General features: G+C 41.8%; 1 protein-coding gene and 1 long non-coding RNA gene across 3 annotated transcripts; both read left to right on the top strand.

Annotated features, from left to right (window-relative positions):
• Positions 1-78,571: 78,571 nt before the first annotated feature.
• Positions 78,572-115,691, top strand: LOC132391146 (uncharacterized). The gene is made up of 7 exons (XR_009511095.1): positions 78,572-78,704; positions 90,634-90,739; positions 92,584-92,633; positions 94,062-94,463; positions 95,007-95,155; positions 110,626-110,735; positions 115,453-115,691. It is a non-coding gene; the product is annotated as an uncharacterized LOC132391146 (long non-coding RNA).
• Positions 115,692-118,546: 2,855 nt separating this feature from the next.
• LOC132391145 (anosmin-1) lies at positions 118,547-314,644 on the top strand. Of its 2 annotated transcripts, XM_059963969.1 has the most exons (14): positions 118,547-118,802; positions 136,992-137,039; positions 247,581-247,643; positions 247,982-248,204; positions 262,185-262,369; positions 265,677-265,806; positions 278,854-279,059; positions 279,765-279,909; positions 290,219-290,374; positions 302,186-302,280; positions 302,855-303,026; positions 307,326-307,546; positions 312,507-312,648; positions 312,952-314,644. In XM_059963969.1, the coding sequence occupies exons 1-14, from the start codon at positions 118,617-118,619 to the stop codon at positions 313,002-313,004; spliced, it is 2,025 nt and encodes a 674-aa protein (XP_059819952.1). In that variant the 5' UTR covers positions 118,547-118,616; the 3' UTR covers positions 313,005-314,644. The 2 variants fall into 2 exon arrangements, with proteins under 2 accessions (XP_059819952.1, XP_059819951.1); XM_059963968.1 differs by having other exon boundaries at positions 312,507-314,644.
• The last annotated feature ends 206,290 nt before the right edge of the window (positions 314,645-520,934 follow it).

Genomic DNA, 520,934 nt, shown 5'->3' with positions numbered 1-520,934 from the left:
TTGCAGTTTCTTTTATTTTCACAGCCACAATGGTGTTTTGAAATGTTGGACTTGAATTTGCAGACTATTGGATAAGGCATTAAACACCAATGAATTGCTTTCAGGATCAGAATTAAAATCAGGATTATTGCCACCGATATTGGTTGTAATTTTTTTTTGTTTTGTGGCACAGTATGGTGCATGCATAATGAATCACTGTAAGTTACAATAAAATAAATACGGTAAATAATGCAGAAAAGGAAGAGTGAGAAGAGCGTATGGCTTCATGAACCGTTCAGAAATCGAATGGCAGAGGGGAAGAACTAGTTTCTAAAATGTTGAATGTGTGGCTTCGGGCTTCTGTACCTTAGATGGTGAAGGTCCTTAATGATGCATCCTCTATTGAATGTAGCAAAGCCCACAATTTTTGCAGAAAAGTTAAAAAATTGTCAAGGTAGCATGATCAACATTTATCTCCCAGCTCTTGAGACACAAGAGTCTGCAGATGCTCTCTCCATTACCTGACTTGTTCACACATTATCCTTCAGTCTTTATCAGTTACCCACTGGCCTTTGTCTCACCATACTATTTCTTCTCTTGATACTGGCTATGTTCTCTCTCTATTGACAGTCCTGATGCAGATTTCTGATCTGAAATATCAGCAATTCCTTTCCATCCACAGATGCTGCTTGACTTGCTGAGTTCCTCCAGCAGTTTGTTTGTAACCCCCAGAACAGATGCTCAGCTACCCCTCAGCATTCAACACCATCATACTCTCAGATCTAATCAACAAGCTCCAAAACCGGGCCTTGGTACCTCCCTCTGCAACTGGATCCTTGACTTCCTCACCAAGAGATACAATCTGTGCGGATCAGAAATAGCATCTCCTCCTCGCTGACAATCAACATTGGCGCAGCTCAGGGATGCGTGATTAGCCAACTACTCTTGCTGCATCCATGACTGTGTGGTTAGGCGCAGCTTAAGTGCCATCTATGAATTTGCTGGTGACACAACCGTTATCGGTAGAATTTCTGATGGTGATGAGGAGGCGTACAGAAGTGAGATAGATAAAGGCAACACTGTAGCATAGGGGCTAGAGTAACATTTTATAGATAGGGTTCAATTCCCACCTCTGTCTGTAAGGAGTTGGTATGTTTACGTGGCTGTGACCACGTGGGTTTCCTCCAGCTGCTCTGGTTTCCTCCCAGATCCCAAACGACATATAGTTTAGAAAGGGTTAGTAAGTTGTGGACATGCTATGTTGGTGCCAGAACCGTGGCAACATTCAGGGGCTGCCCACCGCACACGACCATTGATGCAAATGGTACATTTCTTTGTATGTTTCGATGTACGTGTGACAAGTAAAGTTAATCTTTAATGTTTAATAAAATTAATCTGGCCATTCTCTTCATTACTGTTCTTGGAAACTTGCTGAGTGAAATTTGGTTGCAGTGCTTCCAATATTAAGTAGAAATAGTGTTTAATTAATAATTGGCAATAAAACATTTTGGCATTTGTGAAATACTATAAAAATGCAATTCTCTTAATTTATTCTGATTTTGACATTCATGCATTACTGCCAAGGTCAGAATTTATTGTCCATCCCTAATTTACTTGAGAAGGTGCCTTCTCAAAACACTGCAGTCTTCTGATGCACTAACACCATGGTGTTTGGTTCTGTTGCTCCATGATTTAGACACAGGGAAGCTGAAATACTTTTCCAAATTAGGTTGGCTTGAGACTTGGAGAGCAACATGTGCAGCTAAATAAATTTGGATGCCAAAACAAATACTGTACTATATATTACTGATTGGGACATATGAATTATTACGGAGTAAGATTAAGCTGCATGGATTTGCTCAGTTAAAGCACTAAACAACTAAATGATTAGGGTTGAAGTGAGTTTGACACTGGCTGTTCTTGAGTCCATTTGAGGTACTGCATCTGAACAATGTGTGCATTAGAAAGACACAGCTACAATATAGTTGTTTTAAAATAAGTGACGTGATCTTATGTTGGTTTCAAAGGACTACATGTGTTCTGAGAGTTCAGAAAGCAGCATTTTAGGTATTTCACTGATTTGTCATGAAATGACAATTAATCAGAAACAGTTCCAGACAAAAGGGGGTCTGAACAATCACTCTTTGGACAAAAGAATGAATAGGTTTGAACAGGTCAAAGTCAGTATACTGTGAAAAGCAATTCAGCTGCCTGGGGGCACTTAGAATTGAATGCAGCCCTTGGATGTCACCATTAAATTTAATATATTAGATTCATGCTGCTGCTTTCCTGTAGAACCATTTCTACCTTAGAGTAACTCCATAAGCTGCTTTTGGATGCAAGGCAACTATCTATGGTTACTCTGTCATCTGGTCATCTCACACCACCTACCTTGGTCCTCCGTCGCCCTCTGCCTTCCTTCTCCAACAAAGATAAACTGTCAATTGCAACACACACAAAATGTTGGAGAAACTCCGCAAGTTAGGCAGCGTTCATGGAGAGGAATGAACAGTCGACATTTCGGGGTGGGGCCTTTCCCCAGGACCGGAAAGGAAGGGGGTGGGGGAGAAACCAGAATAAGGAGAGCTCTCATTTGTGAGCTCTACTGCTTGCTGTCGGTTGAGCTTTGCCATCTGTGCTTCTTTAGCTGTGCCCCTGATTTGGACATGATCCATTTTCTACACTAGTTGGGCTAGGAATTGCTCAGCATCATAGCACAGCACGAAGAGCTGTAGCCTCACATATCCTGCAGCACGCGTTCCATCCTGAACTCCAATGATGTCTGTGTGCAACCTGAATGCCCTCCCTGCATGATCACTGTATTGTATGTTTTGACCAGGAATAAATCTCTAAGCAAAGTCACTCAATGGTCTCTTTCAATGTCAAAAAAATAGACATCAAGAATAAAAATCGGGATCAATAGTTAAAAAAAGAGAGACAGATTCAGTCATATCCCAGTTCAAGTTCAAGATTATTGTTGTCATAAGTATACATACATAAGGTATAAATGCTATGACTATTAGCTTCTAGTAGCTGCACAGTACAAGATGAGGACAAACATAACTTAAACTTAAATAATTCATAATTTATATTTTATTTCCACATAGAACATAGAACAATACAATACAGGAACAAACCCTTCAGCTACAATGTTCTGCTGATCCAATTAAATTAGTAATCAAATGGACAATCCAACTAATGCCCTCTCCCTGCACAATGTCATTTTTTTCACATTCACATGCCTACCTAAACGTTTTTCAAAAGTCTCTAATGTATCTGCCTTTACCATTACTACAGGCAGTGCATTCCAGACACCCGCCACTCCCTCTGTGGGAATGAAACTTGCCCTCACACCTCCTTTGAAATTCCCCCTCTCATAATGGACGTTCCAACCCTGGGAAAAAGGTACTGTCTGTTTACTATATACCTCTCATAATCTTATAAATGTCTATTGGATCTCCCGTCAGCTGTAATAGAAAACAATCCAGATTTGTCCAACCTCTCATTATGGCACATGGCCTCTAATACAGTTAGCATCCTTGTAAACCTCTTCTGCACCCTCTCCAGAGTCTCAACACCCTTCCTATAATGAGGCGACCAGGATTGTATGTAATAATCCAGATGCAACCTAACTAGTTTTATAAAACTACAACATAACTTCCTGACCTTTGAACTCAGTGCCTCGAATAATAAAGGCAAGCATTCCATATATTTTCGTAGCCACCCTATCAACCTGTGTAGCCACTTTCAGGGAGCTGTGAACTTGGATCTCAACATCGCTCTGCTCATCAACACTGTTAAAAGTCTTGCTCTTTACAGTGTACTGTCTTTTTATATTCGACCTACCAACATTCAACATTTAAAGTACATTTATTATCACATTTGTCTGGGTTAAACTCCATCTGCCATTTCTCTGCCCATATCCTGCAACTGATCTATATCATACTGTATACTTTGGTCAGTATTCTACACTATCCACAACACCACCAACCTTCATATCACTTGAAAACTTACTAACCCACTCATCTACATTTTCATCCAGGTCATTTATATACGTCACAAACAGTAGAGATCTCAGTACAGATCCCTGCAGAACTGCAACTGCTAATGACAGACCTCTAACTAGAATAAGTCTCTTCGATCACTCCCCTTTGTCTTCTGTGGGCAAACCAAAAGGCCAATTCACCATGGATCCCATGCATCTTAATCTTCTGGATGAGCCTCCCATGAGAGATCTTGTCAGCACCTTACTAAAAACCACATTCTGTAGACAACATCCACAGCTCCACCTTCATCAATCGCCCTCATCACCTTGTCAAAAAATTTAATTGAGTTTATTTTACGCCTGTGCAAAATAAACAATAAAATAACCATAAAGCGACTAGTGCAAGGTCAAGAAAAAAAGAAAGAATGTATAGTTCAAAGTAGTGTTAAGGTTTTTTATGGCAGTTTAACTATCTCCCAGTCCAGATGAAGGGTCTCAACACAAAACATTGACTGTGCATTTCCCTGTATCGCTGCTGCTTGACCTGCTGAGTTTCTTCAGATTCCAACATCTGCAGTCTCATGTGTCTTGGCTTAAGAACCTGATGGCAGTAGGAAAGAAGCTTGCAAACCCCGAGGTGTGGTTCTTCAGGCTCCTGTATCTCCTCGCTCAATGACATCATCGAGAAGAGGGCATAGCTTGGATTGCGAGGTCCCTGATGGTGAGTGCTGCTTTGCTGAGACATTGCCTCTTACAGCTTCCCTCTGTAGTGGGGTGAGCTGTCTGTGAAGGAACTGGCCAAATTCACCAGCATGTTGCATTGGAGTTTCCATACCAGGTCACGTCACCTGTCCATAAAACATGCTTGATAATGGGCTGGAAGGAAAAAAAACCTGGGAGTTGACTGGGTGCAGTGGCTATCGGCCCATTCAGAAGGTAAAGGTGAGGACATCCTCTGCTTTGTGACTTGCTGTCTGCTGAATTTCTGAAGTGATGCCAGTCTCAGTCCAGTAGGTTGGTAAACATTTTTGATGAGGCTTATGTAGCTCCTGATGAAAAGGCTGAATTTGCTGAGGTCTAGTTGCTGTAACTGAGGTTTGTCCTTTCTTTGCATTATGGGTAGTTTGAGTATATATTGAATCTGTAGCATTGACTCTGTTTCTCCTCCCTCCATTGCAGCGTGTCCTGCCGAATACTTACAGAATTTCCTGTATTTATTTTAGTTTACCAACATCTGCACCCTTGATTTTAACCTTTGCTTTAAAAATGATGGCTTGATATAGGAACTTGGTATCTCTTTGTCAAAGAGGCTATTGTAATACTCTCATCAAATTCCCCATCAATGTCAATTGAACTGGGGGCTGGGTTGAGCTGAAAGGGATGGAACAATCAATAAATTTACTCTAAATGGACCGAGAATGAACTTAGAATGGAACTCAAGTCCGTCAATTCTGACATGTCAGTTCAATATGCTGGTCATTAACTGCCAATTATTTGGACAGTATTAAATTTAAGGCCTATTTGCCTAAAGGTGCATTCTTGGCCAAAAGCATTGAATGTATCATGTAGTAGTGGCAGCGTATTTTACCCTGTCTCTGTAATTCATGCCACAATCAAATTGAACTTTGGAGATAGAGTACCTTGAGTTAATGTTACTCTGTGTACATTTGGCATCCTGTACTGGTTTGCTTTTGTTAGCTGGAATATTAAATCTACAGTAAGTGCCAATTGTACATAACTGCCACCCTACCCCTTCACTCCTCGCTCCCAGTACTTAACACTTACCATTGGTCCATGAACTCTGGCACAGTTAAAATTTCCATTCATACCTCTTGAAAACTGTGCCCCTCCACTGGGCCAGCTTGTAACTGTAGGGCTTCAAGTCAGCACACTTATTCGGTTATGGCTGTTGGGTAAAATAAGTTATTTTTAGCTCTTAACAAAAGCTTCACAACAAAATGCATGAACTTTCAGTTTCTATAACAAACTACAACTGAGTTGGCAAAGGCAGGGAAAACACCTGCAGGTTCCATTGCCGCCCATGTTTCCTTTGTTCTCTCTCTTCATATGAATTTCCCAGCCGTGTCACCACTGAGTAAAACCCATTATGTCTCCAAACTGATTGTTTAATATTTTTCACAAAATACAGCATTTTGAAAGCTGAATTCTAAAAGCAAAGTACATGGTTGACATTGCATTAAAAATTGCAAATATAGAATGCTGTTAGTAAAAGAATTGCTTTAAGAGGTGTAGTCCAGCCATCAACAATTAAATCCGAAAAACCACAAACCCTCAGCTTCCAGCCATATTTCACTGAAGTGTCAGAGATTTATTTTGTCCAACTCCCTTCTTCCCCTTTATCATTCTATGAATGTTCTTCAATATTAACTCATTTGAGGTTAAGAATCACTTGTTCGAACACATAGAATTCCTCCCTCAAATATTGTCACCCTCAGGAAGTTGATGCACTTTGGTCAGAAACAGTCTATACTCAGATGTGACAAAGATTAAGCAGAATACATGATTAAAGTTGAATTTATGAAGGTGCAAAATAAAAAATCTTTCACCATGAGGCGCCAGTCTTACATTGGAAGTGAAGAGAACAGAGACCAAGCCAAAATATTATTGTCGGCCAATCTGGCCAAAGGCTATTGGCATTCAGACAAGAATGAGAAATACCAGTCTGCTGAGCTGTGAACCAGAGTTTTCAGACAATAAAAACAGAGTACTTTGCCAACTGGAACAAAATTGTTTCATATTTTCTGTGGACCAAATCAATAAAAGCAATTTGGGAAACACATCACTGAAAGTTTCCAATAGTTTTTATTTTGTCTATCCTTCTGCACCTCTGCACTTTAACTGGTGATACTTGAATCCTGAATAAAATAATAAGATTCTTAAAATTTAAGGTGAATTATTGAACTTCTGGTGATCTGCCGGAGAATTCCTTTACCCGTGTGAGCTGGATGTTTTCCTGTTGCTCAGTATTAGCCTTGGTTGCTGGTTTCTAAGGGCAAAAAAAAAATAACGTGCCGGAGGAACTTGGCAGGTCAGGTAGCCTCTGTGGAAGCAACTGGACTGTTGACATTTTGGGTTGAGGTCCTTCATCTGGACTGAAGGAATAGTGGGGATGTAGGCCATGTAAAGAGGTGATGTGGAAGGATGGGACTAAGAACTGGCAAGTGATAGGTGGATGCAGTGATTGGCAGATGGAGCAGTGGAAATAGTGACAGAGGCAGGGAGGTGATAGGTAGATGCAACAAAGTGCTGTAGATGATGGAAGTGCAGTGTATAACCAAATAGGGGAGGTGAAGGGTGGGAACAGTGAGCAGCAGGGAGGGGGCCCAGTGGGAGGATTGTGTGGGTGATGAGCAAATGGGGTCAATGAAAGGGGGAAAGAAACTGGGTGATAAGGGATTGGGGGTGGTTTAGGGTATATCTAGGCGGATTTCCACTGGGCCCTCTGTTACTGTCTTCTCACCTCACTTCCCTATTTTGGGTTCGCTGCCAAACATGAAGTTTCACTTAAATGAAAATCAGAGACTATTCTGTGTAATGCCAGATTAATGAATAGTAAGTCCTGTACCTAATAACGTGGCCGCTAGTGAATGTTTGTTGTCTTCTGCTGCTGTCACACCTCCACTTCAAGGTTTAACGTGTTGTGCGTTCAGAGAAGCTCTTCTGGACACCACTGTTGTAACATGAAGTTATTAGAGTTACTGTTGCATTCCTGTCAGCTTGAACCTGTCTGGCCATTCTCCTCTGACCTCTCTCATTAACAAGGTGTTCCCACCCACAGCACTGCCATACATTGGATAGTTTTTGTTAATCGCACTCTATAGACTGTTGTGCGCGAAAGTCCCAGGAGATCAGCAGTTTCTGAAGAAGTCAAACTGCACCAACAACCACTCCACAGTCACCGTCACTTAGGTCACCTTTCTTCCCCATTCTGCTGTTAGAACCGCGGGACCAAATAACTACCTGGTCAAGTACCGAGGGACTGCATGGCCCAGCTAAGAGGTCTAAATGGACTTCTTTAATATCAATTTTCAAACAGGCCGCTACTCTTGCAGGCTTCAAGCCGTCACCATCATTCTGGTGCCCAAGAGAGCAACAGTAACAGGCCTAAATGATTACTGCCCAGTGGCTCTGACTTCAACAATCATGAAATTCTCTGAATGGCCAGTAATGAATTGTATAACATCCCATCTTCCAGCTACAATGCACACTTATCAAGTTCACCTATCGATTAAACCAGTCCATTGGTGATGCCATAGCCTTGGCCCTTCACTCTGTCTTGTCCCACCTAGAAAATGGTGTCTCATATGCCAAGATATTGTTAATTGACTTCAGCTTGCCATTTAAAACCAGCTCTCATCCTCAATCCTTATTCACTCATTCGAACCAGCCAGCCTCAATCAGTTGCTCCTAACCTTCAATTACCTCGTTGCCTTGTCGTGTGAATTATCTGTTCTCTCTTGTTTTGTGGCCCATCGTGCTTTGTTATTTTGCAGTTTCTGAATAAAATACTGTTTATTGCTAAATTGTCTTCGCTGCTCTGTGCTGGGATCAAGCCTCCTCTACGTTTCCTGACATGGCACCAACATCTCAAGCTCCACCACGCTGAGCATTGGTACCTACCAGGGCTGTGTGCTCAGCCCACTGCTGCTCATGATGCTGACCCACGACTGCATTGTCATATCCATCCCAAACAGCATTAACAGGTATGCTGATGGTACAACAGCGGTTGTCCCCATCAGCAACAATGATGAGTCAACAAACGGAAAAGAGGTAGAAAGGCTCGTCAGATCGTGTGGGATCAACAACCTGTCTCAATATGGGCAAGACAAAATAAGTGAATTTCAGGAAGGTGCAAATCGTCCACTCTCCATTGCACATCAATGACTGTGTTGTGGAGAGAGTGAAGAGCAGAAAGTTCCTTGGTGTGCACATACGAGTGATTTTACCTCTTCATTCAAGAAAAGCAGAGCAGCATCTATACCTTCTGAGGAGAGTGAAGTGTGCAAGGGTCCCCAACTTATTCGCCAGACCTGATGAAGTGTCTTGGCCTGAAACATTGACTGTTTACTCTTTTCCATTGATGCTTTCCGGCCTGCTGGGTTCCTCCAGCATTTTGTGTGTGTTGCTCTGGATTGTCAGCATTTGCAGATTTTCTTGTGTTTGTGGTTCCCCAAACTATTCAAACAACTTTCTACAGAACACAATCAAGAGTGTTTTATCTGGCTGCAGCATTGTGTGGTATGGAAGCCGCGAGACCCTACAGAGGATAGTAAAAACCACTGAGATGATCACTGGGTCTCTTACACACCCCTCCCCTGCCTCATCATTGACATTTACCGCCAGCGTTGTAGACAAAAGGCCCAAAGCATTGTTAGGGATCCATAAGTTATAGAGGCAGAAGTAGACCATTCGGCCCATTGAGTCTGCTCTGATCATGGGCTGATCCAATTCTTCCAGTCATCCCCACTCCCCTGCCTTCTCCCCATACCCTTTGATGCCCTGGCTAATCAAGAATCTATCTATTTCTGCCTTAAATACACCCAATGACTTGGCCTCCACAGACACTCATGGCAACAAATTCCACAGATTTACCACCCTCTGACTAAAGTAATTTCTCCGCACCTCTGTTCTAAATGGACATTCTTCAATCCTGAAGTCGTGCCCTCTTGTCCTAGACTTCCTTACCATGGGAAATAACTTTGCCATATCTAATCTGTTCAGACCTTTTAACATTCAAAATGTTTCTATGAGAACCCCCTTCATTCTCCTGAACTCCAGGAGACACAGCCCAAGAGCTGCCAGACATTCCTCATATAGTAACCACCCATCCCACAATCCCTTTGACCCATTACTGTCAAGAAGAAGGTACAGAAGCATCAAGACTAGGACGGCCAGACTGAGTAACAGCTTCTTTACCCCAGGCGGTGAGACAAATGAACACCATTCCACCATAAAGGTCTTGTCACAAGGAGAGTGAGCTGTTTACTGTTTACCTGTGCTATGCACTACATGTCTTTTAAATTATATTTTATTAACTTATTTATGGTACTATTTTAGTTTATGTGCTGTATGTAATGTATGTTTTGTGGATGAACCATGGTCCAGAGGAACAATATTTCGGTTAGTTGCATATACACGTATGTACAGTTGAATGACAATAAATTTGAACTTGAACTTGTCTGAACAACAGCCAAATCTCTTGACCATGTCTGCATGCTTTTATGCATTGAGTTGCTGCCACATGATTGGCTGAATAGATATTTGCATTATCGAGCAGGTGTACAGGTGTAGCTAACAAAGTGAACACAGAGTATATTTCACTTGAAGCAAACACGAGGAAATCTGCAGATGCTGGAAATTCAAGCAACGCACACAAAATGCTGGCGGAACGCAGCAGGCCAGGCAGCGCCCATAGGAAAAGCACTGTTGATGTTTCGGGCCGAGACCCTTCGTCAGGACTGTTGTGACCATGTTTCACTTGAAACTTTTTTTTCACACAATGTTTGTAACTATTAGATTATTTCAACAGTATATTCTATCTCTATTCCTCATTGTCTCCTAAAATGGCCACTGCATGTGATTGCAATGGTTCAGCAGCCTGATTGCTCTGACATGTTTAGATAAGTGAAGCTGGGCACCAAACCAGCAAGCTTGTTGTGAGAAGCATGTCGTACCTACTCCCTTCCCTTCGCCTTTCCTCCCAGCACAAGACCAGTGACACAGCCTTGTCTCTATTATTACCCCAATTATTTTTAATCAGCAGACTTGTTAAAAAAACTATTTTTTTGTCTCTGTTACCATTACTCTTGGATTGAGTTCTCTCTCTGTTATTGCAGAATGTCTGTTTAAATAATCTAGTCAGGAATTTTGCAAATACATTGAAGGGTAGGCTAAAAATAGCAAACAGAAGCACTTAAAACCACTTCTGTCTGGGGATTTGTAGGGAATCTGGAATGAGTCAGTTTATCATAAAACAATACTTGCAAAGGGCACAGCAATGTCTTGAATATACACTAGCTTGAAAATCAGAAAATCAAATGCAGCCAGCACATTATGTATTGAAGGGAAGAAAGCAGACATAATGTTCCCAGGTCATTATTTTACAATGGGACGAGGATGTTTTCCCTGCTTTCTGACCTATGTTTGTCCCTCAGTTAAGACCAAGTACCTGTTTAGCATTTCAATGCAAGTCTCCTTCCTCAAGCGGTGTCCAAGTTGCCTGTTTTTCATGTGTTATTGCTGAGATTGATCAAAAGGATTTCATGGCCTGTAAGCAGCCACTCTCCTCTGCTAACAAATTACTTCTCCTTAACCCCTTTATTTTTCCACCTAGCACCTCCCATCTTCTCTCTTCACCCCCCTCCCCCACCCGATTACTTTGCCTCTACCTGGTTTCACCTATCACCTGCCAGCTTGTACTTCTTATTCTGGTTCCTTGTCCCTCCCTTTCCAATTCTGATGAAGGGTGTTGGTAGGAAATAGCAGCTGTTTATTCCCCTCCATAGAGGCTGCCTGGTTGCTGAGCTCCTCCAGCTCTTTGTGTATTGCACAAGAGAGTGCGGATGTTGGAATCTGAAGGAGTTCTAGGGGTCGAGCAGCATCTGTGGGAGGAAGGTTTACAGCTGGGAATGCAGATTGGCAGTTTCTGTCCTCCCACAGATGCTGCTTGACCTACTCAGTTCCGCCAGCAGATTTTAGTTGCTTCTTGGTCTTTGCAGTGAGCTGGGATCTCACATGCAATTACAGATGCTTTAGAAACGAACGGTGTTTTTGTAGATTGTTTTATTGTGGTTAATTGGGTTATATTTTACGTTCATTCTCTGCCGTCCTAGGGGAGTTAATCTGTCTTGTTGCATCTAATCAGAGCGCAGAGTGGAGGTATTGCTTTGGAACATGAAGCCATCCAATCACAATACAGACTGGAGATTGGGGTTGGTGGAGGGTTAGGGTTCAAGCTTTGGTAGCAGTGAGGAAAAGTCACAATCTGTTGTTTTGAAGCTCAAGACTCCCTTAGGGGGTTGGGGACTCAACTTCCTGTTACTTGGCTGACAATGAATCCATTAAAAGCCATGGCGGTTCTCTGTTTTGCTTCCCTGTCTGGTTTGCCCCAGCCGAGAAACCCACACAACAACAGTGAAATAAACACCAGACATGTAGCAGCTTACTGAAATGTTATAAATGAAGATTCAGACATGACTGTGATATCACCTTGCCATAAAATTACTGCCATGAAAATGAAAATTGGTAATGAAACATAGAAACATAGAAAACCTACAGCACAGTACAGGCCCTTTGGCCCACAAAGCTGTGCCGAACATGTCCCTACCTTAGAAATTACCTAGGGTTACCCATAGTCCTCTATTTTTCTAAACTCCATGTACCTATCCAGGAGTCTCTTAAAAGACTCTATCGTATCTGTTCCACCACAGTCGCCGGCAGCCCATTCCACACACTCACCACTCTCTGCGTAAAAAAACTCACCCCTGAAATCTCCAATTGATAATGAGTCCATTGGGGAATTGCTTGTGGTTGCAGTTAATTGCTGTATAATCTGTGCAGTGCAGTGTTGAGGGGTGCTACACTGTCTCATGCCATCAGAGTCATTAAACTCTTAAACTCACAGACTCTTCAACAACTATCCATTTGCACTAATCTGTAACTTATCTCATTTTTTATTCCCACATTCTCATCAGCATCTCCCCCCCCCCACCCCCAGATTCTATCACTCACCTACACCCCAGGGGCGACTAGTAACCCACACATCTTTGTGAAATAGGAGGAACTTGGAACTCCTGGAGACCCATGCAAGTCACAGAGAGACCTAACTTACAGACTCCTCAGAGTCAGCATTGGAGGTTAGGAAACCTGCTGCTGCTGTTCCTGTTCCTGAAACAGTTCCCTGCTGCTGTGAGGCAATTTTTCAACAAGATGAGCCACAGTTGCTTCAATGAAACATCAGATTTTCCAAGTAGGCAAAATTTACACACCGCTATTTTAAAAGGTTTCTCTTTGCCTTAGACAAACCTTGTAATCTGCTGATCTGTCTCCGAGGATTGTTAACTAGTCATGTGGTGGAGAGGCTTTGAGTTCCTGAGATGCCAAGAGCAATGCTGTGTGGTGTTTAGCTCCTGGTAGGGTCACCCATAATGGTAAGGTCAAGGGGGATGATCTAGGTGTTTATATTTAGGTCCTCATGGCTGATTGGGTTTTGTCTTAATTTCATATGGTCTCCATTGCTATCCCTGTGGCAACAGAGGCAGAAGGTCAGGGTACTGCACCAATGCTCAAAGCAAATTTATTATCAAAGTACATATAGGTCACCACGTATGACCTTGAGGTTCATTTTCTTGCGAGCATTCACAGTAGAACACAGTCGCATCAATGAAAACTGCACCCCAAGACTGACAAATGACCAATGTTCAAAAGAAGACAAACTGTGCAAATAGAAAAAAATCAAATAATAATAATATTAAATAAATGAGTAATATTGAGAACATGAGTTGCAGAGTCTTTGAAAGTGAGTCCATAGGTTGTGGACTCATTTCAGTGAAGTTATCCTCCCAGTTCAGGAGCATAATGGCTGAAGGACAGCTCCCGTTCCCCCTTCCCGATGGCAGCAGTGAGAAGAGAGCAAGGGTGGGATGGTGGGGGTCCTTGACGATGGAGGCTGCTTTCTTGTGGCAGTGCGCCTTGTAGGTGCGCTCAAATTTGAGGTGGGTTTTTCCTGTGATGGACTGGGGTGTATCCAGCACTTTTAGGAGGCTTTTCTGCTCTTGGGCATGGCATTTCCATACCGGGCTGCAAGGCAACCATTCAGGATGCTCCTCACTGCACTAGCCACGTAACAAAGTACTGAACAATCTTCTACTGTAGGAGCTTTGCAAATGGCGTATTTGGGGAAATTTCCTAGCCTCCCTCATTCTGGATGTTTTCCACAACCGAGGAAGTTGTGGAAAAAAGCAACAGCAGAAGAAAGGGAGGGCATCAACCTCCTTCAAGAGGGTCTAAAACAGAGGCTCTCGAATTTGTGCAGAGCAGAGAATTTAAGGAAATGACGCAAAAAGAAGGGAAAAGCTAGAATAGACTTCTACAAAGACCCCTTTAAATATGTGAAAGGCATTTTCACAAAAGAGAAAAGCGGATCCCTGAAAGCATCAAAAGAGGAGGTTGAAAGATATTTCAGAACCAGCCACACTGATGAGCTAAATGATGAACCGATACTTGTCCCGGCTGACATCCCACCAATCTCATCCCCACAACATCAGCCCTCCCAAGCTGAATGAGGTAAAAAAGACAGTGAAGAAGGCAAAATTGGCATCAGTGCCAGGCCCTAACGATGTTCCGCATTGCGTTAACAAGAACTCCCCTGATGTTCTGAAATTCCTCTGGAGAAACATGAGGGTTGCGTGGGAAAAGCAAGTTATCCCCAAAGCCTAGAGAAGAGCGGGGGGAGTTCTGATCCCAAAAGAAAAGAATTCATTCACCGTTGAACAGGTTCACCAAATAAACCTTCTGAACATAGAAGGCAAGATCTTTTTCAGCGTGTTGGCGCAAAGACTTACAAAATATCTGAAACAAAACCATTTCATTGATACATCAATCCAAAAGGCTGGTATAGCAGGCTTCTTGGGATGCCTTGAACATACCAGCATCATATGGCATCAAATCCAGACAGCTAAGAAAGAAGGAAAGGATCTGCATGTCTTGTTCCTCGACCTGGCCAATGCCTGTGGATCAGTTCCTCATTTCCTGCTGTGGACTGCTTTTGAATTCTTTCAGGTGCCTGCAACAATAACAAATCTGGTAAAACACTACTTCCAGGATCTGCAAGTTTGTCTCACTACACCAGACTTCACCACAGCTTGGCAACCACTGGAAGTAGGCATCATGGCGGGGTGCACCATCTTCCCATTGGCCTTCACTATGGCAATGGAGCTCATTATCAGAGCCTCAAAATGGGTTGCAGGAGGAAAACAGCTACAGTTTAGTCAAAGGTTACCACCAATACGAGCCTATATGGACGATATAACAATACTGACGACAACTGTCCCCTTCACCAAGGGACTTCTGCAAAAGCTTCATCAAAACATCACATGGGCAAGGATGAAGATCAAGCCCAGCAAGTGCAGAAGCATCTCCATTGTCAAAGATTTCATATTGATGGAACAACTGTCCAAACTGTGTCAGAAATGCCAGTGAAGAGCTTGGGCCGATGGTATGATGCTAAGCTCAAGGACACCGAGCAGTTTAAACAACTCAAAAAGGATACCATCATGTACATAGCTCGCAACAACAAGACCTTGCTGCCAGGAAAACTCAAGCTGTGGTGCTTCCAGTTCGGCATATTCCCAAGACTCATGTGGCCTTTAACAATGTATGAAATCCCCATCAACAAGGTGGAAAAGCTCGAAAGAGTGATCAGCACACATGTGAAACAGTGGCTTGGACTTCCACAATGCTTAAGTCCTGTTGGACTGTACGGGAATGGCAGATTGGAATTACCAATTACAAGTCTTGTGGAAGAATACAAATGCATCAAAGCAAGGTTGGTCATGACCCTCACTGAATCTGAAGATACTGTCATTCCAACAGCGGCCCTCCATGTGGCAACGGGGAGGAAGTGGACCCCATCTGAAGCCGTTCAGAGTGCTAGGTCTGCTCTTCACTTCAGGGATGTGGTTGGCCAAGTCCAACATGGGAGAGCCAGTCTCAGGCTCGTCCCAAAGGCTCCTCAATGGCACAAGGCAACATCAGTACAGAAGAGATGGCTCGTGGTGGAGGAGGTGAGGAGAAGGAAGAGGCAAAGCAACATGCCAGAGCCGTTTCAATGGCCAAGCAGGGCCCATGGACTAATTGGGAGAGCCTGGAAAAGAGAAAGCTCAGTTGGCGTGACATCTGGGAGATGGAGGGATCTCGGCTAAGTTTTGTCATCAGAGCCACTTATGACCTCCTACCAACACCTCAAAACCTGAGCCAGTGGTGGGGAGAGGACCCCACTTGCTCTCTTTGTCAAGCACCTGGATCACTGAGGCACATTTTAACAGGATGCACCATGAGCCTCAGCCAGGGGCGGTATACTTGGTGGCATAACCAAGTTCTCAGACAGCTGGCATCAATCTTGGAACAGAGGCAAACCACCTTAAATGCTCTCCCACAAACATCTGCAGGAAATATCCACATTACACGATTTGTACCAGCAGGCCAACCTCCAGAGCACCAGGTAACATCAAAGGATATAAGCATTCTGCATGTTGCTCAGGATTGGAAAATGGACGTGGACTTGGAGGAAAAGCTTGTGTTTCCCCCAGTCATTGTGGCTACAACACTCCGGCCAGACATAGTCCTGTGGTCCACAACAGCCAAGCTGGCATATGTTGTGGAATTGACAGTACCATGGGAAGATGGTGTTGAAGAAGCTTATGAGAGGAAAAAGACCAAGTACTCTGAACTGGCAACTGAATCTGCTCAGAACGGCTGGAAGATCAAGATTTTCCCTGTAGAAGTGGGATGCAGTGGATTCGTTGCTACATCTACGACCAGTCTATTGAAGGTGGGGGTGAGGGGTGTCTCCCTCCAACAAGCAATCAAGTCCTTGTCAAATGCAGCAGAGGAAAGCAGCAAATGGACTTGGATTAAAAGGAAAGACGACCACTGGGCTGCAAGTTGAAGACAGGAGGGTACTGAACTGAGGGGGGTGCATCTGGGATGCCAGGTAGCACTGTTGAACCCTCTGGAGACATCGTGGGCTTATCAACGAAACATCAAAGAAAGAGGGTGCCCACCTGATGACCCCGATGACGTAGCTACCCTTCTCATCACCACTCCAAGCCTACTGCCAATATCGAGAGTGGCAACTTTATCATTGGGGTTGAAACATCAAGTCCTAGTAACTCTACTAATCACTGCACTAGCCATGTAACAAAGTACTGAACAATCCTCTACTGCAGGGGCATTGCAAATGGGGCTATTTGGGGAAATTCCCTAGCCTCCCTCATTTTGGATATTTTAACAGGAAATACTGGAATACTACTGAGAATCATATCATCGGTTACTTTCACTGGATTTGTAAAATAATAATGTTGAAAAATCATATTATGTGTAGATTTTTCTCAACATTAAGTAGCTAAGAAGGTGTTGTAACATTGCAGTTCAGAGGCACTTCTAAAATTATTATTCATAAACTACTATATAATCTGAATTTAATTCATCATATGCTTCTGAACACCTGTTTGTTGCTTCTATGTGCCTCCCTTTGGAGAGAAGCAATTTTAATACTTTGATCCTTCAAAGATAGAGGAATTGAACAATCCGCCAGCAATTTTATTCTGCGTCTGTAGTCTGGCTGCCAGGCATGTGTCAGGCTGGTCACATGTAATCAAGCAGAGACGTGTCGTCAAGGGAGAGCATACAAAATGTCCATACAAAGGAAATTGAATCTATTTAATCAAATGATACTGATCCAGGTCGCAAACAGAGGCTTGTCAGTCTCAAAACAGCTTCTCTCACTGTACTGCTACAGATTTAGAAATAGATGGACAACCATTTTGAATCAAAATGTTCTATTGTACTTCATAGTTCCGCCTTTTTTTTCCCTTGAGAAAGCACAGAAATATTGTAAAATCATAGGTAAAGGTAAAAGAAAACTACAGCAAAATACTGTCTCTCTCTCTCTCAAACACACACACACTCTGTATGTGTGCAGTAGGTGATGCCTGGTACTTGAGCATTTATCATATGTAACCAAGCAACAATTAATAAAATGAGGGCAACTCATGACCAGGATAGAATCATTCCACAGGAGATCAGTAAATCATTACATGAATCCCTGATCCATTTATTGCAGTTTACCCAGTAATAATGCAGCAAGGAGAAGAATCACTTGATTGTTGAGTAGGTAGCAATACTACGAAGCCTGAATCTCTCCTGCTTTGTCTTGTGGTGTTCCAGAGAGGGAAGCAGGAGGCTTTGCTCATAGCCTGCTAAAACGAGTGGTTTGTGCCAATTTGACTCCTTTCCCTCTTTGAGGATGAAGATGGACTTCAATGGTTGGGAAGACATTAAGAGTCCATTATTAAGGATGAGGTTTCAGGGTACTTGGAGGTGCCTGATAAAGTGGCCTAAGTCAGCATGTTTTAAGGGGAAATCTTGCCTAACAAATCTTTTATAAGTTTTTGAGGAACTAACAGGAGAGATAGTGAATGTTATTAACCTGGATTTTCTGAAGGCCTTGGACAAGGTGTAGCACATGAGACTGTCTAACAAGATAAGAGCCTGGGGTATTACAGGAAAGATATTAACATGGATAGAAGATTGGCTGACTGGCAGAAGCCAAAGAGTGGGAGTAAAGGGAGCCTTTTCTATTTGGCTGTCAGTGATAAATGGTGTTCCACAGGGGTCAGTATTGCATCCACTTCCTTTCACATTATATGTCAATGATTTGGATGACGGAATTGATGACTTTGTGACCAATTTTGTGGAAGATACGAAGATAGGTGGAGGGACAGCCAGTGTTGTGGAAGAAAAGAGATTGCAGAATGACTTGGACAGATAAGGAGAATGGGTAAAGAAGCAGCAGATGGAATATAGTGTAGGGAAGTGTATGGCCATGTACTTTGGTAGAATGAATACAGGCCCAGACTATTTTCTAAGTATGGAGTAAGTTCAAAGTTAGCATTCATTTTGAGATAACTAGAATACAAGAGCAAGGGTGTAGTGCTGAGGCTTTATAAGGCACTGGTCAAACTGCACTCGGTATTGTGAGCAACTTGGGCCCCTTATCTAGGAAAAGATGCTCTGGCACGGGAAAGGGTCCAGAGGATGTTCATGAGAATGATTCTGGGAATGAAAGGCTTAATGTATGAGGAACGTTTGGTGACTCTGGGCCTGTATTCACTGAAATTTAGAAGAACGAGGGGGTATCTCATTGAAACCTATTGCATATTGAAAGGCTTAGACAGAGTAGATGTGGAGAGAATGTTTCCTATAGTATGCAAGTCTAGGATCAGAGGGCTCAGCCTCAGAATAGAGGGATGTCCATTTAGAATGGAGATGAGAAGGAATTCCTTTAGCCAGAGGGTGATGAAACTGCGGAACTCATTGCCTTAGAGACAACATCATTGAGTTTACGTAAAATGGAGCTTGATAAGTTCACAATTTGTCAGGGCATCTAAAGTTAAGGGGAGAAGGCAGGAGAATGGGATTGAGAGTGATAATAAATTAGCCATGATGGAATGGTGAAACAGACTTGATGGACCAAATGGCCTAATTAAACTCCTATGTCTTATAGTCCTTACTTAACGTGGAGGAAATGATGGACATTAAGTGACCATGAAAGTCAACATTATGATTGGGGTGGAGAAGGATAGGAGGGGGAGTTGTGCGAGCATATGGTGGAGAGAGACGGGCGAAATGAATGGTAATGCAATGAACTTTAGGTAAAATCAGTTTTTGAAGGTAAAACCAGCTTTATTTATCACAGGTACATCGAAACATTGAAGCACATAGTGAAAGGTATCGCTTTTGCATCAATGACCAACATAGTCCAAGTATGTGCCGGAGGAACCCCGCAATTATCACCAAGCTTCCCATGCCAACATAGAATATGCATAACTAATCCACACATCTTTGGAATGTGAGAGGAAACCCACGTGGTCATGTGGAAAACATACAAATTTCTTTCAGACGGTGGCAGGAATTGAACCTAATCGCTGGTGCTATGACTCATTATGCTGAGCGCTATGCTACCATGCCGCCCACAATTTTGGATTGCATCTGACATGAAAAGAAACCTGCATGAGGTTGAGTTTCTTCACTTGAAGGGGAAGATTCCCGGTCTCAGCTGTGATGTGAACTGCTTGCTTGAAGGCAAAGCTGAAAGGCTGCTGGCAGCTGAAAAGCTACATCCCAGCATGTGGTCTGAACAGAGGAGAAAAGGAAGAAAGTTAGTCACATACTTACAAAAGAGACATATTTACCCAATTTTGTCCAACTTCTTTCCAAATTCTTTCTTGCCATGTGTAATATAAGCAGCTTTACCATGAAGGAAACAGGGCCATTTTTGTTCTGAAACATTTCAGAATCTGATGTGCACATACAATATGTTGTTAATAATTTATCTCTTTTCACCTAACATTTCTTTTTGATATTACACCCTATGGCTTATTCCATCCACGTGATGCACTCTTCCACACGAGCTGTTACAGATAGCTTTGCATGCCTAGCAACTTGAAATCTGAGCCAACACTGAAAAGCACCAAAGGAATTGTGACCTTGTATTAAGGTAATATTTTGCCACAGCTAAAGCATTAGGTCACATTGAAACCACTGTGTGTGCTAATGTCACTTTGAAGGCAATCAAATTGCTTAACCTTTCAATTAAGCAGAAAGATTTTTTTCACAGGACTTTTCCCTTTTACTCAGCATCCTCTGCTTTTGGATATACATGATAAGCATGTCCAGACGCTTCTGACAGGCATACTACTGAAGACATCAGAGCAAGCAAATTTGCCTTCTATTCCTGGAGACCAACCACACGCAAATTCTTCTATCTCACAGGAGCAATGTTTCATCAAACAAGATAAAATTACATTGTCCATTCAAAGATCTGAAGACACTTTCTTGCTCACTCCCAACTTGGAAAGTCATCAAGGGTAACCTAGAAACTTTGTAATTCCTTTAAATAATGTTTACCAGGAGTTAGTCTTCACTGCTCACTGAGCTAAAGCGTAAAAGGAGATTGAACTTCAATTCTTCCATGCAGAAAGTTATCAGAGGATTGCTGAACTCCTTGCCATTAAACAAAATCTTTCTCGGATGTCCTGGAAGTTAGGTGTCAATTCAATAATAGTTGGTTTGTCTGCCAACCTGAGATTTCCTTTGCATTCCTATGATGTGCAAGATAATAAGATTGTTAGGAACGCATATGGTGTGTTGGCCTTCAGTACTTGGGAGACTGAGTTCAAGAGCTGCGAGGTAATGTTGCAGCCCTATAAAACCCCAGTAAAACCATACTTGGAATATTGCGTTCAGTTCAGTTCACCTCTTTATAGGAGGGATGCTGAAGTTTTAGAGTGGTTGCAGGTAGACTTACCAGGATGATGCCTGGATTAGAGAGCATATCTTATGACGACAGGATGAGAAGTGACTTGATATACGTGTATAAGATGTTAAGAGGCATAGATAGAACAGACAGTCAGAGACATTTTCCCCAAGCAGAAATGACTCATACAAGGGGGCATCATTTTAAGATGATTGGAGGAAAGTATAGGTGGATATCAGAAGTAAATTCCTTACATAGAGAATGGTGGGTGTGTGGCACACCTGCTAGGGATGGTGGTAGAGGCGGATACATTAGAGGCATTTAAGAAACTTTTAGATAGGAACAAGGATGATAGAAAAATGGAGGGCCATGTAGGAGGGAAGAGTTAGATTTTCTTAGAGTAGTTTCAATGATGGGTACAACATTGTGGGCCAAAAGGCCTGTAGAAAACTGTAATGTTCTATCTTCTGTGTTCTGTGAAATCCATGGAAAGAAGCAATATTAAAAATGGTTGGATGGATGACATATCTAATGGAGGAACGCTGGAGTAATATAACAAATTTGGAAATTTTGGAAGAGAAGACTAAGGAATGTGAGGATATTCATATCAGTGAGTTGGAGCTGGAGATAGTGTAACAGCCAGGAGAGGAGGGAGAGAATTTTGAAGAATAGATCTCCAAATAGATGTAACAAAAGAAGAAGGTTTACAAGTACAGTAGTATTTGATAGACTGGGGAACATGGTAGGATAAGAACTTGGCAGTAACTATAGGGTGATGGGCGGGGTGGGGTTGCCAACAATATGCATGGATATGTGGTGTTCAAAATTGAAAGGAGGTTGAAGAGCTTCACCAGTCATCTAAAAAGTTTAAATGCAGGTTTTAGCAAAATAAACAGATAAATTGGAATTTAAATCTTATAAAGGAACTTTTCTCTTTTTTAGGTAGCTCCCCAGGACTGAGAATGACTTTCCAGCTTTCCATTCCCTGGTGACTAGTGAGACCAATTGGGAACTCCACACTTTAACAAAGATGGGATAGAGATACCTGAAGTGATGGACAGGAGACTATTTGTGAGCTGGTGTGCTGTTTCCGCCATTAATATAGGCTTCTGCGTTCTACTGAAGCACAGACTGGAAGTTCTCAAATGTTGAGTGGTGATGCACCAAAAGACCCTGGAACATTATTGCAGGTTTCAAGGATACTTTCCTTCAGTTTACCTAGAAATTTCTACCCATGATGGACCTCAGATAATAATATTTCTTATTGGATTCTGGCGTCAGACAGGTGTTCAATATGCTTTGCTCACTGAGGCAAACTGATGTCATTCGAGTCAAATGTTGGCCTGGGAGAGGGCTCTGGCATATTTTAAAGCATTTTGTAGAGAAAGCATTGGTGGTATCTTTCAAGGGCCTTGAGGTTCCTGTTTCATTCGAAATCTCAGAAACACTTAGGAGATTAGGGATCACTGCAGCTTGGTAGACAGCATTTTCCGCCAGGTTTCAGCTCTTCAAGTAGCTTTGCTTTAGTCAGCTGAAGACTGAATTTCTTCATTAATATCTGTCTTTGGTTAGAGATGGCTCTTGTGGGTCCACTTCTTGTTCAATGGCATGTAAAGTACAAAAGCATGTAAAATAAAAGAAATACAAAAGCAAAGTGGTAATGATGAATCAGTGTAAACTTTCTATTGGACCTGAGTTATATTGTTTCAGATAACAAAAATGGCTGAATTATAAACCATTACAATAATGCCATATGGATGTTTCTAAATTTGTATTTCTGCTATTTTTATCTTCTTGTTTTCATAACCTTGCCAAACACTTGGGTCTAAGGATTTCCCAAAGGAGTGGGTGTGATGTGTTAATCAGTAGCTAAGGCAACTAATGAATTGTTTATTGTCTTCAGCCTTCAGGGAAACCAAAGCTTATTTGTATTTATCACCTTTCACCTCAATGCTGTCTCAAAGTACTTTGCTTGCAAATTTAATGTTTAAACAGAATATTTTCCAAATCTCCGGTGTCAAAAAAGAATTCTAAAACATGGAACAATTGGAAATAAAATGGGAGATTATCACTTATAGAAGAAAATTAAAATATAACATTGAAAAACTGAAGTGGAAAAGCTGAAATAAATATAATTATAGGGAAATGGGACCTGATTAGAAAGCTTTACTGAGCAGCCATTCATGGGCTAGGAATGTTCCCCTTCTCATCCTTAAATCCTGAAGAATTGAAAGTCCTGCTCAGTTCCAAATCAGAATGCTAGACTTTCTTAAATTAGAACTGCAGTCATAGCAAAGACAGTAAGTTCAAGCCTCACATGATTTTATGAGAGAGCTATTAGGTAAGTGGCCTCTTTCAATTTCTGGGCAAAGTACTTGCCAAAGGCAATGTTACTGACCTGTTCTTGATCACAAGTGAAGCACTAAACTTGTTTAGACATTCCTTCAAACCATTCTTAAGATAATAACTGTTCAATCAGACATAAAAGTCTGCCTTCTTGTTAGAACAGATGACAGACTGTTTAACGTCAAGTGAATTGGGATTAACAGCAAGGCCTACCTAGCCCTTAAAATCCATCATCTTTTTGCTCAGTGACCTACACTAACTTCTGATCTCTCAACAGCTCAGATTCACCAGCAAATCTCTACATTGTCCTGTTTTCTCTTCTGTCTCTGTAATGTCCTCCAGACTAATAACCTTCCCTCAACTCTGTCCTCTACCTCACTAATGATGACTTTTTGGTCCCTAGCTCTGGAATTCCCTTCCTGAACCTCTCTGTTTCTTCATTCAATAAGGGCCATCTCTTTAACTGAAATATTGCCCTCTTGCCCTACTGCCTTCTTATACCTTGGTGTCAACCTTTTCTGGGCGTACCCTATCACACATCATTGTACGATCCTTGAGAGACTATATAATACACAATATTGTGAGGGTAAAAGCAGCAATTATTGTTGTTAATTGTAGCATTCTGATTTGCCAGGACAAGATCTTCAAGCTGTCTTTTGTTAACTTTGTGAAATGATTTAGCCTGGGGGTCTTATATTAACTCCCTATAATAGTGTTGAGATGTGATGGCTGAGGTGTGGAGGTGACACTGCACTATTTCAGGAGTCAGAAGATGAAATGAACCAAGAGCTAACACTTCAATTGCATCTAGTGAACTGAAGAAAAGCATAATAACATGATACATGGAGCTGAGAAAAATAGAGGGCTATGCAGTAGGGAAATCCTAGGCAGTTTTTAGAGTAGGTTACACGGTCAGCATAACATTGTGGGTCAAAGGGCTTGGAATGTGCTGTAGATTTCTATGTTATGTATGTTTCTCTCTGTGACAAAGAACTGCATTTCACCTACTTTTGTGATTACTTCAGTTTCAGATAGATATAATTATCATTACATGCCGTGGTCAAGGAGCATGATTGTTTTTGGCACATTTTTTAACAGAAATGGTTTGCCATTGCCTTCTTCTGGGCAGTGTCTTCATAAGATGGTTGACCCCAGCCATTATCAATACTCTTTGGAGATTGTCTGCCTGGCACCAGTGGTCGCTTGTATGCTGCTCATACAACCTCCAGTACCTGCTCCCCTGGCTCCACGTGACCCTGATCAGGGGACTAAGCAAGTGCTACACCTGGCCAAGGCTGACCTGCAGGCTAGCAGAGAGAAGGAACACCTTACACCACCTTTGGCAGAGACGTATCTGCACCCCGCCACCCACAGATGGATATAGACATCACATAAACCTCTTGATATATCCTATGAATCAGTAGGCATGATCAATGATGAAGCTGGAATGGAAGTGTACACTTGGTGGTTACATTACTGAGCTAATGCTACAGAGTCCTGAAGTAATGATCCGGAAACAGGAGTTCAAGTCCCAGCACAGCAGGGGGCATTTAGATTAAATAACCTGAAATATCAGTCTAATATCTGTAATAGGGCTACAACCATTTGGTGGTGAAAACCCTTATGGCTCATTGATGCCTTCAGGAAAGGAAAGCTATTGCTTTCCAGTATCTACAGACTTCCTCGTGTTTATGAATTACTGTTTCCTGGTCTGGTCTACGTGGGACTCCAGACGGCAGAGATGGCCATGTATGTTACTCAGTCAATTCCATTTAAGTATGAGCAATAAATATCTTGCCATTCCTCTTTTGCACTATTCATTTTATATTTTTTATTGCGACTCATAGTAATATTTTATGCCTTTCACCAAGCTGCTGCCACAAGCTAATAAATGTCATGACATGGATTAGAAAACATGTCTTATAAAGATAGGTTGAGTAAGCTAATGGTTTTCTCTTAGGAAAGGAGGAGGATGAGAGGTGCCTTGATAGAGGCATAGAGGTATCGATAGAGTGGATAGCCAGATAATTTTTCCCAAAGTGGAAAAAGCTAATACTAGGGGACATAACTTCAGAGGTTGGGAGAAAATTGTAGTTGGGAATAATGTGTCACCTGTAGGTCTTTTACATTAAGAGTGGTTGGAGTGTGAAATGTACTATTAGGGGTGTTAGTAGAGACAGATACAGTATGGACATTTAAGAGACTCTTAGATAGGCACATAGGTGATAAAAATGGAGGACTATCTGGGAGGAACGGGTTAGATTGATCTTGGAGAAAATTAATGGGTTGGCAGGACATTGTAGGCTGAAGGGCCTATACCGGGCTGGTCTTTTTCTGAGGATTGTCACTTGTCGTGCTGGAGAGGCTTGTGGGTTCATAAGATCCCAAGAGGGATATTGTTTGGAGCTTAGCTGCTGATAGGGTCTCCCATGGTGATAAGGGCAAGGGGGAAGACCCAGACAAAGAAAGGTCCAGCTCTCGGAGCAGGTGGAAGATGATGGCACATCACAATGGCTGCAGCAGTGAAGGGTCACCAGTCGTCTTGGAGGCCAAGCTACTGAATCCTAACCCTGGTTTGTCAAGGACCATAAGACTGCCCATGCATTAGTCTCCTCATGTTAAAAAAAAATTATGCACAGGCATTGTCCATTAAGGAATAACTCCTTGCGACTGCATCATACTCAATTCAAGTGACTGCACTACTACTGCTGTTCTGTACCATTCCAGCTTCTGTGTTTTCCATGTCAGTGATAATAAACCTGATTCTAATTCTGATTCCTGTAAATGATAACTCAACAAAATTCTGTGTAAGACAAAATTACCAGAATTAAAATTCTTGATCCTGATGGCCTGCACGTAGTATACACCACATAAAGCAACGACTCATAAAGAAACTGAAAGTTCCGTACATAAGTTTGCAGATGGTGCTCTTGCTGGGTGCGGAACACTGTGTGGATGCCTCGAGAAGTGACAGAGAGTGTCAGGCAGTGAGGATGCAAAACAATAGCTTTTGAAGTTTGATGTTCAAAGTTGAAAGTGAATTTATTATCAAAGTGTATATATATAATCAGGTTCCAAGGTTGTCAAGCCGAGGAGTGGTAGTGGGGACAAGCTCCCACTACCTAAAGTGCTCCTCATGGCATGTGCCTCAAATAGTCTCTGACAACCAAGTGCAACTCCTGGCCTTCTCGTGTGGCTTCGCCTCTAAGCCCGGCAGAATTGTTTCTACTGACGGAAGAAGGGGGCGAAAGCAGGTCCTGGCGCCTTAAAACCAGTGCTTTGAGTGGATGGAGCTCGTCAGCCTGGGAAGGCAGTTCATCTAAGAGAGGGAAAACTCTGATTTCAAACCTCCGCTGCCTTGCGGCCATACCCACTCATGGGAGAGGCTTCGGGAGTAAACCCTGAGGACAACCCTGGAGATGGGGTCCCTAAGACAGTCTGACGTTGCCTTCAACCTCGTTCTGGCAACTCCTGCGCTGACACTGGTGCCAAGTTGTATCGGCCCTTGCCCTTCCCTTGGACAACATCAGTGACATGGAGAGGGGAGACTCGCTGCATGGGCAACTGCCGGTCTTCCATACAATCTTGCCCAGGCCTTCACCCTTTCCGGGCGCAGATCCATGGTCTCGTGAGTCTAACGGATGCCACACACACATCTATATATATATATATATATATATCAGCTTATACTACACTGAGATTCATTTTCCTGCAGGCATTCACAATAGAACAAAGAAATACACCAGAACCACTAAAAAGCCACAGACAAGACTGACAAACAATCACTATGCAAGAGAAGACGAACTATGCAATTACAAAATACATAGTTCAATAGCTCCATGTAATATCAGAGAGATGTGCATGCTTGAAATTCCTTTTTTTTCTGGACATCCACGAAAACAGAAGAACGTCCCAAAAAAAGAGTGACAGTTAAAACATTAGAACCCCAGAGACCCCCACTCCCTTCTTCCCTCTCCAAACACAAGCAGCAGCAAAGCAACAAACCTACCCCACCACCACCCACTTCTGCAAAGAAGCATTAATACCCTCCGCCCACCAAGAATGCCATAACAAGGCCCCCAATAAAGACCATGATCTGCAGTACACCAAAATCTAATCGTTCACCCAATTCAAAATGCACAGACTCTCTCTCTCTCTCTCCAATAAAGGGAAAAAGAGGTGTCCCCTTTAACAGCGAGAGGAGACACATAACTATATATATAGTTATGTGAATGTGAATCCATAGGTTGTGTTTAGTGATCATTTCAGTGTTTTGGTGAGTGAAGTTATCCATGCTGGGTCAGGAGCCTGATGTTTGAACAGAAGCCATAGAACACTACAGCATAGAAACAGGCCCTTTGGTCCATCTAGTTCAAGCCAGACTATTAATCTGCCTAGTTCCATCAACCTGCACACGGACCACAGTCCTCCATACCCTTCCCATCCATGTACCAATCTGAATTGCAAAGGGGATATGGGATGTTCACTTCTGACATAACGTGTGACATGAGTGCCCCTATCCCACAAGGCGAGCTTCACTGGATCATAATGTGTGATTTCCGTGTCTGGCAACATCATTTCCTTCATCTTTTTGAAAGCCACCTCACATTGCGTTGTTCATTTCCATTAATAATGAGTTCATGGTGAGGAGCACAGTAGTCAAGTTTGGCAGGAACCTGTTATAGTAACTGACAAATCCTAATGTTCTACAACTGTGACACATCCTTTGGCCTTGGGGCATCCACCACAGCTTGAATTTTCTCAGCACACTTGTGTAATCCTTATGCGTCAACAGTGTTGCGTCATCACTGTTGGTGATGCTTGGTTTAAAGAATTCACCCTTGTTGCATTGTGCCTGAGCCCATAATCTTCTAATCTTTTTAACATCACTTGAGATTTTGGAGATGTTTCTTGTCATCCTTACTGTTAACATGATCTTATCCAGGATCACTGGGTGGCTGGACAGCTTTGCAACACCTGGCCCATAGCGTGCTGCCAGAGGGCAAGTGCAGATGCTCCTAAAAAGATAAGCCTGTTATAGCAATAAAGCCCTTTGTGAGTGTTTATGGTGAGGAACATTTTGGACTCTTCTTCCATCTCCATCTGTAGGTGGACCACAGCTAAGTCCGTTTTGCTGAAGTGTTTCCCTCTGGAAAGCATTGCAAATATGGCACCTATCCTGGGCAGAGTGTATTGATCTACTTTCAGTACTGGGTTGATGGTGACCCTAAAATCAGCACAGACCTATTCTTCTTGGCTATCGGACCACCAGCATTGTCCGTGGGGTCCACTCAACCTTGGAAAGAATTCCTTCAGCTTTCATGTGATCTAACTCACTGACTACTTTATCACAAATGGTATAGAAAACTGGATGGGTTTTGTAAAACTTGGGTGTGGCATTTTTATTTAACTCTATTTTACCTTTGAAGTGTTTAAGTATTCCAGTGCCATCCTTGAACATTGCCATGGCATCATCCAGTACCTTTTGTAATTTGCTTTCAATTGATGATGTTGCTGGTGATGTGGCAAATAAATGGTGGAAGGATTTGTAGTTGTCTCAGCTGATCATGGCCTCACAAAGCTGGCCCTCCTGTTTTTACCACATACAAACCCAACGTTGTATTTCACTTTAACTAATTTAGTTCCCACTAGAGTTATCTTTTCTCCAGTATAAGTTCTTAGTTGGATATATGTAGGCTCCAGTTCAGTATCTTTTAACTGCCATTTAGACTCATTTTGTGGATTGACTGAAGTAGCTGAGCCAACGTCCAATTCCATTTTAATTAATTTGCCGTTCACTTCTGTTGTAAGTCATATTGCTTGTCTATTGTTAGTTTTCACATTTTGAATCTAAAGGCTACCTAGATCTGTGTCCGTCTCCGATTTCACAGTTGCTCATTATCAGAATTTTCATTAACAACCTGCAGATTAGTGCTGTTTTTGAAACAACCATTTGAATTTTATCTTTTTCTCCTGCCTGTGTAGTCCATTTATTTTTGTCTGCCCAGCATGTATGTGTCTTACTTGGTTGCATTTCCTGCAAATTTTGCCTTTAAGTCTGCATTGATCTGGCCCCTCCCATCACAGTCACATAAGTTATTCAGATGGCTGGATTCTATTTGGACGTAGCAATTTTGTTTCATTAATGACTACAATTCAATTGCAATTGTGTCTCTGGCCGCTGTTTCCATTGATACAGCAATTTCAACTGCTCTTTTAAATGTGAGTTGTGCTTCAATTAGAGGGAGTTTCTGAAAGTTTTATTATAAGATTCCACAAACAAAGCCATCTCTCAGAGCATCGTTAAGTCTATTACTGAAATTACAACACTCAATTTCTTCAATTCAGCTACATACGTTGAAATGGACTCCCCTTCATTTTGATTCTGCTTCTGAAACCTAAGGCATCCTACAATCAGTAATACTTTCAGTTCTAAGTGTTCCTGCATTATTTTCACAATGATAGCAAAGCTCATTTCGGGTGGCTTGGTTGGGGCAGTCAAACCTCTAAATAAACTGTGTGCTCTTCCACCCAGTGCACTCAGCAACACTCAGTAAATGGCAGGATACTTGGTAGTGTGGAGGAGCAGAGGGATCTGGGGGTACATGTCCACAGATCCCTGGAAGTTGCCTCACAGGTAGATAGGGTAGTTAAGAAAGCTTATGGGTTGTTAGCTTTCATAAGTCAAGGGATAGAGTTTAAGAGACACGATGTAATGATACAGCTCTATAAAACTCTGGTTAGGCCACACGGAGTACTGGGTCCAGTTCTGGTTGCCTCACTATAGGAAGGATGTGGAAGCATTGGAAAGGGTACAGTGGAGATTTACCAGGATACTGCCTGGTTTAGAGAGTATGGATTATGATCAGAGATTAAGGGAGCTAGGGCTTTACTCTTTGGAGAGAAGGAGGATGAGAAGAGACATGATAGAGGTGTACAAGATATTAAGAGGAATAGACAGAGTGGATAGCCAGTGCCTCTTCCCCAGGGCACCACTGCTCAGTACAAGAGGACATGGCTTTAAGGTAAGGGGAGGGAAGTTCAAGGGGAATATTAGAGGAAGGTTTTTTTACTCAGAGAGTGGTTGGTGTGTGGAATGCACTGCCTGAGTCAGTGGTGAAGGCAGATACACTAGTGAAATTTAAGAGACTACTAGACAGGTATATGGAGGAATTTAAGGTGGGGGGTTATATGGGAGGCAGGGTTTGAGGGTCGGCACAACATTGTGGGCTGAAGGGCCTGTAATGTGCTGCACTATTCTATGTTCTATGTATCTATGTTCCATAAAATGGGCACTTGCCTTTCATTGGCTATTTCATTTGCTTCAAAACATTGCTCAATTCACTCAGTATATGATATCCAGTTTTTTGTGCAATTGAATGTTCCTATCTTTCTGATGTAGCCAGCCATCTCAGCTTTTTAAAAATTTATGATGACTGTCATGCAGTTATCACTGCTTATGAACCTTTGAACTTGTCCATTTTCTGCTTTTTACATGTAACTCCAAAACATAAAAGTAATTGATAGAAAAAACAAGGAGCAGGGAAATATGTGTCTTAGTTTCATTTTTACATTTGCGAACTTCACACATATGACGTGGTGGCGTATGCCATTCATGTACTTTTGCATATAACCCATATGCACAAAAATACTTAATCAAATAATATATTTTCAACATTACTCAAACATTATTGAAATATTAAATAAACAAGAATCATAGCTTAACTCAGTGTAATGTTATTTTTTGGTTGGTTGACAGGGATCTGTTTTAAGGATGAATGACATTATTTTGTTCGGTGCAATTTGTTAAGGAATTTGTTTTGTTGCCATTGTTTGGAATTCAAATTCAGATTTATTCTAGTTATTATATCAGGATTATTTATTTCACAGATACTTTTGAAACATTATGTAATGTTCAATGAGGGGTTGCCTGTTTGGAGCTTCAAAAATGAACAAAATAAGCCGGCCAACTTCTGGAGTTGAGTGCAAGAGAAAAGGAAACTATGTTAAGCAACATTATTTTAAAATTGGTTGTAAATGGTTTACTATTTTCCACAATGTGAAGAATTAACATGCAGTGGTGCTAGGAAGTTTGTGAACCCTGTAGAATTTTCTCTTCTGCATAAATATGACCTAAAATGTGATCAGATCTTCATGCAAGTCCTAAAACTAGACAGAGAAACCAATTAAATAAATAATACAAAAAACATTATACTGGTTCATTATACTTGCTTACGTTTCTAATAATAGATTGTTCTGGTCAATGAGTTCGGTGGGGAGTTGAAGTTGAACTTGGGTGTGGTATTGTTCCACCTCTTTTTAAATCAAGAAATTTAGAAGAGGTAATTGAGTCATCAATAGTAAAACAATGCTCTGCTTGTTGTCCTGATTTGTTATGATGCTTACACAAGCCTGGAAGTGGGTGTGAGAAAAAACTGAAAGAGTATTATGAAACACCAAAATTCAAAGCCATAAAAACGGTCTGATCATCTGAAGTGAATTCTCAGAGGATAGCCAGCAATAAAAATGTGGTTACCAATCTAAAAAACTGACTTTCTGTTCATTCAAACCTGTCTAACACTGTGAAAACCGCAGCGTCACTATGCTGTGTCCAGTTGAGGGATGGTTCTGGTATGACTTCTAATCCCATCATAGCAATTTGGAAATTAAATTCAATTAATTTCACCACTCTTGTGCTGCAGTCAGAAAGGATCACTGCATTGCTGGATTATTACAAATATCCAACTAGGTCCTTCAGGATGGGGGACCTGCCACCCCTTTACAGCCTATAGCTTGTGGCAGATGCCACACTGTATGAGTGGGACAACACTCTCTGAAGTGGCTAAATAAGATATCTGTATCAAGGCAGCTAGGCCTTTGCCAGAGTCATTCACATCCAAAGGGCTAATCAAAATCCTGCAAACTCATTGAGAAGAGAGAAAAAATAAAGCCCAAATCTATTCAAAAGCCCAATCTAATCAGGATCAGGATGGCATGGTAGTATGGTAGCATTACTTCTGGCAAGCTAGTGTCTTACAAGGTTAGAGAAATTGTCAGAGTTATATTCTATTAAGGCTGTGGAGAATTAATGTAGAGGTAAATAGGAAGCTACAACAGCAGGTCAAGGGAAAAGTGATTAGAAACCAGTACATGATGAAATACAAGCTGTGGCATTTTAGTCATATTCGGTATAAACTGACGGGAAGTGAATAAAAACACTAAGTGAAGTAGCTGAAAGAGAGGATCCCTTTCAAACATGTCTGCTCAAGTAATTGTGTTGAAGCACAATAGATATATTGCAGAAATGGTTTCAATTTAAATACATAATGTAAAAGAAATTCAAAGCAAATTGTCTGCAGAAATAACAACACAAATGTTCTATCAAATATATTAGTGGAATATACAACAGGCTTAACAAATGGCCTGGAGTTTTGTAACTTCATCATAAATAGTCCTTCCAGCTGAGGTGGCATTTCACCTGCTCACCTGTTGAGATCACCTACTGTATCCTGTGCTTCTGGTGTGGCCTCCTCTACACTGGGGAGAGTTGATGTAGATTTGTCGAGTGCAGAAGGCAGAATGTCCCAGTGGCCACCCATTTCAATTCCAAGTCCCATTCCCATGCTGACAAGTGGGTCCATGGCCTCCTCTATGGTTATACAGAGGCCACCCTCAGGTTGGAGGATCAACACCTCACATTCCGACTGGGTAGCCTTCAACCTCTCCTATCAGCTTGCTTCATCTTAGCCCTTGCCTCTTCTACCTAACGGCTCACAGCCTCTCACTTCCTATCCTTCCCCCTCACCTGGTTTCACTTATCACCTGCTTCCCCTCCTCCTCCTCTTCTCGCCTTTTTATTTCAGCTTCTTCCCCCTTCCATTCAAGTCCCGATGAAGTGTCTCAGCCAAAAACATTAAATGTTCATTTCTCTCCATAGATGTTGCCTGACCTGCTGAGTTCCTCTAGCATTTTGTGTCTGTTACTTTTGATTTTGTGTGTGGCCTCATTGGTGTCGTGTATAGTTGGCTCCAGACTTCCCTATTTTTATACTCTAACTGGTTGATATAAGAATCAACATTGCTTTAGTTTGTTGTATTAGAGATACAGCTTGGAACAGGCCTTTGCTGCCCAACGTGCCACACCAGCCAGCAACTAACTAACTACTTATATACTGAGATATAATGCGGAATAGGGCCTTCTGGCCCGTTGAGCCTCTTTGCCCAGCAACTCCTGACTTAACCCTATCCTAAGCACGGGACCATTTACAGTGACCAATTAACCCACTCACTGGTACTTCTTTGGACTGTGGGTGGCAGCCAGAGCTCCCAGAGGAGATGCATGCATTCCACGGAGAGGATGTACAAACGGCATTGGAATTGAGCTCCGAAATTCCGATGCTCCACGCTGTAATAGTTACACTAACTGCTAAGCTATCGTGTCTCAGCTGTCTCAATTACTTGCCGCACCTGTTTGCTGGGTTTCATGGACCAGGAACCCTTCCCTACCAAATCCCTTGTGCTGCAGCTTTCTGCAGTCTTAATCCATTTAAATAATAATCTATTTTACTGTTTTCTCTTCCAAAGTGAACAACTTCTCATTTTACCACACAGTACTTCCTTTGCTTATTCCTCACCCACTCACTGATCCTGTCAATATCTCTGTGTAAACTATGTCCTGCGTAGCTTGCTTCCTCTCTCAGTTTCGTGTCATCTGTAAATCTAGTCAGAGCACACTTTTCGCCCTCTCCTGGATCATGAATGAAAATAAAAAGCTAACCTTTAGCCTGAAAACTAACCCTTGTCCCTATTCATTACTGTACTTCCTCTATCTTTTCCGAGGATTGTTAACTCGTCCTGTTGGAAAGGCTTGTGCGTTCCGAAGTTCCCGAGAGCGATGCTATCTGCAGCTTAACCATGTGGTGCTCAGCTCCTGGTATGTTCACCCATGGTGGTGATCCTGAGGCGGAGCTTCCAGACAAAGAGTGATCGAACCAAGACATGAAAGGTGCGGCTGGCGGAAGATAACGACACATTTCATTAGCAGTGAAGGCAGAGGAAGGCTAAAGCAGTGAAGCGTCCCCAGTCATCTTGGATGCCACTGAACCCCTGATCTTTCAAGGACCATGTGGTGGCATCTGCCTCCCCACATTAAACAAAATCACACACAGGCGTTCTCCATTAAGGGAATCTGCGCCAGAATACGTGGATCTTAGACTGGCCTCTACAGCCATCTGAAGACTAATGAATAGACAACCTGAAGAGGTCATATTTGACTTGACTGATTGCACGACCACTATCACTACTATTATCACTACTAATACCACTACACTACTAATACTACTACTATTACCATTATATTATTACTACTCCTACTTCTACCAATACTACTACCCATACTTCTACTAACACTACTACTACTATCACCACCACTACTACAACTATTATTTCTATTACTGCTACTACTACCAGCTCTACTACTGTTCTTACTTCTTCTAACCCTGCTGATCTATTAACTCTAACACCATGAGCTCTCAATTTCCAAAGTGACTGTTTACGTGGCAACTTGCCAGATTTTCTTTTTGAAAATCTGAACATGTTTTCCAATGTAATTAAATAGCATTGGGGTGACCTTGTCAAGGGGCATAGATATGGTGAATGAACACAGAACAAGGAATCAAAAATTAGAAAGTAGTGGTTTAAGGATAAGGATTTAAAAGGGACCTGAGGGTAGTGTTGGAGCTACCAGAGGAAGTGGCTGACACAGGTACAGTAACAGTATTTGGACAGGTACATGAACAGGAAAGGTTTAGAAGGATGTGGATAAAATGCAGTGAACTGGGATTCGTCTTGATGGGTATTATGGACCAATTGTGCCAAAAGTTCCTGTTTGTATGTATCTAAATTGCATCTGTTGTGTGACTTCCATCTACTCTGGTGGATCCTTTCTCTAAGAGCTCTGATACAGTTAACAGACATGATTTCCCCTTTGTGAAGGTACACTGACTTCCCTTGATCAGATTATGAATTTTCAATTGATTCTAGAATCTTTTCAATGGCAGACATTAGGCTATCTGATCTGTAGGTAGCACATTTTGACTCCTGACTTGTGAAGTCGAAGAGCACCTCTCCTCCGCATCTCTTCCTCCAAGCTCTCTGGGATCCAAAAACTTAGGAGATCGGTGTCTTTCACGGTCAGGCACCATTGTGGGCTGAATAACATTGAGTTGAAGTACAGGAAAGGGACAGAGAGCCGAATGACATGTGTTGTGACTACAAACCTTCCATCATTGACAGCAAAACAAAAGAGCCAGTCATTGACTTCAAGAAATGGAATGAAGCACACACGCTCTGCTTACATCAATGGTGCTGAAGTCCAGATGGTTGAGAGCTTCAAAAATATTACCAATAGCTAACCTGGTCCAGCCACATAGACACCACTGTTAAGAAAGTGCACCCGAAACGTTGACTGCTCCTTTCAACGGATGCTGCCCGACCTGCTTTTTTGTACGTCTTGATTTGACCACAGCATCTGCAGTGTACTTTGTGTTTAGCTTTCTTCCACCTTTGATCACATTCCCATCCCCTCCCACCGCCCCTCACTATCTCACTATCCACTTGCTCATCAATTCCCCCGTCTCTCCACTTCATTTTGATCCACCTATCAGCTCCGAGTCTCTGCTTCACGCCTCCCCCATACTGCCGAATACCAGCAATCTTTCCTCTTAAAGATTAACTGTATTTATCACAATGTACATCGAAAAATCAAAGCATACCATGAAATGAGTCATCTGAATCAACAACCAAAGATGTACTGGGGGCAGCCCCAAGTTTTGCTATGCTTCCAACACCAACATAGCATGCCACAACTTACTAACCCATACAGATATATATGGGAAGAAACTGGAGTATCATAGAACACTACAACACGGAAAACAGGCCATTCAGCCCTTCTAGTCTGTGCCGAAACTTTATTCCACTAGTCCCATAGACCTGCACCCAGTCCATAACCCTCCAGACCTCTCCCATCCATGTATCTATCCAATTTCTTCTTAAAACTTAAGAGCGAGCCCGCATTTACCACGTCAGATGGCAGCTCGTTCCACACTCCCACCACTCTCTGAGTGAAGAGGTTCCCCCTAAACCAGGGGTAGGCAACCTTAAGCACCAATGATTTTCTAGCATGCGTTATTCATTAATTTGAGGCAAAACATAACTAGATGTATTTAAATGGATAATTCCCATATTTCAAGTTTTTTATGGCATTTATCTGGCCCACCGTCCGCTCATTAATACGTGATCCGGCCCACAGAGGCAAAAAGGTTGCCGACCCTTGCCCTAAACCTTTCCCCTTTCACCCTGAAGCCATGTCCTCTCGTATTTATCTCTCCTAATCTAAGTGAAAAGAGCCTACTTGCATTTACTCTGTCTGTACCCCTCATAATTTTGTAAACCTCTATCAAATCCCCCCCTCATTCTTCTACGCTCTAAGGAATAATGTCCTAACTTGTTCAATCTTTCCCTGTAACTCAACTCCTGAAGACCCGGCAACATCCTAGTAAATCTTCTCTGCACTCTTTCAATCTTACTGATATCCTTCCTGTAGTTAGGTGACCGGAACTGCACACAATACCTGGAGGAAACCCATGCCACCACGGGGACAATGTACAAACTCCTTTCAGACAGCAGTGTGAAGGAACCAGAATCGCAGTGTTTTGCTAACTGCCACCCTTCGTGATTCAGGGTCCCCTCAGATGCTGCTTGGCTCATTGAGCTCTGCCAGCATTCTGGTTTTTAAAAAGTCCACCCATTTGAGTAGGTGGCTGCAATTTTCACATGCGAATAAGGCTTCCCACTGAGGAGAGCGGGGAAAATTCAGACATAGTGAGAGAGGGTAAAACGTATTGCCACCTGTTACCCCTTAAAAAAAGCTTCAGAGTTAGAATGAAAGATAAATCTGACTCTTTCAAGTGAACATTTCTATGAATCACTTTCCTGTAGAAAAATTAATGGTGAGTAGCAATCTGAAAAGATAACTGTCTACACCCATTCCTTTTAATCCTGAGTGATAGCCGAATACACACAGAAAAAAGATTCCTGTCAGCAGGGGTCTGCATTAGATTTGTCCTGTTACAGTAAAAATTGTATGCTTTTCTGCTTCCCCACTTGAACGGTAATGATAGAGCAGAGTTCCTGTGTTATTATTAGCCTTTCAACACTGGGAGAGGTTCATAAATAATGAGTGCAGGAGATCTTCCCATCTGTTAAAAGAATCCTACCTTTAGCTCTTATCTCTGAGAAAAATAATATACCAGGCACTTAGAAACCACCAGCTCTGGTCATATGATGCAGTAAAGGATGGAGGTAAATACTAGGCCTCCTGTGGTTTCACTAATGGGTAGTGAGTGGAGTGAAATGCTATGTTCCATGCCTGACCTGGGTTCAGCTGGCAATAGTTTGTTACTTAAGATACAGCAATTATCTCTCAAGGATTTTGTTTAGCCATCAGCTCAGATACAAGTGCTAAGTTTACTCACCCCTCTCTCTGAAGCTATGGTCAGACACATCCCTGGCTATGATGAGATTGTGAGCTCCAGACGATGAATATTTTGGAGAATGAAGAAGGCATCACTGTCCTGTGCTTTATGTTCTCTTTCCCAGCTAAGCATATTTACGCTACTTTGCCTTCTAATTTTTTCCTTCTCCTTTTTACTTAATCTGTCTGTACACTCAGTGGCTATTTTATTAGGCACACATGCCCACTGGCTTGTTAATGCAAACATCTAATCAGCCAATCATGTGGCAGCAACTCAATGTATAAAATTACATAGGCCAAGAGCAACACACACCAAATGCTGGAGGGACTCAGCATGCCGGGTAGTATCGATGGAAAAGAGTACATTCAAAGTTTAGGGCCAAAACCCTTTGGCAGGTCACCCAAAATGTCAACTGTACTCTTTTCCACAGAGGCTGCTGATGCACCATCAATAACTCACTCTGAGATGTGAAGGCGAGATATCGGCTTTTATTGACTAGAAGAAGGAACAAGCAGTGAGTGACCACCATACTACATCCTGGAGACTGAGAGGCTGGGCTCAGGCCCCGATCGCCTTTATACAGGGGTCTGTGGGAGGAGCCACAGGAGCAGTCAGCAGGGGGCGTGTCCAGACAGGTATATGTAGTTCACCACAGCTGCCTGGCCTGCTGGGTTCCTCCAGCATTTTGTGTGTGTTGCTCGGATTTCCAGCATCTGCAGATTTTCCCTTGTTTGTGACGTAGGTCAAGAGGTTCAGATGTTGATCAGACCAAACAGTAGAATGGTGGAAGAAATGTGATCTAAGTGCCCTTGACCATGGAGCGATTGTTGGTGCCAGATGGGGTGGCTTGAGTATCTCAGAAACTGCTGATGCCCTAGGATTTTCATGCACAAACATCTCTAGAGATAACTGAGAATGGTGCAAAAAAACAAAAAGGAAGCATTCAGTGAGCCTTGTTAATAAGAGAGGTCAGAGGAGAAGGTCCAGACTGGCTCAAGCAGGAAGGCAACAAGGCGTGCCTTACAACAGTGGTATTTCTGAACGCATCAGACCTTGAGGTGGCTGGGCTATGGCCGCAGCAGACCACGAACATACACTCAGTTGCCACATTATTATGTACAGGAGGTAACTAATAGCGTTCACTGAGTGTAATTATCCATTACTCATTGTGTCCTTTAATTACTTTCTATGTTTTCCTGTTGTCATCTTCCTATGACTTTACAGGAGTAGAAGTCAGAAATGTAGGCATAAGGCATAATTATACTGTGTCCATTTGATGTGATCTTGGCCATGTTGTATCTTCCTAGTAACTGTCATGCACATGTCTCCTGTTGCTGATGGATTGGCTCCATTCAGCAGTAAGATGCACAAATGTGCTAGAACTATTAAAGCCAGGCAGTGTGGTTTGAAAGTAGACGATATGGCTTAATGCCAGTCTGCATAGCTTAACACCAATCTGCACAGCTTAACACAAGCCTGCATGACTTTAAACCAGAAAACATGGCTTAAAACCAGCCGGAATGGTTTAGAGCCAGTTGCACTGCTTAAAGCTAGTTTACATAGTGAACCTGTGGAATTCCTTGCCACAGGCAGCTGTGGAGGCCAGGACATTGCATGTGTTTAAGGCAGAGATTGGCAGGTTCTTGATTAGACAGGTTGTAAAAGGTTACAGGGAGAATGCAGGAGAATGGCGTTGAGGAGGAAGTAGATCAGCCAAATGGTCAAACAGACTCAATGGGCTGAATGGCCTAATTCTGCTCGTACGTCTTATAGTCTTAGGATCATAAACCTCCACTACTTAAATCATAAAGCCATCATAAACCTCCACTACATAAGTCGAGACAGCATGGTTTAGAACCAGCCGGCGTAATTTAAAGGTAATCTGAGCAACATTAAGGGGAGTATGCTGTGGTGTCTGGATATTGTGATGTTATTCTCAATGATACCATGCAAGAAAACAGAATTTAGTTTATTATTAGTTCTATAAAGTGGAATGCAGGATTTACTTCTTTCAATTTGCATTAAGCCTCACCATATCAATGGGGAAGGCTAAGGACAGACAGGCCAGTGCGGGAGTGAGAAGATGAGTTAAATTTATATGCTATTGGAGGCCTGATGTGTTCATTTCAGACAGGATCCCAGTGCTCCGCCGATTTCTCACTTCATGTGTGCTTGCATTCTCCATTGTAGAGAAGGCAACATTGTGAGCAATGAATCAGCCAGGTTGGAAGGTGTGATCTAAGTCACCTGGAAGGACTGTTTAGGTACCTGGCTGGTGGTGAGAGAGGAAGTGTTGCTCCTCCTACCCTCGCAGGTCAAGGTGCTACAGAGCAGGGAAGGATGGGTGGACAAGGGAGTCATGAGGCGAGTGGTCTTTATAGAAGTCAGAATATCGGGGAGAGGGGAAAATATGGATAGACGTGAGATCATGTGGGAGCTAGTGGAAATATCAAAGAATGATATGTTGGAAATGGAGTGAAAGATGAGGCCCAGAGGAACTCTTATCGCTGTTTTGTCTGGGGAGAAAGGGAGGAGAGCAGATGTCAGGGAAATGGCGGAAATGCACGTGAGGGCTTCATCAAAGCTGTTTCCATGATAAGGGAAACACTTCAGAAGCATAGAACAGAAGTCCTCGTATGGGAACACATGCAGTGGGCATGGAGAGGAGGCGGGGTGGGAGGGGGAGTAGTTGAGGTAGCAGTGGGTTTATGGAACATGTCAGTGGTAAATTGGTTTTCTGAGATGGCAACACAGACATGGCATTGGCTTTTGCATGGAACCATCAAAGAGCCTTGAAGTTCTCTGTGCCTTTTCAGGTCTATCTTTCAATTTTGATCAGGCACCGGACAAGGATTCCCGTAAGTTGATAAAATGGTTACATTTCCATTTATTTCCTTATGACATGGCATACCTGAGTAATTTTATACACCCATCTGAGGCCCTTTCTTAGGACTGATGAAGGGTCTCAGCCCAAAATGTCAAGCCTTTATTGCTCTCCATAGACGCTGCCAGACCTGCTGAGTTCCTCCAGCATTTTGTGTGTTACTCCAGGTGACAACAAGGCTATGCAGACTCCACACAGATAGCACTCAAGCACAGGATTGAACCCACACTCTAACGGCTATGCCATTGAGCTGTAAACGTCACCAATATTTTTCAGAGAGACGATGAGTAAACTCTGGAAATCTCTCGTGGCATTGGAGTGTGGAGTGCCTGTCTGGTGTTGGCCATACGGCCCACACATTAGTCGACTGAGTAAATCTGAGTCTTTGTCTTCCCCGTAGCTGGAAAGTTTCTGTGCTCTGTGACCAGAACAGTACGCAGTATTTGAACTGGTATCACATCGTTTACTCTTGAAGTGGGGAATTCAATACTGACCCACTGGTACTAAAGCATCTAATATCTTTTATCAGCTCTCACTCAACATGGTTGTGATAGTTTCCTTGTATAGTCAATCACCTACCTCTCACCTTGTCAGTGATAAAGAGGAAAATGCTTCCAAGTACTTCAGGTCCAGTATTTATTTAATGTTCTAATTAGAGAAACAGCACGGTAATATTTCCTCCTGAATACACCCATGTGACAAATAGCCTACTAATCCATCAGACCATTAGATACAGGAGCAGAATTAGGCCATTTAACCCATTAAGTCTACTCCGCCATTTCATCATGGCTGATCCATTTTTCCTCTCAGCCTCAATCTCCTGCCTTCCCCCGCATATCCCTTCATACCCTGACCAAGCAAGACTCTATCAATCTCTGCTTTAAATGTACGTAAAGACTTGGTCTCCTCAGCTTCCTGTGGCAACAAATTCCACAGATTTACCACTCTCTGGCTAAAGAAATTCTTCCTCAGCTCCATTCTAAAAGGATGCCAATCTATTCTGAGGTGATGTCCTCTTGTCTTAGACACTCCCACCATGGGAAACTTTCCCTCGACATCTCAAGGCCTTCCAGCATTCGACCTGTTTCTATGTGGTTACCCCTCATTCTTCTGAATTCTAGTGATTACAGGACCAGAGCTGTATGTCTTTGAAATGCAGGAGGAAACCAGAGCACCTGGAGGAAACCCACACAGGTACAGGGAGAACATAAAAACTCCTTACAGACAGGGGTGGAAAATGGAACCCCTGTCACTGGCACGGTAATAGTGCTGCTAACTGCTATGTTACTATATTGTATCTCTAGTAATCAGATGTAATTTTTTTCCTTATCAAGGAAATTGTTAAGACATGGCAAACAAAAGGACAAAAAATACAAATGTTCTTGCCACAAAGAGTGGTGGAATGCATTACAGGCAGTACAGTTTTCTCACAGCTTCTGTGACCTGGGTTCAATTCTGATCTCTAGTGTTGAATGTGGCAGGTACCTGCATGTGTTCTGATTTCCCGAGGGGCTCCTGTATCCTCTAGCATCCCGCAGATAGTGGAGAAGGTGAACAGGGTATTAGATGTTATTAGCTGGTGAAAAGAATATAACACCAGCGAGATTATGATACAGCTTTATCAACCACTGGTTAGGCCTCAACTGGAGGCTGTCATTCATTCTAGACCTGCTCTCTGGAGGGATTTTGTATTTTCTTCTGTGGGGATATAACACAAAGAATTCAAGTTGCTCTGTCTTTCCTTATCCCCCCAGTATAACGTCTCTTGTCTGTCTGAAAGCTGAATATGTTAATCTTTTATTTTTGATAGAAACTTTTACAGATTATTTTCATGCAGTCTGCTCGCCCATTCTAGAATTTTGTTTTAATTTTAATAGTCTCCTGCTGATTCTGAAATCTTCCCAATCAATATGCTTACATTCTTCTCCTTTGATAAAATTATGCCTTTCTTATGATCTAACACTATCCTTAACTTGTGTTGAAGACCATTTATCTGCCCAGTAGGTATAGGTGTGTATATATATATTTGTTACAAACTAATTCTTTAAATGTTAGATGTTGCTCATTACTGTCATAATTTTTAATGTAGTTTCCTAATCTTTATGCCTTATTCTTACGTGACTATAGTTAAGACTTTATTAATAGGGCTGCCTCTCACCTTTTCCCATTTTATCTCTCCAAAGTTATCTATTCTGAAATATTTAATTCCCAACCCTGGTCACTTTGCAAACGTCGCTTTGTAGTGCTTATGGATGTATACTAATTTATTTCTATTTGGATCCTGTAAGATAGCCATAGCAGAGTGGGGGGCTGTGGTGTTGGGGATAAGATCCCACTACCTATTAAATGCTCCCAATAGCATGCGTCACAAATAGCCTCTGACAACTCTGACAGCTCCTGGCTTTCACATGTGGCTTAGCTACCAAGCCTGGTGGAACCATTTCTACTGACAGGAGAGGAGGAAAGGTGGATTACTGGTGCCTTAAACTCGCTGTTGGTTCAGGCAGACGGGGCTCGTCAGTTGTGATTGGCAGCTCATTTAAGAGAAGGAAAACTCTGATCTCAAACCCCGAGGAAACAGCCAGAGCTGGAGTCTCCAAGGCAGTCCTAGATTTGAGTTGAACACTGACCTGCAATTCCTGCGATGCTGTTGGTGCTAAACTGTATCAGTCTCTGCCGTCCCACTGGATTCATCAGCTGCATGGAGATGGGGAGCCTGCTGCACGGGCTACAGCTTGTTCTGCCTACCGTACTGCCCAGGCTTGTGTATTGGCCAAAGCAATAACGATGCAACAACCATGGTAGACCCCAACCAATGGAGGGCCTCTTTTCTATTTGTACAATTAATTCACCTATTGTATCATGTAAATTCTACTGTGTTCAGATGAAAAGCCTTTTTTAAATTTTTCCCTCTGCTTTAACTGGAATTAGAAGGAAATTCTTACATTTGCATGATCTCTCTTCCTAACAGACACTGGTTATCAGTACTCATGTCAGTATCTGGCACTACAGTCTTGCCTATATCAGAGTTGCCAAGGTCAATAGAATCTCAGCATGCAGTGACACGTTGTGCCTATTTCCTCTGGTTTCACACACAGCTTGATGCAGCTATGCACAGATATAGTCATTAGGATAAGTGCAATGCTGGGTACACTTCAGCCACTATTCTTTGGTCTCATCACTAGAATTTTCCAGCTATGATATCAGCCATATACACACAGTGGCCACTTTATTAGGTACACTTGCTTGTTAATGCAAGTATCTAATCAGCTAATCCTGTGGCAGCACTCAATGTATAAAAGCACACAGACATGCTCAAGAGGTTCAGTTATTGTTCAGATCAAACATCGGAATGGGGAAGAAATGTGACTTTGACCATGGAGTGATTTTTGTTGCCAAACTGGGTGGTCTGAGTATCTCAGAAATGGCTGAACTCCTGGAATTTTCATGCACAGAATTCATAGAAAATGGTGTGAAGAACAAAATAAAATGACAGTTCTGTGGGCAAAAGTGCCTTATTATTGAGAGAAGTCAGAGGAGAGTGGCCAGACTGGTTCAAGCTGACAGGAAGGTGACGGTAACTGAGGTAGCCATGCACAACAGCGGTGGTGTGCAGAAGAACATCTCTGAGCACACAGCACATTGAACCTTGAACCAGCAGAAGACCTCACCAGGTTCCACTCCTGTACCAAATAAAGTAGTCAGGACTACATGCCTGTTGTCTCACTCTTGTAGTGTATAGACCAGAGCTGTATACAATTCACTCATTATGGCCTGACTTTATGCAGTTTTGGCATGACCCTTGCCCCCACCCCTGAAGTCGTATGCTATATCTTAGTCAGTGAAGGCAAGTATTCACTTTCCTCTACCTTCAGAGTTTGAAATGGTATAGAATGTAATATTTTAAACAGTGTACTAAATATGTTGTTGGTAATATGACCTGGTGATTTTCTCATTTTGATTTCAAAATGTGTTCCAACAAATTTTTTTGTCCTTGGTTATTCGAACCCAATAATATCTGCTTGCTAGCTTTTCACACACAAAATACTGGCAGAACACAGCAGGTCAGGCAGCATTGATGGAGAGGAATAAAGGGCCATCATTTTGAGTTGAGTTCCTTTATCAGGGACCCAGTCTCCATCTCCCATCTCCTCCCCTCCTGGTTGGATAAGGGGCTTTGGAGGTTGGGGTGGAAGGAAGGAGGGAGACCCAGGTTTGAATCTCAGATCCATAGGTGACCCACCTTGAGAGGTGACAGCTGCCAAAAGACCATTGAAAATGGATCTGTGTGGTGGGTCTCTAGAGACATGTTCAATGGTACTCTCCAGGTTTGATGGACACAGTGTTAGAATTCTTTGAAGAAATAACAAGCAGGATAGACAAAGGAGAATCGGTTAATGTTATGTACTTGGATTTTTAGACGGCCTTTGACAAGGTGCCACATGTGGGACTGTTTAACAAGTTATAAGCCCATGGTATTACAGGAAAGACTCTAGCATGGATAAAACTGTGGTTGATTGGCAGGAGGCAAAGAGTGGGAATAAGGGGAGCCTTTTCTGGTCGGCTGCCAGTGACTAGTGGTGTTTCACCGATTCTTTTTACATTATATGTCAGTGACTTGGATGATGGGATTGATGGGTTTATTATGAAGTTTGCAGGTGATACGAAGACAGGTGGAGGGGGAGGTAGTTTTGAGGAAGTAGAGGGGCTATGGAAGGACTTGGATTAGAAGAATGGGCAAGGAAGTGGAAGATGGAATACAGTCTCAGGAAGAATACGGTCTTTGGTAGAAGAAATGAATGGGTTAACTATTTTCTAAATGGAGAGAAAATGCAAAAATCTGAGGTGCAAAGGGATCTAGGAGTCCTTGTGTGGGTTTCCTAAAGGTCAATTTGCAGGTTGAGTCTGTGGTGAGGAAGGCAAATGTGATGTTAGCATTTATCTCAAGTGGACTAGAATATAAATGCAAGGATGTCATGTAAAGCACTGCAGAGGCCTCACTTGGAGTATTGTGTGCAATATTGGGACCCCCATCTCAGAAATAATGTGATGAAACTGGACAGGATTCAGAGGAGGTTCACAAAAATGATTCCAGGATTGAATGGCTTGTCAGATGAAGAGCGTTTGATGGCTCTGGGTCTGTATTCACTGGAAGTCAGAAGAAGGAATTCAGAACCTCAATGAATCCTATTGAATGGTGAAAGGCCTTGATAGAGTGCATGTAGAGAAGATGTTTCTCATGGTGGGAGAGTCTAAGACCAGAGGACACAGGCTCAGAATATAGGGGCATCCTTTTAGAATGGAGATGAGGAGAAATTTCTTTAGCCAGAGAGTGGTGAATCTATAGAATTTTTTCACAGGCAGCTGTGGATGCCAATTCTTTATGTATATTTAAGGCAGAGGTTGAAAGATTCTTGATTGGTCAGGGTATGAAGGGATATGGGGGGGTGGGGGGAAGGCAGGACATAGGGGCTGAGAGGAAACACGGATCAGCCCTAATGAAATGCAGAGCAGAGTCGACGTCAAAACCAGCATGGCTTCTGCTATCTTCACCTGACTCGGGGGCTGTTGGTGGGGGCGGGATACAGCTATGGTTTGGAAAAACCACTTCTCTAAAACATTCCACTAAGGAACACATCAGTTAAATTGCAACTGACTGGAGGTGATTTGTTAGGTTGGGAAAACTTCTCCAATGGTCATTGCTCACTGCACCCGCCTTACTTCACTGGAAAAGTGGCAGGAGCGGATTAAGTCCATAAAGAAAAAAAAAATACCAATGCTTTTCTTTCCAAAGTAATGTACTTGGGAATGGGTGAAGCTCTGAGGAATTTCTTCATAGATGTATTTCTGACAATACCTTTCAAACAGAAATAGCAACACATGCTGACTCACCCAGAGAGTAATACACAACAGGTGTTAATTCCAAAAATATGAGACATATTTTCTGATCACGTATCATGTTTAACATAACACAGGTCTGGATTTTGGGGTCTTCCCATTCATGTGTGGCTGTTGTCGGTATCCCTGGACTTTGACTCGTGGTTGCCCTGCTGCAGAATACTTGCTCGTGTTACAAAAGTGCACCCAGTGGCCGCTCTGTTAGGTACGCCCGTACACCTGCTTGTTAATGTAAATATCTAATCAACCAATCATGTAGCAGTAACTCAATGCGTAAAAGCATGCAGACATGGTCAAGAGGTTTAGTTGTTGATCAGACCAAACGTCAGAATGGGAAAGAAATGTCTTGTGGTCTAAATTGTGTTCTAGGTGACTTTGACCATCAAATGATTATTGGTGCCAGACAGGATGGTCTGGTCTCCTGAGATTTTCATGCACAACAATCTCTAGAGCAAGGGTTCCCAACCTGGGGTCCATGGACATCTTCGTTAATGATAAGGCTCCTTGGCATAAAAAGGTTGGAAATCCCTGCTCTAGAGTTTACAGAGAATGGTATGAGAAACAAAAAACACCCTTTAAGTGGGATGGGCAAAATGCTTTTTTAATGAGAGAGGTCAGAGGAGACTGGTTCAAACTGATGGGAGGGTGACAGAAACTCCAATAACCACACATTACTACAGTGATGTGCAGGAGGTACCTAATAAAATGGCCACTGAGTGGAAAGTTATAGGGGAGGCTGATACAATAAATTAACAGCTAACAGCTATCTTTAATTGTATTCCTGGCATTCTAAGGTGGAAGCCCTGGCCCACCCCTGGGCATTGAGCGAGTTTGGCATCTGTTGTACTATAGTGAGGGAGTATGGCACTTAAGAATCCTGTCAGGCAGATGCAATGATTCCATGCCTCTATTTCTCCGGAGCCTTGATCACTATTTATCCCCTATTCAAACAGCATTAAAAAATGGCCACCCGGTCATTAGCAGATTGTTGGTTTTTGACTCTGATTGACCCCTGAATTTTGCTCACTGTTGCAGATTCTGTAATTTATAAATTACTTCATTGGGTATAAAGAGCTGTGGGCTGTCCTTAGGTCAAAGCGCTTGTTTAAACGCAGGTTCTTTCTGACGGGGAAAATGGCTACCTTTCCTGTTTCGATTCACCATTGTAACGGGATGGAAAACAGTAGCTGCTACAGGAACAATCATATCACTCATCCCTCTGTGGGGCAGCATTTGGGGAGGTAGTTCTCAATGATTTTAGGATTGTGGCCCTGGTAACACAGAAGCATTCAAAAGAGCAGGAGTAACAGAGTCAAGTCTTTTAGTGGTAATATTTTTAGCTGTCAAATTCTTCAGTGAATTCCGTATTGGGCTACATCTTGCAATGTAGTTGAATTTAACTATTTGCAAGCAAGCCTGTCAAACTGACAATATAATCTTTACTGGCAGCTGTGTTAAACTAGGCCACATTGTAAAATGGAAACACTGCCATCTTGTGTTTGTGTGGGGAGATGGTCTCAAGTTAAAGACAATTACTCCATCCTGTTTGGTCATTACCAAGTATTAAATAATAAAATTAATTTATTAAGCCAACGAGATGGGGGAAACTGTTAAAGGCTGTGTTCGAGTTTCATTTTCTTGCAGGCCTTTACAGGAAAATTAGAAATGCAATGGAATTTTACAATAAACTGTACATAAAGATTGACAGACACTAAATGTCGCAAAAGAAGGAAAACTGAGCAAATGAAATACTGAGATGATGAGCCACAAAGATTCTTTGTAAATGCAGGTCATAGAATCAGTTGAGTGGTGGTGAAAGAAATGACTAACACCATTTCAGCCGCCTGATGGTTTTTGGGTAACAACTGTTCCTGAACTCGGCGAGTGGGACCTTAAGGCTTCTGTACCACGTGCTCAATGGTAATAGAAATTAGAAGAGGGCTTGGCCTGGATGGTAGCTTCCTTGTGGTGCCCGTTCCTTGTAATGTAATCCACGGGGTTGGAGCATTGCCTGTGATGAACTAGGCTGCATCCACCGCTTTCTGGAGCCTTTACTGTTTCTGGGCATTGTTGTTTCCATACCAGGCTGTGATAGGTTATGCTTCACTCTGCATCTATAGAGGTTTGTCAAAGTTTTGGTGACACGCTGAGCCAAGCAAATTTCTAAGAAAGTAGAGGCACTGTCTTTGTGATGACGTCCATCTGGAGTGGCCCCAGCTCGTGGAAACAAGAGCAACTTTAGAGATGATTTCAGCTGAATGCAGAAGAGGTGTAACCATTAGTAACTGCTGGAAGAATGAATTGAGGCAATATGGTGTAAATTCCTCAGTGGGGTAGAGGAAGTGCTGATGTTGAGATCAGCTGTTTTCAGTTGTCAATACAGTCATGCTCTACACTGGACACCTCCTTCAGACGTGGCTGTAACTCTCTGCTCCTTGTCAAAACTGCAGATTCTGGTTGAAATAAGTGCTGTAAACTGCTACATTTTATTACTCCAAAACATAAAAACTATTTGGAGGCAATACAAGAGAGCCAGCAATGTGAGTCTAACTTTGTTTTTTTTTTACTTTAAGTGAGGTGGACGCTATGACATGGTGACGTGACTCATTTATTGAGATATAGTGTGGAATGTGCCTTTCTGGTCCTTCAAGCTGTGCTGCGCAGCAACCTTCGCCTAGTCACAGGTCAACTTACCTTGATCAATTAACTCACCCACCTTTAGACTGCAAGAGGAAACCTGAGCACTGGTCGAGGGAAGAATGTACAATCTCCTATAGGCAGTGGCAGGATGATGTATGTCATTTCTGTACTCTTACATACAGTGTAACCCACAATGAATTACTTACATGAACTAGAATGCTTAATGAAACAATATGCTTGCAACATTACTGAAATGTTAAATACACAACAGAAATAGCCAGCAGGCCAGTCAACAATTATTGAAGGAGAGACACAGGAAATGTATTGGAACAAAAAACCCTTCATCAGAACTGGGAAAGAGAGAAACCGAGGGGACTGCTTTGATGAGCTCATAGATTAAACCTAACCTTCTTGTTTCCTGCCACTTTAATTCCCCACCACATTCCCACCTTGACCTATCTACTTCTTGCTTTGTTATAAGCAGGTTCAATGCAAGCTGAATAAAGGGCACCTCGTTTTCCTTGTGGGTATGTTGCAGCTTACTGGACTCAATACCAAACTCTACAACTTTAACTGAATCACTTCTCATTTGTATCAAAACTGGTCAGTTCTGCTGTAAGTCACACAGCTATAATATTTGCTCAGGTTTTCCTCTCTCCTCTAGCATGGTCTGACCTCTTGGGCGTTTCCACCAGCTCTGCTTTTTGTAGCTTTTACATTAACCATATAACAATATAACAATTACAGCACGGAAACAGGCCACCTCAGCCCTTCTAGTCCATGCCGACGCTTACACTCACCTAGTCCCACTGGCCCACACTCAGCCCATAACCCTCCATTCCTCTCCTGTCCATATACCTATCCAATTTTACTTTAAATGACGACATCGAACTTGTCTCTACCACTTCTACTGGAAGCTCATTCCACACAGCTACCACTCTCTGAGTAAAGTAATTCCCCCTCGTGTTACCCTTAAACTTTTGCCCCTTAACTCTCAACTCATGTCCTCTTGTTTGAATCTTCCCTACTCTCAATGGAAAAAGCCTATCCATGGCAACTCGATCAACTCGATTATTCTTTAGTTTGATTTCTCCCTCTGTAGCCACCAACCCTTGCATTCCTTCGCACGTACTCTCACCGCCTCAACTGCTCATATTGACCTACCAATTAGAAAACGACATCCCTGGTTTGACAACGAAGCGACTTGGATGTTAACCCATTAGATATTGTATATTACAGTATCTAGTGTAATAGACTGGCATAAGTCATCCCTCCCCTCACTCTCTATAATTTCTCCCTTACCCAGTTCTCAGGAAGGACCTTTGACCTTACTTTCTCCTTCCAAAGATGCAGCCTGACCTGCTGAGTATGTCCTGTACTTCCTGTTTTTAACCCTTTCATTTTTATTGGGAAATCCATACTGATTGGTCTTGTACCAGATCAGTATTGACATAGGGACTGCTTCTCTATTGGCAGCAGTGGAAGAAAATGACAGCAAGGGATTGAATTAACATTGGTCAATTTAGATACTTCAGAAACATTGGAGAACAGTTCTTCCTAGGCTTTTCTGCCTTATTTTTTTTAATTAACAAATTCTGAATGATTGTGAATGAATTATTTAAAGTTTTGAGCAACTTTAACAGCAGGCTTAGCCCAGCCAGCAATATTTTACTCCTGTGTGCAGCACCTACCCTGCTCCCCACTTTGTGCCTGACTAAAAAGACTCCCCTCCCTCCCTGAACTCAATGCAATGGGTTCACTTTGGGATTCAGACAGAGCTGCAATGAACTGTACATTCCCAGTGATGTACACTGATCAAATGGTCAGTGTGAAGCCCAGGTGGTTCTGGATCTGCATTAATCAGTGTAGAATCCAATACATTATGCTGAAGCCCTCAATAAGCTTTTACTGTGGCCGCAAGTGGAATTCTGTCCCCATTTCTGAGCAGGGAAGCTACAGAAGCACTTGCTGGAATGTTTCCAGGGATAAGAACTATTGTGCATTTAATATTTCAGTAATATTTGAATAATATTGCAAATATATTGTTTGATTAAGCATTCTTCATTGTTTACATAATGCATTATATGCAAAAGTGTGCAAATGGCAAATGGCAAATCATCATGCCACCACTGTGCACCACACTAAAAGTAAAATTGAAACTAAGACACACATGTCCCGGCTCCATGTATTCTTTTTCCAATCAGTTTTATGATTCGTGTTTAGAGTTACAAAACATAACAAGGATCTTTAGTAACACAAAAGGAGAAGTGAAACTAGAATTGTATTCCTTAGAGCAGAGAAAGCAGAGGGATGATTTGTTAAAAGCAACAGGCTAGTCAAAGTGAATAAACAAAATCTGTTCCACTGGCATAAGAACTGAGAAGTAATAGACATACAGTTAAGATGTTCTTGAAATTCTAATGAAAAGCCTGACCCGAAGTACTATTAACAAGAGACTGTGTGGAAACTGGAGCAACAAACAGTCTGCTGAAGGAAGACAGTGGGCCGAGCGGTCTCTGTACAAGGGAAGGAATAGTTCATCAGCACTGATTTTCATCCTGAAATGTTAATGTTGTTTCTCCTTCTAGCACCTTTTGCTGTTAATTCATATTTTAAAAGAAATTTAAAATGTAGCTGCATGGCTAACAAATAAACCTCTTTTGAGCATGACAGGGGGAAAAAAGTCAACTTCATATGGGCTCTGACAATAGAAGTCAGCTTTACATGAACTCTTCAGCCTGGTACAAAGAGTGGAACCTGACGACTGCAGCCAATTATAAGGGCCACTCAAACTCAATGAGGGCTCACATTGCTAATATTAAGGATTTAAAAGGGTACAATGGAACAGATGTATCCTGCCTGCCTGACTGTGGAGTGAATGAAGCCATGAGCATCCTAGGCAGGAGTGCATCAACAAACCTTCTGGAAGACAAGAAGAAACTGCATGAATGACGGGCAACAAGGAGACAGGAAGTGAAAACTCTTGGAAAGATTCATTACAGAAGGAAGACCCTGAGTTCAAAACTCCATTGGAATAAGCTTGGCCACTTCATCCCACATGGGTAGTTTTTTTAAGTCCAAGCCATGGGTCTTGTGGTTTAATGTAAAAAGTGATATGTTAGAATAACAGATCAATTAAAATAATTGGAAAATAACTGAAATACTGACATGTTTAAGTAATTGGAGCGCTAATAAAGTTAATATGTATTCAACCTTAGTTTGGGAATTGTTTTGTTCAACTGGTCAGTTGATATCCTAAAGAGGCAATAGGGTCAACAACAAAAAAAAAAGCATCAGGGGAAAATAGTAAAGTCAACATGAGAAAAAAACACTTCTGGTCATGAAAGAATTATGATCTGCGACTCACTGTCTGAAAGAAAGATGGCAGGGGATTAAATTATGGTTTTCTGAAGGGAAATGGCCAAGAACATGAGAATGAAAAGTGCACAGCTATGGGAAAAAACATAGAAACATAGAAAACCTACAGCACAATACAGGCCCTTCGGCCCACAAAGCTGTGCTGAACATGTCCCTACCTTAGAAATTACTAGGCTTACTCATAGCCCTCTATTTTTCTAAGCTCCATATACCTGTCCAAAAGTCTCTTAAAAGACCCTATCATATCCACCTCCACCACCATTGCCAGCAGCCCATTCCACACACTCACCACTCTCTGAATAAAAAACTTATCCCTGACATCTCCTCTGTACCTAATAAGCATTGAAGGGGACCGAATGGGTTATTCACACAAAATGCCAGCACTGGGTTGTAGGGATGAGTGTCTCCCTGTGCTGTAATGATCCTATGTAGCATTGCTAATTGTGCATAATGTTATTGGTGATAATTTTAACCAAGATAAGCCTTATTCATAGTAAAAAAATTCATTTTCAATGTCTTTTCATTCTTAAATTCACAGACAATGTGTTAAATAGTATTCAATTGCATTTCTTGAAACCAATAGCACTATTGCTACTCATGTGGCTACCTGGGGTGGTATACTACTACAATAATTGAGGGGCTTCCTCATCTTTGCTGACACCTCGCAGTCCAGCAGCAGAAGAACCCTGTACTGTGGCATTACACCATTGCACCAAGCCTCAGTGTGTCCCTCAGTGGTGTTTTTTGGATTATAAACCTCACTCAACCTGGCCTCTTACTCTCCAGTAGCGGAAGAACATGTCATTGGTGACTGTTTTAATTTGAGCTACTGTATAGGAACCTGTCTGACCTTTCTACATCCCCTTAAATCTGCTGCATCGAAAGTCAAAATGAGAAAAGTGCAGGTGCTGGAAATCTGAAATAAAAACAAAAAAATGGTCTCAGTGGATGCATTGCATCAGTGCAAATAGCGTTTATATTTCAGATTTAAGACTACATTAGAAAAGAACGTACAGTAAAATTATGCTGGATATGAAAGTAACAACTTTTGATCTGATCAAATTCCATGATGGCTGAATCAAATATAAAATGAGTTGAATTTGCAATGACAATCATGCTTAGGTTTTCTGGAAATGAGTGACCGTGTATCTTTCAAAATACAATTGATACTTGATCTGGCGAAGAATGATTTTCCTCAATTCCATGAGGTTTTGATGAATTCATGTGACTAAACTCCATGCAACAGCAGACACTGCTGCCTTATTACTAGCTGGTTGGAGAAGGGAAGGGAATGGAATTTTAAGTCTTCTGCTAATAGAACCTGATACAACATTTAATTGAGCAGAGTGTGCACAGAAGACTGAAGACACACACTTAACGTTTAAGGAACATCTTCTTCCCTTCCACCATCAAATTTCTGAACAGACCATGAATATTACCTCACTTTCTTTTTGCATTATCTTTTTATTTCTTATTGTAACATAGCAATTTTTAATGTATTGCACTCTGCTGCTGCAAAATAGCAAATTTCATGACATACTGCATGTCAGTGATAATAAACCTGATTCCGATTCTAATAGTCTTTACTTAACTTAGCTCAATGGAAGTGATATCGCAATTAATTCAACCTCCTCCAAATAGGACTAATTGTATTGGGTGATGAAAGGACGAGGGTTACCACAGTGGGTTGACGCCTTTGTCTGAATACAAGGGTTTCTAAGCTCAATGGCCTGAGGGAATCAATTCTACAAATGTCCACACTATAGCAGGGTAAATCTGTGCAAAAGAAATCTATAGTTTCTGAGGAAGCAACATGATTGGCCTTTACTTATTCATTCACTCCATTCACTGAAAGAGAACAGTAGGTTGTAGCTTGTTGTTGCCAGCAGGGGGCAGAATAGAGTAGAAAAAAAAAAGCCATGAATCAAATTTTTTCCTGTCAGCTATAGTACGGCCGATCATGACAAAATCATATTTATGAACTAGACTTTATACCATGTAATGTAACACAGGGAATATTTCAATCTTTGCTCAAGGTTACTTGAACAATGAACCAAAAGCTAAAAATATTTAACATTTAGAATGTGGGGTTGTTATTGTTGTTTCCCTTCTTGCTTTTAGATTAATTATTCATCAAATTTCTTCTTTCATAGTTCAATTTATAAACATGAAATGTAAATAAGGTCTATAAAAATGCAAATATGTTTAACATTCAATACAGCCAGTTCACTCCGTCCTTCTGAGTCCACGTGTCTTCCAAACACATCTGTGATTGGAATCATCGAATTGAAAGCACAGAAGATGACTATTCAACCTCTCCTGTGGACAGAACTTCATCAAAATGACAAAGCTATGCTCACTTGCCCTTAATTTCAAGAGATCCTCTGATGAAATGGAGTACAGGCTTAGACACATTAAATGCACTTCATATGTTAATCCTTTCATTCTGGGATCATTCTGAGGCTGAGGAAAGTCCATCTCCCACCCCCCCCCCCCCCATCCTCATCACATTCTACAGGGATTGTATCGAGAGTATCCTGAGCAGCTGCATCACTGCCTGGTTCGGAAACTACACCATCTCGAATCGCAAGACCCTGCAGAGGATAGTGAGGTCAGCTGAGATGATCATCGGGGTCTCTCTTCCCGCCGTTACAGACATTTACATCACACGCTGCATCCGCAAAGCAAACAGCATTATGAAGGACCCCACACACCCCCATTCAAACTCTTCTCCCTCCTGCCATCTGGGAAAAGGCACCGAAGCATTCGGGCTCTCACAACCAGACTTTGTAACAGTTTCTTCCCCCAACCCATCAGACTCCTCAATACCCAGAGTCTGGACTGACACCAACTTACTGCCCTCTACTGTGCCTATGGTCTTGTTTATTATTTAATGTAATGCCTGCACTGTTTTAGATAAATAGATAGATAGATACTTTATTCATCCCCAAGGGGAAATTCAACATTTTTCCAGTGTCCCATACACTTATTGTAGCAAAACTAATTACATACAGTATCTTAACTCAGTATAAATATGATATGCATCTAAAATCACCCTCCCAAAAAGCATTAATAAATAGCTTTTAAAAAGTTCTTAAATAATTTACTAAAGTGCATTGAGTGGTAACTTAAGTTCAGTCCTAACTCCGGCACTTTAACATGTCTTGCCCCTGGTGGTTGAATTGTAGAGCCGAATGGCGTTGGGGAGTAATGATCTCTGCATCCTGTTTGAGGAGCATTGCATTGACAGCAACCTGCCGCTGAAGCTGCTTCTCTGTCTCTGGATGGTGCTGTGCAGAGGATGTTCAGGGTTTTCCATGATTGACCGTAGCCTACTCAGCGTCCTCCTCTCTGCCACCGATGTCATTCTCTCCAGTTCTGTGCCCACGACAGAGCCCGCCTTCCTTACCAGCTTATTAAGACGTGAGGCGTCCCTCTTCTTAATGCTGCCTCCCCAGCACGCCACCACAAAGAAGAGGGCGCTCTCTACAACTGACCGATAGAACATCTTCAGCATCTCACTACAAACATTGAATGATGCCAGCCTTCTGAGGAAGTACAGTCGACTCTGTGCTTTCCTGCACAGGGCATCTGTGTTGGCAGTCCAGTCTAGCTTCTCGTCTAACTGCACTCCCAGATACTTGTAGGTCTTAACCTGCTCCACACATTCTCCATTAATGATCACTGGCTCCATATGAGGCTTAGGTCTCCTAAAGTCCACCACCATCTCCTTGGTCCTTGTTTTGTGCGCTTTATGCAGTCCTGGGTAGTTCTGTAGTCTAGTGTCATTTTTTGTGTTGTTTTACGTAGTTCAGTGTAGTTTTTGTACTGTTTCATGTAGCACCATGGTCCTGAAAAATGTTGTCTCATTTTTACTGTGTATTGTACCAGCAGTTATGGTCGAAATGACAATAATAAGTGATTGACTTGACTTGATTCTTGTAAACTTCCTCTGAACCCTCTCCCATATTTTCACCCTGATCCCAGTTCTGAGGAAAATTTCTCAAACAAGACATTGTTTTGAAAGGAGACTCCCAAATGATACTAGAAGCCCACAAGACAAATAAACGAATTTTGACACAATACATTCTGTAATTAGATTTTGTCTTCATTTAACTGAAAGCAATTCACTTGTAAGATCCAAACATTAGGTCCCCTTGGCCACTGTTCCATGTTCCGTTGTTTGATAGTGACAATTATAAGAATGGAATTTAGCACTTTATTACCTAAATAACTCGGTTTCATGGCAGATGGGGTAAAGGCTTCCTCCACCAGTGAAGCAGAAAGCACAGCTTTCCTCTCTGAATCCCAAATTCATACCCCCATCACCCAACGACTCCAAGTTGATAAAGTGGGTCTACACCTTAACATATTATTAACATTTCAAACACTGGAATAGTAGTCAATGTATTAGTTGATACTAGATCTGATCCATGAATACTGGATCAACTGAGAGTTTCAAGACTGAGTTTAAAAGGTTTTTGTTAGAATAAGGTATAAAATGACAGTGAATAAATGGAGTTGAGGGACACCAAAGGGGTATAATAAAATTAAGTTGTGGAGTACGTGAGAGGACTGGCTCCTATCTCAATATTCATGTGTGCCTCATTCTGAAAGTTATGATGAAAGCAAAGGGAAATCTGTGTTCTTTATCTGTGACCTACGAGGACAGTGATTGGAGACATCAACAGAATGACAAATATAATGTATAATAATAGAAGTTCCAATCAGTCATGAAAGGCATGTAATTGATGCAACACTTCTGACTAATTTTGCTTGTGTAATTGCTGGCGGAAGAGTAACATCCTTGAGGGAGATAATTACTATTTTGTTGCAGCAGGTTACGTGCTGAACACCTGCTATTATTTCTCAATGTTCCATTTTGGAATCTCATCACAATGATGCAACTGGCCTAAAATAATAACATCTGGACAGCGTGGAGATTTAAAGTCTGCAGATTCAAAGCAAATTTTACATCCTTATGACCGACACAATAACTACAATGTCCCCACGGCCTTTGATTTCTGAAATGTACAGGTAAACTCAGTTTGACTTGTACAATTATGAGAGGCTTTGATGGGGTAGATAGAGTCTCTTTCCCAGCATGGAAATGTCAAATAGCTTGAAGATGAAAGGGGGAAAGTTTAAAGGAGATGTGCAAGGCAATTATATTTGTACAAGCACAAAATGCACTGCGAGGACTGGTGGTGGAAACAGGTATGATAGTGGCATTTAAGCAAACACATGAACAAGAAGTTGAGCAGCTAGTTTGAATAGTTTCATTTGGCATCATGATCATTGCAGACATTGTGAAATGAAGGGTCTGTTCTGAGCTGTCCAGATCTATGTCTGATTATAAGGAACTGATGAGATTATTATCAATAGGACCAAATCTCAGAAGAACTGTTCAAACAATGGCAGATTACTTCCTTACTTGGGGTTTTGGAATCCATGCAGTATTCCAAAACCCCCAAAAATGTAACATCAATATTTGCTGTAAGGTATCATTACAGAATTAGGTTTATTATCGCTGTGTTATATGACATGAAATTTGCTGTTTTGCAGTAGCAATCCAGTGCAAAGACATATAATTACTATATGTTACAAATTAAATGAATATTACAAAAATTAAAGGAATAATAAGGTAGTTTTCATAGACTATTCAGAAATCGGAAGGTAGAGGGGAAGAAGCTGTGGATCTGCAGTCACTGGAGCCTCCATACAAGGCTATGATGTAGCCAGTCAGAATGGTCTCTGCTGTACATTTGCAAGAGCCTTTGTTGGCATAACAAATCTCCTCAAACACCTCATGAAGCAGGACTTCTGGTGTGCTTTCATTGTGACTGCATCACCGTATTATGCTCCGGACGATTTCTCCAAGATTCCCCAAGGTGTTCTATGCGTATGTGAAGAGCAGAAGGATGACAAGAATGAAGCTGGGGCTGCTAAAGGATAAAGAAGGCAACATGTGCCTGGAGGCGGAGGAGGTTGGGGAGGTCCTAAGTAAATACTTTGCTTCAGTATTCACAAGTGAAAAGGACCTTGATCAGGGTGAGGTTGAAATAGGACAGGCCTGTATGCTGGACAATGTGCAGATTAAGGAAGAAGTGTTGGATCTTCTTAAAAACATCAAGATTGATAAGTCCCCAGGGCTGGATGTGACATACCCCAGGTTTCTGTGGGAAGTGAGGGAAGAGATTGCTGGAGCAGTAGCTATGACCTTTGAATCCTCTTTGGCTGCAGGGGAGGTGCCAGAGGACTGGAGAATGGCAAATGTAGTTCCCTTGTTTAAGAAAGGTAATAGGGAGAATCCTGGGAACTATAGACCGGTGAGTCTTACATTGGTGGTCTGCAAACTATTGGAAAGGGTTCTTAAGGATAGGATCTACGAGCATTTGGAGAAGTACAGTCTACTCAAGGATGGTCAACATGGCTTTGTGAAGGGAAGGTCGTGCCTCATGAGCCTAATAGAGTTTTTGAGGAGGTAACTAAAGAAATTGATGAGGGGAGGGTGGTAGATGTGGTCTACATGGATTTTAGCAAGGCATTTGGAAAGGTCCCCCACGAGAGACTCATCCAGAAAGTCATGAGACATGGGATAAGTGGAACCTTGGCTGTTTGGATAAAAAGTTAGCTTACAGGAAGAAAGCAGAGGGTAGTAGTGGAAGGAAAGTATTCTGCCTGGAGATCAGTGACTAGTGAAGTGTTGCAAGGATCTGTGATGGGACCATTTTATAAATGACCTGGATGTAGCAGTGGAAGGATGTGTGAGTAAGTTTGCGGATGACACGAAAATTGGAGGAGTTGTGGATGGAGCTGTAGGTTGTTGAAGGTTACAAGAGGATATAGACAGGATGCAGAGTTGGGCAGAAAAGTGACAGATGGAGTTCAATGCAGATAAGTGTGAGGGGCTGCATTTTGGAAGGACAAACCAGAAGGCTGAGTATAGGATTAATGGTTGGTTACTTAAGAGTGTGGATGAACAGAGGGACCTTCAGGTTCATATCCGTACATCCCTCAAGGTCACTGCACAGGTTGATAGGATAGTTAAGAAGGCCTAGGGGATGCTATGCTTCATTAACAGGGGGATTGTTTTCAAGAGTAGAGCGGTCATGTTGCAACTCTACAAATCTCTGGTGAGACTGCACTTAGAGTATTGTGTTCATTTCTGGTCACCTCATTATAGGAAGGATGTAGAACCTACAGAGAGGGTGTAGAGGAGATTTCCCAGGGTGTTGCCTGGATTGGAAAACAGGTCTTATGAAGCAAGGTTAGCAGAGCTGGGACTTTTCTCTTTGGAGCGTAGAAGGACGAGAGGGGACTTGGTAGAAGTCTACAAGATTACAAGAGGCTTAGGTAGGGTGGATAGACAGTACCTGTTTCCCAAAGCACAAATAGCAAACACCAGAGGGCATATGTATAAAATCAAGGGAGGGAAGTTTAGGGGAGACATCAGGAGTAAGGTTTTTTTGTTTTTTTTAAAAAAACACAGAGGGTTGTGGGTGCCTGGAATGACTTGCCAGGAATGGTAGAGGCTAAAACATTAGGGGTACTTAAGAACCTCTTGGACAGGTACCTGAATGAAAGAAAAATAGAGGGTTACAGGGTAGTGTGAGTTTAGTACTTTTTAAGGAATATGTGGGTCGGCACAACATCGAGGGCCGAAAGTGCTGTAGTATTCTAGTGTCTACTGTCTAATGCTGATGCCCAGGAATTTAAAGCTTTCCACTGCTGACCTCTCAATGAGGACTGCATGTTCTTCAACTTCCCCTTCCTGAAGTCCACATCAAATCAAAGGTTCAAAGATTTATTTTATTATCAATTTTATAATGCAGAATACAACTGAGATTTGTCTTCTCCCGTTAGCCATAAATACAGAAAAACCATAGGAGTATTTGAAAGACATCAATTCCCCCCCCCCCCCACCACACTAAAAGAAAAAAAGAACCAAAGATTCACAAACTTCAATTCTGCCAACCCCTGCCTCACACAAAAACAGATCACCCACGTGGAGAAACAGCAACAAGAACATCAGACCCCAAAACTCCAACCCACCAATCGGCAACAAGAAAAAATGGGCAAGAATGTGAAAGAAAACCCTGTAGAACTGAAGGAGACAAATATGAACTTCAGTTAGTTTGAACTACAGTCCAATTCGTAAATCTCAGAATTTCCATGCCATTTCCGACTGCATTGCAGAGAGCAACTGCTCGGACCCTCAATCCTCGAGTCTTGCTGACATTGAGTGCAAGGTAGTTGTGGCAACACCACTTGATCAGCCAATCTACCTCACTCCTTTACGCCCCCTCATCGCCATCTGAGATTTTACCAACAATAGTGGTGTCATCTGCAAATGAATAGATGTTGTTTGAGCCATTCTTAGCCATACAGTCACGAGAGTAGAGAGAGTAGTGAAGTGGGCCAGGCATACGTCCCAACAAGTGTACTTGTGTTGATTGTCAGCCAGCAGGAGACGTTATCACCGACAGTTGTCTCGCAATGAAGATGAGGATCCAGTTGCAGAGGAGGTACAGTGGCTCAGGTTTAGAAGAGAGAATGATAGTATTGAACACTGAACTGTAACCCACAAGCAGCAGCCTGATGTTTGGTAGGAGCTCCAAAGCGGAGTGGAGGGCCGGTGAGATTGCATCCGCTGGAAACCTGTTGTGGTGGTAGGCAAATTGCATGGGCTCCTGGGCCTTGCTCAGGCAGGAGTTCATTCTAGCCATAACCAACCTCTCAAAGCACTTCATTACAGCATGTGTGAGTACTGTGTTGCAGCCTGTTTCACCCACCCAAGGAAAAAGGTGTAGGAGGTGTTATGTGGTCCTACAGAGTCATACCTTTGTACATTTTTGTTGTGATCGCAGGACCCTGTTGGACATTGGTAATGTAGATCACTGTAAGTCTAATTTACTGGTTCATTGTAGGGACCCACGCTGGGGGATCTGCATGGCCTTGGTGGTTGCATGGGCCACTGGGGAAGGTGGGTGGGTAGGGGAAAGGTGGATGAAGTGAAACACTGGGAGTTGATAGGTGGAAAAGGTAACAACCATAAGACATGAGAGCAAAATTAGGCCATTTGGCCTATTGAGTCTGCTCTGGGATTCAGTCATGACTGATCCTTTACCCCTCCTCAGAAACACTCTTGGGCCTTCTCCCTGTAACCTTCGATGGCATCAAGACCAATAAATATCTGCCTCAAATACACCCAACTATCTGGCCTCCTCAACCTCCTGTGGTAATAAATTTCACAAGTTCACCACCCTTTGGCTAAAGTAATTTCTTCACATCTGTTTGAAATGGACATCCATCTATTCTGAGGCTCTGCCCTCTTGTCCTAGATTCTCCCACCATGGGGAACATCCTTTCCACATCTACCATAAATAGGTCTTACAACATTTGAAAGGTTTCAATGAAATCCCCCCTTGACCTTCTAAATTCCAATGGGGACAGATCCAGAGCTATCAAAAGTTCCTCGTCTGTCAACCCTTTCATTCCCGGAATCATCCTTGTGAACTTCCTCTGAACCCTCTTCAATGTCAGAATATCTTTTCTTAGATGAGGAGCCCAAAGCTGCTCACAATACTCAAGGTGAGGCCTCACTAATGCCTGATAAAGCCTCAGCATCACATCCCTGCCCTTGTATTCTAGATCTCTTGAAACGAATGCTAACCTGGCATTTGCCTTTCTCATCACCAACTCGACCTCCAAGTTAACCTTTAGGGTTTTCTGCACAAAGACTCCCTAGTCTCTTTGCATCTCAGATTTTTGGACTTTCTCCCTGTTTAGAAAATTGTCTGCACATTTATTTCTACAATCAAAGTACATGACCATACATTTTCCAACACTGTATTTCATTTGGCACTCTCTTGCCCATTCTCCTAATTTGTCTAAGTCCTTCTGCAGCCTGTTTCCTCAACACTACCTGCCTCTCCACCAGTCTTTGTATCACCTGCAAACTTGGCAACAAAGCCACCTATTCCATCGTCCAAATCACTGGTATACAGCATAAAGGGTTGAAGAATAGGAGAGGAGAGCGACACTTAACTCATCTAAACACACTGGTACCAACATGTTGAGTGGCATTTTGATAGAATACACAAGTTACAGCCCAGCAAGCAGGCTTAATGAGGGATCAGAAAATACATTCCCAAGTAGTTCTAATTTGTGTTCACTCCTGTGCGAAAGTCCAGCCTACTGCCCCTGCCTCTGAAATAAATTCTTTCAAAGTCAATTAGCACATTAATTTGCAGATTTAATGGTTTTAAAATTAATCTTTAAATATAAAGAGGGAAAGGGAGCATGAAGCCGATTAACAGGCATAGAAATCTAACAGACTTATGGAGAAGGAAATTTACCATCCTGATATAGTTTGGTCTTTTTGTAACTTCTATCCCACACTTTAACTGTGCTCAGTTGTACAAACTGTTCCAAAGACTAATATTGTGAGAAAACCTCAGTGACATACAGTAGAATGGCTCAAGTACAAGAGAAAAAACTGCAAAGCATGCCAATAAAGGTAAGATGTAGAGTGATGTACGTAATTCACAACCACCGACTTTGAGCGGGGGTTTCACTTTAAGAGGTTGGTCTGATGTGATGACGTTATTACATAAGGATTTCTAGTACACTTCTGTGTTTAGATTGGGGAGTTCAATAAAATGTGTTACGGGTTTCATTAAACATGTAACATTTCACTTTGTGCTATTTGTGAAAGCCTATGTTGGTGATGCCAATGCTCTAGGACAATTCAGAGCTTTTGACCATGTCGGCCAATGCAGTCGTTTTGAAACTGCTGAAGTTTTGGGAGCAAAATGCTTGGTTTGTAAAGCCGAGGCTCAGTTCGCTCTGCGAGAAATCATCACTGATGACACCAAATTCTACTACGTGGTAGCATTGCTCAGCAGTTCCACAGCTGTTTGAGTGGTGAGTCTGCTTAAACACCCGACTGAACACGATAAATATCTTTTGCTGAAAACTCACCTTTTACAGACTTGTGGGCTATTGGAGCCTGAGCGCCCCATACAGCTGCTCTCTTTACCTGGTCTCGGCGATGCTAAAGCCTTCGGAGCTAATGGACCAAATACCCTCTCTCCTGGGAAATCACCATCCTGGTTTAATTTTTAAAGAACTCTTCATGCAGCAAATGCCTCATGAAGTTCTCATAGACCTCCTTAATGCACCCGTGAAAGACAAGAGGGAGCTTGCTAAAATAGCTCATAGTCTACATTCAGCGAGGCAGTGGTGCATCACACCTCTTTTTTCTACCTCAATGAGCGCGGTCAGCAAAGCCCCCAATAGAAGGACGTCTGCGGCTGCAAAATAGACGGCACCAGGCCTGTGTTTTTAATGTGCCGGCTTTGGTACAGAGGCTAGGAAGTGCCAATCACCTTGCAGCTTTGACAGTGCCAGCACATCGGGGCATCAGAGGTCTGTGAATTGGTGTACAGGCAGCCATAACTAGTGCCAGGCGATTTCATTCCTGATGCCACGACTGCTCGGCTGGCCTCTCAACAGCGTTGCACCATCCTCAGTAAATCCAATTCCTTTTCACCTCCCACCATTGTATGCAGCATCCTGAGGTTCCTGTTGACCCACATTCCTTGTTTGTTTTGGTCCGCAATGATGCTCTGCAACATCCCTTTAGGCCCCCTTGCGATGGCCCTTTCCACATTTCGAATAGAGAGAAAAGACTTGTATCATAGGTAAGAGGGATAAGCCGGAACATATTTTGGTAGATTGCTGGCCTGCCAAGATTTGGAGTATTCCACTGCAGTGCCCCTGCCATCACGCCATGCAGTTCCTCCACCCATGGAACATGTGACCTGAGCCAGGCAGCTTGTCCAAGCTCCAGACAGGCTCACAATGCTGGTTTTATTGAATTCTAGGGCGGGGAGGGGCTGTGTAGGGTAATGTAATTGAGAGAAATGTACATAATTCACAACCCCTGACATTGAGTTGGGGTTTCGCTTTAAGAGCTGGTCTGCTGTGATGACGGTGTTGTGTCACGACATTTAGCGCGCTGTTGTCATTTTTACGCAAGGATTTTTAGTGCTCTTCTGTGTTCAGTTCAATAAAATGTGTCATGGGTTTCGTTAAACATAAAGCACCCCTCTTCATTTTTTTCTGTGAAAACCTACAAAGGTATCCTGGAAATGGATTAAAAAAAACATAAAATTGCTGCATATTTTAAAAATTGAGTGTAGCATGTGGTATGACTACTGATGTACTGGCACTGCTTTTTGGTTTAAGAGTGTACTCCCTACGTTAAAGAATGTTCTGTTCTGTGTCTTCACAAGCATCCACAGTTTGCCTGCAGCCACTGCACACAAAGCTTTCCTTGCCCTCCAAATAAATCAAGATGTTTGGCCAAGCATGCCATCAACCTTTTGTCATCCTGATAATTCTCAGGTTTATCCTCGATAATGCACGCCAAGCTACTCTGCACGTGACGGCAGAAGCTGCGGAGAGTTGTGGATGCAGCTCAGCACATCGCAGGGACCAGCCGCCCCTCTATGGACTCTGTCTATACGTCTTGCTGCCTCAGTAAAGCAGCCAGCATAGTCAAAAACCCCACACAGCCTAAATATTCTCTCTTCTCCTCTCTCCCGTTGAGCAGGATGTATGAAAGCATGTGTTAGTAAGCTCAAGGACACCTCCTGTCCCATTGTTATCAGACTGTTGAATGGAATTCTTGTACGGTAAGGTGCACTCTGGGCCTTACATTCTACATCATTATGATCTTGCACTTTACAACTTACCTGCCCTGCACTTTTTTGGTAGCTTCTCCACTTTATTCTGTATTGTTATACCCCTCTAGCAGAATTCATGTGGAATGATTTGTGCAAGACAATCTTTTCACTGTATCTTAGTACATCTGACAATAATAAACCAATACCAATTTGAAGGAAACATTGACTTCTCTAGTTTCTGGTTCTCAAATCTCTGTCCCTTTTCTCTTTACTCCACATCTACCCAGCTCTTCCTACATTCCCACAGCTCTTTCTCTTCTTTCTCCTCCTCCGCTCTGTGTTGTGCCAGATTTCTCCATTTGAAATCTCCTCTGAATCTGTCCGAGGCTACATCTGATGGCAGATGATGCATTTTGTGGGTAGGACATATTAAGTGATAGGTGTCCAGGAATATTGATGGATGTTAAGGATCTTGGGATTCAAGTCCATTGTTCCCTTAAAGTGACAATACAGTTTAATGGAGGGGGTTGGGGAGGAGAATAAGACAAATGGTAATCATGATAGGTCAGGGCACAGAATATAAAAGCTGAGATGTTATGTTGCAACTTTAGAAAACACTGGTTAGATCAAGTATTGTATGCATTTCGGGTCATCTCACTACAGGAGAACAGCTTTGGACACCTGGCCTGCAGGTGACCTGCTTACCTGCAATAAGTAGCAGCTTTGATCCTGACACTGGAACCTCTCATCAGCAGAGAGCTTTGTGGAATCGATCTGCATGGGGTCAGCCGAGTCCCAAGCAGGGGACAAGCTGGTCATGGTCTGAGATCAGGGGTGGGTGTTGGAACAGCGATGGGTTGAGGCCAGGCTGGCTAGCCCTCTTCTGCCTCGTGATGTAGTCCCTCTTATGATCTGCCAGATGATGGTCGATGAGGACCTCTGAGCCCCTTGCTGGCTCTCCCACAGTGATTGCATCCATTAGTTCATCCAGGAGTTTGTGGTGGATGGAGTGGTCAAGGCTTCCACACACCAACCACTTTCTTGGGCCAAAGTCTGGGCCAGCTGCTGACTGACCTCCCTGATGTAGCTTCATCAGATCATCCGAGGCTCTGCTGGCACCAATGCGATGATAAAATACCTTTCTCATGGAGGCCACAAATTCTTCAGAATCCACCCATGCTTCTGACCTTCATTCCCAATGCGCGGTGGACCAGGAGAGGGCTCTCCTGGTCAAGAGAGAGATCAAGAAGGCCACCTTTCTGCACTACGATGGCTGGAGTTTGAACAGTAGTAAGCTTTGATTGAGGAAGCTGCAGCAAGAACCCGGGTGTCCGATGAATCTCTCTGGGGTCGGAAGGTGTACTGGCTCCACAGAGCGACCGACAGCCTCACCTGAGCAACCTGGCTTCCTCCTTGCGATAGTTGGTACATGGCACCTGGAGGCCATGTTTCTCCAGGTTCCGTCTGGAAATCCTCTGGCCGAGAGACTCTGATACTCTGCTCGATTGTATTGTGACAAGAGACCTTGACCCAAGTTAGGACCCAAGTGCTGGAGTATCCGAGGCAAGGGTCGAGACACGGTATGAAACTGGAACGAGAACTAAGCACAAAGCAAAACATTAGGTGATAAATGCTAGTTGAGCTTACGATTGAGCACAGAGGATCCGTTTAGCTGCCCTTTAAGTACTCAATTCTTGGTATCCAAAACATGATTTCCTATTAGTGAGATGGTCCTGAACCCTTAAAGGGGCTGCACCAGCTATCCACACTCCTGAGAGTTGGAGTGACTAAGCCCCGGAAGCTGGGGTGGTTGGGTGCGTCTAGTAACAATATCTTAATCTATATTCATGTAGGTATATATTATTATTATTATTATTATTATTGTCACATGTACCAAGTGAAAAACTTGTCTTGTATACCATCCATACAGATCAATTCATTACAGCACTATGCTAGTACAGAGGGAAACCATAACAGAGTGCAGAATGAAGTTTTAAAGATACAGAGAACGGGTACTGCAGTTAGACAGTAAGGCACCAACGTCACGGTAAGGTACATTGAGAAGTCAAGAGTCCATCTTATTGTACTGGGGGAGCATTCAATAGACATAACATTGGAATAGAATCTGATGGTTCATTTAATGTTCAATTTATTATCAAAGTGCGTATATGTCATGATATACAACCTTGAGATTCAATTTCCTGCAGGCAATCACAATAAATAAAAGAAGCTCAATAGAGTCAAGACCACAGCCAACGGGACATACAACAACCAATGTGCAAAAAAACCCCAACAAACTGTACAAATACAAAAAGAAAAAAAATAGAATTATTAATAATAATAAACAAACAAGCAGTAAGAATCGAGAACGTGAAATGAAGAATCTTGAAAGTGAGTCCAGTTCAGCAATGGGCAAGTGAAGTTGAGTGGATTTATCCCCTCTTGTTCAAAAGCCTGATGATTGATGGGTAATAAATGTTCCTGAACTAGGTGGTGTGGCTCCTGGGTCTCCTGTACCTCCCTCCTGATGGCAGCAGTGAGACGAGAGCATGATCTTTGATGATCCTTTGCGGATCCTTGATGACGGATGTTGCTTTCCTGCGACAGCGCTCTGTGCAGATGTGTTCAGTGGTGGAGAGGGTTTACCCATGATGGACTGGGCCATATCCAGTACTTTTGTAGGCTTTTCCATACAAGGGCATTGGTGTTTCCACAACCAGTCAATATACCCTCCTCCACTCATCTATAGAAGTTAGTCAAAGTTTTAGATGACATGCTGAACCTTTGCAAATTTCTGAGAGAAGAGGTGCTGTTGTACTTTCTTTGTAAAGGTACTTATGTGATGGACTCAGGACAGAACCTTTGAAAACTTAAATAAGCCATTGGAGCTGTGCTTAGCCTCACAGTCATAAGCGTGAAGCAAGAAGAGCTGAGCCTGTGCTGAGGATGAGTTGTTGTCAATCTGTACTGAGTAGGGTCTGTAACCGAGGATACTGAGGATCCAGTTGCACAAGGAGGTGTTGAGGCCTAGGACTTAATTAGTTTTGAGTGGATAGTAGTACTGAATGCCGAGCTGCAGCCTGATGTATGCATTTCACTGTCTGGATGTTCCAGGATTGAGTGGAGAGCCAATGATCTGCCGTCTGCGGTTGGGTTGTTGTGACGGTAAGCAAACTGGAGCGGATACAAGTGGCTTTCGGGCAGGAGTCGACAAGTTTCATCACCAACGTTTGAAAGCACCTTTTCACAGTGGATGTACAGTAAATGCTACTGGAATGCAGTCACTGAGGCAGGTTACCACGTTGCCCTTGGGCACCGGCATCACTGAAACTGCTTGAAGCAGGTGGGTACCTCAGACTGCCAAAGCGAGAAGTTAAAGGTATCGGTGAATGAAGTTCAAAATAAAATTTATTATCAGAGTACATAAAATCACCATAAACAGCCCCGAGATTCTTTTTCTGTGGGCATACTTAGCACTCCAGCCAGCTGGTCAGCACAGGTTATTAGTATCCGGCCAGGCACCCCATCTGGGCCGGATGCTTTCTGTGGATTTACCTTCCTGATGGATGCTCGCACGTCGGCCTCAGAGGTCATTGAGGGCCAAGGGAGTTTGTACTTCCGGCTTTCATATCTTCTCACTGATTGGAGAACCGAGAACAGAGAATATCCAGCATGTGTGGGATCTTTGCTTCTGCTGACTACTAAGGTAATGAGAAGAGAGACTGCATGCTTGGAATTATAATATTGAAGGCTAAGCTGTAATCATAAATAATTGTCTAACATTTGTATTTTTACTGCCCAGAGATAAGTGTAGGGCCGGGGGGATGCGAATGTTACACTTTTTGAATAACGATGTCATTGCAAAGCATTGGATGCATGACCTTTTCTAGACAGCAGAATGTGTAACGGCATACCTTTTATAAAAACATCTATTATGTGTTCAGGCGAGTTTTCAAGATGTAGAACTTGATGCAAGGTGGAACTATGCTGGGAAATTTTAATGCTGTGGCATGGTTGCATTAAACTGCCCTGAGAATTTGTTATTTGATCTCTACTTTCTGTATATTTTGGTTCCAAACATAATGCCAAGAAAAACAAGCAATAACCCCTGTATTTTAAGCATAAGTTGCATATCAAATGTAATTTGCGCAGGTCTAAAGGTGAACCAGTTGAACTTCAACCCACTGGGAAACTGACTGTCTAAGTGTGGTTTTCCCACTGTATTTGGTGTACATGATTCAGTCATTAATTACTTACCTACAGAAATTGAATTAAATTACTGTGACCTATAGCTTTCATTTAAACCTTCACCAACGTACTGAAATGTAGTGAATCACGTGTGGCTTAAATCAACTCTACAGGACATTTTTTTTTACATTTTATAAATCACCAAACTGTCATTTATTAAAAAAATCTCAGTGCTGGGAGCTCTGAGCCCAGACTGAAGCTCTGAGCACTGACAGTGACAGGTCACAGATGCATTGAACTCTACCACTGCCTGTGTGGTGTAGCCTATTTGATATGTAAAGGACACGTCTCAATCTGAAATCTTCTGTGTTATTAATCTCCTCTTTGCACTCTTTCCCCTCTCCCTCCTTTTCCTGCAATTTCTTTCTCCTGCCAGATTTTTCCTCCCCTGGGTCAACACATGACTGACATGACAGCTGTCAGTTTGATTGGTACAGATGCTTCTTAGAAGGAGGAAATTGCAATAAAGGTTCCTTTAAACAAAGGTGTCCTAATATTGCAAGTTCCTTTCTACTATTGAGTTGGTGTTAAAGTTGAGAGTAGCGCCCATCTTGTGCTCCAAAATAGGGTATGTTTTTTAACAATTTCATAACTGTTGGGGCCTCAAGTCAAGTCAAGTCACTTCTTTGTCATTTCGACCATAACTGCTGGTACAGTACATAGTAAAAATGAGATGTTTTTTCAGGACCATGGTGTTACAAGACACAGTACAAAAACTAGACTGAACTACATAAAAAACTACACTAGACTACAGACCTACCCAGGACTGCATAAAGTGCACAAAACAGCGCAGGCATTACAATAAATAATAAACAGGACAATAGGGCAGTAAGGTGTCAGTCCAGGCTCTGGGTATTGAGGAATCTGATAGCATGGGGGAAGAAACTGTTACATAGTCTGGTTGTGAGAGCCCAAATGCTTCGGAGCCTTTTCCCAGATGGCAGGAGGAAGAAGAGATTGTATGAGGGGTGTGTGGGGTCCTTCATAATGCTGTTTGCTTTGCGGATGCAGCGTGTAGTGTAAATCATATTGAATGGCAGGGCAGACTTGAAGGGCAATGCTGCCCAACTTCTGATCAGATCCACTTATTTATCACATGTACATCAAAACAAACAGTGAAATGCATCGCTTGTGTTAATAACCAACACATCCATGAATGTACTGAGACAGCCTGAAAGTATTGCCACACAACCTGGTGCCAATATAGCATCCCATTTCCTTGTTAGTTTTGAAATATGCAGCATGATAAAGTTTATTAGCATTTTCTGTGCCAGATGTGTAACAAATGATTTCTTTCCCCACATAGCATCCCTTCTGTCTCCTCAGAAATTAGATCCTGTAAACTGAAATGTTGTTTATCCCTTTCAGAATGCGAAGGTTTTGCAGCAACTCCCCAACTTCTCCCCCTCCCATTCCCCTGATGGGTTTTGGCCAGGGAAGGGAATCCCACTCTAAGAGGTTATGTCACTGGCATTTAGGACCGCAGTGAAGGTCCTCTGTCTTTGGCGGTGTTCAGGGCTTCCTTCATCGTGTCAGCAGCTTCCTCTCAGACTTTCACTATTATCAGTCATGCAAGTCCCAGGTGGAGACTCAGGAATGCTTCCACACTCAGATATAGAAGGATTCTTCTTCGCTGTTTCCATAACAATTTTATTTTACTGGTCGGGGTTGTTAGGCCTGAGCTGAACCCCCAAACCTGGAGGACCAGTGGACCACTCCTAGTCTGGCCCCTACCCTTTGACCTATTTGGCATGGGTGACCCTACCAAGAACCAAAGCATAAAGCCCTGACTCCAGCCAACATAGCTCTCTGGGTCAAGGAGGCACACAAGCCTCCAAACCACGACAAGGTTGTGGTCCTCTTGGAGGTAACTTGTTTCTGCTAACCTTCAAGCCCTCTCCCATGCCAACAACCATATAGCCAATCCTGGCTACTTGATCAACACCAACCCAAATCACCAGCGAACATTATCTGCAACCTCACAACTTAGCACATGCCATTCTCCAATTTGGCACCATCTTCTTAGCTCCTGAAACCTGACTGAAGCTCTGACCTAAAGGCCAGTCCCTTCTCCTCTGTAACTACCATCCTCATCTCCCTCCCTGTGCTTATCCAGGGCATGCCTGTCCATGCTAAGCAATGTGTGAGATGGCCACTTGTTGTGATGGAAAATAACTGGTTCTTTGAGTCTCAACAGTAGAGGCCTGGACACACACAGTTTTAATAATAAGGAATTTATTTACAAGGGAAGTCGCGTCAACACAAGCAACTACAATACACAGGAAACGGTGTGGGGACAGGGTACAGTTACACAAACAAAGAACAAGGGAAAAGCACTACGACAGCTATCCCCCTTGACCTTGGATAGCTGCGGTTCCCTTACCAGGACAAACGATAAACCTTCCCAAACATAAATCAATGCACTTACCTCCAATGAGGTGGTCTGTAAGAGAGGATGAGCCAAGGGCAAGTCTCACCTTTTATAGCATGGGGCTGGGTGAGATAATCCAATTAAGGTGACCAATAATTTAGGTGTGCATTGATTAGTTGGGAGGGACCAAATGTTGATTGGCATGTGGTGTGTCCTCCGGCCAGCCAGGTGGCAGTGCGTCTGTCATGTGGCCGGTATCTCTGGATACACCACTCAACCAGCTTATGATGCTTTGGGCTTTGGATTACTCAAGTTTGCGGTGGTGCACAAATGATCATTGGTCAATCATGAAACTAACCTTCAGAAACAATGGATTTCCAGCCTATTATATCAAATGTACCATACAAATGCAAAAGTTTGCTGTTGAGGCATTACAATAAGTCTATTATAGATTTGAAGATCATATATAGCTTGACTTAAGAACGGAACATACATATGCAAAAATGGGACTAATTAAAAAGTAGAATGTAACTCTTGGATCAAATGAATTTAATATTTTCCAAGAATTTCCTACTTCCTGAACATTTCTGAATTCATGTTAGTGAATCCAATCCTTGACTTTTGTTGTATTTAGACGCACACATGAAAGGTTGTGTTATGCAGAAAGTAAGCAACTTCTGGTAAAGGTTCTATTTACTACTTCTGACAGAATAACATGTCACAGACATATATGAATAGTACACAATTACCCTACTCCTTATTGCAAACCAATTAGCATTAGAGATGCCTTAATTTCTGACATACACCACTTTGAAATCAAAATACTGTATATACAGTAGAATACCAGCAATGATAACAATTTTCTTTTACCTATTCACTCCCACTTACTTGATTATAATCTGAAAGTTGCTCTAAAGGATGATGATTCCAATAAAGTAATAAAGAATAGAATCTAGTTTCAGCATAGTACTTTCAGATTTTTGTTATCAATATACTTAGAGAGAATAAGGAGACCAAGGGATATGGGGGTTCATCGAGAAAACTGGTACTGGTGCAAGAGATTTAGCGCAAATTCATGGGGCCTATTCCTGTTTCTGTTTCTTAGAGTCATAGAGTTTTAGAGCACTACAGCTCAGGAACAGGCCCTTCGGCCCACCTAGCTACTGCTGAATTGTTAATCAGACCAGTTCCACTGATCTGCCCCTGGAGCATCGCCCACCATTTCCCACCCATCCATGTAGTTATCCAAACTTTCTCATAAGTTTCACTCGAACCCACATCCACCACTTCTGCTGTTCTTGTTTAGTATTAGCAGCTTCCAGCCTCATAAACGGTAAAGAAAAGGATAGGAAACAATTATTTTAGCATAACTTATTTTTGTAAGAGTACCCAAATTGAATAAAAATAAAAACTTATTAGGGAGAGGAAGCTTTCAGAGACTGTAACACATTTTCTAATTAGCTGTGCTCTTAAAATTATACATCAAGTTGTGAATTTTAACAGAGAAACACTATTGGATCCCCTGGAGCATTAACAAGGTACAGGAATGAAATTACCATTCTGGAAACGTACCAAGTTAACAGTTTTACAAGCTTGAGCTACTCCAAATAACATTAACCATTTCAGTCATGTATCTTTCTTGCATGGTGCCTATTCTCTCTCTCACATATGATTAATAACGAGACTCATAAATTAAGCAGTTTACAATAACATTAAAGGCATTGATCGGGAGCAACTGCTATTATCCCACTTGGAAGAATCACACCAGGACAATAACATGTCTGAATGTTCATGTTATATTTTATTTTCTTCCCTCCCACACACAAAACAACTTAAAGCATTTTCTATCGAAAACACACACACACACACACATATATATGTGTGTGTGTGTGTATTTTTTATATATATATATAGAACCTATAAAAATTATTCACCACCCCCGCCCCCCCCCCCCACTTAATGTGACATACCAAATCAATCACTGGTGCACCCAATTGGTTATAGAAGTCACATAAATGAAGATCACCTGTGTGCAGTCAAGGTGTTTTAATTGATTGTAATAAAAATACACCTCTGTCTGGAAGGTCTAACTGCTGAATTGTGTCTATATGATTCTCCATTAGAAAGAGTCAAGGTATTCAAGTTTTTAGGTGCCTGGTTTGATGAAAGACTTACTTGGAGGGTACATATAGATAAAACAATTGGAAAGTGTGAGAAAGTTTTAAATGCTATGCAAAGTATTGTTGGACTTGACTGGGGAGTGGGGGGGGGGGAAGCTATGTACTTAATATACCTAGCTATGATTAGATCAGTTATTGATTATGATTGTATTGTTTATGGTTCCAAGGCTACAGCAGTGCTTGAAAAATTAGACACCGTGCAGTCCAAAGCACTTAGACTCTGTTGTGGAGCTTTCAGAACAACATCAGTCCCTGCATTATGTGTGGAGATGGGAGAAGAGCCTCTACATTTAAGACGAGTTAAGTTGGTCCTGCAGTATTGGGCAAAACTAAATGTCTTCAATCACAGCTGTCCATCAAAATTTCTTTTGCAGGAGACATTGGAGTGCCAAAGTAAAATTAAAAGATACCCATTTTTAGATTTGGTTAATATCTGGCCCGTGAAATCGAAACTAATTGAGGAAGACATGGCTGACCAAATTTGCTTGCCATCCATTCCTTTTTGGCTTTTGCCAAAATCAGAAGTTGAACTATTCCTCCTTTTTTTGCTTTAAGGAAGCAGAGCAATTTCAACAGCGTTGATCATAAATGAATATATAAATAATAAATGGGGATCTTATCTGAAGATTTTACTGATGGCTCAGTGGACCCAGAGAGCAGTACGGCAGGATTTGGGATGTACGTGTCTCAGCTTGGAGTTGAGATTGGTCACTGGGTTTCAGATGGTGTTTCTGTCTTTGCAACAGAATTATTAGCAATCCTCTGGGCCTTATGGTGGATAGAAGACTCTCGACCATGCCAGGTTCTCATCTGTTCGGTTTCTGCTGCTGCCTTAGAGGCTATAAAAGGGAATAAATCAAAAGCTCATCCTGACATAGTTATTGAGATTCTCTTAGTTTTGTTTAGAAAAGGGAAGATGGGTTGTGAAGTCAGATTTACATGGATACCTGGGCATGCTGGGGTGGAGAGAAATGACATTGTGGATGGCATTGCAAAATCTTCCTTACAGAGTGGGCAAGTAGGAATTAGAATACCCCTAGGCAGAGCAGGAGGAGGATTAAAAAAGGCATAGAGAAGAAGTGGCAGGATGATTGGAAAAATGAATTAAACGGAAGGCATTTCTTTTCTAGTCACCCTCTAATTAAAAAGGTCTCAGACTGTTACTCTTTAAGTCATAGAGATACGGTGAAGTTAACAAGACTTAGGCTGGGGCATTGTGGGATAAACTATTACTTAAAGATAATAGGAAAACATCCAACTGGATTATGTGACTGTGGTAGTCCAGAGACAGTTCAGCATGTTTTGCTGAGTTGTAATCAATATAAAATTGAAAGAAGCATATTGTTCAAGAGGCTGTCTGACTTAAATGTATTTTGTTTTTCTATTAAATCTTTGTTTGGCCACCAAGAGAACCACCATCTGATTGAAAAGTTTATTATTCTGTTTCTACGTGCGACTAATTTATATTTGAGAATTTGAGTTTCTTGGAATTCTGTAATGAATTGTACATCCTGCGGAGGGCGCCTAGATGCATCTAAACTGCCGGAAATAGAAGAAGCAGGAGAAGAAGGTCCGACTGCTGGAGAGTGTGTATCCTGGGGAAAAACTACACCACGAAAGCAAAGGAACACTCGAAACAACTCCACGATAAGGTTATTGAAATGCATGGGTGGGGAGACGGATGCAAGAAAATTTCCAAGTCACCGATATTCCTTGGAGTACAGTCAAGTCAATCAACAAAAAATGGAAAGAATTTAGCACAGCTGTAACTCTGCTCAGAGCAGCCTGTCCTCAAAAACTGAGTGACCGTGCAAGAAGGGAAGGCCACCAAGTGATCTATGACAAATCTGGAGGAGTTACAAGCTTCACTGGCTATCTCAGATGGGAGAGACTTCACATACAACAAATGTTGTTCAGGTGCTTCACCAGTTGCAGCTTTACTGGAGAATGGCAAAGAGAAAGCCACTGTTGGGAAAAAATGTGACATGAAATCTCAGCTAGAGTTTGCCAGAAGGCATGTGGGAGATTCCAAAGTCAGTTGGAAAAAGATTCTATGGTCTGATGAAACCGAACTTGAGCATTTTGGCCATCAGACTGAACACTGTACATCATCAAAAACACACCATCCCTACCATGAAGCATGTTGGTGGCTGCATCATATTGTGGGGATGTTTCACTACAGCAGGCTCTGGAAGGCTTGTGAAGGTAGAAGGTAAAATGAATGCTGCAAAATATGGGAAAATCCTGGAGGAAAACCTGGTGCAGTCTGCAAGAGAAGTGTGGCTTGGGAGAAGATTTGTATTCCATCAAGACAATGATCCCAAGCAGAAAGCCAAAGCTACACAGGAATGGTTTAAAAGCAACCAAGTTAATGTCCTGGAGAGGCCAAGTCGGAGTCTAACCCTCAATCCAATTAAGAATTTGTGGCTGGACTTAAAAGGGGTTGTTCACTTATGATCTCCTTGCAATTTGACAGTGCTTGAGCAGTTTTGTAAAGAAGAATGGGGAAAAATATATACACACACATGTATGTACATACAAGGAACTCAGCATTTCAGGCAGCATCTATGGAGGGCAATAGTCTGCCCTTTTCCTATCCAGTCCTAATGAGGGGTCTTGGCCTGAAATATTGACTCTTTATTCCTCTCCATAGATGCTGCCTGACCTGCTGAGTTCCTCCAGGGTTTTGTGCATTTTACTCTGGATTTCCAACATCTGCAGAATCTCTTGTGTTTTTATATATTTTTTAAATGGTGATAATAACCATGCATTGTGGTGGTTGTTATGGTAGCGACATAACAATTGCCATGGATTTCAGTAGGGCAGTGACGATATTTCAATTTGGATGCTTCCATCAAAGGTAACAGTGCAATAACATAATGGCTGAGAAAATGTAAGTAGGTTAATTAAAGACATAAATCATGCCTCCCTTTCTATCATTAAAAGATCCCTACTCCAAGAATACAGTTTTAGAATGTTATCAGTCCAAATTGGTTCCTTGGTTGTGTATTGCACTTGACATCTGAGAATGCAAATCAACAATGTCATTTTATATAGAATCAGTCTAAGAAGATAGATAACAAATACATGTACCTTTATTATTTCTTAATGATCTTTTTCACATCCTTCACCTCTGTAACTAAATCTCCCTGAAGTAAGGTACAACATAAAACGCAAGACCCAAGACCTTGAAGTAAGGATTGATACACACTAATATGAATAGAGTGCAATGAACCCAACCCAGTAATGAAATCAGACAAGCATTGCGACTTTTTTGCAATGGGAAACAGTAATAGGAATTGATCCAACTTGACACCTAGCAAATAACCCATATTTCAAAGGCTTTCAAAAATAAGTGGTTGAAGAAATGTGAAGTTGCTTCAATAGTGACCCTCTCTTCCCCCAAGCACAATTAATTAATTAATTCCTATTAATTTCTGCAACTATGGAACCCTCAATTATCCTTGCCCTTCCCAAAAATGTCATGATGGCAATAATCATTTTGCTTTCTGACATCTGTCATTTCCAAGGAGTTAAGGGAGGGGAAACAATGGACTATACAGCAGGAAGAATTGGTTGAGACAAAATAAAGGATAGTATGAAAGTGTTCAGTCGGAAGGATGGGGGAGAAGAGTATGAATCATAACTGGTAGCAGGCCCTTCCCATCAAAAGGAGCCCGCACCGTCCATTTACACCCAAGTGACCAATTAACCTAATAACCTATACGTCTTTGGAATGCGGGAGGAAACCGGGACACCCTCATGAAACCCATTCCACATGAGGGAATTTTTTTTTACTTGAGAACTGCATTGTCTCTGTGAATCACAACTTAAAGATACAGGCAAATATTTTCTATTTTAATCTTTCTTTCCTCTGGATCAAACACCATAGTTTTCACTGAATGAATCGTTAACAATGACTGGGCTGGCAATCAAAACTTGCAACACTTTCAGAGGTTGCCCATTAATATTGGCTGGAAATTCATATAGTTCAGTACAATGCAACTTTTATTAGATTCCTCATTATCCAGCTCTGTATCTCTTACACCAATCAACCTCCCAGCTGTTTACTTTACCCCTCCCACTCTCGGTTTCACCTATCACCTTGCATTGCTCCCTCCCATCCCCTTTTAAATCTACTTCTCATCTTTTTTCTCCAGTCTCAGCCCGAAAAGTTGACTGTACACTTTTCCATAGATGCTGCCTGACCTGCTGAGTTCCTCTAGTATTTTGTGTGTGCTACTTGGATTTCCAGCATCTGCAGATATTCTCTTGTTTTTTTAAAAATTAAGAGTTGTTTGTTTTGTAAGATCAGAGAGCTGTTTCTTTTCAGATTTTTCAATTTTTCTTCAGGGTCCTTCATAAGCCTTACATCAAAATGCAAACAGGCTCCCATTATCAGGCTGACGACTAACAGTGGACAATACATTGACCGTTGTCCTTGCCTGTGTGACTCGCAGATGAGTTGGTGTGTGTGAGCTGGAGCAGGCCCTCCCAGTACTTCAAAGGTATGATTCATCATAGGTTAGAGGGTTCATATCAAAGTAGGTCCTAGGTCATGGTGTCTATGCTGGGGAGTTACCTTCCACTCTCCCACAGTGGCTCTCCTTTGGCACAATTAATACCCACACATCCTGTTTGGAACATTCAGCTGTTGATCATTCCCTCCCCCAAAGACAAAAGTTATGTCAAAGAGCCTGGGATTAACATGACAGAAACTGATGAGTCTTAACACCAGGGCCGTGTGCAAAGATTGCAGGCTGTTTCTTAAAAAATGGTGGGTACATCATCACAAACCTGTTCAACTGATTTTTGGTAACCATTATTTCAACTTTCATTAGTGTAGTTAACCTTCCACCCAATAAAAGCTCAACCCTCCCCACTCCTTTCCTAATCACTAGAATACCCAGCAGGTCAGGTAGCATCTGTGCAGAAAGAAAGAAAGAATTGATGTTTCAGGTCAATAACGTTTCAATAGACATTGCCCTCTCCACAGATCATGTGTGAACTGCTGAATATTTCTGCTTGGAAGTCTGACAGATGCTGTTGTGGATCTGCTGTGTGCAAACTGTTCCTCTAAAAAAATCAGAATTGTGTTTATTACCACTGACACGTTAAATTTCTTGTTTTGTGACAGCAGTGCAGTACAAGACATAAAAACATACTATTGGGTGCAAAAACAAGTAAATAAATTGTGCAAATGAGGAACAGCAAGGCAATGTTCATGGACCATTCAAAAATCTGATAGATGAGGGGAAGAAGTTGTTCTTAAAACCGTGAGTGTGGGTCTACCACCTCCCTGAACTCTGGAGAACCCAGCAGGTCAGGCAGCATCTATGGAGAAAGAAAGATTTGATGTTTCAAGTCAATGACTGTTCAACAGACAGTTATTTCCCTCTCCACAGGTGGTAGTAATGAGAAATGGCCATACCCTGCATTGTGAGGATCCTTGATGATGGATACCACCATCTTGAGGCACTGTCTTTTGGAGGTGTCCTCAGTGGTGGAGAGGGTTGGGTCCATGCTGGAGCTGCTGAGTCTGTGGCTCAAAACTATTGCTGAGGTTACCGATTCCCTCCTCTACTTCCCTCTGAAATGTTTGCCCCATTCTATTTGGCTTCTGCTCAGTTGCCTCCCAAACCCACACCTCCTCTTCCCGCGTCTGGCTCCTTCTGTCCATTGTCCTTCACCCCTGCTCAGTACACTTAGCATCTATTGTTCCCATTTCATCCATCCCTCTCTCCTCTTTAAAGTGGTACAGGGTTTCGACCTAAAACATTAACACCAAGTAGACTTGTCTCAGATATCAAAATTTCCTTCTCCTATTTATGCTGCTCAGCCACCTGAGTTCTTGCAATAATTTGTGTTACTTTGCTGCAATTCTGCAATTTTTCTGTACTGGTTAATGGAATAGTCTTACAAGGGTACTTTGCTAGCAGCCTGACTCTGACCTGAGGAATATTGGAAATTAAATCATGGAAATAAATTATGGAAGGCACCTAAAATCCATGCAAGTGCAGTCATAACCAGAAGAATTTCCTATTCTCATTCTGACATGCCTACCCATTATCTCCTCTACTGTCAATTAGTGGAAAGTTAGTGAATTGGGAAGTTTTTCAAAACCAACAGAAAGCATCTAAGAAGTCATTAAGAAGGCAAAGATGGAATACAAAAGTAAGATAGCCAATAATATTAAAGAGAATACCAAAAATTTCTTCAGAAACATAAGGTGTAAAAGAGAAGCGAGAGTGGATATCAGACCACTGGAAAACGATGCTAGAGATGTAGTAATGGGGGACAAGGAAATGGTGGATGAACGGAATAAGTATTCTGCATCAGTCTTCACTGTGGAAGACATTAGCAGTATGCTCTAAGTTCCAGATGTCAGGGGTCATGAAGTGTGTGAAATTACTATTACCAGGGAGAAGGTTCTTGGGAAACTGAAAGATCTGAAGGTGGGTAAGTCAACTGGACCAGATGGTGTTCACCCTAGGGTTTTGAAGGAGGCACCTGAAGAGAGAGTGGAAGCATTAGTAATGATCTTTCAAGAATCGCTAGATTCTGGAATGGTTCTGGAAGACTGGAAATCGCAAATGAACTCAGCAGGTCAGGCAGCATCCAGATAAGTTCATCCAGCTTTTTTGTACGTCTTGATTTGACCACAGCATCTGCAGTGTACTTTGTGTTTGGAAATTGCAAATGTCACTCCACTTCAAGAAAGAAGAGGCAGAAGAAAGGAAATTATAGGCCAGTTAGCGGTTGGGAAGATGTTGGAGTTGACTGTTAAGGATGTGGTTTTGGGTACTTGGAAGCACATGATAAAATAAGCCATTTTCTCAAGGGAAAATTTTGCTTGGCAAATCTGTTGGATTTCTTTGAAGAAATAACAAGCAGGGTAAACAAAGGAGAATTGGTTGACGTCAGTACTTGGATGTTCAGAGGCCTTTGACAAGGTGCCATGCATGAGGCTGCTTAACAAGTTACGAGCCCTTGGTATTACAGGAAAGATTCTAGCATGGATAAAGCAGTGGCTGATTGATAGGAGGCAAAGAGTGGGAATAAAGAGAGCCTTTTCTGAATGGTTGCCGGTGACTAGTGGTTTCCACAGGGATCTGGTTTGGGACCAATTCTTTTTACGTTATATGTCAATAATTTGAATGTCAGAATTGATGGCTTTGCTGCAAAATTTGCAGACGATATGAAGATAGGTAGTGGGGCTGGTAGTATTGAGGAAGTAGAGAGGCTACAGACGAACTTGGACAGATCAGGAGAATGGGCAGATGGAACACGTTGTTGGGCTGTGTCATCTTGCCTAGAATACTTTTTTCTTTCTGGGATGTCTATATCCTTTGCCTTCTGAATTACCTTCAGAAACACCAGCCATTGTCGATCTGCCATCATCCCTTCCAGTGTTCTTATCCAATCAATTCTGGCTAACTCTTCTCTCATGCCTCTGCAATTCCCTTTACTCCACTATAATAGGATACATCTGACTTTAGCTCCTCCTTCTCAAATCTCAGGGCGAATTTGATCATATTATGATCACTTTCCCCTTAGGGTTCTTTTACCTTAAGCTCTCTAATCAATTCTGGTTCATTGCACAACACCCAATCCAGAATAGCTGATCCGCCAGAGGGCTCAACCATGAGCTGCTCTAAAGATCAATCTCATAGAAATTCTAGAAAATCCCCCTCTTGGGATTGAGCACTAAGCAGATTTTCCCTATCTAGGTGCATATTGAAATCCCCTATGACTATTATAACATTGCACGCATTTTGGCACGCATTTTCTATCTCCACATCCTTACTACCGCTTGGGGGTCTGTGTATAACTCGCATCATGGTCTTTTTACCTTTGCAGTTCCTTATGATTCACAATGATTCAACACCTCCTATGTCATCTTCTTCTAAAGATTTGATTTCATTTTTTACCAACAGAGCCAAGCCATGCACTCTGCCTACCTGCCTGTCCTTTTGATACAGAGTGTATCCTTGGACGTTAAGCTCACAGATATAATCTTCTTTCAGCCATGAATTAGTGAGACCTACAACATCATGCTGTACCTGCCAATCTATAACTGTGCCACAAGTTCACCTACAGTATATTATACAGCACACATTCCGATATAGCATCTTCAATCCTGTATTCTCAACTTTCATTGCCTTTTACATTGCACCTCATCTGTTGACTGCAATTTTGCCTTATCATCAGCCTCTCCTTGATAAGAGTCTCACCACACACGGCCTTTGTTTGCAAACAAACTACCTCATCCTCAACACTATCACTCCAGTTCCCATCGTCGTCGAGTTTAAAGAGATCACCACCTCTTGCGGTGGATGACCAGGACATCTACGTGTCTTGTCGGGATCTTAGTGCTCCACCAGCGCCTGCTGGCCGGCCTTCTTGACCGTTGGACCATTAATCGGTCTCCTCCGCTCAATCTGCCAGGGCCAGACTTCACACTCTGGGACAGGCAGATCCCCTACCTCACCGAGGGTCCAAGACCAGTCAGCTACCCTCACCTGGTTTGGCCCGTCTGACGAGACGGTTTACCGGGGTGTGGCCGCTGCGCGTGTTACAGCTCCTTGGAGCCACAGGTGAGAGCTGAGCGCCAGGTGGGGACCAAAGGTGGATGAGCTGCCCTGAAAAAGGGCACGGTAGGCCCCCCACCAGAGGTGCTACCCCTCCCTAGACAGCCCATACACCCCAAACTTAGTTTAGGGTGGTGTATACAACTTTAAGATGTTAGCGCTGGCATTAGTCCGCATGTGACACCCCTGCCTGTCCTGCATACAACTGGCTACTGCTGGGATCAGTGTACATCAGCACCTGCTGTGAATTCTTGTGCCCTTCTCATAGTAGAGATGGCAGACTCAGGTCACAAGTGCAGTTCCCTTTTAAGAAAGTAGAAGTTAGGATGCTGCGGTGGTCTACGGGTTTGATTGAAATACAAAAGCCTTCGACTTCCACTCTGACAATCCTACTGGCAAATGTGCAGTCTCTGGAAAGTAAAAGGCCCCTGAGCATGATTGCTGTACTAGGGAGGCATCAGGAACCGCCATGTACTCTGCTTTATGGAAACCCAGTTCACACCTGCAATTTCGTACGCAGTGCTGCGGTTGGGTGTTTTCACCATTCTCTGCAAAGACAGGGCAGTTCTGTCTTTTAAAGGCAGAGGAGGTGGAGTACTGTGTGCTTTATGATTAATTCATCCTGGTGCACTAACATGGCAGCTCTGTCTCAGTCTTGCTCGCCTGACGTGGAACGTCAAGCAGTCAAATGTCATTCAAGGGAGTTTTTATCTACCAAAGGAGTGTTTCACCATCATCCTGGTAGTGATATACCATCCACCTCAGGCCAACATCAGGCAGGCGCTGGAGGAACTGAGAAACGTAATCAGCAGGAATGAAACTGTGCACCCCGATCATCGTGGGAGATTCCAACCAGACCAGCTGAAGGAAGTCTCTGAACAGCAGTGACCAACATATCACTTGTAGAACCAGAGGAACCAATACACTGTTAGGCCACCATCGAGACTGCTTACCGTGCCATCCCGCGCCCACACGTTGGAGGTCCGATCGCCTGGCTGTCCTTTCAATCCCAGCGTATAGGCGGTGATTAAAGACCGCAGTCCTAGTGGAGAGAACCAAGAGTGTACGTGAGGCAGAGGAGCACTTACAGGACTTCTTTGAGTTGGTGGACTGGATAATATTCAGGGAATCATCTTCGAGTCTGAATGAATACACTACAGTAGTCATCTACTTCAACACGACCTGTGGAATGAATGTGTGCATTTGAGAACATACTGAATGCACCCAAACCATAAGCTGTGGGTAAACCAAGGGATTTGGTCTGCTGAGGGCTAGATCTATGGCATTCAAGACCGGTGATGCAGATCTATACAAGGAAACCAGGTGCGATCTGAGGAAGGCTACCCTAAGAGCAAACAAACAATTCCGTTTGGGGTTAGAGATGGAATCGGAGGCACGTCAGCTCTGGCAGGGTGTGCAGGCCATTATTCTTACAAAGTGAAACCTAACATCATGAACAGCTGCAACACACACAAAATGATGGAGGAACTCAGCAGGTCAAGCAGCATCTATGGAAAAGAGTACAGTCGATGTTTCGGGCCGAGACCCTTTTCTCTCGTTTGTGATCATGAATGGCTGTGATGCTTCACTCCTGGATGAGCTGAATGCTTTTTATGCACACTTTGAAAGGGAGAATAAATCAACCCTCGCGTGAATCTCCGTAGCATCAGGTGACTCTGTGTTCTGTCCCGGCGGAGGAGGGTGGAGTGGGGGGGGGGGGGGTGACATCGGAGCCTCTTTCAAGAGGGTGAACACTTGCAGGGCATCAGGACCTGAAGGTGTACCTGGTGGGGCTCTGAAAACCTGTGCCAACCGACTGGCGGGAGTGTGTGTTCAAGAACATCTTGAATCTCTTACTGCTGCGGTCAAGTCCAACCTACTTGAAAAGGGCGGCAGTCATACTAGTGCCCAGGAAAAGCAGGATGAGCTGCCTGAACAACTATTGCCCAGTGGCACTCACATCTACTGTGGTGAAGCGCTTGGAGCGGTTAATCATGGCTAGGGTTAACCTCTACCCAAGCAAGGATTCGCTGTAATTTGCCTATCAGTCTACAGCAGATGCAGACTCACCGGTTCTCCACTTGGCCTTGGATTACTTGGACAATAGTAATAGCTACATCAACGTGCTGTTTATTGATTAAGACTCAGTATTCAACACAATCATACCCTCCGTTTTAATCAAAAGCTCCAAAACCTAGGCTTCTGTACCTCCCTCTGCAACTGGATTCTTGTCTTCCTCACCGGGAGATTACAGTCAGTGCGGATCAAAAATAACATCTCTTCCGCACTGACAGTAAACAGTGGCACACCTCAAGGATGAGTGCTTAGCTGACAGATCTACTCTCTCTACACCCATGACTGTGTGGCTCGGCACAGCTCAAGTGCCATCGAGAAATTTGCTGACACTACAACTATTGTTGGCAGAATTTCATTTGTCATTGAGGAGGTGTACAAGGGCAAGATAGACCAGCTAGTTGAATGGTGTCACAACAACAATCACGTACTCGGAGTCAGTAAGACCAAGGGATTGATTGTGGGATTCAGAAAGGGGAAGATGGGGGAGCAAACACCAGTCCTCTTTGAGGGACTGGCAGTGGAAAGGGTGAGCAGTTTCACTTTCTGGGTTGTAAACATCTCTGAATATCTATCCTGGGCCCAACATACTGATGCAATTACAATGAAGGCACAACAGTGGCTATATTTCTTTTGGATTTTGAGAAGAATTAGTATGCCACTAAACACACTTGCAAATTTCTGCAGATGTGCTGAGGAGAGCATTCCATCATCCGGTATGGAGGGACACGGGGTTGGAAAAAGCAGCCAAACATTGTAAACTCAGCCCAATCCGTTATGGGCCCAATCTCCCCAGCATCGAGGACACCTTCAAAATACAATGCCTCAAAGAGCAGGCATCCATTATCTTTAAGAACTCCCACCCAGTACTCTGGATATGCCCTCTTCTCACTTCTACCATCAAGGAGGAGGTACAGGAGCCTGAAGACACACACTCAATGTTTCAGGAACAGCTTCTTCCCCTCTGTCATCAGAATGGACAATGAACCCATGAACACTACCCCATTATTTCCTCTCCTCTCTTTTTGCAACTTACATTATATTGTAACTTACAGTTTTAATTTTTTATGTATTGCAATGTACTGCTGCTGCAAAACAACAAATTTCATGACATATGCCAATGATATTAATCCTCATTCTGATTCCGATTCTAGTATGAATGATTACCTCTTCTCACTGTTACCACCAGGCAGGAGGTACAGGAGTCTGAAGGCACACACTCAGTGATTCAGGAACAGCTTCTTCCCCTCTGTCATCTGATTCCTAAATGGACATTGAACTCTTGAACACTACCTCACTTTTTTTTATACTATTTCTGTTTTTGTACTATTTTTAATTTAACTATTTAATACACACACACACACACACACACACACACACACACACACACACACAGTGTTGGCGCATGGCCAAGTGGTTAAGGCATTCATCTAGTGATCTGAAGGTCACTGGTTCGAGCTTCAGCTAAGACAGCTTGTTGTGACCTTGAGCAAGACACTTAACCACACGTTGCTCTGCGACAACAACGGAGCCAAGCTGTATCAGCCCTTGCCCTTCCCTTGGACAACATCGATGGCGTGGAGAGGGAAGACTTGCAGCTTGGGAAACTGCCGGTCTTCCATACAACCCTGCCCAGGCCTGCAGCCTGGATACTTTTCAAGGCAAAAAATCCATGGTCTCTCAAGGCTAAGGGATGCCTATATATATATATATATATATATATTTACTGTAATTGACTTACCCTTTTTCTATATTACCATGCATTGTGTTGTACTGCTGCTGCTAAAATAACAAATTTCATGACATACTCCAATGATATTAAACCTGATTCTGAAAACACGTAATAGATACCTTTCTTAGTCACTTACCTGTCCACATACAGTATTCATCACAACATGACTTCAGCAGAGTTCAATTCCCTAAAAATTCTATGCATTAAATAAACTCTAACAAAGTCAGCTAAATTGTTGAGAGCAAACTAAATGCAATTTTAAACCTTGGGATTGAAACACCTCATCGGGGTCTTGAACCTTGGACCCTCACATTAAAAGTCTGATGCTCTATTGACCGAGCATTTCCAGTTTTAAAGATTTTTGTCTGCATTGTTTTATTATCTAATACATGTCCACAGGGTGGCAGAGCGACACAGTGACCCAGGTTCTCTCCTGACCTTTTGTGCTGTCTGTGTGGAGCTTGCTACATTCTCCCTGTGAACATGGCGGCTTCTCCAGAGTGTTCCAATTTCCTCCCAGATCCCAAAGGTTAATTGGTTACCATAAACTGTTGGTAATGTAGCTGAGAGGTGGAGACAGAGGGTGTTGATGGAGAGTTGAGAGAGGGTAGTCTAAAGTGATGTAAGGGGGATGAGTTTGCTGTCATTGAGCACAAGAAAATAGGAGCACTAATAAGCCATTTCACCCCTCAAGCCTGCTCTGCCACTCAATATGGTCAGGTCTTATCTTCCCCAGGTCTTATTTCTTCTGTACCACGGATCCTGATTCCCTCATCTTTCAAGAATTCATCTAGTTTCTCTTTAAGTACCCGCAATAGAATCCAGGAGCAAGCACAGAATTGATGGGTTGATTGGCCTCTTTATCCCTATGGTTCCAAGGTTGTCAAGCCGAGGAGTGGGAGTGGGGACAAGCTCCCACTACCTAAAGTGCTCCTCATGGCATGTGCCTCAAATAGTCTCTGACAACCAAGTCCATCTCCTGGCCTTCTCGTGTGGCTTCGCCTCTAAGCCCGGTGGAACTGTTTCTACTGACAGGAGAAGGGGCGAAGGCGGGTCCTGGCGCCTTATAACCAGTGCTTCGAGTGGATAGAGCTCGTCAGCCTGGGAAGCCAGTCCATCTAAAAAAGGGAAAGTTCTGATTTCAAACCTCCGCTGCCTTGTGCCCGTACCCACTTATGGAAAAGGCTTCGGGAGTAAACCCTGAGGACAAATCCGGAGCTGGAGTCCCTAAGGCAGTCTGACGTTGCCTTCAACCTCGTTCTGGCAACTCCTGCGACGTCACTGGTGCCAAGTTGTATCGGCCCTTGCCCTTCCCTTGGACAACATCAGTGCCGTGGAGAGGGGAGACTCGCTGCATGGGCAACTGTCGGTCTTCCATACAACCTTGCCCAAGCCTGTGCCCTGGAAATCATTCCAGGCATAGATCCATGGTCTTGTGAGACTGATGGATGGCACCACCCATGAATTTAAGAAATAATAGTTACCAAGCAATTGATCTATAGGAACAAAACTCTACCAGCTCTTCAACATGCTGAAGTTCTTATCCAACTCTTAATCTGCTTTCTGTTTCTAGTCTCTCTGCACAAGGCAACAGCTTCCCACCTCTGGTTATCTTCTTGGAAGATATTTTTCTCCAGTAACTTGAGATTTTCCCATTCCCCAATCCCAACAAGGACCTCTCTGTGGTATGGTGATATTGTTAAATCAACTTTACTATTCTACTTGTGGTCTAAACGATGATCTGCATAACAGCAACATGCCTAAGAAACAAACTTCTGCAAGAACTCAGAGCAACACGCACAAAATGCTTTTGAGTCCTGCTGAAGAGTTTCGGCCCGAAATGTCAACTGTACTCTTTTCCATAGATGCTGCCTGGCCTGCTGAGTTCCTCCAGCATTTTGTGTGTGTTGCTCAGATTTCTAACTTCTGCAGATTTTCTCTTGTTTGTGGCTGAAAGAACTCAGGCAGCATCTGTGGAGAAAAATGGACAGTTGACATTATGAGTTAGGACCCTTTATCTGAAAGGGTGTGGATATGGAGAGGCTGGTTCCTCTAGTGGCGGAGTCTAAGACTAGAGGGCATAGCCTCGGAATACAAGAACGACCCTTTAGAACAGAGATGAAGAGGAATTTCTTTAACCAGATGGCAGTGAGTCTGTGAAATTCATTGCCATTGATGGCTGTGGAGGCCCATTCATTGGGTATACTTAAAGCAGAGGCCATTTGGTTTTTGATTAGTAAAGGTATCAATGCTTACAGGGAGAAGGCAGGAGAATGGAGTTGAGAGGGAGAAAAAAAATCAGCCATGATGGAATGGCGGGGCAGACTCAATGGGTCAAAATGGCCCAATTCTGCTCCTATGCAACGCACACAAAATGCTGGAGGAATTCAGCAGGTCAGTCAGCATCCATGGAAAGGAACAAATAGTCGATGTTTTGGGACGAGACCCTTCTTCAGGACTGGAAAAGGAGGAAGAGGCCAGGATTCTGCTTCTGGTCATCCTGGACCGGATGAAAAATGAAACCCAGTCCACATGGAGGGTTTCAACCTTAAACATTGTCTGTTTCCCTCCATGAATGCTACTGTGTTCCACCAACAGTTTGTTTTTATTCGTAGTGCTGACACTGGCAGTCTCTTGTGCCTCCATTAGCATTGGTTTTCTTTACGCACAACAAGCCCTTTGGAAATTCTGGTGGATCTGTATAGAAAGTATGATCAACCTTTTAACCTATTAGATATCAGACTGCACCTAGCACCATAAGCATTCACTCACTTCCCAATGTGGCTCCAGTGCATTGCAATGTCTGTCCTGGGATTTTCCAATCGCGTCTCTCAACCCTACTGTAGGACCTCTGCTGCAAATCAGATGATGGCAACAGCAAAGGCGATTCAGACACTTCCAGTTGCTTATCCCTCTCCACGTGACACAGCAAGATCTGATTTGTTGTAAGTGCTGTTCCTTCAGTCAGTCACTCTGTCCAAACTCTGGACGTCCAACCCAAGAGCATCCTGGATATAACTTCACTGGGGCTGTAGCAGCTCAGAAAGGCAATTGGCCAGTATCCCTCAAGTACCTTTAGGAAATGGTCAACTAGAAATGCCCAGATATTATAAACAAACATGAAAGCTCCAAATCAATAAAGATTTGCAAATCCATATCCTATTTTGTCTACTTATTTTAATTCCGCTAAGATTTTAAGATTTGAGTGTTTTCTGTTCATCCTTTCTTCTAAACGTTTTCCCTCTTGTTTCTACTCGTCTCCGCGACACCCCATTTGTGTTCTATACAAGCGGAGTGAACAAAACGTCACGACTGCGCATACAATATTTTTGAAGGGTCCAGAAATTGTTCTTGAGCTTGCAAATAAACCTTAGTACTAGATTAAAATCACAACACATACAGATACATGGTATAACTGAACGAAGTAATACAAGCTAGAAAGACATTATGACACAAGCGGAACGAGTTCAATGATTTGGATCCCATCACAAGGTCGATGCAGAATAGTCAGATGCTGTAGTTTCTTCTTTTGTCCAGAGCGCGGCGCCCTTTCCTGCCGCATTGCCTTGTTTGAACCCAGTGTGGAGCCGGGTGCGTTGGTTGAGTTCTTTGGGTTGTTGCTATTTTCAGCGTGTATCGACATTAACATCTACGCATCCTGGCATTCATTACGCGAGAGCCAGTTATCGCCAACGATGCTAATTAAATATAAGTCTGACATGCCGTTCAGTCAATAATTCTGCGGATTGAACCTTTATGTGGGAGAAATATAGGCCTTGTGAAATACACTCAGTTTAACTAAAACCACAGCGGAGGGTAATTTTGATAGATTCATTTCATCAGTGGATCTTGATATTTGAAATTGTAGGAACTTAGGTCATTTGTTTTAAAAAAGATATATATATATATATAATGCAGGCATGTCTAAGGGAAATGTGTACCTGACGATCTTGCTTTTAATGCAAGTGATAAGAAATTCATCTTGTCCTTCTTAGCGCATTCAATTTCTGACAGGTCCGCTTGTAATTTCCCCAATAACAGAAAACGCAGAATTGCTCAACAGCCTAACAGCTAAGAGAAAAATGCATCAAAAACGGAGCAGCTGTCCTTAAGCTTGCATTAGAGTTCACCGGAACTGTGCAGACAGGTAAGTCAGAATGGAAATAGGCAGTAGAATTAAAGTGTTAGGAAACTTGAAGCTCAGGGTCACCTATGCAAATTCAATTTCTTCTTACTGTTCGCTGACTTTCACATGTCAGGACACGATAGAAAAGACTGTTTTAAAAAGTGACACAAGTGATTCTGCAGATGCTGGTAGTCTTGAGCAAAACACATAGACAATGCTGGAGGAACTCAGCAATTCAGGCAGCATCTGTGGTAGGGGGGTAAACATCTGATAGCTTGGGCCGGACTTTAATCTGGTCTGGAAAGGAATTGTAAGAAGGTGGGGGAGGGGAAGGAGTACAAACTGGCAGGTGATGTGAGACACATCCTTATTCTGCTTCGGCCCCCTACCGTTCCAGCCCTGATGAAAGGTCTTAGCCCAAAGCATTGACTCTGTTTCTCTCCACAGACTCTCAACTTGCTGAGTTCATTCAGGATTTTGTGTGTGTTGTTTCAGGAAAGCATTCACATCTCAGACCACATTGGTGTCGAAGAACTAATAAAGGGGTCGTCTGTTGACACTTCGCCACATTTCTAATGACTGACTTGTGGGTAAGGAACCAGGGTTTCCCACCCTGGGGTCCATGGACCTCTGGGTTAACGGTAGAGGTCAATGGCATAAAAATTATTGTGAACTGCTGATCTAAGCTAAGGACAGTAATATACTGTTAGATATGTATGTTTCTAACAATTCAATTTTTAATAAAGTAGGGACACCTTTAGTTTCAGCTTGCTTCCGCAGGCAAAGAATTCTGGTTGAAAAGGGGCCTTCAGTACCTGGAAGTCATGGTGGTCTTTCACCCTTCTGTTGAACTGAAAGTTAATATCTCCCTGACCACTCCACAATCAGGGCCCATGTCTTTGCGTTTGGTGACAAAGCAGTGGTATATTGCGGTCAAGATGGGAGGGGATAAGTAGGCAAACTACTTCAGGGGTGGGTTACAGTGTCCATGAGTTCCGCATGCCGATGTGGCGACAGCGGGTGAGATCGTTGCGCGAGGTGCCGAGGAACAAGGAGCAAGTTTTATTCCTTGCTTCCCGTTGCAGGAAGATGGCACTTTCCTTAAATGTAGAGAGCAGCTTGCTGGAAAAATTGCCATACAGTGATACTCTGTAATTTGGGATTGTTTCACAAAGTCAACAACTGGGTGTGGTTTGTGAAGCTCGCATCAAGTGTGGGGTTGTAATGTGCCCTTAAAATTTTAAAGCCATCGATGATCTGCATTATTTCAATTCTGGTCACTTCACCATCCTCATTTCCCTGCACAGGGCAACATGTTGCTCAAAGCACTGGAATTCCTTCCTTAAATCTTCCCACCTGGTTCTTCACCCTCAAATGTTCTTTCAAATGAGCCACCACAGAATAAATATTTGATCATCTACCCTAACATCTTACGGAGCCCAGCACCAAATTTTGTTCTTAAAAGTACTACCCTGAACTATTTTAGGACAATGGGTCTAATAAAAACATATACATGCAAGATGTTGTAATACAACTTGAAACAAACTTATAATTTACTGATCGGGTTAGTAAGCACATCTATTGAGGATTCAGCATGGAAGTAATACTCTCTGTTTTGGTTTTGTTGAGAATAAAGTTATTCAGGTCACCGGAGGCTTTTTTTCAAGCAAATTTGTACTGCTGTAGGAAAATGGAAGATGCTGTTTTCACTTACCACTATCATAAGAGCAGGATTTGTTATGTATGTTTGTTAATATAGGTCAGGATAACAATATCTCGGTAAAATCAAATAATTATAAGGCTTTTTTTTTGTACAATCAGAGATTGCTAATTACTTTTGATCTCCAATTTTCTTTCCCCTGCAGAGTCTGGAATAATGTTATCTCTATCAGATCCATTCCCACATCTCCTGCAAGTAAGAATCATTGAATTTCATAGAAAACTTATGAGGAAGGGCAACCTAATACTATGTCAGTACTGGGTCCTTGGCCAGGGAGTCCATGGCTTTTCAAGGCAATCGTATAATTTCCCTCCACCACATCTCCACCATATCTGCCCGCTTGGTAGGACTGATTGTACTCTCATCCGTTCAGTTCCAGACAAAATAACTGTGGCAAGACTCTTCTTGGCATAACTAAGTTCTTGAGTCTAATGCCGCTTAGGATCTCTGTTTGCTGTCTTCCTTATCTGAAGGTTATCTATTTCACACACTCAATTACGTCCATGCTGTTGTCATCAACTTAGAAAAAATACAGGGACTTCCACTTTTGTAGCATTGCCTGCCTCTGGTTTTACATCAACTTTGTTACATTTGAATCCCTTATAAATGTTTCTCAACTTGATTAATGTTCTAAGCACAGGAGATTCTGCAGATGCTGGAAATCCAGAGTAGCGCATACACAAAAATGCTGAAGGAACTCTTGAGAACACAAGAAATAGGAGCAGGAGAGCCCATCTGACCCGTTGAGCCTGCTCTGCCATTCGTTAAGATCATGGCTGATCCGGCCATGGACTCATCCCTACCTACCTGCCTTTTCCCCATAACCCTCAATTCCCATGCATTCTTCCAATTCTGGCCAAGCGAAGTAGCCTCAGTAAAGAGTTGATGTTTCGGGCTGAGTCCCCTTGTGAGTCCTGATGAAGGATCTCAGCCCACAATGTCGGCTCTTTAGTCCTCTCCATAGATGCCGCCTGGCCTGCTGAGCTCCTCCAGCATTGTGTGTATCGGTTAATGTCTTCCACCAGCCTCTGGCCAACTTTTGCATAACCTGCTGCTCTTTTAGGAAAACGCCTTTACTCTTTGCCCTGCGTTTCCTCTGGGTCCTCTATACCACAAACTGATCCTTGTCTGTAATCCCCACTCGACTTCTAAAATCTCATCCAGCCTTGCAATCACCTGCTCCCCTGAATCCTCAGTTTCTTTGACATTTGGCTCTAGTCCTCCCGTCATCTTGCTCCACCATTGGCACCCATGCCTTCAGCTGCCAAGAGACCACACTCGGGAATTATTTCCTCAGCCTCTTCATATCTATTCCTTTAAGAACCTTCCTTAAACTAACAGTATGACCAAGTTCTTGATCTTCCTCTCTAATATTGTTCTCTTGCTTGGCATCTGTTTTTCCTTAAACCACTCTGTGAAGCATATTGAAATGTTTTTCAATGTTAAATACAATGTATAGCTAAGTCATTGCTTCTTGTTGTTATATTGAATTCATATATATAAAAGTGAAATTGAGACATATGGATTGGAAGTTCTCTCTGACCTGTGAAGGAAAATGAGTAATACAATATTTATAAGTGTGCACAGGTCAACTTTAGTTCCATGTTCTCCATTTTTTTTTAGGTGAAATGACTTAGGCCACAACATGTTAAATGTTTGAGGATGAGGAAGACCAGGACAGAAATAAGGCTGCAAAAATGGAAATCACTGTTATGACATTTCACTTTGAATTGAGCCGTTTGATGCAAGTTGCTAGATTGAAGCTTTAATTGGATTCATCGCTATTTGGTCTGCTCGAAGAAATGAGAAGAACCCCCATCTGAAACCAGCAAAGCCGTTGACAGGAAATTGAAATGAAATGTGTATAAATGAAAATTAACAGATTAACTGCGGAGTTAGTGAGAAATCGAATCACATCAAAAGAAGTGGCACGCCAGAGATTACATTAGGGGACACTCAGCATGATGCATTCATTGCTGTTACCACACTCAGAGAAAATATGGGATATTTAATCTTCTATCAAAGGTTAGTAAATACATTGCTTGTGGATCGTTTATTAACTGTGTTGAGCGAATTTAAAGGATGATTATAGGATGAAGGTAAAATTGCCTGTTCACCAGGTGATAACAAACTAATAAACATTTTTTTAAAGTATTTAATACTTAGCTAACTGGATAACTCTTAGCCTGGCTTCTACTACTTAATGAGCTGCTGTTAATCTCTCTTTGTCATGCTAGATATTCCAACTTCTGTATCAGTCACAGAGCTGAACCCCTGGCAAAGTGCTGGTCACTTAATAGGAGATTGTGTTCCACTCACAAATCCTATTCAGCTGATAATTGGCCACAATACCACTCAACCACATGCCCTGAAGTGTTTGTCTTTCATCTCATGCGGGGCTCTATTCACCCAAAGCTCCTGTGAATTGTGTGTTGCTAGGTGGGCAACACACTAATGAAATTCCAGGTTTAAATATATATTAAAAAGATGTAGCTATGTATGCAAGTGCTGTTTTGTTGTTGTTTGAGAAGATATGATTCACTTTGGGTGACTGCTTTTCTGATTCAGCCTCTGCAGGACAGCAGTATACTTCCTGGCTCTACCTCCACTGCACCTGCTCCATCAACATTGCTTAATCAGAATCATAAACACAGGAGATTCTGCAGACGTTGGAAATCCAGAGCAACACACACAAAAACGCTGGAGGAACTCAGCAGGTCAGGCAACGTGTATGGAAAGGAATAAACAGTTGACATTTTGGGCTAAGACCCTTCATCAGGACAGGAAAGAGGGAGATGCCAGAATGAGAAGGTGGGAGGGAAGGGAATGAGTATAAGCTAGAAGGTGATAGGTGAAGCCAGGTAGGTAGGATAGGGGAGGAATGAAGAAAGAAGCTGGGAGGTGATTGGTGGAAGGTGAAGAGGGAATCTGATAGGAGTGGAGAGAGAACCATGGGAGAAAGAGAAGGAGGTGGTTTATTATCTGACATTGTCATGAAATTTGTTGTTCTGCAGCAATACATAACAAATTACTGTAAGTTACAATAAGAAATATATAAAAAATATATAGTACAAGAAGAGAGTAAAGTAGTGCGATGGTGTTGATGGGTTCATGGACCATTCAGAAATCTGATGGCAAAGGGGAAGAAGCCGTTCCTAAAATTTTGAGTGTGCATCCTCAGGCTCCTGTACATCTTTCCTGATGAAGGACGTGTTCTGGATGTGAACGTCCTTAATGATGGATGTCACCTTATTGAGGCAGCACCTTTTAAAGATGACCTTGATGACGGAGAGGCTAGCGTTCATAATGGAGCTGGCTGAGTCTACAACCCTCTGCAGCATGGGATCCTCAATGTTCTCCATGGTACATCTGTAGAAGTATGCTGTTTGTTGGTGACATACCACATCTCCTCAAACTTATTAATTCTCTGCAGTGTTCCCTGGTTGCAATGTGGTCAATGGACTAATCCAACTCTTTGCACTCAAGTCTCAATCCCTCCGATGCCCTCCTAGCCCCCATCGCTTGCCAAATTGCAATTAATTTGAAATCCTGCACCTTCCTTGAGACAATGTGTACTCCCAGTTCTCTATCTTCTCCAAGTACCTTATCTTCTGCGCACCAATAAAACCAGTTTTAGAATTCTTGTTCTCACTTTAAAATTGGTTCATTGCTCTGTTTCACTGTAGTTTATAACTTTAGTGCTCTGCCAAGTTATCAGAGGGGCCACAATCCAGTAAGCTGGTTAACCTGCTCTGGTGAAAGTTGAAGTAACCGTGTCAGTTTTACTAGCGATGTAAACTCTGCTTCCTCTTTAAGGACAACAAATAATTTTCAGTGAACCTTTTCAAAAATAGTTTCACTTTGTTTAATAGACTGTCTATGGAGTTATTATTTTATATCGTTGTACAACTACAGTATGTTTGCACACTTTTTTCAAAAACACTATATACTACCTCTTTAAATGTTTATATATTCTGAACCTGCGCCTTTTCCCAGTTGTGTAATAGAAACTGCCAAAACTTACTTCCATTAAGCTCACTATCGAATGGTGACAAAGATGAAGGACCTGGGAACGCAGTTGCTCTCAGTGTGAACATTTTGTATGTGTGAGCACTACTTGTTCTTAATCATTTGATCAAAAATCCAATATACAGGATTTCTTGCTGCTTTGTCTATGACTTTAAGCCCCACAATTGCTAAATAGACAATAACTTTCTGCGCCTTATTCTGAATATGTGCAAGTCAACTACTGTCAAAAACCTATGTTAACCCAAGCAGCAATAATTTAACTAATCCTGTAGTTATATACCATTAAAATGACAATGTCTATATGTATCCTTATGTCATTCAACACACAAATTCTGAACCATCCTCAATTTTAACCTTAAAATGTTTTTTTTGGGTTTGAAGGGGCCATGAGAGAAGCAGGAATCTTGGGTGATGTTAGAGAGAGAAGGCACTACTGTGACACTATGGTAGTGAAGAATTATATGATATTTATATTCAATGACCAATGTCTATATTGTGGCTAAAACTGTTTGACTGGACATTTTACTCCACAACAAATCTGGTAAATGGGAGAATTAGCTGCAGAGAACAAGAAGCAAAAGGATAGAGAAGCACAGTACAGGACCTCCGGCCACAAAGTTTACTGACTTTTTACCTACTCTAAGATCAATCTAATCCTTCCATCCTACACAGCACTCTATCTTTCTTTCACCCATGTCCCTATCAACGGGGATCTTAAATGTCCCCGATTTATCTGCCTCTACCACTACGCTATCAATGCGTTCCACACACCTACCACTCTCTGTGTTAAAAGAAACTGACCTCTGAAATCAGCCCATACTTCCTTCCAATCATCTTAAAATTCTACCCCTTTGTATTAGCCAATTGTTGGGCTGCATTTGGATTATTGTGTACAGTTTTGATCACTGCACCACAGGACTGTGCTGGAGAGAAGACAGGGAAGATTCACCAGAATGTTGTCTGAACTGGAGCGTTTTAGTTATGAAGAGAAATTGGATAGTTTGGGCTTGTTTCCCCGGAGCGAGGAATGCTGAATGGTAACCTGTTAGATGTATATAAGATTACGTGAGGCATAAATATTTTAGATAGTCATTTTATTTTTCCTGTGGTATGAATATCAAAAACAAAAGAGCATTGTTATATCATAAACAGAACCAATTCTACAGATGCCAGAAATCCAGAGCAACGTACACAAAATGCTCTGCAGGCCAGAGAGCATCTATGGACAGGGATAAATAGTTGACATTTTGGGCTGAGTCCCCTTACTTTCCAGTTCTGTTGAAAGGTCTTGACCCAAAACATTAATTATTTATTCCTCTCCATAGATACTCCCTGACCTGCTGAGTTCCTTCAGCATTTGGTATGTGTTGGGCATGGTTATCTGGTGAGAGGGAAGTGATCTGAGGGATAATATCTGGAACATGCTGCTGGAGAAGATGGTGGAGACAGATACAATTACTATTTTCAGGAGGCATTTAGACAGACATTTAAATAGGCAAGGCAGAGAATGATATGATCCTAATGCAGGGAAATTGGATTAGTGTAGCTAGGAAGGTGGTAGTGTAGATTTGGTGGCCTGAAAGGTTCATTTCTGTGCTGTACAGTTCTATGATTCGGACTCTGTGCATGTGCCTGAGACAACTTGCCATAAAATGTGAATTTTCCAATCTAAATCAAGATACAAAATTGTAGGTAATCGAAGGATGCACAGCATAACGTTGGTGTGAAGTGCTTGAAGAGGATATCAAGTTTTCCTCACTGTTTGACTTAGAAAAGTTGTTGTTACTATGGGAAAACAGAGTGAGCGATGTCGAATGAACACAAGGTACTGCTCAGAATGGAATTAGAGAAGGAAGTAAACACCAGGTCAGATCTTCACAGTCAAAACAGTAAACAGAAAACAATCAGGAATACCAGAGAGATAAACAGAGCTCAGAGCTGTGTTATTATTGTGGTTGCAACTACTCCCGTGAAGTACAAACCCCATTTCCAGAAAAGTTGGGATATTTTCCAAAATGCAATAAAAACAAAAATCTGTGATATGTTAATTCACGTGAACCTTTATTTAACTGACAAAAGTACAAAGAAAAGATTTTCAATAGTTTTACTGACCAACTTAATTGTATTTTGTAAATATACCCAAATTTAGAATTTGATGGCTGCAACACACTCAGCAAAAGTTGGGACAGAGTTGAAATAAGATTGAAAAGTGCACAGAATATTCAAGTAACAGCGGTTTGGAAGATTCCACATTAAGCAGGCTAATTGATAGCAGGTGAGGTATCATGACTGGGTATAAAAGTAGCGTCCATCAAAGGCTCAGTCTTTGCAAGCAAGGATGGGTCGTGGCTCACCCCTTTGTGCCAAAATTCGTGAGAGAATTGTTAGTCAGTTCAAAAGGAACATTTCCCAACCCAAGATTGCAGAGAATTTAGATCTTTCAACATCTACAGTACATAATATTGTGAAAAGATTCAGAGAATTCAGAGACATCTCAGTGAGTAAAGGGCAAGGTTGGAAACCACTGTTGAATGCGCGTGATCTTCGAGCCCTCAGGCGGCACTGCCTAAGAAACCGTCACGCTACTGTGACAGTTATAGCCACCTGGGCTCGGGAGTTCTTCGGAAAACCATTGTCACTTAACACAGTCCGTCGCTGCATCCAGAAATGCAACTTGAAACTGTATTACACAAGGAGGAAGCCATAAATCAACTCAATGCAGAAACGCTGGCGAGTTCTCTGGGCCCGAGCTAATCTCAGATGGACCGAAAGACTGTCGAAACGTGTGCTGTGGTCAGATGAGTCCACATTTCAGCTAGTTTTTGGAAAAAACGGGCATTGAGTTCTCCGTGCCAAAGATGAAAACGACCATCCTTATTGTTATCAGCGAAAGGTGCAAAAGCCAGCATCTGTGATGGTATGGGGGGGTGCATCAGTGCCCATGGCATGGGTGAGTTGCATGTATGTAAAGGTACCATTGACTCTGAGGCGTATATTAGGATTTTAGAGAGACATATGTTGCCATCAAGGCAATGTCTCTTCCCGGGACGTCCATGCTTATTTCAGCAGGACAATGCCAGACCACATTCTGCACGGGCTACAACAGCGTGGCTTTGTAGACCCAGAGTGCATGTGCTTGACTGGCCTGCTGCCAGTCCAGATCTATCTCCTATTGAAAATGTATGGCACATCATGAAGAGGAGAATCAGACAACGGAGACCACAGTCTGTTGAGCAGCTGAGTCTTATATCAAGCAAGAATGGACAAAATTTCCAATTGTAAATCTACTACAATTAGTATCCTCAGTTCCAAAATGATTAAAAAGTGTTATTAAAAAGAAAGGTGATGTAACACAATGGTAAACATGCCTCTGTCCCAACTTTTGTTGAGTGTGTTGCAGCCATCAAATTCTAAATCTTTGTATATTTACAAAATACAATTAAGTTGGTCAGTAAAACTATTGAAAATCTTTTCTTTGTACTTTTGTCAGTTAAATAAAGGTTCACGTGAATTAACATATCACAGATTTTTGTTTTTATTGCATTTTGGAAAATATCCCAACTTTTCTGGAAATGGGGTTTGTAAAACGTCTTGCTTAAGGTTGGCAGCGTAAGTCAACTGAGTCAGCTAGCAAGATTGCCAATCATGCACGTCAGAATTCATCTGTTCATGCAGCCTGCTTCAGCCATTGCTGAGATTAAAAACACATCTGCTGGTTTGTGTCTGCTTTTGCTGTTCCCCACACTCAACAGAGCACTCAGCCGTGGATAGAAAATTCATAGTTCACACCGATGTACAAGTTGATGTAAGTGCATCTGTCATGGTGAATGAAAATTCAACCATCTTCTCTGATGTCCTATTACATAATGGAATAAAAACTTAAGAAAAGTATTATTTCTAAGCAACATGATGAGGGATGTACCGCATTATGTGTTATGCCTTTCTATAAGCACAGGGATTGTTCCTCTTTCGGAATGTGTATTGTTTTGAGCTGGACAACAATGGGAACAGTTACGTTTAGATAGTTCTCAGCAGTGGTATGGATAATTAATTATAGATACAGACAAAGATCAAACGGTTACAATTTACGTTGCTGTCCGTAGGGTCAATAGTTTGCGCTAGAGTTATTGGATTGAACTTTCCTTTATTGATCATCCCTGACAATGGTTATTTTATTTTTATTTGGACATACAGCACAGAACAGTCACTTCCAGGCCAACAAGATGCATCGCCTAGCAACCCATCCATTTAATCCTAGCCTAACCACAGAACAATTTACAATGATCAATTAACCTACTAACGGGTACGTCTTTGGACTATAGGAGGAAAGTGGAGCACCTGAGGAAGCCCATGCACTCACAGGATAGACATACAAACTTCTTACAGAGCACGCCAGAAATGAACTCCAAACTCTGATGTTGTGCTAACCCATGCATGCAACCCAATTTTGTGTATAGATTATATACCTTAACTTAAAATTGAGTTTTAAAATAACTCTTTTGTACAGATGAACAGTGACATGATAAAATAATGTACATAACAGGCATTCCACGTAGCATCTAAATCTCTGAATGCTGGCAAGTCAATTGATAAGCATGGTCCATAGATAACATGGTTGGTGGTTACTCAATGTGTATAATCATTGAGTCTCCAAAAAGACATTAGCAAAAATAATCAAAAGTATAATAGCACGTTGTCTATAATCATAAGCAAAAACCAAAAAAAGTGTGGAAATATTTCTTATAGATTTTAGAAAAGATTTTATTTAGATACACTGTTAAGATTTGGCTTAGCTTTAAGAATGCCTTAGAGGGGGTAAGGTGTAGATTCACTAGAATCCTTGAGGGTAAATTATAAGAAAAAGGCGTACCTCTCAGCCCCCATCTTGTTCCTCCTTAGTAGACGGCTGGCCAGGAACCCATCCAAGCCCTCGTGTTTGGAGGACAGGAATGACATAGTTGCCTTCAGTGTTTGGCTTTAGATATACTGGCATTGGTGGAGTAGGAACCATGAACAGGGAAGCCGATTGGTGCACATGAGACATAGTCTGTTCGTTCCACTGGTCCTGCTGGGCTTTCACATATCCCCAATGAAGATACTCAGGACACTGAAGTGCCGGTATCAAGGTTCATCTCCATTTTCAGTGGTTAAGGTCCGGGTTGAGTAAGTGAAGGTGTCACATCGCTTCAAGGAGCTTCGGAACTATCCTTGTCGCATTTCTTCTGCTTCCTCGCCATCTCTTGTTGTCGTGGAGCTCAGAGCAGAGTGTTTGTTTTTGGGCCATCATTCATGATTGCATTCCTGAGTGCCATTGGAGGCTCAGTGCTTGGGGTATTAGCCTGGGAGGCAACATTAATGTTGGTTTGCTTATCCAACCTTGCTGATGAGCCAATCAGATCTGATGCACAACCCTCCTCTCTAAATCAGAATAAAATTGAGCGGGTCTGTCCCAACTCTTCCAGCTCATTTACAGAGTAATTCCTCCCTCCTCCTCCACACCCATTCCTTGCATGCTCCCACTGCACATTAAATTCACCCCATGAGAATGTTTGGAAGCTCACTCCCATACCTGCTAAGATGTTATTCCAGCTTTGCTAGTTACAACTTTACTGTTTGCCTGACCACATTCCCCTCCTGATTTCATCTGTTCTCTACATAATTTGCTTCCCCTTCTATTTGTGTCCCATTCTGTCCCTGTCCTTGTTTATTCTATCTTTTTTTTCTCTCTATATCCCTCCTTCCTTCATCTTCTTGCCTGGCTCCAGGTAGAAGGACATCGACCTACAATGTCAGTTTTGTATCCTTTTCCACACATGCTGCTCGACTTACTGCGTATTTCTAGCATTTGTGCTAATGCTTCATTAACCCAGAAACGAGTTGATTTGAATCTTTCTCATGGTCACAACCATCTAAGTACAACACCATAGTTAAATGAAGGCCACACTGAAGTAATGCTTTCATAGATGTAATTTTAAACATTATGATCAATGAAAAACAAACATAATCTGAAAAATACTGAATTCTAATAGCACAATCATAAATGGCCAAACAAAAAGAGATATTAACAAGATTTACCTGTTGCAATACTAAATATAATAGCTATTGGAAACATGACCAGCTGGATAATAGTTGCTTTTTAGACACGTGTTTCTATAGATGCTGGAAATCTTGAGCAACACACACTGAGTTCTGGAGAAATTCAGATTGCCGAGTTCCTCACGCATTTTATGTGAGTGGCTTCTATAAGTTTTACTTAGCTGAGAATAATTAGTGAACGTAATTGACTGAAGTAACAATGGCAACTTGTTGGGCTCATGGCATTCTGTGATCTGTGTACTTTCCATACGTAGTGTAGTTATATCATTTATTCAGAATATTGCTGAAATTAAATTATATATTCTAAAGATTTATCTCTTTCCAATTCTCTATCCTCCAATTACATCTCAATGGTTTTCTCAAAACCATATCTTGTTTAAATTTAGAAAAAATTAGAAGTGATACCTTTGATCCCTCGGTTAAATTTGAAGAAACTTGGAGGCCTTTTATTCAATATTTTCACAGAATGTAATTTGACCTTCTCCGATTCCTTTATATTATTCATTAATTTGAGTAGTGGAGCGGAGTTGATGACACTAATAATTTTTTTTGATGCAATAGAATAGCTCAGCTTTTTTTTTAGTTTAGGTTTTAGTTGAGTTTAGTTTAGTTTACTTTGTTTTTGATTTTTCAATTTGGGGTTTTTCTTCCATTTTTTTTGTATTTTGTTTATATCAAGGGTTTGGGAGGTCTACAGTATTGGTGTTACCTATAGTTTTTACTCATGTGTTAATTGCCAACAATGTAATCTCACTCCCTTTGTACTATTACGACTGTTATGTATCTGTTCTTGAAAAAATTTAATAAAAAGATTGAAGAAAGATTATATATTCTAAAGGTATATAATTTGAGTAGTCAGTACAGTGGAGTAAGATACCATTTAAGTTTAACATAAGTTAACGCAGGAAGGATTTGCTACCCGCATGCATGAACCTTTGCTTTTGATTGTTCAAATTTCAAAGTAAATTTATTATCAAAGTATGTATATGTCACCATATATTAGCCTCAGGATTTTTTTTCTGTATATTTACACACAGAAACACAACTGAATCAATGAAAATTTACACACAAAAATGGACAAACAACCAACATTCAAAAGAGGACCAGCTGCAAATACAGATAAGAAAACCCACATATTAAATAAATAAATAATATTGAGAACATGAGATTTAGAGTCCTTGAAAGAGAGTCCATAGGTTGTTGAATCAGGTCATTGTTGAGGTGAGTGAAATTTTTCTTGCTGGTTTAGGAGGCTGAAGACTGAAAGGTAATAATATTCCAAAACCTGGTGGGGTGGGACCTAGAGTTCCTGTACCCCCTTCCCAATGGCAACAGTAAGAAGAGAGCATGGCCTGGATGGTGAGGGATAGTGTGATTTACTTAACACAAACCTTTCTATCTATTCATAAAATTGTTAAATTGGTAAACCGGTTTATTATTGTCAAATGTATTGAGATAACGGTGAAAAGCTTGGTTTTGCATGCCTTCCACACCGATCATTTCATCACAAAAGGGCAGTGAGGTTGTGCAAGGAGAAACAATAAATGGAATATACCGTTACAGCTATAGAGAAAGTGCAGGGCAGGCAGACAATTCTGGCACTGTTTGTAAGGAGTTTGTACGTTCTCCCCATGAACGTGTGGGTTTCCTCTGGGTGATTTGCTTGCTCCCACAGTCCAAAGATGTAACCGTTAGTAGGTTAATTAGTCATTTTAAATCATCCTGTGATTAGGCCAGTGTTAAATAGGTGTGTTGCTGGCCAGTGTGGCTCATTTAGAGGTGTGTTCCACATTGTATCTCTAAGTAAAATTAAGTAAAAATAAAACAAATAAGGTGTAAGGCTACAAAGAGGTAGGTTGTGCTGTCAAGAGTTCTTCTTGTCTTACTATGGGACTGATCAATATTCTTTTAACAGTAGGATAGAAGCTGTTCTCGAACCTTCGGGCTTCTGTATCTTCTGTCTGATTGGAGGAGGGAGAAGAGACAATGATGTTAAAATGAGTTTCCTCTATGGTGATATTTGAACAAGATGTGGATCTTGTTTGAAAAGCTGTCATTAGTTGCCCAAACTGCCCTGGAGAGGTTATAGTGAGCTGCTATGCTATACCACTGTATCTCTGGAGCTACTGAAATGGGCTTTTGGAAAGGGAGGTCCTGGATTTAGAGCCAATGATGAGGAAAGAAGAGTCCTATGTTTCTTAGCTAGGGTGAGTAGAAGCCTTCAAATGGAGGTGTTCCCATTGCTTCCTGGCCTTGTTTAGATGGCAGTGGTCATCTGTTTGAGAGATGCTATCAAAGCACTCTTGGGAACCAGCTGCAGTGATTTTTTTTTAAGATGATACAGACCACAGTCAGAGTGCAATGGAACTGGAAGGACATGTCTGAGATGAGTCAGTCAAGATGGCTGCTTTATCCTGGAGGGTGTTGAGCCATCCTCACCTAAACAAATGGCACACTCTTGTGCCAGAAAAATGGTGGACAGCATTCAGGGAATCAAAAAGTGACTCATTCGCCACAGGATGCACAACTTCAGACTCGCACTACTGCCATACTATTTATATAGCCAGTTCATTTTAATTTCTGGTGAATTACAGGTCCCCTGGATAATAATAATGGAAATTTAGATAATAGGCACTCCCTTCCACATAGGCAATATGGTAGTGCAGCGGTTAGTGCAATGCTTTACAGTGGCAGCTGTAAGATTGAGGTTCAATTCCCACTATTGTTTGTAAAGCATTTGTACTTTTTCCCTGTGACCTTGTGGGCTTCCTCCCATTTCCAAAGATGTACAGGTTAGAGTTAGTGTGTCATGGGCATGCTATGTTGGCTTTGGAAGCATGGCGACACATTCAGGCTGCCCAACATAATCCTCATTGATTTGATTTGATGCAAGTGACACATTTCACTGTATGTTTCAATGTACATGTGACAAATAAAGACAATCTCTCATCCGTGAGAGTCATTAAATGGAACCTGTGCAGCCCAAATACTGCTTGCCACTTTTCAGTTCATCCTTGAACGTTTCCATGTCTGGCTGCATGCAGGCGTGTGATATAATTTTTTCTGAGGTGTTACAAATTGAATGTTGAGCCGTTATCAGCCAACATTGCCACTTCTGGCACAATGGAAAGAAGAGCATTGCTGAAGCAGCTGAAGATGGATCGGCATAAGGCACTGTCCAGAGGAACTCTTGACAGAGGTCTCCTGGGGCTGGAATATGTGATGCCAATAACCAGAACCTGTAAAGTATGACTCATGACACGATAGATTCTATTCCCATTCACTTCAGTTGTACTAGGGGTCTCTGACACTTAAAGCCAGTTTTTATCTCAGTCTGTCTCTGAAATACAGTGCTTTAGCCAATGGCTCTGTCAACAACAACTTAAACAACATTAATGATGACAGGGTTATCATTAATGTTGTTTTAAGTTGTCATTATCTGGCTAGTACTTCTAGATTTTGGAGACAGGACCTACCCATACAAGTGTAGCAGCTTATTTTTGAGGCCAACCTTCAGGCATCAGCTGCTGTCTGATCCCGTAATCTGCAGGTACTCTTAGTTGATTGCACATAACAATCAGGAAGGGTGTAATAAAGGAGAAGAGGAATACAAGAGTAAATACAAAACAGCAGAATGATTGTAGCATGGAAGACAGCTATTCAGCCTGAGAAATCTGCATCTGGTCTAAGAGCATTCTAGCAATCATTAGTTCCAATATTGTATTGAATACTGAAAAACCTAGATGGAGTGGATATGGTGAGGATGTAGCCAATAGTGGGTGAGTCTAGAACCAGAGGACCCAGCCTTAGAATAGAGGGATAACCCTTTGGAACAGAGATAAGTAGTTTCTTCAGCCAGAGGATGGTGAATCTGTGTAATTCATTGCCATGGATAACTATAGAGGCCAATTCATTGGGTATATTTAAAACGGTGGTTGATAGGTTCTTGATTAGTAAAGACTTCAAAGATTATGGGGAGAAGCAAAAGAATGGGGTTGAGAGAGATGATGGACCAGCCATGATGGAATGGCAGAGTAGACTCGGTGGGCAGAATGACTTAATTCTGTTCCTATGTCTTATGGTCTTTCACTCTCCGCATAACCCTATATATTCTTTCCTTTCAGGTACTATCCAGCTTCCATTTGAATGGCCTAATTGAATCTTCCTTCTCTACAATCCCCCATTATTCATTCTATCCTCTTACCTCTTGCTGTCCTCATGTTACTTTTGGGTCTTTTAGTAGTGATCTTCATTCTATGTCTTTAAGTATCACCTTTCCTTCAAATTGAAACAGTTTATCTGTTTCTTAATTTTAGCTAACTATTTAAGACCTCTTCTGTTGCAAGGGAAACAATTCCTGCTTCTCCAGTCTACCCACTTAACTAAAGCTCCTCACACCTGGAAACACTTGTTAGACCTATTCTGCATCTCAGATCATTCCTAAATTAGTAAAAACTCATCTTGACTTCCACATGACTCACGCCTGGTAATTATACTCTGCACATCCAATCAAGTTCATCATGACTCATAATCTCTCCAAGATCCCTTGTGGTTCTTAACCTGTTCTGTCTCTTTAATGAACAGCGCAAGAAAAAAAACCCTTTCTAAATTCTTGTGCTCTCAAGCTGCTATTGCCTTTTCCTGTTATTGGTAATGTAGTGAATTTCTTGATGCCATCTTTTACCTGTCAGCTTGCCACCAATTACATAGACCTGTCTACATCTCCTCCTTACAGTTCACCGTGCCTGCAAGTTTTTTTCTGTCATCTGAAAACCTGGTGATTACACCCTGTATATTAAAATATCGGAATCAGAATCAGGTTTAATATCACTAACATTACCGTGAAATGTGTTGACATTGCTGCAGCAGTACAATGTAATACACAATAATGGAGAAAAAACCGTGAATTACAGTAAGTGTGTGTATGTATATGTATATATATATATTTAAATTAAATAAGTCATGCAAAAATAGAAATAAGAAAGTAGTGAGGTAGTAGTCATGGGTTCAATGTCCAAACAGAAAACTGATGATAGAAGCGAAGATGCTGTTCCTGAATCATTGGTAATAGGACATGAGCTGGGTGATGGGTCTTTAATGACAGGCATCACCTTTTTGAGGCACCACTCCTTGAAGATGATCTGAGATATTACAGAGGCTACTGCTCATGATGGAGCTGACAAAGTTTACAAATCTCTGCAGCTTGCTTTGATCTTGCGCAGTAGCAACCCCTCCTATACCAGGTGGTGATGAAACCGGTTAGAATGCTCTCCACAGTACATCTGTAGAAATCCTTGAGTAGTTTTGGAGATATACCAATCTTCTCAAACTCCTGAAGAAATATAGCTGCTTTTGTGCCTTTTTTGTAGCTGCTTTGAAATGTTGGGTCCAGGTTATATCCCCAGAGATACTGTCACCCAGGAACTAGAAATTGCTCACTCTTTCCACTTCTGATCCCTCTGTGAGGATTGGTGTAAGTTTCCTTGTCTTGCCCTCTCTGAAGTCCTCAATTAGTTCTTTGGTCTTTCTGACGTTGAGTGCTACAGCACCACTCAACTAACTGGTATATCTCACTACTGTACGCCCTCTTGTCATCATCTAGTATTCTGCCAACAATGGTTTTATTATCAGCAAATTTATAGATGGTGTTTGAGCTGTACCTAGCCACATGTTCATGGGTGTAGAGGGAGTAGCGCACTGGGCTAAGTACATAACCCTGAGGTGCACGAGTGTTGATTGTCAGCAAGGTGGAGATGTTGTCTCCAATCCGCATAGACTGTGGTCTGCTTACTGGTTAGGAAGCTGAGGATCCAGTTGCAGGTCCAGGTTCGGGAGCTTTTCGACCAGAACTGTAGGAATGATGTGTTAAATGCTGAGCTGTAGTCAGTAAGCAGCATCCTAACGTAGGTATTTGTATTGTCCAGGTGATCCAAAGTGATCCAAGATCTATCACCTCATCAAAAACTTTATCAAATTATTAACACTTCATTTGCCTTTATCATTATCTCTAATCAATCAACACTTGTTCAATGTTTCTAGAACTTCTTCCACCACTGAATGGTTTGTAATTAGTATTTATTCATATAAATGTTTTGCCCCTGAACCTAATGATGCTTGGAAGATTGTAGATAATCCTCTGAACTTCCTCCTCATATTCCCTCAGCAATTTCAACCAAGTGATTTATCTACCTTATTCACCTCATGCAGTCTATCTAAATCTCAATTCCATTTTTCTTGCTCACACTACAACAGCATCTTCTTCCTTGGTAAAGACTCAAGTATTGATTTAATATTCAGAAATGTGCTCGATTTAAGAGCTGAGTCGAATAGGAAAGGTCAAGTACTGGCCGTATCAAGGCAGTGGAGCGCGAGCCTGTGGGTAAGGAATGGTCTGAGGTTTGGACGATTTAGGTCCAGGCCAGATTGAAATGGTCAGGCTCAGAGGTGAGAGGTGGGCTGGTTCAGCTCGCTGTTTTGCGAGGTTTGCTTGACTCCAAGGCTGTGGCCTGCATCTAGTGGACTTCTGAATCAGCTGCAATGATGCCTGGCATGGTGAACCTCAGTTCTGAATGCTGTTTGCTTGCTTTATTGTTTGCAGAATTTGTTTTTTCTCTCTCTCTGCACACTGGGGGTTTGAAGGTCTTCTTTTTCTTTTACTGGGTTCTATTGGGGTGCTTTGATTTGTGACTGCCTATAAGGAGACAATCCTCAGGTTGTGTAAAGTATACAGATTTTGAACTTTGAAGTATGCCAGTTTGAGTATCCTTTCTGTTTGGTTGATCAGCTTGTCACCTTTTCCCTTAAAATATTTTAGATTCACTTTATGTTTCCTTCAAGTCTTTTCTTACGATCCCTGTGTTTCACCATCCTTTGTACATACAATACTGCTCTTTAATTCTCTATTTCAATCGTCCAGAGGCCCTGGCTTTAACTTCCTGACTCATCTTCATGAGAGTGAGCCTGCATTGTTGCTGAAATATCTCCTCATTAAGTGCTGCCATTGTTTTAATACACTTGACCTGGATCAGATCAGTCTTTAATACTCTTTAAATTTGTCACTTCTCCACTTGTTTATTTTTGCATCATGTTACGCTTGCTCCTTGACTGATGCTTGCTCCACTAGTTTCTCGAGTGTCTCAGAGACTTGTTTCTGAGATCCAGTCCAGCACTGCAATCTTCATTAATGAGTCAAAAGTGCATTGTCCATGAAAGTTCTGAAAGCACGTCAGAAACTCCTCCTTGCCTTTATGCTACAGTTATCCCAGATGCTATTGGGATAGTTAAAATCCCCTATTATAATAACTTGATGGATTTTGGAAATCTTTATATTTTCTCTCTACACTTTCACTCCAATATTATTCCCACTAGAGAATCAGCATCAGGTTTTATATAACTGACATAAGTCATGAAATTTGTTGTTCTGCTGTAGCAGGACTCTGCAATACACAATAATAAAACTATAAATTACAGTAAGTGTGTATATATATATATATAATAACAAAAGAGAGCAAAAATTAAAATAAACAAGATAGTGTATATGGGTTTACTGACCATTTAAAAATCTGATGGCAGAGGGCAGAGAATAAACCCAGTTATGTAATTGTGTCATCTTGTTTCTTGACTGTAATCAGAATCCACATAGGGCTATCTGCTGAACATTTGCTGGACTCCCTCTTTTAGAACCATAGAAAACCTACAGCACAGTACAGGCCCTTCGGCCCACAAGGTCGTGCCAAACATGACCCTACCCTAGAAATTACTAAGCTTACCTATAGCCCTCTATTTTTCTAAGCTCCATGTACCTATCCAAAAGCCTCTTAAGAGACCCTTTTGCAGGTATGCTTCTGCTAGTTAAGGAGAATGAGCTGGTATACAATATTCCAGGTGCAGTCTCACCAGGACTCTCTATAATTGGTATGAGACATCCTCCTTCTGCTCATGAACTGCAGGCAGAGAGATAATGGGTGACAGCTACTGTATACAGGCAAAAACAGGACAAGCAGGTGGTTATGGTGAGTCGAAAGAATTGAATCTAAATAGATTCTGTCCTTGATCATTCTAGGGTATCCTTGCTCTCACTCTCTGGCACTGCGAAACTCTCCCTAATTAAAGTTTAAAAAAAGGAGGCTGTGAACTGAAATAGAAATGGAAAATGCTGGAAACACTCAACAGGTCAGGTAATTTCTGTCAAAAGAAACCTAAAGTCTACATTTCAGTTTGAAGAGCCTTTGTCAAAACTGTAAAAAAAGAACAGCTAATGTTTCAGGAAACATTACTCTGTTGTTTAATTTCCCTCTTAATCATTTCTGTTTCTTTCCTTTCCATCTTATCTTTTACACCGTGTACCCAGAAACATTTAAAACTCATTTCTACCCTTTATTTTAACATTCCTATCTCTGTTACTGCCAAGACATCGTGGTAATTGCTCCTGTAGTTCACTGACACTATTTAACATATTTCTTGTATTTACAGACACTGTAGACCTATCACAGACATTCTTGTTCTCTCCTTTGGTCTGGTCCTATCAAAAAAACACCTTCCTGTTTCTCTTTCTCACGATGCTTACCTCACCCAATCACTCTTTTTCCCCTCTCCTTTTCAACATAAGCTTTCTGGGTGCACTTCCCATCTATATTAGTTTATATATACATGAGGTTATTGACACTAACTGTACTGAGCTGCAACCCATTCAGCTTGTACAGGTTCCACCACATTCGTATTGGCTCCAATAATCAAGGAACTTAAAGCCTCCCTTGTAACGATTAATTCAACTTTATATTTATCTGGGCTATCCATCTGTTTTAATTTCACAGTTTGTTGCACAGGAAATAATTTGGAAATTACTACCTTTGAGGGCTTAGTTCTTAATTTCTTTCTTAACTCATTGAGATCTGCCTTCTCTCCTTTTCCTATTTATGTCTACGGGACTGATTTGGACCGGAACCCAGAGTTATTTACCCTCCTTGATAGAATCACCTGCACATGCTCAGTGAGACCCTTTGCCAAGAAACTCCCTCATCAGTTCTCAGAAGTACATACTGATAAGCCCCAGGAGTCTCTTGCACAACTCATCTGCACTTTAGATGTGGTATGTAGAACTGGGGGAGAGGCACAGTAAGGGGTTTGCCATTCGAGTCTGATGTGAATCTTTGGTATTCTCAAAGCTTCGTTCAGCCAAAGTGAGATCTAAACAAAATCTGGTCCTTCGGCCCACTGAATCCATGCTGACTCAACCACTCATTTAATCTAATCCTACATTAATCCTTTTTCTTTATTCTCCCTACTTTCTCATTAACTAACTTCAGATTCTATCATTTAGCTACACACTAGGGCCAGCTTACATTTGTTAATTGGCTACTAAAGGAGGAAGAAGGTACAGGAGCCTCAGGAGTCACTCCACCAGGTTCAAGAACAACTATTACCGTATTATCAGCAGTTACCAGTGGAGTTCCACAGGGGTTAGTGTAGGGACTGCTGCTTTTTACGATGTATGTCAATGATTTGGACTATGGGATTAATGGATTTGTGGCTAAATTTGCTGATGATAGGTGGAGGATCAGTTGAGGAAACAGAGAGCCTGCAGAAAGACTTAGATAGTTTAGGGAAATGGGCAAAGAAGTAGCAAATGAAATACAGTGTTGGAAAGTGCATGGTCATGCACTTTGGTGGAAGAAATAAACAGGCAGACTACTATTTAGATGGGGAGAGTATTCAAAATGCAGAGATGCAAAGGGACTTGGGAATCCTTGTGCAGGATACCCTAAAGGTTAAGCTGCAGGTTGAGTTGGTGGTGAAGAAGGCAAATGCAATATTGGCACTCATTTCTAGAGGTATAGAACATAAGAGCAGGTATGTGATGTTGAGGCTCCATAAGGCACTCCTGAGACCACACTTGGAGTATTGTGTGCAGTTTTGGGCTCCTTATTTTATAAAGGATATACTGACATTGGAGAGAGTTCCGAGAAGATCCATGAGAATATTCCAGGAATAAAAGGGTTATGTATGAGAAATGTCTGGCAGCTCCTCAGCTGTATTCCGTGGAGTTCAGGAGAATGAGAGGAGATCAAATGTTAAAAGGCCTGAACAGATTAGATATGGCAAAGTTATTTCCCATGGTAGGGGATTCTAGGACAAGAGGGCATGACTTCAGGATTGAAGGATGTCCATTTAGAACAAAGATGCGGAGAAATTACTTTAGTCAGAGGGTGGTAAATCTGTGGAATTTGTTGCCACGAGCGGCTGTGGAGGCCAAGTCATTGGGTGTATTTAAGGCAGAGATAGATAGGTTCTTGATTAGCCAGGGCATCAAAGGGTATGGGGTGAAGGCAGGGGAGTGGGGATGTCTGGAAGAATTGAATCAGCCGATGATTGAATGGCGGAGCAGACTTGATGGGCCGAATGGCTTATTTCTGCTCCTATTTCTTATGGTGTTACCCCTCAATTATCATTCTCTTAAACCAGAAGGGACAACTTCACTCAACATCACTTACCCATTACTGAACTGTTCCCACAACCTGTGCACACACTTTCAAGGACTCTTCATGTCATGTTCTCTATTTATTGATTACTTATTCATTACTGTTATTTCTTTTTTCTATCTTTTTGTATTTGCACATTGTTGTTTTTTTGCTCATTGGTGCAGTCTTTCACTGACTATTGTGGATTTGTTGAGTATGCCCACAAGAAAATGAATCTTTGGGTTGTATATGGTTGTGTAGTGTGTACTTTGATAATAAATTTACTGTGAACTTTGAACCAACATAACTCTGGAGGAAACTAAAGCAGCCAGAGGAATCCCCTGATAGATATAATTACAAAGGTGGCATCCAAAGTCAGGACAGAACCCATGCCTCTATGAGGCTGTGGTTTATATTGTGCCATTCATTCTCAGCTCAGGAGAGGTATAGAAGCTTGTTCGCAAAACTCGAAAGATTCATTTAATTATATATTTTTAAAGAAAATCGGGGAATATGGATTCATACATGAATATAGCACTGAGGTACAGTACTGTGCAAAATTCCGAGCCACTTAGACTTTTAATAGACAATAGACAATAGGTGCAGAAGTAGACCATTCGGCCCCTCGAGTCTGCACTGCCATTCTGAGATCATGGCTGATCATTCACTATCAATATCCAGTTCCTGCCTTGTCCCCATATCCCTTGATTCCCCTATCCATCAGATATCTATCTAGCTCCTTCTTGAAAGCAACTTTTTATTGTTTTTTAGATGGTGTGGCCTCCACAGAGCCCTGATCCCAACATCATTGAGGCTGTTTGGGATTATCTGGAGGGAGGGAGGGAGAGGGAGGGAGGGAGGGAGGGAGAGAGAGAGAGAGAGAGAGAGAGAGAGAGAGAGAGAGAGAGAGAGAGAGAGAGAGAGAGAGAGAGAGAGAGAGAGAGAGAGAAGCAATTTTGACTGACGAGTCAAAATTTGAAATTTTTGTCTCAAATAGGAGGCAGTTTATCCGTAGAAGAGCTGGAGAGCGCTATATGAAACAACTTCTGTGGCCAACAGTGAGGCACAGTGAAGGTTCCCTGCCAGTTTGAGGCTGCATTTTTGAAACTGGAATTGGTGATCTGGTCAGAATTAATGGAATCCTCAATGCTGAGAAGTACAAGAAGATTCTCAACCATCACATAATACTATAATGGAAGCATCTGATCAGTCCCAACTTCATGATGAAGGAAGAGTAGTAGATGTAGAGTATATCAATTTCAGCAAGGCATTTGATGAGGTACCCCATGCAAAGCTTATTGAGAAAGTAAGGAGGCATGGGATCCAAGGGGACATTGCTTTGTGGATCCAGAACTGACTTGCCCACAGAAGGCAAAGAGTGGTTGTAGATGGGGCATATTCTGCAAGGAGGTCGGTCACCAGTGGAGTGCCTCAGGGATCTGTTCTGGGACCCTTACTCTTTGTGATTTTTATTAATGACCTAGATGAGGAAGTGGAGGGATGGGTTGGTAAGTTTGCTGATGACATAAAGGTTGGAGGTATTGTGGATAGTGTGGAGGGCTGTCAGAGGTTACAGCGGGACATTGATGGGATGCAAAACTGGGCTGAGAAGTGGCAGATGGAGTTCAACCCAGATAAGTGTGAAGTGGTTCATTTTGGTAGGTCAAATGTGATGGCAGAATATAGTATTAATGGTAAGACTCTTGGCAGTGTGGAGGATCAGAGGGATCTTGTGGTCCGAGTCCATAGGATGCTCAAACCTGCTGTGCAAGTTGACTCTGTGGTTAAGAAGTCGTACGGTGTATTGGCCTTCATCAATCGTGGAATTGAATTTAGGAGCTGAGAGGTAATGTTGCATCTATGTAGGACCCTGGTCAGACCCTGCTTGGAGTACTGTGCTCAGTTCTGGTCGCCTCACTACAAGAAAGATGTGGAAGCCAAAGAAAGGGTGCAGAGGAGATTTACAAGGCTGTTGCCTGTATTGGGGAGGATGCCTTATGAGAACAGGTTGAGTGAACTCGGCATTTTCTCCTTGGAGTGATGGAGGATGAGAGGTGACTTGATAGAGGTGTATAAGATGTTGAGAGGCATTGATTGTGTGGATAGAGGCTTTTCCCCAAGGCTGAAATGTTTGCCACAAGAGGACACAGATTTCATGTGCTGGGGAATAGGTACAGAGGAAATGTCAAGGGTAAGTTTTTTACTCAGAGAGTGGTGAGTATGTGGAATGGGCTGCTGGCAACAGTGGTGGAGCGGATACGATAGGGTCTTTTAAGAATCTTTTAGATAGGTACATGCAGCTTAGTAAAATAGAGGACTATGGGTAACCCTAGTAATTTCTAAGGTAGGGACATATTCAGCACAACTTTGTGGGCCGAAGGGCTTGTATTGTGCTGTAGGTTTTCTATGTTCTATGTTTCATTCTGCAGCAGGATAATGACCAAAAACACTTGGCCAAGGTCATAAAGAACCATCTTCAGTGAAAAGAATAACAAAGAGTTCTGCAACAGATGCTATGGCCTCCACAGAGCCCTGATCTCAACATCTGTGAGGCTGTCTGGGATTATTTGGAGAGACAGACACAAGCACGACAGCCACAGTCTACAGAAGAACTGTGGCAAGTTCTCCAAGATTCTTGGAACAACCTAGCAGTTGATTTTCTTATAAACTGGCACAACAGTGTACCTAAGAGAAATGACACAGTTTTAAAAGCCAAGGGTGGTCACACCAAATATTGATTTGATTTAGTTTATTGCTCTATAGTAGTTTTTTGATATTTAGAAATTCTTCAGTATTACTGAAAGCATCTTAATTTTACAGAATTTTTTACATGTGCCTAAGACTTGCACAGTGCTGTAAATGATTAGTGATTAATAAGTAATTGGTTTAATATTGTCACATGTACTGAGATATATGAAGTGCTTTGAATGGCTGGTATGACACATATGAAAAACTCCATTCCTGCCACATTGGACAATCACCAATATGCTTACCAACAGAACCACTCTATGCCAGATGCTTTAGTATCAGTCATGCACCTGGCTCTAACACACCTAGAAAATCAGGACACTTATGTCAGAATGTTGTTTCTGGATTTCAGTTTGGCATTCAACACGATTGCCTCACAGAACTTAGAACAAACTCCTGCTCCTTGATGTAAATGCACCACTGTGAACTAGGTGTTGTACTTTATTTATTTATTTTTATTCAGCAACACACTGAGAAGTAGGCTCTTCCCACCCTTCAAGTCATGCTGCCCCAGCAACCCCACGACCCCGAATAACCCTAACCCAATCATGGGACAAATTACAATGATCAATTATCCTACCCAGTTTGTCTTCGGACTGTGGATGGGAACTGGAACATGTGGGGGAAACCCACGCATTCCACGAAGAGGACGTACAAAGCCTCTTTACAGAATGGTATTGGAATTAAACTCTGAAGTCTGGAACACCCTGAGATGTAGTCATGTCACGCTAACTGCTACGCTACCGCGGCGCCCAACTTTCTAACCAACGGACCTCAGGTAGTCAAGATGCATAATTGCTTCTCTCTTCCTGTCATCCTTGGCATGGGTGCCCCCCTGCCCAGCTGTACACTCTGCTCACACATGACTGCATGGCCAAACACCCGAGTAATCACATTGTCAAGTTCCCTGATGACACACCAGTGAAGGGGCTCATCACCAACGATGATGAGATGGTCTACAGAGAGGAGGTGGAAGAGCTCAAGGCCTGGTATCAGGCAAAGAACTTCTTTCTCACTGTCAACATGACAAAGGAGATAGTTATCAACTTCAGGAAAACTCATGCCACTCACAATTCTCTTTACACTGGCAGCACAACAGCGGAAGCAAGAGCACTTTCAAGTTCCTGGGAGTGCGTTACCTTCACAACCTCTCATGGTCCCTTAACACAATCAGAAGAGATCATCAGGGAAGAGGCATCCAAGCCAGGACCACCAGGTGCAAACCCCAAGTAATAAGGCTGATTCACACCTTCATCCACTAACCCACCTCTCTACACCCCCAATCACCACAACTTTATAACTTCCTGTCTGTCATATATATATATATATATAGAGAGAGAGAGAGAGAGAGAGAGAGAGAGAGAGAGAGAGAGAGAGAGAGAGAGAGAGAGAGAGAGAGAGAGAGAGAGAGAGAGAGAGAGAGAGAGAGAGAGAGAACGTGCACTGAGGTGCCTAAGACTTTTGCACACTACTGTATATTATGTCTTTTCAGTTACCAAGTAACACTTACTCCAGCTAAGCTAATACAAAGCTAAATACTCTTATTTCAGTTCCCCAACCACCTTTCCATTTTAATCAATATACAGTACTGTGCAAAAGTAGACTGTTGAACAGTGGTGTATTTATTGTATTTTTTCATTATTGTGTTTTTTTTATCTTATTGTCTGATTTTGTACTGCATCGGATCCGGAGTAACAATTATTTTGTTCTCCTTTGCTCTTGTGTACTGGAAATTATATTAAACAATCTTGAATAAAGTGACCAGCTTTTGCTTGGATGCAGTCCAGATGCTCATTCCGTACATAAATACGCCAAGGTGGTACGAAAAGGAAAGAGATAGAATGCAGAATAAAGTGTTAAGAGTGCAGAACATAAAGCGCTGGATTTTGGAACCAGTATAGAGGTGAATGGACATGAACAATAAAACTGGGACCTGTATCTCCATGTGGATGTTTGCAGGGAATGAACTAATCTGGCAGATGATTGTGCTGAAAAGGAGCAAAACAAGTTGACTGGGAGAGCTACGTTTTACTGGAAGAAGAAATAGTAAGTATTTTTAGATAGGACCAGACCAAGTGAGAGAGATGCGAGTTTGTGACAAGTCTACAGTGCATGCAGTCATATTATCTTTTAGTAAGGAGGCACTGAGGCAATTGAGCAGCCATTATCTCACAGGCAAGGAGTTGAAAGTCTAACTCCTGCTTCTATTCTTAAGGTTTGCTGTTGTAATGAGGGATCATTTGTCGTTTGATATTATTCTTGCAATGCCCCCTGGGATAGCTTGTCACATTAAAGGCACCATGCAAATGAAATTTGTTGTTGCAGGAGCCTCTTGTGGAAACGTTGTCTGATCCATTGGATAGTTTATCCCGATTCTTGCTGCCTGAACTGAATTCTTTTCTATAATTTAATTACTTTAATTCAAATTGTAATTGAAGTTCCAGTTCCATTTGTAACCATAGCCTGTCTTGAAGCTTGCTAATGCTCCAGGGATATGAGTTAAATCTTTACAGCCACCTCGGTTGATTACTAATAGTGGCATACTTAAAACTGGCGGATTTTTCGCTTCTCCACTTTTAAACACATTCTGCAGCGCATTCCTTGGTGGGAGGGTGTGTGTATGTATAGAGAGGGGACTGGGAGTCCGCTTTGCGCCCGCCTCCTACCTGTCAGTCAGACCTCCCTAGGCTAATGGGAGCTTCGTGCCGCCTCCGGGAGGCGGTGACAGGAGTTTTGACTTCAGCCTGAGAAAGGGCTGTGAACCTGGAGACTGAGAACTGCTTGCGTTCAGGACGGGCTCGTCCACCAGCTGCTGAAACATCCACCCGGAGTGTTGCCCTGGCATTAGATGGCTCGATGCAGCGCACTGGCTACCCGTGTGGCACTGGCCCTGTGGATTACAGCCGGATGGAGCTGGGCAGGTCGCAAGCAAGAGGAATCGTTCGCCACCGACAGTGTTTCCAAAGCGAGATGTACTTCGCGTTGTCTGAGCCTGCACATCACTCGTCTCTCAGCTTTGTTCAAGAACTTTCAGGTAGATCAGACAACCCCCTCCTCTCTAACTCTTAGCGACAGCTACACACACACGCAAACACACACACACGACCATTATTTTGGCTTGAACACAGCGCGAAGTTTTGATGAGCTTTCGCTGAGAACGAGCAGAGTTCATTAGGTGCTGAAGACAGGTTCAGGTAAGATCGGAGATATCCAAAATAAATACTAATTTTTGGCTTGAAATGAGTGAGTTTCATTTCACCTGCTTTTCACAAGAATTATAACTGAACCTAATCTATGAGAATCTCACACCGTTCGTTCATAAAACGCAATCTTTACTTTTTGTGCTATGGAGTTCGGCATTTGAAAGAGGTGAAAGTTAGTGCTTCGTTCTACGTTGTAAGGCGCTAATGTTGAGTATAATAGCATTTATGAAAGAAGAGGGGTTGAAGGTGCTTGTGTCAAACCACGTGAACCGACACAATGTTTGAGTTAGCTGTCTTTTGGGGTCAAATTCAGAGATTTTGGACACTTGTGAATAAGCTGGCAAATGCATTATGAACGTAACTGCTAGGAATTCCATCAAATCTCGTTACTGAATTTTCTTCAAAAAGGAAGCATTATCACTTATTAAAACCGCACATCTCCGGAATTGGCATTTTATTTTATAATGCTACGCCGCGATTTTATTTCGCGTCCCAGGTCCGATTCGATTCGAAATGATTCCGGTTCCGACGCATGCTGTCCAGTCTCGCCGTGGAGGTGAGTTCTGCCTTTCTTGGGCGCGACGGCTACAGCAAGGACGGTGGGCAGTTGCTGAAGTTGCCCGTTTCGGTGACGGATGTCGCATCTGTCACCTTGTAACTGCGGTTTAGTGAGAACAAGGTAACACAATGCGGAGGGTGGGGGTGTTGAGATCTCTAAGTGACCTGAAGCCGTCAGGGTCTCGAGTGTTTTTATTTCGTCGTTCTGTGACTTGCGTCTCCCGTAAACCTACAATGGGGATGGAAAATTGCAACAACGACGCCGGGCAGCGTTCAAGCAGGTCTGGCAGCATCTGCACGTAGGGGAGATACTTCAGGTCAGTGACTCCCTAATAACGGAGGAGACGTTATTAACCATCATTTCAGATAATGCCCTGCTGTCGAAAATAAGTCATTTGTACCACTGCGATTGTAAGCCCCGGTTCTTAACAAAACTTTGATACCGAAGGCAGCAGAAAGTCGACGGAGCGAAAACGGTGCCCGACTTGGACCCTGGCAAGGAGTTAGCAACCTGTGAAAATCCTAACACAACATGATCAATGAAAACACTCTGCTTCGTTGTAGGACAATTCCTAGGAATACTTCCATTCACACTGCTGATATTGGGCGAGTTGATGGGGGGGAAATCACAATTGTAAATCCACCCCACCAGTAAAATCACCGTTGTAAATCCTCCCGCGTCCCATCACACACGTCATATAACATCTATGCACACGGAAATCTAGGACTAATGAAATGGGCGCCGAAAATCTACAGCAGTGTGCGTCCTGTGGGACTAAACATTATTCACTCGGTTGTGATAAAGCGAGCATGCTCTGCATCACAGTCCCCAAATGATATTCAGCGGAATGCAGCACATTACGAGGTACAGTAGGCAGAAGAGCACAGGCTTTTCCGTTTTGCTCAGGGGCCGAAAGGAAGACTGGTCGCGGGCAATGTGCTGCCACTTCTCTGTGGTGTTAACTCATTGATTTGCCTTTCAAAGGAATAACTTCACAGCGTGACGAGAGAGATAGTCAACGATTTGGGAATAGTGCAGCGTAGAAACGGACCATCGTGGCCACAGCTCCCGTTTCTATTTGTCTCTCCCCTTTTAAATGCCCCCTTATTTCTTAAACTTTTGGAAACGGCTTCCATCAAGTCCGAAAATGTTGGGAGTACTCAGCAGACCAGGCAGTGCCTGTGGGAGTAGAAATGCAGATGATGCTTCAGGAACTGGTGTCAAATACCAGCGTTCATGTCCCAGGAACCGAGTGAGGTTAGAAATGGCGATAAATTACAGATAAAATCAATTGAGGAGGCAGAGGATTTGTTGGGACTCCCCTCGTTCTGTCTTGACAGAGTACAGTGGTGGTGGGGAGGGGGTGGATAGCCTGGAGTGCTAACGCGTTCCGACCAGGAACGTTAAAGCTCAAGACTCACCCGCACTGACATGGACATAGTTGAGCCAGGGTGCAGCAACTCACAAAGTTGCCCTGGTTTCAGACAACCTTAGGTGGGGAGTTTTCAGATTAAACACCCTGAGGATGTGGCTATTGAAGAGTTACCTCAAACGCGGTCTTCAGTTCGCTGCCATCCCCCAACTCATCAAGGGCTAACTCTCTAACCAAGCGAGCATGTTCAGCCGACTGAAGGCTCAGCTGATTCACGTTTGCCCACACGACCCCAGACCGAGCGCCTGTTTCTCCGCCCCCTTCGCCCTTCCATTTCGCGATTCCACGCCCCATACCCATTCCCCCCGCCCCCTTTCTTCATTTACACAATGCGAAAGCCTATGCAACTTTGGATGGACACCGAAACAACGAGGGAAAGTCGCGGGTATGTCTTTTCACCTGGGTATGAAGTTGTTCATTTCAACAAACATTATGGTGTATGCCACCGGTTTCTGACGCAGTCTTATGAGCTAATTTTAATCTGAAAGAATTATTCTTCTACTGTCAGTGTGCTGTGTGGGTTTGGACGATTATCAAGCGGGAGCGCAGGCTCGTGTAATGAAGAGAAAGGCATTGGTGGGGATTGAGGAACGTTTTTGAGAGATGCATTGGAATATGCCCAATCCAATCAAAATTCCATTGCATGTAAAATTCCAGCCAGTACCAGAGAAGGCCATGATAATAATTGTACAATTTGTCCTTTTAGTGAGGATAACCACAAAGGCTGCCCCAATTTGGAAGTAATTTGTTTTGAACTTTGGAGAGGGGCTTTGACTGGGTAGCGGTGGAGAAGATGTTTCCTCTTGTGGCAAAGTCTAGAATTAGGGTTCTCTGAATTTATATTTGTAATATAAATATATAGTTAAATTTTTTTGCCCTCAGAAAGTCATCAGTGTTTAAACATTTTTTTCCACAACGGGCAATGGCAACAGAATCGCTGAACAATTTTAAAGGCAGAACTGGGTAGAGACTTGATAAGCAAGGGGATGAAGGATTACTGGGGTAGATGGGAACACAGAGTTGAAGTCACAATCATATCAGCTGTAATCTTAGGGAATTATGGAATGAGAATGAGTGTGTTTTGATTACTCCTGCACATAATCAAAACACATAAAATGCTGGAGAAACTCAGCTGGCGAGGCAGCATCTATGGAAAAGAGTAAATAGTGGATGTTTCAGGCTGAGACCCTTCATCAGGACTGATGTTCCTGCACAAAATCCCTCTGTACAGTAAATGTCAGTATCATGCAAAGGAATTTCAATTGAATGATTGAAAATACAGATGAGTGTACTGAACACAACACCCAGGGAGTTCTTTCGCATTGAATCCCTTCTAGTCCTCAGAGGGAACTTACCCTATTGGAGCTGTTCAGTCCAACAGTGGACAAAAGTGTATTTGCTTTTTTGTGTTTTTTTTCCTGAAGAGGGAGCTAGATTATGATTGTAAAATTCAACAGTGTTCTTTTTAAAGACAGGCCAACTATTGGATCCAGGATTCTTCCAAGGCTAGTAGGTTACTACTAAATTTCATGAAGAACACCGGAAGGAATGACACGCTGTACACTGGCTTATTACCAAAAATAAATGGAAGAGCGATAATTTTGCAGTTAGAAAGCAAAACTCAGGAATGGTAGGAATATCACTGTTAACAATACAGGTCAAGTGGAAAAATTTTATATTCACAGTATCAAGATAAAGTATATACTAGTTGCAATTAAAGTTATATGTAAGTAATAAATTCTGCTGCTATAAAATATATTCAAAAGTATGTGCATTTTTACTCAAATGCACCCTACAGTAATAATCAAACTGACATCACTTCTCAGTCAATAGTTTTACTTTTTATTAAAACCCATCTTATTGCATTTTTTCCTCACCCTTTTAGTCTACAAACTAAGAAAAGAATGGGAAGGTGTGGAGGGCTACGGTCCGCGGTCTGCTGCAGTTGATAGGCAGAATAAGAATTCAGCATGACCGGATGGACCGAAGGGCCTGTTTCTATGCTGTAGTTCTCTATGATTCTAATCTATTTACCTGGGGGTTTCTTTAGGTGAACAGAGAATGCAGCACTGTCAGAGCTGCTGCTTTTAATGAAAAGCAGCCCCCTCTACCCCTTTCCCTCTTTGGGTGAGTGTAAATGATTCTAGGACTTAGCTTTGCAAAATAGCAGAAGACCTTTACCTGGAGTCCTTTCTTTTGTTTATCATTCACTTAACATCTTTAAAACAGATTACTCATTCTACATTACTGTTTGTGGGACCTTGATGTAAAAAAAAGTTTATTTTCTTTCTTTGCACAGGAGCTAGATTTCAAAAAGCATTTTATTAGTTGTAAGTCTTCTTAGGATGCAAGATGCCACTTCAATGGATACTTTACTTCCCCCAGCTGTGTTATCTTATAAAAAGTATTCTTTTAATGCACTCCACATTAACCTATTGAGCAAAGTGAATACAAGGGTAAGAAAGCTAAATGCAAAATTAGGTAAGAGGTACAAAATCTCTATATTCCCAAGCTTTAGGACAGATGGTCCAAGGTGCAGTTATCCAGGTTTTGGTATCAGGACAAAGTGGAGTTCTCCAGGTTTTTGTACTGGGACAAAGTGGAGTTTTACAGGATTTAGTACCAGGACAATTGTTGCTTTTCAGATACACTGTTCACGAGCAAATAGTGTAGAATTTTCAGATGACATAAAAATTAAACCTATTAAGTAGTTAGGATGGTTGTAGTAGACAAAGGTGGGCTGATAGAATGCCAGATGAAACTCAGAGAGAAGATTATAAAGTAGAAATAGTGAGCAAGTATAGTATAATTTTAAATTGATAGAAAAAATTGGGAGAAGTTTCTGAAATAATCTTTGAAGGTAGAAGCATGTTATTAAAACAAGTTAATAAAGTACGTTATATCATTGGCTTTGTAAATGGAGATATATCCAGAAAGTAAACTGAAATAACGCACCAAATGGGCATCAGCATTTAGAGATGAAGGTTTTTGATCAAGAACAAAAGGATTTGCTGGAATGATTCTGGTGCTGAGGGCTCACTGGATACATTGGAGAATCTTCATTTGTGAATCAGATAAAGTGAACAAAAGGATTGAAAGTGGTTTCACAAGAGCAAACAAGGAAAACTTCTAGCGGCTGACGGTATGACAGCCAAAGGGTGGAAGATTGGCAAATTAACCAGAGGGGACATAAGGACAAACGTCTTTATGGAATGAATTATTAGGATTTGGACTTCATTGCCTCACAGGGTATTGGATACAGAGTATTAGGAGTCTTTAGAGGAAATTGCATTTATATTTGAAGGAGAATCAAATTAACAGGGATATGTAGAAAAAGAAGGGAATAGGGCTAACTGGATTGGACTTCTCTGAAAGAGTTAGTTCAGAATCTTTGGACATCTTTCTTTCCCTGTACTATTTTATGGTTTTATTTTCTTTTCCTTGGACAGCATTGGATGATGATCTGGCCATTAGTCTTTCAAACAATGTTCTCTAGTCATTATCTCAATGTTTCCCACTTGATATAATATGTCTGAAGAGCTTCTTCAAAAGTAACTAAAGTACGTAAATTACTGCAAAGTACTTTGGGGTCCATGTATGAGGAGAATTACTTTGTGCCTACCTGGATTGAGACCAGGTGCAGAACATTTATCCGCATCCCAGATAAAACTAGTTAATACCTCTCAGGTCAAGTCTAGGATCTTTCCAATCCATATACTGTAATACTGTAATTGGGTTTCTAATATAAAAAGACCTAGGATCTATCAACTAGTTGATCATTTTATCATACCAAAGTATCATACCAAGGTGGAATTAGTTATATAGAGGATAGACCTGCTGTCTGAAAGCTCGACTGACTTGCATTTGACCCTGACCTCCAAAGCTGTTTGTGAGGAGTTTGTATGTCCTCTTGGGACCTCATGGCTTCCTGAATCTGCTCTAGTTTCCTTTTGTATCTCAAAGATGCATTAGATTGATAAGTTGAATGGTAAATTGCCCTAGGTGCATAGGTGAGTAGTAGAATTTAGATGGACGATAGGGATGTGGGAAAAATGGCATGTATTAGCGTAAATGGGTGCTTGATGGTCAGTGCAGTCTCGATGGGCTGAAGATCCTGTTTTTGTGCTGAATGCCTCAATAAGTCCAATATTATTCAGTTTTGAAACCATCTTAAGAAGTTGAAATCTATAATGTGTGTAAAAATAACAGAAAATAATATTGTTATTTCTTCCTCTGAAAATTGAACAGCTGCATCATAATTGAACACATATTGCAGTGAACCAACACATTTTCATTTGAATTAGAACATAGCGCTGTGTCAGTACTAAAGGTATTACATAAGTAGGGGGCTAACTCCTATCTATTAAAAGATATGAACTGAGCAACTTGTGTTGATTTACAGTGAAATATTTCTCCTAATTCTCGTTGATAGTGTAACCGGAATTGAAAAAATATAATCATTTAGTTATATTTTTAATTTAACTTTCAAGAAAGCAATGGTTGTATAATGATTTGGATGACAACTCTTCTAAGAGTGCAGTATTGATTTACTTTGATAAATGATCTAAACAATAGAATTTATCTTTGAGTGAATTATGGGGTCTTCACCATTCATCAAATAAAAGCCAATTTCACACAGGTGATGACCTATTGCCCTTCTGTGTGGTAGGTTGTAATATCTCTTTATGTTGTAGGAGGCATTTTTAATTAGAATTTCTTAAGATTACCAAACCCATTCAATGGTCATCGAACCTGTTCACCGTTAGGTCCTCAAACTGATCCTTAAAGGAATAGTTGTTAATTTACAAGATAGGATACATAAAACTTGAATTGGAAGCAATTAACTGAAGATAATTCAAATCATCCCTAATTCTTTTAATGTGTGATTTTCAATAGAACTTGTACATACTTTTTTTCCATTACCTCTAAAATATACGTGCTCAGTTCGAATTATTGGTCTTTGTGTGGAATTCTGGTTATGATTGCATGCAGCAGGCATATAAGTTAATAATTTTATTGGAAAGTGTGGACTGATTTCAATGACAATCAATAGGGCAAATGACTTGCTTCATTACTTATGCAGAGAATTCTCCCTTATAATCAAGTTATTGGACCAGTAAATAAACAAATATTTCTATATTCTTCATTTGTATACACATAAACATACATACGCACACACACTCACACTCTCTCTCACACACATACATTCACACTCACACCCTCACACACACAATTCTTCCCTTTAAAGTTTTCCTCTTGTTTAAATTTTCTACTTCTGTCTTCCTATTTTTCTTTTTTTAATTTGCTTTCCCCTTTCTCTTTCTGCTGTATCTTTGAAATTCCTGCCATCATTGTATCTTTGAGTGATGCAACTTGAATGTGTTTTTTTGGGAGATTTTGCCCTGCTCCATAGCTGTACCTTCTGTTACAAACTTGGACATGGAACCAGTCTTTTAATGTGCTAATCAAAGCTGGGTAAAAGCAGCAATTAGAGACTGCGGTCCTTAGATCGCTCTGCCTCTTTTCAATAGGAAGCCATTAATGGTAAAGTGGTATTTGTGGCAATGTCTCTTCCGATTTATGTGAAAATATTTGTGGTGTAGCGCTCCCTAATTACCGGGGCCCTTTTAGAGACCTTGAATAATGATTCACAGTTCCTTCGTAAAATGTTCAGCTCATCCCTGATTTATGAATAATTCAGAACTCTGCTATGAAGCTCTTTTTGTCTAAAAGTGGTAGAGAAGTTGAACCAGAAAACTGTGTTAGCAGTGCTTGGGGCTGGAAGGTGCCATACAAGCTGTTGTATTCACACCGCTTCACATTAAGTAGCAGATCTGGTGGCTTAATGTAATCTTCTCCAAGGCCCTTCATGTTTCAGAACAAATGTCTCACCACAGCGAAAGCAACACTACTGAATCATATCTGAGAAATGATTTTATATGATATTGTGGGAGCTAATCTGTGAATGAATGCATATAAACACAGTGATATAAAAAAGACATGTCTCATGATTGATAAATGGCTACTTAAATGAGATTACCACTAATTAAATTATGGTCATTTATGTAGCTCTTTCTTTACTATTGGAGTGCCAAGGGTATTCATGTCAATTAATTAATCTAGGGAAATGAATTGCTAACACAAGGAAAATGGAACTGACAGCTCACGAAATGTGATGCATAAACAAGATAATCAAAGATTGCTGGTTAGCTCCACTAAATTGCTTCTCAGTTTTCTTTTTCCATTCTTCGTTTGCATGATCCTGCACATTCTTTTTTTTGTGTGTGGCAGGCTCATTATGTTGAAACCAAAGCCCTTTCACATTATTTGACACTGCCCTGTTCTCTCTCAGGAAATTAATGCAGCAGGCCTTTTTACTTTGATAATCTATTATCACATGAAGTCCAAATTTAGCACCAAATAAATTGTATATCCCTCCAGTATTTTCAGCTTTGGTGACATCTGGGAGAATGGAACTCTGTCATAGAATCAAACAGTCAGAGCCAGAGAGTTGTAGTGCACAGAAACAGACGCTTCAGCCCAATTCATCCCTGCTGCTCCATCTTACTTGCCCATATTAGATCTGAATTCCTCTATGCCTATATGACTTTTTTCAAAAGGTATTCCTTCTTCCCTTCTTTTAATTGTTCTCATGGTTTTCCTTATGACACAGACAGGAAAGGTTCAGCTCCTCAGGACTACGCTGACACTCAAAGTACAGCTCTAGTTCCACCTCTTATCTCCCTGCAACCGATTTTCCATCACATGCCCATAAACTTATCCTGCCACCTTCTAAACTTGAAGAAAGTTGAAGTAGTCATCAGCATGTTTCTGGGAGGTGGGTGGAAACTGGAGACACTCACCTTACCACAGAACATATGAACTCCACAAACACAGAGTGCCCAGGGCCAGGATTGATCTCTTCAGGCTGTGATACAGCAGCTCCATTCACTAGGCCAATGTGCCACTTCCTTCTTCTTCTTTGGCAGACTTTCAAGATCACGGAAGACTTGCCTGCATATTGGTTCCGTAGATTTTGAGCTGACTGAAGAGACCACCGTGGGGTCCACTAAGCAGACACACCAGAGACTGCAGACAGTGGATTCTGGAGTGATACTCAGGGTGCTGGAGGAGCTCAGCAGGTCAGGCAGCATTTTATGGAGGACAATGGACAATTGACATTTCGGATCAGATCCTTCATCAGAAAGATCTCAATGTAGAATGCCAACCATCCATTTCTCTGAATCGATGCTGCCTGAACCTCTGAAATTCCTCAGCATCGTGTATGGGAACCATAAACTCTCCCACACAATGGGCAGATGGAACATCGCACGATGGACCGGTGTGTCACTTGTGAGGTTGCTTCTGCTGCTTAGAGTGGGCTTCAATTGGGTTTCGCATCTAAACATTGATGACTGTATTTTACTTCTTGTTTTAATTTTAAAGTGTGATTCTTTAATTGGTGATGCCTAGAAGCATTTACTGTGTATTTTCACTGTTGTATGTAGTTGTGTTACATTAGTGATTTGGTTGGATGAGTATATGTACGTGTGTAAAGAGGAATTTGGCACAGCAGATTGGATTTCTGTTTTTAGCTAAGTATGCAACACATTTTCCCTCTAAAATAGCAGCTTGTTGTCATTATCCCTAGTCACCTCAACTATGTGTTATGCTGCTTATCTTCAGGAGAGAAGGGAAAGTGATGCCTTCTGTTGCAATCCTGCCCCTGTGGGAAACCTGGGTATCCATAGTGCCTCATTCCATCCCTTTGAAAGCAGCAGGAAGCCAACTGGCTGATTCGTAGTCAGCTGCACAAATACATGGAGCCTTCCAGCAATAAATGAGATCCTGACGGGAAACCTGGTGTGTGCAGGGGTGACATTTATGCTCTGCAGCCTTCTCAAACTGCGTTCTTGTCATTTTCCTGTTGGCAAGTCATGAGGTGGCTAGATAAAAGCAAATGCTTTTTCAAAATAGAACCTCAATAAACATGAGAAAATAATTGATATATAATTGTGGCAATGTTACTTTAGTTTCAATAATTATTTGATTAAAATATAATAAGTGCTACCTTGATATTAAGGCTCGTTTAAACAAAGAAAATGCGTTCATCGTTGGCCGACTTTGTTAATTATGATGTGACTAACAAGGCACAGACTTTAAAATGTTTCTTTACACTTATCAGGACGAAACAAAACAAAACTTTCTTCACAGTGTTCATTGATGAGTTTTTTCTGAAGTATCAGGGAATATCTATGGGCATGGTAAAGTATGTTCATCCTTGCCACCATCTGTCCTGACTTCAGGAAAGTGAGATTATCTAATTACCGATAGCTTGTTGTTTGTCTTTTAAAACAGTATTCATAGGGAGGGTAATGAGAGTTTTAAAGCTAATTTCATTTGGTACCCTTAGGATTCACCCAAAAGGAAAGATGCGTGTCTTGTTTGCTGGGTTGAATTTGAACTCAGGTCCCAGGAGGTGAAAAGTACAAGTTTTCCAAAGGCCCTTTCTTTTTTATAAATTGGATTCTGCAGACACTCAAAGAATCATCTGTCATCCTCATTGTATTGCTAATGTAGTTTTCACAGTCAAGTCACTACAGAAATATCAATTGTGGCAACAGGCTTCCAAATATATTTGGAAAAATTACACAAAGTTGTCTACAATGCTGTTGTTATCTTATTGACCCACCGATAATCAGAAATAAAAAAATCAACTGCAAGTTTACCATATATCAACATCCATTAAGTATTTGTATAATTATATAAATGATATAATATCTGAGGTACAGCAGCCTGAAGACATATACTCAACATTTTAGGAACAGCTTCTTCCCCTCTGCCGTCAGAGTTCTGAATGGACATTGAACCAATCCATGAACACCATCTCACTACTTTTGCTCTCTTTTTGCATTATTTCATTTAATTTTTTATATTTCTTATTATTATTCAGTTTTTATGTCTTGCACTATACTGCTGCAGCAAAACAACAAATATCAGTGATATTAAACCTAATTCTGATTCTGACTTTTATTTACCTCACAGCAAAGATATCATGTTTAACTGGAAAGAGGTGCCAGAAGCCTAAAGAGGAACAGCATTGTCCCCTCTACCATCCACTTTCTGAACCCAGTAATTCCTCTTTTGCAATATGTATTTATAGTAAGTCTTTTTATGTCTTGCACAATACCACTATTGCAAAGCAACATATTTCACAATCTATGTCAGTGATAATAAACCTGATTTTGACTGATTCTGCATTGTGATTTGTTTTTCTCCTACATCAAGGAGGTTGGCATTCTTTAAGCAGTTTAAAATGCAGGAAAAGGGACTTGGTATAGTAGACACAGCAAGATTAATCTACAAATTAATTCATAATCTTTTGAATTTTCAAGGCGCGCGCGCACACACACACACACACACACACACACACACACACACACACACACACACACACACACACACACACACACACACACACACACACACACACACACACACACACACTTCCCTAAAAGAATGGAAATCTAAGTCATTGACATGACTAAGGTCACTAAGGTCAAACAGGAGCTGAGACACAAAATACTCAATGCTATCTCTAGTGCTTCCCAGTCACGAGGGTGTTAATGGAGACCCCATTTCTATTCAAAGTACCTTTTTCTTTTCAATGTAACAAATATTAGCTTGATGAGGACATCTACTCCAATGTCTTTTGTTCTCTGTCCACTCTACAGTGTTTACCAAATACACATGATCAGATAAAGAAGTAACTTGCTTGCTAGAGGATGTTCTGATTGAGAGCTCTATGTGTATTTGATGTATGTTTAAAATTCTCTCTGTAAATTTGATCAATTGTTTGGAATTGTGCTGCCACTAATTTTATGGAGTTACAATTCTGACATAGACTTTTGTGGAGATATTAACTTCCTTCTCGTAAGCATCTAGAGCCTGATAATTGAAGAATCCTTTAAAACTATTACATTTGGCATAGTTTCATTAGAATCATTTTTTTAAAATTCCTGAGTCCTAAAGAAAGTAAGGTCTTTCCCAGCTCTTAAAGAACATTCTATAATTTTTTGATTTGTATTCCAAGCCTAATTTTAAAATCATTTTGTACAAACACAATTCATTTTTATTGGCTGTTAATGAAAAGTTTTGAGCCTTATTTGGATTAACAATTTTCATAAGCATTAAACAGACTTATTCAACTGAAATATTACTTTTCACATTTTCAATTTATGGAACATAGCTGCTCTAATTATCTAATGTGGTGAGTCTAAAGAGAATGGAAATGTTTTCGCACCGCTCTGCTGAATTATGTGACTGTAGCTAGATGTCACATTGATTTCAAAGCCCCTAGGCTAGACAAGGGAACAATTAGCTATGTTCACACTCTTCTGATTCCCAACCAGTGACCTCTCCTTGAGAGTGTGTGTGAATGTGCATGTGAATATGAGTGAGGACAAGTTTGTGCTTGGCTATGATACTCTTCAAAGGTAGCATCACTGTGTTACATGTCAGATCTCCAGAACAGTTTCTTAGTAAAATACAGCATCTTAAGGTGAGAAGAGCAATAATTTGAAAAATTAAATAGGACTATTAATTCTGTACTTAATTATGTGGTTATATTATATGGTTAATATCTACTACAGTCATTGTGCCATACATTTAATGGAGAAATGTTTTATTTGTATGTCATATAGAAATCAATTTAGAATGGCAACATAATGTCTGTAACAGAAGTAATTTACCTTTAAGACAGAGCAGAAAAGCTGAAATCATTTATAATTAGAAGTTGCTAGTGCTGATTTCATTGTAATCAATAGCACTCAGCAAGAGAGCAGCTCCAATGATTTTTGACTTAATATTTGTTAACATATCTGCTGCTGTGAGACTGTTTGCCTTCTGTGCTCTACTTATGGAAACACCCTCCCTAAATATCCCACCTCCATCTTGCTTAAAGCTGCTTCTCAAAACCTACCCATTTGCCAAAATATACATGAAATATTAATTATATTTTTCCAGTCCAAGTTTAAAGAAATCACAGTTTGTTTGTGAGATTGTCAGTATCAAGGTAATTAGCCACAGATTATAGCATGGTAGGTATTTAAATCGACATCTATTCATGGTCAGAACTAAATGGAAGTTATACATTGCTCCCAGAGTTAACTGCTTGTAGGATTTTTACTGGAAGACATTCAAGTATGTGTTAAACACAAAAGTCCTATTAACTAATGACCTCTATGTTGTTATCTACCAAATTGCCAATAAAGGGGCATTTATTGAAGCAAGTTTACCAAAATAAAATATAATAAAAATAGTAGCATTTCTTTTATTTCATGGCAAAAAATGTCAAAATACTTCATATAGTAATGGCAGCATCTGTTGCCACGAGACAATTTGTCTTATGTGCTCTAGTTTTGGAAACAATCATCCCTGAAGCATCCCACCTCTGTCTTGTTGTAAGATGCTCTCTAAAACCTACCTATTTGCTAAAAAATTTGCACACGCCTTTCTGTGGCTCAGCATCAACATTTACTTATTACGGCACCGGGAAGCCTCTTCGGGCATTTTTCCACATAAAAAATACAAATTGCTGTCTTGTAGTTAGCAGCACTTTCTGCTATCACTGAAGCGGCAAGTGGCCTTTCAATTAATTAATGATAATAGTTGTCTTATTCATTGAAGGTGTAATGTTGTCTGAGGATTTGGATGAAAAGCTAGCTCTCCTTTTAATACTATTGAGAAGTCTTTGGTCTTTTTCTGAAACATAAAACAAAAAGCTGGTCTCAACAAAACCTGAAGGATTTTAAAATATGTGTTACATCCCCAACACTGCACTCGCTTATCAGTATATTTGAAATCAGATGCTCCTGCTAGTTAACTCTAGCAGGCAGCCCATTTTGTCATCATTCCACCTTTTAAGAACAGTGCTTGAAATAGTCAGTAGATGCTCGATCTCTGCATCGCATTTTGGCAGTCAGGCACTTTGTGTTGCCAGCTGTCACCCGCATGGGAGCCACTACTTATGGCTTCTTAGTAACTTTTGTCAAGTGTTGGTTGCTAGTTCAGTGAAAATAAAAACACAAAACTGAATAAGAGTCATCTTCGCCCTTGTTTGGAATGGTTATCGTGTTTATTATTGTAACGTGGAAGGAGGCTGTTCAGCTCATTTAATCTGTACCAGCTCTCTGACCACCCCATCAATCCCACTTCTTCATTTATATTTCTCTATCACATGTACGAAGGGTGATTGATAAGTTCGTGGCCTAAGGTAGAAGGAGTCAATTTTAGAAAACCTAGCACATTTATTTTTCAACATAGGCCCCTCCTACACTTACGCACTTAGTCTAGCGGTCATGGAGCTCTTGGACCTCCAGAAAGTGTCCACAGCAGGGGTGGTTGATAAGTTTGTGGCCTAAGGTAGAAGGAGGTGAGCTCTTAGCTTCATCCCTTCCCCTCCTGTCTTCCCCTATCATTTTGGATCTCCCCGTCTCCCTCCCACTTTCAAATCTCTTACTATCTTTTCTTTCAGTTAATCCTGACGAAGGGTCTCGGCCCAAAATGTTGACTGTACTTCTTATAGATGCTGCCTGGCCTGCTGCGTTCCACCAGCATTTTGTGTGTGTTGCTTGAATTTCTAGCATCTGCAGATTTCCTTGGGTTTGAGTTATATAGCTCTCATTACATGCACATGCAGTTCAATTCTTTGAGTCATTATGCAGAAAGTTTGAAGTTAATGACTCATCTACCTTAGGCCAAGAACTTATCAATCACCCCACTCTGGACACTTCCCGGAGGTCCAAGATCTGTATGCTGCATGACTGCTGGACTAAGTCTGTAATTGTAGGAGGGGACTATGTTGAACAATAAATGTGTTAGGTTTTCTAAAATTGACTCCTTCTACCCTAGGCCACAAACTTATCAATCACCCCTCGTACTCTTTCACATACCCATCAGCTTCAGACTAATTCTCCTGCTATCCTATGACATTTAGGGATAACTTACTGTAGCCAACTAATCTACCAATCGGTATGTCAATACCAATATCAGTAACTGACAGCATCATAGTCAGTTATACCATGAAAATAAACCTGTGGCCCATTGAGTCCATACTGATCATCAAACATCAAATTTTACATTAATCGTACTGTCTACACCATGTTATTTTACCTGTATTCCCCGTTGATCAACTTCCCTTTGATCCCAACTCTCATATACACACCAGAGCTAATTAATCCACCAATCCACACATTTTTGGGATGAGGGAAAAAGCCAGAGCACCTGTGGGAAACTCAAGCCGTTATCTGGAGAACACGTACTCTGCACAGATAATACTGGAGGTCAAAAGTGAACTTAGGACTCTCGTGCAATGAGGCAGCAGCTTTAACTGTGCATTACCTTGTTGCTCTTGGCATAACATGACAGTCTGGTCAAAGCAAAATAATCTAACTCACGAAAACTTACTTAGATACAACTGGTGTATATGCAGATGTAACATCTTTGACATTATTAACTCTGGCAGGGATCCCGATGACTTTCATTTACAGACGTTCTGTTTGTCCCAGCTGCAGCAGTAAAAGTTCAAAGTTGTTGGAGAAGACCATAAGACATAGGAGCAGAATTGGGCCATTTGACCCATCGAGTCTGCTCTGCCAATCAGCCATGGTGGATTTATTATCCCCTTCCCCACCCACACCCCTCTTTACATCAGCAACACAGCAGTGAAAACTGAGTAGTTTCAAACTCGTAGGAGTACACGTCAAACACAACCTCTTATGGTTCCAGAACACACCCTACACGATCAAGAAAGCTCACCAATGCCTCCACTTTTTGAGGAGGCCGAAGAGAACTGGACTATGCACATCAATCATCACGTCCTCAGGGTGCGCAGCAGAGAGCATCCTAACATGCTGCATCACTGCACGGTACGGAAACTGCACTGCAGAGGAGAAAAAGGCTCAACAACAAGTCAAAACTGCCCAAAGCATCACCAGAACCAGCCTACCTACCATCAAGGACATATGTACAGAAAGGTGCCAGAGACAGGCCAACAACATCATAAAGGGTCCCACCCACCCTGCTCATAGACTGTTTGTCCTACTCCCATCAGGGGAGAGGCTACGTAGCATCCACACCAGGAGCACTGGACTCAAAACCCAATACTCTCCCCAAGCAATAAGGCTGATCAACACTTTCACCCATTAACCCAGCCCATCAAACCCCCGCCAGCACTATTTTATCAGTAACAATAATTTTGTTTTCCTTTACACTTGTGTACGGGAAATAACAATGACAATCATGAATCATGAATTCTCAACCCCATTCTCTTGACTTATCTTGCTCGAAGGGCCCTGGGATGGGACCTAATGATAAGATTGCTTAGTTATAACTTCATGAATCATTTGCACTGTCTCTTTTTTATGTTCTTTTTAGCTTTTTGTGACAGTGTTTTCTTGATTTAATGCGATAGGTATCAAAATACACAAACCTATGTTCCACACAAGGCAATGTGAGCAATTAATGCAACTCTGTAATTTGGCTTAGTTAAGTTTTGTTATTATGTTCCGTAACTTTCTCTGGATAATTACACATCCCAAAGGAGTAATTGGAGTTAAGTAACGCTTCCTGACTTTTTGCAGTGTAAAACAAAACATGTATAGAAGCGTATGAAAGGAATAAACAGAGAGAAATGTGCAGAAGGGAAGAAAATACATGGCTAAAATGACACGAAGTATTTCATAAGAAACTATTGACCAGTTTTATAACTTTTGTGATTTGGCTATTATTAAAATAATCTATGATATGGTTTTTAGAAAATGAAAGAGGTCACGTTGTATCAGATCTATTGACATGTTGACTTTATCAGTTTTGTATCCAATTGTAGGATGTGTCTGTTTTGACACATTAAAACAAACGTCTGGTATTTTAGCTCTGTTGTACATTCAAAGTACAGTAATTAGATGTACAATGTGTGTAAAAAATTGCATCATGAAATTTCTGCATATTCACAGCGTTTTATCACATCACCATATAGCAAATAAGGAGATAAAATGTAATGTACCCACTGTAATTTTTCAAAAACTTTTAAGTTTGAACTATCATTGTCAACTATCATTCCTGCGGTATCTACAAATGCTTAGAGCCTCTGCCGGGTTATTCATCGGTTTACTTAGGACACATTCTTGACTATTTGACACGCCGGAGTCATCCAGCCAAAACTGAGAGTGTTTTAATCTGATATCTGTGTCTATGCACTTAATCTCCTGAATCACTGAGCAGCTGTCAGGCCTGGTGACTTTTCTCTCTGAATGTTGTCACGCTGTTTTTAGATAAACACTATTTTTCCTCCCCTCGTTTCACACAATTGTTCTTTCTGTGTTGGCCGGTTTCGCATCTTCCTTCTGAGTGTCGGGAGGATTGCTGAGGTTAATGATGTCACTCTCCCCCTCCCCTGCTGCTGCTGCTACTCCGGCTGAACACACACAGGCTTCGGACCAGCGATTTTGTTTTTTGCTGATCCCTGTGATTCAGCGAGAGGTGAAGACCACTTGTTGAAAAATTGCATGGGACATAATGTCATTGCTGAATGATATCAAAATTAAGGGTAATTTCTCACCTCTGTGCTCCTGATATGGAGCCTCACTCACCAGGATCACGTAATAAGGCCAATGGAAGGGCATAGGTCTCAATTTACAAGTGACAAAATTATGGGTTCTGCTTGTTCAATGTTTTGATATGCCCTTGAGGCAAGAACAACACGAGAGAGGAAAATTTACCCTGCAATGTCAATGTTGTCTGCAGAACATTTAGCTAGTACCTCCGACTAGCCACTAGCTTGCAGAACTGTTCCAGGAATCATTGCAAAAACTGTACTGAAACTTGTCTGTCCTCTCTGCAGGATACTGCCAGTCTTGGAAGCAATTTTCCTTTTTTGCATACATTAAAATAATTACACAATAATAAACATCTTTGATTTGAGATACAAAGTAATGCAGGATTTAACAGTTTCTTCATTTTATTTTGCAGAACAATGGATCTTTGAATTGGTGTCAAAATCACAAGCAATGCTCAAAGGTGAGTAGGTGAGAAACAAGAATAATAAAAGAATGTACAGTATAATGTAAGTATTTTCCACATTAATCTTCACCTAGGTAAAAAGCACAGCACTCAAAGTAGGCCAATCTACAACTCAACCTTAACCATTTCTTCTCCTTCTCCTCTCTTGTTGATGCTGGTATTCCATCGGCCGTCATTAGCAGCCAAATCCTGAACAACCATTTAAATGTGTGAGACAATGTAATGATTGCTGGCAAACTATTTGATTTTAGCAGAAAAATGCAGTCAGGTCTACTGTTGCACTCTCCCAGGCCCTCTCAGCAGAGCCAATGCTTGGCACCCATGACTGAGAACCACTGTAGTTTGCAAAGCAGCTTCGCAGATCTCTGGAGGAACTTGAACGGGTCAGGCAGAATTTGTGTCAAGATTGAGGGTCTTGACCAGAGACATTGACTATCCATCTCCTTCTATAGATGTATCGCTGCTTGATCTGCTGAGTTCCTCCAGCAGTTTTTGCTCCAGGTTTCAGCATCTGCAATCCTTTATTTCTCCAGCTTTACACCACCTGAGGGTACTAATTGTGATCAGTCTGAACAACTAACCACATACTGCTCTGTGAAGTCTGCTTCTGCAGCCCCATAACCATGACCTTTTGGTATTATTTTACATTAATCACTGCTAACTTTACTTTTTGATGTAATTCTTTATTTTTTTGTAATAATTGAATGTTGTTTTCCATTGCGTGACATACCAACACACCACAGCAAATTCCTGATAGATGTAAATGCATTTGGTTAATAAAGTTGGTCCTGGACATGTTAGAAGATTACTTCTTGCTATTTTCAGGATGTACACGGTATTGGTGGAAAAGAAGGGTGTTTTTAATCAAATGATTGGATTGATTTGCACAGCAGCAGAGACCTACATCAGTTATTCTGTGTCTGGCACTTCCTCAGTAAAGTGTTTACCACCTTTTGTCCTGATCCTTGCTGACTCTTTGACCCCAATAGATCACACAGCAACAAAGCCCATATCTTCCTGGTCAGGTTGTGTTCAAGACCCCTGGTGAGAGGGGACAATGTACCGGCAGTGCCCAAGGTCAGAATAACACTAGCAACTGCAGGCCTGGACTGTTCCTTTCACACTCATACAAAGGGCAGGATTGCCCTTCTCCAGCCCAAGAAGATTATTTAACTCAAAGCTATGAAGAATAAGTGAAGACAAGCTGTCAGCTTTGTGTTCATATCTCTTGTGTAGCGCAGCACATCAGTGACAACCATTGCAAGAGTGCTGACTGAATGATTCACCTCTTCAATTTGAGGAGCTCTGGTATGCAAGTGTAAAGAATTTATCATTTTATTCCGCTTTCTATCCTGTATATTCAGATTATTTCCTTAATAGGTCTCTGCCTAGAAATTAGATTACAGAACATTATTACGTGACTGAACATGGGCTTGGAGCAGCCATTGACAGTGGCAGTGTGACAGTAATTCTGGGCGGTTTTGCATCTGGTATTTCAATGTTTGCCATACTTTCGGTGTTAGGCAAGTATCAAGATTCCAGTGCAATTCCTGAACACTGCTGGGAAATTACAGAACTTTCCTGTGGTGAGTCCAGTATTCCACCTTGGCCCCCGTTCTCCTTATACCAACTCCTCCCATCCCCTCTGTAACCAATCCACTGCTTTCCCTCTCAGCCCCCTGAGCTCCTGGCCCTGTTATTCCTGAGAGGCCTGCAGCCTTTGTTTTCATTCTAATCTTTCTCCCGACTCCCAGTAATGCTCCACTCCCATTTTGCCCACGTATGATTATCGAGCCTACCCTGGATCCAAGGGGCCAGGCCTTCACTGGATTCTACTTCCATGTTGTTCACAGTCTCACAATGCTCATTTTTATCCCCAGAACTGCGCACTATTCACTCATGGCAAGGCTTTGAGTTAGGCATCTGCAGAATCACTGGTATTTACGATTTCCACGTCTCTTAGCGGTATGCCTATCTGAAAGAAGTTTAAGTCTTCTCTTTGACGGGAGTTCAGCGAGATCCTTGCTCATAGCTCCTACCTCTTTGATTTCTGCTGCTCTCCAGCTCCCTGCACCTATCTCCTGCCAGCTTGTACTCCTTCCCCCCACCCTCCTCAAGTATATATTTCAAGTATATATTCTGACTTCTGTCCTCCTCTTTTCCAGTACTGATGAAGGGCCTTAGCCCAAAACATCAACTATTTTATCCTTCCCTAGATGCCGTCTGACTTGTTGAGTTCCTCCAGCACTTTGTATGTATTTATGGGGACTATTGATGTTTGCATTGGTGGATCCAGGACTACATCACCTGAAGGAGCTCTTCTGCCTCGATGGACTACTACACCTGTTAGGGCACTCCTTTGAAAATGAATAATTCATAAATATATATACTCATTTATTGAGAAACATTGCAGAATAGGCCCTTCTGGTCCTTCGAGCCGAGCCACTGAGCAACCCCTGATTTAACCCTAGCCTAATCACCGGACAATTTACAATGACCCATGTAGCGTCATTGGACTGTGGTGTGAAACCGGAGCATTCAGAAAAAAAAACATGCATTCCATGGGGAGGGTGTACAGACTTCTTACAGAGGAAACCAGAATTGAACTCCGAACTCCAGTGCTCCAAGCTGTCTATATACCATATACTATAATTTCATAACATTTGCAGGCACAAGGTTCAAAAACACTTAGGGCTAAATAGAAAAATGATTGGCTACCAGTCAGAAACTGTGCACAACAGTTGCCTGTGTTATGACACAAACAGACAAATTGGAGTAATAGATACTTTTCCTATGGGTGTTATCCTGTCTAAATATTTTAACGTTTTTGTATAACACTCTCCTTAGGTATAACAGCATGTAATTAGACTTCACTTGTTTAAAATTGTGCTGAAATTGTTGCGAGAGAGTGAAGGCAATTCTGTTTGTGGTTCTGGAATTTTTTTCTGGCATGATGTTTAATTGAAAGAATTTCACTCCCTCTTTCATTACTCGTGATAGGGATCACATTAGGAAGTTCATTGTCTCAATTGTTAATTGAGAAATAGTGTATGGTTTCTTCATTTCTTATTTATCTGTTCAATTTATTCTTTGCGGCATTTTGGAGTTTTGAACTAGAGGTCATAGCTGAAAGGTGAAAAGTGAAATATTTAAGGAGAGCACCTTCTTCACTCAGATGGTGGTGTGAAGGTGGAATAAGCTGCCAGCAGAAGTGGTGGATGTGGGTTTGATTGCAACATTTAAGAGAAGTGTGGACAAGTATATGGATTGGAGGGGTGTGTAGGGCTATGGTTCTGGTACGGGTCGAAGGGGACTTGGCAGGATAACAGTTCGGGGTTCATAGATCATTCAGAAATCTGATGGTGGAAGGGAAGACACTGTTTTTAAAAGATGGGTGTGGGTCTCCAGGCTCCTAACCTCCTCCCCAGTGACAGTAATGAGATGAGGGCATGTCCTTCATGATGGATGTTGCCTTCCTGAAAATGGCAGAACTGACTCAAATGCTGCATGCTTAACTCCTGCTCTTACTTCCTGTCTTCTCTTGTTCTTAAGAATGCAGATTCTTTGTAGGTTTAGAGTAATAGAACTCCAGGAATCCCAGGTGATGAATGAGATGATACAAACCTGCTTGGGGGTTTGCAGGAAGGAAGATGTTGAACGTCAGCATGGAGGTGTAAACTGGCTAAGAAATGAGCAAGAAGATAATGATTATTGAGGAAAAATGCAATGTTATTAATTTTGGATAGAACAGAAAAATTAGAGCATTATTTAAGAGGTGAGTAAATAACTTGAAAAATGTAGAGCTATGGCCCTTCTGTTTCAATGATCACCAGCCAGCAACCCTCTAACACCAACATAATCACAGGACAATTTACAAAGACCTGCTAATTGGTATGCCTTTGGACTGTGGGAGAAAACTGGAGCTCGTGGAGAAAGCCCGTACAGTCATGGAGAGAATATACAGCCTCCCTACTCCGAATTGAACTCCGAACTCCAGAACGCCCTGAGCTGAGTTGTAACAGTGTCACTCTAACCGCTACGCAACCATAACGCAGCCAGTGTAGGTGAACCGCGTAATCTGGAAGGGTAGGTGCACAAGACGTAGGAAAGTAACCAAGAATTATAGGAAGCAATTAGAAAATTAGAAAAGCAATCTTGCCCTTTATATAATGGGAATGCAGTTACTGAAATTATGGAGAATTTTAATGAGAGCATATCTGAAATGTTGAGTGCATGTTAATGACCTCAGAACTACAACAGAAACAAGTCAGCCTCAAGCCTAATGGAATATCTAGAAAGGCTGAGTTATGCTATCTTAAAGTTAAAAGCTGAAGTCTCTCATCAGGTCAGTGCTTATGTCAGTTTCCATGGTGTCAAGACTCCTCCTGGATAGGATGCCAGTCTATCACGAGGTTAACCCCCAGCATTTTGCCGGTGCCCATTTTCAGCTGGGTGGACTGGAGCAGTGTGTGGTTAAGTGCCTTACTCAAGGATATAACACATTGCCTCGGCTGGGGCTCAAACTCACAACCTTCAGATCAGTAGTCCAACACCTTAACCATTTGGCCACACACCTCGACCTAAGGACTCACATACTTACCTTTGAATCCTGTCAGTGTACGCTCAGTGGCCACTTTATTAGGTATGCCTGCTCACTAATGCAAATACATAATCAGCCAGTCACGTGGTAGGAACTCAATGCACAAAAGCATCCAGACATAGTCAAGAGGTTTAGTTGTTGCTCGAACCAAACATCAGAATGGGGAGGAAATGTAATCTCAGTGACTTTGACCATGGAATGTTTGTTGGTGCCAGATAGAGTGGATGGAGTATCTCAGAACTGCTAATCTCCTGGGAATTTCATGCGCAGCAGTTTCTAGAGTTTACAGAGAATGGTGCAAAAAAACCTGTTACTTGCCATAGTGATAGACAAGGCTTCTTTCATGCTTTATCACAGACGTAGTCGTAGAAGTGATTTAAAGTGTAACATATGATGTAGCAGGTTTTTGATGGGGAAGATGTCTGTTGTAGTTCAGAGCATTATGAGATATTAGAGTTGTCTTTGATTAGAAATATCTCCTGTATTATTACTCACAATGTGTTCAACTTAATATAAAGTTTTGATCCACAAGTGAAGAACAAGTGAAGTGCTGAATTCAGACATCCTTTTTAAACAAAATCCCAGAAGTGGATCATTATTCAGATTAATCTACAGATGATGTCTACTGTCTTAGTGGGTCAGAGATTGGTGATCTATTTTGAAGTTATCATTTATAGATAGTTGTGAACATAAACTGCAATTCTGATAAAGTATTAGAAAGAAGAAAGACTTCATTCTGATTCACTGAAGTTCCACTGGGAGTGAGATTACATGGTTGTATACAGAGTGACATTTGATGCCATGATAAATGTGGGATTGGATTCAATAAGACGACCAACGTAGATTCAAAAGATTGTTGGTTACATTAATCTATTTTATTAAGGCAGATGTGTCGAACAGTCTGTTCTTTATATTTCCTCAAGTCACCTGTTTTCTTTTGGCCACCAGTCACTTTGATTTGTTGATTTTTCTGGAATTCCTGATGAGAAAACTTCACTTTGATGTATAAAGACAGCTGAAAAGTGAAGTAATTAAAATGTCAACCTACAAAAATGGGACATCTCTCAAATTGTACTTGCCTCAACATTTGTGGAGAGGTGTTTTCCAACTGTGATGACACTTCTAATAACGGACTGACAAAGCACCCAACAAGCAATTTAACACAGGGAATATATGCCTGTTATGCCTAAATGCTAGATCATTGCATCAGTTTATTAATAGCTACAAATCGGTTATGTTCAATAGTATTACCAATTTTGCCCTTTTCCACTTGCTTGTGTTTTATTATGAGGAAATAATAAATGTGCTTTAAGAATTTGCAGCCAGGAAGCTGTTGTTTATTATTTACTGTGGCTTGTATGTAAGAAGTCATTATTTAATTCTATAAACTGAGTTCAGGTTGCTGAAAGACTGTATCTTGAGACGGAGGTTTCCACATGAAGGGATCCTGTATTAAATACCTCCTGAGATCATCTTGAAGCATCACTGGCTCCTCTAATTAGTTGAAAACAGAATGATTAACCAGATGTATGATGTGTTCTTGTATTTTTTTTAGAAATGTGTGCTTTAATAATCATCCTCTGAACTAATTTATCACAGACTATAATAATTATCTTCTCAACTTCCTAGTCCAATTTTTGTATTGGAATTACACTCTGCAGATTAGTTAAGGATATATGAAGATTTTATTTATTCTATTTTTTTTATTTTGGATATTATTAACTAAATAATTTGCTGCTCCTCACTTATACTGTACTTTTCCAGCTTGACCAAATGGACCTAAAATTGTACGCAGGATATAGTTTCACTTGCCCTGCCTATGAACTATGACTTTGACCCTCTGGTAATCAGCACCACCCTTTTCCTAATCACCTTTAATCAAAAAGCTTACCAGTTTTAAGTGTCACAGCTGCACTCAAAGAAAGACCCACAAGATTTTCCAATATTCATTGCATCTGATTGATCATTATGTTTTAAACTTGTTTGAAGAAGCTGAGTTATCTTTTGAGATTATATATTTGTTCTTGCAGTTTATGCTTGGTATTTAATAGCCATCATTAGAGTACAAATTTTGGAAATCCTCTTAAATGCCTTTAGTCTTGCATACAAGTGACAGCTAATAAGGAAGCAGATTATTGAAGTACCATCAATTCTCTTTTATCTTTTATCAAGCATTGGCATCACCTGCAAGTTAACTTGGTTCAGACAGGCTTTGCCATACATTAGACAAGTAATTTATCTTAGAAACTTTATGCTCTAACTAGGCAGATGGATCGTTACGCTGAGAAACTGTTGGTAGTGTGAAATGGACTGAAGTTTATTTAGTAAAAGGGCTACTGTTAGTCAACTCCAAGGTCTCCAATTTGTTTGGAATGCAGAGAAGCAAAAACACTGCCAAGCGAATCCATCGGTTATGGCTGTGAAAGTCTGTCAGTGTTAATCCAGTCCAGGGGAGGACTCTGAATGACAGCTGCCTGCTCGCAGTAACAAATGGGCAAATCACTGTCCATCTCTGCCTGTTATTTCTAGGGCAGAGGTGATTAACTGGCTTTCCATCACTGTCACATTCAAAAAATAATTCATTTTGCAGGGAGAATTTGTAATGCACAATCCATCTGCCCAGATTTATTGACTAGATGAAATGTTTCTTATATTTGTGTTAAACATACTGACACTGAATATTTTAGAATATTTTTAAAATGGATACAAGCAATTTGAGAAATCATTGCTAGGCAACAACATGCAACATAAACTTTAGTCAACTAGCAGGATCATTGTTTAAAATGATCGAGTAGTACTTTGCAGAATAGTTTATATGCAGGTGATATAAAGTTTAAATTTTGACAGTCATTGACATATATGTTTATGTATATACTTATGAATAAAAGATATGTTATTCACATGCTAATTCCTGCTATTATAGCCAAGGCAGCATCTTGTCATTACATCCAATAGTGATGGATGTGTTCACTTATTGACACAAGACACACCACCAGGTAGAGGAGGTGTAGTTAGAATATCTGAGGCTTTCCTGTATTCCTTAAAGTAAAGATTACTTTCATTTAATGATAAACTCCTAGGAATAGAATGTCCTCCTTTTAAAATGTACACTGTTAAGTTTTTCAATATTTGCACATTGGTCTTTTGAATATTTTCAGTGTCAAAGAACTCAAACTGAATTATTACCAAATCATACTTCTTAACTTTACTTCTTACAGACTTTAATTTCCTCCTTGAAATTTTCATACTTATTGCCTTTGTCTAATGATCTGGCTGATTCAACCATTATGTTTTAACCCTGTAGGTTCAAACTTTTAAGAAATATGAATAGACATTTACATTGCCACTTACGATATCCCCTGAAAGCTGCTTTCCAGCTGATTGGGGCGGCACGGTAACAGAGGAGTTAGCGTAATGCTATTACAGTGCTGGAGACTCAGGTTCAACTCGTGCCACTGTGTGTAAGGAGTTTGTATGTCCTCCCCCTGATCACCTGGGTTTCCTCCGAATGCTCTGGTTTCCTCCCACATTCAGAGGTCATATGGGTTATTATTACTTTTATTGGTTATACGGGTGCAATTGTTCGGTACAGGGTCGATGGACAAGAAGGATCTGCTACCTTGCTGTATCTCTAAATGAGATTTCAAAAATTGAGAAGTTCTTGTACTCCTTTATTCCCTTATTGCCCAAAATTTACTCATTCTGATAAATAAACATACTGACTGACTAACCACCATTACCCTTCAGGGTACAGAGAATTGTAAAGATTCACAGCCTCCGAGTAAAGAAATTTCTCTTCCTCTTGGCCTTAAGCAGCCGACCACTTAACCATGCAGTGAGTTCCCACACATTCCAACTGGAGAAAACACCCTATCAACATTAGTTCTACCAATCATTCTCACCCTTCAGTGAGGTCATCTCTCATTTTTTTTCTAGACTGCAGTGACTGTCAACCCCTCTCAAATAGATTCCTAATCACAGGTCAACACTGTCACCTAGACCCAGAGAAAATACACTCAGAAACCATTTTATTATTTTATTTATTTATTGAGATACAGCACGGATTAGGCCTTTCTGGACCTTTGTCACACTGCATAGCAACCCCTGATTTAACCCTATCCTAATTACGGGACAATTTACATAGAACAACTGGTAAATCTTGGGAGTATGGAGCACCCAGAGGAAACCCAAGCAGTTACGGGGAGAATGTACAAACTCCTTACAGACAGCGGCAGGAATTGAACCTGGGCCGCTGGTTCTGTAAACCATTGCACTAACCTCTATGCTACTGTGCCATGGTGCCTCCTGTACCTACTAAAGTGGCCACAGAGTGTATATTCATGGTCTACTGGCTGCTGTAACCCACACACTACAAGGGTCGAAGTGCTGTGCGATCAGAGATGCTCTTCTGCACACCACTGTTGTAATAGTTTTTTGAGTTACTGTTGCCTTCCTGTCAGATTGGACCAGTCGGGCCATTCTCTTCTGAACTCTCTCATTAACAAGGTTTTTGCATCCACAGAACCGCTGCTCAGTTTTATGCACCATTCTCTGTAAACGCTAGAGACTGTTGTGAGTGAAAATCCCAGGAGATCAGCAGTTTCTGAGATATTCAAACCCCCCTGTCTGGCACCATCAAACACTCCATGGTCAAAGTTACTTAGATCCCATTTCTTCCCTATTCTGATGTCTGGTCCAGACAACAACTAAGCCTCTTGACCATGCTGCATGCTTTTTTACATTGAATTGCTGCCAGATGATTGGCTGATTAGATATTTGCATTAACAAGCTGGTGTACAGGCATACCTAATAAAGTGGCCACAGTGGGCACACTGACTAGATGCAAATGCAAGTATGTGAGTCCTCGGGTACAGATTGCTTAACTAATCTCAACTTTCCTCGATATTCCATTGGGCTTGAGGATGACTTGCTTCTGTTGTAGTTCTTAGGGTACTAGAATACACTCAATATTTCAGTTTTGCTCTTACCAAAATCCTCCACAATTTCAGTAACGGCTTTCCCATTATATAAAGGACAAGATTTGTTTTGTAATTCCTACAATTCTCATTTACTTTCCTACATTTTGAGCATCTACCCTTCCAGATTACACTGTTCTCTACATGGGGCACTACGGTTGTGAAGTAGTTAGTGCGAAGCTGTTATGCTCAGGGAATTCTGGAGTCTGTGCGTTCTCCCTGTGACTGTACGGGCTTTCTCCAGGAGCTCCGGTTTTCTCCCACAGTCCAAAGACGTACCAGTTTACCAATTAGCAGGTCATTGTAAATTGTCCTGTGAGTATGCCAGTGTTAAATAGCTGGGTTTCTGGTTAATGTTTCCATACTGTATCTCTATATAAATAATAAAAAATAAATTTACTCATCACTTTCCAAAATTAATAACATTGTACTTTTCCTCAGTACTCATTACCTTCTTGCTCATCTCTTAGCCAGTTTACACCTCCACGCTGACACTTAACATCTTCCTTCTGTATCATTATACAACTTGGAGGCAAATACTTCAACTAAAATGAAAACAGAAGTCTTTAGCAGGTCAGCCTGCATCTGTGGGAAGAGAAGCACAGTTACTTTTCAGGCCAGAGACCCTTCATCAGAACTACTGGTAATAAGTTAACGACTTCACTAGTTTGATTTGCCTTGTTCATGTGGCGATTGGAATCCCCATGGTTATTGAGGGCAGAATGGGGAGGTGGAAGTCATGATAGGTACAGCCAGATAAGGAAAGAGAAAAGAAGGGCAAATGGAGTCATATGGGGAAGGGGACGTGAGGAGGTGGAAGGCATGACATGTATAGACAGATAAGGAAAGAGAAAAGGAAGGCAGATGTAGCCAGTAGTTAGGCTGGTGTTGGAGTGGGGTGGGGGGGGGGGGTTTAGAAACACAGGCTGGACAGTGATAAATGGAAACACAAGGGGTTGCAAATCCAGCTCACTGCTTTTCCATTTGTATGCCTTCTCTAAAAGTTAAGTACCCTAGAATATTTAGTTCTCAGTTTCAGTCACCAAACAACCAGATTTATGTTAATCAGATAGTGCACCTGTGATTTTAGTATCCTCTCATTTTTCTTTGACTTGCCAATAATTTCATTAAACTTAACTGTTCCTTTTGCACTTTGCTTTCCATTTTCCAAGTTGCCATTTTTCTGTGACAGATTTGGTATGAACAGGCACTTCACCAGGGCATTGATTCAAACAGAGTAACACCTTCTTGTCACAACACTGGTGCCAGTATCCCTTCAATTGCAAGCCCCCAACACTTTAGACTCACAGCTTTCTTATCTCCTCCACCCTCTTTGAAGCCAAGTCGAGCACTGCTGAGGTAGCAATTAAAAGGCAATTGCCTGTAAGGTACAATTAATGTTAACCCTGTCTTCCCAAGTGTTATATTTCGTATCTTCAAAACATTAAATTAATTCACGAGAGTCTGAGATGTGAATCTAACTCTGAATTTACTTTAAGCGAGGTATGCATGTATCACGTGGAAGGGTGATGATGTATGCAATCAAAGTATTTTTACATATAACCTGTAATTAATTATTTACATGAACAAGAATGCTTAATCGAACTACACATACCAGATTACTGAAATATTAAACACTCACCAGTACAAACACTGAAGATAGGAACAGGATTGGGTCATTTGGCCTTTTGAACCTGCTCTGCTGTTCATCAAGTTCATGTTTGATTCTCTCTCTCTCAACATTTTCCTGCACTACCCCGAAATCCCTTAATTCCATTAATTATCAGAATTCTACTCATCTCTATTGTAAATGAACTTAGTGACTGGGTGTCCATAGTCCCTGATGTAGAGCCTTCCAGACATTTGCTACTCCCTGCATGAACAAACGTCTCCTCATCTCAGTCCTAACAGGTCTACCCCTCAGTACCGCTCACTTTAGGCATCTCAGTCAGTGGAAGAATTCTTCCTATATTGAGCCTGTCAAGTACTGTCAGAATTAGATCTTGTCTTATTCTTCTAAGAATAAAGAATACAGAAACAGTCCTGATGAAGGGTCTCAGCCAGAAACGTCGACTGTTCACTCTTTTCCATAGAAGCTGCCTGGCCTGCTGAGATCCCCCAGCATTTTGTGTGTGTTGCTTGGATTTCCAGCATCTCAGATTTTCTTGGGTTTGTACAGAATTAGTCTGCCTAATTATTCTTAATATGCCAAACCCATCATCCCTGAAACTACACACACAAAATGCTGGTGGAACACAGCAGGCCAGGCAGCATCTATAGGGAGAAGCGCTGTCGGCGTTTCTGGCCGATACTCTTGCTGCCTGACCTGCTGCGTTCCACCAGCATTTTGTGTGTGTTGTTTGGATTTACAGCATCTGCAGATTTCCTCATGTTTGATCCCTGAAACTAGACTAGTACATCTTTGCTGCACTCCCTTTAAGGCCTGTATAACCATTTTTTGGGAAGTAAAGAAAAAATGAAAATAATACTACAGGCAGGGTCACATTAAGGCCCTATGCAATGGAAATAAGGCATCTTTACTACTGAACTCAAACCCTGTCATAATAAAAGTCTTTCCAATTGTGTAATGCATCTGCATACTGGCTTTCAGTGACTTGTATACCAAGATTCCCCCTCAATGTCTCCATTTTAAAAATACAGTATTTCTCCTTTTCAGGTTTGTGCATTACACCAGATAACTTCACACCGCACCTGCCATGTTCTTGCCCACTCACTCAACATGTGTGCATCCCTTGAACCCTCTTTACTTCCTCCATCCTACTCACATTCCCATTGGTTTTACACTCAGTGGCCACTGGGTGCATGTTTGTGTTCTTCTGCTGCTGTCGCACGTCCACTTTAAGGTTTGACAGGCTGTGCATTCAGAGGCGCTCTTCGGCACACCACTGTAGGAATGTGTGTTTTTCTTTGAGTTGCTGTCACCTTCTTGTCGGGTTGGACTAGTCTGGCTTTTCTCTCCGTTCTATCTCATTAACAAGGTGTTTCCACCCTCAGAACTGCACTCTGCTTTTTGCAGTCTCTGTAGATGCTAGAGACCGTTGTGCATGAAAATCCCAGGAGATTAGCAGTTACTGAGATACGCAAATCACCCCGTCCAGTACCAACAAACATTCCATGGTCAAAGTCATTAGATCACATTTCTTGCCTACTCTGATGTTTGGTCTGAACTTGCCGCTCACTGGATGTTTTCTTGTTTTCCCCACCATTCTCTGTAAGCTCTAGAGACTGATGTGTGTGAAAATCCCAGGAGATCAACAGTTTCTGAGATACTCAAACCACCCCATCTGGCACCAACAATCATTCCACAATCAAAGTCACTTAGATCACATTTCTTCCCCATTCTGATGTTTGCTCTGAACCTCTTGACCATGTCTGTATGTTAGTATGCATTGAGTTACTGCCATATTATTAATTTATTAGATATTTGCATTAATGACCAGGCGTACATGTGTACCTAATAAAGTGGCCACTAAATGTATATTATCAGCAAGCTTAGAAATATAATTTCTTATAAAAATAAGACAAAGTAGCAGTCATTAAAATATGTTTCTTTTCCCAGATATTACTGTTTGGGTCTCTGGAAATGTGTAGATGGAACAGTTAGAATGATTGCCAAGAGAGCCATCCTGATTGTGAACTGCCTTGATTCTCCACCCTGAACTGTTTGACTCTGGAAAAACAGAGTACTTCCAGGCAATTCAAGGATCCTGTTCCAATATCACTCTGTCTCAGCTATCTATTGAGCGGAGTGACCCAGTTGAAAAGCGATTCAACATGATGAACTTGTATTGAGGTTCAAATGGAATGCTGGGACTGCATAGGTTGAACTAGAATCCTTGATGATCAGAAGCTGAGGTTGTTTTATTCTTTAAGGCAGAATTGGTGATTCTTGACACAGTCTTCCAGGCCACTGTTGATAATTTCCCATTTAACACAGCTTTTGAAGAAGGGGAAATCTCTTCCCCCTGGATTTGACGTTGTTACAAGTCACTGGAAACTAATGTAATTCAGTTCTCTACCCTGTATGTCCAGTCCTGGTACTCTGAGCTTGAAACCTATGTGCTACTAACCTGTAAAAGCCAAGACGTGGCACTATGAATAAGCAGGAAATGCCACGTCTTTGTTCTTATGAATCTGTACACAAGTTGTCTGAATCTAAGTAAGCTACTTAAAGAAACAAGCAGCCAATTTTCTTTGGGTCAATATTTAAATGGTTTGGCTTGGATTAACTGAGGTAAACATGGTACATTAGAATCAAGTTTATCATCACTGACATACGACATGAAATTTTTTGTTTTGTGGCAGCAATACAGTACAAAGACATAAATATCCATACATTAAAAATAAATACATATTGCATGGGTTATAACAAAGCAGTGTTCATGGACACATGGTTTATGGACTGTTCAGAAATTTGATGGCAGAGGGTAAGAAGATGTTGAGTGTGGGTCTAGACAAAATTCATTAAGGTTATTGGCCTAGGAGACCTTCTGAAAATTAACCTTTCCTGTAACTGGTCTGAATGAGTCTCTGGCAATTTATATTTTCTCTGCAGTTGACTGTTAAGCTTTGCAGTTAGGGAGCCGAGCAGCATGAACATGATGTCAGAATTGTAATGAATTCCTGTCTTAAAAATATCCAGGTCTATTTTCAAAGACATCTTTTTTTCTCAGATAGACATCCAAACAAAAGTTAATCCCTCCTGACCAACCTTCCCCTTTAATTATTTTAAGTGTTTGCACATTTTCCATCCTGTTAGCATAAGAGAATGATTGCTCATGCAACATCAATAAAATCAGTGTGATTAGAATTGTCCATTGTCATCCTTTCATTGAGTTTAATATATTACCTCTAGTGGCCTCTAAAGAATTGCTACAATCAAGGTTTTTATTTAGATTAGACTGGAGAGCGATTCATTTAATCACAGGTGGCCAAGTCAATGGCATAGATTAAGGCTGTAGCACCATTAATACCCTTTTAATATCTCTTCAGACATCACCTTAAACAGTCAAAGGATCTGTGAGCAAATTAGTTAACCGAGCAGCTGTTTCTGGATCACTTTGTGTTTACACTCCTCCAGAGACGTATCTTTACCCTCTGACCTGAACGGAAAGCAGAGAACTTGAGGCATCCATTAGCGAGTGCTTTGGAAAGAGCTTAGGTGCTGCTGGATGATTTAAAATTCCCATAGATTCCCCAGGGATCAAGTACAAAAACTGGGAAGGCTTTTTATTATTGAACCTGCCAAATGTGTGTCCCTCCCTCCCGGTCAGTTTTGATCAAGTCTGTTACCATTGCTGGAAAGGAGTCTAATAATTTAATGCAGAGGTACCCATTGTTTTTTTACAGGATGTGTTACTTTATGTTTAGTGTTCATATGATGCAGTTTATGTTTTGCACTGTCACAAAACGTGTAATATTCTGGTATTAAACAACAAAGTAAAACTCCCTCCTCTGGGCTATCATTTGCCTGAAGGTCAGGTCAAAATCCTGACTTCAAATTCAGACTGCATTTACATTCTGAATGCAGCTTGGCATGCTTTGTGATGTATATGGACCATTATATTAAAACTGAACTCTTCTCACTGCTGCCGTAGAGAAGGAATACAGGAGCCTTGGGTCACACACAATCAGGTTCAGGAACAGCTATTACTATCAGGCCCCTGAACCAGGGTGGATATCTTCAGTCACCTCAACACTGAACTGATTCCGCAGTCTTCAAGGTTTCTACGGCTCACATTCTCAGTATTATTTATTTATTTACTATTTATCTCTTTTTTTTGCTCATTTGTTTGTCAGTTCTTTGTGTGTAGTTTTTCATTGATTCTAGTGTATTTCTTTGTTCTACTGTGAATGCTTGCAGGAAAATAAATCTCGGGGTTGACGTGGTGGGTGACATGTATGTACTCTGAGAACTAATTTATTTGAACTTTGAGCTTTGAACTTTGAAATAGGACTGGAAAAGTTAGAAATTCACAGCTAGCACCATGTTGTTTAGGGTTTGCTGCACTAACAGTGAGCTCGTGTTTTCAGCTCTTTCATTAATATTATTAAGCTGCTTAAACCCTAACCCAGGGAGTAATACCATGGTTGAAAATTGAGAGAGACACACTGATGCAATTAAGTGTCAGCTCCGCGTGAAGAAGTTTAGTATTTTTCCAGCTACTCTTCAGATGTCCTGCGTATACGTGTCCGAGGTCCAACTTACTCCTGTGACAAAAATTGTAAATTAAAGTGGCAGTTCGCAATACTTGATGCTAAAAAACGATGCTACTGTTAGTCCTCAACAGTTTGTTTTTGACGTGAGTTGTGAGATTCTAATTCCAGCCTTTAGAGATACTGTAATATTTGGCAACAACTGGTGCATTTGACCCCATTTCACTTATTTTAAAAGAAAGCTTGTTTATCTCCAGCAGAGGGGTATATTGCAAATGGTTCAACCCCCTCTTCTGTGAAACCCTAGATAATTATTCTCGATAATTATCTCGATTCTAGATTATTATTTCAACATGATGATTTTCTTTACTTGCTTTCCACAAGCCCTAACCAACTTGTTCAGATGAAGGTTGATGCCTTATTTGGGATATTTCTTATCAGGTTGACTCATGCATGCTGGGACAGTAACTTCTCCTCAGGGTATAGAACATGACTCAGCAGGTAGAAGAACAGGAACGGTTTGATGATTTGAGACGCAGTGTAGCAGTTAGTTTAAAACTGTTACAGCGGCAGCAAGCCAGGTTCAATTCCACCGCTACCTGCCTGTCAATTCTCCCCATGACCATGTGGGTTTCCTCCCACATTCCAAAGGTACACAGGTTAGGGTTAGTGAGTTCTGGGGTGCTATGTTGGTGCCAGAAGCAGGGTGACACTCACAGACTGCCCAGCAGAATCCCCGCTGATTTATTTTGATGGAAATGACGCATTTCACTGTATGTTTCGATGTACATGTGACAAATAAAGATCTTTAAATCTCTACACGTTTAAGCAGAATGATCCAATGCACATCTATTCACTCCATAGATGTTCATAAGCTGTTCATAAGCTGAAAAGAAGTTCATAAGATGTTCATAGATCCCATAAGCTTCATTAGTGTATTTGGATGTTTTCTGCAGGAATAGAAAGCTTGAAATGCTGTTTTATGGTATTGGTATAATTTCTCCCTATTAATACATCTCTTATATGTTCGTTGTCATAGCAATTTCACACTTAAGATAATCGTTGCCTCTATTTGTGCTGGATTTACTTTGAAACTGCTGGCAGAAGTTATTTGCCTTTGCAGTAGCTCAAAGCAATTGGGAACATATGGCAGTCAGTGGTCAGGATCACAGTATTTGTTGACACTACTCACGGACAGTGATAGTTTGCAGATAGCAATTAGAACTACTTCCCTTGCTGATTAAAAGGAAAGAGGGTGTGAAAGAAGAGATAAACAGGGTTACAATATCTTTCAGCTCAGGAAATCTACACAGCATGGACTTTCTTTGCTGGGAGTGCGCTAATGTGGTCGTTTTCTGCAGTCCATTTCACAAGTTGTTATGCGCTGTGAATTTTGTTAATCATTGGCACAAGTACAGATTTTCTACACTGCACCATCTGTCATTTTGATGTGTAAGTACTTCCACATTTGATGTGAAGTTCGAGCCTCACACCCAGATTCTTTTCAGCTTCGATATTTTCACCCAGGGCTTCAGATTTTTAGGATCATTAGGCTCTCTTCCAGGGAAGGTGGTACCTGTATAGAATGGTTGCTTCGCACATGAACTGGAGGAGAAGTAATATCTTAGTGGGAGGGTTTGCTAGTACTGCATGGGGTGGGGGTTTCAACGAGAGCTGCAAGGGGATGCGAACCAGAGCACCAGAACATATAGTAGAATAGTTGTGGAGAAAGAAGTTGCTAAGCTGACATTCATAGTCAGGAATCAAAAGGCCGAGTGTGGTGGGACTGATGTTCTGAGCTGTGCATCATTTCATTGCAAGGAGTACTGGAGGAAATATGGATGAGCTTAGGTTGTGGATCAGCGCGTGAAATTGTGAAACTTGGTTGCAGGGGGCTGGATTGGTCTTGGGGTTCTGTTGTTTTAGATGTGATAAAACAGGAGTGATTAAATGGGCAGGGGTGGTATTACCAGTCAGGGAAAAGGTCACTGCAACGTGCAGTCTGGACAGACTGGAGTGCTCGTTTAGGGAGGCTTTATGGGTAGAATTAAGGAAAAAGAAGGGTATTACCTCATTTATGGGTTATATCATAGACCACTCAATAGTCCATGGAATGTAGAGGAGCAAATTTGTACGAGCTCACAGACTGTTGTAAGAAACATAAGGCAGTGATGGTAGGTGATTTTAACAATTCACAAATTGACTGGGACTCTCATACTGATGAAGGGCTATAATCACAGAGTTCCCAACTTGAGAGAACGCGATACCGTATCTCCTGTAGGGAACGAGACAGGGCGGGTGACAGAAGTTTGTGTAGGGGAACACTTTGCATCCAGTGATCATAATGCCCTTAGTTTCAGTGTAATTGTGGAGAAGAATCGGTCTTGTCCTTGGGCTGCGATTCTGCCAAGTGAGGGTTTTGTGATAGGTTGCTTTCCGGCAAAGGTGTACATGGTAAATAGGAGGCCTTCAAAAGTGAAATCTCGAGAGCGCAAAGCTTGTGTGTTCCTGTCAGAATAAAAGGCGAGGACAACAATTTTATGTACCAATTTTTTTTGAGAGATTGGGGCCCTGGTTTAAAAAAAGGAGGAGGTGCATAGCAGGTATAGGCAGGCAGGAACAAATGAGGTAGAAACATCGAAAACCTACAGCAGAATACAGGCCTTTTGGCCCACAATGCTATACTTAATTTAGAAATTACCTAGTGTAACCCATAGCATTCTGTTTTTCTAAGCTCCATATATCTATCCAAGAGTCTCTTAAAAGACCCTATCATATCCACCTCCACCACTGTCGCCGGCAGCCCATTCCACACACTTGCCACTCTCTGCACAAAAAAAAACTTACCCCTGACATCTCCTCTGTACCTGCTCTCCAGAATCTTAAACCTGTTTCTTCTTGAGGCAGCCATTTCAGCCCTGGGGGAAAGAGCCTCTGACTATCCACATGATCAATGCCTCTCATCATCTTAGACACCTCTATCAGGTCACCTCTCATCCTCCATCACTCCAAGGAGAAAAGGCCCAGTTCACTCAACCTGTTTTCATAAAGTATGCTCCCCAATCCAGGCAACATCCTTGTAAATCTCCTCTGCACCCTTTCTATAGTATCCACATCCTTCCTGTAGTGAGGTGACCAGAAACGTGGAGGTACTGAAGGAGCATACGACATACAAGAGAACACTTGAGAAGGAAATCAGGAGGGCTAAAAGAAGACATGAGGTTGCTCTTGCTAGCAAGGTGAAGGAGAATCCTAAGGGCTTTTACAGGTATATTAAGAGAAAGAGGACAGGAAGGGACAAAATTGGTCCTCTGGAAGATCAGAGTGGTATCCATGTGTGGGGCTGAAAGGGACGGAGATAAATTTAAATGATTTTTTTGCATCTGTATTTACTCGGAAGATGGACAAAGAGTCTATAGATGTGAGGCAGTACAGCTGCAAGGTCATGGACCCTATACAGATTAAAGGGGAAGAGGTATTTGCTGACTTGAGGCAAATTAGGGTGGATAAATCCCCATGGTCTGACAAGGTGTTCCCTTGGATGCTGTGAGAGGCCAGTGCAGAAATTGCAGGGGCCCAAACAGAGATATTTTAAAAATCCTTAGACATGGGTGAGATATGCAGGAGGATTGGAGGATGGCTAAAGTTGTTCTGTTGTTTTAGAAAGGCTCTGTGGATAAGCCAGAAAATTATATGCCGGTGAGCCTGATATCTGTAGTGGGAAAGTTATTGGAAGGTATTCTAAGTATTTGGATAGAGAGGGACTGATTGGAGATAGTCAACATGGCTTTGTGCATGGTAAGTTGTATCTGACCAATCTCTTATAGAGTCTTGTGAGGAAGATACCAGGAAGGTTGAGGAAGACAAGGCAGTGGGTGGTGTCTACAGGGACTTCAGCAAGGCCTTTGACAAGATCCTACTTGGCAGGTTGGTCAAGAAGGTTCAATAGCTTGGCATTCAAGATGCGGTAATAAATTGGATTGGATGTAAGTTTGTGGTAGAAGCCAGACAGCAGTTGTAGATGGTTGCCTCTCTGACTGGAGGCTTGTAAATAGTGGTGTGCCGCAGGGACTGGTGCTGGGTCTGTTGTTGTTTGTTATCTATATTATAATCTGGATGATAATATAGAAAACTGGATCAGCAAATTTGTGGCTAACACCAAGATTGGAGGAGAGCGGACACCGAGGAAAAGTATCAAAGCTTGAAGTGGGATCTGGACCAGATGGAAAATAGCCTAAAAAAATGACGGATGGATCTTAATGCAGGTAAGTGCGAGGCATTGCCCTCAGGGGGAACCAGTCAGGGTAGGTTTTACACGGTGGGTGGGAGGGCACTGAGGAGTGCAAAAGAGCAGAGGGATCTGGGAATACAGATCCACAGTTCCTTGGAAGTCATGTCACAAGTAAATAGGGTGGTAAAGGAAGCTCTTGGCATGTTGGCCTTCGTTAGTCAATGTATTGAGCTCAGGAGATGGGGTGTTATGTTGAATGGTATAAGACATTGATGAGGCCTTGTCTGGAGTATTATGTGCTGTTCCTGTCACCTACCTGCAGGAAAGGTATCAATAATATTGAAAGAGTGCCGAGAACATTTACAAGGATGTTGCCAGGACTTGAGGACCTGAGTTAAGGTTGAATAGGGTGGGACTTTATTTCCTAGACCGTAGAAGATTGAGAGGAGATTTGATAGAGGTATACAAAATTGTGCAGGGTATAGAAAAGGTAAATGCAAGCAGGCTTTTTCCGGTGAAGCTGAGTGAGACTACAACCAGAGGCAATTGGTTAAGGGTGAAAGGTGAAACGGTTAAGGAGAATATGAGGGGGGACCTCTTCACTCAGAGGGTGGTGGGAGTGCCAGTGCAAGTGGTGCATGTGGGGTCAATGCCAGCATTTAAAACAAAATTGGATAGGTACATGGATGAGAGGGTTATGGACTGGGTTTAGGTCGATGGGTCTGGGTAGATTTATGGTTTGGTACAGACTAGATGGGCTGAAGGGCCTATTTCTGTGCTGTAGTATACTATGATTCTATGACTATGACCCACCATGAATGGAGATAATGGGCTGACTTGCCGACACGCTGATAATCAATGGAGTATTCGGTAAGATGCTATCAATCTGTAGGTCCTGTGTCGAAAAAAATACTATGGACGCTCATTCCCGTCTGTATAGAAAGGGAAAGGATATTTTACTGTTTTAGTTTTATGTTGGCCTGGTTTGCTGCAGATTCTAGTGGATGGGGAGCTTTGTTTACAGATGTTTGGAAGTGGCAATGGGTTAGTGTGGCAACCATAAACCCATAGAGTTCTCGTTCCTCTGCTGCCTATAAGGAGTTGGTGTTTTCTTCCCCTTTCCTGACCATGTGGGTTCCTCTAGGTCAGGGGTCAGCAACCTTTACCACTGAAAGAGCCACTTGGACCCGTTTCCCACAGAAAAGAAAACACTGGGAGCCGCAAAACCCGTTTGACATTTAAAATGAAATAACACTGCATACAACGTTTTTTTTTGCCTTTATGCTATGTATAAACAAACTATAATGTGTTGCATTTATGAAATTGATGAACTCCTGCAGAGAAAACGAAATTACATTTCTGCATGCAACAAAAACATTTTGAACTCCGAAAAAAAGACGTTGGGTTGAAAGTTACTTTTAAGTAAAATACTCAATGTCTATTTGAGTCCTTCTTGTATTTATGAAAAACGCCGAACTTAAATTTTCCGCCAGCAGCAAACCAAAAATAACATCAGCCAGCTGTCAGCCTGAAAAATAAAAGGACTATTTCACTGAACAATGAAAAAATATGAATATACATAAAATAATAGGCAATTAAAATATTTATCATACTTGGTTAATGGGATTTCTGCTCCTGGACCTCAGCGCACAGCGTCTGCACATCAGGGCTGTATGACGTCACCTTCATCTTTACACAGGATCGCAAGCTGTCATCTGTGAGGCGTGCGCGATGTTTGTTTTTAATAAAGTTCATGTTGGAGAACACCTGCTCACTTACATATGTGGATCCAAAGATCGACAGGACTCAAAGCGCATACTTTTTAATGTTTACATAAATGTCGGGCATAGCATTCCATGTTTCGAACACAAGTTTGTCCGGTTTTGGAAGGTTTTCAATATCACTCCATTTGTGATTCTGAGCAAGAACGGCCTTCTGACGGGCAACATCTTCAAGGTCTGCTGTCAAGCGTCTAAACTTGGACACCCATATGTCTTTGTCGGCTATGTCGGCCAGTTCCATCTCAAGATCAGGTTGACTCACACCTGCCAATGCAGTCGTATTCAGTAGGGATGGATCGATGCTTAAGGGAGTGACCGGGAAGGATAATGTGTTTTTTTCCTCTCTGAACTCACAGAAGCGTTTCCCAAACGATGTTTGCATTGCGATGATTGCAGAATGTAAATACTCCGAAATTATCATGTCGTGACCTTGTTTGAACTCTCTCAAATTGGGGAAGTGAGACAAAGTGCCTTTCTGTAAATCTCTGGCAAGCAACGTCAACTTGCGCTCGAATGCCAAAACATCCTCCAACATGTGCAGGGCTGTGCGTCCTTTCCCCTGAAGAGCTGTGTTCAGCGTGTTCAGGTGCGCTGTCATGTCTACCATGAAGTGTAGCTTTTCCAGCCACTCTGGCTGTTCCAGCTCAGGAAAGGTGAGCCCTTTGCTGCCCAGGAAAGTTTTCACTTCTTCCAGACACGCGACAAAGCGTTTCAGCACCTTCCGTCTGGACAGCCAGCGATAAAAACACGTTGTAGCGGTGTCAGTAAACTGCAGTCAAAGATAGCTTTATTCGAACTAAACAGCCTTGCTTTTAAGCCTCCCTCAACCCAGCCCCCATGGACGCAGATGCTGCAAAAGACGCGTACTCACAAACCCCTGTAGGCTATCTCCCTTAGCCGGAATGCTGGCTAATTGTGAGCCGTTTCGGATGTGCCAGCCACACTTAGATTGTACAAGATCACCATAATCTTCAAATTTAGAATTACATTTCAAAAGCTAACAAACTAACATAAAATACATTTTAATTAAATACTGACCAATTATTTCCCAAAGCCACAGGGAGCCGCAGCACAGAGGTGAAAGAGCCACAAATGGCTCGGGAGCCGCAGGTTGCCGACCCCCGCTCTAAGTGCTCTGGCTTCCAAAGATAGTGGTATTGAGTCGTAAAGATGCTATGCTGGTGCTGGAAGCATGGTGACATTTATGGGCTTTCCTGCAGAATCCTCACTGATTTTCCTTTGATGCAAACAGTACGAGGGGTGATTGATAAGTTCGTGGCCCAGGGTAGAAGGAGTCAATTTTAGAAAACTGAGCACATTTATTTTTCCCCTCTTTGAGTGATTATGCAGAAAGCTTGTTTATGCAGAAGTTAGTAACTCATCTCCTTCTACCTTAGGCTACAAACTTATCAATTCACCCCAATGAGTTATTAACTGATGAGTTATTAACTTCAAACTTCCTGCATAATCACTCAAAGAGTTGATCTGCATGTGCATGTAACGAGAGCTCGTACAACTCATCTCCTTCCACCTCAGGCCACGAACTTATCAATCACCCCACTCTGGACACTTTCTAGAGGTCCATGATCCGTACGCTCCATGATGGCTGGACTAAGTGTGTAAAGGTAGGACAGGACTGCATTGAAAAACAAATGTTCTCAGTTTTCTAAAATTGACTCCTTCTACATTTGGTCACGAACTTATCAATCACCCGTTGTACATTTATTATACAGTGTGGAGTAGGCCCTTCTGGCCCAAAGAGTCTCACCACCCAGGAACCCACCTCCTTAACCCTAGCCTCCTCACAGGACAATTTACATTGCCCAATTAATCCGCTAACCGGTACTCACTATATTTTGATGTGCATAGGATGAATAAAGCTAATCTTTCATGGGAAGGGGAATCTGTTTGTTCTTGTCACATGTACTGAGATAGTGAAAGACATCTGCAAACCGTCCACAGAGAAAGTTTCAGAACAAACGTACGCTGAGGTGGTGAACAGCAGTACAGAATACTTCATTTGCAGTAACAGAGAAAGCGCAGTGTACTTTGTAAGGGCCATGATGGAGTAGATTGTGAGGTCAAGGCTGTAACATGCAGGAGGTCCATTTGAGAGTCTTGTAATAACAGGCTAGAAACTGTCCTTGAGCCTGGTGGTACATGTTTTAAGCCTTTGCATCTTCTGCTTGGTAGAAGAGGGGAGGAAAGAGAATGTCTGGGGTGGGAGGAGTCATTGATTATGTTGGCTGCTTTTCCACGGCAGTAAGAAATGTAGACATACGTAGTCCATGGAGAGGAGGTGGGTTTATGCAAGTTACAGAGTCAAATAGCACAGGAACAAATCCTTTGGCCTACTGAGTCCATACTGACCGTCATCCGTCCCTTACACTCATCCAGAAGTTCAAAGTATATTTATTATCAATGTTTATATATGTCATCGTACACAACCCTGAGATTAATTTTCTTGCAGACATACTCAATAAATCCAATAAATATATTAAATCACTGAAAGACCACACTAACAGGGTGACAACCAGGGTGCAAAAAACAACGGACTGGGCAAAAACTGTTAATAAATAAATAAATAGACAGCTAGATAGATAGATAAATAAATAAATAAATAAGCAATAAAGAACATGAGATGAAGAGTCCTGTTTCATTTCCCCCACATTCTCCCAGATTCCCAATTTACACTCTAGGGATAATCCGCATCATCTCTCTCAGCAGTACACTGCATACTTATAGTAGATTCCAGTTAATTCAGACATATTGGAACCAATACATTCTGGCCCAATTAAGTGGTTGCCCCAATTAGCCAAAGTTTCAAGGAAATAGCTTAAAAGGTATAAAAAAAGACAAACCACCTTTTAACTGAGTAACAACTTGTGTATTTAAATGGAATACAGGACAAGTTAGAACAATAGCAATGTTACTACAGTAGTACAAAGTGTTGTATTTGATCCTAACAGTTACCGATGGAGGAATTCATCCAGTGTACTCATTCTTTTGATTGACTGTAAATGAACAAAATCAGTGTAGAGACCTGATGGACTGACTTCATTAAATGCTATTGTGATTGTGTCCTCCAAATTCTCATTTTCATTGGTACATCAAAGGTTCAAAAAGCTCAAAAGTTCATTTTATTGTCGAAGTATACATGTACGATACGACTCTGATATTTGTCTACTCCAGACAGCCATTAAATGCAGAAAGACCATAGGTGTCGATGAAAGAAAAGACACCAACTCCTCCCCAACTGGCATGGAAAAGAAAAGAAACAAAACTTGCAGACCCCAAAACTCCTCCTTGCCTGCAGCAAAAAAACAGCTACAAAAAGAATTAGCGATCCTCTACGCATAACAATCTCCACCCCCTCACTCGCAGAAAAGAACAGCGACAGTAGCACCAAATCCCCAATCCCCCCCACACACAAAAGTTAACAGATTACCCACCACCAATCGTCCACAGGAAAGGAAAACACCGAAAAGCTGAAGGAAACCCATATATAATCACATACATTTCACAATTTGGGAAACATCTTTTCACTACATATGAGCAGAGCAGCTATATGAACTCAGCCCTTCCGTAAAGAGTGACTGCCGACCCGGCTCATAACACTGCCGATCCAGGGCTGAACGGTGCCCACCCGGGTCGTAACACTGCCGATCCAGGGCTGAACGGTGCCGACCCGGCTCGTAACACTGCCGATCCAGGGCTGAACGGTGCCGACCCGGCTCGTAACACTGCCGATCCAGGGCTGACAGTGCCGACCTGGCTCGTAACACTGCCAATCCAGGGCTGACGGTGCCCACCCGGCTCGTAACACTGCCGATCCAGGGCTGAACGGTGCCGACCCGGCTCGTAACACTGCCGATCCAGGGCTGACAGTGCCGACCTGGCTCGTAACACTGCCAATCCAGGGCTGACAGTGCCAACCCGGCTCGTAACACTGCCAATCCAGGGCTGACGGTGCCCACCCGGCTCGTAACACTGCCAATCCAGGGCTGACGGTGCCCACCCGGCTCGTAACACTGCCAATCCAGGGCTGAACGGTGCCCACCCGGGTCGTAACACTGCCGATCCAGGGCTGACGGTGCCCACCCGGCTTGTAACACTGCCGATCCAGTGCTGAACAGTGCCCACCTGGGTCGTACCACTGCCGATCCAGTGCCAAACAGTGCCCACCCGGGTCGTAACACTGCCGATCCAGGGCTGACGGTGCCCACCCGGGTCGTAACACTGCCAATCCAGGGCTGACGGTGCCCACCTGGCTCGTAACACTGCCGATCCAGTGCTGAACAGTGCCCACCTGGGTCGTAACACTGCCAATCCAGTGCCAAACAGTGCCCACCCGGGTCGTAACACTGCCGATCCAGGGCTGAACGGTGCCCACCCGGGTCATAACACTGCCGATCCAGGGCTGAACGGTGCCCACCCGGGTCGTAACACTGCCGATCCAGTGCCAAACAGTGCCCACCCGGGTCGTAACACTGCCGATCCAGGGCTGACGGTGCCCACCCGGGTCGTAACACTGCCAATCCAGGGCTGACGGTGCCCACCTGGCTCGTAACACTGCCGATCCAGTGCTGAACAGTGCCCACCTGGGTCGTAACACTGCCAATCCAGTGCCAAACAGTGCCCACCCGGGTCGTAACACTGCCGATCCAGGGCTGAACGGTGCCCACCCGGGTCATAACACTGCCGATCCAGGGCTGAACGGTGCCCACCCGGGTCGTAACACTGCCGATCCAGTGCCAAACAGTGCCCACCCGGGTCGTAACACTGCCGATCCAGGGCTGAACGGTGCCCACCCGGGTCGTAACACTGCCAATCCAGGGCTGACTGTGCCCACCCGGGTCGTAACACTGCCGATCCAGGGCTGACGGTGCCCACCCGGGTCGTAACACTGCCGATCCAGGGCTGAACGGTGCCGACCCGGCTCGTAACACTGCCGATCCAGGGCTGAACGGTGCCGACCCGGCTCGTAACACTGCCGATCCAGGGCTGACAGTGCCGACCTGGCTCGTAACACTGCCAATCCAGGGCTGACAGTGCCAACCCGGCTCGTAACACTGCCAATCCAGGGCTGACGGTGCCCACCCGGCTCGTAACACTGCCAATCCAGGGCTGACGGTGCCCACCCGGCTCGTAACACTGCCGATCCAGGGCTGAACGGTGCCCACCCGGGTCGTAACACTGCCGATCCAGGGCTGACGGTGCCCACCCGGCTTGTAACACTGCCGATCCAGTGCTGAACAGTGCCCACCTGGGTCGTACCACTGCCGATCCAGTGCCAAACAGTGCCCACCCGGGTCGTAACACTGCCGATCCAGGGTTGAACGGTGCCCACCCGGGTCGTAACACTGCCGATCCAGGGCTGACGGTGCCCACCCGGGTCGTAACACTGCTGATGAAGTGCCTAACAGTGCCCACCCGGGTCGTAACACTGCCGATCCAGTGCTGAACAGTGCCCACTTGGGTCGTAACACTGCCAATCCAGTGCCAAACAGTGCCCACCCGGGTCGTAACACTGCCGATCCAGGGCTGAACGGTGCCCACCCGGGTCATAACACTGCCGATCCAGGGCTGAACGGTGCCCACCCGGGTCGTAACACTGCCGATCCAGTGCCAAACAGTGCCCACCCGGGTCGTAACACTGCCGATCCAGGGCTGAACGGTGCCCACCCGGGTCGTAACACTGCCGATCCAGGGCTGACGGTGCCCACCCGGGTCGTAACACTGCCAATCCAGGGCTGACTGTGCCCACCCGGGTCGTAACACTGCCGATCCAGGGCTGACGGTGCCCACCCGGGTCGTAACACTGCCGATCCAGGGTTGACAGTGCCCACCCGGGTCGTAACACTGCCGATCCAGTGCCAAACAGTGCCCACCCGGGTCATAACACTGCCGATGCAGTGCCAAACAGTGCCCACCCGGGTCGTAACACTGCCGATCCAGGGCTGAACGGTGCCCACCCGGGTCATAACACTGCCGATCCAGGGCTGACGGTGCCCACCCGGGTCGTAACATTGCCGATCCAGGGCTGACGGTGCCCACCCGGGTCGTAACACTGCCGATCCAGGGCTGAACGGTGCCCACCCGGGTCATAACACTGCCGATCCAGGGCTGACGGTGCCCACTCGGGTCGTAACATTGCCGATCCAGGGCTGACGGTGCCCACCCGGGTCGTAACACTGCCGATCCAGGGCTGAACGGTGCCCACCCGGGTCATAACACTGCCGATGCAGTGCCAAACAGTGCCCACCCGGGTCGTAACACTGCCGATCCAGGGCTGACGGTGCCCACCCGGGTCGTAACACTGCCGATCCAGGGCTGAACGGTGCCCACCCGGGTCGTAACACTGCCGATCCAGGGCTGACGGTGCCCACCCGGGTTGTAACACTGCTGATCCAGGGCTGACGGTGCCCACCCGGGTCGTAACACTGCCGATCCAGGGCTGACGGTGCCCACCCGGGTCGTAACACTGCCGATCCAGGGCTGACGGTGCCCACCCTGGTCGTAACACTGCCGATCCAGGGCTGAACGGTGCCCACCCGGGTCGTAACACTGCCGATGCAGTTCCAAACAGTGCCCACCCGGGTCATAACACTGCCGATGCAGTGCCAAACAGTGCCCACCCGGGTCGTAACACTGCCGATCCAGGGCTGAACGGTGCCCACCCGGGTCGTAACACTGCCGATGCAGTTCCAAACAGTGCCCACCCGGGTCATAACACTGCCGATGCAGTGCCAAACAGTGCCCACCCGGGTCGTAACACTGCCGATCCAGGGCTGAACGGTGCCCACCCGGGTCGTAACACTGCCGATCCAGGGCTGAACGGTGCCCACCCGGGTCATAACTGCCGATGCAGTGCCAAACAGTGCCCACCCGGGTCGTAACACTGCCGATCCAGTGCTGAACGGTGCCCACCCGGGTCGTAACACTGCCGATCCAGGGCTGAACGGTGCCCACCCGGGTCGTAACACTGCCGATCCAGGGCTGACGGTGCCCACCCGGGTTGTAACACTGCTGATCCAGGGCTGACGGTGCCCACCCGGGTCGTAACACTGCCGATCCAGGGCTGACGGTGCCCACCCGGGTCGTAACACTGCCGATCCAGGGCTGACGGTGCCCACCCGGGTCGTAACACTGCCGATCCAGGGCTGAACGGTGCCCACCCGGGTCGTAACACTGCCGATCCAGGGCTGACGGTGCCCACCCGGGTCGTAACACTGCCGATCCAGGGCTGAACGGTGCCCACCCGGGTCATAACACTGCCGATCCAGGGCTGACGGTGCCCACCCGGGTCGTAACATTGCCGATCCAGGGCTGACGGTGCCCACCCGGGTCGTAACACTGCCGATCCAGGGCTGAACGGTGCCCACCCGGGTCGTAACACTGCCGATCCAGTGCCAAACAGTGCCCACCCGGGTCTTAACACTGCCGATCCAGTGCCAAACAGTGCCCACCCGGGTCATAACACTGCCGATCCAGTGCCAAACAGTGCCCACCCGGGTCGTAACACTGCCGATCCAGTGCTGAACAGTGCCCACTTGGGTCGTAACACTGCCAATCCAGTGCCAAACAGTGCCCACCCGGGTCGTAACACTGCCGATCCAGGGCTGAACGATGCCCACCCGGGTCATAACACTGCCGATCCAGGGCTGAACGGTGCCCACCCGGGTCGTAACACTGCCGATCCAGTGCCAAACAGTGCCCACCCGGGTCGTAACACTGCCGATCCAGGGCTGAACGGTGCCCACCCGGGTTGTAACACTGCCGATCCAGGGCTGACGGTGCCCACCCGGGTCGTAACACTGCCAATCCAGGGCTGACTGTGCCCACCCGGGTCGTAACACTGCCGATCCAGGGCTGACGGTGCCCACCCGGGTCGTAACACTGCCGATCCAGGGTTGACAGTGCCCACCCGGGTCGTAACACTGCCGATCCAGTGCCAAACAGTGCCCACCCGGGTCATAACACTGCCGATGCAGTGCCAAACAGTGCCCACCCGGGTCGTAACACTGCCGATCCAGGGCTGAACGGTGCCCACCCGGGTCATAACACTGCCGATCCAGGGCTGACGGTGCCCACCCGGGTCGTAACATTGCCGATCCAGGGCTGACGGTGCCCACCCGGGTCGTAACACTGCCGATCCAGGGCTGAACGGTGCCCACCCGGGTCATAACACTGCCGATCCAGGGCTGACGGTGCCCACTCGGGTCGTAACATTGCCGATCCAGGGCTGACGGTGCCCACCCGGGTCGTAACACTGCCGATCCAGGGCTGAACGGTGCCCACCCGGGTCATAACACTGCCGATGCAGTGCCAAACAGTGCCCACCCGGGTCGTAACACTGCCGATCCAGGGCTGACGGTGCCCACCCGGGTCGTAACACTGCCGATCCAGGGCTGAACGGTGCCCACCCGGGTCGTAACACTGCCGATCCAGGGCTGACGGTGCCCACCCGGGTTGTAACACTGCTGATCCAGGGCTGACGGTGCCCACCCGGGTCGTAACACTGCCGATCCAGGGCTGACGGTGCCCACCCGGGTCGTAACACTGCCGATCCAGGGCTGACGGTGCCCACCCTGGTCGTAACACTGCCGATCCAGGGCTGAACGGTGCCCACCCGGGTCGTAACACTGCCGATGCAGTTCCAAACAGTGCCCACCCGGGTCATAACACTGCCGATGCAGTGCCAAACAGTGCCCACCCGGGTCGTAACACTGCCGATCCAGGGCTGAACGGTGCCCACCCGGGTCGTAACACTGCCGATGCAGTTCCAAACAGTGCCCACCCGGGTCATAACACTGCCGATGCAGTGCCAAACAGTGCCCACCCGGGTCGTAACACTGCCGATGCAGTTCCAAACAGTGCCCACCCGGGTCATAACACTGCCGATGCAGTGCCAAACAGTGCCCACCCGGGTCGTAACACTGCCGATCCAGGGCTGAACGGTGCCCACCCGGGTCGTAACACTGCCGATCCAGGGCTGAACGGTGCCCACCCGGGTCATAACTGCCGATGCAGTGCCAAACAGTGCCCACCCGGGTCGTAACACTGCCGATCCAGTGCTGAACGGTGCCCACCCGGGTCGTAACACTGCCGATCCAGGGCTGAACGGTGCCCACCCGGGTCGTAACACTGCCGATCCAGGGCTGACGGTGCCCACCCGGGTTGTAACACTGCTGATCCAGGGCTGACGGTGCCCACCCGGGTCGTAACACTGCCGATCCAGGGCTGACGGTGCCCACCCGGGTCGTAACACTGCCGATCCAGGGCTGACGGTGCCCACCCGGGTCGTAACACTGCCGATCCAGGGCTGAACGGTGCCCACCCGGGTCGTAACACTGCCGATCCAGGGCTGACGGTGCCCACCCAGGTCGTAACACTGCCGATCCAGGGCTGAACGGTGCCCACCCGGGTCATAACACTGCCGATCCAGGGCTGACGGTGCCCACCCGGGTCGTAACATTGCCGATCCAGGGCTGACGGTGCCCACCCGGGTCGTAACACTGCCGATCCAGGGCTGAACGGTGCCCACCCGGGTCGTAACACTGCCGATCCAGTGCCAAACAGTGCCCACCCGGGTCTTAACACTGCCGATCCAGTGCCAAACAGTGCCCACCCGGGTCGTAACACTGCCGATCCAGGGCTGACGGTGCCCACCCGGGTTGTAACACTGCTGATCCAGGGCTGACGGTGCCCACCCGGGTCGTAACACTGCCGATCCAGGGCTGACGGTGCCCACCCGGGTCGTAACACTGCCGATCCAGGGCTGACGGTGCCCACCCTGGTCGTAACACTGCCGATCCAGGGCTGAACGGTGCCCACCCGGGTCGTAACACTGCCGATGCAGTTCCAAACAGTGCCCACCCGGGTCATAACACTGCCGATGCAGTGCCAAACAGTGCCCACCCGGGTCGTAACACTGCCGATCCAGGGCTGAACGGTGCCCACCCGGGTCGTAACACTGCCGATGCAGTTCCAAACAGTGCCCACCCGGGTCATAACACTGCCGATGCAGTGCCAAACAGTGCCCACCCGGGTCGTAACACTGCCGATGCAGTTCCAAACAGTGCCCACCCGGGTCATAACACTGCCGATGCAGTGCCAAACAGTGCCCACCCGGGTCGTAACACTGCCGATCCAGGGCTGAACGGTGCCCACCCGGGTCGTAACACTGCCGATCCAGGGCTGAACGGTGCCCACCCGGGTCATAACTGCCGATGCAGTGCCAAACAGTGCCCACCCGGGTCGTAACACTGCCGATCCAGTGCTGAACGGTGCCCACCCGGGTCGTAACACTGCCGATCCAGGGCTGAACGGTGCCCACCCGGGTCGTAACACTGCCGATCCAGGGCTGACGGTGCCCACCCGGGTTGTAACACTGCTGATCCAGGGCTGACGGTGCCCACCCGGGTCGTAACACTGCCGATCCAGGGCTGACGGTGCCCACCCGGGTCGTAACACTGCCGATCCAGGGCTGACGGTGCCCACCCGGGTCGTAACACTGCCGATCCAGGGCTGAACGGTGCCCACCCGGGTCGTAACACTGCCGATCCAGGGCTGACGGTGCCCACCCGGGTCGTAACACTGCCGATCCAGGGCTGAACGGTGCCCACCCGGGTCATAACACTGCCGATCCAGGGCTGACGGTGCCCACCCGGGTCGTAACATTGCCGATCCAGGGCTGACGGTGCCCACCCGGGTCGTAACACTGCCGATCCAGGGCTGAACGGTGCCCACCCGGGTCGTAACACTGCCGATCCAGTGCCAAACAGTGCCCACCCGGGTCTTAACACTGCCGATCCAGTGCCAAACAGTGCCCACCCGGGTCATAACACTGCCGATCCAGTGCCAAACAGTGCCCACCCGGGTCATAACACTGCCGATCCAGGGCTGACGGTGCCCACCCGGGTCGTAACACTGCCGATCCAGGGCTGAACGGTGCCCACCCGGGTCGTAACACTGCCGATCCAGGGCTGAACGGTGCCCACCCGGGTCGTAACACTGCCGATCCAGGGCTGAACGGTGCCCACCCGGGTCGTAACACTGCCGATCCAGGGCTGAACGGTGCCCACCCGGGTCGTAACACTGCCGATCCAGTGCCAAACAGCGCCCACCCAGGACCAATTGTGCCAATTCAGGCCAAATGCCTCCCAGATGAGGCCAATCGTGCCAATCCAAGCCAAACACTGCCCAGCTGGGGCCGATATTCAAGGTGATTGTCAATAACTTCAAATTCTTCAAGGTTCCCAACTTGCTCAATTAGTGAAATCATTTTATTTTCACGCCGGGTCATTTCTAGCACTTCCAGGCCTGAATGCTTGAAACCGCAGTGAGCAAAATTGTTCTGAATTGTCTTGCTGCTTATTTCTCACCAACCGTCAGTGACAAAAATCACGCCTTTTTGAACACAAGTGCTATTTAAAAACTGTTCATTCTAAGCTCGGTGTAGTGTCTAACTGCCACACAAGTGCACAGTGCAAAAAGAAAACAAAAATAGTGAGGTAGTGACCATGGGTTCATTGTCCATTCAGACGTCTGATGGCAGAGGAGAAGAATCTGTTGAATGTGTATCTTCAGGCTCCTGTACCTCCTCCCTGATGGTAGCAATGAGAGGAAGGCACGTTCTGGGTGGTGGGGTTCCATGGTTTTGGATGCTGACTTTTCAAGGCATCGCCATTTGAAGATATCCTTGGTGCCGGGGAAGTGGGTAATAAGATAACTAGCTTTCATATTGCCCTCTCCATTTTCTTTGTATGTCCAAAGCCCTTTACAATAAATTAATGACTTCTAATCTACTTAGTGTTGCAATAAAGCGCCACAGCAAGCGAGATCCCCTAAACAGACAAGTTTTAAATTAAGAAAATTAAAAATTATGATTCTTTTTTACACACGTACACAGAACCTTTGTTTAACATTTACACACTTTCAGAAGTGTAGCACTCACTCAATATCGCATTAGAACTGTTTATGGAGTGGAACATGGACCCACAGATTTTGGATTCAGAAGTATAAATACTTTCTCTGAACCACAACATCCAGGATAAATACCTCATCGATTTCACCATTAGATGGTTTGAAGACAATAGCTGTCATTGATGATGTAGGTTAGCTGTTAAAATGTGACATGTGTAACGAGGCTTTCTACTATGGATTAATATCACTGCATCAACTGACTCATAAAGTTTGTTAAAATTCAGAACTATTTGGATTTAAACCAGGTGAGCTCCTTCCAAACTACTTATGAAAGTTCAAACCTTCTTGTTACAGATTCAAAGTGCAAACTATTCTTTAAAATCTGGAGTTCATCAGCTATTAGCATGCAGCTGCCTCACATGGGCATGTTTCATTGAAACTATCACATCATAAATTAGCTGCACTAAGTAACCTATTAAAATGACATTGCCTTCATAACGTGCAAGCCATGTATTCAATATCAGAAAACTACTGTAACTGATTTAGTTGCAACTGAGTTATTGTGAGCACAAGTTTAAATGGGACAGTAAATCAACTTGAGTACAGCTGCAATTGAACACAAATCTGAAATGTGCTCAGCCAGCAGTCGTTTATGTAGAAATGAATGCATGTTTGAAGGCAAGTGACCAAATTGTCTCTCGTTAGAGGTTTGATGAAATCTCCTCTCTCACCACTTCCAGAATCACTTATTATAATTAATGAACTCTTGCATGGACCCCTCTTTCACAAATCCAAATTAAGCTCATCCAACTTTCTGGCAACTCTTAGTATCCTGTACCACGTCCACCTATCCATCACTACTGTTGTCGGAAGCCCAAATTTGGCACCTGAACACTTCAGGCTTAAAATTCTTTTTTCTTGCTCATCTGTTTTCACTGTAATCTTTCCATTTCTTGCAGTCAACTACTGTTTTGTTAAATCTTCCAGTTCTACAATCTCATACTTCCTGTGTGCCCCATCTCTCTGTGACACAGTTTTGGTTATTGTATCTTCAGCTATCTATCCTTTGCTTTAGAATTTACTTACATACTATGACAAAGAAGGAGACTACTTTGCCAATGAAGCCCATGTGAGATTGGAGGGGGAGAACCATCCCATTTCTCTCTCTTATTTCCTTCTGGCCCTATAACTTATTCTTCCTCATATGCCCATCACGTCAGGACCACCGGACTCAAAAACAGTTACTCTCCCTGATCAACACCTCCAACACATTAACCCACCTCACCACCACCCTCTGCAACTACCACATACAAACCTAGCATCACTAAGTACATCCAATCAATCTAAGTATATAACAGTTAATTCTACATTGTGATTACAGACAAGAGAAAATCTGCAAATGCTAGAAATCTGAGCAACATACACAAAATGCTGGAGGAACTCAGCACCAATGGAAAAAGAGTACAGCCAAGTCCATTTCTGATGGAGGATCTTGGCCCAAAATATCGACTGTACTCTTTTCCATTGCTGCTGCCTGGCCTGCTGAGTTCCTCCAGCATTTTGTGTGATTATGGAATTTCTTTTATATTTATATTTTAATGTGTTTTTTGTTTTTTAATTATTGTTTTCTTTATGCATATTATGTGTTTTTTTATGCTGTATCTGATTGGAAGTAACAATTATTTTGTTCTCCTTTACACTTGTGTGTTGAAGAATGACAATAAACAGAGTTCAGTCTTCTCCTCCCCATTGATTTTGCAAATCTTCAAGAATAAGGGTAATTCCAAGTAGCTGGTTAACCTACCAGCATCTCATTTCATTTCATTTTTCAAGCTTTTTTATTGATTTCCAAATAAAGAATATACAAATCGGAAGAGGAGTTTAACAAGTAGATAATATAAGAGACAAATGAACAGCAATAGTAAAAACAGAAAGTATATAATGTCAAAATCAAATAGGTAAAATATTATGCTGTTATATATACAATGGTAAAAAAAAAACTACAACTCCTCATAGCAATCATAAAAAAAAGATTTGAAATTTTATTGATAAGGAAAAAAAACCCCAATAACTAAACTGAAACAAAGAAAAAAAAGGAAAGAAAAAGAAAGATTGGGCAGTCCAATTGAGGATAAAATTAGAAAAAAAAAGAGAGAGAGAAAAAAAAACACATCCTTCCAGTCATCTCCGAAACTTCATGGATAAGGATTTTCCCCAAAGAGAATAAAGAAAAATAAATTAAATCATGTGAAAATATTGAATAAAGGGTCGCCAGACTTGTTCAAAATTAAAGGATGTATCAAATGGACCATCATTTCATAGGATTGGGGAAGGAAACCAGAGTACTAAAGGAAACACATAGACAGGGAGAATCTGTGAATTTCAGATGGATAGAACCTTATGTCAGGAGCTATGAGCCGGCACACTCATTGATTTACCACAGTACTGCCCCAAACACTAACCCTAATTCTTCCACACTATCTTTACAACTGCCTTCTAAAACTAATTTCTAAGAACAGCATGGTTTTATTTTTTGAAACTTCTGTAAGCAAATTAGGACATGTTTCAATATTAGAAGTACAATATGAAAGTAAATAGTTTTTACATACTATGTTTCTTCCGAATAAAACCAAACTACTCCTCTGAGTAAACTAATTACAGCAGAACCAGGGTTACATGATTTGACCAGCATCATCATTGGATTGTAACATCAAATTAACCGAGTTCCCTGCTTCAGATTTGATGTCAGCTTCATTTCTTATGTGAAAGATTTATGTAGGTAAAGGGAGAGATTTGTCCAAAGAAGAATTAAGAGGTGTGGTGGGAGGTAAATTGGTTATTTGCTTTTAATGGGCACTTACCTAAATGAGATGCTTGTTAAGACTGAATTTTAAACTTAAATTGAATCTCAGAATTTCTGTAGTAGTCAATATATCTGAACTGACTTCAAAGGGTGATATCAAATTATAAGGTCTATTAGTATGTTTGTTGATAGTGCATCAACAACTTGAATGGCTCATTGGCACTTGTTTTAAATTGAAAGCAGTGAGAGCTTTGCTTCTCATAACTTTAACCCTTTGACGATCTGAATACCCATTTCTTTCTAATAAAAGAAAATACAATTTGTAAACCATCTGGAGAAAGAAGTTTAGTGAGACCCGTGCACTTGCACATTGACAGAATGTTCTATAACCAAAGGGCAGGTTTGAGGTAACTGATATAAAAAACACAGAAATAACAAAAGAGAAAAAAACTGCAGAGTGGTGGAAATCAGAAATAAAAAGAGAAAATGTTGGGAGCACTCAGTTGGTTAGCCAGCCCCACTAGAGAGGGAAACAAAGTTTAATATTTCTGAACAAAGGTTGATTGGTGAAACCAGAATTAGTTGAAAAAAAATCTTGCCAGAGGGAATTGGGTAAGGGAAAAAAGTTGTGGAGCAACGAAGAAAAAGTGCGACAAATTGGATGATCTATTTAAAGAGCAGAGAAGAGCACAATGGGCTAAGGGCCTCCTGCTCTGTCCTGTCATTCTATATTTATGCAATTCCACATGGTCTGGAGCTCACGACATTGTCCAGGTTTACAGTGTGGTCAGATTCGATGGCGATACGTAACGTCATTGTTCTTTGGAAGCAGTGAGCTCAATGTCATTTGGTGGGCTAAACTTGAGGAGGAAGTGTTACAGGAAAGGTGTCTATTTTAGTTATTATTTGTTCATGAGATGTGGGCTTCACAGCCTAAGCCAGCATTCAATTGCCCTTCTCTGAATGCCCCTGAGAAGGTGGTAATATGTTACCTACTTGAACGTCCGCAGTCTGTGAAACACTGTTAGGGAGAGAGTTCTGGGAGTTTGACCCAGTGAAGGGACAACAATATATTTCCCAGACAAGAGGGTGTGTTGCTTGGAGGGTAACTTCCAGGTGAATGTGTTCCCCTGCATTTGCTGCTGGTAGATTTGGAAGGCGCTGCCTAACGAGACTTGCTGAGTTGCTGCAGTGCACCCAGTGGATTGTACTACGTGTAGGTGGTGGAATGAATGAATGGTTGTGGATGAAGTGCCTATCAAGTGGGTTGCTATAGAACACATAACATAGAGAAGTACAGCACAGTACAGGCTTTTCAGCCTCCAATGTTGTGCTGACATTTTAACCAACTCCAATATCTATCTAACACTTGCCTCCCAAATAGCCCTCCATTTTTATTTCATCCACGTGGTTCTCTAAGTGTCTCTTAAATGTCCCTATTGTAGCTGCCTCTTCCACCATTCCTGGCAGTGTTTTCCATTCTTTGTGTAAAAAACCTATCTCTGACTTTCCCCCCAATACTTTCCTCTAATCACATTAAAATATGTTCTCTTTTATTATTTCTGCTGCCCTGGGAAAAAGGCACTGGTCTCCCACTCTGCCCATGCTCTTCTTATCATCTTATACACCTCAATCAAGTCACCTCTCATCCTCCTACTTGCCAAAGAGAAAAGCCCCAGCTCACTCAGATAAGACATGCTCTCTAATCAAGGCGCAACCTAGTTAATCTCATCTCCTCTGCACCTTCTCTAAAGCTTTCACATCCTTCCTGTAATGAGGTGACAAGAACTGTAAGCAATATTCCAGAGTTTTATAGAGCTGAAACATTACCTTGTGCTCTTGAACTCAGGCTCCTGACTAATGAAGGTGTACACTGTACACCTCCTTAACCATCCTATCAACTCAAGTGGCAACTTTGAGGGATCCATGGACAAGGACCCCAAGATCCCTCTGTTCCTTCACACAGCCATTAAACCTTATACTCTACCTTCTATTTGGACATTCCAAAGTGAATCACTTCACACTTTTCTGAATTCCATCTGCCTCTTCTCAGCCCAGCTCACCATCCTATCTACATCCCAATGTAACCTATGGCAACCTTCGACGCTATCCACAGCACTACCAACCTTCATGTTATCTGCAAATTTACTAACCCACCTTTCCATTTCCTCATCTAAGTAACTTATAAAATGTCCAGTATTGTGTGGACCTTCTTGGAGGTTAATGAAACTGTACTCACCCACATTCTGTCACAATATAATCTAATTATAGAATTTCAATATAAAATACAGCTTTTTGATCATGACTGGAATCATATTGCAAGTTATCTATTCGATGAAAATTAGAATTTGATGAAGAACTAATTACCTTCAGTGGGAAGTACAAATATTTCTCACATTGTTTAAGAAAGCATGTCCTGAGCGTTTTCCTTCTGAATTGAGTTTATGATTCCAACATCTGATCTATCAACAGATCACGTTTCCCTTGTTTGTAACCACTGTCTTTATCCCTCTGTTAAAACCACACTCCATGTCTTTCTCATGTCCATATTTGACAATGCCCCAAAGCTCTCCTGGCCAGACCCTCACCCTACTGTTAAATTAAAATCAGACATTACTCCAATATGAATCAACCATGTAATCGCTATCCAATACTGGCTGTTGGTTTTAAACACCACACGTTTAACTTAGCATCCTTGTGTTTAAATTGGTTAACGATGCAGCCATTCCCTGTCCCTGTAACCTTGACCAGGCCTACAACTCCCCTGCATATTCTACACTCGTCTAAACCCCAGCCTCTTTTGCACATTTGCAATGTAAAACACTCTCAAAACCTCCTTTGCTGCCACTACGTTAAACACATTAATGCTAAGTGTTTGGTTGTTTTACCATTTTAAAAAATGATTTTCAAGTGCAAGATGTTACAACCTGTTAATGTACTCAAGCTATACTTGTTCTCATTGCATAATCTCCTAAAATTCTGTCATCAGCTCATGTATTTGTATCACATCTCTTGGCAATTACACAGAGTCTCACTGGGGAATTGGAAACACGTCTGTCTGCCTTTAGTTTTGGTGCATTTTCAGCATTGTTACTCCTAAAGATCTCTAGGGGAGACTCGTCTGTGCAATCATGCAGGACAACGTTCAAAGGCACCCTTAAGACCAGCACATTGAGGCATTAATTGTTCCTTGAAATTCGCTTTATCTGCATCAGTGAATACAGTGTGTGGAGTTAGGAAAATACATGGAGTGACTCTTTTTTTATACAGCTCTTCCATTGACTTTTAATTTATCCAGTCAGAAGTCATTGCTTGAAAGAAGTCTATACTGATGGACCTGAGCAAGTTAATCAACTGTAAATTCCAGTCAAATGACATGAAGCTGTTGATTAGCCAGTTCTGAAGTACCTGCCAAAACTTTTCATTTCCATTTCCCTGCATTACCACCCAAGAGAAAGCACAGCTATGAAATTTGACAAAGAAAGCTAATTTAATAAATACTTTCAAAAATAATTATGATGTTTCTTAAACCTCCTTTCATATTCCTTTCAAAAGCTAGTCAAAGAAGGAAACTTACTCCTAAATTTTTCAATATTTCAAGGTTAGTCTAAGCCAAAAACATCTGCAAAATTAGTGATAACATTTTTAAGAGTACCATTGTTCTTACAATATCACTACAAAGCAGATTTCTTTCCCAGTTATCTCCACATATCTCCACATTCTTTCAACTAGAGAGATGCCTGAGGGAGAGAGAAGGCCAATGGTATGAACACTCATGACCTCAGGAAGAGACAAAGCATCAGCTAAGGTTTCTGTATTTTTAGTTGTCTCCTGCTAGAAAGAAGGATTGAATATGAGGTCAGATTTAGCAAAGAATTGGTCTGTCTAATATCGCTACCTACACTCACCTCGACATGATGTTCACTAAACTAGGTATCAATAGACCATTAACATAAATCAGTGCCGTCAGGATCAGAGAGCAGAGAAATAAATATCTCACTTTGCCCTGTGAAACATTTTGTTTTTCTCATATGAATCATTTGGACTCAACGTGATTTTATTTCTTCCATCTGATTCTTTTCTGGTAAATAGTTGACCTATTTTTCAATTCTTTCATTTTAAAAAGCAGCAGCGGTTAAACAAATCAAACGAGAGCCTGCATACCAGAGGGGAAGTTTACATAGAAATGATTGCCGCTGCAGGAGTATTCTAAGGCATTTGGGAAGTAGGATTGCTGTACTGTACCTACTGGGTGGAATTATTGCAGGCTTCTAAAAAAAGATTAATTTTTTAATGAAATTTCTTTTTCTGATGTTTTAATGAGAATTTTAAATGACACAACTCCTGTTAAAATAACAGAAATGGAATTTCATATGAACATGTTAACATTTATGAAACTGAATAATAATTTGACCCCTGTAATTTTATATATCATTGAAATAGTGTCAGTAGTGATTGCATGACTATGTGAACTGTATTGAAAATGGCAGGATATTTTAAAGAATTTCTTAAAGCTCCCTGATTTATCTCTGCTTCTGTCTTAAAGCCTGATTCTTTGACAAATCCAACACTCACACCTTTGTTCACCATTTTTATTCAGTGCCTTTTTCCACATGTCTGATTCTGAAGTGTGTTGTGATGTTTCCTATGTTCTAGGCACATCAACAATAAAAAAAACGATGCCATTGATTACATTGAGGATTTTTAAAATCCTTATATTATTATTCATTCACAGAATGCAAGCATTGTTCACTCTCACTTTCCCTTTAAGAATGTAGCGATGAGCTCAATTCTTGACCATTAAAGTTAAACATAAATTTATTATCTAAGTATGAATATATAACCATATACCACCCTGCGATTCATTTTCTTGTAGATATTCACAGCAGAATAAAGAAATACAATAGAATCAATAAAAAACTACACAGAAAAAGACAGATAAATAACCAATGTGCAAAAAAAGATAAATTGTGAAAAAACTCTGTTACTCTCTGTTTTCTAGGCATTGGGAATCACGGCTTTCAAAGTTAAGAAGTACTAACACTCCTCCCTACCCCTCAACTAGGGATGCAGGGGAGATGAGGCTGAGTACAGGGCTATGGTAGGAACCTTTGTCACATGGTGTGAGCAGAATCATCTGCAGCTTAATGTGAAAAAGACTAAGGAGCTGGTGGTGGACCTGAGGAGGGCTAAGGCACCGGTGACCCCTGTTTCCATCCAAGGGGTCAGTGTAGACATGGTGGAGGATTACAAGTACCTGGGGGATACGAATTGACAATAAACTGGACTGGTCAAAGAACACTGAGGCTGTCTACAAGAAGGGTCAGAGCTGTCTCTATTTCCTGAGGAGAGTGAGGTCCTTTAACATCTGCTGGACGATGCTGAGGATGTTCTGTGAGGCTGTGGTGGCCAGTGCTGTCATGTTTGCTGTTGTGTGCTGGGGCAGCAGGCTGAGGGTAGCAGACACCAACAGAATCAACAAACTCATTCATAAGGCCAGTGATGTTGTGGGGTTGGAACTGGACTCTCTGACGGTGGAGTCTGAAAACAAGATGCTGTCCAAGTTGCACGCCATCTTGGACAATGTCTCCCATCCACTCCATAATGTACTGGTTAGGCACAGGAGTACATTCAGCCAGAGACTCATTCCACCGAGATGTAACGCTGAGTGTCATAGGAAGTCATTCCTCCCTGTGGCCATCAAACTTGACAACTCCTCCCTCAGAGTGCCAGACACCCTGAGCCAATAGGCTGGTCCTGGACTTATTTCCACTGGGCATGATTAACTTGTTATTATTTAATTATTTATGGTTTTATATTGCTATATTTCTACACTATTCTTGGTTGGTGCGGCTGTAACGAAACCCAATTTCCCTCGGGACCAATAAAGTATGTCTGTCTGTCTGTCTGTCTGTCTGTCTGTCTGTCTGTCTGACTGTCTGTCTGTCAGTGGAACACTGAATCTCTTGCACTTCTTCCAACCCAACCGTGCTTCTCAGTTTCCATCTTATACTTTACACTGTAATCTTCAAAGGCAGGTGGTGAAGATTTCAAGTGAATATTGGGAAGAAGGGAGAAAGGGACTGTAGAAAAACTGGAGTTAAAGGAATGCAGATTTGAAGAGTAAGATTGAAAGAGGTTGTTGGGTGAAGATTAGGAGTTAATAGAAAGACAGAGCAAGAAGGAGATGAAAGGCATCTAGTATGGACTATAAATTGTAGTATTTTGGACAAGCTAGAGTTAGTGAAGGTTGACACGCTGATGCCAGCCTTTTACCATAAGAGTAAACGGAAGGTAGATGTAGAAGGGTTTTTGTGGTGAATATACTGAGCCAGATATTATAGAACAGAAACAGGTTGATGAGGAGGACCTGGTGTCTGGAGATCAACTTACAAAGAATACTCATGTTGGAAATGAGAATAAGTTGAAATTATCACCTTGGACACAGAGTAAGTGGCAGGCCAAAGTCAATGATTTTGACTACTCTTTCAATGTTACACGCTTCGATGGTTTTACATGTTGCTTAGAATGCCTTCATCTAGGTAAGGGTCACGTATGTTCACCTGCCACGAATCTACCCAGGAGTACCGTTCATTAATATCAAATGCATAATATAGCCTCCAATAAGCCGAGGGACCTGGTCTTGCTTATAAAAAGGTCATCTGCATTAAGATAGAGGAATGTTTAGAAAGGATGCCTGCTGAGATGGTGTAGATTATTGAAAGCTGTCTAAAATCGGACTTAACTGAGAAACTAGACAACCATGAGGAAATCTGCAGATGCTGGAAATTCAAACAACACACACAAAATGCTGGTGGAACACAGCAAGCCAGGCAGCATCTACAGGGAGAAGCACTGTCAACGTTTCGGGCCGAGACCCTTTGGCAGGACTAACCATTTTGTGTGAATGGGGTTGAGAGGTAAAGTGTGACTGAGGGCCTTGGTGTTCTAAAGAACCTAGTGAATCCAATTATCTATCCAAGTCCTTACTTGTAATCTGGCACAGCACAATGCTGCAGCTGGAAGATCCAATTTCTCATAGCACCAGAGACTTGTGTTCAACTTTGACAGTGAGTTCTGTCTGCATGGCCCTTGGGTGCTCCCCCATGACATTGTTGGTTTCTGTTGGGTGTTCTGTTTCCTCCTACATCCCAAGGGTGTGCAGGTTAGTGGAATAATTGAGCAGTGCCAATTGGCTTTGGTGCATGGTAGAGTCTGGGGGGAGGCGGACTGATGAAAAAGCAACTGGATTATGCAATGGGTAAATGATGGTGAGCACGGATTAGTGGGCTGAAGGGCTTGTTTCTGTGCTGCATGACCGGATGACTCTTTAATCGGAATGGAATGTGGTGAGCCTCTGCTTTTCTGAAAAATTACCAAAAACTGTTTGTTAACCCCACCCCAGCAAAGAAAGCTCCAAAAGATTCAAGAACACAAGGCTGACAACGTTAAGGGCAGCAAGGATGGTTTGCCATCACAAATTAAGGGACGTATTTTAAAGTAGGCTACTTAAATTGATCTCATGATGGGCAGCTGTACCACTGGTGGGGTAGGTGATTGGAAGTGGCCGTTGGAATCGGGAGAGGAAACGCTACAGCTTTAGAGGTACCCAAAATTATAAGCCTCCCTGCTACAGTTATGAAAAGATTGATTACTTTGGCAATACAGACATTTGTACTTTCTATAATACAAGAGATTCTGCAGATGCTGGAAATCCAGAGCTACACACAGAATGCTGGTCAGCACTAAATGGTCAGCAGGTCAGGCAGCAACCATGGAGGGGAACAAACAGTTGACATTTCAGGCTGAGACCCTGCATCAAGGGTCAGCTGCTGCCTGATTCTCTGAGCTCTTCCAGCATTTTGTGTATTGCTTTGTAGTTTCTGTACTTTTAAAGGACTGAGGGCAAAGACACACAGTGTTATCTTCACTTCACTCAACAGGTGGCGAATCTCTGGAATTCTACATCCAAGATGGTTGTCAAGGTCCAGTCACGGAGATCAGTAGATTTTTAGATGTTAACTGTGTCAAGGGTTAGTGGGGGGTGAGGGAAAAGGTCAGGCACGAATGATGGAGCAAGCATAAAGGGCTCTCTCCTCCTTCTGTTTCTTCTGTAAACTGCAGAAAAGAGTCTTTTTTCTCTTTCAGTTCAAGGTGACTTTTTCATAGACAAGTTTTATATTTAGGAAGTGACCACAACTATCTAGGTTAGGAGTGCTACTTGTATTACTTTCAGCACTATTCCCTTTACCACAGTTACAGATATTGGAACCAAATATTCTTATCTGGAAGAAAACAGCACAAATCAGCAATGCAAAATAACTTAAGCAGAGATCTCAATAAAGATGGGAACTAACTCAGCCTGCACTCCTTTGCAGAGTGATGCACCAGTTCAGCTTCTGGGTGGTTTGAGTGCTGATCGGACGCTGTGTGAATCCCAGCAGGAAGACCTGGATCTGTTTACGCTTGTTAATTTTCATTTGGTCCTGGGTTTTATTGCTGGCTGATATCTGTGAGACTCATTATTCACACTCTGGGAGGTGGGCATGGATGTAGTCTGTGTTGGAACCCTGAAGACTAGAATAGAAAGCAGGACTACAGCTGAGAAGAATGCACTGTGGGGAAAATATAACCTGGAAATTCAAACAAAAATCATTGCTGTTTTTCTGAATCTGAGAGGCAACTTGTTCCTTAGGATGAAAATAAAATGTGAGTGGAATCATATCTGCTGGGATGTTGCTCAGAGAATAAAACAGACTTTTACCAAGTGTATAATAAGTTAACGTTGTATATAATGCACTAGATGTAAGAAATCAGCAAGCCACTCAGTTCAGTATGACCTTGACAATGTTGTGAATGAAGAGAAAAGCTCCTTTATGAAAGAATTCCTGAACACACAAAAATGACCAGAGTTAATTTTGAGGCATAATCATAGGACCCTATCATTGTCACTTATGGACGAAAAACTTTCTGTCACAAGTTCCATTTCTGTGTTGTGCAGAGATAAAGCACCAAAAGTATTTTAATTTGCAACTTCTGACAGAAGTAGTTAAATCAGAGCTGTCATTGAACAGCTTCTAGTGAAAGGCCCAACCTTTTCTCCGTTCAAGTGCTAACTGTCTTTTGTGTTTCAAATTGATTTTGTTTGAGCTTCTGTCTTCACGAGAAATGCTGCGAATTAATTTACTTCAAGGATCCAAGAGTTCCTTGCAGAGTTGGTAGTCCAAGATTGATCTCTGCAACTAACAGAGGTGAATAAATGCCTCCAGTCTCAAGCACGTAGATATTTGTACACAAAGTAGGCAATTTTCCAGATATCATTAAAAACATGACAATAAAGGTTTCAATTATTCTACTTACGTTGGTATCCAATATAGCTGCAAGAAGCATTCTTCCAGGTGCCATTAAGACATTGACTGGAGTTGACCCCTCACAGTAGGGCAGGATGAAAGTTTATGGTTCAAACTGAGCTGGGGGACAGATGCCTGGCAAACACCAGTGGGGTGATAACCAGAGTTTAAAGATGTCATTATGCACTGGAGCCTCAGCTGCCTGTTAACAGCAAGGGTTCTGATAGCTCTATCAAAGCTATGTCACAAGGCTTGTTTAGACTGCCTGGTTTCCTACGTAAAACTGGCACAGTATCCATGACGGTGGTATGCTTCATTTACACTTCTGGCAGAGCTCACTCTCGTAAATTTGGGAGTTCCAAATGGGGCTCAATGCTGGTCTTTCTTTGTGGCAAGCACCACAATAGCTTCAATTTCAGGAAATAAAAAGCTTCTCTCAGCTGCAAGAGATTTAAGGACTGATGCAGTGAAATCTTTTAACACTTGTTAAACTCCAGAGTCTGAGTGGAATAAACACCGTCTGATTCAATGGGAGGCTTGGGATCAGCTCAGGCTATCTAGATTGCCTTGATTTTTTTTAAACCTGCCTCACATGTACTGAAATTTCTACCATCAAGTTACACTGGCCACATTATTAATGAGACAAACATTGGGCAGTATTCAGCATGCTTCAATAACCATTGATATCCAAATAACCAAAGATAGCTTCCTTTTTTATTTCCTTAAAACAAAACCAGCATTCAAAGAGTTTGAGAAGGCTGAGGAAATGGTCTGTCCATTTCAGAGCACTATTGTGGGTCTAGATTCACATAGAGGACACAGAGCAGATAAAGGCATTTGCTTCCCTGAACGTAGACTTGATGGACCTTCATAACAGTCCATTGGATGCACTGGTCAAAGTTATTAACACTTTTTATATTCCAGCTACTGAATTTAATTTCCCCATTTGTCATACTGAGGTTTGAGCTAACATCTCAAATTCATTATCTAGAATCTAGGACTGGAAATGTACCAACTATGTTGTAGTTCCCCATTCATCCATCAAGCCTGTATGGGAAGTTAATGAAACCATGACTGCAGGAACACATGCCAGGATATTCTTGGTAATAATGCCAACAATGGGCCCTTTTACTGCTCATCCCTCCAATATCATTCGGTCAGTTTTAAAATGGAAAACTGGCTTTATATTAGTATTGCACCTAATGCTCACCAGACATTAAACAACATTAGACTTGCTTGATTTGTGCTGGTTGGTTTATTCAGTGATTTCTTGGAACTGGTTGTGTGTTTTGATCTGTTAGATAATGGCATTCAGATGTTTTTGATGTCTGTTTGGATTAAAAAGAAAGGGTTCTGCCGTGAAAAATATTCCATTGCTGAAAAAGCAAATAGGTGTGCACAAAAACACATTTATTTATTTAGCAATACAGTGAGGAGTAGGCCCTTCCAGCCCTTTGAGCATGTTGCCCCAGCAACCCTACAGCCCCGATTATCCCTAACCGAAACATGGGACAATTAATTTTCAATGACCAGTTAACCTACTTGCTACATCTTTGGGCTGTGGGAGGAAATTGGAACTCCTGGGGGAAAGCCCATGTGTTCCATGGGGAGAACGTACAGGGACTCCTTACAGAATGGCGCCAGAATTGAACTCCCAATTCCAGAACACCCTGAGCTGCAATAGTGTCACACTAACTGTGATGCTACAGTGGCGCCAATGATCAGTCTACAAGAACAATTCTTGATTCAAGCCTTTCTTTAAATACGTATATTCGAGTTCAATTTTCAGCTGACCGTTGTGATAAAATTGCAATATACTTTTAAATAACCAGCCGTTTGGAAATCCGGATACTTTTAGAGTGCGGTTCCTGATATGTCCAACTATGTCACAGCCAGTGAGTGAATTTGAATGGTAGTTACCATATTAGATAGATAGATAGATACTTTTTTGATCCCAAAGGAAATTACAGTGTCACAGTAGCAGTACAAGTGCACAGATATACAAATATTAGAAGGAAGTAAGGAAGAAAAAAAAGTTATCTCAAGCAGTCTAATAGGAGGGGATCATCACTTCTTGGTGATAGGTTGACTCATTATAGAGCCTAATTGCTGAGGGTAAGAATGCCCTCCTATAACGCTCTTTGGAGTACCACAGTTGTCTTAGTCTGTTACTAAAAGTGCTCCTCTGTTCAGCCAAAGTGGCATGCAGAGGATGAGAATCATTGTCCAGAATTGCCAGGATTTTCTGGAGGGTCCTTTGTTTTACCACAGGCTCCAGTGTGTCCAGTTTGACTCCTATAACAGAGCCGGCCTTTCTAATCATTTCATTGGGCCTGCTGATATCACCCATGTTGATGCCACTACCCCAGCGCACCAACGCATAGAAGATTGTACTGGCGACAACATACTGGTAGAACATGTGAAGGAGAAGCCTGCATATTCCAAAGGACCTCAGTCTCCTCAGGATGTAGAGGAGACTCTGGCCCTTCTTGTACAAAGCCCTTCTTTTAGTGCTCCACTTAAATCCGTCATCCGATTGTACCCCCAGGTACTTGTAGAGGGCTCCTGTGAAGGGATGTTTCGGATACACACAAACTCATGCATACTATTTCAATTAGCACTAGCACATGCAGGAAATAATTTTTGAGTGAAGTATAGAATTAAGTGTGAAGTGTGGAAAAGGTACCAAATTTGGAAAATTTTCAGAAAATTGCAGAAGACTTTGGAGAGTTGGTTCTTTAGTTGTTAACAAAAAACATTCATGGAAGTGTGTTCGCTTGGCAGGCAATCCTCTCAAATTGGTTAATACAGAGAATTCTGAGGGATGAGATATACAACCACTTGTGGTTGATCAGAGATAGTCAGCATGACTTTGTGCATTGGGGATCATGTCTCAGGAACTTGTTTGAACGTTTTTAAGAAGTAACCAAAAATATTGATGAACGTTACAGATGTAGTCTACATGGACTTCAGTAAGGCCTTTGATAAGGTTCTGTATGGTAGGCTGTAATGGGAAGTTATAGTGCATAGGATGCAGGGTGTGCAGGCTAACCAAATACACTGGTTTGATGCTAGAAAGCAGAAGGTTCTTACCATCAGTGTTTCTTTTTAGACTGGAGGCACATGATTAGTGATGTTTCCCAGGGGTTGGGGATAGACCCATTGCTATTTGTCATCTATATCAATGCTTTGGATGAGAATGTACAAGGCATCATTAGTAAGTATTCAGATAACACTAAATTGTGGAAGCCATAGAAAGGGTGCAGAGGAGATTTACAAGGATGTTGCCTGGATTGGGGAGCATGCCTTATGAGAACAGGTTGAGTGAACTCGGCCTTTTCTACTTGGAGCGACGGAGGATGAGAGGTGACCTGATAGAGGTGTATAAGATGATGAGAGGTATTGATTGTGTGGATAGTCAGAGGCTTTTCCCCAGGGTTGAAATGCCTAGCACGAGAGGGCATAGTTTTAAGGTGCTTGGAAGGAGGTACAGAGGAGATGTCAGGGGTAAGTTTTTTATGCAGAGAGTGGTGAGTACGGGAAATGGGTTGCTGGCAGCGTGGTGGAGGCAGATACGATAGGGTCTTTTAAGAGACTCCTGGATGGGTACATAGAGCTTAGAAAAATAGATGGCTATGGGAAAAGTAGTTTTAAAGTAGGTAGTTCTAAGGTAGAGACATATTTGGCACAGCTTTGTGGGCCGAAGGGCCTGTATCGTGCTGTAGGTTTTCTGTGTTTCTATGGTCTTGCCATTGCCAGTGAAGATAGTTATTGAGCAGCTGGGTAAGTGGAGTAAAGAAAGGCAAATATTCTTTAACATGGATGAGTCTGAAATGATGCGCTTTGGGAAGACAAATGAGGGCAGAACTTTCAAAGTGAATGGTGGGGCCCTGGGAAGTCTTGTAGAATAGTGACCTAGTAGTATAAATTTATGGTCCCCTAAAAGTGGTGTCACAGACAGATAGGTGGTTAAGAAGGTTTTTGGTACATTGGCTTTCAGTCAGGGCATTGAGTACAGAAGTTGGGATGTCACTTGCAGTTGTACAAGACTGTGTTGAGGTTTCATTGGAGTATTAGGTTCAGTTTTGGTCACTTTGCTATAGGATAGATAAGCTAGAAAGAGAGCAGAGGAGATTTACAAGATTTATGCTGGGATTCAAGGGACTGAATTATGGAGAGAGGGTGAGGAGTGTAAGAGAATGAGGAGTGATCTCATAGGGCAATATAAAATTTCAAGGTTTATAGAGTATCAAGAGTTATAGGTTTATAATGAGAGGAGAGAGAAGGACAACTTTTGCACCTGGAGTGATCAAGCCATGAAATGTTGTTAATGTGCATTAACAATATTTAAAAGATACATTGATAAGAAAGGTTTAGAGTGATATGGGCCAAACACAGGCAAGTGGGTCTAGCTTGGATATGAATCTTGGTTGGCATGGAGCTGTTGCATCAAAAAGCCTGTTTCCATGCTGTGTGAGTCCGAATGTACAGTCAGTGCTCAAGACCATCTATAGCCTTTCATGAGCCCTAAAAGAAATGGGAACCCAAAGTGGGACATGAGTCCACTGGTAAGCAATTAGTGTCAATAACCCACCTGGAACACCCTGCAAACTCTAGAAATTATAGATAAATCTTCACAACCAGAGAGGAATAAACTGTTTGATTACTCAATTTTTATGGAATTCTTTAATTAATTAATTATAAAATTTTTCAATGTAGGGAGAAAGTACTATTTGGCTAATTGCCTAGATAAATTGAACTGGGGGCTTATATGCTTTTTAAGTGGCCTGTGTAAACAAGGAGTTCAGAGTTGGGCCAATAAGCATCAGATGTGGAGCCAGGAGGTGAAACCTTTCAGAATGCACCAAACCAAAGCAGGAATGACAGAAATGTTATGTACGATTCTCTGCTTGACTGGAGGCTCAAGCATAATTAAAGAAAAACTGGTCATTCCAATGGGGGAAACCAAAACACATAGGCAATCTTAATTTATAATTAGAAATGTGTGATTTAGGAATGAAAATAGGAAATGCACTTACACTCAAAAGGTCACGGAAATCCTAACTGGAAAAGGCCGCAATGCCTTTTCAGTGATATACAGGGAATTAAGACAATGAATCTTTGATCTCCTCTGGAATTTTAGCCTTTTGAAGAAAATTAACTGAATGATGAATGTTATTTTTATTTAGATTTCCATTCCTGTCACAGTATATCAAGCAGTAGGAAGTCAAGGCAACTGGACTTGTTGTGTTGTCCAGAAAACATTTTGCCGTTCATCGAGAGGCTTCTTCAATTCTGATCCATGGTGGGTAGTTTTTCCGTTTATAAGCTCTGTGCATTGTTTAAAGGTATAGCAATCACATGAGGGTTGTTAAGAGTTGTAGAGGTAATGAGTGTGTCATTAGCCTTATCTTTGCATGCTTGGAGGTGTGAACTGTTGTGGAGATGCTGGGGTAGAGATGTTAGGACTGCATTGCAAGTAGCTGATAGGTGATGTCATACCCCAACCCCTCTGTGCAGGGTTTCCAGTTTGATGAGGATGACTTCTTTAACCCCTCTTTCAACTCCCCCGTGGATCAGAACTAAAGAAGCCTCAGAAGTGAAAAGTGGCAAAATGTCTTCTAGACAACACAGCAAGTCCAGTTGCCCTGACTTACTCCTGCTTGATATACAATGACCTGGATGCCAGAGAACCTTCATATACATTCCTGTCACAGGTTTAACAGAGATAAAAATCACTGCACTGCATTTGAACCAACAAGGCTGGTATTACAGAATAATAGAATATAACAATAATTTATAATGTGCTGCGGACTGAACTAATATACTGTAGGTGAGCTGAATGTCACTTTGAACAGGGTGCAAATGATATCAATTAAATGTTAGTGAATATTTCATTTTAGGAACTATTTTAATTTTTCTTTTTGACAGAATTTTTCCTGTGCCAGTTTTTGTCTGTTGGATGTATGATAGAGAGATAAAAGGAATAATAAACTTTTTCCAGTAGTGTTACAACATTGGCTGCTACTCAGCAATATGGAAAACCGCCCAGGTATAAGTAGTCCACAAAAAAGCAGGGTAAATCTAATTTTGCGAATTACCCAGATTGATCAATCATTCATCATCACTGCAACGGCAGACAGTGTCACCAACAGTGCTATCAGGTGGCTCTCACTCTCCATTGGCTTGCTTGCTTTTGGGTTTCACCAGTAGCAGTTTCCACATCTCATCACAGCTTTGGGACAAATTTGAATTCCAGAGGTGAGATGGGAGTTGGTGACATCAAGGCATCGTTTGACCCAGTGTGATGTCATATTGATACTGAGGTCAAAGAGTACCAAAGAGAAAGCACTCCAATATTTAGAGCCATACTTTGCACAATAGATGATGATCATAGATAATACAAGACCATATGACATAGGAGCTGAACATTACCATTCGGCCCATCAAGTCTGCTCCGCCAGTTGGGTAGGCCTTCTTCCAGTAACCATTGATGCCTTTACTGATCAAGGACCTGTCAACCTCCACTTTAAATATACCATATATGTCCATCTGTAGCAATGTATTCCACAAATTCACCACCCTTTGGTTAAAGAGGTTTCAAAATTAATCATACAAGCCTCAGTACATTAGCGTAAGAAATGTTCAGTGAAATGTTCTAGGCCCCACTATCTTCACAGCATCTTTAGTGTCCTGCCTTTCTTCATAAGATGAGAAGTAAGGATATTTGCTCATGAATGCAAAAGTGAATTGCATAAACTTGCTTGTAGGCAGCCAGACCTAGAACAAGTTCAAGCTTGGACTTACTTTTGGCAAGTAAAAATAATGCCATAAAATTGCAGACAATGACCATGTATGACCTCAAGTAGTTTAACCTCACAACCTTGTTATCCCTTGATATTCTGCACCATCAATATCCTGGGAATTACAGTCACCCAGAAATTCAACAATATTGCCTACATAAACGTGGAAAGTATCTGAACCATTGGAAGGCTGGTTGTCCTGTGACAAATGATTCAACTCCTGAGACTCTTTCTATTATTTACAAAGCTATATGATGCAATTCTCTCCATTTGTCTGGATGAATGTGGTTCAAAAAAAGTCAATACCACGCAGGTCAAAGTAGCTAATTTAATTGACATTTCATCAACCATCTGAAGCATTCATTTATTACCAGAGCAGAGTGGAGGTACTAGTGTCACCATTCATAAAATGTGCAGCATTAATGACCTAGACTTGTCCGACACCACATCCCAAACCCATAACCTCCTGCCTACAAGGAGAAGGAGAGCAGGCACATAGGAATGACATTAGTAATTTCCAGATATCAAACACAGAATACTTTGATTTAAACAAAGTCTTTCATTATTCCAGCTTGCCTCAGAGGGCTAGGCAGTCAATAAAATGTAATTATTGCTATAACAACAGGCGCACTATACATGGGAAGACCTCACCCCCACAACAACTAATGGAAGAGGACATCCTTCTAAGATGAGTTGAGGCATGTTTAGGGGAGTCATCAGAGGTAGGTTTTTGAAAGAGACATTTAAGAGACTCTGGGATAGACAAATGGGTGTAGGAAAAATAGAGAGTTATGGGTTCAGTATGGGGAAAGGCTTAAATTGATTATGGATTAGATTTATATAGATTGGCATTACATCATGGGCCAAGTATCCTGTATGTTGTACTCTTCTAAAAATTCTGTAAATTCTCCAAAGTTTTTTTGTGAATTATGCAAGGATTCTCCAATCTGATATTATTCAGTTCTTCTGAACTTCATAGGGTTTTTTTTAAATAGCTGGAGTTAACAGGTGGAATAAATCCTTTCAATTTTCTTTTTGTTCACTGATGGAGATATTGAAGAGGTGTGAATGTCTTCCAAAGCTAATGGAACTGATCTTCATTTCCACCTTGACATGTTTGTTCCCAACTGTTGGGAGTCTGTCTCAGAATGCTGCAGTCTTAGAATGAATGGCGTTGAAGGTGGGTGGGACTCCACCCTCAGACTTACTGATTGTGAAATGTCAATGCAATTCAGTGTTGGTAAATGTCTTTGACATTCATAAACATTAAACACCATTTGGAATCTATTAGAAACTAAAGAGGACTCTTAAAGATAAAAAAATTGAATATACTAAAACATGTTCATAATAAAAAGCAAAGTGTAACGAATTCAAATTAACTTCAGGGCTTGGAAATTATACTGAACATAGAACAGTACAGCACAGTACATGTTTTTCAGCCCATGATGTTGTGCTATCCAATATAAACCTATTCTACAGTCTAACCCTTCCCTCCTAGATAACCCATAACCTTCCATTTTTCTTGCATATACGTGTCTGTCTAAGAGTCTTTTAATTGGCTTTAATGCATCAGCCTCAACCACCACACCAACAGTGTGTTCCAGACACTTACTGTGTAAGGTTGTGAAGGCACACACTCAAGGATTCAAGAACAGCTTCCTCCTCTCTGTCATCAGGTTTCTGAATGGTCCATGAACACTACCTCATATACAACATATGAGGAACAACTCATATACTGTCTGGGTAGTCTCCAGCCCCTTGGTATGAACATCGAATTCTCCAACTTCTGGTAATTCCCTCCCTCTCCCTTCCCCATCCCACCTCTACTTTGTCTCCTCTTCTAGCTGCCTATCACCTCTCATGACTCTGCCTTCTTCTACTACCCATAGTGCTTTTCCCTTAGATTCCTTCTTCACCTCTCCTGCCTATCCCCTCCCCGCTTCCCCTCCCCACCCCTTGATCTTTCCTCTGATTGGTTTTCCACCCTCCACCCACCTTCTTTATAGGACCCCTGTCCCCTCCTTTAGTCCTGACGAAGCGTCTTGACCCAAAACGTTGATTGCTTCTTTCAACGGATGTTGCCCGACCTGTTGAGTTCATCCAGCTTTTTTGTATGTCTCATGATTTTTGTACTAGTCACTGTTGCACTATACATATTTTAATTGTAATTTACAGTATATTTGATAAATATGAGATTCTGCAGTTGCTGGAAATCCTGAGCAACATGCACAAAATGTTGGAGGAACTTAGCAGATCAGGCACTCTCCATGGAAATAAATAAACAGTTGAGACCCTTCATCAGAAGTGGAAAGGAAGGTACTACTACTGTAAAGCAACACATTTCACAGCATATGTCAGTCATAATAAAACTGATTCTGAAAATGGAACTTTAATAAAGGCCCCACTCTGTGCTCCCAGGAAACATACAGGATCTAACAGGACTATTTGAAGGAAGATCAGATAACTTCTGCTTGATATTCTGGGCAGTATTTGTCCCTCAGTCAACATTAGTAATAGTGATTTTCTGTTTGTCATGACAGTGCTCTTTGTGGGGAGCATGTTGTATTTTCTATATTACATCAGAGGCTATACTTTGAAAGTACCTAACTGGTTGTCCTTAAAGAAGATGTGAAAGACACTGTGTAAGTGGAGGCCTTTCTTTCAAGATCAAAGGAGCAAATTTTTGACAAAAACTGAATGTGAATTGCTGCCAGTAGACCACAAATCATGAGTAGCCAAGAGTGTATCCCCCCCACTGATTTCTTGAGTGCATTTTCTTTCACTTTTCACAACCTGAATGGACACTCAGCATGAGATTACAATAACTATTTTGAATGAATTGAATTCTCTTTCCAGGAAAGCCAATTGCCTGAATGCAATGTAAGTTCTCACCCCTCACATCGTTGCACTTTCATTTTCCTTAGTGTTTGCAGATGTGGAGACATCAGAATTGTGAGCACAATTGCAAGGGTTTGCATTAAGATACCTGAGGTTATGCGGATGACCCAAGGGTGTTTTAAAAGCTTTTGAATGATGATGATTTCACATGGAAACTCCAGTTATAATTGAAAAGATCCACTGCAAGAGTTCCTAGTGGGCCATGAAATGTAGCGCTGTCCGGGTTCACATATCTGGTAATCATTGAGAATAATGAAATACTTGACCTAGATTGCAGTTTAAGCATCCATATGTGGATTTTGATTGCGCAGCAGAATCTGATGTTATTTTATTGCAAATGAAATCACTCAGTTAAAAACACACCAAGTTTTATCAAAGTATGTTATGTGATCCAAGAGGAAGACAAAACGATTTTGGCAAAGGCTTTGAAGTAAACGTTACTGTTTGGAAGACGATGAAGATAAGTTTACATAGATAAAGATGAATGACAGTGAAGTTCAAAAATACGCAGAGAATGGGATGCATGAGAAAATGAAGAAATAGAAATTTATCAGGACACAGAACACTTTATTTTTTATTTTTAATGATGACACCAGAAGCCCAGAAATGTGCTCTTTAAATTCAAAGTTCAAAGTAAACTTATTATCAAAGTACTTGAATTTCATTTTTTGCAGGCATACACAATAGAATAAAGAAATACAATAGAATTAATGAAAAATGACACACAAACACTATGGAAATGACCTACCAGAATGGCTGCTGGGATGATGGATTCAGCTGCAGACATTAACTGGAGAAGTTCAGCTCTTTCTCGTTGGAAGGGGATGCAAAAGATAGAACTATGAGGGATATGAATTTTCAAACTGAATTTGGTTATGGAATGAAAGTGACTGATTGGAGGCTGGTAAAAATGAGCTGGTATATGAGAAGGGATAGTTTCAGTACTGCGCAAATATTTTAGGCATATATACAGTGCCTATAAAAAGTACTCCCCCCCCCCCCCCCGCCCCCGGCACCCAGAAGTTTTTGTGTTTTGTTGTTTTACAACATTGAATCACAGGGAATTTATTCAGGCTTTTTTTTGACACTGATGAACAGAAAAAAAATCGTCCATATCAAAGTGAAACCAGATCTCTACAAAGTGATCTACATTAATCACAAATATGAAACACAAAATAATTGATTGCCTAAGTATTCATCCCCTTTAATATGACACACCAAGTCATCACTGGTGCAGCCAATTGGTTTTGGAAGCTATATAATTAGTTAAATGGAGATCACCTGTGTGCAGTTGACATGCTTTGATTGATTGTAGTGAAAACACACCCGTATCTAGAAGGGGTAACTGCTGGTGAGTCAGGATCCTGGCAAAAACTTCACCATGAAGGTAAAAGGACATTTCAAGTAACTCTGCAAAAAGATTATTGAAAAGCACAAGTCAGGAGATGGAAATAAGAAAATTTCCAAGTCACTGAATATCTCTTGGAGTATAGATAATTCAATCATCAAAAAATAGAAAGAATGTGGCACAGTTGTGAATCTGCCTAGAGCAGGTTGTCCTCAAAAACTGAGTGGCTGTGAAGGCAGGGGACTAGTGAGGGAGGCCACTATGACATCTCTGGAGGAGTTAAAAGCTTCAGTGGTTGAGATGGGACACATTACACATGCAGCTGTTGCTTGGGTGCTTCACTAGTCACAGCTTTATAACCATATAACAATTACAGCACGGAAACAGGCCATCTCGGCCCTTCTAGTCCGTGCTGAATGCTTATTCTCACCTAGTCCTTTATGGGAGAGTGGCAAAGAGAAAGCCACTGTTGTGAGAAAAAGCTCACAGGAAATCTCACTAGAGTTTGCCAGAAGGCATGTGGGGGACTCTGACGTTGACTGCAGGAATGTCTTATGATCTGATGAAACCAGAATTGAGTTTTTGGCTATCAGACTAAATGCTATGTTTGGCATAAGCCAAACACCACACATCATCAAAAACATACATACCCCACCATGAAGCATCATGCTGTGGGCTTCTTCACTGTAGCAGGCTCTGGAAGGCTTGTGAAGGTAGAGGGTAAAACGAATGCAGCAAAATACAGGGAAATCCTGGAGGAAAACCTACAGGAGAACTGCAATTTAGGAGAACGTTTGTTTTACAGCAAGATGACCCAAAGCATAAAGCCAAAGCTACACAGGAGAGCCTTAAAAACAACAAAGTTAATGTCCTGGAAAGTACATATATATCACTATATATTACCCTGAGATTAATTTTTGCAGGCATTCACAGTTGAACAAAGAACTACAAAAGAATCAATGGAAAACTGTACTCAGACTGACAACCAATTTGTAAAAGACAATATGTGCAGATACAAAATAATAATGATAATAAGAAAAAATACTGAGAACGTGAGTTGTAGAGTCCTTGAACATGAGTCCATAGATTGTGGAATCAGTTCAGAATTGAGGTGAGTGAAGTTGTCCATAGTGGTTCAGGAACCTGATGGCTGAAGTGTAATTATCCCTACTATTGTTGAAGCATGTTTCTGCATGAGCTATGTGAAATCTAATTAAGGTGAATTAGCCTTAACAGACTCGATACCTAACCTAAAGGGGAAGTATCTGAGATCTGCTTGTAACAATGGAGTTGTTCTCATGCTTGAGTCAGTGGTTTATGTCACTGTGGCTCAGATGGTTAACTCAGTTGCTTTGAGACACATATCATGAGCTCTCAACCTGAACTGCCACTCTGTATCATTTTTAGGAGATGTTGTATTGTCAGAAAGTTTTTTTTAGGCATCAACTTAACAATTTGCCATCGAGGTTGATTACAGAAATCCCTGAGTCCAGCCCAAAATTCTTTTCTCAATTAACACTTCCAGTATTGGATTAATTATTCATTTATCTTGTTTCTGCTCCTGGGACCATTGGAATTGCCTTGTGCCAAAAAGTAATTTATTTGTGATTTAAAAAAATATTTCATAGATGTAAAAAGGCATTATATGACTGTAAAAATGATATATAAACGTGTGCCTAGTAATTGACTTGGACGGCATTATGTTTTGTCCATTGTACAATCCAATAACCATGAGCATTCAAAGACACTGCTCTATGGATTGAGAAATATGTGATCTTCATTGCAGATCCTCTGTGTGTCACAACAACAGGGAAATGGGGCACCATCCCACTGTTTGATTACTTGCCTTCTTTTGCACATTGGTTATTTGTCAGCCTTTATTCTTCATAAATGCTATGGTATTTCTTCATATTTCTGTAAATGCCTGCAAGAAAAAGAATCTCAGTGTAGTATGTAGTGACATATATGTACTTTGATAATATACTCAATTTGACTTTGACTGTCGGTCGCCCATCCACGAAGCTGGCAAACCTCAGCCTACCATACTAACACTCACTTGCATCAGACTATAGACTGGTGTCATTCCTCTCCAGCTCAGGACTCAAGTTGGTGCTCATCCTCAGACCCTTACTTCATATGAGGTGAAAACTTCAGTTGATGTTAGCTTTTCTCTATGTATCTATACATCACTGCATAATTTTTGTAGCACCTTTGCAGAAGTCAAGGTAATCTTAGACTATAATCATTCTAGGGGAAAGGCTGGAAACCATAGGGAAAGAAAAACAACTCTGGGTTTATCATTGATATAATACTGTGCTTTATGCAGACTAAAGGCTGGTATTTGAAAAGGCAATTTAATGTCCTAGTGCTTCTGTCCGTGGTATTATTGCTCCACTGAGGAGACTTAACTCAGAAAATAAAGTGGAAAATTGTGGCTGCTTGCATTTATCTGCTCGAAACCATTTTATGGATCTTTGTACAGATTCAAACAGAATTGTTAAATATTGACACTGTTCTTTGAAATATTTTAAGATTTATGAATTGGCAACACATGACTGACAAAAATAGTCTCCTAAGTGTCAGAGGGTCATGTCACTCAGCAGCAGCTCTCCACAGGCTGGTCTCTAATCCCCTTCAAGATTGACTCAGATACTTTACATTAATTCGGTGAATTTGCTGGCTTAAATGATCATCCCAAAGGAATTAATTCCAGCAGTTAGTAGCGAATGATAGCAATAAATCACCATTGAAAATGTCTGGCATTGGACAAAGTAGTGAAACCTGAGCCAGTGTTCATAAGATTTCCTGCCGGATTCAAAGGACACACAGAAAATGGAATGAGATCATTGTATATAAAAATATTTGTTCGTAAAATGACTGCAAATATTTGAAGAGGCATTCTTGCACAGATTCACATATAAAAGTAGAACCAGGTGGTCAAGAAATATACCAAGTTCAATAAAGCAGTCATGTGAAATCACTACAAAAATCTCTTTCTGATATTTAAAAAAAAGATTAAATCATCTGTCATAAACAATTTAGGGTCCCACTTGAGGTAGGTGGGAAAGGAATGCTTAGCTAGTGTGTTATAAATTCCTATGATAATTTCAGATGGCATAATTTTCAGATGTACGAATAAGGATATGTAGTATTTTTGTCAAATACATTCAATTTTCACAAAAGCTAAGGTTATACAGAATCAGCAGTACATTGTTAGAATGAAATTGCAGCTTAGAGTTAGCATGGAATTGATACCAAATCATTTATCTCTGAACTGCATTATCAACTATTGGATAGTATTCTCAAATAGAACCATAGAACACTACAGCACAGTACAGGCCCTTCAGCCCGCCATGTTGTGCCATCCCATATAATCCTTAAAAAAAGTACTAAACCCACACTACCCCATAACCCTCCATTTTTCTTTCATCCATGTGCCGGTCCAAGAGGCTCTTAAATACCCCTAGTGTTTTAGCCTCTACCACCATCCCTGGCAAGTCATTCCAGGTACTCACAACCCTCTGTGTAAAAAAACTTACCCCTGATGTCTCCCTTAAACTCCCTTAATTTTGTACATATGCCCACTGGTGTTTGCTATTGGTGCCCTGGGAAACAGGTACTGACTATCCACCCTATCTATGCCTCTCATAATCTTGTAGACCTCTGTCAAGTCCTCTCTCATTCTGCTACGCTCCAAAGAGATATGTTCCAGCTCTGCTAACCTTGCTTCATATGACTTGATCTCCAAACTAGGCAACATCTTCGTAAATCTCCTCTGCACCCTCTCCATAGTTTCCACATCCTTCCTATAATGAGGTGACCAGAATTGAACACAGTACTCTAAGTGCGGTCTCACCAGAGATTTGTAGAGTTGCAACATGTCCTCTCTACTCTTGAACTCAATCCCTCTGTTTATGAAGACTAGCATCCCATAGGCCTTCTTAACTACCTTATCAACCTGTGCAGCGACCTTGAGGGATGTATGGATTTGAACCCCAAGTTCCTTTGTTCATCCACATTCTTAAGTAACTGACCATTAATCCTGTATTCAGTCTTCTGGTTTGTCCTTCCAAAATGCATCACCTCACACTTGTCTGGATTGAATTCCATCTGCCATTTTTCTGCCCAACTCTGCAGCCTGTCTATATCCTCTTGTAACCTTCGACAACCTACAGCTCCATCCACAACTCCTCTAAACTTCGTGTCATCCGCAAACTTACTCACCCATCCTTTCACCTCTATATCTAGGTCATTTATAAAAATCACAAATAGCAGGGGTCCCAGGACAGATCCCTGCAGCACTCCACTAGTCACCGACCTCCAAGCAGAATACTTTCCTTCCACAACTACCCTCTGCTTTCTTCCTTTAAGTCATTTTTTTATCCAAACAGCCAAGGTTCCAGTTATCCTATGCCTCATGACTTTCTGGATGAGTCTCTCATGAGGGACCTTGTCAAATGCTTTGCTAAAGTCCATGTAAACCACATCCACTGCCCTACCCTCATCAATTTCTTTTGTTACCTCATTTGTTTTCAAATGTTTTCATTTCAAGACTGTTTTCCTAAGAATCCTCCTTTCTGGACTTCTGAAATTTATCCCTGTTACAAGCATTAAATGCTCAAACCAACATCAGCTTCACTTTATACTCTAGCTCAGCTGAAAAATTCAGTCAATTATCTCAGTGGATCTAAATTTTTTAAGTATAACACAACATGTAGCCAGTATAAAGCATGTTTACGCATGCAGCCAAGGACAGTTGACGTAAATTTTGGGATATGAATATTTCCCAAAAGCCTGCTGCCTACAGTCTGTCCGATACGTGGTCTTCCAATATTCCTATTCTTTCTTCCAATGGCTCACCATACTATAGTACTGCTATGTTCACCAGCATGCACCCTGCTGTGCCCTGTTTGGTCCACTGAACTCAGATACCTCTGCATCTGATCTTCCACTATGCCAGAACCTGGAACTCTCTCCCTATGAATTTTCTCTCATTCAACCTGACTCCCTGTCATTTGAAAAATTACTTACTGAAAAAATATTAAAAATTTGCCAATATCTTTGACAAATACTTCAAAGTAAGTCATTACTTTTTATAACACTTTACTCCTTATTCTTTTACTGTTTCGATTGTATAACATTGTTGTCATCAAATGATCTGTACAGATCACATGCTAAGCCAAGTTTTCACTGTATCTTAGTACATGTGACAATAAATAATTTTTCCAGTTTTATGAAGTAACTTAGATGCCCATCTGAAGTAAAGACCAATCATTTATCCCAAAAGTTAATATTTGTAATTCATCCAATTTAATATCAGCTACTGGTCCCTGAAAATATAGTGAAATGGAGCTTCTGTCAGCAACTAAGGAGATGAATTGGCTCGAGTTCTTGACAAGACCTTTCACCAGCATTGAGGTTCTGTTTTCATTTCAGATTTTTGATAATGTATGTACTTCTTGTAACCATCCATTTCTTCATTGGCTTCCAAGTCCTAGAGAAGCTGAGGCAAAGAGCCAAATACACCGAGTTTCCTGAATTCCAAACACAGAGCTTTGTTATCCTGCACACTGGGTTGCAAGAAAATATGAAGTTGGAGCACTGTAGAAGTATGCACTGTACCTGTGCAGTAATATTGCCTTATTCTATCATTGTCCCTATTATATACACCCAGTGGGCACTTCATTAGATACATCTGTACATCTGCTCATTAATGCAAGTATCTCATCAGCCAATCATGTGGCAGCATATCAATGCCTAAAAGCATGCAGACACGGTCAAGAGATTCAGATGTTGTTCAGACCAAACTTCAGAATGGGGAAGAAACATTATCTAAGTGACTTTGACTGTGGCACGATTGCTAGTGCCAGACAGGTTGGTCTGAGTATCTCAGAAACTGCTGATCTCCTAGGAATTTCACAAACACTGGTCTCCAGAGTTTATAGAGAATGGTGTGAAAAACAAAAAAACATCCATTGAGTGGCAGTTCTGTGTGCCTTGTTAATGAGAGAGAACAGGGGAGACAGATTCAAGCTGACAGGAAGCTGAGAGTAACTCAGATAGCCACACATTACAACACTGGTGTGCAGAAGAGCATCTCTGGATGCACAACACGGTGAACCTTGAAGTGGATGGGCTAGAGCAGCAGGATACCATGAACATACACTTAGTGGCCACTTTATTAGGGTATATGAGGTGCCTAATGAAGTGGCTAAGTGCATAAAATTTACAGCAATACTTGGTAATAGATGGTAATCTAGAAAATTAGGGATTTGTTTATGGAAGTAGGCATTAAAAATCATTGAGGTGCACTTACTTCACTTCATCAGCTTTTGACATGCTAGCTACACGGTAGCATTGTGGTTAGCACAACAATCTACAGTACAGGCGACCTGGGTTCGATTCCTGCCGCCTCCTGTAAGGAGTTTGTATGTTCTCCCTGTGACTGTGCGAGTTTCCTCCAGGTTTCCCAGTTTCCTCTCTCAGTCCAAAGACATACTGGTTGGTTGATTAATTGGACATTGTAAATTGTCCCGTGATGAGGTCAGGATGAAGTCAAGGGATTGCTGTGCGACACAGCTCAATAATTATGTACAGTATATCAATAATTAAATAAAATATTTTGATGAACTAATTTTAATCTGCTGTCCAGTGATGCAACTAGAATTAATCAATCACATTTTAAGAATATTTTGTCTCTTCAGTTGTGCTTCAGGTAAATTGGATTGCTCACATAATAATGAACAAAGGACTGTTAGATCAGTAGTTAATCTGAATGAGCAGTCAAATATCCCCTCCTCAGTTTGTCCTTTGCAGGCTGAACTTCACAGAATGTTAAAACCTTTAAAAGTTAATAGTGTGTGATCAGAAACAATGAGCTCTCTTAGTCTGAAGAATGATGTATGCGCCTACTGCACCTGCCTAGTACATGCAGTAGACCCACGTCTCGGCACATACAGCATACCCATGTTGATTCCTGACATCTAAGATGTTGATTCATAGCAATTACGTTCCTGCATCTTAGGTTCAATCTGCTTGTTAGCCTCCTTTCAAGTGAAACATGAAATTTCCATCTGGTCTATCACAAACAGAGATTGTGTTGTAAATCAATCTACAGTTAAATATTAAATCTTTTATGCTTGAGAAACCCTAGCAGCTAACAGAAAACCTGGTATTCCATGCCATGCATGGCCAATATTGTATTACACTCAGAAAACACACAGCTTTTTGTCCTTACTATAACAGCAAAGATAATACTTTTGTAATATATATACTGAACACAGGAATTGCTGAGGAATATCATTGAGATTGCCTGGAGTTTAATTATGTTTGATATAAACTTGGCATTGAGTTTCTGCAATAAAGTAAGGTAATATTAGCTTTATTTGTCACATGTATATTGGAACATTGAAACATACAGTGAAATGCGTTGTTTTGCATCAATGACCGACACAGTCTGAGGATGTGCTGGGACAGATCTCAGGTGTTACCATTCTTCTGGCACAACGTAGCACTCTCACAGCTTACCAACCTGTACGACTTTGGAATGTGGGAGGAAATCAGAGCGCCCAGCGGAATCTCGCACGGTTATGGGGAGAATGTAGAAACTCCTTACAACAGTGGTGGGAAATGAGTCCCATTTGCTGGCTCTCCAAAGTATTATATGACCACTATGCTACTGTGCAGTTGTTTCTATGAAGTTCTAGTACTGATTATGTAGCTGCTTATGCTGTGGTGCCTATCAGGAGGAGGAAATGAATGGATAGCTAGCTGGCATGTCAATAGTTTCCTCAGGCACACTAACTATTCGAAACAGATTGACTGTCCCAAAATACTGTGCAACAAAATATGATACATGATGAGCAATAACACATGTCTGTGAGGGATTTCATTACTCCAGCCCCATATAAAAGTTCAAAGAATAACTGGAAGGCACCGGAACAACCTAGCAAAGAGGCAGTAGATGTTGCAGCTTAGCACAACAGCTCTTGGTCACCAAGATATAAATAAGGTTGAAAGAGTGCAGAGAAAATTTACAAGGATGTTTGCTGGGTCTGGAGGATCTGAGTTAAAGGGAAAGATTGAGTAGGTTAGGACTTTATTCCTTGGAATGTAGAAATATGAGAGGAGATTTGATAGAAGTATACAAAATTATGAGGAGTATAGATAGGGTAATTGCAAGCAAACTTTTTCCAATGAGGTTGGGTGGTTCTCCAAGTAGAGGTCATGGGTTAAGGGTGAAAGGCAAAAAGTTTAAGGGAAATGTGAGGGGAAACTTCTTCACTCAGAGGGTTGTGAGAGGGTGGAATGAGCTGCTAGCATGAGTGGTGCATGGCAACTCGAATCCAATGTTCAAGAGAAGTTTGGATAGATACATGGATGGTAAGGTATGGAAGGTCAAGGCCTATGTGCAGGTCGATGGGATTTGGCAGTTTAAATGGTTCAGTGTGGACTTGATGGGCTGAAGGGCCTCTTTCTATGCTGTACTTTTCTATGGCTGTATGACTCTTGCAATGACTTGCAATGATGCTGAGTGCCCAAGAGTGTACACAAACCTCACACATTGAGCAATTGGACTTGCTTGTTAGAATCACTCTAAAAGTTGAAATAATTGTAGGGGAATTGGAATTCTAACCAGTCTGAAGTCTAGGAAATGGAGTTTTAACTACGGCTCTCTTTAATATAATGTCAGTGAGTAGAGCTGCTTTTGCTGTAGGGAAATCTCACCTACTGTTGAGGGAAGGATACAGAAATTATGATCTGTATCATAATTGATTTATAAGAACAATTGGGAATGGGTCTTTGCATAAAACATTGAACATTACAGCACAGTACAGGCCCTTCCGCCCATGATATTGTACTGGCCTTTTCATCTACTCTGAGAACCCACATAGTCCTTCATTTTTCTATCATCAATGAGCTCATCGAAGAGTCTCTTATATGTCCCTAGTGTATCGACTTCTATCTCCAAATTCTGGTAGCATGTTCCATGCACCCACCACTCTATGTAAAAAAAAACATTTCAGTGATATCCCCGACTGTATTTTCCTCCAGTCATCTTAAAATTATGCTGTCTTGTGCTAGCCATATCCACCCTTGGAAAAAGTTTCTGGCTGTCCACTCAATCGACACATGTTGAAGAACTTGGAAGGCCATTTTCAAGAGAGTGTTGGCTTCAACTAGATCAGGTGATTGTGAACCCAGCAGTCTTGACTTATTTGTGCCTTGGATCCTATTACAAACAGAAGGCTGCTTGATATAAATACAAAGGAGGTTATACCTTTATTCTAACAGTCAATGATGCCACTAATATACTGGATTTGTTTCTGATGGATAGAATTTAGTACCTTCAACTGAACCTGTTTATACTATTGCTTGTTTGTTAAGCAGTACACGGGAAATGAGGGGTACGAGAGGCAAGGAGTGCTGAGGCTGAGAGTGAATCAGCCATGATTGTGATGAACAATATAGCAGGCTTGATTTATAATTAATATCAACCTCAGGGACTTCATTATTAATAAATCTAGGAAAAAAATTGTTCGTCACTGATTATCAGAAAAAAAACCAAGTAGCAAAATTGATGGAACCGCATGCATTTAGGCTTGGGCTCATGGATAAGTGAAGCCTTGGGGTCTGAGGAGGCCTGGGGCTCAGAAGGTTGTTCTTTAGGCCAGGATTAGGAGTTTGATTGGGAAACTGATGCAGGGGTGAGGTCAAAGATTGGGGGAATTATTGGACAGGGAGGTTCCATGAGGAATTATCCCAGGAATCAATAGAGAGTTTTGGCAGTGAGGCTGGCTGAAGGGTCAGGCCATGAATTGGGGCTGTGACAGATTTATGGCAGAGAGATTATCAAATGGGTTAGGCCTGGTTGATTGATTGTCAGAGTTGGTAGATCAGTAGTCAGGCAGGGTGGGATCAGGTGAGTGTTGCAAATTGGAGTCTCTAGTGGTCACTGGTGGGGAAATGGGTTCTGAAGGAGAGACAGCTATGTCCATTATTTCTGCACTAATTTGCCTACCAGCACAACAGGTTGCCTGCAGATGACGTTTCATTGGCACTTCACTTAACCTTGGAACATCTGGGCAGCAGAGGCAAACATCAGGATGTTCTTGATCAACTACAGCTTGGCAGTCAATACTATCATTCCCCCAAAACTAATCAATAAGCTTCAAAAGCTTGGCCTCAGTCCTTATCCAATTGGATTCTCAGTTTCCTCCTTTGCCGACCCCAGTCAGTTCAGATTGTCTACAGCATTTCCTGAACAATCTCCATCAGCACAGGTGCACTATGACTGTGTGGCTAAGCACAGCTCCAATGCCATATTTCAGTTTGCTGATGACACCATCGTCAAAGGCTGAATCAAAGGTGGTGACAAATCAGCATATAGGAGGGAGATTGAAAATCTGATCGAGTGGTGCCACAATAACAAACCCTTAGTCAATGTCAGCAAGACCAAAGAACTGGTTACTGACTTCAGGAGGAGGAAACCAGAGGTCCATGAGCCAGTCCTCATTGGGGTATCAGTGAGGGAGAGGGTCCCTGGTTTTATCATTTCAGGGGATCAGTCCTGGGCCCAGCATGTAAGTGTAATTATGAGGAAAGCATAGCAGCACCTCTACTTCCTTAGATGTTTGCAAAGATTTGGCATGATATCTAAAACTTTGACAAACTTCTATCGATGTGTGGTTGAGACAATATTGACTGGTCACATCACGGTCTGGTGTGCAAACACCAATGCTATTGAACAGAAAATACTATGAAAAGTAGTGGATGTGGCCAAGTCAATCTTGGGTAAAGCCCTCCCCACCATTAAGTAAATCTATGTGGAACACTGTCACAGGAAAGCAGAATCCATCATCAGGGATCCCATTATCCAGGTCATGCTCTCTCCTTTCTGCCACAATCAGGATGAAGGTAAAGCAAACTCAGGAATGTCACCACCGGGTTCAGGAACAGTTATTAACTTTCAAGCTCTTGAACCAGTGGGGATAACTTCATTCAACTTCACTCGCCCCATCATTGAACTATTCCCTCAACCTATCAACTCACTTTCAAGGACTCTTCATCTCATGTCTCAATATTTATTGCTTACTTTTTTATTATTATAATTTATTTTTTCTTTTGTACGTGCACAGTTTGTAGTCTTTTGCACATTGGTTGTTTGTCCATCCTGTTGGGTGCAGTCTTTCATTGATTCTATTATGGTTCTTGGAGTTACTGAGTAATCCTGCAAGAAAACAAATCTCAAGTTTGTATATGGTGACATATATGTACTTTGATAATAAATTTACTTTGAACTTTGAACCCTACCTGATGTGGGCTTGTATGGATTACATGGATGAGGAAATGCTAACATAATGATTAGCATGAATGAAGTTGGCACATAGATCAATAATTAAAAGTCTAGAAAAAGATTTTTAGATAATTAAAGCACATCTTATTATGATTTTAATAAATGTACAGTGTGTATGAAGTACTCTTGGTCCAAATCCAAAAGCAAATCTCTGTACAGGTATGAACAAAGAGCCTTGAGTAACTCATTCTCTAGGACTAATGTTCCAAGTTTCTCCTTGTTCCACTTCAGTAAGGCTACTGATGTGGTTGGAGAGAGGAAACAAATGAAAAATCCAGGTGGAGTTACTATAAATTCTTGCCATTACTCTGATCTCAATTATCTTCAGAGGAAATCCACAGTACGTCAGTGTTAAAAGAGGAAACCACCAATAATGTCACCTGGCAGTCAAATTGCTTTGTAATGTGATGCTCTATCCACTCTTCCACCCCACCCCTATGCACAGCAAAAAATAAATTGGATTCAATTGACAGTGAATCTATCAATGATCACCAGTGTTGGTTTACTATTTCCATGGCAATTAATGCACAGAACAATGGCCATAGTAGGGTTTATTATAAAAGCTCCATATAGTCACTTTGGAGTCATTAAAGGGAAGTGATAGCTACTACTACATGAATGTAACTTATTCTATCCTATCTCTATGGTCTGTGCACATTCCTGGTCTGAAATTGCCACTTTAATAACGTAAAAGTTTATTTTTCTTTCTTTTCTTTTTCAATCTTTTTATTGAGTTTCATATATATATAAAGAAAAACATAACATAATAATGAATAGGTTATGAATACAATAGACTTGAAATTGCATTGGTAATAAGATAATAATCTATTAAACATCAACAGAAAAAAGTACATTAATCAATCAAGTCTGTATAACTATATATGAAAAAAAACAAAATTAATCGTCAAAAAAGAAAAAAAAATTGAAAATAAGTAAAAGAAAATGTATATTGGAAAAAAAACACTAAACTAAACTAACATGGGCAATAATAACAGTTTATAAGTATATGATAGTGTCAAAAAAACTCCATACCTGAACAAGAATAAGCAGAAAGAAGGTCTGGAAAAGGTCAGATTAATTCATATGAAAATGTCGAATAAACGGTCCCCACGTTTCTTCAAATTTGACTGATGAGTCAAAAATAGTGCTTCTGATTTTTTCCAAACTTAGATATGAAATAGTTTGGGAAAGCCACTGAGACGTGGTAGGAGGATTTACTTCTTTCCAGTTTTGTAATATGGACCTTCTGGCCATTAATGTTACAAAAGCAATCATTCGTCTGATTGAAGGGGAAAACTGAATACCATCCTCATTTGGTATACCAAAAGAGTTTATTTTTAATTTGTTGTTGTAAGTGAAGTGATTTTGTAAACTTAAAGGCCAAATTAATCTGATATTTACTGGCAAACGCTTGAAGGACAGCTTTGCTTTTGTTACAAGCTTCCTCAAGACTAATTTCACTGGCTGATTTTGAAATTACTTGAAACTTTAATTCTTGATATGTGTACTTTACTCTTATTTGTAATTACCCATGAAAGAAAGGTGGTTTTGTGGACATGACTGACCTAAGAGGTTCTGTTGTACAGAACTGACTTGACGGGCAGAATGCCCAATTATGCTCCTATGTCGCATTATCTTATATAATGTGCTGTATTAGTCCATATATAATCTATTTTGTACCTTGTTGAAGCTTCTTTGTTTCAAAATCAATATGCATTAAATGGCCAGTTTATTAGGTACACCTGTACACCTGCTTGTGGATACAAATATCAAATCAGCCAATCATGTGACAGCAATTCAATGCATAAAACCATGCAGACATGGTCAAGAAGTTCAGTTTTTGTTCAGACCTAACATCAGAGTGGGAAAAAATGTGATCTAAGTTACTTGGACTATGGAATGATTTTTGGTGCCAGAAAGTGGGGGGGGGGGGGGGGTGGGGTTCGAGAAACTGCTGATCTGGGACTTTCATGCAGAACAGTTTCCGAGTTTACAAAAAAAAACAAATGGTGCTAGATCTAAAAAAAACGTCCAGTGAGTGTCAGTCCTGTGGGTGAAAACTCCTGGGTAATGAAAGAGGTCAGAGGCCAGAATGGTTCAAGATGACAGGACGGCAACAGTAACTTGAATAACCACATATGGGTGTACAGAAGAGCATCTCTGAACACACAATATATTGATCTTGAAGTGGATGGACTGCAGCAGAAGAAGACCACAAACACACTCAGGAGGTACTTCATAAAGTGGCTGCTGAATGTACACGTTTCCTCAAAAACTTTCCTCAGCAAACCAGACACCTATTCCAGTTTGAACCCTGCTTATAATCATTGTAAATCTAGCTCCTTGGCTTGACTTGGGGAATAACTATGGCTTTAAATTGACTGGGCAATAGTGCCTCTGCTCTCTTGCTGCATTTGAACTTTTATGACATCTCCATTTGAGTAGTGAGCCCTACAACACCCGTTGCTGTTATTACTGTTCATGATGAATATACTGGGGTTGCAATCCATGTTTTGGTGATTACAGATAGAATTGCAAAAGGTGTGTAAGCCAAAGCTTAAGCTCCATCTGCAGCTCTTTCTCAGCTTCCTATTGAGATTTAATTAGTATAAGATCAAATCCAGCTTTTCTGAGATGAAGTGACTTTTTTTGTGAATAGAGATATAGAAGGACCCTGGGTCAAAATGGGCACAGCAGTTGTGTACCACCTTGTCTTGTGGTGCACCGATATCAGAGGACAATCAGTAGTGAGATAATCTTTCATGAGTGATTAAGGCTGTTATTAGAACATTTCCCATATTTCAGATAAATGAAGTAAAATTCCTGCTCAGAAACCACACACACGCACACATTTTTTATTACATTCCTAAGTTTGTGCGAACGAATATAACATTTTTTTCAGTCTTTGGAGCGAGTCCAAAATCCATGACATTATCAGAAATCAACTTCAAGACGTCACAGACCATAAGCAATCTCTCCATAATAATTTAGACCACACACAAATTAGAGAAATGTATTTTCTGAATGCAATATATGTGTGAAAATATAGGAATGAGAGAAGGCCACTCAGCCCATCAAGCCTGCTGTCATTCAACTTCAACTTTATATTCCTGTTCCTACTCCCTCCCCCATGCTTATCAAAAATCCATTGAAGTCCATCGCCTCTGAGGTAGCTTAAATCTAAAGTTCAAAAGCTCAAAGTAAATTTCTTATCAAAATAGATATACAGTATGTCATGATATAAAACCCTGAGATTTATTTTCTTGTGGGTATTTACAGTAGATACAAAGAAACACCAAAGAATCAGTGAAAAACCGCACACAATAAAGGCTGATTTATACTTGTGCGTCGCAAATATGCTATAGGTACTGCGTACCCTACGGCGTAGGGTGACGTGCACCTCCCCAGAAAAGTAAATCACGCGTTGTGGCGATGCAGACTGCAACAACTGCGATGGGTCCGCTTGGTAGCATTGCATTTCCTCCTATGCATTTCCGGTTGCTTCTTCTCCACCATGTCTGTACACTGATGTGAAATAGATAAACCAAATCGTCAAATCTACCTGCCAACATGCAAAAATGTTTGAAATGCATTTCCTCGTCCATGTCTCTCTTGAAGAAGCTCAGCACAGTGTCATAGAAAGCCCACTGCCAATTAGCGTTTTGGCGTACACCCATGCATTCTCGCTACGGCGTAGAGCAACACAGAAGTGAAAATCAGGGCTACGGCGTAGGCTGCATCATAGCCTGTACGCACGAGTATAAATCAGCCTTAAGACAGACAAACAACTCATGTAAAAGACAATAATGAGTGCAGATACAAAAAAGAAACGTCAAACCACATAATAACAATAAGTAAATACACAAGAAAGATCGAGAACATGAGATGAAGAGTCATTCAAAGTGAATCCATAGGATGAGTGAGTGAAGTTGAGTGAAGTTAGCCTCTCTAGTTCAAGAACCCGATAGCTGAGGGGTAATAACTATTCCTGAATCTGGTGGTGTTGGTCCTGAGGCTCTTGTACCTCCTTCCTGATGGCAGCAGTGAGAAGAGAGCAAAGCATGGATGGTGGGGGTCCTTGATAATGGATGCTGCTTTCCAGTGACACCATTTCTTGTAACTGTGCTCAGTGCTTTACCTGTGATGGACTGGTATCCACTGCTTTTAGTAGGCTTTTCCATTCAGGGGCATTGGTGTTTGCATAGCAGTCGATACACACCCCACAACACATCTGCAGAAGTATGTCAAATTTTTAGATGACATTCTGAATCTTCGCAAACTTCTACGAAAGTTAAGGCGCTCTGCTATGCTTTCTTTGTAATGGCAGTTACAGGCTTGACCTAAGACAAAGCCTCTGAAATGATAACACCGAGCAATTTAAAGCTGCTGACCCTCTGGATTCCCTGTTGAGATCTGGCTCATGGGCCTTTGGTTAAATAATCAGCTCGGTGAGTGAGTGGTTGTTGTTGTGGCACAACTCTGCCAGATTTTCAATCTCCCTTCTTCATCACCACCATTGATTGGCCATTGACAGTGCTGTTGTCAGCAAATTTAAATATTGCATGGGAGCTGTGCATAGCCTCTCAGTCATAAGTATAAACCATGCAGAGCAGAGGCCTAAGCACCCAGCCTTGTGGTTTACTTGCACTGATGGAGATTGTGGAGGAGATGTTGTTGCCAATCCAAACTGATTGGGTCTGCAAGTGAGGAAATTGAGGATCCAGTTGCACAAGGAGGTAATGCCACCCAAAACTTGAAGCTTATTGATTAGTTTTGAGGGGATAATAGTATTAAATGCTGAGCTGTAGGCAATGAAGAACATCCTGATGTATGCATCTGTACTGTCCAGATGTTCCAGGTCTGTGTGAAGAGCCAAAGAAATGACATTTGCTGAGGACCTGTTGCTCCTGTAGGCAAACTGGAGTAGATCAAAGTTACTCCACAGGCAGGAGTTGATATGTTTCATCAGCAACCTCTCAAAGCACTTCGTCACGGTGGATGTAAGTGCTTCCTCTTCCTAAAACAGTTGCTTTTCCCCTATCCAAGTTGACCAGAGCCTCCTCTATTTCGTGTACATCTGCACCATCTCTTCTCAGTCAGGATTCTCCTTTGCCTCACCTTTATACCAATAGCTTCCATATTCCATTGATGTGTGACCACCTTCAACGAGATTCCGGCATAAGGCAATCGTTCTCTTCCCTTCTGTTTCAACACTCTTTAGGGCCTGTTCATTTTGTGACTCCCATTTGCTCTTCTGCCTCTATCCATCATTTCCTCTCTCACAACATTTTCCCACACTTTGTCCTGTTACTTTGATCTTTCTCGTCATTCAGGGACCCTAAGAGTCCTTCCTGGTGAACTAATGAGGTACTTTCAATCAAGACAATCAAGATCAGTGCTGGGTCTATTGCTATTTGTCATCTATATCAATGATCTGAATGACAATGTGGTAAATTGGATCAGCAAATTTGCTGATGATACAAAGACTGGAGGTGTAGTGGACAGTGAGGAAGGTTTTCAAAGCATGCAAAGGGATTTGTACCAGCTGGAAAAATGGGCTGAAAAATGGCAGATGGAGTTTAATACAGACAAGTGTGAGGTATTGCACTTTGGAAAGAAAAACCAAGGTAGAACATGCAAGGTAAATGGTAGGACACTGAGGAGTGCAGTAGAACAGAGGGATCTAGGAATACATATACAAAATTCCCTAAAAGTGGCATCACAGGTAGAAAGGGTCGTAAAGAGAGCTCTTGGTACATTGGCCTTTGTAAGTCAAAGTATTGAGTATAAGAGTTGAAACGTTATGGTGAGGTTGTATAAGGCATTGGTGAGGCTGAATTTGGAGTATTGTTTGCAGTTTTGGTCACCGAATTACAGGAAGGATATTAATAAGGTTGAAAGAGTGCAGAGAAGGTTTACAAGGGTGTTGCCAGGACTTGAGAAACTGAGCTACAGAGAAAGGTTGATTAGGTTAGGAATTTATTCCCTGGAGCTTAGATGAATGAGGGGAAATTTTTTAGAGGTATATAAAATGATGATGGGTATAGATAGAGTGAATGCAAGCAGGCTTTTACCACTGAGGCTAGGGAAGAAAAAAACCAGAGGACATGGGTTAAGGGTAAAGGGGGAAAAGTTTAAAGGGAACATTGGGGGGGTGGATTTTTCACACAGAGAGTGGTGGGAGTGTGGGATGAGCTGCCAGATGAAGTTGTAAATGCGGGCTCACTTTTAACATTTAAGAAAAACTTGGACAGGTATATGGATGAGAGGTGTATAGAAGGATATGGTCCAGGTGCAGGTCAGTGGAACTAGGCAGAAAAATGGTTCAGCACAGTCAAGAAGGGCCAAAAGGCCTGTTTCTGTGCTGTAATGTTCTATGGTTCTATTACAATCAATTGCAGAAGGAGAACAGTGCAGAGAAAATTTACAAGCTGTTGCTGGGACTTGAGGACCTGAATTATCGGAAGGTTGAATAGGTTGGGATTTTATTCCCTGGTATGTAGGTGAGTAAGGGTACATTTGATAGAGGTATACAAAATAATGAGGGTTTTAGATAGGGTAAATGTAAGCAGGCTTTTTCCACTGAGGTTGCAGGAGAACTAGAGGTCATCAGTTAAGGGTGAAAAGGTGAAATGCTTAAGGGGACTGTGAGGGGGAGCTTTTTCACCCAGAGGGTAGTGAGATTGTGGAATGAGAGAATGTGGAAGTGGTGAATGTGGGTTCGATTTTAATGTTTAAGAGAAGATAGGCCTGAGGAGTTGTAAATAGGAGAAGATGAATAAAGATCTGAAATTGCCAGCGGAAAATTTGAGAAATTGTGGATCATGCAAATGTGAGATACAAGGACTGGTACTGCTGATTATTTGAAACTGTATTAAGTCTATAAAGCTGAGTAAGCACTTAGTGATCTTATTTCAGATCTCTAGAAACTACTCCATTTTACTTTAGGCACAAACATAAAGAGACTAACAAAAGAAATAGAAGGAGCAAGAGCAAAATCTTTAATGCAAGGATTTAGAATGTAGTTTTCCATTGGATGGATGTGGAATGCAGATTTAAAGTTGAATTTTGAAAGAGGATTTCTTATGTACTTGAACGAGGAAAAATGCAGGGTATGGAAAGAGAATGGGAATGTTGGATTCACTGAATTGTTCTTTGAACAAGCATAGGTCCATTGAATTACATAGACTCCCACGTTGGTAGTTTATAATTCTTGCCTGTAGAACATGTCGCAGCTAACATGATGCTATTACAGCTCAGGGCATTGGAGTTTGGAGTTCAATTCCAACATTGACTGTAAAAAGTTTGTATGTCCTTCCCATGAGCTCTGGTTTCCTCCCACATTTCAAAGATGTACCGATTAATTGGTCTTTGTAATTTGTTCTGTGATTAGGCTTGTGTTATTAAGTGGGTTGCTAGCGATGTGGATTGTTGGGCCTGAAGGCACTGTATCTCTAAATAAATAAATAGATAGGTAAATGTCTGGCAGGCAAGTGTTGACAGTTTATTAAGCACTCCCCTTACTTACCAGTAATAATCAGATACATTAACACAAACTTCGGGCTGACCAGTTTTACTAATTTCTTGTGTTTTTTATTCAAACAGTGTGGGCATTGACAATTATTATGTGATCACCTAGGACCTTAGGCACAAAGAAGTGAAAAGGAATCTGCGGCCAATCAGTGACGTTTAAAGTTAGGTCACATGGAATCAGCGAGCCTTGCAGCAAAGGTGACTTTTTCTCACACAGAGAGCAGAGTATCTCTAGAATTCCAGAGGTTGTAAAGGATGGATTATTTAAAGGAGAAATAGATTCTTTTATGGAAGATTATTGCATCGACTGGATGAGCTGAAGGACCTTTTTTTCCTGTGCTGGAGTGTTTAATGACTCTATTAGGGAATTGGAAGCAGTGGGAAATTGGCACCGAAGAGGAGATGAGGCCTGGGTGGGCAGATCAACTGAATGGTGGGATAGATTTTAGAGTCCAAATTGCCTACTCTTGTTTTCTAGCTTCTCATGTTCTCATTTGGGCCTCTATACCTTGTTAGCTCTTTGAAAGGGCTATTCAAATTAGTCCCAAAACAAAGCCTTCACTACCCAGTCCCCCAATGATAGAAACTGTGAGGAGGTTAATGGGACTGTGGGAAGAATAGGTTATAGAAATGCATAGCAGAGACAGGAATTGATCTGTGAGCGCGACTAAGCTTGATCGGCTGAAATAGCTTGCTTATATGTTGTAAGAAAACATCAAATCTTGCTGATGCACTTTTCAAATACACAGCCAAATGCATTTTGAAAGCACAAAGAAGAAATTATTCCATTATCTTTGCAGATTTTAACAGCACTTTAGGTAAAGAGGCTTTCTTGTCAATTGCCCTCAAGATTTTTTCCAGTTATTTTAAAGCTACAACCTCATTTGCTGGAGAAAACAGTTTCTCCCTGAGTGAGAAGTTAAAGAAAATGCTCAGCAGGTCAGGTAACATCTGTGGAAAGAGAAATAGTTATGTTTCATGTCAATGTCGTTTCTTTAAAAATCTCATCATTTTGAATATCTCTGCTAATGTTCATCTTAGTCTTCACTTCGATAAAGAAATTCATCTCCCCATCCATTACTGAAGTCTGTCTGGTAGCTGAGCACCTTCAACTCCATCTTCCAGGCCTTCCACATTGTTGGCCTTCAGGACTGAAGCTCTGAATCAGAGTTAGCTTTATTATCACCGGCATGTGACGTGAAGTTTGTTAACTTAAGAGCAGCAGGTCAATGCAATACATAATCTAGCAGAGAAACAAAAATAACAATAAATAAAATTAAAATAATAATAAATAGATAAGTAAATCAAATATGTATATTGAATAGATTTTTTAAGATGTGCAAAAACAGAAATACTGTATCTTAAAAAAAAGTGAGGTAGTGTCCAAAGATTCAATGTCCATTTAGGAATCGGGTGGCAGAGGGGAAGAAGCTGTTCCTGAATCGCTGAGTGTGTGCCTTCAGGCTTCTGTATCTCCTACCCGATGGTAATAATGAGAAAAGGGCATGCCCGGAGTGCTGGAGGGCAAAACTTAATGATTTGTGAAGGTTATACATAAATCCCTTATTTTGTTTTAATCCAACCTGTCATTTTCAGACTTTAGGGCTTTAGCCTAGTTCTCTGGCAATATTCTTACCATTCCACATTCCTCCCATTCCCCTTAGATCCAGGACAATGCAAGTGGTCTTTTCTTCATTGGGGTGAAGATACCTATGTGCCCAAGATACTATTTGGGCTCATCAATTTGTTTGTATTCAGCAGAGAAATAGATTTAATTTGACCACATGGCTCACTAACTTAGAAGTTAACGTGTGCTGAAAATTGGTTCAGGATTTGTATATTTTGGGGATGGGGTCTAGAGGGAATAAGGGATATATTCCCTGCCAAGAGCAAGGAAGGTAAATAATAAGTTCTAGAAATTGTTAAAACAAAATTGAATGGTTGCTTTTTGAGACTAATCTATTTAAAAAACACATTTCCATTGCATAGTATATAGAACAGAAGAGTATAGCACAGTATGATCCTTCGCCTACAATGATGTACTGACCCATGCAAACTTACTTTATGATCCAGCTAACCCTTCCCTCCTACACAGCCCATAATCATCCATTTCTCTCTCATTCATGTTCCCATCTAAGAGTCTCTTAAATGTCCCTAATGTATCAGCCTCTACCACCACCCCTGGCAGTGTGTTCCAGGCACTTACTTCAGTGAAGAAATCGACCTCTGAAATCTCCACTAACCTTCCTTCCACTTACCTTAAACATATGTAGGATACCTTTGAGTGAAGGATATGGCATAAAGCTTGGTGGTGTTGTGGATGGTGTAGAAAGCTGTAGGTTACAGCGGGATATAGATAGTTTGTGGAGTTGGGCAGAGAAAACTATTCTGCATCCTGTCTATATCTCATTGTAACTTTTTACAACATTTGACACTATCCACAAATTTAACAGCCTTGGTGTCATGTCCTTGTTCATCATGCTAGGTATTCTTTATATTAGAATGGGTCAGAGTGACAAAGTCATTGTGTCATACACCAAAGTCATACACTATTAAAGAAAGGACCTTCACTCCAGCGAGTCCATGCCAACCATTAGGTACCCATTTTTACTTAACCCACTTAGGCCTTGGTGATTCAATAAAGAACAGTGACTTTTTGAAATATTTTGAGAGTATCCGTCTACACTAATTTCTCAGGCAATGCATTCCAGATTGCAACCACCTTCTGTGTGGGGGGGAAAAAATCCTCAGGTTCCCTCTAACCCTTTTGTTCCTCAGTTTAAACCTATACACTCTCTAGTTTTCAATGGCTTCATTAAGGGGAAAACATTGCTCAACATTCGTCCTGTTTATAAGTCTCATGATTTTATATACATTCCACCTCCTCCCACCCCCCACTTCATCTGGACAACAAGCTTAGCCTATCTGGCTTCTTATTAACAGTTATTTTGCTAAGATTACTTATGGCTCACGGTTGGACAATTGAGTTATTGTTAATATACCTGGGTTATAGGGAAAGGTTGCCTGGGTTAGGACGTTATTCCCTGGAGCATTGGAGAATGAGGGGATATTTGATAGAGGTATGCAAAGTTATGAGTGGTATACACAGGTTAAATGCAAGGAGGCTTTTTCCACTGAGGCTGGATGAGACTAGGATTAGAGATCATGAGTTAAGGGTGAAAGGTTTAAAGGGAATATGAGAGGGAACTTCTTCACTCAAGAGTCTGGTGAGAGTGTGGATCAGCTTGCCAGTGGAAGTGGTGGATGCAGGTTTGATGTCAACATTTAAGAGAAATTTGGATAGGTACATGAATGGGATGGTATGGAGGACAATGGTCTGGGTGCAAGGTGATGGGACTAGGCAGAATAATAATTCGGCATGGACTGGATGTGTTGAAGGGGCTGAATCTGTGCTGTAGTATGCCATGACTCTAATTACAAGCAGAAGGTTACCTCACTATGACCATTAACTTCAAATTAATGTCTGATCTTGTGGCGACCCATTTCCTGGTGCATCCGAACCGACTCACAATTAGATAGCCTACGGGGGTTTGCGAGCACAGAGCGTTGGAGCCTCTGCGCCATGGGGGGCCGGTTGAGGGAGGCTTAAAAGTGAGGCTGAAGTTTTCGAATAAAGTTTTTTCCTTCGACTGCAGTTACCGACTCCGTGTCGTAATTTTAGCGCTGCGTGTAGCACACCGCTACAATCTGATATTTAAAACAACTAAAGTTTAGTGGCCTAAGGAGCTCATAAAATGTATCGCCATTTAGCAGTTGAACTATAGACCATAATGTACTCTATACCTCAAACTGTGATCAGAAGCAAATCGCACAATATACATAGTAACACACTATATCAAAATAGTACACTTAACCCAGTCTTTTCAATTTACGATGCTTTGCTTTACAAAACATTTTCCGTAACGCATCCATGTTACCAACCAAGGAATGGCTGTGTCTGATTTACCATGATCAATACCATACAGGGATTACAAACCACAGACAGTGTAACGTGACTTTATCCGAAAAGCTTTTCGTCTCTCCTCCTGAAAATCTCACAGTATGAACCAAAAGGCCAATAGTTCAGCTTTTTTTTGTGCAGAACTTTTTGTTACCCTTGCCTCCAGTGAGGAACACAAAAAAGAATGTTTTCTTACTACCAGGCCAACAGTCATGCATTCTAAATGAAGACAGATACCATTATTGGTTCCATAAATAATGTATCAATTTTGACTTTCCACTGCTGTCAGCTTCTAACAAGTTGATGAGTGACAGTGCAAATATTTTAACAAGTGTTTTGCATAAGGACCTAAGGAAAAAAAATCTGCATTTTGTTCCATTTTGAGTAATTTTTAATATATATTTAATAGCTTCAAAAGTGAATTTTTTTCATTGTGTTTGGCTTTGATGACCCATTCTTCAATTCATATGAAGCACTGAATATAGTTCAGTGGGTGTGTGAATGGTGATTGCTTTGTATTCCGGCACAAACATAGACGTTGAAAGTCATTGGGGTGATCAAAAGGCATTCTCTCCCTTGACACCACTTACTGTAAGGATTCTCATTTCAAAGAAAACACTTATTTTCAGAACATTACTCATCAGCTTCAATGAGATTATATTTAGGCAATTATTCAGCGTCTTGTCTTAGTGGGTTTATAGATATCTTTGTAGTTTTTATCCACCGATTTGCATTAATTCCAACCTCATTCATCAAGCTGCAGAATTTAGACAATGCTTGTGTGTGTATGCTTTCAGAGGACAGACTCCTAGTCACCATTGTCTCACTCATTGAAACATGTAAGAAACTGAACATCTGTAAAATAAAGGTCGTTGCAAATGATAGGTTAACCACTTGGACAAAAATTTGTTACAGGAAGAAAGGGGGCAAACTTTTGTAAAACTTCTTTTGATTCCAGTAAGATGGCAGCTTGCTCATACACAGCAGATTCTAAGGGACCAACCAAAGGGTATTGCTGTCCTTTTTAAACGTATTTTTTATGATAGTAAGACCCTGCTGGACATTAAGAACTTTAGATACCGCAGGTCTATCCCATCGGCAAGTCGCTTGTTGGTGGAGAAGCTGGACTGTGCTGCTGCCTTTGTCAGAGAGCCAGAGTCCGTGTGTGATGGCGGCGTGCAGTCTCACAGTGAGGTATCATCTTGTGACCGCAAAGCCCTGTTGGACATCGGTAATGTGGTTTGCAGCAAGTACGATTTACTGGTTTATTCGCGAAAGGTGGGAGGAGTTGCATGGCTCCAGTCGTAGAGAGGACTCAAGCCTTGGTGTTGCCTACTTGAAGCTGCCTAGGGCCGAGGAGTCAGAGTTGGTGCTCTCCACCGCGTTGCCCGAGGGCGTGTGACGTGGTACCCATGCAGAAGTTGGTGCTGCTCTCTGGTGCTTGCTTGACTGAAGACACGCTGTTTTTTGTCTAGCAGACTACTGCATCATTCATGGACTCAGGGATTAAGACTATATTTTTTGTGTGTGATTATATTTTACTGCTATCTTATATGCGTTATATGATTGTGCTGTGTATGATTGTTGGTACTGTAGCGGTGTGCTACGAGCAGCGCTAAAATTACGACACGGAGTCGGTAACTGCAGTCGAAGGAAAAACTTTATTCGAAAACTTCAGCCTCACTTTTAAGCCTCTGTCAACCGGCCCCCCATGGCGAAGAGGCTCCAAAGCTCTGTGCTCGCAAACCCCCGTAGGCTATCTAATTGTGAGTCGGTTCGGATACGCTAGGAAATGAGGCGCTACATAACCCCCCCCCAGAACCGGCGATACACCCCCCAATGTCCACAGCCTGGGCCAGAACCTGCTTGGGAGGTCGGCCTCTGCGCCGAGGCGCCGGAAACTCGGTCGGTTGCGCCAGGTCCACATGGGCCGGCTTGAGGCGGTCCACCGTGAAAACCTCCTCCTTCCCCCCAACGTCCAGCACGAACGTGGACCCGTTGTTCCGGAGCACCGTAAACGGCCCCTCGTATGGCCGCTGCAGCGGCGGCCGATGCTCGCCCCTTCGTACAAACACAAACTTACAGTTCCGTAGGTCTTTGGGTACGCAGGTCGGGTGCTGCCCATGCTGTGAAGTGGGTATGGGGGCCAGGTTACCGAGCTTCTCGCGAAGTCTGCCCAGGACTGCAGCGGGTTCTTCCTCTTGCCCCCTCGGGGCTGGTAGGAACTCCCCGGGGACGGCCAGGGGCGTGCCGTATACCAACTCGGCCGACGAGGCGTGCAGGTCGTCCTTGGGCGCTGTGCGGATGCCGAGAAGGACCCAGGGAAGCTCGTCCGCCCAGTTGGCTCCTCGCAGGCGGGCCATGAGGGCCGACTTCAGGTGACGGTGGAAACGCTCCACTAGCCCGTTCGACTGTGGGTGGTAGGCAGTGGTGTGGTGCAGCTGAGTCCCCAAAAGGCTGGCCATAGCTGACCACAGGCTGGAGGTGAACTGGGCGCCTCTGTCGGAGGTAATGTGGGCTGGTACACCAAAGCGGGATATCCAGGTGGCGAGCAGGGCTCGGGCGCAAGATTCGGAGGTGGTGTCGGTGAGCGGGACCGCCTCTGGCCATCTTGTGAACCGGTCCACGATAGTCAGGAGGTAACGCGCTCCGCGCGACACTGGCAGGGGGCCCACGATATCCACATGAATGTGGTCGAAACGCCGGTGGGCGGGATGGAACTGCTGCGGTGGGGCTTTGGTGTGCCGCTGAACCTTGGCCGTCTGGCAGTGCATGCACGTTCTGGCCCATTCACTGACCTGTTTGCGGAGACCGTGCCAAACGAACCTGCTGGAAACCAGCCGGACAGTTGTCCGGATGGAGGGATGCGCCAAGTTATGAATGGAGTCGAAAACACGTCGCCGCCAGGCTGCGGGGACGACCGGACGGGGCCGGCCGGTGGCGACGTCACAGAGTAGGGTCCTCTCACCTGGGCCCACGGGGAAGTCCTGGAGCTGCAAACCAGAGACTGCAGTCCTGTAACTCAGAATCTCCTCATCTACCTGCTGTGCCTCTGCCAGTGCCTCAAAGTCTACCCCTTGGGAAAGGGCATGAACGGTAGGGCGAGAGAGCGCATCCGCCACGACATTGTCCTTACCCGAGACGTGCCGGACATCCGTTGTGTATTCAGAGATGTAGGACAGGTGGCGTTGCTGGCGGGATGACCAGGGGTCGGATGCTTTCGTAAACGCAAAGGTAAGCGGTTTGTGGTCCGTGAACGCGGTGAAGGGCCGGCCTTCTAGGAAGTACCTGAAATGCCGGATTGCCAGGTAGAGCGCCAACAGTTCCCGGTCAAAAGCACTGTACTTGAGCTCGGGTGGCCGCAGGTGTTTGCTGAAAAACGCCAGGGGTTGCCAGCGACCTGCGATGAGCTGCTCCAGCACCCCACCGACTGCCGTGTTTGATGCGTCCACTGTGAGGGCGGTAGGGGTGTCCATTCTGGGATGTACTAGCATTGCGGCGTCAGCCAAAGCTTCCTTCGTTTGAACAAAAGTGGCGGCGGACTCCTCGTCCCAGGTAATGTCCTTGCTCGGACCCGACATCAGGGCGAACAGGGGGCGCATGATCCGGGCAGCTGAAGGGAGGAAGCGGCGGTAGAAATTGACCATACCTACGAATTCCTGAAGGCCTTTGATCGTGGTGGGTCGGGGGAAGTGGCGGACCGCATCTACCTTAGCGGGCAGAGGGGTTGCCCCGTCTTTAGTAATCCTGTGGCCCAGGAAGTCAATGGTATCAAGCCCGAACTGGCATTTGGCAGGGTTGATTGTAAGACCGTACTCACTCAGTCGGGCGCAGAGTTGACGGAGGTGGGACAGATGCTCCTGACGACTGCCGCTGGCTATGAGGATGTCATCCAAATAGATGAACGCGAAGTCCAGGTCCCGTCCCACCGCGTCCATTAACCGCTGGAACGTCTGTGCGGCATTCTTCAGGCCGAACGGCATGCGGAGGAACTCGAAGAGGCCAAACGGGGTGATGAGAGCCGTTTTGGGGACGTCGTCAGGATGCATCGGGATTTGATGGTACCCTCGGACAAGGTCGACCTTGGAGAAGATCCGGGCGCCGTGCAGGTTTGCCGCAAAGTCCTGAATGTGCGGCACAGGGTAGCGGTCCGGTGTGGTAGCCTCGTTCAGCCTGCGGTAGTCGCCGCACGGTCTCCAGCCCCCCGTCGCTTTGGGCACCATGTGCAGGGGGGAAGCCCAGGGGCTGTCGGACCGCTGGATGATCCCCAATTCCTCCATTCTCTGGAACTCCTCCTTCGCCAGTCGGAGCTTGTCCGGGGGAAGCCGCCGAGCACGGGCATGGAGGGGTGGTCCCTGTGTCGGGATGTGGTGCTGTACGCCGTGCCTGGGCATGGCTGCTGTGAACTGCGGTGCCAGAACCGATGGGAACTCCGCCAGGACCCTGGTGAAATCGTTGTCGGACAGCGTGATGGAGCCGAGGTGAGGGGCTGGCAACTGGGCCGCGCCCAGGGAGAACGTCTGAAAGGTCTCGGCGTGTACCAGTCTCTTCCTGGGCAGGTCAACCAGCAGGCTGTGAGCTCGCAAAAAATCCGCACCCAGAAGCGGTTGGGCTACGGCGGCCAGTGTGAAGTCCCACGTGAACTGGCTGGGGCCGAACTGTAGCTGCACCTGACGGGTGCCATAGGTCCTTACTGTGCTGCCATTCACGGCCCTCAGGGGGGGACCCGGTGCCCTGCTGCGGGTGTCGTAACTCGTCGGAGGTAAAACGCTGATCTCAGCCCCAGTATCGACCAAAAACCGGCGTCCCGACCTTCTATCCCACACATACAGGAGGCTATCCCGATGGCCAGCCGCCGTAGCCATCAGCGGCGGCTGGCCCTGGCGTTTCCCGGGAACTTGCAGGGCGGGCGGCAACGGCGGGCTTCTGCGCCCCACCGCTGGTGGTAGAAGCACCAGTGGTCATTGGGCCGGGGGTTAGCGGGCTCTGCGGCCGGGCCTGGACTGGTTTGCTGCCGGGAGCGTGGCTGGGAGATCTGTGCGATGGACGCCCCGCTCACCTTTTTGGCGTTCCACAGCAAGTCCGCCCGGGCTGCCACCTTCCGGGGGTCACTGAAATCCGCATCGGACAGCAGCAGGCGTATGTCCTCGGGCAGCTGCTCCAGGAATGCCTGCTCAAACATGAGGCCTGTGTGTCCCTCGGCCAGAGACAACATCTCATTCATTAAAGCCGATGGAGGTCTGTCGCCCAAGCCATCCAGGTGCAGTAAACGGGCAGCCCGCTCGCGCCGTGAGAGTCCGAAAGTCCTGAGGAGCAGGGCTTTGAATTCCGTGTACTTGCCGTCTGCCGGGGGTGACTGTACGAACTCCGCGACCTGGGCAGCTGTGTCCTGGTCGAGGGAGCCCACCACGTAGTAGTAGCGGGTGTCTTCTGAGGTGATCCGGCGAACGTGGAATTGGGCTTCGGCTTGCTGGAACCATAGGTCTGGGCGCTGTGTCCAGAAACCCGGCAGTTTCAACGAAACCGCATGAACAGAGGCGGCGTCGGTCATTTCTGGTCCAAAAATCGTTTGGACCGTCGGGGTCACCAATTGTAGCGGTGTGCTACGAGCAGCGCTAAAATTACGACACGGAGTCGGTAACTGCAGTCGAAGGAAAAACTTTATTCGAAAACTTCAGCCTCACTTTTAAGCCTCTGTCAACCGGCCCCCCATGGCGAAGAGGCTCCAAAGCTCTGTGCTCGCAAACCCCCGTAGGCTATCTAATTGTGAGTCGGTTCGGATACGCTAGGAAATGAGGCGCTACAGTACTGTGTTTTGCACCTTGCCCTGGAGTAATGATGTTTTGTTTGGCTGTATTCATAAGTATTCATTTATGGTGGAATGACAATACACAGTGAAAGAGATGGAATGTAATGGTACGAAAGTCTTGCTGTACAGAGCACAGGTGACATCATACTTGGAAACTTGCCTCTGGTTTTGGTTTCCTGTTTAAAAGGAGGGGTCTTTTTCTCTCAGGCAGTCCTTCAGGGTCAAGGAAACTTGTTTTCACTCCAGTTCACTGAGCTCAGAGCTTGCTGATGAGGACAAGGTGGGACAGACGGAGCAGGAATGACTGGATAAATGATGTGTAGCTTGGGAGGTGATGTGCAGCTTCTGTGCATTCCGTTCAAATGGGTTTAAGGTCCTTAGTGCCACCCTGCACAGTCCTCTGCCGATTTGAAAGGTCATGGCACAGGGATACTTACAAGGCCATGACACATTGCCGTTTTTTGTTAAAACATTGAAGATAAAATTGAATAGTTTTATTTATCCTTCTGTTGTGACAGAATAGAATAATTTGTTTCAAGTGTCTGGTGATGAGCATGCAAAGAAATTCACACAGACCACTTTTAAAAGCCAGCTGAGTGTATTAGATCCTCAAAGCTGGGTGTATTAGCTCAGAAGAGGGTACTAATGTTATCTTATTTATCCTCCTAATGGAGGATCAATATTATCTCCAGAACCTTGTGGTGCCTAATGTGAGCTCTCTGTGACTTAGAGACATGGGGAGGATGCGATCTCTGCTATCTGGTAGACCATAAGCTTTGTGCCAGGTTTGGGGTCTTGACCTTCAACACTCTTCCTCGGAAAGCAAAGACCATAGTAGAGGTAAAGGCAAATTTCATCATCGCTGTCTACGTTTGTTGAAAGGTGGATCCCGAGATGTGGAATTCTCCACTTTTCCAGGATGCTGTATGAACTATTATCATAGTAGACAGGCAGTATCATGTAACAGAGCTCGAATGGAGGAGGACTTCTGTTTTACAGATTAACTCTCACAAATTGCTGGAGAACTCAGTAGGTCATGCAGCATCTATGGAGAAGAATCACCAGTTGACACTTTGGGCTGAGTGCCTTCACCAGGACTGGGAAGGAAAAGGGAAGAAGATGTGGGGCTACCGGTAATTTGCTGGTTATCATTAAAGCAAGTCTTTAAGTTTAGTTAATAATCTGGATTTTTTGAAGTTAACAGTTGTTACGATAAAATTGAACTCCAGGTGCCTGAGTTCAGTAACTGAACCATCACACCAGAGCACAACATTTGAAGTACAGTTATGAGTGCTAAGTTTGTAAAGTCCTTATAAGAAAAGGAAGGTTTAACGTGTTTAACTTATGTTCTTTTTATTGGTGAAATTGGAGACATTGCTGTTTTTTAAATGTTTGCTTTAAATTTATTGATGCCAATCTGGTGTGCTTCAGTCACGTTTCTAATCGTTTCTGGGAATGGTAGAACAGGTGGACTCTCAGACTTTGCTTCTTCATTGTTTCCTGATGTGGACATTGACCCTGTCCTAGATCTCTCTCAAGGACAGGGAGATCGAATGAAGAGTTATCATAATTCTCCAAGTCTTTTCTGCCAGAAGAGAGATAACTTGCTATGTAACCTTAAACTTGCCAGTCATGAAATAGAATTTGAGTTTCTTTCTTCAGCATTAATATTCAGTGCTGAGTACACAATTTACAAAACAAAGGCACAAAGATATCCCTGGGCACTTCTGGTAATTAGGAAACTTTAATTGGACCAATTCAACTAAGCAATGCTAGTTACATTTATATTAAACAATATTCATTGAAGCCCTTTGTGTTGTTAGTGTTTACTTACCTTGTTGCTTCTGTCATCGAGACTATATTCTCTATCTTAATATCTTGCAAAGAATTACAAAAGTTCTTTTTTAAATAGGAAAGAAAGCTGCTCAGGTAGTGGAATGCTTTACAGCACCAGTGATTGTGAATCGGTGTACAATTCCTGCCACTGTTTGATAGGAATTGGTACGTTCTCCCCCTAACTGCATGCGTTTCCTCTGAGGGCTTTGGTTTCCTGTGGCATTCCAAAGATGCACGAGTTCTGCTCGTGCTACGTTGGCATCAGAAGCACAGCGATACTTACGGGCTGCCTTCCAACACATCCTTGGACCGTATTGGTCATCGACACAAGGGACATGTTTTGATGTAAATGTGACAAATACAGCTAATCTTTTAAGAATAAGGATCATTTAAATGCTTAATCTGTAGTTTTGGCTTCTAAAGCATGTATGAGCTTAGTGCTCTTTAAATGCTTTGTTCTGAACAGTGGGCTCCAAGAAATATTGGCCAGAAGGAAAGAACATAACAGAGTAATAAAGATCAATCATAAATGCAATCCACTGTTCCAACTTGTTCTACACATTTTATAATACTGAATAGATATAAGCAAAGATAATTTACATAATAGAAAAAGGCCATTTGTCCTAGTTGGCACACTTCAGAATTGCTGCAATAGGCAAACCTCCAGTCTCTTTCTCACTGAGTTAATAGACTGAGGCTTGTCTACTGTTGCAGGTGGACACAGAACATCTCTTGGTTTTGAGGAAGACAGGCAAGTCATCCCCAGTCTCATAGCAATATTTATCCCCCCCGATAAATTTCTAAAAGGGTCACTTTTCCATTTGTAGGAGCTTGTAGGAGTGTTTGTGCTCACATTGACAGTCCACTTCTCATGTTATGACAGTGATTACATTTGAAGAATACTTTATTGGCTGAAACACGATCCAGGATTTCCACAAAAGGATGCAAAATCTGCATGTAAGTCTCCCTTACAAACTGCAATTGTAAATGAGATGAAGCAGTTTTGAAACCTGGGTTCTTTGTTCCTAAAGTTCTGTCAAATTTCAGTAATGAGCCCCGGAAGGAACTTTTGGCTCATTATTTAATTACTATCAGGAATTACAGGCAATTATTGATGCAAGTTTTCTTGGCTTTGTTTCATTAACTTTATGTCAAGATGTTGCAGTTGAAATACCAAATTCAATAGAAGTTAAATGCCACTAGTCTGGCATCGTCTTGCAGACTGTTATCATCATGGGCAACACATCTCAATGCTATTGTGGCCATTTATTAATACAGCCCATTGAAAACAGTACGGCAATGGCCCCCTTATTAGAAGCTTCATATAGATGTGAAAGTCATTTATTGGGAAGAGTGCTATCTTAAACAGAGGAACGGGAGTCAAATACAAGATCTTTACATGTTGCAATGTTCAGTTTCCTTCTGATTTTTCGAGGATGGTAGCTCACTAGAACAACTTTCACTGGCTGTTCAACAGTGATCCATTGCAGATCAGTGAGCATACTTGAGCTAAAATGTAGTGCAAGTTAGGGCACAGGTTTTGCATGACCACCCCCGCCCCGCCAGTTCACACAGAATATACATAGAACATTACAGCACAGTACTTGAATTTCACTTTGGGATCAAATAAGATATGAAGCTTGCAAGTAGATTGTCAGAGAGGGATGCATGTATTGACAAAGGAACTGATTTTCAGCGGAGGTCTGTAGACAGAAAATTTAGTTGTCCCAGTATTTAGTTAATACTGCTTTTTCAGTATTAACATTGCACAAGAAATGTAGGTATTTCTGAATTGTAATTGTAAGGTAGAGCTATAGTTGGTAATGCTCTCATTTTGTGGATACAGTTTTTCCCTATTAGCCTGTGGAAAAATAAAACTTCAGCTTTGTGGCATAGTGGGCATTGTTGGGAAGTCCTACCCTAATTCTCATGTCTAATAGATCTCAAGAAGGTGGTTTTGGGCCTACCTGTACCACTACAGTTCCCATGGGGTAGATATTCCCGATAGTTGGAGAACTTAGACAATTAAGAGCAGTGTTGTATTTCCAAGTCACTAATGCAACAAGTCACCAAAGTAAGCTTCATGTTGATTTGCCCCAAAGCACGATGTTGGAACCTACGGGCCAGTTCTGTAAGGCTTCTACATTAGATACAGACCCAGTAAGCTGAAGGCAGATACACAGGCAGCCCAGCAGATTGCTTCATTGTATCTTTTAGCTTATTAAGGCAACAACGCCTGGAATCCTGTGAGAAACCCTCACCATCACATCTGTATTTCACCTTTATCAACCGCTTTGGGAAAAAGCTTGCTGTCCAGGCTGGGTTAGATTCTCAGACCACCTAATAATGCCTCAGCTGTGTTTTTGGATCATTTAAAGCTAGAACTGGTGTTGGTAAACCTGATTCTCTTAAAGAAAAATATAAAGATTCACTTCATTTGCCATATGTACATTGAAGCATACATTTGTCATCAAATCAAAACAGTGAGCATTATGCCGAGCAGCCCACAAGTATTGTCACACTTCTAGCACCAAAATAGTATGCCCACAACTGATTGATCATAACCGTACGTGTTTTGTTTTGGAATGTGGGAGGAAACCGGAGCACGTGGTTTGTATGCTATCCCCAGACCAGCATGTGGTGACAGAGATTGTACAAACAACTTACAGACCGTGGCGGGAATTGAACCTCAATCTTTTAGCTGGCTGCTGGAAAGTGTTGCACTGACTGCTAAGCTACTGTGTTCCCTACAGTACTCCCCAGTGAGGGGAGGATCTAGGCAGGATAAGAGAGCTGATTTTTAATCATGGAAGTGCCCAGAATGCAGTGGATATGAATTGTGGGGAGTAATGATGATTAAAGCGCCCTTGCAGGAGAGAGGGAGACTGTAACTCCACAGCTGGGCACTTCACACTGGCATGGCCAACCCAGTATTCTGCCTTACCGCAACACTGCTGAAAATAATTCATCCAACGTTCCCATGTGAAGCCACCCAGCACTGCATTTTACTGGAGGCACAGTGACACTGCTGACTGACTCCTAAATATTTTCAAGATCTCAACAGTCCTCAGTCAAATGAAACAGCAGATGTTGGGCAATACGTGGGATCCTTCTAAATGCACCTCATTTCCATTCACCATAGTTTCACTTGCTATGCTGTTCAGAATGGAAGGCACCAGTGTTACAGTTTCCAGATTTTCACTCGAGTGGCAAAATATAATTGCATCTCCATGGGAAGTGTACTCGGAGACAGCTGCTCCTTCCATGCCATTGGTATCTGAGCAGGCGCAGATGCCTGCTGCCACGATGTATCATTTAATCTGACCATCACATTTAACGTACATAATGCACACCATTCAGGTTCTCTTCAGCGAGGTCACCTCTGCAATTTGTTGTGGTGTGAAATCCAGAGTGAATAGCCTCCTTCGGTGCGTACCCCTTGCACAAACGGAATATATTGCTCTGGGGAAAAAGGAGCAAATGGTGTGTTAATTGTGGACATGTTCAGCGGCATGATAAAACATGAACTGCATTCTGGTACGTTCCCAGTGAAATGCGTGGCATTAACAGATCCCCCCAAAGTATCGGGGCAAATTAGGTAAGCACTTGCTTTAGTCTCGAGGTGCAACTCTGCACAATGAAGCCACCGTTTTCTGTTTGACAGTCGTAGCGAAGTCAAAATCAAAATTAAAATTTATTGCCAAAGCACGTATATGTTAGCTTGAGATTCATTTTTTGCATACATTTACAGGAAAATTTAGAAATATAATAGAATTTATTAAAAAAATTATATGTATTCAAAGGCTGACATGCAACCAATATGCAAAGTAAAACAAATTGTGGAAATTAAAAGAATAAATAATGCTGAGAATATGAGTTGTAGAGTCCTTGAAAGTGGGTCTGTACGCTGTGGAATCAGTTCAGGACTGTGGTGTGTGAAGGTGCCTGGAACACTGGTTCAGGAGCGTAATAGGTATTCCTGCACCTGGCTGTGTGGTCTCCTGTACCTCCTTCCCAATGGTCGTAGCAAAGTGTGTTATATAGGACTAGATGTTAATATCCCTTATTTGCACCCCGAGACATGCTGCCTAGACTCTGTGGGGTGGCCAAGTGAGTGGTGGCATCTTCTGGGTTATCAAGTGGGCACCCTCTTTCCTCAGTGTTTCGCTGATAGGCCCACGACACCTCCAGAGGGTTCAGCAGTGAATCCCGGCATCCCGGGATCACCCCCTAGATGCCATTCACTCACTTGGGGGCCCAGATGGAATCCTTTCTCTTCATCCAGAGCCATTGACTATCCTTTTCAGCAGCTCTGGAGAGGTCTTTGACTGCGTGAAGAGAGCATGGCCTGGATGATGGGGGTCCTTGATGACGGATGCTTGTTTCTTATGACAGCGCTGCTTGTACGTGTTCTCAATGATGGGAAGGGTTTTGCCTGTGACGGATTGGGCTGTGAGAAAACTACCCTTTCTGTAGACTTTTCCATTTCTGAGCACCATACCAGACCGTGATGCAACCAGTCACCCATTGTGTGCATCTATAGACATTTGTCAAAGTTTGCATCCAGAGGAATGAATTCTAAAGGGTTACATGCTGCTAGTCCAAAGAAGTTCAGAAAGTATGGATGATATTATATGTTATCATATTTTGAACTTTGGGATGTTACAAACATATTTACTTTTTTAGAAGTAAAACTGAGGAGAAAATACATGCTTGGAAATATTTGAGAGGGAATGTGCACTTGTCTCTGAAACAGCTGTAGATCTGAAAGGTTAACTTATAAAAGGCACACATCTATTAAAATTGCTGAAAAGAAAACATAGCTCTTTGGATGTGTCAATACAACAGCTGGTGAAGTGATCAAAAAAGCAAAATACAGTCTAGAAGGGAAAAATCAACAAATTGCTGAACGAAGTCAATGGGTCAAGCAGCATCTGTGGAGGAAAAGGCATAGACATTTTGTGTCAAGGATCTACATCAGAACTAAGTATGTAAAGGGAAGATAACAAATATAATGATATCTATGGAATGATGAGGCATAGTCTGGTGGGTGATAGGTGGAACCAGATGAATTGGGGGCAGACCTGATAGGCAGATGGAGTCAGTAGGAGGAGGAGTGGGGGAAGGGTAGAGAACGAAGCTGGTAGATGATAGGTGGAATGAGCTAAGGGAAGTATGATCGGCAGTAGACCAGGTGGGCAAGTGTAAGAAAGGTGAGCCAAAGGACAAGACACCGAGTTACATAGGTGACAAGCAGAGGGAACCAGGTGGGGAAGGTAACAAGTTCTGGCGATGAGGCAGGGAGGGACTGAAAAGCTGAACAAAGGGAGTAAGGGTGGGAAAGGAAGTTGATTACGTCAAACTGGGAAATGAAGATACAGAAGAAGGATCTCAGCCTGAAATGTCAATTATCTATTCACTTCCTTCCATGCTGCCTGACCTGCTGAGTTCCTACTTTGGATTTCCAGCATCTTCAGACTTTCTTGTGTTTATGGAAAATAAAACGTTCATGTTTGGGCTGTAAGCTGTAGGCTGCCCAAGCGGAATATAAGGTGTTTTTCTAGTTTGCGTTTGACCTTATGGCGGCAGTGGACAAATCTGATCGGTACGGGAATGGAGAGTTAAAGTGACATGCGGCTGGAAACACAAGATGGTTGCTCTGGACAGAGCTCTGGTGCTTTCATTTTTTTAGAGATATAGCACAATGACAGGCCCTTCTGAGCCAATGAGCCTTTGCTGCCCAGTTCCACCCATGTGATCAATTGACTTATAAACCCGTATATCCTTGGGATGTGGAAGGAGACCGGAGCATCTGGAGGAAACCCACACTGTCATGGGGAGAATGTACAAACTCCTTACACACAGTGGCGTAAGAGGAGCCCAAGTCACTGATACTGTACTGGCAGCAGCGGTTGGAGAAGCCCAAGTAATACTGTAGCTGTTTGAAGGAATGTGGTTGGGGCTATTCAATGATGGCACACACTCTCTCTGGCTCTCTGAAAACTCCCATTGTTCTTCTTGACAACAAGGAATCCTGAACCTGCGGGGAACTGAGATGGTTAAATGAAGCCAGCGATGTCGTCATTCATGGCTTATGTCTCAGGAGGGGTGAGGGAGAATAAACGACCTCATGGAGGGTTGGTACCTGAAAGGCAGTCATGGGTGCTGGCCTCACTTTTACTGAAAACTATGGCTAACTTGTGGCATTCCTGTGAGATCGAGGGTTTCCTCTGTCTCCACGAATTTACAGGGTGAGATCAACTGATGTTGCAGGTAGGTGGGTCCCCAGCTCAGCACTGAACCGGATGACCAGGGTAAAAGTTAAGGTCGTTGAGTCGAGAGCCAAGGGTAACCCAAGATGAGAGAGAGGAGAGCTGGGTGAGTCGATCAGGAGGAACTGGATGCCCTCATGGTGCTTTCTGATGTGCACGCTCTGACCATCCCAGACCCTAAGGGACATCCATCAATGGGCATGTTGCAGAAGGGATGAGAGATCATTTCAGCGGGGAGTCTAAGCTTTACGCATAGAGTCCAGCCTAGAAAGTTGCCTGCTGAGCCAGAATCCACCAGAGCCTCCTCTGTGCATAGAGCTATTGGGCATAAAGGAGGACAGAGAGACTGAATTGGGCTGAATGAGGGACCGGGGGAGCATACCAGATAGAAGGTCCCTTGCCCCTAGCTGGTGGTGCCGCTTTACCGGATGCAGTGGGCATTTGATGTCTGGGTTATAGGCAGTTCCACAGTAAGCGCACAAGTTGTTTCTCCAACAAAGGTTGCTCTCTTGTGGATTTAATGGAGCTCTCCCTAAATGCCTCAGTTCTGGAGGAGCCTTCCCCCTTCAGACTGCTCATAAAGTAACCCAAACTCACGAACTGACAAAGATCTTGAATTATTACTTCCCTGATTGAAATATCAATTTTAATTTTTTTTCAATTATATGCATTTGTAAATTATCCACTCCAGAAATGATGTTGTTATCCACACAAAGCTGTACATTGCAAGAACATCAATGTGCTCTATTCGTCCCATTTTCCATTTAATACAAACAGTTGCCAGAGTATGCACTTGAATGAGACACAGAAAACTAGTCCAAAACAAAACCAATGGATTCTATTCCATGACACCACTGTTTTGACAGCAGCTAATAAGAGCATAATTGAACATGTCAGTCCTAATGTTAATATGTATATCATCTGCAATGACAGAATCCCAGCTGCTCTGAGGCAGTTTTGATGTTTTGTTGACTACCATCTCGACAAGTTAATTCCTGGACGTTCTTGTTTTATTTCAGGGTAATATTTTGCTGATGGCTAAATTCGCTACACCCCTATTCTGGGAAACAATTTCAAATGTACAAGTTGCAGTTCCAAAAGCAGTTCACTCAAGCACTAACCCTAGACAGATGTGGAACAGATAGAATTCTGCATGAATTTTGAAGGCTATATTTAAGTACAGTGTATACACTTATGAGGCTATTTTCTTGTAAGTAATATTTCCACCTTGACTATTTTGCAAGCAGAGGGTGCCATTTCTTTAATAGGTGTCATTTTTGTTGGCTTATAAGAAAATATGAAGAAAATAAGAGGTTGTTTTTGCCATGGTTTTGGAAGAGCAAAACAGTGGTCATAATGGAGGTCTATCACTTCCTGTACACTCGTTCAGGTGCATATCAACACGCATTCATGTGTGAATTCACACATATTAACATACATGTCATGTACACACAAATACACATTAACACAAGACTCACACACACACACACACACACGTGCGCGAGGTAGGTGTTAAGTTTTGTCACTTCAAAACGTCAAATTAATTTAAAGAAAGACATGGAGAGTCCAAAAATATGGGTGTAGTTAAAGTGAGGTGTCCATGCATCCCGTGGTAATGTGATGACATATGCAGTTAACATATTCTTACATATAATCCATAATAAATTATTTAAATGAAGAGGAATGCTTATTCAACCAACATATACACAAGGCCACTCCAATATCACTGAAATACCAAATACACATCAGTGGGGTTCATGAAAAGCATGTGCTAAGAGGCATTTCTTTTCTGACTCATCCACCGGATGTGGTGAGCTCCTGAGAGTCTTCACATTTCTGCCCTGCACTGTGCTTTGATTCAACACTTGGACTCAGATTATTTCACAAGATCACAAGACCAAGGAGCAGAAGTAGGCCATTTGGCCCATTGAGTCTGCTCCACCACTCCACCATGAGCTAAACTATTCTGCCATCTAGTTCCAATTTCCAGCTTTTTCCCCATATCCCTTGATACCCTGACCAATTAGATACCTATCAATCTCCTCCTTAAACAACTTCAATGACTGGGCCTCCACAGTTGTATGTGGCAATGAATTCCATAAATCCACGACCCTCTGGCTAAAAAAATTTCTCCTTATCTCTGTTTTAAATGGGTACCCTGTAATTCTAAGACTGCGGCCTCTTGTCCTCGACTCACCCACCAAGGAAAACAGCCTTTCCACATCTACTCTGTCCAACCCTTTCAATATTCGAAATGTTTCTGTGAGATCCCCTCTCATTCTTCTAATTAATACAGTCCAAGAACCGACAAACGTTCCTCATAAGTTAGCCCCTGCATTCCGGGAATCATCCTCGTAAATCTCCTCTGAATTCTCTCCAACATCAGTACATCCCTTCTAAGACAGGGGGCCCAAAACTGCACACGTTATTCCAAATGAGGCCTCACCCGTGCCCCATAGAGCCTTATCAACACCTCCTTACTCTTATACACTATTCCTCTTGAAATGAATGCCCACATAGCATTCGCTTTCCTTACTGCTGATCCAACCTGGTGGTTAACCTGTAGGGTATCCTGCACAAGGACCCCCAAGTCCCTTTGCACTTACGATTTTTAAATTTTCTCCCCATCTAAATAATAATCTGCCCGATTATTTCTTCTTCCAAAATGTACAACCGTACATTTCTCAACATTGTATCCCATCTGCCATTTCTTTGCCCAGTCTCCTGAACTGGCCAAGTCTCTGTTCAACCTTTCTGTTTTTTCAACACTTCCTGCTCCTCCTCTTGGTGTCATCCTCAAGTTTAGCTGCAAGACCATTTAATCCATAATCTAAATCATCGATATTCAGTGTAAAAAGAAGCGGCCCCAACACCGACCCCTGTGGAACACCACTAGTAACCGGCAACCAACCAGAATAGCATCCCTTTATTCCCACCCTTTACTTACTACCTATCAGCCAATGCTCCACCCATTCCGATATCTTTTCTGTAATTCCATGGGCTCTCATCTTATTAAGTAGCCTCTTATGCAGTACCTTATCAAAAGCCTTTTTGAAAATCCAAATACACAACATCCACAGCCTCTCCCTTGTCAATCTTATTTGAGATTACCTCAAAAAGTTCCAATAGGTTGGTGGGGCAGGATCTTCCCTTCATGAAACCATGCTGGCTTGGGCCTATCTTGTCATGCACCTCAAGGTATTCCATAACCTCGTCCGTGAGGATCGACTCCAATAACTTTCCAACTACCGATGTCAGGCTAATAGGTCTGTAATTTAACTTTTGCTGCCTCCCTCTTTTCTTAAACAGCGGAACTACATTTGTGACTTTCCAGACCTCTGGAACCATGGCAGAGTCTACTGATTCCTGGAAGATCATTTCCAATGCCTCCACAATCTCCAAAGCCACCTCCTCAGAACCCATGGGTGTACCTTATCTTGTCCGGGAGACTTATCTATCCTTAGTCCATTTAGCTTCCCAAGCACTTTCTCTCTAGTAATCTTGACTGTGCCTAATTCTATTCCCTGAGACCTCTGGCTATCAGGTATGTTGCTAATGTCTTCCACTGTGAAGACTGATGCAAAATACTCATTTAGTTCCTCTGCCATCTCTTTGTTACCCTTTATAATTTCTCCAGTATCATTTTCAATTGTTCCTATATCTACCCGAGTCACTCTTTTGCTCTTTATGTATCTAAAAAAACTCTTAATATCCTTTTTTATGTTAATTGCCAATTTCCGTTCATAATTCATCTTTCCTTTCCTAATGACTTTCTTAGTTTCCTTCTGTAAGTTTTATCATTCCACATTGCTGTGTCTACATTCAATGTCACTCGCTGTTTTCTTTGGCTCATTTTATCTTATGTTTGGCAGATTCAGTAATTTTTATGTTGTCATCTGTAAATTGAGCATTTGAATCCCAGTTATTGATGAAATGTAAATAAATGTGATCTGAATCCTGAGTCTTGGAGCAACCCTGTCAGTACTTTGCTAATATTATGTCCCAAGATAATCCCTCCAATCACTTCTTTCCCTATTCTTTAACCAATCTGGTATGCACAGTATACGGTATCTGGGCTGAACTAATGTTATTTCACATGGAACTTTTTATTGTGGTTTTTCACTGTTTATGAATAGGAGATCCATAAATAAATCTTATTTCCAATCTCCAGATACATCAATAGTGACCATTTTCTCTCCTTTAAGGTAGCAGATTCTTCATAAAATTTCTCACTAAGCTTTTTCTGCAGCCCCTGAGAAAAATGCTGTCCAATTTCCAGGATTTATTGATTTTAAAATGTTTCAGAAATTTACTAGACTTTTCAAGAATGTGATGAAGTGTTATTCAAAGCTTGTCTATAACTGGAGGGAGCTATATTTGATATCAATTTATACTAATCCCACTTAGGTTTAGCAACTTTAAATTCCTTGCTGTTATGATTTTTGAGGACCTGGGCCAAGCACATAAGCGCAATTCTGAAGAAAGCATGGCAGGGACTAGTTCCTTATGAGTTTGCAAAGATTCAGCATGACAGATTCGTAGGTCGAATGAAAGGTTTTGATGAATCAACATATAGGGGAGAGACTGAAAATCTGGCTGGGTGGTGCCTTAGCAATAATGTCTTACTCAATGTCAGCGAGAGCAAAGAATTAATTATTGATTTCAGGAAAAGGAAACCAGAGGTCCACGAGCCAGTCCTCATCAGAGGATCAGAGGTGGAGAGGGACAGCAACTTTAAATTGTTCAGTACGACAATGCCTCTACTTCCTTAGGAGTTTACGAAGATTCAGCATGACATCTAAAAGTTTGAAAAATATCTGTAGCTGTGTGGTGGAGACTAATATTGACTGTCATCACAGCCTGGTATAGAAACACCAATGTCCTTGAATGGAAAACCCTATAAAAAGTATGGATATGGCCCAGTCTGTCATGGGTAAAGCCCTCCCCACCTTTGAGCAGATCAACACGAAATGTTGTCACAAGAAAGCAGCATCCACCAGGTGAAGAATTGTCATTACCCCTCAACCATCAGGATCTTGAACCAAAGCGTCAACTTCACTCAACTTCACTGAAATGTTCCCACAACCTATGGACTCACTTTTAAGGACTCTTCATCGCATGTTCTTAATATTTGTTGCTTACTAATTTTTCTTTCTTTCTCTATTTGCACATTTGTGCCTTTTGCACATGGGTTGAATGCCAAGTTGATGCAGACTTTCACTGATTCTATTATGGTTATTATGCCCACAAGGAAGTGAACCTCAGGGTTGTATACGGTGACATAAATGTGCTTTGATAATAAATTTACTTTGAACTTACCAGTGTTTGGCCTAAAACATACAACAGCTTGGCATTTCAAGGGTTGTGAGAGACTTTATCTTCTGTATCCCCTTACCCTTTTGTAACCAGTGAGTCCCGTATTCCGGTCACTAAATATGTGTCAAAATGAAGATCACAGTAAATTTATTATCAAAATACGTCTTTGTCACCATATGCTATCTAGAGATTAATTTTCTTGCAGGCATTTACAGGAAAATAAAGAAATTCACTAGAATTTATAAAAACTATACATAAACACAGATGAACAAACAACCAATGTGCAAAAGAAGATAAATTGTGCAAATTATAAAAAATAATACCAAGAACATGATTTGTGGAATCCCGGAAAGTGAGTTTGTAGGTTGTAATGAGTTCAGTGTTGGAATGAGTGAGGTTATTCATGCTGGTTCAGGAGCCTGTTGATTGAGGGGTAATAACTGTTCCTGAACCTGGTGGTGTGGAACCTCAGGCTCCTGTATCTTCTGCCCGATGGTAGTAGTGACAAGAGAGCATGGACAGATCTGCTCTAAATTTCTTAACTCTGGCTTTGGACCTTTGCCGCTAGTTTCAGGCATAGCTCTCACCATCGATCCTATACATATCTTTATAATTTTGAATGCCACATCAAGTTCCTCCTCTGTACATGGAAGTCCCACTGTTCCACAATATTTCTGAGGGTCTATCCTTCATTGTGTTTATCCTATCCTTCTCCATCCTACAAAAGTGTCCCTGGTCAGGATTAAATTCCATCAGCCATAACTCTGCCAGATCACCATCATCCCTTATCCTGAGACTATCCTCACTATGAACAAGGTAGATATAATGTTCCTACATTATTTACTGCCCGTTGTAGAGAAATAACAGTGACTTACATTACAAACTCAATGAAGATTCTTAGTGAGGATGGTTTTGCTACATACCAGAATGCTACTGTATACAGCTGACATTGCAGAATTCAAGTGCAGCTCAATGTTTTGGGAGAGGCTGCCTTGCCTAGTGTAGCCCAAGGCAAATTTGTATATAAATACCGCACGTGAGTTGAAGTAGACTGAAATAATGACCAAGGTCGAAGAAGAGAAATCCCATAGGCAGAGATAACAATCTCAAGCCTTCATTAACGTGTTTATAAATTAACCAAGTGTGTGGGGTAACTGCCACTTACTGAGGCTGTTAGGCTACTGATCAAGTTACGACAGGAGCCACAGTTGACAAACTGGAGTTCAAGTTAAGGAATTCCTTTTTTTCTTACCATTAGGCAGATATGGGATTGAAAATAACTTATTTCCATTAAGTTTTGTAGTTCTGAGGTGACTGGTGAACCAGTGTTGGACCCGAGCTGTTACAGGTGGAGCAGAAGGTTCTTAACGATGCTGTTGGGCAGATTAACATGTGTTCTGTCCACTATATTTGCAGAGTTTGTGCAATGCTGTCAAAGTGATAACTTTGTGTGATTCTAAATGTTCAAACTGCATTCTGAGTAGTCATTCGGCCCAGTACATCACGGGTAAAGCCCACCCAACTAAAGAGCACATCAATATGAAACATTCCTGTAGAAAAGCAGCATCCTTCATCAAAGATCCTCACCACCCAGGCCATGCTCTTTTGTCGCTGCTGCCATCAGGTAGAAGGTACTAGTGCCTCAGGATTCACACCAGCAGGTTCAAGAACATTTACTACCCCTCAACCATCAGGTTCTTTAACAATGAGGATAACTACACTCATCCTATTCCTAGTGTTACCACAAACGATGGTCTCACTTTAAAGACTTTGAACTTTCTATTTCTCATTAGTGCAGAGATTAGACTTTTTTTTAGGACTTTGAGAACATCTTTGAGTCATTTTTGCCATCCAGCAAACAATCTTTTGTGATAGAACTCAGAGTAAAATGCCTGGTTTGGGAGCCTGGTGTCTGGCTTGTGATGGATGTGACTATAGTTAGACAAGGATAATTAAAGCCTCAGTGTTGTTCATGTTGGCCTTAGGGAGGACTGTGACATTTGTTGCTTCATCCTACATTGTCTAGAAACTGCAGCTTTCTAATGCCTGTTGGAGTGTACTCAATTCTGGGCCTGAGTCAGTATAGGTTCAATTGTTTTCCACTAACTCCACTTGGGGAGTTTAATTGGGGGTAAAGTGGTGCTCTCTCTATAGGGGGAAAGACAAAAAAATGTTGGACAATGATGCAGCCTTGCTTGATACCAGTCTGTAATCAGATTGTGGCTGTTGTAAAAGTGAACTCAGCGATTGATTATGGCTTGTACACAATTACTTAGCGGAGATGGTTTGGGAATGAACTTTATGGACAGGGAAGCTTGTTCGATGGAGTCAAAAGCTGTCAGGAAGTCAAACAAAGGCCATGTAATGGTGGCTGATGCCACTCCCGGCTTACCTGTTGGGATATACATCACGGTGTAAAAGTCTTAGGCAGCCTAGACATTTTATATGGTTTCCAGTGGTGTGGCCTCCACAGAAACATGATCTCAACATCATTGAGGCTGTCTGGGATTACCTGGAGAGATAAAAGCAAGCAAAACAGCCAAAGTCTGCAGAAGAACTGTGGCAAGTTCTCCAAGATGCTTGAAACAACCTTTCAGCAAATTTTCTTATAAAAGTGCTTGACAGTGTAACTAGGAGAACTGATGCAGTTTTAAAGGCAAAGAGTGGTCACACCAAATATTGATTTGATTTAGTTTTTTTTTACTGTTTACTGCTCCTTTTATACATTTTTTGATATTTAGAAACTTTTCATTTCATTATTTTTGGAAGTATCTTCGCTCTACAGAATTTTTTTACATGAGCTGATGACTTTTGCACAGTACTGTAGTTTGTAGTTAAGGGATTACCCTTCTTAGTGATTGTAGCAACTAAGTGATTGATATTCAGGGTGCAAATATTGGCTATGACCTCAGAAACGTTGGAAAGGCCAGCCGTTAAGGACATGTTCCATGGTTCAACTTCTGTGATGCAATCACTATTGGGAACTTGATTTGAGTTTACACTGGTGTAAAAGGTGCTCACGTTTTCCTGTGTGTGATTAGTACCTGACTTATTTATTTGAGACACAGTGCAGTATAGACCCATCCGGCACCAGCAATGCCTCCATCTTATCCCAGCGTAATCACAGGACTATTTACAACAACCAATTAACCGACCAACCGGTACATCTTCAGACTGTGGGAGGAAACCGGACACCCAGAGGAAACGCATTTACAGTATGTGTATACGCATATACATATACAGAGGAAACATATACAGTATACTCCTTACAGGCAGCAGCAGGAATCGAACACGGGTCATCTGTACGGTAAAGCATTGTAACCACTGTGCTACCATGCCATCCCGAAATGGAGGGCTGCCCAGGTACTTCTCCTGAAACCGGTTTTATAAGATCTCTACTTGTTGACTTTTGTTTCTTAGTGCTGAACAAAGGAACCATTGAAATGTATTTTCCCCGAGCATCACAAAGACTCTGAAAGTATCGTTGTATTTAATACAACATCAGGCAATGCCAAAGATATTAATAGACATAGTCAATTATTTTGTTTAAAATGCAATGCCTGTAATTTAATTTATAGATCATCCATAACTTGAAATGTTTGTGTTAATGAGGTGTAAATACATGAATTAGTGAGTGATTAATCTCAGGGATTCTGATAGAGTTATAGAGAGTGGGCAACGGTTGAATCTTAATTTTGATGTATGCACTTCAACTTATTTTGTATAGGTTGTATAGCTTTGAAAGAATTATCAAGAATTTATAGTTTTTTGTATCATGGTAGATATCAGATGCAAGGTCACTGCATTCTTCTCATGCACGATGATGTCTTCAATGAAGGATTACATTAGCGATATTAACACTGCAGGACTAGTGCAACTCGATCAGGTGTGAATTAATGGGAAAAGGCATGACTGACAGGGGGGCATAAATTTTATGATGTAGCACTTTGGGCATAGTGCTTCAGATGATAAGAGTGCGTAATAGGAGCTCAGTCACAGAGGTCAGCATGTCTGATGCATTGCTCACTCAGTGGCCACTTTATTAGATACACCCACACACCTGCTCGTTAAGTCAAATTTATTATTATTTAACTATATACACGTATATAATGCATATAGAAATTAGCCAACCTTTCTCTGAACCAGGGCGTAAAGCACAGTAGTGCACATAGCACGCCGCACATGATAACTTATGAAGGTAAGGATAAAATCTACTGATGAATCACACGTAAATAATGAACTAAAGTTCATAAATTAAGTATTGTAAGGTATACAGAACAGATTAACCAGTGACACTTCGAAATTGACGTGGCACGGAGTTCAGAAGCCTAATGGCCTGAGGGAAGAAACTGTTCCTCATTCTGACCGTTATTGTTTTTATCTATCAGAGTCTCCTGCCCGATGGTAGAAAGTCAAAGAGGATGGCGGATGGATGGGTGGGTTCCTTAATAATAATGGCCCTGTGTTTGCAGCACTCCTGATAAGCATCCCAGATAGATGGCAGGGAAATCCCTTTACTATTTCAGCTGTTCTCACAGCCCTTTGTAGGGACTTCCAGACCGATGCTCCAATACCAGATGGAGATGCAACTTGCCAAGACACTCTCAATGACACTCCTGTAAAATGCGCTTAAGATGGAAGGAGGTGGAGGAGTGGAGAGGAGCTTTGTTTGCCTCAATCTCCTTAGGAAGTGGAGGCTCTGCTGTGCCTTCTTGTTCAGGGAGGTGATAGTAAGGGACCAGGTGAGGGTCATCCATGATGTAAACTGCCAGGAATTTTTGTGCATTTAATTCTTTGGAGAATCCATGTATTCACAGAAGGGGTGCTGCAATATTCACAGAAGAGGGTGGTTCATCTGCACCTTCCTGAAGTCCACAATGATTTCCTTGGTCTTCTCCATGTTCAGGCTTAGATTGTTCTACTCACACCAGCTCACCAGCTGCTCCAATTCCTCTCTGTACTCCATCTTGTCATTGTTGTTGATGAGGCCAACCACTGTTGTGTCATCCTCAAACCTGATGACAAAGTTTGGCTGAATCCTGTGACACAGTCATTAATGCAAATATTTAATCAGCAACTCAATGCATAAAAGCATGCAGACATGGTCAAGAGGTTCAGTTGTTGTTCAGACCAAACATCCGAATGGGGAAGAAATGCTATCTAAGTGACTTTAACCGTGGAATGATTGTTGGTGCCAGATGGGGTGGTTTGAGTATCCCAGAAACCTCTGATCTGAGATATTCATGCACAGAGTTTACAGAAAATGGTGTTTTGAAAAGCAAAAATAATCCAGTGTTAATGAGAGCGTTCAGAGGAGAATGGCCATACCGATAGGAGGGCGAGAGTAGCTCAAATAACCACTTATTATAACAGTAGTGTACAGAAGAATGTATCTAAACTCACAACATGTCAAAACACAAAGTAGATGGGCTACAGCCGCAGAAGGCCACGAACATACAGAAATACATTCTGTGGCAACTTTATTAGGCGCCTCCTGTACCCAATAAAGAGGCTACCGAATGCATATCTAGAAACGTCAGGTGGATTTGCTGCTGCCACTTTCTCATATAATGGTTTCTGATATAATCTAAAGGGAAGATGAAATGAGAAAAGGCCACATAGATGAAGCCATACAGCAAGAAAATAATACGGACCACCTGCTTCATTATGAACACCACCAATTGTTCTCATTCACCTTCCTCCTGCTCCCCTAAGGTAAACTGTGTAAATCTCTGGATGTCAGCCAGTCCATATATGCTGCAGTGTAATTACTAAACCCAGTTGTCTTTCTTGGTATGACATTTCCATAGTCCCAGTAGCTTAGATTCCAATACTTTTCATGCAGCTTTTAATCGTCCTTATAATCCTCAGTATTTAAAACTCCCAGGATTCAAGAAGCTCTTTTTAGAACAATATTAATCAAGACAGGATGAGCTGTGTTAGTTGGGTGTCTCTGCCATATACCCAGGACTCTAGGGAAAAGAAAACCCTTCTAATCTCAGACTTGCCTAACGCTTGTTAATTTTATACTTGTGTCCTTTAGGTACTCATATTCTCCAAATGAGCTTTATAAATGGCTTTTGTGGTTTACAATGTCATCTGAACCTCCTGATTAGATTACAGTGTGCTAACTTGCTCAGGGACGTAATATTTTCAATGCCTTTCACATGATGATTTGCATTGGGAGGCCAAATATTTTTTGACTCTCAGGCATTCATATAAATTGGGAGATCAGGCACTCAGTATCAAGAAATAAAGATGCTAGCAACAGGTCAGAATCATGGCTAGAAATGGATAAAATGACAACGGAGCTACTTTGGCCTACTGTATTCAGATGGAAGAATGGTTATTCAGACTTTATTTATATATCTGAATATTTTTATAATTTTTTTTAGTTTTCTGAAGGTACCAGTATATGATTCTAGTATATAATTCTGAGTTTTATGGACTGGTCTGCAGTTCAAACTAACTGTAGTTCGTATTGGCCTCTTTCAGTTCTGTTTTTTTTCATGTTCTCGCCCATTCTTTCTTGTTGCCGTTTGGGGTTTGGTGTTCTTGCTGCTGTTTCTCCATGTGAGCGATCTTTTAGTTTTTGTGTGAGCGAGGGATTGTGGGGTTCTGGGGTTTGCCGGTCTTTATTTCTTTTTCCTTTTGTGCGGGGGTGGGGGGAGGATTGATGTCTTTCTTTCAACCACTTCTATAGTTTTCCATAATTTATGGCTCTCTGGAGAAGACAAATCACAGGATTGTTTCCTGCATACATACTTTGTTAATGAAATTAAACTTTGAACCTTTTGGACCTTGGATGTACTTCCACTAGTGCCATCATTCTCAATCCTCATTCTGGCTATTATTCCTATATTTCCCCTTTTAAAATCACTGTATAAATTACTATAAATCTTAGATCAATAGGAGATACAAATGGAAGCCATTTGATTCAAGTATCTGGTCAAGAAAGAGCTACCTTTCTGAATCTGGCTGTCATAAACCTGGAGGTGGTGACTCTTCATTAAGAGGGGAATCAATGTCCTTCTGCAATGAGCAGTGTAGCTAAGGACTTTAGGCATCCCACCAGAGATTTAGAATCAATCCTGACCTTCTTGCTTCTCTATTTGCATATCTCGTTGCATCTCATGCAGAGCTGTGAAATTTACAGAGATCCTGAAACAGGATTGTGTTAGTTGACTCCCCTTGGTTGGATTTGGTTCCCCTTGCAGACTGATAGCTCGCACAACTTAAGCCCGTGTTGTTTTTGCAGCTGTCTGATGAGAGGAAACGATAACCAGAAAATGGTGTAACCATTATCAGTTATATTTAACTGGCCAGAATGTGAAATAAATCCCGACATCAGGAAGCAATGAATCATTGATCGACATTATAAAATAAACTGCTTTGATAAAAATAATTTACTGCAAAATAAATACAAGGTCACATTCTAGAAGCATTTACAAAGTCTTATAATTGTCAATTTGCCTTGGTTCCTGGATTATATGTCCACAGAAACCCTCAAAATTTGTAGCTGCTTTTCTTCAAAAGTTGATTGGAGGTATTTAAGGCCTTAAGACATTGAAGCAGAATTAGGGTTTTCAGCAAAATCAAGGCTGCTCCGCCATTCCATCCTGGTTGATTTATCATCTTTGTCACTCCATTCTCCTGCCTTCTCCCTGTAATCTTTAACATCCTTACACTAGCCAAGAATTTACCACCTCCGCTTGAAATGATTTGGCCTCCACAGCTGTCTGCGGCAATGACTTTCACAGATTCACCACCCTCTGGCTAAAGAAACTCCTCTTCATCTCTGTTCTAAAGGGATATCCTTCTATTCTGAAGCTGTACCCTAGACTCTCGTACTATAGGAATCATCCTCACCCCATCCACTCTACTCTGGGTTTTATTCAATATGTTTCAAGGAGAAACCCCTCTTTCTTCCAACAAGTACAGAACCAAAGACATCAAAATATTAAGTAAAAAGGAAAGGAAGGATGAAATAGGCTTTAACAAGATCAGATATGATCTACTCAGTGCAATTGGAAGTAAAGTGTGCAAATGTCAATTGAAGAGCAAGAGATGATGTGCCTTTTCCTCTAACTGTGCTTTCAATTGTAGAGGGCGGACGTTTTGGGATTTCTACCTTCGAAGTATCAAAGGTCACGTAAAGTGTGGAAGTTAACCATATAGCCCATTGCTTCCATGATGTGATCTAAGCGACTTTGACTGTGGAATGATTGTTGATGCCACACAGGGTGGTTTGAGTATCTCAGAAACTGATAATCTGCTGAGATTTTCATTCACAGCAGCTTCTAGAGTTTACAGGGAATAGTGTGAAAAACAAAGAAAGACATCCAATGAGCTATGGGCGATGACACCTTGTTAATGAGAGAGGACAGTAGAGAATGGCCAGACTGGGTCAAGCTGAGAGGAGGGCGACAGTAACTCAAATAACTACGCGTTACAACATGGTTGTGCAGAGGAGTATTTCTGAATGCACAACAAATCAATTCTTGAACTGGATGGGCTACAGCACCAGAAGGCCACAAACATACACTCAGTGGCCATTTTATTAGGTACAGGAGGTATGTAATAAAGTGGTCACTGAATGTGTGTCTTTGTTATTCTTGGCAGAACTTTCCAGATTGTAATCCCTCACTGAGGGTAAAAAAATGTTTTACCTCATGAAACATTTTGCTATTTTGCCAATCATCATTCTATATCCATGGCCTTTCCATGAGAATGGTTTCTGATTATTTACTGTAGCTCTCCCCAACGCCTCCGGGAATTTAAACTTCAACTTTTTCTTTTCTGAAGAGAACCGCCTCAGCCTCTGCAGCCTATCCACGGGATTAACGTCTCTTGCTCCTGAAATAGATCTTGTAAGAGAGTAAAAAACTGCTCATGGCACCTGAGAAAAAAGACCCATTTACTGCTCAATGCCTTGCATTGATTCACATTAACATGTACAGTCAGTCCCCTGTTAATTTCCAGCTTGGCCATAGTTCATCCTTAATGCTTGAGCCTCATCCTGTTAGCGTCAATATCATCAATCCTATGTGTGTCTCTGCTAATGTCTGTTACAGGTGTAGGTGGGAAAAATTAGTGCTGAAACACTTGGTGCTGTCCAACACAGTTTTCCATGCTTCTGGAGTTACCGTGCAGTATTGTCCTGTTGTGAAACTGACGATATTGACATGAATTTGTTGTAATAGCGGTAAAAATGTCAACCTTTGCCATGGCACCTTGATGGTCTCTACCCCTGACCCTCTAATCCTCGAGAACATGACTCCCCCAATGCCCATGTAAAACTGGCAGCAACCTCAGCCATCTGAGCCTACAGTCATGTGGAGCCGTCAGAGGTTGTCTTGTGACCCACAGAATCCTTTGTTGCAGACTGTGCTGAGGAACCGGGCACCAAAATACTTGAGTGGAACGTCTTTATCAATATATTTAACATCAGTATGCTTACTCAAATTACAACATAGACCATGGCATATGTTATTAATGCAACTCATATCAGAGACTCTGCTGAGTTCTAATGGAGAACAGGAAGTTCTGGAAGAACGCAGGAAGTTGGCCAATAAGTGTAAAGGAAAGAATATGTTGTGAGCAATATGGTAGGTGTCACCTTCATCAGAACTGGAAGATAAAGAGACATTTATTTAGGTTGAAAGAGGGCAGCAGGGAGGTTAGCAGATCAGTCAAGAAACAGAAAAGGTGTAAGACTTTAACAGCTTGTTTAATCAAAGGATTTAAAAAAATCTAGATGATACAAAGATATAAAAGGCCAAAGGATTGTAAGAATGTTGATGAAAATCACAGGTTTGTAGCAGGTAGTTGAAGCCATTGTTATGCCCCTACTTAAACTGTGAAAATGCAGATATTGTGGGTTGAGGAACAATTAGTCAATCTACCGATCCACTCCTGCTCCCAGTGTCCCTTGCTGCAGTCTCCACAATTTCTGACCTCCTGGGGTTGCTGGTCACCGGAGGGTAGCTTCAAGGTTCTCCCACCCTTGTCTTGAATGCTCCCAGGGTTTACAGCTACCCACACAATCGCTAGCTTCGGATTCACCTGCAAACCCTTTCAGATAAAGCAATCACATTTTGTTTGAAGCATGATCTATAGAGAGAGCAACAGGAGATGTGAATTAAAAAAAACAAGTCGGGCGAAACACCTCGCACGGGGACTTAATTCATGACGTAAATATTTCAAATGAAGTATAATAAGTGTTTGTTATTTAAGCTGTTTCCCACCCAGAAACAAACTTGCCCACTGATTTCTGCGAGTTACTACAATTAATGAAAGTAAATAATACTTTTCACTCTCTGTTCTATACACAACTGAGCCACAGCTTTTTGAAGTTCAAATATAATTTCGATATGGTTGAACCCATTTTAGTTTATCTTGTAGCAATGTGCTACACACAGTGCTGAAATAACGACACGCAGTCGGTAAGTTGTTTCGAGACTAGTTTATTCAAACTCTGCAGCGCCGGCATTTAATCCCTAGCGCTCGTCCTCTCTGGGCAGAAATGACATCAGAGGTGCATTACCAAAGTCTCTCCCCGCGCGCGGGCTATTTGTGAGCCGGTTCGCCTGCGCAGAAAGTGGGTCGCCACAATCTGCTAAATTTCCTCCAGTAGGATTCTTTTTAAGACAGAAGCTTTTATTTCCTGCTCACATAAAAGTTAATTTCCAGTGACTTTGCTTTGCTTGTTCTCTAACATTCTGCACGCAGAAGTGTTCTCTGTCCAAACGAACGTCCATTTGTTAGTATACATTTAAAAATTCAGTCTGTCACCAAGAATGTATTCTAGGCTCTGGAAGCATTTTAGAAGAGGAAGAGATTTCCACACCTATACTCTGAGTGGAGGACAGACAGTGGGGGTGCCTCACCCACAAACAATGCAAGAATCCAGTCAAAGGAGCTTTGGACTCAGAACATTGAAACCATTGATCATAATTCCCTGCTAGGAAATTAAATTTGTTGTTGAGGTTTGTTAGTTGGGAAGTCAGTAGAGTTCTTTCAAGTAAATTTCATGCCTGCAGGATAGTTCTGGGACTATTTAGCATGAATGGAACACATTCAGATTTGGAAAAGAACATAATACCTGTTTACCATGAGCTTCTAGTTAGAGTAAGGATTATATTTAACAAGTGGTAACTCATTGGGTGGCCAAGAAATTTCCAACATTTTGAAAAAAGCAAGCAAAAATATAAAAATTTATTTCATCAAACTGCAATTGCTGCAACTTGATTTGAAAATTGCACATTTTATTTGAGAAGGTTTTAATTATTCAGTTTAAAATATTATAATTATTTCACTGAAAATATCTATTTTGAAGAAAACGCCACAGCATCTGCAGCCATATTGGATTAGATTTGATATTTGACATGTTCAGATATAAGTGCTGAGACTTTCCAACCTATTGGAAGATGCCGTTTAGTTGTTTGCTGTTTCAGTTATGTGAGAGTGACCCAGAGGCATGGCCAGGCATGGACTTTAATGCATCACATCCCTTTGATGTGGCTTTTGATACTAACAGGCACTTCTTTCTGCTTGACAGTGCCTAGAGCCATGCAAAGAATCCTGGGACATACAGGAGACTCACTGTCAAAGCAAGTGTGAGGTAAGATCTGGCCTTGAGCTATTTATTTTAGTTTTTAACATCTTTGAGGATAATCAAATGCTGCTTCAATTTGTAGGATTAGTCAACTTGAACATATTAGTGACAGCAAGAAGGATATGAAACCAGTCTGCAGCAGAAGATGGTACAGTAGATTTAGTCAAATGACCCCTGTGTTTTTTGTGACTACAGATGTTCAATAAAGCAAACGTTTAATTGTAGTATTTCACCAGCCATGGAATTTACCACATAGCATTTTAGGTAGTTTAAAAAATCTTATAGCAATTGTTCGAGAACTTTAGTGCAAATGAAATAATTCCGTTCTTTTCATTTTATTCCAGTTTCTTTTCCCAAAGAAACACTATGAGTGCCTGACTAGCTGTGAGTTCCTCAAGTCAATCCAGTCAGCAAAGCAGGGGGACTGTCCGGCTCCAGAGAAAGCCAGTGGATTTGCTGCTGCCTGTGTTGAAAGCTGTGAGGCAGACAACGAGTGCTCGGGTCTGAAGAAATGCTGTTCCAATGGCTGTGGCCATACTTGTCAAATACCGCGCAACCTGTTCAGGGGTAAGCACCTGCCTCGTTCATTTAAAATTGCTTGCATGTTAAGCGTTTTTCATTGTGTGCTGTAAGTGGTTATGGTGAGACAGTGCCAGCCCAGGAACAGGCCCTTTGATCCATGTGGCCTTTGCCGATAGTCAATCACCCAATCACACGCTCTGCTTAACTCCGGCTTTTTATTTTATATTCCCCACGTTATTATCAACTCCACCCAGACTTCATCACTCATCTAGACACTAGGTACAATTTGCTGTGGCCAATTGACCGAGCGGCCTGCGTGTCCTGGGGACGTGGGAGGAAACTGGGGTATGCGGAGGACGCCCGCTCTGTCACAGGAGAACGTTTAAATTCTGCACAGGTCACATCTGAGGTCAAGGTTGAACGTGGACTACTGGAGTAGAGAGGAAGCCGATCCGCCATCGGTAATACTGAGCCACAATGATCACCTTCAACATTTGGTACCAGCAACTTGCTTTAGTATTTACAGACTAGCTTTATTTGTCACATGTACATCAAAAAACCGAAACATGTAATTTTGTGTTAAATCAAATTAGCAAGGATTGTGCTGGAGGCAAACCGCAAGTGTGGCCATGCGTCTGGCACCAACATAGCAGGCCCACAATTCACTAACCTTAACCATACTGCTCTGGAATGTGGAAGGACGCTGAAGGAAGCCCACACTGTCACGGGGAGAATGTACAAACTCTGGCGCAGAAATAGCGTTACACTAACTGCTATGTTACCGTGCTGTCCACAATAGAGCACCAATTAGTATCCCAAACTGCTTCGCAGATTTTGATATTGACAAAATTGATACAAGGGAGTAACTAAAACAATGATTGTATTATTCGAGTGAATGTACACGGAAAGGTCAAAGTCAGTCAAGTTTATTGTCAAATCCACAGGTGCAATGAAAACTTATTTGCAGCAGAATAGCAGGTACGCAGCATCATATAAACAGCAGTCACATGTAAAATATAAATTACAACGTTTTGAGAAAGAACACAATTAGAAGCAAAACAGTAAGTCCATTATAGAGCAAAGTGATCAATGTGGCCGTGGTCTTGCTATACTGGGGTAGTGATTAAAGTTGTGCTGGTTGGTTCAAGAAGTGAAGTAGTTTGTTTTTAAAAATCTGGTGGTGTGTGATTTCAAGCTCTGTACCTCCTGCTTGATGGTAGCTGGAAGAAGATGGCATGGCCCAGATGATAAGGATCTTTGATATATGATAGATTTTCTATTCCCTTGATCTTTTCCCCTTCTTTCTTTCATTCATTCCTTCCCTTCTTTATATCTTCCTGCACTGTAAATGAATTTTTTACCAGACCACTACCAACCCTTTGATTTTCTTATCCTTCTGATTATCTGAACGGGCTGGAGCTGATTACTTATTTCTGTAAAGAAGTAATCATCATTGACTTCTCTAACTCAGTACCTTTCCACTGAGGAAGCTCCAAAAACAGCAACTCCTCCTCTGTAGAATCATCAATCACAATCCTAATCTATTGTTCCAGGCTGAATGGCAAGCTTTTCAACCTACCAGCAACATAGATCAAAAGCAATTGGTACAAGGGTTAGAGATATTATTTATTAGTATTTTATTCTCTCTTATATCCATCTCACAAAATGAGGGAGTACAAATCTTTATGTTGCGTCTCCGTCGTTATGTCAAGCAAAAAGGAAGGGAAATGTAGGAGGATATTGTCCAAGATTGTATGGATGATTGTTTTGAAAACCTGTATGTACAGTCGAATACACAATCAGATCAGTGTACAGTCAGATACACAATCAGATCAGTGTACAGTCAGATACGCAATCAGATCAGTGTACAGTGGGATACACAATCAGACCAATGTACAGTCAGATATACAATCAGATCAGTGTACAGTCAGATACACAATCAGACCAGTGTACACAGATATACAATCAGATCAGTGTACAGTCAGATACACAATCAGATCAGTGTATAGTCGGATATACAATCAGATCAGTGTGCAGTGGGATATGCAATCAGATCAGTGTACACTGATGTACCCCAGGCTACTGTGGGAAGCGAAGGAGGAGATTGCTGAGCCTCTGGCGATGATCTTTGCGTCATTAATAGAATTGGGAGATGTACCAGAGAATTGGAGGGGTTGCAAATGTTGTTCCCTTGTTCAAGAAAAGGAGTAGAGATAACTCAGGAAACTATAGACCAGTGAGTCTGACTTCAATGGTGGGCAAGTTGTTAGAGAAGATTCTGAGAGGCAGGATATATGAGCATTTTGAGAGACATAATCTGATTAGGGATAGACTGCATGGCTTTGTCAAGGGAAGGTCATGCCTTATGAGTCTGATTGATTTCTTTGAGGATGTAACAAGACACATTGATGAAGGTAGAGCAGTGGATGTGGTGTATATGGATTTCAGTAAGGCATTTGATAAGGTTCCCCATGTAAGGCTCTTACAGAAAGTAAGGAGGCATGAGATCAAAGGAGGCCTTGCTTTGTGGATTCAGAACTGGCTTGCCCACAGAAGGCAAAGAGTGGTTGTAGATAGTTCGTATTCTGCACGGAGGTTGGTGAGCAGTGGTGTGCCTCAGTGATCTGTTCTGGGACCCCTTCTCTTCATGAATTTTATAAATGGACTGGATGAAGAAGCAGAAGGTTGGGTTAGTAAATTGGCTGATGACACAAAGGTTGGAGGTGTTGTGGATAGTCTGGAGGCTTGTCAGAGGTTACAGCGGGGCATCAGTTGGATGCAGAACTGGGCTGGGAAGTGGCAGATGGAGTTCAACCCAGATAAGTGTGAAGTGGTTCATTTTGCTAGATCAAATTTGAAGATAGAATATAGTATTAATGGCAAGACTTGGCAGTGTGGAGGAGCTGAGAGATCTTGGGGTTTATGTCCATAGGATGCTCAAAGCTACTGCGCAAGTTGACAGTGTTGTTAAGAAGGCGTATGGTGTGTTGGCATTCATCAACCATGTGATCGAATTCAAGGGCCATGAGGAAATATTACAGCTATATAAGACCTTGGTTGGACCCCATTTGGAGTACTGTGTTCAGCTCTGGTCACCTCACTACAGGAAGGATGTGGATACTATAGAGAGAGTACAGAGGAGATTTACAAGGATGTTTCCCAGATTGGGGAGTATGCCTTGTGAGAATAGGTTGAGTGAACTTGGCCTTTTCTCCTTGGAGCGATGGAGGATGAGAGGTGACCTGAGAGAGGTGTATAGATGATGAGGGGCATTGATCGTGTGGATAGTCAGAGGCTTTTTCCCAGGGCTGAAATGGCTAACACAAGGGGGCAGAGTTTTAAGGTGCTTAGAAATAGGTACTGAGGGGATGTCAGGGGTAAGATTTTCACACAGAGAGTGGTGAGTGCGTGGAATACACTGCCAGCGGTGGAAGCAGATACAATAGGGTCTTTTAAGAGCCTCTGAGATAGGTACATGGAGCTTAGAAAAATAGAGGGCAATGGGCTAGGGAAATACTAGGCTGTTTTTAGAGTAGGTTACATGGTCGGCACAACTTTGTGGGCCGAAGGGCCTGTAATGTGCTGTAGATTTTCTATATTCTATATTCTAACTCCTTTGTTTTTTCAACATTGAGGGAAGGGTTTTTGTTCTTCACACTACTGTCAGGATGTTGACTTCTCTGTAGGCTGTTTATCACCAGGGGGTGGTTGGGGTCAAGAATAAGTATGAACTTATAATACAAAGCTAAAGCAATGAGATAGATAGTTGCTATAGGGCAGGTTCCCATAATGCTAATTGGTTCTAATACAATTAGTGCATGATGGAACATTTCACATTATGTGGGCTACATTGGTTATAGTGCGATTTGGATCGGGAAAAGCTGTACTTCGAGAACAACTACAATCTGTCTTGTCATAATGTGGTTTTTCTATGACATGAGGTTTCTTAGGAATATAACTATCAGGTTATAGCGGAACTACCTATACTTCTGACTCAGCTAAAGCCACGGGCAAGAAGCTATGCTGAGAGTCTGATGAAGTAACTAAGGAAACGCTGCATTACCAGAGATACTGCTTCTCCGAGGAGATGTTAAAGGTCCTCTGCTCTCTCAGCTCGTGAAAGATCCCATGATATCATTTTATGGAAGGGCAGTATTGTGGCCAATATTTATATGATAGCCATGGCAGCTAAAGTAGATAATCTGGTTAATATCACATTGCTGTTTGGGGACGTTTGCACTGTGCAAAGTGGCTGCTCTTCTTCGTGCACTTGGAATAGCATCTTATTTCAAAAGTTCTCCTTTGACTCTAAGACTTGTTGAAGCATTTTAAAATGAGCATGGTAGAGAATATATACTGTAAGTACATATGTAAGTACTCTTTCATAAGTGCTCAAGGCATTTCACAGAAGATTAATTCTGTAACGTTGCGCTACAGTTACACGAGTTATAGAGAAGGCAGCAGAACTGTTGATGATTTGATTCTTTGATCCTGTGCTATTTAGTGGGAGTGTATAATCTCAGATTTGGAATTTGAATGCTTATGGAACTATATATTTTATCATCTGAGACTTCTGGTCAATGTTAGTCCATTACAAAGCCATCTAGCCATCAGTGTAGGAATAACGTAGGAACAATAGAGAGGTTAGGAATACTGCATGAATGTTGGAAATTTAGTTAACGCGATAGGGAATAAGGCAGCAAAGACTTGGCTGGACAAGGATGTTTGAGAATGAGGTCAGAGAAGCTATTTCATACTAACTGTCAGGACCGAACAATATTCTGCTTTATCATAAAGGATTTTGAACAATCCAGTCTTCAAATTTTATGTGCAAAATAAAAATATCTATGGCATCCTCGATGACTTGCTGGATGAGAATACCTGAACCACATAAATCAGAACTAGTTAGACAACTGTTCGGCTAAACAGTAGGAGTGGGACTCTGGCTGCCATTAGAGTCAATCATTGTCTTTATTGACTATTTCCTCCTAGGTTTATGTTCATTGTCAAAGAAGCAGGGGCACTTAATAATACTGGAAGGATAAAACATATGTCGTTTGTAACCTTTCTTGTTTACGGTAGTTTTAAGGATATCAAATTCGGTAATCTATTTTTTATAATATTTGGAAGAGATAATTTTTACAAATAATTAAGGTATGTCAAGGGCATTTTGTATGATTGAGAGTTCCATAAAAATGATAAATTAGAATAACTGTTTACATTTCATGGCTGGATTGAAACAAAATCGTTCATCAATCTGTAACAGTTATTGGTGCTTCTTGTACATGTAAATTTATTCACTGAATCATTTTAAAAATGCGTGAGCTAAAATATTTTTGGGAATTGTTCCACGTTGATGTAATTAAGTCTGAATGAGATATTTCTTCCACATTCATCAGAAGAGAATGGGTGAAGATGAAAATAGGTTCAGTGTTTGGGTCTGTGTTCTGAGATCCTGCAGTATTATCTTCTCATTATAACTCAGTTTTGTCACAGGCATCAATCACTTTGGGTTGAACCAGAGTTATAGCGTGTCTAATTCTTTTGTTCCTCACCCAGCAGAACAGATCTTCGTTCCTTAAGATTTAACTGCTGTAATGAATAAAAGTTTAATCAGTTGAAAATTGACATAGAACCAAAGTAAAAAGAAATGACTAAAGCTTAATCACAGGCACTTGTTTTATTTTTCAATAATCTTTGTGAGACTGTGCTGTACATGTATGGACTGCCACACTTTCCCATTAAATAACAATGATTGTACTTCTACAGTACTTTGACCATGCAAAAGTTAAGCAAGCCACCAGAGAAAGGCCTGCTGCCTAAGATAAGTTTGGAGAAGGCGTAGGAGAGGAAAGATACTGGGAAAAAAGAGCGTAGGACAAAATGGACCATTGGGAAGGGTTGGCTTTGAGGTCATCTGGAAGTAGGGATGTGGAGAAGGCAGCTGAGTAGCTGGTCTCAATATTAAAAGTCCATGACTTGGATGTAATGGTATGTTGAATGAGGGCAAGGCAAAGTCGCCTGTGTGGTTGTCAATGACTCTAAGATGATAACCTTGAATGTCACTGCAGAGGTGAAATAACCAAGCCTTTTTGTACACAAAAACAGCGTATGATGGATGATCTGTTAATCTTCATGATGATTTTGAATCAGGGAACTCCATTGGTCAGAACACATCTGCATTTTCTCTATAATTGTATGAGATCTTTAGCCTAGGGCTGAAGTGGTGGATAGAGTATGTAGGAAATGATATTTTTATGTTTAGCCGCACTGTATTTTCAAGTAATGATATGATATTTTAATCTGTAAAACAATGGCCAGTCTTCTGACTCTGCTCAGTTCTGTTGAGAATAGCAAGTTCTTCCTTTCTGCTGAGTAATTTCTAGGTGACATCTCATCACGACTGTTCAAATAATAAAAAGTGCGAACTTTTTTACCCTTAGCCACCATATCTAGGGTTTTCTAAGGTCAAAGCACTTGCTTTATTTGGGTACATAGTAGTTAAATATCCTTTTAAGAAGTCCATCAGGACATTTTCTGATTAGAAACTAATTTGCCTGATATGACTGTGTAATTATATAGATGTTAAAAATATATCCTAATCCAAATCTACAGTATTATTAAGATTTCTGCCAATTTATGCTAGCTATGCCATGTCTTTGATTAAAAACTACAGAGCATAAGAAATAGGAATAAGAAGCACCTCAAGCCTGTTCTGGAATTCAGTAAGATCACGGGGAGTGTGTCATATCTACTTTCCACCTAATCTCCAAATCACAGAATCATATTGCAGAAACAATAGTTTTTCACAGAGCAATCAATACGGTCCAAAACATTTGCCCTTTATCCACAACCCTGTAAATTATTTCCTACATGACCCCATCTGACTCTTTCCTGAATTGAAAATCATAATCATTCTCTGTATAAAAAGATCTTATTCCTGCCACCCAAGTGTCCTATGCCCATCACTTGAACCCATGTTTCTTTTTCCTCAAATCATCCACAATGGAAACATTTTCACACTATTTATCTTGCATAAAAGCATTAGATGTACCATGGAGATCATTCTGGTGGGCTGTGTCACCATCTGGTATGGGGGGAGGCGCTACTGCACAGGATCAAAGGAAGCGACAGAAAGTTGTAAAATTAGTCAGCTCCATCATGGGTACTTACCTCCTTAGTATCCAAGATGTCTTCAAGGAACAATGCCTCAGAAAGGCAGCATCCTTTATTAAGGACTCCAATCACCCAGGACATGGCCTCTTCTCACTGTTACCATCAGGTAGGAGCTTTGAAGCCACACACTCAGCGATTCAGGAACAGCTTCTTCCCCTCTGCCACCCGGTTTCTAAGTGGATATTGAATCCCACTTCTTAAAAATATATTTCTGTGTTTGCACTACTATTTTTAATTTAACAATTTAATGCACATGCTGTATATACACTCATTTATTTATTTTTCTATATTATCATGTATTGCATTGTACTCCTGCTGCTAAGTTAACAAATTTCACGATACATGCCGGTGATATTCAGTAGGCAAGTACATTTAATGTCAGAGAAATGTATACAATATACCTCCTGAAATGCTTTTACTTCGCAAGAAAACAGAGTGCCCCACAGAATGAATGACAGTTAAATGCTAGAACCCCAGAATACCTCCCAGCTCCCTCCTCCCATGCACAAGCAGCAGAGAGGCAACAACCCCCCCACCAGCAAAAAGTATCAGCACCCCCCCCCCCCCCACCAGGCACTCAAGCATGCAGCAAAGCATCAACAAAGACATAGAGTTGCAGTTCCCCAAAGACTACTCGTTCACCTGGTATTCGACATACCACAGGTTCTCTCTCTCCCTAATAAGGGGAAAAGAGGTGTCCTGTTTCACAGCTAGAAGGGAGACATAACAAACAACTCATTGATTTATGGTGTTAAAAGTCTGTTGCATCACTTTTTTCGAGCTCTGTGCCTAAAGAACTCAGGTCCCTGGGCACAGAGCCTGCAGCCAGCTCACTGCTTCCGATCTTCCATGTACTCCCACGATACATCAGGCAGCAGCGCCGGCCTTGAATCAGTCCATCTCCAGAGCCACGGAAATCCGGCACCCTGAAGGCGTTCACCCTAGTCTTCCAGGCTGTGGCCTTGGGATATCAAAAAGCGGCCGGTCATGAGGCCCTGAGAGCAGGTCCCATTTCTGCAAAGAACTGAAGTCAGCATGTAACTCCAGGTCAGGGTCTTCAAAGAAACCTTGAAAGGGAAAAGAAAGAGATATCAAAGATAGAAAGAGAGCTGTTTCCAAAGATGCGAGTAAAGGAGCTGCCGTTAGGCACTATCATCCCTAAGCTCTGCAAGACGACAAAACAAATCTGATTCTGATGATTGTCTGTGAACGTTTTACTCTCATGAGAACTCCTGTTTAAACTTAACAGCTGAAAACCCTTAACATTGGAATCTTTCCAGCATATATTTTCTGCACTGTCTCCAGAACCTTCTCTTTCTTCTTTATATCTGCCCAGCAAAATTGGACCCAGTATTCCCATTATCAGAGAGCTGCTTGCTGGCTATGCCCACTCATGGGACTGTGGCAGGAGTAAACCTCAGAAAAATCCAGGGCAGTATTGATCTCCGCCTTCTCTTTGGATTGGACAGTCGTCACATAGACAGCTGCAATGCAACATCTCTGGTTGACCTCAATCAACGGAGGGCCTCAAGATTCCAGTTATGGTCCATTTAAGCATCTTACATTGGTCTCATTGGTACTCAATTAGGGCTTTCCTAGTAGTCAAAGGTATATCTGTCTCAGATTTGAATACTTTCAGTGTCTGAGCATAGACAGCCCATTAAGGTAGAGAATTCTACTTGGCACAGGGAAATTTCTCACCTGAGTTTTGAATAACCATCCCCTTGTCTTGATATATTTCCCCTGGGTTCAAGAGTCTCTAGCTAGTGGAATGAGCCCCTTTGTATCTGCCTGTCAAACGCTCTCTGAATTTATATGCGCAATGGGATTACTTTTCATTTTTCGAATCCCCAAAATAAGATTTTTATATGGAGTTCAAATACCTTCATTCAAAACTGAAGATTGTTTATTCTAATTCTTCAGTACACGAGTGTAAAGGAGAATGAAATGATTGTTACTCTGGGTCTAATTCAGCATAAAGAAAACAATAAAAAAGCAATAAAAACAAAGTAAATGACATGTTTGAAGTCTCCCGCAAGTTTAAAGAAATTGTCCGGGTGTTTGTTTTGAAGAGAGCTGATGATATTGTAAACTCTCCCAGTGCATCTTTGGTGTTGGTACTCAGCTGGAATATAGGCAGCAGTGATAAACGTGTTGTTTTGCTGTAAAGAGACATGATCATTTTTTAGTTATATTTGCCAACTACATTTATTCCAATTGTTATGGAAGTTGATAAAGTACATCATGTCTAAAGTGGTTGGAGCACAGCTTGAATATATTGTAGCCTGTGAGGACTCGAAAGTAGTCTGGACAAACAAGAATAGAATAGTATATAAAAAGAGGACATACTAGAGATACTCAGCAGGTCAGGCAGCATATGTGGAGAAAGAAACAGTTATCTTTTGTTAGGACCTCTCTTTGGATATTGACCCCATCACTGCTATCTCCTAGACTATCAAAGACCTCATTGTGACTGGAGTCCTAAAAATAAATACTGCTATACTTTGATACGAAAATTACATTTTCAATGCACACTGCAATTAACCTTGTTTCTGAAGCTACAGTTCAGGTTGACAGGAAGGCTAACATAATAAAAATTACCTTGAGGCAGTTAAGTTGCTTGAAGTGTATTTGGTAATTAGAAGTGAATGAAAGTCAGTCAAAATTACATAAAATAATCTATTAAAACAGAATATCAAAGCATATAAACTTCTTTGAGAACTTGTCCTGCCTTGTATTAATGACCAGGAATTAACTACTTATTTGTTTGATGCTTACTGTGGAGAGAGTGTACTAGTACATTCCTGAAAGGATTTTATGGAAGAGTGCCTTAAAGAATAATAGTATTTTCCCAGTGAAGGTGTGTTATTGTAATATATTGAGGCGACATGGTTAGCATAATACTTTACAGTGCCAGTGACCCGGGTTCAATTCCTACGGCTGTTTGTAAGGAGTTAGTATGCTCTCCCTGTGACCGTGTGGGTTTCCTTCGAGTGCTCTGGTTTTCTCCCACATTAAGACCTACAGGTTAGCTGGTTAATTGATCCCATGAGTGTAACTGAGCTGTTGAAGGTGCATTGGATCAGAAGGATCTGTTACCATGCTGTATTCCTAAATAAAATAAAATATGGAATGAAATTCCTCTGTGAATTAATGATCATCAAAAGTGAAAAACTCAAAAGTCAAGCTTATTGCCATAAGAACAAATACAATGAAAAACTCGGTAACAGTGATTGTGAAGAACATGAAACAGTGAGCTGTTCATCTCCCCTCTCACTGTGGAAGGAGTGATTGTGTGTGTGTGTGTGACAGAGAGAGAGAGTGCGGCGAGCGCCTCTGCCATGTCGAACTGTTTGATGAACAGTAGTTTCTGATGAATTGTAGATTGTAGTCTCTCCTTGGGACCTTTGCACTTGCATGGTGGGTGGTGGGCATGCTGATGCTTTCTGCTGGAATAAGTGCGGGAGGGGGAAGGGAGATGGCTGAGGCTTTGCTGCTGCTTGTGCGTGGGAAGGGGAGGGGGCTTTTGGGTTCTGTAAGTCATTCTTTGGGGGTATTTCTTCTATTTCATGGCTGTCTGCGGAGAGTAAGAATTCAGGTTGTATATTGCACATATTCTCTGATATTAAATTGAACCACTGAGCTACTGAAAAAATGATGTTTTGTTAATGTAGATATTTCAGATTATTGCACTGGTATGAATTCATTTGTAATAATATAACATATTTGGATTAGCAAAATATGAATGCATTGTTCCTGATGTTTCTCGTTGAATTAGATGAACTAAATTCAGTTCTTGGGTGAATGTGTTATTTTGATTACTGAAGACAGACCTGTTAACGTTTCTTAGTTTAGCTTTAAGTTTGCATAATATCAGTGGGCAAAGAAAACCAAATCACTGGAAATCTGATTTAAAACTGGAGGTCAGTGACTTGTAGTGTCCTATAGAGATCGTTCCTAGGACCCCTACTCTTTGTGACTTTTATAAATGGTATGGATGAGGAAGTAGAGGGGTAGGTTAGTGATGCACCATCAATAACTCACTCTGAGACGTAAGGCGAGATATCGGCTTTTATTGACTGGAAGAAGGAACAAGCAGTGAGTGACCACCATACTACATCCTGGAGACTGAGAGGCCGGGCTCAGGCCTTGATCGCCTTTATACAGGGGTCTGTGGGAGGAGCCACAGGAGCAGTCAGCAGGGGGCGTGTCCAGACAGGTATATGTAGTTCACCACAGTTAGTAAGTCTGCAGATGACACAAAGGTTGGAAATGTTGTGGGTGGTGTAGAATGTTGTGGATTAGAAAGTAGTGCAGCTGCCTGAAAATACTTTAGCACCAATGTGTGAATAAAATAAAGATGGTAGTGGTAGTAGTAGTCAGCCGTCGATCCCAGGGAATCATGGGTTAGGGCCTCTGATGGACTGTGTCCTCTCCAGGGCATAAGCCCGGGCGGGAAGATTTGAAGTACCACCTGTTGCCCATGCCGCTCTCCATGTCACTGATGTAGTCCAAGGGAAGGACAAGTGTTGATAGAGCTTGGGATCAGTGTCGTTGCAGGGGTTGTCAGAGTGAGGTTGTAAACAACGTCAAACTGCCTAGGGACCCCGGCTCCAGATTTCTTCCTCGGGGTTTACTCCTGAAGCCTTTCCCATGGGTGGGTACGGCCGCAAGGCAGCGGAGATTTAAAATCAGAGTTTTCCTTCTCCTAGGTGGGCTGCTGTCCAAGGCTGATGATCCCCAGCTGCATGAAGCATCTGATTTTGAGGCACCGGTGGTCCGTCTTTGCCCGTTCGCTTGTCAGTAGAAACATTTCCGCCAGCCCTAGTAGCTAAGCCACACGTGAAGGCCAAGATTTGGATTGAGTTGTCAGAGGCTGTTAGAGTCGCATGACATTTGGAGCACTTTATAGGTAGTGGGAGATTATCCCCACTGCCACCCCTGGCTACGGCAACCTTTGATGCAGTAGAGAAAATATGAATGATCACCTGCAATCCTAACTGCTGCTGAAAAGCAGCATCAATATTATCATATGAATAGACTGTTTTCAAATATATTAACACCCCTAATATTCAGCAGTGACAGGAGAGAGTAATTGTCCTATTGACTGGAAACTTGTTAATCTACCCTTCTGTGCTGATTCATGGAAATCATCACTTGATAAAAACAGGTTTTATGTGGCTATCCATACATTATTAATGAATGCAACAAATGAAAACGGGGCCTTCGGTCATTCAAGATGTCCTTTTTACTTTTCCTCTATCTTGTCCCAGTCCTGAAAAGGCTTCCTCAGCACTAACCTCTGAATGTACTGTGTGCAAACTTTTCTACTGCTTGGATGAATGATCATTTGATACATTAAAGGTGCACTGAAAATACCTTCTGTCATGCAGTTTAGTGATCTAGCAGCATTCTTCATTGAAGACGTCTGCCACAGGAAAGCAGCATTCATCACCAAGGACCCCCACCATCCAGGCATGCTCTCTCCTCACTGCTGCCCCCACATTAGCAGGCTCATGAAAAGTTACTACCCCTCATCCATCAGGCCCCTGAATCATTGTGGATAACTTTACTCACCTCAATGCAAAACTGACTCCTCAACCTATAGACTCACTTTCAAGGACTCTACAACCCATGTAATCTGTGTTACTTATCATTAATTTATTTGTATAGTTTGTCTTGTTTTGCACATTGGTAGTTTATCAGCCTTTGTTCAAAGTTAAAAGTAAATTTATTATCAAAGCACATACATGTTACCAAATACAACCCTGAGATTCAATTTCTTGCGAACATACCCAGTAAATCCATAGTAGAACAATAACCATAACAGAATCAATGAAAGACTACGGCAGCTTGGGCATTCAATCAGAGTGCAAAGGACAACAAACTGTGGAAATTCTAAAAGAAAGAGGAGGAGTCCTAGGAGGAGAGTCTATAGGTTGTGGGAACATTTTATTGATGGGGAAAGTGAAGTTATCCCCTTTGGTTCAGGAGCCTGACAGTTGAGGGGTAATAACTGTTCCTGATGGCATAAGTCCTGAAGTTCCTGTACCTTCTTCCTGATTGCAGCAGTGAGAGAAGAGTATGCAGTTTGTCATTGATTCTTTTGTACCACTTTGCTCTATTTTGAATGCCTGCTAGAAAATGAGTATCAAAGTAGTGTATAGCGACATACTGTATATGTACTTTGATAATAAATTTACATTGAACTTATAGAATCTACTTTGAACTTATTTTTTCAACTGATCACTCATTATGGCTTTTATTGTGCTCCTTAACTGTGTTGGTGCGTGGCCAAGTGGTTAAGGCATTAGTTTACTGATCTGAAGGTCGTTAGTTCAAGCCTTAGCTGAGGCAGTGAGTTGTGTTCTTGAGCAAGGCACTTAACCACACGTTGCTCTGTGACGACACCAGTGCCAAGCTGTATGGGTCCTAATGCCCTTCCCTTGGACAACATCGGTGGTGTGGAGAGGGGAGACTTGCAGCATGAGCAACTGCTGGTCCCCCATACAACCCTGCCCAGGCCTGTGCCCTGGAAACTTTCCAAGGCACAAATCCATGGTCTCTCGAGATTAACGGATGCCTATATCTATATGAGTGAACAATTCTGTTTCAAGGTATGGTTGTGCATGTGCATTTTTGCAGGTACCTGTTCAAATAACTGAACCTGGTTTTAATCTTGAGCATGTATGACATGCTCAGCCATGTATTAACAGACTGGAGTTCATACCATTTTGATTTTTGTTATTTTGAAATCCATTTATCAATCGTTATTATCAAGTACTCCTTTATTCGCATCTTTGTGTGCAATTTTCAACCATTCTAACGATACTGCACCCTTTTACGTAGGGGTTCCGCTGAAGCCTAGAAAAGAGTTAAGTTTTACCGAGCTGCAGACTGGGAATCTGGAAATCAAATGGTCATCGAAGTTCAACGTCTCTGTTGAACCCGTTATTTACGTGGTGCAGCGGAGGTGGAACTACGGCATCCATCCCAGCGAAGATGATGCTTCCAACTGGCAAACGGTTGCACAGGTCAGCCGTAAGAAGTTGTTTATTTCCAAGTAATTGCTTAAAATTTTCAGATGGCCCATCAACCACTGCCCTTAGGGTAATTAAGGCCCAGACTTGTATAGAAAATGTACTTCCTCATCTCACTCCATGATGGTATTATTAAAGCGAAATGCTCCCACGGTGGAAATATTCACCAGGTCCGATAGCCCCCGTGGAGAGTGGATCAGAAGTTAGTGCTTCAGGTTGATTATTATTTTTGTTTTAATTCGAGATAGAGAGGTAACAGGCCATTTCAGCCCAGCCTGTAATGCACAATTCTATCCATCTGACACATCAACCTACTAACCTGTACATCTATGGGACATGGGAGGAAATCGAAGCACTTGGAGGAAACACGTGCAGTCCTGAGGAGAGCACACAGACAGCGAAGGGAGTTGAACCCAGGTCACTGGCACTGTAATAGCTTTATGCTAATTGCTAAGCTACCCTTGATGATAAATCACTGATATGGAACATCAGCTCTTTATCTCTTTTAACATTTGGTGCCTGCCTGACCTGCTGAATATTTCTGTTCTTCCCACTCCTTAAAGACCTTGCTCCAGTTCCTACGTTATAGATTTTCTGTGCATTTGAATAGTAGGCACGCTGCTGAGTGCCGTGGGGCGCCATGGTAGCATAGCAGTTGGTGCGACACTATTACAGCTCGGGGTGTCAGAGTTCGGAGTTCAATTCCGATGTCAACTGTAAAGAGTCTGCACGTTCCTCCCTATGAGTGTGTGGGTCTCCTCTGGGTGTTTCAGTTTCTTTCCACAGCCCCAAAGACATTCCGGTTAGTACGTTAATTGATCATTGTAAATTGCCCTGTGATTAGGCTAGGTTAAATCAGGGGTTGCTGGGCGGTGCATCTTGAAGGGCCGGAAGGGCCTGTTCTGTGTAGTATCCCTAAATAAAAACAAACAATTGTCCGATCATTCTTCTTTCCCGATAAAAGATTGAGTTAGATTTAGGGGTAAACAAAGATGACTGTATATGACAGACATAATGCCTAGTTCTTTGCAACTAAACAGAAGTTCAGTGTGCAATAAACAAAAGTTCCACAACTGCTTTGAGTTTCAATGATGGCCTCTACATTCACACTGGCTGTACCTCATGTTGATGTTTAACCAATTTGTGACTGCAGTGTTATTTCAGTTAAAACTACAATACAAAAGTAATATCAGTAATTATAGTAACTATTCTGTTGACTGCAATGCAGAATATTTTCTCAGACGTTTTGGGAGAATCAGAAAAATGATTTATGTTAATCAAAAGGTTTGCGGAAAATGCCACTGATTAATCATCAGCTAATTAGAAGCTCTTATGATAACGTTAATGTGTAGCTCAATGACAGTAATTAGGTTACTAATTACAAATATTTTCATAAGGATTGGGAGTCATTTTTATTTTGAAATGTGAAGTACCATTCTAGACTGAATGGCGACACTTTACAATCAGCTTTTCTGGAGTTTCCTGCTAGTGAAGCAGAGCTGGGGAGTCTGTGAGTTCAAGGAAATAAAATACCGCTTCAGTGCTTGGCACTAAATAACATGTAGCCTTCCATGTCTTGCCAGAATAAATTAATAATGAATAGAAATCACGGAAGTTCTTCCTTTAACTCTGCGGTTAAATCCAGTGTCAGATGGCCTGTGAGCTTCAGTCGCCTGCACTTTATAGAGAACAAATTCCACCATCTCTCTTCCACTGCCTCACTCTCCACTTCCTGACAACCATTTTGGGCAATATCTGCATCTTGTCCAACTCTGAGATAAGTATAAGGTCTTGTACCTGTGTCATTGTTAAAGCCACCCATTATCATCTCTACAAGTACCTTTCTATTGCTGGAAACATCAAACCACACCATCGGCTGGAGTCTCATTGATCCCAAACCTTCCTGGCTGATATCTATATTCTACCAGAGGACATTTCAAACATAGCTGGTGGTGTTCCAGCTCACACCAAGCTCAGACCATTTCTGCTTTCAATACTCTCCACTCCTAGCCTTCCCTATGTTCATCACTAAAAACACCCCACACCCAATATTTGCACTACCTACTTAGGCTATTGAGCATCCTGCACTATTGTGCCTTTGGCTGTTGGTCTCTAAAAGCCTGGAATTCCATCTCTGGTCTTCTCTACCCCTTTAACGTGTCATCTTTCTTTCCACCTTGAAATTTATACCATTTTCTGGTGGTTTCTCATGGAATTATGCGTAAGTTACTCTACAATTGTATATATTATATTTGATGTTCAGAGAACCATATATTCAAGGTCTTCAGCAGCAAAGAAACAGGGACTTTGTCTCACCATGCCCATGCCACCCATCTCACCCATGTACACAAACTACATTACCACACTAGGTCAGTGGCCTTCTGTGCTTTGGAATTTGTGCAGATGCCACTGAAAGCTGTGAGAGTGTTTGCCTTCAAAACCCCTTCAGCTAACATATTCCAGACCCCACCCTCTGTGTGAAAATGTTCCTTTCAGATCCCCTCTAAACTTCCCACCTCTCACTTAAACTATGCCCTCTTGTCTTACAGTACCCTACCACTGGTAAAAAAATACTATTTAGATAATAAGAGATAGAAGCAAAATTAGGCCATTTGACCTATTTAGTCTGCTCTGCCATTCAATCATGGCCGATTAGTTTCCTCTCTCAAACCCATTCTCCTTCCTTTTTCTGTAAACTTGGCCGCTATCTACCTTACTTACCCTATCTAATTGTCCTTGTAATTTTTATGTGTCTATCAGATCACCTCTCAGCTTCCCTCTGCTCCAAGGAGAACAAATCCAGTCTGTCAGGTTGCTATTTATAACTGATATGCGCCGATCCAGGCAACATCCTATTGAATCTCCTTTTGTTGTGATTGCTTTTCTCAGCCAAAGAAAGAGGCGGCAATTATTTTTTCCCTCGAGTGACATGAGATAGAGTCAGCAAACTGTGAGGGTGTGAAATTGGGTTTAGATGCAAGAAACTAAACTCTTGCTCTTCAGTAGCCACTTTGACAAACGACATAAGCAGTTTCAGGAAATTTCTTAACAATTGCAGAATTGCACTTCAGTGAAAATTATTTACGTAGAGATGCTTTATGAAAATAATACATGTCACACTTTGTCAGAATCAGAGATGCTGCTGAAAGCCTGTTATTTACTAAATGCTATCAATATTTGTAACAAAGTTTAGAAGTGGTGCCATATGAATAGATTGATGTGTTTTTTTGCTGGAAAACATTTGGTTCAGATTGGAGTTCTTAAAACTGTTACTCACAAAAAACACTCTTTTTGTCACCAGACTACCGAGGAGCGAGTGCAATTAGCTGACATTCGCCCGAGTAGATGGTATCAGTTTCGAGTGGCTGCGATTAATGTTCATGGAACACGGGGATTCACTGCCCCCAGCAAACACTTCCGTTCCTCAAAAGGTTTGTATTACTTATTACCTCCCTCACCAGCTCGGAGTTTGGCTAAAGATAAAAGCTGCTTTCAGCTATTTGCTGAGACAAAGTCTCAAAGCAGGTGGAATTTCCCAGATTTAGCCGAGTACTTGAAATAACTGTGGTTTCTGTGGTGAGTATAGTTTATAGTCTCGCCAAAATGGGGCATTCTTTTTATCTGTGCTCATAATCCTCAGTAAATCTACACTATACAATGAAAACCATGTGGTCCCATTATTGTCTTTGCGATTTGCTGTGTTTAACATTAACCTTTCGCGTACCAGAGATTCCCTGATACAACTGTTTTAAAAAAGATTTCAGTTCAGAAACACTGAAGCCAAAAGAATAGAACAGTTGAAATTAAAACCTTTGCATTTAAAACAAACTATTAAAAATGACTACAGTTAAACACTTGACAGTCTGCTATTGAGAGCAAATAAAGCAGGTGGGAAAATATCCTTGGTCTAGCATTAATATCCCGACATTATGAACAACTGTTACTTTGAATAAAAGATTGCTTTAAGTTCAAGGGTTAAAGCTTAGAAATTGCAATTTTTGTCAAACATTTTTTGATTTGTTCCACATCAAAGCAGTCAATCTAATTAGGAAAACTGTAATGTTTTATTTTATAATGAATACATTGACTAATTTTACAGTCAAGTTGCACTCACGAATGAGTGTATTGAATCCAATATCAGCATAAAAACATGCAGATATAGGAATAAGAATGAGAGTAGACCATTTGACCCCTCGAACAACCTCTGCTATTCATCACCATTTTCCTATTCTATCCTTAAGTTCCTTGGTTCTTTTAATTATACAAAAAGAGATAATCAAAGTTTTGATAAGTGTGAATATTTTATTAAAAAGATAGAGAATTCTAAATTTTACACCCTTTGAGGAAAGAAATATCTTGTTATTTCCAACCTATTATTTTGAGGCATCAGCCTTTTTTCCAAGACTCTTCTGTCAGGAGACCATGTGAATTCTGTCAAGCTTTCTCTGGATTTTGCATGTTTTAAAGAGCTCTTATTTTCCTAAACTCTAGAAAATAGAAAACTAGCCAACTCATAGGACATGCCTACCACTCCAGAGGCCAGTCAGTTGAATCTTTGTGCATCCTCTCTACTAGAATTATGTATTTTCTTAGGTAAAGAGAATAAATTTGTACACAATAACTCAAGTCTGTCCTCACTAATTAATTATGGTTAAATAATAAACTTTACTCTTGCACTCAAGCCACGTTGCAGTAAAAATCAAATGAAACATTTGCCACTAATTAAAATTAAATGTAGTTGAGATGGGTGCAATAATGACATTTAAAAGATATTTGGATTAGCAAATCAAAAAGAAAGCTTTAGAGGATTATGGGCTAAACACAGGACTAACCTAGGTGGGCACCATGGTTGTCATGGATTGTTGGGCTGAAGAGCTTGTTTCTCTGCTATATTACTCTGACTCTGTGTTATTTTCTAAGCTTTGTGCACACTCAGATCTTTTTAAACATCCTCATTTCCCCAATCACTCACTTCTTAATAAATAGTCAGCAGTTCTATCTCTCCACCTGTGTAAGATAGTGTTTGAAATCATATATACAGTAAGTACATCTAATGATACATATATGGGTACCATGGTAATGTAGTGTTACTGCGATGCTAGTACAGCTCAAAGCAATGGAGTTCAGAGTTCAATCACAACATCTTCTGTAAGGACCTGCGCCTCTTCCCCATGGAATGCATAAGTTACCCTCAGGTGCTCTGATTTCCTCATACAGTCCATTGACTTACTGGGCCGGAAGGGCCTACTTCATGCTGTATCTCTAAATAAATAAGTAAGTTATTTATTTTTTAACAAAGCAAAGAGGCGGTGTGCTTGACACCAGTAATTATTCTGACAATCAATAGGGACCAACAAAGCCCAAAGCTAGACTTTGAATGGGAATTTATTACATTAAATCTTCAAGAAGATGCTGACATTACTTTTTGTTGTTCAAATTTCAGAAAACAATTAATAGTTTGGGGAATATTTGCACTATATTTAACAAAATAGTCAATTTGTATAGGCAGGACATAAATGGTTATATAGAGTGCAGGGGCAAACTTCCTTCACACTCAGAAGAAAATTCCATCAATATTATGGCTGCAGATCCACTAGTAATACTAGGCTTCTTCTGTTCAACTCAACATCATCAGTAGACTTCTGTGCTCAGACACAGCAGAAAAGTTAAGAAAATTTTGAAATATAAAGGGTATGTTGGCATAAAACTTTACATCTGGGTGTCCTTAATAGCTGCATGGAAACACTTAAAAATAAATTCTCTGGATGGCACTTTTGAAGTGTTGTCTATTTTAAACTACTCACAATGTTTTTTTTTGTAACGAAGGTGACTAAAAATTCCCAACAAACTGAAAACATTTAATGATCACGTTTATTGGTTTGTCATATGTGTAAATCTGTTGTATATCATTTAAGTACACACTCTTCCGTACGTGTTATTGTGTTCATGCATGATTTGTGCAGAATTGTTGAATAAACTGCACACATGTTGTTTGAACTCCACATGTATCATGAATGCTGCATTGTACTTGCAGCAATGAAATTCATCGGAGGCTAAGAAGCAGAATATTCTACCTTACCTTCGGCTTTCCTGTTTCTCTGATCTAATATATTCATAAACTTTACATATTAACTGTGTCACTTATGCACTCTCCGTGATCGTCACTGAGGCACTGATTCACCTCCTGTTGTTTGAGTGTCATCCAGCTTTGGATTCAGTGACGTTTTCTTATTTTGAATCTTGTCTTATGAGTGGCCTCTCCTCAATCAGTCTGTGATTCACTTCCGAACCATTTATAGTCACAGTCAGCTTGTTCTTCTCCCAGTTATTGTGTGGTTGAAGCACATGGTCTCTGTGAACTTTTCTAAAACTCTGAATTCTTATAGTAGAATCCTTAGAACTTCTCTGTTCCCCTGATAACTCATCTTCTGTTCTCTGACCTGCAGGCCCCAAGCACAATTACAGATATATACTTTCCCCATGTGGCTAGGGGCAGTGTGCTTACACTCTTTTACTGCCCTTCCTCCAGCTTACCTTCCGAATTGGGCTCAGTCATGTTTCATGTCTCCTGTGCCGGAGTAACATTCTGTTATGTAGTCTGATGTTGTCCTACAGTTTAGAAGAAATGATGCGAGTTGTGTGTCTTGGTGATGTTTGATATAACTTTCCATAACCTGTTTCTTCATTGCTTCCCACTGACTTGTCAGGTAGGCAGGTTTTAGTACATGGATAACGTTGGAACGTATGACATAGGAAGCTCTACTGACACATTTCTTGCACAGGTTTTGCAACTAAGCTGGTGTAATTCATTTTTCTTAAATATTTAATGAAGTGGATTCAGTTGAAACCTTGGCACCGTCAGGTAGAAATCCAATGTAGTATTAGATCATACCTCAGAATGGCAGAACTCAGTAACATTTAAAATTAAATCCTAAGGAGAAAGAAAACTGTCCAGTTCCCTTGTTCCTCATTACTTGTTCCAAGTGAAACTATGTCGTGGGCCATTAAACAGCTTCTTCTAGAAGCAAACCTTTGTTCCTTTGTTGTGTGTTCCATGCTGGTGCGCATACTTTATTCTGACCACTTTCAATGGATGTTGGTTAACACTAACAATTTACATGCGCAATAACTTATTCACGTTTGCTGGCCCAGTCTTGTGGAAGTTGTGTTCTGGAGTCCAGGAGTTTTGTGCATTTACTTGCCTGGTCTTCTGTACTTTTGTGTAAACCAAGTCAATAGATGTATCTTGGAACCAGTGCCTTTATCGTCTCCATACCTAAGTTTTCTGCATTAGGTCCATAATATTGAGGTGCGGTGTTCCTCTTTAGGCAGTCTTGGTTGGCGCATTAATGCTGTCATCATGTGAATAGTAGAATTTGACCCAAGAATGGTCATCAATGATTTGTGGTCTCTAACAAGAGTAGTAGCCCAGCATGAAATAGTGAAGCTTGTAATTCCTTCTCTTATCACCAATGCCTCATTCCCTCTGAGCATCGTGTTCTTTTCACTTTTGGTCATGATGTATGACACATTCAGATGCAGCGACTCAGCCTGGTGATTGTCCTCTTCCCTCCACAGATGTTGCTTGATTTCCACCAACTGTTTATTTCATACTTTACGTAAACTGCTTAGACCTTGCTGCCTTTATGGTCAGAAACATGGCTGGTGGGTTTTAGCACGTGCCCGAAGTTGTAGTATATGATAAAGGCCATGCTGTTTATGCATCTTTTGCGCAGCTTATGCCGTGGTTCATTTTTTAACAGTTGATGAAACAGAGTCAATTAACCCTTTGGTAATGTGAGTTAGAAATCCAGTGGAGGGTTAGATTGTACCTCCCAATACCAGAACTCGGTGATATTTTCAGATTTTCTCCTCTTGAATTTGCTTGCATTGCTAGTGACTGTTTACAGACACTCAGACATAAATAAATTACTTTCTTCTGCACAAATTACTTTCAGCTTGACAATTGCGTTAATGGAGCCTTCTGAGCGATTTCTCAAGTATCCCAAAGAGTGAACACAACCTGACAATTAACACCCATAAGGTCCTCCTCTGCGTCACTTGCACACTAGCATGATCCTAATTGCATTGACAGTGATGGACCCCCTGCAACATCTTACTCATAGGTGCCTGGAATATTTTCAGTGGTGATTTTAAACATCCTGTTATCCATTATAACAGTACTACACCTTGTGAGTGTTAATTGCCAAGTGGTGATAGAGTCAGAGTCATAGTCATGATACACCACAGAAACAGGCCCCAATATGTCTCAAGCAGCAGACACCTCCTCCTCTGTAATATTTAAATGATCCATGACCTCGCTTCTGCTTTTCCTCACATCTATAGCCTCTGCCCATCTCCTGAGTACACGCAGATGCAAAAACTCCGTTTAAGATTACCCTCTCCCTTTTAGCTCCACGCGTAGATTACCACTCTGGTCTTCCACAGGACCAATTTTGTCCCTTGCTATCCTTTAGCTCTTAATTCAGTATACCTGTAGAAGCTCATAGGATTCTCCTTCACCTTGTCTGCCAGAGCAACCTCATGTCTTCTTTTAGCCCTCCTGGTTTCCTTCTTAAGTGTTCTCTCGCATTTCTTAAACTCTTCAACTTAGACCTGCCTGCCTATACCTGCTAGGCACCTCTTTCTTTATCTTAACCAGGGCCTCAATATCTCGCAGAACCCAAGGTTCCATAAATATGTTATCCTTGCATTTTATTCTGACATGAACATGCGAACAATGTACTCCCAATTTCACTTTTGAAGCCCTCCCATTTATCAAGTAAACCTTTACCAGAGAACAACCTGTCCCAATCTACACTTGCCAAATCCTTTCTGACAACATGAAAATTGAACTTCCTCCAATTTAGAATCTCGACCCAAGGATCAGACCTATCCATTTCCATAACAACCTTGAAACTAATGTCATTATGACCACTAGATGCAAAGCGTTCCCTTACCCAAACCTCTGTCATTTGTCCTGTCTCATTCCCTAGTAGAAGATTGTTCTCTCTCTTGTTGGGACTTCTATGTACTGATTAAAGAAACTTTCCTGAATGTATCGAACAGACTCTTTCCCATCTAGCCCTTTTGCAGTATGGGTGTCCCAGTCAATATGTGGAATGTTCAAATCATCTATTATCACAGCTTTATGTTTCTTGCAACAGTCTGAGGTCTCTCTAAAAATGTTGTTCTTTAAATCCCGCAGACTGTTGAGTGGTCTATAATATAACTGCATTAGTGCAGTCATACCTTTATTATTCCTTATTTCTACCCTTTAAGCCTCTTTAGATGAGCTCTCCAGTTTCCCATGCTATTTTACCTGATTAATAATAATAATACCCTCTCCTTTTAATCCTTCCTGCTCTAAAACATCTCAAACAATGGAATCCCAGAACATTGAGCAGCCAGTCCTGCTTTTCCTGCAACCAAGTCTCACTAGTGGCTACAACGTCATAATTTCACATGCTGATCCATGACCTAAGCTCATCTGCCTTTCCTTTTATTCCTCGCATTGAAATATACGTAGCTCAGAACATTTGTCCCACCGTGCTCAACCTTTCGATTCCTGACCTGCAACCACTCCACTACCTATTCTGGTGCTCTGGTTCCCATCTCCCTGCAACTCTAGTTTAAAGCCCCCATGCAGCATTAGCACGAGGATCCCCTCCAGTTCAGATGCAAACTGTCTCTTCTGTACATTTCTCACCTTTCCTGGAAGAGAGTGCAAATATCAAAAAATCTGAAGCCCTCCCTCCTGCACCAACTCAACTCCTTAGCCACATGTAAAACTATTATATTCCTATTCTTGGCCTCTCTAGCATGTGGCATATGTAGGAAATCTGTGATCACAACCCGGGAGGCTCTGTCCTTTAACATGGCATCTAACTCCTTGAACTTACTTGCAGGACCTTGTCAGCTATCTTCTCACCCTCCTACTTAAGAATGCTGTGGACTCAGTCTGAGATGTCCCAGATCCTGGCACCTGGGAGGCCACAAACCATCTGGCAATCTTTGTTTTCGTCCATAGAACTTCCTCCATCCACATTAACCTGGGCACGGGCATGAGGCAAATCTTATCTCATAAGGACCTTAATCTCTGCCAATGCAGCCCATAATCTTGAGATCATCTGCTGGAACACAGACAAAATACAGGCCCGGCAACATCTATGGAAAAGAGTACAGTCGATGTTCCAGCCTGGGACCCTTCATCAGGACTGGAGAGAGAAAAAAAAAAGTCCCGATGAAGGTTCTTGGCCAAAGTGTTGACTATACTCTTCTCCTTAGATGCTGCCTGGCCTTCTGAGTTCATCCAGCATTTTGTGTGTGTGTGGCTTGGATTTCCAGCATCTGCAGACCTTCTGTTGTTGGTTGTTGCTCCACTGGTATAGTTATATGTTCTGTTCATAAATTTCCTTCCGGCATATAAGGCCATTTGTTCCATTGTGTTGATGCTGCCTCTAAGCACCTTCTTATTTCCCTGTAACCTGTTGTCTCTTCCCTTCTCCTGGATTACCTGCCACTCATCTACACAAGGGGGCACTTATAATAGCCAGTTAATCTATCAGCACTTCTTTATACTTGTGAAGAAACCAGAACAGCTACGAGAAGCAAACCCAGATAGTCAAAGGGTGAATGTGCAAACTCCATACACTGCACATAAGGTTAGAATTGAACCTGGGTCACTGCAGCTGTGTATTCTTGTTAGCTTACATACCATTATGAATGGTATATCTCCATCATTCTGGTACACTTTTACCAAAGCCCTGTGTTGCTCCAGCTCAACTTTACTTTGATCTGAGTGTTCAGGGTGTAGAACAGCTCAGTTAGGCATTTGGTTTCGTGCAAATATGATCTGGTAGCCCTTTCGTGCCCACACATGAATCCTTCAACATACCATCATAATGTTCCGGAAGCTTCTTTATGATATATTCATATTAAAGAAACTTTTCCAATTCAACCACATTGCTATCAGCCTATTTCTCCTCCCATCCAGTTTGGTCTATTCAGATAATCAACCACTATAATCAGCAACCTTGCCTTTTTCCCATTATGGAAGATAATTTTCCATTTGTCCTAACTTTTCTAAGATTCTTGCCAGGACACATTCTCAACTTTAATGTGCTTCTCACTAATAGCATCTTCCTAACCATCTGGTTACACTTACCCATACCATAATGGTGCAGTCAGCAGCAATATCAATATTTATATAAATGTCTTGATTATCAATCTTTATCACTTTGAAATCACATTTTATCTCTGCAAAATTTATCATTCACTCATGTGGTCTTTATGTTTTGCACACCTCCATTCTGATGAGAACTTAACGATGAAACTTCTACTATTGCTTCTGCCATTGGTCCGTATTTCAAATTTTCATTCATTTTCAGTTCCTGTTAAAATTATTTCCAATTTTCAGAAATCACTTCCATTGGTGAAATTCGTATACTCATTTATAAGTTAATGAACCGTATTTAGTAACTTAGACAAAACATGGTCATCAGTTAGTCCACACACAAACGTAACTCACTGAGCATGATTGAAAATCAGTATTACTGCTCTACCTCAGCAAATTCTTCGAAACAATTGTATAATCTCTAATTTTCCCTCTCGACTTCTGATACTGTAACTTGTAACTCTCAGCTGTTTTTAGTCTTTTATGGTTTTAGTCTTCTATGACTTCCTTAAATCGGACAATGATATTTGCCAACATTGTTTAAGTACAATGAATAGACTGTCTTCATGCACATGAACTTATTCCAATCCTTATTCCCATACCCTCAATTTGGATGATGTTACTTCCCCTGTAAATATTTCCATAGATGTATGTTGGATTGCTTCTTGTGTTTGGTTATAACTACCAAGATTTCTTACGTATCCGTTCTCGGATAGTTATGTGATTATGATATTAAAACAAAAAATGCTGAAGGTACTCAGCAGGTTAAGCAGCACCTGAGGGAAGAACAAAAATGGCCAGTGTTTCAGGCTGACAAATTCATTAACTCTGTTTCTCCTTCCACATGTGCTGCCAGACCTGCACAGTATTTCCTCTTTTTGTTTTCTATTTCCAGTATTTGTATTTTTAAAAAATCCTGCTATCTGTACTATTTCTACTTCAACAGGTGCTAGATTATCTTAGCATTTGCAGGAGCTACTTCTTGTCATCTTCAAATCTGTACCTACTACTTGTTGTGATTAATCATGAACTTCTCAGGTTCATGCTACCAGTATAGCCGTGTCATCACAGTATCTCTAATGACTCTCCTTTGCTTTTCCTGGGCACTGTCCTGTCCTTGTCTTCAGTATCACCTATGGACAATTCCATGAAGAGTTAACTTTTAACAATGGCTTTTGTGAGGCGTTTGGGGAGGAATAAGGAGCTCAAATGAAGCATGTGCAATTTATTGCAGAGTTTTTCCACAGAATATCCAAAGTGCACGCATGATGTACTTATACATGCACGATATAAAACCAATCTATATATTCCAGTTATGTAGGTAGTTTTGCTCTTAACACTAAGTGCAGTCTGATCTCTTTCCATTTCAGAGCTCTGAAATGTCTCACCCTTTGGGTAATATGATTTGGACAATAGTTTTTTCTGCCAATTTGACATTTCCCAACATTATATGTCATTTGCCATATCTTGGCCCATTCACTTAATCTACTGTATATAATATCACTTTGTAGCCTCCTTACATCCTTCTCATAATTTACTCTTTTATCTTTCTTTGTGTCATCATCTAATTTAGGAACCAAATCTTTGATTCCTTTTTCCAAGTCATTTATGCAATGACCGAATTGAAAGTCCAGCATTACAAATTACCATTCAGGGAAAGACCCATTTATGCCTTCATTGCATTTCCTATCACCAAGCTAGTGTTCTGTCTATGCCAGTCCTTAATGTAACAAAGAAAATAACAATAAAAAACAGACTTATTTCCAAAATCACCCCTGTAATTACAGAAAGTAGAGCATCTACCATTGTAGCCCATTGAAGCTATCTTTGAGAAGTGCCTAGAAAAGAAATATGCATTTCAGCTATTGCAGCTCGGGGCGTCGGAGTCCTGAGTTCAATTCTGACATTATCTGTAATGAGTCTGCACGTCCTCCCTGTGGAATGGGTGGGTTTTCTCCGGGAGCCTCGGTTTCCTGCCACCGTCCAACGAAGTACAGGTTGGTGGGCTAATTGGTCATTGTAAATTGCCCCGTAATTAGGCGAGGGTTGAACTGGGGGTCGCTAGGGCGGCACAGCTCAAAGGGTTGGATATCTAATTAATGGCCAGGGAAAGGTAGCGTATCAAATAGAGCAGTCATATTTAATGGGGTTGTAAAGGTTGAGGTCTCCTGGACTGAGCCTATTACTCTCTTATTACCAGAAAAAAGTAGGTCCTGGCAGCAGGCCATATTTATGTTCGCCTTAAAACATTTGAAATCTTATTTTCATTGACACTTCCATTTTATAAAACCTTTTGTTTTGTCTTCTATAAAAAAACATACTGTTATTTGTAACAGAAGCCACTCTCCCAGCCTGACTCTGAAGTCCTGCTGGGTGAGATGACTTCATAAGATTGTTTCAGTCTATATCAAAGGGAAAATATCGCTAAACATCTGTGTTACAATTAGTCAATCAATATATGTCTATTATTGTCAATGTTAGTTGATTCAGGGCTTGTTTTTTAATTTAATTTATTTATTTAGAGAAGCAACACAAATTAGGCCTTTCTGGCCCAATGAGAACCACCCATCAACCCTGACAATCCTGATTTAGCCCATGAGACCACAAGATATAGGAACAGAATTAGGCCCTTTGGCCCATTGAGTTGGCTCCGCTGTTTCATCATGGCTGATCCATTTTCCCTCTCAGCCCCAGTCTCCTATCTTCTTCCCGTGTCCCTTCATGCTCTGACTAATCAAGAGTCTACCAACCTTTTCCTTAAATATACCTAATGACTTGGCCTCCACAGTTGCCTGTGGCAATGAATTCCACAGATCCACTACTTTCTGGCTAAACGAATTCCTCCTCATGTCCGTTCTAAATGGACATCCCTCTATTCTGAGGCTGTGTCTTTGGTCTTAGACTCTCCCACCATAGGAAATATCCTCTCCACATCCAGGCCTTTCAACACTCGATAGGTTTCAATGAGATTCCCCCTCAGTCTTCCGAATTCCAGTGAGCACACACCTGGAGCCATCAACCGCTCCTCATATAATAAGCTTTTCATTCTTGGACTCATTTTCATGAACCTTCTTTAAACCCTCAAAGTATGTATATAGATGAAGTAGATTTTAACCCTAACCTAATCATGAGACAGCTTACAATGACCAATTAACCTGCCCAGTATGTCTCTGGACAGTGGGAGGAAGCTAGAGCACCTGGAGAAAAAGCATGCATTCCACGGGAAGGACATACGGAGATTCCTCACAGAGGACACCGGGATTCAACTCAGTATTCCAACACTCCGAGCTAATAATGCTATCCATTATTCCACCATGGCAGTTTTGAGTGCACATGGGTTTTGAGTGAAAGAGGATAACTTAACTATCTCTTTTTTCCACCGCTGAAAAGCTTTATGTTGTCATAATTACTTTACCATTATATCTGGAAGTCTTTAAAATGGGAAAGCCTTACCACTATCAATTATGATACATAATTCAAGGTGATCATAAATGAATATGGATTATTTTTGTCTTAAAATATGCAACTCAGATGTTCATCGAAACTTTTATTCACTGAAGTTCCAGAACTGTATATTCAACAATGTATATAGATAAAGTAGATTTTAATTAAATCAGACTTCACCTGCAAAAATGCTTTTGATCAGCACTAAACCTTTGTGAAACAGAAGATATGTTTCCAAACAGGACTCAGAAGCAACAGAACTTTGGAATTTTAGTTGAGAGTGACTATTCTTCACAGAAAGGGGGCGTACCCAAAGAAAGCAGAATTCTTGACTGCCTCAGTATTCTGAAAGTGAATGTAAGCTTGAATCAGTGATGCATCAGGAATGCTTTCAAAGTTAAGGATAGCATAAACTAATGGGTTGATCCCTTTAATGACAATCAATAAAATAAAGAGGCTTACTTTATCATGTTCCTGCATTCAAATGCTTGAGTTTAAATTCATGGTAAGATTAAGTTTAATCATCTTAATTTTCTCTGAACTGAATGAATTACCTGACTCCTGAGATTTGTGCACTTGGATGGCTTGGAAAATCTCCCATGTCTGTAATAAGCTTTGAGCGTTTTCAGGAATTCTGCTATTAGAATTACCGTACAGTAATTCAGGCAGGAAGGAGGAGGAGACATGACTGTGTGATTTCTAGTAGTGTGACTACCTTATGTTCTGACAGGAGAAGTCAGGGGATGGAAGTGTAAGTTGATGAAGAGAAACACAACAGGGGGAGAAACTCCCATAACAGAGAGTTTCTAAGATACAGAAAGAGTCCCTACATTTCCACTCTCCAAACCAGTTAATGTGCCAAATGCTCTATATTCGGCAAAAATATCTGGGATCAAGACCAACAATTCAGCTAGCAATTTTGCTAATTTGCCTTCTTGCTATTGAGATTGTGGGGAATGAGTCTGGTGTTTTGGAGGAGATGTTGGGGGCTTGGAGAGGTATGTAATAAGTGGTAAGCAGAAGCAGGATCAAGTCAGGTCATTTTGGGGAAGGTGAATATTTATTTAGTATCAAGGCAGTGGACATTGGAGATGTTGCCAAAGAAGCCTTTCAAATGTGACACACTGAAGGTGAACCTCACAGATCCTGGTAAAGTCAATGAAGAGAACATGTTCCACAGATTCTGCCCTTATTATAGCACAAGTCCCACCCAACTGACTAATGGGTGCAGAACATCAAATCTCTGGTAATTGATTGGAGAGGCCACTGGGTAGTTAGTGTGGTATTGCTTTTGCTGTAGTATGACAATTTACTCCACAGCTGAGCTCTCTAGAGCGGTTAAAGTTGATCAAAGGAAAATGTTCCTCTCCCTCAGCTTGACATAGGACAGAAACAGACCTGACAATTAGTAGTTTCTGCTTTTTGGACAATAAATAAAGTAGAAAAAGGGGATTTTAATTTTGAGATCAGATGCCAGAAGGAAATATTGAAAATCCTGGTGTGAACTCTGTAAAACAGTGGCTACCAACTTTATTGTACCTTGCTCATTACAGACATCACCAAATTAAGCTCATATATTTGCTGATAGGACAGTTAACTGCAATAGGGAAAGGTATTAATTGCCCTCAGTAAGATAAGTAAGCCTGCAATTTCATTTTGATCTCCATATGTACTTTGGGAATTAATGGACATTTATAGGAGATTACTGAGGCACAGGACATGTTGAAGTGAAGCCAGCTTGATTTTATTTTTTGAAGTCAAGTTTCTGTTCAATTTTTGACATCTAGAGATTGACAATTAAGCATGCCACACCACTGAATAATTAGCTCTCACTGATGCACTGCCTGCCTGGTTTCAGATCCTTCAGCTCCACCTGCACCATCGAACGTGAGAGTCAGCAACTTTACTGCCAACAGCGATGGCACCATTACCACAAGGATCCTGTGGGACGTGCTGGAAGAACCGGACATTCCTGTTCACCATTACAAGATTTTTTGGAGCTGGACAGTGAACACAAAGTCAATGGTGCCAGCCAAAAAGAAAAGAAGGAAAACCATAAACGGAGTGAGTGGTTGAACATTTTATGTTACAAATATCTTGCCTGGCAAGTCAGTTCCTATGCAGTGAAACTTAATATAACAAACCTCGTAGTGGTTAGTGCAATGCTATTACTGCCTGGGGAAGACTAGAGTTCAGAGTTTAATTCTAGCACCGTCTGTAAGAAGTTTGTATGTTCTCCCTGTGATTGGGTGGGTTTCCTCCAGGTGTTCTGGTTTCCTCCCACAATCCAAATATGTTCCAGTTGGTAGGTTAATTGGTCATTGTAAATTGCCCCTTGATTGATGTTAAGTCAATGGGTTGCTGGACCGTGTAGCACATTGGGCTGGAAGGGTCTGTTTTGAGCTGTATCTCTAAATAAAATAAAATACTTGTTATAAATCCTTCTAAAAGTGGATTATCTTATCTGTCCTCTATTCATATAAGCTCTGTTGCAAATGGGGATGTCACTTCACTGTGCTAACTAGTTGGGAATGCAATAAATTATAACTCTTTTTCACTCAACCCTGTTACGTTTTGCTTGGAGTTTGAAGGTTTGATTTTTATTTTAGTTTGCAGATGAAGAATGGATTTATTGAGTCAAGAGCAGACATTTTGTTTGAATGCTGTAATTGAATTTGCTGCATGAATTCTGAACTGGAAACAAATTTTGGAGTTTGTGATCGGACCAGATATTGTACACATGTCAATGGTGTTTCCTGTTCCTTATAGAATCAGAACCATGTGGTCTTGGAGGGTCTCCAGCCTAACAACAGTTATATGGTGGACCTGCAAGCTGTAGCATATTGGAGCCAAGTACGTTTAAAAAGTGCCAAGGTCTCTCTGTACTTTGGCACCCCTCGAATTCCCAGCATGAGTAAGGAATCATTTTATTTTCTGACAGTTATAGCATTAATTGTTAAGAGATATTTAGATAGATGCATTAACAAACAGATGGAGAGATACAGACCATGAGCAGGTTAAATTGACATCATGGTTGCTAGGCTGTTGTATGTTAAAATTTGGTACGTCACCAAAGACACTTGCAAATATCTACAGAAGTACTGTGGAGAGCTTTCTAACTGGCTGGTATGGGGGCAGGGAGGGGCTGCTGCGCAGGATTAAAATAAGCTGCAGAGAGTTGTGACTTAGCTTCATCATGAGTTCCAGCCTCCGTACTATCCAGGGCATCTTCAAGAAGAGATGCTGTCAAAAGGGAGAGAAGGTGAGGAAAGATGGAGATCAGGCGGCGTAGGAAGTTTGAAACATTCTTTCCTAGTGCCACTCGTCAACTCGAATAGCCAGATTAATCAGGTCATCCAGGCTATCTTCCTCATCCCAGACAGTGACCTCATGCAGGACCCCTGTGTTCCATCCACACTGGAAGGCAGTGAAGAGAGATCTCTCATTCCAACCTGTCTCTTCTACAAGGGTACAGAATTTAACTGCATAGGCTCTCACCATTCCTCTGCCCTGGTGCAAGTCCAAGAATTGGTGGGCAGCCTGCTGACCCCGTACTGGAAGAACAAAAACCCTCCTTAACTCCATCACGGAATGTCGGAACGACTGGGCTGCGGGGTATCCTTGCTCCCGTAAAGCGTTGAACAGGCTGAGTGGAGGTCCGTCAAGAAGATTGACCATGTACACCAAAGTGACCGGACTGGGCTTGGAATGTTAGTTCACATTGGGAAATAAAATTTCTGCAGCCATCATGATCACCAGAATATCTGCCTGGAGGTGGAATACTTGGTTCCTTTATGGACGCAGGTGTCTGTGGCGGTCTGAATGCAGGAGTCAGCGCTGGTCTGGGCGTGGGAGCAGGATTATTAGTAGCAGAGATTGTCAGGGCAGCAGACAAGGAGGACCGGCGAGTTGCTGGCTGTTCACAGTAAGCTCGTGGATGGCGGCTGTGACTGCAGAACTTGCAGATACTTGATTCCGATTGTCTGTGGTGAGCTGTTGAACAGGTGGGTCTCGGGACGATACCTGTTCCTCCAAGTGAGACTGGGTTTGTCGGCACGAGGTTATCTGCCTCATTGCCTCCTTAACTTCACTGAGAAGAGATTCCATTGCCTGTAGCTTGTCTCCTACCTGACCAATGAATCTCACGGCCAAGGTCAGCTGCTCTCTGTCTGCTCGATCCATCTTTGTGTCGGTCAAGCCTTGCTGTCACCGGGTTCGGATGTGGCCCAAGTGCAGGGTGAGAGACATTGAATCGGGTCGATAGTTCACAGACTTTAATGCGAGCAGTGTTAAAGGGGAAAGAAAACAATTAACCTTAGGCCAAACAGGTCCACTAACTAAAACTCTCAAATGGAAAAACAAAGCCTACACTGCGGCCGAAAAGAACAACTAAAATATAAAACGAATACCGCTAGTCTTCAGAGTCAGTTGACTCGACAGTCCCATTTCTCAGGCAAGGCCAAGTGCAACCAGGCAGCGAAGCATTGCTGTGCTGTGTCCAAGTCTCGACAAGCACTACAACAAGAAGTATGGTGTTAAATCCTAGCATGACGAAATAATAATTAGCATATTCACAAGCGTACTTGCTTTATCTACTCTGCTGCTGAATCTGTGGATGTGACAGACGCCTCAAAAAGGCAGCATCCATCATTAAGGACCCCCATCACCCAGGTCATACCTTGTTCTCATTGCTACCATCAGGATGGAGGTACAGAAGCCTGAAGGTACATACTCAGCGATTCAGGAACAGCTTCCTTCTCTCTGCCATCCGATCTCTGAATGAACATTGAACCCATGAACACTACCTCACACTTTTTTATTTCAATTTTTGCACTACGTAGTTAATTTAACTATTTTAAAATATATACTACCTTCTTACAGTAAGTCACATTTTTTTCTATTATTATGTATTACATTGTATTGCTGCCACAAAGACAACGAATTTCACGACATAGACTGGTGATATCAAGCCTGAATCTGATTTTGATAGAACAATCAAGAAGAGAAACAGGCCCTTCTGCTCACAATGATCTATGTTAACGATAACTTAAGACCTATACCCTGTATTAATAACTGCAGTGAAAAAAACGAGTTTGTAATTTAATATCCAATATGCTAATTCTTTCAACATTTTCTTTAACTTTGTAATAATGTGAGACTTGACTCACTGAGTGAAGGCTCCATTCAGTCGTATGAAATTTCTCTCTCTTTCTCTCAGCTATTTCGCTCCATTTGTAAATGTGATGATGTCTATGCTAAGATAGCAGAGACAGCAATTTCATGCTAGTCTGTCAAATGTTTTGCATAATTTCTAATCTAATTCTCATTTTCTAAAAGTGTGAAATGTATCAGATATTATTGTGCATTCTCATACTGGAATAATGGACTTTCTTTCCTTCCTTTCCTCATTGGAGCCCCACTGCAAGTGGGAATGTCATTTCATTATGTTAACTATTTGGGAAAGCAATAAATTACAGCATAACTTCTGTTTCTCTCTTAGCACTGTGGCATCTTTTTGAAGGCAGTATATTTCTCAGAAACCACTACACTATGCACCTCTTCCCCATATTTATTGCATACATAATTTCAAAGGACTGGGTAATTTTGGAGAAGAGGAGGAATAATGGATGTGCATCTCATATTTCATTAATATCCTCTACGGTTGAAAACCTTTTGGATTTTTTTCCTGTTGATTGTTTGGCATTTATAGTTTGGGAATACTTGAAGCAGATGGACACAGTAGAGGAGGAGAAAGCTTTAGCTGAGAACATGAGAGGCGATTTTACATGAGTAGATGAGGAGGGACTCAGAGGCAGTGTGGCATGGGCAACAGGGTGGGGTAAGATGGGATCGGAGCAGATTTCAGGCGAGACGTTGGGCAGGATCATTTGGGTACACTCCTGTGCCACCTAGTTCAGAAACTGCTCTGTAAATGCACCCAGTTTATGGATCCAGTCCTCTTCCCCTTCTTACACATTCCAAAGATTCCAGGAAGCCCAGCTGATGTCAAACACAAATGTAAAAGTGCATTATCATGGAGGCACATAGCCTCCTTAAAAGCTACTTCTACCCAGGCTGCTTCTGGCTGCTTATTTGCTACCTTTGATTACTTACCTCAATCTTAAATCTGGAGGAATTGATTCTTACTGAAGTCAAGCTAGAATTTTTTTTACTTCATCTGACCCATAACCATCTATACTTCTGATTAAAATCAGCCTGCTTCCTACTTCCTTGGTTCCCATAACATTTACAGCAAAGAGAGTCCAGCTGCTTTTTGTGCTTTCTATATGGCTGACCATACCTACTTATCAAACCCTGTCAATTCTCTCCCTTTCCTCTTCACATATTTGTTCAGCCTTCCCTCTGTTGTTCCCTTTGTTCTTATCTGACAACAATAACCACTTGTGAGAGAGCCCGTAAAAGTAAATCAGTCTTGGATTATTAAATTCATCAAAACCAAATGAAGCTCGCTAGATCCAAGGAAACATGACCATTTGATTGTGGAGGGATTTTAAAGCATGGTATTTGGAATGTACTGAGGAATAAGGAGATTCATATGACTCCTGATGCCTCAGTTTCCTTCTGCAGCTCCCTATCCCTCATTTCTTTTGGTTACCTTTGTGGTTGCACTGGAATGGTTTTGTTACTGCTTTCTGTTAGTTACAGTGCCGCAGAGCCATGGAAGCAAGCCCTTCAGCCCAAGCATGGTGCCCACCAAGCTAATCCTATTTGTCTGCATTTGGACCATCTTCCTATAAACCTCTGCTATACATGTACTTCTACAGCTGTCTTTTGACTGTTGTTATTGTGCCTGCCTTAGCCATTTTCTCTGACAGTTCATTCCCTACACGCACCACTCCTTGTGTGAAGGAGTTGCTCCTCAAGTCCCTTTCAAATCGTTCTTCTCCCATCTGATTTTCAGATTCAGATTCAGTTTATTGTCATTTAGAAACCACAAATGCAATGTAGTTAAAAAATGAGACAACGTTCCTCCAGAATGATATCACAAAAACACATGATGAAACAGACTACACCAGAAAATCCACATAATGTTTGGCAATCCCCAATCCAGAGTCAGGAGAGGATGCTATGTATTAATATTGCGCTAACGTTTTTGCGCGTTCCTCAGAAAGGAGCTCCAAATCCACCAGACAAAACAAGACCAAAAACTAAAGCTACAAGACCTGCACAAAACCGCATAGTTGCAACATATAGTTACAACAGTGCAAACAATAGCATAATTGATTAAAAAAAAACAGACCATGGGCACAGCAAAAATAGTCCAAAGATGTTAAAAGACTAAGTTCAAAAGAAACCACCGCACAGTTTCCACAAGTCCCCAGGTTCCCGATAGACTCGTCATCCCACGCAGGCGGCAGAAAGGAATAACCCCGCTATGGACCTCCATGGTGCGGCCGGACTCAGCCTCGCAGACGCAGTGAAAGTGCCCCGACCGCAGCGGACTTGGAGTCCATCGAACCTCCGAGCCTCCGACCATCCCCTCCAGCACAGCTTCTCCGAGCACCATCCTCTGCCGAGCGTATTAAGACGCCACCGACTGGTATAAGATCCACTTATACACTTAGATACTTATACACTTGTATAAGATCACCCTTTGGCCTCATATGTTCCATGGATTAAAGTCTTTGCCTACCAAACCACTCTAACTCAGAATTTTGATCAAAGATCAAAGTAAATCAATGATCAAAGTATGTATTACTGTATGTCACCATATATTACCCTAAGTTTCATTTTCCTGCAGACATACACTGTAAAACAAAGAAACACAATAGAATCAGTGAGAACCTACACATAAACAAAGGCTAACAAACAACCGATATGCAAGACAATCTGTGCGAATAAATAAATAGATAAACAAACAAATAAATACTGAGAATGAGTTGTGATATGGTGCAACTCAAACTACCTGCGTCTCAATATCACCAAGACCAAAGAGATGGTGGTGGACTTTAGGGGACCTGGGCCTCATATGGAGCCAGTGATCATTAATGGAGAATGTGTGGAGCAGGTTAAGACCTACAAGTATCTGGGAGTGCAGTTAGACGAGAAGCTAGACTGGACTGCCAACACAGATGCCCTGTGCAGGAAAGCACAGAGTCGACTGTACTTCCTCAGAAGGCTGGCATCATTCAATGTTTGTAGTGAGATGCTGAAGATGTTCTATCGGTCAGTTGTGGAGAGCGCCCTCTTCTTTGTGGTGGCGTGCTGGGGAGGCAGCATTAGGAAGAGGGACGCCTCACATCTTAATAAGCTGGTAAGGAAGGCGGGCTCTGTTGTGGGCACAGAACTGGAGAGTATGACATCGGTGGCAGAGCGGAGGGTGCTGAGTAGGCTACGGTCAATCATGGAAAACCCTGAACATCCTCTGCACAGCACCATCCAGAGACAGAGAAGCAGCTTCAGCGGCAGGTTGCTGTCAATGCAATGCTCCTCAGACAGGATGAAGAGATCATTACTCCTCAACTCCATTCGGCTCTACAGTTCAACCACCAGGGGCAAGACATGTTAAAGTGCCGGGGTTAGGACTGAGCTTAAGTTACCACTCAATGCATTTTAGTAAACTATTTAAGAACTTTTTAAAAGCTATTTATTAATGCTTTTTGGGAGGGTGATTTTAGATGCATATCATATTTATACTGAGTTAAATACTGTATGTAATTAGTTTTGCTACAATAAGTGTATGGGACACTGGAAAAATGTTGAATTTCCCCTTGGGGATGAATAAAGTATCTATCTATCTATCTATCTATCTAGAGTCCTTGAGAGTGAGCCTATAAGTCGTGGAATCAATTCAGTGTTGAGGTTAGTGCAGTTATCCTCAGTAGTTTAGGAGCCAGCTGGTTGAAGGGTAATAACTGTTCCTGAACCTGGTGGTGTGGGACCAAGGGTTCCTGTACCTCTTTCCTGATGGCTGCAGACTTGAACACATGAGTTTCCTCCGGCTGTTCTGGTTTCCTCCCATATTCCAAAAACAAACTGTTTAGTAAGTTGTAGACTTGCTACGTTGGCGCCGGAAGGGTGTAACACTTGTGGGCTGCCTCCAGCACATAGTCGAAGTGCTTTGTCGTTGATGCAAATGATGTTTATACCGTGTGTTTAGCTAACCTTTATATAAAGTCACAGCCTACATGTCACGTAGCAGATGCAAGTTGCAGATGAGGTTCTGTGGAAACTCTGAAATTGTTATTTCTAAATGATGGCCAGATGTATTGCAAACCTGAATGATATCACACTTCAGTACAGAACATTGGCTGAGAAGCATTGTATTTGTTAGGATTCACTGTCAGAAGTTAGTATAACAGTGAACACAATAGAGTGACCTCTTTCACATTGTCCCATGGTGTCCTCGTTGATCTTTGGTGACATTCAATACTATCAAATGCCCTGCCTGACTTTGTATGGATCACGAGTTAATAATGAATGAAGCCAGAAAAAGTATACATAACTAAATGAAGTATTGACTTCATTGGCAACAATAATACTAATAAGAGTGATTGGCTAAAGGTACGATAATATGCCTTAAATCAGCTTTCTAGTCCATAAAGCAATATGTATAACCTTTGAATATAGGCAGCATTTGTGTAATTTAACAAAAATTTGCTGCAAATTTACTTGCCAGTTTATAGTGAAATCCATTTGAACCTAACTGCTATTTAGCCCAAATTTGGGATACATGGAGCAAATGGACAGGTTTTAACTTGTTAATCAAAATGTAGTTACTACTGTGGAACATTGCATTTTTGTAGTGGCCCAAAAAGTTAAACTAGTTTGGATGGATGATTGGACTTGCCGAATACTAGGTCTCTGTTAGTGGTGAGCTGGACAAGATTACCACTTGCACGTGGCCTGAGTAAGAGTATAGCTTGTTTAGATTTACCAGTCCAAATCTCCTGACTAAAGTCATTCTAATTCAAGTTGACAAGGTCCTGAGCGGTGGCAAGTATTGATACACAGATTATGCCTGCCATTGTTCGTGCCCAGTCTCTGCGCTCTGTAATAATTCATGGTGTGTAATGTTCTTCTCTGAGTGGGCTGCTTTTCTTAGAACATAGAACATTACAGTACATGATATCATGTCGAACTTTTAACCCACTCTAAGATCAATCTACGTAGCTCCCTTTTTTCCTATCATCCATGTGTTTATCTGAGAGCTCCTTAAATATCCTTAATGTATCTGCCTCAGCCACCACCCAGGCAGAGAGTTTTGCACCCGCCACTCTAAGTGTAAAGAATGTACCCCTGACACCCCCTACCCCCACACTTTCCTCCAATCATGTTAAAATTAGGAGCCACACACATGTCCCCATCTACATCAACGGAGCTGTAGTGGAGCGTGTAGCCACACTCATGTCCCCATCTACATCAATGGAGCTGTAGTGGAGCGTGGAGCCACACTCATGTCCCCATCTACATCAACGGAGCTGTAGTGGAGCGTGTAGCCACACTCATGTCCCCATCTACATCAACGGAGCTGTAGTGGAGCGTGTATCAAGCTTCAAAGTCCTTGGTGTCCACATTTCCGAGGATCTCACCTGGTTCCTGAACTCCTCCTGATCAAAAAGGCGCAACAGTGCCTTTATTTCCTGCAGAGCATCAAGAAAGCTCACCTTTGTCCCAGGATACTGACGGACCTTTACCGCTGTACCATTGAGAGCATACTCACCAACTGCATCTCAGTGTGGTATGGCAATTGTCCCGTATCGGACTGCAAAGCACTCCAGTGGGTGGTGAAAACTGCCCAGCGGATTATCGGCACCCAATTGCCCACCATTGAGAGCATTTACCACAAATACTGCCTGGGCTGGGCAAAAAGTATTATCAAGGATGCACCTCACCCTAACCATGGATTTTTTACTCTCCTGCGATCTGGTAGGCACTACAGGAGCCTCCACTCCCACACCAGCAGGCACAGGAAGAGCTTCTTCCCTGAGGCTGTGACCCTGCTGAACCTCACATCACAGCGCTAAGCAGTAATGCACACGTATTGTACTGTCTCAGCACTTTTATATTTGTGTGCTGTAGCACTTACTTTTTATTTGCAGTTATTTTGTAAATAACACTATTCTTTTACACTATTCTGGTTAGATGCTAACTGCATTTCATTGGCTTTGTATCTGTATTTGGCACAATTACAACAAAGTTGAATCTAATCTAATTATGCCCCCTTCTATTGGCCATTTCTGCCCTGGGAAAAAGTCTTCGGCTGTCCACTCAATCTTTGCCTCTTATCGTCTGTACACCTCTAAGTTTATGTTGGAACTTTGATAAGCCGAACTGGTGGCGTGGTATTTATCCCGAAGACTTATGGAGGTCAGATTATTGGAGGTATTTAAAGAAGAACAAATTTCATTTTTGGACGGTCAGACGATTCAGGGCTATGTGTCTGTAGAGGAGGTGGTGAGGCTGAAGTTAGATCAACCATAATCATATTGAGTAGCAGGGAGGAGGGACTGAGCGGCCTACCCATTTTCTACTACCACCTATTTTATTCTGTTCTTATTGTTGTATAACTTTCAGCCTCATAAACTCTTCTGGGGCATTCAGCCGGGTACAGGTGTTGATTTTATCTGGCATTTTGATGACAAACTCTGCCATCTTCATTAGAAATTATGCTTAGACACATCCAGCCATGTGGTATATACTCAATATATACGAAGATCTCAGTCTAACTAAGAACTGGAATATTATTTTAAACAAGGTGGGACAGCGGATACCTGATTGGTTGAGGACGGACCAATCAGGAGGGATGGACGATAGGAGTTGACGATACAACATGTACCACGGGGCTAGATGTGCCTCGGCATTATCCCTGATGAAGATGCTGGAGTTTGTCATTGAAACATCAATTAAAATTGATACCTGTACTCGGCTGGAATCCCAAGAAGAATTTATGTGTCATATACGCCAAGAAAGCACTGGATCCTTTTTAACTTTAAGTCTGGTTGAAATTAGAACAAAAGTACAAGTGTATTGCAGCTATTGTCAGAATGGTAGTCAGTTAGTATTGCCCATAGATATCGTTTCTTTCTAAAGTAAATGTTCAAGGTAAGTTTATTATCAAAGTACATAAATGTCACCATAAACAACCTGAGATTCATTTTTTGTGGGCATCCAATAACTCTATAGAATAATAACCATAGCAGGATCAAAGAAAGACTGCCCAACTAGGGCATTCAATCGGAGTGCAGGAGGTAACAAACCATGCAAATACAAAAATCAGAAATAACAATAATAAACAAATAAGCAATATCTATTGGGAACATAAGATTGAGATTCCTTGAAAGTAAATCCTTTTCCAAAAGGAGGTTTATTCAGTGACTGAAGCATCACATCATGACAGTGCTATAGTATTTCCACAAATCACATTGCTTACAACCAATAATTGCAAAATATAACACAGTCATCTCTAGTCAAAGCACACTTGAGCCTCTGTGGCATCCACCGATCCCAGAAAACCCCCATTCTACCCATGGATACCACCTGCTCGTTCTCCAGGGATGCATGGGCCTGGGTTTAATCCTGCAAGAGAGGCAGGCAGTCAGCTCAGGCAGGCCTGGCACCTGGACCCATGGGTGGCCATCTTGGCCAGGCTCAGGAGCAATGTGACCAGGAGATCACTCAACCCACCCACCCACCTTCCCCCTCTGCACTGGGGTGGCTGAAGATCAGGAGCCGGGGCTAAAGTGCAGCCAAAGTTTGAGGAACAGGCCCTTCAGATATTCAGAGGCAGTAACCTCTCACGTTCCATATACACATGATACATTCTCTCCTCACAGCGACAGAAATGACAGGTTGTTGGGGAGTCTGTAAACCAACAAAAAATCTGTTACATGGTACTGTTATGAGTAACACTTTGCACCCCTGGCCCTATATATACTGGGGTATAAAGTTACTTGAGGTGATTCAAGAGGCACTGGAGGGATGGAATATCCTGTGTTAGTCTAATAAAATTAGGCTGATGGGAGTCTAATATTTTAAAGTGCTATTGCTCAGGTGACAACAGCAGTGTAATACAGTGAGCTTAATGGCTTAATAATAACAATAAGTAAATCATTACCTTCTCTGGTGGATTTGGGGACATTCTAACTAAGTCTAAATAAATGAATGGGGCTTGCATTTGGATGGGGTAATCCATCAGTTACTCTAGACTAGACACATTATTTTGAAGCAGTCGCCTTAAAGTTGATGTTATTTCTTCAAAGGAGACCTTTCAGCTTCAACAACAAAATCCAGACCTGGTGTTGTCAATGCCCTCCCATCATCTCATGGGAAAAGAACTATGCGTCTCATTGATGTCGGGGCCCCTTTCTATCAGGACAATCAGCTTCAGGTTAAAGTTTACTGGAAGAAAATGGAAGGTATGTGTTACTCACTCTATGATCTATACCTTCAAGCTGAAGTACTGTAAAACTGGTACAAGTTTACTTTCAGGATATATTGGGAAGGGGTAAGAGAAACTTAGTATGCCTGCAACTTAGACATTAGTGTTTATCTAATAATATTTGACTGATTGAACATGATACTGATGGTACTTGTTGATGTATTTTTATTTTTATTCCTATTTTGCTAATGCTCAAACAATATATCTGTGCATTATTGGAACTGGCAGGATTTCAAAACCTGATATTCTGTTTCTCATTATTGATAAAACTTATGAAGGAGAGCTGAATGCATTTCAAATCTCAAAAAAGTTGTTTTCTTAAATTGAAGTTTCCAAAAATAGGGAGCATCAGATGTGCAGGTCCTCCCCATATTATGAGCACCTGACTTGTTGACAAGCTGTACCTCTGAGCCAGTGTTTGGGAGACCTGCATATGGATGGGGATAGATTTGCTAGATCTGTGGAGCTGAAGGCATCTTCTGCTGGATGAGAATGGGAATTTCAGTGTCCTGCTCCGTCCATCTTCATTACCCCCCCCCCCCCCATCCCCAATCTTCCCCTCCATAATCAGTAGCTGCGTTGAATCCAGTGTACCTAGACGTGGTGAGCAGACTCACTCACTGAGCTAGTGAAGCCGGCAGCTCATCCCTTGCTTGCTCACTCTTAATCGAATCTGTTTCTCTGATGCTCTCCCAAACACACTGTTTTTGTTCAGTTTTCAACTCAGAAAGTTTGGTTACAAAGTCTGGGGTACAAAGAGTTCTCAGGACCAGAACCCTGCTTTAACTTGGGAAATTGATTTTCATGGTACTTGATTGTATTTTTGCTCCCCCAAAATCCCGTTGAGGATTACTCAGTGTAATGTTTAAACATCAGATCTATTAGCTATAGTTGGAAGGGGAGAGTTAAAGAATGAGTGTTGGAACATAGAAATTAATATTGTTGTCAAACTTTTCCATAAAACATTGGCATGTTATCTTTTATTGCTCTTAACATTTGCTCTTTACGGAATTACAAGTGCAAAGTTGATATGACTTGCTGATAAGCACATTGCTTTTCACCCTTGAGCTATGGATTTAAATCCTGCAGGAGAGCTTTCCTTGGCACAAAGGCTGGACTTAGAATGATTTTGGATAGCTACATTCCGGCTTCAAGCATGAAAACAGCAACGAGGTTCTAATTAGAGCCGCTAGGTCGTGTAATGGTTAGTGTAAAACTATTACAGCGCCAGCTTTAAGACTGAGGTTCAGTTCCTGCTGCTGTCTGTAAGGAGTTAGTTTATTCTTCCCGTGACCATACTGGTTTCCTCTGGGTGCTCCAGTTTCTTCCCACATGCAGTTAACGTTAGTGAGTTGGTGCCTGTAGCACGGGGAGACTTGCAGGCTGGCCAGAGCAATCCTCCCTGATTTGATGCAAACTATGCATTTCATTGCAGGTTTCAAGATACATGTGATAAATAAAGCTCATCTTTAAAAGAACTTTTCTTTTACCTGACATTCTCAGTCTACAACATGTACCAAGTCATTTATGTGGATGGAGTCAGACTGAATTTCAGAACATGTAATGAAAAGTCTGAGGTGGGTTTTAAAGGGTAATCCTAAAGGAGTAGAGGAGCATAAATTAAAGTATCATTTATAGGTAAGGAGGTGAGAAATGACCCAATCCTATCCGATTATAGGCTAGATATTCCCACATGTATTATAACAGATACGGAGCCAAATGTATGTCCGTAGCTCTCATAGGATAGGGCTGTCCTGGCTGTGATTCATTATGAACACCCTCAAGTCCCAGTAATTTATAACAAAACTAACAGCACATCAAGTATAGAGAGATCACAGAGGGGCATAATGGGAAATAATAAGGTGACACTGAATGGTAATGGGTGCTGTATTGATGCAAGGGACAATGTTTTTCAGTGCAGGTTAGGATATTCATTTGTCTGCCGGCCAATTCAAACCGAAGGCTGGATTGGATATATTTTATCACAAGGAATCTGCCAAGTAAGGTTGAAGAACCAAATACTGTAATTAACAAACATTATTTGTGGCATTTAAAAAGTCATACAGTAGTTGAAAGAACAGCAAGACTGGCAAATTCCAGGGTATAGAATCTTCATGTGGTTTAGGAGCTGGAAGGGCAGACTTACGAAAGAAGACCTGGAATTGCAATATCGGTTAAGGAATCTATTACTGTGGTAATGGAGCAGGACATCTTAGAAGGCTCTTCATATGAGGTTACATGGGTAGGACTTAGGAACAAAAAATTAGGGCAATTATTTTGCTGGGGTATAGTACAGATCTCATAATAGTTAGCAGGAGATGAAGGAACCTATATTGTGGACAATCCACAGAATTTTATGAATAATAGAATCATGATTACTCATAATTATGATTAGTCATAGTAATATGATTTATAGAAGTGGATATTAAGTGGGAATGCTTCATTGTGAAAGGTATAGAAGGGAGTTTTTAAAGAGAGTCCGGGGAGCTTTAGGTATGACTTAGAGAAGGGATGATATTAGCATAAACAGCTAAATGGAGGGAGTATCAGTGGGAGAATATTTTGGAGACCATAGCTCTGTAAGTGTTAAGGTTGTTATTGGAGAAGGACAAAAATACATTGGAAATTAAGGTCCAGAACTGGGGGGGAGGGGGGAGCTCATTATGAGACATGACCTGTCAATGTGGGCTGGGAGCAGCTTCCTTCAGGAAGTTTATAGGCAACTATTTGGAAGATTCAGAATTAAAATATCTAAGACTGTGGGAGGTCTTAGGTGGATAGTCAAAGTGTTCTTCCATGGTTGGGGTATCAGAACCAAGAGCACATAGGTCTAAGGTGAGAGAAAACACTTTAAAGAGTATCTAAGAGGTAAGCTTTTTTTACATAGAGAGTGATTAATATCTGGAACATGCTGGCAGAGGAGGTGGTGGAATCGGATATGATCACAATGATTAAGAAGCATGTAGATAGACACTTAAATGGGGAAGACATTGAAGAATGTGGTTCTGATGCAGGCAAATGGGATTAGTGTAGATGAGCAAAAAGGTTGGCATGGATGTAATAGTTCAAAGGGCTCGGTATTGTGTTGTGCAACTTCAACTCTTCTGGAACGTTTCTGCGCTCGATGACTTGATGAAATAATGGAAGTTCAGAGTCAATGTGTTAGTTTAATGATGAAAGGTGAGGTTTGACAAGTCTAAAGAGCCACATCTGTCAAGGGACATGGACAGTTGGATAAAAGGTAAGGGTTAAGAAGGCAAATAGGATACATGACAGCGTAGAATATAAGAGAAGGCAGGTCAGGGTACAACTGTATGCAACTTTAGCTATGCCACATCTGGAGTACTGATTACACTTCTAGTTGCCACACCAGAGGGATTTTATTTAGTTATTTAGAAATACTGTGCAGAATAGGCCCTGCTGGCCCAATGAACCGCCCTGCCCAGCAACCCACCTATTTACAATTTACAATAACCAGTGAGCCTCCTAACTGGTATACCTCTGTATCTTGAGAGAGAACTGGAGCACCCGGAGGAAATCCATGTGTTCACGGGATGGACGTACAAACTTCTTACAGTCAACGTCGAACTCTGATGCCCTAGCTGTATTAGTGCCGCTCTACCTTGATTGCACGACTGCACCGGAGCGGCCATAGAAACTCATCGGAAAGTTGTCTGGGATGGAGTGCTTCATTTATGAAGAGAGGCTGGATTTGTTTTCTTTGAAGTGGGGAAGGCTGAAGGGTGAACCGATTGAAATGATCAGAATTATGAGGTGCACAGACAGAGTAGGTAATGTGGAACATTTCCTTTTAGTGTAGGTTTAAGTTCAGCAGTGGGAGATTTAGAGAGGATTTATGGAAGAAGTTTTTTTACAGGGAGGCTGGTTGAAACCCGGTGCTCACAGCTTTAATGGATGGTAGAAGCAGGTGCACTTACAATACTTATTGAGTATTTATATGAAACTAGAAGGCTATGCATTAAGTGGGATTAATGATGCATAGGGTTGGCTGAAAAGTCTGTCTCATGTTGTATGACACGATGGCTCTATAATTCTGATATGGGCCTTAAAGGAGAAAACAACCCCCGAAGCAGGGCATAAAACAATACTGACTGCAATTTACTTTCCATTCTACAGTATTATACTGAAAGGTTTAAGTATACCTGATATATGTTATTTTGTAGATTACATAATCTTGAATAAATGTTATTGGAAACCTGGAATGGAAAATAATCTATGAAGTGCTTACACAGAGCCCTCACTGTTGTGACACCTGTATTAGTGGCCCAGCTTATTCAGACAAATCTGATCGTTTCTGATATCTTCTTAGTCAGTTTCAATCATTGTCAGACCATTGATTACTTCTCAGCAACTTAGAAAACTGTGCAGAGCATTCAGATAATAGAGAGTTTTTAACGTAGCAAGTTCTTTGTTATTCTTGAGGCAGGAGAAAACTTAAGAACATAACTTAAAGTGAAAGTGAGTAATTCCAAAGAACAACATAAAATGATAATCGATTTCAAGTTGGATATGGGTCATAGGGAGGGGAAACTACGCGTGATATCCTTGCCATTGACTTGTGTTCATCCAATATTTATATACAGTAGTTTATTGATGGTCTACCATGTATTTAGCTGTATTTCAACCCTCTTCTGTGGCAAAAGCATATTGGAATTTTCCATCATTTAGCCACAATTACAATCACCTACACCAGCATATCCAATAAACAGTTATATGAGATTAGGACAAATAATTGTTCAGCTGTCATAACAAAAAATGGGCATATAATTAACCTCAATATCTCAGCGCTGTTGTAACTGGCTGGTTTATATAATATGGTCTCTCAATACTTCCCACCTTATAATATTCAACTCAGCCTTCTTTTAATATGCTGCCATCGCATATTACATCCTTCCAGGATGTAACCAGGAAGTTAGACAAGGGAGATCCAGTGGATGTAGTGTACCTCAATTTTCAGAAGGCATTTGATAAGGTCCCACATAGAAGATTGGTAGAAGACAATGGATGCTTTCAAGAAGGAGCTAGATAGGTATCTTATGGATAGGAGAATCAAGGGATATGGGGACAAGGCAGGAACTGGGTATTGATAGTAGATGATCAGCCATGATCTCAGAATGGCAGTGCAGGCTCGAAGGGCCGAATGGTCTACTTCTGCACCTATTGTCTATTGCATTCTGTTGTTTATCTTTGATGAGTGGCTGTGTATATTATTTGGAGATCTTATTGACTTTAATGTTATCTCATCACAATGTTTTAAAGCTGGAAGGTACTGGATATTTAATGAAGAATCTGAATCAGGTTTATTATTATCATGTGATGTGAAATTTGTTAACTTAGCAGCAGCAGTTGAATGCAATACATAATCTAGTGAGAGAAAAAATAAAATTAAAAAAATAAACAAGTAAATCAATTATGTCTATTGAATAGATTTAAAAAGCTGATTTAAAAAACCGTAATACTGTATATTTTTTAAAAAAGTGAGGTAGTGTCCAAAGATTCAGTGTCCATTTAGGAATCAGATGGCAGAGGGGAAGAAGCTGTTCCTGAATCGCTGAGTGTGTGCCTTCAGGCTTCTGTAATTCCTATCTGATGGTAACAGTGAGAAAAGGATATGCCCTGGGTGCTGGAGGTCCTTAATAACAGACGCTGCTTTTCTGAGAAACCGCTCCCTAAAGATGTCCTGGGTACTTTATAGGCTAGTACCCAAGATGGAACTGACTAGATTTACAACCTTCTGCAGCTTCTTTCTGTCCTATGCAGTAGCCCCTCCACACCAGACAGTGATGCAGCCTGTCAGAATGCTCTCCACCGTACAACTATAGAACTTTTTGAGTGTACTTGTTGACATGCCAAATCCCTTCAAACTCCTAATAAAGTTATAGCCACTGTCTTTCCTCCTTTATGACTACATCGATGTGTTGGGACTAGGTTAGATCCTCAGAGATCTTGACACCCAGGAACTTGAAACTGCTCACTCTCTCTACTTCTGATTCCTCTGTGAGGATTATTATGTGTTCCTTCATCTTACCCTTCCTGAAGTCCACAATCAGCTCTTTCGTCTTACTGACGTTGAGTGCCAGGTTGTTGCAGTGACACCATTCCACTAGTTACCATTTCTCACTCCTGTACGCCCTCTCATCACCACTTGAGATTCGACCATCAATGGTTGTATCGTCAGCAAATTTATAGATGGTATTTGAGCTTTGCCTAGCCACCCAGTTATGTGTATACAGAGAGCAGAACAGTGGGCTAAGCACACACCCCTGAGGTGCGCCAGTGTTGATCATCAGTGAAGAGGATATGTTATCACCAATCCGTGCAGATTGTCTACATAACCATTTCCAAAAAATGTTCAAACTAAGACTTGTTCCACTTATCCTCCCATCTCCAAAGATTTGGGTAAATGTCTTGTCCGTATAGACAGGTATTGTGCCAGTGACTTTGGCTCAACCTGTGGTTTGTGCAAGTAGAGCTATGATCAGCTCTCAACTTCCCTGGGCTGGAGTGCCCATCGGTGATCTTCGCCCAGTTCGGATTGATAACTGGTTGCAGAGGACAACAGATTCCTCAGCCTGCAGACATCAAAATCAAACCACCCTTAGAAAGAGATCATCTGGGAATATTACAAATCATTTACTTACCTTTTGAAGCTCAGTCAATAATTATAACACGGAAACTTAATAAAAGTCTTAGCACATCAAAAGGTTGTTTATAGCTTTAGAATAAAAGCAATTAGATGAGAGGAGGTTTTTTTTAGAAGGAATTTCCGCAAACAATATTCTGTAGCAAGAGATTAATCTCCTGACTCCCAAAGCCCTTCCACCATCTGCAAAACACAATTCAGGGGTGTGATGGCATACTTCCGATTTGTCTGGAGGGTGCACAACATCGAAGAGGCTAGAATTCCATCCAGGAAAAAAGCATCCTCCCTGACTCACACTTGATCGACAAATTTAAATGCTCATTGACCGTGATGAAATGCTTTGAGAGGTTGGTCATGACTGGACTGATCTCCTGCCTCAGCAAGGACCTAGACCCATTGCAATTTGCCTATTGTCACAGTGGGTCAATGGCAGAAGCAGTCTCCATGGCTTTTCACATAGCTTTAGACCATCTAAACAACACAAACACCTACGTTGGGGTACTGTTCATCGACTATAGCTCAGCGTTTAATACTATCATTCGCACAATCCTGATAGAGAAGTTGCAGAACCTGGGCCTCTGAACCTCCCTCTGTAATTGGATCCACAGCTTCCTAACTGGAAGACCATAGTCTGCACGGATTGGTGATAACATCTCCTCTTCGCTGACGATCAACGCTGGCACACCTCAGGGGTGTGTGCTTAGCCCACTGCTCTATCTACTCTCTATATACACATGACTGTGTGGCTAGGCACAGCTTAAATACCATCTACAAACTTGCTGACGATACAACCATTGTTGGTAGAATCTCAGGTGGTGATGAGACGGCGTACAGGAGTGAGATATGTCAACTAGTGGAATGGTGCTGCAGCAACAACCTGGCACTCAACGTCAGTAAGATGAAAGAGCTGATTGTGGACTTCAGGAAGGATAAGTTGAAGGAACACATACCAATCCTCATAGAGGAATCAGAAGTGGAGAGAGTGAGCAGCTTCAAGTTCCTGGATGCCAAGATCTCTGAGGATCAAACCTGGTCCCAACACATTGATGGAGTCATAAAGAAGGCCAGACAGCAACTATACTTTATTAGGAGTTTGAAGAGATTTGGCAAGTCAACAAATACACTCAAAAAATTCTATAGTTGTTCCATGGAGAGCATTCTGACAGGCTGCATCACTGTCTGGTATGGAGGTGCTACTGCACAGGACCTAAAGAAGCTGCAGAAGGTTGTAAATCTAGTCAGTTCCATCTTGGGTAGTAGCCTACAAAGTACCCAGAACATCTTCAGGGAGCAGTGTCTCAGAAAGGCAGCGTCCATTATTAAAGATCTCCAGCACCCAGGGCATGCCCTTTTCTCACTGTTACCATCAGGTAGGAGGTACAGAAGCCTGAAGGCACACACTCAGCGATTCAGGAACAGCTTCTTCCCCTCTGCCATCCGATTCCTGAATGGACTTTGAAGCTTTGGACACTACTTCACTTTTTTTAGTATACACTATTTCTGTTCTTGAACATTTTTAAATAATCTATTCAATATATGTAATTGATTTACTTGTTTGTTTATTATTATTTTTATTTAATTTATTATTATTTTTATCTCTCTCTGCTAGATTATGTATTGCATTGTACTGCTGCTGCTAAGTTAACAAATTTCATGTCACATGCCGGTGATAATAAACCTGATTCTAATTCTCTACTACCAGCACACCCTGTAGTGTGTACCATCATTAATGCACACAGCAAGTCTCTAATTCTTCTGCAATAGCACCTCCCTAACACAGTGCCCCTGATGCTTGAGGATGGTGTGAAAGTTGGAGAGAAGACAGAGTGTGGTGATGATTTTGTCCCTTTTGGTAGAGAGCATGGTGGTCACAGAAGACCTTGCAAGTTATTGTGGCATATCTTGTAGGCTGTAACCACGATGCGCCGGAGTGAATAATTAGGTGGATGGAGAGAGTATTAACATCTAGCTTGCTTGGTTTGTCCTAGCTGGTGTTGGTTAGCTCCAAAAATACTTCTGGGAATTCAATTTGACCTTGCATGACTTGCTCCTGGCTAGTGCCGAGGTTCTTGAATATTGTTGGAGCTGCACGCATTCTGAAAAAGACAATGTATTCCTCACACTCCTACGTTGTAAAGTTTGGAGTGCATGAAGTGTTTACTTGCCACTGAATACCTAAGCTCTAACTTATTCTACCTTATGTTGGTATTGTATTTGGAAAGCACCTGGTACATAACCTTCGAACATTTTTGTTAATGACTTTGAACCACCATAGCATTCAAGTGTCACTTGTTACAAGCATGTTACAAAATTATGGAAGACTGTATATTGTTCACAGAATCCATGGCCTTAGTTTTAATGACAGTACTGACTGTACTGTCTCAGCCCAAAATGTCATGTCTGTTTATTAGAACATAGAACATAAAACACTGCATCACAGTATGGGCCCTCTGGCCCACAATGTAGTGTCAGCCTTTTAACCTACTCCAAGTTAGGTTAGAGTCAGCATTTGCTTCAACCCTGGCCACTTCTATCTGATATTGGCCCTCGATGCTGAAAGGGCAACAAATCAGTGGCCATTTAAATATTGCAATGAGGCTGTTCAACTTCAATTCAGCAATTCTATATTCCTACCTGACCTGTTGAGGCTCAGGAAATTGGGCAATTACAAAGAGGCCAGGAGGAATGATCTCCCACTGAATCAGGAATAATATCCACAGACTCAACCAGTAAATATATTCGCTCTTCCACCGTTGACCAACAGATAGAGCAGCACTATAATTAGATAGCCTTCTAACCTCCCTTTGAACTCTATGACAATATGACAGCCACCTTTAAGGTCCAGCAGTTCAGTAATGTACAGTTGTGTCATCTCAAGGTATCTCATCCAATTCCATACAGAAACATAGAAAACCTACAGCACAATACAGGCCCTTCATTCCACAAAGCTGTACCGAACATGTCCTTACCTTAGAAATTACCTAGGGTTACCCATACCCCTCTATTTTTCTGAGCTCCATGTACCTGTCCAGGGGTCTCTTGAAAGACCCTATCGTATCTGCCTCCACCACCGTTGCCAGCAGCCCATTCCACGCACTCACCACTCTCTGAGTAAAAAAACTTACCCCTGACATCTCCTCTGTACCTGCCTCCAAGCACCTTAATATAACCATATAACCATACAACAATTACAGCAAGGAAACAGGCCATCTCAGCCCTTCTAGTCAGTGCTGAACACTTACTCTCACCTAGTCCCACCAACCTGCACTCAGCCCATAACCCTCCATTCCTTTCCTGTCCATATACCTATCCAATTTTACTTTAAGTGACAAAATTGAACCTGCCTCTACCACTTCTACTGGAAGCTCGTTCCACACAGCTTCCACTCTCTGAGCAAAGAAGTTTCCCCTCGTGTTACCCCTAAACTTTTGCCCCTTAACTCTCAACTCATGTCCTCTTGTTTGAATCTGCCCTACTCTCAATGGAAAACGCCTATCCACGTCAACTCTATCTATCCCACTCATAATTTTAAATACCTCTATCAAGTCCCCCCTCAATCTTCTATGCTCCAAATATGACTTGTACCATCATCAGATTGCTCCTAATCTGCTGCCATCATCAATAACACCCTTTTATCTTCATCTGACCATTGCCACCATTAGATAGCTCCACCCATAATCATCCTCTGTGCAATAAGTGCCCAACCCCATCTGAACCATCACCATGACTATGCAAAGGACCAACTCTGCGATTGAGAACTCTCATTTGACCATTTACCCCATGGTTCAGACCCTATTTCATATCAACATTCCTCATGGATATAGAACACTCTGCAATTTCTCACCTCTTTCACATTGGGCTCAAGCCCAGGATCTCTTCATTCCTTCCTCACACTTGCCTAATATCCTAAGTTTCCTATCTGAGAAGGCTATAGTCTTTCAAGCAAGGTACATGTGACAGGGAACCTAATGGAGAATAAAATAAACCAATCCCTGAAAGATATTTGGGGAGCCTTTTCCAACACTTCCAGTCCCAACCCTGGATGTCTCCAGTACATGTCTCGTTCTTCTTTTAAACACTCTCCATCAGCAAGCCATCTACTCTAAGTTCTGCACACATGACTCAGAGTCAATCTCTATATGGTAACCCTTTTATGAAGTCCTTGAGGTGTCTTCCAGTGATATTGACTGTACAGCTAGTGCTGCAACGAAAATCATGATATATGTGAGTGATGATTAACCGGATTCTGGTATGGGTCTCTGTTGTGAACTGAGAGTGGGAAGGGGGTAGGGAGAAAGGAATCAAGGTTGGGATAAGGGGAAGGGAGAGGGGAGGGAGGGAGAAGCACCAGAGAGAATCTGTAATGATCAATAAACAAATTGCTTAGAATCAAATGATCTTGCCTGGTGTCTCAGCGCTGGATGTGTCTACATCTGCGCCACTCCCCTCCCGTCCCTGGCACTCATTCTCTGCTACCCGTCACATAACCTTGCCATTCCCAACATCCTTTGCTTTTCCCAGATTTACATAGGTAAATCGATAGTTTATAGATATAGTTAACCAAAGTTACTTTCTATATTTTGCAAAGAACGCACTTCAAAATATCAAATACAGAACATCTTAATATTAGGATGAATGGTTGGTGCTTTCCTCCCAGGATGGTCCAGGTTTCCTGTGCACTGCCATCCAGTTTGAGAACACCATATCCCTGCAATAACTTCAGTAAAACATATTGTTAACTTCCATATAGCCATTAATCCAAATCATTGGGCAGAATCAAATGTGATCTTTGAGCACATTAAGGTTATTATTAGTAATCTTCAGCCATCTATATGCCAATAATGAGTCCAAATGGCCACAGGTGAAATATTCTGAACAAGTCTGCATATTTATCTTCATATTTTTAGTGCAATTATGACAAAATGATCTTGAGATAGAGGAATAGATTTGTTTGCAGTTGTTCCAATCAAAGAGAATTGTCCAAATATTTGGCAACACCAGAGCAATTATATCCTTGAACTTTCCTGACACATCTAATTAAAATATGCTCAGCATTACTAAGTGCAATGTGAACTCTGTCAAGAGTATTGGCTGATGATAATATGTGAATGGCGTTGTCCCTAGATCCTAGTGGCGTTGCAGAGCGGTACCTTGTCCAATGGATGCCAGAGTCTTGCAAGCACAACGAGACAAAGATCTCCAGAAAAGTCATAGCCCATGTAAGTTCCAATATTTCTGACTTCCATTTTTTGCAATTTGATCCTGCGAACTTAATTAAAGAGCTTCTGTGACAGTAACACCATCAATCAGAATTTAGTCGATTGTTCTATTGACTGATTTTTTTTTTCTCTTTTGCTGCTTAAAGCATTGACTTGCTGACAGGTACCCGCGGTCCTCCATGAGCGCATCTCACTTTTCATGCAGTCACCCTGAGTATAGAGCAGGGAAGGGGACAGGGGGATCCGATTTAATCCCTTGAGCTGTTTTAGATATGGTAACATAACAAAACGTTGACTATTCCTTTAAAGCAGTTGGATTGCTCTCAGGTTATAAATATTGTAATGGAGTAAAAGAGATTTAAAAACAAGTTTGCTACTACTGTACTTAAATCACAGAATGTCAAAAGAAAGAAATAATATTCCTTAGGACAGATACTTTATGGATTTATGAAAAAATGAAACTCAAATTCTTTACTGTTAACAAACTCCTTTAAGATTCAATTACAGTCCATCTCATAGCAGTAATTACAAGACAAATTCAATTAGTTAAATTTCATGCTATCTTTTTCCATAGGAAAACTATGTAATTCTCCCAGGACTGATTTTCTCGTGCAAATATAAAGTTATGGTCCAACCAGTAATGGCCAGGGGCCAGGGGAAAGCAGAAGCAGTGATCTTCACAACACCATCATGCTCATCTCTTCGAGGAAAAGGTCTAAAACATAGCAGTTGTCCCAGTGATGGGGGTGAGTACAGGAGGGAATTACGCTCTTCAATTAAGCATGCTATTCTATTTGCAGGTATGTTTCAGTGGCACATATATGACAAGTAGACATAGGTCATCACAAAGACTGTGCAGTATAAAACATAGACTTCAAGCAGAAAGTTATGAATTTGAATCCTTATGGGAATAATTGCTAGTCTTCTTTGGTAATAATAGAGCCATTTCTAGTTAGCATAAATTCCTGAATTTGAGAAATTCCTGAGCTTTTGAGCTTCCTGTTCCCTGACCTTAGTTTATATGAAATGGTTTTGTTGAAGAGAGTTGACAGAGAAATTGGGCTAAGACTTAGCAAAGTATGGGGAGAAGTAAATTGGCAGCAATGTCTGATTTACTTTTTTAATTGACATCAACACAGCATTACTTTGCTAAGTTTAGAATTTATAGAACCTCAGACATCTTCTAGCTGAGTTATGTGGTAGTGCCACAGAGGTAAAAGTATCTGAGAAAACAGGCTTACGGCAAAAGTGACATGAAAAAAATGGATATATAGGTTTCATAAAAAGTATCGAGTGTTTCAATACATCACCATTATCTCTTGAGTCAGACAATTGATTTAAGGCCCACTCTTGGCAGATAATACTAAAGGATTACTGCAGTGTTGATGATGGTGACTGTCAGATAAAATATCTAACCTGAATCTCATCTCTTCTCTTACTGGACATATGAGATTCCAAAACGCTCCTTGGTGAATTGTTCCTGATAATACGGAACAAAATTTATTATTCAATTAGCACAATAAAATGGGAGAGAAATGGGTCAGCCATGAGGAAATGGTAGACAAGGCTTGATGGGCTAAATGGCCTAATTCTGCTGCTATATCTTATGGTCTTATGGAGTCTATTAAAATTTAATAAAACAATTTTGCATCATTAGTTTTAACTATATAACCATATAACAATTACAGTATGGAAACAGGCCATCTCGGCCCTTCTAGTCCATCCTGAATGCTTACTCTCACCTAGTCCCACCGACCTGCACTCAGCCCATAACCCTCCATTCCTTTCCTGTCCATATACCTATCCAATTTTATTTTATATATCGAACCTGCCTCTACCACTTCTACTGGAAGCTCATTCCACACAGCTACCACTCTCTGAGTAAAGAAATTCCCCCTCGTGTTATCCCTAAACTTTTGCCCCCTAAGTCTCAATTTATGTCCTTTTGTTTGAATCTCCCCTACTCTCAATGGAAAAAGCCTATCCACGTCAACTCTATCTATCTGCCTCATAATTTTAAATACCTCTATCAAGTCCCCCAAATAGAGGTATTTACAGATTTCAGTTACAGATTACAGATTTCATGGACTGATAGACATAGTCTTTATTTTTTAGGTCTTTATTCTTTGGAGCGTAGAAGGTTGGGGGAGATTTGATAGAGGTATTTAAAATTATGAGGGGGATAGATAGAGTTGACATGGATAGGCTTTTTCCATTGAGAGTAGGGGAGATTCAAACAAGAGGACATGAGTTGAGGGTTAGGGGGCAAAAGTTTAAGGGTAACACGAAGGGGAACTTCTTTACTCAGAGAGTGGTAGCTGTGTGGAATGAGCTTCCAGTAGAAGTGGTAGAGGCAGGTTCGGTATTGTCATTTAAAGTAAAATTGGATAGGTATATGGACAGGAAGGGAATGGAGGGTTATGGGCTGAGTGTGGGCCAGTGGGACTAGGTGAGTGTAAGTGTCGGCATGGACTAGAAGGGCTGAGGTGGCCTGTTTCCGTGCTGTAATTGTTATATGGTTATATAGTCTCAACAGTGGCTGTAGAACAAATATAGGATCATACAACATGGAATCAGGCCCTTCAAACCATCATATCTATGTTAACTATCAAGAATCCCATCTGTACCAATCCTAATTGCCTGTGCTTGGGCCATAGCTTTTTCTATTTTGGTGATGCAGTTATTGAATTGATACTTGTTACCTGTTGTGAAAAGAGCTGCCTCCATCTCCCACTCAGATAGTACGTTTCAGGTTGATTTTTAGCTGCGAGACTATGAGATATCCTGAGGTGCAGGGGCCAGCTTACTGGAAGATGGAGCGGAGGGATGGGAGGCGTTAGTCATGGCATCAATAAATTAAGAAATGTGGATGGGTTAGAAGCATTTTATAAACTTCCTTAAAATAAATAAGATCCATTAAAAACAAAAGAAAAAATGCAGATGCTGGAAATCTGAGCAACACACACCTGAGTCCTACTGAAGGATTTCGGCCCGAAACGTTGACTTTACTATTTTCCATAGATACTGCCTGGCATGCTGAGTTCCTCCAGCATTTTGTTTATGAAGATCCATTAAATATTGAAAACCTGTTTTGAACTTTACAAATGAAACAGGGCTCAACAAGAAATAAGACTGATAAATAACAATTTCCCCAAGGATTTTTTTTCTCTACTACAAATACTATCTGTGGCAAATTTTCCTTAATTTGTAGACCGTAGTACAAGGTTATGTGGGATTTGGTAACATATCACTTCAAAGGCCCATGTGCAACTCAGGTTTCATTAACATCTCATTCTGAATCCTCCCTGTGCATGTCATCAGGACATGTAGTTTTGGTGGCAATTTTCAGACTCAGTAAAAACTGGTATTTCAAACTGCAAACACAGTAGAAACTAACAACTGGTAGAACCTTGATTCATGCGGGTCTATGCAGATTATGGCAGCAGATCATTCCTGAACCTTATTCATAATGAATGATGCTATTAGTTTATTGGGACCTTTCCTCTGCATGCTGCAGTTTTCCATCTTGTAATTTATATATACACAGTAACTGATAATAAATAAGAAGATGTTTGTTATCACTGTAAACCTATCTCACAGCATGACTAAGGATAGTATTGACACTACTTGTCATTCTTAAGGCACAGGCATGGTTGAAGGAGAAATTGTTTCAAAAATAATGGTGTGTTGCATGATGTCAATATTAATCTTGTACTGACATGCATCCTGTCTTTATTGGCTGTTGGAAAACTATATTACTCAAACTATTCTCCTTCCTCCTACTGAGAGAATTTTAATATTTAATCTGCTTTCACCACCATTTCACAAGGTACATTCCAGACCACAGCAAATTGCTACACAAATATTTATTTCTGAATCTTCCACTCATGGAATTTCTGCCAATCATCTTAACTCTGCTTATTGACCCTCGTTCTAGTGGAAACAGATTCTATTTCAAAGCCCAATTGAATTTTGAACAGCTTCATCAATTCTGCTCAGCATTCACTGAGAATAATTTGAGTAATCATGGTCTGTCTATACAACAGAAGTTTTTCCAGCTATTCCTGATACTTCTGCTCTATTTTTGCACTACTTATTTAATTCAGTTTTTATATTTTTCTTACTGTAATTTATAGTTTTGAATTTTAAGCATGCACTGTATTGCTGCTGCAAAACAACAAATTTCAGGGCATACGTCAGTAATATTAAACCTGATTCTGATTCTGCTCTGCATTTTATTCAAGGCCTTGGCAACCTTCTTACATCATGGTAACTAGAACTGGACATGAGCTGAGGCTTAACTTACTCTATTCAGCTCCATGTCTTTATTATTAAAGCTGGGAGCTGAGTACTCTTTTTAGTACAGTGTATGAACTTATACTAAACACAGGCTCTTTCATTGTTGTAGGTTTTGTTAGCTCCTGGTTGTTTGCCAACTTTATGATTAGGTTTCAGTTTTCGATGCAATATTATTAGCCAGTGGATCTTATGATATTAATAGCAATATTCTTCATTTCAAGCCCTAGTTAATTTGTAGCTCCAGAATCAATTCAACATTGTCCAATTTACATATTTCTCCAATGAAAATTATCCAGGAAAAACATACAATAACAATTGGAGAACTTGTTCTAAAATGGACTGTTTGGTCAATATGGATATCTGCCAACCCTAATTGTGAGTAATAATAAATAGCACACAACACACACAGAATGCTCTGTTTCCTATATATTGGGTTATCTTTCAGAAATAAGTTCTGCTTAACCATAGATTATTTGTTTAGATGCCTTCACTCTCTCTTTTCTTTGTTTTACATCCCAGATGTAATACAATTATGGATTGTTCTTTACACTAGAAAAATATCAGTTCTGTATTACTGTGCTGTAATTGTAATATAAGAATCCCATTTAGGATTTATCAGAGCTTACAGAAAAGTGTCAGCCATCAGATATATTACCATAAGTGACATATATATCATTTGGAAAAGAACTATTAAAGATATGAGCACTCAAGTTTGACATTTTGTGAACTATGTTCCTCTTTTGCAGTGACAACCATTCCCAAAGTACTTGTCAAACCTGAGAATCTGTCGGCATCGTTCATAATTCATGCAGGGAACATTACAGGTCACTTCCACTGGAGGATATCTAAAATACAGCTTCATCAGCCTGTAACAGGATTTCAGGTTACCTGGGCAGAAGTGACTACAGAAAGCCGTCAAAACAGTTTGCCGAACAGCATTATTTCCCAGTCTCAGATATTGCCACCGGTAAGTCAATAATTGCAATTATGTTCACTCAGGTATGTCCTAAACATAGAGCTGGGCCATCTTAATGCTGGTTAGCATTTAGGACTTGTGCTATGTTTCTATGACTGTGTGTGTGTGTTTGTGTGTGTGTGTGTGTGTGTGTGTGTGTGTGTGTGTGTGTGAGAGAGAGAGAGAGAGAGAGAGCAGGTTGGGTTAGGGGACGCATATATACCAGGCAAAAGCATGCTATAGTCTGGCATTAAATGTAAAGAACATAGTGCAGAGGGAAGGTCCTTATAACTATACTGCTCTTGAGAATTCAGATATGGACCACAGCTGGGATGCTTTCATTGAGACTGTGGTTATACAATCTAGCTTTCCTGACTAATGGCAGTAAATGATAAGGAGCATGAAGGAATCCATCTTCATGCTCTAGCAGGAAGTTGAGCAGAGCCTGGAGACCATAACCTGGAGGCTGTAAGGGCATCGGAACAATTCAGTGGCAATCCCTTTGCACAGAGCCCACTGAACTTCTGGTAAGATGGTGGCATGTTTAGACGTAGCTGCCACTAAGGAGCCAACCAAAGTTGTTAGTGGCTTTTTCTTTTTTATGATCGCAAGGCACTGTTGGACATTAAGAACTTCAAGTTCTGCAGGTCTATCCTGCCAGTGAGTTGCTCGTTGGTGGAGGAGCTAGAGAGTTGGACCATGTTGCTGTCTTCTGCAACAAGGCTTCGAAGTCAGTGTGCAGTCTAAGAGCAAGTGATTGTCTTAGCTGTTTTTCTTATGATCACAAGATCATTGGTAATGTGGTGTCCTGACGAAGGGTCTCGGCCCATAACGTCGACAGTGCTTCTTCCTATAGATGCTGCCTGGCTTGCTGTGTTCCACCAGCATTTTGTGTGTGTTGTTTGAATTTCCAGCATCTGCAGATTTCCTCGTGTTCACTGGTTTATTGGCTGGATTGGTGGCAGGAGAGCTGCATGGCTTCAGTTGTACTAGGCCTCATGCTGCAGTGCTGCCTGTTGCAGCCATCCAGGAGAGGTGATGCCAGAGCTGGTGTGGGGTGGCATCCATACTGGCAGCAGCGCTGCCTTCTAGTTTTTGTTTGGTGGAAGACAAGCTGGATTATGTATGTACGCAGACTGCTGTGGCCTTGTTCTTCTTGACAACATCCATGGACTCAGATTTGGGCTACATTATGTTTTTGTCTGTGACTGTACGTTTACTGTTAACTTGTGCTGGAGTGACTGTTGGCATTGTGTTTTACACCTTGGTCCCAGAGGAACATTTGGCTGTACTCATGGGTCTTCATGCATGGTTGAATGACAATTAAACTTGAACTTGGTGCAGGTGACAGGTACTGTGAAGACACACAGATGTCATGAGAAAGTCTTTTTTGGTTCTCCAATGTCTCACTCTGATGCAGCTAATGCTCTTGACCCTGCCCTGTGGTGGCAACCAAAAGTTCCTCAGGACAATTACACCAGGAAGCAGCCTAATGCCCTCACTGAGCTGACAGATGCCATGCGAAAGCAGGCTGCTGTTCCCCTTAAAACATAAAATAGCTTGCAGTTTTCCAGGAACAAAGTAACATTGCATGTCATCTCAGACTGCTCCTTCATTTGGCTGGGCCATCTAAGGGAAACCAGCCCATTTCTGGAGAACATCTGTTGTGGCCATAAAGGCGTCTGTGCAGACCCAGAAGTAAAATGTTGCACATGACTGCAGCCAGCAAGTGTCAATATAAATCCAGAGCACAGAAACTCTTATACTGGATTCTAAAACTGTATCTTTAATGGAAGATCATGACATTAAATACATTTTTATAATGAAATATTATCAATATATTATCATAGATTCAATGTAGTCTCATTTTAGGTAGAACTTGTAAACTTGCAGAGATAAGTCACACAGCTAATGTGGCAGTAGCTTGCATCAGTGTATGCTCTGGTATGCATTACCTATAAAGGTTACAAATATGCTTATACTGAAATCTTATCACAATGGAGCATAGACTTCCCCCCTAAAATGTGAATAGTTGTCATGGGATTGTGAAATATTGGATTTATGCCAAAGTTGCTGTGTTATTCCGGCACTGACTGCTTCTGACCGGTAATGCGATGTTGAGAACTATTTCACTATTTCATCCCCTGTTGTTTTTGCCATTAAGATATTCTTTATTTCCATCTCTGGAAGAGGGTCTCCAAAGTGAGCTAGTAAAACGATAAGCTGATCACAAGAACAATAAGGAAAGTGTGGCGCCACATTGATCTGATCCCAATGCAAGCTGAGAGAAATATGATATTTTAATCTCTGATGCATTATCAGATGTGCAGCATGGCTGAAAATGAACCCCAACTGAAATCTCACAAGAGTTCCTTATTGTTGAGTGATTGTGAATTTTATTGGTTTAAAATGATAGTACCTCAATACATCTTCCTCTCCAGTGAATGATCAACATATGTTTATTCTTTACTGCTTTGCCTACAATACTAGCCAACAGCAGTCCCGAGGGCCCAAGATCTCCATGTTTAGAATATACAGGCTTCCATTATTTCCATTTTAATTTTACCTCCCAGTCCCATTCTGACATGTCTTCCAAACATTCCCCCCTTTTCTTTTTCCATTCCCTATTCTATCTCCCCTATTATCCCTTTTCTTCTCCTCACCTTCCTCTGGTGCCCCTCCTGCTTTCCTTTCTTCTTTGGTCCACTGTCCTTTCCTATCAGATTCCTTTTTCTTTAGCTCTTTACTCTTCCACCTCTCAGCTTGGCACTTCATCTCCTCTTCCTCCCCCACCCACCTGCCTTGCCCCTCACCTGGTCTCACCTATCACCTGCCAGCTTGTACTTACCTCCCTTCCTTTTTCTAGCTTCTGCTGGCTTTCCTTTCAAGTCCAAACTTGGCCTGAAACGTCAACCGTTTGTTTCTCACCATTGATGCTGCCTGACCTGGTGAGCTCCCCCAGCATTTTGTGTGTGTTGTTCTAGATTTCCAGAATCTGCAAAATCTTGTGTTTTCATTGTTTGAGCAAGGTGACGCTCATTAAGAAAAAGGGATTTGGTAACAGCCCACTTGAAGTTGATCCTTGTGGCACATTGGGTGGCATTTTTTTTCATATCTATAGCATTTGACTGTTTTTTACGCAGCTGAGTTGCTAGCTTGACGCTCAACCCAGCATGGATGGAAAGCGTTCAACAGGCTGGCCAGATTCAAACTCAAGACCTTTTGCTTAAAAGTCCAGTGCTGATGCTATTACACCCACCAGTGGGCCAACAAGCACTTACATTGTAGGATAATGGAATCATTCAGGTGTGTGTAATATAGCAGAAAGATGGACTTGCGAAACATGATGTGAAGACATTTTATACATCTCCTGGGATCCCCAGCTGATTATTAGTGTACTCTGCTGCTGTTGAATGTTGCAGGGTAGAAAGGATCATTATATTTGTATTGGGTATCACAGTCCTAATGCAACATTTTCTCTCTACTGTATCTGTTACCTTCCTCCTCCATTTACCTGGGAGACGAAGCTGTGGATGCTAAGCTGAGGAGACCACCTTACTCTCCAGTTGTTTTTGTTCCTGAGCTTCTGCAGGCTCTGTGATATGACCTCTAGGTCCTAGGTTTCTCTGTCCCCATTCCTGTGGCACTCGTTGCTGCTTTGATTGGCGGGGTCATGCGGCATGCAGTCAACAACATCAGTGGACGTGCTTTGAGTACCCTGCAGGACTTTCCTGCTTTTCTTTGCAGCCAAAACACCTCATCATTGAGATGCCATATTTGTTCTCTGCAATGGTTCGGCTGCAGAAATGGGTCTTGATACACCTGCATTCAGATTGTAGGATGCCACGCACTTGTGTGGAGACAAGAGCTAGAAGGTGGACCCCCTTCCTTAGGACCCATCCCTACTGGTAGTGGTAGATGCTGAAGACGCCTGACCGAGTAACAACCTCAGGATGGAGGCTCATGAGTGTGTCCTTGAAAAATGGCTTTCATAGTGTCGACATAAAGTCTTGCACATTAATGGAGTGGAAACTACTCCTGTCATATATAGATCTGGATTATTAGTGGGATCTCTTTATTTATCTTATTTACTTATTTAGAGATACTGCATGGTTGCAGGCATTTCTGACCCAACAAGCCAACACCTCCCAGTTACACCCACGTGACCACTTAACCCTACTAACCTGTATTTTTTTTGGAATGTGTGAGGTGACCGGAGCATCTGAAGGAAACCCATGCGGTCACGAGGAAAACTGTCACTACCTTTAAAGGAGACCAGCATCTACCTTTAGGGAGTAGGAGAACTTTGACCTGATATAATGGTTCTGGAACAGAAGTGAGCTTATGATCTGGAGTTATGAGTTCAGATCCCAACTGGTAAATTCATATTCAGTGAATGAAATCAATGCTGAATTGAAAGCTCTCACTAATGGTGACTGGGCTGAAGAAAAAGGATCAAAAATGCTCTTTTGGGTAATCTGTAGTTTATGTTTATTCAGTCTAGCCACACGGTGACCTGAACTCCAGAGTATATAACACTAAATTCTTCTTTGAAATGGCCAAGCAATGCTTTCAAAGCAACACTCACAAACTGATGAAGGGTCTCAGCCTGAAACATCGACTGTTTACTCTTTTCCGTAGATGCTGCCTGGCCTGCTGAATTCCTCCAGCATTTTGTGTGTGTTGCTTTGGATTTCCAGCACCCACAGATCTTAGCAACAGACACAAAACGCTGGTGGAACACAGCAGGCCAGGCGGCATCTATATGAAGAAGCACTGTCGATGTTTCGGGCCGAGACCCTTCGTCAGGACCTGCAGATTTTCTCATGTTTGTGAAGCAACATGTTCAGACCAAGAGCATTTTGGATAGGAAATCATTGTTGGCCTAGTCGGCAATGCTCAGATTTCTCAAATGAAAAAAAAAATTAAATACGGATTCTGATTTTGATAATACTGTGCTTTTTTCCCTCAGGACCACCATTCACTGATTGTGCCCAACCTGAGGCCATCAACCTGTTATAGGCTGGAAGTCCAACTATTGACTACAGCTGGAGAGGGACCAGCAGCTGTCAAAGCATTTCAGACACCTAGCTTATCTTCGTCACTTCCTCACAGTAAGCTTCAGTATCTCCACCACCCTAGATGTAGTACAGTTCCACGCCGCGTATTTCAATCTGGTCTAAACTTGGAACACAAAAGGAAACTAATGCTTAAATTGTAAGATGCAGGATTGATCTTAATAACAGTAATATTTATTGTTAAGTTACTTTGTGCTTATTGCTGTCCGACCACTTTGTTTCTCAAGTCTTCCTTATTGACCTCGAACCCTGTCACTGGTGAAGTGTTAATGTGGCTTTGAAACCCTTTCTGTACCATGGTTGTTTATCCATGCCCATCTCTTATCTGCTTTGCTTTAGGCTCCAGGCTGAGGCATCATCAGCAACAGAAGCCAGTATCAGTAAAACACTGAAACAATTACAATTACATTATGGAGGTTGTTTAAGGACTATTGATGTGAAACAATTAAAAAAGACTCCTCTCCCTGTTTGAATAGAGAAAAGAATGGAAGAATGTCTCCTTCCAACGCATCTTTTAAAGTTTGATTATCAAACCAGTGCCATAAAAAGTTATATACTTCGATGATATTATCCCTGTATTGTGTCTTTGGAGGATGGCTTTGAAATTGTGCTATTTATTAACCTGTTTTGTTGAATGTGCTGATCCTGATATAATGCAATATTTACATTTCTTTTCCTGTGGATACCTGTACTTGGCAGACTGCCTGGAAAATATGTCCGAAACCCGCATATTTTAACTGGGAGTGAGAATTGTGTCAGTTTATTAATCTATTGCATGTAATAAAGTTATTAAATTATAATGTAAATGAACCTTATCAGATGTTGGCAAAGTATGGTTGCATGGTAGACCTGTCAGTGTTGCATATGGGCATGATCTGTATGTCTATGTTACCTCCACTGAATATATTAACATGATGCAGTTTACAGAATAATTAACAAAGTCTATATGTACAAATTATTTACTTTTTAATATTGGAATGATAATATAGTATGGAAATATTGGTACTGTTTTGTCCATTGGTAAATTGGCTGTAGAAATCACTTCCACATTGCAGTCATTTTTAGATCAATATTTATTACTGTATACACCATTTTGTTTGGTCTGTTTTGTGCAGCTTTGTCATATTTGGGATAACAAACCTCTTGTAAAGACATTTTGTAAAAATGGAATTTGTAAATAGAGTTTGTTGTAAGTTACATTACCCGATATTTTCCTGTTAGACTTTGTACATATTGTTGACGTATTAAAGAGCTCCCCGAACATGTACATGGAGAAAATGTCCGCAGATGGAATTCTTTTTAAACTTTCCAACATGTACTTACATATGAGATTAATTCAATTATAATTCCATTCAAAATCCTTCGTACATTGATATCTTACAGATGTGTTTTGAGCTTCTTGGCACGGTTACTGCTAATGAGAGGATGGAACAGAGCTTTGGTTGGGCATTACAGGAGGTGGAAGATTCTGAGATGATGAGTGGTAGTTAAATTATTGGAGAAACCCAGAAGCCTGGACTGGTGAACCAGAGTTCTGGGCCCTTGGGTCAGAAGGGCCTGTTACTGTGCTATATCTCTAATAAAATGTTTAGTTTCAAGTCCCATTATAACTCAAGGGAATTTAAATGCAGTGAATGAGATAATCTGTAGTTTTACACAGCAAAAGGAGTGACCAGGAAACCACATAGTTGAGTTCCACAGAGGGAAGTATGACTCTCCAGTGCTTGATCTTCTCAGTTGTATTTTTAAAAATTTATTCAGGTATACAGAATGGAACAGGCTCTTCCAGCCCAAAAAGACGCACCAACCAACAACTCACCTCTTTAACATTAGCTTAATCAGGACAACTTACAATGACCAATTATCACTCACTGTTGGACTGTGGGAGGAAACCAGAGTTCCAGAGAAGTCCCAGGTGATCACGGGGAGAATGTACAAACGCCTTACAGACGGCGCCAGACTTGAACTCTGAACTCCGAATGCCCTGCACTGTAATAGCATCGCACGAACTGCCACACTACAGTGGCGTTCTTGGTTTTGTGGTTTCAGCAGCACAACATTGTGTTTGCCTTTTAACTGCCTGTTGAAATTATCTAGCAACACATTTACCATCTAACAATGATGAAGAATAAATGCTGACTTTTCCAGTAACAAGCACTCTTTGAATTTGTTAAAAACAACACCCTCCCTCCTCTAGACAACTTCGACTGGGACATCAGTTCTTGGTATCCAGGATTTGGTCTCTTTAAGTACAGCATGGCTACAGCCAGTTTATTTAATCGGTAATGTTATGACTTCATGAATTCTGCAAGCATTGGTTAATGGGAAGAGAGCCCTCAGTTCATCTAAGCACACAAGGTATCAATTATTACTTAAAATAGATGCACAAAATGCTGGAAACACTCAGCGGACAAAGTAACATCCATCAAGAGGGAAACTGAGTTGAGATTTATACTTGATGACTTTTCATCAGTTCTTCTCATCATGTGGAGGGATGGTTATAGCAATTGCTCTCAGGCCCACAAGGTCTGAACTCAAGTTCAGAGCATAATGAAAATATTCAACAAAGAGTTTAATGCTGTCCACACCTAATGTCCACACATATAAACCTTCTTTCAAAAGTCATTGGATATTGAATTAGTTTTACTTCCCTTGCTCTAAGATCTAACAGTTCAGTCTCACTGCCTAATGTTAGCTAACTCAACACTCAGTATTTCTGATGAGTTTTGCAGAACGTCGAGCATTTTAAGTGAACAGTTGAGTAGTTCTCCTTAGCGATGATTATGTTACTGTTCTGTTTGCAATTTCACTACATATATGTCATAACATTTTAGTTCTTTCCCACTCTTTTAGAACAATGGCGAATAGATATTTTAACTGTAAAAAGAGAAGTAGAATACAGTGGATTCTGATTAATCTATCCATCATTTAATTGGGGCAGCTGTTTATTTGGGACAACACTTAATGTATAAAAACTAATTGAGAAAATAGCTGGGACTCCCTTCATTTACTTGGGACAGGAGAATGTTGCCTGACAGTTTCTAACTAGCATTAGTTGTGTGAACTTGTGTGGCCATTAGACACTACACCATGCTTAGAGTGAACAGTTGTATGAGTTTGTGTTCAAAAAGCAGTAATTTTGTCACTGATAGTTGGCGAGAAATACGCAGTAAAATAATTTAGAATTGTTTTGCTCACTGTGGTTTCAAGCATCAAGGCTTGGAGATGTCAGAAATGGCTGGGAGTGAAAACAAAACTATTTCTCTACTTCAACAAGTTAGGAACTATGAATAATTTGAAGGTATTGCCAATCAACTAGAATGTACAATGAAAATGAAGATCTGGAGGATGTAGTTGTCAAAAGTATTGTAGAAGGCAGTCTATTATCTGCACCAGGCACCTGCACTAATTTTATTCACTTACAGTCAATCAAAGGAACAGGTCAGTGCGTTGGTTGTCTGTGGTATCCAGCGATGACAATGAAAGCTGTGCAGGAGTTCTTAAAGTGGAAAAGCCACTGCCCTGGGACAGTTCACCTTGGGTCTGGTGGCACAAGCAGTCATCACAAACTGGGGTTTTCTTTGGTTGCAGTGGATAACCACAAAATCTTCTGTGCCTTATCATGCCCTTTGCTTTCCACAAAGCATTATGGAACCACCTTCTTGGCAGTTGGATCTCACTATTGATCACATCTGCCCGGTGCGCCGGAGCTGGCTTCACATCCTAGGACAGACGTGTCCCGATGCGGCCCTCTGTCTACCCTCACCTGTCAAAGTGGTATACCAGGGCACGGCCACTGCCATGTGCAAACAGCTACTTGGAGACACAGGTGAGAGCTGAGAGCTGGTGGGGCCAAAGGTGAGTGAGCTGGCCCAGATTGGATACGAAAAGCCCCCTCACCAGAGGTGTTACCCCTCCCTGGACACCCCATACACAGCAGCATGTGCTGCGTCAGTAACTATTGGGAACTAATACACAATTTTATAGTATTGTGGTAGTATTGGTGGTTTACTACTTTATTCCATATTTCATTTAAATATATAATTTATTGCACAGTTAAACTGTAGTTTGTCTTTTTTATATCTTTTTAACTATTTCCATGAAATTTTGGATAATTGGAGCAGCCACTTAATTGGACCAAAATGTATTGGTCCTGATGTGTCCCAATTGACTGGAATCCACTATAATTTTGAGAAAAATAGAATTAAAGTACCAGCAGAGATTGTTATTTCAAGCAACTTTAGGAGACATGAAACTCTTTTTCTTTTAAAAAAAAGCCCTCTAAGTTCAAATTTCAAAGTAAATTCATTATCAGTACATGCATCACCATATATCCTGAGATTCATTTTCTTGTTCGCGTTCACAGTAGAATCAAAGAAAAATACGCACAAAAAGACAAACCACCAACGTGCAAAAGGAAGACAAACTGTTCAACTACAAATGGTAATAAACAAATAAGTAAATAGAACTGAGAATTTGAGTTGCAGAGCTCTTGAAAGTGAGCTCATAGGTTGAGGAATCAGCTTATTGTAAGGGTGAGTGAAGTCATCCTCTCTTGCTCAGGAGCCTGATGGCCGACGGGTAATTATTCTTGAACCTGGTGGTGCAAGTACTGATGCTCCTGTACTTTCCTATACCTATCACAGAGTGAGAAGAGAGCATGGCCTGGATGGTAGGGGAACCTCGGTAATTGATGCTGCATTCCTGCAGCAGTGCTCCTTGTAGACGTGCATAATTGTGGCGAGAGCTTTACCTGTGATGGACTGGGCTGTATCTATTACCGATTATAATAAATGCTCTAAAACTGTGATTGAAAGTGATGTGCAGGGAACTGTAGAGACTTACATTCAAGATACAGCACAGACATCATGCTCTTCGCTTAATGATCCACTCCAACCTCTTTCATGTAAATTTAACAGTAGATCTTTAATACTGTAAGTAAAAAGATGGGTTGTTTGAATTCTGGAAGTACCACCTGAAAAGTCAACTGGATTCAATAATTTCAATGAAAATGCTAGACTGATATCACTCAATTACCTTAAGATGCCAACAATGAATTCCCCTATTGTTACTCTCTAAATTAGATGCAATAAATAGGTGGGACCTTCCTCTGTATGACAATTGCACATGATCTTAGATAAATATTTATGATATCAGGCTGTGTCTCTGCAGGTGAATTAAGATTCTTCCTGGAATTCAATGACCGGTCAGAATTCATCAGGATATTTCTGGTTCAGATAAATGACTGCATTATATGATTTCTTTAACTTTTGTTGTATTCCACTTACTATCTTCAGGCACTGTTCGATTCAGTGATAGTTTAGGGTAATGTAAGGGGTGGAAACACATATAATTCACAACCATTGAGATTGAGTTGGGGCTTCTCTATAAGAGCATGGTTTGACATGATGACGGAATGATGTGAGGTTTTTTACTGCACTTTATGTTCTGAGTTTGGTTGACGATAAAGGGGACTGTTATAGTTTCCCTTAAACCTAAAACATCTCTGCCATTTTATGGCAGGATATGTAGTGTCATATCTAAGGATCAAAAGTTTTGAGATAGCATCACCGCAAGATCTGCTGAGCAAAAATAACATGCACCAGTGTTTATTCAAAAAGTCCTCAGTAAGTCAACTTAAGATATTGGACTGGCAAGAAGTATCTAATCAGTAAGAGGTAATATTTAAGGAACAAGTATCAAATTAAAATGTGTACATCCTTTCAGAGACAAGAGATATTATTTGTCCGAAATATCTAAAGAAGAAATTAAGGATGTTTTTCGTTAGTCTGAACTTTCTGCAGAAAAGGCTAAAATCCACATGGAAGGAACAGCATTTACCTTCATAACTGGAAGAACAGAAACATTAATATGGACAGCACATTAGCATGGCATAACACTGTAACAGCACCAGTGACCCAGGTTCAATTCCTGGCACTGTCTGTAATAAGTTTGTAATGTTAGAGCCAATTGCTTAATTTGTAGATTAGACTGTTTAATTGTTATTTTATTTCCAGTGTAAGAATTAATTGGCTGCTTGTATTTATATACAGGTAATAGTTCAGTATGCTTCCTAGTGGTCACAGTATGTCTGTGAAATTGCTCAATGTACCCCTGGTGGTTTTATTAGTATAATTCTGTAACACTATGGAGCTTCTCTTGGTGCTGCATCATTTGAATAAGAGCTTTCACATTGGTTAATCCTTATCTACAAATCTGAATGGAATTTTCCTTATCCATGTAATATAAAGGAGCTGCATTGTGAGACAGCATCCTCTTAGTTTCTGTCTTTAAGAATTTTTTCTATCTTTGTTACTAGATTCTGCTCCTGTTGCTGTCTGTTTCAATTTTCTTTTGTTCTGTCAACACTTAATTAAATGATTGTGAATCAACATGTTTTGTTCCTCTATTTTGACTTCTGAAAGAACCCTTGGATTAAAACATCAGAATCCGATAATAGGTTCTTCCTGTTGCTGCATGGGTTTCCTCCAGGTGTTCTGGTTGCCTCACATGTTGTAAAAACATATAGATTAGAAGATCATATGGGTGCCTCTAAATAAAATAAAATTAACATGATGTAGAGACAAGATTCATACAGCATAGAAATGTTGGCTTACTGGCCATCAAGTACCAATTTGAACTTATCCTACATTAATCCAATTTTACATTTTCCACACGACTCCTCCCAAGTTCTACTATTCATCCGCACATAGAAGGGCAATTTATCAACCTACACATTTTGGGATGTGGGAGGTAAATAGAGCTCTCAGAGGAACCCCATGCAGTTATGGGGTAAATATGTGAATTCCACACAGGCAACACTGGAGTTCAGGATTTCCTGAAGCTCTGAGATGATAGCTCTTCAAGCTGTGTCTCTGTGTCACCTTCACTGCACGCCACTTGCTCCAGGTCTGATGTAATGTTACAGTTTCTCTTACTGTTTATTTTACTTTGTTTCTTAATTTCATGAAAACAGCCATGGTAACAACACACACTGACACTGGAACACCATATTGCCATTTTAAAATGATGTCATTAAGACCAACTTGAAATGTGATGTAGTGGATTGTTCATGAGACATAGGAGCCGAAATGAGACATTTGGGCCACTGAGTACACTCTTCCATTCCATCATGGCTGATATATTATCCCTTTCAACCACATTCCCCTGCCGATAATAATTAAGAACCTATCAACCACAACTTTAGATGTCCCAGGACTTGGCCTCCACGGTCAACTGTGGCAAAGAATTCCACAGATTCACCACCATTTGTCCAAAGAAATCCCTCCTCATCTCTGTTCTAAAAGGATGTTCTTTTATTCTGAGGCTGTGCCCTCTGGTTCTCGACTCCCCCACAACAGGAAACACCCTCTCCACAATCACTCTGTCTAGGCTATTCAGTATTCATGAGGTTTCAATATGATCACCATTATTCTTCTAAACTCCACCAAGTACAGGTCCAGAGCCATCAAACACGCCTCATGCATTAACTCTTTCATTCCTGGAATCATTCTTATGAAATTCCTCTGGACCCTCTCCAACCAGCACATCTTTTCTTAGATAAGGGGCCCAAAGCTGTTCACAACACTCCAAGTGCATGAATTAGTCAGACTAATATATCAGAAGCTATCTTCTCACATGATTTTACCCAAATTTTCCACAATGATAATATTATATCACCTTTCTTCAATTACTTCAGTAATATCCAAACTAGACTTGATGACCTAGATGGCTTCTATGAAATTATCTTTGAATACCTGAGGTCCATTTATAGTTGAACTGCACTTAGAAGTAGAGGATAGGGACAGTTATCATAATATTCATGAAAGTTAGAAATGCTGAAATTGTAGATCAATCAGTCCAGCAGTTATGGAGGAGAGCATTTTACAGGACCCTATCAATGTTCTTCTAGTGTGTTAGTGGCCATCAGGAGCAGTTAAAATAATTTTCAAAGCAGTAAGTCATGCTTCATGAATTTATTGGAATTCCTAGAAGAGCTTATAGAACTGCAAAGAAGAGCCAGTCAATAGCTAGAGTAACTTGAATCACAGAAAGAACTTAATAAAAAAGTATTGTGTGTAACTTTCGTGAAGCAGATAGGAGAGATGTTTGCTGGCACATTAATAAGATATTATACTGTGCACATATACATAACTAACACTTCTGCACAATACTCTATATTTCTTAAAATAGTGAGATGATTGGGAAACAGGAATCAGGTACTTATCCTTCTTATAACTCAGTAGTAGTAGAGAGTAGTGGTGGATAATTGTTTATCGGGATGGAGGCCAGTGACTAGCGGGGTGCCTCAGGGATCTGTTTTGGGCCCAATGTTGTTTGTAATATACATAAATGATCTGGATGATGGGGTGGTAAATTGGATTAGTAAGTATGCTGATGATACTAAGGTAGGAGGTGTTGTGGATAATGAGGTGGGTTTTCAAAGCTTGCAGGGAGATTTATGCCGGTTAGAAGAATGGGCTGAACGTTGGCATATGGAGTTTAATGCAGAGAAGTGTGAGGTTCTACATTTTGGCAGGAATAATCCAAACAGAACATACAGGGTAAATGGTAGGGCATTGAGGAATGCAGTGGAACAGAGAGATCTAGGAATAACAGTGTATAGTTCCCTGAAGGTGGAGTCTCATGTAGATAGGGTGGTGAAGAAGGCTTTTGGAACGCTGGCCTTTATAAATCAAAGCATTGAGTACAGAAGTTGGGATGTAATGCTAAAGTTGTACAAGGCATTGGTAAGGCCAAATTTGGAATATTGTGTACAGTTCTGGTCACCAAATTATAGGAAAGATATCAATAAATTAGAGAGAGTGCAGAGACCATTTACTAGGATGTTACCTGGGTTTCAGCACTTAAGTTACAGAGAAAGGTTGAACAAGTTAGGTCTCTATTCATTGGAGCGTAGAAGATTGAGGGGGGATTTGATCGAGGTATTTAAAATATTGAGAGGGATAGATAGAGTTGACGTGAATAGGCTGTTTCCATTGAGAGTAGGGGAGATTCAAACGAGAGGACATGATTTGAGAGTTAGGGGGTAGAAGTTTAAGGGAAACACGAGGGGGTATTTCTTTATTCAGAGAGTGATAGCTGTGTGGAATGAGCTTCCTGTAGAAGTAGTAGAGGCCAGTTCAGTTGTGTCACTTAAGGTAAAATTGGATAGGTATATGGGCAGGAAAGGAGTGGAGGGTTATGGGCTGAGTGCGGGTAGGTGGGACTAGGTGAGATTAAGAGTTCGGCACTGACTAGGAGGGCCGAGATGGCCTGTTTCTGTGCTGTGATTGTTATATGGTTATATGTTATATGGTTATTAAGTATTATTTTGTAACTGGAAATACATAATTTATAACACTGTGCATAAACCTTAGGCACCCTAGCTATATATATATCTGCCTAAGACTTTTGGACAGTATTCTGTACAGTATTGAAATATGATTTAGTGATAGAAAGTGTGTTGTATTATTTGACAAACATATTTTGATGATTAGTGCACTGTTTCAGTGATCTGAGTGATGGAGAGTATTGTCCTGTTAGTTTTATCTTAGTTGTGCTTATGCCTTTGAGCACAGCATTTACAAAGGCTACTCCTATAACTGACAGATTGATATAAATGGCCCATTTTATAGTTGTACCGGGACTTCTGTTAGAAGATCAGCTGAATGCAAAAGCGTTTTAACACCAAGAGCGATGTGAACTTACCACAGAAAGTTTAGTGAAATTTGTTGAGGGCTTTATATACTTAACTAAATGGATTTTTTGTAAGTTCACCGGGAATGTTTTGGTAAGACAATGTGATACAGATGCAAATGTATTTTCAAAAGACTTATTCAGAAGATGTGCTCTAGTAATAAAACACTAATCCACGTTATATTACAGATTATATTGCTATGAAGAACGAGAGAAAACTAAGGTATAAATTGTAACCCCACACCTGTTGAAAAGAACAAGAAGGAGAATAAGTGAATGGGAACATATTGATAATAGAGTAGGTTAAAAAGCTGGAACAACTTCGTAAGCTAACGGCCTGTTCTGTGCTGTGGCATTCCATGTTCTATATTCTATATTGATGATGTTCTGCCAGGACAGGTTTAACCTATAAAGAGAAAGGGATTATCATTTTTTGGTCTTTATAGGATAACAGGGAGAGGAGAATCAGATGTGTCTATGAATCCATGGTCCATTGGATGAGAGGGGTTTGGAGGGATATGGTCCAGGTGCAGGTCAGTGGAACTAGGCAGAAAAATGGTACAGCACAGCCAAGAAGAGACAAAAAGTCTGTTTCTGTGCTGTAATGTTCTGTGGTTCTATGGTCAAAATGATTTGGAATTATGATCCAACTATGCAATCAGGGGATATTTAAAGACAAGAAGCCATATAAACAGTTATCTATCAGTACAACACATTACACGGATTTATAAATCTAGTATTAAATTATTAATCAATATTTTCACATTGACTTTATTTTCTCCCACTCACCAACTGATTCCCACTGGGATTTCATTCTACAGTCTGGATAATTTTTATTATTCCACCATATGTGCGATTAGACTGTCAGGCAAACAAAATAATTGGCCTCCACAGCAGACCAGAAAAAGAATCTACAATGCCTCCCATCCATCTTCTATTTAATGTTATATAAGTATTCGTGTTTCTCTTAAGTAGGAGCCAAGGAGTAAAATTTGGAACTGACTGAAAACTTATAGAGAGCAATGACAGATTAGCTAAACTGGCCTTAAACTACTTTACGGAACAAGAGTAGAACAAGAGAGAGAAAAAGCTGATCAAGGTGAATACTTGATGCATTCCAGCAGAACCAATCTTCAAAATGTTCTTGAAACATTCATCTTGGTTATAAAATCTTACTCATGTGTGGACTCAGCTGGGCCCAACCTGTTACCCAGCGTGAGTCCAATATATATCATAAATTTGATTCAGGCTTTAACCCGAGGCTATCTTTTGTTTATTTTTGCCTATTTTAAAATACAAAGTTAAATAATTGAAAACATGACGAAAATAATTACTGTTACATGTTAAGCTCATATCTAGGAACGTATGAAAGTGAAGACAGCTGCAAAAGCAGAAGTACTGGACAATTGTACACCACGAAGAGCAAAGTAGCTAAAAACTCTTTTCAAAGGTAAAATATAATCTATAAAATGATAAAGATCTTTTGCCCCATTTCCAGGTACTTCAATTATCCATATAGTGTTAGTTAATAATATATATGGGCCATCTTCTATTCTTCCTATTTTTGAAGGGGCTTGTTTATCCTCTTTCTAAAGATAGACAATCAGCTGATTATCATAAGGTTTGTCTAATTACTATTTACACTATAGTTAACAGTAGCCTGTGAGAACTGATGCTGGCAAAAGCCAACAATTTTTAGAACTGAGTGGTCAGTAGAACTGAGTGAGCAGTAAGGCTAATCAACACCTCCACCCACTAACTCCACCACTACTTCATTATTTCCCACCAGGCACTTTATGTACAGCCCAGCAACAATTTATGGACATACAATCAATCTACGTGTAAGCTATATTAGATATCTTATGTATTTGTATTTATTGTGTTTTTATTACAGTATTATTACTGTGTTCTTTATCTTCATTGTGTTTTTCTTGTACCACATTGGATCTGGAGTAACAATTATTACATTTTCCTTACACTTGTGTGCAGGTAATGACTTTAAGCAATCTTGAATCTTGAATTGAATCACACAATATTAAAATCTCCCTTTGTAGCTGTGTAGCTCTGAATGTGCATGAAAGATATTGCATCAGGGTCAAAAGAGATAAGTCATGTTGTATAAATAGGTGCCACTTTCCTTAGATGTCAAAAGGATAGATTGAGAAAATATTTTCCTAACAGGAGATTACAAAACAGAAGGACATGTTCATGAAGTGGGATCATTTACAGTGACATAAGGAAGCAGCTTTTTACACAATAGGAGATTCACAACTTGCTCCCAATAACAGCAGGAAAGGATTGGTTAATTTGGAATTTTAAAATTTAGGCTAAAGGCCCTTTGGTAGGCAAAGGTGTTAAGCTTTGGACACAAGGTGAATAGAGTTAAGACTCCTATCAATCACTCTGCTTGAATGATGGTACAAAACCAAGAGGTGGAATTATCTAGGGAGATACAAGAAACTGCAGATGTTGGAATCTGGAGCAACAACCAACCTGCAGGCAACTAAGTGGGTCAAGTTGCATCTGTGGGAGGAAAGAAATTGTAGATATTTCAACCCAAAATGTCAGCATTTCTTTCACTCCCACAAATGCAGCTCAATCCATGGAGTTCCTCGAGTAGATTGTTTGCTGCGGGTAGAAGTGTCTACCTGTCTAATGCAGTTACATTACACAGCAGTTGGAATTTGGGAAAACTCATGAACTGTAAATGGTTACTGGAAAACAGTTGTGTGGTGCCTAAGACATTTGAAATGGCTGCATGGGGGATTATCAAGGGAGTCTAGCGTGTATATGTGGACCCTGAAATTCATGCATGTTAGTACTGCTGGCAAGGCCAATATTTATTCCCCCTTCTAAAGTGTTCCCTTGCGATGGCTCTTCAGAAAGCTCTTTCCCCTCAGAAGAAAGGGGTTGTTTTGAAGAGCATTAACTGAGCATGGGAAATAAGTAAATCCCAGTGCATGATTTATAAATTTAATTGTGCAATGCATTTTTCTTTAGGTGTTACATAACTGAACTGAAATCAACTGCTGAATGTGGTCCGCAGTTCTGAACACATCGAATATGAACTGGCTTCCATGTGTAAAAATGACTATCTGCGCAGAAGTCATTAGGTCCACAGCAGTGATGTCTATTGGAGCAAGGTTGATAACATTATTGCAAATTTTAAGCTTGCCCCCAAACACAAAGGAACAGAGCAGGCCTCGATAGGAAGAGCGAGCAAGAAAGGGAGGATGAAGAACTTCTTGAAAATGAGTTAAAAGGAATTTATCTGGGTTTGGATTTAAGACTATGTGTGGTGAACTACATATCCCTGTCTGGACACGCCCCTCTGCTGACTGCTCCTGTGGCTCCTCCCACAGACCCCGGTATAAAGGCGGTTGGAGGCACTGCTCCCCCCTCAGTTTCCAGGATGTTGTGTGGTGGTCTCTTGCTTCTAATCGTGGTCTCTTGCAGCTAATAAAAGCCTATCGTTCGCCTCCCATCTCCGAGAGTTATTGATGGTGCATCACTATGGATTACATGTCTCTCAGTGTTACAGGTGAAACCTTTGCTGGTTATAAATAACAGGGAAAACTAAGTTCTCAGGTGCTTTTCCAGGAATTTATTTTCAGACTCATGATGTCAGATCATCTGTATATTCCTATGGCACTCTAGTTAGATCAGCAAACTTATCCCCAATACTTAAAGCCACTTCCCTTTGGGGAAATTAAGAGCGCTGTATGGAAACTGCCAAATTAAGAGCACTGTACAGAGTTTGAATGTACTGAAGGTTTAGATTCAAATTACCTAAACGGCTTCTTACACATTGCACATGTAAGAAAATTCGTCCCTGGATCGTGGAGATTTGTGTGCAGTTCTGGTCCATACACTATAGAAAGGATGAGGATTTGGAATGCATACATTCAGGGAGAGGTTAGACAACCTCAGATTGTTTTCTCTGAAGCATCAGAGACTGAGAAGTCTTAACATGATAAGAATCGTACATAGTGTGGAAGGTGAGAGTCTTTATCACAAGCTAGAAATGGCAAATAGCAGAGGATGTGATGCACAGCACGCCCAGAAAAGGATAAAAGCAAGGTGTTTCCCTCTAACAAGTCTATATGCGAAAGCTATCTAGCTAATCCTTACCCTTCCTTCTTTGCTCTGCAGATCCTTTTCATTCAAGGATTTAAGCGGCTCCTTTTCAAGAGGCAACACTAAATCTATTTCCATTCCTTCCCTGCCAGTGGTGTCTCAATTCTAACCACTCATTCTTTAGAAAGAATCTTCTTTTGTCACTTCTGGGATGAAAAAGAAGCATATGTTTTGGGTGTTGAAGGTTGAAGAATCATTTTGGCTATTTTTTGCATGAAGGCAATAGGAGAAACACTGATAGGTTACAATACAGAAAACAAACCAAATCACCAGATCAGATTGTTAGTAAATTATCTTTTCCCTTTTGAGTAATTTCATTTAACTTCACTCTTTGACTTCTTTTTGTCCTTCAGCTTTTAAAGTAATGGCTAATTTGCTTTTTTGAGTTTCGCTACAACCTATGGTTAATTTTAAATTCACCTGGAGGGTATGGGAGGTGCTGCTAAATGTGAGTGATAAACTCACCCACTGCCCTTCAGACTGAATGAGACTTTTAATTGCAGTGGCAAGGGCACCTGCTCCAAGCTGACAGGGTCCTTGTCAAAAATGCAGATTAAACTCTGATCTTTGATCATAAGAAGGACACGGAACAAAAGGGAAATCTTATTCCCTCACCTCGCCACCCGTTGTGATTAAAGAGGAATAAAAGGACAAGTGCATCAAGGTGAAGGGTGCAATAAAGATTAGATTTATTTATCATATGTACATCAAAACATACAGTGAAATGTATCGTCTGTGTCAACAACCAACACAATTTGAGGATGTGCAGGGGACAGCCCTCAAGTGTTGCCATACTTCCAGTGCCAACGTACCATGCCCAACATTTATTAACTAATATGTATGGAATATGAGAAGAAATCCACTCAGACACGGGGAGAACAGATGCTACAAACATTAGAGGCAGGAAGTGTAATACTGGGCTGATAGTAGCCATTATTTGGTGGACAATGTCTTTTCTTCCCTCCTTATGAGATCACTCAAAATGAACAAGGTGGCAGTCTTATTATGGAGGAGGGAGGTCATATCACAGATGTACAGAGATAATTTAAGGAGCTCAGGGGCTAAATGCAGTACTAAAGTGTTTTCATTCCGACACAGCGATTGGAAGCAGTCCCAGGTTAAACATGTAGCCTGAAGAATCAGAAAACTTGGTATATATTTTCAATTGTAAAGCTTTGAACCAACATCAGGAATGCAATATTTTCTCACTCAGCTGAGTGTTCACTGTAAGTGAACTTGAACCTGGTGCCTCCTCCACTTTATCAAGCTGTCAGTCATCAGCGTTCAATCAATGGGCTTATGAAATAGTACAGCTCCTAACCTAGTAAAACATTGTCATGCCATATAATAATTTATTGTTCAAGAATTTCAAATAAATTCCACCTACTCTTAGATGTTAAAGCTAGTGTTTTACAGAGTGTCTTATATGTCTGTAGAAAAGATGACAATTGTTCAGTTCCTTATCACAGCCACTTCTAATCATTGCCAGAAAATAGTTTGTATTCCATTCCTATCAGTCTCATTTTTCACCTTCATAACTACAGAAATTGCAGCAGGTAAGGAATTATGGAGACCATTTTTGCTATTTTAATATGCATTTGGTGTAGACTACTAAAATGATTTAATCCCTGCCATGCATCAGGCTTTAAATTTTGATTGCAGACCTTCTGAACTGTATTACCTTGTTTGATTAATAGCTTTGTCTAAAGTTTCATTGTTCCTTGAAATTTTTAAGTCGCCGGAGTCACTGATGTGATCCTATAGATACAGCTGTGGACTTTCTGAGTGCGCTGTTACTGGCAAATATGTTGCTTATGTTCCTTTTATTTTTCTGTCACCACTGGAAAGAAATATTCCCGATTGCATCAACATTTTCCTTCAATTTTCTTTCTTTATCTGAATGAAAATCAGGTTTAATATCACTATCACCTGTTGTGAATTCGCTAACTTTGCGGCAGCAGTAGATGCAATACATGATAAAAATGGAAATACAGTAAATATATATATATATGATTAATAATTACATGAAGATAAGTTATGCAAAACTAGAAATTAAAAAAAGTAGTGAGGTAGTATTCATATCTTCAATGAACATTTAAAAATTGGATGATGGGGGAAGGAGCTGTTCCTGAATAGCTGAGTGTGTGCCCTCAGGGCTTCTGTACCTCCTACCTGATGGTAACAATGAGAAAAGGGCATGCCCTGGGTGCTGAGAGCCTTTGATGTTGGAAGCTGCTACTTTAAGATGTCTTGGATAGTATAGAGACTAGTATCCACGACGGAGCTGACTTTATACCTTCCCTCCTGAAGACAGTACCTTGCACAGCGTTATGACTTGATCCCTTTCCTAACCGATTCAAATTATCACTGTTATGTACATGTGCTATGACTCTGAATTTAAGTTTGGTTTATCTAATTCCGGAGGTTTTATGCAGATCTCAAAAGTAGTATTTAACATATAACCATATAACAATCACAGCACGGAAACAGGCCATCTCGGCCCTCCTAGTCCGTGCCGAACCCTTAATCTCACCTAGTCCCACCTACCCGCACTCAGCCCATAACCCTCCACTCCTTTCCTGTCCATATACCTATCCAATTTTACCTTAAACGACACAACTGAACTGGCCTCTACTACTTCTACAGGAAGCTCATTCCACACAGCTATCACTCTTTGAGTAAAGAAATACCCTATTTGATCCCTTAAAATCTGAATATTTTGTTATATTTGTGCTTTTTAGTTTGTGTGTCACAGTGCTATCAGTAACACCATCAGCAAAAATATGTACTTTGGAATTTATACATGCTGCTTTTAGATTGGCAATATATTTGTAATCGTTATATAGTGATAGAGTATCAAAGCCTGATCCTACGTTTGAAACCCTACAGTGTTGAAAGAAAAGTCAGCATGCACTTACATATCAGAGATGTGTACAAAGCAACAGCCAGCCTGCTGGAGGAGCGCTGTCTGCTGAGGGCGGAGGTGTTGAAGAAATAGTTGATGTTTCAGGTCCAAAATCCTGCATCAAACTAACTCCTTCCCCACTGAGTTCCTCCAGAAGATTGTTTGTTGCTCTAGATTCCAGCATCTGCTGAGTACTGTGTCTTCATTTGTACAAAGCAGATGGGAGGTGGTAGATGGGAGATGTTTGGGATATTAGTTGTTAATTATATGCAACAGAAAGTGCCACTGATGCAGAAAATCTGATAAATAACAGAAATGCAGTGAGTACTCAGAGAACGAGGGAAGAGCAACAGAGCTAATGCTTTAGATTGATGAACTTTCTGCAGATCAGTGAAGTTATCAATGAAACAAATTAAAAGCAGCAGAGAACTGGAGAAGGAGCAGAGAAACTGAAGGGGATGTTTATGATAGGGTGGAGGTCAGGGGGTGAGTGGTGGGTGAAGGATGTAGGCTGTGATTGTACTGGCTGAAAGAGAATAGTAAAGGTTAATGAATAACAGGCAAGCCTGGAAGACCTACAAGTCAGAGGAGATTAATGAAATTTGAAATTAAAGAAGAAAGAAAGCGAAAAACAAACTGAGTTTTATAAATGTGAGATGCAAGGCTAGAATGGCCAGTTTATGAAATTGTTCAATTTCGTGATGAGTTCCGCAGGTTGCGATGTTCCAATTTCAGAAATGAGGTGCTCATCCTTGAGCTTTATTAGAACAATGTAGGAAGCCAAAGGTACAGAAAGGAGACATGGGTCATTAAACAGTAAGTACATAATTGATTTGTGTGCACACACGTGATTTTATCATAGTCTAAATAAGTCAGATTTGTGTTCATCCCTATTGCTAATCTATTGGAATACTTCAATATATTTAAAATGGAAACATTTCAAAACACTTAAGGAAGACTCATTTTAGACAACCTTTTTTTAAGCACAAATACCAAAATCAATTTCTTCATTCCACTTTAGAGCATTCTCTGCTCTCTCTCTAGTTCTCTATCACTTTCAATTTGTTTCAATGATAATTTCATTCCCCCACCATTTTGTTTGTTAAAATGTGAAATATGGAAAATGCTGGGTACAACTGAGAGACCAGATAAAATAATATAGTAAAAATTAATTTACTGATCTCTTGAATATTTCTTTAATAATGGTTTTTTGTGTATTTTAAGCGTCTGAGGAGAGTTCCAGACATGCCAATGTAAATCAAAGATTCAAAGATTCAAAGTATATTAATTGTCAAAGTATGTATATAGAATACACCTTGGAGATTTGTTCTCCTGTAAGCAGCCTCTGAAGAAAGAATCACAATGGAACCCTTTCAAGAACACATTGAGCACCCAGCCTGCGTAAAAAGAACAAGTTGTGCAAATGGCAAAAAGCAAGCAGACAACACATTGACTATCAAATGTCAAATTAGGTTATAAGTAGTCAATTTAGTTCAGTTCAATGTTGCACTGCCAGCTCAATGCAGGCTGCAGCGCCACTCTTCGCCGAAGTGTCCCAATCAATCCTTTCGAAAACAACAAAAAAAAGAGCAGCCAGAATCCAGAAACACACGTAACATGAATCTCCAAGTCCCCCAAAATGAGCCCACAGCCTTTCTGGTCAATCCTTACAATGTGGATCCCAAGACTCCTGCACTTTCCTCATCTCCCTCATCTAGCGAGAGGGAGAAGAAGACCGGTGAAATGCAGGCAGATGGCACCAAGTACCTACCTCCTCCTCCACTTTCATCCTCGTTGACTTCAACCTTGCTCGACGTTTCAATTGGACAAAAGCAATGGAGTCTATCACGGGCTTGTGCCTTGTCTCCAGGCTTCCAGCCTGCACAGTCTGCTCCAAACCTCACCAAGCTCCCTCAGAGACAGCAAAGCACCAGCTCGCGAATCAGCCCCAAAACACACCAGCAAAATGTAGATCACAGGTTTCAATCACTCTCAGCTTAGAACCAGGATAGTATTGGAAAGGAGAAGAAATAAAGGAAGCAAAAGAAGTAGTTTTGTGAACTGTCTGCAGGATGTCACCACTGGTCATCTTGTTCACTGGCGCCATCTTGAAGATGGCTTTCTTCAGGTCAAAGTCAATTAGTGAAAATGATTAAATGTTAGCTATGTTTATACCATATAAACTATAAGATGAATAGTAACGTTTCTAGGGTAGAGATTTTCTGAGTCATGATCACGGTTGCTAAGGAGAGCTGCACTGTGGAAGTGACTGCCCAACAGATGAGAGATTAAATTTCATTTAAACTCATCTGCCTTCTCAGACTGATGGGTTTCACTGCTCTTTGAAGAACACTTGAGGCACTGACCTAGTGAAAACACTATTTCCAATCAATATGGACAAAAACAAGTCCAGTCTACATTTACTTTTGGAAGGACTTCAGTAATACCAAACTATAGTACAATGAATGTGATGTTCTTTGCCAAATCCTGAGGGCATAACCATATTGAAATTGTGGACACTTTCCATATTACTTTAAGATGTGTAGTCATGTACCTTTTTGCAAAGTTCTTTATTCTGTTGGGTGGGATAGTGGTCCTTCAAAGTTGTTATAGCCGAGGGTGGTAATGGGGACAGGGTCCAACTACCTATTAAATGCTCCCAATGGAATGCATCTCAAATAGCTTCTGGCAATCGGCTCCGGCCTTCACATGTGGCTTAGCTACTAAGCCTGGCAGAACTATTTCGACCAATAGGAGAAGGGGCAAAGCTGGGTTATCGGTGCTTTAAAACCAGTCACTTTAGGCAGATAGGGCTCATTGGTTGTCAGCTCATCTAGGAGAAGGAAGACTCTGATCTCCAACCTCTACTGCCTTGCTCATGGAAAAGGCTTCTGGAGTAAACCCCAAGAAAATAATCAGTAGCTGGAGTGTCAAAAACAGTCCTACATTGAGTTCAACACTGACTGGCAACTCCTGCGATTGTGCTGCTGCCAGACTGAATGGGTCTCTGCCGTTGCTTTGGGTTCTTGCTACATGGGCAACAGCTTGCTCTCCACATCATAGCGCCCGGGCTTGAGTACCTAGACTGCCTGGACGCAACATCCATGGTCACCGCTGACTGGCGGAGGCCAGCAGAGACTGAGATAGTTCCTGGGTGACACATAGCAGATCTGTTGCTTCACTGCTCCCGTGGGTTCAGAATCAGAATCAGGTTGTTTGTCAGTGACCTATGTCATGAAACTTGTTGTTTTGTGGCAGCGGTACTGCGCAAAACATAATAATTGCTTTAAGTTACAATAAATAAATAACCAAACAGTGTAAAGGTGTAATAGAGAGACAGTGTTCATCAATTCATGGACCGTTCAGAATGCTGATGGTGGAGGGGAAGGAACTATTACTAAAACATTGAGCGTGTGTACCTCCTCTCTAATGGTAGCAATGAGAAGAGGGCAAGCCCTGGGTAATGGGGGTCCTTAATGATGGGAACCGCCTTTTTGAGGCATTGCCTTTTGAAGGTGTCCTTGATACTGGGGAGGTGAATTCCCATGATGGAGCTGGCTGAGTTTAGAGCACCCTTTCAATCCATCACATTGGTGATGCATCTGTAGAAATTTGCCAGATTGTATGGTGATATAGTCTAGTGATGTATAGTCACTGGCATTTACGGTTGCATGGAATTTGCATGTTCCTCCTATGACCACATCAGATTCCTCCTGTACCATATGGATTTGTGGACTGGACAGTTATTTGGCTATTATAATTTACCCCTAGTGTGGAGAGCAGTTTGTGACAATGTGCAAATCGCGAGAATGGGATTCATGTAGAGTTAGTGTAAATGGATGATTGATAGGTGGACTTGTTGGTCCGAGGAGCTTAGCTCTATGCCACATCTCTTTGTGACACTATGACAAAGCTCCAGTGGCCCGGGTTTGATCCTGTCTCTGGGTACTATCTTTATGGAGTGTTTATTTTCTTACAGCGACAAGCCGTATTCCCTTTGATGGTCTAGTTTCCTCTCACTTCCCAGTCATGCTATTTGGCACAGCAGTTGGTTATTATGAATTACATTGGCAGGAGAACTGGGAACAGATAAACCCATGAGATATATGATCAGCAGCCCATTGGGTCAATACCGCCATTTCTCTCTCTATCCCAATCTCCTGCTTTCTTGCCATATCCCTTCAGGGCATATTTGACGTAAAGCTAATCACTTCCTGATCGGTCAGGGTATCAAAGAATATGGTGAGGAGGCAGGTCATGGAGTTGAGTGGGATCCAGGACCAAGCATGATGGAACGGTGGAGCAGACTCGATGGGCTGAATGGCCCAATTCTGCTCCTATGTCTTATGGTCTTACTTCTTCTTTCTTTCCTGTACCTTCTGAATTGCTTAGCCATTGCTGCTCTGCCATCATCCCTCCCAATCAACTTCGGCCAGCTCGTCTTTCAGGTATTTCACTTTGCTCCACTGTAATACTGATACATCTGACTTTAGCTTCTCCCTCTCGAATGACTGAGTGAATCCTATCACATTACGATCACTTCCCCTATGGATTCCTTTACCTTAATCTCTCTAACGAATTCTGGCAATGCACAACACCTAATCCAGAATAACAGATCCTCTAGAGGGCTCGACCACACATTGTTCTAAAAAGATATCCTGAAGCCCTTCTACAAATTCCCCTTCTTGGAATCCAGCGCCAACCTGATTTTCCCAATCTACTTGTACATTTAAATCCCCAATAACTTTCAAAATATTGCCCTTTTGACATGCCTATTCTATCTCCTGTTGTAATTTGTAGCCTACATCCTGCTACTGCTTGGAGGCCTGCATATCACTCCCATCAGCGTCTTTTTAGCTCTACTCACAAGGATTCTACAGCTTCTGATACTATGTCACATTTTTCTAAGGATTTGATTTCATTTCTTTACCAGCATCAAATCAAATTAGCCAGGATTGTGCTGGTCAGCCCACAAACGTTGCTATGCTTCCAGCACCAACAGCAGCGTGCCCACAACTCACTAATCTTATCTGTACATCTTTGGAATGTGGGAAGAAATCTGGATCACCCAGAGGAAACACATGTGGTCACAGGGAGAACATACAGACTTCTTACAGACAGCAGCAGGAATTGAACCATGATCTTACAACAGGTGCTGTAACAGCATTACATTTACTGCTATGTTATCATAACACCATAGACACAATGGGACAAATAGTATCTTTCTGTATCATAAGATATGAGATATAATTTACCTTCAACTCAGGGAAGGGTTAATTGTTTATTCTATTCTTAAAATATTTAATAGATAATCAATATCTGTAGATGTTGTGCAGCTATTTTTTCTTATGATAATTAGATACTTATGCTGCCAACATATAGTTCCTCTCAATTTGATGCCAATGTAATCTTGCTGCCGCTGTGGTATATCTGCCACGGCCACTTGATTCACTCTGAAGCAAACATTGTGCAATTCAGCAAAGTTTTGCACTTGTGGAAATGCATCTTCATGAAATGCCGCATTGCAAGCCAGAATGCAGAACGGATTACAGCCTGCTGTTTTCTACACTGAGAATGACTGATAGCAGTTAGAAAGCATCCAAGAAAATGATTCTAATTAATCCAGTTCCACTGCATCAAATCAGCCTCCCTTTTCCCTCCAATTTGCAGACTTTCACAGGCTGGAGTTTGGCACCGGCTTAAAATCTCGTCCTATTACCTGTTCTTTTTTATCCAGAACTTCTTACCTTGCCATATGGATCCTAAACCTGCACTCAGTAGCCACTTTATTAGGTACACCTGTACACTTGCTCATTAAAGCAAATATCTAATTATCCAATTGCGTGGCAGCAACTCAATGCATGAAATCATGCAGACATGGTCAAGTAGTTCAGTTGTTCAGACCAAACATCAGAATGGAGAAGAAAGTGATCTAAATGATTTTGACCATGGAATGATTGTTGGTGCCAGATGGGGTGGTTTGAGTATCTCAGAAACAGCTGATCTCCTGGGATTTTCACAATAGTATCTAGAGTTTACAGAGAATGGTGTGAAAAACAAAAATAAAACACATCTAGTGAGTGACAATTCTATGGGTGAAAATAACTTGTTAAAGAGAGATGACAGAGGTGAATGGCCAAACTGGTTCAAGCTGACAGGAAGGCACAATAACTCATATAACTACTTGTTACAACATCAGTGTGTATAAGAACATCTTTGAACACACAACAAGGCAAACCTTGAAATGAATGGGCTATAGCAGAGTCCACAAACATAAACTCAATGGCCATTTTATTAATTACAGCAGGTACATAATCAAGTGTACATATTTTAACGATGGGAAATTGACATTTTAACACTTATTTTAACAAAGAAAGCCTAGCAACTTTTAAGATGGCAAATTTTCCATGAAAATAAACATTGTTTGAAGGGAAAGAATAATCCAGAGCTAAAATTGGATGGTCTGAGCATTTTTTTTATTTGCTGTATAATAACCAAACTATAAATTTGATCAGATTTGGGAATATTATTGTGGCAAAAATTCCTACTGGTTTTAAATATACACCACAGCAAACAGAAAATGCATCTGCTAGAACAAAGCTTTTATTTTATAAAATATACTTACATTTTATCACACACATAAATGTAACGTCGATTCTGAAATGCCAGTGACAAACTAAAATTACAAATGCTATTTTATCACAAGGATAAATCTGTCACACCTAAAACCCAGTCTTTGGTGTTTAGGACTCAGATTAGATGTGTAATTACCCATATGGTGGAATTTCTAAATCTCCTATAAACATGCTGCTTATTATGTTTTTACCTCACTCAGCTTCAATAACAGTATCCCGAGGCTAGAACTCTGGAGGCTAATCCTCTTAGAAGCCATCCATGGCTTTGTCTCTATCCACTCATCAGTCACTAGGCAATATCTGAACTTCTGGTTTCAACCTGGTTTCAGGTAGAAAATTGTCTGTATCTAAGGGTGAAAATAGAGCTAATCCCTTTCAATTACAAGGTATGCCAAGAACAAAGTAGCAGCCAGATTGTTTTACCTTTTGATGGGAAGATCTTCCATGTGAATGGAATGCTCTAAATGGAAGAAGTTACAATGGAATGAGTGATCCCAGAAACAGTTAAAGTACTTTGCTGAATTTTTTTCCAAACCTTTCCTCTGTCCAACTTAAAATGATCCTGTCCTATTTGACCTTCGTGTTTATGTTTTGGGCATACGTATTTGTTTGAACATCAGAGATCTACACAACTTGTGTGGCAGTGTCTTTCCAGTCCTGCAGATCTCAACTCTCAACTACAAGGAGTTCAGTCCCTCTCAAGTACAAGGAGCTTAAGCATATAACACTGTCACTTCCCAAGCAGCTGACAACAACCCACTCTGCAAATTGCCGCTGTTTGCACTCAACCACAGGCAGCGAAAGGATTGAAAATTGAAATATAATAAAAGTGGAGTGTTGTTACTCAGGCACAGTTTGTACGGCATCACTAATTGCAACTGCAGATGAACTCCCAGCAGTTTTTGCTCCAAATCCTGCATAGCTGGTTCTCACATGTCCCTCTGCTATCCAGCATAGGACCGATTTGCCTCAGCTTGTTCAAAGTTCAAAGTAAATTTTATTACCAAAGAACATATGCGTCATCATATACAGCCTGCGATTCATTTTCTTGTGGACATACTTAATAAATCTAAAGAATAATAACCATAACAGAAGCAATGAAAGTCTGCCCAACTAGGGTGTTCAACCAAAGTGCAGAAGGAAACTAACCATGCAACTACCAAAAGAATAATAATAATAAAAAAAAGCAATCAATATCAAGAACAAAAGACGAAGAGTCCTTGAAAGTGGGTCTATTGGTTATGGGACCACTTCAATGAAGGGGCAAGTGAGGTTGAGTGAATTATCCCTTTGGTTCCTGATGGTTGAGGGATAGCAACTGTTCCTGAACCTGGTATTGAGAGTCCTGAGGCTCTTGTACCTTCTTCCCGATGGCAGCAGTGAGAAGAGAGCATGTTCTGGGTAATCGGGCCCCTGATGATGGATGCTGCTTTCCTGCGACAGTGTTTCATGTAGATGTGCTCAATGGTGGGGAGCCTTCTCATTCAGCACTTGTCTCTCTGTCTTTAGACCTTTGAAGTGGGCGATATGGTGGAGCAGCTTGTAGAGGAGCTGCCTCAGAGGGTCAGAGACCTGGCTGCTGTATATGTGAAGCTTGCATCTTCTCCTTGTGACCGTGTGGTTTCTTCCAGATGCTTTGATTCCCTCCCACATCATAAAGATTTCCAGGTTTGTGTGTTATTGGTCACTGTAAATTGACCCTTGTGTGTAGCTGAGTGGTAAAACTATAAGACATAGGAGCAGAATGAGGACACTTGGCCCATCAAGTCTGCTCTACTATTCCAACATGACTGATTTACTATCCCTCTAAACCCTATTTTCTTACGTTCTCCCTGTAACCTTTGATGCCCTGACTAATCAAGAACCTATTGACCTCCTTATTTGATATACTCTGTGATTTGGTCCCCACAGCAGTTGGTGGCAATGACTTCCACAGATTCACCACACTCTGTTCAAAGAAATTCCTTCTAATCTCTGTTCTAATTGGTCATTCCTCTATTCTGAGACAGTGCCCTCTGGTCCTAGGCTCACCTACTATAAGAAACACCCTCTCCACATCCTCTCTGTCTAGGCCTTACAATGTTTGATAGATTCCATTGAGATCCCCTTCATTCTTCTGAGCTTAAGTGAGTACAGGGTCAGAGCCATCAGCCTCTCCTCATATATTAACTCTTTCATTCCTGGAATCATTATTGTGAACCTCCTCTGGACCCTCGCCAATGTCAGCACATATTTGCTAAGATAAGAAGCCCAAAACTGCTCTTTATGTGCAGTCTGACCAATGCCTTACAAAGCCTTAGCATTACTTCCTTGCCTTTATATCCTAGTCCTTTCTAAATGAATGCCTACAATGCATTTGCCCTTCCTTACCATCCACTCAACCTGCAAGTTAACCTTTAGGGAATCCTGCACAAGGTCTCCCAAGTCCCTTTGCACCTTAGATTTTTGAAATTTTCTCTTCATTTAGAGAACAGTCTACCCTTTTATTTCTTCTCCCAAAGGGCATGACCATACAAGTCCTGAGTCTGTATTCCATCTGCCACTTCTTTGCCCATTCTCCTAATCTATCTAAGTCCTTCTGTAGCCTCTCTACTTCCTCAAAATTACTTGCCCCTCCACCTATCTTTGTATCATCCACAAATTTTGCAACAAAGCCATCAATTCCGTTATCCAAGTCATTGACATATAACATAAAAAGAAACAGTCCTAATACCAAGCCCTGCAGTACACTACTAGTCTCTGGCAGCGACCTAAGATAGGACCCCTTCATTCCCACTCTTTGTCTCCAGCCAGTCAGCTAATATTATATCTATGTTAGTATCTTTCCTGTAACACTGTGGGATCTTATCTTGTTAAGCAGCCTCATGTGTGGCACCTTGGGGTTAAAGGACTTCTGAAAATATAAGCAAACAACATCCACTTACTCTCCTTTGGCTATCCTGAAGGAAAGCATGCCTACTGTGACCTACTTTATCATGTGCTTCCAAGTACCGCGAAACCTATCCTTAATAATGGACTGCAGCACCATTGGATTCCCATCTACTGGACAGGCCTTTAATTTCCTGTCTTCTGCCTCTCTCCCTTCTTAAAGCATGGAGTGACATTTGCAATTTTGCAGTCCTCCAGAACCATTCCAAAATCTAGTGATCCTTGAAAGATCATTATTATTTCCTCCACAATCTCTTCACCTATCTTTTTTGGAGCTCTGAGTGTAGTCCAACTGGTCCATTTATCTACCTTCAGACCTTTCAGCTTCCCAAGCTCCTCCTCCTTAGTAAAAGCAACACTAACACTCTCAAACTTCTGGCATACTGCTAGCGTCTTCCACAGTGAAGGCTGATGCCAAATACTAATTAAGTTCATGTGCAATTTCTTTGTCCTCCATTACCACCTGTTCAGCATCATTTTCCAGTGCTTCAATATCCACTCCCGCCTCTTGTTTTACTCTTTATATCTGGAAAAACTTTTGGTATTCTCTTTGATACTACTGGCTAGTTTATCTTCATATTTAATCTTTCCTCTCCTTATTTTTTTTAGTTGCACTCTGTTGGTTTTTAAAAGCTTCCCAGTCCTCTAACTTCCCACTATTTTTTGCTCTTTTATGTGCCCTCTCCTTTGCTCTTATGCTGTCTTTGACTTCCCTTGTCTGCCATGGTTACCTCATCCTCCCTTTAGAATAGTTCTTCATCTTTGGGATGTATCTATCCGACGCCTTCTGAATGGCCTCTAGAAACTCCAGCCATCGCTGCCCTGCCATCATCCATGCTAGTGCCCCCCTTCTAATCAACTTTGTCTAGCAACTCCCTCATGTCTCTGTAATACCCTTTACTCCACTGATACATCTGACTTTTTCTTCTCAAACTGCAGGATGAATTCTATCACTACCAATCCAGAATTGCTTTTCCCCTAGTGGACTCAACCACAAACTGCTCTAAAAAGCCATCTCATAAGCATTCTACAAATTCCCTCTCTTGGGATCCAGCACCAACCTGATTTTCCTGATCTACAGTACCGACATATTGAAATCCTTCATGACTATTATAACATTACCCTTACTACATGTCTACTCTATTTCCCATTGAAATTTATATCCCCCATCCTGGCTATGTTTGGGGACCTGTATGTTACTCCCATCAGGATCTTATTACCCTTCTTAACCCTATCCACAAAGATTCTACATTTCCGATCCTATGTCACCTCTTTCTAAGAATTGATTTCATTTTTTTTACCAACAGAGCCTCTGCTTACCCCTCTGCTTACCTGCCTGTCCTTTTGATACAAGGCGTATCCTTGGTTTTGAGCGCCCAACTATGATCTTCTTTCATCCATGTCTGAGTAACATCTACAGTTTCATGCCTACCAATTTCTCTTTTTTTTGTAATTTATTTTTTTATTGAAGTTCATCAAACAAACATTTCCATAAGATGTATTTCAGACATTGTACATATATATCATATATATCACAAATCTCCACAAAGTATTTATCTGGAGTATACACTTATAGAAAAGAGTGGAAAGAAAAAAACAAGCAAAAGGAAAGAACTATGTACAAGTAGGGAGTGTTCTTTTTTTTACAACAGATTCATTGATTTGTGAGAATAAAATCAGGCCTATGAGGCATTATGTAGTTAAACCACTTTTCCTAGCATGAATCAAATTGTTCCAGCTTACGATTAACAGATGCTGTTATCTTCTCCATTTTGTAAATGTCCATTGTAATTTCCAAGTACCCTGAAACCTATCCTTAATAATGGACTCCAGCACCACTGGAGTCCCATCTACTGGTCAGGCTAACAGGCCTTTAATTTCCTATCTTCTGTCTCCCTCCCTTCTTAAAGTGTGGAGTGACATTTGCAAATTTGCAGTCCTCCAGAACCATTGCAAACTCTAGTGATTGGTCTCATTTCCATCTAATTGTGCTATGTGATCAACTCATTCCCTCTTCTGTGTGGATTCAAATATAACACCTTCATTCCTGTATTTATCACCCTTTTTGATTTCATCCCCATGTTACACTTTAACTCATCACACTGACTGCAAGTTTGCCCTATCATTTGCCTGTCCTCCCTTTAGTCCTTATAGACTGCACCGACTTGTATATCAATTGCCCCATCCTCAGACCTATCACTCCAGTTCCCATCCTCCTGCCAGTTTAGTTTAAATCCTCCCCATCAGCTCTAGTAAATCTGCCTGCCCCCCCCCCCCACCAGCTCAGCCACATATTCACCTGTACAAGCATCCTATTCCTGTCCTGATTAGGAGTAATCCAGAGATTATGATCTTGCAGGTCCAGTTCTTCAGTTTCTTCCCTAACTCCCTAAACTCTCTGCTCAAGACTTTCTGCCTATGTCAATAGTGCTGCTATAGACCTATTGTGGCAATAGGCAAATTGCATCAGGTGCAGTTTCTTGCTGAGGCAGGAGTTGATTCTAGTCACTACCAACCTCTGAAAGCACTTCATCACAGTAGACGTGAGTGCCACTGAGCGATAGACATCGAGGCTGTTTACCCTGCCCTTTTAGAACAGTTATGAAGCAGGTAGGATCCTCCGACTGCAGCAGTGAGAGATTGAAGATGCCATTGAATACTCCTGCCAGCTGGTTGGCATAGATTTCCAGAACCCTACAAGATACAATATCATGGCCCGATGCCTTGCGAGGGCTCTTCTTGAAAGATATCTGAGAGATGCTGCAGGAACACCTTTGGAGGTTATCAAGTCGTAGAGTCATATATTCACACAGCACGGAAACAAGATCTTTAGTCCAATTGGTTGATACAAACCTGTACTCCCATCAAACGTAGTCCTACTTGCCAGTGTGCGGCCTGAATCCCATGTCCAAGTACCTTTAAAAAAATCTCAAACACATCCTCTGGCAGCTCATTCCATATCATCAATCAGAATCAGATTTATTATCATTGACATAAATGATATGAAAGTTATTGTTGGTGGCAACAGTACAATGCATAAACATAAAATTACCATACATAACAAAAATTAATAAATAGTCTAAAAATACAATAATAAGGTAGTAAATTTGCAGATGACACAACATTGATTGGTCTCATTTCTAGTGGTGATGAGACAGGCTACAAAGGAGAGGCTAACACTCTGACACAATGGTGTCATGGATTGTAAGACACAATTGTGCGATGGATGTAAGATTTTAAATAAATTCAATTCATTCAGAACATAAACACAAGAAAGTCTGCAGATGCTGGGAATCCAAATCAGCACACAAAAATGTTCAGAAATCTGATGATGGAGGGGAAGAATTTGATCCTGAATTGTTGAGTGTGGGTCTTTAGGCTCCTGTACAACCTCCCTGATGGTGCTAGAGAAGAAAGATGGTAATGGTACTTAGTGATGGAAATACTGACTACCCTCTAGGTGAAACAGTTTCTCTTAAACCTTTTCTTTTATCCTCAAACCTATGCCTTCTTGTTCCTTATTCCCCAACCATGTGAAAACGACTGGGTATGTTAACCTTACCTGCAGTCCTCAAGGTTTTATGCACAATTGCTTGAGGTTGTTATAGCCGGTGGTGGGGTTGGGGGGGGGGTTGTTAGTGGGGGTAAACTCCCACTACCTATTATTTTCTTCCAATGGTGTGTGACTCAAATAGCCTCTGACAACCAAGAACGGCTCCTAGTCTTCACGTGTGGCTTAGCTACTGAGCCCAGCGGAATCGTTTCTGACAGGGGAAGGGGCAAAGGCGAGTTACAGTCACTTCATATAGATGTGGCTTTTCGCAGCTCCTCTAGGAGAAGGAAAACACTGATCTCAAACCTTAAGGGGAAACTTAAGAGGAAAAATCCAGAGCTTAGTCCCTAAGGCAGTCCTTCGTCGAGTTCATTGCTAACTGACAACTCCTGCAACGCTGCTGGTGCCAAATTGTATCAGCCTCAGCCGTTCCTTTCGGTTCATCAGCTGCGTGGAGAGTGGGAGCTTGCTGCATGGGCACCATTTGCTTTTCATAATCGTACTGACCTGGCTTTCACATTGACTTAGTCAGCTAGGATGTAACATCCATGTTTGACTCCCGACCAAAAGAGTGGGAGGTGTTTATATTAGAACAAAATGTGATACACATATAAAGTCACTCCTGCTAACTACACCCTTGCTTGCAAACTGTAACCACAACTGTTGTCTTTATTATGTGGATCACCATGGATACCTATTTTACCTGGTTCTATCTTATTCAAAGAAGGTATAACATGTTCAATTAAGTCATAACCCTACAGTGGTCTGCAATTGCATGTATTGTCACCCAAAGGAGATAATTACATTGATAAGGCTTCAGTAAATATCTCCTGGGCATGTCTGAATGTTAATATTGAAAAGATTGATTTAAGAACAAGCTTGTTCTAGTATTCTGGTAACCATAGTGGCGGAACATTGAAGTACATCTGCAGTGTTGACTTACTCATTATCCCCCTGCCCCCCCCCCCGGTGAATTCTTCATGAATGTATTTTCTATTGTTGTAATCTTTCACAGATACTAGTTTAACAATGGTTAACTATACTTTAAGCAATTAAGCTGACCCCTCATCCATTAATCCTATAATTTTTACCTTTTTGTGAAAGTACGAGACTGAAGAAGCACAAAACAGCTCAGTGGGCAACAGTCAAGATGACGCCAGTGTACAATGCTCCCTTGGTCAACATCTTCCAGAGAGCAAACGGAATTAGCTTTTTTGCTTCTTTTACATCTGTTTTTCACCCTAACTCTGTTTCTGGGACTGTTAGAGCCTGCAATTTACAGCTTGGAGATTGTTCGAGTGATCCAGCGCTTTGCTGGCTCCGAGAAGATTCCGGGAAGTGACCGCGTACTCAGACAACCTCGATGTGGAGAAACTTCGAGACAGAGCATGAGCCAATGTCCGACTCTGTATCGCCAATTAAAGCACTGAGGTAGACAGAGACATCGAGGCGAATGCAGAAGGTGAGCGACAATTTCAGTCTTTCAATCACTGTCTGAGCAAGAGTCTGTGAGCGGCCTATTGCTCTGGCTGTTGGGCAGTCCTCTCGGCCTCATGTGGCATCCCTCCCTTTCAGTGAATGTGCTGATATTGTAGGATGGTATTGTGGTTCTGCGTTATGGATTGGACTATTGTGTTTATGGACTGTGGACTTTTTCAGACTTGTGGTTTTTATATTCTGTGTTTTCTTTTCCCTTTTGTTGTGCGAGTCGAGGGTACCTGGGGGCTGATGTACTATTGTGTTCTGTTAGTTTTTTAGTGTGGGGGAGGTGATTTTTTTTGGGAGGAGTCGATGCTCCTGTTCTGTTTTGTATAGGAGGAGGGTTTTTTTTTGGGGGGGGGGGGTTGATGATCTGAATGCCATTCTTTTTTGTATGAGGGCTGGGTTTGATGTTTCTCTCTGAAAGTCTTTCACGTCTTTTCCTTTCTTCATGGCTATCTGGAGAAGACAAATTTCAGAGTTGTATATTGATACATGCTTTGATAATAAATTAACCCTTGAATCTATGGACAAGAATAATTTTCTTTCCATACTGACATTCCATCACTTTTTACTGATCTATTTTTTTCCCAGCAGAATTCGAGAACACAACTTTTCTGAAGCATTGGTTTCCATGGCCACATGCAACTTGTAATCTGTCTGATAATCCTTTGCCAAGAAAATAAGCTTATTGAGCTAACAGAACTGCATCTGTATGAGGACCATTGCTATAAACTCAAATATCACAGAACTCGTTGGGAAAAAGCAGAGGGATTATACATCTTGATGCTCTGTGTTCCAAAATTTCTTGCATGACATATGGAGAAAATATTTTGTTTTATGCTTTGTCTTGGATGAGAGCCAGCCCCACCTCTGATAGCCTTGGGGACTGTGAGATTGCTGAGAAACCTTCAGCCACATGCAACAAAAATATTGTGAGTCATTTGTTGGATTCCCAATAAACGTTTGCTTGTTCCATGTCTTGAAGGCGATTGAGGAGCAGTACAAAATGGAAGAAAGGAAGAATAGATCGTGGTGGTGTAGGAAAATGGCTCTGAACCAAAGCATCAGCTAAGATCTGACGGAGTGCTGCAGTAGACTTGAGGGCCAAAAGGCCTAATGCTGTTTCTCATTTCTCAGGTTATCTTCCACCGACCAACACCCATTCAGTCAATCCAGCCAGGGACAGCTCCTCAGACTCTGCCTGGTAAAACCTCCTGCAGCTGATCCCCTTCTGTCCCTTTTCCTCTTCGTTTTTTCTCCTCCTAACCCAATTTGCCCCCATCATCTCATCTGTTTTTCTCTCCCTTTGCCCCCCTCCTTCTTGTTCTCACTCTCTCTCTGACCATCACCAACACACTCCTCCCAGCAGTTCAAGTCCCCACCTCCCTCCCTTTCTTCCATGTCCCACCATCCTCTCCAATCAGATTCCAACATCTTCAGCCCTTTGTCACTTCTTCCTCTCACCTTTTGACATCATTCTCATTCTCCCAGCTCACTCATCTGCCTATCATCCCCCTTCCCTGGATCCACCTATCACCTACCAGCCCTTGCTCCATGGTTCCTCCCACCTATTTGACTACTGGCTACCTCCCTTCTTTCTTGTCAATTCTGATGAAAGGTCTCAACCCAAAATGTTGAGTGTCCATATCCCTCCATTGATAAATACAAGAGATTCTACAGATACTGGAAATCCAAAGCAACACACACAAAGCTGGAGGAACTCAGCAGGTCAGGCAGCATCTACGGAAATTAATAAACAGTCAATGTCTTGGGCTGAGATCCTTTATTAGAACTGGAAAGGAAGAGGGAAGATCCTCCCTTCATTGATGCTGCCTGATCTACTGAGTTCCTCCAACACTTTGTGTGTTGCTCAATCTATCTGGGTGTCAGACAGGACAATGCAGTTTATTGTATATGTTCTCTAGGAGTAAATGGAATAATTGAACTACTGTCAACATGGAGTGGAGAGCGAGTTTGTAATTCTAGCAGAAGCAAAGGATATTGGGAATGATGAGGGTGGAGCTCAACAAGAGGGGTGTGGTACAGGTGGCAGAGAAGGAGTGCCAGGGTGGGAGGTGACACACCCAGCCCTGAAATCAGGCAAGGTCACTTGATTCCAAACATTTGGTTTACTAATCATTACAAAACGTCTCTCTGGTGCATCCCTGCTCCCTCTTCTCTTCTTTCCCCTTTCCCCTACCATGATTCCCCGTCCCTGCCCCTTTCCCACTCTCAGTCCACAGTAGAGACCCAGATCAGAATCGGATTTATCATCACTCACTTACAGTATGGCATGAAACTTGCCTTGTTTTGTGGCAGCGGTACAGTACAGTACGTAAAGTCACTACAGTGCCATACAAAACTCCAGGCACCCGGTTATATATATGTTCCAAAGACGGTATAGCATTCCATTTCAAAAGCTCATCATAACCTCTTTTATGCCTTTGCCACTTACCTGCTACAGGAGTCATTAACCCACTACGACCTCTTTGGGAATTGAGAGGAACCAGAGCTTCTGGGGGGAAAACCAGGTGCGACTGGAAGAATGAACAAAGTTCACACAGACAGCGTCTGAAGCCAGGTTTGAGCCTCAGTCATTACAGCTGTGAAACAGGCCTTTTGTTTCATTCTCACATCATGATCTGTTTTACATAGATGCATTTAAGGAGACCAGAATTATCCGGGCAAAAGCAGGTTGAAAATGCACACAAAATGCTGGAGGAATTTAGCAAGGCAGGCGGCATCTTTGGAGCGGAATGAAGTCAAAGCCAAGACCCTTCACCAGGACTGGAAAGGAAGGAGGCAGAAGCCAGTAAAAGAAGTTGGGGGAGGGGGAGGAGTACAAGCTGGCAGGTGATAGCTGAGACCAGCAAATAGAGAAGGAGGATAACTGGAAGAATGGGGGATAAAGTAAGAAGCTGGGAGGGAATAGGTAGAAGAAGTAGAGAACTACAGAAGAAAGAGTCTGATAGGAGAGATCAGTGTAGTAAAGCGAAGGAAGTGGGGATCTGGAGGGAGGTGAGGGACTGGTCATGAAACCGGGGAGGAAGAGAGAAGAGCTGAGAAGGCTACTAGGATGGGGTAGGAAACAAAAAGGGGCAGGGGGAATAGAGGGAAATGGCCACCAAAACATAGGGAAATCTACATTCACACCATCAAGTTGGAGACTGACCAGATGGAATACAAAGTCTTGCTCCTCTGACCTGCATTTGGCCTCATCATGACAGTAGAGGACACTATGGACAGATATGTTGGTGTGAGAATGTGAAGTCAATTTGAAATGCATGGTCAGAGGGAGATGCTGCTTTTTGCAGTGGACAGAGTGAAGCTGATGTAGAGGAGGCCACACCAGGAGGGCTGGTCTGACAATTTCCCATTTATCACCCTAAGTATTTGCTCCTTCTATTCAATAGGGCTTTAGTTCTTACGTTCCACTCACCAATGCTGAAGTTCATGTATTCCCTTCCTGCTCAGGTTCCCAGTTCCCATGCTCTCATTCTCAGCTAGTTCTAATGGCTGTGCTCCCTTGGAACTATCTGGTTCTTTATCCCCACGCCCCCTGAAATTAGGGTTCATTGTAAAATTTATCTTACTGTATAACACTTGAAGAAAACCAGAATTAAATATGTGATGGATTGCTGTTCTGATAACATCCAATAGGTTGGAAACTCTGCTAGACTGGTCGCGCCAAAGTCCTGAGCATGCTGGATTAAAGAAACTTCCCATTAATAGAATCTGTGGATTTGGGAGGGGCACTTGAAGAAGTGGGTGGAGCGGTGGAGATAAGTTTCTGCTAAAGGAGGTGTAAGGCACTCATTCCCTTCGCTAGCCTGCAGGTCACCTTTGGGGAAGGTGTAGCAACCGCTTAGCTCCCTGATCAGGGTCACGTGAGACCACAGTGGATGGTCGTGTCAGCAGCTGGTCACATATGTGACCACTGACACCTGAAGAGTGTTGATAACGACTGGGCTCACCTGTCTAGTATTGACTCTGCCAAGAAGGCAATGGCAATCTACTTCTGTTGAAAAATTTGCCAATAACAATCGTTGTCATGGGACCATGATCACCCATGTCATATGACATGGCACATAATGACGATGACGTGAAGAAGTCTTGCCAAATTTCTGCAATGCTCTATGCAAATGGTACGCAATGCAGCCGCCACTTCCTAATGCCGGTGTGTGCTGAAGCAAAGTTCTCTGGTATGGGATTATAGGTGGAGAGGTTGTTACTGGAAACATAAACCTGGAATTCCTCTATTTTCCTCCAGATTTTTTCTGCAACTTCAGTGTAAGATCAGAGCAAAAGTGCACACCCTGCTTTTTGGTAATTGTGTGATTTCTTTAAGATTTCTGTAGAATTTTCAAGGTTTCAGCCATTGAACAAGAGAAACCCATGGAGAGATTCCTACAAGCTTCATCCACTAGATTTTTTTTGTGGACTAAGTTAACAGGGTCATTATCTGTATGACTATTCAACTGCCCACAATCAGAAATCCTGAATCTTTGAAGAACCCATTACTGTCAAGAAGTTTGATGAACATACTCCTGACTCACTCTCAAGAGACCTTGGTAGCTGTTGCTAACTGTGCCCTCCAATAATTTATAGTAATCTACACCACCCCATTTTCCACAGCCTCATACTTCACAAACCTTTTGATCTCTGCTCATCTCCAGTATTCCATCTCCGCCTTTCACCCTACCATCCTGCAGCACCCTGGCCTCTGACCTCCCACTCTTCCTGGCTTGCAATCTTCTCACCAATCCCCTCCTGTAAACCACGCCCCCCACATCCGAGTGCCCACTTCCACCTGCCTTTGCTCTTACCTTTCTGATTTCTTTTCATCTCCTGAATCTCAGTGATAAACTCCCGTATTTCCAATCGCTCAAATCTCGCAGCCTTATGGAAATGATTTCTGAGTCTCATAAATTCAGTCATGTTGTGATTTTCCTTGTAGCTATTAGAGCAATGAAAAATAGAAATAATACAATAAATATAATGATTAATTCATAGAAAGCCTATACATATACAGTAGTATTGGCCATTTACTTAGAGTCATTGAGTTATATAGATCAGAAACTGGCCCTTCAGCCAGTCCACCCCAATAATATTACCAACAAGAGCTAATCCCATTTGCCCCATACCCATATCAACCTTTCCTATTCAAGTACCTGTTGAAATATCTTTTAAGTATCATAATTGTGACTGTGCCCACCACTTCCTCTAGCAGCTCATTCCACATACCCGCTACCTTCTGTATGAAAACATTTTATTTCAGGTCTCCTGTGAATATTTCCTCTCTGATCTTCTGCCTTCTGGTTTTAGACTCCCCTATCCTACTCACCATACCTATTTTTCTTATGATATTATAAACCTCTGTAAGGTCATCCCTCTGACCCTATTCTCCATCCTCACCCATTATATCTTTTCTTAAAGCACAGTTTAAGATGGTGCTGGTGAAACATAGTGATGCCTTACTGGCAGCAAACAAATCTACTAACTACTGCATTAACAACACTTTTTCTGAACAATAATCATGGCAGTCCCTGTAATGTCCCTTCCAGAGTCGAGCTTTTGAACTGCCTGTATGACTTGACATTTCTGCGGTGAGAACTGAAGTTTCAAAGGTGCGGGATGGATGTGGTGTGGCCAAATCGAGACGGTGGGGCCCAGGCCTGAGATTGAGGAATAAGTCAATGTTTGGCCATTGCTGGAGTGAACTTGGAGCCAATACGAGCTGGCAGATCCAAGGCAAGGCAAAGTTGAGTTGGCGGGGCCTGAGAGTGAGGAATAAGCTGATGTTTCATCCATTTAAGCACCGGGCCACATTGGAAAGGTTGGGTACAGGCCGAATCGAGGCTGTGGGGTCAGAGCCCAAGAGCATATCAAAGCGGCAGGGTCCAGCTCCAAGAGTGAGGAACAAGCCATCTTTGGCCAATTTAAGCACCAGGCCAGATTGAACTGCTTGCTCTTTTCCATAGATGTTGCCTCACCAGCTGAGTTCCTCCAGCATTTTGGGTGTGTTGCTTGGATTTCCAGCATCAGTAGTTTTTCCCTTGTTTGAAAAAGTCAGGGTCTCAGGGTGGGAATTGAGGGATGGGCTGGTGTTCCGATTGCTGCTCGGCAAGGTTTGCTCATCTCTGCACCGAACTGAGGATACGGCCTGCAACTAACGGGCTCATGGACTGGCATACATGGTTGTGAACTCACTTTTGTGAACTTTAGTTCTGAATGTTATTTGTTTACTTTTTATTGTTTGCACAATTAGTTTTTTTTGGCACTTTGGGTATTTGACTGTCTTCATTTTTAATGATTCTATTGGGTTTCTTTGTTTTGTGGCAGCCTGTAAGGATGTGTATAGTATATGTACTCTGATAATAAATGTAATTTGAACTTTGATCACGAACATACACTCAGTGACCACTTTATTAGGTTCAAGAAATGCGTGTATGTGCCACATAAGCACCCTTTCGCTGGTTTTGGACCAAGTTCAAGGCCAGGGACAAGGTGCTCTCCCATCCAGAGGATCAGAGGGTTGAAATGTAGCCCAGCGAATCGATGTGCAGACGGACGGTAATGAGGAGTTCATGCCTTGTCTGTGCGGCCTCAGCTTTGAGCTAGTTTTAGCATGGCAGCGAAGATATGTGAGAGGACTGGATGAGCCCCTTCACTGAGTTGTCCATGCTGTGAATCCATCTAATGGGTGAGAATCACACCGATCAGAAGCTAGATGGTAAATGTTAAAGATATTCATGTTTGAAGTCACTGGGACGTTGTTAATACACCTGCAATTCGTTGGTCTTCCATCCCAGAGAAATGTCCGTAAGGGAATGGTGCTGACTGGCGTGTTCCAGTCTGGGGGAGTACGTGACGAGGGATGCACTGAAGCCTGGTGCAGCTACTGCAAAGGCTCCATGAGTAAGAACCTTCTGCAAGATGAGGGGCTGAGTCAGCTTAGGAAGATTCTCAAATATTACAAATGGTGACACCCCAAGGAGCCACATAATTGGCAATGGTTTGATGGTTTTAAAAAGTTTACACAACGTAATGTAATGACTATGAATGCAAAATTCTTTCACTTTTGCTTCTTTGTATGTATACATATTTATTATAAATAAAGTTTATTTTTGAAATAATAAGAAGTCCCTAGATTTGAGAAGAATGCTGCCCAAAATTGAACCCATTTTGTAGAACCTCAGATTAATTTCAGAATCCGGCAGGCATGAGTGGCATGGTATAAGAACAGTCACCCGTAATCATTTGGGATAAATTATCACTGCGTATTTCTGATTATAGTGTTACCGAGTCAATTTAAAGCTTTGTGATTGTACTTTTAAATATCATCCCTGCTTTCAATTTTCCAACACCACTTGTATTTTGCTGGGTCGCCAGTCTTTAACAAACGCCATAACTGAATTTCTTCCATTACTACCCACAGGGGCTTGTTCCATTTTTTAACCTCTTGTTAAGTAAGCACATTTTGCCCAAGTTACTTTTAGCTTCATTTAGTTTCCTGTCTTAATATCTCCACCAATGCAACTATTTCTATTTGTCTATACCCTTCATGATCTTATGTACCTCTATCTGTTGCCTCCATATCTTCTCTCTCTTCCAAGCAGAACAACGCTAGCTTATCCACTAAAGTCCCTAATTCCTCAAATACTTCTGGTAAAACTTTTCTGCACCCATTCAATCTTTCTTCAAGTGGGATACCCTGGTGGACTCATTTCTCCAGGTTGTAGTGTTCTGGTTGGATTTGGGATCTCCCTTTAAACTCCCCCAGGGTAAGTGGATCAGTTTTTGTGTTTTGTACTATAAGGATGCATAACCAGGCTCCAAGAAACAACTGAAGGTATCATTCAACCAAAATAAATTGTGTGGTCAGGATGCAGAACTTGAATTTCAACAGCATGTAACCCACCATCTGAAGAACTCTCTGCATTTACAATAACATACTGAATCCATTCATCTGAAAATATCTGATTGCTTGATTCTTTTTACATCACTGGGTGTTTGATATATATTCAGAATTTATTTTCAAATTAACACAAAAATACACCACCATTAAATACTCACCTATAAAATCAGAAACCTTCATGCAAAATAAACCTCAATAGTCATTTGGTAATTTTATGGGAAAGGTGTCTAGTATTATTGAATACAAAATTAAATGTGGGAGCAACTAATTGAATACTTAATTAAATAGGGGAGCTTTTACAATTTCTCGCACAAAACCTCAAAACAATTGTGTAAAACAGTTTGGTGTCTTTAATGTGTGATAAAACACCTCATAAAGTTTCAGTTTTATTTCTGTTGGCAGATCATCTGATATGCATAACTTTGAACTTGAGTCTTCACTTGGCATGTATATCAATGAATAGGTTATCAAATTTAACAACATCTGTTTGCATGAGTTTGCAATCTTGCTTCTGACACTTCTCTCTCTGAGTAGGTTGTAAACTGCTGATAAATGTGTTTGTTACTTCCCCACATTCCAACTAGTTTGTCTTCAGGGGTCTTGTAGTTTTCTTAAATAAAAAGCAGTGGGAAAGATTAAAATTCAAGTTTAATTTATCATTCAACCATACATGAATACCCGTGAATACAGCCAAACAAAACAGAAATACTCTGGGGCCAAGATGCAAAACAAGAACATATAGCACATATAAGACAGCAAAGACATATAAGATATCAGTAAAATACGGTCACACAAGTAAAATGTGGTCCAAGCCCCTGAGTCCATGAATGTTACAGCAGTCTGCAGTTGAACACAATACAGCTTGTGCTCTGCTCAGTGAACACTGGGGGCAGCACTGACTCTAGCTTGGATGCCACGCCATGCCACCTCCAGTTGAGCCCACTGACTCCAACGTCTCTTTTCAGGGCAGCTGTAAACAGGCGATACTCTGGCTTGAGGCCTTGTCCCTGCTATGACCGAGGCCATGGAGCTCCCCCACCATCCACCAATCAATTGACAAATCAGACTTGCAGCATTCTACATCAACAATGTAATAAATCCCTGACTCCTTCTCATTCCTGCCTCCAATTGTGGCCATCCGCTCGCTCCAACCTGATTTGAAATAGAAATCTTGCTGAATTGTGACTTGGGCTTGTGACTCGATAAGACTCATTCATAATAATCGGCAAGCTTTCAACTTGGGTTGAATTAGCCCCAGCAAGCCCTTTACTCTCGGGTTCTAAGGTTCAGTGCTGTAGGACATCTAAGGCAAGGTGCAGACAGCACGGGAAGCGATATTCTTTGATAAGTGTGTGTCTTCATTGCAAAGCCTGGTGACCCAGCTCAAACCAAAAGGATCCAATGCAGTCAGCTTCTAATTTCTATACCTGAGCAATCCTCCATTCCAGCCATCCCTGGTACATTTCACATCCAGAATCAGGTTTATTATATCTGATCTATATGGCAAAATTTGTTTTTATTGGCAGTAGTACAGTACAAGAGATAAAAAATACTACAAATGATAATGAAAGAATAGTGAAAATAGGGTGTTCATGGGTTCAGGGATCATTCAGAAGTCCAATCGCAGAGCAGAAGAAACTATTACTGGAATGCTGAGTTTTGTGGCTTCAGATTCCTGTACCTCCTCTCTAATTCTAGTAACGTCCTGGTTGGTGAGGGTCCTTAACGATGGATCTCACCTTCTTGAGGCGCCGCAGCTTGAAGATGTTCTCAATGGTGCAGAGGCTTGTGCCCATGATGGAGCTCGATGATCTAGAACCCTTTGCAGCCTCTTGTGATCTCGGTCTTGGAGCCACCATATCAGGTGAAGATGCAGCCGGTGAGAATTCTCTCCACAGTACACCCATAGACATTTGCTAAAGTCTTTGGCGACATACCAGATCTCCTCAAACTCCTGTTGAAGTATAGCTGCTGGTGTGCCTTCTCCGTGTTTGCATCAAGTGGTTAAGGCTTTGGGCTAGCGATCTGAAGGTTGTTAGTTCGAGCCTCAGCCAAGGCAGCGTGTGTGTCCTTGAGCAAGGCACTTAACCACATACTGCTCCTGCATGTTTATAGCCCAGTGGCGGCGGTTGGACAAGACAAGACAACGTTTTGGGCCCAAGGCAGATCCTCTGTGATGCTGATGCCCAGGAATATGAATCTGCTCACCCTTTCCACTGCTGGTCTGTTATGAAAGATTGTTCTCCCAACATCCCATTCCTGAAGCTGACAATCAATTCCTTCCTCTTGCTGCCAAAAACAATGGCAAACATCATCAGCAAATTTAGAGATGGCATTAGAGTTGTGTCTAGCCACGAGTGTAGAGAGAATGTCGTGGGCTGAGCACATATCCTTAAGGCACACATGTGCCTTATCCTTGTGCTGATTGTTAGTGAGATGAAGGTGTTTTTACTCACCTGTACTGACAGCGGTCTCCCAATGACAAAGCCAAAAATCTCATTTGTAGTCAAGATTCCAGCTGCAGTTAAGAAACCAGTTCTTTCTTGAACATCAGTGAATCCATGATGGTATAAGAGGCTGGCATCTGTCTTTAAATTTGTCACTGAATTCTGAGTTTAGGTGCCCTAGGGTCAATTTACAATGGCCAAATTAATCTATCAATCCTTATGTCTTTGGGCACCAGCCAATCGCAGGGAATCCATGCAAACTCCACCCAAACAATGCCAGAGATCAGGACTTGGCACGGCTGGATGGACCAGCAGCTCATCTACCAACTGTGCCACGGTTCTACTCCAAATTAATGGGCCAAATCTTCCAGACCGGCGCCAGGTCAAACTCAACCCATTTCATGGTTCCTCGGCACTGCACAGCTGGACTGGCTATGACACCCAAGACAGCACAGATTTCTGCAGCCCTGTTAACTCTCAAGATGGGAAATAGGCATGCTGAGCGCATGCTAGGTTAAATCTGGCATAAGTAAGCAGTATCATAGAGAAAGATAATGCAGCTGGGGGAACAGCAAGCAGAATTTCTTTCATTTTATTTAATTCAGCTGCTTTAAATTTACTTTGTTGTTTCAACGGGAGTGTGAGTGCTTTTAATATTTTATTACATTCTGAAAAAAACCTTTTAATGTTGCAGACATATAATTTTTCAATACCCAGAATTTTTGAATGCCTGTGAAGGTCGTAAATTCACTAACATTGAACTTCATTATCAGCTTTGCTGGTTGATGCATCTGGCAGTGTGGCCTCATTAGCCTTAAAACCATTAACTCTGTGGCAGCACACAAGATGCTGAAGGAGGCCAGGACAGACAGCGGCTATGGAACGAAATGCTTCCATAAGACCATCAGACAAAGGACCAGAATTGGGCCATTCAGCCCATCAAGTCTGCTCTGCCATTCCATCATGGCTGGTTTATTATTCCTCTCAACCCCATTCTCTTGCCTGACACCCTTACTAATAAAGAATATACTTTGAATATACCCAACGACATCCTCCACGGCTGTCTATGGCAATGGATTTCACAGATTCACCACTCTCTTGCTACAGAAATTCCTTCTCATCTCTATTTTCAAGAGATGTCCTTGTATTCTGAGGCTGTGCTGTCTGGTCTTAGACTCCCACACTATAGGAAGCATGCTCTCCATGTTCACTCTGCCTATGGCTTCCAATATTCAATAGGGTTCGATGAGAATCCCCCCACCTCCATTCCTCCTTTCTCTATCGAGTACAGACCCAGAGCCATCAAATGCTCCTCTTACGTCATCCCTTTCAAATCCAGGATCTTGCTCATGAACCTCCTCTGGACCATTTCCAATGCCAGCCCGTCTCTTCTTAGACAAGACAATCAATTTTTCAGGTCAAGGTCCTTCACTTGTTCAATGATCGTACTGGTGTGGGCCTCATGCTAATTTAGGTTCTGGAATGGACTGAGAATCTACCTCCCTGTGAGTGACTGCATTTCAGATGAAAACAGCCAGATTCTAGATTCTAGATTCTAGATTCTAGGAAGGCACCAGATTCTCACATCGAATCCAAGAGCAGGCATTCATTGATCTTAGGGTGATTGGAACCTCTGACCCTTTAGCCTCTGAATGCATCCAGTGATTCAGTTGAAAAGATACAAGGCTTGGAGTGAAGTGCTCCAAGTATTTGATATGAAATCAGAATCAGCTTTAGTATCACCATCATATGTTGTGAAATTTGTTGTTTTGTGGCAGTAATGTACAATGCAATTCATAATAGTAGAAAAATGTGAATTACTGTACATATATATAGAAAAGATTAGTCTGTAGGTGTTCATGGGTTCAATGAATATTCAGAAATCGGATGGCAGAGGGGAAGAAGCTGTTTGTGATACATTGACTGTGTGCCTTCAGGCTTCTGTAATTCCTGATGGTTGCAATGAGAAGAGGGCATGTCTTTGGTGGTGGGGGTCCTTATGATGGACACTGCCTTTGTGAGGCAGCACTCCTTGAAGATGTTCTGGATATTACGGAGGCTCGTGCCCATGATGGAGCTGACTAATTTTTACACCTCTCTGCCTCTTACTCCGATCCTTAGCAATTTTATAAATTGCAGCAGTGCATTAGGTCCCCCTTGTAATTAGTCGGTATGCTGTATGAAGGCCTCTTTTGTGAGGTCATTGACACGTTGAAGGAACAGACAGGAGTTTTGCTGATAACTCCTTTTCTGCACAGATGCTACTCGGCCTGCTGACCTCCTCCAGCAGATTGTTGCTGTGCATTGCAGCATTCTCCCATGATTCCATTGAAGCAGCGAAGCAGCCTAACCAAATAGCAGCAGGTCTGGTACCCACTTCTATGTTAATCACTAACCAACGCCCTGGGCAGTCCTATGTTGCTCTGTACTATCACCCTCCTCTGACAGTACATACAGCAGTGTTTTCAATGTTTTATCACATAATATGGAAGCACTCCCAGAGCAGACAGTTATTTGCAACCTTAGACCTTTTAATGATGATGTCTGGATCTTAAAATTATTGCAATCATTTCAATCTTTCAGGACCACCAAGTTTTCTGCAGCTGCCGATCAAGTGAACTTCCAATCAACTCCATTTCTAATATTTGGAGCTTACTCGAAGTGCGGTAAAATTGCCAAACGCAGTGATTATCTGCGGTCAATACTCATTTGGTCTCAGAAGCTGATTTTTTTATTTCTTGTGGAGAGACCCAAATGGAAAATCCATGCAATGTCTTTCTGAGCAATGATTTATAAAGGCTTATAAGGAAGTTTATTGCGTGAATGTGGTCTGTATTAGTGTTTGCTGATCCAAGCAGCAACAGTAAATTTTTTGTCCTGTTGCCTGTCCCTTTGCCAGAATGTTTTCAAAAAATTTGCTATGGTATTCATTTAATGTTGAAGTATATGACAGTCAAATCACTAGGCAATGCGAGCAAGATCATCCACTGTTAATCCTGATTCCATCAAAGTTCAAAGTTAATTTATTATCCAAGTATGTACTGTATATATTGCTATATACTCCCCTGAGATGCATTTTCTTACAGTAGAACAAAGAAACACAATAGACTTCATTGGAACCAGTGAAAAGCTACACACAAAAATTGGCTGACAACCATCATGCAAAAGAAGACAGACCTTATAAATACAAATAAGGAAACAAACAAATAAACAATTAAATAATACTGAGAACTTGAGTGATGACAGTCCTTGTGTTACGCCTGTGCCCCAACTCTGAGGGGCCAAAGGGTACAAAGTAGCCCCCTCCTTTTTGAGAATCGCAAGATCGCTATTAATGTGGGTCTGGGAACCAGGAAATGAGAGAGAGACACACAGAATCCACAAGGGGTTTGGAATGCCCTGGCCCCTCAGCGATACAAAGCCACGGAAAACGGCCATTATCTCTTGGAGACGGAATTGTGTATTGAGTACTGTACTATTTGTTTGAAGTCCTCAGGGAATGAACAAAGTGGGCCAGTTGAGGGATGGCATCATTCTAACCTGATTGACATATGAGTAAGGATAAAAGAGGGTCTGGGGAACAATCCCTTTAGACGCACCAGGAGAAACGCTAGAAATCCCGTGACAGCGTTTAATAGCGACAGCCGGTGGGGCTTGCGTGCATCCTTTTCCTTTGTCTAGGAATTGGCGGGCTTCCACGGAACAGCTTAGCTAAAGGACCGACTACGAAAACGGAACTCTCAAAGGATCGACATCATAAAAAGGAAAAGCTGGCAAGTTCTAAAATCTTTCTCTTGACTCCAACCAAAGGCTGCAGCCCTAATGAACTAAGTGACTTTGATATTTCCATTGGACAATACATTATCCCCTAGACAACGACAGAACTATTTCTTATTGATTATTATTATGCCCGCACTTTTAGAGTTAGTATTGACGATGTATATTATCTGTATGTTTGCAATGATATTATTTTTGTGTATTTTTACCAATAAATACTGTTAAAAATAGTACCGGCAGACTTCAACGGACCTCTCTATCTTTGCTGGTAAGTGACCCAGTTACGGGGTTCGTAACACTTGAAAGTGAGTCTACAGGTAATGGAATCAGTTCAGAGTTCAGGTTATTCACACAAAATGCTGAAGGAACTCAGCAGGTCAGGCAGCATCTGTGGGAAAGAGTAAACAGTCAATGTTTTGGAGTCCTGTAGAAGGGCCTGGGCCCAAAATATCAACTCTTTACTCTTTTACATAAATGCTGCCTGACTTGCTGAGTTCCTTCAGCATCTTGTGTGTGTTGCTTTGGATTTCCAGCATCTGCAGACTTTCTCATGTCTGAGGTTATTCCCACTGGTTCAGGAACAGGTGAGGCTCCTGTACCTTCTTCCTGATGGCAGCAGCAAGAAGAGGTCATGGCCTGGATGGTGGAGAAAACTGTTTTCTTGTGGCAGCACTCCTTGTAGATGTACTCAAAGGTTATTTCTAGCATGAATCATTGGAATTCATTGTCATATGTGTTTCCTTCACATTTATAAACAGATAGAATTGTTCAAATTCAAAACGATTAATCTGTGCCGAAAAAAAAGTACAAATTTTGGGTAGTTCAGATATAAAGTCAATTAAATTGGAGAATTGGTTTATCATTGTGACAATTTACTGAGGTTCAGTGGAAAACTTTAAACTGCATGCCGTCAACATTTCATTACTCTTACATTGAGGTAGTACAAGGCAAAAGCAATACAGAATGCGGAGTATACAGACTTGCCACTTTATTAGGCACATTCTAGACCTAATAAAATGTCCACTGATGGTCCGTTCATGGTCTTCTGCTGCTGCAGCCCATCCGCTTCAAGGTTCGACTGTTACCGTCCTGTCAGCTTGAACCAGTCTGGCCATTCTCCTCTGACATCTCTCACTATCAAAGCTTTTCCACCCACAGAACTACCACTTTGTTATTCGCACCATTCTCTGTAAACTCCAGAGAAGGTTATGAGTGAAATCCCTAGGAGATCAGCAGGTTCTGAGATTTTCAAACCACTTCATCTGAACACCACCAATCACTCCACGTCACATTTCTTCCCCATTCTGATGTGAACAACAAGTGAACCTTTTAAGAATGTCTATGTACTTTTAAGCACTGAGTTGCTGCCACATGATTGGCTGATGATACATTTGCATTAATGAGCAGGTGTACTGATGTACCTAATAAAGTGGCCACTGTGTGCAGTGTTACCGTTACAGAAAATACAGAGCAGGCAGACAACATGATGCAAGACTGTGACGAGGTAGATTATGAGGTCGTCCATATTATTGTATTAGATAATCTTATAACAGTTCCATGGAAGCTGTCCTTGAGCCTGGTAGCATGTGCTTTTAGGCTTTGTAGTTTCTACCAGTTGGGAAGGGTATTGTCATTTGTGGCCAACTGGAATTCAATAGCGCTGGGAGTGGAAGAACAAATCCCTACAAGTCTTAGCAAGTCTAGTTGTATCAGACCTCTACAGATGCAAATTCTTGGGAACCATTTTCTCTATCACCAGATTACTGAATTATGTACAGAATAGTGAGTTCAGACCTATATGTGAAGTTTACCCTATCAATTGGATTATGTTTTCTTTTCATAGATACTTTTAAAAGAAGTAAAAATCAAACAAGGCAGAAAATATTGTGTGATACGAACTGTTCTTGCTCTTGAGGCAAGAGAAAATATAAAGGGAAGACAAATGTCAGCTGTCCAACATTTGAAATCTTAATTTTAACGAGCATAAAAATAAAATGAATAATCAGATGTACAAAGGATCTGCTTATTTACTTAGGATGTGTCTTCTGATATGTTAAAAAATGAAGTACTTTAGATTTAATCAAAAACAGATTATTTTTCTTCCAACTTCCTCAGATGTTAACTGACAATTTGATTGAGAAAAGCAATGGCTTCAGTCTCATTTCTCTGAGTGAATTTAAAACAAACAAAAAAAGTAAAGGACAATGGTTAAAATTCTGCAATATGCACAAAACATAAAGTTTGTTGATAAAATTTTTTGACTGTTGCTACACAAAACCAGACCTGTAAAGGATTTCACACATTTAAAATAACAGTCCTCCCCCATAATAAATGCTGTTATGCAATGCAGTCTTAAGTATTGTTGAAATTAATCAGAACCAGCAGGTCACTTTCCCCTATGAAGCTGGACATGTTTAAAATACCGACTATGGTGTTGTTATTTTAGATGAAGCATTTATGTCAGTAGCAGCTGTTTAGTATTAACAGTTATACTAATGTTTCACAGATGTATATTCTTTGAAATTCATATTTGGATTATTTTCCTCAACAATATCCAATTATTAATGCATAACTTTACTTTTCCTTGATTCTTCCAGCTCCCCCACCGATGCCACCTAATATGTTTTCTCTCTTGCTAACAAACATGAAAACTCATTCTGGCCAACAAATCCACTGGCATTGGCAATATCCCAGAGGTCCCAAAGTAACCATATTTTTAAAAGCCAGTAGAGAGAACTGCCAGTTTTGGTGAGGAGAAGGATGGGTGTGGCTTGGGGCATGATAATCTTGTCTTAATCTCACCTTCCTACTCTGCAGTCTCCTTCCAACATAACTGAGCAAGTTTCCCCCTTGTTCATAATGTACAAATACAAAAAAGAAACAAACAATAATAGTGATTTTCCATCATGTCCAACACTGACAGGATATCTGTACAGGAGGGTTTTCAATGTGGGTAAGCTATTGCACTGGGGCAGTTCCACTCTCTAGACCTCAGAAGTCTGGGACAAGAGTTACGAACAAGTGTCACAAGCTGGGATCTTTCTTGGTTGCAGTGGATAACCGTGACGTCTTCTTTGCCTTTGCTCTCCACAGAGCTTTGCAGAACCTTCTACCTGGCCGTTGGATCTCACTGTAGATCTCATTTGCCTAGTCCGCTGGAGTTGACTTCACATGCTAGGACAGGAATGTCCCTATCTCACCGGGGTATGAGGCCACCGGCTACCCTCACCTGGTTTTGCCGTCTTTTGAAGCGATGTACTGGGGTGTGGCCACCGCCGCATGCGTCAGCTACTTTGAGCCACAGGCGAGAGCTGAGAATCGAAGGTGAAAGAGCTGCCCCAGAGTGAACGCGAGAAGCCCCTTCAGCAGAGGTGCTGCACCTCCCTGGACACCGCATACACCCTAATAATAAACAAACAAACAAATAAATAATACCGAGAGCATGAGTTGTAGAGTCTTTGAAAGTGTATTCAATGACCAGTTCAGTGCTGTGGCGAGTGAAGATGTTAACACTGGTTCTGTAGATGATGGTGGCTCCTGAACCTGGTGGCTCTTGTACCTCCTTCCTGATGGTAGCAGTGAGAAGAGCTACGTCTCATTGGTCCCACCAGTTTACAGGATCCGGATTTGATACTCTTCAAACAACACTGATAAGAGGCTAAGTCTAATTGTCCCACACAGACAAGGGAGCATTTCCTTTTCCCCAACAATAACTCCTGCAGCTCTGCGGTGTATGCAGATACTTCAATTTATACTAGGCATCATATGGGTTTCCCATTATATTTTATTGAAGCTTTCAGGTGGGAAAACTAATTGATGGAGATTTAGTTTCGTGTGCTGGCTTAAAGCAGGTGACGCCAAATTGGTGGCTCAATTTATGTCCTTCACAACTTTAATTCCCGCTGAGGTAAATGGAAATAAAAATTGTGGGAGATACAACACAGGTTGCCAGTTTGCTGTCATGTGTTTTACATTACTGCAGAAAGTCAAAATCAGCCCTATCATATTGATGTAATGAACAATTTCTTTTAATAAAAATGGGCCAGTTGCGGTAAGATATCGAAGTCTTTCGAGTTCTTTTGAAGCAGTTTCTTCAAACCCAGTCCGATATTTGCGGAGCACCTTCTTAGCGAGATGTACAACAATATAAATGCTACACTCTTTTGGTGACTAAATATCATCTGCTTTTAATGTGGAAGGCACCATGCAGCTGCACTCAAGGTTGTCCACTGCAGTACATAAATCTCATCAGCTCCAAACGTTTTTAAAAATTATTTTAATTTCCTCAACAAAAACCAGCTGAAGGCAACCTGTGGTGAGTCGATACAATTTTCCAATAAAACCTGACCTGCCTGAGCTGTGCTGCAGCTGCAAACTCCTTTTATTTTTAGCCATCACACCCCACTTCAGAAAAATATAATTCTCAGATCAACACAAGCACCTGTTAGACATTCACCCCCATTGGCAATGCGAGAGTTCATTAAAAACCAATTAAACATTCCCGTGGCCTATTGTTAGATCTCCTGGTCAAATAGGAAACATTTGGAAATTATTGACATTAAAAAAAGAGAGAAAAACACACATCTAAGGAGTAACCAGAATAATTAGTGGTGACTTCATGTCAGAATGATTGTGGCGATGTGATGGATGGCCACATTTTTTCATGTGATGATCTCCTGGATAGGACAGCTGCAGTTGTTTAGAGCAATTTGTATGCTGCTTCATCATCATGTTCTTCGGACACTGCTCTCAGTAATGTATCGCTGGAGTTTTGCCCATTATTTTCTGGAAACCATTTGGATAATGTGCTTAAAGAACATGGCCCCCACTGCTGATGGATAAATACGTGCACACTCAATCTAAAACACAAACCATCGCCTCGTATTTTGTTTGTTCTGGAAGTCATCAGAGCTGCAGATTGAGAAAATTGGTCACAGTTTGAAAAACACTGACACAAATGGGGCCAGTTACATAAACAAGAAGGACTCCCTCTTTCCCCGGCTGTAAACACTGATTCTTATCACACATCTCACCATAGGTGTTGGTTTGGGGTGGGGAGGGGGACTGCTGGTAGGAGAGGAGAGAGTGTAAACTTTTAGTTTACAATGGCTATCAACACCTAACAAGAGCTAGAAGGGAGCACACGAAGAAAACAATGTTTATCCTCCACCCTAAACATTTATACAAGAAATCTCCATCATTAAATAGGAAGCCGAGAGCTATATAAGTAATAGAACTCTCTTAGTAATACTTCTAACACTTCTAGGAGGTATTACTAAGAGAGTTTGCTTCGTGCCACCACAACAGAGGTTCCCAACCTGGAGACCACGGACCCCTCAATCAGTGGTAGCGATCCATGGCATAAAAAAAGGGTTGGGAAGCCTTGCACTGGAAGATGTGGCCCGGTGGCTACAACATAAAGATTTGAAAGGCATTATACACTGCTGTGAGCTCACCATTTTTTGCTCGGCCACATTGGGAGAACAAAGGGAATGAAAGGCCAGGGTTATATATCACTAACATATTACTACATCTTTCAGAGGTGACTCCTAGAAGGTATGGAATTACATAGAACGTATAGCAAAGAAGCATGCTGGTACTTATGCTCCATATGAATCCCCTTCTACTTTCCTTCATTTAACCCCATCAGCAGAGCTGTTGCCTCCTAATCTTCTCCTTTAACCATCCTAAGTGGCAGAATATTCCATGTTCTATACCCCCCTGTTGTAAGAAATTCTTTACTAATATATAGAAGTGACGCTGAATTTTAATCTGTCTCTTAAGTAGAAACACCTTTGGGTGGCACTGTCATGCAGATAATGGGGCAGATATCTCTCAGTGCCACAATCATGGGTTCAATCCTGACCTTGCATGTTACCTGTGTGGAATTTGCATGTTACCTGATTACAACGTGGGTTTCTCCCACGTCCTGAAGATACACAGGTTGATTGGTTAATTGGCCACTGCAAGTTGCCCCTAGTATGTAGATGTGTGGGTGAATCTGGGGGAATGTTGAAAAGATGCAAGGAATATACAAATGGGATTAATATAGGATTGGTGTAAGTGGGTGGTTGGTGTATGAAACCGACTGGGTTGAGTATCTTTTTTCTGGGCTGTATCTCTTCACGATTCTCTTCCTGATATCCATCCGTCAAACTCTTTCACTATCTGAAGGATCTTTGAATTAAGACATCTCAAATTTTGATTCTTATAAATAAATCTATTTATTTAATTTTCCCAAAATCTTTAAATATTCTTATCTGCACCATCCTCGCAAATTTCTTGTATGCCCAATAGATATTTTTGAAATGAAACGACCAGAGCTAAACACTGAGTTCAGTCAGGGCAGAAACAAGTCTAACATAAGGCTTCATATATAATTTAGAAGGATATGGAATGGAGTTAGTTGGATCCACCAAGTGACAGATACACAACAAGTAACAATCTGCATTCTCGAAACACATTTGTGCAGCGAACCATCCCAAGGCAATTTAAAGCAGCACTATCAAAGAACATGTGACTCTAAATCCTATAAAGAAACATCAGGGAACAGAACCATAAGGTATGACAAGGATTTAGGTTTTAAGGAATGTTTTTAAAGAAATACAAGTAGGGAAGTTTAGGGAAGGAAAAATAGAGGTTAAGGCCCCCGTGGCTGAGAGAATAGCTTCCAATAGAATAATTAACATAAAGGATCAGCAGGAGGTCAGAATGAGAGAAGCAGAGAAACCCTTGATTTCACAATCCATGTTAAAAGATAAGCTCCCTAAAAAGATTGGAAGTATTTAGTCTTGCCACATGAATCTGTTTTGAACATTATTGGCCATTGTTAAATCTACTATTCCAAAGCCAATTACGATTCAATTATTATTGTAGAATCATGTATGGGCAATACTCCTCTTTGTGTTTGATTTATCTCTTTGAAGCAACACTCCCGTGTTTCTGACCTGCATTTGATTTCATTCTGGAAAGTTCTCTGTATTATAATCTTCCCAAAACCTCAACAACACACACTCCCTTCAGCTTTCTCCAAATCTCACCTACATCTCTTCTCAATCCCTGGCAGACTTATAGCTTCCAACATGCTGTACTACTCTACAGCTCTTTCCTTTGCATATCTTCTCCTTTAGTGACTCCACCATGCTTTCACCTGTCTGAAATCTAAACTTTAGAATATTCTTTCTAGCCCTGTGGTGTATCTATCTCTCTCCTCTCTTCAACAAACATCGTCTTCTGCATCCTGGCGTCAAAGTTTGCTTTACAATGCTCCCATAAGGTCATTTTCCGATTTCAAAAGATGCAATGTAAATGCACCGGTAGCCACCCATTTTAATTCCACTTCCCATTCCAATTCTGGCATATCAGTCTGTGACCTCCTCTCCACTGCCACAAAGAGGCCACTCTGAGGTTGTAGGACCAAAACCTTATATTCCATCTGTGTAGCGTCCAACCTGATGGAATGGAAATCGATATCTCAAACTTTCAGTAACTGCCGCCCTTCTTCAGCATTCGGCATTCCTGTTTCCCTCTCTCCTACCTCCTTACCTCCCTCTGGTGTTCCTCGTCCTTCCATTTCTTCCAATAACCTTCTACCCTCTCCTTTCAGATTCTCCCTCCTCCAGCCCTTTATCACTTTCATCAATCAACTTCCCAACTCTTTATTTCAACCCTCCCCCTCTCACAGTTTCACTTATCACCTCAAGATCCAAGATTCAAAAACTTTATCATCATTCCAACCATACATCGGCTCTGCAGGGCAGAATGAAACAACGTTTCCCAGGGACAAGTGCAATCATAACATAAACGCAACAAATACTAAACACAGCAATAAATAGTAAAACACAACAGCCACATGTTGGTTAAAATCAAGTTATAAGTGTCCAGTGCAAGTTAAAAGTGTCCAAAGCAGAGTCAGGTAGAGCAGCTATTTAGCAGTCTGACTGCCTGTGGGAGGAAGCTGTTTAGTAACCTTGTGGTTTTTGTTTTGATGCTCCTGTAACATTTGCCTGGTAGCAGAAGAACGAACAGTTTATGGAGAGGGGGTGAGGGGTCTTTAATGATGTACCGTGTCTTCTGGAGGCATCTTGGATAGTAGGTAGGGAGACCCCAATAACCTTCTCTGCTCCCCTAACCACCCTCTGCAAGGCTTTTTTGTCGGCAGCACTGCAGCTGGAGTACCAGGTTGTGATGCTACCTGCTACTTTGTGCTTCTTCCTCCCCTCTCCCCACCTTCTTTCTCATCTTTTTTGCCAGTCCTGATGAAGAGTCTCGGCCCAAAACGTCAACTCTTTATTAGGTGCTGCTTGACCTGCTGAGTTTCTCCAGCATTTTGTGTGTTTTGCAAATTGTTGTTGCTGATCCTGTGGTGGGGTGAATTCTAAGTGAAATGATTCTAGAAAGGCATGGATTTTAGAAACAACACAACCTCCAATGACTTTGGAGAAGAAGAAAGGGTGAAAATTAGGTAGTCATTTGCAATCATAGAGGCTCTTTGTTGATAATGAAAGTGATGTCTGGCATTGAAGAACATACTGTATGTATTAATATTTTCTAGAATGGTAATTCAGAAGTAAGTTTGGTCATGAACAAATTGAGATTAGGGTCAAGGGAAATGATCAACCCAGTGAAGCCACAATGAATAGATGGAAAACCAGAGATGAATGAGGTGAAGGGTTAGGGTAGGATGGAGTCTTAGGGATGGGTCACTGAATGGTCAAGGAGGAAAGGGGCAGAATAAAGATCTCATTTGGAAAGACTATCTTGACTAACATGCAGATTGAAAACAAAGTTTAGAGAAAATGTATAATCAGTAAAACACAATCATTGGGGTAATGGGAAATCCATCAAGAACTGCAGATGCTGGAAATCTGAAATAAAAACAGAAAGTGCTGGAAGTATTCTACAGGCCAGGCGATTTCTGTGGATATTGAAAGGGTTAAGGTTTCAGGTTTGGGAACTTGCATCAGAATTAGGAGAAACAATTTGGGTTCCAGTATTAGAGAAGGTGAGGCAGAGGTGCAGTGAAAAGTGGAAATAACTCTGACCAGAAGAGACCAGAAGGGCCAATGAGGCAAACAGAAGCACAATTTGATTGTCATTTCTTTCTTATGGCTGGGATTATCCCTGGGATCACTAACTTCACTATCAGTTAGAATTCTAATTCATTGAAGGAGTTCCTGAAACCCAGGATTGGCAAGCATCTCAAGGCATTTTTTTCACAATGTCTTCTGACTCAAATAATCTTCCCAGCAATGCTGAGTATGAACTTTTATACCTTTCAAGCATCTTAACTTAACACAAGAGAAGGCAAGATAAGTATAAGGAAGAGAAATACGTCACACCTCACCTTGGCCAATTATGATCAAGGCTCGTCTTCCATCTCAAAATTCATTTTCCTGCTCTATCCACTTATTCATTGACACCACTGGATGTCAAGAGCTTCCTGATCTCATTGACTAAGCATTCGCATCTCCACAGGAAAAGAGAATTTAGGTTGGAGTTGCTTTGCTAGACCCATGATTCCCAACATAATATTGGGCCCTTAAACTGCAAAACTGCTCAACTAAAGAACAATTTTATAAAATTGTTGCAAGAGTAAAGTGCTCCAGGATACAACTAGCCATGGTAGATTACTCCTGCTGGCACTGAACCCTGATTAGATTCATACTGGTTATTTTATCCAAGTTCATTTGAAGTTGTCCCAGGATTTGGCAAGGCAGCAAAATTATCACTCGTGTCTTTAGGCAATGCAAGGAAATAATCAGATAATGGGTTTTTTTTTGCACGGTTTCGATGGATATAGTCAGAGGAAATTTATTTGTAATGAATTCATAAGCCCCTATAAATTGATTTACAATCTTATTGAATGGACATGTTTGAAGAATCAACACTAATAATGACAAAATAAAAACTGAAATTGCTGGTAACACTCCTTAGATGAGGCAGCATATTGAATATTTCCAGAATTTTCTTTCTTTATTTAATATTCGCAGCATTTGCAGATTTTTTTTTATTTTCATGATGACAATCTTGGCCATGCTGTGTAATTTTACATTGTAATTATATATTTGCTTCATTAGTTAGCAAGTATAACCTATTGGCTTCATTTCTTTTCATATCACAGTAAATAATTTAAAGTAATTATTGGTCTAAACGAATCAATTCCTTTTCCAAAGATCTGACGCTCACACCATTTTCCCATCATTTTTAGCAATCATTTCTCTACATAGAAACTGAATTTATTCATCCCTTCCCAAAAAGAATTTGAACTGAACCATTAGGCTATAAGCACAGGAGCAGAATTAGGCCATTCAACCCATAAAGTCTGCTCTGCCTTTCTGTTGTGGCTGACTTATTATTACACTCAACCCCATTCTGCTGCCTTCTTCCCATAGCCCTTGACACCCTTACTAGTCCTATGGTGGTGTAACAGTTACTGCAATGCTATTACAGCTCAGGGTGCCATCTGTAAGACATTTGTACATACTCCCCGTGACCAAGTAAGTTTCCTCTGAGTGCTTCAGTTTCCTCCCACAGTCCAAAAATGTACCAGGAATTAGGTTAATTGGTCATTGTAAATAATCCTGTCGTTCCTTAAGGTTATTATAGCCTGGAGTGGTAATGGGGACGTGCTCCCACCACCTATTCAATGCTCACAATGGCATGTGACTCAAATAGCCTCTGACAACCAAGTCCAGCTTCTGGCCTTCATGTGTGGCTTCACTACTAACCCAGCGGAACTGTTTGTACGGATAGGAGAAGAGGAAAAGGCAGGTTACTGGCACCTTAAACTCAGTCACTTCGGGCAGATGGGGCTGGCCAGCCGTGGTTGTCATCTAGGAGAAGGAAATCTCTGATCTCAGATCTCCGCTGACCTGTGGTTATACCTACTCATGGTGAAGGCTTCAGGAGTAAAGCCCGACGGAAAAATCCAGAGTTGGAATCCCCAAGGCAGTCCTACAGTGAGTTCAATGCCGACTGACAACTCCTGCGATGCTGCTGGTACCAAACTGCATCGGTCTCTGCCGTTCCTTTGGGCTCATCAGGTGCACGGAGAGGGGGGAGTTTGCTACATGGACAACAGCTTGCTCTCCATATTGTACTGTCCTGGCTTGCATGTTTTGACAACTAGGATTCAACATCTATGATCGCCCCTGACCAACGGAGGCCTCGAATTATCCTGTGATTAGGCTCAGGTTGAATAGATAGGCTGTTGGTCAGCGTGGGTCATTGAGCCAGAAAGGCCTGTTCCGTGCTGTATCTCCCAACAAATTAATTCATAAATAAGAACATTTCAACCTCCACTTTAACTCCATCCGTGGTGGAGTTAGTATTCTTAGGACTACAAACAGGGTCTGCAAAGAGGATGCACATATAGTACAGCCAGTGGAAGCAGTAAATACGGGCTTGATTTCAACTTTTAAGAGAAATTTGGATAGATACATGATAAGAGGGGTATGGAAGACTGTGGTCTAGATGTAGGCCGATGGGACTAGGCAAAATAATAGTTCAGCATGGACTAGATGGGCTGAAGGGCCTGTCTCTGTGCTGTAGTGTTCTATGACACCGTGATCTGAATAAAGTAGTGAACTAGTACAGTACAGCAACAACGTAACATCACACACCTCTCTTTGTTTATTAAAAGAGATGTGCTGATTGTCCTTGTCTTTTGTTGCCTTAAATCTTTCCATTGCATGGCAAAATTATTCAGGTACAAGTGGTTTGAACTTGCATGGATAACGTCTATGTACAGTTTGAGAATGTGGGCTCTTAGATCATCGATATTTTCTCTAACCACGACACTCTCCATTTAAGATTCATTGACAGGTGAAATGAAAAGTGATGCATTTTGTGTGGCGTTTTGTGAGCCTCATGAAGCTGTGATACATGGTGATAGCTTTAAATGGCTGCCTGTCATATGGAGTTGCCTGCTTGCCTGCTTGTTATCATCCTTTTGATAAACTGTGTCCTCAGGCATGGTTCTGGATTTCACATGCTTCTCTGCGATTGCTTTCTTTCTGTTTGCTCTTGCCTCGTGTAAGGGAATATCATTGTCTCCTGAAGCAGGTTCTGCTACAAAATGAAATACATAGATGGTGCATTTTTTCTCTATGGTTTCATTGGCTACTGTTGATAATGTTTCATAGTACAGGTAGCTCTGCATTCTTCCCCAGCATTGTGCACTGGGAATTTTTCTTTATGTAATCTATGATTTCAACTTGTCGTTGTCCCTTCAAACCATTGAATTACTTTTCCCAGTGGGGTTGGGGCAGGGGTGGTTAGTGGAAATCCATGTTAAATGACGTCCCTCTCGACAGTACTCAGATCTATGTTCGTAAGTGGAAATACCAAACATTACCATTTAGCTAAACTTATTATTCAGGTTGCACAGATTCATATTAATAAGATTAGGAGTGAGAATTTATTGGTTCTTCAGGAGTTCCAAGACTAAATTGCAGTGTGACTGAATTCTGAAATGCAGCATTCAATCAGGCTGCAAGTAATCCCATACAGTTGTTTAAAAAAAGGATCATCATCACAAACACACAAGATGTTCAAACCAGACAGAAACTACAATTCAGCTTGTTCACTCCCATTGTCAGTGTAAATCCTGGCAATTTTACTCCTTTCATTCTTATTATTTACATCGGCTACAACTGAGTACATCATGAATGATGATTCCTTCCTGAATCACATACTAAAGGTACTGAGGACACTCCAAACAATACTCAGGAGTCTTAAGAAAGAAATATACATGGTGTTTTTAAAAAGGAAATGAATTAACACAGCATAACATTACCATAGCATAACAACAAAACAATACTGTACCGATATCAGCCACACATGGGACGATGAGGTACTGTGGATGTTAACACAATACTTTTCAACCCCATGTGTAAAATCAATTGGGGTTCGATTTCTGCTGCTGTCTGCAAGGAATTTGTATCTTCTCCCTGCGACATAAGTCTCCTCTGAATGCTCTGGTTTCCTTCCACATTCCAAAGACTTATGGTTGGGTTTGGTGAGCTGTGGGCGTGTTGTGTTGGTGCCAGAGATGTGGTGACATTTGCAAGCTGCCCAGCACAACCCTTGCTGATTTGATGCATTTCACTGTGTGATTCAGCGTACAGCAGACAAATAAGGTTAATCTTTATCTTTCACTTCACAGGTTAAGTCAGCCATGGTTACCTCTGGGATCACTAAAGTACAAACTCGGCATCCTGCACGTTGATTCCGTCTCCTTACAAGCCGGAATATCAAAGACTATTCACAATCTTAGCACACGATTTGATCCTGAGCTGAACTTCTGGTCCCACATTCTCCCCCATCATGAGAAAAAAAACAATGTTCACGGCACCATTAGCTTTGTGGTCTTGTGGGTTATGGAACTTACAATTGACATAATTCTTCCTTATATTCATGATTACATTCAGAAGTACTTCATTAGCTGTCAGGCATTTTATTTAATCCTGTTCTCTTAAAGGCCATTTCATCGATGCAAGGCATCACTGTTATAATTGTTATTATATATCAGGCAAGTTCATGTGCATTATCAAATGTGCTGACTTCAAGATCATGTTTGCAAAAATGTATTGATTAAAAGAGTTTTGCTTTATCCTGTTACTATTTTGTATTAGCTTATACTTCCTTGTTTTGGGTTGAACTTCCCTTGACCTATACGTTATTCATCATCAAGGCATCCATCATTAAGGACCCTCACCATCCGAGATGTGCCCTGTTCTCATTACTACCACCAGGGATAAAGTACAGAAATCAGAAGATTGACACTCAACGTTTTATAAGCAGCTTTTTCCCTTCTGCCATCAGATTTCTGAATGGACCATGAAAACGACCTCATTATTCTTCTTTTGCACTGTTTATTTATCTATCTATCTATTTATTTCTATTGAAACTTATCGTAATTTGTTATGCCTGCACTGTACTGCTGCTGCAAAACAACAAATTTCACAGCATGTTCAGTGAGAGTAAATCTGGTTCTGATTCAGATTCTAATCTGTCATTAACTGTTTAAAACAGCTTGCATATTGTTAAGTTACAGTAAATCTTAAGAAGCATATCTCAGTGCAGAAAATGGGAAAGCCTGGTCACTCGATGTGTGAAGGTTTGAATGAATGAAGCTTTGCAGTTATGCGAAAAAGGAGTAGGAAACAACAGCTGGAATTAACTTTCTGCTTTTTGCATGGGTGTTAGTTTGATGGTACTGACTAGAGGGGCAGGGTGTTGAGCGATTGAAGTGATAGACTGAAGAGAATTTGAATTTGAAACTATATGTATAAGCCTACACAAAAGTAATAAAGGCAAAAATCATCAATGACATCTCAGCTTTTGTCATTCAGTTTATCGCATCCCTGCGGAAAGCCACGTCAATTCTTCTTTCAAGGTTAATCAAATCTCCAAAATTTCAATGCACTGTCTTCATGTTCATGGCAGAATCCTTTCAAGATCGCAATATCTCAGAAGATTGTTGCATCAAATATCCTTAACTATACTTACCCACAGAAACTAGAATTTCATTCCTTTTCAAATGTCCATCAAAACAATTCTACAAAAATAATCAGTACAATATTGACTCCTTTTGCTGTGGGTGTCTATTGGGAGGCAGAAAGAAACAACAGGAAAATGAATTCAATGCAGTGAGTGAAATAGGAATATAAGGTAAAGAAACTATAACCAGCAGGAAGGTGAGAAGGACCTGCATTATAATAGGCTTTATAATCAAAGTATTGAAGAATTTTGCTGATGTTTTATAGAGAGTCCAATTGCTGGACAGTTGAATGTTATAAATACTGCTTTAGATATTCTCTCAGGAATAACATGCAGGCTTAACTCTCAATATTTTAACATTATCACTCAATATCAAGTCGCCTGAAAGCACAAGATTTCCTTGCTGCAGCATATAAACCACATGTCATCTATACATGCCCTATAGGCAATTTTACTATCATCCACCTGACAGACTAATGAACTCTCTGAGTCTAATTTGTGTAGCCAGGGATTTTAAAATAATTTTTTACACAAACTACATGACAGAGCCGAACCCTATCCTTCCTGTAAATTCAGAATTTAATGGGAAAACAGAAACACTGTCATACAGCAAAAGCCCCTTGTCAACACTTCTTTGAACACAAGGAAACATCCAAGGAGTCAAAGATTAATGTAATTGTCTTCTTACCTTAGGAAAGGGATTTATATCAATGACAACCTATGTTTGGTTGTCTCTTATGTCAATCAACACAAGGGCCAGTAGAGAAGAAATTCACTCAACAGAAAAGCCTCATCCAGAGGAAATTAGGTTGTTTTCATGTAAAGAAATATTGCATTGAACTGACACAGATTCAATGTCAACAGAGCAACAACGAACAATTGCCCTTCTTGCATTTGTCATTGATTTCAATAAGCCAATTAAGAATGTTGACTTGCTTCACTATGAAGCACTGTGGCATCTGTCAAAAGCTGGAGCAGGTAGTTGGGTGACTGCTTTACAACTCAAACAGATTAGTCTTTGTGAATGACTGTCTCACAGCAGAGTCTCAAGTTATAAATGATGTGCTTCAGGAAGATCCCTTTCTCCCATTAATCAGCACTCAAGCTGATTACATCATGTGTGCTTTGGACTTCAACACTGACTTTACAACAAGCTGTACAAATTTGAAGAAAACACACTCATTAAGCAAAGTATCCCTTTTAAGGATCTATTTAAAGCTATATTTACCAGGAAGTGTAATCCTGGTATAACCTGTTCTAAGCTGTGGGAAAGATTTTTAGCAATTTCAAGTCCAAAATAACTTTTATTTCAAGATTTGTTTCAAATTGCATAGTTATATAATCAATTATGCATCTGCATAACAAAAAAAGGAGGAAAAAGGAGAAATTGAACAACCAAAAGACCTACCCACTAACTACAGCTAAGGGTCTCAGCCTGAAACATCGACTGTTTACTCTTTTCCATCAATGCTGCCTGACCTGCTGAGTTCCCCCAGCATTTTGTCTCTGTTGCCCTGAATTTCCAGCCTGTGCAGATTTTCTTACATTCATGACTCTACCATGTACTCTTACCCAGACTGCACCAGAATATGCGCAACCTGTGCAACTATGTGTCCATAATAGGGAACATGAGTTTCCAGTGGGCAAAGCGAGGTGTTCACCCAGAACTGGAACCTATCTTGCTGACCTGGTGGCACACGGACAGGGTTGAGCAGTTCAGTAGTAAAATGTTCTAACATAAACCCGCTCTACGTTTGTATTTATTAAGAACAGACGTAACAGATCTCAGACCAGCCTCCACAACCACCTGAGGACCCACCGTTAAACAACCCTTACTGATCACTTTACTACTGCTTCTACATAACAATATGATATCACTTCTCCATAACGCACTGAACTTGCAAAGTAAATAGACCAGTGATGGTATTGAATATTGCATTTGTAGCGGTTCAGTCACTCCCTAATCCCAGAATGGGAGTCAGATGGAAATGCAGCAGTTTCATTTTTCAAATTAGTAAACACAATCATTTTCAACCCATTGCAAACAGCACTCTGTTCAAATGGCCATTTGCTTCCAATAAGCTTGAAAAACAGGGCTGTGAGCCAACCCAAGTTACAGATTCTTTTCCCCATGCAGAATGCTTGAAGAACTGAACTAAAGGATCTCATCTGGTTTTGGTTAGCTCCTACTTGACCACTGCTTTATGAGAGTGACTGAACACCTGGAAGAGAATGATTATCTTTTACAGTAATGGGTTATCAGCCTGATTTCCACTGCAGCAGGATAACATCTTTGGCTAAACATCAGCTTCTTTGACAGCATGTGAAGAATTTCATCCATATGATCAGATTGGCCCATGGAGTGAATTCTTGAAAATTAGAGAGTTTCTGTGACTTTGATGGTTCTTTAGCAACATGATATTACGTTGAAAGAGGACTCCTGGATAATGATCATGACAGTGTTAATCTATTCTCTGGATTTACTCCTGTGAATCCAGTTGATAGTTGCTTCGTGCATTCGACAAGTTCAGAGATGATCACAGTTGGATGTGAAAGACAGGCAGGTAATAAGATCTTGAAGATTAAGGGGTTGGGAATGGCTTCCAGATAGAGTTTGGCTGTTAACTTGTTCTGCAGGCATCTTCTGTTTCATGCTTCTGAGTCCTTGCGCACTGGATTCTCGCTGTGATTACTAATGTAAAACAGCCATGATCCACTGAAATATTTTCTGTCTTGCACATGAGGGCAGCTGCTGGTATAGTCTGACACATGCAGGTAGAATTAGGCTCAAAAGTATTGCAAATCAGCTTTGTCAGGATTGCTCGGACTCAACAAAACCCAGTCACGAGTTTCTTTTGTTTCACAGGTCAAATCCCCAAATGTAATTCAGCAAATTGGCTGTAACTAGCATAGTACGGTGAAGTCCAATCCACAACATTTTTGTGGAAATTTCCATCATGTTTGTAACTACAATTATAAAGTGTTGCACAAGCTGTTTGATTGAAATAATGTGTAACTCACATGCAGGCAAACTGAATAGAGAAAAGGCCTATGGGAAATGTAATGGATTTGGAGAGGAAGAAAATAAGTTAACTAATCTGGAATGGGTGATATAAAAAGTGTGTATTGATTTAAATGGGCATTTAAAAAATCCAAGAAGGATGTATTTTAACACAAAATATGTTCAAAAAATTACTTCTGCCAGGTAAATTCAGTTACTTTTCTGTTGACTAATTCATTCAGCTATGTTCTGCTTTGCATAAGCAGGTAAACTTGAATCAAAACTCTGTTTGATCTTCATGAACCAAGTTAGGGTTATTTTATTCATCTTTTGCCATTTGGATAATACTGACAGTGATGCACCATCAATAACTCTCGGAGACGGGAGGCGAACGATAGGCTTTTATTAGCAGCAAAACGGAGCACAGCATCTCGGAGACTGAGAGGGGAGCAGTGCCTCAATCGCCTTTATTCAGGGGTCTGTGGGAGGAGCCACAGGAGCAGACAGCAGAGGGGCATGTCCAGACAGGTATACATAGTTTACCACAGAAAGGACATAAATTATTACTCAACTGCTTTTGAAAATGTGTCAGTACTGTGATCTTTCTGATGTAGATGCTTCCATTATACAGCTGGATAGCGAGATTCAATTTAGACCCAGTGACCATGGAAGAATGTTGATATATTTCATAGTCCAGAGGGTGTGTGACTTGCAAGAAAACCTGCAGGTGCTCTCCCCAATTGATCACTTACCTCGTCCTTCTTGGTGGGACAGTCATGGGTGGGGAGGTACTGTTGGAGTACCTAAGGTGAGTAATTGTGCTGCATGTTGTAGACACTGCAGCTGCTGAAGGCAATGAGTGTACAGAGTAATGGACAGGGTGCCTTCACCCTCCCTTGTGTAGCTGATCCTGGACTTCCTGTCAGATCTTCAGCAAGTGGTAAGAGTGGACTCCCTCACCTCTGCCTCTCTGACCCTCAACACAGGTGCCCCCTCCTTTACTCTCTCTATACCCATGACTGTGCTAATTAAATTTGCTGATGACTCTACACTGATTGGCCTTATCTCAAATAATAATGAGGCAGCCTACAGAGAGGAAGTCATCACCCTGACACAGTGGTGTCAAGAAAACAACCTCTCCCTCAATGTTGCAAAAACAAAGGAGCTGGTTGTGGACTACAGGAGGAATGGAGACAGGCTAACCCCTATTGACATCAATGGATCTGGGGTTGAGGGGGTGAACAGCTTTAAGTTGCTCGGCATAAACATCACTGAGGATCTCACGTGGTCTGTACATACCGACTATGTGGTGAAAAGGCACAACAGTCCCTCTTTCACCTCAGACAGTTGAAGAAGTTTGGTATGGGCCCTCAAATCTTAAGAACTTTCTATAGGGCACAATTGAGAGCTTCCTGACTGGCTGTTCACTGCCTGGTATGGAAACTGTACTCACCTCAATTGCAGGACTGCAGAAAGTGATGCGGACAGCCCAATGCATCTGTAGATATGAACTTCTAACTATTCAGGACATTTTCAAAGACAGGTGTGTGAAAAGGGCCTGAAGGATCATTGGGGACGCGAGTCCCCCCAACCACAAACTGTTCCTGCTGCTACCATCCGGGAAACGGTACCACAGCATAAAAGCCAGGACCAACAGGCTCCAGGACAGCTTCTTCCATTTGGCCATCAGGCTGATTAATTCATGCTGATACAACTCTATTTCTGTGTTATATTGACTGTCTTGTTTATTATAAATAATTGAAAATTGCACTTGCACATTTAGATGGAGACATAATGTAAAGATTTTTACTCTTCATGTATATGAAAGATGTAAGTAATAAAGACGATTGAATTCAATTCAAGAAGGGACTGGGCCCAGCCAAGGCACAATAACAGCTGTAAGGAGCACTTTGTGGAACACCTGTACATAGTCCGCAAGGTCAACCCTCGCTCCATTGCCTGCTGCTTTAGTTTACCATTCTGCTCCCTGTGAATCATGAAGGCTGAGAAACACAACTTCATCTGTCATTGGATCTCATTAGATAGGAAAGTTTAGAGGAATATGGATCAAACAGGACAAATTGAACTAGCTTAGATCGACATATTGTTGGCATGAACATGATGGGTTGAACGATCTGCCTGTGTGCTGTATGACTCTGTCACTCTATTTGTCTGGACAGGTTGCAGGCGTTTGGATATTCAGGCCATGTTCACTTCATGCTGCTGCCATCAGGAAGGACGTACAGAAGCATTAAGTCCCACACCACCAGGTTAAGGAACTGTTACTAACCTTCAACCATCACGCTCTTGTACCAGCGTGAATAACTTACTCACCTCAACACTGAACTGATTCCACAACCAACGGACTCACTTTCAAGGACTCTGCAACTGATGTTATCAGTATTATTTATTTACTTATTTATTATTATTAATTTTTTGAATTTGCCCAGTTTGTATTCTTTAGCACATTGGTTGTTTGTCAGTCTTTGTGTGTAGCTGTTCATTGAATCTATTGGATTTCTTTCTTCCACTGTTAATGCTTGCAAGAAGATGCAAGATCTTGGCCTCAATATGTCGTTGTGCAATTGGATCCTCTATTTTCTCACTTGCAGACCCCAGTCAGGTTAGATTGGCAGCAACATCTCCTCCACAGTCCCCATCAGCACAGGTCCACCACAAGGCTGTGTGATTAGCCCCCTGCTCTGCTCACTTATGACTGTGAGGCTAAGCACTGCTATATTTAAGTTTGCTGATGATGCCACAGTTGTTGGCCAAATTGAAGGTGGTAGTGAGTCAACATATAGGAGGGAGATTGAAATATCAGCAAGACCATGGGAGACCAGTGCCAGTCCACATTGGTGGATCAGAGGTGGAGAGGATCAGCAACTTTAAATCCCTTGACAATATAATTTCAGAGGACATGTCCTGAACCCAGCACATAAGTGTAATTATGAAGAGAGCCCGGCAGCGTCTCTAGTTCCTTGGAAGTTTGTGAAGATTCAGCAAGACATCTAAAACTTTAACAAACTTCTATAGATGCATGTGGAGAGTTTGTTGACTAGTTGCATCATGTCCTGTTATGGATACACCAATATCCTTGAATAGAAAAGCAAAAAGTAGTGAATATGGCCCTGTAGTGTTCTTGCTCAGGTGTAAGAGAACTCTGAACTAAACACCGAGGTAAACCGTAGTCAATGAAAACAGGATCGCAGTAAGATTAACCGTTTACTGTTCACTATTCCACATTAACGTATGGTGAAAAATGTTGATAAAACAATACTAAATGTATACAGTATTTGTTTCCTTCTTGATATCACATTTACATCGTAAATACTTGCAAAAGTAAAACTACAACAACTACATTACATTAAAGTGCAGCATACAGTCAGAATCTACCTACGCCACTGACTGCTTTAAATACACTTCAACACAAACTATCCGCAACTCTTTAACTAATGAAAACCTAAACCTTATCAACCGTCATTACTTTTAACAGAATCAGCGTTAACATTTTTAATTGAACACATCGATTATCTCATGAACTTACGGCGTTGCTTCACTGATGTTTCTAGTGCGTAGAAAGAAAACTTTTCTTGCGCTGATCCTGCACATGTGAGCCCTCTCCTTCCCATTTCTCCAAACCGGTATTTTCCCACAAGACGCGGTGAAACCGGGTGTGACATCATTGCATGCCGCGATATATCACAGACAACGAATTTACTTTAAACAATCTTAACTTTAACTAAAAAATGCTAACAAATGAATTACTAAAGCGAAAATATTATAAACTAAACACATGCCATAAAGGCAACACAGGCCCTGTCCATCACAAGTAAAGCCCATCCCACCATTGAGCACATTTACATGGAGTACCCTCGCAGGAAAGCAGCATCCAACAAGGACCCCCATCACCCAGGCCATACTCTCTTTTCACTGCTGCCATCATGAAGAGGGCTTAGGAGCCTCAGGACTGACACCACCAGGTTCAAGAACAGTTATTACGCACAACCATCAGGCTCTTGAACCAGAGGGGATAAATTCACTCAACTTTACTTGTCCCCATCGCTGAACTACTCCCACAACCTATCGGCTCACTTTCAAGGACTCTTCATCTCATGTTCTTGATATTTACTGCTACTTATCAATTATTATCATTATTGATGTAGTTTTACTTTTTTCTCAGCTCAAGCTGGTAAAACCCGAGGTACGGATATAGCCAAGTGCACTTATTTCTCAATTGCTAGGAACTTTCAGACTACTCTAGTGGGGTTCAGTATTAGGGCTTTCTGGAGATTTACATAACCTATTATTTAATGGCATTGCATAGTGACTTTGGGATGATACCAGATGCAGATATTACTATTCGGATAATGGACAATATGTTCATGTGTCATAGTCTTTCAATGTCCTCTTTTAATTCACCATATTTCTGGGTGTTTTTCACTTATTTATTTCTGTAAGTTCTGCGTGTTTGGAATGGCTGCATCCATTAAGTAAATTATTCTTGCTTGTTTATCATGTAATAGTGTATCCAGCTGGTTATTATGGATCGTACCATCTGTACTAATGGATTGGTTGTAATAAAATTTGTAGGACTCTGACTCTAAAACTGGATCAAGCTTCTATTTATAGAAAGGCATGGTGTCTTTTATGAGCTTGTACTTGAGTTAAAGCCATAAGACCACAAGAGAGGAGCTAATTTAGGCCATTTGACCCTCTGAGTCTGCTCCGCCATTTTATTAGGACTGATCCACTTTCCCTCTCAAACCCAATCTCCTGACTTCTCCCTGTATCCCTTCATGCATTGCCTAATCAAGTATCTATCAATCTCTGCCTTAAATATAACCAATGACTTGGCCTGTACAGCTGCCTGTGGCAACAAATTCCACAGATTCGCCATTGTCTGGCTTAAGAAATTTCTCCTCATCTCTGTTCTAAAAGAACACCCCTCTATTCTGAGGCTGTGTCCTCTTGTCTGAGACTCTCTCACCACAGGAAACATCCTCTCCACATTCACTCTACTAAGGGCTTTCAAAATCTGATTGGTTTCAATCAGGTCATTCCTCATTCTTCTGAAGTCCAGTGAATACAGGCCCAGAGCCATCAAAGGTCCTTCATATAACAAGCCATTCAATCCTGGAATCATTTTCACGAACCTCCTTTTAACCCTCTCCAACGTCAGTAAATTCTTTCTTAGATAACGCACCCAAAAGTGCTCACAGTATTCCAAGTGAGGCCTCATCAGCGCTTTATAAAGCTTCAACATTACATTATTTCTTTTATATTCTAGTCCTCTTGAAATGAATTGTCTTCAGGAATGCTTCCAGAAGCATTCAGACTAACCGGCCTATAACTTCTTTTCTTCTGCCTCTCTCCCTTCTTCAAGAGTGGAATGACATTTGCAATTTTTCAGTCTTCTGGAAGCATTCAGAAGACATCAGATTTGTCTTCCTCATCAAAGATTCAACTTGCAAATTAATGTTTAGGTAAATCCTGCACAATCCCTTTGCACCTCAGATTTTTGTATTTTCTTTCCATTTAGTAAATTGTCTCTCTTTATATTTCTTCTATTAAAATACATGACAGATACTTCCTGACACTGTATTCCATCTGCCACTTCTTTGCTCATTCTTCTAATGTAAGTCCTTCTGTAGCCTCTCTGCTTCTTCAAAAGTACCTGCCCCTCCACATATCTTCATATCGTCCGCAAACTTTGCAATAAAACCATCAATTCTGTCATCTAAGTCATTGATATATAATGTAAAAAGAAATGGTTCCAACTCAGACTATACTGGAACACTACTAGTCACCGGCAGCCAACCAGCTCCCTTTATTTCTACTCTTTGCCTCCTGTGAATCAGCCACTGCTTTATCCATGCTAATATCTTTCCTGTAATACCATTGGCTCGTAACTTGCTAAAGGCCTTCTGAAAATCCAAGTATACAACATCTTCCCTTTCTCCTTTGTCTAGCCTACTTGTTATTACTTCAATGAATTCCAACAGATTTGTCAGGCAACATATTCCCTTAAGGAAACCATGCTGACTATGGTTTATTTTATCATGTGCCTCCAAGTACCCTGAAACCACATCTTAATAATCGATCCCACCATCTTCCCAACCACTGAGGTCAGACTGACCGGCCAATAATTTCTTTTCTTCTGCCTCTCTCCCTTCTTCAAGAGTGGAATAACATTTGCAATTTTCTGGTCTTCTGGAAGCATTCCAGAATCTTGTGTTTCTTAAAAGATCATTACTAATGCCTTCACAATTTCTTCTGTCTCCTCTTTCAGAACCCTGGGGTATTCATCATCTAGTCCAGGTGACTTATCTACCTTCAGACCTTTCAGTTTCCCAAGAAACTTCTCCCTAGTAATGGCAACTTCACATACTTCTGCCCCCTGACACTCTCTAAAGTGTCTTCCAAAGTGAAGTCTGATGCAAAATGCTTATTCAGTTAATTTGCCATTTCCTTGCCCCCCACTACTACCTTTCCAGCATCATTTTCCAGCTGTCCAATATTCACCTCCGACTCTCTTTTACACTTTATGTATCTGAAGAAACTTTTGGTTCCTCTTTAATATTATTGGCTAGCTTACCTTCATATTCCATCTTTTCCTTCTTAGCTGCCTTCTGGTGGTTTTTAATAGCTTCCGATCCTCTAACTTCCTGCTAATTTTTGTTTCATTATATGCCCTCTCTTTGGCTTTTATGTTGGTTTTGATTTCTCTTGTTAGCCGCAGTTGTGTCATTTTGCCTTTAGAATGCTTCTTCCTCTTTGGGATGGATATTTCTTGTGCCTTCTGAATTGCTTCCAGGAATTCCAGCCATTGCTACTTTGCTGCCATCCCTGCCAGTGTTCTTTTCCAATCAATTCTGGCCAGGCCTCTGTAATTCCCTTTACTCCACTGTAATAATGATACACCTGACTTTAGCTTCTCACTCTCAAATTGCAGGGTGAATTTGATCTTATTATGATCACTTGTTCCTAAGGGTTCTTTTACCTTAAGCTCCCTAATCAATTCTGGTTCATTGCACAACACCCAACCCAGAATAGCTGATCCGCCAGGGGGCTCAACCACGAGCTGCTCTAAAAAGCCATCTCGTAGGCATTCTACAAATTCCTCTTAGGATCCAACACCAGCCTAGTTTTCCCAATCTACTTGCACAGTGAAATCCCTCATAACTACTGTAATATTGTCTTTTAGCATGCATTTTTTGTTGCAATTTGTAGGCCACATCTTTACTACTGTTTGCAGGTCTGTATACAATTCTCCTCTGGGTCTTTTTACCCCTGCAGTTTCTTATCTCTACCCACAATGATTCAGCACCTCCCAACCCTATGTCACCTCTCTCTAATGATTTGATTTCATTTTTTACCAACAGAGCCATGCCACCCACTTTGCCTTCCTGCTTGTCCTTTTGCTACAATATATGTACTTGGACATTAAGCTTCCAGCTATAGTATTCTTTCAGCCATGATTTAGTGATGCTCACAATATCATACATACCAATCTGTATCTGTGCTACAAGTTCATCTACCTTATTTCATACACTGCACGCATTCAAATATAATGCCTTCAGTCCTATATTCACCCTCAAGAGAAAATCTGCTGATGCTGGAATCCAAGCAACACACACAAAATGCTGGAGGAACTCAGCAGGCCAGGCAGCATCTGTGGAAAAAAGTGCAGTCGACGGTTTGGGCCAAAATGTCGACTGCACTTTTTCCATAGAAGCTGCCTGGCCTGGTGAGTTCCTCCAGCATTTTGAGTGTGTTGCTCTGTATTCACCCACTTCAATTTTGTCCACCTTTTACATTGCAAATCATCCCATTGACTTCAAATTTGCTCTATCATCAGCCTCTCCTTGCTAGCAGTCTCTCTACACACTGCCTCTGGTTGTAAACCAACTGCCTCATCCTCAGCACTATCACTCTGGTTCCCATCCCCCTGCCATATTAGGTTAAACCATTCTGAACAACTCTAGCAAACCTGCCGCAAGGATATTGGTCCCCCTCTGGTTCAGGAGTAACCTGTCACTTCTGTAGAGATCGTACAGAAATACTAGTGATCCATAAATCTGAACTCCAGTGATTGCTACCTTGGGGATCCTGTTTTTCAGCTTTTTATACACACACAAAATGCTGAAGGGACTCAGCAGGCCAGGCAGCATCTCTGGAAAAGAGTAAACAGTTGACGTTTCAGGCGGAGACCTTTCATCAGGACATGTTGAGGGGTCTCAACCTGAAACATCATCTGTACTCTTTTCTGTAGATGCTTACTGGTCTGTGTTGCTTGGATTTTCTAGCATCTGCAGAGTTTCTCTGTTTTAGCTTTCAAGCTAGCTTCCTATCTCTCTTCAGTACCTCTTCATCTTTTCTACCAATGTAATTGGTGCCAATATGTTCCATGACTTCTGGCTGCTCACCCTCCACCTTGAGAATGGCATGGACCCCGATTTGAGACACCCCTGACCTCAGCACCTGGGAGGCAACATGCCATCTGGGTGTCTCTATTGTGCCCACAGATTCTCGTCTCTGTTCTTCTGGTTCCACTGACTATTAAATCTTCTGTCATCGCTGCAGTCCTGTTCATGTCTCAGCTCTTCTGAGCCACAGCACAAGACTCAGTGCCAGAGACCTGTTCACTGTTGCTTTCCACACTGCATCCCCACTGCCCGGTAGGTCATCCCCCTCAACAGTATCTGAAGTGGCATACTTCGTATTCTTATTATTGAGGGGAATGGCCACAGGTATACTCTGCACTGGCTGTGCATTTTCCTTCCTTCTCCTGACAGTCACCCAGTCACCTGTCTTCTGCAACCTACCTCCCTGTATCTCCAGTCTATCACCTCCTCGTTCTCCTGTCTGAGCTAAAAGCCAATGGGCTGCAGCTCCATTTCCTTAAGGAGCTAAGGAGCTGCAGCTCGGTGCCCCTGGTGCAGATGTGCTTATCCGGGAGACTGGAGTTCTCCCAGAATTCCCACATCTCACACACGTTACAAAACACTGCCCCTGGAGCCATTCTCACTACATGACAATGCCCTAACAGATGAGGAATAAAGAATTAAGAACAAAAAGAGGAAATTGCCGGATACATTACATCGCACAAGCTTGATCCCACTGAAGCCTAGTGAGTCAAACCTACTCTAAACACTAACCCACTCACAACAATAGTCGCTCCAGGTTTGGCCATTTTGTTTGCACTTGCATTATTTTTATTTCTAATGAATCCCACTCGGTGATAGGTTACAACAGAGAAACCGCCGTGAAGTTCTGCCTTTTTAATCTTAATTGCGGACCTGATTGAAAAGATAGCTCTCTTCACATACTCCTGCTCAGTGATTGGTGGCAATCCAAATCAACTGCCGGAGGATACTGTAATGTGTCGGATTGTTACAGATTTCTCTTGGCATTTTCTACATGTGTCATCCTGACTTTGTTGGTCATTTTTAATACACTTTTGATCATCTTTGTGTTAACCACCTGGTCCTGCGTTGCCGGGGGAACCCTTCTGTTTCTGGGAAGAGGTCTCCGGCTCTGAGCCAGGCGTATGACGCTTCCTTGTCAACATCTAGTCCTCTCAGATCGTGGGGATGTCTTCCATGGAGGGTCATGCTCTTCAATGGTTAACCTTTTCTTCTATAGTGATAATGTCTTCATTTTCTGGGTTGTAGCTTAATGGTGTGTACTTCTTGTCAGAATTTGCTCACATGGAATGCCGAGTCCTGTTTTCATTGATGCAAGTATATGCTCAGAAGCTTTATCTGACTCTTGTGTATATTTTTTTTTGCCTGTTATTCCTCTTTCTCCTTCTGTTCTAGGTAGTGCTAACCTAAGTGCATTTAAGTGTGCAGAGTGTTGCCTGAAATTTGTCATTTCAGTTTTTTTTTGTAAATTTTCCAAATTGATTTCAGACCAAGATTTTATGCCAAAAGAATATGTTAATATGGGTATAGTGAAAGCGTTTATTGCCTTTGTTATATTTTTACTATGAGCTCTTTCTGGCAGATTTTCTTAAGCCTTAAAGTAAACTCTGTTGAAAGTTTTCCCTTTATCACACTCTGACCTATTTTCTTCATTTATTGATATGCCTGATACTTATATGTATCATTCATGAATCGGTTGTATTATATCCCGCTGTTTTGTTTTGTAATCTATTAGCTCTATTATTATTGCTATTATTGCATATTTATTTATGGCATTTTTGTTGTTCTTTGCACTTTGGTCATGCTCAGTGTGGTCTTTTATTGATTTATTGTGTTTCTTGGATTTATTGTGTATGCCCACAAGAAAATGAATCTCAGGGTTGTATATGGTGACATATACATTCTTTGTTAATAAATTTACTTTGACCTTTGAACTTTTCTAGAACAAACCATTTTAGCTGTGAGCCCTCAATTGATGATATTGGCCCTACTTTTACACCTCTCCATTCACATAGCCTGACTTGTTATTTGCAATACCTCAAACATCATTGTTAACTTTAAGCTGCTCCCTTCAGTAACTCAAGCTCACAACAATCTTATCCTCACCATATCACAGATATTATTCATCCCTGCCCAACTTTCTCTGTAATTTCAAACTAACTACCTTTTTATCACTGGTGATATCGTTCTGCTATGGAGAGGGAGAATGTTGCCCAGATTTCCTGCGTTTTGGATGTGGACTTGGACTGTGAACTTCTCCCAGTCTTATGGCTTTTTTTTGGTATTCTGCCTTTTTCGCCTGATCATTCTCAATTTTTTATGAACAGAGAGGGGGATTTTGGGGTCAGTGTGCGTGTTCCATTTTTGAATGTTTTTTTGTGTGGAGGAGGTATTTGGGGTTTGATGATCAAGCTGCCATTCGTTTCTTTCTTGGTTTCGTGGCTATCTGGAGATGACAAATTTCAGAGTTCTGTACTTTGATAATAAATGAATCTCTGAACATTTTCCTCTCTTTCTTATATCTGAAGAAGAGTCTTCAACCTGAAGCATTAACTAATGTGACCTGTCTTTCTAAGAGTTCCAGTTATTACTTCCTAGATTTGCAGCATCTGCAGTTGTTTGCTTTTCATTTAAATTCGGAATTATGTTGTTAGTGTTGAAGTAAACAAGAAGTACAAAAATGTTTGTTGAAGCCACTCAACATCTGCTTTCCAAAACAGCCACAAACATAGTCATAGACTTAGAGACCATGGAAACAAGTCTTTCAGCCCACTAAGTCTGCACTATCTATCAAACACCAGTTTACTATGACCCTATATTAATCCCATTTTATTCTCCTTACACCAACTCACTCCAGTTTTCCCCCTCACCTACATATTATGAGTAATCTACAGTGGCCAATTAACATACCGATAGGCATGCTTTTGTGATGTTGAGGAATGCAAAATTCCATTAACTTTGGCCAACTAACCATCAAATACAGATGGGCAATTAAAGAAGATCTGGGAGTTCATTTCTGGAACAGTATGTGAATTTTCAATCCCCACTGTTGGCCCTCATTGATAGCCTGCAGTTACAATCAAGTCCTCAGCAATAGTTGATGAACGGAAATTTAGGCTCAGGGGTTTACATTTATTTTGTGCTCTGAAAGGGGAGAAAAGACTATTTTATGCCCCATGGCCAGTGTGCTATAATATCTTACAAAGGACGTTATGAACATAATGGGTTGCATTGATACAGTTGGTGAGGGAGATGATATCATCGCAGTTAGCAAGTCTGGCAGTTTTATTGTTGTCGGATAAATTATGGGAAATCAAAAAACACTCTAACACACTAGGCATTTTGCAGCAAGTTGAACTTCATAACTATAGAAAGAGTTATTTACAGAAGAGAGTGCTAAAACCAAGCTTTTGAAATCAATCCAAACAATGTAGTCTGAGATCTGTTCTTAAAGCCAAAGTAGCAAATCAGTCAGAGGAGAATGAGAGGCAAAGTATGCAAAATTTGACATTACGCAGATGCTTTGTGGAGAGGTAATAGCTTGATTCCTTGGCCAACTGATGCATTATGATGTAACAACAGAAAATGGTGGAAATACTGAGCAACCTCTGAGGAGGCAGAAAATGTGTTCACATTTTGGATCAACGACCTCTCCTCAGAGCTAGGAGAAAAAGGAAAATAAGTATGTTGTAAGTTGCAGATACACGAGAGGACCGAGATTTAAAATAGGAATGCCCATGATGGAGTGGAGACTGAGAGAGAGTGAAATGTGTCATGACTCTTGTGGCATTTGATGAATGTATTTTCCTGAATCTAAACACTCGAGGGTGACACGGAGTTGCACTCGCAGAGTTGCTGCCTCACAGTTCCGACTTCTTAGGTTGAAAAGCAAATGCTTTTGCTTTGTCTGTGAGGTTCGTACATTCTCCCTGTGATCTGGCCCTCACCTGGGTGCTCTAGCTTCCTCCCGCATCCCAAACGTGTGCAGTAGATTATGTAGCTCCAGTAAATCGCCCTGCTGGAAGCTAGGGATGATTGACATGGCGGTGTGGATAATAAAATGGGATTAGTGTAGGATTAGTGCAGCCGTGTGCTCTGGGATCTATGCTGACTGAAGGGCCTTTGACTATGTTCTATATCTCTGAGACTCCATGGCCCCACCTGTTTGTACAATGCACATTTTAGAGACGCTAAGCACTCAGCCATCCCCCCAACACGTAGAGCCAGAAGAACATTCTTTCACATGAAATTTCACACATTGAAATTATGTTACAAAACTCCTTCACCTACTGTCTTCTAAGGTTTTGCTTGTTCTGATTCTCCGTGAACCTGCAGGAGATTGTCTTCCTTCTATTTTTGCAACTCCTCTATCCCAAAACACGTAGCTCAGCAAAGATAGGTGGAGGAATTAAAAGTGATAAAGCCAAATCAGTAGACTGCTCTCAATGGGACTGCTTGCAGTGTAACATCACTACAGGACCAACACTCTGGATTGACTTCTGCTGCTGTCTGTGAGGAGTTTGCATGTTCTCCCCGTGTCCGAGTGGGGTTCTTCTGGGTACCTTGGTTTCCTCCCACGTTCCAAAGAGTAGGTTAATGGATCAGGTGGGTGTAGTTGCGTGGATGGAAGGACCTCTTACTGTATCTCCAAGTAAAAATAACAATAACATAAAATAAGTAAAACAAAGGCACACAGATCCCAATGGCTTGAATTGCCTGCAGGTGTGGACCTTTGTATTTTACTAATGAGGTTAAGCATTACTCAGAGTATTTGCATGGAGCAGGATCTCCAAGCATATTAGTGCCTGAGCCCCAACATTAAATTATTTATCTGCTCATGCCTGTTTCTGATTGGGTGCATTACCGAGTTGAGTCAATTCTGAAGCATAAAAATGATAGTTGACAGTACTTTGACAGACATAGCATTGACAACAGCTCAGATTTTGTAAACTTTAACCCATTGCACCCTTTGTCCTTGCTGGATCAGTTGGGTTAAAGTTAGTACCATTGGAGCACAAACTCATTCAACAATGTCATTCAAAGCTACTGACTTTTCTTTCCTTAAAAACATGTACGTCCTTCAACCAGAGACAAACTTCTCTTTTTCTTTCAGATGTGCTCTTTTCGTCTTCCAGCTATATTTTAAGAAAATTGGCAGCTTTAAAGTCAGAGTCACATCTCAGTCCCTAATTGTTCAAATAGATTTATGTTATAATTTGTCTTTGCAGAGTTAGTAGATGAATTGAGTCATACTGTGCTCAACAATGCTGAAGTGGGAATTGATATACTTTGGCTGTTATTTTAAATATTTAATAAATTAATTAAATAAACAAATAGCATGCAGTCAAATGCTCCTAAACTTTTCTTTTCAGAAACAGTTAATCTGCATAGTTTCTGGCTTTCTTCCAATTTTCAGCTGTAGTCTGACAGTTACATTATTCATCAAACAGGTTCATGATAGCTCCCTGGGACATTCGTCAGTCCGCCTGTTGGAAAACGGTGACTCGTTCCTTGGAACTTATAGAGTATTTATTTCAGCCTGCTCTAGGACAACCAAAGAGAAAGACAACACTGTGAATTGATTTCTGATTTTGAATTGCAGAATGATATTAAATGTGGAGTGAGAACTTATGTAGTCAGTGGTGTTCTGCAGGGATCTGTACTGGGACCTCTGCTGTTTGTGATTAATATAAATAACCTGGATGAAAATATAGATGAGTGGGTCAGTAAGTTTGTGGACAATACCATGATTGCTGGAGTTGTGGATAGTGTAGAAGATTGGTAAAGATATAGATCAGTTGCAGATATGGGACAGAAATGACAGACAGAGTTCAACCAAGATAATTGTGAAGTGTTGCACCTTGGTAGGGCAAATGCAAGGAGACAGCACATTTTTAAGGGCAAAACAATGTTGCTGAGCGGAGAGATCTTGGGTTCCAAGTTTATAGCTCCTTGAAAGTGGCTACCTGAGGCATTGAGTTCAAAAGTCAAGAGGTTATGTTGCAACTTTATAAAACTTTGGCTAGGTCACAGCTGGAGTACTGCGTATAGTTTTGGTCGCCCCTGTCTTGAAAGGCTGTTGAGACCTTGGAGAGGTTGCAGAACAGGTTTACCAGCATGATGCCTGGTTTAGAGGGCATGTGCTATCACAAGAGATTGGATACATTTGGGGTGTTATCTCTGGAGCAGCAGAGACTGAGGGGAGATCTGATAGAGGTTTACAAGATTATGGAAGGACAGAGAGTATCTGTTTCCCAGGGTTGAAATGTCTCGCACCAGAGGACGTGCATCGAAGGTGAAAGGGGGTAGGTTCAAAGGGGATGCAGAGTCGTGGATGCCTGGAATATGCTGTCTGGTTTGGTAGTGGAGGCAAATACATTGGAGGCTTTTAAGATACATTTCGATAGGCACATGGACGTGAGGAAAATGGAGGGATATGGAAATGGTGTAGGTAGAGGGATTAGTGTTCGGGTGCTTTGATTTGCTTTTTAGCTGGTTCAGCACAACATTATGGGCTGAATGGCCTGTTCCTGTGCTGTACTCTTTAAAGTTCTATGGTTGTTCTATATCTTCATCTACTGTATGTTCTATGTTATGTACTTTTTAATCTTTTGGTCTTCCTGTAGCTAAGCAGTTACAAACACACAAAATGCTGGAGGTGTTAGAAAGAACATAGAACATAGAAAAACTACAGCACAATATAGGCCCTTCAGCCCACAATGCTGTGCCAAACATGTGCTTATTTTAGAAATTACCTAGGGTTCCACATAGCCCTTTATTTTTCTAAGCTCCATGTATCTATCCAGGAGCCTCTTAAAAGACCCTATCATATCTGCCTCCACCACTATCACTGGCAGCCCATTCCATGCACTCATTACTCTCTGCATAAAAACTTACCCCGATATCTCCTCTTTACTTACTTCAAGTTCTGAGTTCTGTCAGCAGGTCAGTCAGTATCTATGGAGGAGAATATTTTGGGTCAAGACCCTTCATCAAGACTGATGAAAGGCCTTGGCCTGAAATGTCAACAGTATTTTCTCCTCCAAAAATGCTGCCTGACTTGTTAAGTTCCTCCAGCATTTTGTGTGTGTTGCTTTGGATTTCCAACATCTGCAGAATCTCTTGTGGTAAAGCAGTGAGTAACCCAGGAATCAAAAATGACGAGACAAATTTACAGCCTCCCCTTTCTTTAATGTCTGAGACATTGAAAGAAAAAAAAGTTGACTTGAAGAAGGAAAAGAAGGATTTACATGTCTTTGTCTTCGCATCATGATTTTCCATTGTAAACACCACAGAAGAAATAGGCCTGACAAGAATTGGCTTGGTTTAGTCAGTAAACAACCCCCCAACAGCTGCAGAAAACTGCAGGAGCACCAGAAACAGTTGTAAATGATTAACAATTGATAACAAACAATCGTGGGAATGCAATTTAAATCCAGATGGGGCCAATGAGGCAGTGACAACTCCAAATAAATAAAATTGCAATTATTTTTTGAGAGGGTTAGTTTGGTAACCCATCTGTTTTTTTGCATTTTCTTTGCACAGCAATTGTTTTCCTGTGAGCTCTATTTACTTTTTGGTGTGTTATTATTGTTTTCTTTTCATTTAAACTTTGGTTTGTCTCAGTTTTTGTATTGGCAACAGCATTTTTTAAACTTTTTCAATTACTTTAATCATAAAGTGTGCTTCAGAGAGGTGAATACAGTTTGAGCACCTCTTATCTGAAAATCCAAAATCCAAAAAACTCCAAAATCCAAAATTTTTTTGAGGGTTAGCATGATGCCACTGTTACGAACCCCATAACTGGGTCACTTACCAGCAAAGATGGAGACGTCCATTGAAGTCTGATGATACTATTTTTAACAGTATTTATTAGTAAAAATACACAAAAATAATATCAATGCAAATATACAGATAATATACATCGTCAATACTAAATCTAAAAGTGCGGGTATAATAATAATCAATAAGAAATAAGCTCTATCGTTGTCTAGGGGATAATGTATTGTCCGATGGAAATAGAAAATTCACTCAGTTCATGCAGGCTGCAGCCTTTGGGGACCGCTGGGTTGCAACGGTTGGAGAGAGGGAGAGATTTGGGAGAAAAAAACTTGCCGGCTTTCCTTTTATGATTTCGATCCGTCGGAGTCTCGTTGGTGTGGCCGTTCACTCGTGGCCTCTCCTTTAGCTAAAGCCGTTCTTCCGTGGTGAGCCCGCCAACCCAGGCAAGGGAGGACGCACACGAGCCCCCCCACCGGCTGTTGCTATTAAACGCTGTCACGGGATCTCTAGTGTTTCTCCTGGTGCGTCTAAAGGGGTTGTTCCCCAGACCCTCTTTTATCCTTACTCAGATGTCAATCAGGTTGGGATGATGTAATCCCTCAACCAGCCCACTCTGGTTGTCCCCTGAGGGGCTTCAATGAATAGTACAGTACTCAATACACAATTCCGTCTCCAAGAGACAATGGCCGTTATCAGTGGCTCCGTTTCGCTGAGGCCAGGACACATTCCAAACCCTGTGTATTCTGCGTGTCTCTCTCTCATTTCCTGGGTCCCAAACCCAAATTAATAGCGATCATGAGATTCTCAAAAAGGAGGGGGCAACTTTGTACCCTTCGGCCCCTCAGAGTTGCGTCACATTCGTAACACCACAAATGGGGAATTCCATGAGGTGCTGAGGTTCCCAGGTTATGCACATCTCTGCACACCACAGAATGTTCTGAGAAGTAACTGCTCTTACCCTGAGTGTGGCCCTGATGGAGCCAGTCTGTTTTCAGCTGTCATCATGGCCAGATCTTCATTGGTTACTCACAGTGATTACCTGCACACATTATATTTTCGTCATATTAATGGCATGTAATAATTTTTACTGTTAAGTACTAGCAGTAGGTGTGTTGAACAAGTGTAAGACAGTGAGACCTTGGTCAGACCCCACTTGGGGTCTGAACTGTGTTCAGTTCTGGTCACATCACTACAAGAAAGAGAGAGAGAGAGAGAGCAGAGGAGATTCACAAAGATGTTGTCTGGATTAGAGGGTGTACCTAATGAAAATAGGTTGAGTGTACTTGGCCTTTTCTCCTTGGTGTGACAGAAGATGAGGGGACACCTGATAGAGATGTATAAGATGATGAGGGGCATTGATCATGTGGATAGCCAGAGGCTTTTTCCCAGGGCTGAAATGGCTAACATGAGGGGTCATAGTTTTAAGGTGCTTGGAAATAGGCACTGAGGGGATGTCAGGGGTAAATATTTCACACAGGGAGTGGTGAGTGCAGAGAATGCACTGCCAGAAATGATGGTAGAAGCAGATACAATAGTCTTTTAAGAGCCTCTGAGATAGGTATGTGGAGCTTAGAAAAATAGAGGGCTGTGTGGTAGGGAAATTCTAGGCAGTCTCTAGAGTAGGTTACGTGGTCAGAACAACATTGTGGGCCAAAGGACTTGTAATGTGCTGTAAACTTCTATGTTCTATGTTCTACATTCATGAATTCAGAGTCGGGAATGATAGTGATACCAAACAAACACTGACTGTCCATCTGGGCAGCTGAGGTAGGGATAGCTTAACTTTCTGATGGTTGAATGTATATGTTATTGTTTCTTGCACATCATTATTAAAAGTATTATATAGAACTACCTTCAGGCTATATGTATAAGCTGTATATGTAATGTAAATGGATTTTGTTTATAGACTTGGGTCTCATCTGCAAGCTACCTCATTACATACTGTAGATGCAAACATTCCAAAATCCGAAAAGATACAAAATTCAAAACAGTTCTGGCCCCAAGCTTTTCAGATAAGGGACGCTCAACACAAAGCTATTACATGTTGCTGGCTCCAACCTCACACTGGTCACCTTAACGTGCTGGGTTATCAAGCATATTCCTGTTACTGCTCTGAGATAATCAGGTGTTGAGGAAAATATTTAAAGATTTATAACTTTGCTTTGCAGCATTGAAGTGCAGTTGTTAGCTTAAACTGAATCTGGACAGAACTTGCTGCAGACATCCCTTATTCTCAGTGGTACTGTGGATGAAGCTTTATACCACTTGGATCATTAGAACAAGCACTCAGCCATCAGCTTGTGGGAGCCTAGCCCAGTATGCACATCCTCCTGACCAAGAACTTGCCAATCGCAGAGATCTGGAAGGGATAAGCTCACAAGTTCCAAAAGAAAATTCACAATGTATCAATTAAAACACTTGCTGTCGATAAGTGAAAAACCGGAAGACCACAATCTGTGCAGATTGGAAATAACATCTGCATCTCGCTGACAGTCGACACTGGTGCACCACAGGGATGTGTGCTTAGCCCACTGCTCTACTCTCTCTACACCCATGACTGTGTGGCTAGTCATAGCTCAAATGTCATCTATAAATTTGTTGATGATGCATTATTGTTGGCAGAATCATAAATGGTACAGAGGGTGTACAGGAGTGAGATCTACTAGTTAGTTGAGCGGTGTCACAGCAACGACCTTACACTCAATGTCAGTAAGTCCAAATAGTTGATTGTGGTCTCCAGAAAGGGTAAGATGAGGGAACACACATTAATCCTCACAGAGGGATCAAAAGTGGAGAGAGTGAGCAATTTCAAATTACTGGGTGTGAAGATCTCTGAGCAACTAACCTGGTCCCGACGTATCGATGCAGCTATAAAGAAAGCAAGACAGCAGCTATACTTCATTGCGAGTCTGGGAAGATTTGATATGTCACCTAAAACACTCGCAGATTTTTACAGATGTACAGTGAGGAGCCTTCTAACTGGCTGCATCACCGTCTGTTATGGGGGAGTCTCTGCACAGGATCGAAGTAAGTTACAGAGAGCTGTAAGATTATTCATCTCCACGATGAGCACTAGACTCTGTAGTATCTAAGACATCTTCAAGGAGCAGTACCTCAAAGTGGCAGAATTCATCGTTGAGAACCCCCACCATGCCCTCTTCCTATTGTTACCATAGGGAAGGAGATACAGAAGCCTGAAGGCACACAGTCAACGATTCAGCTTCTTCCCCTCTGCAATCTGATTTCTGAATGGATGTGGAAACCATGAACACTATCTCACTACTTTTTTAAATTTCTGTTTTTGCACTACTTATTCAATTTAACTATTTACCATACACACACACACACACACACACACACACACACACACACACACACACACACATATATATATATATATATACAATATATACTGTAATTCACAGTTTATTTCTACATTATCAGGTATTGCATGGTACTGCTGCAAAGTTAACTAATTTCATGACATAGAAGCTTAGAAACATGGAAAACCTACTGCACAAAACAGGCCCTTCGGCCCACAAAGCTGTGCTGAACATGTCCTTACCTGAGAAATTACCTAGGCTTACCCATAGCCCTCTGTTTTTCTGAGCTCCATATGCTGGTAATATTAAATCTGATTCTGATTCTGAAGTGAAACAACAAAATGTAAGTAAATATGCAATATCTTTTACAACTGATCAATATTAGAGTCAGAGAGCTATAAAGTCACAGCATGAAAATAGGCCCTTCAGTCCAAATGGTCCATGCTAACTAGACTTGCACTGAAGATAGCCCTATTCGCCTGAGTCTGACACACTTATCTGTAAACCGTTCCTAAACCTGTCAGAAAACCTCTTAAATGTTACTAACATACCTTCCTTAAGCACTTCCCCTGGCAGTTCACTCAGCATTGACGAACCCGGTTAAAAATAGCAGATTTTTAATTCAATCAGGTAGCAAACTAAGAAAATTATTTTATATAGACAATAGACGATAGACAATAGGTGCAGGAGTAGGCCATTTGGCCCTTTCAGCCAGCACCGCCATTCAATGTGATCATGGCTGATCATCCACAATCAGTACCCCGTTCCTGCCTTCTCCCCATATCCCTTGACTCCGCTATCGTTAAGAGCTCTATCTAACTCTTTCTTGAAAATATCCAGAGAATTGACCTCCACTGACCTTATGAGGCAGAACATTCCATAGATCCACAACTCTCTGGCTGAATAAGTTTTTCCTGAACACAAAGTGCACTGCAGATGCTGTGGTCAAATCAACACGTACAAAAAAGCTGGAGGAACTCAGCAGGTCAGCCAACATCCATTGAAAGAAGCAGTCAACGTCTCAGGTCGAGACCCTTCGTCAGGACTGAAGGAGGAGGGGGCAGGGGCCCTATAAAGAAGGTAGGGGGAGGGTGGAAAACCAATCAGAGGAAAGATCAAAGGGTGGGGGAGGGGCAGGAAGGGGATAAGCAGGAGAGGTGAAGAAGGAATCTAAGGGAAAAGCACTGTGCATAATAGAAGAAGGCAGAGTCATGAGAGGTGATAGGCAGCTGGAAGAGGAGACAGAGTGAAGGTGGGATGGGGGAAGGGAGAGGGAGGGAATTACCAGAAGTTGGAGAATTTGATGTTCATACCAAGGGGCTGGAGACCACCCAGACGGTATATGAGATGTTGTTCCTCCAACCGAAGTTTGGCCTCATCATGGCAGCAGAGGAGGCCATGTATGGACATATCCGAATGGGAATGTGAAGCAGAGTTGAAGTGGGTGGCAACCGGGAGATCCTGTCTGTTGTGGCAGACGGAGTGGAGGTGCTCGACGAAGCGGTCCCCCCGTCTGCGTCGGGTCTCACCGATGTAGAGGAGGCCGCACTGGGAGCACCGGATGCAATAGATTACCCCAACAGACTCACAAATGAACTGTTGCCTCACCTGAAAGGACTGTTTGGGGCCCTGAATGGTGGTAAGAGATGAGGTGTAGGGACAGGTGTAGCACTTACGCTTGCAGGGATAAGTGCCAGGTGGGAGATCTGTGGGGAGGGTTGTGTGGACCAGGCGGTCGCGGAGGTAACGATCCCTGCGAAAAGCTGAAAGGGGGAGAGAGGGAAAGATGTCCTTAGTGGTGGGGCCCTGTTGAAGTTGGCAGAAATTGCGGAGGATAATATGCTGGGTCCGGAGGCTGGTGGGGTGATAGCTGAGGACAAGGGGGACACCGAGTTGTGGTGACAGGAGGATGGGGTGAGGGCTGAAGTGCGGGAAATGGAGGAGATATGGGTGAGGGCATCCTTGATGACGGCAGAAGGGAAACCATGAATCTTAAAGAAAGAGGACATTTGGGGTGATCTGGAATGGAAAGCCTCATCCTTGGAGCAGGTGTGGTGGAAACGGAGGAACTGGGAATAGGGAATAGAATTTTTGCATTTGGCAGGGTGGGAAGAGGTATAATCAAGGTAGTTATGGGAGTCAGTAGGTTTATAGAAGATGTCAGTGGACAGTCTATCTCCAGAGATGGAGAACGAGAGATCGATAAAGGGAAGAGAAGTGTCCAAGATGGACCAAGTGAATTTGAGGGCTGGGTGAAAGTTAGAGGCAAAGTTGATGAAATTGACGAGCTCAGCATGGGTGCAGGAAGCAGCACCAATGTAGTCGTCAATGTATCGAAGGAAAAGTTCGGGAGCAGTACCAGTATAGATTTGGAGCATAGACTGTTCCACATAACCCACAAAGAGGCAGGCATAGCTAGGGCCCATGCAAGTGCCCATAGCTACACCCTTGGTCTGGAGAAAGTGGGAAGAGCTGAAAGAGAAGTTATTAAGTGTGAGTACCAGTTCCAGCAACCTGAGGAGTGTGGTGGTGTTGGGGAACTGGTGAGGTCTTTTGTCCAAAAAGTAGCGGAGGGCTTTGAGGCCTTCTTGATGGGGAATTGAAGTGTATAAGGATTGGATGTCCATTGTGAAAATTAAGCGGTTGGGACCATGAAACTGGAAGTTATTAAAGAGGTGGAGGGCATGGGATGTATCCCGGATGTAGGTGGGGAGGGACTGAACTATGGGTGACAAGTGGAGTCAAGGTAGGCAGATACAAGTTTGGTGGGACAGGAGCAGGCCAAAACTATAGGCCTACCAGGACAGTCAGGCTTGTGGATCTTGGGGAGGAGGTAAAAGCGAGCAGTGCGGGGTGTGGGAATTATGAGTTTTTTGGCTGACGATGGAAGGTCTTCGGAGCTGATAAGGGTGGTGATGGTACGGGAGACAATGGTTTGATGTTTTTTGGTGGGGTCCTGTTCCAGGGGTATGTAAGAGGAGGTGTCCGAGAACTGCCGTTTGGCCTCAGTGAGGTAGAAGTCCGTCCACCAGACTACTATGGCACCACCTTTGTCTGCGGGTTTGATGGTGAGGTTAGGATTAGTGTGGAGAGAGTGGAGGGCAGTGCGTTCAGAGGGAGTGAGGTTGGAACAGGAGAGAGGAGTGGTGAAGTTGAGACGGTTGATGTCTTGGCGACAGTTGGAGATGAAAAGATCAAGTGCAGGTAGAAGGCCCGGTGGGGGTGTCCAGGAGGAAGAGGAGGGTTGAAGACGGGAGAAGGGGGTCATCAGTAGAGGGAGGGAAATCCTTGTTAAAGTAGTAGGCTCGGAGATGTAAGAAGAGTTCAGCGTCATGCCGGGCACGGAATTCAGTTTTTCCTGAACTCCGTTCTAAATGGCCTACCCCTTATTCTTAAACTGTAGTCTCTGGTTCTGGACTCCCCCAACATTTTATCATCAAAAGTAACTTTTCACAAATAATATTGTGGTGTCTCAAGGCAAAAGTGTGTTTTTTGTATTTTGCTTGGTGTGTGTGTGTGTGATGTTCCATAATTTCAAATCATGCATTGAATCGCTGGGGCTCAGTTTGAACACTTTGCAAGCCTGTAACTGTAAAATAAACAAATGTTTATCAATGGGATTCTGCAAGATCTCCAGTTCACTCGGACAAATGACTGCAAATCCCATCATAATGAATTTATATAGTATATTGCCTGTATTTTGCACCACAGAATAATATAATACAGAAGCAGATTATTTAAGCCAATATACTTGGTCCTTGAGAGAGTCATTTCCTTTGTTCCATTTCCATGTTCTTTCTCCATACCTTTATAAAACTACATTTTCCAAATGTAGTTGGTTCTTTTTAAAAGCTGTTACGGAATTTGTTTTTGCCTTTGATTTTAGAAAAAGTGTCCACTTTTGTTCATAATAAAATGGTCATATCTCTCTTTACCCTGAAGTCCTTGTAGTCTAGTTACTAACTCACTGATCAGAGGAAATCCAATTTCCCAAATATCCAACCTTCATAATTCTAAGCAAGTCATTCAAATAACTTCTATATTCTAGTGATCAGAGTCCAGTTTTTCTAGTCTCTCCTCATATATAAATGGTCCTGTATTTATATGAATAGATCCTGGTTTCCTCATGAATTTTGCCTACGCAGTCTCCCTCACCTTTACAATATTTTTGAAAGTGAGGTATGCATTATTGAATAGTATCTGTATTGAATAGAAATTGTAACAGCACCAACAAGATTAGCAAAACAGTCTATGGATTTACAATGCAGTTTTCACAATTTCAGGAAATGCCAAGGCACTTTACAACTGATTAAGTATATCAGAAGAGGACTTACTGCACCATTGTAGCAAATGCAGCAGGAAAGTTATAGAAAGAAGGATAAACAATGCTGGAAATCAGCTTTCTTTGAAATTTGCCATTGGAATTTTTTCTCATCCCAGAGGGTACATGCTTTGAAATCACAGCATTTATGAACATTTGGAGAGGCATAATATGATTAGGAACTGTAACGTTCTCCTTCGCGTGTACTAATAACGCCGAATTCAACGTCGAGATAAACCAGTCAATGAGACCAGATCGCAGTAAGAATAACCATTTACTGTTCACTCTTCACATTAACATATGGTGAAAACTGTTGATAAAACAATACAACATTGATACAGTATTTGTTCCTTCCTTAATATCACATTTCAATTGTAAATACTTGCAAAGGTGACTATAACTACATTACACTAAGGTGCAGTATACAGGGAGAGTTTACCTGCTCCATTGACTACTTTAAATACACTTCCATGCAAACTATCCGCAACTCTTTAACTAACGAAAGCATAAACATTATCGACCGTCGTTACTTCTAACAGGATCGGCATTAACATCTTAGTTCAATATATCGATTATCTATTAACTTACAGCGTTGCTCTCACTGTGATTTCTCATGCCTGCAAAACAACTTCTGCTCAGGTGTGCCTCATGGAGAGCCCCCACCCTCGCGCTAATTTCAAACCGGTATTTTCCCACAAGACGCGGCGAAACCGGATGTGACGTCATCGCATGCCGATATATTTTACATGTAATGAATATACTTTAAACACTTCTAATTCTAACTAGAAAATACTATCGAATGAATTACTAAGCAAAAATATTATAAACTAAATAACTGTCGTAAAGACAGCACAGGAACAGTCAGCATGGCATTGTCAAGGGCAGGTCATGCCTTATGAGCCTGATTGAATTTTTTGAGGTTGTGACTAAACAAGTTGATGAAGGTAGAGCTATAAATGTAGTGTATATGGATTTCAGCAAGGCATTTGATAAGGTACCCCATGCAAGGCTTATTGAAAAAGTAAGGAGGCATGGGATCCAAGGGGTATTGCTTTGTGGATCCAGAACTGGCTTGCCCACAGAAGGCAAAGAGTGGTTGTAGACAGGTCATATTCTGCATGAAGGCCAGCGACTAGTGGTGTGCCTCAGGGATCTGTTCTGGGACTCCTTCTCTTTGTGATGTTTATTAATTACCTGGATGAGGAAATGGGGGGGGGGGGGAGTGGGTTAGTAAGTTTGCTGATGACACAAAGGTTGGGGGTGTTGTGGATTGTGTAGAGGGCTGTCAGAGGTTACAGCAGGACATTGATAGGATGCAAAATGGGGCTGAGAAGTGGCAGATGGGGTTCAACCCAGATAAGTGTGAAGTGGTTCATTCTGGTAGGACAAATATGATGGCAGAATATAGTATTAATGGCAAGATTCTTGGCAGTGTGGAAGATCAGAGGGATCTTGGGGACCGAGTCCATAGGACATTCAAAGCTGCTACACAGGTTGACTCTGTGGTTAAGAGGGCATACAGTGCATTGGCCTTCATCAATCGTGGGAATGAGTTTAAGAGCCGAGAGGCAATGTTGCAGCTATATAGGACCCTGGTCAGACCCCACTTGGAGTACTGTGCTCAATTCTGGTCGCCTCAATACAGGAAGGACATGGAAACCATAGAAAGGGTGCAGAGGAGATTTACAAGGATGTTGCCTGGATTTGGGGGTGGGGGGCATGCCTTATGAAAAAAGGTTGAGTGAATTCGGCCTTTTCTCCTTGGAGCGACGGAGGATGAGAGGTGACCTGATAGTGGGTGTACAAGATAATGAGAGGCATTGATGGTATGATAGTCAGAGGCTTTTTCTCAGGGCTGAAATAGCTAGTATGAGAGGGCACAGTTTTAAGGTGCTTGGAAGTAGGTATAGAGGAGATGTCAGGGTAAGTGTTTTTACACAGAGAGTGGTGAGTGCGTGGAATGGGCTGCCAGCAGCTGTGGTGGAGGCAGAAACGATAGGGTCTTTTAAGAGACTCCTGGATGGATACATGGAGCTTAGAAAAATAGGGTGCTACGGGTAAGCCTAGGTAGTTCTAAGGTAAGGATATGTTCGGCACAGCTTTGTGGACCGAAGGGCCTGTATTGTGCTCTAGGTTTTCTAAGTTTCTGTGTTATTTCCCCAGATATTCACAGAACTTTTGTGCTTGGGTCTCCGGAGTAGGGTTTAAACATCCTGTATAATTGGATTCAGTGAAGCGTGTTCTGAGTTGTCCCTTGCTGATTTATCACTTTATTAATTTGAACATTAACACCTTGCTTTATTTTCAAATGTGAGTCTGCCGAAGTTACTCCTTAGATTCCGTAACATTGATCATTTCCATAAATGATCGGCTTATTTTACCTTTGCCAGCATCCGTTTGTTATATTATTACCTGGGATTACAAAATAATATCCCCTTGTGAACTGAGTTGTTCAATTGTTCAATAGTTCAATGGTTCCATTTCATATCAGAGTGGGTATCCACACAAGCAGCAGCGAAAACCATGCACCCTCCCTCCTCCCCTCTCGCTCCCCACTTGCTCCAGCACCCCCCACCCCCACAACCATGCAAGCAACAGCAAAGTCCTCAAAGACACAATGGTCCAGAGTTCATCAAAAAACTACTGCCCATCCAAACACTTTTGTATTCCTAGCTACACAATTGAACCGTTCTAATCTCTGAAAATGAACACAGCTTCATACAAATTGATAACCATTCTATTTAATCATGTGCTGAACTTTCAGATTGATTGCTGTATCTGGGTGTATAGTTTAAACAAAAGTCAGATACAGTATTTGCAGAAAATAAAGAACATGCCATCCTTTCTGTTACAGCGGGTTATTATTGCATTAACAAGATGACCAACATAGCCAGCTAAATAGCTAAGCGAAGCTAAAGTAGCTGAATATTCCAACAATATTCATTGCACCTTCATTGCAGAAAAATATGGCAAATCACTTCATTGGAGTGTTATCATCTAACATTTAATACGGGGCTACATAGAGCAGGCCATTTAAGTCATCAATTCTGCTCGGCCATTCAACCATGGATGAATTTTAGCAACCTCACACTCTCACCTACTCTCTGTAACCCTTAGCCCCTTTACCAATCAAGAATCTATCAATGTTTGTCTCAAATATACACAATGACCTGTCTTAGTAGCCTTCTGTGGCAATGAATTGCAGATTCACCACACTCTATCTGAAGAACTTCTTCCTCATCTCAGTCTTAAACGGACATCCCTTTATTCTAAGGTTGAGCTCTCGGATCCTGAATCCGGTCAGTCTGTGCAATTTGTTGCCTTGAGCAGCTGTGGAAGCCAAGTCATTGGGTGTATTTAAGGCAGAGATAGATAGGTTCTTGATTAGCCAGGGCATCAAAGGGTATGGGGTAAAAGCAGGGGAAAGGGGATGACTGGAAGAATTGGATCAGCCCATGATTGTGCAGCGGACTCGATGGGCCAAATAGCCTACTTCTGCCCCTATATCTTAAGGATTCATGGTCTTCTCCTTCTAATGGGAACATCTTCTCCACATTTACTCTATCTAAGTCATTCAGTGTACGAGGAGAGATTAAGGTGGTTTTAAGGAATGTCTTTAAGAAGGGGAGGCAATATAGAAATTAGGGACAGAATCCTGGTGCCTGGACCTAAGCAGCTGAAAGCACTGTTGACAGTGGTGGAACATGTAAGGTGAGGATAGATGGAAGCCGTAGCAGGAGGAACACGGAATGTTTCGAGGTGAGCATGGATGAGAAAGTATTCCAGATATAGTGAAAATAAAGGCCAGAGAGCAAAGACGAGAAATTTCAAAACAATTTACTGTTTCACGACACTCAGTGGCCACTTTATCAGGTACCTCCTGTACCTAATAAAATGGCCACTGAGTGTACCTTCGTGATCTTCTGTTGCTGACGCCCATCCACTTCAAGGTTCAATGTGCTGTACATTCAGAGATGCTCTTCTGCACACCCACTGTTGTAACATGTGGTTATTTGAGTTAATGTCACCCTTCTGTCAGGTTAAACCAGCCTGCCAATCTCCTCTCATTAACAAGGTGTTTTCACCCACAGAAATGCCACTCACTGGATGTTTCTTTTGTTTTAGCACCATTCTCTGTAAACTCTCGTCTGTTGGGTGTGAAAATCCCGGGAGATCGGCAGTTTCTGCGACACTCAAACCAATCACATTTCTTCCTCATCTGATGTCTGTTCTCAACAATAAATGAATCTCTTGACCATGTCTGTGTGCTTTTGTGTTTGAGTTGCTGCCGCATGATTGGGTCATTAGGTTTTTCCTTTAACAAACAGGTGTCCAGGTGTAGGCAATGATGTTGGCAATGGCTACGGTGGAGCACCACGGAGTGGGTGTGGCATAGGTGGCACAGAAGGAGTGCCAAGTGCGAGAGGGGAGTGTCACGGGTATAGATACACCTAGCCCCAAGACACCAGGCAAGGTAATTTGATTACAAACAATTGGTTTATTGACCATTACAAATGCCTTTATGGTGCTTCCTGCTCCTGCCCCCTCTCCCATCCCCTTTTTCTATCCATGATGTCTCTCTCCCAGACCCCTTCTTAGTCTCGGCCCACCATAGAGACCTGAATCAGAATTGGGTTTATCGTCACTCACCTATGTCATCAATTTTTATGTGAGAGCAGCTCAGTGCAATACTTAAAATTGCTATAGTATGGAATACATATATAGTTAGTGTGCTTAAGGAATTTGCATAGAACAGTATGTCACCATATATAGCACTGTGATTTATTTTCTTGCAGGAATACTCAATAAATCCAATCATTATAATAGGATCAGTGAATCTTTGAAAGACTGCACCAACTGGGCAGACAACCAGTGTACAAACACAACAAACAGTGCAAAAACAAAAAAATAGAAGAAAAAAAGGAACAAATAAATACATAGATAGATAAATAAACAAGCAACAAATAAACAAATAAACATCCATTGAGAACATGAAATGAAGAGTCGTTGGAAGTGAGTCCAAAGTTATTGGAACAGTTCAGTGATGGGGCAGGTGAAGTTGAATGAAGTTTTCCCCTTTGGTTCAAGAGCCTGATGGTTTGGGGTAGTAACTGTTCCTGAACCTGCTGGTGTGGTTCCTGAGGCTTCTGTACCTTCTTCCTGATGGCAACAGTGAGAGAGCATACCCGGGTGATAGTGGATGCTGCACTACATGTACATGTGCTCTTTGCTGGGGAGGTGTTTTGGATTGGGCTATACCTATTACTTTGTGTAGGATTTTCTGTTCAAGGGCATTGGTGCTTCCATACCAGGCTGCGCTACAGCCAGTCAATATTCTCTCCACCAGACATCGACAGAAGTTTGCCAAAGCTTTCAATATCATACTGAATCTTCACAAACTGTTAAGGAAGTAGAGGCGCTGCCGTGCCTTGTTCATAATTGCAATTACGTGTTGGGCCCAGGACAGGTTCTCTGAAATGATAACACGGAGGAATTTAAAGATCTGACCCTCTCCACCTCAGATCCTCCAACGAGCTCTGGCTCATTGACCTGTGGTTTCCTCTTTAAGTCAATAAGCAACTCCTTAGTCTAACTGACACTACTCGGCCAGCCAGGGGAATTCACATTACGCTGACAGTGAACAGAACTTAAAGATAGGCTGCGGACATCCTGAAAATTGCCCCAGCACATTCCAGCACAATATAATATGGCAACCATGTTTGTAGAATGCACGGCAACACCAAAAACAGAATAACAGCAACAAAACAACATCTGCAAAACAAGTCCCTTGCCTCCCACCCACCCACTTACCTCCAGGCCTCGAACTCCAGTCTTGTCAATGACGAGAACCTGAACACTAGGCCTCAAACTCCGGTCAAGCCAACTCACATACTTAGGGGGTCAACAGCCCTCGTATCTCCTGCTGTCAGTGTCATGAAATTTGTTGTTTTGACGCAGTAGTACCACGTAATACATAAAAAGTTGCTGTAGAATAATAACAAATGTAATAAATAGATAGATTGTGAGGTAGAGTTCATAGGTTCAAGGAACATTCAGAAATTTGATGGTGGAAGAGAAAAAATGTTTTTAAAAGATTGTATGTGCATCTTCAGGCTCTTGTACCTTCTCCTAATGGTGATAATGAGAAGAGGACGTATTCTGGATAAACACAGAGGTTCTGCTGATGCTGGAAATCCAGATAAACAGACAAAATGCTAGAGGAATTCAGCAGGTCAGGCAGCATCTATGGAAGTGAATAAACAGATGACATTTCAGGCCAAGACCCTTCATCAGGACTGGAAGGGAAGGGGAAAGTGCCAGAATAAGAAGGTGGGGAGATGGGAAGGAGTACAAGCTAGAAGGTGATTGGTGAAGACAGGTCAGTGAGGGAGGAGGATAAAGTAAGAAGCTGGGAGGTGATAGGTGGAAAAGGTAAAGGGCTGGAGAAAAAGAATCTGATAGAAGAGAGGAGTGGACCATGGGAGAAAAGGAAGGAGGAGGGGAACCAGGGGGAGCTGATAGGCAGGTGAGGAGAAGAACTAAGAGGCCAGAATGGGAAATTGAAGAAGATGGAAAGGGGAGGGAGAAAAATTGCCAAATGTTGGAGAAATTGATGTTCATGCCATTAGGGTAGAGGCTACCTATACAAAATATGAGTTGTTGCTTCTCCAATCTGAGAGTGGCCTCATCATTGTAGAAGAAGAGGCCATAGACCGACATGTTCGAATAGGAATGGGGAATGAAATTAAAATGGTTCATCACCGGGAAATCCTGCTTTTTGCAGAAGTGCTCAACAAAGCGGTCCTCTATGTCAGATCTCATCAATGTAGAGGAGGCCGCATTGAGAGTACCGGATACAGTAGACGGACCCCAAATGATTTGCAGGTGAGGTGTTGCCTCACTTGGACCCACAGTTTGTAGCCCTGAATGGAGGTAGTGAGGAGGTAAATAGGCAGGCGTAGCACTTCCTCTGCTTGCAGAGATGAGCACCAGGAAGGAGATTAGTGGGGAGGGACGAATGGGCAAGGAAATCACGGAGAGAATGATCCCTGTGGAAACTGGAGAGTCTGGATCCTGAATGGTGAGGATTATTAAAGATGGACACCACCTTTCTCAGGCTCTGCCTTTTGAAGGTGCCTTCAAGGGTGGGGAAGTTAATACCCATGATGGCAATGACTGAGTCTACAACTTGTCCATTCTGTATAGTAAAAAGACCACTCAACACATTGGGATAATACTGGCTCACAGCAGAGCAATCCAATCAGGTTAATTCTGCTTGTCTTATTTCCTTTAGCCTTTAAACTTCTTCCCTCAAACTTTCACACCCATCAATCTTTCCTTTGACACTTTTATTAGTTATCTAGTAAAGAGTAATTTACAGTAACTAATTAACCCACCAACTTTTCATTGGGATGTGGGACATGGTTAGAGGAAGAGCATGAAAATTTAACACAGACACCACCCAAAAACGTGGGTAACTGGAGCTTTGAGGCAGCAGCACTAACTGCTGTACCACCATGCTGCCAGATTTAGGTAAGTTCATTGGGAAAACCTTCTCACAAGTTGAAAAGCAACTCAGAAGCCAAATACAACAGGGCATTTTGCTTTTTATCTCTGGGGAGCTCACCAGGAGCCACAAGAGGAAATCAGGACGTTTTTATAGAGGGATACTTCTATCCTAATGGTGGTGGGGTGGAGCTACATCTCTACCAAAGGAGGTGCAAGGCCATCCCTCCATTGGCCTGTAGGTCACCCTTGGGCAAGGTGTAGTACCTGCTTAGCCCCCCTGAGCAGGGTCACGTGTTGCCATGGGAGCAGGTGGTAGATGGTCGTATGAGCAGCCGATGCATATCACGTCATGGTTATGCGACCACTGATACCAGGCAGACAGTCCCTGAAGAGTATTGATAATGGCTGGGGCTCCCCTGTCTTGTAAAGACACCGCCCAGAAGGAGACAATGGAAAATAATTTCTGCAGAAAAATATGCCAAGAATAATCTTGGTCGTGGAAAGATGATGATTGCCAATGTCATAGACATGGCACATAATGAACAGATTTCTACCCTAACAATTTCAATAGGGTGACACGGTTGTGTAATGCTATTTCAGCACTAGTGATCACTGCTTGGGGTTCAATTCCTGCTGTTGTCTGCACATTCTCCCCATGACAAGGTGGGCCTCCTCCAGGTGCTCTGGTTTCCTCCACTTTCCAAAAATGTATGTTTAGGGTTAGTAAGTTGTGGGCATGCTTTCTAGTAATGGATGCATGGCGACCACAAGCGGGCTGCCCAACACAATCCTTGTTGACGTAAAACAAATGACACGTTTCACTGTATTTTTCGATGTTTTGATGTACATGTGACAAAAGCTGATCTATAATCTGTTTTTCTGTTTCCATCACCCACAGAACTATTCAGAGCTTACAGAATCAAAAGATCCCCCTCATTTCCGATCCAAAATACCAATGTGTGTCCATTTATTTCAAACGACGATATCCAACTGTAAGCAATGAATAGTTAGAAAAAAGAAAATCTCAGCTGGTGGGCCAGCATCCATGGAAAGAGAAATATTTAACATTTTAACTCTAAGACCCTTCATCAATACAGGCAAAATGCGAGATGAACTCAGCAGGTCAGGCAGAATCTATGTTGGGAAATAAACAATTGATGTTTCAGGAGAAAACCCTTCATCAGGTAGGGGCTAGAAGGCAGAGTAAGAAGGAGAGGCGAAGGGGGCTTGGTGGGAGAGGGGGAATGATATAAGAAGCTAGGAGTTGATGCGTGGAAAGGTAAAATGCTGAAAAAGAAATCTAGTTAGACAGGACAGTGGATCAAGGAGAATAGGGAATGAAAAATGAGAGAAGGGTGAGGGATTAAAAGAAAGGGTGGAAAAAATTATTGGAAGTTAGAGAAGTCAATTTTCATGACATCAAGTTGAAGGCTACGCAAACAGAGTTTGGCCTAGTCATGGAAGTACAAGTCAGACATGTCAATGGTGTATGGGAACGGGAAGTCAAATTGAAATGGGTAGCCACTAGGAGATCCTGCCTTTAGAAGCTGCTTGATGAAGTTGACTCCTAATCTATGTCGTGTCTCACTGATATAGAGGACGCCGCATCCAGAACCTAGATACGGTAGATGACTCTGACAGTCTCGCTGCTGATGTGATGCCTCACCTGTAAGGATGTTTGGTGCTTTGAATAGTGGTGAGGGAGGAGATTTAGTACTTATCATGGTGGCAGGGATAAATAAGAATCAGGAATGAGATCAGTGTGGAGGGACAAGTGGACAAGGGGGTCACGTTGGGAATAGTCTCTATGGAAAGCCAGGGCTGAGGAGGGGAAAGATGTGCCTAGTGATAAGATTCAATTGGTGATAGTGGAAGCTGTGGAGAATGACGTGCTAGATACAGAGGATGGTGGTGTGAAAGGCTGGGAACCTTCTCTCTTTTATGATAATGGAAAGATGGAGTGAGGGCAGATATGCAAGAAATCAAGTAATCATACATCTCTTTCCACAGACATTATGTAACCTGTTTAATTTTCTCAGTATTTTACTTGATGTTTTCATTTAGATTATTTCTGTAGTTTTTGTAAATTGTCTTCAACATTGGTGTTGGCTCTGTTAAACTGTCTGCAGTGATAATTCTAGTGGACAATCAAAGCTTATTCTGAGGTTGTAACAATTCTGTTGATGTCAACTGAGAATATTCAAAACTGATACCCACACTTTTACAAAGTTAATTGTCCAAAAATAATCAAAAGTCTTGAAATGTGATTTCCATATTTACAGAACAGAACTGAGTTTGCCTTTTCATCTACTTGACCTTGGTACATCTAAGATCACAATAATGGAACCAATGAATCCTAGGCTCCTCTATCCATATAGAAAGTTTGGCTTAAATAATAGTTTTCTGCTCTGACTCCAAATTGGCTTTGCTTGATTACTTTGTAATAAATGCAACTTCAGTACTCCTAGCATAAAACAAATCCAAAAGTAAGGAACCTTGTCTGACAAATTGCCTCAATTTGCTCTTTGTGACCATTTGATGTTAAAGGTTTAATAGATGTTGTTGCTGTTCCCGCTATTTTCTAGAGGGACAAAGGTAACTGTTCTGTTTACCACTGCTCCCTTGATTCTATTATGCATTGAAAATGTATGCAACATGCCTGAGTTATTTTTGATTAATACTCAGTACACAGAAATCTGTTATCTATTGAATTGTGGGAATGGGAACAATTCTAACGAGATAAATTGGGAACATACATTCAGGGTGAAATGAGTCATAGCGCAGAACGTGACAGAAGAATGCCACTAGATTTGTTTTCATTTACAAGAAAGCTTTTTAGACACTACTTCCTAGCAACACTCAAATGGAACTTTTACTCCAAGTGCCAAGGAAATCATAGGAAGGCTCCAAAATATTTCCGCAATAACTGCACGGCATGACTAAAGTAAATGAACTCATGCACAATACAATCTGGTGAAGGGATGCTAATGTCAAGGCAACTTTTTAAAGTAATCAAAACGCAGGTATTTCCCTCGGTGCTGCTCCAAGTATGATGATCGCTTTTTTTCGAAGTACTAACTGAATAAATGGCTTTCTTGCAAAATTAATTTCAAGATTTTACCCCAAGTACTTTATTTTCAGCTGGCTGATTGTAGCAGGCCTGTGTGTCAGCTGTCTCTGGGATGTGGTATTGGAGTGAAATACTTGTGCAGAGTAGCAGCAAGAAGGAAAGACTTGGCAGCTTGAATTTCACTCTGCGATGGACAGCAATGACCTGACAGTCACTGCAGTTAGAAGGAAGCATGTTGTTGAGTCTATTACTCCCTCCTACAAGAAAAAATTGAGGTAGTGAGTGTTCTGAAGGGCACATTTATACAGTAAACATAGAACATAGAACAGGAACAGACTATCCAACACACAATGTCTGTGCTGACCCTGATGCCAAATTAAAATAAACTGAAGTAAACTATCTTCCTGCACACGGTGCACATCCCTCCATTCTCTCCATGATCTTCTACTGACTCAAACACCACTGTAAACAAAACAAAAGTACAACATGGCGGCACAGTGAAGAACTAGTAGCGCCACTGCCTCTAGTGGCAGAGACCTGGGCTCAATTGTGACCTCTGGTGCTGTTGGTGTGGAGTCTGCATGTCCTCCCTGAGACCACATGGATTTCCTCCAGGCGCTCTAGCATCTTCCCACATTCCAAAGACGTGCAGGTTGGTAGGTAAGTTGGCCACTGTAAAATGCCCCTTTGGTATAACTGAGTGGCAGAGTCTGAGGGAGCTGATAAGAATGTGGGGAGAACACGAAATGCGATTCATGCAGACTTAATGTAAGTGAGTGGTCGAGGGGCAGGACAGGCTCAGAGGGCCAAAGGGCCTGTTTCCCTGTTGTATCTCTCTACGATACCACAAACCTTTTTCCTCTGTCCAGTCAAACAGCCATACAACTCTTCAGGAAAAAAAACACAGATTGCTGTCCGATAAGTTGCTGCCTTATGTGCAAGCTTTGAGCCAAGAGCCAAGTTTTGAATTGCCCATTTTAATGAAATAAAGAGAGAGCAAAATTAGTAGAGTATCACTGAATATAGGCTATGACCTCTCACCCTAAATATAGTGCATGTTAGGAATCTAAACTCAATGTCAGCAAGACGACGGAGTTGATATTTGACTTCAGGAGGAGGAAACCAGAGGTCCATGAGCCAGTCCTCATTGGAGGTTTACAAATGCAGACGGTAAGCAACTTTGAGTTCTTCGGTGCTATCATTTTGGAGGACCTGTCCTGGGCCCAGCACGTAAGTGCAATTATGAAGAAAGCACAGCAGTGCCTCAACTTCCTTAGGAGTTTGCGAAGATTCTGCATGAGGTCTAAAACTTTGACGAACCTCTATAGATGTGTGATGGAGGGCAGATTGGCTCCATCACAGTCTGATATAGAGACGCCAATGCCCTTGAATGGAAAATCCTACAAAAGGTAGTGGATACGGTTCCGTCCATCATGGGTAAAGCCCTCCCCACCACTGAGCACATCTACACTGGGCATGGTCGCAGGAAAGCAGCATCCCTCATCAAGGATCCCCATCATCCAGGTCATGTTCTCTCCTCACTGCTGCCATCAGGAAGTACGTACAAGAGGTTCGGAACTGACACCACCAGGTTCAGAAACAAGTATTACCCTTCAAACATCAGGGTCTTGAAGCACAAGGGATAACTTCAGTCAACTTCACTTGCATCATCACTGAAATGCTCCCACAACCTATGGACTCACTTTCAAGGACTCTTCATCTCATGTTCTCAGTATTTATCCCTTAGTTATTTATTATTATCTCTTTATTTTAGTTCTTGCATAGTTTGTTCCTTTATACGCACAGGTTGAACACCCATGTTTGTACAGTCTTTTACTGACTCTATTATTGTTATTATTCTATTATAGGTTTATTGAGTATGCCCACAAAAATGAATCTCAGGGTTGTACATGGTGACATATATGTACTTTGGTAAGAAATTTACTTTGAACTTTGATTGGAAAAGCTGAAGATACATCTTAAGGTGTAGAGGAAAGTGGGAGGGAGAACACAAGGGAAGGTCTCTGGATGAGGAAAGGTGAAAGAGTTTAAATGAACTGATAGCAGTAGCTGGACAGAAAGAAAAAAAAGACTGGTCAGTGGTAAGCTTAAAAAGGAGGTCAAATTATTATTCATAAGAGTGGGAGGAGATCGTTGCCTCTCTGAGTGGAGGCCTGTGATTAGTGGGATGCCACAGGGATCAGTGCTGTGTCTGTTGTTGTTTGTCATCTATATCAACGAACTGGATGATAATGTGGTTAACTGATCGGCAAATTTGCAGAAGATTCCAAGACCGGGGGTGTAGTGGACAGCAAGGAAGGCTATCTTGGCTTGCAGAGGGATCTGCATCAGCTGGTAAAATGGGCTGAAAAATACCAGATGGAATTTAACGCAGACAAGTGTGAGGTTTTGCACTTCAGTAGGACCATCCAGGGTAGGTCTTACACACTGAATGGTAGGCCACTGAGGACTGCAGTAGAACAAAGTGTTCTGGGAACACAGGTGCATAATTCATTGTATGTGCTATCACAGGTAAATAGGATCATAAAGAAAGCTTTTGATACACTGGCTTTCATAAATCAAAGTATTGAGTGCAGAAAGTGGGATGTAATGTTAAAGTTGTATAGGAATTGGTGAGGCCTTATTTGGAGTGTTGTGTGCAGTTCTGTCACCTACCTATAATAGGACAGAAGTAAATAAGGTTGGAAGAGTGCAGAGGAAATTCACAAGGATGTTGCCGGGTCTGGAGGACCTGAGTTATAAGGAAAGATTGAGTACATTAGGACTTCACTCCTTAGAATGTAGACTACTGAGAGGAGCTTTGATAGAGGTATACAAAATTATGAAGGGTATAGATAGGGTAAATGCAAACAGGCTTTTTCCACTACATTTGTGCGGGACTACAACCAGAGGTCATGGGTTAAGGGTGAAAGGTGAGAAGTTTAAGGGGAACATGAGGGGAAACCTCTTCACTCAAAGGGTCATGAGAGTGAAGTGAGCTGCCAGTGTGAGTGGCACTCTGAGTGGAGACGTTTCTCAATGTGGTCATTATGTCTGTTCATCTTGTAGGTGGCTGTATTTGTAAGCTATATGGTATATTGAAAAAATACCAATTAATCACAGCTTCAACTGGAAGGATTATATTGTGTTTTGGATGGCGTGAGGCAAGGAAGTAAAAGGGCCATATTTTCCCCTCCACTGCCTTTTTTTGCCATTCACTAGGAATCCTCCACTCTTCATGGTCTAGTTCTGTCCTCCATCTTTCGTACAACCACCAGAGTTGCAACACTCACTCATTTCCCTCCTCTTGAACAGAATTCCATATTGTGAGTTTGTTCTATCATTTGGCATTGTTCAATATATATCAATATCAAGTAGAAACAACCCTTGAAGATTTGACAGATCACGTGGAGCTCCCTATAAAGAACTATCCACAAGAGAGTATTGGCAGTAGCTGGATCACAACCGATCCATTCACCCACACCAGGGCATCAAAGTCTATCCTGCTTTTGATCATAAAGTTGATTAAGTTGATAACAAGACATTTTAAAACATCAGGCTGTTTGTCTATGGGACAAAATAAAGGACTGCTGAACACAATTTTTTAACTTTTTCAAATATGCCCTTTTAAACATTCAACAAGGTAATAAATTAGAATCGAAAATGTTGGAGTCTATATTTGCTCAAGGCCTGAGTATGTTTCATGCATCTATGACAAGCATATGATTTAACTGAATCAGCTATTGGTTTCTGAACAGGTTTAAAACAATATATCTTTGACTGCCCCCACCTCCACGCCCCTACTTCCAAATGAAATCTATGTTTTAGAACTGATCATCCTTGTTATTTCCCTCCTATTAATTAATTTGACTGAAGTCAATCCCTGCAACTGAATATCAAGTTCAAGTTCAAGTTTACTGTCATTTAAATGCCCACGTGTATACAGCTAAAGGAAACAATGTTTCTCTTGGATCAAGGTGCAAAACGCAATTCATATATCGCATACAGCACAAATAATAATAACAATAATATTAAAAGATAATACTAATATTATATTATTCATTATTATAGCTTATCAGGATTGTACTGCAGGAAAACATGCACACACATGTATGACATTCAATTAATATATTGGTATCAGAGATTAAAGCCTGACTATCTTAGAGAGATTTGAGAAATATTTGAATTATTCTAACATCTAATGGATAGCTTTACTTCTGTGTGTTTCCAAATGAAGGCAATAAATCTCAAATGGTCCTTGTAAGGATTTTAGCTATTTTCAAAATGTTTGTTTTAGTGCTATGACCCCACGGAATAAGTTGTATTTAATTTCCTTTGATCATTCCACCATGGCTTGGAGCAAAATATAAGAGGAGAACCAATTTCATCACTTCTCGAGCAGTCCCAGAAGACGACGATCCTGCAGGTATCTTCTAAATGCTTCATTAGTTTTTGTCCTTGGCCTCTTGACAAGGTGCCTGCCTGTGGTGTGACAGTGCACTGCAGTCTTTTAAACAAATGGCAATGCAGTCCAGAGGTCTGCAGGGAGCAGGGCATAAACATGAAGATATATGTGACATTCGCCTGCAGTTATGGCTGCTTATCACCACCCAAGGGGCATAGAAACGGCCTTTGGCCTGCTAAATTACTGCACTTTCTCCATCGCAGTAGATTTTGATTTATTTCAGTTGTTTTTATTGGCATCCTTTTGAAAACTGCTTTGTGGCTCTGAGGATGATTTCTTCTCCTTGTTTTGAATATAATAGAAGCCTTGCTACAACACTTCAATACCTGCCAACACAAAGCTGACAGTGACCATCTCCCATTTCAAAGGATGAGTTATGCGAAGTTATTAAAGTCAATTTACTGCTGGTCGAAATACAATTTTTAATTTGCTTCCGTGGTGTTTATCTTTTTTATGGTTATAGAGTCATAAAATATAGAAACATGCCCTTCAGCATATCATATTTGCTTATTTCAGAATTTTTCTATCCGACCCTTTAGACTTTTATATTCCTCATTAAGCTTCAATTTTCTATGAGTTCAAACTTGTTCTGATAGGTACTATACATGTATAATGTCCTAGAACATTTTCCTGGGCAAAAATGTGGGGATACTATTTCACAACACACAAAATTCTGGAGGAACTCAGTGGCTAGGCACTTTCTATGGAGGGAAATGTCCGTTGGTGTTTTGGGTAGAGACCCTTCATCAGGACTGAAAAATGAGAGGAGAGGTAACCAGCATTAAAAGGTGGAGGAGGGGGGGAAGGGGTGGAGCAAGAGATGGCGGGTGAGAGGGGGATGATAGGCAGGTGAGGGAGGAAAAGAGTGTAGAAGCCGGTTGAAGTGATAAAGGGCTGAGGAAGATGAAATTTGGTAGGAGAGGACAGTGGAACGTGGAATAAAGTGAAGGAGCTGAGGAGGGATCCAGAGGGAGGAGTTTGTAGATGATAGGCAGATTTGCAAGGATGGAGAAAGGGGAGGAGGAGGGCTAATGGCACTGATGGGATAAGAGAAATAAAGGGATTGGGGGGGGGGCAGGCATTACCAGTAGTTACAGAAATCAATGTTTATGCCATCAGGTTCGAGACTGCCAAATGTGGCAGAAAGCAGAATACGAGGTGTTCCTCCAAACTGCACCAGGCCTCAAGCTGGCAGTAGAGTAGACTGTAGACAGATGGTGTTACGTTGCTGTGTAATTTTGATTCAGTGGTATTGAGGAGTTGATTTTTCTGCATATACTTTCCATTAGGCCTGGTGCATGAAGCATTGTCAACTCCTTGTCTCTTGCACTGGGCTTCTGTGCTGCAACACATTTTAAAAATTTCCAGTTTTGAGAACTGAATTATCAGAGCTATTTGCCATTATGCTGGATCACTAATAATTGCATATTATTAGGTGACAGGGGAAATTTATATAAAAAAAAATCTGAGGGGCAATTTTTTTCACACAGAGGGTGTTGGGTATATGGGGTGAGATGCTAGATCAAACTGTAAAGTTGGGAACAATTGGATTATTTAAAAGATATTTGGATAGGTCCATGAATAGAAAAGGTTTAGGGGAATAGGCCCAAAGCAAGCCAATAGGACTAGCTCAGATAAACATCTTGGTTGGCAAGGATGTGTTGGACTGAATGGCCTGTTTCTGTGACTGTAATGGCAGTGCTCATACAATTGGAAATATTGGAATAACTTAAGTAAACTAGCTGGGAGTTTTTAATGGGTTCTATTGGGGTTCTTTCTTTGTAGCTTGCCTGTAAGGAGGTGAATCTCAAAGTTGTTTAAAGTATATATACTTCGATAATAAAATGTACTTTGAACTTTGAATTTCATTGGCAGAGGTGGGCATCCTGGCAAGAATTGCAGCAGATGGGGCTCCCCCTGCCCTAATGCATATGGAGCCTCTCACCTAAATTATAATTATACATACAATATTTTGTTTGATTTAAGACCAAAAGACCATAACACCATAAGACACAGGAGCAGAATTAGGCCATCTGGCCCATTGAGCCTGCTCTGCCATTCAGTCATGGCCGATCCTATTTTTATCTCCTCTTCAACCCCAGTTCCCATCCTTCTCCCTGTAACTTTGGATGCCATGTCCAATCAAGAACCTATCAATCTCTGCCTTAAATGCACCCAACAACCTGGCCTCCACAGCTGCATGTGGCAAAAATTTCCACAGATTCATCACCCTTTGGCTGAAGAAATTTCTCCGCGTCTCTGTTTTGAAAGGGTGCCCCTCTATCCTGAGCCTGTACCCTCTTGTCCTAGACTCTGCCACTAAACATCCTTACCATATTACTCTGTCTAGGCCTTTCAACATTCGAAAGGTTTCAATGAGATCCCCCTCATCCTACTGAATTCTAGTGAGTACAGACAGGGCCATCAAATGTTCCTCGTATGCTAACCCTTTCATTCCTGGAATCATCCTTGTGAACCTCTTCTGGACCCTCTCCAATGCCAGCACATCTTTTCTAAGATGAGGGGCTCAAAACTGTTCACAATACACAAGGTGAGGCCTCACCAGTGCCTGATCAAGCATCACATCCTTGCTCTTGTATTCTAGACCTCTTGAAATGAATGCTTTCATGGAATTCCTCACCACTGACTCAACCTGCAAGTTAACCTTCAGGGTGTTCTGCACAAGGACTCCGAAGTCCCTCTGCATCCCGGATTCCTGGCTTTTTTCCCCATTTAGAAAATGGTCTGTACATTTACTTCTACTACCAAAGTGTATGACCATGCATTTTCCAACATTGTATTTAATTTGCAATTTTCTTTCCCATTTTCCCAATCTGCCAAGTCCTTCTGCATCTACCAGTTTCCTCAACACTACCTGCCCCTCCACCAATCTCCGTATCATCTGCAAACTTGGCAACAAAGCCATCTAGTCCATCATCTAAATCATTTATGTACAGGATAAAAGGAGGTGGTCTCAGCACCAACCCCTGCGGAACACTACTAGTTACTGGCAGCCAACCAGAAAAGGATCCTTTTATTCCCACTCACTGCCTCTTACCAATCAGCCAATGCTCTAACCATGTTAGTAACTTTTCTTTATTACCATGGGCTCTTAACTTGGTAAGCAGCCTCATGTGTGGCACCTTGTTAAAGGTCTTCTGAAAGTCCAAATATACACCATCCACTCCATTCCCTTTATCTATCCTACTTGTAATCTCCTCAAAGAATACCAATGGGTTCGTCAGGGAGGATTTTCCCTGAAGGAAACCATGCTGACTTTATACTATCCTGTCCTGAGTCACCAAGTACTCCAGAACCTCATTCTTAACAATTGACCCTAACATCTTCCGAGCAACTGAAGTCAGACTAACTGGTCTATAATTTGCTTTCTGCTGCCTTCCTCCTTTCTTAAAGAGTGAAGTCATATTTGCAATTTTACAGTCCTCTGGCACCATGCTAATGTCCAATGATTTTTGAAAGACTGAATCCATTCCTGTTTAATATGTGATTTTAGCCAAAAGGTAATTTTATATTCAGATTAATTTATCTCATGTATATCGAAGCATACAATGAAATGCATCATTTGACCTAGCAACCAACACACCCGAGGATGTGCTGGGGGCAGCCCACAAGTGTCACCACACATTCTGGTGTTAACACGGCACACCCACAAAGTTCAGCAGAACAAAACCAGTAGCAACGATAACGCTGACAGAACAAAACAACAAGAAAAAAGGTCACTGTTTATTCTTTTAGGGAAACCTCAAGAGAGCCTGAAGACAAAATATGGAGACAGGTCCTGGAATGCAAATCAAAATGAAACTGCTAAAGGGAAATCAATGGTTCAAGCAATACCTGTGAAGGATAAAGAATTGTCGAGGTTTCAGCTCAAGACCCTAATGCAGGTTCTTGATCTGAAACATCAACAATTCCTTTCTCTCCACAGTTGCTGCTCGATCTGCATTGTTCCTCCGGCAGTTTGTTTTGTGTTTCACAACAGAGCTTGTTTTCCTTCATTCGAGCATATTCTCTTGTTGATGAGCTTTGTGGTTTCCTCATGATGTTTCCTATAGTGAGTGAGTTTAGGACCTGAGGGTACATCCTCAGAATAGATCGTTCATCAAGAACGGAGATGAGGAGGAATTTCTAAGCCAGAGGTGGTGAGCCTGTGGAATTCATTGCCACAGACAGCTGTGGTGGCCAAGTTATTCAGGATGTTTAAAGCAAAGGTTGATAGGTGTTTGATACGCCATGGCGTCAATGGTCATGGGGAGAAGGCAGGAGAAGGGTAGTAAATCAGCCATGATATTATGGCAAGCAGACTCGATGGGCCAAATGGCCTAATTTTGCTTCTGTGTCTTATGGTCTTATGGTCTTTTGGTCTTGAATCAAATGAGAAATCGTATGTATAATTATAATTTAGGTGAGAGGCTCCATATGCATTTAGGGAAGGGGCCTAATCTTACAGCAGCATCACTGAATGGGCATTAAAATCACTGCTGCAAGCCCAGCCATCTTTGAATGTGAGGATACCATGCGCAGAGAAGGAAGTGATGGAGGATTGCTTTGCATGCCAAACATGACACCAAGCCCTGATTTCATTCAGTAATTCATTTTACACTTCTATTCAATCAGTTAGACCATAAAAATCATACACCACTTGATTGAATTTCTTGGATAACTTATCAAAATAGTGTAAGCCTTTGAGCTCCACAGTCTGTGGAATTGGATTAATTCTTGCATGTTAAGGAATATTTTTTCTTATTGTGTCATCAGTATTGGTTAACAATATTGAGATTTCATTAAATAAGGATATTAAAACCTACAGATTGCAAAGGAAGGAAGAAAAAGCATCAGTGTATTTCAGCCACTAATTGAAAATGATCCTGGCCTTCATCAGTAAATATATGAATGGAAATAGATGATCTTGTCGAAGGTCCAGGGTAAATGACACTGAAAAATTAACTATTGATGGACCTAGGAACGAGGAACTTGGATGATCCAATTAAAACTTTATGGCAAACATGTGGACCTATTGTTTGGAACACAGCAGAGAAGTCTAGCTGTTGATTCTAATACTCCGGTAAATATTCCACATGCTACTCATGGTAAGTCAGTGCTATTATCTATACAACTTTAACTCCCTAAAGCAGGTAAGGTTGGGGAAGGTGTGACTTAAAATCTTTAATACTATCTCTCATGAATCTTCTCAGAGGATTCTGGGGTCTTGGGAGGAAGATGCTGAAAGAATGTTACCTCTCATGAGGGAATATGGAACTACTTTTAGAATAAAGGATTCTCCAGTTAAGATGGAGATGAGAAGGAGCTTGACTGTAAACAGCCATGCAGTCATGCAGCATAGAAGCAGGTCCTCCAGCCCAACTTGTCCATGCCAACCAAACCGTCCATCTGAACTAGACCTATTTGGAATGGGAATTTTGGAAGTAAGCTCCATTAAATCTTTGGAGCTTCCTACCCCAAAGAACTGAATCTCCTTAAAGGATGACTTTTGGATAACTCAGGGATCATCGGGAACAGGTAGGAGAACAGAGTTGAGGCCATGAAAAGATCAGCTTTCATTCAATTAAAGGTAGAGTGGGCTTTGAGAGGCTACGTACCTTATCCCTGCTCATCACCTGATGTCTTCTGGTTTTAACAGGGACTGGGAATGGGCACTTGCAAGTGGAGATTGCTGGCTTATTGAAATTTCTAAAGAGGCTGCATCAGGGTGTTGGGGTGGAGATACGTGTCTAGCAATGAAGGTTTAAGGCACTCCTTTCCTCCGCTAGTCTGCAGGTCACCCGTGGGCAAAGTGTAGCACCTGATTATCCCCCTGATCAGCTCACGTTTCCTTAGGCTATGACAAAATACATTCTGCAATGCATGTGAGTGTCATTCACTGTTATGCAACTTGACGGTGGGTTACACATAATTATACAAAACCTTTTAAAATGGGTCTTACTTATCTAATAGTGTGTTTTTATACCCAGGCCCCAGAAGAATGATGTTTCATTTTGCTTAAGTATGATTGAATGACAATAAACTTGAATGTGAAATTGAACTTGAATTTGAATGTGAAGCCAGGGGGACAGCTGGTGGATGGTCATACGGGCAGCTGGTTATGCGAGCAATCTCTGAAGCGTATTGATACTGGCTGGGGTCACCCGTCTTGTAAAGGCACTGCCCAGAAAGAGGCAATGGCAAACCACTTCTGTCGAAAAATTTGCCGAGAACTATCATGGTCATAAAGGCCATGATCACTTACATCACACATCATGGCACATAATGATGATGGTGCATAAGCCAAATCCATCTTTAGTGCTGGCCCAACCTCGGGAAGCTCAGTAGTTAAAGGAGACAGCGTGGGGGTTATCTCACTGGAAGAGGTAACTTTACAGCACTGTTTATGATCCAGGTGCGAATGGGAAATGGCAGAGCATCTTCAGGCCCCATTGCTAATCTGCTTCCCTTCCTGCAATTGAATTCCTCCAACCAAAAATCCCGAACATTCCTCCATTGAATCATTAAACGTATTCTCCGTCCCCTTTGCACCACCCCTATATCTGATACCCTGGGCTCAGTCACTCTTCAGCTGAACACCACAGGTTCCTATAAGCAGCCAATTCAGAATGGTTTCAGAGGAAACCCACTATTAAATAAACACCCAACATTTACCCTGTAGTTAAATTGTCACAATGATTGGTGACCAGTGGCTTCCAAATATTCTAACTAAAATTCCTTCCATCCTATTAAATATCAGGTCATTATCTTACACAACATGTAAAATATTAGCCTTCTACTTAAGTTGGATGGTATTAGTGTTTTTAGAAGCTTACATTTCCTTAGGCTATGACTTCATACAGAATACATTCTGCATTGCATGTGAGTGTCATTCACTGTTACACAACTTGATGCATAACATACAAAGAGAGTTACACATAATTATACAGAACCTTTTAAATTGGGTCTTATTTATCATAACTATATGTGCTGTGGTGATTATACTGTGTTTTCTACCCTAGCCCCAGAGGAATGATGTTTCATTCTAATGTGTATGGTTGAATGACAATAAACTTGAATGTGAAATTGAACTTCAAATACTGGACTGTCTAACGTCTCATGTGCCTACACTGAATCCCTTTCTTCTCTGCTGTGTATTTTAGCAATTGAACTGAATAGACTAAAATCACAGTGCAGAAGCCTGTTCTTATTTGGAGCTGCATGCACCAATATTCAGAAGTCTGAGAGCTACAGTGCAGATATTTTTATTGCTAATCATTCCACTTTGTAAAGAGAAACACATTAAACACACGTGACCAGACACTCCAGGCACTTCGAGCTGCTAGAAACAAAGTGCAACAGACTGCAAGGCAGTGTGCAAATGAGTACTGGCTCCAGCTCAGTGAGGACATTCAGACAGCAGCTGTGACAGGCAACATCAGATCGATGTATGATGGTATCAAGAAGGCCCTTGGCCCATCGCAGAGCAAGACAGCATGCCTGAAGTCATCCAGCGGTGAAATAATCACCGATAAAAGCAAGCAGATGGAACGCTGGGTAGAACACTACTCTGAGCTCTACTCGAGGGATAATGCTGTTGTTAGCTCAGTCATTGATGCCAACGATTGTCTACCAGACATGGATGAACTCGACTCCGAACCAGCCATTGAGGACCTCAGCAAGTCTGGCCCCAGGGAAAGCTACTGGCAGTGATGGGATTCCTCCTGACCTGATCATACACTGCAAGAGTTCACTCCTCCAACCTTGACACGAGGTCCTCTGTCAGTGCTGGAAGGAAGGAGCCGTACCACAGGATATGCACGACTCCAAAATCATCACTTTGTACTAGAACAAGGGGGATAGGAGCGACTGCAACAACTACGGGGGTATCTCCCTCCTGAGTATTGTTGGCAAAGTCTTTGCTCGTGTAACTCTGGCACGTCTACAGACTCAGGCAGAATGGGTCTACTCTGAGTCACAATGTGGTTTTCATGCAAACTCAACTGTCAACGTGATTTTCTCACTCTGTCAACTCCAGGAGAAGTGCAGGGAACAGCAGAAACCCCTCTCTGTCACTTTCATCGATTTGACCAAGGCATTCGACCCTGTCAGCAGGGATGGGCTCTTTTAGATTCTCCTCAAGATCGGCTATTCCCCAAAACTCCAAAGTATCATCAAGTTGTTCCATGACGACATGAGGGTGACTGTTCAATACGATAGCAGCTCATCAGAACCCTTCGCTATTTGTAGTGGAGTCAAGCAAGGATGCGTTTTGGCCCCAACATAATTCGGCATCTTCTTCTCTCTGCTATTGAAGCACACATTTGGGATGTCGACAGAAGGCACCGACGTGCACACCAAGTCTGATGGGCGGCTGTTCAACCCTGTGTGCCTGAGAGCAAGAACAAAGGTGCTAAAGATCTTAATATGTGACATGCTCTTTGCTGGTGACACAGATATAACCTCGCACAGCAAACAGCAACTACAAACTCTCATGGACCGCTTCTCTAAGGCATGCAAGGACTTCGTGCTTACCATCAGCCTAAAGAAAACAAAATGTCCTTGCCCAGAACATAGTGGAGACACCAGTCATTACTGTCGACAATTACAATCTAGAAGTGGTCCACGAGTTCACATACTTGGGGTTGACCATTAGCGACACTCTCTCCCTCGATGCTGAAATCAATAGGTGTATCGGAAAAGCAACATCGATCCTTGATCAACTCTCCTTGCAGTTCTAGAAGAATCCGAAACTTGCTACAAAGACCAAGACTGCTGTGTACAATGCATGTGTTGTCAGCACCCTCCTGTATAGTAATGAGACTTGGACCATCTACTCCAAGCAGGAGAGGGAACTCAATAGTTTTCATCTGCGCAACCTTCGCCACATCCTCGGCATCACCTGGAGAGACAAAGTCCCAAACTCTGAGGTCCTCTCCCACACTGGACTTCCCACAGTGTTCACACTTTTAAGACAACGCAGACTGTGCTGACTGGGCCACGTCCGTCGTATGAAGGATGGTAGACTTGCAAAGGACATCCTCTATGGAGAACTAGCAACAGGCTAGAGGAACGTTGGTAGACCCCAGCTTCACTTCAAGGACCTCTGCAAACACGACATGAAAGCCTTAAAAATCAACACAGAGTGCTGGGAGGATACAGCAGACGACCGTGACAAATGGCGAGGTACTCTTCAGCAACACCTAGAGCGAGGCGAAAGAGTGATCCTGAGTCAGTTTGAGGAGCAGAGAGCGAAACGGAGAGCACAGTGGACAGCGGAATACAATTCCACGATGCCCTCCACGTGCAGCAAGCTGTTCCAGGATCGGCCTCAATAGCCACAGACAACGCTGCTCGACAAACTGGTGACTACCAGAGGCACAGTATCCATGGTCAACCATGACCAACGGAGGCCACACACACACACACACACACACACACACACACACACACACACACACACACACACACACACACACACACACTGGTTTGATTAGTTGCCATTGGAAATGGAGGCCTCGTCATCCTGTTTGGAAATCTGTTTGATATGTTGTCAGGGCTACAAGAACAGATCCATAAGATGCTGTTTTTTAGGCGTTGTTCATTCCAACTTTACAAAAATCATCACAGGTTACACTGCTTTAAAAGCAGTATGTGTTCTGAAAAATGAAGTAAGTCACACACTAAATTTCATGCTTCCAGAAATAATTTGTGGATCGTGATTAATGCACCTTCTTTAATGCCTGGTCCTCTTGAGATTCCAATACTTTCTGTACTACAGCAGATAATTTTGTAGCAATAATTTTAGGAATTGGACATTCATCAGTAAAGTGTAGGTTTAGGAAAAAGCATTATGTCTATTACGGCAAGTCTTCAAACTTGATCTGAAAGTCATCAAACAATGCGTGTGTATCTTTGCATTCTTTATGACCTTCTACTGAGATTCTGATTATGCGTTTGAATGGGGAAAGTGAAATCTCTTCACACAATGTCTCTTTGATGAAATTCTATTTTTCTCCGGAAACTGAAGAGTGAATGTCACAAATACTTTGTCTTTCAATTCTCTCACAGTATAATCCAAAAAAACCCACTCACCCTTCCAATTGTTTGCTGTCACCCCGAGTTAAGCTTCAATGACTGAATTGCAAGGAAGTCCAGATTCCTATAAACATAAACACCTTTGCCAAGTATTTTTATTCTCCTATGTTTATTCAGTATTTTTCTTCACCATGTCCAGGCTGTTTGTTGTGACCTCAATCAGCAACAAGCATATGCTTGATAACTTCTCACTTTCTTCAAAGCTCAAAGTAGATTTATCAATTAAAGGACATACTGTATATGCCACCATATACTACCCTGAGTTTCATTTTCTTGCAAGCTTTCATAGTGAACAAAGAAATACAACAGAATCAATGAAAAACTGTACAAAAAATAAATCTGAGAAGATGATTTGTAAAGTTATTTGCTATATACATCTCCCTAACATTCCTTTATACTGCCATTTCAACCCTCAACTCCATCTCTCCTGGACTAATCACTATTCGCCACTAATAAAACAATATAACTTTCTCACTAACTCATCTTACTTTCATTGGCCATGTACTTTCTGCTGTTGGCCCGGACAACCATTCTCTTTGTTGACTCTCAACATTGTTGTTCTCACCAGTTCAACCCACCACCCACTGCAGCCTTTCCCTTGGTATAATCTTCGTCTACATTGCTTGAAGTCCAGTGCTCACAAATTCATTGGCACACAACACGCGTTACTTGTTTGAGATCAGCTATGCCTGTTCTGTCTCACTCTCTGTGGTCAAGCCACTCCCCTAGCAATTTAGAATCATGCTGGCAGGCAACACTCATCCTATCCTCTTGCCAAATCTCTCAGCCGTGCTCACCCCTCTGCTTTCCCCAGCAATGTGTTATCTCCCCACTAGCTTCAATATCAAGCCTGAGAACTCAAACATTTCCTTATCGTTTATGTAGCAGCTTCTGCTGCAAACATCCGCTCCTTTCCATTCTTACAAAATTCTGCTACTCCAATAATGTAGCACATGCTATTATTAAACCAAGAATGCATTTGCTCAATGCTCTTCATGTTGGCTGCCTGGTTTCTTTCTGCCCTAAATTATGGATTCTCAATAGATCATGTTACACACACACACATCAATAGAGTTGTAGATCTGACACACACGAGAATCGAATGCTCTACATCGCGTTGCTTCATCTGTCATCAACATCCCCTATTTATATCGGCACCAGAACTTCAGTTACGCTGTGCTCCAAACTGGCTGCTGCATTTTACCATATAACAGCAATAGCTGCATTTCAACAACTGGTCCTTTGAATGGACTGTCGAGGCAGGACATTAACCACAGCTCCTTCTTCTGAGTTTCAAACATGGTTGCAGGGGTGGGCACAAAGCAAGAGTTTATTGTGAGCACAAGAAATTCTGCAGATGCTGGAAAACTAGAGCAATGCACACAAAATACTGGAAGAACTCAGTAGGTCAGGCAGCATCTGTGGAGAGGAATAGGCATTGGGTATTTTTTTTGGGCTGAGCTCCCTCATCTGGACTAGAAAGGAAGGAAGAAGAGGCCTGAATGAAATGTTTAATGCTAGGCCACATTTTTAACAGTGAAAATATTTAGAAACCTTTTCTAAATTTTATTAGATTTCTCTTAGCTGTGTTAAACCTAGCTTCTGTCTTTGATATTCCTCTGTTCTTGATGAACATGTAACTTAACAGTTTTCATGCCATTTCTACTCATTTCCCATTGCAATGCATCAATAAACTGTTGCAGGATTCATTATGCAGCAACAGAGAGAAGCTTGGAGACAAAATATGAAAATAAAATTAAAATCAATTGACACATTCCAAATGGAATGATGTCAAGATTATTTTTATACATTATCTGCAATATTGAAGTTATGATATTTCCCTTCAGCATAGTGTTACATCCTTGTACATATGGTGCATTTGGCTTGCATCATTTGTAATTGTTAAACTGCTTTGAATTGTTGGCTTTAGACATTGTGATCTGTACAGGTACATAAAAGCAGGGCTAGGCCATTTAGCCCTCTAACCTGACTTGCTGTTAAGCAGGAGCACGGCTGATGTATGATTTGCCTCTATTTACCTGCCTTTTCCCTCTAACCATGAAATTTCACATAATAATTAGTTGTTAACTTAGCATTAATTACTGTCTGAAGAACAGAGTTCCAAATTTCTACTACCATCAGCCATTGCATAACTGCAGTCCTGAAAGGCTTGACTCTAATCATTCAGTTCAGTGTACTAGCCCTAGATTTTCTAACTTTTCAGACCCTCTTAATACCTTTATTGTTAATGTGGATCGAACCTTAGCCTTCTAAAGCCTTGCTGATTCAATCCATGGAGCACCAGCTATTATTCGGATAAATCCACACCACATTCATACTAAAGCCACATGTTCACCCCCAGGTAAAAGTCTAAAATTGCTTTTGATGTGAAAATACAAAACTAGGTACAATTAACACACATCTATTAAAAAGACTTTCCTCTCAGGTGGTAATTGATAATCCAGAACATATTGCACTCAAATTTGTGCTAGCTTTAACAAATATTATTTTTAACCTCAGGCCATAGTCAGCATGGTTTCCTTAAGGGAAAAGCTTGCCTGACAAATCTATTGAAAGTAGCAAGCAGGATAGACAAAGGAGAATCGGTTGATGCTGTGTATTTGGATTTTCAGAAGGCCTTTGACAAAGAGCCACACATGACGCTGCTTAACAAGCTATGAGCCCATGGTTGTCGTCGTCGTGGCTATCCCTCGAGGTCGAGGATGATGGTCTTCGTTCTGTTTCCACAGAGCGAAGACGCCTGTGCGTATATTTGTTAAACGTGTACTTGATGCTGCACTCCAAGAAGCTCATGATACTTCACACATCAACCGACTGAATTCCAATGGCAAGGAAACCACAGCGATTGGAGCTGATGGATTTGTTGAAGCCTTCATCCGCCTTCACAGCCATTGAGTTCAAAGTAACTTCATCCGCTTGTTCCACCATTGAGGTCTTGGTTGGATTGTTCTTTGTCAGGGACCTCACCCTGGACCCTACCAGGAGCTTACCCCAGATGGCATCGCTCTCGAGATCACAGGACCACACAAGCCTCTCCACCACGACAAGGGGCCAATCCACAGAAAAGTGAGCCCATGGTATTATAGAGCAGATTCTAGTATAGATAAAACAGTGGCTAATTAACAGGAGGCAAAGCGTGGGAATAATGGGAACCTTTTCTGACTGGCTGCCGGTTACCAGTGGTGTTCCACAGGGATCTCTGTTGGGACTGATTCTTTTTACGTTCTATGTCAATGTTTTGGATGATGGAATTGATGGCTCTGTTGCAAAGTTTGCGGATGATATGAAGCTAGGTGGAGGGGCAGGTAGTTTTGAGGAAGTAGAGAGGCTATAGAAGGACAAACAGATAAGAAGAAAAAATGGCAGATGGAATAGAGCACCGGGAAGTGTACGGACATGCAATTTTGCAGAAGAAAATTGACTATTTTCTATTTATACAAAAGACTGAGGTGCAAAGGGACTTGGGAGTCCTTGTGCAGGATTCCCTACATGTTAATTTGCAGGTTGAGTCTGTGGTAAGGAAGCAAATGCGATGTTAGCATTTATTTCAAGAGGACTAGAATATAAAAGCAAGGATGTAATGTTAAAACATTATAAGGCACTGGTGAGGCCTCTCTTGAAGTATTGTGAGCAGGTTTGAGCCCCTTATCTTAGGAAGGATGTGCTGAAACTGGAGAGAGTCACACTCACCTCAGTAGTAAGCAAATGCTTTGAGAGGCTGGTCAAGGACTACATCTGCAGCATGCTACCAGCCAAACTGGACCCACTACAACTCGCCTACTGATACAACCGATCAACGGATGACGCAATAGCCACAGCTCTACATATTTCCTTACACATCTGAAAAAGAAGGATGCTTCTGTGAGAATGCTGTTCTTGGACTACAGTTTAGCATTCAACAGAATAATTCCTTCCAGGCTCGACAAGAATCTCAGAGACCTCAGCCTTCACCCTGCCTTGTGCGACTGGCTCCTGGACTTCCTGTCAGATCACCGGCAGGTGGTAAGAGTGGGCTCCCTTACCTCTGCCCCTCTGACCCTCAACACAAGTGCCCCTCAGGGCTGTGTCCTAAGCCCCCTCCTTTACTCTCTGTATATCCATGACTGTGTCGCCACCCGCAGCTTCAATCTGCTAATTAAATTTGCTGACGATACTACATTGACTGGCCTAATCTCAAATAATAATGAGGCAGCCGACAGAGAGGAAGCCATCACCCTGGCACAGTGGTGTCAAGAAAATAACCTGTACATACAGTCTGTACATACCGGCTGTGTGGTGAAAAAGGCACAACAGTCCCTCTTTCACCTCAGATAGTTGAAGAAGTTCAGCAGAGTCCCCAACTCCTAAGAACTTTCTACAGGGGCACAATTGAAAGCATCCTGACTGGCTGCATCACTGCCTGGTATGGGAACTGTACTTCCGTTAATCACAGGACTCTGCAGAGAGTGGTGCGGACAGCCCAGTGCATCTGTAGATGTGAACTTCCCACTAATCAAGACATTTACAAAGACAGGTGTGTGAAAAGGGCCCGAAGGATCATTGGGAGCCCAGGTCACCCCAACCACAAACTGTTCCAGCTGCTACCATCCAGGAAACGGTACCACAGCATAAAAGCCAGGACCAACAGGCTCTGGGACAGCTTCTTCCACCAGGCCGTCAGACTGATTAATTCATGCTGATACAATTGTCTTTCTATGCTATATTGACTATCTTGTTGTACATATTACTTATTACAAATTACTATAAATTGCACATTTAGATGGAGACGTAAAGATTTTTACTCCTCATGTATGTGAAGGATGTAAGAAATAAAGTCAATTCAATTCAATTCAGAATGTTCATGAAAGTGATTCCAGGATTGAATGGCTAGTCATATGAAGAGTGTTTGATGGCTCCAGGCGTGTATTCACTAAAATTGGGAAGAATGAGGAGTGACCTCATTGAAACCTATCGAATAGTGAAAGACCTTGATAGAGAGGATGTGGAGAGGAGGTTTCCTAAGGTGGGAAAATCTAAGACCAGAGGACACAGCCACAGAATAGAGAGGCATCCTTTTAGAATGGAGATGAGAAATTTCTTGAGTCAGAGAGTGGTGAATCTGTGGAATTCTTTGCCACAGGCAGCTGTGGAAGCTAAGTCTTTAGGTATATTTAACGCAGAGGTTGATAGATTTTTTATTGGTCAAGGCATGAAGGGATATCGGGAGAAGGCAGGAGATTGGGACTGAGAGGAAAATTGGAACAGCCATGATGAAATGGTGAAGCAGACTCGGTAGGTCAAATGGCCTAATTCTGCCCCTAGATCTTATGGTCTTATGGCCTCTATTTAAATACACCTGAATGTCCTTGAATACAAAACTTCCCATGATCCACTTGGCAACATTCTAAGATACAAAAACAAATCCTATATTAATAGAGAGAGAGTTAGGGTGCTGTTTAAGTTTATTATTACAGTACTGTATTATTTTTGTTGATATTTTTGCTCATTACTATATTTATCAACATGGAGTGGAGAGCAAGTTTGCAAATCTGTCTGGAGCAAATGACGTTGGGAATGGTGAGGGTGGAGCGCTGTGGGAGGGATGTGGAACAGAGGGTGCAGAACAAGCACCAGAGAGCGGGTGGACTGGTGCAGACACTCCCAGCCTAAAGACACCAGGCAAGGTCATCTGTTTGAAAACAACTGGTTTATTGATCATTACAGAATGTCTCTCTCATCCTTCCAGCTCCCTCCCCTCTCAATAGTTCAATAGTTCCATTTAACATCAGAGAACGTATACAATGTACAACCTGAAATTCTTGTTCTTTGCAGACATCCATGAAAACATAAGGATACCACAAAGAATAAGTGACAGTAAAAATGTTGGAATCCCAAACCACTCCCCTACGTCCCCATCCTACACTCAAGCAGCAGTAGAGCAATGATCATCCCCCCACACTTCCCTCAGCAAAAAGCATCAGCACCCTCCACCATCAGGCAGGCAATAGCAGAGCCTCAATGACAGACCATGATCTGCAGTACAACAAAAATTAATCATCCACCTGACCACTCGACATACCGCAGTCTCTCTCTCTTTCTCTCCCTAATATTCACACAGCAAGAGGGAAGGCTAACAGGACAAAAAAATCTCACTGATTATGATGTCGAAGTCTGCCACGCAGTTTTCCCCTGAGTTCTCTGCTTTAAGAATCGGCAGCAGACTCTCCCTCACCAACAAGAGAAACAGAGGGAGAGTGATCCGAGGCTGTTCACAATATTCTTCTCTCGCAACCCTTCAGTCAGCAACACTGGCATACAATTGCCTCATGCCCAGGGCCGCAGAGCCTCAGCATCCGAGCGTGTGTTCATCTTCTCGGCCACATCCTTGAGATATAGGAAAACAGCCAATCAATGAGCCCCAGGAGTAGGAACCATCTCCCTTCCCCTTTCCTGAACATGATTCCCTTCTCACTGCCCCCTTCCCACTCTCAGTCCACAATGGAGACACATATCAGAATCAGATTTATCATCACTCACATATGTCTTATTTTTGATGCAGCAGCAGCTGTACAGTGCAATACATAAAGTTACAACAGTACTGTGCAAAAGTCTTAGGCACCCCAGCTATAGTATATATGCGCCTAAGACTTTTATACAGTACTGTACTGTATTTAAGAAGGGTGCCTTAATGCAGACTTTTGGAAGAATTAAGAATTTATTACAGAAGATAAAATGTTTTATTTGAGACCATTCGGTAGCAAAAGGAATCCACTTTGTAACAACTGAAAGTAATGGTTATTTTTCTGATTTGAGGGGTTCAGAAAATAAACCATGAACACTAATTTAAGCTACACTAAATATTCTCTTGGGAGTAAGGCTAAATGCAGCGCCAGATGAAGATGCAGAGGCTGATTAAGAACCTACCTTTACTTCTCAGTGCCTGCTGTTACTGACTGACTCTCGTGCAGGAAAAATCCAAGCACATAAAGCAAGACATTGGTCCCTTTGCTTCTGTTCAGATGAAGATGCCAGAGTCCGATTGGAGTGCAATATTGTCTTACCTTCTTCAGACCAACCATGTTTCCATTGGCAAGACCGTAATAAACGTTCCTGGTTGTTTCTGGAGCAACAGTGCAGTATTTTCACATGTAGTCATGTGAGCCAGTAGGGTTGGTCGGTACAAACTGAGGGGAATAATGCTCCTAGTGATTTTTGGCAAGGTATACATCTCTAGAGTTAGAAAATATGTGATAGCATTGCACCAGTGGTAGCTTTATGTGTGCTCTCATGCATTTTATAACACTACCCTAAAATAAGCATTTCTGAAAAGTGGCCAATATAAAATACAACATATATATTCAACCTAGTGGTATTTTGTCATCAGTGATCCCTCAACATTGAAATTCGTCACAGTGATAGCTGTCAAGCACTTTTCATCAAATGTTGTTATAAAATTCTACATTGAAAACTATGTCATTGGTGGCACTCGCAGTACAGTGCCCAATTTCAGCAGAGTGAATCATTTCAGTTTTAGAAAAATATTTGTCTGTTGTTTATTTTGGAAAAGTCAATAAAAACCCTAGGACACATATAATCACATGGATTTGTGGAGAATTTATTCAGGAATTCAAATAAGTAATCACTTTTTGTATATACTGTATTCCATTTTAACATCAGTACAGCAGAAAATGTTACCCCACTCCCCAAAAGGTTAAAAACCTCATTTGGAGAGATTTCTGGATTTTTATCAATGACATATTTTCCATGTTGTATCAAATCAAAACAATCTTAAGCTTTTGTCATAGCATATAGAATTACAGTACAATAATTCAAATGTGGGGTTCCACACAGCCATAACCTAGGCCCCATTTGGTTGTAAAATGAATATATTTAATCACTGCTTTCCATACTTTCGTAACCTATTAATACTGTAGTCATAATAACTTTCCAAGTCTTCCAAGTCTTCCACATCTTCATCTGAACTTTCCACACACTCTGAGGTGGATGCCTGGTTCTCACAGTCTGCCAGTCTACACATGTCAGTACACCTGGGGCCATTTGCAACACACATACATCTTGAGAGTGAACATTTTTTGGACAGTTACAGGCCAGTAGATCCAGGATGGCATCGGGTGCTGGCTGTCCTTCCATCCAGTGCACCACCAACTGTTCAGCTTCCTCTTCTCTCTCCATCTTCCATCCTCTGCCAACAGGGCTTGGCACTTGTGGGTCCTTCTCCAAACATCTTCTCCATATACCAGGCTGGTAGTTGGCTTGCTGTGCATGTTTTGTTAAGCAGTTCTTGCATGGTGGGAGTTGAAGACTTTCAATTTCACCTTTTTTGGCACAGAAAAGCTAATACCTGAGCTCATTGACCTTGGTGGTTACAGGAGACATGTAAATGCCTCCAGTTTGTCCATCAGTCCTGGGGAGAGGTCCAGTTCCTGACCCAACTCTAAGAATGTTTCCTGAGTTTTCCTTTTGCTGGTCAGAAGCTTTAGGGCACTTGTCTTCCCTTTGCTTACAGTGTCACATCCAATATATACATGCAACCCAATGAGAGCCCTACAAACCTCGATGCTAACAGTGGCAGCAACCTTCCTGATGTCTGCAAGCCTTATACGGGTTCTAATGCCACACTTCTGGAACAATGGGGCCTCAATCTTGACACAAAATGCTAAAGACATGATAAAGACATCTGTGTCTTCTGAGCAGATCACTGGAGATAGGTATCCCTCTCTTGTGGTATGGGCAGCATGGAGAAGTAGGCAGCCATCTGCTTCTTCTTGTTGACACTGAAGAGCTGACACCTCCTCACTGTCTTGAGATGTGATTCTGTAACATTTGTCATTCACAACTGCATACAGAATCTTCTCCTGTAGCTTTGCTCTGTACTCTGCCTTCCTCCATTCATGGACTATGAAGCCAATGAGACTACTTTTGTTACTGACTTTGGTCAGAAAGTTCCTCTACTGCCTCACCATCTGTGTGCCTGTGATACCTTGCAACTCATGACCAGTCTCTCCACCCTGTAGAGATCTTTCACTATTCTTGATAGAGTTCTCCTCTATGTGTCGAACACAACATTTATTCTGCTACTCTAACTGCCTTCCCTCTGAGCCATACCCAGAATTGTTGTGGCAACATCTCTGAAAATAACTTGATCACCTTTCACTCTTTGGACCAAGTTCATTCCACCAACTATCGCAGAGTTTCCTGAGAGTTGCTCTTCAACCGCTACATTTTTCTGCAAGGTTGTGGCTAAAGTAGTTTTATTTGTCTTTCTCAGCAATCCTTCTGGAGTGGACAGGGCCCAGGGCAACGGTCCAAGGGGATGAGAAAGGATATCCTCCATACATAGACTGCGCCCTTGTGCCATCACTATGATGTGTCCAAACAAAGACCTGTCTGTTTTCAGGATGATCACCCTCCCATTTGATTTCACTTCTCTCTTCTTACACATATCACTGAATGTTTTCAGCTTGTTGGTTTTCTTGGGTCATGGAATTTCTTTGCTGGTGGGTCTTCCTCTAGTCTCTCATCCTTGAAGGTTGCATAGCATTGCTCACCAATCTCATATGCCTTCATCAGACAGAGGCAATGTCCTTGGGGGCTGATGAGGTCCCGCTTCTCTGCAAATGGGTTGACCCATTCATGCATGAGGCTAACCACTGCTGAAACTGCTTCCTCATCTTTCTGTATCCTTGGCCACTGTAGCTCCGCGTGACAAAGCTCTGATTTGTTGCCTTGGACCATCTCCCTTAAATGTCCCAGGAATGCACTGCGGTGCTCAGCTGTTATGTAGTAACGCTTGATAGCTCCAGCATTCAGGCTGAACCGTGATGTGCCCCCAGGAGTCTGTGTGTCTTTGTTCACTGTGGCTTCTATAGCCTGGTCCACAGGGATCTGCCCAAAGGGGTTGTTACTTGACAGCTGCACTGAGAATTGGCCTGTCTTGAAGGACTCATACACAGAAGGATTCTTCTCTGGGAGGTTCATCATCTGAGCAAAGTAAGGGGACAGGTGCCTGGCATAATTCATCTTATCACAGGCAAAGCACCGTGGGATCATGGTTCCTATAGCGTTGGGGTGCAACTCCCAGCCCCCCTCACGAGAGGTGTGCAGAAGCCCAAGTACTACGTTCTCTAACATGTCAATGTATGATATCCAGAATCACTGTAAGAATTATCCCCCCCAGATGGTACCGGTGGCTCAAGTTTGGGGTCCTGGCTCATGGACTAATGGAGGTGTCATCAGTCTGAATGTACCAGAAGCAGCTGGGGTAGACCTTTCATCTGACAGCTACCTTTAGTTTTGGTAACCTCATCAGGAGTTAGACAACTCCCAAACTTTCTCTCAGACTCATGGAATCACTTAACCTTTAATTTCACATCACCGTTGAGCACATCTTCATGAAATGCTGTTGTAGGAAAGCAGCATGCATTTTCCGAGATCCCCACCGCACAGGCCATGCTGCTTTCTCCCTGCTGCTATCAACAAGAAGGTACAAGAGACTTGCACCACCAGATTCAAGAACAACTTCCACCCCTCAACCATCAGGCTCTTCAATAAAAGATCACTGCATTCACTTGCCCCATCATTAACATGTTCCCCGCAACCTATGATTTCACTTTAAGTACTCTTTATCTCATTATCTCATGTTCTCATTATTTATTGCTATTGATTTATTTTTGCATTTGCACAGTTTGTTTTCTGCACTCTGGTTGATCTTTCATTGATCCTGTTCTAGTTACTATTCTATAGATTTGCTGAGTATGACAGCAGGAAAACGAGTCTCAGTGTTGTATATGGTGACATATATGTACTTTGATAATAAAATGTGCCTTGAACTTTGAACTTTAAAGTGTGATGATTAAATTATTTCCATTGTACAGTGATATGATCTGAGCCAATAATGATGCTCAATTATTAAATGGTCTATATATCATTATCATATGGCCCTTCCCAATTTTCTTTTCAGATGTCATCTGCAGTCTGAATGGAGGCAGAGTGCAGACTTGCTGCAAAATAGTTTTTATCATAATTGATAAATGAACCAATGAGGCAGGTATTTTTAAAACTGAAGTGCGTACCATCTTCTTTCTCAGAAAAAATACATTAAATCTAAGATCTATGCCGAGAAAAGAAGGATATTTGGTTTCAATAGTGATGGCAGATGGTGGCAGGGATATATCATGCGCTACCCTGACCGGCTGGAGAATGCATGGGATTCAGCTTAGTTTGCATGCAGGAGAAAACATGCCAGGGCTAATCTCACATTTTGAGAGGCGGTTGCTGTCTGGGAGAGAAAGAAATCTGATAGAGTGGCCAGTTTTGGTGGGTAGCAGCAGGAGAGTTGCAAGGCTGAAAGGGAGAGGAGTTAAGCATGCAGAGTGAAGTGGTACAGCAGGCTTCAACACAAGGGAAATGTTTGTATCACACATGACAGCCATGGAGTAATTGAAAGCTTTAAACCTCAAAACCCACAGGAGACTGCAGAGAAATTATTGACAGACCTGTTTCCAGCTTTCCCTGATTCCAGAATCCCTGCCAGCAGTGACGGCAAATTAACCTAACTCAGAAATATTGGTGCAGGTCAAAAACGTAGCTCTGGGGCTGGAACAAGTTTTACCCTCTCAGATTTATATCTAAAATGGATTGTTCCACTGGAAAGAAAAATGGAAGCAGAGTCCAGGTTAAAAGGAAAATGCCTAAATATTATCCTGCAGTCTAGTCAGAGCACCCCACTTGCTGCTTGGCTGCTTATTAATTAATCCTGTATTTTTCTTGAGTGGATACTCCAGTAAAATTATTTCAATGTAACCCACTAGCTAGGCAGGATATGGGGAAACTGCTTCAGGTTCAAGCTAGTTGCCCTCTGATGGGCTGAAAGGCCTGTTCCTGTGGTGTAGTGTTCTATGATTCTACAACTGTACATATACACAACCAAATGAAACAATGTTCCTCCGGACCGCGGAGCACTCGCAAAACGTGTATCACACACAGCACGTATGCCAAAACATTGCCAAAAATAGGTCAGTAAAATATATTTCAAAATGTACATAGTGCGCAGCACAGGCAAACAGTAAACAGCTGGCCATCCCAGTGAAGAGAATTCAGTGGCGGCAGGGAGAGTGAGCATTGTTTATGCATTCATATTCCTGGAGATGGTAAGGGGCTCATTCTGTGATTGATGCATGGAAGCCACTAACTGTGCACTGAGGCAACTAACATCATGTAGGTATGATTCGTGTCAATGTCAGAACGTTTGACTACACGGACAGTGCAAACACTTTAGGCACACATATAGCTAGGATGCCTAAGACTTTTGGACTGAACTGTGTATTATTTCTTTCCAGTACCAAATAACACTTAATTCAACTGAGCTAAGACAATGCTATGTACTCTTATTTCTGTTTACCAACCATCTTCCTATTTTAACCAATATACAGAATGTGCAAAAGTCTTAGGCTCCCTAGTTATATATATGTGCCTAAGACTTTTGCATAGTACTTTGGGTGGTTTATGAAGAGTGCTGTTCTCAAACACTGGACCAGGCCCTCACCAATGCCTTCTGTTACTTAAAGGCTATGACCTTCATTGGCCCCAGGTTCTTGAGAAAAATCTGTAGCAGCAATATCCATTTCAATATGTATCCAAGACAGAAATCAATGGATTTTTGAATATTTAAAGAACCTGTAGAGGAAAGTAACAGTAACATAAAATCAGACACAGTCTTAAAGAGTCATAGCATGAAAACACACCTTTTAACCTCACTCATTCTGCCAACAAAAATGTCCATCTCAGCTAGTCCTATTTGCCTGTGTTTCGCTATATCCTCCTTAACCTTTCCTGTCCAAGTGTTTTTAGATGTGTTCCAGGCACCATCCATTTCCTCTGGCAGCTTATTCCATGTGGGCATTATCCTCTGAGTGAAAATGTTTCGTTTCAAATCCCTCAGATCCTATTTAAGACTTTCCCCTCTCTCCTTAAAATTATATCTTCTAGTTTTTCATTCCCTTTGATTCCCTTTCCTAGGGAAAAATATGAATTTGTCCAACACCCTATCTACGACCCCCATGATTTTATATAAGGTCTCCATTCAGTCTCCTATTCTCCAAGGAAAAAGATATGAGCCTGTGCAACCTCTCCCTATAATTCAGGCCTTTGTGTCCTGGCAACATTTTTGTAAATTTTCTTTGTATTCTCTCTAGCTTAATGACATCTTTTCTGCAACAGGGTGACCAAAACTATGCAGAATCATAACGAATGCTAGAGCAGCCATCAGGGGAGTGAATCTTACTTCATTTTTTTTAACGTTCTTATGTTTTCAACCATCCTGGATTTTCCTTGAGAGGAACCAATTTGAACTTGTCTACGGAATACTTTGCCTAAGGGCATGCTTGCTTGCCACACTAATGGAATAACACTTACTTGATTTACTGAGCTAAAAACTGTAAATACTAAAACTAGTCAGTAGAAGGGAAACCCTACAAAAAGTAGTGGACATGGCCCAGTCCATCACGGGCGTATATTGTTATGTACCCCCAGGGTTCATATTTTCTGTGGTCTGTCACTTCAAAATGCTGAGAGAATGAGAGTGACTTTTGGACGCTATTTTACCTGCTCCAGAGAGAGAGAGAGGGAGAGAGAGGTGGAGTCATTTGATGGAGAATCGAGGTTATGGTTCCTCTGTAGCTTGTTTACTTTTTTACACGGACAGTCACAGACACACAGGCAGAGTCAAGATGGATTCTGTCAGTGGTAGACACCGGTGAGTCAGCTGCTGGTTTAAACTTTCAGTAGCCCAGAAGGGGTGAGTTGAGATCGATCCTGAGTATTGATAAATGACTCTCTCTAAATAGCCCGTGAGGGTGAGTTTGTTTCCATTCGAATACGAAAGTGTGATTGTCACTTAGTTAATCCACAGGAGTGGGTTCTCTGGTGAGGGGGAAACCTTTGTGATTACCACTTGTGTGTTTACCCTTTGGCGGGGTGTGGTAGTTCACTGAAGAAAGGCACCCCTGTGGCAAATCACTGTTGGAGTTATTTTGAATGTCGTAGAACTGGATAAGTGGCTATCACGTTGTGTGTGACTGGAGTAACCTTCTGGAATCTACCAGTGTGTCGACCCTTGCCTGGGTGGTGTTTCCCTTGAAGATAGTCCCCTCTGTGATAAGCTACTGTTGGTGATAATCCATACGTGGGTTCTGTTTGAGTATTCTGTGGCCACTTCTTTGAGATGTCCTGAAGCTGAATTCGGGGGTGGTACCACTAGTGTTAAAAGGATATTCATCGAAGATCACTGTTGGTGACACTTCATGTGTGGAGTGGAACAACTTCAGAGATAAAACCTACAGCTATTGTTATTTTGTATTGTTGTCGTGGAATCTGTGGAATATCGACGTAATTGCCTTCTCACAACATTCACCTTTGGATTACAAACATCTCGCATTAATTAACTTGTGCATTTGAACTGAACTTTACATACCATTGTAAGACTTATCACTTACCACCTAAGCTTGAATAGATTCTGGGTTTTATATATTTACACCTATATATGCATAACACCGTTAACTCTTGATTTACCTGGCTTAAGTTACTATATGACATAGTCACTAATAAAATATTGTGTTGTTAACAGCAAAACCAGACTCCAGTGTGTTCTGTTGTTGCTGATACTTTTACAGGGTTGAGTGTACGTGACATTAACTACACAAAACACTGTTTCAGGAAAGCAGCATCCATCATCGTCAGGAACCTCAGGATTCACACCGTCAGGTTTAGGATCAGCTACTACTACTCAACCATCAGGCTCGAGAAACAGAGGAGAAAACTTCACTTATCTTCACTTGTCCCATCATTGAAATGTTCCCACAGCCCATGGCAACACATACAAAATGCTGGAGGAACACAGCATCTATAGAAAAAAGTACAGTCAACATGTTGTGCTGAAACCCACAACCAATGGATTCACTTTCAAGGACCCTTCATCTCATGCTCCTGAAATTTATTGCTGATTTATTTATTATTATTATATCTTTCTTTTTGTATTTGCACACTGGCTGAACGCACAAGTTGGTGCAATTTTCATTGATTCTGTTATGGTTCTTATTCTACAGGTTTATTGAGTATGCCAGCAGGAAAATAAAGCTAAGGATTGTATATGGTGCCATACATGCACTTTGATATTAAATTTACTTTGAACTTTGAGCTGTTAGATCAGGCAGCAATCATAGACTATGGAGCCTGGTTACTAGTTCAAGTTAAAGATATTCCATCAGAACTAAGAAATGATAAAAAAGCGAGCTTTCAGCAGTGAAGAAATGGGGAATGCAGGAGATCACAGATGGATGTCACTTCAATCAAAAATAAAACGGAACTGCAGGTGCTGGAAATCTGAAAATAAAGTAGGAAATGTTGGAACCACTCAGCAGCATCTGTGCTACGGAACAACTAATAAAGTCTGAATTGGCCAGAAGAAGAAAAAGAAAGAAGTTGAATACTGAAGATGTGAGATATTGTGGATGACTAACTGAAGTGTTGCATTGCACTCCTGGAGACTGCAATGTGCTTGGTTAGAAGATAGGTCCTCAACCTTACACTGAACCTTGTTGGAGCAACACAGGACACCAGAGCCATGGAGGGCAGAGGTCAGATGGGGAGGTCAAATAGATAAACAAATTACATCACTGAGATGCCACAAAGTGACACAACTGGCTGAAGTAATAGTTCCCATCACAACGGGAGATTAGGCAGCCAAAGTCACAATGTGCAGGTTAACCAGACATTATGTGCATTGGCCAGTTAAAATCTAGTATTTGTGCACATGTGCACAATAATGTGAGCAATAATGTGGCATTCAACAAGTTCAGGTTCCCCACACTGTTAACCCACATTCTCATGAGAGAGAAATTCTAGACCACGGTGTTTTCAGTGCTTCACAAGACTGGTTTTAAGGGGTGGGGTGATATTTTGAAAAGCTTTTCTTCAGTGATTTATTATGTAGATTGAATTACTGGTAGGCAGAATTGAGGGTCAAATGCCCTTCAATTCCTTTTGTTCTCTTTCATTATTACTAAACAGATACATAAAAGTTGAATTAGTTTAATGTAAAAATATTCATATATACAGTTCTGTACAAAAGTCTTGGGCACGCATATATATAGCTAGGGTGTCCAAGACCTTTGCACAGTACGGTCTATTATGTATTTACAGTTACAAAATAACATTTAATACCACTGAGCTAATCGAAAGCTAAATAATCTTGGCTAAGTTCTGTGGCTGACAAAGGAAGTTAGGAACTGCATAAAAGCCAGGAAAGAGCATATAAAGTAGCAAAAGTGGGTGGAAAGTTGGATGATTAGGAAAGTTTTAAAATCCAACAAAAGGCAACTAAAGCTATAAGAAGGGAAAGGATGAAATATGAAGGCAGGCAGACTAGCCAATAATATAAAGCAGGATACCAAAAGTTTTTCTGTTATGTAAAGAGTAAAAGGGAGGTGAGAGTTAATATTGGACCATTGGAAAATGATGCTGGTGAGGTAGTAATGGGGGACAAAGAAATGGCAGATGAACTTAATTGGTACTTTGTATCTGTCTTCACTGTGGAAGACATTAGCAGTGTGCCAGAGGTCCGTGAGTGTCCGGGAGCAGGAGTGAGAGCCATTGCTATTACGAAGGGAAAAGGTGCTAGGCAAACTCATAAGGTGGAAAAGTCACCTGGACCAGATGGACTACATCCCAGAGTTGTGAGAGAGGTTGCTGAAGAGATAATGGATACATTGGTCATGATCGTTCAAGAATCACTTGATTCTAGCATGGTCTTGGAGGGTTGGAAGATTGCAAGTGTCACTCCACTCTTTAAGACGGGAGGAAGGCAAAAGGAAGGAAATTATAGGTCAGTTAGCCTAACAGTGGTTGGGAAAGCTTTAGAGTCTATTATTAAGGATGAAGTTTCGAGGTACTTGGAGACTAATGATAAAATAAGTCAAAGTCAGTATGGTTTCTGTCAAGGGAAATCTTGCCTGACAAATCTGTTGGAATTCTTCGAGGAAGTTAAAGCAGGGTGGACAAAGGAGAGGCAGTGGATATCATTTGCTTGGATTTTCAGAAGGCGCTTGATAAGGTGCCACACATGAGGCTGCTTAATAAGATAACATCCTATGGTGTTACAGAAAAGATGCTGGCATGGATAGTGGAATGGCTGACATGCAGGAGGCAGTAAGTGGGAATAAAAGGGGACTTTTCTGGTTGGCTGCTGGTGACTAGTGGTGTTTCTCAGGGGTCGGTATTGGGACTGCTGTTTTTTTACATTGCTTGTCAATGATTTGGGTAATGGAATTGATGGCTTTGTGGCAAAGTTTGCAGGTACAAAGGTAGGTGGAGGGGTAGGTGATTCTGAGAAAACAATGTGATTGCAGAAGGACCTAGACAAATTGGAAGAATGGGCAAAACAGTGCCAGATGGAACACAGTGTAGGGAAATGTATGATAATGCATTTTGGTAAAAGGAACAATAGTGTGGACTATAATCTAAATGGAGAGAAAGTTGAAACATCAGAGGGGCAGAGGGACTTAGGAGTCCTCGTGCAAGACTCCCAGAAGGTTAATTTACAGGTTGAGTCTGTGGTAAAGAAGGCAAATGCAATGTTGGCATTTATTTCAAGAGGAATAGAATATAAAAGCAAGGAGATAATGCTGAGACACTAGTCACTAGTCAGGCCGCACAGAGTATTGTCAACAGTTTTGGGCTCCATATGTCAGAAAGGATGTGTTATCATTGAAAAGAGTCCAGAGGAGGTTCACAGGATGATTCCAGGAATGAAAGGGTTAACATCTAAGGAGTATTTGGCAGCTTTGGGCCTGTACTCACTGAAATTTTGGAGAATGCGTGGGGATCTCATTGAAATGTACCTAATGTTGAAAGAACTAGATAGATTGGATGTGGAGAGGATGTTTCCTATAGTGAGGGTATCCAGAACTAGAGGGTACAGCCTCAAAATTGAGGGGTGACCCTTTAGAACAGAGGTAAGGAGAACATAAGAGAATAAAAAATAGGAGCAGGAGTAGGCCATCTGGTCCGCTGCTGTTCTATAAGATTGTGGCTGATCTGGCTATGGACTCATCTCCACTACCTGCTTTTTCCCCATAACCCTTAATTTCCCTCAAGCAAAGGTAAGGAGGAATTTTTTAGCTGGAGAGTAGTAAATTTGTGGAATGCTCTGCCACAGTCTGCAGTGGAGGCCAAGTCCATGCCTACATTTAAAGCAGAAGTTGATCGTTTCTTGATCGGTCAGAGCATCAAAGGATATGGCGAGGAGGCAGGTGTATGGGGTTGAGTGGGACCTGGGATCAGCCATGATGAAATGGCAGAGTAGACTCGATGGGCTGAATGGCCTAAGTCTGCTCCTATGTCTTATGGTCTTATTTCTGTTTCCCAACCACCTTAATGTACCGGTACTTTGCAAAAGTCTTAGGCAGCCTAGCTACAGTATATATTGTACATGCGCCTAAGACTTTTACACAGCACTGTGATAAGAAAGGAGTGTTTACATCAACTTGAAGTAACTGGGAAAATAACAAATGTGAGTGAATTGCACAGACTTCTTTTGTGTCTCTGAAAATGGTTTATGGCATGGATATTAATCTCCCTTCAGGTAAGTCTTTATGAAGTAAAATGTTGCAGCACACATAATATAAAACAAAATAATATTAGCTCTCAGTTTAAATTTGGAGGATCTTCCAAAAATTTGGGCAACTACTGTTGTTTCCTTTAATGATTCTGGCAAAGTACACTCTTAAGGAATTTCTCAATAGCTTCATGAGCATCACCTTTGATGAAACCAACTGTCATCCACTTTAGACAACAAACAATGGCTTATCTCAGTATGGTTCTCTTGCTAATGTGTCTATTTGCTCTACCACTTGTACAATGCACACTCCCATTTTGATCACACAGATACAGATACAAATAGGATGAAGTATATGCATGAAAGCATCAGTGAAAATTAAAATTTTACATCAATTTCTATCCAAGGAAGAGCCACAAGGTTTTAAATTAGTAACAGATTCTGTAGAATGCTTCTCATTGGAGATATATTTGATTCCATGGAATCTTGCATAATTCTTTGCCACAGATGGCTGTGAAGTCCAAGTCATTGGGTATATTCAATGTGGAGGTTGATAGGTTCTTGACCAGTAAAGGCTTCAAAGGGTACAGGGTGTAGGCAGGAAAATAGGGTTGAAAGTGAAAATAAAATTGATTCGATGGGCCGAAGGGCTCTAATACTGCTCCATGTTCTTATGGAAAAACAAAAGATTTTCAGGCAGTTAATGAGGTGTTTGTGCCATCACTTAATAATTGGACCCAAATGAACGACTTGTGGGAGATTGAATCAAATTTATCCCTCAGTGTTCTTAGCCTTAGAATGAAATTATTATGGAAAAAAACTTAAAATATGCTACTATTTCTAATTTTCAGAATTATATTTAGGCAATTAACCTGTTTTGAATTTTTCATCTTCCATTAAAAGATGTAATCTAGCATAAATCTCACGTGTACTCCTCAATATTTATTTACAACTGGATCTGTACTTAATCTTCTGAGTGTTGCCCTGTATTCCATGGTTGAAATCAATTATTTTGGGCCATACATTAGGAAGAAAATATACCATTATAGTGAGCATTTCAAAGATTCATTAGGATGATGTGATAAATGGCTTTCCCACTGCTCTTCTCTACTTACTAGCATGAAAGCAGCTGCAGCCCTCAAGAAAGTTGAAACCATCTAGGAACCCACTGGGGAAAATGAGGATCATGCAGTATAGGTGTATTCCAAAAACAAACAGATTCTCAAATGTTCAACTGAAATGCTCAATTATTCAACTGTGGCTAACAAGTGAAGTCAAAGCTAACATAAAGGCAAAAGAGAGGGCATATAACAAAGAAAAATTAGTGGGAAGTTAGAGGATTGTGAAGTTTTTAAAAACCTACAGAGAGCAACTAGAAGAATCATTAGGAGGCAGAAGATGAAATATGAAAGCAAACAAACAACATCAAAGTGAAAAAAAGCTTTTTCAAGTATATGAAAAATAAAAGAGAGATGACAGTGGATATAGGACACTGGAAAATGAGGCAGGAGAAATAATAACAAGGACAAGGAGATGGCAGATGAACTAAATGAGCATTTTGCTTCAGTCTTCACTGTGGAAGACTTCACACTAGCAGTCCGCTAGGTGTTGAAGGGTGTGAAGGAAGAAAGGTGAGTACAATTACAGGGAGAAGGTGCTCAAAACACTGAAAGACCCAAAGGTGCTTAAGTCACCCGGATCAGATGAACTGCATGTTCGGGTTCTGAAAAAAGTAGCAGTAGAGATTGTGGAGGCATTCACAATGATCTTTCAAGATTCACTGGGCTTTGGAATGGTGCCAGAGGACTGGGAAATTGCAAATGTCATTCCATTATTTAAGAAATGAGGAAGGCAGCAGAAAGGAAACTATAGACCAGTTAGCCTGATCGCAGTGTTTGGGAAGATGTTGGAGTCGATTGTTAAGTATGAGGTTCTAAGTACTTGGTGACACAGAACAAGAAAGAACACAGTCAGCATGATTTCTTTAAGGGAATATTTTGCCTGACAAACCTGTTGGAATGATAAGAGAAGATTACAAGTAGGATAAATAAAGTGGATGCAATGGATGTTGTAAATTTGGACTTTCAGAAGGCCTTTGACAAGGTGACACACATGAGGCTGCTTACTAAATTAAGAGCCCATGGTATTACAGGGAAATTACGAACACGGTTAGAGCATTGGCTGATTGGTAGGAGCCAGTGAGTGGGAATTAAAGGATCCTATTCTGGATGGCTGCCAGTGACTGTGCTGTCCGTAGGGTAGGTATTGGGACCTCTTCTTTTTATGCTGCATGTCAATAATTTAGATGATGAAATAGATGGCTTTGTTGTCAAGTTTGCAGATTATATGAAGGTTGGTGGATGGGCAGGTAGTGTTGAGGAAACGGGTAGGCTGCAGAAGGACTTCGACAGATTAGGAGAAGGGGCAAGAAAGTGGCAAATGAAATACAATGTTCGAAGATGCATGGTTATGCACTTTGGTAGAAGAAATAAATGTGCAGACTATTTTTAAACAGGGAGAAAACTCAAAAATCTGAGATGCAAAGGAACCTGAGAATCCTTGTGCAGAACACCCTGAGGGTTAGCTTGCAGGTTGAGTCGGCGGTGCAGATGATAGCATGATAGCATTCTTTTCAAGAGGTTTAGAATATAAGAGCAGGGTTGTGATGCTGGGTCTTTATAAGGCACTGGCGGGGCCTCACCTTGAGTATTGTGAACAAGTTTGGGCTCCTTATCTAAGAAAATATGCACTGGCATTTGTGAGGGTTCAGAAGAGGTTCACAAGATGATTCCAGGAATGAAAGGGTCAGCATATGAGAAATGTTTGATGGCTCTGGGCCTGTACCCGCTGGAATTTAGAAGGATGAGGGGAGATCTTATTGAAACATTTTGAATGTTAAAAGTCCTTCTTAACCTTTCCACCACTGATCCCTTGATGAGGACTGGTATGTGTTCTCTCAGCTTCACCTTCCTGAAGTCCAACATCAATTCCTTGACATTGATTGGAAGTTTTTTGTTGTAACACCAATCAACTAGCCGATCTATCTAGTTCATATATGCCTCTACATTTCCATCAGAGTAGATGTCGAAAGGATGTTTCTTATGGTGGGTGACTCTAGGACAAGAGCACACCATCTCAGGATAGAGGAGCGTCCATTTAAGATTGAGATAAGGAGAAATTTATTTTGCCAGAGGGTGGTAAATTTGTGGAATTTGTTACCACAGGCTGCTGTGGAGACCAGGTCTTTGGGCATATTTAAAGCGGAGAGTGATAGGTTCTTGGTTGGCCACAACATCAAGGGTTCTGGGGAGAAGGCCAGGGAGTGGGGCTGAGGAGGCAAAAAGGATCAGTCATGATTGAATGGCAGAGCAGACTCAATGCACCAAATGGCCTAATTCTGCTCCTATTCTTATGGTCTTAAAGGGCAAACCATTCTATCATGAGCATTCACTACCTTTACTACAAATACATAGTAGTATCAATGTGTACCATTGATAAAATGCTATACACTTTTAATAGTACCTCCCATATCTAACACCACTGTACTATTACAATTTGCCAGTTCTTCTCCTAGTTGAACCATATTGCATTTGATCTCACATCAATATGTTGGGCCCATGATAGATCCTTAGAGATATTGAGCCCAAGGAACTTGATCCTTCTTAACCTTTCCACCGCTGATCCCTTGATGAGGACTTGTATGTATTCCCTCAACTTCACCTTCCTGAAGTCCACCATCCATTCCTTGACGTTGATTGCAAGTTTTTTGTTGTGACACCAATCAACCAGCTGATCTATCTAGCTCTTATATGCCTGGTTGTCACTCCCTGAAATTCTCCAACTATAGTTGTGTCATCGACAAATCTACAGATGCCATTTGAGTTGTGCCTAGCCGCATAGTCATAGATGTAGAGAGAGTAGAGCAGTGGGCTAAGCACGAAACTCTGAGGCGCGTCAGCGTTGATTGTCACGAGAGGGATATGTTATTTCTGATCTGCACTGGTCTCCCAGCGAGAAAATCAAAGGCCCAGTGGCAGACTGAGGTACAGAAACTGAGGTTTTGAGGTTTTTGATTAGAACTGAGGGGATGATTTGTTGTGTATTTAATATTTGAGTAATATTGTAAATATATTTTTTGAGTAAGCACTCTTTATTTGTTTAAATAATTCATTATGGATTATATGTATAAATCCGTGATATGGCCTCAACTAAAGTAAATTGAAGTACTCATCTTATCTCCTACCTCTCTTGTTTTCCTTACAATTAGGTTTTATGTTTTGGAGTTAAAGAACGTAACAGTGGTGACGAGGTATTTTTAGAATGACCCTGAGTTGACTACCTGCCGGTAGAAATGCAGCAAAACATTCAAATTTTTAAAAATGCAGTCAAGAGACAGTCAAGTTTTAAAAAAAAAGCAGTGCAGCACGTGCTTGAGTTTAAAAAGTCAGAAAACAGAGGAATCCAGGGGTTCATAAACAGTGAGTACTTGGTGATATTAAACATAAAAAAAAACAAATGGCTGGCTACATTGGAAAGATGGACACATTCCATTATACAAAGATAATGGGATTTCATATACTGAATGGATTGAGCAGCATTTTAAAGCAAATGAAATTGACAATGAGAAGGGCTGCCGTTTTCCTGAGTGCCTTGGGTTTAAAGACATACGGTTTACTTCGAAGTATGACTGCTCCAATCAAACCAGCCAAAATGAGCTTTGCTGATATCATGAAAGTAATACAGGAGCATTTAGAACCAAAACCATTGATAGCAAAATGCTTTAGATTTCATAAGCATAATCAGAGTCCATTTCAGTGTATATTGCTGAATTGAAAAAGTTGCCTGAGCATTGTCAGTTCAACAATGGGCTTAATGATGCACTGAGAGATTGTTTAGTTTGTGGAATCTTACAAGAAAGTGTTCAGAAATGGTTCCATACTGAAGCACAACTTACATATAAAAGAGCAGTTGAAAAGACTGTATCAATGGAAGCAGCAAACAGAGACACCATTGAGTTGCAGTTAGGAATGAAGCTGCAGCTGCTAAATGGAGGCTTGCTTGGCCAAACAAATGGTGTTACCATTGTGGCAGGATCTCACATACAACAGACAAAACAAATTTAAAGGTGAAACTTGCCAGAAATGCAAGAAAGTAGACACATGTAAAGAGCATGTCAGGTAGACAAAAATAATTGGACTTTACAGGGAAGAGAAAAAGATAAAAAGTCAAGTTACAATTTCAAGAAGAGCACTAATCTGCATGCTGTTGGCGAAAAATCTGATAATGATGAGAGTGACACCAGACTGTAGCCTTGAGATTTACAACATGAAACCTAACAACAAGCAAGCAATATGGCGTACTCTAGGACTGAAGGACAAATTAACAAAATGGAATTGGACATGATTCAGCATGACATCTATAATTCTGACAAACTTCTATAGATGTATGGTGGAATGGCTGCACCACAGGCTGGTCGAGAAGCACCAATGCCATTGAATGGAAAATCCCACAAAAAGTAGTGAATGGTCCTTCACAGGTAAAGCCCACCTCATCACTGAGCAAATCTCCATGAAACATTGCTGCAGGAAAGCAGCTCCACCATCAGGGATCCCCACCACCCAGGACATGCTCTTTGCTCGCTGCTGCCGTCAGAAAGAAGGTACAGGATCCTCAAGACTCACACCACCTGTATCAGGATTAGTTATTGCTCCTTAGCCATCAGGTTCTTAAACCAAAGGGGATAATTTCACTCAACTTCACTTGCTCCATCACTGAACTGTTCCCAAAACCTAAGAAATTATTTTCAAGGATTCTTCATCTCATGTTCTTGATACTTATTGGTCATTTATTTATTATTGTTCTTTTATTTTGTATTTGTATAGTTTGTGTCTTTTGCATATTGGTTGAATGCTCAAGTTGGTGTGGTCTTTCATTGATTCTATTATGGTTATTATTCTATTATGGATATATTGAGTAAGCCTGCAAGAAAATGAATCTCAGGGCTGTATGTGGGTGGCATATATGTATTTTGTTAATAAATTTATTTTGAACTTTGAACTTTTGAACTTTCTATTATTCTTCCATTATTGTTCTCCACAAGTGAAAATTGGTATCTCTAACAATATTTTTATTTCACCAGGTGAAAAATAGCCATAAAACTACAACTTTTTAAACTACATGAAACCGCACATTTTCAAAGCATATAAGCTGAAGCTCTGTGTTTTGTGGTCTGAATGAGAGGCTCTGTATGTTTGGTATTACAGCTGCTTTGTGTGATCTTCCCCTGCTGAGCTTTATTATACTGGATTTATTGAAATTTTCCATGAAGATTGTATAAAATGAAAACTGCATATCTGCCCCATACAAGGAGTGTCTTCTGTGTGACATGTTGACAGCTGCTTGTTTCCTAAGGTCACATTTTGATATTGCTCTTTGAATCCTGTGTTATTCGCTAGAAATCAGACTGAAAAATGTGCTGTTGGCACTTTTAGGAGGGCCCAAACTTTTAATGCATTTTGATTCGCAACATCAAAGAAAACCTCCAGTAAACCAGAACCTAATACCTTGAGGAAAGTGAGGTATGGAAGTTGAACTTAAAGTAAAATTAATGCATCAGGAATCAATACTACTCTAATGTTATTAGTGAGCTTTCAGCCGTAATACACTGAGGTTTAAAACCTTTTGCATTTAATTATCTCATATCGATACTTTATTACTTTGCAGGTTATATGTAACATGCAAGGACTAAGGATGTAGATGCATTACTATAATAGCAAGATGCTTCTCTTCAAGATCTTTCATGTATCTGCTTTACTTCAAGCAGATACATGAAAACCGGTGATGTTTTACAGCAATGTACTTGAAGCAAAGGGATCTAAGGTCTTTTGGCAACACTTCTTAGTACGACCATTAACACAGGAGATTCTGCAGACGTTGGAAATCCAAAGTAACACAGATAAAATGCTGGAGGATCTCAGCAGGTCTGGCAGCATCTATGGAAAGGAATAAAATGTCGAAAGTCTGGGCTGAATCTTCATCAAGATTGGAGAGGAAAAATGCAGAAGCTAGAATAAGAAGGTGGTGGTGATGGTGAGGGGCAGGGGTAGGTTGTTAGGAGCTAAGGAGTACAACCTGGTTGTCAACCATTTTAATTCCAGTCCCCATTCTCATTCCAATATGCTGGTCCGTGGCCTCCTCTACTGCCACAATGAGGCGGTCCTCAGGTAGGAGGTGAAGATCCTCATACATTGTCTGCGTATCCTTCGACTTGATTGCATGAACATTTATTTCTCTAACTTCTGGCAGTTTCTTACCCCTCCCCCTTCTCTCCTATTCCATTCCTCATTATGACTCCTATTTTAGTCCTTCTCTTCTCCTAACTTGACCATCACCTCCCTCTGGTGCACCTTATCCTTTCCTTTCTCGTATGGTCCTCTCTCCTCTCCTATCAGATTCCTTCTTCTTCAGCCCATTACCTTTTCCACCTATTACCTCCCACCCTCACTCACATACCTCCCCCCTCACTTGTCACCTTCTAGTTTCCCCTCCTCCCACATTCTTATTCTGGTTTCTTCATCCTTCTTTTCCAGTCTTAATGAAGGGTCTTGGAAGTCATTTCTTTATTCTGCTCCACAGATGCTGCCTGACCTATTCGTTCCTCTAGCATTTTCTGTGTTAGAGTGCAGCCAATACCTTAATATTGCATTGATCCTTTGATGTAGAAGCAACTGTACCAAGCTAAGGATAACCAAAAAAGTATTGTCTGAGGAGCATGTTTAGGTGTTTTCTGGCAGGAGGCAATTCTGAGAAGTTTGGACCTTTTACTTTATATGGAAGATAATTAACTTTTAAATGCAGCACAAACTATGTCTAAATAGGGATGGTAAAATCTGATTCATGTCTTGGGAGCAGAGGGACAAATTTGCCACCCCCGAAAGGTTGCCATATTCAAGTTCAGGTTTATTGTCACTTGCCTGCATGTTTATATAACCAAATGAAACAATGTTCCTCCGGATGTCAGGCAACAGTGCTGCATTTATCTCAATATGAACCTTACCTGCACTGGGTAGAGCACCTCAGATGGCGAATACAGAGCACTCTGGCAGCAGCTCACTGACTTGCTAAATGCACAGGCTTAGCCATGTTCCAGCTCTGCACGGTGTTTTGCTGTCATGCCAAAACAATCCAGTAGCCAATGAAAAATGACAAGGTATAAAAGCCCTGGACTCACACAGCAAATGATGTTGTTTCCGAATGAATTAAAAGCTAAAACACTAAAATTCAGAAACAAGGGTTGGAAGAAGCTAAAAACACAGTGCCTCAAGAAGAGTATACCTCAATAAGGAGGCATCCATCATGACCCTCACCACCCAGGCCAGGCCATGCTCTCTTCTCATAACTACCATCAGAGAGGAGATACAGGAGCCTGAAGACATACACTCAATGCTCAAGGAAACCTCCCCCCACCACCTTCAGATGTCTGAATGGTCCTTGAACCCATGAACTCTACTTAGACAGCCTCTATGGAAAAGTGTACAGCTGACGTTTTGGGCCAAGACCCTTCTTCAGGTCCTGATTGAAAGGTCTTGGCCCAAAATGTTGACTGCAGTCTCAGCCTGAAACATCAACTGTACTCTTTTCTATAGATGTTGCCTGGCCTGCTGAGTTCCTCCAGAATTTTGTGTGTATTGCTCAGGTTTCCAGCATCTGCAGATTTTCTCTTGTTTGTGATTCACTAGTTTGCTCTCTTTTTGCACCTTGGATTTATGTTTATATATATTCTTGTTGTAATTTAGAGTAATTTTCTTGCATTGCACTGTACTGTTGTTGTAATCAACAGATTTCATGACATAGTGGTGGTTATCCATAGCGCCTTATGATGGCAGGAAAACCGGTGTGGAAGAGTTTTTAAAGTGGAAAAGCCATTGTACTGAGGCAGTTCTACTCTCTCGACCTTGAAAGCTGGGGTCCAGTAGTATGAGTTGTCATCATCACCGGGGTCCTCCTTGGTTGCAGTAGATTACTATGACTTCTTCTGTGCCTTGCAGTGATCCATGGCACCACAGAACCACCTTCCTGGCTGTTGGATCTCACTGTAGATCTCATTTGCCAATTCAGCTGGAGCTGACTTTGCATGCTAGGACAGGCATGCCCTATCTTACTGGGGTATGAGGCCTGTCAGCTATCCTCACATGGTTTAGCCCTGCTGCTGAAGAGGTGTACTGGGGTGTGGCTGTTGCCGCATGCAAACAGCTATTTTGAGCTACAGGTGAGAGCTCAGCGTCCGGTAGGGACCAAAGGTGAGTGAGCTGCCCCAGACTAGATACAACAAGCCCAGAGATGCAACCCATCCCTGGACACTGCATAAACTGCCTTATGTCAAAGATAATAAACCTGATTCTGATTCTTCTGTAGAAAGAAAGAAGAGTCAGTTTCAGGTGCACAACTTCCTTCAGAACAGATAAATACGAGAAAAATGAGTGGCACGTTTTTGATCGGAAAAGCATAGAACTAAAAAATAATACATGTGGCAATAAGGAAAATCAAAAATATACAGATGTTGGAAATCTGAAAAAAATGGCCCATCAGGCCATTTCTATAAGGAGAGAAACAGCTGATGTTTCAGCTCAAAGACTCTTCATCAGAATTGGGAAGAGAACAAAGGAATCTCATTTAGCTACAGGGAATGTGATGAAGAGGCTCTGTCTCCAATAGGGTCACACAAGGGTGATCATGGAGAAAAGCTGCAAAGCCGGAATCACAGAAATTTCTGCCTGACTAAGGCAAAGTGTCAACATCTGCAACCAATGCAGTCCAAGATCTCTCAGTTTTTCCGATTGTCTTGTCTCCTTTTCCTCCTCAGACTTATCCATGGAATGTGTGCATTCTTAAGCATTATACATCCATCATCAGAGATCCCCCACATCCATATCATGCTCTCTTCTCGCTGCTGACATCAGAAGGAAGGTACAAGAGCCTCAGGACTTGCACTACCAGGTTCAAGAACAGGTACTACTCCTCAACCATCTGATTCTTTAATAAAAGGGGATAACTACACTCACTGACCATCATTGAGATGTTTCCCACAACCAATGATCTCACTTTAAGGACTCTTTACCTCACTATCTCATGTTCTCATTATTTATTGATATTTATTTGCATTTGTGCAGTTTGTCATCTTCTGCACTCTGGTTGATATTTCATCGATGCTGTTATGGTTATTATTCTATAGATTTGCTGAGTATACACACAAGGAAAATGAATCTCAGGATCGTATATTGTGACATATATGTACTTCAATAATAAATTTACTTTGAACTTATTCCTCCTGGAGTTCCAAACCTGCATACTCACGTTAAGTTTGCAGATGCTATAGGCACATGGCAAATCAGTGATGAAAAGTATTGATGTGTTTAATCTCTGATCGTCTATACTCCCTGATGCAGTTAAATATATGCATCTTGTTTAAGGTTATATCACAGAGTTGGTGAACACTACAGCACTATGGCCCAGCTAGTCCATGCCAGATAATTATTCGGCCTAGTCTCTTTGACCTACACATGAATTATAGCCTTCGATACCCGTGTACCTATCTGAACGTTCTAGCTGGAAAGTGGCACTCACTGTAAAGTTGACTGACAACTCCTGGCAGAATCTCCACAAATGAAGCTCGGCAGCACCATAAAGGAGTGATCGGACAAAGCACTATGTGGAGGTGCTCTTTAAAACTCATCAGCTAGAAAGGTGACAGAGTGCCATGCTTTGTCCAGTTATTGAGCAGCAGTCTAACCTGGAGTGGCAGGGAGCAGGTAATGTGCAGGATGGGTGGATGTTAGTTCCGACAAAGCAAATGGAAAGTGAGGGATGGTAGACTTGCAAGTGAAATGCGTGATGTGATGGAAAAGGATTAAGCAAGGTAATGAGGTGAAGTCCCCAGCAGGATGGAGGTAAATGTTTCTGATTTGGTTAGTTAATTAGAGCATTTCAACACTGAGTCCAGGAGCAGGTGAGCATATTCCGGCTCCCAAACCTCTTGGGCCTTCTGGAATACCTCCTTTATGATAATATCCTTTTCTACCTACTGTTAGTGAGGCAGAGAATCATTTTCCCCGTTCAACATCAAAGGATCTTTAAATCCTGAATTCATCTTTTGCTTCCACCTCCCAATGCACTTTAGTACCATGACTGGGTTGCATGTTAAGCTGTGGAGCTGAGATAGCATCATGCAGCCCTCATCACACCCATGGCCAGAGAACTGATGCCATATCCAGATGTAGAATGATCTTGAAGGGATGGTGGAGTGAGTGCCTGGGGAAGCGTTGGTGTTAAAATGCCATAGACAGATGTGCAGAAATTCCGTCTGAGTTTCCCAGGGAATATCAGACCATGCTCACAGTCAATATGCCTCCAGGTGAATACTGGGAGCATTACATTATTAGAATGAACAAACATGACATCTTGATCGGATAAAGAGAGTCAATGGTCCAGAACTTCTCAGGAGGGAAGCAGCTTATTCTATTTCAAATCATTGCTATTCCATTCCTCTTGTAAACTTCAACTCGGAATTATCGGAATTGGAATTGGAATTAGTTTATTATTATTATATAAACTGGGTACAGTGAAAAGCTTCTCTTGCATTCTGCTCAAACAGATCAGTTCATTACACAGTGCATCAAGGTTGTACAAGGTAACAGAAGGCAGACTGAAATGCAGCAGTGAACGGCAGGTAAACAAGGTGCAGGATAATAACAAGCTAGATTGTGAGGGCAAGAGTGCATCTTTTTGTACCAGGGAACCATTCAAGTGTATGATAATAGTGGGATATAAGGCTGTTGTTGAGCCTGGTGATATGTGTTCTCAGGCTCTTGTATCTTCTGCCCAATGGGAGAGGGGAGAAGAGGGGATGTCCCCAGAAGTGGGCATTTTGGATTATGGTGGCTGCTTTACTGCAGTAGCAAGAAGGATAGACAGAGTCTATGGGGGAGGGGGGGGGTGCTGGAATAGGTGATGTACTGAGCTGTGTCTGCGACTGTCTAAAATTTCTTGTGGTCAGGGGTAGAGTAGTTGCTATTCCAAACCATGATGCATCCAGGTATGATGGTTTCTATGCTGTATCAGTAAAGTTTGGCAAGAATTGATGGGGTCATTCCAAATTTCTTTAGCCTCCTGAGGAGCTAGAGGCAGAGGCATTGGTGAGCTTTCTTGGCCATGGCATCTGTGTGGTTGGACCAGGGGAGTCTACTGGTGATGCTCACTCCTAGGAGCTTGAAGCTCTCAACCTTCTCGGTCAACACAGTGGATGTAGACAGGAGCACGAGCACTGCCCTCCCCCTCCCTGAAGTCAATGGCCAGCACTTTGGTGACATTGAGGAAAAGGTTGTTGTTATGACACCATGTTACTGAACACTGTACCTCCTTTCTGTACTCCAACTCATCATTATTTGAGATTTGAGGAATGGTCCACTATTACACACACACACACACACACACACACACACACACACACGTTCATGGCCTAAGGTGGAAGGAGTCAATTTTAGAAAACCTAGCACATTTATTTTTCACCCTCCCCTAGTGTTGCCACCATGTCCTCGTGGACCTCCTTGGGTGATAAGCCCTTGAGACCGAGGTAGCGGATGATTGCATGAAGGCCGATGGTGTCCATTTTCTCAGACAGTGCTTACTTGCAATTTTCAATTATCTGAAACAGAAATACCACAAAAGTTATTAACTTCAAACTTTCACTCAGAGTTGAACTGCACGTGCATGTCATGAGAGCTGTATAATTCACCTCCTTCTGCCTTAGGCCACAAACTTATCAATCACACTCGTATGTATGTATGTATATATATGTGTGTGTGTGTGTGTGTGTGTGTGTGTGTGTGTGTGTATATATATATATATATATATATATATATATATATATATATATATATAGCTAGAGTGCCTAAGACTTTGCACAGTACTGTATTTTTTAAACCTGGAACAGAGTGAGTTTGTAATTGGAAAGCTGGAGCACTCCAGGTGTGGTAGAGAAGGAGTGCCGGGGTTGGGGTGGAGGTGTCCAAGGAAGCCTAGGTGTCCAAGAGCCTTTAGCCTCTACTTTATCAGGAGGCCAAAGGAATTTGGCATGTCCACACACCCAGCCCTGAGTCACCAGGCAAGGTCACTTAATTCCAACCATTAGAGAATGTCTTCCTGAATCTTCCCAGTCCCTCCACCCCCAGTCTCTTTTTCCCAACCATGATTCTCCTCTACCTGCCTCCTTCCCTCTCTCAGTCCGTAATAGAGAGACATGTCAGAATCAGGCATGTCTTCACTCACATGTCATGAAATCTGTTTCTTTGCAGTAGCAGCAATAAACATAGATGATATGCCTGATCATCTGTGATCATAAAATTACTACAGTACTGTGCAAAAGTCTTAGGCATCCAAGCTATATGTATGTACCAAAGACTTTCACACAGTATTGAATTGAATTGATTTGAAGTAAGTGGTTTAAGAATGAAAATATAAATAGAAAAGAAAAGAAGGAATGCAGTGAAGTTTTCCTACTTAAGAATTCATGACATGTAGAAATAAAACTCAACAGTTTTAAGTACTTTTGAACCTGAGTTAAGAGGTTATTAATTAAATGAAGCGTAAAGAGTTCACTTTAACTATTAGGTATGAGTTCCAGTCTCCAGTGAGTTTAATGTGGTTCTTGAGCAAATTTCTATGCTGCTGTCTTGTATGAAGCAAATATCAGAGTGGTGAGAATGAATCAGCAATTTCTGATTTTGTACATTTCACCTGCAATTGCTGGTTGAGGTATATTAATATCACAGGGCTTCAGTTACAAAGATGCACAGGACTTTTGAACCACTAATAAGTTAGAAACCTGAGGGAAACAGCAGAAATGAGAAAAAAGATCAAAAACATGGAAGTACTGGAAATCCATTATGAAATTAGAATAGGTGACATCTGAAATTGCTTAACTCAGTATTGATGCACCTGAAGTGCATTTCCAGCTCTTCCTGCTTTTGTCGAAAATTTCTATAAGGTGTCCTGGGTCCTGGTTGTAGTAAGTCTTTTCCTTCTGCCTTTGGCAAGGATGTTTCAAGAAAGCTCTGTATCAAGTCACATCTTGTATATGGAATATGTCCTTTGCTCCTATCCATTCCTCTCCAAAACCACCAGCAGATAATGAGATATCCTGAGGTTCTGTTTATGTAGAGCCTACTGATTGGCAACAGCATTTGCTGTGATTGCTTCAGCCAAGCAAGCCCCATTTCTTTCATTCCAACTTCTGCTTTCAGGATTAGGATCCACATGGAAGCAGTAGATACAAGTTCAATCAAAATGTTTAAGAGAAGTTTGTATGGGTACATGGATGAGAGAGATATGGAGGGCTATGGTCTGGATGCAGGTAGATAGGACGAGGCTGGCATAGACTAGAAGGTGTGCTCTATAGCTCTATGATTCTATTGAATGGATAATTAAGCAGTGTTAATTTTTAATACCTTGTCACGTAAGATTTTTCTGTCTAAGATTTGGTCTAAGGAAGTGAATGAACCTGTTTTGAACTCAGTACAGATACAGGTATGCTATGCTAGCACAGCGGTTAGCATAACGCTATTACAGCGCCAGTGACCCAGGTTTGATTCCCACCACTGTCTGTAAGAAGTTTGTACCTTCTCCCAGTGACTACACAAGTTTCTTCTGAGTGCTCCAATTTCCTCCCACATTCCAAAGTCATATCGTTTAGTAGGTTCAGAAACGAGAAAATCTGCAGATGCTGGAAATTCAAGCAACACACACAAAATACTGGAAGAACTCAGCAGGCCAGGGAGCATCTATCAAAAATAATGCAGTCAACGTTTCGGGCCGAAACCCTTTGGCAGGACTGGAGAAAAAAAAATGCTGAGGAGTAGATGGGGGGAGGGGAGAGAGAAACGCCAGGCGATAGGTGAAACTTGGAGAGTGGGGGATGAAGTAAAGAGCTAAGAAATTGATTGGTGAAAGAGACAGAAGGCCGTGGAAGAAAAAAGAAAGGTGGGGGAGGGGAGGAGCACCAGAGGGAGGCAATAAGTGGGCAAGGAGGTAACATGAGAGAGGGTCAAGGCAGTGGGAAATGGTGAAGGGGGTGGGGTGGAGGCATTACTAGATACTTTATTTTTCTGGAAATCTACGGTAGAAATAACTGATGGGGGCCAGGAAACCTGAAATCCTTGAAAAGATCAAGAGCGTGTGAAGTGTCACAGGTGTAGGTGGAAAGGGACTGAACTTTCTCCACTCCACCCCCTTCACCATTTCCCATCCCCTTGTCTCTCTCTCATGTTACCTCCTTGCCCAACCATCACCTCCCTCTGGTGCTCCTCCGGCCCCCCGTTCTTCTTTCTTCCATGGCCTTCTCTTCCTTTCACCAATCAACTTCCTAGCTCTTTGCTTCACCCCTTCCCCTCCAAGTTTTACCTGTTGCCTGGCATTTCTCTCTCCCCTCTCCCACCTTTCAAATCTACTCCTCAGCTTTTTTTTCTCTGGACCCGCGGAAGGGTTTCAGCCCGAAATGTCAGCTGTACTTTTTTCCATAGGTACTGCCTGGCCTGCTGAGTTCCTCCAGCATTTTGTGCAGGTTAGTAGATTAATTGGTCACATTGGGTATCACAGGCTTATTGGTCTGAAAAGGTCTGTTACTTGCTGTATCTCAAAATAAAAATGAATAAAACAAATTCTCAGGATAAGAACAAGGTTTATTATTACTGAAGCATGTTGTGAAATTTATTGCTTTGTGGTTTTGAAATTAACTTTGACGGAGTTTAACGAACTGGAAGTATTATTCATCTTGAGCTCCCTGGCCTCTAATCCAGCCAAACACTGGAAATTATGGAGAAATCTATTTATACAGATACAATGTATCAGAGGCAGGCAATGTCATAGATATGGACTGGAGAAAAGTTACTTTGAGGCTAAACTGTGTGTCTGTGAAGTGGGACCTATCTAAAGCATGCCTCTGTTTAAACGGTGTGATTTACATGGTCCATTTCTACCCCAGTTCAGCTTGTAATACAGATCACCCCTGCCATGATGCTGGGGTAGTACTGTGCCTAAACTGAGGTCTATCACACTGACCAGTTTGTTGCATCTTCTCAGGCAGATAACTTGCAAAGGCTTTTCTTAGCGTATAGTTGTCTGAGCAAATGGGGCATCTGGTTAGATAAATGCACTTCATGGTTCTGCAATAACAACACTGTGACTAATAAACTTACTGAAGTATTCTTCCATTCCCAGAAATTGTCTGATATCTGACACCTTTTGGATTTTGGCAATGGAGTCACAGGTATTAGTTTTCAAGGATTCTGTAAAAAAATGACTCGAGGAGAAATAGAAGGCTGAGAATGCAATGTCTGTGCAGTGGCATTGGGGATGGTGTTCATTGGATATGATGCTTTGCCCATAGGGCAAGGGGCTGATAATGCATGGTCAGTAAATTTAAAGAAATTCTGTACGCTTCTAACACTAAGCACATGAAGCACAGCAAATATATTCAAATAGGTCCAGAAAGGGACATGTTCACTTCAAGAAGTAGCATTGCCACAAAACAATACATTTTTTAAAGCAGCTTTACTTCTGTTCAAAGGCACCAACTTTTATACTGCCTTCAAGAGACTAGCTACAGAAAAGTAGATATGACAGGAGATGAAGGGTCTCAGCCCAAAACGTCGCCTGTTTATTCACTTCAATAGATGTCGCCTGACCTGCTGAGTTCCTCCAGCATTTGGAGTGTTGATTGAATTTCCAGCGTCTACACATTTCCTCATGTTTGTATTTATTTGCTTGTTCTTTTTACTGATATCGGCCAATCTTACTTTCCATTTTGTTACATTATCTGTACAGTTGATCAGGGAAAAATGAATGGGGAGGATGTAAGAAATGTTGAAATGAATTAGTACATAATGCAGCATTTACTGACTAGCTTGCACTGGAATCCTGTGTGGCTGGGGTGATAGAACCTGATTAGAGTTCTTAAAAAGGTGTTAATGAGACCAGGGCTTCCCTTCGCTTCATGCTCCACTGCGTGTTCTAGGCACGCGATTAAATTGCAGAATTACATTATAAAGCAGACACATTTACATATGAACTCACTTTCCTCAGGTTGCTAGACCAATACACCTGCTGGCTTTCTGAATGGAAGCAAGCCTCACTTACGGTTGCCTTTCTGATCAGCTTCTGTGCAAGTTCGTATTGCTCTGCCACTAACCATGCCTTCAACTGCAACAGCCTTGGAATTCCCTCACTAAACCTTTTCTCCTTTCTATACCTCTACTTTAAGTGAGTAATTAACAACCAAATACAGCAAATTCATGATACTATCGTGATTTTAGAGTGCTGTCAACCAATGACAGTTATAACAGTGATCCAGTGACCAGGATGTCTTCAACAACAGTTCTGGATTTTTTTTGTCTTGAATTGTCTATCTGAATTCTTCATAATTTCATAGAACATAGACCCTGCATTGTCTGTGCTGATCATGATGCCAAATTAATTCAAGTTTAATTGTCATTTAACCATATAGGCATACTCATGAATAGAGCCAAGCGAAACAGCATTACTATGGGGTCAAAGTGCTAAAACACATCACCAAAAGTCATACACAGTAAGCACACACAAGATCACAATCATGTAATAAGATTTCCAAGGCCCACCCTCCCCCTCCTGCGACACCAAGGCTTGATGCATACAAGTCAACAAACCCATATAGAATATCAGTAAAAATACAACACAGAATATGCATGTGTATATATAGTCTGGATGTCCCATCCCACCAATGTCATCTGTCAACTGGCCCCCGACGCCTGCTAGGCAATACTGTGGCTTTGAGGCCCAGTTCTTGCATATCCAAGCACTTATAGGATATTCACAAAAACACAACCAGACAAATAAACAGTATATGTATATAGTCCAGTCTCCTCAGTGCATTTTCAACCTTCCATTGCTGCAACTACACTATGCCGCCCCTGTTAGCGCGCCTCTCCTCCGGCGGTTGAAAAGCAAGCAGCACTGCATCTTGAGGCCCGAGTCCATTGAGTGCCACTTAAATATCTGCTGTCAGCCACACCAGAGCTTGTCTTCTGCCAGCAAAACCCTGGGAAGGCAGCTCCAACTCTGTTCTGGACACTGCGCCGCTATCCCCGGGGAAGCACAATGGCTTCGTCCCCTCACTCCGGGCAGCTACAAACTGGTGACACTTTGGCTTTGGCCTGTTAATGTGCCTGTCTAAATCACTCTTGAACTTCATTATTCTATCTAATACCACCACCCCTCCTGACAACCCAAATAAGGACCTACTCTGTTAAAAACAACTTACCTCAGATCTCATCTTAAAACTGTGCCCCCTAGCATTTGATATTACCACCCTGGTGAGGGGACTGACTATCTACCCTATCTGTCTCATTATTTTATATACGTCTATCAGGTTGCTCCCCTCAGCCTCCAACACTCTAGAGAAGACAGTCCGAGTTTGTCCAACCTCTCCTCATGGCTAATGCTCTTTAACTTGAGCAACATCCTGGTGAACCTCTTCTGTATCTTCTTCAAATCCTCCACCTACTTCCTTAAATGCAGCAAACAGAACTGCACGCTATACTCCAGATGAGTCCTAGTAAAAGTCTTGTATGGCTGCAACATGACTTCCCAACATCTATACAGTATTCTCTGATCAATGTAGGCAAGCATAACATAGGCCCTTTTACCATCCTCTTCACTTGCAATGTCACTTTCAAGGAACTATGGTCTTGTGCCCCCTCCCCCAACCTCATTCCTCTTTACATCAACCTTCTAAGGGTCTTGCCACTTTCTTATTTTGACCTCCTATTCGACAGCTTTCCTCACTATCCACAACTCTGCCAAATCTCTATCATCTACAAAATTATTAATCATCCCACCTGTATTTTTGTTCAAATATATATATATTTAAATATATCACAATCACCAAAGTCCCAATCAGGCACCCTTTCTTATCTGAGACCCTTCCTACTAATATGTAGTTACAAGAGGCATTTAGGAAGACCATTGGCCTACACTGTTCACCTTTGGTCATCACTCTGGAAGATCATGGAAAGGCTGGCGCAGGAGACAGTGAGAGCAATAACATGATATTTTGACTGTAAGGAAAAAGCTAAAATTGATGTATGCTAAAATGTGTAACACAAAATGAAAGTTTGTAAGGCAAAATGGTGTCAGCTTGGAATATGGTGATAGCCTGAAGATATGTATGAATGCACATCCCTGAGATTAGATACTGATGAAGGACGCTTTTCTCTTTCCAGGCTTATTGTCTTGGTTTCTAGAATATGTGCTTAGGCCAAAGGTCGCAAGAGATAAAGAAAAGGTACCGTTGATACTATTAAAGGATGGAAAAATACTGGGGTAAAAGTTATGTTGTTATTTTTGAAGGAGTCTTGAATGGTATAAAAAGGGGCATTTTCTTGGTGCAGTGGGGGAATCTTCTCCTAGGCTGGCTCGTAACAAATGCTAGGAACTGGAGATAGAGGCAAGGACATTGGGGTGGGGGTGTGGGGGGGGGAGAGTGAGAGAACAGATAAGCTGTTCAGAACCTGTGGTTCTCTCTGTCAGTATGTTGTATGGTGCGTCTTTGTCATTGGTTGATTAGTATAACCTTTCTCTTAATGTCACTAAAACAAAAGAGCTTTGACTTCATTGTTTCTGCATTGTTATTGTTTCCCCCTGATCTACCTCATTGCGCTGTGTAATGATTTAATCTGTATGAACAGAGTCAAAGACTGGCTTTTCACAATACCAAAACAAAAAAAGTACTCAGTACAGACAATAAAAACCAATTCCAATTCCAATAGAGATTTACATAAATGTTTTCAGGGACAAGGATTTTAGCTTGAAGGTTAGACTGGAAAAGGTGTAATTACTTTTCATTGTCACCAAGAAGGATAGGTGTATAGTGATGTTCAAAGTCATGCCTGACATTGACAAGGTAAAGGGAAGGAATGAGAAAGAAAAAAAGTACAGAATTGGAATTCTGTCGGAATTCTGAAACTTTAAAACAGAAAAGCAGAAAATGCTGGAAATAGTAATTCAGGCAGCATCTGTGGAAATAGAAGCTGTTAGCATAGAACATAGAACGGTACAGCACAATACAATCCTTTTGGTCTATGATGTCATGCCAACCTTTTAACCTACTCCAAGATCAATCTAACACTTTCCTCCCACATGGTCCTCCATTTTCCTGTCTATGTTCCTATCTGAGTTTCCTAAATATTCCTAATGCATTTGCCTCCACCACCAACACTGGCAGTGTGTTCCATGTACTAACCATTCTGTAAATGAACTTACCTCGACGTCCTCCTATACTTCCTTTCAATCACTTTAACTTTATGCCACCTTGTGTTTCTTCTACCCTGGGAAAAAGTCTCTGACAATCCACTCTATAATCTTATACTCCTCTATAAGGCCCCCTAATCCTCCTTTGCTCCAAAGAGAAAAGCCCTAGCTCACTTAATGTTTCCTCATAAAATGTGATATCTTTTCCAGGCAACATCCTGGCAAACCTCCTCTGCAAACTCTACAAAGCTTCCACATCGATCATATAATGAGATAACCAGAAGTGAACACAATAGACCAAGTGTGGTCTAACCAGAGCTTTATAGAGCTGCAGCTCTGGTGTAGATTTAGGTTTGCTTTAGTATTTCAGCTCTGGGACCCTTCATTGGAACTGTTTTCCCCTTCACAGATGCTGCCTGACTTACTGAATGCTTTTGGTGTGTTCCTTTTTATTACTACAGGGGGAAGCTGTTCCTATTAGTGAGAGTTTCTAGGACCCAAGCAAGGCACTGGTTTGAAATTTTCCACAAGAGATTAAAGTGTTGGTGGAGGAGGAAGGATTATTTTAATGTGAATACTTTTCTGATCTGGAACACATATGGCTTGTAAAGGAGTTGGAATGGAATTGATCAGGCTTTCATGAGAAAATTGGATAAGCACTTGCGAGAGAATAATTTGTTATATAATGGGAAAAGGACAAGAAAATAGAATTTCAGATCTCCCAATTAAGAGACAGCATCAACTCAAAGGACTGTAACTATGCTATGATCTTCTTACATACACGTTGAAGTCTAGTATAAGAGGTGATCATATTGAACCAAGACCCTGAAAAGGATTGGCTAGATAGATGCTGAGAGGAAGATCCTATATTGCTTCCAAAAATTGTTCTCAAATAGTGAAAGGTACAGTGTTATGGCTATGCAAGTTCTAAGTTTTCCTATTTATCATAACTACTATAAATGAGCCCAACATATCTATGCAGCTACGAAGAAGGCACAATAGCGGTTATATTTCATTGGGAGTTTGAAGAGATTTGATACGTCGCCAAAGACACTTGCAAGTTTCTACAGATGTACCATAGAGAGCATTCTAACTAGTTACATCATCTTTCGGTGTGAGGAGTGGGGGAGGGGGGTTCCTGCAGAGTGTTGTAAACTTGGTTCCATTGTGGGCACTAATCTCTGTAGTATCCAGGACATCTTCAAGGAATGATGCCTCAAAAGGGTGGCGTCTCCCATCACCCAGGATGTACCTTGTTCTCATTGTAACCATTAAGAAGGAGATAGGGAAGCCTGAAGACACACACTAAATGATTTACCTACCTCCCTCTGCCACCTAATTTCTGAATGGACATCCAACCATGAACATTACCTCTGTTTTTTTTCTTTTTATTTTTGCACTACTTATTTAATTTAACTATTTAATATATATATTTAAGTATTCACATTTTTTTTCTATTATTATGCATTGCATTGTACTGCTGCCACAAAAACAACAAATTTCATGACATATGCCAGTGAGATTCAACCTGATTTTGATCTTCTGTGTGGTTAATTCTTTGCTGTGAACATACTGATACAGGATGACATCTTATCATATTGTGTATTTTCTCACGGTTACCCTACACGGTGGAATCTCAGGCTACAGTCTGGAACTAGCATGAGGGGTCTGTCTTTTAGAACTGAGATAAGGGAACACTCCTTCACTTGGAGTTCTACTTATTTGTAATTCTCTACGTGGAAGCACAGTCTTTGAGTTCAAGACAAAAATTAATAGATTTTTAGGCTTCTAAGAAAATGAGTTTTATGGGGACCAGGCAAAGAAATGGAACTTGAAGTAAAGCATCACGAATGATTTTACTAAATAACAAAGTTGGCAAAAGGAACCGTTCGATCTGCTCTGCCACGCTGACCCGATTCTCTTTCATCCCACTGTTCTGTGTTTCCAATTTTTGGGCAAATAGATACTAGCACATTGTCGACATCAAAAGAGGAACAATTATGACCCCGAACCTCTAAATGAGATGTAATAAGAGAAATTTGACAAAATATAATGTTCAAGTTTCAATTTCAAAATTAAAGTGATTCCAGGTATTTAAGCACAGGTTTTGATATTGTTATGGAGCAGTTACTACAGAGCACACGGTTCCAGTGACCAGGATCAAGCTTGACATTGACTGTATGGAGTTTGCACATTCCATCTGTGACTGCTTGCGTTGGTCACATATCTCAAGGACATATACTTGCTTGATAGGCTACTTTAAATTTCCTCCACTACAGATGGGTGGTAGAAAATTGATGGTATCTGACAAGGAATAGATTGCAAGGAAATATGTGCAAGAACAATAGGTCTGATTGGAACACCCTGAGAACTGGCATAGACTCAGTGGGCTCCTAAGTTTTATGAAGAAATTAGAAAGTTTTTAGCTTGTAACATACTTATGACTTGGTGAAAGAGAATGTAGATAATTTAATGAGTAAGTTTGTGGCTGATATGAAAGGTGATGCAGTCAAAGATTATGAAGTGGTTTATTTAAGTATACAAGGAGATAGAGGTCAGCTGAAATGATGGACCAAGCAGTGGCAAGTGGAATTTAATCCAGTCAAGTGAAGGAATTCAATTTGGGAAGTCAAATTCTGGTTGGAATATTGAGTAAATAAGAATAAGGACACAATGGCTGATCTATTATCCCTCTGAATCCCATTCTCCCACCTTCTCCTCATAACTTTTGATGCCCTTGACTAATCAAGAACCTATCAATTTCCGCACTAAATATACCCATGACTTGACCTCTACAGCCATCTGTGGCAATGAATTCCACAGATTCACCACCATCTGACCAAAGTAATTCCTTATCATCTCTGTTCTAATGGACTTCCCTGTATATTGAGGCTGCACCCTCTGGTCCAAGACTCTCCAGTTATTACAAACATCCTCTTCAAATCCACTCTAACTCTCTCAATATTCAATAGGATTCAATGAGATTCCCCCTTCCATTCTTTTAAACTCCAGTGAGTACAGGCCCATAGCCATCAAATGGTCCTCGTATGTTAACCCCTTCACTCCTGGAATAATTCACGTGAGCCTCCTCTGGACCCTCTTCAATGCCAGCAGGTATTTTCTTAGATAAGGGCCCAAAACTGCTCACAATACTCCAAGTGTGACCAATGACTTAAAACCCTCAGCATTATATCCTTGCTTTTATATTCTAGTCCATTTTAAATGAATGTGAACATTTCATTTGCATTACTTACATCCAATTCAGCCTGTGTTAGCTTTTAGGGAATCCTGCACAATGACTCCCAAGTCACTTTGCACCTCTGATTTTTGAATTTTTCCATTTAGAAAATAGTTTATGCCTTTATTCTTTCTACCAAAGTGCATGACCATACACATCCCTGCACTATATTCCATCTGCTACTTCTTTGCCTATTCTCTTCATCTGTCCTTCAGATTCCCTGCTTCCTGAGAACCACCTGCCCCTCCATCTATCTTCATATAATCTGCAGGATTGGCTACAAAGTCACAATTCCATCCAAAGCATTGATATACAATGTGAAAAGAAGTGGTTCCAGAACCGACCCCTGTGGAACACCCCTAGTCATTGGCACCAACCAAGAAAAGACTTACTCCTGCCAGTCAAGCAATCTTCTGTCCATACTAGTATCCTTCCTGTAATACCATGGCCCCTTATCTTTTTAAGCAATCTCATGGGCGGTAGCTTGTCAAAGCCTCCTGAAAATCAGAGTATATAACATCCACTGACTCGCCCTTGTGTATTCTGCCTGTTATTTCCTCAAAGCTTTCCAATAGATTAGTCAGGCAAGATTTCCCCTTAAGGAAACCCTTCTGACTTTGGCCCACTTCATCATGTACCCTGAGACCTCATCTTTAGAGTCCATTGTTAAACATCTTCTCAACCGCTGAAGTCAGGCTAACTCGCCTATAATTTCCTTTCTTCTGCCTCCTACCCTTCTTAAAGAGTGGAGTGACTTTTGCTATTTTCCTGTCCTCCAGAACCATTGCAGAATCTAGTGACTTTTGAAAGATCATTACTAATGCCTCCACAATCTCTTCAGCCACCTCTTTCAGAACTCTGGGGTAAACATCATCTGGTCCAGGTGACTTAGCTACCTTCAGACCTTTCCGCTTCCCAAGCACCTTCTTCTTAATAATAGCCACTACACTCACTTCTGCACCGTGATGCTTGTGGATTTCAGGCACACTGCTGATGCCTTCCACAGCGAAGACTGTTGCAAAGTACTTATTAAGTTTATCCACAATTTCTTTGTCCCATATTATTATCTCTCTAGTGGTCTGATATCTACTCTCACCTAACTTTTACTTTTAATATATCTGAAAAAGTTTTGTATCCTCTTCTATATTATTGGTCAGCTTACCTTCATAGTTCATCTTTTCTCTTATGGTATTTTTAGTTGCTTTCTGTTGGTTTTTAAAAGCTGCCCAATCCTCTAACTTCCTACTAGTAATAGAGCAGTAGCATTGGCATTTGAGTTCATAGCAGGCAGAAAGTGACAAAACAGGTGGATAATGTCATGAAGAAGGCTTTTGGTACGTCTGCCTTTTTAAGCCTAAACACTGAGAATATCAGTGCAACTGTACAAAACATGGTGAAGGACCAGATTCAGAGATTTTGAAAGATCTGTCTGTTACCCTACAGGAAGAATCTGGTATCAAAACAAAGTGCAGAAGGCATTCACAATGAATAGAGGCTAATGAGTCCTTTCTTTTGATGTAATATGATTTTATGATAAGAAGTGAATGTGAATATAAATATAGAAGTGTGTCCCATTATCAAATACAACAGACAACTCAGTTTACCAGCATTGTGCCAGGTACGGGGAATTGTAATTATGAAGAGACTGAGGTTATTAGAATTATTCTTTCTGGAGTAATTCAATTCAATTCATTTTAAGTTTAATTGTCATTCAACTATGAATACAGCCAAAAAAAATGTTTTAGTGCAGTTCTACACAAGAAGATAAGATAATGGTTTGAAGATGTAAAGAGGCTGACAATTTCCTCAGGATTGAGAGTTAGAACATAAAATAATATAGCATTGGAACAGGCCCTCCGGCCCATAATGTTAGTAATCAAATGGCCAACTAAACAAATATTTTCTGCCTACACAATGTCCATATCTCTCCATTTTCCTTATATTCATCTGCCTTAATGTACTTTCTCTTTACATTTGACTTACCAAGATGCAACACTTCACATTTGGCCAAGTTTAGATCCATCTGCCATATCTCTGCCCAAATCTGCAACTGATCTATATCCCACTGTAATCTTTCTAAGTCTTCTGTCCTATCTACAACAACACCAATCTTTGCATCATCTGCAAACTTACTTACCAATGGTATTGTCATGGTTAGTATGGCACTATTAAAGCTGGGGTGTCAGAGTTCACAGTTCAATTCCAATGCCAGCCGTAAGGAGTTTGTACGTTCCTCCCTGTGTCAGCATACTGCGTTTCCTCCAGGCACTCCAGTTTCCTCCTACACGCTAAAGACATACTGGTTAAAGAGTTAATTGGTCATTGTGAATTGTCCTGTGATTAGGCTAGGGTTAAATAGGTAGGTTGCTGGGTGGCACAACTCATTGGGTCAGAAGGGCCTGCATATCTAAATAAAGAAATAAATAAAATCTACATTTTCATCCATGTAATTTATATACATCATAACCAGTGGGAGTCCTGGTACAGTTTCCTGTGGGACACCATTAATCTCTGGCTAGAATACCTCTCTTCAACCACAGATCTGTGTTCCATGGGTAAGCCAGTTCTGAATCCAAACAGTCATTTCACCGTGGATCCCATGCATCTCTGGTTGAGATTCCCATGAGGGACCTTGTCAAATGCCTTACTAAAATTCATGTATTCAACATCCACAGCTCTGCCTTTATCAAACACCCTTGTCATCTTGTCAAAAAAACTCAATCAAGTTAGTTTGACAAGGAAGGGGGGAGGAGAAAGAATCTTTATTTCAAAATAATTACCAATAGGCTGAAGGGACAGATTAGTGAAAACTTTCTTTTCATTATTAGGTTCCAGATCCATTCAAGTTATTATTGGATGGAATAGCTGAGGTAAGAAAATTGTGTCTTTTAAGGGAAAATTAGTGAAGTACTTAAGGTGAAAGAAAACACAAAGTCAAACAAAGGATTTTTGGAAGAATTTAGATTGTGGAGTGGTGGCTTGGAATATTGAGAAGCATTGCAAGGTGAAGCTTAAAGGTTTGGCAAAGGATGGTGGGCTTAGCATAGGTCTGGTGGAACAAGATGGTGATAAGTGGAGTTACACCTGAACTGACCTTGCATAGGGTCAATATGGACACAACTGAAGTTGAATGATCTTATTTTAACTTGCAAGCCTTCACAACAGTTAATCCCAAACAAAAAACAACACCTGCCAAGAGAAATCTTTAACTCTTTAATTACCTTCTATTCTATCAATCTATTATGGATAATAAGACCATAAGATATAGGAACAAATTAGGCCATTTGGCCCAATGAGTCTGCTCCTCTATTCATGATGGCTGATCCATTTTCCTTCTCAGTCCCAATCTCCTGCCTTCTCCCTGTATCCTTTCATGCCCTGGTTATCCAAGAATCTATCAATTTCTGCCTTAAATATACCCAATGACTTGGCTTCCACAGCTGCCTGTGGCAATGAATTCCACAGATTCAGGTCTCTGGCTAAAGAAATTCCTTCTCATCTCCACTTTAAAAGGATGCCCTCCATTTTGTGGCAGTGTCCTCTGGTCTTTGACTACCCCACCAAAGGAAACATCCTCTTCGCAACCGTTCTATCAAGGTCTTTCAACATTCAATAGGTTTGGATGAGGTCACCCCTCATTTTTCTGAATTTCAGTGAGTAGAGATCCAGAACCATCAAATGCTCTTCACGTGACAAGCCTTTCAAACCCAGAATCATTTTGTGAACCTCCTTTGAACCATCTCCAATGTCAGGACAGGAAACGCATAGTCAGTGCAGAGTACACCTGTGGCCATTCACCTCAATAATAAGTATAGAACTTTCAATGTTATGCCCAGGGGGAGCCATAGTGACCAGGTCTCTGGCACTGAGTCTGGTGCTGTGGCTCATAAGAGCAGAGAGATGAAGAGGACTGCAGTGTTGATAGGAGATTCCTTAATCAGACGAACAGAGTTGAGGTTCTGTGGGCACAATAGAGATAATCTGGATGGTATGTTGCCTCCCTGGTGCCAGGATCAGGGATGTCTTGGATCGGGCCCATTGCATTCTCAAGGGTGAGGATAAGCAGTCAGGAGTCTTGGTACATGTTGGCACCAATGGCATAGGTAGACAAGGTGAGGAGGTCCTGAAGAGAGATTTTAGACAGCTAGGTAGAAAGTAAAGAAACAAGACCTCCAGGGTAGTAATCTCTGGATTGTTGCCTGTGCCACGTGCCAGTGAGGGGAAGTATAGGATGATTTGGCAGGTGAATGCATGACTGAGGAACTGGTGCAGGGGACATGGGTTCAGATTTATGTATCATTGGGATCTCTTCTGGAGAAGGCATGACCCATACAAAAGGGATGGGTTACTCCTGAACCTGAGTGGTCCATTATCCTTGTGGGCAGGTTGGCTAGAGTTTGGGGTGAGTTTAAACTAATTTTTCAGCGGGATGGGAACCAGAGTGATATTGCTGAAGATAAGGTAGTTGGTTTACAAGCAGAGGTAATGTGTAGAGAGATTCCTAGCAAGGAGAGACTGATAATAGGTCAAAATTACAGTTAACAAGATGAGTTGCAAATAAAATCAAAAAGGGTGAATACAGAACTAAAGTTGTTATTTGGATGTGTGCAGTATACGGAATACATACGATAAACTTGTAGCACAGTTACAGATTGGCAAGTATGATGTTATAGGCATCACTGAACTATGGCTGAAAGAAAATTATAGCTGGAAGCTTAATGTTTAAGATACACATTGTATTGAAAGGATAAGCAGGAGGGCAGAGGGTGTGGCCTGGCTCTGTTGGTAAAAAAATGAAACTAAATCTTTAGAACAAGGTGACATAAGGTTGGAAGGTGTTGAGTCGTTGTGGATAGAGCTGAGGAATTGCGAGGGTAAAAAGACCCTGATGGGTATTATATACAGACATCCAAACAGTAGTAAGGATGTGGTCTACAAGTTACAACGGGAGCTAGAAAATGCGTGCCAAAAAGGCAATGGAGGATTTCAATATGCAGTTAGATTGGGATAATCAGGTTGGTGCGGGATCCTAGAATACCTACGAGATGTTTTTTTTTCTAGCAGCTCGTGACTGAGCCCACTAGGCCATCAGCTATTCTGAACTGGGTGTTGTGCAATAAATCTGAATTGATTAGAGAAGTTAAGGTAAAAGAAGCCTTAGGGCAAAATGATCATAATATGATTGAATTTACCCTGTAATTTGAGAAGGGGAAGCTAAAGTCATATGTATCAGTATTACAGTGGAGTAAAAGGGAATTATAGGAGCATGAAAGAGTGGAATTAGCCAGAATTGATTGGAAAAGAACACTGGCAGGGATGACAGCAGAGCAGCAATGGCTGGAATTTCTGGAAGCAATACAGAAGGCACAGGATATATACATCCCAAAGAGGAAGAAGTATTCTAAAAGCAAGATGACACAATCATGACTAACAAGCAAAGTCAAAGCCAACATAAAAGCCAAAGGGAGGACAAACAGTAAAGCGAAAATGAGTGGGAAGTTAGAGGATTGGGAAGCTTTAAAATACTACAGAGGGCAAATAAAAAAGTTGATAACTAAGAAGAGAAGAATGGAATTTGGAAGTAAAATAGCCAATAATATTAAGGAGGATGCCAAAAGTCTCTTCAGATGTGTAAAGTGTAAAAGAGAATCAAGAAATGGCAGATGAACTGAAAAACTATTTTGCATCAGTCTTCATGTGAAAGACATTAGCGGTATTCGTGGAAGTTCCAGAACACCAGGTATCAGAAGTTACCATGACCAGGGAGAAGGATCTTGGGAAACTGAAAGGTCTGAATGTAGATAGGTCACCTGGACCGGATGGTGTATATCCCAGGCTTCTGAAAGAGGTGGTGGAAGAGATTATGGAGGCATTAGAATCACTAGATTCTGGTATGGTCCAGAGAACTGGAAAATTGGAAATGTCACTCCAGTCTTCAAGAAGGGAGGGAGGCAGAAGAAAGAAAATGATAAAACAGTTAGTCTGACCTCAGTGGTCGGGAAGATGCTGGAATCAATTGTTAAGGAGGTGACTTTAGGGTACTTGAAGGCATATGATAAAATAGGCTGTAGTCAGCATGGTTTGCTCCAGGGAAAATTTGGCTTGACAAATCTCCTGGAATTCTTTGAAGAAATAACAAGCAGGAGATTTAATGGATGATGTGTACTTGGATTTTCAGAAGGCCTTTGATAAGGTGCCACACAAAGCTGCTCAACAAGCTACAAGCCCATGGTATTACAGGAAAGATTTTAGCTCGGATAAAGCAGCGGCTGACTAACAGGAGGCAAAGAGTGGGAATAAAGGGAACCTTTTCTGGCTGGCTGCTGGTGACTTAGTGGTGTTCCACAGGAGTCTGTGTTAGGACCACTTCTTTTTATGTTATATGCCAACAATTTGGATGATGGAGTTGATGGCTTTGTTGCAAAGTTTGTAGACGATATGAAGATAGGTGAAGGGACAGGTAGTTTTAAAGAAATAGGGAGGCTACAGAAGGACTTAAATAGACTAAGAGAATGGGCAAAGAAGTAGCTGATGGAATATAGTGTTGGGAAGTGTATGCTCATGCAGTTTGGTAGAAGAAATGAAAGGGCTGACTATTTTCTAAATAGAGAAAAAATACAAAAATCTGAGGTGCAAAGGGACTTGGGAGCCCTTGTGCAGGATTCCCTAAAGGTTAATTTGCAGGTTGAGTCTGCGGTGAAGAAGGGAAATGCGATGTTAGCATTCATTTCAAGAAGACTAGAATACAAAAGCAAGGCTGTCATGTTGAGACTTCAAAAAGCTCTGGTGAGGCCTCACTTGGAGTATTGTGAGCAGTTTTGAGCCCCTTATCTTAGAAAGGGTGTGCTGAATCTGGGGAGGGTTCAAAGGATGTTCACGAAAATGATTCCAGGATTAAACGTTTTGTCATATGAAGACATTTGATGGCTCTGGGGCTGTATTCACTGGAAATCAGACCAATGAGGGGTAACCTAATTGAAACCTATCAAATGGTGAAAGGCCTTGACAGAGTGGATGTGGAGAGGGTGTTTTCTAAGACCAGAGGACACGGGCTTAGAATAGAGGAGCGTCCTTTCAGAGGAGGAGTTTCTTTAGCCAGAGAGTGGTGAATCTGTGGAATTCATTGCCACAGTTAGCTGTGAAGGTCAAGATTTCATGTATATTTAAGGCAGAGGTTAATAGATTCTTAATAGGTCAGGGCATGAAGGGAAGGCAAGAGATTGGAGTTGAGAGGAAAAATGATGTGAAGGTGGAGCAGACTCAATGGGCCAAATGGCCTAACTCCTTTCCTATGTCTTATGGTCTAAATCTGATGGAGAGAGAGTGGGACATGAGAGAAAAAGGAGGGGGAGAACCAGAGTGATGTGTTAGGCAGGTGCAGAGAAACAACAGGGTGAGAGGGCAGCCAGAACGGTGAATGGAAAAGGAAAGAAGGGGGAGGGGTGAGAAATTACCAGAAGATAGAGAGATCAATATTCATTGACTTCTCTAACTTCTGTTAATGCCCCTCCTCCCCTTCTTACCCCATCCCTGACATATTTGGTTGTTTGCCTGTTCTCCATCTCCCTCTGGTGCTCCCCCCCCCTTTCTTTCTCCTGAGGCCTCCCGTCCCATGATCCTTTCCCTTCTCCAGTTCTGTATCACTTTCGCCAAACACCTTTCCAGCTCTTAGCTTCATCCCACCCCCTCCGGTCTTCTCCTATCATTTCACATTTCCCCCTCCCTCTCTACTTTCAAATCACTTACTATCTTTCCTTTCGGTTAGTCCTGACGAAGGGTCTCGGCCCGAAACGTCGACATCGCTCCTCCCTATAGATGCTACCTAGCCTGCTGTGTTCCACCAGCATTTTGTGTGTGACAATATTCATGCTGTCAAGTTGGAAGCTACTCCGATGGAATCTGAGGTTTCAGTCTTCCAACCTGAGAGCAGCCTCATTGTGTCAGCAGAGGAGGCTGTGGACTGACATGCAGGAATTGGAAAGGGTAGCGGAATTATTGCTGGGGTCATGTAGTATTATCAAGAATTATACCCAATAGTTACAATGACATTAGTCGCAACACAGTAAAGATGGACAAATCATTCACCAGCACCATGGCACTTGTTGCAAACGTGTGACTAGCTAGAGGAACCCACACATATGTAGTGGAAACCAGTACTTTTCAACTGTGCTGTTCCATTCAATTTTTACAAGAGGTAAGATTTCAGTCAATAATACTATAAATGATATTTATCTCTTACAAGTGAAGTATTCCTCACAATAACCAAGTATCCAGCCACTGACAGTTTCTTTCTTATTTCATTGTAGTCCATCAGGATGGAGTCATACTGATTAAACAGCCTACAAAACATTGCACTTTGTACCTACATCTTTCAAGTTACTCTATTCTATCTCCAAAAACAACTACTTGTTGTCTCATCATTTGAAGCTAATTGCTGAATTACTGCCTTTCTCTTTGTCCTTTCTAGTGTCACTTCAGTCCTTTCTCACTTATTTTAAAAAGTTACTGATTTAATAGCTTCCAGATGGCAACTTGTCCACCACATCCCATATTTGAAATTACTCTCACACATGAGAATAGATGATTTCATGCAAAGCCTGTGTAGAAGTGGCTCGTCAAGCCATCTGTGCAAAGGCTCCAGGGTGAAGTATCACTGCAGGTCTTGAATTATTGGCTGTGGATATTTCTATACCTTTCACCTCTCATAATACCTCCACACGACTTTAATGTTCTGCTAAGGGCCACATGTCAAAAGTTTAATAAAACTCCACTTGTTTAAAAGTTACATTGCTTAAATTGAAGTCCTTCCCAGCAATATTTCATCTCCAAACACATTGCAATACCATACAGAAATCATCTAGCCTTTGGCCCTTTGCCTTTTTCAGGCTGCCAAAGAGTTTAATCACTCCTTTGATCACTCTTTGATGCCTCGTACCTACTATAACTTATGTTTTCTCCCCCACATTTCATTCACTTTGGTTTTGGATCCATTGAGACTCAGGAGCTAAGCTTTGAACATATTCAGCACCTGTAAACTCTGACAGTTTTAGCCATTATACTTGTGATTAATTGTATAGACTTACTGTTGAACGCAGCGGAAACAATAGTTGCATTTTGTATTGCCACATCTGGGATACCAGTCATGCTCAGGACTACATCCATTGCCCTTAAATAGGAAATGCACACAGTGGTCTCAAAAGCAAAATGAAATGATACCATGGCACCTTGCGGGCTTCTGCTTAAGTTGTTCAGCACTGCAGGATGATCCTGGGGCACAGAAACAACTTGTCTTTTTTTCCCTACTGCCAATCATCTCCTTAAACCTTGGCCTACCATCCTCAACCCTAACTTTCATTCAAGGTCCAAAGTTCAAGATTTATTTCTTACCAGGATAGATATGTCTCCATACACTACCCTCAGATTGCATTTCTTGCAAGCATTCACAGTAGAACAAAGAAATACAACAGAATCAATAAAAATACACACAAAGACTTGTGACGTGGTGGGGACAAGGGTGCTGGGAGTGGACCCACACGCAGGACACAAACATGTCTTTCTTAGGTACAATAAAATGGTGTTTATTACTCACTACACAGAAGATCAGGAAATCGAGGACAATGAGGAACACGAAACTTGGACTAGGGGACTAGGGACTTGGATTGCCACAGACCTGGGACTTGGAAACTGGGAACTGTGATAGCTGTGGACCTTGGACTTCGACAGGGGGAGCATGGACAGCTGCGGACCTTGGACTTGGACAGGGGGAGCATGGACAGCCGTGGACCTTCGACAGGGGGAGCATGGACAGCCGTGGACCTTCGACAGGGGGAGCATGGACAGCCGTGGACCTTTGACAGGGGGAGCATGGACAGCCGTGGACCTTGGACTTTGACAGGGGGAGCATGGACAGCCGTGGACCTTTGACAGGGGGAGCATGGACAGCCGTGGACCTTTGACAGGGGGAGCATGGACAGCCGTGGACCTTTGACAGGGGGAGCATGGACAGCCGTGGACCTTTGACAGGGGGAGCATGGACAGCCGTGGACCTTGGACTTCGACAGGGGGAGCATGGACAGCCGTGGACCTTGGACTTCGACGGGGGAGCATGGACAGCCGTGGACCTTCGACAGGGGGAGCATGGACAGCCGTGGACCTTGGACTTTGACAGGGGGAGCATGGACAGCCGTGGACCTTGGACTTCGACAGGGGGAGCATGGACAGCCGTGGACCTTGGACTTCGACAGGGGGAGCATGGACAGCCGTGGACCTTGGACTTCGACAGGGGGAGCATGGACAGCCGTGGACCTTGGACTTCGACGGGGGAGCATGGACAGCCGTGGACCTTCGACAGGGGGAGCATGGACAGCCGTGGACCTTCGACAGGGGGAACATGGACAGCCATGGACCTTCGACAGGGGGAGCATAGACAGCCACGGAACTTGGACGGGGGGAGCATGGACAGCCATGGACCTTCGACAGGGGGAGCATGGACAGCCGTGGACCTTGGACTTCGACAGGGGGAGCATGGACAGCCGTGGACCTTCGACAGGGGGAGCATGGACAGCTGCGGACCTTCAAAAGGGGGAGCATGGACAGCCGTGGACCTTGGACTTCGACAGGGGGAGCATGGACAGCCGTGGGCCTTGGACAGGGGGAGCATGGACAGTCGTGGGCCTTGGACAGGGGGAGCATGGACAGCCGTGGGCCTTGGACAGGGGGAGCATGGACAGTCGTGGGCCTTGGACAGGGGGAGCATGGACAGTCGTGGGCCTTGGACGGGGAGCATGGACAGCCGTGGACCTTCGACAGGGGGAGCATGGACAGCCATGGACCTTCGACAGGGGGAGCATGGACAGCCGTGGGCCTTGGACAGGGGGAGCATGGACAGCCGTGGACCTTCGACAGGGGGAACATGGACTGCCGTGGACCTTGGACTTCGACAGGGGGAGCATGGACAGCCGTGGACCTTCGACAGGGGGAGCATGGATAGCCGTGGACCTTCGACGGGGGAGCATGGACAGCCGTGGGCCTTGGACAGGGGGAGCATGGACAGTCGTGGGCCTTGGACAGGGGGAGCATGGACAGCCGTGGACCTTTGACAGGGGGAGCATGGACAGCTGTGGACCTTCGACAGGGGGAACATGGACAGCCGTGGGCCTTGGACAGGGGGAGCATGGACAGCTGCGGACCTTCGACAGGGGGAGCATGGACAGCCGTGGACCTTCGACAGGGGGAGCATGGACAGTCGTGGGCCTTGGACAGGGGGAGCATGGACAGCCGTGGACCTTCGACAGGGGGAGCATGGACAGTCGTGGGCCTTCGACAGGGGGAGCATGGACAGCCGTGGACCTTGGACTTCGACAGGGGGAGCATGGACAGCCGTGGACCTTCGACAGGGGGAGCATGGACAGCCATGGACCTTGGACAGGGGGAGCATGGACAGCCGTGGACCTTGGACAGGGGGAGCATGGACAGCCGTGGACCTTGGACTTCGACAGGGGGAGCATGGACAGCCGTGGACCTTGGACAGGGGGAGCATGGACAGCCGTGGACCTTGGACAGGGGGAGCATGGACAGCCGTGGACCTTGGACTTCGACAGGGGGAGCATGGACAGCCGTGGACCTTCGACAGGGGGAGCATGGACAGCCATGGACCTTGGACAGGGGAAGCATGGACAGCCGTGGAACTTCGACAGGGGGAGCATGGACAGCCGTGGAACTTGGACTTGGACAGGGGGAGCATGGACAGCCGTGGAACTTGGACTTGGACAGGGGGAGCATGGACAGCTGCGGACCTTCGACAGGGGGAGCATGGACAGCCGTGGACCTTCGACAGGGGGAACATGGACAGCCGTGGGCCTTGGACAGGGGGAGCATGGACAGCCGTGGACCTTCGACAGGGGGAGCATGGACAGCTGTGGAACTTGGACTTGGACAAGGGGAGCATGGACAGCCGCGGACCTTGGACTTCGACAGGGGGAGCATGGACAGCCGTGGACCTTCGACAGGGGGAGCATGGACAGCCATGGACCTTGGACTTCGACAGGGGGAGCATGGACAGCCATGGACCTTCGACAGGGGGAGCATGGACAGTCATGGGCCTTGGACAGGGGGAGCATGGACAGCTGCGGACCTTCGACAGGGGGAGCATGGACAGCCATGGACCTTCGACAGGGGGAGCATGGACAGCCGTGGACCTTGGACAGGGGGAGCATGGACAGCCATGGACCTTGGACAGGGGGAGCATGGACAGCCGTGGACCTTCGACAGGGGGAGCATGGACAGCCGTGGACCTTGGACAGGGGGAGCATGGACAGTCGTGGACCTTGGACTTCGACAGGGGGAGCATGGACAGCCGCGGACCTTGGACTTCAACAGGGGGAGCATGGACAGCCATGGACCTTCGACAGGGGGAGCATGAACAGCCGTGGACCTTCAACAGGGGGAGCATGGACAGCCGCGGACCTTGGACAAGGGGAGCATGGACAGCCGTGGACCTTCGACAGGGGGAACATGGACAGCCGTGGACCTTGGACAGGGGGAGCATGGACTGTCGTGGACCTTCGACAGGGGGAGCATGGACAGCCGTGGGACAGGGGGAGCATGGACAGCCGTGGACCTTGGACAGGGGGAGCATGGACAGCCGTGGACCTTCGACAGGGGGAGCATGGACTGTCGTGGACCTTGGACAGGGGGAGCATGGACAGCCGTGGACCTTGGACTTGGACAGGGGGAGCATGGACAGCCGTGGACCTTCGACAGGGGGAGCATGGACTGTCGTGGACCTTGGACAGGGGGAGCATGGACAGCCGTGGACCTTCGACAGGGGGAGCATGGACAGCCGTGGGACAGGGGGAGCATGGACAGCCGTGGACCTTGGACAGGGGGAGCATGGACAGCCGTGGACCTTGGACAGGGGGAGCATGGACAGCCGTGGACCTTCGAAAGGGGGAACATGGACAGCCGTGAACCTTGGACTTGGACAGGGGGAGCATGGACAGCCGTGGACCTTCAACAGGGGGAGCATGGACAGCCGTGGACTTTTGACAGGGGGATCTTGGACAGCTGTGGACCTTCGACAGGGGGAGCATGGACAGCCGTGGACCTTTGATAGGGGGAGCTTGGACAGCCGTGGACTTTTGACAGGGGGAGCATGGACAGCCGTGGACCTTCGACAGGGGGAACATGGACAGCCATGGACCTTGGACAGGGGGAGCATGGACAGCCGCGGACCTTGGACAGGGGGAGCATGGACAGCCGTGGACCTTCAACAGGGGGGGCATGGACAGCCGTGGACTTTTGATAGGGGGAGCTTGGACAGCTGTGGACCTTCGACAGGGGGAGCATGGACAGCCGTGGACCTTGGACTTGGACAGGGGGAGCGTGGACAGCCATGGACTTTTGACGGGGAGCGTGGACAGCTGTGGACCTTCGACAGGGGGAGCATGGACAGCCGTGGACCTTGGACTTGGACCCTGGGGCCTTGATTCACCGCTGCCAGACACTTGGATACCATGGATCACTGCAGCCAGAAACGTGGACACAGGACAGGGAATCTTGAACCAGGACTCCTCCCTCAGTTCAGGCATTGAGCCGGGACTCTTCGAGGGATAGACACGGACAACGGGCAGGAATATCGAGTCAGGACTCTGCCTTCCACTCAGGCACCGAGCCGGGACTTCTTCAAAGGATAGACATGGACAATGGGCAGGAACATTGAGTCAGGACTTCGCCTTCCACTCATCCCTGGTAGATTGACCTTGCCTGGACCCACTCTGGCGACGGAAGGCGAATTGCTGGTACTCCGATGCGGGCTGGGTCACTCTGGCTTGTCGTAGCGGTGGCAGCGACTTGCGAAGGCTTCTTAACACTCTCGCCCCGAACAGCTAAAGCCAGGGGCTTGTAAGCTGCCGGTTCGGGTCGAGGGTAGATTACCTTGTTTGCCAAGCTCAAGGGACGTGTGAAATGAAATTAAAAGGGAACAAGGCATCAATGGTCCAGATCGCAACCTAACTAATTTTAAAGGGGAACCGATCCGGACCATGACAAGACTGGCAAACAATCAATGTGCAAAATAACATAGCTCTGCAAATAAAACAAATACTACATAAATAAATAATACTGAGTACATGAATTATACAGTCCTTGAGAGCAAGTCCATAGGTTGTCACATCCGGACTTCCAATAAACTGTAGCTTCTTTGAGACACCTCTCGTAGAGAATCCGAAGACAAAGCCGGGTCCTGCAACTGGAATGAATCGATGACCTCTCACAGCCCCAACTAAACTTCATTATCCAAGTGTTCAAACCCTTTTAAGAGTAAATAACTTTCCATAGCTTCATAAACAACTGTGACCCTGGATCTCCCAAGCATTCACCACTCTCTTTTGTGCATCATTGATACTTTGCCTTCAGCTATCTAGACCCAATGCTTTACAATTGCCTTCTGAATCTCGTTGCTTTCTCACCTCTCCTCTGCCTTTGAAAAGCCTCTTGAGATTGATTAAGCCCTTTGTCCTTCTCTTAACAATCCTGTGTGTTATGGTGCTATTGCAAAAGAGCCTCGAGATACTTTCCTATGGTAAAACATTAAACAATTTCCACCTACTACATTTCAACAGTTTGATGTTCCTTTCATTTCAGATTTCCAGCACCTGCAGAATTCTTTTTCACTTTCTTTCTTTTCAGTCTCAAATTGAGAGGTATTCTGGAATGGCTACTCTGAAGAGGATGACTTCCTTAAATTGCAGCTCTGTCATCATCTCCCTCACTGGTTCAGCCATTAATTATTTTAAGTGATAACAGTTCTTCAGAGTGTGGGCTTCAGGCCCATAATGGCTTCTGTTGTTTACTGGAGTAGACAGAATCCAGATCTGATAACTTGTTGTGATTTGTTTATCCATAAATCAATGACATTGTTGTTTTCAAGTGATTGGTTGGTCATTACTGTCAATTGCAGATTTGTTGTGTGGGGGCTGGCACCAGACATCGAGGGTAAACTTTGCAGCTGCTCTATGGTATAAATATCTTCTGGAGAAGCAGTATGGCTTGGAAGCACACTGTGAACCATTTTATTCCCTCTACTACAGCGCGCAGTGAGGACTGCCGAGCGCTTCATTGGAGCCTCCCTGCCCTCTATTGTGGACCTGTACTCTTCCAGGTTGGAGAAGAGGGTGGGGAACATCATAAAGGACTCCTTCCATCCTGCGCACGGACTGTTTGAACTGCTTCCGTCTGGTAGGCGCTTCAGATCCCTCCAGACTAAGACTAATAGGCACTGGAGAAGTTTTTTCCCTACTGCGGTCACTTTGCTGAACAGTTAACTGCCAGTTAACTGTCGGCTAACTATTACTTGGATTGCACTACCTGTATGTATAATCTATATTTTCATTTATATTTATCATTATTATTGTTATGAGCAGAGAGACAACATCTGCCGGAAGTAAATTCCTTGTATGTGCACGGGTACTTGGCGATTAAATTCTGATTCTGATTCTAATATGATGGGAGAGAGCAAATTGAATGGGTTTAGGAGCCCAGTTTAATCAGCAAATTTGCGAAACCCATGCCAAGCTTTCTTACTTATTTACTTAGAGATAGGCTCTTCCGGCATTTCAAGCTGAGCTGCCAGCAACCCCGTGATTTACAACCACCAATTAACCTACTATCTGTTATGCCTTTGGACTGTCAGAGGGAAAAGGAGAACCCAGAGGAAACCCACACATTCCACAGGGAGGACGTACAAACTACTTACAGAGGACTCAGAACTGAACTCCAAACTCCAATGGCCCGAGCCGTGAAAGCGTCACGCTAACTGCTACTCTCACCACAACTACCAGTGTACTAATTTGTGTGATCTTGATTTGACTGTCAGTTGGACCAATTCAATCATATATATATTTAAGTGTACACTCTCCAGGCAGGAAATGCCTCTTGTACTGAATGGAGAGTTATGAAGAACTCATTATAATGCTTTACCTAGATACACACACATTTAGTAAAGGAATTTGTTTATTGAAAAATTATGTGAAAAGATTCACTGCAATTTATTGCAAGTGATTTTCAACTAGACTTTTAAACATCTTAGAGAATAAGATTCTTCTGTGAATGTCTTCAGGTGCTAGATTGTGACTTGAGTTTATCTGCAAATGCCAAAAATCAAACAAAAGCATTTGCAATAAATGGTAGAATCACAAACCCAAGGTGCAAGCATGCAAGACCATGGGATTTTTTTTTGTGATTTGTTACACTAGTCTAATATTGCAAAGAGAATTGAAATACATCCCAGGACTCAATTTTTAAAGAGAATGGGCCTAAATCTTAAGCCCCATACATTCAAAGTAAGGTGAGCTCCTCTTCTAAGTTTACCCTGTTTTCATGTACATGTTAGAAGTAAACTCCACCTCTCTGCGGTTGGGATAACCTCCATGGATCCACCAGCTGTGGTTGAACCAGAGCACTTTGGAAACAAGAATAGAACTCAGAAAAGTAGGTGCAGGAGTAGGCTACTTGGTAACGTACGCCTGCCCTCCCAACCAAGATGATCATCTTCAATGTGTCAGACAGACTCCTCAACCTGAAACATTGACTCCTCTCATTTTCTATGGTCTGCCTGACTTGTTGACTACTTCCAGAACTTTCTGCTTTTGTTTCAGATTTCTAGCATCTGCACCTTTTTGGTTTTCTCTAGTGATTATCAATGTTGGATGCCATTGGACAAACTCGTGGATCACTACTTGTGGTTTATATAGCCATCCTGCTGTACTAAGCTACTGCTGGTTGGTAAATCTTTACCGTTTTCAGTCATGGGGACCAATACCTCTTGGGCAGGCTTGCTAGAGCTGCAGGGGAGTGTTTAAACCAGGGTTTCTCAACTTGGACTCCACAGACCCCTTACTTAATGGTACTGGATCATGGCATGAAAAAGGTTGGGAATCTCTGGTTTAAGTTAATTTGGTAGGGGAATGGAAACTAGAGTTGGCTGGAGTTTCTGGGGGCAGTTTGGAAGGTGCAGCACTCTGATCCCAAAGAGGAAGAAGTATTCTAAAGGGAGGATGCGGCAACATTGGCTGACATAGGAAATGAAAAACAGCAAAAAAACAAAAGAGAGGGCATATAATAGAGCAAAAAATAGTGGCAAGTCAGAGGATCGAGAAGCTTTAAAAAACACCAAAAGGCAACTAAAAAGCCTTAAGGAAAAAGAAGTTGAAATATGAAGGAAAGCTGGTCAATATTATAAAATAGGATACCAAGTGTTTCTTCAGATATATAAAGAGTAAAAGAGAGGAGAGAATGGATATCAGACCGCTAGAACATGATGCTGGAGAGGCAGTAATGAGGGATAAAGAAATGCCAGATGAACTTAATAAGTATTTTGTTTTTATCTTTATTGTGGGAGACATTAGCAGTATGCCAGAAGTTTGAGAGTGTCAGGGTGCAGAAGTGAGTGTAACTGATATTACTAAGGCACAGGTACTTGGGAAGATGAAAGGTTCGAAGGTGGATAACTCACCTCGACCAGATGGTGTACACCTCAGGGTTCTGAAAGACATAGCTGAAGAGATTGCGGAAGCAATAGTAATGATTTTTCAAGAATCACTAGATTCTGGAGTGATTCTGCAGGACTGCAAAAATTACAAAGGGAGGGAGGTAGAAGAAAGGAAATTACAGGCCAGTTAGCCTGACTCAGTATCTGAGAAGATGTTAAAGATGAGATTTCGAGATACTTGGAGGCATGGTTTCCTTAAGGGGAAATCTTCCCTGATTAATCTGTTGACATTCTTTGAGGAAATAACAGGCAGGATATTTAAAGAAGAGTCAGTGGATGTTGATTATTTGGATTTTCATAAGGCTTTTGACAAGGTTCTGCACATAAGGCTGCTTAACAAAGTAAGAGCTCATGGTATGGATAGAAGATTGTCTGACCGGCAGAAGGCAAAATAAAGGTTGCCTATTCTGGTTGAATCCTGGTGACGAGTGTCAAGGGTCAGTAATGGGACCCTTTCTTTTCACATTATATGTCAATGATTTTGATGATGGAATTGGTGGTTTTCTGGACAGGTCTGCAGATGGTACAAAGATATTTGATGGGGCTGGTAGTGTTCAGGAGGCAGGGAGTCTGCAGAAAGACTTAAATTGGGAGAATGGCCAAAGTGGCGGATAGAATATACTGCAGGGAAGTGTATCGGCATCCAGTTTGATAGAAGGAGTAAAAGGGTAGTCCATTTTCTAAATAGGGAGAAATTTCAAAAATCAGAGGTGCAAGGGGACTTGGAGTCCTTGTGCAGGATTCCCTAAAGGTCAACTTGCAGGTTGAGTTGGTGGTAAGGAAGGCAAGTGCAATGTTTGCATTCATTTTGAGAGGACTAGAATATAAAAACAAGAATGTCATGCTGAGGCTTTATAAGGCATTGATCATTCGGCACTAGAGAGTTGTGAGCAACTTTGATGCCCTTAGTCCTTCGCTAAGCCCTTAGCTTAGGATGTGCTGGCAATGGAGAGGGTTTCAATAAGTTTCAACAGGTACATTTAATGTCAGAGAAATGTATAGAATATACACCTTGAAATTCTATTTCTTTGCAAATATCCACAAAAACAGAGGAGTGCCCCAAAGAATGAGTAACAGATATATGTTGGAACCCCAAAGCACCCCCCAGCTACCCCCTACCACACACAAGCAGCAGCAAAACAACAAACCCCCTCCCAACGACCAGCAAAAAATCATTGGCGCCCCCAGCAAAGCATCAATAAAGACACAGACTTGCAGTTCCCCAAAGACTACTCGTTCACCCAGTTATTCAACATGCCACAGGTTCTCTCTCTCCCTAATAAGGGGAAAAGAGGTGTCCCCGTTTCACAGTGAGAGAGGAGACATAACAAACAACTCACTGATTTACGATGTTAAAAGTCAGTTGTGTTGCTTTTTCCAAGCTTGTTGCCCAAAGAACTTGGGTCCCTGGGCACAGAGCCATCAGCCAGCTCACTGCTTTCCATCTTCCACGTACTCCCATGATACATCAGGCAGCAGCGCCGGCCTTGAATCAGTCCATCTCCAGAGCCACGGAAATCCGGCACTCTGAAGGTGTTCACCCTAGACTTCCAGGCTGCGTCCTTGACATATCAAAAAGCAGCCAGTCGTGAGGCCCTGAGAGCTGGTCCCACTACCACAAAGAACCTAAGTCAGTGTGTAACTCCAGGTCAGGGTTTTCAAAAGAACCTTGAAAGGGAATAAAAGAGATATCAAAGATAGAAATAGAGCTGTTTCCAAAGATGCAAGCAAATGAGTCGCCGTTAAGTGCCATTTTCCTGCTAATCTCCACCCACCATAGGACCCATAAGAGGATCATGAGAAAGATTCCTGGAATAAAAGGGTTAATTGATGAGGAGCATTTAATGGCTCTGGGCCTGTACTCGCTGGAGTTTAGGAGGATGGCAGAGGGATCCCATTGAAACCTTTTGAATATTGAAAGACCTAGTCACTGAGTATATTTAAGCCAGAAGTTGATAGGTTTTTGGTTAGTCAAGGCATCAAAGGTTATGGGGAGGATACAGGAGGATGGGATTGGGAGGGATAATATTTCAACAATGAGAGAGCAGACTTGATAAGTTGAATGGTCTAATTCTTTTCCTATGTTTATGGTCTTATTACCTTATGGAGTTCCGTAACAACATGAGGCTCATAGATAAGGTGAATAGCTGCAGTCTTTTCTTGAGGGTAGGATAGTTAAAAACTAGAAGATACAGGCTTATAGTGAGAGCAGAAAGATTTAAAATGTAGCTGAGTGGAAACTTTTTCACACAGAGGGCACGCGTGTCTGGAACAAGCTGCCAGGGGAAGTGGTAGAAGAGAGTACAGTTAAGACATTAAGAATATAAAACATAGAACATTACTGCACAGTACACACCTTTGACCAGGAGGTTGTACTCATCTATTAAACTGCTGGAAGATCAATCTAAACCTTCCCACTTACATAGACCTCCAATTTTTCATCCATATGCCTATCTAAGAGCCTCTTAAATACTGCTGATGCATCTGCCTGTACAATTTCCCTTGGCAGCTCATTCCACACTACCACTAATCTCTGTATAAAAATCTTTCCTCTGAAATTCCCACTATACTTTCCTTCAATCACCTTAAAATGATCCCCCTTGCTATTAGGCATTGCCATCCATTGGAAAAAAAGTCTCTAGCTATCCATTCTGTCTATGCCTCTCATCATCTTGTACATCCCTAGCAAGTCACCTCTCATCCTTCTTCATTCCAAAGAGAAAAGCCCTAGCTCACTCAACCTATCCTCATGAGACAGGTTCAAAGTTCGAAGTTCAAATTAAGTATATTATCGAGGTACGTATATGTCACCATGTACATGTTTCATTTCCTTGCAGGCATTCAAGATTAAAAGAAACACAATAGGATCAATGAAAAACTACACACAAGCAAAGACAGACAAACAAATAATATGCCAAAGAAACATAATCTATAGTCCAGACAGCATCATGGGAAATCTCCTCTGCGCCCTCTCTAAAGCTTCCACATCTGTTGTCATAATAAAAAATTTAGAAGACATTTAGACGGGTACATGGATAAGAAAGATTTAGAGGGATATATGCAAATGCAAGGAAATGGGATTAGCTTTGTTACACAATTTGGTCAGCTTGGATGAGTTGGGTTGAAGGATTATTTCTGTACAGTATGACGTCGTAACTCTATTTGCACTGGTGCATTATCAGTGTAGAACTGTGGCAGCGCTGTGCTAGTGAAGGTACATTTTAAGCCTTTTCTGTATTCCGTTACTCAATTGATTTTAATTTGGTGTACTATAGATGTAAGCATTCAATTTTATCCTTCTCATGCTCAGAAACACATATCCCATATGTGTAAGAAAACACATAACAGTGTATTTCAGAAGATCAGATCTTAATAACTGAAAGCAGCCTTTGTTTGGGTGGTGGAGAGGGAACAGAGGGCAACAGGATTTTTAGAAATATTCAGTTGTTGAACAGATGGAGAACAGAGCTTATTTTGCCCTTCCAACTTCCATCTGGTATCGGTACCAGGGAGTCATTCATCATTAGTAAGCTGTAATATATTTTAACTGTCCCCAGCACTGATTCACCATCAAGCAAAATAAATCCCAGTCTCAGAAATGCACCCTTGCTTAAACCAGGTGAAACTTCCATTTTCCATGTGCCAGTACCCTTAGAACCTGGTGGTCTGACAAATTAGAAATGATTGAACTCCAAATATATCCTGTACTCAACATGTCTATCACCCCTTTATGGGCTTTATATAATCTCTGAGGGACAAATGCTGAAATATAACACTTGAAGTTGTTCACTTTCCTGAGGCCTGTTCTTATTCTTTTCAAAAGCTCTGTCCCATACCCAGAATCTGCAGTGTCTCTCTTCCATTCCTTGTAAACCACCACTCAAATTCTGACCCCTCTTCCTTCTCTAAAGATTTTCAATGTGTTGTTGCCATCCAGAGCCACACATATTTCCCTTAATTCTTCCATAGTACAACAAAAGTCATGGTTGACAATCCCTGTGACTACCAGCAATGCACAATCTCTCTCTTGACCTTCTCAAAGTGCATAATTACTGATGAGACTGACCATGTAGCCCTCAACAACAACTCTCCTCACATCATTGACCAACCCTATGGGACTATCCCTGTTCTCAGGGTAGTATATGGTGACATACTTGTATATGTACTTTGACAAAAGAATTTTTTTTTAACTTTGTTTTGTTCCCATTTTGCTTTCACGAAAATCTTGGTTCACTGGACTCCACTCTGGGCAATACCATGAAAGAGAATAAGGTGTGGTGATGGAGTAACCCCACTCTCTAGTTTTAGAGATTTAAATCCGTGACACAATGAAGCATTGCTACCAGTAATCTCTTTGTCCTCAGCAGATACCAGGGCTTCTTCTGTTGTCTGGTGAACAGTACGTCCAATTCACTTCACAGTGAACTCACTGCTGGACCTTGCTGGTTATTGAACTAACCAATTGATTTCCTCCAACAGTCTTTGTAAGTTAGAAAGAGCCGATCCCTATCTCACCAAGCGGTTGAGATCCTTTGGTTACCCTTACCCGGGTCCTGTCAAACCATTACCTGGGATGCCACAGCCAAACAAATTCTTGGACATTTAAAAAACTCTTAGATAGTCATGTTGATGATGGAAAAATGGAGGGCTATTATGAGGGAAGGGTTAAATTGATATTAGAGTAGATTAAACGGTCAGGGCAGCATTGTGGGCCTGTACTGTGATATAATTGTCTTTGTTTTATGTCTATGGAAACATGGATAAGAGGTGAGTAAAGCTGAGTAAAGAGATGGAAGAGAAGATCCAATAAGGTCATGGCAAGAACACCACCCTCCCCCTCCCACAATCCCTGAGAAAGGGAGATCATTAATCACCAATTGACTTTTAAATCTACATCATTTTCTTTTTATTCTCTCCCCATTCTTGTCTACTGTAGCAGACTCTTCCACTCACCTAAACACAAGGGGTGAGTTACAGTGGCCAATTAACCTACCAACCTACAGACGGTTGGGACATGGGAGGAAAGCGGAACCCTCCGGCAAAACCAAGAAGGTCAGAGAGGGAAGGTGCAAATGGAGGTCAGGATTGAACCTGAGAGTCTGGTGCTGTGAGACACCGGGTCTGCTAGCTGTGCCACTGGGCCATCCCTGTCCTCCTCGGGATCCTTCACTAATTTGATTTCACTCTCTTGGTTGCTTATTCTTGGTAGACGTTAAGGTGCGTAGAAATCATCTTGTCTATCTGCAATGAACCATTGTAAACCAGCTACAGCTACCTCTTTTATCTATCGATTTAGAGATACAGCGTGGAAGAGCTCTGCCGGCCTGCCAAGCTGCACTGCCCAGCAAACCACCTCTTTAAGCTTGGCCTTATTGCAATGACCAGCTAACCTGCTGCCAGTACGTCTTTGGGCAATGCGAAGAAACCAGAGCACCAAGAGGAAACTCACACCTACAGAGAGAACATACAAACTCCTTACAGACAGTGCCGGAATTGAACTCCGAATTCTGGGACATCCTGAACTATAATAGCATCATGCTAACTGCCACGCCACTGTGGCGCCTATATAAGTGGTAGATTGTATTCTCTTAAACTAAGTTCTCTTTGAACTCATTTGCAGAAACAGCTCAATTTATCCCTTTAACGTCTCTCTTATTCAAGGTGGATGGGACTCTGTCAGTGCCTTTGACCTGCAGCAGCTCTGGAACTGTGATTCTTTACGGCAATGGTTCCAACTCCCAGGGGTCATGGACTGGCCATTTTTTGATATCCCAAGGGTGCAGCCGAGAGGATGAGTGTGCCTTCAGAGTTCCAAGGCTTCGCGGCCCTGTGGACGTGTAGATTCTATGCCAGTGCCACCGACTAAGTATCATGGGAGAAAACAGAATATCGGGAACAGTAGATCAGCTGCTGGAGGTCTCTGTACTCTGCGAATCTCTCCCTCTCTCCCTCCCCCACTCCTCCCCAGTGCTGGAGAGTTTGCTGCCAACTGAGTTCAGAGAACGCAGAAGTAGTGACACGGCATACTTTAATGCCATAAATCAGTCAGTAGTTTTGTTTTTGTTGCTCTCCCCTCTCACTGTGTGACACCTCTCTGCCGCTTTATTAGGGGGAGAGAGAGAGAGCAAGCCTGTGGCATATCAAATTGGTCGGATGAATAATTCGTTTTTCTGTACTGCAGATCATGGTCTCTCTTGGGGGCTTTGCAATTGCTTGCTTGGTGGGTGGTGGGTGCTGATCTTTATTGCCATATGGAAGGGGAGCATTGATACTTTGCTGCTGTTGGTGCATGGCAGGGGGCAGAAGAGGGCTTCAAGGTTCTTACTGCCATTCATTCTTTGAGCTACTCCTCTGTTTTTTTGGATGTCTGCAAAGAGTAAGGATTTCAGGTTGTATGCTGTATACATTCCCTGATATAAAATGGAACTATTGAACTAAAAACAATCAAGAAAAGACTACGGCATGATCTGCATATTGAAGTCAGCTCCTGAAGTTCAATTCATGGCAGCTGGATTTCTAAAGTGAAAATCTTTAAACATGAGTTACTATACCTATGATAGTCAAAAGAAAGGCAAACCTATACTCTTTAGGGTTAATTCAATGATCCCACCCTCCTGTTGAGAGGTGATACTGTAAAACAGTGGTGGTAAAGGTATGTTTAAAGAGTAGAGGCTTAATAATTATCACTTGATTTTGTGATACACCACTCCCTAAGTAAGCTGGACAAATCTTAAAATAAAATTATAGGAGGAAGACCACATTAGTTCCACACTGGACAGAAACATGCAGAGTTCAGCTCAAACGAAGAGCAGTAAACTGCCCGTCATCAGTGCATTCAGCTTTACGAGAATATGGGACAAGTATTTCCTGCTTTTATCAAGAATGAGCTACAGCCATTAACAGAAGGAACAAAGGCTTGAATAATGATCCTTTGGGAAAGATTTCCTATTTATGACTTTTCTTCTACCTCATCTGTAATTGCACATAATTTAAAAATGAAGGTTGCTTCATTGCAGAAATATAATTTATTTCAGTCCATGTTGTCATTGTGGGTGGGTTGGGGCAGGGGTTGAGAGGGCAAGGATGGGTTTAACATCAGAACTGCACCTGCAACTACAAAAGAGGGAAGAATTTGCACTGGGACTTTGAGATTTAGGTTTTATTTCAGGTTGTATTTCCCAAGCCCTAGGATTTACAAGAGTTAACATTGGTTCAAGATAAAGTTCTGGATTGTCTCTCTCTTCTTTTTTAGTTGCCCGTAAAACAGGAAATATGCACCAACAAGGAGGTAAGGTCAGCCAATCAGGAAGTTAAACTAATATAAAACACATGCGTATCTTTTTCAATCATTTCAACATTTAAAAATACTGACCTATGTACCTTAATGTCACACATGAGGTCCTGCATTAGGTGATACTATCAAGGAGATTAACTGAAGGAAAAGTCCCGTTCATTTATTTCTACCTGAAACTTATTGCACACAGAAAGTTGATGGCACATCTGTTTTGGTGCAGGGAAGCATTCTGATTTGGTGCCAAGGCATTGCCTGAAGCCTGTCAAATACGAGTATCCTTATAGCTTTCCTCAGAAGCTTTTGAAAATGGTATCCATTGCTGACTGGGTATGCTGGACCATACCACGGGAAAGTAAGTAACCAGAATGTGGTGCAGATCATTTACGTTGCTAAAGATAGTTGTGAACAAACCCCAGCTCAATGCTCTTAAATAGCTTCCCCTACCCTATCTTGTTTCCGTCCAAGATGTCCCTTCTCTTCCGAATTCTCATTCCCTTGCGATTGCTCGCTGTCATTGCACACATCCCCCTCCCAACCAATCTTCTGAACACTACCTTTACACCAATCACTTTCCTCACTCATCTGATTGTTTTCTCCCTTCTATTCCCTTTACTTCCTCTCCTGATCACTCTTTCCGTCTGGATCCCATCTCTGCCTTTCTTGAATGCTTGCTTCATCCTGACTGCTTTCCTCTCTTTTCCAGGACCTTAAACTGAAATCCTTATATCTTGGAAACTGCCTGGGTAGTCCGAGCATGCAGCCAAGTCAAAATCAGAACCATGTTTTTATTACTTCTACCTACGGTACTGTGCACAGGTACAGTGCCTATAAAAAGGTATTCGCCCCCCCCCCCCAGAAGTTTTCATGGTTTATTGTTTTACAGCATTGAATCACAGTGGATTTAATTTGGGTTTTTTTGACACTAATCAACAGAAAAAAACTCCTTTGTGTCAAAGTGAAAACAAATTGGTCAAATTTATTAGAATTATTTAACACAAAATAACGGATTGCATAATTACTCACCCTCTGCAAGACAGTACTTAGTAGATGCACCTTTGGCAGCAATGACAGCCTTGAGTCTGTGTGGATAGGTCTCTTTCAGCTTTGTACATCTGGCCACTGCAAATTTTCCACATTCTTCTTTACAAAACTGCTCAAGCTCTGTCAGATTGCTTGGGGATGAGCAGCCTTATTCAAATCCAGCCACAAACTCTCAGTTGGATTGAGGTCTCAGCTCTGACTTGGCCACTACAGGACATTAACACTTTCGTTTTTAAGCCATTTCTGTGTAGCTTTGGTTTTGTGCTTGGGGTTATTGTCTTACTGGAAAACAAATCTCCCAAGTCACAGTTCTCTTGCAGACAGTATTAGGTTTTCCTCCATGATTTTCTTGTCTCTTGCTATATTTATTTTACCCTCTACCTTCACAAGCCTTCCAGGCCCTGCTGCAATGAAGCATCCCCACAGCATGATGTAGCCGCCACCATACTTCACTGTAGGGATGGTGTGTTTTTGATGATGTGTTTGGCTTATGCCAAAGAGCATTTAGTCTGATAGCCAAAAAGCTAAATTTTGGTTTCATCAGATGACAGAACCTTCTTCCAGAGTCTCCCACATGCCTTCTGACAAACTCCACCAAGATTTCATGTGAGTTTTTTTCAACAGTGGCTTTCTCTTTGCCACTCTCCCATAAAGCTGTGACTGGTGAAGCACCTGGGCAACAGTTGTTGTACTTGCAGTCTCTCCCATCTCAGACACTGAATCTTTTACTCCTTCAGAGTTGTCATAGGTCTCTTGTTGGCCTCCCTCACTATTCCCCTTCTTGCACGGAAACTCAGTTTTGCTCTAGGCAGATTTACAGCTGTGCCATATTCTTTCCATTTCTTGATCATTATCAATACCCCAAGGGATATTCAGTGACTTGGAAACTTTCTTGTATCCACCTCCTGACTTGTGCTTTTCAATAATCTTTTCGTGAAGTTACCTGGAGTGTTCTTTAGCCTTCATTGTATTGGTTTTGCCAGGATGCTGATCTCCATTTAACTAATTATGTAACTTTTAAAACCAATTGGCTGCACCAGTGATGATCTGGTGTGTCATATTAGAGGGGGTGAATATTTATGCAATTAACTATTTTGTGTTTTATATTTGTAATTAATTTAGATCAGTTTGTAGAGATCTGTTTTCACTTTGACACTAAAAAGCGCTTTTCTGTTGATCAATGTCAAATAAAGCCAAATCAAATCCACTGTGATTCAATGTTGTAAAACACTAAAACATGAAAACTTCCAAAGGGGGTAAATAATTTTTATAGACACTGTAGTTACCATGATGCAACACAGTAGCATCCTGATTAGCACAATGCTATACATTACAGGTGACCTGGGTTCAATTCCTGCCACTGCCTGTAAGGAGTTTTGAGCAAAAACGCAGTTATTTTTCCTTGCACTTCCACAAAAATATGCACATCTGAGCTGGTATCCAAGTCCTGAAGAAGAGTCTTGGCCCAATGACTGTTTATTCATTTCCATAGATGCTGCCTGACCTGCTGAGCTCCTACAGCATTTTGTATGTGTTGATCTGAGGTGGTGCATATTTTGTACAAGTTCTGTAATGGGGTGTCTTCAAAGTGAGCTTCTTCCTCACAGGATGAGTTATTTTTGTCATCTGATTTAAGTCCTAGATCCAAGGTGAAATCTTTGAGGGGAATTAAACAAGAACTAAGACTGTCACATTAAGAATGTTCAAGACTCACTCTCTGCTGACTACATCTAAATGAGAGATGTCGCAATGCAACAGAATGAGATAGATTTTGGGCACAACTGCACGGTTAATTGATTTGAGGGAGTGTGCTGGAATAATCACATCACAGTGAATGTCCCATTGTTCTCATCTTTCCTGCTCTGATAAGATCATAAACTCTTTACAGCACGTCCAAAAAAAATCAAACTCCTGCTGCCCTCCTCTGTAACAACCTTCAGCCACTTTCCTTATGACTTACCAATCACCTTACCTGTATTCTGAACCAGCTCTAGAGTTCATTCATATGTCATGGATGTGACGCCTCTTTAAATATTCAAGTTGAAATTGTGTGAGTCTCATTATCAATGTGCCTGCTTCCTTGGTACCTATTCTCTCCCTGTTTAGAAAGTAGTCTACACCTTTATTCCTTCTACCAATGTGCATGACCATGTACTTCTCTACACAATATTCCATCTGCCAATTCTTTGGCCATTCTCCCCATCTGTACAATACCTTCTGCAGACGCACTGCTTCCTCAAAACTACCTACCCCTCTACCTATCTTTGTATCGTCTGCAAACTTAGCCACAGAACCGTTAATTCTATCAAACAAATTATTAACGTGTAACTTGAACATAGTGGTCCCAATGGTAACTCCTTTTGAACACCACTAGACACCATCAGCCAACCAGAAAAGGCCCTCTTTACTCGGTCATTACCTACTGCCAATTAGCCAATCTCTTATTCATGCTAATATCTTTCTGGTATAACCACGACTCTTACCTTGTTAGGCAGCCTCATGTGCAGCACCTTGTTAAAGGCCTTCTGAAAATCTGAGGGAACATCATCCACTGACACCCCTTTGTCTATCCTGCCTGTTATTTCCTCAAATAATTCCCACAGCTTTGTCGGGGAAGATACCCGCTTAAGGAAACCATGCTGACTATGGCCTACTTTAATACCCAAAATCTCTTTCTTAATAATGGACTGCAACATTTTCCCAACCACTGAAGTCAGGCTAATTGGCCTATAATATCCTTTTTTCTGCCTCCCTCCCTTCTTAAAGAGTGGAGCGACTTGTGCAATTTTCCAGTCCTCTGGAACCAGGTCAGAATCTAGCAATTCTTGCTTAGTTTTGCTTGGACCAGAGGGCAGGTCCTTGCTTCTAGTGATTCTTGAAAGATCATTACTAATGCCTGCACAATCTCTTCAGCTACTTCTTTCAGAATCCCGAGGTGTAGTCCATCTGGTCCAGGTGACTTAACTATCTTCAGATCTTTTAACTTCCCAAGCACTTACTTCTTAGGAAGAGCAACTACACTCACTTCTGCCCCCGGCACTCTCGAATTTCTGGCATACTATTTGTGTCTTCCACAGTGGGGACCGACACATAATACTTATGAAGTTTGTCCAGTATTTCTTTTTCCCCCATTGCTACATCTCTAGTGTTATTTTATAGTGGTCCAGTATCCACTCTTGCCTCACTTTTACTCTTTATAAATGCAAAATCTTAATGTGACGTTAAGTATGAATACGGTTGACCACATTTAGAATCAGAATCAGATTTAATATCACCTGCCTATGTTGTAATTTTTTTTAAATTTGCAGAAGTACAATGTAATACATGATAAACTGAAAAAAACTGAATTACAGTAATTATATATATTATATTAGTTAAGATAAAATAAGTAGTCAAAAACAGAAATTTAAAAAAAAGTATTGACGTAGTGTTCATGGGTTCAATCTCTATATAGAAATCAAATGGGAGAAGGGAAGAAGCTGTTCCTGAATCACTGAGTGTGTGGCTTCAGGCTTCTGTACCTCCTTCCTGATGGCAACAGTGTGAAGAGGGCATGACCTGGGAGGTGGGGATCCTTAATAATGGAAGCCATCTTCCTGGAGCACTGCTACTGAAGATGTCTTGGATCCTATGGAGGATAGTACCCATGATAGTCTACATACAGTTTTTAATATGTTGCTAACACCATAGGAAATAAAATGAGTTAAGATTAATCAATAAGCATAGCCTATTCTCTTTGTATAGAACTTGCCCTGTTATGATCTCTGCTTAACTTACCCAAACACCTTGATGAAATACCCATAAAATATTAAAGCTCAGTGATGCCTTTCCAAGCTATATTCATGAGCAAGGAACAGCAAAGATCTTTTGAATGTCAAAGGCATTGCATGTGTTGTTAAAAATCTTTCTGAATCCTCTTTTCTGCTAACCTCTGTTAATGGCCCGTGGGGAGTGTTGCTTTTTTGTGATTAAGTTCCATTTTCAAGCATTATTACCATTCTGCCACCGTATAGATGAATAATTACAATAAAATGATGCATTAAGTCACAAATCCCTCAGCTGTGCAGCGAGTGGGAGATAATCATACTGTTAAGCCTGTTTATTTAGCAAATTCTATTTTTCAGGACCTGCCAACTAATTTTCCAATATCATTTTGTTTAAAAGGTTTTCCCTGTAAACAGAGGTAATAAATAGTGACAGCGATTTGCCAGTCAGGTGGCCGAGAATAGGAATTACCAGAAATGAACCCTCATCTGTGAATTGATCACTTGGAGGGAAATCATTGACCCTTTAAAGGCTATGTTGTGAAAATGTCAAACAGAAAAAGACTAAGCAGTTCAGTGAGCCTGTGAGGGTAAAAGAGTGTAGCAGAGCTGCTGTTGCCCAACTCCAGAGACATAGGTTCAATCCTGAGCTCAGACGATGTTGCCTGAAGTTCATGTTCTTCCTGTGATGATGTGGATTTCCCCTGAATGACCATGGAACATAGAACAGTATAGGCCCTTTGGTCCAAAGATGCTATGCTAACCTTATAACTTACTCTAAAATTAATCTAACCTTTCCCTCCCACATGGCGCTCCACGTTCATCCATGGCTATCTAAAAGGCTCTTAAATGTCCCTAAGTACGTCTGCTTCTACTACCAGCACTGGCAACACATTCCATGCACACACCACTCTATGTAAAAAAAAAACACTTTCTTCCAATCATTTTGATTTAGCTATTTCAGCTTTGGGAAAATGTCTCTGACAATCCTCGTTATCTGTGTCTCTTATCATCTAATATATCTGTATCAAGTTGCCTCTCATTCTCCTTTTCTTCAAAGAAAAAGACCTAGATCGCTCAATCACAAATAAGGGCAAATCTGCAGATAAATGAAATTCAAGCAATGCTCAAAAATGCTGGAGGAACTCAGCAGGCCAGGCAGCATCTACGGAAAAGAGTAAACAGTTGATGTTTCAGGCCGTTTACTCTTTTCCATAGATTACGCATGGCCTGCTGAGCTCCTCTAGCATTTTGTGTGTGTTGCCTAGATCACTCAATCTTCTTCATACAACATGCTCTCTAATCGAAGCAGCGTCCTGGTGCACCTTCTTTAAAGTTTCCTCATCATTCTTATAATAAGGCAACCAGAACTGAACCTCTTGGAATATCGTGTTCCGTTCTGGTTGCCTCATTATAGGAGTGATGGGGAAGCTTGGAATATTGTGTTCAGTTCTGGTTGCCTCATTATGGCAATGTTGCAGGTCCATAAATCTCCAACCTGACTTTTATCGACCTGCAACATTACTTCCTGGCTCTTGAGCACTTTTACTAATGAAAGCCAACACACCATACGCCTTCTTAACCATCTTACAACATGTGCAAACTTTGATGGATCAATGGACATGGGACTCCAAGATTCCTTTCTTCCTCTTCTTTCCTCTGTAGTCATGTAGATTTCTAGTTTCATTTGTCACCTTTAATTGTCCTTACTGAGTAAAGTCTGGGGAGGAGGACATAGCTAATGAGAATTTTGGGGAAATAGACAACAGGAAAAATGAATGAAGGAGTGGAATTTCCTTGTGAGCCGAATTGGACTTAATGTGCTGAAGGGCTTCCGATATCATAAGGAAATGCGTTCCTGCAGTAAGTAACCATCAAGTTCAAAGTACAAAGTATATTTGGCATCAAAGTACATATGTGTCACCATATAATATCCTGAGATTCATTTTTATGCAGGCATTAACAGTAGATACAGAGAAACACAATAAAATCAGCAAAAAAACTACATGAACAGACAAATAAACAGTGTACAAAAGAAGACAAACTGCTCAAATATTTTTTTAAAACAATCAATAAAATGATAGATAAATAAATAAGTAATGAATAATATTGAGAAGATGAGTTGTAGTTTTCCAAGTTTTCTAACAAAATCTGAACAGTGACAGAAAGCTCTGAGAAAAAGGCTTAAATGAGGCTGTGGGAGGGATTACATTGTAGAATTATCTGTTCAGTAGATTGTGGGAGATCATTATCAGCAGCCAGTACATCATCCTAACTCAAATATTGTTTTTGGGTAGAAAGAATTTACTTTCAGCAAATAAATTACACAACTGTTTTCTTAATTTTGGACAATGATCTTTTGAAGAATCTTATTTCGATTTTTGTAGGCCTCTTAAATCTATGGGACACAAGATGAAGGTGGATGGGACTGCTGTTGGTATTGGGTTATTATTGTCAAATGTACCAAGATACAGTAAGAAAGCTTGTCCTGCATACTTTCATAGCAGAAGACCATAAAACACTGGTGCAGAATTAGGCCATTCAGCCCATCAAGCCTGCTACACTATTCCATCATGGCAGATTTATTATCCATCTCAATCCCAGTCTCCTACTTTATCCCATGTCTAATCAAAACCTATCAATCTCCGCTTTATATATACTCAATGACTTGGCCTTCAGAACCACCTGTGGCACTGAATTCCACAGATTCACTACTCACTGGCTGAAGAAAATCCTCCTCATATCTGTTCTAAATGGATGTGCAGTTTGAGTATTTAACTTTTCAGTAATATTTGAGTAATATTGTAAATATATTGTTTGATGAAGCATTTTTTGCTTGTGACATGATTCATTATAGGTTATATGTAAAAGTACGTGAATGACATACATCATTATGTCATCCAGTGGTGATACTAAACAAGACAGGACAAAGTCAGCACGGTTTCCTTGAGGGAAGATTTCTCCTGATGAACATGTTGGAATTCTTTGAGGAGATTACAAGTAGGATAGATAAAGGGAATGGAGTGGATGTTGTATATTTGAACTTTCAGAAGGCCTTTGACAAGGTGCCACACATGAGGCTGCTTACCAAGTTAAGAGCCCATGGTGTTACAGGAAAAGTTACTGGCATGTTAGAGCATTAGCTGATTGGTAGGAGGCAGAGTGTGGGAATAAAAGGATCCTTTCTGGTTGGCTGACAAAGACTAGTGATGTTCCACAGGGGTCAGTGCTGGGACCGCTTCTTTTTATGCTGTATATCAATGATTTAGATGATGGAATAGATGGCTTTATTGCCAAGCTTACAGATGATACGAAGATTTGTGGAGGGGCGGGTAGTGTTGAAGAAATAGGTAGGACGCAGAAAGACTTAGACAGATTAGGAGAGTGGGCAAGAAAGTGGGAAATGAAATACAATGTTGGAAAATGCATGACCAAAATGCATTTTGGTAGTAGAAATAAACGTGCAGACAATTTTCTAACTGGGGAGAAAATCCAAAAATCTGAGATGCAAAGAGACTTGGAAGTCCTTGCGCAGAGCACCCTGAAGGTTAACTTACAGGTTGAGTCAGTGGTGGGGAATGCCATGAAAGCATTCATTTCAAGAGGTCTAGGATACAAGAGCAGGGATGTGATGCTGAGGGTTTATCAGGCATTGGTGAGGCCTCACCTTGAGTATTGTGAACAGTTTTAGGCCCCTCATCTTGGAAAAGATTTATTGGCATTGCAGAGGGTCCAGAGGAGGTTCACAAGGATGATTCCAGGAATGAAAGTGTTACCATACAAGGAACATTTGATCAGTGCTGGGTCTGTACTCGCTGGAATTTAGAAGGCTGAGGGGGGATCCCATTGAAAACTTTTGAATGTTGAAAGGCCTAGACAGAGTAGTTGTGGAATGATGTTTCCCGTGGTGGGGGAGTCTAGTACAAGAGGGCACAGCCTCAGGACAGAGGGGAGTCCATTTAAAACAGAGTTGCAGAGAAATTTCTTTAGCCAGAGGGTGTTGAATTTGTGGAATTTGTTACCTCAGGCAGCTGTAGAGGCCAGGTCGTTGGGTATATCTAAAGCAGAGCTTGAGAGGTTCTTGACTGGACCTTGACTGGTGTCAAAGGTTATGTAGAGAAGGCTGGGAAGTGGGCCTGAGGGGAAAAAATGATCAGCTATGATTGAATGACAGAGCAGACTCGATGGGTCAAATGGCCTAATTCTGCTCCTATGCCTTATGGTCTTATGCCACCATGTCACATAAACATGCCTCACTAAAGAGAAGGGAAGTGAAAAGTAAGTAGACAGACATCTCCTGGCTTCTGTATTGTTTTCCTAGACTCACCCACTGTAGGAAACATCATCTCCACATCCACTTTATCTAGGTCTTTCAACATTCGATAGGTTTCAATGATACCCCCTCATTATACTAAATTCCAGTGAGTACAGTCCAGGAGACATCAAATACTCATCATACATTACCCTTTTATTCCCAGAGTCATTCTCATGAACTTGCTCTGCACCCTCTCCAATGCCACAAAACTGTTCACAATACTCCAAGTGCAATCTTGACCAATGCCTTATAAAACCACGCAGGCTTCGGTTCTTTGAGTGAATGGGACCTGTTCTTGGGGTTCCACGACTGGCCGTTATTCGACATGCCAAGGGTTTGGCCTGAGAGTCTCGATCGTGTTTGGAAGCCTAAGAACTTGGGGCTCTGGAGACGGGTGGATCGAGGGTCGGTGTCACAGCAGGAGACTCGTGTGTCGTCAGAGAGGCCGGAAAATCTTTCACTGTGGGCCCGAAGACCCAGGGTCTTGGCGACCTTTGGACACAGAGCTTGAAAAAAGCAACAAAATGGACTTTCAACATCATAAACCAGTTGGTTGTTGTTATGTCTCCCACTCGCTGTGAAAATGGGGGACTCCTCCCTTTCCCTTGCCAATGAGAAAAAGAAGCTGTAGTTTGTTGAATGCCGGATGAAATGAGAAGCCTTTGGGGTAACTTTGGTCTGTGTCTTTGCTATTGCTTAGCACACGCTTGGGCTCGGTGATGGAACCAATGCGCTTTTTTGTTGCTGGTGGGGGGAGGGGGAATCATTGCTTGCTGCCGCTCACATGCGGGAGGGGGGAGATGGGGGGGACTTTGGGGTTCTCACGTTTAACTGTTGTTCATTCATTGGGGCACTTCTCTGTTTTCATGGGTGTTTGCGAAGAAAAAGCATTTCAGGATATGTATTGTGTACATTTCTTTCATATTAAGTACGACCTTTGAAACCTCAGCATTACAATCTTGCTTTTATATTTCAGTCCTTCTCAGATGAATATTAACATTCATCTGCCTTACCACTAATTCAACATGCAAATTAACCTTTAGGGTATCCCACTTGTGGATTTCCAAGACCCTTTTCACCTCTGATTTTTGAATATTTTTGCCGTTTAGAAAATAGTCTACTCTTTTATTTCTTCTTCACTTCCCTACACTATATTCTTTGCTTATTACTCCAATCTAAGTCCTTCAGCAGACTCCCTGCTTCCTTAACACTACCTGCCCCTCCACATGTCTTTGTATTGTTGGCAAATGTGGCCACAAACTCATTAATTCTATCACACAAATCATTAACATTTAGCGTGAAGAAATGGCCCCTCTGGAACACCACTAGTCGCTGGCAGCCAACCAGAAAAGGCCCCCTTTATTCCCACTCTTTGTCTCCTGATAGTCAGCCAATTTCCTATCTCTGCTAGTATCTTTCTTGTCATACCATGGGCTCTTATCTTGTTAAGCAGCCTTATGTGCAGCACCTTGTCAAAGACCTTCTGAAAATCCATGTATACAACATCCACAATCTCTCCTTTGTCTATCCTGCCTATTATTTCTCAAAGTATTCCAACAGATTTGTCAGGCAAAATTTCCCCTTGAGGAAGCCATGCTGACTTTGGCCTGTTTTATCATGTCCCTCCCTCAAGTATCCTAAAACCTCGTCCTTAATAATGGACTCTAATATCTTGCCAACCACTGAATTTCCTTTCTTCTGTCTCCCTCCCTTTACAATTTTCCAGTTCTCTGGAACCATTTTAGAATCCAGTGATTCTTAGAAGGTCATTACTAATGTCTCCACAATCTCTTCAGCCACCTCCTTCAGAATTCTGTGTTGTATTCCATCTGGTCCAGGTGACTTATCAACCTTCAGACTTTTCAGCTTCCCATTCAGCTTCTCAGTAATTGCAGCTACACCTACTTCTGACCCCTGACACTCTCGAATTTCTGGTATACGACTACTGTCTTTCACAGTGAAAATTGATGCAAAATGCTTATTAAGTTTGTCCACCATTTCCTTGTCCCCTATTACTACCTACCCAACATCATTTTCCGATGGTTCGATATCCACTCTCAATTCTGTTTTATTCTTTAAATATCTGAAAAGTGCTTGTTATCCTTTTTTATATTATTGGCTAGTTTCCCTTCACACTTCATCTTTTCTCTCATTATGGTTTTCTTAGTTGCCTTCTGTTAGTTTTTAAAAGTTTCCCAATGTTTTAACTTCCCACTAATTTTTGTTCTATTATTTGCCCACTCTGGTTGTATCATCTTTGGCATGTATCTGTCCTGCGTTTCCCGAATTTCTCCCAGAAACTCCAGCCTTTGCTGTTCTGCCGTCATCACTGCTAGTCTCCCCTTCTGTCCCAAGCCGTTATGCATCCAGATAGAATGGTTTCTATGGTGCTTTAATAAACAATTCCAAGGTTAAATGGGAAATTCTTTACTCTCCTGAAGAAGTAGAGCATTGTTAAACTTTCTTGGCCATCTTTGAACATGTTTGAACCAGGACAGACTATTGATTATGTTCACCTGGAAACTTCAAGCTCTCAACCCTCTTATTCTCAGTATTTTTGATGTAGACAGATGTATGTTCACCTATCTGAAGTCAATGACCAGCACTCTTTTTTTGTTATTGTCGTGGCACCAGATCACTAAGCTTCCACTCTCCTTGCACGAGGGGTGATTGATAAGTTCATAGCCTGAGGTAGAAGTCAATTTTAGAAAACCTAGCACATTCATTTTTCAATATAGTCCCCTCCTACATTTACACACTTAGTCCAGCGGTTGTGGAGCATACGGACCCCTTCGTAGTAAAAGTCAGCGTCTTGGACCTCCAGAAATGGTCCACAGCATGGGGTGATTCATAAGTTTGTGGCCTAAGGTAGAAGGAGATGAGTTATTAACTTCAAACTTTCTGCATTTTCACTCATAGAGTTGAACTGCACGTGCATGTAATGAGAGCTGTATAACATCTCCTTCTACCTTAGGGCACGAACTTATCAATCACCCCTGCTGAGGACACTTCTACAAAGAAGGGATCTGTATGCTCCACGACTGCTGGACTAAGTGCGTACATGTAGGAGGGGACTAAGTTGAAAAATAAATGTGTCAGGTTTTCTAAAATTGACTCCTTCTACATGGGCCACAAACTTATCAATCACCCCTCGTACTCTGACTCACCATTGCGGCCCACTGCACACGGGGATGGAGCAGAAACTGGTGCACAGTGTGCAGTGAATAGAATGTGGCTGAGGATCCAACCTTGTTAGAATAATCATGGTGGGGTTGCTGTCTATAATTACTGATAGTGGTCTGTAGTCAGGAATTCAAGGACCCAGTTACAGAAAGAGACATTAATTCCCAGGGTCTGTAGTTTTATGATAAGTTTGCTTGGAAAAGTAGTACTGAAGGCAAAACTGTACTCAATAATAAATAGCCTTACATAATCTGAGAAAGTTTGCAGATACTGGAAATCCAGAGCAACACACATAAAATTCTGGAGGAACTCAACAGGTCAGGCAGCATCTATGGAAACTAATAAACAATCAACATTTCAGGCCAAGACCCTTTTTCAGGACTGGAAAGTAAGGGGGTAGGTGACAGATTAAAAAGGAGTTGGGGAAGGAGGACAGCTAGAAGGTGAAGCCAAATGGGTAGGAAAGGTAAAGGGCTGGAGAGGAAGGAATCTGATAAGAGAGGAGACTGGACCACAGGAGAAAGCGAAGTAAGAGGGGACGCAGGGGGAGGTGTGATGTAGTCTGACATAGGTATCTTTACTGTCCGGATGCTCCAGAGATGAACATAGGGCCAGGGAGATGGCATCCGCCGCAGACCAGATTTGGTGGTGGGCAAATTGCAATGGGCCGAGGTTGACAGGAACTTCATGATGGTAGATATCAGAGACACGGGGCGGTAGCTGTTATGGTACATAATCTTGTTATACTTAGGTACCATGATAATAGTGTTCTTCTTGAAGCAGAGATAAGGTGAGAATTTAAATATGGCTTTGGGGAATGTGTAGAACATAAAAGGAAATGAAAATCAGTGAGATTAAGCAATGTGACATGGGATTAAGTATATTCTTCTGTCATAGATGAGTTGAAGTGCAGATAGGGTGCAGGGAGAATCAACGGGAAACCATTAGAGGAATGGAGGGGATCAAAGCATTGCTGAGGACTGCAGCGAAAAACGAGTTAAGTCCACAATAGCAATATTCTAGAGGTAAATATTGCTGATGTTCAGAATGAGGAAGATATATTAGCGATATATTAGCAATAGATATATTAGCGAGAAATCCAATTCACAGCTGCAGGTTCTTTTCAGCATAAAATAGATTACTGAATTTCATGTGTGCACCATAAATGCCAGAAGCTGTAAAGCATGGAGCAAAGGTTAGGCACTTCAGTTATGTCAAAATCTTATTCTAGTAGCTGGACCCTAAACATGAAATTCAGAAGAACTGTATTTGTTCGAGTAATATTCCATCTTGTCCTGTGTACATGAGAACTCTAACCTTTGATACTTGAAGGGAAAGCTGGATGTTGCTTATGAACTGCTATCAGACAATAATCTCTTTCTGATTCCTTTCCTCGTGATGCTACCATGTTTGCAAACCCTCAATTCAACATCTTCCATGATGGTCACTAAAGCATTTCTTTTTGCACGATGTCAGATCCCACTACTATAATTTGCACTGTTCCAGTCACTGTATTTATTGTTGTACTTATTATTATTAAATACACTGTTCGCACTGTGAACTTCACACAAGCTGGGAATCTCATCGCAACACACACACAAAATACTGGAGGAACTCAGCAGGTCAGGCAGCATCTGTGGAGAGGAATAATCAGCTAAGCACCTTCATCAGGACTGGAAAAGAAGGGAGAAGAAGCCAGAAAAAGAAGTTCAGAGAGGGAAAGGAGTACAAGCAGGCTGGTGAAAGGTGTTGATGACAATAAACTAACCTGCTTGGATCTAAAGAGCAAAAGAATGCTTCAATTGTTTTACGTGTGTTAGCCCAGGAACAAAATCTTATGGCTTGGGTTTATGATAAAACTTTAGTCCTCTGGCAACTTCTTTTAGGTTCACTCTAACATCTCTCCCAGGCATTCACATCCATAGTACCTGATCTGTGAGCCAGTGCACTGTCTGAGACAAGCAATTTTACACTCCTCCTTACCAGCAAGTGGTGACGAGTGAATCTTTGCCACTGGCATCACTGAACTGGGGTAGAAGCCAGTTATGAAAGGACTTCTGCTGAATGAGCCAATTTTCAAAGACATCATTCTGACAGGGTCAGAAGTTCACATTAAGGTGAAATGAAACATGGAGGCGGACGAAAGTTCAGCTCACTCTCAGAGCACAGCTGGAGAGAGACACACACACAGTTAATGGTCAGATTGGAATATTTTGATCTTCCCCGTGATTGTCTGGTGTAAGCTGTGATTGAAGACTGGGCAAAGGGTACAGGGGCAGTAAAGAGGTTAAGAGAGCTGGTAATCATGAAGAACTGGGTACCAAATGGAAGCTGACCTCTTTTGTGCATGTGAGATTGATGCCAGCAATGGTCAATGTATAGATGAGGAATAGGAAGAGTCCAAGTATGAGATCCATCTTTGGGAGATGAATACAAGACCACTGTTAATGTATTATAATATTTCTTCTGCTCCATCCACTAAGCAGACAATATTATGACATGTATAATCAAAACAGAAAGTGCTGGAAACACTCAGAGGGCCAGACAGTATCTGTGGAGAAAGCAACAGAGTTAACATTTCAGATCGAAGATTCCTTCTGAAGTACTACAAATAAATTCCACTTCAAGCTTTATCACCATCTTATCACCATGATAAACCTTATCATGGAAAATTTGATGTTAGGGAGCTAAGGAAAATGGAAGAAAAACCACAGAATTTTATGTGGTTGGTGATAAGGCCTTTGGTATATTTTGTTGGGCAATGGGGAGGAGGGATATAGCATTGAAACAGTAGTTCATGAACCCTTCAAGCTAATTGGAGATTTAGGGCACTGGGGAAGAGATTAAAGAGGGAATAGGTAGTGTAGAAAAGAAGCCAGAGACTACCTTTGACTTCAGGAGGGTGTTGGAACAAAGGGCAGCTGTGACAATAGAGAGAGAGGAATTGGCCAACAAGTTTTGGTGATGCGTGGCCAGACCAAATATCTCTTAAAACTGATGAAGCAAATTTGAGGGGAACAAAAAAAGTGCAAGTGAGCATTGTTACAGGCAAGGACGTGAAAGGAGAGGAGAGTTATGAAACAAATTAACAACTTCAGCAGAGTCAGTGAGAGACAATACCAAAGTCAAGATAATGACAACCTGAATATGAAATTATAAGTGCTCTAGACTGCTTCACTTCTAAACAATCAGTACAGAGCTCTTTATTTTCATGGGAAGGATGGTGGAGTTTTCAAACTTGAAATTCCTTGTTTTTGTGGTAAACCAATTCCGGACTCTGCTAATTACTCCGATCAATCAGTTCAAATGCTTCATGATAGAGAAGCCAAAAATCTCTTCACAGGTACCAATTATGGTATATTTCAGGACAATCTATTGGCCATAACATCTACTAGTCATACTCTATAGGATGAAGGTCGCTACCAACACACTGGAGGACACTTAGAACATAGAAAATCTACAGCACAGTACAGGTCCATCCGCCCACAATGTTGTACCGAGCATGTAACCTACTCTAGAAACTGCGTAGAATTTCTCTACCGCATAGCCCTCTATTTTTCTAAGCTCCATGTACTTACCTAAGAGTCTCTTAAAGTACCCTATTGTAAGTGCCTCTACCATCTTCACTGGAGGTGTATTCCACGCACCCATCATTCCCTGTGAGGAAAAGCTTACCTCTGACATCCCCCTTGTACCTACTTCCAAGCACCTTAAAATTATGCCCCCTCATGTTAGCCATTTTAGCCCTGAGAAAAAGCCTTTGCCCATCCACATGATCAATGCCTCTCATCACCTTATACACTTCAACACCATCCTCCAACAAAATAGTTTGCAGCTGGACCCTGGAAAACATGGATCATTGACCATACCCCCTGCTGTATCTGAGAGCCAGCCTTTTTATATATCATGAACTAAGACATCCAGATCTCTGAGCTCAACCTCTCACCATTTAAAAATTGAAGTATATTACAGGGTGAGTGTCCCTTATCCAAAATTCCAAAATCTGAAAACCTCCAAAGTCCAAAATTTATTTGAGTGCTGACATAACAGCACAAATGGAAAATTCCACAAGGTGCTGGAAGGATTCCTAGACAATGTGCAGATCTCTTCACACCAAAGACCATTCTGAGAAGTGACCTCACATATGGAATGAACAGAAGTTATGGAAAATAGAAAACACCGCATAAAGTGAAAAATGAAGATCTTGACAGAGTGAACTTATGCTCACCATAAAAAAGGAAAAATCTACCGCGATGCACTGAGTATTGAAGGTAATTATGAGTATTGAGTAGGCTGGTTACAAAAATTTAAGGAAAGGCACAGCACTAAATTTTTAAAGGTTTGTGGTGATAAAGTATCTGGTGATCATGAAGCAGCAGAGAAATTTATTTATTAGTTTGCCAAGATCGTTGCCAGTGAAAATCTAATACGCTGAATGGCTGCATCAGTACATTCTGTATGTGCGATGTACAAAGACTGCCCACTGGTTGTTCATAAATTCAGAGTTGGAAATGATGGTGATCCCAAGCAACCTTGTTATATATTCCAAAATCCAAAACTCTTCTGGACCTATGCTTTTCAGATAAAGGGTATTCAATCTGTATCTGCTGAAGACTGTTAACAGGGTGAAGCAGAGGGGATATTTCTTCTTTTGGAAATATCTCATTTAAAATAAAGTGTCATCCATTTCTGAATGAGAAAGCAATGTATTTTTTTTTCAGGGAGATATTCTGTCTTCCAAAATAGACAATATCACATTTTTCCAAATTATACTCTCTCTCAGTCTGATCTTTGCCAACTCACTTTCTCTAGCTATGGCCCTCTGTAGTCTCTTTTCATCCACTTCACAATCACTTCCCACCATTCTTTGCTTCGTCAGCAAACTTAGAAATCACACTTTTGATGTCTTCTTACAAGTCACTTAAATAAATTATAAAAAGCTGTGATTCTAACACTGATCCATGCAGCACACCACTCTCTACATATTGCCAAACAGAACAAAATCCATTGATGCCATGATCTTTGTTTCTGTTAATCATCTTCTGTCCATGCTGCTGACTACATCATGAGCTTTTACATTTCTGCAAAAATGTTTAATGTGGCATCTTATCGAATGCCTTCTAGAAGTCTAATATGCAAGTGTCACTTCTTCAAAGAGTTCCAATAAGTTGGCCAAACATGGTTTCTCTTTCAGTAAAACCACCTAATAACTTTTCATTTTCTGAATACCCTAAAATATGCAGGGGCTTCGGAGTTCTGTTGTTTCTATCATTCATTCCATGCAGTTTCATGTTTCTTTGATGTCAGTGAAGAGTAAGAATTTCAGACTGTATACTGTATGCATTCTCTGATATTAAATTGAACCATTTGAATAATGTGTTTAATAATAGATTCCAAAATTTCCCTATAGGGGTTCACATTGCTTACTGCATGTACTCCATCAGTGTCCTGGAACAGGCTCTTGGTTCCAAATGCTGTGCTGGAAAAAGGTTACTTGGGAGATGTAGAAAAAGATTTAAGCATGTTTCTCAGGAATCCTTGGAAAAAAATGTAATGTTGCCAGTGACTCCTGGGACCCCTGGCCCATGACCACTCAGCTTGGAGAAGGAGCTTGTGAGATCCTGTCAAGTATATCTGTTTTACTGTAAATAGATCAGACACACATAGATGCTCAGCATAACTCTGGAAGTAGTGCACCACCACACAAACTGCCCCTCCTCCTGTCCCATCAGGAACCTCCTATAGCAAGAATCTGCAGTTCCTAAAGTGGCCTCATAAGTCCTCTCCAAGGCTTAGATTTGGAAATTCTTTTCAAATCCCTTCTTAAATCATTGATGCTGATTGACAACCTAGGAAGAAGAAATTAAGTTCAAGATTTAAGTTGAGAATGCCACTTCCTTTCCAATGGTAGTAATTATTAAACTGCAGGATTTTCTGCTGAAAAATAATGCAATTTCAAGTTTGCAGTAACATATTTACAAATATCAATTTGTTTAAAGATAAGGTTTTAACACAAAAAACATCCCTTTGGATCAGTTTTCATTGGAATATTCAGCATTGCAATTTGATGACTTACTTTAAAATGTACAGTATGCATGGTAGAACTTCAAAGGATATAGCACTTCTCTGATACAAGCACTATATTCAAACCAGACTCTCCAAATTACACACATTCTTCTTCAGGCACTTCAGACACCCAAAATTATTTTGTTCCCTCTCAGACTGACTTTCCAACACCACTATTATCTTAGAGGGTTGCAAGATGTAATTTTTTTCACATTGAACTCTGCATTAGAAATTTAGACCTGTTGATTGGCGAGACAGGGTTAAAGCACATCACATGGCGTTTTCTCCCATTTCTCAACCAACCTCTTAATCCTGCTTTCAATGCCTCTTAATTACCACATTTAATAAGGAATAGAATGTATAAAGACTTGTCCTGAATTATTAAAATATATCAAGTTAGAAGAACTGTGTTGACTTAACCTAGTGCATCCTTCCAGGATAATCAATTGGTATACAATTACCATGAAAATAATGCAACAATATATTTTTTTCAGGTTTATGTGAGGGACACCTCTTAATGTTTGCTGCTTCCAGCTTCTTAGAACGTGATTTCTACAGTTTGAAATCTGCGTGCTGGAGTCGCTTAGAGGGACAGGCATAAGGAGCTCAATTAGCTTTGCAGGTACACCTGCCTCTGGGTAAAGACTCAGCCTGGTTAGTGGACTTTAATCATTACCTATTATTAAATTCATAAGCCCCACTACATTGTATTTGCAGAATGACGTGCAGCTTCAAATAATTGATAAAATGCAGCTTCCCAGGTACTTTCAGCTGGGATCAATTTCTTTTTTGTTACATATACAGAATGGTAAATTATTAAACCAAGCCAGGAAGTAAGCATCGATTGATGTTTATGCAAAGACATAATGAAATTTTCCGATTTTCTGAATCAATTAAGTATACTTATCAATTTTTAAAAAGTGTGGTTCTGCAATAACAGGAAGCATTCACAAGCCGCAGTGTATCAGTACAAACAAACCGTGCATTGATGTCTTGCGTCAACAGCTTAGGGCAAAACCACCAGTACTTCTATCAGTAGCTCTTTGAAGTGCCTGATATAATCTTTTTGACCATGGCTTAGGGGTTGCTTAAGAGGATTCCCTTTTCTAATCCTGAGATACTATTGATAAAGTTGTGAGCTACCATGGTAAAGAAAACTAGACCACAAGTAGACCCTTCAGGTTTTTTTTGCTGTTCAGTTAGAATATGCCTGATCTAGTGGACTTTATTGCTTATCCCTTAATATTACTTTTAATATAAATATGTATAATAATTTTGAAGTTTGCAGCAGAGCTTGTCTCAATACATTGTAGAGGTGAGTTCCAGATGTTCACTGTATGAAGAAGTACTTCTTGAGTGGGAGAGCTTCAGTTGTATGGTTATTGCTCCTTGATCAGGATTCTTGCAGCAAGAAAATGCTTCCTCTCTATTCCTTGCTCGTAGCTCCCTAACTCTTCAAAATTACGTCAAGTAGGCCACCCTTTAATCTTCTGCCTTTTCACCGTATCCCTTCATGCCCTAACTAATCAAGAACCTACCAGCCTCTGACTTAAATATACCCAGTGACTTGGCCTCCACAGCTGCCTGTGGCAACACGTTCCACAGGTTCACCATTCTCCAGCTAAGGAAATTCTTTCCCACCTCCTTTCTAAATGGATATTTCTTTGATTTGAGGCTGTGCCCTCTGGTCCCAGACTCTCCCATCATAGGAAACCTCTTCTCCACATCCACTCTTTCAAGGTCTTTCAATATTCAAGAGGTTTCAATAGGATACTCATTTCCTCATCCTTCTGCATGGAGGTCGGTGACCAGTGGTGTGCCTGAGAGATCTGTTCTGGGACCCCTACTCTTCGTGATTTTTACAAATGATTGGGATGAGGAATTGGAGGGATGGGTTAGTAAATTTGCTGATGACACAAAGGTTGGGGGTGTTGTGGATAATTTGGAGGGCTGTCAGAGGTTACAGCGGGGCATTGATAGGATGCAAAACTGGGCTGAGAAGTGGCAAATGGAGTTCAACCCAGATGAGTGTGAGGTCGTTCATTTTGGCAGGTCCAATATGATGGCAGAATATAGTATTAATGGTAAGACCCTTGGCAGTGTGGAGGATCAGAAGGATCTTGGGGTCCAAGTCCATAGGACACTCAAAGCAGCTGCGCAGGTTGGATCTGTCATTAAGAAGGCGTACAGTGCATTGACTTTCATCATTCTTGGGATTGAGGTTAAGAGCTGAGAAGTAATGTTGCAGCTATTTAGACCCCACTTGGAGTACTGTGCTCAGTTCTGGTCACCTCACTACATGAAGGATGTGGAAACCATAGAAAGGAGATTTACAAGGACTTTGTCAGGATTGGGGAACATGCCTTATGAGAATAGGTTGAGTGAACTCAGCCTTTTTCCTTGGAGTGGTGGAAGATGAGAGGTGACCTGTTAGAGGTGTATAAGATAATGAGAGGCACTGATGGTGTGGATAGTCAGAGGCTTTTTCCCAGGGCTGAAGTAGCTAACATGAGATTGCACAGTTTTAAGGTGCTTGGAAGCAGGTACAGAGGAGGTGTCAGGAGTAAGTTTTTTACGCAGAAGGTGGTGAGTGCGTGGAATGGGCTCCCGGTGACGATGGTGGAGGTGGATACGATAGCATCTTTCTGGAGACTCCTGGATAGGTACGTGGAGCTTGGAAAAATAGAGGGTTATGGGTAACCCTTCGTAATTTCTCAGATAAGAACATGTTCGGCACAGCTTTGTGGGCTGAAGGGCCTGTATTGTGCTGTAGGTTTTCTATGTCTCATTCTTCTGAATTCCAGTGAGTGCAGGCCCAGTGCTGTCAATTGGTTTTCATATGGTGAAACCTTCACTCCTGGAATCATTCTTGTGAACTTCCTCTGAACCCTCTCCAATGTTAGCACGTCCTTTCTTAGATAAGTGCCCAAAACTGCTTACAATACTCCAAATGAAGTCTTATCAGTGCTTCATAAAGTCTTAATATTTCATCCTTGCTCCTGAATTCTGGTCCTCTCAAAATGAATGCTAACATTACACTTGCATTCTTCACCACAGACCCAACTTACAAATTAATCCTCAGGAAATCCTGCACAAGGACTCCCACGTCCCTTTGCACCTCGGATTTTTGAATTTTCTCTCCATTCAGCAAATAGTCTGTGCTTTTACATCTTCTAGAAAATGCATGACCATACACTTCCTGACACTGTATTCCATCTGCCACTTCTTTGCCCATTCTCCTAATCTGTCTAAGTCCTTCTGCAGCCTCTCTGCTTCCTCAACACTACCTGCCCCTCCACTTAATTTCATATCAACTGTAAACTTTGCAACAAAGCCACCAATTCCATCATCCAAATCACTGACATGTTATGTAAAAAGAATCAGTCCCAACAGACTCCTGCGGAACACCACTGGTCACTGGCAGCCAACCAGAAAAGGCACCTTCTATTCCCACTCTTTGCCTCCCGCCAATCAATCAATGCTCTGTCCATGCTGGTATTTCTCCTGTAATACCACGGGCACGTAACATGTTAAACAGTATCATGAGCAGCATCTTGTCAAAGCCCTTCAAAAAATCCAAGAACACTTCATCCACCAATTCTCATTTGCCTGTCTTGCTTGTTACTTCTTCGCAGAATTCCAACAGATTTTTCAGGCAAAGATTTTCCCTTAAACAAACTATGCTGACTTCAGCCTATTTTATCATGTACCTCCAAGTACCCTGAAACCACCTCCTTAATAATCAACTCCAACGTTTTCCCAACAACTGAAGTCAGATTCCCCAGCCAATAATTTCCTTTCTTCTGTCTCTCTCCCTCCTTCAAGAATGAAGTGACATTTGCAATTTTCCAGTCCTCCAGAACCATGGCAGAACCTGTTAATCTTAAATTGAGGGAAAGAAAATAATTCCCAAGTGATAAGATTTTATGTTAGAGCATTACTCCCACAATGTAACAATAAACATACATTGTGACCTCCTGATGGTCACAATAAACATGAGAACAATAGCGAGCAGTCAAAGTGAACTGTTTCAGCTCCATTTCGAATACTGTATACGTTTTAGGTCACTCTACCATGGTAAAAAGAAAAGGCTCCTTAAGGACTACTGAACAGCTTAAAATGACAGAAATACAATGGTTGGACTGTTGCTAGAAACAAATCCCAGCTCTCTAATATGACTTTATTTTCTTGCGCTTTCCCCATGCATTTTTGGTAAAGGAGCCCAATGTCAAAGAATACAGTTTTAACATTTTTTGTGAGGAATGAGAGATAAGGATTTTGTTTTTAACAAATGACTTCCTGTAATCTTGCAGCAAGCAGTTTTGAAAGTAGGCAGTAACCTTGATTAAACTGCGGGTCCACTGTTATGCACAGTTGATGCTAAAACATTATGGGCATTGGTTCACCACCCTACCTGACACAGAAGCTGCAGGCATGCTCTACTCTGATGGCACGGATAATGCATTGTGGCTGCCCCGTGACACTTCACTCTTATCAAGACCTGAAGTTTTACACGCAATAAGTTTTGCTCAGAATGCCATGTGATGGTCAATATTTTGTTGCTTGAGTGACTTGTACCACTAATGGATGCAATGATAAAAGCTGCATTTCTTTTTTTTGCAACGCCTGCAGTATATTTTGATTTAGATTTAGATGTAGAGATACAGCACAGAAACAGGACCTTCTGGCTCAACTAGCCCCTGCTGCCCAATTACACTCATACTAACCCTTGGATGTGGGAGGAAATGTACAGGGTCACAGTGAGCATGTACAAACTCCTTACAGACAGCGGCAGAATAGAATCTGGGCTGCTGGCACTGTTGTAGCATTACGTTAATGGTGCCACTCCAATTATCATAGCACAGTTACTGTAAATATTGACTTCCTCCTGTTTGAATTTTTAACATTTCAGAGATTATTGAAGAGATTGGAGTTTATCTCACCTGGCCCCTCAGCACTACCTCTTTGGCCAAGAGCACACAGTAGCATCTCCATTCCCTGAGGAGATCGAGGTGATCTCCTCCCATCTATCCAACAACCTTTTTGATCTCCGACCATCAGGCAGAAGATACTGCCGCATTAGGACAAGAATTGGGAAACAGCTTTTTATCTCAAGCCACAAGACTACTGAATCCCCTGCCACTACCCTGGTCTCACTTGTATAAGGCACCAGTAACATAATACTGTTTACTTTTTAATGCATCATATAAGTATCTTACTATTTGTTGATTTATTTGTGGTAATATTACTTCATGTGTTACGTGTGTGAGTTATATGCTCTGTGTTATGCATTTTGATCTGGAGGACCATTGTTTTGTTTTGTGATATACATGAGAACAATCAGAAGTGGAACTGGAACCTGAACTCATTTTTAATGTGTTTTTTTGTTAAGTATGTGCTAATCAGCAGTATTTCAGGTGATAAACATTTCACAAACGAGGCCAGAGTGACCCACAGGGCCCAGGCCATATGTGTTAGCCTTGGCACAGGAAATGTGTCAGCATCTAAGGGCAGCTGCCTCTTCTTCCTGCGGGTCAGCAGGGCACCAGGTGCAGAGCATTGCCATCTGCAGCAATCACACCCCCAGGCACACTGACAGCACTCCCCTCTGCTAATCCCCTCACACTTCACTATTGCTCAGCACGGTGGAATGCAGTTAAATGGCACTCACCCATTAGAGAATTGCCTGACCCATGTTCCTGCTCCTCTGACTGTCAGGGTGCAGTTGCCAACTATTTATGTGCCTCTAGATGTTAAGGAAGTTGTTGTTTTGTGACAGTGCAAGATATAAAAACTTGTTATCATTAAAATAAATACAGTACTTTGCAAACGTCTCTGGCATATATAACTAGGGCACCTAAGACTTTTGCACAGTACTGTATTTGTCAAAGTTGAGTGGAGGGTTGAGCTTGTAAACTGGCAGTAGCAAAGGATTTTAGGAATGATGAGGGTGCAGTGCCGTGGGAGGGGTGGCAGAGAAGGAGTGCCAAGACTGGGAGTTTGGATGGGAAAGCGGGGGTTGCACTGTCTGGCTCTGGTGCAAACATGCCCATCCTGACACACCAGGCAAGGTCATTTGATTCCAGATATTTGATCATTCCAGATTGTCGTTCTAGTGCTGTCCACTCCCTCCCCTCTCCTTTCCACCTTTCCCCTTTTCCCAGCCATGATTCCCTTCTGCCCTTCCCCCTTCCCACCCTCAGTCCACAGTACAGACACATATCAAATTCAGGATTATCGTTTCTCTGTGGCAGCTGTACAGTGCAATATATAGAATTACTACAGCACTGTGCAAAAATCTTAGACATTCTCTCTCTCTCTCTCTCTCTCTCTCTCTCTCATTGGCTTGAGGTTATTTTTTGGCATCTAGGACTAATATAAAAAGCAGGAATGCAACTGAAAATACTGAGAAAATTTAGCAGGTCAGGTAACATCCTTGGAAAGAGAAACCATGCAAGCATTTCAAGTCAATGACCTGTCATCAAAACTAGGGAAAAAATGAAATTAAAATAATTGTTAGGACACAGTGAAAGGGTGAGAGAGAGAGATAGAGACAGAGCGTAAGTGAGTGAGAGACGGGAGAAAGAGTGAGACAAGAGAGGGAGAGAGAAGGGAGAGGAAGAGATTAAAGAGAGATGAGAAAGAGAGAGATCAGGAGGATGAGGATGCTTAAACACTTCTTTCCCAGGTATACTTGGTAAAAGCCAGCTTTAATTAGATAGTTTTGGATTCATATTTTCATGCAAGGAGGAGCCAAATGAACACAACACATTTATTTACAAATTTAACATTCAGATTATCTGGTACATTTCTAGAAGCAAGTCTTTCTGATAAAATACAGAATCATAGCTTCACACATAACAAAAACAGGCCTTTAAGCCCACCTGTCCATGCTTATCTACACTGGTCCAATTTACAGTTATTTGTTATCTATACTGGTCCAATTTACAGTTATTTGATCAATAGCCTTCTGTGCCTTTCAAGTGTTTCTTTAAAAAAAGAGAAACCAAGATTTTTATTTCAAGTGTTTGTCTAAATGCTTCTTAAATGTTGTCCTTATTCCACCATCTTCTCAATGTGTTTCAAATTTGAACCTCTATTCATGCAAAACTCCAACCCAGTCCACCCCCCACTAAACCCTCCCCTCCCCATGCAGATTCCTCCTGTTGCACAGCAGGGATGCTCCTGGAGTTGGCAGACTGCAGCTTTGAGTTTCCACTTCTTATTCTCCACTAACAGTTCTGGAAGGAAAAAGGGGCTCATCGGGAGCATCTCCTGGGACATTGCAGGTATCCCTCCTCTCAGATTCCCATGCTTAATATGCATGTCTACACCTATAATTACACTCTGCTAACCCAGTGCAGCAGAAAATAATTACATAGGCTTAATACCTCTGTATAAAGGTATATAGAAAGGTATAATGCTAGATATATACTTCTGCATATACTTCTGAACTTAATGTATTTTTGTTCTTGTTTTAGACACCCCCAAAGGGGTAAAAAAAAATCTATCCTTCTCAAAATTTTGTTTACCTCTGTCTGGACCCTCCCAAATTATTTTGTTCCAGTGAAAACTAACTCAGCCTATCCAGCCTCCCCTAAAATTTGAACCTGACGAATTTTATCCTCTTTCTCATGCTGAGAATCACACAGTAACTTTTTGTTCTCCAAGGTGTCTATAACACTGCAGGACACTCCACCTTCAGTGCCTTACTATGTGAGACTGATGAAGTGTAATGAAAAGTCTGGCACCTCATCCCTTCACTTACACTGCAGTGGCCTGCTGCTTGAAGTGATGCCACTTACGTTCTCTCAATCTGCTCATTTCCCAAAATAATTAGTGTAGTTCGGTGCTAGAAAACTTCAACTGTAATGGTCTCTCTGCTTTGTGAAGTTGATGGTCTATTGTTAAGTGGAGCCATTAGTGAATCCACTTAGTCAGTAACCTGACACTCATTTTGCCCACCAGCCTATCTGTTCCTTGACAGGACTCAGCCCTGCTTAACTTTGCTTCAGGGACTGAAGCGGTTGTTGGATTTGTTTAATGATTATTTTTCTAGTGCAGTCCTCTTTTCCCTCACCCCCACTTCTTGAAACTGTTAACTGTAAACATGCAAGCTTGTACAAAAAATCTCCACCTGCTGTTCCACTGTGGAAACATTACAGATTGACTATCAGGAGTTTCTGATCATTTACCCCTGCCCAACTCTACCCCTGATATGTATATGCCTACAGAAAGGCAGCAACACTTCAGCCATGAACTCTGGTGCCCAATATGCCTATGTCCATAGCCTCTTATTTTTCTCCCAATACACTCATGACTGTGTGGCTCGATTCTGCACTGACTCCATTCATAAGTTGCAGATGACACCACCATCGTGGGTTGGATTGTAAACAATGACGAGATGGAGTACAGGAAGGAGAATGAGAGCCTAGTGACATGATTTCAAGATATCAACATTCACCTTTCAGCCAAAAAAATGCTGGTCATTGCCTTCAGGAAGCAGGGTGGAATGGAGGCCTTTGTCTGTATGAATGGTATGAAGGTGGAAGATAAAACATAGAAGAGTGGAGTACAGTATAGGCCCTTTGGCCTGGGATATTGTGTTGCCCCATTAACCTAATTCAGGATGAACCTAACACTTACCTCCCATTTAGGCAAGATAGTTGAGAGATTCAAGTTCCAAGATGTAAGTATCACCAAGAACTTGTCCTGTCCAGCCACATATATTTTATGGCTAATAAATCAAGTGGCCACATTCCCAATTCATCACCAAGACCTTCATCAAGTTTTACAGATGCGCTATGACAAGTATCCAATCCAGAATGCATCAGTAAAGCAGCTAACGTAATCAAAAACCCCTTTCCGCCACGGTCATTCTCTCTTCATCTCTGTCCCATCAGGTAGAAGATAGAGAAGCTTATCACCAGGCTCAAGAGTAGTTTCTATCCCGCCGTTATAAAACTCTTCAATCGAACTCTTACATGATTACGAGAACCTCTTAAATTCTTAGTCTACATCATCCAGGCCTGGCCTTTGCACTTTATCTGCCTGCACCGTACTTTCTCTGTATCTGTAAAACTATATTATGCATTCTGTATTGCTCTTCCCTTCAACTACCTCAATATCCTTGTGTCTGGATGGAATTCAAACCAAAGCTTATCATTGTATCTGTATTATTCACATGTGATAATAACAAACAAATAATCAATTTTTATTGTACCAGAGGTATTGAGAAATACTTTCTTAACAAAATCTAGAATGCCTTCAGTGCTACCATATCACCCAGCTGATATCAGAATCAGGTTTAATATCACCGCTATATGTCGCAAGATTTGTTGTCTTTGTGACAGCATTACAATAATAATAGAAGAAATAATAGAAAATAATATTGGTCTCTCTCCCTCTCCCCCACCCCGCCTCTCTCTCTCTTTCAATCATGGCTGAAGTTATTTTTTTGGCATCTAGGACAAATACAAAAAGCAGGAATGGAACTGAAAATACTGAGGAAATTTAACAGGTCAGGTAGCATCCATGGACAGAGAAACCCAGCAAACATTTCAAGTCAATGACCTGTCATCAAAACTAAATTAAAAAATTGAAATAAAAATAGTTGTTAGGACACAGTGAAAGGGTGAGATAGAGAGAGAGAGTAGGTGAGTGAGAGATGGGAGAAAGAGAACATAATAGAAAAAAACACGAGTACATATAAAAATAAAATTAAATATGTAGTGCAAAAATAAAAAATAAGAAGTTAAGGAGGTTGTGTTCATTGGTTTAATGTCCATTCAGAAAATGGATGGCACAGGGGATGAACCTATTCCTGAATCTCTGAGCGTCTACCTTCAGGTTCCTGCATCTCCTTCCTGATGGTAACAATGAGAACAGGGCACGTCCTGGGTGATGGGGTTCCTTATGGGTGGATGCCACCTTTTTGAGGCATCACATCTTGAAGATATCCTGAATGTTACAGAGGGTAGTGAAATTATTTGCCTCATGAATGCCGTCTTAATTCTTTATTATTTTATAAGCCCCTGTGGGATGTACTAGTACCATTTCTTCGTGCATTGTGGCTTCTTCAGCCTTCGATGCACCATCTGATCCTTATAGCAAAACTAGCTTTGAATCTGTAAGGTGTCATTTGGAATGAAATATTCTTGCTATCTAAGCGTGTGGTTTACTGTGATTCCTTCGGACAGTAGACTTACTTTGTGTACCTGCCATTCAGCAATAAAATATTATCACAGATACTCTGTCTGCACCAAGAACTTAGAAACTCAACAGCAAAAACAGCTTGTATTTAGACAATGGTCTTCTTGGATATATTTTTGCTGTGTCTCAAAGTACTCATGAAGACATTACATCAACCAACAACCTCATTACTTGGACATCCACATCAAATTGGTGAGCTACACCTCGTGACTCATTTTACAAAGTCATTTCCTTCAGCCTAGCCTCTCTTTCAAGTCACCATGGCAGGTGACCTTCTTCAAATCCAGCCTTCTCCCCAAGCACCGATCACCAGCCAGCACCCGTCGATTATTGGCAACTGTACCCTGGCCACTGACACTTCCACTTTACATTCAACCAGTTTGTAAGTGTGGCCATCTGCTAGGCAGGAAATGGGAAAAAAAATGTTTTAATGAGATAATGAGGTTCTTTCATTCAACCTTCAGGTTCCTAGCCCCTGTGTACTCACCAGCCGTTCCCAACGCCCAGCTGCATTCCTCTGACCCCACCATATCTGCCTTTCTCATTCATTGCATCCATTGTAGAATGACTAGTGCTGGTGCTGAGAGAGCAGTCAGGTGCGGAGAATGTCAGAGCAGAAGTCCATTTAAAGGGATCACAGACAAACCAACAACACTAATATTTTCTTCAAAGGGACAGCTTTATTTTGCTCTTCAAAGTAGAAGTACTGGAA

This window comes from Hypanus sabinus, chromosome 3 (genome assembly GCF_030144855.1).
Source record: "Hypanus sabinus isolate sHypSab1 chromosome 3, sHypSab1.hap1, whole genome shotgun sequence".
Lineage (NCBI taxonomy): Eukaryota > Metazoa > Chordata > Chondrichthyes > Myliobatiformes > Dasyatidae > Hypanus > Hypanus sabinus.
The sequence above is the reverse complement of the archived record's forward strand: the minus strand, read 5'-3'. Positions and strand labels throughout refer to the sequence as shown.

What these genes read in the sequence shown, in the direction of transcription:
- LOC132391145 (XM_059963968.1), top strand. Translation starts at nt 118,617, where the DNA reads ATGGCTCGATGCAGCGCACTGGCTACCCGTGTGGCACTGGCCCTGTGG. An exon ending in CTTTGTTCAAGAACTTTCAG is followed by an intron (nt 118,803 to 136,991) that starts GTAGATCAGACA and finishes TTTATTTTGCAG; the next exon opens with AACAATGGATCTTTGAATTG. An exon ending in ACTGTCAAAGCAAGTGTGAG is followed by an intron (nt 247,644 to 247,981) that starts GTAAGATCTGGC and finishes ATTTTATTCCAG; the next exon opens with TTTCTTTTCCCAAAGAAACA.